At 43.2% G+C, this 524,606-nt stretch overlaps 6 protein-coding genes and 1 non-coding gene across 13 annotated transcripts; 3 read left to right on the top strand and 4 right to left on the bottom strand.

Annotated features, from left to right (window-relative positions):
• Nucleotides 1-3,319: 3,319 nt before the first annotated feature.
• On the top strand, nt 3,320-31,954 carry LOC137375433 (E3 ubiquitin-protein ligase Siah2-like). The gene is made up of 2 exons (XM_068042641.1): nt 3,320-3,915; nt 31,223-31,954. The coding sequence occupies exons 1-2, from the start codon at nt 3,463-3,465 to the stop codon at nt 31,778-31,780; spliced, it is 1,011 nt and encodes a 336-aa protein (XP_067898742.1). The 5' UTR covers nt 3,320-3,462; the 3' UTR covers nt 31,781-31,954.
• Nucleotides 31,955-37,416: 5,462 nt separating this feature from the next.
• On the top strand, nt 37,417-100,791 carry LOC137375432 (glutamate-rich protein 6-like). Of its 4 annotated transcripts, none has more exons than XM_068042638.1 (18): nt 37,417-37,500; nt 37,587-37,761; nt 39,372-39,447; nt 48,651-48,778; nt 51,140-51,217; nt 53,765-53,850; nt 58,349-58,486; nt 61,686-61,763; nt 68,842-68,904; nt 70,187-70,252; nt 82,132-82,224; nt 83,912-84,072; nt 85,410-85,483; nt 87,125-87,270; nt 89,409-89,494; nt 91,761-91,916; nt 93,532-93,760; nt 96,447-100,791. In XM_068042638.1, the coding sequence occupies exons 2-18, from the start codon at nt 37,677-37,679 to the stop codon at nt 96,624-96,626; spliced, it is 1,923 nt and encodes a 640-aa protein (XP_067898739.1). In that variant the 5' UTR covers nt 37,417-37,500; nt 37,587-37,676; the 3' UTR covers nt 96,627-100,791. The 4 variants fall into 4 exon arrangements, with proteins under 4 accessions (XP_067898739.1, XP_067898737.1, XP_067898740.1 ...); XM_068042636.1 differs by having other exon boundaries at nt 96,381-100,791; XM_068042639.1 differs by lacking the exon at nt 51,140-51,217 and having other exon boundaries at nt 96,381-100,791.
• On the bottom strand, nt 52,289-52,359 carry trnag-gcc (transfer RNA glycine (anticodon GCC)). The gene has a single exon. It is a non-coding gene; the product is annotated as a tRNA-Gly (tRNA).
• A 6,051-nt stretch (nt 100,792-106,842) lies between the features above and the next one.
• Nucleotides 106,843-137,220, bottom strand: LOC137375431 (thioredoxin reductase-like selenoprotein T). The gene is made up of 6 exons (XM_068042635.1): nt 137,021-137,220; nt 121,690-121,800; nt 119,909-120,035; nt 114,921-115,008; nt 110,155-110,310; nt 106,843-109,024 (listed from the first exon to the last, which is right to left on the bottom strand). The coding sequence occupies exons 1-5, from the start codon at nt 137,152-137,154 to the stop codon at nt 110,186-110,188; spliced, it is 585 nt and encodes a 194-aa protein (XP_067898736.1). The 5' UTR covers nt 137,155-137,220; the 3' UTR covers nt 106,843-109,024; nt 110,155-110,185.
• A 17,993-nt stretch (nt 137,221-155,213) lies between these two features.
• Nucleotides 155,214-224,495, bottom strand: eif2a (eukaryotic translation initiation factor 2A). The gene is made up of 14 exons (XM_068042631.1): nt 224,399-224,495; nt 203,068-203,137; nt 201,936-202,010; nt 201,393-201,511; nt 190,604-190,703; nt 189,097-189,179; nt 187,792-187,865; nt 184,480-184,624; nt 182,007-182,123; nt 177,461-178,032; nt 167,773-167,883; nt 167,436-167,552; nt 166,413-166,478; nt 155,214-160,190 (listed from the first exon to the last, which is right to left on the bottom strand). Exons 1-14 carry the CDS (start codon nt 224,424-224,426, stop codon nt 160,125-160,127), a joined length of 1,743 nt encoding a protein of 580 aa, XP_067898732.1. The 5' UTR covers nt 224,427-224,495; the 3' UTR covers nt 155,214-160,124.
• On the top strand, nt 224,473-255,184 carry LOC137375429 (stress-associated endoplasmic reticulum protein 1). Of its 3 annotated transcripts, none has more exons than XM_068042633.1 (4): nt 224,473-224,576; nt 236,453-236,577; nt 237,436-237,511; nt 243,282-251,270. In XM_068042633.1, exons 2-4 carry the CDS (start codon nt 236,494-236,496, stop codon nt 243,398-243,400), a joined length of 279 nt encoding a protein of 92 aa, XP_067898734.1. In that variant the 5' UTR covers nt 224,473-224,576; nt 236,453-236,493; the 3' UTR covers nt 243,401-251,270. The 3 variants fall into 3 exon arrangements, with proteins under 3 accessions (XP_067898734.1, XP_067898733.1, XP_067898735.1); XM_068042632.1 differs by lacking the exon at nt 224,473-224,576 and adding an exon at nt 224,651-224,802; XM_068042634.1 differs by lacking the exons at nt 224,473-224,576; nt 243,282-251,270 and adding exons at nt 224,700-224,802; nt 254,147-255,184.
• A 14,213-nt stretch (nt 255,185-269,397) lies between these two features.
• tsc22d2 (TSC22 domain family 2) lies at nt 269,398-355,748 on the bottom strand. Of its 2 annotated transcripts, XM_068042629.1 has the most exons (4): nt 352,390-355,748; nt 319,284-319,355; nt 275,067-275,118; nt 269,398-271,129 (listed from the first exon to the last, which is right to left on the bottom strand). In XM_068042629.1, exons 1-4 carry the CDS (start codon nt 354,285-354,287, stop codon nt 270,854-270,856), a joined length of 2,298 nt encoding a protein of 765 aa, XP_067898730.1. In that variant the 5' UTR covers nt 354,288-355,748; the 3' UTR covers nt 269,398-270,853. The 2 variants fall into 2 exon arrangements, with proteins under 2 accessions (XP_067898730.1, XP_067898731.1); XM_068042630.1 differs by lacking the exon at nt 319,284-319,355.
• Between the last annotated feature and the right edge of the window lie 168,858 nt (nt 355,749-524,606).

Below are 524,606 nucleotides of genomic sequence, written 5' to 3'. Positions count from 1 at the left end.
CTTAAAAAGAAGCAGTCACTTTCTTTCAAATGATATAATAGCCCTATGTATCACTTTGGTTCTGTAAGCTTAAGAATTAAGTTTTGTATTTATGTGGTCTTTTTCCTTTTGCTTTTGTTACTTATGAGCCTGTATTAATTGAGTGTATCCTACTGTATTTTTAAGTACATCTTGCTACCTCATCTTTACAAACTGATTGTCTTTATAAGCTGGTTTCATGCATGTTATGTGCAGATTTTATGTATGATTTTATGTTTTGTAATTTCTGTATTTATCTTAAGGCTGTGTAATGCTTTTGTTATCTTATTCACTTCTAATTAACTCGTACCAAGCATTGGCAGGTCACTTCAAAATTCCACACTAGTGATACAGTCCTTTCAACCATAACAATGATAAAGCCTCTGTTTTAATGAGAATTCTATAGGAGCTGCAATATTGATGCCTATACATCAATTAAACACTGAAGTCGATGAGCCTCAAAGTAATGAATGGCATCCTACACCACACTGCTTTCTTATCTCAGACAAATGGACAAAGAGACTTCATAATGATGGGGTACTGCATATCACGAGGTGCCATATTATCTTAGTAGAAAACCATTAAATTTAATGAAAGGACGAAAGAAAATGCTGCAATGAGGGGTACTGTTCCGTAGGTGACTGCCACCCTAATAAAAAAAATCAGAGACTGATCACACACTACCTGAACCAATCAGAGGCTGGGAACGTCACTGATCATGAACATGGGCAGTGTACCAGAAAGGGTTAAAAAGACTAGCTGCCAGCAACATGGCACACAGAATATGAAGTTGAAAACTTATAGAGATAAGAGATTGCATACCCGAAGTGACAGAGAGAGGAGACCACGTGTCGGCTGATTGGGAGGCAAGACCCACATTGAGCCAGTAAAGTCACTGCCTAATTTTTGATAAGTATTACCTTTGTTACTTAATAAATGTTCCCTGATATTACGACACCAGATTATCTCTTATTGCTTGCATGGTTATAGTCTCAAAAGGACAAATTAATATTAAGTGGGTAAAGACTCAGAGTTAGAGTTATAAGACCAGCTTAATCTCTCCACTACTACCCTCAGTTCCACCACTGTCGCTGCACTATCCAACTATTTATCCAGCAACAAGTTGTAGCTAGCCAGATCTTTCTTCAGTTCACACTGGGAAAGCTAAAGCTTGTTCAGGGTGAGTATTCCTCACTGCATGGCACCTTAATTCTGATCATCATCCATCCCAGCTGCTCAAGCAGCTGAACTCGACAATGTGTAACCTCAGTATCCAGGTAGAGCTTCAAATTCCACATCTGGTCCATTATTAAAATGGCTTTCTTGTATTTTCCCAATATCACCTGCCTTCGTCCCTATTTTACCTTTCTTAAAAAAACCTCATCAACACCTTTGTTACCTCCAGGCACTCACCCCAGCAGCCACCCAAGCTACATCCTATACAAAATCCACCTTAGCCTATCACCCCTGTTCTTATCGACTTCAACTAACTCCCCATCCTCCAGTATATTGATTTGAAAATCAACATTCTTATTTATAAACCCCTCTGCTACTGCACCTCACTCTACCGCTCTCACCTCCTCCAGCACTATGACTCAACTAGCAGCAGCTCTAGACAGATTTTTGATTGACAAGGGAAACAAGGGTTATGGGGGAGGGGGAGGGAGGGCGGTACAGGCAGCAAAGTGGAGTTGAGGCCTCAATCAGATTAGCCATGATCTTATTGAATGGTGGAGCAGGCTCAAGGGGCCGAATGGCCTACTGCTACTCCTATTTCTTATGATACATATAAGATTCTGAGGGGGCTGGACAGGGTAGATGCTGAGAGGATGTTTCCCCTCATGGGGGAATCTAGAACTAGAGGTCACAGTTTCAAAATAAGGGGTCTCCTTTTCAAATCAGAAAATGAGAAGGAATTTCTTCTCTCAAAGGGTTGTTAATCTTTGGAATTCTCTTCCCCAAAGAGCAGTGGAGGCAGAGTCATTGAATTTATGCAGGGCTGAGTTAGACAGATTTTTGATCTATAGGAAGTCAAGGGTTATGGGGAGGGAAGGGGAGGGGTGGGCAGGCAGGAAAGTAGAGTTAAGGCCACAATCAGATCAGCCATGATTATTAAATGACAGAGCAGCCTCGAAAGGCCGAATGTCCTGCTCCTATTTCTTATGTTCTTATGGCTTACTGTACAATTGTTCCAATTTTGGCACACTGTGCGCCCTCCTCTCTACCATTTGTGGGATCCATCACATCCCTGGAGCTATTTCTCTTAACTTCCACCCCCTCAAATCTCCTCACCTACATGGGTATGATAACACTGGAAAAGAGAAAATTGAGAGGTGATACGATGTGTATTTTTAGAATTCTAAAGGGATGATATAATGTTTACCATGCCAAGATACTTCCCCTTATCCAGAACAGTCAAACCAGAGGATGCAGCCTCCACCTAAATCCAAAACTAATCTGCAGGATAATGTTTCAGTGAGTGGTTAATTTATGAAACAGACTCCCGAGGGAGAGAATAGCAGCAGTTGGTTTTGATCCATTCAGATGTAAATTAGATTTGTTTCTTTCAGAAAATAACACTTCGGGATGCAGTATGTCAGTAATTTGAGACGTGAAATTGAGGTAAGTATGGCATGCTTGGGAGTTAAAAAGTTTACTTTGGACTTATGGTTCCCAAAGCTCTTCACCACTTGGGTTTTCCTCACCTCATGTTTGGGTCTAAATTTTTAGAGATTGATTGCCATGATTAGTCAACAACTCCTTTATTGTTGTGTCACACGCCAACCAGCATGGCGGAAGGAGAATTGTATGGACCTTGGGTCTTTTTTCCCCTAGCAATTTAACAGCCTCCTCGGTTAAAGGGTGATTTGATTGACGTTTTCAAGACAATAATGGGAACATAGGGTCGATAGGGAGAAACTATTTCCGCTGATTGGGGAGTCTGGGACTAGCGGGAAGAGTCTAAAAATTAGAGCCAGTCCTTTCAGGAGTGAAATTAGGAAAAACTTCCACACGCAAAGGGTGCGACAAGTTTGGAACTGGTCGCAAGCAGCAGTCTTCAGATTTTTATTAACCAAAAGAGAGGGCAAAAGCAGGTATACGGAGTTAGGTGGCAGTTCCTAGCTCTCGAATGGGTTTCCCGTGAAAAGCCTAGAAATAAGATGTGAAAAGTGTTAAATGAGCACTTGCAGCGGCTTGGTGGCTCTGTGCGGTGTTCTCTGGATGAATGAATGAATGAATGGGGAGGGACTCACATGACGCAGGGGTTTTCCCTGGGTGACGTCACGGCGCCGATGTTGCAAGGTTCTAGAACGTGGTGTTGCGATTTTTTTGTTTCTAAACATTCGGCGGCGGCTGGAAGCGGAGCCCGAGCGGCTGGAACTGGAGGGGGGACGGGGGAGGGAAACCCATGCCCTCGCCCGGCTTTCCTCCTGCCTGCCAGCCATGAGCCACCCGGCATCGGCCGGAGCGGGCAGCGGCGGTGGCAAAACCGGCAAGCACACGGCTACTTCCCCGGCCCCGAGTGGCCTGGCGGCGGCGGCAGCGGCTTCTTCTTCCGCTGCCGCCGCCGGGGCCGTGGGTGGCTGCGGAACGGCGGCGATTATCGGCGCCGCTGTTGGTTCCCCTCCTCCGCCGCTCCACCATCACCAGGCGGCGGTGGCTGCAGCCGCCGCCGCCGCAGCTGCCGCCGCTCAGGAGCTGACCTCGCTTTTCGAGTGCCCCGTCTGCTTCGACTATGTCTTGCCGCCGATCCTGCAATGTCAGGCCGGGCACCTGGTGTGCAACACCTGCCGCCAGAAGCTGACCTGTTGTCCGACCTGCCGGGGATCCCTCACCCCCAGCATTAGAAACCTGGCCATGGAGAAAGTGGCTTCGGCCGTACTCTTCCCTTGCAAGGTAAGTTCCACATGTACATCTGATGGCGTTCCGGGTCTGCAGTGACATTTTTCATTGTGTCTTTCTCCCTGGGATAACCCTTTGCATCACTGTTGTCTTGTATGGGGTTTCAAATTCCACAGCCCAACCCTTATTATCTTGTCACCTCTCAATAATTCTAGGCATGAAAGAATAGGAAGTTGCGAATGGTCTTAAGTGCCTCTTGGATGCAGGAGGTGAAAGCAACTCTGCTTCATAGTGAAAAGCTGTTTGCAGTGACTCTTCAGTGTTGCTGGCTGACATGTTTCAAGGAAAAGCCTTTGTGTATTTTCCAGGGTCAAGTGTGGAGACCGCCTTGACATGGTTGCCTCAGATTGCTTTCTGCACTTTCCCTAGATTCAGGTTGCATGGATGGTAAGCATACCCTGCAATGACCCATCTGTCTCTGCCCTCGGGGCTACTTACAGCAGAATGGTTTTGGTCACCGAGGCACAAGTGCCCCATTTATACTTCTGACTGACTCCTGGCCTCTGGATCTTGTACTGTAATCAGAAGCACCAAAATATAATGTAGCCCGATTTGCTAATACAGGCAGGTGGGAAGACTGGGTAATGTTGCCAAATCTTGCAATGTTATACTTTGGTGTTGGCACTGGCTGTGTGAAGGTTGTGATCTGGCATTCGAGTGGTATGAATCTGGCAAAGGAAACATTTGAGCCCTGGAGATGGTGCCAAGAAGAGACTGCTCCCTCGTATTGGAGGAGGGAGTAGGTAGCAAGGAAAGACCTTGCTTGGGCTTTTCACCTTTGGAAGATAGTGGCTGAGAGGGAAACCTCATTGTGTATATGATAATCAATGTTGAAAAGGCAAACCTGCAAAAACAACTTCAGACTAAACTATGATTGGGTAAAACTGACTCAAGTTGAAACTATCAGAGGAAAAGTGAAGTAGCAGACACAATGAGAAACAGTAGACTTCTGCTTAGGGTAGCAGCTGGAAATTATCATTTAAGGAATCAATGAGTGTTGTGTTTGGGTAAATGTGGATCTGTAGTTTAGTTTAGATACATGAGGTAGTATCAGCTGAATGGCTTTCCTCACAGTTTTATAATTTAGCAGTCTGGTTCTTTATAAATTCTTGATTCAGTGGCACTCAGTGACTCTCAGCTGTGGGGTTAATGCATTTCAGCAGGTCCTTGAGTTCCGTCCCACAGCTGAGTGCAGCATCAGACACTGTTTAAAAGTGTATTTGTAGCAGCTTATTACAAGTTATTCCTATTAATGAAACATCACTTTAATGTGTGAAGCACTGATGCAGTTTATTTTCATTAGTGAGTGTTTGTGCTTTTGGAGAGCGACTGCTGGGGAACTGAACAGATCCTACATTGGCCATGTGTTGTGGTCATTCAGAATTAATGCCAGAACTTGCATTTCTGTTCAGATGTACTGTGCTGCCCTTTTCTGTAAATTTATCTTTTCCGTGATTGTTGCTTGGTCTACTGACTTTCCAGTTAGAAGACTGAGAATCCCAGGGCCATTGTGTCTCTGGCTGTTTCTATATCATTGAATATCTCCACCCAAAAGTTACGCCAACAATAAATATAAATGCCTCACATTCAGCGTAGCCCAGAGAGCTGTGGATGCTCATTCTTTGAGTATATTCGAGACTTGGAGCAATAGATTTTTGGACATTGAGAATCAAGGGATAAGGAGATAGGGTGGGAAAGTGGAATGTAGAAGATCAGCATGGTTGTGTTACGACCAGGTGAGGAGGTGGTCTCGGGCTCCCCTCTTTCCCTTCCTCTTATTTGACCACAACAGGGTTTATTCCTTTTAAACAGTGGTTGTGCTGACCACCTCCCATGAGTGTTTACCTTTTTACCTTTTATTGTGATTGTGAAAGAATCAATCGGACAGGTTTTCTAGAGTTTAAACGAGAAAGAGATAAGTTTATTATACTTAACACTCTAACCCCGATTTAAAAACACTTTTTAAAAAAAAAAGCAACACATTCAGGCACACGTTCACACGAAAATCTCACACACACAAATAGAATACAGAAGGAAAAATAGATTTGGTGTTTGGATTGAAGTCCAGAATAAATGGAACTTCAATACACAATCTGTGAAGTGGATGATCTGGTCGCACACAATCTGTGAAGTGGATGATCTGGTCGTCCTTGGCTGAAGCTGTATTCTTGAAGTCATCACTGGTCAAAGTGCTCTTTGTGGTTGGTCTGCCTTGCTCAGGGTTTTCTTGAAGGCAGAATTGTTGACTCTCTTCCCCTGGTTGCTGGCTGTAGCAGTTTGTAAGCTTGGACGGTCCACAGTCGCAGACAGTTTTCAAACTTGATGTATATAGGGGCGAGAGAGAGAGAAAGGGAAGCACCCAGCCTTCTCTGCTGCTAGAGTCTGTTACTCCATGTCTTCTGTGAGTGTAACGCAACTTCTGTTTTTTAGAGATGGACAGATGGCCACTTGGTTCTCGCAATCCCCTTTGTTTTTAAAGAGATACAAGGTTCAGAATTGGCTCCACAGGTTCCAGGATGCCAGTATTTATCTCTGAGGGGTTTGGTCTTTCAAAGTCCATGTGACAGGATGGCCTTGACTGTTGTGCTAATGACATAGGCAGGAAGAGTGACGAGGTTCTGCAGGGGGGAGTTCAGGGAGTTAGGTAGTAAGTTTAAAAAAACAGGATCTTGAGGGTAGTAATCTCAGGATTACTCCTTGTGCCATGTGCCAGTGAGGCTGGAAATAGGAAAATAGTGCAGCTAAAAAGCTGGTGTAGGAGGGAGAGTTTCAGATATCTGGATCATTGGGATCTCTTCAGGGACAGGTGGGACCTGTACAAAAAGGAGGGGTTGCATCTAAACTGGAGGGGCACAAATATCTTGGCTGCGAGGTTTGCTAGCGTCACTTGGGAGGGTTTAAACTAGTGTGGCAGGGGGGTGGGAACCAGAGCAGTAGGTCAGCAGGTGAAATAATTGAGGGGGGACTAGTGAATAAGGCCAGTAAGACTGGGAGGAAGAGCAGGCAGGGAGATGTTGCTGAGCACAGCGGGACTGGTGGTCTGAAGTGCATTTCTTTCAATGTGAGAAGTATAACGGGTAAGGCAGATGAACTTAGAGCTTGGATTAGTACTTGGAACTATGAAGTTGTTGCTATTACAGAGACTTGGTTGAGGGAAAGACAGGATTGGCAGCTAAACGTTCCGGGATTTAGATGCTTCAGGTGGGATAGAGAGGGATGTAAAAGGGGTGGGGGAGTTGCATTACTGGTTAAGGAGAATATCACAGCTGTACTGCGGGAGGACACCTCAGAGGGATCATGCAGCGAGGCAATATGGGTAGAGCTCAGGAATAGGAAGGGTGCAGTCACAATGTTGGGGGTTTACTACAGGCCTCCCAACAGCCAGCGGGAGATAGAGGAGCAGATATGTCGATAAATTTTGGAAAGATGTAAAAGCAACAGGGTTGTTGTGGTGGGTGATTTTAACTTGCCCTATATTGACTGGGACTCACTTAGTGCTAGGGGCTTGGATGGGGCAGAATTTGTAAGGAGCATCCAGGAGGGCTTCTTGAAACAATATGTAGATAGTCCAACTAGGGAAGGGGCCGTACTGGACCTGGTCTTGGGGAATGAGCCCGGCCAAGTGGTCGAAGTTTCAGTAGGGGGAGCATTTTGGGAACAGTGACCATAATTCCATAAGTTTTAAGGTACTTGTGGATAAGGATAAGAGTAGTCCTCGGGTGAAGGTGCTAAATTGGGGGAAGGCTAATTATAACAATATTAGGCAGGAACTGAAGAATTTAGATTGGGAGCAGCTGTTTGAGGGTAAATCAACATCTGACATGTGGGAGTCGTTCAAACGTCAGTTGATTAGAATCCAGGACCAGCATGTTCCTCTGAGGAAGAAGGATAAGTTTGACAAGTTTCGGGAACCTTGGATAACGAGGGATATTGTGAGCCTAGTCAAAAAGAAAAAGGAAGCATTTGTAAGGGCTGGAAGGCTGGGAACAGACTAAGCCCTTGAGGAATATAAAGAAAGTAGGCAGGAACTTGAGCCAGGAGGACTAAAAGTGGTCATGAAAAGTCATTGGCAAACAGGATTAAGGAAAATCCCAAGGCTTTTTATACGTACATAAAGAGCAAGAGGGTAGCCAGGGAACGGGTTGGCCCACTCAAGGACAGAGGAGGGAATCTATGCGTGGAGCCAGAGGAAATGGGCGAGGTACTAAATGAGTACTTTGCATCAGTATTTGCCAAAGAGAAGGACTTAGTGGATGATGAGTCTAGGTAAGGGAGTGTAGATAGTCTGGGTCATGTCGCTATCAAAAAGGAGGAGGTGTTGGGCGTCTTGAAAAACATTAAGGTAGATAAGTCCCCAGGGCCTGATGGGATCTACCCCAGAATACTGAAAGAGGCAAGGGAGGAAATTGCTGGGGCTTTGACAGAAACCTTTGTATCCTCATTGGCTACAGGTGAGGTCTCAGAAGATTGGAGAATAGCCAATGTTGTTCCTTTGTTTAAGAAGGGTAGCAAAGATAATCCAGGAAATTATAGGCCGGTGAGCCTTACGTCAGTGGTAGGGAAATTATTGGAGAAGATTCTTCGGGACAGGATTTACTCCCATTTGGAAACAAATGAACTTATTAGCAAGAGGCAGCATGGTTTTGTGAAGGTCGTGTCTCACTACCTTGATCGAGTTTTTTGAGGAAGTAACGAAGATGATTGATGAATGAAGGGCAGTGGATGTTGTCTATATGGACTTCAGTAAAGCCTTTGACAAGGTCCCTCATGGCAGACAGGTACAAAAGGTGAAGTCACATGGGATCAGAGGTGAGCTGGCAAGATGGATACAGAACTGGCTCTGTCATAGAAGACAGAGGGTAGAAGTGGAAGGGTGCTTTTCTGAATGGAGGGCTGTGACTAGTGTTCCGCAGGGATCAGTGCTGGGACCTTTTCTGTTTGTAGTATATATAAATGATTTGGAGGAAAGTGTAGCTGGTCTGATTAGTCCATTAAAAGTCTAATGTACATTTCCAACTGATTAAATTAATATTTTTCATTTGGCATCTGGGGTTTTGTTGACCGTTGTATTGGATGGCGGCGCAGGATTGAGGGGCTGTATGGTCTACTTCCACTCCTAATTGTTACTTTCTTATGTAGTCCACTTTTGTGTCTTGACTGAGGACAGGCTAATTTCTTGGCCCTCTGCATCGGCCATCGTTGTTGGTTTGTACATGCCGCCTTCCAATGTCAACAAGGTCCTGCCCAGACCGGACACACGTGAATTCTGCCCTTGTGCAGTTAACCCATTAATAAAGCATCTGCAAGGTAGAGATGGGGCGGATTTAGTGCAGAGAATGATTTCAAGCTCTTAAAGCAAGATAACAAGGGACAACATTGGGGAATTCTCTTACAAAAATACTACGGATGCTGGAAATCTGAAATAAAAACAGAAAATGCCGGACATACTGAGCAGGTCAGGCAGCATCTGTAGAGAGAGAAGCAAAGTTAACGTTTCAGGTCTGTGATCTTTCATTGTCCTGGAGCGTTAGCTCTTTCTCTTGCCACAGATGCTGCCTGACCTGCTGAGTGTTCCAGCATTTTCTGTTTTCGTTGTGGAATTGTTTTCTATTCTGGGGGTGCTGCCACGGCTGTGTTTGATGCCCGTCAGTCCTTGCCCTGAAGTGGTGCCAGTGGACCACCTTGAATCACTGCAGTCCATGTGGTTCCCATGGCACTGCTGCTCTTGCTCTTTTACACATCAAAGTGCCCTGGAAACATTGAAGTCAGTGGGAATTGGGGGGAAAACTGTGCACTGGTTATCGTCATACCTAGCACAAAGGAAGATGGTTGTGGTTGTTGGAGGCCCATCCTCTCCAACACATATTTTTAAAAAATTCTTTCATGGAACATGGACGTTACTGACAAGCCAGCATTTGTTGCCCATCCCTTTAAATTGAGTGGCTTGCTAGGCCATTTCAGAGGGCAGTTAAGAATCAACCACATTGCAAGTTCTCCTCCAAGCCCCTGACTTGGAACTGTATCACCATTTCTTCATCGTTGCTGAGTCAGAATCCTGGAAATTCCTCCCTAACTGTGGATCTACCAACAGCACTGTGGGTCTACCTCCACCACACAGACTACAATGGTTCATAAAGGTGGCTCACCACCACCTTCTCGAGGGAGATAAATGGTGGTATTGCCCACATCCCATGAATGAATTTAAAAATACGCGAAGGGTTGTTTGGACCTGGATTTTCCTACCAGAAACAGCGGTAATCTATGTTAGTTTTAAAAGGGAAGTGGATAAATATTGGGAATCAGAGTAAGAGGATAGGTTGGAGGAGCAGCACAGGGTTGAATGGCCTCTTTTTGTATTGTGAATTTCTGAGAGCCGCGTTCACTTCTTACAGAATCAATCATATAAAAAGGAGCAACTGAGGGCTGCAGCCCAGTCGACCCCATTCCCAAGATGCTGACATCTTGCAGAGCGACTGTGGAAATGTGATGGAGGCACTGTAGGTGAAGCTAGCGATGCTGTTGCTTACTTTCCCACATCTCCGGGTGGCTGTTCATAGCACCACTGACCAGGGCTGTGGTGGCACGTTGCCTCTCTGCCATCTTGGCTGGTATATGATGCAGGATGACATTTCAGCTCCCCATTCTGAATTCATCTTTTTTGTTACTGCAGCTACTGAGAATTAGTGAAGAAAGTGCACCTTTCCACCTTTCCTGCATTATGAAACAGCGCCAGAAGAAAGCCAGGCAGATTTTAAAAAATAATTAATCCAGAACACTCTCCCTCCAAGTGGGCAAAAGTGGATTTGGCTCTCCATTATAATGGCGAATTTGAAAATTGGGAACCAAATATCCAATTGAAAAGGAAAAATCTTTCAAGCTATGGGGAAAGTGCAGGGGAGTGGAACTGGTTGGTTCGCTCTTTCAAAAGAGCCAGCACTGTCACAATGGGCCGAACAGACTCTTTTGTGATTGGTTCTGTGGTTCTAGGAAGAGTGAGGGAGACGGAGTGAGAGAATCCCAATGAACTTCTGTTGATCTACTCCTACATTTAACATATTTGGCCCCACAGACTTCGCACTGACATTGGTTCCAGTGCACTGGCCTCTCTCGTCTTATTAATACTTCAGATGTGTTCTTCGTTGTCTCTTACGTGGCCCCTAAATGCAGCTTTCCCTGGTGGAAATGCAGAGACCCGGTTGCAAATAGATGCATTTTTGCTTTGTTTACTCAGAATTTAAAGTTCATAGTGCAGTCAGTCGACGGGATTATTCTGCAAACACCCAATGGAAGCGCTCAATGAGGCATTCAGAGTATCCGGTGTTCCTGTGCCATATGAAGAATGCTTTTGCACAAAAATGCACACTGTGTTACTTTTTAAACCTGCTTTGGCAAGCAAGGATTATCACAGGATTCTGATGAGGTCAGTGGGTTTTGTTTAAAATTGTAACATGTTGCAGGCCGATATCCTGCTATGTTCCTAAGAAACTAACCCAATCCGGTGCCCTGGTATCTCAGCAAATGAGGTACTGAACCAGACAAGCTGCGAGAGAAAGGCGTGTATTTATATCATACCTCTCACAATGGCAGGATGTCCCAAAGCGCTTTGCAACCAGTCAAGTACTTTAGACGTGCAGTCACTTTTTTTAACTTGGTAAATGTGGCAGCCAATTAGCAAGGTCCCATGCATAGCAGAAATAATGACCAGAAATAAAAACAGAAAATGCTGGAAATACTCATTAGATCTGGAGAGAGAAAAACAGAATATTTCCAGCATTTTCTGTCTTTATTTCAGATTATTTCCAGTATCTGCAGTATTTACCTCTTGTATTAGAGATAATGTCCAGATAGTCTGATTTAGGTGTTGCTCCCTTGCTGTTTGGAGTAGTGCCGTTAGATCTGTTATGTCCACCCAAGAGGCCAGCTGAGGACTCAGTTCCTCTCATCCAAAAGAGGCACCTGCAACAAAGCAGCGTTCTCCCAATACTGCACTGGAGTATTCAGTGCTCAAGTCTCTGGAGTGGGTCTTGAACCTTCAACCTTCTGACTCTGCAGTGAGTGTACGACCCACTGAGCCGCAGTCAACATTCCAGGTCTGGTCCTAGAGTCATAGTTATTATGGCACAGGAGGAGGCCATTCAGCCCTTTAAGTCTTTGCTGGCTCTCTGTAGAGCAGTTCAGCTAGTCCCATTCCCCCGCTTTATCCCCGCAGCCCTGCAGAGTTTTGCCCCCTCAAATGCCCATCTAATTTCCTTTTGAAATTATTAATTGTCTCCGCTTCCACCATCCTCGTAGGCAGTGAGTTCCAGATCGCAAAATTCCTCTGACCTGCTGTTGTAGCCACATCGTTTATGTGGCTCGTCCATTTCTGTTTCTGGTCAATGGTAATCCCCAGGATGTTGATAGTGGGGGATTCAGCAATGGTAATGCCATTGAACATCAAGGGGAGATGGTTGGTTTCTCTCTTGGAGATGGTCATTGCCTGGCATGTATGGTGCAAATCTTATTTGCCACTTATCAGCCCAAGCCTGGATTTTGTCCAGGTTATGCTGCATATGGATATGACTGCTTCAGTATCTGAGGAGTCGCGAATGGTGCTGAACATTGTGCAATCATCAGCGAACATCCCCACTTATGATAGAGGAAAGGTCATTGATGAAGCAGCTGAAGATGGTTGGGCTTTGGACACTACCCTGAGGAACTCCTGCAGTGATGTCCTGGAGCTGAGATGATTGACCTCCAACAACCACAACCATCTTCCTTTGTGCTAGATATGACTCCAGCCAGTGGAGGGTTTTCCCCGATTCCCATTGACTTCAGTTTTGCGAGAGCTCCTTGATGCCATACTTGGTAAAATGCTGCCTTGATGTCAAAGGCAGTCACTTTCGCCTCACCTCTGGAATTCAGCTCTTTTGTCCATGTTTGAACCAAGGCTGTAATGAGGTCAGGAGCTGAGTGGCCCTGGCGGAACCCAAACTGAGCGTCGCTTAGCAATAATCTGCTCAGTAAGTGCTGCTTGATAGCACTGTCGACGACCCCTTCCATCACATTGCTGATGATCGAGAGTAGACTGATCGGGCGGTAATTAGCCGGGTTGGGTTTGTTCTTTTTGTGTGCAGGACATACCTGGGTAATTTTTCATGTTGCCGGGTAGATGCTAGCGTTGTAGCTGTACTGGAACAGCTTGGCTAGGGGCGTGGCTAGTTCTGGTTACTTGTGTTCAGATATCATTGCTTCCCAGAAGGGAGTAAAAATAATTTGACCATAGCCAGATCATTGCTGTGAATTGATGCACTGTTTCACTGGGTGAAAATATTGATGTCAATGTTTTGAGGCAAATTGGGGCCAAGTTGAAGTCTTTACAGAAAACCATAAAGCAGCTGTTTTTTCTTGAAGTGCAGTTTCACAATGCATACAAGTAGGAGAGTTGGTTTGTGGTAATCTCCTGTAATGAGCTCAGTTTTTATTGTTGAAGATTCTTTCTGTCAAGAGCATTGCTCTCTTTACTATGGGAGTGACACGAGAAGAATTCCTCTTCCAGTTGCTTCACGAGGATGGGTCACACTGTGCAGGTCCATTTAAGGCCTAGGCTTAAAACCAGCTCAGGTTAATGGACTGAAGCTCACATCTGCCCATGTAGGTTTGATGTGAAATAAATTTTGCCATAATCAACCCAGTTTCTAATAGCAGACGTGAACGCACAACATTAAACTGCCTATAGTTTGACAGTCTCGTAGGCTGGCGTGAAATGTAGAAAAAAATCGTACTGGTACCATCAAGGGGTACCATCAATGCCACTGGGGTTTGAAACTGAGACTTGGGGGAAGAATGGAGGGGACTGTGTTGTACTGACCTGGGAATGTTTCATGCTGACATTGGGTACCTGAAGTGGGAAAGTGTCCCATTTTCCATCCCTTGACATTACTTGCCTTGAGCACAAGTTCACAAGAAGAGAGCATTTTGCAATAACCCTTGAAGCTCATGGCAGTCTGTCTTTTGGATTTTCTGTCTTCCTGCGTGTGTATCAATGCCTATAAATAGAAGAGGGCTTTAGAATCATTGGCCGCCTTCTGTACTGTATCGGTCTTTTGGCCCATCATGCTTGTGACAGTCAGTTTTGGGATGGAAGGAGGTTATTCAGCCCATCGAGTCCATGTTGGATGGGCAATAAATGCTGGCCTGGCCAGCGACGCCCACATCCCATGAATGAATTTTTAAAAAATGGTGGCTCTTTGAAAGATCTGTCCAATTGCTCCCCCTCCTCTGCTCTTTCTCCATAGCCCTGTAAATGTTTCTCTGTTCTAAGGAGCACAACTTGCTTTCAACGTGGCAAAATGTCCCAGGGCACGTCACAAAAGTGTTAGCAAGCAACGTTTAACTCTGAGCCACGGAAGGAATTATTTGGATAGGTGGCCAAAAGCTTGGTCAAAGAACTAGGTTTTAAGAAGCATCTTCAAGGTAGAGAGGTGGCAAAGTTTATGGGTTCAGCAGTCGAAGGCATGGCCCCTAATGGTGGGGGTGAAAGAATCTGGGGATGCAGCAGAGGCGAGCACTGGGGGAAAGGAGTTCTTGAAGTTTTGTAGGTGTTTGGGAGGCCATGGAGGGAGTTGAAAACAGGGATGAGAATGCTAAATTTGGGATGTTTCTAGACTGGGAGTCAATTAGGTCAGCAAGCACAGGCATAATCGGTGAAGAGCCTGACTGGGCAGCAGATAGTTCTGGTGCCCAGAGCTTCAGTACTACAGCTAGAATATAGTCAGGGTCCACAGCCTTCACTGTGCTCCCACTTAATGGTTTCATATGCGGTGAATCAAATTGGCTGGACAATGACTCCTGTGATGGTAAAACTCTTGGGATGAGGCCAAATAGGATCATCTACACAGCGCTTTTGATGGAGCGATGATAAATTTCAGGAAGCATCAGTCTTTTCATTCCTAGTTCACTCTGGAGCAAAGACAGCTACCACTTTTGAGTGCCCCATGGAGATTGAGATCATCGACCAATAGCCCACTTGGCGTTGTTTATCAAAAGCAAGGTTGTAACAGGGTCTCCCGTGTGCACTACCTCCAATTTATATTGTCTCACCTTCATAGTGGCAGGAGCCAAAATAACAATTTAAAACAAATAAACTGAATCTGAGACTGAGACCTAAGAAGTGGTGTCCATAAACTGAGTAAATAATTAGATTGCCATTTAGCTTAGGTATACCTTTTTTAAAAGTCTCTTGAGTTTTAGCGATGTTGAAAGTAGAAATGTTTTTTTTTGGGTTGAGTGTTTTTCTGAACAATTCTTATCCCTTATTTTCTATGCTAAAAGTAAAATGCAGTTTGAGTCTACAGGTCCTTAATTATCAAGAGCTGAAGTATCACATGCACAGTACTGAGGACAAACTATCAATATAACTCATTCAGTGGAACAGTCTGAATAGAGCCTGATATAATTGGAAGTAACAGAAGTTGTGTAGGAAGGTGGGGAGAGCGTATATTTTAGCACCTCAGAACAGTTACTCTATCAAAGATTTTTATTGGTTTGAAATTTCAGACTCAAAAACTTGAGCACAAAATCTAGGTTGACACGCCCAGTGCAGTTCTGAAGGAGTGCTGCACTGTTGGGGGTGCTGTCTGCTCTCTCGGGTACACATAAAAGATCCCATGGCACTATTTCAAAATAGAGCAAGCCCCTTACACCACCCCTTTGGTGTCTTGGCCAATATTTATCCTTCAACCGACATCACTGAAAAAGATAATCTGGTCATTATCACATTGCTGTTTGTGGGATCTTGCTGAGCACAAATCAGCTGCCGTAGTTTTTGCATTGTAACAGTTATTGTGTTTCAAAAGTACTTCATTGGCTGTAAATTACCTTGGGATGTCCTCCATGCAAGTTATTTTCCAGTTCTTCGGGCTTCCAGTTGTTTTGCATTTGAAACCACTTAAACTGCACTGACACCAAACCTTGGGCACCTGTTTGTCTTCTCCAGTGTCAGCTGAGCATAGTGTAGTTCTGAGAAACCTTATTAATCTGTTAAACTCTCTAGTAGTACGTCACCTGGTTAATGACTGAGCGTCTTCCCAAGTCATTATTTGCAGCACGCATTAATCAATGTTGGTCCGCAGGAAGACGAAGATATTTTTGAGTGTGACTGGTCTGATAGATGGGATTCAGTCCAACGCCAACATGTGCATTCATTACCGTACTTCCACATTCTGTACTGTACTTCAACATTCTGTACCAGGAGCAATAAGTTAATTTTTAATGATTTTGGCAGATCAGCCATGTCAACTATGGCCCATTGACCTTTAACCCCTGTTCCTGTCAGTCATTTACGGCACAGAAGAAGGCAATTCGGCCCATCGTGTCCATGCCAGCTTTCCCCGTCTTGATCTCTGTAGCCCTGCACATCTGTTTCTCTCAGGTGGCTATCCATTTCCTTTTGAAGTCATTGATAGACTCCACTTCCACCACCTTTGTGGGCAGTGAGTTCCAGGTCATTACCGCCTGCTGTGTTTTTAAAAAAAAAAGTGATTCCTCGCATTCCCCCTGCATCCTTTGCCCAAAACTTTCAATCTGTATCCCTTAGTCCTTGTACCATTTGTTAATGGGAGCAGTTTTTCCTTGTCTAACTTATATAAGCCTGTCATAATCTTGTACACTTCTACCAAATCTCCCCTCAATCTCCTTTTGTTGTAAGGAGAACAAACCCAATTTTTCCAACCTAACTTTGTAACTAAAATCGCCCCATCACAGGAACCATTCTGGTAAATCTCCTCTGCACCCTCTCATCCTTCCTAAAGTTTGGTGACCTGAACTGGACACAGTACTCTGGTTAGGCCTAACCAGAGCTTTATAAAGGTTTGGCATAACTTCCTTGCCTTTGTACACTATTCCTCTTATTTCTAAAGCCCAAGATCCCGTACACTTTACTAACCACTCTCAATATGTGCTGTCACCTTCAAAGATTGATGCACATGCACCCCCAAATCCCTCTGTTTCTGCACACTCTTTAGAACTGTGCCATTAAGTGTATATTGCCTCTCCCTATTCCTTCTGCCCAAAATGCATCGCCTCACACTTGTCAGTATTAAATTCCATCTGCCACCTCTCTGCCCATTCTGCGAACCTATCTATGTGCTTTTGCAGGTGGTTCACATCATCCTCACTGCTTGCCTCACCTCCAAGTTTGATGTCGTCAGCAAATTTTGGGAATCTACTCTGTATTCCAAGATCCAAGTTATTTATATATAGTAAAAAAGCAGTGGTCCCAGCACTGACCCTTGGGGAACACCACTGTCTACCACCCTCCAGGCTGCAAAGTAACCATTTACCACGACCCGCTGTTTTCTGTCCTTAAGCCAATTTTTTTTAGTCCAATTCGACACTGGCCCTCCCAATCCATGAGCCTCAATTTTGTTAACCAGCCTTTTATGTTGTACCTTATCAAATGCTTTCTTAAAATCCAAATAGACAACATCCACTGCATTCCCTTCAACCTTCTCTGTTACTTCAAAGAATTCAGTTAGATTATTCGGGCATGATCTGCCTTTTACAAATTCATGCTGCCCATCATTAATTAACTCTAACCTCTCTCAATGTTTGATATTTTCCCTGATTATTATTTCTAAAACCTTACCCACCACTGACAAACTAACTGGCCTGTAGTTGCTAGGACAGTCTTTAAATCCTTTCTTGAATAAGGGTGTCACATTTGCCACTCTCCAATGCCCTGGCACCTCCCCCATATCCAAGGAAAATTGGAAGATTGTGGCAAGCCCTTACGCTATTTCCATCCCCACTTTAACAACCTGAGATGCAAGCCATCCGGACCAGGTGACTTATCAACCCTAAGTATAGCCAACCTTTTTGGTGCTTCCTCTCTCAATTTTTACCCTATCCATTGCCTCTACTCACTCTGCTTCTACCGATATTTTGTCAGCCTTCATTTCCTTAGAGAGCACTGATACAAAGTACTCAATAAGTATATTAGCCTTGCCCTGTGCCTCTACGCATATATTACCCTCTCCATCCCTAATAGGCCCCACTCCACCTCTTACTGCTCGCTTACTATTTACATGCCTGTTGTCTTGTTGCTGCAGTATTTCAGAGGCCAGTTGTCCTGGCCAACTACTTTCCTCTCCTCACGTGTCTTCCTTCAAAGCTGCCATCACCACCCCTCTTTCTCAAAGCCCTCAACTCTTCCATCTTCTCCAGCTACTGCCTTATGTCCAACTTGTCTTTCCCCTCTGGTCCTCGAGCAGGTTAACACCACCCAACTCTCTACTCAGCTCCCCGATCGCTCCTCTTCAAGTCCTTCACTCGCTAAGCCAACCCTGGTCAAAGTCATCACTGACGTCCCCTGTTACTGCAGCAGCCATTGTGCGTTATCTTTCCTTGATCTGTAACTACAACTTGCATTTATATAGCACCTTTTAACATATGAAAACATCCCAAACTGCTCCACAGGAGTGTTATCCAAAAAAAAAGTGACACCAAGCCACAGAAGGAGATAGTAGGACAGCTGGTCAAAGAGGTAGGTTTTAAGGTGCGTCTTAAAGGAGGGGAAAGACATGGAGAGACAGACAGGTTTCAGAGCCTGGTGCCCACGCCTCTGAAGGCATGGCCGTCCATGGTGGAGTGAAGAAAACCGGGAATGAACAAGAGATCGGAATTGCAGGAACGTGGAGTTCTTGGAGGGTTGTAGGGCTGGAGGATGTGACAGAGGTAGGGATGGGAGAAGCCATGAATGAACTTGAACACTAGGACACAAATTTGAAGTTTTGAGGTGTGGAGTTGAAGCCAAACCAAGTCAGCGAGTACAGGGATAACGGGTGAGCAACCTAATTAGGGGAGCAGCTAGTTCTGGTGCACAGATCTTCAGTGCTACAGCTGGGATATAGTCAGAGTCCATAGCCTTCACTGTGTCCAATGCTGTTGGCCACTTACTGGCGCAGTATGCGGTGAACCGAAATGGATGAACAAAGCCTGGTGGAAATCTGGAAATGAGGTTGAGTAGGAGCATCCACATGGCATTTTTCACTGAAAAAAAAACAAGGGGCAATGAGAATTTTTTCACAGGGTTGTAGGGCTGTCCGAGTGTTGGAAGCAAATTCAGCTGTAACTTTCAAAAGGGAATTACATATATATATTTGAAATGGAAAATTTTGCAAGGTAATGAGGGAAAGAAGAGGGAGTGGAACTAATTGGATAGATCTTTCAAAGAGCCAGCACAGCACAATGGGCCAAATGGCTGCCTCCTTTACTGTATGATTCTATTGCTTTATTTTTTTACTGGATGAAGTAGGGCTGCAGAGCATTGCTCTGATCCTGAGTCACGTGACCAGTTGCTGCTTTTGATTTTAACGTGCAGGTTGGCCCACTGTAGTTTCGCTAATTTGGAGCGTCATTCCAAAGTCGACATGGTGCAGCCCCTGCCGCACTGTCCCTCCACTGAACCCCTGGTTGGTCGTGCAGCCTGAAGTTGATGGAGCAATGAGGAATGTCCTGGGTACTGATTGTGGAGGATATACAATTCTACTAAGAGCTCACAGTGCCACGTGGATGCCCAGTTTTGGGTTACAAAATCTTACCTTGATTTGTTCCATTTAAGAACATAAGGAAAAGGGACGGGAGTAGACCATATGGCCCCTGGAGCTTGCTCCGTCATTCAATAAGATCATGGCTGATCTTCTCCCTCGACCTCGCTTCCCCCGATCCCCATATCCTTTGATTCCTTTAGTGCCTAAAAATGGAGTCTTGAATCTACTCAATGACTGAACATCGACAGCTCTCTATGCTATCCTGAATGTGAGCCATTTATACTTGCTGTAATATTTAGTTGGAGATATTCAATTATATAAAAACAGCCATAGACACAATAGCCCTGGGATTGTTAATCTTCTAATTAGAAAGTCTGTAGACCAAACAACCAAATTGCAAAGTAAATCTGAGACAATGACTTTACAGAGAAGGACAGCACAACATGTTTCAACTGTTAAAATCAAATCTATATCTGCACAGAAATGTTACAAACGTACAAATTAGGAGCAGGAGTGGGCCATTCGGCCCCTTCGTGCCTGCTCCGCCATTTAATAAGATCATGGTTGATCTGATTGTGGCCTCAACTCCACTTTCCCGCCTACACCGATGCCCTTTGACTCTCTTGTTAGTCAAAAATGTATCTACCTCTGCCTTAAAAATATTTCATGACCCTGCCTCCATCGGTCTCTGGGAAGAGAGTTCCAAAGACTCAACCCTCAGAGAAAAGATTTCTCATCTCTGTCTTGTTCTGACAGTAATTCTGAACAACCCTGATACATGGCCAGTATAGAATCTACTGAGTTCCCCAGCAGTCACTTTCCAGAAGCACTAAAGCTCACACTACATAATGGAAGGTGTTCTCACTGTGGCGATGAGATGTTGTCTCCGCAAGGGGATTGTACAATGGTCCCTTCAAGCAGTGCTATCATTTGTAGATTAGTTAGGTTGTGATCAAAGACTTGGCCGGCTCACTGGCACAGGCCAAGTTTGGAGGCGCTGTCCCTTAGCACTTGGTCACTGCTGGCACCCAACCTCAATTGCATTCTGTTATCTTGCTTCCACCTATTGGTGCTTGACATGAGCTCTGACTTGTCTGTTGTCGGGGGTTGGGAGGGGAGTTGGAAGTTGGTCATAATTCACAAGAGGAGTCTTTGGCCATGTTTAACCTGAAGCTTGGACTGAGAGGGGTCTGGAACGGTGGTGGAGGAGTCTGGACTGTTGACTTATAATATGCTGCACAAAATAACTGCCCAGGTACTTGACCAGTCTTGTGGGATAGCTCTCCTCATTTGGGCTTCAGTTCCCATTTGTAGGGTGACTGAGCTGAGATTGGCTGGTTCTTGTTCTTTTATGATACCTAGGTCATTGATAACATGCTATATAATTTTATTAGTGTGCTTTGTGGTGTGTGTTAGGAATCGCAAAAGGTTAGTATGCAGGTGTAGCACGTAATTAGGAAAGCTAATAGAATGTTATCGTTTGTCGCGAGGGGAATTTAATATGAAAGTAGGGAGGTTATGCTTCAGTTATACAGGGCATTGGTGAGACCACATCTGGAGTACTGTATACAGTATTGGTCTCCTTATTTAAGGAAGGATGTAAATGCGTTGGAAGCAGTTCAAAGAAGGTTTACTAGACTGATACCTGGAATGGGCAGGCTATATTATGAGGAAAGATCAGACGGGCTAGGCTTGTATCCGCTGGAATTTAGAAGAGTAAGAGGCGACTTTATTGAAACATATAAGATCCTGAGGGGTCTTGACAGGTTGGAGGTGGAAAGGATGTTTCCCCTTGTGGGAGAATCTAGAACTAGGGGTCACTCTTTAAAAATAAGGGGTCGCCCATTTAAGACAGAGATGAGAATTTTTTTCTCTGAGGGTCGTGAGTCTTTGGAATTCTCTTCCTCAAAAGGCAACGGAAGCAGAGTCTTTGAATATTTTTAAGGCAGAGGTAAGTAGATTCTTGGTAAGCAAGGGGGGGGGGTGAAAGGTTATCGGGGGTCAGTGGAAATGTGGAGTAATCAGTTCAGCCATGAACTTATTGAATGGCGGAGCAGGCTCGAAGGGATGAGAGACCTACTTCTGCTCCTAATTCGTATGTTTGTATGTTTGTTTCAATAGTGATTTGCTAAAAGGCACACACAGGCCAGACCAGGAAGGAGTGTCATGTCCTTTTCTCTGAAGGACTTAGTGAACCAGTTGGTTCCAGCAGTTTTCATGGATAGTCCACAAATAAGCAAGTTTTTTGAATCGAATATTGCAATTTCCTGTCCTAATATGTCCTTGTGTGGCTAGTTGTCAAACATTGCCTGATAAGGCTCCTGTGAAGCACGCTGTGATATTTTTAAAAGTTGTAGGTGCTATTTAAATGCACGTTGTTAATTGACCCTAGCAATCCTGTTCCGTTCCAGTCTACCACTCAGCACACTAGCCCCCATTCCAGTTGGCAGTACAGTTTGCATCTCCAACCCTGGGCCTGGTGATAGGAGGGGATGTGTGTAAATCTAGCATGAGAGCAAATTTGACCTGAGCTGTGTTGTCTCTGCTCTCCCCACCCCCTGGTAACTCCACCCATTGGTACTATCATATGGTTAGCCTTTATAAAACACTGGTTTTGCCTCAACTAGAGTATTGCGTCCAGTTCCGGGCACCACACTTTAGGAAGGGTGTGAAGGTTTTAGAGAGGTTGCAGAAAAGATTTACGAGAATGGTTCCAGGGATGAGTGGCTTCAGTTATGTGGATAGATTGGAAAAGCTGGGGTTGTTCTCCGAAGAGAAATGAAGGTTGAGGGAAGATTTGATACAGGTGCTTAAAATCATGAGGGGTCAGGACAGAGTAGATAGAGAGAAAATGTTCCCGTTGGTGGAAGGGTGGAGAACCAGAGGACACTGTTTTAAGGTGAATGGCAAAGGAACCAGAGGTGGCATGAGGAAGAACATTTCTATACAGCGAGTGGTTAGGATGTGGAATGCACTGCCTGAGAGTGTGTTGGAGGCAGATTCAATCATGGCTTTGCAAGATGTTTGGATAATTATCTGAAGATAGTAAATTTGCAGGACCACAGGGAAAAGGCAGGGGAGTGAGACTAGCTGAGTTGTTCTGCAGGGAGCTGGCACAGACAGGACAGGCCGAATGGCCTCCTGTGCTGTAACCATTCTATGATTCTATTTTCCAGTCTTCACACATGAAGGACGAAGACTTTGAAGATCTTTTCAACTTATTGAATTGAACCTTCAGTCACCACCTTCGAAAGATGAATGGTGGAAGAATATGCTTGTTAAAACAAAACAGACAAACATAATGACAAAATTGAAGTATTTTTGTCGAGTCTTAATTTGGTTGATCCTTTAACTCGACCTCGAGAAGTAAGGAGTTTTAAAAGCAGCTGCAATCGGAATTATGCCTGTAGCCCAACTCGATGCAAAGGTCAGCAAGAATATTTAAAGCTTAAAAGAGGAGGTCAGCCACATTCAAACAAATAAAAACTGGCGTGGCCTCCAAACTGGGCCTTTGTCAGCTGGTGAGTCAGACAACTATTTAATCTTAGCCTCGCTGTCAGGTACAATAGCATAGTGGTTGTGTTACTGAGCTAGTAATCCAGAAGCCTGGACTGATGATCCGAGAGTCGTGAGTTCAAATCCCGTCACTGCAGCTAGGGAATTTAAATTCAATTAATTAAATAACTATTTTATTTTAATTCTAGATTTATCAGTATTAGTGACTGTGAATCCACCAGATTGTTGTGAACAGCCGACTACTTTGGTAGTTTCCTTTAGGAAGGAAAATATGCCAATCTTATCTGGTCTGGCCTTATGTAACTCCAGACCCACAGCAAGGTGACTGTTAACTGCCCTCTGAAAGCTGCTAGGACGTACTGCAGTGGTTCAAGCAGGTGGCTCATTGCCTCCTTCTCGAGGGCAATTAGGGATGGGCAACAAACACTGGCCTTGTCAGTGACACCCACACCCTGTGAATGAATTTTTAAAAGTTATCTACCGATTTGTGCAGTTATGTATATGATTAGCAGTTGCTTTTGGATCTTGGGTGACAATTCTTCAAATATAGAAAGTACAGCAACTGTTTCCAATCTATCAAGTCTCCTGTTACATTGCTAAAGGTGAGTTGGAGGTTGCTGGGACATAACAAGGATATGACACTAAGGCAGGAGAAGGTCCCAACGCCAACCTGGCATCTGCTGTAGGTGGTGTAGACAGGCCTGAGTGCTAGGCTCAGAGATGGACTACGTAGGATGGGTGGGGAGTGCATAAGCCACTGTTTGAAGCCCAGAATTGGACTTCTGCCTATAGCTAGCAGGATTCCAAGTGCCTTGAAAGTCAAGTTGAACGACCCCCAAAAATGGCAAAGCAACACCTCCAAAACATGGCGCCAGCTAGTGGGGGTGGAAGAGCTGCATCTCCAGCATGACAAATATGGACTTTCAGTTTTTCTGATCAAGTAACATTGGATTTTGCTGTTGTGTTGTCAGGTTGATAATAGGGTTTTTCTTTCTAAATGTTAACTAAAGGCATAACTGAAAAGTTGTGATCCAGCTTAATGTGGACAAGAAGCGCACAGCATACACAAGACTAATTAATATAGAATAATAAATCTCCCATGATTTTGTCCTCGAGAATCAGGACAACGTGAATTTTCTTAAATGTGTATACTCTAACTTGGAGTGTGTCAAACAGGATGGTACCAATCGACTGCAGCAGGACATAGATAGGCTAGCAGCATGGGCAGAGAAGTGGCAGATGGAATTTAATACAGAGAAGTGTGAGGTGATGCATTTGAAGGAGTGCAGTCCAGACTATGGCAATATAGACTTAATGGTGCAGTTCTAAAGAGTGTGCAAGGTCAGAGGGACCTGGGGATTCATGTGCACAGATCTTTGAAGGTGACAGGACATATTGAAGAGTGTTTAGCAAAGCATGTGGGCTCTTGGGCTTCATAAATGGAGGTATTGAGTACAAAAGCAGGGAAGTTCTGCTGAACCTTTATAAAGCTCTGATTAAGCCTCACTAGCGTATTGCTTCCAGTTCTGGTCACCACATTTTAGGAAGAATGTGAGGCACCTTGAGAGGGTGCAGAGAGATTTACCAGAATGGTTCCAGGGATGAGGGATTTTAGTTTTGAGGTTAGGTTGCAGAAGCTGGGGTGGTTGTTCTTGGAGCAAAGGAGATTGAGAGGAGATTAGATAGAGGTGTACAAGATTATGATAAAGTAGGTTTGGATAAAGTAGACAAAGAAAAGCTGTTCCCATTAGCTGATGGTACAAGGACTAGGGAACACAGATTTACAGTTTTGGGCAAGAGATACAGGGGGGATGTGAGGAACAACCTTTTTACACAGTGAGTGGTGATAACCTGGAACTCGCTGCCAACGAGGGTGGCGGAAGTGGAGACGATGAATGATTTCAAAAGGAAATTGGATGGGCACTTGAGCAAAATAAACTTGCAGGTCTATGGGGATAGAGCTGGGGAATGGGACTGACTGGTTTGCTGCACAGAGAGCTGGCATGGACTGAGTGGCCTCCTTCTATGCTGTCATGACTAAAGAATCCATATGGAGATTTGAAGCTCTGTCTAAGTGGTAGAAGTCTGTAGCTGAACGTGTGTCACAAAATGGTAATGTCAAATGTAGCAAATTTAATATCTTATGATTAGAAAGACCAACAAACGCTAAATAGAACTTGAACAGACTATTCATCCCAACTGGTCTATGCCAGTGTTTTTGCTCCATACAAGCCTGCTCCCACCCCTCTTCATCTAACTCCATCCTCCTATTCCCCCTCACCCTCTCACATTTACGGTGGCGTCGTGGTAATGTCACTGAACTAGTAATACAGAGGCCCAGGCTAATCACCTGGGGGACATGGGTTCAAATACCACCATGACAACTGGTGGGATTTAAATTCAATTAATTAATATAAATCTGGAATTGAAAGCTAGTCTCAGTAATGGTGCCATGAAACTTCATTGATTGTTGTAAAAACCCATCTGGTTCACGAATGTCCTTTAGGGAAGGAAATCTGCTGTCCTTAACTGGTTTGGCCTACATGTGATTCCAGACCCACAGAAATATAGTTGACTCTTGACTACCCTCTGAAATGGCCTAGCAAGCCACTCAGTTGTCAAGGGCAGTTAGGGATGGGTGACAAATGCTGGCTTTGCCAGCGACGCTCGCATCCCATGAAAGAATTTTAAAAAATTTTTTAACCTAGCATGCCATTAATTACATTTGTGCTATTCGCCTCAGCTACTCCGTAGCAAGATCCACATTCTAACCACACTTTAGGTAATGAGGCTTCTCCTATATTCTTTTATTAGAATTAGAATTAGAATATTACAGCGCAGTACAGGCCCTTCGGCCCTCGATGTTGCGCCGATTATCTGACCTACACTATTCCATTTACATCCATATGTCTATCCAATGACCACTTAAATGCCCTTAAAGTTGGCGAGTCTACTACTGTTGCAGGCAGGGCGTTCCACGCCCCTACTACTCTCTGCGTAAAGAAACTACCTCTGACATCTGTCCTATATCTTTCACCCCTCAACTTAAAGCTATGTCCCCTCGTGTTTGCCATCCTCATCCGAGGAAAAAGACTCTCACTATCCACCCTATCTAACCCTCTGATTATCTTGTATGTCTCTATTAAGTCACCTCTCCTCCTCCTTCTCTCTAACGAAAACAACCCCAAGTCCCTCAGCCTTTCCTCGTAAGACCTTCCTTCCATACCAGGCAACATCCTAGTAAATCTCCTCTGCACCCTTTCCAAAGCTTCGACATCCTTCCTATAATGCGGTGACCAGAACTGCACGCAATACTCCAGGTGCGGCCTCACCAGAGTTTTGTACAGCTGCATCATGACCCCGTGGCTCTGAAACTCGATCCCCCTACTAATAAAGGCTAACACACCATATGCCTTCTTAACAGCCCTATTAACCTGGGTAGCAACTTTCAGGGATTTATGTACCTGGATACCAAGATCTCTCTGCTCATCTACACTACCAAGAATCTTCCCATTAGCCCAGTACTCTGCATTGCTGTTACTCCTTCCAAAGTGAATCACCTCACACTTCTCCGCATTAAACTCCATTTGCCATCTCTCAGCCCAGCTCTGCAGCCTATCTATGTCCCTCTGTACCCTACAACACCCTTCGACACTATCCACAACTCCACCGACCTTCGTGTCATCCGCAAATTTACTAACCCACCCTTCTACACCCTCATCCAGGTCGTTTATAAAAATGACAAACAGCAGTGGCCCCAAAACAGAACCTTGCGGTACACCACTAGTAACTAAACTCCAGGATGAACATTTGCCATCAACCACCACCCTCTGTCTTCTTTCAGCTAGCCAATTTCTGATCCAAAGCTCTAAATCACCTTCAACCCCATACTTGCGTATTTTCTGCAATAGCCTACCGTGGAGAACCTTATCAAACGCCTTACTGAAATCCATATACACCACATCCACGGCTTTACCCTCATCCACCTGTTTGGTCACCTTCTCGAAAAACTCAATAAGGTTTGTGAGGCACGACCTACCTTTCACAAAACCGTGCTGACTATCGCAAATGAACTTATTCTTTTCAAGATGATTATAAATCCTGTCTCTTATAACCTTTTCCAACATTTTACCCACAACCGAAGTAAGGCTCACAGGTCTATAATTACCAGGGCTGTCTCTACTCCCCTTCTTGAACAAGGGGACAACATTTGCTATCCTCCAGTCCTCCGGCACTACTCCTGTCGACAATGACGACTTAATTTGGAATTAGTAGTGATTATCTTGTTTTTATGGCCACTGTCAGCCATGACTCGGCGGGTGACACTCTTGCCTCTGAGTCAACCATTTATTGGTTCAAGCCCCAGTTCAGAGACTTGAGCACTGAAAATCTCAGCCGGCTGAGGGAGTGCTGCACTGCTAGAGGTGCTGTTCACATGCGATGTTAAACCAAGGCCTCATCTGGCCTTTTGGTGAATGTAAAAGATCCCATGGCACTATTTTGAAAAAGAACAGGGGGGTGGGGGTGGTTAGCCCCAGTCTCTTAGCCAATATTTATCCCTCAATCAACATCAAAACAGATTATCTGGTCATTATCACTTTGTGGGCTCTTGCTGTGTGCAAATTTGCTGCCACGTTTCTTACATTACAACAGTGACAACACTTCAGAAGTGGTTTGGGACATCCTGAGGTTGTGAAAGGTGCTATATAAATGCAAGTTTGTTCAATCTCTAGGTTTTGACTCCCCTAAATGTGGAAATGTCTTTTCTACATCACCCCTTTCATATTGTATGATCTAAAATGGAGTCTGATAAAGCTATGTTTAGAAGTCAAATTAAATTCCTGTGAAGGCACAGCATGTATCTAGCAGTTGAAATAATTTACCAAAAGACTTTTTCTGTTTGGTATCTTGGCTTGAGGTCAGGGAAGGTGGCTCTACTCTCGTCTATGAATAATAAACAATACAGAAGCTAACATATCTAGTTAACGGGGAGGCTACTAGTAACGTGACTAAGGGTGGGGATGGGAAGGGAGGGGTCATTAGTTACACGTGGTTGGGTCGCTGGTTAACAATCTGCTTTGAAGAAAATTGGAAATTTCTGAATCCACTTCTGTAGCGTTGTGGTTTTACTGTACCTAGTGGAAATGGTTGTGACAAGATATTTGCAGACGTCCCTCCCAGTTTGACTGGTTTATCGTGTTTAGCCAAGCTTCATACTGCGGCTAACACCCACACAGCAGCAGCTTTACACAGTTGTTTGCTGCCACGTGGGCAGTGTCAGACACACCGGATTGATTGTGTCATGGCATTTCCAGTTCTCTGCTGCTGTTTCGGTGCATGACTCATTCAGAAGGGGGCAGACCCTCCAGCTCCCACCTGTCCCCCAAGGACTCTGCCCTCATTTCTCAGCAAAGTGGCTGTTTTATTTTCTTGCTAATGCAGGCCCACTCATCTCCGTTACATCAGTTTTCTAGTACACTTAATCGAGCAGAATGAGTGATTGATTTGGGACAATGTCTTTGGGTATATCTTCTGAATTCCAGCACTTTTTGATAATGCTTCTACCTTTGGCACTTTGAAGCCCTCATCCCGCATCAAAACTGGCTTTGGAACAGGAGTAGCCACTTCTGGTTTGCAGTGGAGTTAGAGTAGTTGGAAATCGCCTCTCCCGGTGAATTTGACTTGCTGCAGTCGATCTCGTCCAATGCCTTTAATTACAGTGTGTACTAATTAAATTTAATTTAGATTATTAACATCAGCTGCCAACAGATGGTATGAGCCTTGCTGAGTGTTGAGCTGAGCTGTACACTCTCCAAACTTGATTGAAGTTTTCTGGTGTTGGTTGATCTCTGCTGGAGTGACACTCTCTACAGTGCTGGGTCGTTGAGTAGAATGGTTCTGTACTCTGGAGTTTAGACGAATATGAGGTGATCTCATAGAAAGGTAAGATTCTGAGTGGCTGTTTTCTGGAGAGTCTAGAACTAGGGGGCATCATCTCAGGATAAGGGTTTGACCATTTAGGATGGAGATGAAAAATTTCTTCGCTCCGAGGTTTGTGAATCTTTGGCATTCTCTACCGCAGAGGGTTGTGAATGCTCAGCGGTTGAGTACGTTTAAGGTTGAGTACATTTGGTACATTTAAGGTTGAGATTGATAGATTTTTTTTTGGACTCGAAGTGAATCAAAGGATGTGGCAATCTGGCAGGAAAGTGGAGTTGAGGCTGAAGATCGGCCAAAGTGGTGGTGCAGGCTCGAGGGGCCGAATGGCCTGCACCTGCTCATAATTCTTATGTTTTTATGGGTTCGTCAGCAGAGTAGTTTTAAGGGGAGATGTTCTCATCTCGAAAGCTTGTTGAAGGATGATGCTGGAGCCAATCTTTACTCAGTCTTACATTTACAAACATGTAGCTCTTTACTCAAAAACTTCCCCCAGTCTCGGTAAGTGTTTCCTTATGAGCTCAAATAAGACCCCAGTTAACACCCTCCACCTACATACAATTAAACAATTTAAAGTATTGGCATAAGAGCCAGAGGGGAGATCAGTGTGTTTTTCATGCAGCGAGTTATGATGATCCAGAAGGTCTGTCCAAAAGGGTGCTCGAAGTGGCTTCAATTGTAACTTTCAAATTGGATATGCACTTTGAAAGGAAATATTGCAGGGCTAAGGTGAAAGAGCAGGGGAGTGGAACTAATTCAAGAGCCAGGACAAGCACACAATTTCTAGCAGGTCCAAACATTTCTCCTTCCTAAACACCAGTTGTTGTACCCTCAGCTGTATCCCAATGATTAGCTAACTCCCAAAGACCGAGGCATCAAACTTGTGACTTCCCTGGTCTGTTTGGCGCAGTGCACTTTTCTAGTTGATCCATCAGGGGAGCTTGTCCTGCCTGGTTCTAACTGGTCAGGAATGAATAATAAATTGAGTATATGGGAGAGGGTTAGGGTGTGTTGCTCTATCTCCTCCGAGTAGGATGGCCTGACAAATCCCTGCTATACACATAGTCTGAAACTCATTATTGCCATGGGATCCATTAGCAATAGTTGCTCTGTGGAAGCCAGTATTGTGTATGTTCAAAATAGCCATTAAGAAAGCGGTTTACCAAAAGGCTTTTCTGATCTGTGTCCTAGGCTCGAGGTCAGAAAGGTAACTGCATATCTGAATCAGGGCAGGAGCCTCAAGACTGTGGAGAGCCAATACTGATCTATGAATAATGTAAAATACAGAAGCCAACATATCCAGTTAATACGTGGGTAGAGGGTTGAACATCCCAATTAGCTTCACTGGATAGCAGGCAAGGGCAATAAGCTTGGCTGAGGATGTGGCATCAGACTGAGCTTCTGACTGCTGCTTTGCTCATGTTAAAGCATTGCCCCCAAAGCTGCAGCTTGAGGTATAAATACCAACAGAGCAATTGGACATTGGCTTCATCCTTATGGGATATGCCATGACACGCAACAGTTTTAGCATTCATTGCAACACTGATGGTTGATGGTCTAATTTTTTTTGCAGTAACACACATTAATGAATGCCATCAAAATAGCAACATTAAAAGTGAGAAAAAAGTAGTTTGGATTATCCAACAGGCTTTGAGTTAAGAGTATAATCTATATCTTTGGCCTCCTTATCTCGAGAGACAATGGGTAAGCGCCTAGAGGTGGCCAGTGGTGTGTGGAGCAGTGCCTGGAGTGGCTATAAAGGCCAATTCTAGAGTGACAGACTCTTCCGCAGGCGCTGCAGGTAAAATTGGTTGTCGGGGCTGTTACACAGTTGACTCTCTCCTTGCACTTCTGTCTCTTTTCCTGCCAACTGCTAAGTCTCTTCGACTCGCCACACTTTAGCCCCGCCTTTATGGCTGTCTGCCAGCTCTGGCGATCGCTGGCAACTGACTCCCACGACTTGTGGTCAATCTCGCAGGACTTCATGCCGCGTTTGCAGACGTCTTTAAAGCGGAGACATGGACGGCCGGTGGGTCTGATACCCGTGACGAGCTCGCTGTACAATGTGTCCTTGGGGATCCTGCCATCTTCCATGCGGCTCACGTGGCCAAGCCATCTCAAGCGCTGCTGGCTCAGTGGGGTGTATATCTAATGTAGAGAGCAGGTAATATTTACTAAGTGGCATTTTAAAGCCCCATTCGAGCAATATATAATAAAACTGAGACAGTCCAATGTTGGAATCTGTGACTAGTTCCTGTACTTGGAGCAGTGTGTGAGGGTGCCCTTATTAAACATTTTGTTTTTCTGTCCTCCTCCAGTATTCGTCGACCGGATGTTTGCTGACTCTCCATCACACTGAGAAGCCGGACCACGAGGATGCCTGCGAGTACCGCCCATACTCTTGCCCCTGCCCTGGGGCTTCGTGCAAGTGGCAGGGCTCCCTGGAGCAGGTGATGTCTCACTTGGTGCACGTCCACAAGAGCATCACCACCTTGCAAGGGGAGGACATTGTCTTCCTGGCTACAGACATCAACTTGCCTGGGGCGGTGGACTGGGTAATGATGCAGTCCTGCTTCGGGCGACACTTCATGCTGGTGCTGGAGAAGCAGGAGAAGTACGAGGGTCACCAGCAGTTCTTCGCCATCGTGCTGCTGATTGGCGCCCGCAAGCAGGCCGAGAACTTTGCGTACCGGCTGGAGCTGAATGGCAATCGCCGCCGCCTAACGTGGGAGGCTACCCCTCGGTCCATTCACGATGGGGTGGCCACGGCCATCATGAACAGCGACTGCCTGGTCTTCGACGCGGCTATTGCGCACCTCTTTGCTGACAATGGCAACCTGGGAATTAACGTGACCATATCGACTTGCTGTTCGTGATATTTATGTGGCGGTGGCGTTTGGGGATGCCAATGTTGTGATGACTTGCTAATTTTTTTTTTGTCTGTCGTCTTTAAATTAGACATGAGATCATTGTGAAGCTTTACTGATTGTGCCAATTTATTTAAATTATGTTGCCATAATAGCTTTTTTAAATAAATATATATTTCAGAACGGTTGCAATTCTTAGATTTATCTTTCCTGCATGTTTCTAGTGCTCACCAGTCGTAAGATGGTTGCGCATTGTCCATAACCTGCTTTTATTACCTATTGCACTCGTATGTACTTTTTTCATTTGTTTCCTTCATTTTCTACCTTCCAGCTATGAGCCTGTTGCTGGTAATGTAAGGAACATAGGAACAGGAGTGAGCACTTCAGCCTCTCAAACCTGCTCCGCTATTTATTCTATTAGATTGTGGCTGATCTGTACCTCAGTGCCATTTCCCTGCCTTAGCTCCATGTCCCTCAACACCCTTAACTAACGATCAATAACATTTATTCTTGATTCTTGCATTTGTGTAGCATCTTTAACAAAGTAAAAATGTTCCAAGGTGTTTCACAGGAACTTGACAACGAGCCTCTTAGGGATACCAGATCAGGTGGCCAAAAGCTTATTCCAGATGGTCGGTTTTATGAAGCGACTGGGAGAGAGTTGAAGAGGTTTAGAAAGTGAATTCCAGAGCCAAGAGCCTAGGCAGCTGAAAGTATAGCCACCGACGGTGGAGTGAAGGAAATTGGAGATTCACAGGAAGCCTGAATTTGAGGAGCGCATGTAACTTGTTGGGTTGTAGGGCTGGAGGAAGTTACAGAGATGGGGAGGTAAGAAGTCATGGGAAGGATATTGAAACGAGGATTAGAATTTTAAAGTCTGTGGCGTTGCCTGATCAATCTCAGTCTTGAAAGCTTCACTTGTCCCGGCATCCACAGCTTTTTGGAGGGTTAAACCTTCCTGGATCGTCATTCTTGAAACCACTCTGAGGACTTTTTTTTGTTTTCAATGGGTTTGGTTCTGTGGGCTACCCTCTGGCACTGCACCCAAATATTTATTCGTATTTGAGGCTAGATGGTGAGTGTTGCCAAGTCTGCATGAGGTCACTTATAGAAAGCAGTAAGGAATACGGAGTCTGGCTGGCATCAAACCTCCTAAGCCTAGAGGAGCTGAGTGAGACCAGTTGTGGCACCACAGAGTCCTGTTGTCTGAGGCCAGTCAACTTTGGCTAGACTGATCAAACCTGCAATATTGTACGGCTCAGATCCTCAGTGTCTTGTAGCTGCACTTGCATAGCTTTAATGAAATGCAATTCATGCAATACCTTCAACCCAGCATGGTGGCAGGCCATTACCATATAATAAATGCATCCCCCCCCCCACCCCACCCCACCCCACAGAGTTAATGGGTAAAGGCACTGTCCACTGTAGCACTAACTGCCATTGCAGAAGTGCCAGGTTTGATCCTAAACTTGTCTCACTCTAATTGAGATGAGCACATTTGGGCTAATGGAAGGGGAATTCTGCTGTGGTTCCTATTAGCTACTGCTAGTCACTCCTGCTGGAAAGTGCGCTTATGTGGGCATTAGGTGAGGACAAGGTCCGGCTCATTTGGGATATCCCCTGTGCCATTTACTTCTGAGTTTGTATGATCCAGAAAGCTGTGGAACTACAGTATCTGCAAGGAGTAGACTGAAGGTGACCATAAACACAGTGTCTTAACCAAGCAGAAGCTAAGGAAGCAATTTAACAATCCTGTAGGGTTTGCCTACAATGTGTTGCTCTTCTGACTGTGAAGCTGCAGCTTTTATTCTTGACACATGCGCTTCTGGGCTTTATTCAGATCTGTACCTTTTATTTAAAAAAAACTAAAAGCCCTCGGTGACTGTAGAATGGTGATTCGATAAAAGCTTACGCCCTTACACTGCCAGCAGGTTCAGGAAAATTCGTCCACCCGATTAACCAGAATTTCACTTGTTTTAATCTCAAAATATAATGCTGAAATAAAGCAGTTGAAACATCAGTAGCTTTATTCTTCCAATTAACCCTAAATTGCTACATCTAAAAAAATTTTAATAAAGTATTGTATCTGCTTGTCATGTCATCTGTTTTCATTGTTATCTCCTCCCTCTCTAGACTTCCTTTCCTTCCTCTAACCCTCACTCCCCATCTCATTTCTCTTGTGTCCCCAAGATATATCCCTATGGTGAATACAAGGATAGAATGCTTGGACAGAATTGCTCTGAATTAGATATATTTATCCCCAGTACATTCTTGAATCTGAATATCTTTGGATTAAGGTGTGCCTCCGTCTGATTGCCCATCCACCATGAGTTCGAAATTTGTGGAAATTGCAGATTATGAATCTGGCATAAAATGCTGGCATTTCAGTCAGTTATTATTTCTCAGGTTCGAAACGAGAACGATAAAAGAAAATTGGGTAGAGAAATAAAAACAGGAGAGAAATAGTTCTTCCCTATATAGCAAAATTAGTGTTCATTTTAAAATTTAAATTCTTTTAAATATTTTAGCCAAGAATTAATATAACCTATAACAAAAACACCTCATTGTCTGAAATGAACACAGAACACTCCTTGTGGCCCAGTTGGTAAATGCAGTGAGTAGTGGTTCAATCCTGGTCTGTGTATGTGTCTTGGTTAGAACAGCACTCTGGTGCTACAATTAACAACTTGCATTAATATGGCATCTAAAGTGTTGTAAAACCTCCCCAAGCCACTTCAGATGGGAGTAATCTGACAAAATTTGACACTGAGCCAGAGATATTAGGACAGGTGAATAAGAAGTGTTCAGAGGTATATCTTAAAGGAGGTTGAGAGTGAGAGTTCCACAGCATAGCAGAAGGCACAGTCGCCAAAGGTGGTGGAGAGGATATGGGGTCAGAAGCTCCGCTTGATCAAATAGGACAGCAGGTTGCAGTCTGCCTTAGACAGTATTGAGTGGAATCAGTGGTTAAGGTACAGTTTGTGGCAGGTGCTGAAGATTAGGGCTTTAGTCTTCCCAATATTGGATAGAAGAAAATTTTCTGCGCATGTAATACTGGATGTCAGACGAGTGGCGTGACGTTAGATGTAGTGGAGGGGTCAGGAGAGGTGGTGGTGAGGTAGAGCTTGGTGTCAGCGTACATGTGGAATCCAGTGTGTTTATAGATGATGTTGCCAAGGAGCATCATGTAGCTGAGAAATAGAAGGGCTAAGGATAGAGAAAGATGGTGTTATCAACTATGTCAAAGGTTGTGGACAGGTTGAGAAGGATGATTGTAACTGGACAAGGGAGAGAAGAAAATAAAAGCTCGGGGTTTCTCTCCACAGCATTATCTAGTGACCCTTTGCTCAGCTAGGTGCAGAATATGTTTGGTTCCACTGCGATGCCTCCTGCAGTTGGCAACCCAACACTCAGCTGTCATGAGCATAGGAAATAGTAGCAGGTGTTGGCCATACAGCCCCTCGTGGCTGCTCTGCCATTCAATAAGATCGTGGCTGATCATCTACCTCAACTCCACTTTCTCACCCAATCCTCATAACCCTTGATTCCCAGAAGAGTCCAAACATCTGTCAATCTCAATCTTGAATATACTCAATGATTGAGCATCTATAGCTCTCTGGGGTAAAGAATACCAAAGATTCACAACCCTCTGAATGAAAAAATGTCTCATTTCAGTGCTAAATGGCTGACCCCTTATACTGAGACTCTGCTGAAATATAAAGAATGCTAACGTGAACGAACATTGAAAGGCACCTAACTGCGTTTTATGCTTGCGGATGCAAGTTGACATTGCTCCCCACTTTTCGCACCTTGAGGATGTTGCTTTAGGAGATTGGAACTCTGCCACACAGTGGGCGTGAGTTCCTCGCCTTCAGATAGTTGATCGATAAATGACAGTGAAACTGCTTGGAGTGGAGGATAGTGGGAACAGATTGCCCCTGAACAGGGGAGAGGGAAGCAGAGAAATGTGATGATGTGAATAAGGAGTAGAGAGACAGTGAACTGGGCAAGTAGAGGGGGGAAGAGTATAAGCCTGAAATGGGAGGAGGGTAAGATGGTGAATAGCAGAATGAACTGGAGCAGTAATGGAGAAAACGTGATGGCATCAAACTGGGGAGGAGTGGTAGATTCACACTGTAGATGGAAAAAGAGGAGTACCAGAATGGAATGGGGATGAAGAAAAGACACCATCATGGATTCTCTTCCAGCTCCCGCCTTGTTACCTCTAATGTCCCCCACAGATCTAGTCCCCTCCTATTTCTTATCTATATGCTGCCATCAGCGACATCATCCAAAAGTCCAGTGTCAGTTTCCACATGTACATTGACGACATCCAGCTCTACCCCACCACTACCTTTCTTGACTCCTCTATTGTCTCTAAATTGGGGGTAGCAGCTCTCCCTGCAGGATGTGGTGGCTAATGCGAATAATACTATCTTTTAAGTCATAAGTTTCCTGTGTTTTAGCTGAAGTTCTTTATTAATTACATAGAAAAATTTACAGCACGGATGGAGGCCATTTGGTCTATCCTGTCCGTGCCAGCCAAAAAAAAAAGATCTATCCAGTTTAATTCCACCTTCTAGCTCTTGATCCGTGGCCCTGTAGGTTATGGCATTTCAAGTGCATACCCAAATGTTTTTTCAAGGCATTGAGGGTATCTGCCTCGACCAACCTGTCAAGCAGTCAGTTCCAGATCTCCCACCACCCTCTGGGTGAAAAAATTACTCTTCAACTCCTCTCTAATCCTTCTACCATTTACTTTAAGTCTATACCTCCTGGCTATTGACGTCCAGCGAACAGAAATATGTCCTTCCTAACCACTCTACCCAGGCCCTTTATAATTTTATACACCCCAATTAAATCTGCCCTCAGCCTCCACTGTTCCAAAGAAAACAACTCCAGCCTGTTAAAATTTTCCATTCCTGGCAACATCCTCACAAATCTGTTCTGTACCCTCGCTAGTGCAGTCACATCCATTTCAGGATTTAGGAAAAAGGTCTTTACCTAAAGAGTGGTGAGAATGTGGAACTCACTACCACAGGGAGTGGTTGAGGTATAGCATAGATGCATTTAAGGTGGAGCTAGATAAACACATGAGGGAGAAAGGAATAGGGTAAGATTAAATGGGAGGAGGCTCATGTGGAGCATACACACCAGCACGGACCTGTTGGGCCGAGTGGCCTGTTTCTGCGCTGTTGACTCATTGATGTAACATCCTTCCCGTAATACGGTAAGCCGAACTGTACGCCGTACTCTAGCTGTGGCCCAACCAGTGATTTGTACAGTTCGAGCATCACCTTCCTGCTCTTATACTCCAGGCCTCGGCCAATAAAGCGAAGTGTCTCATATACTTTCTTGACCAGCTGTCCAGCCCCCTCTTTTTTTATGTTGTTTAATGATATTGGAGCAACCTCCCCACCCCAGCTAGATGGAATAGGAGGGAGTGATGGTGTGGAGCAAAAACAGCAGCAACAGAGCCAGTGGGGCCGAATGGCCTGCTTTGTGAGCTGTGGGTGGAGCTGTCACTGAGAAAGGCCCGGCTGCAGAAGCCCCGCCCCCTGCCTCGGCAACATTGGGAGATTGTAGCAACTTGGGAACCAATTGGGCGAATGCCCGGTCACCGTGGCAACGCGCCACAACAATGAGGGGGCCGCCCGCGGCGCTGCTCGAGCTCAGCTTCTGCAGAACAAGAAGCCCCCCCACACACTGGACTCGTCTGCAAAGGAAAGGTCAGGAAAAGTCAGCGCATAAGCGGTGCAGAAGATTTATTGTTTTATGTTTACGAATGATTATTCCCATGTGTTTATTTATGCAGCCAATGCGCCTGTGAAGGCGGCTCTGCCACCATCACCATTGAAGGAACGCTCACCGATTCCCTGTGGACAGCACAGCAGCCAAGCACACAATGAGCGAGCAGAATGTGGGCGAGCTGGAGGGTAATGGCACCGAGGAGCAGCAGAGCTCCACCCAAGTGGACCTGGACAGCTCAGGTAATACTGGGGAGGAGGACGAAGGGAAGAAGAATATAGCATCACTTAATGAAATGCTAAGTGCTCTTCCCAAATGGGAGCTCCCTGCCCTCCAGAAAGGAAGAGGAGGAGAGCATTTAGTCCTTCTGAACCTGTTGCACCATTCAATGGCTGATCTGACATAAAAGGGAATCAAATATAATGGCATCAAACAGACCATACAGTCCATTAACTGCTCCACACCAGCCTCTTCCCACGCTACTTCACCTAACACTTAAATAATCAAGAGGGGAAGCCCGTAGGTTGGCTCAATTCATAGCACTGTTGCCTCTGAAAGTTGTGGGTTTAGGTTCCATGCTAGCACTTGAGGATGTAATTCAAGAGTGCATTCACATTACAAACTGCAAAGCAGTATCAATTCATACTCGTGCTGTTGTTAGAGTGTAAATGTCGCCCAAGTCAGGGTTCAGCCTGATGCTGAAGTAGAGAGGCCAACCTTCCAAGATTGGCCTGGAGTATCCAGGAATGAATGGATGTTGTTGAGAGTAATCTGGGAGACAAATCTTCAAAATTAAAATTGTGTGTTCGTTTTTATGTGTCTTTCTTGTGTGTGAGCCTTGGATCAGTTGGTCACGCTCTTGCTTCTGAGTCATAAGGTTCTGGGTTCAAGTCCCACTGCAGGCCTTGAGCACATAAGTCACAGCTGACACTCCAGTGCAGTTCTGAGGGAGTGCTGCACTGTTGGAGGTGCTGTCTTTTGAATGAGACGTTAAACTGGAGCCCCATCTGCCTGCTCATGTGAATGTAAAAGATCCTGTAGCACTATTTTTGAAGAGCAGCGGTGTTATCCCTGGTGTCCTGGCCAATATTTATCCCTCAATCAACATCACAAAAACAGATTATCTGATCATTATCACATTGCTGTTTGTGGAAGCTTGCTGTGCACAACTTGGCTGCCCCGATTCCTACATTACAACAGTGACTGCGTTTCAAAAGTGCTTTGAGACATCTGGTGGTCATGAAAAGCTCTATATAAATGCAAGTCTTTCTTTTCTTTTTTGAACAATTTGCTTATGAAGTTATAAAAATGTCAGATAGGGAAAGTGCTGTTTGGAAGTGAGAGGTCATGTGATTAAGCCTACGGGGATATGCCCAACTAGAGTTGGTAACCTCATGCTGGTGTGAGACCCACTTGATGATTGGAGTCTTGCTTACTTCCCTCTGGAGTCTTTTGGTGCCTTAACATGTCCAGTGGTCACTGCTGATGCTAAACCTGTGTGGCTGAAGGATAGAAGACAATGGGGGTCATTTTAACTACGGGCGACAGTGTTGGAGGATGATATTGGAACAGCCACTCAGTCGATTTCCATTGTCCTCCAAGCCAGCCATTTATTTTTCACCCAAAACTAATCATAACATCAAAGGTTCCATGAAGATTACCATCTTAATTTCCAGTCTAAGCTTTGGGCAAGTCGTTGTCAAACTTGTCTCTGTCATTAACATGAGGCTTAAATTGGTGATTATAGGAGGAACGTATGTCCCAATGACCATTTGTCTGGTTTTTTTTAATTGAGATTAGCTTTCAGTAGCCATATCTGACCACTTTACTACAGCTTTTCCTTCTTGTTCAGTTTCTTCAGATACGCCAAGTATGTTAAAAAGCTTCTCCTGGGAAGAATCTACATCTATCAGTCGACCTGATGATCGGTAAGAATACATAAGCAGGTGGCATTACTTTGATATTCCAATTTTAAATACCAGACAGAACATTCTGGAAATTCACGGAAGGCCAGTCAGGAGCTGAAAGGGAGAAGCCAGATTATTTCTTAATCAGTGTCCCTAGAGCATTATCTTCTTTATCCCATTAAAATGCTGACTAAACAGCCTTATCTTTCTGCTATTCACTGTTTTTAGTTTGAGACTTTCAGCAATAACATTTTTTTCTGTCTTATCTGTACCATTGAGGAATGTGGGATTGGATTGGTAATTAATACAACTCGGCAAAAAAGCAAGTAGAAAACTGAAAATGCTTGAAATACACAGCAGGTCAGTCAATATCCTTGAAGAGAAAAGACAGGTTAAGATGTATCGGGTGTGTACCCACTGCAAACGATTTCGATCATGAGTAAATGACAACAGTGATGACAACAAAAGCAACTTCCATTTATATGGCGCCTTTGATGTAGAAAAATGTCCCAAGGGGTTTCACAGAAACATAATCAGATAAAAATTGACAGCAAGCCAAAGAAGATTTTAGGAGTGGTGATTAAAAGCTTCATCAAAGAGGTAGATTTTACGAAGGATCTTAAAGGAGATGGAGAGGGTTAGCAAGAAAATTCCAGTGCTTAGGGCCTAGATGACTGAAGGCACAGCCACCCAAAACTTTTTTTAAATAGATGCTGACTGACTTGCTGTGCCTTTCCTGCATGTTTCAGTTTTACATAAGAACATAAGAAGTAGGAGCTGGCATAGGCCATACAGCCTGTCGAGCCCACTTTGCCATCCAATTAAAACTCGTCTGATCTTCTACTTCAAGACCATTTTCCTGCACTATCCCTGTAACCCTTGATGTTTTTAATATGTAGAAATCTATCAATCTCAGTCTTGAACATACTCAATGACAGAGCCTCCACAGCCCTCTGGGGCAGAGAATTCCAAAGATTCATCACCCTCTGAGTGAAGAAATCCATTCTCATCTCACTCCTACATGGCCTGCCCCTTATTCGGAGACTGTGTCCCCTGGTTCTAGACTCCCCAGCCGGGGGAAACATCCTTCCTGCATCAACCCTGTCGAGCCCTGTAAGAATTTTGTATGTTTGAATGAGCTCACCTCTCATTCTTCTGAACTTCAGAGAATTAATCTTTCCTCATAGGACAAACCCTCCATCCCAGGAATTAGTTTGGTGAACCTTCATTGCACTCCTTTTATGGCGAGTATATCTTTCCTTTGGTAAGGAGACCAAAACTGCACACAGTGCTTCAGGTGCAGTCTCATCAAGGCTCTATATAATTGCAGCAAGACATCTTTACTCCTATACTCAAATTCTCTTGTAATAAAGGCCAACATTTTTTCAGATTTTATGCATTTGCAGCATTTTTGTCGCTACTTCGATTTTTCTGCTACGTTGCTTGTGCTCCTTTCTTTGCCCCTGCATCATATTATTTCCATAACAGTAATTCTATTGTCATGAAGACCCCCACCTGCCAAGAATGAGGCATATTAATTTTGTCATATGAACATCAATTTTAAACTGTTGCTGGAGTGAAGAGATGACTTGTTTAAAGAGACCAGCAGCGGCTGGAAGAACATTTGCATACTAAGAGACAGTGCTTGGAGAGACAAAAGAATTGCTCACTGATTCAGTTAACAGAGATTGGCCTAGGCAATGGTGATCCACACCTTGTCAGTGTAAGAGACAGCACTACACCACCCCCCACCCCCCAAACGAGAGCTTTGGAATCCACAAACACAAGAATTTCTTGAAAAAACTTAGTCACATGACTAACCTGCTGGCCAGCTTGGAGTTTTGAATTGTGCTTACAGGACAATTTGGTCAGACTGCAGATTGCCACTGAACCTGGAACAAGAAAGCCTCTCTCTTGGCTGGCTCCCTCTCGCTTTCTCACAAGCGTCCGGACCCACTGAAGACACGTGAACCTCAAGCGAGAAAAGATTCCTACATCGAAACAAGTTAAAGCGTGCACTGGGCCCCAACGTGCAGCAAGACTTACCAGCAACCAAAGATTCAACATCAAACTCAAAGGACTGTAATTACAATCCATCTATTGCCTCAAACTTTTCCCCTTTATATTATACTTTCTCTGTCTCTATCTGCATGTGTGTTTATCGCGTATGCATGTTAGCATGGTTGCGTTGCTTATTTGTAGCCGTTACCCGAACTAGAGTTAAGATTAATAAACTTCCATCTTTCTTGTTTAAATCTCAGAAAGCCTGTCTAATTGATTTATTTACAATTGGAAAGCGTGAACAAGGATTCACTGAGGGGGAGGTAAAAATATGGTGTTTCTAAAATTAAACCCCGTTATGGTTAGACCAGGCAAAGGCTGAGAGGGAACCCCTAGACCCCTGTCTCACCTGGTCGTAACACAATGAACTAGAGTAAGCGATCTGAACCAGAATTCTTGAATAAAGATTGGACCTTACAGCCCCTTACACTTGTCCTGTTATTTAACTGTTTGCTCAGGAACCATATTAATTAATTTTTCCTTCATTTGTTCCCCCCATTTGACTGGAGTTACTAAGCCTTGCTGGGGTACGAAAGTGTTTTGCCCTTTTACCTCCTCCCTTCATACTGTCCAAGGTTCCAAACATTCTTTCTAGATTAAACAGCGATTTACTTGTACTTCTTTTAATTCAGTATACTGTTTTCATAAGAGCATAACATAAGAACATAAGAAATAGGAGCAGGAGTAGGCCACTCGGCCCCTCAAGCCTGCCACACCATTCAATAAGATCATGGCTGATCTGCCCCAGACCTCAACTCCTCTTTTGTGCCAGCTCCTCATAGCCCTCAACTCCCCGAGATTTCAAAAATCTATCTACCTTCTCTTTAAATACTATCGGTGATCTAGCCTCCACAACTCTCTGGGGTAGAGAATTCCAGACATTCACTACCCTCTGAGAGAAGAAATTCCTTCGCATCTCAGTTTTAAATGAGTGTCCCTTTATTCTGTAACTATGTCCGTTAGTTCGAGATTCCCCCACCAGCGGAAACATCTTCTCAACATCTACCCTGTGATGCCCCCTCAGAATCTTGTACGCTTCAATAAGATCACCCCTCATTCTTCTAAACTCTAATGAATAAAGGCCTAACCTGTTTAGCCATCCTTGATAAGTGAACTCCTTCATCCCAGGAATCAGCCCAGTGAATCTCTTTTGAACTGTTTCCAATGCCAGTATATCCTTTCTTAAATACGGGGACCGAACCTGTACCCAGTACTCCAGGTAGATTTCACCAACACCCTGTACAGTTGTAACAAGACTTCCCTATTTTTAAACTCCAATCCCTAGCAATAAAGGCCAAAATTCCATTTGCCTTCTTAATTACTTGCTGCACCTGCATGCTAACTTTTTGTGTTTCATGCACAAGAACACCCAGATCCCTCTGTCCTCCACTTTTTTGAAGTCTCTCTCCATTTAAATAATAGTCTGCCTTTTGATTCTTCCTACCCAAAGTGCATGACCTCTCACTTTCCTACATTAAACTCCATCTGCCAAGTTTTTACCCACTTACTCAACCTATCTATATCCCCTTGCAGATTCCTTATGTCCTCATCACAACATGCCCTCCCACCTATTTTTGTATCGTCAACAAATTTGGATATATTACACTCTGCCCCCTCCCCTAAGTCATTAATATAGATAGTAAATAATTGAGGCCCGAGGACTGATCCTTGTGGCACTCCACTAGTTACGTCTTTCCAACTTGAAAAAGACCCATTGATCCCGACTCTCTGTCTTCTGTGAGTTAACCAATCCTCAATCCATGCTAATACATTATCCCCAATACCGTGAGCTCTTATCTTGTGCAATAATATTTTATGTGGCACCTTATCAAATGCCTTCTGGAAATCTAAATACACTACATCTACCAGTTCCCCTTCATCAACTCTGCTTGTTATATCCTCAAAGAACTCTAGCAAATTTGTCAAACATGATTTCCCTTTCACAAAACCATGTTGACTCTGTTTGATTGCATTAAGCTTTTCTAAATGTCCTGCTATTTCTTCATTAATAATGGACTCTAGCATTTTCCCAACGACCGATGTTAGGCTGACAGGCCTATAGTTTCCTGCTTTTTGTCTCCCTCTCTTCTTGAACAGGGGTGTCACATTAGTGGTTTTCCAATCTGCTGGGACCCTCCCAGAATCTAGTGAGTTCTGGAATATTTCGACCAATGCCTCCACTATCTGCAGCCACTTCCTTTAAAACCCTTGGATGCAGGCCATCAGGTCCTGGCGACTTGTCTGCCTTTAGTCCCATTAGTTTGTCAAATACTTTGTCCCTCGTGCTAGAGACTGTTACAAGATCTTTCTCCCATTAGCTCCTTGCTTATCTGATAGGGATGTTTATAGTGTCCTCCACCGTGAAGACCGATGCAAACTATTGGTTTAAATTATCTGCCATTTCCCTGTTCCCCATTATCCATTCTCCAGTCGCATCCTCCAAGGGTCCCACGCTCACTTTAGCTACTCTCTCTCTTTTTATATACCCGTAGAAGCTCTTACTGTTTGTTTTTATATTTCTTGCCAATTTACTTTCATAATCAATTTTCTCCCCCTTTATTAGCTTTTTAGTCATCCGCTGCTGGTTCCTAAAAAATTCCCAATCCTCTGGCCTACCACTAATTTTTGCCACTTTGTATGCCTCAGTTTTTGATTGGATACTCTCCTTGACCGCCTTTGTTAACCACGGGTGGTTCATCCTTCTCATCGAGTCCTTCTTTTTGACCGGGATAAATGTTTGCTGTGCATTATGAAATATCTGCTTAAATGTCTGCCATTGCTCATCCACTAACCTTCCCCTCAGTCTATTTTCCCAGCCCGCTTTAGACAACTCTTTCTTCATGCCATGCTCCCATGCGGTCTCCTCTACATTGGGGAGACTAAACACAGATTCGGTGATGACTTTGCGGAACATCTTTGTTCAGGCCACAATCTTGACCCTGAGTTTCCAGTCGCCTAATTCTCTGCTTCACTTCCACTCTGACCTTTCTGTCATTGGCCTCCTACTCCGTTCCAATGAGGCTCAGCGTAAGCTTGAGGAAGAGCACCTCATCTTTCGATTAGGCACTTTACAGCCTTCCGAACTCAATATTGAGTTCAAAAATTTCAGATCATAATGAACCTCTGCCCCTTTTTTTGGACGATGGCTGTTGATGATGATTTTGTTTTCCCATTTACACTTCCTCTCGGTGCATCTTTTGTTTCTTTACTTGTCCCTTTTTATTTTTGCCTATCACAGACCTTCCCTTTTGTTCTTACCCCAACCTTTCCCTCTCTGCCTTAAAAACTGTTACATCTCTAAGTACTCCCAGTTCTGACTAGGGACACCCACCTGAATCGTTGACTGTTTCTCACTCCAAAGATGTTACCAGATTTGCTGAGTATTTCCAGCATTTTCTGTTTTTATGATGAGTTAAAGTAGGCCCAACCTTAAACTGATGACATCAGGCAGATTTGACCTTCACCTTTGCCCCCTTCCGCACACACGTCTGAAACCCACTCCCAGTTAAAATTTCTCACGGCCGCTCCCACCATTGTTTTTGGAAGTTATCATGGTAATCTCTGAGAATGGATCATTATTCGCTGGGCATTCCTAGGATTGTGTAATATTTTTGACATGTCCCAAAGATTTTTTTTTCATTTGTTCATAGGACGTGGGCATCGCAGGCTAGGACATAATTTATTGCCCATCCCTAATTGCACTTGAGAAGGTGGTGGTGAGCTGCCTTCTTGACCACTTCGGTCCATGTGGGGAAGGTACACCCACAGTGCTGTTAGAAAAGGATTTCCAGGATTTTGACCCAGCGACAGTGAAGGAACGGCGGCGATATAGTTCCAAGTCAGGATGGTGTGTGGCTTGGAGGGGAACTTGCAGGTGGTGGTGTTCCCATGCATCTGCTGCCCTTGTCCTTCTAGGTGGTAGGGCTCGCGGGTTTGGAAGGTGCTATCTAAGGAGACTTGGTGTGTTGCTGCAGTGCATCTTGTTGATGGTACATACTGCTGCCACTGTGCATCTGTGATGGAGGGAGTGAATGTTGAAGGTGGTGGATGGGGTGCCAATCAAGTGGGCTGCTTTGTCCTGGATGGTATTGCGCTTCTTGAGTGTTGTTGGAGCTACACCCATCCAGGCAAGTTGAGAGTATTCCATCGCACTCCTGACTTGTGCCTTGTAGGTGGAGGACAGGGTTTGGGGAGTCAGTAGATGAGTTACGCACCACAGGATTCCTAGCCACGGTTCTTGTAGCCACGGTATTTATATGGCTACTCCAGTTCAGTTTCTGGTCAATGGTAGCCCCTAGGATGTTGATAGTGGGGGATTCAGCGATCGTAATGCCATTGCATGTCAAGGGGGGATGGTAAGATTCTCTCTTGTTGGAGATGGTCATTGCCTGGCACTTGTGTGGCACGAATGTTACTTGCCACTTATCAGCTCAAGCCTGGCCATTGTCCAGGTCTTGCTACATTTCTACGCTGACTGCTTCAGTATCTGAGGAGTCGCAAATGGTGCTGAACATTGTGCAATCATCAACGAACATCCCCACTTCTGACCTTATGATTGAAGGAAGGTCATTGATGAAGCAGCTGAAAATGGTTGGACTTAGGACATTATCCTGTGGAACTCCTGCAGTTATGTCCTGTAGCTGAGATGACTGACATCCAACAACCACAACTATCTTCCTTTGCGCTAGGTATGACTCCAGCAGAGAGTTTTCCCCCTGATTCCCATTGACTCCAGTTTTACTAGGGCTCCTTGACGCTATACTCGGTCAAATGCTGCCTCAATGTCAAGGGTAGTCACTGTCTCCTCACCTCTTGAGTTCAGCTCTTTTGTCCATGTTTGAACCAAGGCTCTAATGAGGTCAGAAGCTGAGTGGCCCTGGTGGAACCCAAACACCATTGAGCAGGTTATTGCTAAGCAAGTGCCACTTGATAGCACTGTCGACGACCTTCCATCACTTTACTGATGATTGAGAGCAGACTGGTGGGGCGGTTATTGGCCGGGTTGGATTTGTCCTGCTTTTTGTGTACAGGACATACCTGGACAATTTATCACATTGCCAGGTAGATGCCAGTGTTGTAGCTGTACTGGAACAGCTTGGCTAGGGACGCGGCAAGTTCTGGAGCACAGGTCCAGTACTATTGCCGGAATATTGTCAGGGCCCATAGCCTTTGCAGTATCCAGTGAAGTCGTTTCCTGATATCATGTGGAGTGAATTGAATTAGCTGAAGACTGGCATCTGTGATGCTGGGGACCTCAGGAGAAGGCCAAGTTGAATCTTCCACCTGACATTTCTGTCTGAAGATTGCTGCAAATGCTTCGGCCTTATCTTTTGCACTGATGTGCTGGGCTTCCCCCATCATTGAGGATGGGGATATTTGTGGAACCATCTGCTCCAGTTTATTTAATTGTTCATCACCATTCCTGACTGGATGTGGCAGGACTGCAGAGCTGAGATCTGATCCGTTGGTTGTGGGATCACTTAGCTCTGTCTATCACATGCTGTTTGGCACACAAGTAGTCCTGTGTTGTAGCTGCACCAGGTTGACGCCTCATTTTGAGGTATGCCTGGTGTTGCTCCTGGCATGCTCCCCTACACTCTTCATTGAACCAGGATTGGACTCCCAGCTTGATGGTAATGGTAGAGTGGGGGATATGCTGGGCCATGAGGTTATAGATTGTGGTTGAATACAATTCTGCTGCTGATGATGACCCACAACGCCTCATGGATGCCTAGTTTGCATTGCTAGATCTGCTTGAAATCTATCCCATTTAGCACAGTGATAGTGCCACACAACACGATGGAGGGTATCCTCAAGGTGAAGACAGGACCTTGTCTCCACAAAGACTGTGCGGTGGTCACTCCTACCAATATTGTCATGGACAGATGCATCTGCTACAGGCAGATTGGCAAGGACAAGATCAAGTAGGTTTTTCCCTCTTGTTGGTTCCCTCACCACCTGCATCACTTCCAGTCTAGCAGCTATGTCCTTTAGGATTTAGCCAGCTCCGGCAGTAATGGTGCTACCGAGCCACTCTTGGTGATGGACTTTGAAATCCCCCACCCAGAGTACACTCTGTGCCCTTGCCATCCTCAGTGCTTCTTCCAAGTGGTGTTCAACATAGAGGAGTAAGGATTCATCAGCCAAGCAGGTGGGGGCGGGAGTTATGTGGTAATCAGCAGGAAGTTTCCTTGCCCATGTTTGCCATGAGACTTCATGGTGTCCAAAGTCAATGTTGAAGACTCCCAGAGCAACTCCCTCCCAACTGTATACCGCTGTGCCACCACCTCTGCTGGGTCTGTCCTGCCAGTGGGAGAGGACATTCCTGGGGATGGTGATGGCAGTGTCTGGGACATTGTCAGTAATGTATGATTCCACGAGTATGGGCTGTTGCTTGACTAGTCTGTGAGACAGCTCTCCCAACTTTGGCACAAGCCCCCAGATATTAGTACGGAGGACTTTGCAGGGTCAACAGAACTGGGATTGCCATTGTTGTTTCCGGTGCCAAGGTCAATGCCGAGTGGTCTGTCTGGTTTCATTCCTTTTTGACTTCGTAGCGGTTTGATACAACTGAGTGGCTTGGCTAGGCCATTTCAGAGGGCATGTAAGAGTTAACCACACTGCTGTGGGTCTGGAGTCACATGTAGGCCAGACCAGGTAAGGACAGCAGATTTCCTTCCCTAAAGGACATTAGTGAACCAGATGAGTTTTTATGACAATGATTTCATCAGACTAGCTTTTAATTTCAGATTTATTAATTGAATTTAAATTCTACCTATTCTACCTTCTGCTGTGGTGGAATTTGAACCCATGTCCCCAGAGCAATACCCTGGGCCTCTGGGTTACTAGTTCAGTGACAATACCACTATGCCACTGCCTCCCTACGTGGTGTCAATTTTTGTTGTGGGTCCCTCGAAGTGTTTGCAATTTTTTGAGTTATTAGAGGCTATCAATATTTGCAGGGGTTTGGCAGGAGTATCCTGATATTTGCTCTCATCCCCCGGAGTTTAACAATATTTCAAGGACTCCCCCACACAGATACATTTTACAAACACCACATCACAAGGTAATAGTCTGTGAATTCCATACAACAGAAGATTTGCTCTTTAAGTTCCAAGTCTGTTTGCGATATGTATTTGTTAACTTGCATCTTCATCAATCAGGGCCGATGAAACCACTCCTTATCTTTTGGACTCTCCTGCTGAAAGCCTTGGTACTTGTGAGCCCCTACTAATGTCGGTTCTAACACAGACCGATTCCAGCTGGCTTCTTAGTCACAGCCTCAAGAAAGGTACTATGCTTTCTCTAAAAGTAAAAGCTGGAAAATAACAGAGAAAAGTGAAACAAACTGTTCACAGGCGTTGCCACATTGTCCTAAACGGAGGAGTGAATCTCCCCAAAATAGAGACAAATGACAATTGAGAAACATTGTGAAGTGAATAGATTTGCCTTCTCTGTAACATTTAGGACAATGTGGCAATTTGGGTGAGCAGAATTTTTGTTCTTTTCTGTTACTTTCCACCACATTCCCTTGTATGTACTTGTAATTCGTACTGTAGTCTGCACTATTATGGCACACTTTTCATGTAGGTGTTTCGATAAGATATGGGATGGACCTGACCTGTGAAAAAATTGTCTCATTATATCCCAATTGCTTCTTTGTGTATCTGTTTACAAACCTGACAGAATGTCCCAGCTTCACCAACAACAATTGGCATTTATATAGTGCCTTTAATGTAGTAAAATGTCCTAAGGTGTTTCTTAAACACATTGTCAGACAAAATTTGATACCGAGCCACACAAAGAGATATTAGACAGGTGACCAAAAGATTGATTGAAGAGGTAGGTTTTAAGAAACAACTTGAAGGAGGTGGAGAGGGTTAAGGAGGGAATTCCAGAGATTAGGGTCCAGGTAGCTGAAGGCACGGCTGCCAATGGTGGAATAAATAAAATTGGGGGTGTGCAAGAGGCCAGAATTGGAGGAACGTAGTACTAGAGGAGGATACAGAGATAGGAAGGGGCAAGGACATTTAAACAAAAGGATGAAAAGGTTAAAATCCCATGTTACAGCAACGACTACAGATCAAAAGTACCTTATTGGCTGCAAAGCACTTTGGGATGTTCTGAGATGGTGAAAGGTGCTATAGAAATGCAAGTCTTCCTTCACTGGAGTATAATTGCAGGCAGCATTAAGTTGCTGCTGGGTTTTTTTTTATAAACATGCCCTTAGCATGTATCTGCTTCCACCTTCACTTGGTCTGCGCATTCACAATTTACTGTCTGGTAATGCATAGAGCTTTCTCATGGCAGCAAGACTGTCATAAAACTTCAGTGCTGCCGGATGCAAACTATTGTATGCTACTACCTCCCCACACCCCAAACAAGGACACTAGCATAAGTAGCAAGGGTGAGGCTATTCCTGTATTGAGCACATAAGAACATAAGAAATAGGAGCAGGAGTAGGCTATACTGCCCTTTGAATCTGCTCTGCCATTCAGTAAGATTATGACTGATCTTCTACCTCAACTCCACCTTCCCGCACTATTCCTATATCCCTTGATTCCCTCAGTACCCAAAAACCTATCGATCTCCCTGTCTTGAATTTACTCGACAAGCTCGACACAGCTTCCTGGAGTAGAGAATTCCAAAGATTCACCACCCTTTGAATAAAGAAATTTTTCTTCGTCTTGGTCCTAAATGGCCAATCCCTTATTCTGAGACTGTGATCCCTAGTTCTAGACTGCCCATCCGTGGGAAACATCCTCCCAGCATCTATCCTATCAAGCCCCTTAAGAATTTTGTTTGTTTCAATGAGATCATCTCTCATTCTTATAAATTCTAGGGAATATAGGGCTAGTCTACTCAGTCTCTCCTGGGAGAACAATCCCCTCGTCGCAGTTATCAGTCTAGTAAAGTCTACGTTGCACTCCTTCTAAGGCAAGTATTTACCTTGTCTCTGGCATGGCAACGTAGTGGCTAGCCCATACACTGTTTGAGAGAAGGTGTAATGGCCTGCTAATCCACATTATATGGGTTCTCCTGAGGTTTCAGCCTTGCCGTGGAGGGCCTGAACCCTTGAAGATCTGGCAAAAGCAAACAGGTTTATTTATTTGCCCCCTTACAACGTGAGAGTCTTTCCAAGACTGGGCACCCTATTCCCCATGTGGATCACAAATGGCACTCGGTCCCTGCCAGGCATTCTTAATTTATGTGATCTCCTGCCTGACTCCATTTATTTCAGCAGGGTCAGCACTGGTGCTCAGTGGTGAATCCATCCTGGTGCTTACACTGGATTCGATAATCCACGGATTTTCAGTCCCATATTAGCAAATAGAGCAAATTTCTGGCATGTTTCTTCAAAGGAGTGACATTTTTCATGCTCTATAATAGTCTGCGTAAAATCTAAAGTGCGTATATTTGTAAATTATATGTAAGTCCCAGATCCTTTAACTAATAGCTGGTAGTGTCCTGGTATTATATCCTTAACATGTATTCTGTTTCCAGAAAGGGGCACAGCAGCTTAATGGAAACAGAGCTTGAGCTATGCAGGGAATTTGACCTGAATATAATACAGCAACTACTTTCTGCAGAATCTGCTTTCTAACGTATTGTTCACTTCAATCTCAATCATGTTTTGCGATCACGCCTCAAGAAAAACTCGAAATTGCAGAAGAGAGAGAGTCAGAATTCTTTAGCAAGCTATCGGCATACTTTAGCTCCGAGAGCTCAGGTACTTCTATTGGTATAAATTAATAATATGCCTGTTCTTGACCAATTTAAAGGGGCTGTTATTTAACCCTCCACATCCCCCCCCCCCAACCCCCCGCCGCGAAGTGGCAATATCCCAACAACTTCCACAACCAAGTCGGTCTCAGCATATGTGGGACACCTGCCAGTCGGAGTGAGTGGAAGGTGTACGTGGAGCGGAAGAACTCCCCCACCTACCCTAAGCACCCACAATCAAACCAACTGTAGCACAAATGAGTGAGGAGACAGGCCCAGCAATGCACAATATGGTGCTGCTGTAACACGTCATCCCATCCACCCTCCTCCTCCCTCATCAGGGTTGACCGCAATCCTACTATTGAGCTCTCCTCACTCTTATATATGGAACTGTATAACTCCCCAAGGCCTCTACCTGTAACTGTGGTGAAATATCACATACTCTCTATGAAATCAGATAATCTGTTTCAGTGATGCTGATTGAGGGATAAATGTCGGCGAGGATACTGGGGATGACTCCCTGCTCTTCTTCAAATAATGACATCTGAGAGGGTTGATGAGGTCTTGGTTTAACATTTCCTTCAAAAGACTGCACTGAAGTGCCCATCTAGATTATATAGTCTTTAGAGTGGGTCTTGAACCCACAACCATGGGGCAGAGGAGAGAGCACTAGGCACTGAACCAAGGCTAACATCTTAATTGCATCTCAATCTCAAATCATTTCTGTGAAGAAAAGATTGACCACATTTATTTAGAGATATAGCACTGAAACAGGCCCTTCGGCCCGCCGAGTCTGTGCCGACCAACAACCACCCATTTATACTAATCTTACATTAATCCCATATTCCCTACCACATCCCCACCACCTACCTACACTAGGGGCAATTTACAATGGCCAATTTACCTATCAACCTGCAAGTCTTTGGCTGTGGGAGGAAACCGGAGCACCCGGCGAAAACCCATACAGTCATAGGGAGAACTTGCAAACTCCACACAGGCAGTACCCAGAACTGAACCCGGGCCACTGGAGCTGTGAGGCTGCAGTGCTAACCACTGCGCCGCCCAATAGGAGTATCACTGCATTGGCCGGGAATCAAACCCGGGCCTCCTGCATGGCAAGCAAGAATTCTACCACTGAACCACAAATGCAATCACATCCTGAAATAGAAGAGGCCTCTTGAGATCACATTTATATAAAACATCAGGAATCTCAGCTATTTTGCCCTCTCTAGCTCAAGGCACTGGGGTCAACTGCAGAACCTTTAACATTGCTGCCCAGTAGAGATCAGCTATCACCCAGCATCAAATCTGGGACATTCCTATCTCTACCTGGCTGTTCATTTCCCTTCTAAAGCTATCTGCAACGGGATGATTATTAACAATTTTCTCACAAACTATATTATGTTACATACAATTGACAGCACAAAAAAAGCCCATTTGACCCAACTGGCCTGTGCAGTGTTTATGCTCTGCACGAGCCTCCTCCCACCCTGCTTCATCTCACCCTATCAGAATAATCTCCTGTTCCTTTCTTTCTCATGTACTTATCTATCTTTGCCTTAAAAAGCATCTATGCTATTTGTCTCAACTATTCCATGTACTACCAAGTTCCACATTCTAATCACTCTCCTGAATAGTTATAACCCCTAGTTTTGATCTCCCCACAAGTGGAAAAATCATCTCTACATCTGCTCTACCAAAGTCCTTCATAATTTTAACAACCTCTATTTGATCGCCCCCCCCCCCTTAGTCTTCTCTTTTCTAGAGAAAAGAGCCCCATCTTGTTTAGCCTTTCCTGATGGGCATAGCTTCCCAGTTCCTGTCTCATCCTTGTAAATCATTTTTGCACCTTCTCCAGTGCCTCTATATCCTTTTTTGTGATACGGAGACCAGAACTGATATTAAATTTGCAATGTATGCTGCACACTCCTTAGTTGGGCATCACCATTCTGTGAGACAAAATCATACCTGCAGCTGGACACTTCTACCACTGTTTGGAGTTTGTCTAGCCCCCAGAAGCTGTAGACCTCCATACCTTGCCTGCAGCATTGCTAATGCACTCCGAGGAAAATTTCTGTACTGAATTTTCATGGGCAAAACCTATCTGTTCGTTGCACCCAATTTGCCCAAGTGGTTAGTGCCACTGGCACTGTACCAGGTACATTTTTGATGATGAGCATTTAACAAAAGTGCAGACACATTTTCCAATTAACAAAATAGTGTTAAAGTGATTTGTTGTTCAGATGAGCATGTTACAATGACACTTGCATACCTAAGTCTCATTTCCAGACCCTTCATTAATCTTCACTGGGTGCATAATGAGGGGGGAAACATTGCTCCTGTTTGCTTGTATGGTGGTTACTGCAGTCACAAACAGATTTTAAAACACTTCCGTTAATAGGTCGACATATAAATTAACAAGTGTAGCTGGACAGCCTCATTGAGTTACACGACTCAATATGTTGAATGCGAGTAAAATATCATGCAGTTTGGTGACAAAAATGTTCCCTGGAAATCTGAGGTTGGACCATTTATTATTCTGTATTGCTTTCAGATAAAGAGTCTTGCTCAATCCTGGAAGATGACGTCAGTGACTCAACCTCAAAAGGGAGCCTTGACGACCTCATTGTTCATACTGAGGTATGTGACCTGACTGACTGCCGCTCAGTGTTTCAGAGTGTTTACATTAAACTCATGTAGAATAAAAGGATTGTGGATCCTTCTATCCTCAATGTAGTCCAGATTGCACATACTATGCACAGCTTCAGATAAACACATCTGACTTTGATAGATTCGTGCTGCACATAGCCTCCGGTGCACGCCTTCAGATGAATGCACCAATCCTCAATATAGTGCAGGTTTCACATGCTGTGCACTCTTCAGATCATTACCTCAATTCTCTGACAAAATACAGGTTGCAGAAACCATGAACCCTCAGATCAACCAGTCTTTCAATACAGTATGGGCTTTATGTACTGTGAACTGATTGAGATGCGCCCAATCCCCTGATACACTACAGGCTGCACATTTTACATATAATATTAAATAAAAACAAGAAATGCTGGAACCACTCAGCAGGTCTGGCAGCATCTGTGGAAGGAGAAGCAGAGTTAACGTTTCGGGTCAGTGACCCTTCTTCGGAACTCTTTTACACATTTTACAACCTTTCTTCAGAATGACATATCAAGCATCAGTAGAGAATATTCTACACTGTACACTCCTTCAAATCTACCCACATATCCCAGCTCCATGGCGCAAGAGAGGCCCTTCATCATTTTGTATTTAAGAATGCTTCTGAACTATGTCAAAAAAAGGAAAAACAGCAGAACAGGACACTTTCATTGCAGTGAGATTTTTGCATCACCTTCACTTTACATCATTGGTTAATAAACCTTGTTAATTATTCTCTGTGATCTGATTTTCTATCCAGAGCTCTAGCCATGATCAACTGGTTAAATTTGAACTCCCCCCCCACCCCCTCACCAGAGGCTGAGCCATACTGACCAAGAGAAGGTCTGCATTAATAGTATCTCTCAGCTGGAGCAGTTGAAGTGGTGCCACGGCCAGCCTCAGTGCCCTCTGAATAGGGAAAAGAAACATCAACAACTTATATTTATATAATGCCATTAACGTAATAAAATATCTCAAGGTGCTTCACAGGGGTGTTACAAAGCAAAATTAGACACCGAACCACATAAGGCGATATTAGGACAGATGGCCAAAAGCTTGGTCAAAGAGGTAGGTTTAAAGGAGTGTCTTAAAGGAAGAAAGAGAGGTAGAGAGTTGGAGAGGTTTAGGGAGGGAATTCGAGAGCTTAGATCCGTGGCAACTGAAGACACAGTCACCAATGGTGGAGCAATTAAAATCGGGGATGCTCGAGGTCGGAATTAGATGAGTGCAGATATCTCAGAGGGTTGTGGGACTGGAGGAGATTACAGAGATGGGGAGCGACAACGCCCTTGATGGATTTGTAAACAAGGATGATAATTTTAAAATCAATGTGTTGCTTGACCAGGAGCCAATGTAGGTCAGTGAGCACAGGGGTGGTAGGGGAATGGGACTTGGTGAGAGTAAGGACACAGGCAGCAGAGTTTTGGAGGACCTCAAGTTTATGGTGGGAGACCAGAAGTGCGTTGGAATTTCAAGTCTTGTCTTCCAGAGTCTTCCAAGTGTTTACACTCCTAATCGCTAAGCGGCCTTTCCTGCTGAAAGTGAGCAGTCTCTCCGGGCATCAGGTGAGGACCAGGTTGAATGTAGCTACAATGTTCCTGTGATCAAATTGTCTCTCAATATTTGCTGTTAAATCACACATAGAGAGTGACTGATAGATTTGTAGGTGTGTGAGTGACAAACATTTGTTTCTGCCTGTATTAGATTGTTGATATGAATTCCTTATCACTGGTAACAGTACACACAGTAGTAATTACAGGTGCTACGGGCTGTTTCTGCAAGACACGGAAAATATGTCTTTTGCTGTGGTTGGCAAAGGTCAGTTAATGTGTGGTTGACTCTTAAGGGGCAATTTTAATCTAACCTGCATGTTGGGCATCCAAAGAGATCAGGTCCATCCCTGGTTTTACATGAAATTAATGGACTGTAATATTGGGCAGGGTGTAAAACCTATGTTCAAACCGATCTCATTGGTTTCCCACCTGGTGAGTTAGGTTAAAATTGCTCCCTTAGTTTCTATGAGGCAAAAGGAGGATAATGTGTTAGAATGGTTACAGCACAGAATGGTTCAGGCTATTGAGCCTATGCCAGCTCTCCGCAAGAGAAATTTAGCTAGTTCTGCTCCCCCACCCTTTCCCTGAAGCACTGCAAGGTTTTTTCACTTCCGAGCTAGTATCCTGTGCATATCTTTTTATAGCGTTGACTAAATGATTACAAGTGGTAGAATACATTAATCCTTGGTCTGACATCTTCATAGGATCTTGAAACATGTTGGGAAGGGTAGGTAACTGGTTCAAATCAGTGAATCCATTCAACCTGAGATGGTGGTTTTGACTGACAGCTTTATCTGAGACTTATAAAAACAGGTCAGGGTCAGTGATTGGTTGTATTCCTTCTTGATGGATAACTCAAGTCATTTCAATTATGGATTTATATTGGACTGCTTGTACCTAAACAAGTCTGTCTACAGTCTAGTTAGTAGAGAAACTGGGCTAGTTTGAGTGTGGCAGTGGGTCAACATGTAGAATGGAGCATTCATTTTGATGGTCCAATATGTGTTGAAAGGCAGATTGGGGCATGAGTCTATTATTTAGATACATTGCGGAGGATTGCAAAATCCACTGGAACATATACTGTTTCACATTGATACCATGTACATTTGTCTGTTCTATGTTGAATAACGTGTTTATTAGTTTTTAGCTCAAGTTTTATTCTGGTAAATTGTATATTCAGTCTGCTATTTAAAGATGAGGAGAATCATATTTTGGTATGTGGTATAATCTGGTGAGGTGGTGTAAAATGGTTATGAATCTTTGTTTGATCAGTGGGTCTCTCTTGCTATCATTAGCTAGATATTGGGAAGATAAAGATATACTCCTAATGCTAAGGGATTTAAGATACATTTATTTGGGACGTCAGTGGTGGTCAACCCAAGTGTGTGTTACAGAAGAAGGGCGATGAGATCCACAATAATGTTGTAGAGTCATTACAGCACAGAAGGAGGCCATTCAGCATATGAAGTCCAGTCCTATGCGGCCAGCTCTCTGTAGAGCAATCCAATCAATCCCATTCCCCTGCTCTATCACCATAGTCCAGCAAGTTTATTTCCCTCAAATGCCCATCCAATTTCCTTTTGACATCATTCATCATCTCCGCTTCCACCGTCCTCGTAGGTAGCAAGTTCCGGGTTATTTCCACTCACTGCATTAAAAAAGTTTTTTCTCACATCCCTCCCCCACATCTCTTACCCAAAACCCTAAATCTGTGTCCTCTAGTCCTTGTAACATCGGCTAATGGGAACAACTTTTCTTTGTCTACCTTATCTAAACCTATCATAATCTTGTACACCTCTAACAAATCTCCCCTCAATCTCCTTTGGTCTGAGGAAAACAACCCCAGCTTCTCTAACCTAACCTCATAGTTAAAATCCCTCATCTGTGAAACCGTTCTGGTAAATCTCCTCTGCACCTTCTCAAGCACCCTCACATCCTTCATAAAGTGTGGAGACCAGAACTGGAAGCAATGCTCTAGTTGGAGCCTAACCAGAGCTTTATAAAGCTTCAGCATAACGTCCCTGCTTTTGTACTCAATATCTCTATTTATGAAGCCCAAGATCCCATATTCTTTGCTAACTACTCTCTCAATATGTCCTGCCGCCTTCAAAAATCTATGCAAGTGAACTCCAAGGTCACTCTGTCCCTACACACTCTTTAGAACTGTGACATATAGTCTATATTGCTTCTCCCTATCACTTACACCAAAATGCATCACCTCACACTTCTCTGTATTAAATTCTCTCTGCCATTGTCTGCCCATTCTGCTAGCCTGTCTATGTCCTGTTGCAGTCAATTAGTATCACCCGCACTGTCTGCCACACCTCTGAGTTTGGTATCATCGACCAAATTTTGAAATTTTACTCTGTATTCCATTATCCAAGTTATTTATATATATTTAAAAAAAGCAGTGGTCCTAGCACTGACCCTTGGTGAACACCATTGTCTACCATCCTCCAGTCTGAAAAACAACCATTTACAATGACTTGCGGTTTTCTGTCCTTAAACCATTTCATCCCTCCTATCCCATCAGCCTCAATTTTGTTAACCAGCTTTTTATGTGGTACTTTGTTAAGCGCTTTCTTAAAATTCATATCGACAACGTACATTGCCTTCCCTTCATCAACACTCTGTGTTACTTCATCAAAAAATTCAGTTGGATTAATCAACACAATCTGCCTTTTACAAATTCATACTGGCTTTCCTTAATTAACTCAAACCTCTCGAAGTGCTTGTTGGTTTTTTCCCCTGGTTATTGTTTCTAAACCTTGAATGGGATGTCAGTCAAGTTTTAGAGTGATGTAAAGTCGTGCCTATTTATCATTACATATTGGCCAAATACTCTAGCTGTTAATTTTCTCCATAGTCTCCTTGTATGTTTGTTCCTGATAGTAACTGTTGTCTCTTTTTTTAAGTTTATTGATGATATGAGATCTGGGAAATTGTTTGGATCTACCCTTTACACACTGCCCAGTGTTGGACCACCTACTATTCTGGCTTACAAACATGAGTCCAGAGAGAAACCGATTGACTACAAAGCTATAAGTCCAAAGGTACTTTCTTTTTCATGTTCATCGCAGCAATACATTTTGCATTGAATTATACTTTGGGATTGTAATGTTCCCTGGCACTCGAGGCTATATCAGATGAACGGAATGTGAGAAATTAATTCCTCATATGTAAAAGAAAGGTAAAACTGCATTTTCTAGTTTGCCTTTCATAACTTCAGGACGTCCCAAGGCACTTTACATCCAGTTTTTGTGATGTGTAGTCACTGTTGCAGGAAACACAGCAACCATTCTGCACACAGCAAGCTCCCATGAATGGCAACCAGATAATTACAAGATCATCTGGGGTTTTTTTGTAGTGCTGGTTGAGAGATAAATATTGACCCAGGACACTGGGCCTCATCAGCCGTGCCGCCTCTCTGAGTCAAAAGGTTGTGCTTTCAAGTCTCTCTCTAGGGGCTGGAGCTCAAAACCTATGCTAATGCACCAATGCATTACTGAGGGAGTGCTACACTGTTGAATGTCTTTCGGATGAGACATTAAAATGGAGTTCCTGTCTGTTCTCTGGATGTAAAAAGTCCCATGGCACTATTTCAAAGAAGAACAGGGGAGTTAACCTTGGTGACCTGGTCAATATTTATCTCTCAATCAACATCACTGAAAAAAAAGATTATCTGATCATTATCACATTCTTGTTTGCGGGAGCTTGCTGTGCGCAAATTGGCTGCCACACTTCCTACATTACAACAGTTGCTACACTTCAAAAGTAATTCATTGGCTATAAAGCATTTTGGGATGGCCTGAGGTTGTCATAAATGCAAGGATTTCTTTTGAAGTAATGGCATATATGATTTGTTTTTACATCTACCTGGGAGCATTCTTCAGTACCACACTACAGCATCAGCCTAGAATTCTGCTTTCGGCTCAATCAGGAAATTGAGCCCAGACCTGCTAGATTTGAAACTGTTTTCTTTTGCACATTTCCACCCAAACGCATTTGCATAGTGCCCAAAGGTAAAATCTGCCATGAACCACCGCAATCAAGCAGTGTTTTAGAATGTAGTTTAGAAAAAAAAAGTTGAAAAAAAAATTATTTGATATATTTAAGAGTGGTTACCTGGTGCAGTTTAATTCATACAGCTGATTATCACTAAAACAGCACTTTTAATCAGATAGTTTCGTCCACCACCTGTGAGTAACCTGATTGTAAATAACTGAAACTACTTTAAAAAAAATTAGATAGAACCATTTGCTAGTTATATTGATATTAATTTCTTAGGAAATTTTTTAAACAATTATATTCAACAGCTTTTAAAATGTGCCCATTTAGGGCCTTGAACCCTAAAAAAAACTTTAATTTTAAGCATCTCCTTGAAGGCTTACAAATGGGCACAATTAGCAGAAACTCCCAATGTTGATTCATGCGATCTGGAGCATGGTCAGCTTTGTCAATGGGGCTTGCTCCTCGTGTTATTCAAACTGGTGAAAAAGATTGCAGAAACTCGATTTACACTGAACATAATTTGCGTGTGAAATTCCGCAATCTTTTGCACTAGTTTGGCTGATTTCAGGCAAATTGCGTGGAAAAAAAGCACAACCTAGCGGAAACTGCAGGCTGCACATACCCAGTCAATAAAAATCAATGCGACTCCTGAAAGTCCCAAGGGAAGACTTGCTTCCTTCAATATGCACCGGCAGTTTTAAAGTTACTGTGGGAATTTCAAAGCCATTTATAATGAGTATTACTGCTCACACCACTTCAAGAAATATGGTCAGAAATGGTAGAGGAAACAGTGCTCAGAGTCCACCACCTATGTGTAGAATATGATGCAGGGCAAACTACTATAGAACCAGAGTTACCGAACATTTGGGGACAGGGCGTTTTCAGTAGCACTCAACCAGCTGCAACTTTGTCAGTTTATTAAACACAGAAATAATGTTTAAAAAAGAATTAAAATAATTTCCAAACTTATCAAAGAAACAAAATAGTACTTTTAAAAGTTATGAGAGTTCGAATAATAGCTTCACTGGTGTATGCTAGTCAGCTTGCCCGAACCAATGTAATAGGCAGAATCTTGCAAATTCAACCTCGGGACGGGGCCAGTTTTGTATATTCGGGCACTTTGAATCATGAATCCTTATAAAAGATCATGGTAAACATGAGCCTAAGTGGATTTGGGCATAACTCATTTATGTCTGGAATTGCCCAATTGTTCGTGCTGGTTCGGCCACTTCTGCCTGGATTACACTTATATAACTAATGAAAACTCTATCCTGAAATGTATTTTCCAATCTGCACTGCTTAGGTATAAACTCACTCGTGCTAAGGTTACTGGCTATATTATGTTACAAACTTGTTAAGTGTTTCTCAATGAAACAGTGCCCATCAATAAATATACCTTTCATTTGCTGAAATGAAAACAGAAAATGCTGGAAATACTCAGCAGGTCAGGCAGCATCTGTGGAGAGAGAAGCGGAGTTACCATTTCTGGTCTGTGACCTTTCATCATTTGCTGCCTTATTTTGTGTAGGATTTGTTGGTAAAGGCAGTGAAACACATGTGCTTCTTGTGAGATCTGTAAACTCATTTAAAGTTTCATGTCGTAGGGTTTAGTCTGGAAGTTTCGACCCATGTAAAAACATTAAGATCGCAAGCATTGGGAATTTCCTGGGATAGGGGATTCTCCTGATTCACTACTGTACCTTTGACGGAAGATCGGCAGAAACCCTCTTCCATCAGTGATCCTGCCAGTCTCCCTCTGGAACTGCAGCAATCAATTGGCACAACCCCCTCCCCCTGCAGGAAATTCCCAGTGAAAATGTTTTATACATGAGGGACAATTCCTTGACCCCACACTCCCAGCGGATTTTCCAAGTTGTGATCCATGCAAAGAAGGCTCCCCTCCAGGATCATTAACCAACCCCTGTGCAGTTATTGCACACAGGCTCATTTACCCACTTTTCTCCCATGGCTGGTGGTTTGGCTGTCAAACGAGGCACCAGTCAAGGTTAAACACCGAGCCAGGGAGGGAAAGTTGACAATTAAGTTACTAGCCCAATTTTGAGTTCTGCAGCTCCTAGCAACTAAGGATAGAGGACTAGGAAGGAATAAGTCACTCAATCCAGGAATACAGCCCCAACCTAAGCAGGAGGAGCAAATAACATGGAGGAAAGTGGCAATTTAAAAAGAGACACAATGTTTATTGAAATTTGTAATAATATCGTGTTCCTGTCTTAAATTTAGGTAAAGAGTGGCTGGTTACGAAATCTTAGGGAATGTCATGATTTTAAGGAGTATTGGCAGTGGACCAGGAACAAATTAGTAAGTATGGTGGCCTCTGATGCTAACAATAAGTGTAATTGTTTCACTATCGGCTCAGCTCAGCACTGGCTCAGTTCAGTGCCTGAGTGACAGTGCATCTAACTACCAGTTCATTTCAGTAATAATTCATGTCACTAGCAGCACATCTCAGTGCCAGCGTATTCCACTACCAGCATAACTAGCATTGTTCCCTGTCAGAAGTAGATATTAAATGCTATTACCTACTAACTAGGGATGGGATTCCTACTTTGACATTTTAAATCTGTGCATTTGCCAAATTATTTGAAAATGACAGCAGCCCTCATTCCGTGACAGAATGTTTAATCCTGCTCAGAGAAAGGGCACGGGGGAGCTGTGGGTGATGGAAATATCACATTGCCTCGGAAGGGCTCGTCTTCTGTTGTTTGGGTCGAGGAGGTGTATTGTTAAGAATGGATAAAAAATGTGCCATTCTGCAGCAGTGACAATCCTTGAGGGGAGATTAAATCCCCTGCTGTCCCCCACCTCTGAGAATAAGGTTTTTTCCCCAAAAAAATACCTTATTCATAAAAATCTGTAAAACAAAAATACATTACAAAACAGTTCAAAACAGCATTAAGTTGACATTCCAGAAAGTGCAAAGGAAATCAGTTTTCTTCATGACAGCAGTGAGTTGCCTCCATTCCATTTTACATGTCATGTACATTTTACAGCAAACCCATATTTGGTCGTGGGAGAACCTTCCCCCCCCCCACCCCCCAAATATACTTTATTCATAATAATATGTAAAAAAATACATTACAAAACAGTTCAAAACAGCACCAAGTTGAGATTAAAATGCTGCTGAGTTGACATATGTATCATTTTGTATATTGGGTTCATGCTTGTCATTTCATTATGGGGCGAGATCCTCATCATCGTCAAAGGGAGGTGTAAGCAGAGGCAATTGGGGGCAATTTTATCCTCACCCGCTCCTCAGGAAGCTGGCAGGAGTGGTTAACTACCTGGCAGGGGAAAAAAACACGATCAGTGGCTTTTGTTCCTGTTCCAGGTAGGTTTTGAGTAAAATGGCTCAGTGACGCAGTGGTTAGCACCGCAGCCTCACAGCTCCAGGGACCCGGGTTCAATTCTGGGTACTGTCTGTGTGGAGTTTGCAAGTTCTCCCTGTGTCTGCGTGGGTTTCCTCCGGGTGCTCCGGTTTCCTCCCACCGCCAAAGACTTGCAGGTGATAGGTAAGTTGGCTGTTATAAATTGTCCCTAGTGTAGGTAGGTGGTAGGGCATATGGGATTACTGTCGGGTTAGTATAAATGGGAGGTTGTTGGTCAGCACAGACTCGGTGGGCCAAAGGGCCTGTTTCAGTGCTGTATCTCTAAATAAAAATAAATTAAAAAAATAATAAATTCAGTTCTAGAGCTTCAGGCCAGGGAGCGCGTAACACTGTTTGGGTGGTGATGAAGGATAATGAAGGAGGTGCACCGGTTGACGGTACCTTCATTAAGAAAATCCTTATTGATTGCTGTGGATTCCAAGCTGCGGACATCTTCTGTCTGCAGGACTTCCCCAGCAGTGGATATTTCGACGTGACGTTCAAGAATGTGGTGGGATGCATCAAGTTCATGGAGAAGGGAAACCAGGCATCTCTGTCGATCCTCACAGTGGAGCCACTCTTCATGCTGCCGTAACAACGTGAACGGGTGGTGTCAATTCACCTCTATAAACCCCATGTTCCTGTTGTGGATGTACTCACCTTCCTCACCAGGTACGTCGAGGTGGCCGGCAGCAGCACTGGTGTCAAGGACCCATTTGAGATGTGGACCAGCAAGCGGCAGCTCAAGGCGACCTTGAAGGTCGATGCCAACGGAGCCATCATCCATCCTCCCTCCAGCTTCGCTATCAGGGCAAGTCAAAGCTTGTTGGTCTATGCGGGGCAGCCCAGAGTTTGTCGCACCTGTGGCAAATCTGGTCACGTGGCAGCTAACTGCAACACAGTCGTCTGCAAGAACTGCAAGAAGGAAGGCAAGCAGAGTAAGTGCTGCAACCTGTGCAGTGGGGCAGGCCACCTCTACAAAACCTGCCCCAAACGCTGCCTCAGTTACGCTCAGGTGGCAAGGTCCAGGGAAAGGCCGGGAGAAGGAGCAGCGAATGAGTCTGGTGCTGGGAAGGAGACAAGCGCCCCTCTCCGCAGTGAGGAAAGTCTACCTGAGAAGGAAAAGAAAGGGGAGGCAGCTGAAACCAGCGACCCAACACCTACCCTGTGCCCGGAAACCCCTCCTCTACAGACAGAATCAATGGAGGAGGAGGCAGCAGATGGACAAACTGGTCAGTGGCAAGTGGTACAAAGGAAAACAACAAAGAAAAAAACCTCCAAAAAAGGAACAGGTCACCACCCAAACCAGTGGCAAGAGGAGGCTCCTGTCTGAGACAGACTATGGCAGCTCCTCCTCACTGGACAAGGAAGGGCCGGAATGACGGCACCTGCAAAAGAAGCGGCAGAACTCAAAGGAGCTGGAAGATAAAGCCGCTCTGCTCCGGGACACTGGAAGCTGTGATGGGCCCAGCGTGCTCCAAACCCAAAGCGCCAAACCTGGGATGACCAGCGCATCCCAGCTCTGGGACACCAAGAGCAAAGAAACACCTGGTGCACTCCAGCTCCGGGAAGCCGGGAGCAGTGATGTCTTCGAGGAGGAACAGAGGGGAAAGACACCAACAGCAGAGGACAGCCCAAGCCTTGCTGCCTACAAGACCCCATCGATGTCACCCGAGCGAAACAAACCCCCAATGAGAAACCAGAAGGGGTTTCTGAGCGCAACAAATGTGAAACAACTTGTGCACACTATGGGCATGCAGGAACATACCCAAGGACTGGGACTATCAAGGACAACTGGGTGTGGGAAGCAACAACTAACTTTAAAATGGGTATAAATATTGCTTCGATTAATGTGCGTAGTATTAAATCCACTATGCGATGTGTTTCAATCTGCTGTTTCTGCAGGAGTGTTTCTGCAGGTATTCTGCAGGAATACCACACCTCAGCATCTACAGGCAATGGTTAAGGAGGTGGTGGGCGCTCACTTCCTCGTAGTAGATGTAATGTACAACAATGCTCCGCTCCGGTTGATCAACGTGTACGCCCCGGTTCAATGCAGCGAGCGGCTGACTGTCTTCCAGCAGCTCCCACTGCTGCTGGCGACGTCCAGGCCGGTCATCCTAGGCGGTGACTTCAACTGCATCATCGATGCAGCTGAACGATCTGGCAGTGACAACAGAAAACTGGACGCTACGTCCAGATTCCTAATAGATGTAAAAGATGCCAAGCTGCACGACGTCGTCAGCAAACCTGCAGACGGAGCGCAGCGTAGATACACCTGGTCAAGATCGAATGGGTCTGCCCATTCCGGGATTGACTTCCTGTTTGTGTCCCGTGCTATCACGCTCAGATCCACCGATGTCAAGCCGGTGTTCTTCTCTGACCACTGCCTCTTACTGGCTGACTGTCACTTACAGGATGACCAGCGGGTTGGCAGGGGGACGTGGAAGCTCAATGCTACACTGCTAACCCCAGAGAAAATTGAGGAACTCAAAAGAGATTACAAAGGTTGGAGAACCGTGAAACCCCTCTTTGAGTCTCCAGTTCACTGGTGGGAGGCGATTAAGGAGAACATCAAGAGGTTCTTTATCCTCAAAAGTGTTCAGAGGGCGAGAGTGAGACAGAGGGAAATGTCCTGACTCCAGAAAAGAATGCAAAATCTGCAGTCGATGGGGGTTGAGGTCAAGGAGGATCTTCATGAGGTGAAGAGCCAACAGGCCTCGCTCTTTGCCATGGAGGCCTCCAAGATCATCTTCCGGTCCAGAGTCCGCTCCGTTGAGCAGGATGAGACGTGCTCGCGTAATTTCTTCCAAAAGGTACACACAGAGAGCTCTGTTATCAGCAGCCTGAAGGAAGAGGATGGCTCGGTAACGTCTTTGCAGTCTGACATACTAAGGATCAGCAAATCCTTTTATGCTGGGCTGTATGACGCGAAGCCCACAGACAGCTGAGCCTCTCAGTCCTTCCTGTCATCTATCACAGAGGTCTTAGATGACAGCATGAGGGAGAGACTGGACAAACCACTAACTCTGGATGAGCTGACAAATGCCATCCAGTCCTTCGAGACGAGTAAAACTCCCGGAAGCGACGGCTTACCGGTTGAGTTGTATTCAGCTCTGTGGGACTGGGTCGGCCCAGACCTGCTGGAAGTGTAGGAGAGTATGCTTCTGTCTGGCAGCATGTCAGAATTCGTGAGGAAAGGCATCATCACCCTCATCTACAAGCAGAAGTGGGAGAGGGCGGAAATCAGAAATTGGCGGCCCATTTCACTGCTTAATGTAAACTACAAGATTCTGTCCAAAGTCATCAAGTCTGCTCTGGAGTTGGTGATTCACCCTGACCAGACCTGCACTGTATCCGGCAGGAAGATCTCTGATAGTCTCGCGCTACTCAGGGATACGATCGCCTATGTACGGGACAGGAGGGTGGACACCTGCCTCATCAGCATGGACCAGGAGAAGGCTTTTGACAGGATATCGCACACCTACATGATGGACGTGCTCTCCAAAATGGGGTTTGGGGAGGGAATCTGCAATTGGATCAAACTGCTTTACACAAACATCAGTAGCGCAGTCTCAATCAATGGGTGGGAATCGGAAAGTTTCCCAATCCAATCTGGAGTCAGACAGGGCTGTCCTCTCTCCCCGGTCTTGTTTGTTTGCTGTATCGAACCTTTTGCTGAGTCTATTAGGAAGGATTCGAGCATAAGGGAGGTGACAATCCCAGGCAGCGGAGGCACTCAGGTAAAAACCTCCATTTACATGGACGACGTCGCCGTCTTCTGCTTGGATTCACTGTCCGTTTTCAGACTGATGAGCATCTGTGACCAGTTCGAACTGGCCTTGGGAGTCAGAGTTAACCATGGCAAAAGTGAGGCCATGTTCTTTGGAAACTGGGCTGACCGATCTTTTGTCCCCTTCACCGTCAGGTCAGACAACCTGAAGGTGCTGGGGATATGGTTCGGAAGGGTTGGGGCGTGTGCCAAAATCTGGAAGGGGCGAGTAGCCAGGGTACACCATAAACTTAGCATGTGTGAGCAGCAATCTCTCTCCATTGTGGGTAAGAACCTGGTCATCAGGTGTGAGATGCTCACATTGTTGCTGTATGTGGTGCAGGTCTGGCCCATACCCCACTCCTGCATCGTGGCGGTCACCCGAGCCATTTTACGCTTTATCTGGAGATCCATAATGGACCGGGTCCGGAGGGACATGATGTTCAAATCTCTGGATAAGGGCGGGAAAAATGTACCCAACGTCGCCCTCATCCTGATGACCACCTTCATGTGCGGCTGCATCAAGCTGTGCGTAGAGCCGCAGTGTGCAAAGACCAAGTGTCACTATGTGCTGAGGTTTTATCTGTCCCCAGTGTTGCGAAGGATGGGTCTGGTCACATTGCCGCGGAACACTCCATCCAGTTGGACCGTGCCATACCACCTATCCATCGTGGGAAAGTTTTTGCGGGAAAGCACCTTTGACCACCTGTCGGATGGCTCCCTGAGCAGACCGCCAAAGTCATTTGGCGGAATGCCTCATCACCAAAACTTTCAAACAAGCACCAAGACGTAGCTTGGCTGGTGGTGAGAAGAGCTCTCCCCATCAGATCCTTCCTGCACACCCGGAGTCTCGCGCCCTCCACACGCTGCCCTCGAGGTGGCTGAGGTGGGGAAGAGACAGTTGCCCACCTCCTTCTGGAATGTGCCTTTGCAAAGCAGGTGTGGAAAGAGATGCAGTGGCTTTTGTCAAGGTTCATCCCAAGCAGCTCTGTAACACAGGAGATAAACATCAATTGCTGCAGGAGGACCATCAATTCGGTGAAAGACGCTCTTTGATCTGCACGAAACTTGCTGGTCTTCCAGCGCAAAGAGTTGTCCACGACTGAGTGTTGCAGGCTGGCACATTCCAAGGTCCAGGACTACGTGCTGAGGGACGGACTAAAGCTTGGGGCAGCCGCTGCAAAGGCTCAATGGGGAAAGACCACTGTTAAGGTCCTCCCACCAAAGTGAACTGAGGGGCTGGACCCTTGGGAAACCTCTTGGACTGTCTACACTAAATATCGTTTTGCTGTAAAATGTACTTGGCAGATAAAATGGAATGGAAGGGCTGTGAGGCAACTCACTCTTGTATTGAAGGAAACTGATTTCCTTTGCGCTTTTTGGAATGTTAACTTGCTACTGTTTTGAACTGTTTTGTAATGCTTTTTTTTTACAGATTTTTATGAATAAAGTGTATTTTGTGAAAAAAAAAGGAAACTGGCAGGAGTAGTTGTGACAGGGTGTAAAACTGACTTTCCAACTAATTCCATAGGCTTCCTGAGGGGCAGCTTGGGTTAAAATTGCACCCAAATTGTTTTCCTACAGTATGCTCTCATGCACCCCCTGTTGGCTTTTTACAGACTTGGCAGGGGCCAAGCCGCAGACAACTCCAACAGCAATATCAGGTTGAGGATGAGAGAATATTAAGGAAAATGGGGGAAGTGTCGGCATTAAGAAAAATAGAGAACGGGAAATTTTCATAGTTTTTTGTTCAGAATTAAAGGCAGGCAGACCTTTTTGTTCTGGCTTATCAAGTCCTTTATTATTCTGCATCTTTGGTGTTGGAGCTGAGCGTGTGGCCAGGGCAACAACAACAACTTATATTTATATAGCACCTTTCATGTAATAAAACATCCCAAGGCACTTCACAGGAGCATTGTAAAACAAAATATGACACTGAGCCAATAAGGAGATATTAAGTCAGACGACCAACAGCTTGGTCGAAGAGAAGGGGTTTAAGCAGTGTCTTAAAGGAGGAAAGTGAGGTGGAGATACTGCTTCACAGAGTAAGAGGCAAACTAAGTGAGGCCCAAGCTATTCTAGCACACCTCCGAGTGGCTGCATGCAGAGTGCGACCCAGGTCAGCCTGCCTGTTCATTCTCTGTCAATCAAAGAGAGAGGACTCCTCTATTTACTGCTTACAAATGCAAAAAATCAGTCCTATTGTACTAATAAAAGTTGCTTCATGTCTTACAACCAGATGCAAAAAGAACATCCACATCTCAGCACTGCGAAACAGCTCAGCTGGAATCAAGAGTTGGTGGTGAGTACAGGGCCCAATGAAGATGTCACAGAGCACATTGTAAAACTGGCTCACATTCAGTTATCACCAGGGCTTCTTATTAAAACCCTAATTGTATCAAATAGGGACAGGAGCCAATGAGAGCGATTAAAACTAAACTGAAACTAAAATAATTAAACTATATCCAACAATACTAAAAGAAATCATGAGGAATATCGATTGTGTACTGAGAACTCTCCCTTTTTGAAAAATGGTTGTTACATTGGTCACTCCCCAGTCCTCCCAAGTAGACTCATGAAATACAATTCCCATAGCCTCCATTATTTCTTTCCTCAATTCCCAGAGAATCCTTAGATAAAATCCCATCAGGTACCAGCACCTTGTTCTCTTTCAGCTTAACTAAATCATTTCATTTTACTTCTCATAATATTTTTCATCGTGCTTTTAACAAATTCTGGATCATATTCTCCCCAAATATTCTTCTATTTTGTAAACACTGAATAAAGTACTTACTAAGTATCCCTGCTGATTTCTGTGTGGTCTCTGCCAATACTCCTCACATGGGTCCCACATTTAGCAATTCCCTTTTTTATATTCATTCATGGGATGTGGGCATCGCTGGCTAGGCCAGCATTTATTGCCCATCCCTAATTGGCCTTGATACCTGAGTGGCTTGTTAGGCGATTTCAGAGGGCAGTTACGAGTCCACCACATTGCTGTGGGTCTGGAGTCACATGTAGGCCAGACCAGGTAAGGATGGCAGATTTCCTTCCCGAAAGGCCATTAGTGAACCAGATCGGTTTTACAACGATAGACAATGTAGAGTACCTTATTGTTCTTGTTAATTTTTTTGACATTCTCTCCTCATACTTCTTCTTTGCTTCCCTTATCCGTTAACTTCCTTTTGTATTTTCTCTGGTTCTCTCTTTTTTTTTCTGACCTGTAGACCCCAAATGTTCTCCTCTTCAATTTTAGTTTGAAACAGAAAATTGGCCATTCAGCCCTCAAGCCTGCTGTTAGATCATGGTTGATCTTTACCTCAACTGCATTTACCCCTTCTTTGCCCACTATCCCTTGACACCCTTCCCTAACAAAAATCTATCAGTCTCAGTCTTGTAAATTTCAGTTAACCCCCAACAACCACAACCTTCTGGAGGAGAGGGTTCCAGATTTCCACTGCCCTTTGTGTGAAGAGGTGCTCCCAGATTTCTCCTCAGCAGATTAGATAACAGGAAAACTGGGTGGGGGATTTTGTTAGTAGTACACTTCCATCATTACTAACAAAAACATCCTCCTTCCCTAGGTTAAGGAACAACATCTTTCAAAATTTACTAGCCAGCACAAGTGGAAGCAGTTTAGGCAATCTGTGGTAAGTACAGGTTTCTTAGGTGGGAACACATTGCAAGTTCTCACATCCAGTAATAATGGGACTGGTTAATAAAATACCTCATTATGTAAACGAAATGATTTCAAAACAGGAGAGCTGACTTCAAATATATCTCTCCATGCAAGCTTTGGAAACTTCAGACAAAAGACAAACCTTTCATTTCATGTGTTAATCCTGAGACATCAACTACCTTCCCATCTAGGTTTCCCCTAATTAGTCATCCATTCAGATCAGTGACTCTTATCACCTCTTGCAAACTTACAAATATTATCTGAAGTATTCACCAAACAATCTTGACCTGGTGGTATGCCGTCTACAGGCAATGCCACAGAGACTGGTGGCTCTCTTCTGAAACAGGTACCTAACTCCAGACAGCACTTTGTGTTGCTCACAAACAAGTTGTTAAGATAAAGCATAAGGAATTCCTTTAAGAAACAGCTGACAGAATTGCATTTAAAATCCACAATGCTTGGCCTAATTAGAAGTTTCATATGAGAAGATAGAAATTTATAGTTTGTGTCTTGCTTCTGCCATAAAGTTTATTCAAAATGATAAGTGAGTTCCAAACCTAACTATTGGAAAGATGAAAACTAAAGATGTGTCCAATTTAGTTTGTAAGGTATCTAATCGCTGAAGGAAAAGTTCAGCAAAAAAGTTGCTTCAAAGTAATACACTGAAACCCCAAACTAACCTTACAACCTATATAATTCATTAAAAAAATTTTTATTCATTCGTGGGATGTGAGCATCGTTGGCTGTGCCAGCATTTATTACCCATTCCTAATTGCCCTTGAGAAGGTGGTGGTGAGCTGCCTTCTTGAACCACTGCAGTCTGTGTAGTGAAGGGACACCCACGGAAGATGAAGGTGTAGTGATAATGTCAATGACCTAGCAATCCAGAGGGTCAGGCTAATGCCCTGAGGATATGGGTTCCAGTTACAGCTGGTGAAATTTAAATTCAATTAATAAATAAAAATCTGGAATTGAAAGCTAGTCTCAGTAATGGTGCCATGAAACTATTGATTGTCATTAAAATCCCATCTGGGTCACTTGGGAAGGAGATCTGCTATCCTTACCCAGTCTGGCCTACATGTGACACTAGACCCACAGCAATGTGATTGACTCTTAACTGCCCTCTGAAATGGGCGAGCAAGCCATTCATTCAAGGGCAATTAGGGATGGGCAACAAATGCTGGCCTTGCCAGCAACCCCCACATCTCATGAAAGAAAATAAACAGTGCTGTTAGGGAAGGAGTTCCAGGATTTTCAGCCAGTAATAATGAAGGAACAGCAATGTATTTCCAGGTCAGGATGGTGTGTGACTTGGACGGGAACTGTGAGGTGATGCGCCTGTTGCCCCTGACTTAATAGGATGTAGAGATTGGGGATTTGGAAGGTGCTGTCAAAGGAGGCTTGGTGAATTGCTGCAGTGCATCTCGTAGATGGTACATACTGCAGCCATGGTGCACTATTGGTGGAGGGAATGAATACTTAGGGTGATGGATGGGGTTATAATCAAGCTACTGCTTGACCAACTTTCCCAGGTATGACATTTCAATGTTCCGATAGCTCAAAAACCATCAGACTGGGCACGGTGTAGAGAAGGTAACCATGACAATCAGACAAGGGGCACAGGTTTGAGCCAGCTAAAGGCAAATTGTTTGTGTAGTCAACATCTAGATTGGGCTTCCGGGTAATTTTGGGTATAATTTGCAATTGGATTTAGCTGTAACTTCAGTATCATTTTGAAGTGGAGTTGAGGGCCCTGGAGGAGGTAGACACATTGGACTCGGGCAAAAACACAAAATGGGCAGTATCGAATCGTGGCCTGTCGTGCACTCGACCCAATTTCTCTTCCATTGAACTCAATACTTGGTCTTTGATATTTTAAAGGAAGACTTGCAATATATAGCCCATTTCACAATTTCAGAATGACCCTAAATGCTTTACAACCAATGAAGTACTTCTGAAGTGTACTCACTGAAACAGACAGTAAATTTGTGCACATAAAGATCCCACAAGCAGCAATGGGATAATGACCAGACCATCTATTTTTAGGTGGTGGTTGAGGGCTGAATAAGGGCTCCAGTCCGCAGGGGGATCTCCTCTGTTCTTCAAAATCGTGTCAGGGGATCTTTTGCCTGAGAGGGCAGACAGGGCCGTGATTTAATGTCACATCTAAAAGATGTCATCTCCAATAGTGCAACACTCCCTTTCACTGCAATACTGAGTGTTAGCCGAGAATGGGCGGCATAGTGGCGCAGTGGTTAGTACCGCAGCCTCACAGCTCTAGTGTCCCGGGTTCAATTCTGGGTACTGCCTGTGTGGAGTTTGCAAGTTCTCCCTGTGTTTGCGTGGGTTTCCTCCGGGTGCTCCGGTTTCCTCCCACATGCCAAAGACTTGCAGGTTGATAGGTTAATTGGCCATTTGCAATTGCCCCTAGTATAGGTACGTGGTAGGGAAATATAGGGACAGGTGGGGATGTGGTAGGAATATGGAATTAGTGTAGGATTAGTATAAATGGGTGGTTGATGGTCGGCACAGACTCAGGCCAAAGACCCTGTTTCAGTGCTGTATCTCTAAAATAAACTAAACTAAATTTGTGCTCAAGTCTCTGGAGTAGGACTTGAACTCACTACCTTTTGACTCAGAAACATGAGTCCCTGCTTATATGTTCTCTCCATTCCCATTCTCAAACCAGTTAACATTTTAACGACTGGGATGTGAACTCAGTGCATACCTGCAAGCATGCAGACACACAACTGCCACTTACTGAGGAGAATTGCTTTTCAAGCTAGGCTGTAGAAAGAAGCTGCTGTCTGGAACTGATACTGTCTATTCTGCTGCCAGACTAAATGCACCATAAGAAATAGATCGAATGCTGTAATATGTGGTTATGTAAGTTCTGGGGTTTGCTTTAATTTAATTGGAAGACTTAGGTCAATTACAATTACAGGCTAAGTTGGGAGAGCAGATCTAAAAGGGACTTCCAGCTCAGACGAGCTACAAAACCACACGGGTACGAGGGAGCCTTCACAGACTTTATTAAGTTTTCCACAGTAAGCACAAAATCGTGATATTTTGCAAAGGGCAGTGGTCAGCAGCTGTGCTCACGATGGAACACCAGTCCTCAACCTCCGGTTTACTGCGGCGCCTTGTGTCTTGATTGAAGATACTTCTGCCTTCTTCTTGATGATGCACGCTTTTTCGGGTCTTGCAAACTCTTACTTTATACACCTTTTCCAGCTTGGTACTGTGCATATTAGGCAAAAACCCACTTCTGTTCATCTGATTGGTCAGTTATTACCTAACTGCCCTTCCTTGTTGGTACTTTGAGCCTGGTTTAAGTCATTATCATTGTCATTCAGTGGGGTGGGGATCCTACAGATTCGAACTCCCTTGATGCTATGAATTCCTTCACAAAGGTCATATCTTGATCCGGTGCCACCCTGCTGTGGCTATTCAACCACAGTTGCCACTTAATGGGATTGATATGCGCTTATCTTGTTTCACAGCTTCACGACCAGTCAGGGGTTGTTTACATATTTTTACCAGTTAAAAAGCTAACATTTTCTCTGGGGTAATCCACAGTCTAATGACTTTTATATAAAGGGTCTCAACAAGTCATGACTTGTTCAGAGCTTTAGCTAACATCATGCTTTGTGGTTATGTTACATAGAGAATACAACTTTAACCGTTGTACTTAAGGATATGACAACCATGTTCCAACAGTCGTATAATAAACTAAACTCAATTCAGCAATATCCCCATTTTGAAACATAGAAAATAGGAGCAGGAGTAGGCCATTCGGCCCTTCGAGCCTCCTCCGCCATTCATTATGATCATGGCTGATCATCCAACTCAGTAGCCTGTTTCTGCTTTCGCCCCATACCCTTTGATCATAGAACCATAGAAAATAGGAGCAGGAGTAGGCCATTCGGCCCTTCACTTCAAAGTGTTGGCTCTGCTTCTCTCTCCACAGATGCTGTCAGACCTGCTGAGTATTTCCAGCATTTGTTTTTATTTCAGAATTCCAGCATCCGCAGTATTTTGCTTTTATTATAGTATGTGTCAATGCTTTGTTGCTCTAAAAATGTTTTATTATTATACTGGCCATCATAACCACATCGTGCTATTATCCAGTAGTGAACGTGTTTGGGACCCATTCTTCAGTGCATTCTATCATGCCTTTTTGCACGTTAGTCACTTCACATGTGATAGAAGATCATTCGTCCAACCACAACTGCACAGTCTCATTGGAATCCCAATATCATGCTGCCCTTTCTGGACTTCTGGTGATCTTATTGAAAGATCAAGGTGTGGGGAGGGTGTGGTGTATATCTGTTGCAGAGTCTTTGCTTACCTCACCCTGCATGGTCCCAATGTCTTAGGTGATGACCAGACTATCAAGTTCAGTTCTCTTTAAGAAAAAAGACGTAGACAAGTACACAAACTTACCAAGAGAAAATTGTCAAATTACTAATCTCATCTACACTTTGCTGACTTTCACTAAAACGCACGTGGATATGAAGTTTTATCCCAATTTGTTATTGACTATTTTCCCTTATCTCTTATATCCTATCCTCAATCATTTTTCTCATACAATTTACACATCCTATTAGTTATTATCCTCATGTTTTGTGGCTCAACTAATCTTTACCCCACCTTTGCACATTCATATTGTAGCAGGGTGCTTAATTTTTATGAGGATTAAGTCGCATTTCCTACTTAAGTCATTAAAAAAACTCTTAGAACCTCCAGTTTCCCAGACAAGATCTTACTCCTCTATTATCTGATCATTGTTGTTGACCACTCTTTCTTTTCTCTCGTCCGTGAGTGACGTGACCTACACAAACTTTACATTTTTAAAAATCTCGTTCCATTCCTTAACTTCAGATCGTGAAAAATTCTATTATCCGTTAGAACTTAATTGACACTTCCCAGATTTAACACTATCGCCCCACCTGCAGATCGTCTCACTCAGTAACATTCCTTATTCTTTTACATAAGTATTGTTAATTCTTAAGATATTAGCATGTAAGTACGTACAGTTAAAACAACAGATTATGCATGTTTGCTTATTCTTTACCTTAGATGACATTTTACTATTAAGAGGTGTTACTCATTACAGCATTACCCCTGAAATAATCAAGAGTGCCAAGCCTGCTATACTCTCAGCACTACATGAACTGCTATGCCTGTGCTGGGACGAGGGAGCAGTACCCCAGGACATGCGCGATGCCAACATCATCACCCTCTATAAAAACAAAGGTGACCGCGGTGACTGCAACAACTACCGTGGAATCTCCCTGCTCAGCATAGTGGGGAAAGTCTTTGCTCGAGTCGCTCTGAACAGGCTCCAGAAGCTGGCCGAGCGCGTCTACCCTGAGGCACAGTGTGGCTTTCGTGCAGAGAGATCGACTATTGACATGCTGTTCTCCCTTCGTCAGATACAGGAGAAATGCCGTGAACAACAGATGCCCCTCTACATTGCTTTCATTGATCTCACCAAAGCCTTTGACCTCGTCAGCAGACGTGGTCTCTTCAGACTACTAGAAAAGATCGGATGTCCACCAAAGCTACTAAGTATCATCACCTCATTCCATGACAATATGAAAGGCACAATTCAACATGGTGGCTCCTCATCAGAGCCCTTTCCTATCCTGAGTGGTGTGAAACAGGGCTGTGTTCTCGCACCCACACTTTTTGGGATTTTCTTCTCCCTGCTGCTTTCACATGCGTTCAAATCCTCTGAAGAAGGAATTTTCCTCCACACAAGATCAGGGGGCAGGTTGTTCAACCTTGCCCGTCTAAGAGCGAAGTCCAAAGTACGGAAAGTCCTCATCAGAGAACTCCTCTTTGCTGACGATGCTGCTTTAACATCTCACACTGAAGAATGCCTGCAGAGTCTCATCGACAGGTTTGCGTCTGCCTGCAATGAATTTGGCCTAACCATCAGCCTCAAGAAAACGAACATCATGGGGCAGGATGTCAGAAATGCTCCATCCATCAATATTGGCGACCACGCTCTGGAAGTGGTTCAAGAGTTCACCTACCTAGGCTCAACTATCACCAGTAACCTGTCTCTAGATGCAGAAATCAACAAGCGCATGGGTAAGGCTTCCACTGCTATGTCCAGACTGGCCAAGAGAGTGTGGGAAAATGGCGCACTGACACGGAACACAAAAGTCCGAGTGTATCAGGCCTGTGTCCTCAGTACCTTGCTCTACGGCAGCGAGGCCTGGACAACGTATGCCAGCCAAGAGCGACGTCTCAATTCATTCCATCTTCGCTGCCTTCGGAGAATACTTGGCATCAGGTGGCAGGACTATATCTCCAACACAGAAGTCCTTGAAGCGGCCAACACCCCCAGCTTATACACACTACTGAGTCAGCGGCGCTTGAGATGGCTTGGCCATGTGAGCCGCATGGAAGATGGCAGGATCCCCAAAGACACATTGTACAGCGAGCTCGCCACTGGTATCAGACCCACCGGCCGTCCATGTCTCCGTTATAAAGACGTCTGCAAACGCGACATGAAATCGTGTGACATTGATCACAAGTCGTGGGAGTCAGTTGCCAGCATTCGCCAGAGCTGGCGGGCAGCCATAAAGACAGGGCTAAATTGTGGCGAGTCGAAGAGACTTAGTAGTTGGCAGGAAAAAAGACAGAGGCGCAAGGGGAGAGCCAACTGTGCAACAGCCCCAACAAACAAATTTCTCTGCAGCACCTGTGGAAGAGCCTGTCACTCCAGAATTGGCCTTTATAGCCACTCCAGGCGCTGCTTCACAAACCACTGACCACCTCCAGGCGCGTATCCATTGTCTCTCGAGATAAGGAGGCCCAAAAGATGACATTTTACTATTAAGAGGTGTTACTCATAAATTATACTGATACTTTTTTTTATATGTATATATTATCCCAAATTCAAATAGTGGTGTCATTGACTGACAATATGTTTAATTTATTTACATTCAAATAAAATATTCTTCCTCGATACTCAGAAACCACCTAGACTGTCTTTCCATTAACCTTTCTTCTGAAAATTAAGGTTTGTTTATCCCACAATTATGGCCAGGCTTGGTGGTTTTAAGATCAATATATCACAGACAAGTGTTTACAGTTGTTATGGAAGTTGGCTGTAAATTAATTGCAAGCATCTTGTCTCGAAAGATAACCAATGACAACAAACAGTCTAAATCAGTTTGGCCAACTCCCTTTTTAATAAAAACAAAGCTTTCAATCCAAATTATCACCATGCTGTGATAAATGTTGGTTTTTAATTCTTGAAGCTGCTGGAGATCTTGTCACACTTGCTGTTACCTGTAAAAAAAAAACAAAAGATCCCTCTGCTCTGGGCTTAATGGGTTAATTCATCTGGTCATTTCTGATAGTTCAGAACCTTAAAATCTTATAATGCCCAATATATATAAATTTTCATTCCGCAACTTTAAAGTTGTTTGGTGAGCTTAAGCTTCTGGCAGAAAGGGGTAACTCTCTGCTTGCAAGCAAGTATGACCCCAAGCTTCCGGTTGCTTGCCATTTCAACACACACCTCCTGCTCTCATGTCCACATTTCGGTCCTTGACCTGCTGCAGTGTTCCAGTGAACATCAACGTAAGCTCGAGGAACAGCACCTCATTTTCTGATTAGGCACTCTACAGCTTTCCGGACTGAACATTGAGTTCAATAATTTCAGAGCATGACTGGCCCCTTTTTATTATTATTTTATTTTGTTTTATCCTTCTTTTACCATGCACCTGCCTTAAACTGGGTTTTTCATGTTTCTGCTTTTGGCTAGGGCTGTTCATTATTCTGTCATTAACACTCTCTCTGCACTAATGCTTTGACTTTCACCACACCACTAACACACTTTCTTTGCCTTTGCCCCATGACCTCCTTGTCAGTTAATCACGCCGGCCCTCTGTCCTATCACGCACCTTCCCCTTTGTTCTCTCCCCCCCCCACCCCCCCCCCCACCACCCCCATCCCTGCTTTACTTGCTTAAAACCTATTACATTTCTAACCTTTGCCAGTTCTGATGGAAGGTCACAGACCTGAAACATTAATTCTGCTTCTCTCTCCATAGATGCTACCAGACCTGCTGAGTATTCCCGGCACTTTCTGTTTTTATTTCAAATTCCCAGCATCCGCAGTATTTTGCTTTTAATTAACTCTCTGCTTGTTTGAAAGAGAACGGGGCAAAGGTTCTCGATGGAGTAGTATTGATATCACCACCCTTTGTTTTCCAATTCTCTTCTTTTTGACAGTTTGAGCGTAAAACATCCAGGCTGTTTCAGACCCAAACTGTTTGTTTTCAAGTTCCAATTAGCAGTATCCAATCTCAAAAATTCCCTTTTTCTTTGCGAGAATCAGGGCAAAGTCCCCAAATGTCTACTGTAATACCTTAGAATCATGATCCTGGCCTATAATCACGACTCGAGGATAAATAATTCAAAATATTTAGTTTATTTAAATTGCACTCCCCTTTTACTCCAGCTCACAATCATCATTGAGTTTTACCCCCCCTCAAAGTGCTAAGAAAAACAAAGTCACAATTTTAGGGAAGAAAACACATCAAACTTACACACATACATTATCCATACTTTCTTTATTACATACATTGGCTGGAATCTTCCTGTACTGTACTTTGCATTCTTCATTCACAACATTTATCTTAACAATTTAGAACTTAAGTTAAAGGGTTGAATAGCATGTGCTTTTAAAAGAAAGAAAACAAAGGAAATAAATTACGTCAGTGGTTTTGATTTGTCCTTTCTTCAAATGTCTTTCAAACAACTGGAATTAAAACCAAAAAAAAAAGTGAATTCTCGCAAGAAATCATTCTAATTCCAAACAAAATGTTTAAACCTGCAGTACACTACAATCAGAATCATCCACAACGTTAATAAAAACAGAAAGTGCTAGAAATACTCAGCAGGTCAGGCAGCATCTGTGGAGAGAGAAGCAGAGTTAACGTTTCAGGTCTGTGACCTTTCATCACCCACAGCTATGGTAGGGGGGGTTGGGGATGGAGGTTTTCAAGGTTTTCACATACAGGAACAATCAAAGTGACAGAGCTTACATTTCCTCTGCCCCTGAGTTTCATTACTCATTATCCCGCGGAGGAACTCCTCTCTCTCTCCCTCTCTTTCCCAGCACAAAGCAATTGCTTTTTAACACTCCAACATCCATGTTATCATAACTTATTTTCTCCTCACTCACACCAATTAAAAAAATTAAAATGTTAAATAGTCAACCACTTTAAGATAACATGTCGGACCAGACCATAGAGGGTTAACAAACCCTTACTAGACACACAAAGAAATCAAACTGGAAACTTAAAATACACAAACTGAAACTTACTCACACACAAGTGTTTCCTCTTTTTTTTCCTCACACAGCATTTTAGTCTCACTGCAGATCCTAAACATTTCCTTTCCTTTTCTTGTGGTTTGGTGGGATTGAGAGCAACAGAATGTTCTTCTTTGTGTTGTTGTTACCTTAAAAGAACAGACTGGAAAGGATTCTCCCTCCCCATCATTGTCCTCCTCCGAGGCTTCCTGTCCCATTTCAGTATCACCTGTGTGATACTCCGCCTTTTATGACATCTGGGTTCGCAGCCACTTAATGGTAGACCTGCACTGTGCATGGTCTGCCTTCCAGGGGGGTCACTCCTATAACTCCCTCAGGGCACCTCTAGAATCCTCTAACTTCTGGGTCAACTGGACATTATCCTGTGTGACAGTGACAATATACTTCTCTGCTAACTTCTAACTGCTGCTGAACTGTACCAGCCTGTACTGCATTAAGTGCCTCTCGTATAGTGGCAGTAAAGGACACTAGCTTATTGTGTAACTCATGTAGCTGTGTCTGCTGCTGCTGCGGGTTCTGTTCACTTTTAGCTACCGTTTCTCTCACCTGTAACTGTATAACTTCCTCATTGCACTGCGCATGGTGTGATGCTGCAAATGCAGTAAGATTTAAAGCCTTGTCACCCTTCCAATGTTTCGCCAAGACCTGCGCCTGAATAAACTTCACGATCTTTTTAAACCGAACACGTTCGTGCTTCCGTCTGCACTCTCATAACAGGGACTGGATACTGTCCTTATTACATTTAGTGCTTAACTTTTCCTCATGTGTTTCCCAGAGACCCTTCTTCCCATTGTCTTTTCACGACATAACATGTACTTTAAAGAGACACCACTGGGTCAGTATAATCTGCTGTCCCTCCTAAGAGGTTATCCCTGCAAGAATTATCGCTGGCCAAAACGAATGTGCCTACATTTGTGAAACTTGCTTCGCCACCCTTTGTTTACGTACTAGTCAAAGTCCCAGGTTTCGGCACCGCTTGTAAGATCTGGGGTTTGCTTTAATTTAATTGTAAGACTTAAGTCAATTACAATTAAAGACTAAGTTGGGAGAGCAGATCTAAAAGGGACTTCCAGCTCAGACTAGCTACAAAACCACACAAGTGCGAGGGTGCTTTCACAAGCTTCACAGACTTTATTAAGTTTTCCATAATAAGCACAAAATCGTGATACTTGGCAAAAGGTCAGCAGTTGTGTTCACAATGGAACTCCAGTCCTCAGCCTCTGATTAACTGTGGCACCTCATCTCTTGATTGAGGACTATCTCCTGTCAGTTACAACTGACCGCTCCAGTCAAAGCCCCAAATCAAAATATACGATTCTGTTTCTATTGGGAGAAATGCACTGCATTCAATCCCGTCCCTCCACAGATCACCTAACATATCATTTTAAACTTTCCAAAGTAAAGAAAGACCCAGCTAAATTATACTATCTATAAACCCCCTGAATGAGGCTAACCAAACCAGGTGTCTTTAAATCAACAAATTAACTGTTTAATTTAAAAAACTAAATTCTTAAACACTATGAAGATATAAATAACATTTAAAATAGAAAATATTAGCGTCCTTGCAAATTTACAGTCCAATGTTGCTTGAAGTCCTCACAGCTGTCTGATGGGAAAAAAAGGTTCTTCAATAGTAGAACAGTCCGTAGTCTAATTCCAGCAGTAAGTGATGCTTTCCTTCTCCAGCGATGGATTTCAACAAATTAACAACTTGCAAACACGTTCAATAGAATCAATCTGACTTAAGAGTTTTTGAGGGATAAAAGATTTTCACAGTCTAACTTCTTCCCTTCCTTCAGTTTAAATTATCAGAGATCTCTGTTTTGGCTTGACTTTTTAGAATTTTGAGAGATAATAATAATTTAACGGGCTAAGTTCTCTTCCTTCAGTTGAAATGGCTGAGAGTTCTTCTTTCAGGTGCTAACACCAGCTGTGCCAGCTGTGTTCTGTTAGAACAGACTGTCTTCAATTAAAAAGCCAGTTCAAAATTGAATTGTAACAAATGTATTACTTGATGCTAAGTCCAAGTGGCTGTAAACCAGGTAAGGAGAATGCACCCTTTGAATCGCAGTCTCTGAATGGCTGTATCCAACAGCACCCAAAATGAACTTTCTCCAACGCCTGAGGCTGGTTCTTAAAGCAGTACTGATCCTTTGCTGTCTGAAAGACACATCACATATTTCCCGGAGAGAAAAAAAAAGACAGGATTGTGACAATAAATACTTGAAAAGTGCGGGGCTATGGGGAAAGAACAGAGGATTGGGGCTAGTCGAATAGCCCGTTGAAAGAGCTGGCACAGGCATGAAGGACTGAATTATTTCCACTCCGCTGTATCGTTCTATAAACCAGGTTCAAACGCTCTGCAGTACAGAGTGGCAGAGTTCCAATGCACTGCATTATCCTTACACTGATGTACGTGCTTCAGTCTGTTAAGAATTCAACATGCTGTGTAATAATTGGAATTGACGAGTGTGATTTCTTCTGTAGGTATCAGTCGGATTTGATTTGTGTCAATTTTGTGGTAAAAGCTTAAAGCCTTTACCTACACACAAACAACTAAGTATAGAAGCACCCGAAACTGTGAGTACATTCAATCTTATAGTTCCCCCTTTACCCATCTTTCACTTATTTCCCCAGGACCTTCAATTTGTGATCTACTGAGTGTGATCATTCAGGTTTAATGTACCCTGGTACCTGGCAACCCTCCACCACTGAACCCATGTAGCCATATTTTGTATGCGAGCCTATACACTGAGTGTCGACAGACTATCTGGCCCTCGTACTTGGCTTGTCACCTCCAAAAGACTTCTTAAAAAATTTATTCATGGAATGTGGACATTGCTGGCAAGGCTATCTTTTATTGCCCGTTCCTAATTGCCCTTGAGAAGGTGGTGGTGAGCTACCTTCTTGAACCACTGCAATCTATGTGCACCCAAAGTGCTGTTAGGGAAGGAGTTCAGGATTTTACTCAGCAACGATGAAGGAATGGCAACTTATTTCCAAGTCAGGATGGTGTGTGATTTGGAGCGGAACTTGCAGGTGGTGGTGTTCCCTTGTGCCTGCTGCCCTTGTCCTTCTAGGTGGTAGAGATCGCGGTTTGGGAGCTGCTGTGGAAGAGGCCTTGACGAGTTGCTGCAGTGCATCTTTTAGAAGGTACACACTGCTGCCACTGTGTGCCAGTGTTCAAGGGACTACTTCAGTGCTATCCCTGCCACCTACTCCTTGCTACCTCCATAAATTCTAGATTATATGAAACTCTGACTAGGCCTATATTTCCTAGAATTGAGAAGAATGAGAGCTGATCTCATTGAAGTATATAAAATTCTTAAGCGGCTTGACAGGGTAGATGTTGGGAGGATGCTTCCTCTGTGTGGGGAGTCTAGAACATGGGATCACAGTCCAGATAAGGGATCGGCCATTTAGGACTGAGATGAGAAATTCCTTCACTCAAAACTTTGTAAATATTTTTGGAATTCTCTATCCCAGCTGTGGATGCTTAGGCATTGAGTATATTCAAGACAGAGATAGGTAGATTTTTGGGTTCTAAGGGAATTAAGGGAAATGGGAACAGTATGGGAAGGTGGCGCTGAGGTAGAAGATCAGCCATGATCTTATTGAATGGATGAGCAGGCTCAAAGGGCAGTAAGGCCTACATCTGCTCTTCTTATGTTCTTATATCCTATCCTTCACCCATCAGCACCATCCTTGCTGCCCTACATTGGCTCCTGGTCTCTCAATGCCTCACATTTATAAATTCTCACCTTTGCATTTAAATCCCTTCAAGGACTTGCCTTTCCCACTTTCCTCCCCGTCCTTAAGGCCCTCCTTAAATTCCAGCTCTTTGACCAAGCTTTTGGCTGTCATCCACTCTCAACCCCATACGTCACCTAATCCTTTCTGCCTCTCTGGGATGCTTAATCCATTCAGTTGAGCGTCAGAACAGGCATCTCCCAGTATCCATCTCAAGCTACCCTACAGGAGAAATATGAAAGTTTTCTTGGTTGACTCTGTGATTTGTTTTCCCTGTTGATGAAACCCTGCCTGTCGCTTCGTGCTTCCCCTTTGATAATGTGGCTCAGATTTAGAAATTACCATACGGAACCCATGCATATGAATCCACAGTCCTCTCACTTGGAACTCACAATGTGTTACAGAATAGTGTGATGCCTTGATTTGAGGGAAGTCTTTTTATTGTAATGCAATGCTACATCAAATGTATGGTGAAGCTTTTAAACCTGTAAGGGTGTGTGATTTTTTTTCTTTGCAGCTGTTTTGCTGTAAGCAGTATCAGGACTTGTTTGAGTTCCTCATGACAGAAGAAGAACTCATGAGATCGAAAGCTGGTTTGGAAACAATCGACATCTCACCTCACCTTGCATACAGCAGTGTACTCGAGAGGGAACAAGCCAAGGCGAGAGTAGCAATGAGGTAATTTATTGCTTCTTGTATTTGTTTTAGTTTAGTTTTCAAGCTCAGGCTGTGCTCCTTCTTGTCAATAAAACATAGAACAATCAGGCTGATCACATGATTCACTGTAGCCAATTCGATTGCTAGAAAGTGACGTGACTAGAACGCCTACTTGATCATCATTGGTAAGGCCCTACCAAATTTAATCAAATTTTACAAATTTCACGGTATTTATTGCATACTCAAAAACTTTTGTAGAAAGCTGACTATAAGCAGGTCACATTCTTTACTCGCTGAAGTCAGTGGTTGAACTGTGAGCATGGAGCAACCTGCAACTGTTTCTTCCTTGCCTGAGACTGCTTCTCGCAAAACTGCACCTGAAGCCCTCTCTCATCTATAAATCAGCAAGTTGAGTCTTGTGTCAGTCAGTAAAATGTGCAATGTTTGCAACATGCCCAGCAAGTTGAGAATTGTGTCAATCAGTAAAATGCATGAAGTTCGCAAAATGGCCGATTTCACGAGGACCCGAGATTTCACAGAGGATCTGAGGCTTTATGGTCCAGAACGCATTTTTCACGGCTGTGAATTTGGTAGGGCCTAACTATTGGCTAATGAATTTGCTCACAAAAGTCTTTTCTAAGCACCATTTTATTTCAGTTTGTGTATGTAGATTAGTCGATCCCCTATGGTTTTTCTCATACTGATTCAGGAACTAATATAGACTTCAAGGTAAAGGGCAGGGGAATAACTGGACCAGTATGCAGATGTACTTCAGTTCCCATTTTAACGTCATACATTCTGTCCTTATTTTTGTAGAATACTTTGATTTTACATAACTTATATAATTAAATAGCGAAGTCTACAGCCATTTCAGAAGCAAAGTTATTTGGAGCAGAGAAGTTTTTCTGGAGTAAAGACTGGGAAATGCTACAGCGCCACTCCTGGTGAGAGGTATAATTACAGTGTGACAAATGTGGAATGGAGAAATGTTGACACAAAAGTGTGACCAATAAAATGATAAATAATAATAATAAAATGTAAGGTTTAGACCAGAAGTACATGCAGACAAAATGTTTAATATTAAGTTGGTATTAATACCGACAGAAGTAGGAAATATTTTGCTTCCAAATAACTTTCATCAATTTTACTGCTACCCAGGTTAGCTAATGTGGCTTTGTATATTTTTGTTATGTTACTTGGTCGGACTGAGAGGAATTCAAGCTTCTAAAAAATATTGTGTGCAAAAAAAACCTAATCCTGTGTTTAGTTCACCTATACAGTAAGGATAAGTTTCAAAGCCAGTGTTTCCCTTGCTAGGTGCAGCTTAGCTATTTAATGCTTTTCTTTTGCTTTGCCAGGTTACGTGACAGAGAAATGGAAAAATATCTGAAATGGAAAAAGTCAAAAGAAACTCAGCACAAATTTTTTGCCAGTAAGTTTCCTCGTGTGGTTCAGATTTTATTTTACCTTTCTCCTGTGATTTAAATAAGGGCTCATGGAGTTTGGGGGTAATATATTAGCATGTATTGAGGATTAGTTGACAGACAGGAAGCAGAAAGTAGGGATAAACAGGGCATTTTCAAGGTGACAGGCTTTAACTAGTGGGGTGCCAAGAGTCAGTCCTGGGGCCTCAGCTATTTACAATCTATATTAATGACTTAGATGAAGAGACTGAGAGTAATGTATCCACATTTGCTGATGATACAAAGCAATGTGGGACAGTAAGCTGTGAGGAAGCCACAAAGAGGCTGAAAAGTGGGCAGTAAGGTGGCAAATGGTGCATAATGTGGGGAAATGTGAGCTTATTCGTTTTGATAGGAAGAACAGAAAAGCAGAATGTTTTTTAAAATGGTGAGAAACTTTTAAATGTTGATGTTCAGAGAGATTTGGCTGTCTTCATACAAGAAACACAGCAAATTAGCATGCAGGTACAGCGAGAAATTAGGAAGGCAATGGCATGTTGGCCTTTATAGCAAGGAGTACAAGAATAAGGAAATCTTGCTTCAGTTGTAGAGGGTTTTGATGAGATCCACCTGGAGTACTATGTGCAGTTTTGGTCTCCTTATCTAATTATGGATATACTTGGCTAGGAGACAGTACAGTGAAGGGTCACTAGATTGATTCCTGGGATGAGAGGATTGTCCTATGGTGAGAGGCTTAGTAGATTGGGCCTATACTCCCTGGTGTTTAAATGAATGAGAGGTAAATTCATTGAAACTTGTAAAATTCTGAGGGGGCTTGACAAGATAGATACCAAGAGGTTGTTTCCCTGGTTGGAGAGTCTAGAACTAGGATTCATAGTCTCAGGATTACAGGTTGGCTATTTAAGACTGAGATGAGGAATTTCTTCACTTAGAGAATTCTCCACCCCTGAAGGCAATTGTTGAGTTTATTCAAGACTGAGATAGATAGGTTTTTGGACTCTAAAGGAATCAAGGGATAAGGGTAAAATGCAGAAAAGTATCAACTATGATTTTATTGAATGACAGAGCAGGCTTGAGAGGCCAGATGGCCTACTCCTGCTCCTATTTCTTATGTTCTTGTGAGTCATACAGCTTGGTCATTTATTGGTTGCTGCTGAATCCAGTATAAATGGGATGGTTTCCAGAGATCTGGGAGTTCCAGGACACTGAGGACCAGTTTCAGTAGGACCAGCAATGTCGAGAGATTGTGCTAGCAGAACAGCACCTCGCTACATGGAAATGTGGGCTGAAGTTAGGGATATACCCTCCAGAAACACGGCCTTGCTGGATTTACCTTATAAGGCAGTGATTTCACAATTTGGTGCTTCCACTGGGAACGGAAACTTGCAGGGAGAGAATCTCAGGCAATCAAGAGTACACAACCCACAGTTTTCCCTCTAAAGAGATCATGAGCCGTATACCACATTGCCCTTCCTATGAGGGCTGCTACCTGCTGGCAGCACACTTTATAGAGTAATAATCTTTGACTAGAAATGGGGGTAAAGATAAGTTCCATGTTATATGCTTGAAATGTTGGCAATTTTGAATGGTCTCTAAAAGTCGAATTTCTTTTGTCTTTCTGTTTCTCACCACCCCCTCCACCATCTTAGATCAAAGTTCAAAAAAACTCAGTACAATTGCTTTTCAGTTATCAACTTCATTGGATTTTGTAACCTTAAAAGAATCAAAAGAGATCGATGAAGAATGGGATAATATTTTTACAGAATCAGGGGATGATACTTTCAGTTGGCACAAGGTGTGTGCAAAGATATTTTTTTGCATAGTTTTAGCATATTCATATGTTTGTTGTGACTATGGGGAGACTTTTACCTAGAATGTACAACAGGCCAATCGACCTAAATGGTCCAGGCCAATGTTCATGCGCCTCTTCTCACTACACTTCATTTATCTCTATCAGCATAACCTTATAAACTGTTTTTTATAACTGCTAGGAGGAACATAGACCGACAATAATCCCTTCAGTGTGATGTAACATGTTCGTGTTTCACTGAACAGAAGTTTTTAAGCTGATGAAGCAGTTCTATAAATTTATCACCCATGCATTTCCAAAGCCAGGAAGCATAGATCAAAGACAAGGAAAACTGAAGTAACTAGGCAGGTCACAGAATTTGTTCAGCAAAAGATTGAGTACAATGTGCAGCAAACTGCCAGGGAAGGGTACAAAGTTTCACCGTTTGAAACAGACAACCACCTGCAACTGAAGGGATTGGCAATTGTGAAATGTTGTAAATTATATAGAAATATCTCACAGTAATGGTGGGGAATAACTAGACTGGCAGGATGGTCTTCTGCTTGACATTGTTACGACCGGGCAAGGACGGGGTGTCAGGCTCCCCTCCGGCCCCTTTCCTGGTTTGGCTGTAACAGGGTTTAATTTTTTTAAACACAGTGTTTTAGCTTTGCCTCAGTGAGTCCTTGCTCACTGCTCTCTAATTGTAATTTTAAATGAACCAAACAGACAGGCTTTCTTAGGTTTAAACAAGAAAGATGTAAGTTTATTAACCTTATCACTCTAACTCAGTTAAAATTACTAAAAATAAGCGACGCAACCACGCTAGCATACACACGAGATAAATGCACACACACACATAGATATCGAGGGGGAGAAAGAATAAAGGGGGGGGGGGGTTGGAGTAGTAAATGGAATTCAGTTACTGTCTTTGGTTTGGATGTAAAGTACTTGATTGGAGTTAAGTCTTGCAGTTTTCGCTGGGGCCCAGTGCACACTTTCAAACTTGTTTCACTCGTACCAGAAAGCTGAAGAGGTCCTCTGTCTTGAGGCTTAAGCTTCTTCCGTGGGTTCCTGAGACTATGCTGGAGAGAGAGACCAAGAAAGAGGGGCCTTCCTTCTCTTTGCTCTTCGAATTGCAATCTGCCCTTTCTGTGTGGCACAATTCAAAAAGTCCCCAGGTTGGCCAGCGGGTTAGTCATGTGACCAGCTCTTTGATTGAAACAGCATCGTCTGAGAGGATTGTTGATTTCAGAAGTTCTCCAATCACACTCAGTGGGGGGGAGGGGGGGGGGGGTGCTGAAATGCTGGCTGTTACACAGACAGTGTCTCTCAATGTCTTTTGATTATCACCATTGACAAAACCCATCTCGCTAATTGAAGCAGGGAGCACTTCCATTGTCTCTCTATTCAGCTGTCTTTCAGAGTGCAAATGTGCAGCCATGTTTTCAACCTTTCAGCTCTGTGGTCTTTTAAAACAAGTTGTGTTCAATGTCCAGTAAAAGTTCAAGTAGTGTTCTATATGACGACATTAATATGTTTCCATTTGGCTGGTGTGGTTTCCGTCACAGCATTCATTACTGCGTTACTCTGGACCTGAAATTATGCAGTGAAATGCTAACATACAAACACTTAACCATTTGTCTGAAATTCCTCCCAATTTAGTGGGGCATTAAATGCTAAAATAAAAGGATTAATGCTTTTGGCAAAATAGTGGGAGATAAGTTTCAAACGGCATAGTGGCGCAGTAGTTAGCACCGCAGCCTCACAGCTCCAGTGACCTGGGTTCAGTTCTGGCTATTGCCTGTGTGGAGTTTGCAAGTTCTCCCTGTGACCGCGTGGGTTTTCGCCGGGTGCTCTGGTTTCCTCCCACTGCCAAAGACTTGCAGGTTGATAGGTAAATTGGCCATTATAAATTGCCCCTAGTATGGGTGGGTGGGGATGTGGTAGGAATGTAGGATTAGTATAAATGGGTGGTTGATGGTTGACACAGACTCGGTGGGCTGAAGGGCCTGTTTCAGTGCTGTATCTCTAAAAAAAAACGATTTGAGCATTCATTTGTTGATAACACTCTGTTAGCTTTGAGGCAAATGCATAGATGGATGGCAACTTTCACCTTTGTTTCATGTTTCCCTTTTGTAAAGGATATTCCGTCTTCTTTCCTGGTGAAGTACTATGGGAACGGGAATAAGTTTCTTACGACTTTTCTGGACGGAACAGCTCAGATATTGTATCCTTTGTGGATAGCACTGAAATTAAATTGTATTGGATGCAGGCTGCACTTCATAGGGAACAACAGGCCATACAATGGTCCCCTCCATGTGATGCAAGACATTTGTGCTTCATTAGTAGAGCTCTGATAAACACATAGATAAAATTCTTTGTGCGCTACATCAATGCAGTTGTTAATAAAAACAGAAAATGCTGGAAATACTCAGCAGGTCAGACAGCATTCATGGAAAAAGAAATAGATTTAATGTTTCAGGTCGATGGAATTCTGATGAAGGGTACCGGGGGGTTGGGGGGGTGGAGGGGGGTGAAACTGGTCTGCAGCAGTAGCACAAAACAGGCTGAACAAATCTGTATCCTGGTTTTACACTGCGTCCCATTTTCTTTTCCTCTGATTTCAGTAGCAAAGAAATTTGGGCATGGTGTAAACGGGCTGCCAATCCTCTACCAGCCTGATTCCCATTATAGACAAAGACCAGTTTCACCCCTACTGACTGCTACTGGGGTGGGGGGCAAGAGTTTCCACAAGTTTCTGCTCAAGTGATACCACCCACCAGAGTGTGTGGAAGTGCACAGTAGGCTATCAGGTATTCAAGGAGCGCAGCATGAACCCAAGTCTGCTCTCGACCACCATCCACAAACGCGCAATTTCCAGCAAGGCTCGCCAGACAGCAGCCAGAAATGTGAAGAGCAAAGCCCTGCGGATGCTGCAAATATGAAATAAAAACAGGAAATGCTGGAAATACTCAGCATCTGTGGAGAGAGAAACAGGGTTAACGTTTTAGGTTGACAGAACTGACAAAGGGTTGTTGGTCAGAAATGGGAACCTTATCCTGACACTGATTACAACTACTGCTGTAATAAAAACAAGAAATGCTGGAACCACTCAGCAGGTCTGGCAGCATCTGTGAAAAGAGAAGCAGAGTTAACGTTTCGGGTCAGTGACCCTTCATCGGAACTGACAAATATTAGAAAAGTCACAGGTTATAAGCAAGTGAGGTGAGGGTGGGGCAAGAGATAACAAAGGAGGTGTAGATTGGACCAGGCCACATAGCTGACCAAAAGGTCACGGAGCAAAGGCAAACAATATGTTAATGGTGTGTTGAAAGACAAAGCATTAGTACAGATTAGGTGTTAATACACTGAATATTGAACAGCAGCAAGTGCAAACCTGAAAAAAAACAGTGGGTAAGCAAACTGAACAAACTAAGATGAAATGAAATAAATGCAAAAAAAAGATTGTAAAAAATGTAAAAAAGAATGTAAAAAAAAAAGGAAGAAAAAATAACTAAAAATGAAAGTAAAATGGGGGGCCTGTCATGCTCTGAAATGATTGAACTCAATGTTCAGTCCGGCAGGCTGTAGTGTGCCTAATCAGTAGATGAGATGCTGTTCCTCGAGCTTGCGTTGATGTTCACTGGAACACTGCAGCAATCCCAGGACAGAGATGTGAGCATGAGAGCAGGGGGGAGTGCTGAAATGGCAAGCAACCAGAAGCTCAGGGTCCTGCTTGCGGACTGAGCAGAGATGTTCCGCAAAGCGGTCACCCAGTCTGCGCTTGGTCTCCCCAATGTAGAGGAGACCACACTGTGAGCAGCGAATACAGTATACTACATTGAAAGAAGTACAAGTAAATCGCTGCTTCACCTGAAAGGAGTGTTTGGGGCCTGGGATAGTGAGGAGAGAGGAGGTAAATGGGCAGGTATTACACCTTCTGCGATTGCAGGGGAAGGTGCCATGGGACGGGGACGAGGTGGTGGGGGTAATGGAGGAGTGGACCAGGGTGTCGCGGAGGGAACGATCCCTTCGGAATGCTGACGGGGGAAGGGAGGGGAAGATGCAACTGGTAGTGGCATCACGCTGGAGGTGGCGGAAATGGCGGAGGATGATCCTTTGGATATGGAGGCTGATGGGGTGAAAAGTGAGGACAAGGGGAACCCTGTTACGGTTCTGGGAGGGAGGGGAAGGGGTGAGGGTAGAAGGAAGGGAAGTGTCAGAGATGGACCATGTAAAGGTGAGAGAAGGGTGGAAATTGGAAGCAAAGTTGATAAAGTTTTCCAGTTCGGGGCGGGAGCAGGAAACGGCACCAATACAGATGCACTGCTACTGCTGTGCTGGCTGAGAGTGGCTGACTTACCCCAGGTTGAGGATCAAACCCGGTCTGTGTTGCTCTATACCATACCGGGCAATGTATTTACCTGCTAATCCATTTCTTTGTTTCAGAATGCCTTAAAGTTTGATTGCCTTGTTTCCTTAACAATAATAAGTTACCCCTCTGGAAATTTGGCAATTCTAATTTTTACTGACCAGCAGAAGAAATTTACCTGCATCGTGCAGGAGGACAGAGCTGATGATCCAGCAATTCAAGCTGTATTTGGCTCCTATGGAAGGTGCACCTGCTATCATCCAAATGGTGTGGTCTGGTGGGTCACTTTGTCCTTATGATTAAACCGCACTCCGAATCTTATCCTTTCCAAAGATGGGCACAATCTTTGATTAGTTATCCAGCCCAGATGAGCTGACATGCTGCTGGACATAGTTTTCAACACCACAGTTAGTTTAATCGATTGTTGCAAATGAGGTTTCAAACTATTCATGATTTATAATTCAGATTGCGTCTCTTTTCCGAATAAAAATATACATTATGTTTCCAAAGCAATTGATGGTCATGTGGACCTGTGTGCTTTTTGCCATAGTAAATGGATGGTCATCCTAACTCATCTTTCTATCATTCCACACAGCTCTTTCATGTTCAGCAAAAGCTTTCTTCAACCTCCAACTTACCTTGTCTTTTGCCCTCTAATGTTTCACCATTTCCCCTTCAGACTCCTACTTTACCACTCACTCATCATCACAAATCGCTTTCCCACTCACTTCCGCCAACCTCTCTGCAGTTGCATTCTTTCCTACTGCTCCCTCCCTCGATGTACTATACTGCCCCATCATTGGGAACACAGGAACAGGAGGAGGCCATTCAGCCCTGGTCCGCCATTAGAGACCATGGCTGATCTGTATCTTAACTGCATTTAACTGCCTTGGCTTTGTAACCCTTAGTACCATTCCCTAACAAAAATGTATCAATCTCAGTTTTGGCATTTGCAATTGACCCCCTGCCTCATTAACGTCTTGAGGGAGAGTGTTCCAGATTTCCACTACCCTCTGTGTGAGGGAAATCAGACAATCCAACTCCCCAATGTTCCTTCACCACCTTATTGGTGCCAGAGGGCTGGCAGGTTTTTAATATTATAACACTATTCAAGAAAGGGAAGAGAGATAAACCAGGAAACTAGGCCAGTCAGCCTAGAAACAGTGGTAAGGAAGTTATTGGAAACCATTACCAGGGACAAAATAAACCTTCATTTGGAAAGGGTTGGGTTCCTATATTCCCAATGATGGGGCAGTATAATATATCAAAGGACGGAGGAGTAGGAAAGAACGAGGCTGCAGAGGTTGGTAGTGGTCAGTGAAAAAGAGGCTACTGACCCTCCCCTTTCCCCCAATGGCAGGCGGGAACAGATCTTCATGCTGCATGGGACAGGCAGGGGCAGATGATATGTCTGTAGTACCAGAGGCCCCATGCGAGTTAGGTGCCCTCCCACCAACCCTGCAAAGCAACAAGGTCATCCCAGCAGAACTACCAGAATTGTGACCTATGGATTTCCAGGGCCCTCAAATTCTGGTGCTCTCTCAGACGGGCATAAAAGACCCCACTTCAAAGAAGAGCGGGGGAGTTCTCCCTGGTGTCTGGCCCAAGATTTATCCCTCAACCAACATCACTGAGAGAAACAGATTATCAAGTCATTATCAGGTTACTGTTTGTAGAACCTTGCTGTGCGCAAATTGTTTGTGGCCTAATGGGCTTTAGGACGTCATGAGGTTGTGAAAGGCACTATATAAATTCAAGTTCTATCTATTTTTGCTATGAGAAGTGGTGATCTGCTAGTATAATGAATATATCTATGAATTTCTAATATGTATATATGACTAATGAATGTATCTATTGATGACGAGCTCCTATGCCTTTTGTTTTACACGCAGGATAAATATTAATGCTTTGGGCGGCCATTATTCAGATAAGCAAGGCACCCGAATGAAGCGATGGTACTGGAGAGACCGTTTGTCCCCTCTGATCTTAATACCTTTTAAGCCAATTTTCATATCATTAAATGAAAATATTGGTGTCAGGATTATAGAACAGGAACGGATTTTTATTAGTTTTCTGGCTATGGGGAAACAAGCAAAATTCAAAGTTGGAACGAAACTGAAGGTAAAATAGTCAGCACATTTAATCCTCTTGTATAATTTTTGCCCCCATGTTTATTTCTATTATTTCAAACCCTCACTCACTCCAATAAATTTGATAATTACAGCAACAGTCCTTATGACTTGGTGATAAAGGTTGCAAAGATATTTACAAAGTTATTTGTTACGATCCATAGGGACCGTTAACATTTAAAAAGAGAAATTCGAATTCCCAATTATTACTGAAAGTATTATGCCACAAGATTTCACATTTTAATCAAAAGACTTGACTGTACAAGACTTAAACAAAGCAAGACACTACTAAATTAACACTACAATTTAGAAACACATATTTTAAATTTAAAATCTTGAAGACGTATACTTCAAACTCTAAATCTCAGCAGAACACTTTTACTTGACTGTTACTTCCACGCCAAGATTCCCCATATGTTACAGGATCTTGGTGGTTTGTTCACTTCTCCTGGACCAATCCAAAGTGTACCACAGCTCTTAGGTTTGATTTTCTTTGATTTTGATTTTCCTTAATTTTTCAGCTATGTTCTGAGGTGTGATATCGCTCAAATCTGGACTTCCCAGCTTGAGCACGGGCCTGCCTCAAAACAGAAACACTTCTGGTTCCTAATGGCCTCTTTGCTCCTGAATCCAACTGACTTCCAAAAGCTAACAGCTTTCTAAAAGTCATCTAATAGGCACCCCCTGCATCATCTATCTCCATAGCAACGCAGTGCTTGTGGGATGTCCAAGATAGCAATTTAAATGAATTAGTTCCAACTCCAAATCTTCTCTTTGATTTGGGAAATGATATGAATAATTTAAACCCCTGACTGAGGTAGCTGCAGACACACCATCTCCGCCAACAAGTTGAGGGGTTCCCATTGTGTAGGGTCTTTACACTTCCCAATATGACCTTACTGAATAAACATGGGGCACCCTCTGATTTGTAACTACCCTAGGTTTGTTTGCCAGCTTCTCGACCAGGTGTTTTCATTTGTCCTGCACTATAAAAAATTCAATTCTCAAATTAAAAGTTACCTCTAGAAAATTAATACAAACCATGAACCAGGTGATCATAACAATTTAATTAACTTAAAGATGCAATTCCACAATCCATTGGTTCTGACTGGGAGCGCCACCCATTGGGAGCACATCTTAAGAAATCCCAAGTGTGCACCAGACAATTTTCGTTGATTTTGACAGATGAAAAATCACAAGCTAACACCCATAATTTCCCGAGATATGCTTCTTATAAGCAGTGTGGCCTATCGGGAGTGCCAGATCATGGAATTGCCCATGTAATTCCATCGCATACAGTAAACATTGAAGGATTATTTTCTGCAGGAGTCAATCGTCCAATGTCAGGATGGAGTTGCCGAGGAGACACTAGGCTATTCCCCACTGTACCAGTTGGAAAGCAGGTCACGCAGAGCTGTTACTTTGCAGCTTCCAAGCAAGTATGGCACAGTGGCGCAGTGGTTAGCACGGCAGCCTCACAGCTCCAGCAACCTGGGTTCAATTCTGGGTACTGCAAGTGGGTGGTTGATGGTCGGCACAGACTTGAAGGGCCTGTTTCAGTGCTGTATCTCTAAATAAAATTAAAATAAAGTGCTTTGGTTCAATTTAAGATAATTGACAAAAGACCGAGAGGGGAGATGAGGACACAGTTTTTCACGCAGTGAGCTTTTATGACCTGGAGTGCATCATCTGACAGGGTATTGGAAGCAGATTCAATAGTATCTTTCAAAAGGGAATTGGATTTATGTAATACTATCAGTACTTGAAAAGAAAACATTTGCAGGGCTATAGGAGAAAAAGTAGACAATAGGGACTAATTCCATAGCTCTTCCAAAGAACCTACACTAATATGATGGGCTGAATGTATGATTCTATGAATTCCATGGCAGCAGTAAGAGGAGCTACGTTTGGCCACCACACTTGTGGATAAGGAGTTCCTATTCCTAATCAATGTCCAGCATCCCAGGCTGCTGGAATGTGAGCTGTAATGGTGATGGCTGAAGGACGACAGGATCAGTTTTGGTTGTGAACGATGCCGCTTGTGCTTTCACCACCACCTGTGCTTAAGAACAGAATAGGAGCAGGAGTAGGCCATTTGGCCCTTCTAGCCTGCTCCACCATTCAGTACCATCATGGCTCAACATCTACCTCAAATCCACCTTCCCAAAATTTCCCATTAATTCCCTTCGCATGAATGATCTCTCGACACTGTCCAGTTGCACACGTACAAGTTGGCCACTTGGGAAAGGAGCCCCTTATCCCAGAAGACCCTTAAGGAGAGGAAAGAAAAAAAATGTTGCATATGTTTTTCCTAAAAAGAGGTTGAAGGTAGATCTCCTTTATGAGCTGCAGGTTTCAGCCTGCATCTACGCGAAGATGTGGGGAGAAAATTGCAACAGGACGACAAAAACATAAGCAAAAGGAAAAGGTGAAAAACTAGTGTTTTTTTAAAAAACAGGCAGTTTTTATAACAGGTGACTAATACATATCATCAGCTTTACACATGGCAACAAATTGAAAATCCACCCCCTCCTACTTTAAGCAAAATGCAACATCCTCAATGTGTACAATCATCCATTAATTGAGTCTTACTACTTTATTTTCTCCTTCAGTTTAAAAAAGCATCAAAGGAATTCCTTACACCCACTTCAGTAACGGAGGATGATCTTTTCCTTCAGGCCAGCCGGCTAAAAGTTCAAACAGCAATCAACAAATTGTGTATTGCCCTGAACTTTCCAAACAACGACCCGGAGAAAATTCCACTTCCACTTTACCTTGTCTCCCAACAACAAAGGCTCGCCCAACTCTATGCAAATATTAAAATGGATGAAAGCACTGAGGTGGAAAAAGTCCCGTGAAAGACTACAGATGAAAAGAAGCTGCAATTAGCTGAGTACTATTTGTTTGTGTGGGGATGGGTGGGTGGAGGGGAGATATTGTGGTTTATATATACATGAAATAATCTCTTGAATTTTGATTGGAACTAAAGGATTATCAAAATGAAAATATGTCCAAACACCTCTCCCAGTCTTGGACCTATGTAGATAACAGTAACTCAAGTAAGAAGGTTGGCTTTAGATTGAAGATCCTAGCCTCCGTTTACAAGTTAGATCCACAACAGTTTATGATTTTACCAGAGTAGATCTGTAACAGTGTGAATGAAAAGTGTAGCAGAAGGCAAATCCAATTGTCATCTCTTCCCACTTTAAGGTGTATCTTAGATCAGTGTCCCATCTTGTGTGCTGTTATTCCAAAGTCGATTAGATGAAAGTCTTTATTATCAATAGAGTGACAATTTATCATTCAAACTATTTTTGGATCTGTGTTAATCTAATGCTAATGTTTGTTCGTCAGTTTAAAACAAAACTTAATAAAACTCAGCGTCTTTCTAAAGTTGATTATAAAAATGTTGTTTGTAGTATTCCACCTTCTGAGTCTTAAAGAGTATCATCAGAGGAAGGCACTGAGAGAAGGGAAGGGTTTCCTAAAGTGCAGGAAGAAAATTTGCCAGTGGTATCACACATTGGCCATTGACTAATGGCTGGATTAATAGTAACACCAGCAGAGACATGGGAGTAGATCAGTTGAACTGGGGAAGTAAATATTTGCAATAAAATTCAGATAAACAAGACATCTGAGGGTTGAATTAAAGGTGTATAAAAGTGTCATGCTCATACTAACCATCAATTATTTCAATTTCAATGTTAGGTGTTTTAAGTTTTATACATTTTCCACTGTAAATGCCATCAGATCTTTTCGTCAGTCTGTCTTGAACTTACACTTACCATTAAGTACTAGTTACTCCAGCCTCCACCTCTTGCTTCCTTCTAAAGGCACTTACACAAGCTAGGGTCCATAAGGTGCTGGGTGCTCTCTTTTATCTCACCCAAATGGTTACATTTCATAGGTTTAGTCTAGGCAGTGAATGTCACTGACTACTTAACTGGGATTCATCATGGCTGACCCACTGAAGTGCCCAAACATCAGCTAACTTGGCGTGCTGGACAGTGTAATTACCAACTAAGCCTTTACTGTAGCCTTTTAAAGTACTAGTTGTCATATCTGTACATAATTAATGTTCATTCACAGAGCAAGAGTTAACTTTTATCGTTGAACAGTTAATATGCAACAGCTGGTATAAAGACTCCTATATCTGTGTAATATTATGAATGAGGTTCAGAATTTTAGCTGTTTTGAAGTTGTTAGATTAGGATGGATCAGCGGTTCCTGGTGGAGGAATTATTTTACCAATCCCTTCGATGGAATTCATTTTTGTTTGTAGATACAACCTAATGCTGGCATTGTTGGAGCAAAGGTTCATGTTTCTTCCAAGAAGCCAGAAAATGTTCTGAAAGTTTACTCTAATGTTCCTGGTGTAAAAGGCATAGATGAGAGGTTTGAGGAGCGAGTTGGTTTCCCCAACGAGAAATAACGGATGGTTCCGAAGGTCTCAAAAGGTCACAACTCGTGCAGAGCCACTGAACTATCCCTGTGATACAGTAGGGTCCCAGGACAAGGACAAAGATGAGGTGAAAAGGGTAATCACAATGCTAATAGTCAGCACAGCTTTAAAGCAAAGGCAACAATATTAGGTTTGTATATAACACACAGAAATTCAGCTTTACTTCTATTTTTTAGTGAAATGTTGTATCCCTGAATGGCGGTCTCTTGTGTGTGTCCAGGTGAATATACAAGATCTCATGGCACGATTCAAAATGCAGAATTTTCTCCCAGTCCCTTTGGCCAGCATTCCTTCCACGACCAATACACCAAGAAATTTAGCTGATCATTTGTCTCATTTGCTGTTTGTGGATCTTTTCTGAGCACAACTGCACTACACCATTGGAGGTGCCGTCATTCCGATGAGATGTTAAACCAAGGCCCCATCTTCTCCCTCAGGTGTAGGTAAAAGAGCTCACAGTGCGATCTGAAGACGACTGGGGAGTTATCCCTGGTGTCCTGGCCAATATTTATCCAGCAACCTGGTTGTTATTCTCAGTACTCTTTGTGGAATCTTGCTGTGCACAAATTCACTGTTTAATTTTCACACATTTCAATGGTGATTACACTTGAAGAAGTATTCCATTGACTGTAAAGCATTTTGAGAAGTCCTGAGGGCATGAAAGGCACGATATAAATGCAAGTCGTTATTTACAGCTAGGTGGTGTTTATTTTAGGGTTGTGTTTATTTTAAGCATGACCTGTGATCATGTTATTGTCGATAATCGACTGTCCTAGCGAGCAGTGACTTGCCAATTTTCAAAGTGCTCTGAAATTAGAATTAGAACATTACAGCGCAGTACAGGCCCTTCGGCCTTCGATGTTGCGCCGACCTGTGAAACCATCTGACCTACACTATTCCATTTTCATCCATATGTCTATCCAATGACCACTTAAATGCCCTTAAAGTTGGTGAGTCTACTACTGCTGCAGGCAGGGCGTTCCACGCCCCTACTACTCTCTGAGTAAAGAAACTACCTCTGACATCTGTCCTATATCTATCACCCCTCAAATTAAAGCTATGTCCCCTCGTGTTTGCCATCACCATCCGAGAAAAAAGACTCTCACTATCCATCCTATCTAACCCTCTGATTATCTTATATGTCTCTATTAAGTCACCTCTCCTCCTCCTTCTCTCCAACGAAAACAACCTCAAGTCCCTCAGCCTTTCCTCGTAAGACCTTCCCTCCATACCAGGCAACATCCTAGTAAATCTCCTCTGTACCCTTTCCATAGCTTCCACATCCTTCCTATAATGCGGTGACCAGAACTGCACGCAATACTCCAGGTGCGGTCTCACCAGAGTTTTGTACAGCTGCAGCATGACCTCGTGGCTCCGAAACTCGATCCCCCTACTAATAAAAGCTAACACACCATATGCCTTCTTAATCAGGATCCTTTCTCTAATGCAGCTTGTCTCTACACCTTGCCTCCTTTATCATGTATTACACAACGACACAATCTTGGTTTTGGAATTTTATTTCATCCAAATTTTTTTATAATACACAGGGGGAAACTGGCAATAAATTCCAACCATTGTTTTATTCCCCTTTTAAAATAAGCCTCATTGATCCAGTCAGATCATAATCTATGTGCCATTAAAAGTTATAGTTTATGAGCAAGTCAGCTGATCCATGATACACCATTTACTGACAACATTGCGAGGAGTGTATGCCTGCTCTGTAGTTGATGAGCTGGAATCAGTTTTTAAAAAATATGTTTGTAAAAATTGTCCATTTATTTGTGTAGATTTTTAGATTCTTTTAGATTTAGAGATACAGCACTGAAACAGGCCCTTCGGCCCACCAAGTCTGTGCCAACCATTAACCACCCATTTATACTAATCCTACACTAATCCCATATTCCTACCACATCCCCACCTTCCCTATATTCCCCTACCACCTACCTATACTAGGGGCAATTTATAATGGCCAATTTACCTATCAACCTGCAAGTCTTTTGGCTGTGGGAGGAAACCGGAACACCCGGAGGAAACCCACGCAGACACAGGGAGAACTTGCAAACTCCACACAGGCAGTACCCAGAATTGAACCCGGGTCACTGGAGCTGTGAGGCTGCGGTGCTAACCACTGCGTCTCCACACATAATAATTCTTGAGTTGCTATGCGTAATGACACAGTAAGTGCATTTCCTGGGTTTTCCTCTTCCATATTTTCGCCAGATTATTAAATCTTTGCTAATGTTTAGGTCCTAAACAAGTTTATATGATTTTGATAGAAGTACCCAATAGAGGAAATCTTAACAAACACATGACTACTTATCAATGATGGTACAGGTAGAAAATCTATCAGAACAGAGGGTAACAAAACTCTGAGCAGGTATCCATCGGTACACTGAGGAACAATGTCACACATGTACAAACACCAGTTGATAAGTCCATTCCTTCAAGTGTCTTGCAGGCTGTATAAGAAATAAGTTCTGAAGAAATTCTTTTAAACCATTTCTACCATCGATAATTTATGTATTTCATGCTTCTGTATAATCATATTATCTGTAAATAAATCTATGACTTTTAGCTTGAGCATGATATTTGGGCAGTGTATTATTTACCATCTTTCAGGAGTAGATAGAATTTGAATCAAATAGCCTGTTGACGATCACTGCCAACTCATGAATAATGTAAAATAAAAACAAGAAATGCTGGAAATACTCAGCAAGTCTGGTAGCATCTGTGGAGAGAAAAGCAGAGTTAATGTTTCAGGTCAGTGACCCTTCTTCAGAATAATGAATAATGTATATTTGTACAAGGCACTATATCCAAATTAGCTTTATTCTGACTGATCAAGATCAATCCAGGTCATGTGCCTTTTATTATCTTTTATAATTTTTGATAATTTTATACAAACCAAATTGTACATTTTGTACTTATTTGAAAGACAGAAAATAGCTTGATATATTCCATAAAAAAGGAACCCTTTTACTGCAGAACTTCTTCATAAACAGCAAGTAGATTATTTACTACCTCTGTGTAGGTTTTGCAGCACATTTCACTCACTAATCGAAGCCACATGAGGCCATCAGGTTTTGACTTATTTTTCTAGTAAATGTTGATTGTGCTGTTTTAAAATAGGCATTGTTTGAGAACTTATGTAAGCATGGGTCTATTAAGCCTCAAAAAGACACGTGTGAATACAATTGTTAAATGACTTGAGATTGAGTTATGCATTTTGAAATTGATCCATTAGCTATGGCAGAGATAGAGTTTTACTAGTTTAGTGATCAGGCAATCCTACCAAAGTAATTCACTTGACTAACATTGTTGCCTACACATATTTTAATCAGAAATTATCTCATGTCTTATAAAATGTTTGTGGAAGCTTAGAGATCTCTCAAATATTTAGGATGACACACCTTATCTATTTGAGTGTAGAAATATATTTATGATTTACTAAAATGGTTTCAGGGAAAAAGGAACTTCAGGTACATGGATAGATTGGAGAAGCTGGAGATGTTCTCCTTCGAGAAGGTTGAGTGTTTTGATGGTTTGGCATCCTTCCATCTATGGAAGATGATGGACATGCAGTAAACACTCTATTTAGGTAGGGTGTCTTCTCTTGGTGATGATGACCTTTGTTGATGGCTTGAGAGGCAGGTTCTGCCACAAGTGCTGCACGTGAAGGTCCCAAGTGACGCTGAGTTATTGTTTTTGACCCTGGCACTTGTTGCCAAGCTGCTGTAGCAAATGGTCATCATGGCAATGCACACCAGTCCAAAGGATGTGTCACCATTTCCCTCTTGCGCCAGCTAGTGACTCCCAAGTGCAATAGTCGACATTTAGGGCCTTCACATCACGCTTGATAGAGGTGTTCAAAATCATTCGGGATCTGGAAAGAGGTGGACAGCAACTGTTCCCATTGGCAGAAGGGTTGAGAATCAGAAGACACAAATTTAAGGTGAATGACAAAAGAACCAAAGATGACATGAGGAAAAACATTTTTAATGCAGCGAGTGGTTATGATGTGGAATGCACTGTCTGAAAAGGTGGTTGAGGCAGATTCAATCATGGTTTTCAAAGAGAACTAGATTTATACTCGAAGGGAAAGAAAGTTGCAGAATTACAGGGAAGTGTGGGACTAGCTGGATTGCTCTTGCAGAGAATCAGCATGGACTGGGCAGGCCTAATGGCCTCCTTACATGATTATATTCGATCATATGACAATTATGAGATATCTATTTGATCTTAAAATGGAACCTGCCTTTTAAATCCCAGAAATATATTCAAGAGCTGTTGGGTTTTTCCTAGGATCTTCATTTCCTTGCTTTTTACTTAGGATACAGACAAGCTCCATAGGAGTGCTTTGCCAAGTAACAAATTGATCAGATCTGCAGTTCAAGTGATGGAGAAAAAATCTAAACATTTTAGTTTGAAAAAGTTTACATATTCAGGAAGAAAATTATTGGCTTTTTGGACTCTTGGCATGTTTCTGTTTTCATGTAACCTTCACGTGGAAGCTGTGGCTCTATGACCCCCCAAGAAAAGATTGCTCCCAAAGTTGTGGATCTCATTCCAGGGACTTGAGCACAAGATATAGGCAGAGAGTTCGGTGCAGTACTGAGTACTGGTGGAAGTGACATCTTTTGGATGAGATGTTAAACCAAGCCCCCAGGTGCTCTCTCAGCTGGAAATAAAAGACCCCATGGCACTGTTCGAAGATGACCAGTGCTTTGGCCAATATTTTTTCCTCAACTGACATCACTAACACAGATCTGGTCATCATCACATTTGAAGTGTACCCACTTAAGAACATAAGAAATAGGAGCAGGTGTAGGCCATTCAGCCCCTCAAGCCTGTTGTGCCATTCAATAAGATCGTGGCTGATCTGATTGTTGCCTTAACTCCACTTTCCTGCCTGCCAGCCATAACCCCTGACTCTCTTGTCAATTAAAAATCTGTCTAACTCAGCCTTGAATTTATTCAATAACCTAGCCTCCACTGCTCACTAGGGTACAGAATTCCTAAGATTAACAACCCTCAGAGAAGAAATTCCTCATCGTCTAATTTGAAACTGTGCCCTTAGTTCGAGATTTCCCCACAAGAGAAAACATCCTCTCAGCATCTACCCAGTCAAGCCCCCTCAGAATCTTATACATTTCAATAAGATCACCTCTTAATCTTCTAAACTCCAGTAAGTACATAAGATAAACCCCTCATCCCAGGAATCAGCCTAATGAACCTCTCTGAACGGCTTACAATTCAAGTATGTCCCTCCTTAAATAAAAAGTGACCAAAAGTGCACAGTACTAGAGGTGTGACCTCACCAATGTCCTGTACAGGTGCAGCAAGACTTCGCTACATTTATACTCCATCCCCTTTGCAATAAAGGCCAACAATCCATTTGCCGCCTTAATTATTTACTATACCTGCATGCTGACTTTGCTGTATGCAAATCACATGAATCACAAAGTACTTCAGAGATGTATTGAAAGGCATTATATAAATGCAAGTTTTTTCCCATTTTATTTGTAAATCTATTAACTTTTTAGTGAATGTGATGGCAAAGGCATATTGTCTACCTTTTGAAGTGGACAGATGAACATGTGTGGTAGCTTGTGACATCTTCCGTACAAAATACAATATTAGATATTTACTTATCCCATTGGAGCCACATGAGCTGCCAAGATTATATTTATAGATAAGCCTCCTTACTGTGAACACAAGAGGAAAACCCTGAATTGCACAAAACCATTAACTACCTTATTTGCCCCAACCTAGATAGTTATATTTCAGGCAGAAAAGCACATGTTACATTAGAACAAAGAAGAACAAAGAACAGTACAACACAGGAATAGGCCATTCGGCCCTCCAAGCCTGCACCGATCTTGATGCCAGCCTAAACTAAAACCTTCTGCACTTCCGGGGACCGTATCCCTCTATTCCCATCCTATTTATGTATTTGTCAAGATGCCTCTTAAACGTAGCTATCGTACCTGCTTCCACCACCTCCCCCGGCGGCATGTTCCAGGCACTCACCACCCTCTGTGTAAAGAACTTGCCTCGCACATCGCCTCTAAACTTTGCCCCTCTCACCTTAAACCTATGTTCCCTAGTAACTGGCTCTTCCACCCTGGGAAAAAGCTTCTGACTATCCACTCTGTCCATGCCGCTTATAACTTTGTAAACCTCTATCATGTCGCCCCTCCACCTCCATCGTTCCAGTGAAAACAATCCGAGTTTATCCAACCTCTCCTCATAGCTAATGCCCTCCAGACCAGGAAACATCTTGGTAAACCTCTTCTGTACCTTCTCCAAAGTCTCCACATCCTTCTGGTAGTGTGGCGACCAGAATTGCACGCAATATTCTAAGTTTGGTCTAACGTTCTGGACAGCTACAGCATGACTTGCCTATTTTAATAATCTATGCCCCGACCGATGAAGGCAAGCATGCCGTATGCCTTCTTGACTACCTTATCCACCTGCGTTGCCACTTTCAGTGACCTGTGGACCTGTACACCCAGATCTCTCTGCCTGACAATACTCCTAAGGGTTCTGCCATTTACTGTATACTTCCCACCTGCATTCGACCTTCCAAAATGCATTACCTCACATTTGTCTGGATTAAACTCCATCTGCCATTTCTCCGCCCAAGTCTCCAACCGATCTATAACCTGCTGTATCCTCTGACAATCCTCATCACTATCCGCAACTCCACCAACCTTTGTGTCGTCCGCAAACTTACTAATCAGACCAGCTACATTTTCCTCCAAATCGTTTATATATACTACAAACAGCAAAGGTCCCAGCACTGATCCCTGCGGAACACCACTAGTCACATCCTTCCATTCAGAAAAGCACCCTTCCACAGCTACCCTCTGTCTTCTATGACTGAGCCAGTTCTGTATCCATCTTGCCAGCTCTGATCCCATGCGACTTCACCTTTTGTACCAGTCTGCCATGAGGGACCTTGTCAAAGGCTTTACTGAAGTCCATATAGACAACATCCACTGCCCTTCCTTCATCAATCATCTTCGTCACTACCCTTCTTAAACAAAGGAACAACATTGGCTATTCTCCAGTCCTCTGGGACCTCACCTGTAGCCAATGAGGATGCAGAGATTTCTGTTAATCAAGATTTAAGTAGAGCAAAGGCTTGAAAGCCAACCCACAAAGTAGCAGATTGTGAAAACATAGCAGAACAGAGTTGAATTATATTTTGGCTTTGTTAAATTTAAATTTTTAACAATTTAACAGACGGCTCTATTTCAGCATCATATCAAGGATGGACACAGACCTTTCCTGCAAATTCTTATGGGCCCTGGAACCACTGGGAAGGTGCATGCATGCAAACATACAGCAACACATGGGTGGCACAGTGGTTAGCACCGCAGCCTCACAGCTCCAGGGACCCGGGTTCAATTCTGGGTACTGCCTGTGTGGAGTTTGCAAGTTCTCCCTGTGACCGCGTGGGTTTTCGCCGGGTGCTCCGGTTTCCTCCCACCGCCAAAGACTTGCAGGTGATAAGTAAATTGGCCATTGTAAATTGCCCCTAGTGTAGGTAAGTGGCAGGGAATATGGGATTACTGTAGGGTTAGTATAAATGGGTTGTTCTTGGTCGGTACAGACTCGGTGGGCTGAAGGGCCTGTTTCAGTGCTGTATCTCTAAATAAAATTAAAATAAAACACAGTAAATGATCCCTTTAAGCACAATATGCTGATGTGGATGTTGCAAAGTAGTCTCCAATTACACATGACATCATGAAATAAATTTAGGCTGATCATTTTATGGGGAAAAGCAGGCTTTACAGTGCAAAGACATTTCTCCTTCAACCTTTAAAAACTATGCTTGAATAGCCTCTGGCTAATAAGAAACATCTCAATCATTAAATACAAATAGAATTGGCTCATTAAAATTTGAAACCCTTATTTCAGTAGACTGCAGATACAGGACTTTTTCAAGGTCGACAAAGGTGCAATAAAGTCATTTTCCAAAGACTTTCTATATCACCCAAAGTAGCAATTGTGAAGAGAAAAGTGGGCTCAGGTTTTAGATCAGATACAGAGGGGCGACACACAGTTTAAACTTCAATGCCATTAAAATTATGGTAGATGGGACTAATCTACTTGATTCATCCAATACAAATGGGCATTGCCTAGCTTATTACAGCTTGAATACTTCCATCAGTACCCTGACTGACTGGTCCGGCCAAAAGCAGAGCGGCTGAGATGCAGCTGAGACTTTGGATGCAACACTTAAATACTATATCACTGAGGAAAAATGAACACTCCACCCGCATGGCTAAATATAAAACACACTAATTTACCCAAAGCTGTTTTTTTTTTCCATTCATGGAATGTGGGCTTCGCTGGCTAGGCCAGCATTTACTGCCCATCCCTAATTGCCCTGGAGAAGGTGGTGGTGAGCTGCCTTCATGGTTATTGCACCATGATATCTAGGCCATCATGCTCATGGTTTAATCAAGTCTTATGAAAAAGCTATAAAGTATTAAATTTTTTGACCGGGGTTGTGGGGAGAAGGAACAAAGACGAGACAAAGATAAATGCAGTCTCTTTTCTATTTACATTTTGTTTTAGAATAAGTACCATAATCAAGCATCTTTGTGAAAGCAATGCCCTTGTGTCTCAAAAGCCGACTTTATTGAAAGGTTTATGAAGAAATTTACTAAGGATGACATTTTGTAACTTGTTCTGCGAAAGATGAGAACTCAGAACAACAAGATAATTAAGATGGTCTAGGCTAGACACAAACGTTATTTCAGATAAAGCAGAGGAAAAATATTGTAATTAAATTGCAAGGAGAGCAACACAACACATGACTGTGCAAAATACACTCAATTAACAAGACATTCTTACATCATGTAAATTCAAAGATTTAAAGTAATTCAAATCTGTCAGCAGTATTAGGAATAATGATACTTTTTTCTGATTTATATGTGGAACTATGACCAAAGGGATTTGTTTTTTTTTAAAAAGGAAAGGTATCAAATACTCTTTAAAAATAAAGTGCATTTTCTAATGGATTTAAGATAGTACAGAATGCAAAGATACATACAGTTTGAAATAATCTATATTAAAGAAAATATTGTAGAGCAAGAAAACTCAAGCTGCAAAAGTCACATGTTGACAATCTCCTCTTAAGTCTTTCAGCATGGTGACTAAGTATAAAATAATATGTTTGAAAATCTGATACATTAGGATGCAACTGATTTTTCTACAAGAGGAATATCTTTGATTTGTGATATCTTTTATGATGTTTATCCTTGTTCCTTACCATCACTCACCAATCCCAACACCCCTCCCAAAGAAAACTTACTGTGGGGAGAAGAAATCTGTTGAGAATTAATGACATTACCGGGCATGGTGCCCTGGGTCTACTTGTGTTTCCTTCCATCTATCCCTCAAAGTGTAGTGAGTGGTAACCAATAATTCACTGAATTGAAATATTTTATGTTCCATTAGATATTGCAAATAGATACTAACTTCTGTCAGAGGTGGTCAAAGGTATTAGAAGTATTTAAAATATTTAGTTGGGACTGTGCGCATCATCTCAAATTTTAGCACAATGCACCTGTCAAGGTTTTCAGGGAATGTTGTGGATGTCTCCATTTCCACATAAACATAGGATGTGACTCAGGAGATTGACAAAAGGAAGAAATATCTGAGGCATTAGCAAAAATTCATACTGAATTCTGCCTTATTGTACACATTCAGAAGCAAAGATAAAATTCCAAAGCACTGCAGTGGCATTATCAAATTTAATTTTGACCAACAAAAATTTCTCCATTTTATTTCAAATTAAAATTTCAAAAATGCTGCGCCTTGTGAAATTTTTCCTGTTACCCTTAGAAATGAGTTCAATGGCCAGTTTAGAGCCAATCCAAAGTTGCCATCAAGGACTAATTACACATTCCAATTAGCTTTGTGGGGTTTTTCTTTCCTCCTTTTAAATTCTAATCACAACTTCCAACACCATAGTGTGTTAAAACTTGGTATTTTGATTCTTATATCGGTTAGCTTTCCAATTCTCTAGGCTCTGAGTTCACTCCTCTGGTTACAAAGACATATTTAAACTAATTTTTAGGCAGCACTCCACCGGTGTAATTTTTCCTACCTGGCTAGTTACGCCTCCTGAATCAAGACACTGTACTCTCCAAGCTTAGTTTAAAAAAATTGTATAAACTGAAATGATTTGCTCCATCATATGAATAACAGTATTCAGGCTACTTGGAAGCGCTAGGATAGGGCAAAACAAAACAAAAATTCTTGTTGGCAAATATATCAGTGTATGGTTTCAAATTAACAACACTAGTATTAGGTACAGAAGATAAACTTTAGCCGACCACATACAGTGTACTTGAATAGATTTTCATCAGGGCTACAGGTTAAAATGCACCTGCAGTTAAATTATAATTACATTATAAATTACAATATCAAACATAAAATTTATAGTATACCACTCATTTAAAACACAAAATAACAGAACTGTTATTTGCCATCTGTATTGTTTCATTAAATGTCGCCACAAAGTCATATTAAATTACATATAAAAAAGAAACTATGTTCATATTACAATTTGATATATGTGCAGTACACTACAAGGTGAACATGATCAGTGTATCCAAGCACTGAAGTCGTTTCCATTTTTAAGAGGAGGTTTTCGAAGGTTCGGTACGACTGATGTGGGGAACATCCAGTCTGCACAAACAGTCAATGCTGCTTTAAGTGCAGTCCTTCATAGTCATCAGCCTTACCATTCTCAGAAAACATCCACTAAAATATCTGCAAGATAAAGAAAGGTAAATTAAGACAAGAGAACTCTGCATGACGCCTTTCAATAATTAAAGGTTGTACAAACAGTTACATAACCATCCAGTATAAAATACAAGAATGTTTTTAATGCATTACTATACATATAGTGATGAGGTGTCAATAGCCAGTTAAGTGATTAAATTATATAAAATATCACCTCATTAACATAGATCATGTCACGTGCAATCACCCAGGGGTTGCAAGTCAACGGTCAGCTCAACTGGTAGCACGCTCACCTCTTGGTCAGAGGTGGTGTGTTTCGACACTCAATTAGGCTACGAATCTAGGTTCATAATCTATTGCAATACTCAGTGCTAAATGATTAGAAGTTCTGTCCTTTGGATAAAAGGTTAAACTTGAACATCAGGGAGCTGTTCCTGGGTCAGAGCCAAATTCTTCTCAAATAAGACTAGTAAAAATAGATTAACTGGTCATTCATCTCCTGAGTATTACCTGACACTCCTAGTTGGGATCTTCAATTGGTCACAAATTATAATTCATTCAAATGCTGCAGCGTGTGTTCTCACGAGCACAAAGTCACACTATCTCATCACCCTGTCCTCGCCAACCTTACTTGGCTCCCACAGTCCCAGCAAACTGATTTCAAGATTCTCGTTCTTGCTTCCATACCCCTCCAAGGCCATGCCTGCTCAATCGGTTCCGTTCAGCGATTTATTCATTGCCCCACAACTCTACAATTAATAACCACTCATTTAGTCTGATCACCTGGTCTATGCTCCATAGATTTCTCCATCTCACCACCATACTCCCCGCATTCAACATGCCTGTGTTCGACCGTGCCTTCAAACCTTGGACCTAATTCTCTTAATTACCACTCCTGCTCAAAAGCCATATTTTTCCTCCCTCCTTGTAAACAGAAGCATGTTCCTGTATCTGAGGAACGCTACAGAAATAAGTATGTAACTTTTTCAAGCAGTTGCGTTCGAGTTATACTGAAGAAAATTGATGTTAAAAAGTAGTGCCAGTAAAAATATCAAGAAATCAGTAGTAATTAGGCTGAAATGAATGCTGCAATTAAGGTTTACCCAAATATAATGCACAAGTTTTGAAAAAAATTTACACCTGAAAGGATTACTCACAGAAAAGTCTTTCCAATGCCTTAAGATCTAGCTAAGATCGATGAAGTGGGATTGAATCCATGTGTACATTGAGCTTCATTTCATTGTCCAGAATCTGCACAAGTTGTTGCATGGATGGAAGATGGCCTGACTCGAGTTTGGACCATACTGGAACATCTAAAGAATACAATAAAAAGCTCAATAAACATGAATTATTAGCACTTTGGGTGCGACGGTAGGAGGGAGAACTTTTGGTAATACAACTAGTTCTAATCCAAGCAAAACAGAATCTGTGAGCTCTGTGCTAAAAGCCAAAACAGGCTTTTAATACAGACAATACAGCAATGCACAAAAAATATTTCATGAAGTTTTTATTCTTGGTTGAGTCTGAGATCCAGCTTAGCCGTATGAATCAAACATTATACTACATCAAGGAAAAAATTTGAACAAAAAAGTCTAATTCCCAAGGGAAGCTGCTGCTGAGAGATATGATTCTATCTGATCTTGTGATTACTTCTTGTTCATTCTTGTCCAGAAAACTTGACTTGCCAGTTTGTGTTCATGCAAAGGAACATGTTTATACAAATCTAAATATGGTGGAATACACATTTATCACACAACTGAACTGAACAGGCATGACATGAAGATATGTTGCTATCATCATATGTGCTATAGATGCAGGTAACCAATTTGTATTTTTTTAAAAATTCTTTCAGAGAATGCGGGCATCGCCGGCAAGAACAGCATTTGTTGCCCATCCCTAATTGCCCTTGACAACTGAGTGGCTTACTAGGCCATTTCAGAGGGAAGTTAAGAGTCAACCACATTGCTGTAGGTCTGAAGTCACATGTAGGCCAGACCAGGTAAGGACAAACTTCCTTCCCTAAAGGATATTAACGAACCAGATGGGTTTTTGTGACAATCGATGATAGCAACGGTGCAATGAAACTGTGACTAACTTCTAGATCTGTATTAATTAAATTAACTCATTGCATTTAAATTCCACCAGCTGCCATGGTGGGATTTGGATCAGTGCCCCTGGGGTATTAGCCTGGGCTTCTGGATTATTAGTTCAATAACATACCACTATGTCACTGTCTGGTCAGTCAGAAAATCTGTTTGCATATTGTCATCCTGGGTGGCACAAGTGCACTGATAGTGCGTTATTCTACAGAATATTACAACAGATCACTCATGCAATTATACACAGGGCAATTTTCCAATTTAAGTGTAGAACAGGGTAAAGAAAAATGATGTTTCCCAAATACACAGAATACCTGGGAGTGGGCGAGATGTGGGGGAGGGGGGAGGGGGGTGGTGGCGGGGAGAAAGAGAGTGGGTGAGGTGAGGTGGGGAGAAGAAGGGTTGTAGGGGAAGTGAACAGTGTCTCCCCTTGGTGCTTTCAGACTACTCCAAGCAGCTGGATGAAGAATGTCATTTCCAAAAAAGCCAGCAGCTCCTTAATCTATCATGCCCTCACAGTAAGACTCAATGGCATAAAAATTACAATAGTCGACCAGATAATAGAGCTACAAGATTCCTGTAATAGGATTTATCATGAACCTGAGAAAGAAACAAATGCCACCGCTATTTGTGAAAGTGATGCTTGCTCCTGCTACCTACCAACTAAACAAAAAACAATCCTCACTTTCACTGCTGGTAACAGGCCACTCCTTCTACATTAAAAACTGCAGCAGTACAGGAGTAATGTATTTTTGTGTCATAAGTAATCATGACTCAAGGATTACTTTTTTTGCACTATTTAGAATAAAATATTGCAGATTAGCAGCGCAACAGAGCTAACTTAATTGTACAAAATTAAATTTTTAACCGAACTGGATCTACTTTCACTGCAGAAATGTGTCATCTTAGAGGCCAAGAATATCAAAGAATTTTGCTTTAATTAATTGGTAGCACAACTTACTACAAATTTGGCCTAGTCTTTTACCAATATTATGATTAAATTCACAGGGTGGATAAGTCAACGTGTCCTGATGACATGCACTCTAAGCTATTGAAGGAAATCAAAGACGAAATGGAAAAGCTCTGCTTCTCATCTGTCAATCATCCTTAGATATGTAAATTGTTCAGGGGACTGAAGAGTAGCAATAAAAGCAATATACTGCAGATGCTGGAAATCTGAAACAAACAAAAAGTGCTGGAAATATTCAGCAGGTCTGGCAGCACCAACGGAGAGAGAAGCAAAGTTAACTTTTCAGGTCTGTGACCCTTCATCAGAATTGGCAAAGGTTACAAAAGAATTAGGTTTTAAGCAAGTGAAGTGGAGGGGTTGAAAACCTAATTCTTCAATGCCACTTCTCTTCAGGAATGCCTACCTTGAAGAAGTTCTGCTCTTCTCTCCGACGGGATTTTCGTTTGTCTCTTTTACCTTGGTAACCTTCATTGCATTCTATTTCCCTCCTGGTGTTTGATAAAGTGTCTACCAAAACTCATTTACACAGCCACATCTCCTTCCTCGGTGACAGTAACAGTCTCTCTGGACTAATGCTTTGCTTTCACCACAAGCATTAACACTCACTTTGCCTTTGTCCCAGGACAGCTTTGTTATTTAATCTCTCCTGCCCTACAGCATGGCTACCTGACCCGAACCCAACCAGACCAGACATTTATTTTTTATTTATTGATACAGCACTGAAACAGGCCCTTCGGCCCACCGAGTCTGTGCCGACCATCAACCACCCATTTATACTAATCCTACATTAATCTCATTACTCTCTCACATCCCCACCTTCCCTCAATTCCCCTACCACCTACCTATACTAGGGGCAATTTATAATGGCCAATTTACCTATCAACCTGCAAGTCTTTGGCTGTGGGAGGAAACCGGAGCACCCGGCGGTCACGGAGAACTTGCAAACTCAGCACAGGCAGTACCCAGAATCGAACCCGGGTCGCTGGAGCTGTGAGGCTGCGGTGCTAACCACTGCGCCCCCTCAATGTGTTGGGTTCGGGTTGGGGTTGGGTCAGGTCTCTCTTCCTGGTCCGGCATTCTGGCTCAGGTCAGACACAGTGCTGCCTTTTGGTCAAGGAGAGAAAAGCTTTCAGAATTGGCCAGGACGTCAAGGCGGGAAACATGCATCCGGACTCTGCACTAGTCTGCAGTGAGCGATTCCATCCAAGGTAGAGCACAACCTCTTTAACATAATCAACCTCATTCCGGTGGTCGGGTCGGGTGCGGGAAAAAAAAAATCAAAGGACTTGGGCTGGGTCGGATGTGGTTCTGTCGGGCTCGAGTCGGGTTTCTATTGCAGACCCAAGCAGGCCTTTATCCTGCTCTATCAAACACGTCACCCTTTGTTCCCTCCCCTTCTCTTGCTTAAAACCAATTCTTTTCTAACCTTTGCCAGTTCTGATGAAAGGTCACAGACCTGAAATGTTAACTTTGCTTCTCTCTCCAAACCTGCCAGACCTGCTGAGTATTTCCAGCAATATTAACACCTCTGTTCAAAAACAGAGACTAGGATAAATTGGATAACTATAGATCAGTTTTATCAATTGTGGGAAACTTTTAGAATTCACAAGTCAAGCTAAGGTTGCGAGCATTTAGAGATTGATCAATGAGATAATGCAGGACGGTTAAAGCCATGCCATGTTTGACACCTCCACCTCACACCTCTAATGGCTAGACAAGTACAATTCAGATGTAATGTATATGGATTTTCAGAAGGAAGAGAGATATAATCTCAGAATAGTACTAGAAAAATTCAGCCCTATGGTCGAACAGGAAATGTAAATGCGTGGAAAGAAAGTTGGTTTAACTTGAGGCCATTTAGCCTCTCAAGCTGGTCCTGCCATTCAATGGGATCATAACTAATCTGTTACCTAACTCCATATACCTGCCTTTTCCCCACATTCCTTCATACCTTTGGTTAACAAACAGCTACTAATCTCAGATTTAAAATTAACAGTTGACCTAGCATCAATTACCATTTGGCAAAGAGAGGTCCAAACTTCCACCACCCTTTGTGCAAAGAAGTGTTTCCTAATTTCATTCCTGAGAAGCCTTGACAGACAAGAGAGAAAGGATTATAGCTAATGAGAGCTGTTCAGATTGTAAAAGGGTTGGAAGTGGTGCATTCCATGGGCCACTACTTTATGGATAATACAGACTTTAGCACAGGGAACAGGATATTGAAATTTGCTAACAGGCAAGCAGGGAGCCAGCAGGAGTGCAAAATAATTTAACAGGATATAAACAGATTAATGGAATAGGTAGACGGATGGAAGATGCAATCTAATAGGAGTGTCAGAAAATGCATTTTATGATGGGAAAAACAAGGAATGGAGTAAGGAACAGTAAGTAGTATACACTCAACAGATAAATACTGAAGGATTAATGGTAAATCTTTATGATTCTACAGCTAATCTGTAATTGAGTGTTATCCTTATTCTGTTACTAAGTCATGGAAAGAAACAAAAAGCCAATTAAATATAATGAAAATGTTAAAACACCATCAGAAAAGGACGAAATTCTGATTAAAAATGCAAATCAGTTTTTGTTCTTTTTTGCACTCCTGGGATTTTTTTTTTTTTTAAAGTGGCCTCAAACAACTTGACATTATTAACAGGCATCCTATTTAATTTTCACATTATTTGTTATAGAAAGATCTTGTAGCCCAATTTATGTTCACCAAGTGTTATGCGCTGATGTACAAAATGAGTTGTTTTCGGAACCATTTCTTTACATTTGCTCAACTGCCATCTTTAAGTGAGAACACAAATGCAGTTCCTTAAAAAGGTACAATAGTGTCAATCTTAAGACTTACCATTTAATGTAATCTCAAATGCACCAGTAGACATACACTGATTTTCAATCATGTTACTAAGGAAGAACACCATCATACATGCATAGATCTAAATAAAAAAGTAAAACATTAAATTCAGTCAATTTTAATGCAATGGTCTAACTGAAAAACGTTTCTTCAGTAGTTAATGTTATCTGAAGTCAGGTTTAAAATGGATGACAAGAGATGCATCTAAACAGAGGCTCCAGTACAAGAGATGCATCTAAACAGAGGCCCCAGTGATTTCTTGGGACTGTAGATATTGCACAAGGTAAATTAATGACACCAATAATAGTTCAAAGGGCGGGAATGGGGAAATCCAGAACAGCAAGTTACAGCAGATCACAGGTTTGAATCTAAGTCTGTGCTGTACTGTCTCAGCCGAGGTAGTTGTAGTGATGCTGCAATTGGTGTCCATATCGCAGGGGTGAAGAAGAAAATCAGTTCAGGTTCCTGCTGCTGGCTACTATCCAGTGACTCCTGTGAGAAAGGATTCACTTGTAGGCATCATACTCAGCCATGATGCCATTCCTCTGTGATCAGGCAACCTGCTAGCGCTCACTGTTCCGCCTCACACATGAAGGGTGGCCAGCTGGGCATTAATGGAATAATTGTTCCCACTGTAACTGTATCCTGACATTAGCAAGAATCTTCAGGAATGGCGAGAAGAGGAGTAGAGGCAGAAAAAGAAAAAAGTTGTAAAGAAAATCAAAACTAATATATACAAGGGTCATTTTTGGATCATGCAAATACATTGAAACCACCCAAGTAAAATCTTGAACCACCCCACAAAAGGAACTGTCCAGGAATACAAGATTACTTCTTACAGAATGGCTTCTATTGTCCTATCATGAGGTCCCAACCAAAATGTCTAATATGCCTTAAAAAATTATCTAAGTTCCATCAGAAATACATCGCATAAATAACTGTATGCACCCTCTTCTGAAGTGGTCCATTTTGCTGAGGCATGGAATGCAAGCACCATCTAGTGGTAGGTAACAATAGTAAACATATAGAAACAGTTTTCTTCCTCAAACAAAAACCACACAGTCTGCTCTAGTTTTTAGGAAGAATGACAATGCAGATGGCCCTACCATTATCTGCTGATTGTGACTGCAGAAATCTTGACATTGCAGCTAACGAAGTTGCCAAGTAGTTCTAGGTACAACACAGGGGGCTCGTCTGTCTAACAGCCAGTTAAAACATAGAACATACAGCAGTACAGCACAGTACAGGCCCTTTGGCCCACGATGTTGTGCTGAACCTTTAACCTACTCCGAGATCAAACTAACTACCTACCCTTCATTCTACTATCATCCATGTACCTATCCAAGAGTCGCTTAAATGCCCCTAATGTATCTGCTTCTACTACCACTGCTGGCAGCGCATTCCACACACCCACCACTCTCTGTGTGAAGAACCTACCTCTGACATCTCCCCGAAACCTTCCTCCAATCACCTTAAAATTATGCCCCCTTTCCACCCTGGGAAAAAGTCTCTGACTATCCACTCCATCTATGCCTCTCATCATCTTGTACCCCTCTATCAAGTCACCTCTCATCCTTCTTCGCTCCAATGAGAAAAGCCCTAGCTCCCTCAACCTTTCTTCATAAGACATGCCTTCCAGTCCAGGCAGCATCCTGGTAAATCTCCTCTGCACCCTCTCTAAAGCTTCCACATCCTTCCTATAATGAGGCGACCAGAACTGAACACAATATTCCAAGTGTGGTCGAACCAGGGCCTTATAGAGCTGCAGCATAACCTCGCGGCTCTTAAACTCAATCCCCGTTAATGAAAGCCAACACACCATACACCTTAACAACCCTATCAACATGGGTGGCAACTTTGAGTGATCTATGGACATGGACCCCAAGATCCCTCTGTTCCTCCACACTACCAAGAATCCTGTCTTTAAGCCTGTATTCCGCATTCAAATTCGACCTTCCAAAATGAATCACTTCACACTTTTCCAGGTTGAACTCCATCTGCCACGTCTCAGCCCAGCTCTGCATCCTGTCAATGTCCCGTCGCAACCTACAACAGCCTTCCACACTATCCACAACTCCAGCAACCTTCGTGTCATCGGCAAACTTGCTAACCCAGCCTTCCGCTTCCTCATCCAAGTCATTTATAAAAATCACAAAGAGCAGAGGTCCCAGAACAGATCCTTGTGGAACACCACTGGTCACCGAGCTCCATGCTGAATACTTTCCATCTACTACCACCCTCTGACTTCTATGGGCTAGCCAATTTTGTATCCAGACAGCCAACTTTCCCTGAATCCCATGTCTCCTTACTTTCTGAATGAGCCTACCATGGGGAACCTTATCAAACGCCTTGCTAAAATCCATATACACCACATCCACTGCTCTTCCTTCATCAATGTGTTTTGTCACATCTTCAAAGAATTCAATAAAGGCTTGTGAGGCATGACCTGCCCCTCACAAAGCCATGCTGACTGTCTCTAATCAAACCATGCTTTTCCAAATAATCATAAATCCTGTCTCTCAGAATCTTCTCCAATAATTTGCCCGCTACCGACATAAGACTGTCTGGTCTATAATTCCCAGGGTTATCCCTATTCCCTTTCTTGAACAAGGGAACAACATTTGCCACCCTCCAATCATCCGGTACTACTCCAGTGGACAGTGAAGATACAAAGATCATCGCCAAAGGCGCAGCAATCTCTTCCCTCGCTTCCCGTAATATCCTTGGGTATATCCCGTCTGGCCCCGGGGACTTATCTGTCCTCATATCATTCAAAATTTCCAGCACATCCTCCCTCTTAACCTCAACCTGTTCGAGCATATCAGCCTGTTCCACGTTGTCCTCAGGTGCCTCTCACTATTGAATACTGAAGCAAAGTATTCATTTAGGACCATCCCTACCTCCTCCGACTCCAGGCACAAGTTCCCTCCACTATCCCTGATCGGCCCCTACCCTCACTCTGGCCATCCTCTTGTTCCTCACATAAGTGTAGAACGCCTTGGGATTTTCCTTAATCCTACCGCCAAGGCTTTTTCATGTCCCCTTCTAGCTCACCTAAGTCCATTCTTCAGTTCCTTCCTGGCTACCTTCTAGAGCCCTGTCTGATCCTTGCTTCCTCAACCTTAAGTAAGCTTCCTTCTTCCTCTTGACTAGCTGTTCCACATCTCTCGTCATCCAAGGTTCCTTCACCCTACCATCCCTTCCTTGCCTCATCGGGACAAACCTATCCAGCAGTCGCAGCAAGTGCTCCCTAAACAACCTCCACATTTCTGTCGTGCATTTCCCTGAGAACATCTGTTCCCAATTTATGCTCCCCAGTTCCTGCCTAATAGCATTGTAATTCCCCCTCCCCCAATTAAATATTTTCCCATCCCATCTGCTCCTGTCCCTCTCCATGACTATAGTAAAGGTCAGGGAGTTGTGATCACCATCACCGAAATGCTCTCCCACCGAGAGATCTGCCACCTGGCCTGGTTCGTTGCCAAGCACCAAGTCCAACATAGTCTCCCCTCTAGTTGGCCTATCTACATATTGAGTCAGGAAACCTTCCTGGACACTCCTGACAAAAACTGCTCCATCCAAACTATTTGCACTAAGGAGGTTCCAATCAATATTAGGGAAGTTGAAGTCACCCATGACAACAACCCTGTTACTTCTGCACTTTTCCAAAATCTGCCTCCCAATCTGTTCCTCCATGTCTCTGTTGCTATTGGGGGGTCTATAGAAAACTCCCAACAAAGTGACTGCTCCTTTCCTGTTTCTGACTTCCACCCATAATGACTCAGTAGACAAACCCTCCTCGACGACCTCCCTTTCTGCAGCTGTGATACTATCCCTGATTAGCAATGCCACTCCCCCACCTCTTTTACCTCCCTCCCTATTCCTTTTGAAACATCTAAACCCCGGAACATCCAACATCCATTCCTGCCCCTGTGATATCCACGTCTCCATAATGGCCACAACATCGTAGGTCCAAGTACTGATCCATGCTCTAAGTTCATCACCCTTATTCCTGACACTTCTTGCGTTAAAATAGACACACTTCAACCCATCATACTGGCTGCAACTGTCAACTGTCTAACCTTCCTCACAGACTCTCTGCATTCGGTATCTGCCTGTTCAACAGCTACCCCATCCACTGATCCGTGGCTCCGGTTCCCATCCCCCTGCCAAACTAGTTTAAACCCTCCCGAAGAGCTCTAGCAAACCTCCCGCCCAGGATATTGGTGCCCCTCCAGTTCAGATGCAACCCGTCCTTCTTGTACAGGTCCCGCCTTCCCCAGAAGGTATCCCAATGATCCACATATCTGAATCACTGGCAAACATGTCAAGTAGTGTATTATGCAGATTATAAAGTGATAAAAAAGCACTTCATAACATATACAAACTTGCTAAATAATACCAATTGCAACTACAGTAAAAGACAAACGCTGGCAGCAGTTACATATCAGTGAATCCTGTTTAGCTATTAAGCAACTTTGGGTAGAAATTTAACAAAGTTCCAGCCAATAACATAGCAGGAAGTTTGACACTTTCAGCAACTTATAATAATGTAAATGATTTGTTAATAGTTGAGACACAGGTGCTGTTGTAAGGCAATTGGCAAAATGGAGCAACCAAAAGTTACTTCTCAAATTCTATAAATGACAACATGTTGAATCCATGATCCTGTAAACTGCTGAGTTGCCAATCGGAGTTTGCTTCTGTGGAAAGATCTCATGCACCTCCAAGAAACTGGCTCAAGAGGGACATTTGTGCCTCTTCAGTCACTGTTGGTGTCCATAGCATGACAATACAAGAGAAAAGAATACTTAGGAGTTTTTTTAAAAAAACACCCGAGCAAGTATCCTCAAGCAATTAAGGCTAATTCATATTGCACAAGTATAAGCATAACTCATTCTGTTGCCTGAATCATTTTTAAGCATTACATTTAGCAAGAAATTTATGACTACTACAGCAGCTTTTTCTGCAACTATAGTTACCTTGTTCTGCTGACTCCAGTTCCAGATGCTAGGTGCTTCCATGCCCAAACTGGGAAAGGGGTCTCTACCAACTATAATTAGTCCTATTAAGACCAGCTTGAAGACTGATAGAAAGGATGCTACGTGTCTGTAAAATGAGAACACACAAAATAGCACTCAAAGTTAAATGCTTTGCTGTATTAATATATATTAGCCCTGCTCTCTGCACTGTGCTCCTCCACATCAATACTAAACCACTTGGTCAGAACAGAAAAGCATAGGCTGCAAGTGACTGCTGGAACATAATCGATGCTCTCATTGGTCAATTCATTAAACTACTGGATTAGAAAGAAAACCCAAGAGAGGTTGAGAAGAAACAATGGCCATTTGGCTGATCACTCCTTGACAACATCACCTTGGAGTCAAAGTTGTGCATGCAAGCCCTACTTTAGGGCTTGAGCACATCATCCAAGCCGACAGTACAGTGCAGTACTGAAACTGCACTGGATTATCAAAGTGCTGTGTTCTGGGCAAGAGGCTGAGTGGAGGTCCCATCTGTTTCATTAGGTAGACATAAAAGATCCCTTGGCACTATTCAAAGAAGCACATGGAGTTCTGAGTGTCTTGGCCAACATTATCCCATAGCAAGAACACCAAACAAGAAATCGATTAATTGATTATTTATTTAATTTACTATCTGTAGGACTTTACTGTGTGCAATCTGGCTACCACAGTTGCTCATGTGACAAGTGATTACACTTCCAAAGTAATCCATCAGCTGTGAAATGCTTTGCAACATCCCAAGGTGGTGATAAGGCCTTTTTTTGTTTAGCACAACTTTACAATTAGAGCACCCAGCTATATCTTGGACATCTCTAATGTTACTGCCTCTGCTACACCGCATGCCATATTCCAAGCATTTAGCCATCTTCGAGTAAAGATGCTCTTAATACCAATTTATGTCTCCTCTCCACTAATTTACACTTATATGTGCCCTGGTTTTATGCTCCTAGCTTACTTTAAAGTAATTTGACATTTATATCATTTAATATTTAATACTTCAATGAACCATTTAACACTGTAGCTCAGTCCCTTCACACTTGGGATCTCTCTGGTTACATTTTCCTGCATAATTTTCATGATAGTGAACAGGAATAAACACATTGTTCTGGGTCTGACCAGTGGATTTTAAAACCTGAGCAAAATTTCAGGAAACTCCACTGCTTTGGCACTATATCCTAGCATTCTATTAACTTATTTTTAAAAAATGTTTCACCATATTGTTCCAAGAACTGAAAGACTGCAGGTCTCATCTATCAGTCCCATCTCACTTTCAAAAGTTCCTCTTGCTAATCTGATTTGACAGACTTTCAAAACTTTACATTTATCAGTGTTAGTCAGGTCCTCACCTAGTGGCATAACCAGTCAAAATCCTTCTGCAAATCTTTTAGTATATCTTCTGCCACCCCTGGTTTTGTTACACAACCTACTTTCTTGACACATCACCAATTGGCAAAACTTACTTTGAGGAAAAGACCTTCTGAATCTGAAGGTTAGTAAAATCATAATCCAACCTCTAACAGAAATCTAAATTAAGGTCCCAAAGACAAATACATTTGTGTCTGTGTCAAAAAACACTAAATCCACGTTTGTTGCTGACAGTGTTTACTAGAGCAACACTTGCCCATCACCATCCAGGGAGAAGCTTGCAGCAGTCAGATATTGGAGAAAGAGAAGTTGCTTTTCGAGACAAAAAAAAAAACTTAACCCACATTTTAAAACAACCGTAAAACAGAAATTACCTGTAGATGGGTTGTGGAAGGTAATTTTCTCCTTCAATACGGATGTCGGGATACCGCTGGCTAATAACCCGCGTATACTCCTCAAACACCCTCCTGTATCCTCAGGAGATGCTAGTGAGAAAAGAAGAAATATAATTAGTTCTATGGACTCAGCAAGATGTCTTCTTTAAAGGCTGTTTTTGTTGGACATCAAAGCGAAAGTTAGGATTTTAAGCTGTCAGAACAGTTTTGTAACATTAGCTTTATAATTGGCAGCTCCCCTGATGGGCTTGTGGATAAAGACACTGCCCATCCAATGCAACATATGGCCAGAGCAGAAGGCACCAGATTTGATTTGTATGCTGACCTCAGTACCCTTGAACTAAACATTAGCCGGGGTTTCCTACACTGGTTATCCAATTACTGATACTGAAAAGTGGAAATGTGTGGATATACTCAGTTGGACAGGCTCAATTATGCTGTCTTCCACAGCTGCATATCCTACATGCTCAAGAGGACTGACAATTCATTGAAGTACCAGAAAGCTGCCAGCACAGCCCAGCAAGGGTCGAGCATCTTCAGAAAAGGCAGATGGGGAGGAAATTGGAAATATGTTGTAGGTAATTTCCTCCCCATCTGCCTTTTCTGAAGATGCTCAATATGACCTGTAACATATTTCCCATATGCTTCGGCATCTGTCTTAATGAAGTGCAACCTAAAGAAGGGAGCTACAGATTTTACCTATAAATTTGACGTAATCAATACCCAACATGACAAAATGGACAATAACAGCAAGGCTGAAGAGGTGTTTTTGATTCCATTAGTTAGGTAATGACAAAAATGTTTAACATAACAGATCAAGTAAAAAGGGAAGATAAAATATTGTTGAAACTAATTAGCTCTGCCAATACCTTACACCTGCAAAACAAAACTTTTTTAGGTTCTTACTGCCACTGTGGCTGAAATAGCAGACAGCCATCACACATGGAAGACATTCAATACTCAGCGTGGCAGCATAGCAGATGTTGGAAGTGGAAAAAAACCTAGGCTCCAAATGACTATTTAATGTGCAGAACATTGACCCTGTGCCCAGTTCCGAACACTTATATTTGATCTATACAAGAGAGACAAGTATCCAAGTGATATTTTCCATTTTCTGAGAAAGCACATTATGGTGGAGAGAATGTTAATTGCCCTAGACAGTTGGATTAAATTTTCTGAAATCAGATTACCACAGTGATGCACTGAAAGTCTCAGTGTTCAGATGATGAAGGAAGAGAACTCAAATGGAGAACTCTGCTCACCACCTTCCAATTTCCCAAAGTTGTTTCTGTAGGCCCTTTTTCATTAAATTAAAACAAGAAAACAAATGTACAGGTCACTAAAGATGAAGAGAATGAAAACTAATCAGCTGCTTCCATGTACGTCATCACAAGATGTTCCAAATCAAACAGCAGCGCAAGGGTTCCATAAGCTGCTGGTAACAGTGATGGCAGACGTGATGATAGCACACAACCAATGCAAGAGTGCAATACCGGAGGGGGGGGAAGGGGGGAAAAGAGAGATGGGGTGGGGGGGGGGGGGGAAAGAGAGATGGGGTGGGGGGGGGGGGGGAAAGAGAGATGGGGTGGGGGGGGGGGAAAGAGAGATGGGGTGGGGGGGGGGGGAAAGAGAGATGGGGTGGGGGGGGGAAAGAGAGATGGGGTGGGGGGGGGAAAGAGAGATGGGGTGGGGGGGGGGGGGAAAGAGAGATGGGGTGGGGGGGGGGGGGGAAGAGAGATGGGGTGGGGGGGGGGGGGGAAGAGAGATGGGGTGGGGGGGGGGGGAAGAGAGATGGGGTGGGGGGGGGGGGAAGAGAGATGGGGTGGGGGGGGGGGAAGAGAGATGGGGTGGGGGGGGGGGAAGAGAGATGGGGTGGGGGGGGGGGGAAGAGAGATGGGGTGGGGGGGGGGGGAAGAGAGATGGGGTGGGGGGGGGGAAGAGAGATGGGGTGGGGGGGGGGAAGAGAGATGGGGTGGGGGGGGGGAAGAGAGATGGGGTGGGGGGGGGGGAAGAGAGATGGGGTGGGGGGGGGGGAAGAGAGATGGGGTGGGGGGGGGGGAAGAGAGATGGGGTGGGGGGGGGGGAAGAGAGATGGGGTGGGGGGGGGGGAAGAGAGATGGGGTGGGGGGAGAGATAGGGGGAGAGGAATCTGGTCAATAAAATATCAAAATATCTCCAGTAACATTTGAGTAGTCATAATCATCGCACGTAGCTCCAACAATTCCCAGCATGCAGGGCCATCAGCACCACAAAGACAGATACTCTTCAGCTAAACCAGGCTACATTTCAACTTCCCTCCCTGCTTTTAGAAATCACCTTTAACAACCTTCTCGTTAACTATGATTTTTCCCCCTCCTGGATTCTGTTGTTCCTATTTATTTTCTTTCTTGCTTGACATCCGCCTTTTCTTTCCTCTGGCTCATACAGCGTTTACATTTTCTGAGTGAGCAGAAACGTCATTTTTTAAAAATTGTCTTGTGGAATGTGGGCGTCGCTGGCTGGGCCAGCATTTGTTGCCCATCCCTACTTGCCCTTGAACGGAGTGGCAGTTCAGAGTCAACCACACTGCTGTGGGCCTGGAGTCACATGTAGGGCAGACCAGGTAAGGATGGCAGATTTCCTTCCCTAAAGGAAGTTGTTGCTGTAAAGATCAAATTTGACAAAGTTTTCCTGATTTAAAAGTGCTATCCTACATCAGCATTTGTACCCAATGTTTTCAATTTTAGGCTATGACCAATAAAGTCTCGTCAACCACCACATCATTTTTGCAGATAGTGTTTATTGCAAAATACTGGAAATCCCAATGGGGTAAGCAAAGTGCAGAGATAAGCAGATCTTCTCATTCTTGGGCTGATTTCCTCAGTGTCTTTGAGCCTTCATTGGTCCAATAGACTGATCTGAAATTCAAACCAACTTCCACTTGCACAATGATACTACTTAACCTTACATTTCATTTTCTGATTTGACTTTTGGTTTTCACCTTAACTCCGTTAAGTTATTGTAAATGATCTCATAGCACTTATTTTTAAGAGAAACAAGAATTTGTCCTGCTAACCTGGCTAATATTTATCAAGCAACATCGTTACAAACTGATTATCTAGTCATTTATTTAATTGCCGTATGCAAATTGACCGCTGCATTTCCTATGTTACAACAGTGACTACACTTCAAAACAGGCAGTCCATTAGCTATGAAGCACTATGGGGCAATGAAGTCATGAAAGGTGGTTTATAAATGCAAGTTCATTTTCTATAAGCGAATCTTGGCTGTTGATACTGGCGAACTATTTAACTACAGGAGGGAAGGAGGGCATATAATCACAGCTGCACTTCAACTTGTCCTCATGAGACATTTCCAGAGGGGTTGCGAGACAAGAAATCAGGAATACATCTGCTCTAACTCTGGCGACTGAAATTGACTAATTTTGTAGTGTAAAACACCTTAACGGTGTTCTTAAAATTGAGAATTCGGTAGCCCAACTGAATGATGGGAAATATAAAGAGCTATTGTGAAGAAACATGGATGCTCAAACAAGACAAGACAAGATCGCAACTTAAGAGATGTCAATATCAGATCATCAAAAAAAGTTACTTACTTAAACTTGTTCAGTTCCACAGTTATTGAAGATTGCAGTTATGGAGCAAGCTCACCATCTGATACGTCTGCATTTGGTATTCCATAGTTAACTGGGAGACATTACAATCCCCTGACATGTCTTTTAATAGTGACTGACACCTAAAGCTTTGAACTCTTGCAATGTGTGCCACTCAAGATTGATTAACAGTAAAATTCAGGTTTATTTGACAATTAAAAAGGTATAAATCCACACTATTTTCTTTTTGTATAAAAGTTTTTTTTTTTAAACATAAATGCATGGTGAAAAAGCTGGGGCGGTTGGTGGGGGGGTGGGGGTGATGGAGATGATCCCAGGACTTTCAGAAAAGGAGGGCAGGGAAAGAGATTAATTACAGAAGTTTAGAGATTTACTGACCATACAAGATGTTTGAGTATCATTTGAATGTACGAAAAGTTGAGAATAAGGGAAGCGAGGTTTGAACTAGCTCTACTTAGGGATGTAAGGGTGCAGACGGCGGAGGGCGGAGACACTGGCCATGATCTTCCAATCCTCCTGGTAATGCCAGAAGACTGGAGAATTGAAAATGTTACATATTTGTTCAAAAAAGGGTGCAAGGATAAGCTCAGCAACTACAGGCCAGTCAGTTTAACCTCGGTGGTGGGAAAGCTTTTAGAAACGATAATTCGGGACGAAAGTAACAGTCACTTGAACAATTGTGCATTAATTAAGGAAAGCCTTAAGTTAAGGGCAAATCATGATTAATTAACTTGCTTGATTTTTTTAATGAGGTACCAGAGATGGAGGTGAAGATAATGTGGTTGATGTTGTGTACAAGGCCTTCCAAAAGGCATCTGATAAAAAGCCACATAGCAGGTTTGTCAGCAAAGTTGAAGCCCTGGAATAAAAGGGGCAGTGGCAGCATGGATATGAAATTGGCTGAGTGACAGGAAACAGAGTCGTGGTGAACGGTTGTTTTTTGGCCAAGAGGAAGATAAATAGTGGGATTCCCCAAGGGTCAGTGTTAGAACCAATGCTTTTCTTGATCTACATTAACGACTTAGACTTTGGTATACAGGGCACAATTTCAAAATTTGCAGATGACAAAACTTGGAAGTCTTATGAACTGCGAGGTGGATAGTGATAAACGTCAAGTGGACTTAGGCAGGATGGTGGAATAGGCGAACAAGTGGCAGATGAAGTGTAATGCAGAGAAGTGTGAAGTGATTAATTTTGCTAGGAAAGGCAATATTAAAATAAAGAGTACAATTCTAAAGGGGTGCAGGAGCAGAGGCATTTGGGGGTATATGTGCACAAATCATTGAAGGTGACAGGACAGGTTGAGAAAGCGGTTAATAAAGCATACGGGATCCTAAGCTTTAATAAATAAGCTCACAGAGTACAAAAGAAAGGAAGTTATGAAGAAACTGTATAAAACCCTGGTTCGGCCTCAACTCGAGTACTGTGCCCAATTCTCGGCACCACACTTTAAGGATGTGAAGGCATTAGAGGTGCAGAAAAGATTCATGAAAATGGTTCCAGATATGAGGAACTTCAGTTGCGTGGATTGAATGGAGAAGCTAGGGCTGTTCGCCTTAGAGAGAAGATTAAGAGGAGATCTGATAGAGGTGTTCAAAATGATGAGGGGTCTGGACTGATTAGATAGAGAAAAACTGTTCCCGTTAGCAAAAGGGTTGAGAACCAGAGGATGCTGATTTAAGGTGACTAGCAAAAGAAGCAATGGTGGCATGAGGAAAACTTTTTTTACGCAGCACGTGGTTAGTATCTGGAATGCACTCCCTGGGAATGTGGTGGAGGTAGATTCAGTTGTGACTTTCAAAAAAGATTTGGATAATTATCCGAAGCAAAAAAAATTGCAGGGCTAAGGGGTAAAGGCAGGGGAGTGGAACTAGGGAAGTTGTTTTTGCAAAGAGTTGGCACAGACAAGATGAGCTGAATGGCCTCCTTCTATTCTGTGACCATTCTATAGTATAGTTCATATATAGCTGTCAACGTGCAAGTTGGCTGCATCCAGGAAACAGACAATTCAAGAGCCAATGGTACCACATTCACAGATGGAGATTCATTGACATTCCAGAGTCTGGCTCAAGCATTTCAGGAGGTAGGTGAGGTAGCCAACTCTACTACACTTAACTTAGGAGGATGAAGTCACACAAGATGCTGGAATAATTACTGTCGGTACGAGTCGATCTGTGATAAGCTAAACTAATTAGACTTTTAAAGCCATCCAATTAAAGCGGGTAACATTTCAACAACATAAGGAGTCTAACCATAAACTAATATTTCTGGATGTTACATCAATCTCACTGACCCAGAATTTTCTGCACATTTTGCATAACTGCGGAATTGCACTGTTTTATGCCCGAATTTTCCCTGGGGATAACTGACTTATGCCGGTTTTAAGGTGGAGGCATTGTTATACATGAAATCTCGAACACAAGCAGCGCTTCCAAGAAACGTCCATTAAAATCCTCTGCTCCTCATTTACACGGTTCTGCTACCATGCAAACAAACAGCTTTTGCAAGTTTTGTGCATTTATGCCAGTAATGCAGGGCAATAGATTTACAGCCAAAAAATCGTAGCTGCATAAGATTGGTATAACTATTTCCAAGATCTAAATGTGACAAGCTTTTAAAAAAAATTGAAATCTAACTTTTTGACTTTTACATACATTCAGAAGGAAGCTGTTGGAGGAAGTGTAATAGAAACAATTTGCAGGGCTATGGGGAAAAGGCAGGGGAGTGGAACTAGCTGAATTGTTCTTGCAGAGAGCCAGCACAGACATGACGGGCCAAATGGCATGGTCCTGTGCTGTAACCATTCTAAGATTCTATAAAATAGATCTTTTGTTTCTGCGTCCTGAGATTATAAACAGTTGTACATCGCTTTCTAAAACAGGGTTGCCGGCTTATAAATAACAAACAGCTCTTTGATTGCTCATAAAATAAGAGTTGATGAAAAAAACACAAGAGAAATAAAAAAAATTTAAAAATGGATATTTCAGGTCTAATGAATATAACGATATAATGAGATTAAAAACATAGGGTTCTGGTGTGAAATTAAAGCATGTTTGAGAATAAAAACATTACTAGTCAAGTTAGAAAGACCACTATCTCTTGGAGGGGGGTGGGGCGGCAAAAAAGGACCAGTTGTTACAAGTTTAGGGTCTTCCTTTGATACATTTAATATAAAATAATGTATTTCATCATCAGCGAGTCATCCTGCTTGACCTGACTTCCTATGGGATGCAAGAATGGACTAAGCACAGAATCAATTAAAACGTTGATGTTTTAGACCCTGTGTATGCCCAAGGCAACATTACGGAAAGTCACGGCACATTTAGAAATGTTTCTTTCCTGATTGCATTCAGCTAGAACACTCATTTCTCTGGTGCCATTTAAAAAGATAAATCTTTCCATTCCTTCTTTTGCTGAGCTTTTATTTTCTCTGCTTACCTAAATATACCCTGTGACTTACCCTGCTAGGATATTCCAGGCTGATGTTACAGTGTCAAGGATCAGCAAAATTTTCTTTGAAACTGGACTGAGCACATATCAACACAACCTAATCTCGATCAGCATTTTGCCATTTTCCTTCCCAGACTTCTTCGCAGGATGAGATTTCTTTTCAGTAATGGAGTCTTGAATCTTTATTGCCATTTCCCATATTACAACAGTAACTACACTTTAGAAGTACTTCACTAGTTGTAAAGAACATAAGAAATAGGAAGAGTAAGCCATTCAGCCCTTCAAGTCTGCTCTGCCATTTAATACAATCATGGCCTATCTACCTCAACTTCACCTTCCCACATGATTCCCATATTGCTTAATATCTAAAAATCTATCAACTTCTGTCTTGAATATATTCAAGAACTGCACTTCAACAGCCTTCCACGGTAGAGAATTCCAAAGATTCACAACCCTGTGCATGAAGAAATTTCTTTTCATTTCAGTCCTAAATGGCTGGCCCCTTTTTCTGAGATGGTGATCCCGGGTTCTGGACTACCCGGCCAGGAAAAACATCCACCCAGCATCTTATCAAGTTCTTAAGGGGCTGGATATGTTTCAATGAGATCACTTCTCATTCTTCTAAACTCTAGGGAATATTTTTTTTATTTTTATTTATTCAGAGATACATCACTGAAACAGGCCCTTCGGCCCACCGAGTTTGTGCCGACCAAGAACCACCCATTTATACTAACCCTACAGTAATCCCATATTCCCTACCACCTACCTACACTAGGGGCAATTTATAATGGCCAATTTACCTATCACCTGCAAGTCTTTGGTGGTGGGAGGAAACTGGAGCACCCGGTGAAAACCCACGCGATCACAGGGAGAACTTGCAAACTCCAGACAGGCAGTACCCAGAATTGAACCCGGGTCACTGGAGCTGTGAGGCTGCGGTGCTAACCACTGCACCACTGGGCCTAGTCTATTCAATTTCTCTTCATAGGACAGTCCCTTCATCCCAGGAATCAGTTTAGTAAACCTTCACTGCAGCCTCTCCAAGGCAAATATATCTTTCCTTGGGTAAGGAGACGAAAACTGTACACAGCACTCCAGGTGTGGCCTCACCAAGGTCCTACACAAAGTGCAGTATGACTTCTTCACTCATGTACTCCAATCTCTTTGCAATAAACATACCACTTGTTTTTCTAATTGCTTCTGTAGCTGCACTTTGAGATTCTTTCAAAAGGACACACAGGTCTCTCTCAATACCAACATTTTCCAGTCACCATTCAAAGAATATTCTGCTTTTCCATTTTTCCTTCTAAAGTGGATAACTTCACACTTCTCCACAATATATTTCATCTACCATGTCCTTGCCCATTTACATGACCTGTCTATATCCCTTTGCAGCCTAATGGGTCGGATGGCCTTCTCCTGTGTCATAATGACTCTGCGATCTCCTCAAAGCTTACTTTTGCAATCTAACTTTGTATCGTCAGCACACTTGGATACACTACACTCGGTCCCCTCATCTAAGTCATTGATACAAAATTGTAAATAGCTGAGACCCAAGCACAGATTCTTGCAGTACCAACCAGTTGCAGCCTGACAACCTGAAAATGACCCAATTATTCCTACTGTTTTGTCCTTTAACCAATCCTGAATCCATGCAAAAGTTGCACAAAAATACATCTCATGGGATTTGGGGGGGGGGGGGGGGGGGTGGAAAGAGGGGGAGAGGAGGGGGTAATAACCTCTTCTGCGGCACTTCATTTAATACTTTTTGAAAATCCAAGTACGCTACATCCACTGCCTCCCACTTATCTACCTTGCTAGTCACAACCTCAAAAGATTTGTCAAATATGATTTGGAATGTCCGGAGGTTGTGAAAGGCATTACAGAAATGCAAGCTCTTTTGAGTCTTTCTTTTGTTAATGTTTAAATACACCATCTTGTATAGTACGAACATATGAAAAGGATGGGTAATATAGACCTGGTCAGTTAAGGTGCAACAACATGCACCATTTATCTAATCCTTAGTCTATCAATCTCTTGGAAGAGGCCAAAAAAAACCACATCCACAGATAAATATCCCAGCCCAAGCTCAAGCAGAATCAATTTGACAGATGATGCATCAGAATCTACATCAAACAACACTGAGCCAAAGAGCGACACAACCAAATTAATCAAGTCCACTCGTTGGACAGCTCAGAGATGTCTTCAAAATATTCTGGGAAGATAGCTATGCAGAAGATGGACCCAACGCAATTGTCTTCCTACTGGATAAGTAGTGTGTGCAGCTGATGCACTGCTTGAGAAATGCTTCAAAGTTAGTCAGAAATACGTTTAAAGCTCAAAAGTTGCAAAGTTAACAAAAGGCCGATTCAGGCGATATGGCAAGTAGAGACAGCGTGAACACAAAAAACATGCTGCCATTTCAATAAGCAAAATATATTATTGGCCCTGAGGTTACAACTGACTGCAAACCCTACTATATTTTATTAGGCTGAAAAGTTGAGGCTCCTGTTCAGATTGTAATGCAGCTGCAAAGAGAACATTTACTGTACTGTAGATCACAGAAAGAGGGTAAAGAGATACCAGAGTCTAACCATTCAGCACATTTTGCTCTGCTTATACAAAGTATGGAAATAATTTGTAAATATCCTTCATGATGGTGACGCCTCATGGGCTGATCAAAGTAGACATGGCATAAAATTTAATTGGAACAATCTGGTTACTAGTGTTGAACAGCATGCAAAGCCTGAGCTTTGGTTGTTATTTGAACTGAGTTCCACATCATTAGTCATGTTTTGCTGGCTCAGCCAGCAGGTATTTTTTTCCCAGGTTTTTTTTTGAGGGTGGGGGCTGGAGGCAGAGAAGCTTTCTATAAGAGCTATTGGGCCAACCACTATCCTTTAGAAGCACATGTCTTGAAATTAGGAACTATGGCAAGAAAGAGAGACAGCATGATTGAAAGTTTTTGGCAGCACATTATATTTAATCCAGTTTGGAAACTCAGCAAACACTTAAAAAGTAAAAATTTCACTAGCTGAATAAAGGACTGGAAGCAAGGCTTGAAGCATAAATCTTCACAATGACGCTCATTAGTAATCAGTTCAGTTAAACTCTGGACATTGTTTCTGCTTCCTCATTTTACTGAGGGAGATAAATGTAATGAGTAAACAAGAAAGCAATTTCATAATATTGCTGCATCACACCTGAGCAAAACAGCTCAAAGGCCCAGAACACCACCTGCAACCGAAAAACTCAAAGCAGCTACATAACCATCATCATAATTGCACCTGGCACGACTAAATTGTGTCACTGGTATCAAGGAAAACAGCAAAATGTCCACATCACTATGTCTCCATTGCAGGCCAAAATCCATTTTATAATTCAGCAGGAAAAATGCTTTGAGCAAAAAGGGGAACAAAAAAAAGTTAGCTGGCATTGTAAATGGTTCCCTCTTCTCCGGTACTGTCCCACTCCCTTTTAGATCTACTGTCTTTACCCCCTCTCCTCACAAAATACCACTCCATTTCCAACCTCCCTTCCCACTCCAAAGTCCTTCAATACGTTTGTACATCTCAAATCTGTGCCCATCTTTCCTGGAACTGCATGTTTCCAACTCTCTAATCAGCCCTCCTATTTCTTACCATTTCCCCCCACCAACGACATTATCCAAAGACATAACATCTGGTTCCATACGTATGCTGATGGCACCCAGTTCCAACTCACCACCTCTTTTGATTCCTTGTCTGTGTTGTTAGCCTGCTTGACTGAGAGGAGTCCTGAAGGAGCCTCAATTTTCTCCAATTAAACGTTGGTGAAATGAAAGCCATAGTCCTTGACTTCCAGCACAAACTCAGTTTCTTGCTATGATCCCACTACCCGCCCCCCCTTCCTGGCCATCATCTCAGGCTGAAAGACTGCTCACATCCTCAAGTTCCAAACTGACCCTTTCCTGGCCAGCCACCTACTTTCCACCTTCCATAAACTTGAGCTTACCCAAAATTCTGTTGCCCATATCCTAACCTGCTCACCCATCACCACTCTGCTCACTGACCTACAGTAGCTCCATATCCAATAAACAATTTAAAATTAGGATCAAATCCCTGCAAGGCCTCTCCCCACCCTATTTCTAACCTCTTCAAGCTCAACAATCCTCCAAGAACTCATCATTCCTCCAACTCTAGTCTCTTACACATTTTTCTCCCTACCACTGGCAGCCATTCCTTCACCCATTTGGATCCCCAAGCTCTGGAATTCCCTCCCTGAATCCCTTTGTCTCTCTCGCTCTGCTCCTATGGTCCTCTTTAATACCAACCTTTTTTGTCATCACTGCCTATATTACCTTCTTTGGTTCAATGTCAATTTCTGCCTGTTTACACTCCTGTGAAGCACCTTAGGATGTTTTCCTATGTTAAAGGTGTTATATAAATGCAAGTTGTTTTTATTACATAACAAACCCAATCTCAGTAGGCTTGTATGAAGTCCAGGCATTTTAAAATTCAGAAGTACATCCATCACTAAACTTAAAGCTACTGGCCACAGTGTTAGATACCGTAGTATTGCAACAATTGAATCTCAGGGCTCAGACAAAACTGCAAAGCTCCATCCAGACTATAAACCTCCCTTTCAGTGTCAGCTGGAGCTCAGTTGGTAGCACTCTTGCCTCTGAGTCACAAGGTTCCAGGCACAGAAAAACCAAAGCTGACACTTCAGTGCAGCACTGACAGTATTGTCAGAGGTGCCTTCTTTCGGGTGAGACATTAAAACTGAGGCCCCATCTGCCTGCTCAGATGGATGTAAAAGATCTCATGCCACTATTTTGAAGAAGAGCAGGGGAGTTATCCCCAATGTCCTGGACAATATCCCGCAATCAACATCACAAAAACAGATTATCTGGCCATTATCACATTGCTGTTTGTGGGAGGTTGCTGTGCTGAATTACCTGCAGCATTTCCTACATTACAACGGTGACTACACTTCAAAACTACTTCATTGGCTGTAAAGTGCTTTGTCCGGTGACAGTTTAAAGTGCGATATAAATGCAAGTCTTTCTTTCTTCACTACACGAGATAATACCCTGAAATGTGTTTCAAGTCAGTACCAAGACGTTAGGAACCCCCTCATCCCTGAACAAGTAATGACTCATACTAGTATACAGTTCCATAGGTCCCAGAACGTCTGGATGAGTGCAGCTCTGACATCATCCAGGAAGAAACAGTCCGCTTGGTCGGCTCCCCATTCACCCCCACCATGACTATGGCAATACAGCTGCAGTATGCACCATCTACAAGATGCACTGCAGCAACTTGCCAAGGCTTCTGAAACAGCACTTCCCAAACCCACGACATCTACCACCTAGAAGATCAAAGGCAGCAGGTGCAGGGGAATGTCACCACTCAAAGACCCCTCCAAATCCCATAACATCCTAACTTGGAAATACAACCATTACTCCTTCATTGGCACTGGGTTAAAATCAACACCTAACAGCACTGTGGGAGCACTTTCACCACATGCACTGCAGCAGTTCAAGAAAGCAGCTCACCACTTTAAGGGCAATTAATATTGCCCTTGAAAGAGACATACTTTGAATTTAATAAAAAAGCCATTGGTACCACGCCTAGTTAGCCATTCTTCATAAGACTGCACACTCAAAGTCAACGGCCTGTTAAAATGTACAGCAAAACTGAGCTCAACTCTGTTCTCACATACAAAGTCCACAAATCAATAGTTTCCAACAGAGCTCACTGACCATCATGAATAGAAACCCTGGATGACCTTACCCATGCTGGTCAAAGAATCCCCTTGCCATATTGCTGCCACTATTGGGATCAGCTAATTGAGCACAAATCAGGGACTGAATCTGAGCAATCTACCACACTATGTGCCAAAATAATGAGTGTTTCATCTTGTTTGCTCTCATGCTAGTGAAAAAATTATGGGTTCAAGTCCATAATCTAGGCTGACATTCCAGTTTAATAACGGCAGATTGGCTGCAATGTTGAAGGTACCACATTAGAGATGAGATATTCAACCAAGATCCTGTAACATCTGGTGAACGTTAAAGATCACATAGCACTATTCAAAAAAGGACCAAAGGCCTCTCCCAGCGTCCTGACCAACATTCCTCCCTCAACTAATATCACCCCCAAAAAAGCACTACATCTGACGAAAGACATTTGCTGCGTTTGCCCAAATAACATCGCCGCACTTCAGTTTACAGTGAGCCACAGATTTTAATCAATGACTGATTCATAAACTCAATAAAAGCTGGTCAAATTTGCAGATGATACCCATTCGTAGATTCTCAACACAATTCAGGAATACAAATTTGTAAATGGACAGAATAGGTGAAATTTAATATATAGAGTACTACACGTAAAGAAAAACTGGCCAAAATATGTACTCAAATGCTTTCAAAATAGCTAAGGATAAAATTAAGAGATTCAGGGCTTTAGCTGCTACATCTAAGCACTGTAGAGCAGTCAGGAAAGCAGCTAGAATGGTGAACTATATGAAGTATAAATCACAGGAAGTCACACTCAAACCATGTATTGTTTTGGCCAGCCCACACCTTCCAGACTATGGACATTTCTAAGCACTGAGGCACAAAAGTGATATTCAAGATTCGAAGAGTTCAATAAAGATCCACAAAATTGATTCCTGGCACGAGAGTATGAAGAAAGACTGGGGGAACTTGGGCTTAAAAGGAAGTGGTTAAGAACCAACCTAAAAGATGCAGATAAAAGTTGGTAAAATGGCATGGAAATTATTTCAAGCTAAATTTCAAGAAAAGAATAGGACACGGGCTTCAAACTAATAAAAAGCTTGTCTAGATCTGCTGTCAGGAAGTTTAGATTAGAGATACAGCACTGAAACAGGCCCTTCGGCCCACCGAGTCTGTGCCGAACATCAACCACCCATTTATTCTAATCCTACACTAATCCCATATTCCTACCAAACATCCCCACCTGTCCCTATATTTCCTTACCACCTACCTATACTAGTGACAATTTATAATGGCCAATTTACCTATCAACCTGCAAGTCTTTTGGCTTGTGGGAGGAAACCGGAGCACCCGGAGAAAACCCACGGAGACACAGGGAGAACTTGCAAACTCCACACAGGCAGTACCCGGAATCGAACCCGAGTCCCTGGAGCTGTGAGGCTGCGGTGCTAACCACTGCGCCACTGTGTATGGACTTACATAGAAATTGCTAAACAAATAATGACCAATGTTCATCTAGTCCACCTTTCTACCATTCTAGTAACTGTACGATACAACAGTCAGAGCTGTTATATAGTGGAGGTGAAAACCCTGGAATTATTAAAACTAGATGCTGCAATGGGGAGGGGAAGGAGACAAATGCAAGCCTTCCTGGATGGATGGATAACCTTATTTATTCACATTTAGTTTAGGATATTAGAAGCTGTGTAAACACAAGTAGTATTGACACTGAGCAACCAGAAAGTGGAAAAGGAAACAATTTTATGTTTATCTTTATTTTTTAAGTGTCTTATGACAACAGGCTTCCATAATAAGTCATAGAATATTTCATTCATTGGCTTTTACAGGGAATTATAGCCTGTGATAGAACCCATGTACACCATTCAACCCAATGGATTTGCTCCACAATACATACACACACTGTATACGTACACATACCATTTTACCAACTTTTAGCTGCTTGTTTACAGGCCCATGTTTCTCCAGTCTTTCCTCATACTGTTCCGAAGAAGGGTCACTGACCCGAAACGTTAACTCTGCTTCTCTTTCCACAGATGCTGCCAGACCTGCTGAGTGAATCCAGCATTTCTTGTTTTTCTTTCCTCATACTTGATGTTAGGAATCAGCCTAGTCAACCTTCCCTGGTGCTTGCCACCATACCATGAATGCTCATGTATACAACTCAACATTTGATTGAAAACCAAAACATTAATCATTTTAGCCTGCAATATTTATAACACAATATTAAATTAGACATGTCAAAAGTGGTATTTTAAAAAACTATAGTCAACATGTCAAAATATGAAATCCATACGTTATTCTGGAGAATAGTATATTTTTTAACTCCAATGCTGTCAGCATCTTATGTAACCTTCTCTTCCTCCCTTCCAACGATCAGTGTCATGCACACCAGGCAGCCACTTCCTCCTGGGCTCGGGCCTAGCGCCTCTTGAAGCTGAGGCCTCGGCCTCTCAGTGTGCCCGGCGCATCAAACAGCCTCCCCGCCAGCCCGGCCTTTCACTCACCAGATCTGGAAGCGCAGCACCGGCCCGGTGACATACTGCATTTTGAGCCGCTTGTCGGCCAGCCCTTGTCCGAGGTTGCCCAGGCAGGTGAAGGCGACGAACAAAAAAGAGAGCGCAACGATGCCCGGCGCCATTCTCACTGCGGATCCGCTGCTGTCACCGCGGAGACAGAGCCTGACCGGGGGAGAGGGCACTGCGCCTGCGCGGCGGGCTCGACCTCACGTGACCATCACCACGTGGGTTAGTGCAAAAGCTGCAACTTTGAGCTATGTATATATTTAAATATATAGGAATTGGACGAATACATGAAGGCAAAAAAAAACAGAACTGTGGATAAAGGGACTAACTGGATATCTCTTTCAAAGAATCAGTAAAGGCATAATAAAGAAAAACTTACATTTACATAGCACCTTTTACAACCACCAGACATCTCAAAGTGCTTTACAGCCAATGAAGTACTTTTTGAAGTGCAGTGACTGTTGTAATGTAGGAAATGCGGCACAAGTATGCAAATAGCAAGCTCCCACAAACAGCAATGTGATAATGACCAGATTTTATTTTGTGCTATGTTGATTGAGGGATAAATATTGGTCAGGACACCAGGGATAACTCACCTGCTCTTCTTCAAAATAGTGCTCAAGGGATCTTTCACATCCACCCGAACAGACAGATGGGGTCTTGGTTTAAGGTCTCATCCGAAAGACATCACCTCCAACAGTGTAGAATTCCCACAGTACCACACTGGAGTGTCAGCCTTGATTTTTGTGCTCAAGGCCTTTTTTTTGTTCATTGTGGGCATCACTGGCCAGGCCAGCATTTATTGCCCATCCTTAATTGTCCTTGAGAAGGAGGTGGTGAGCTGCCTTCTTGAACTGCTGCAGTCCATGTGGGGTAGGTACACCCACAGTGCTGTTAGAGAGGGAGTTCCAGGATTTTAACCCAGCGACAGTGAAGGAATGGCGATTATAGGTCCAAGTCAGGATGGTGTGTGACTTGGAGGAGAACTTGCAGGTAGCAGTGTTCCCATGCATTTGCTACTATTGTCCTGGAGTGGGACTTGAGCCCGGAACCATATTCCAATGGGTAGAATGGCCTCCAGTGCTGTTTCGTTTCATGCTTCTATATCTATGCATACTACATATCTACTGAGCCCAATAGAGATAACAAGAAAAAAATGAAAATCTTATAAACCTGTTGGGTTCAAGAACCAGTCCAGGACTCGAATTTAAAAATCAAGCCTGATGCTCCAGTGCAGTATTGAAGGAGGTTCTGCACTGTTGCAGGTAACATATTTCGGATGAGACATTAAATCGAGGCCTTGTCAGCTCTCTCAAGTCGATGTAAAAGATCCAGATAGTGGATAGGAAGGACCAATATCCCTCAGCAGAGAGGCCAATAACTAAGGGGCATGGATTTAAAATACTTGGTAGAAGGATTAGAGGGGAGTTAAGGAGACACTTTTCACCTAGAGGATGGTGGGGGTCTGGAATTCACCGCCTGAAAGGGTGGTAGAGGCAAAAACCCTTATCGCACTTAAAAAATACTTGGATATACATGGGAAGAGCCATAACCAACAAGGCTACGGACTAAGAGCTAGAAACTGGGATAACTTTTTCGAAGCAGCCCTTGACTGCACAACAAGTCTGGTATTACTTCATGCCGATGGTATGTTTTTACACATTTGTGTTCATCATTGTACTACAAATAGCACATGGAGGAGACTTTCTCTAACATTGTTCTCCTGAGAGAAAGTTAAGAAGAGATTTGATCCAAGTGTTCAAAATCATGAGAGGCTGGACAGAATAGATATGGAGAAACTGTTCCCATTGGCAAAGGAGACGAGAACCTGAGAACACAGATTTAAGGTGATTGACAAAAGAACCAAAGGCAACATGAGAACATATTTATTATGCAATGAGTGGTTAGGATGTGGAATGCACTACATGAGAGGGTGGTGAAGGCAGATTCACACTGTGGCTTTCAAAAGTGAATTGGATAAGCACCTGAAGAAAAGCAATGTTCAAGATTACAGGGAAAAGGCAGGGGAGCGGGATGATCTGAATTGCTTATGCAAAGATGAGAACAAGAAATGCTGGAAATACACAGCAGGTCTGGCAGCATCTGTGGAGAGAGAAGCAGAGTTAACGTTTCATGTCAGTGACCCTTCATCAGAACCGGCAGAGGCTAGAAATGTAAAAGGTTTTAAGCAAGTAAAGCGGGTGTGGGGCAAGAGATAACAAAAGAGAAGGTGTTGATCGGACAAGGTCACAGAGAATAACTGACCAGAAGGTCATGGAGCAAAGGCAAACGATATGTTAATGGTGTGCTGAAAGACAAAGCGTTAGTGCAGAGAGGGTGTTAATTGACAGAAAACTGAACAGTCCATTTCCCGCATCTCTACCCTCACCCCTTCCACTCCCACCCAGAACCGCAACAGGGTTCCCCTTGTCCTCACTTTACACTCCACCAGCCTCCATATCCAAAGGATCATCCTCCGCCATTTCCACCACCTCCAGCATGATGCCACTACCAAATGCATCTTCCCCTCCCCTGTCAGCAGTCCAAAGGGATTGCTCCCTCCGCGACACCCTGGTCCACTCCTCCATTACCCCCACCATCTTGTCCCCTTCCTATGGCACCTTCCCCTGCAATCGCAGGAGGTGTAATACCTGCCCATTTACCTCCTCTTCCTCACTATCCAAGGCCCCAAACGCTCCTTTCAGGTGAAGCAGCGATTTACTTGTACTTCTTTCAATTTAGTATACTGTATTCGCTGCTCACAATGTGGTCTCCTCTACATTGGGGAGACCAAACGCAGACTGGGTGACCGCTTTGCGGAACACCTCCGCTCAGTCCGAAAGCATAATCCCGAGATTCCGGTTGCTGGCCATTTCTACACTCCCCCCTGCTCTCATGCCCACATCTCTGTCCTGGGATTGCTGCAGTGTTCCAGTGAACATCAACGCAAGCTCGAGGAACAGCATCTCATCTACCGATTAGGCATGCTACAGCCTGCCAGACTGAACATTGAGTTCAATAATTTCAGAGCATGACGGGCTCACGTTTTTATTATTATTTTTAGTTATTTTTTCTTTTCTATTTTTTATGTGTTTATTTTATTTTAGTTTGTTTAGTTTGTTTCTACTGTGCCTACCCACTGTTTTGTTTCATGTTTGTGCTTGGGGCCAGGCTGTTCAGTTTTCTGTCAATTAACAACCTCTCTGCACTAACGCTTTGTCTTTCAGCACACCATTAACATATCGTTTGACTTTGCTCCATGACCTTCTGGTCAGTTATTCTCTGTGACATTGTCCTATCAACACGTTCTATTTTGTTATCTCTTGCCCCACCCCCCACTTTACTTGCTTAAAACCCTTTTCTAGCCTCTGCCAGTTCTGATGAAGGGTCACTGACCTGAAATGTTAACTCTGCTTCTCTCTCCACAGATGCTGCCAGGCCTGCTGAGTATTTCCAGTATTTCTTGTTTTTATTTCAGATTTCCAGCATCTGCAGTATTTTGCTTTTATTTTAGTATTTAATTCACTGCCACTTCTCTTCCAGGAATGCCTTGAAGAAGTTCCTTGAAGAAGTTCTGCTCTTATCTCCGACAGGATTTTCGTTTGTCTCTTTTACCTTGTTCAACTTCATTGCTTTCTATTTCCCTCCTGGTGTTTGATAAAGTATCTACCAAAACTCGTTTTCACAACCACATCTCCTTCCTCAGTGACTGTCTCCGGCTCCGACTTATTCCACGTGGATTCCAACTGAAATTTCACTCTTCATGTTTTGAATCCACCCAGGATTACAGGCATCTCCGAGAAATACAACGTTCCTCGGACTGCTGTTCTCGCCGCATCCTGAGATCCACACTCAGTGCCATGCACCATCACATATACACACTGGACCCCTCTCTCCAGAGGCACTGCCTCACCTTATCTCAAAGCTGTTCTACTCCGCAGTTTCATTTCATCCTTCGTCTTATCCGACGCATTAACAAAAAACTTTTTTCTTCCTTTCAGATGTCAAGGAACGCAAACTACAGCAGCTGATGGGGACGAATGCTCCTCTTCCCCTTCACTTCCCTCTGACCCCACCCCTTCTGATCTGACCCCTTGCCGTGTATTCACTATACCCTCTGATCTCCCCCTCTCTGATGCTGAAAGTTCTGTACTCAGCAAAGGACTCAGTTTTATCCCCTTATGCCCCCACCTCAAAGAATTTCGCATTCAACATGACGTTGAGCTCTTCATCCGTCGCCTTTGCCTCCGGGCTCACTTCTTTGACCAGGAGTCCTCCCCCCGACCAGCAGACCCATTCACCCGCCTCCAGCATTCTCCCTCTACCTGGACCCCTCCCTCTGGCCTCTTACCCACTCTTGACCTTTTCATTGAAAACTGTTGGTGAGACATCGGCCATCTCAATTTCTCTGACCCCCTCACTCACTCTAATCTGTCCCCCTCTGAACTTGCCGCACTCCATTCTATCAGGTCTAACCCCGACATTGTCATCAAACCTGCAGACAAGGGTGGTGCTGTTGTTGTCTGTCATACCGACCTCTACCTTGCAGAGGCTCAGCGCCAACTCTCAGACACTTCTTCCTACTTCCCCCTGGACCATCACCCCACCACCGAACATCAAGCTACTGTCCACAGGACTGTCACAGACCTCATCTCCACTGGAGATCTTCCCTCTACAGCTTCCAACCTCATAGTCCCACAACCCCGGACTGCCTGCTTCTACCCCCTTCCCAAAATCCACAAACAGGACTGTCCCGGCAAACCCATTGTTTCAGCCTGTTCCTGCCCCACTGAACTTATTTCTTTCTATCTTGACTCTATCTTTTCTCCCCTGGTCCAGTCTCTTCCCACCTACATCCGTGACTCTTCTGACACCCTACATCATTTTGACAATTTCCAGTTTCCTGGCCCCAACCGCCTCCTCTTCACTATGGACGTTCAATCTCTCTACACCTCCATCCCCCACCAAAATGGTTTGAGGGCTCTCTGCTTCTTCCTTGAACAGAGGCCCAGCCAGTTCCCATCCACCACTACCCTCCTCCACCTGGCTGAACTTGTTCTCACATTGAACAACTTCTCCTTCAACTCCACTCACTTCTTTCAAGTAAAAGGTGTTGCTATGGGTACCTGCATGGGTCCTAGTTATGCCTGTCTTTTTGTGGGATATGTCGAACATTTTTTGTTCCAGTCCTACTCAGGCCCCCTCCCCCAACTCTTTTTCTGGTACATTGATGACTGTATCGGTGCCGTTTCCTGCTCTCGCCCTGAACTGGAAAACTTTATCAACTTTGCTTCTAATTTCCTCCTTTCTCTCACCTTTACATGGTCCATCTCCGACACTTTCCTTCCCTTCCTCGACTTCTCTGTCTCCATCTCTGGGGATAGGTTGTCTACTAATATTCATTATAAGCCCACCGAATCCCACAGCTACCTCGACTACACTTCTTCACACCCTGCCTCCTGTAAGAACTCCATTCCATTCTCCCAGTTTCTCCATCTCCGACGCATCTGCTCTGATGATGCTACCTTCCACAACAGCACTTCTGATATGTCTTCCTTTTTCCTCAACCGAGGATTTCCCCCCACTGTGGTTGAAAGGGCCCTCAACCGTGTCCGGCCCATTTCCCGCACCTCTACCCTCACCCCTTCCCCTCCCTCTCAGAACTGCAACAGGGTTTCCCTTGTCCTCACTTTCCACCCCATCAGCCTCCATATCCAAAGGATCATCCTTCGCCATTTCCGCCATCTCCAGCGTGATGCCACCACCAAACACATCTTCCTCTCCCTTCCCCTGTCAGCATTCCGAAAAGATTGTAACCTCCGCGACACCCTGGTCCACTCCTCCATTACCCCCACCATCTTGTCCCCTTCCTACGGCACCTTACCCTGCAATCACAGGAGGTGTAATACCTGCCCATTTACCTCCTGGCTCCTCACTATTCAAGGCCCAAAACACTCCTTTCAGGTGAAGCAGCAATTTACTTATACTTCTTTCAATGTAGTATACTGTATTCGCTGCTCACAATGTGGTCTCCTCTACACTGGGGAGACCAAACTCAGACTGGGTGACCGCTTTGCGGAACACCTCTGCTCAGTCCGAAAGCATGACCCCGAGCTTCCGGTTGCTTGCCATTTCAACACATCCCCCTGCTCTCATGCCCATATCTCTGTCCTGGGATTGCTGCAGTGTTCCAGTGAACATCAACACAAGCTCAAGGAACAGCACCTCATTTACCGATTCAAAGTGATTCCTGACAACGCAGCCGGCCACTGATGTCATCAGGCTGCGCCAAGGTGTGCACTTGCGCAGGCAGGCTCCAGCTCTCTGCGCATGCGCTGTGTTCCAACTTGCCAGGACTTGTTAGCGCATGCGCCGATGATGTCATCACGTGACGTCTGCATCTTCGGGCAACGCGCCTGGTCAGCCTCTGCGCATGTGCTTTACGTGTACAGCAATGCAACGCCAACGTATTCACCCATGCGTCAAGCTCCGCTCCCCCCATCACTGCTCTCACTGGCCACTCCGCTCCCCCCTCACTGCTCTCGCTCGCAGCACCGCTCCCCCCACGCTGTGCTCACCTGCCGCTCCGCTCTTTCTGCCACTTCGCTCCCCCCTTCACTGCTCTCGCCGGCCACTCTGCTCCTCCCCTCACTTCTCTCGCCGGCCGATCCGCTACCCCCCTTGCTGCTCTCTCCGGCCGCTCCGCTCTTTCTGCCACTCCACTCCTCATCCCCACCCCCAACCCCAACCCCACCCCCACCGTCCCCGGCTCGCTCGCTTTCTCCCTCCCGCCATTGTGTGCTGCCATGTGTTTAGGTCAGGTTGCCTTCGTGTGATTATTTGAGCAGCGCCATCTTTAGTCCTGGCAGCTACCTGAAGTCGCAGACTGCGACGTTACAGTGGCACATGCTGCATTTGCGCCTATGCCACTGCACCGCCACCTAGTGGTAGTGTTGTCAGCAAACGTAGCCTTACCGATTAGGCACACTACAAGCTGCCGGACTGAACATTGAGTTCAATAATTTCAGAGCATGACGGGCTCCCCTTTTTATTTGTAGTTATTTTTTCTTTTCTATTTCTTCTGTGTTGATTTTATTTTAGTTTGTTTCTACTGTGCCTACCCACTGTTTTTTGCATGTTTGTGCTTGGGCCAGGGCTGTTCAATTCTCTGTCAATTAACACCCTCTCTGTACTAACACTTTGTCTTTCAGCACACCATTAACATACCGTTTGCCTTTGCTCCATGATCTTCTGGTCAGTTATTCTCTGTGACCTTGTCCTTTTGTTATCTCTTGCCCCACCCCCGCTTTACTTGCTGAAAACCTATTACATTTCTAGCCTCTGGCAGTTCTTTTTTTTTATTCATTCAGGGATGTGGGCATCGCTGGCTAGGCCAGCATTTATTGCCCATCCCTAATTGCCCTTGAGAAGGTGGTGGTGAGCTGCCTTCTTGAACCGCTGCAGTCCATTTGGGGTTGGGACACCCACAGTGCTGTTAGGAAGGGAGTTCCAGGATTTTGACCCAGCAACAGTGAAGGAACGGCGATATAATTCCAAGTCAGGATGGTGTGTGGCTTGGAGGGGAACTTGTAGGTGGTGGTGTTCCCATGCATTTTCTGCCTTTGTCCTTCTAGTTGGTAGAGGTCGCGGGTTTGGAAGGTGCTGTCTAAGGAGCCTTGGTGCATTGCTGCAGTGCATCTTGTAGATGGTACACACTGCTGCCACTGTGCATCGGTGGTGGAGGGAGTGAATGTTTGTAGATGGGGTGCCAGTCAAGCGGGCTGCTTTGTCCTGGATGGTGTCGAGCTTCTTGAGTGTTGTTGGAGCTGCACCCATCCAGGCAAGTGGAGAGTATTCCATCACACTCCTGACTTGTGCCTTGTAGATGGTGGACAGGCATTGGGGAGTCAGGAGGTGAGTTACTCGCCTCAGGATTCCTAGCCTCTGACCTGCTCTTGTAGCCATAGTTCAGTTTCTGGTCAATGGTAGCCCCTAGGATATTGATAGTGGGGGATTCAGCGATGGTAATGCCGTTGAATGTCAAGGGGAGATGGTTAGATTCTCTCTTGTGGAGATGGTCATTGCCTGGCACTTGTGTGGCGCGAATGTTACTTGCCACTTACCAGCCCAAGCCTGGATATTGTCCAGGTCTTTTAGATTAGATTAGATTAGATTAGAGATACAGCACTGAAACAGGCCCTTCGGCCCACCGAGTCTGTGCCGACCATCAACCACCCATTTATACTAATCCTACATTCCTACCACATCCCCACCCACCCATACTAGGGACAATTTATAATGGCCAATTTACCTACCAACCTGCAAGTCTTTTGGCTTGTGGGAAGAAACCGGAGCACCCGGAGAAAACCCACGCAGACACAGGGAGAACTTGCAAACTCCACACAGGCAGTACCCAGAATCGAACCCGGGTCCCTGGAGCTGTGAGGCTGCAGTGCTAACCACTGTGCCACTGTGCCGCCCTGCTTGCTGCATTCCTACATGGACTGCTTCAGTATCTGAGGAGTCACGAATGGTGCTGAACATTGTGCAATCATCAGCGAACATCCCCACTTCTGACCTTATGATTGAAGGAAGGTCATTGATGAAGCAGCTAAAGATGGTTGGGCCTCGGACACTACCCTGAGGAACTCCTGCAGTGATGTCCTGGAGCTCAGATGATTGACCTCCAACAACCACAACCATCTTCCATTGCACTAGGTATGACTCCAGCCAGCGGAGGGTTTTCCACCTGATTCCCATTGACTCCAGTTTTGCTAGGGCTCCTTGATGCCATACTTGGTCGACTGCTGCCTTTATGTCAAGGGCAGTCACTCTCACCTCACCTCTTGAGTTCAGCTCTTTTGTCCATGTTTGAATCAAGGCTGTAATGAGGTTAGGAGCTGAGTGGCCCTGGCGGAACCCAAACTGAGCGTCACTGAGCAGGTTATTGCTAAGCAAGTGCCGCTTGATGGCACTGTTGATGACACCTTCCATCACTTTTCTGATGATTGAGAGTAGGCTCATGGGGCGCTAATTGGACCATGACTGGTTGGACTTGTCCTGCTCTTTGTGTACAGGACATACCTGGGCAATTTTCCACATTGCAGGGTAGATGCCAGTGTTGTAGCTGTACTGGAACAGCTTGGCTAGGGGCGCAGCAAGTTCTGGAGCACAGGTCTTCAGTACAATTGCCGGAATATTGTCAGGGCCCATAGCTTTTGCAGTATCCAATGCCTTCAGTCGTTTCTTGATATCAAGCGGAGTGAATCGAATTGGCTGAAGTCTGGCATCTGTGATGCTGGGGACTTCATGAAGAGGCCGAGATGGATCATCAACTCGGCACTTCTGGCTGAAGATTGTTGCAAATGCTTCAGCCTTATCTTTCGCACTGATGTGCTGGGCTCCCCCATCATTGAGGATGGGGATATTTGTGGGGCCACCTCCTCCAGTTAGTTGTTTAATTGTCCACCACCATTTATGGCTGGATGTGGCAGGACTGCAGAGCTTAGATCTGATCCGTTGGTTATGGGATCACTTAGCTCTGTCTATCGCATGCTGCTTACGCAGTTTGGCATGCAGATAGTCCTGTGTTGTAGCTTCGCCAGGTTGACACCTCATTTTGAGGTATGCCAGGTGCTGCTCCTGGCATGCCCTCCTGCACTCTTTATTGAACCAGGGTTGGTCTCCTGCCTTGATGGTAATGGTAGAGTGGGGGATATGCTGGGCCCTGAGGTTACAGATTGTGGTTGAGTACAATTCTGCTGCTGCTAATGGCCCACAGCGCCTCATGGATGCCCATTTGCATTGCTAGATCTGTTCGAAATCTATCCCATTTAGCACGGTGGTAGTGCCACACAACACGATGGACGGTAATCTCAATGTGAAGGTGGGACTTCGTCTCCACAAGGACTGTGCAGTGGTCACTCCAACCAATACAGTCATGGACAGAAGCATCTGCGGCAGGCAGATTGGTGAGGATGAGGTCAAGTATGTTTTTCCCTCGTGTTGGTTCCCTCACCACCTGCCGCAGACCCAGTCTAGCAGCTATGTCCTTTAGGACCCGGCCAGTTCGGTCAGTAGTGGCGCTACCGAGCCACTCTTGGTGATGGACATTGAAGTCCCCCACCCAAAGTACATTTTGTGCCCTTGCCACCCTCAGTGCTTCCTCCAAGTGGTGTTCAACATGGAGGAGTACTGAGTCATCAGCTGAGGGAGGGCGGTAGGTGGTAATCAGTAGGAGGTTAATTTGCCCATGTTTGACCTGATGCCATGAGACTTCATGGGGTCCAGAGTCGATGTTGAGGACTCCCAGGGCAACTCCCTCCCTACTGTATATCACTGTGCCACCACCTCTGGTGGGTCTGTCCTGCCGGTGGGACAGGACATACCCGGGGATAGTGATGGCAGTGTCTGGGACATTGTCTGTAAGGTATGATTCCGTGAGTATGACGATGTCAGGCTGTTGCTTGACTAGTCTGTGGGACAGCTCTCCCAACTTTGGCACAAGCCCCCAGATATTAGTAAGGAGGACTTTGCAGGGTCGACAGGGCTGTGTTTGCCGTTGTTGTTCCCAGTCCCTAGGTCGATGCCGGGTGGTCCGTCTGGTTTCATTCCTTTTTATTGACTTCGTAGCGGTTAGGCCATTTCAGAGGGCATGTAAGAGTTAACCACATTGCTATGGGTCTGGAGTCACAAGTAGGCCGGACCAGGTAAGGACAGCAGATTTCTTTCCCTAAAGGACATTCGTGAACCAGATGGGTTTTTACAACAATTGACAATGGTTTCATGGCCATCATTAGACTAGCTTTTAATTCCAGGTTTATTAATTGAATTCAAATTCCACCTTCTGCTGTGGGATTCGAACCCATGTCCCCAGAGAAATACCCTGGGTTACTAGTCCAGTGATAATACCACTACGCCACTGCCTACCCTCTGATGAAGGATCACTGACCTGAAATGTTAACTCTGCTTCTCTGTCCACAGATGTTGCTGGACCTACAAAGAATTTCCAGCATTTCTTGTTTTTATTTCAGATTTCCAGCATCTGCAGTATTTTGCTTTTATGCTTATGCAAAGAGTTGGGCCACCTTCTGTGTGCATTCAATATTAAATTCCATTTGCCAGTTGCCTGCCCATTCTGCTAGCCAATCTATGTCCCGTTGCAGGCGGTTCCTATAAGCCTCCTCCAAAGTGACTCCTGACAGCGGCCTGCCGATGTCATCAGAGCACTCCAAGCTGCGCACATGTGCAAACGATCTCCTGCGCTCAGTGAGATGCTGTGCATGCGCAGCCTACTTCTTGCCAGGACTCATTGGCGCATGCGCAGGAAAACGTCATCTGGTACTTGCTCCCCTCGCCCGCTTCCCCCCACTCAGCTACTCTCTCCCCCCCCCCCCGCACTGGCTGCTCTCCTGCCTTGGCCACTCGCTCCAGGCCTCGACTGTTTCTCCCCTTCTCGCCTGGCAAATTGCTCTGTGGTACCACCTCCCGCCCAGCCACCCCGCCCTCCGGCCACTCGCTCCTCGCTCCTCGCTGCCCACCCCCACTCTCCGGCCACTCGGGTCCTCGTTTCCCCCCCACCCACCACTCTGCTCTCCAGCTGCTAGCTCTAGGCCGTGCCACTTCCCTCCTCTCGGCCACTCGCTCCTGCATCGCTCCGTCACCCCTCACGGCCTGCTTTACTTCTTTGGGCGGTGCAGTGGGGAATGGGGAACGATCGAACTTGGGAGCGAGTGACCGAGAAGAGGGAAGTGGCACGGCCTGGAGCGAGGGTGGGGGGGGTGCAGTGGGGAGTGAGCGGCGGGAGAGTGGGAAGAGGTGATGTGGGAAGCGAGGAGCAGTATCATACCAGAGTTCTTTCTTTGGCAAAAAAAAATCAAAACATTTGAGCAGGAGACCCCCAAGAAATGATACAAATGAAGCAATGGCAGGAGGGAGTAGGGGACTGTTGGGGGTGGGATGGATGCGGCGATGGCAGCCTTTCAGGGGATTTTCGGGTTGAAGTTTATCTGTGATAAATTGAGCAACGCCATCTTTAATCCTGGCAGCTGCCTGAACGTCGCAGATACTGACGTTTCAGTGGAACAGGTTGCATTTGCGCATGTGCTGGTACTGCGCCAACTAGTGGTTGCATGCCAGCAAATGCAGACATCATCCTCACTGTTTGCCACACCTCCAATTTGGTCTCATCGGCAAATTTTACAATTCCACTCTGTATTCCAAGATCAAAGTTATTTGTATATAGCCAAAAAACTAGCGGTTCTAGTACTGTTTGGGGAACACCACTCTTTCTACCATCCTCCAGTCTGAAAAGCAACCATTACCACGACTCTAATATAAAAGCAAAATACTGCAGATGCTGGAAATCTGAAATAAAATCAAAAATGCTGGAAATACTTAGCAGGTCTGGCAGCATCTGTGGAGAGAGAAACAAAGTTAACGTTGCAGGTCAGTGACCTTTCATCAGAACTGACATTACTAAGATTCGTTGTTTTCCGTCCTTAAGCCTATTTTTTATCCAGTTGGACACTGACCCTCCTATGCCACGAGCCTCAATTCTGTTAACCAACCTTTTATGTGGCACATCCACTGCGTTCCCCTCATCAACCTTCTCTGATACTTCATCAAAAAATTCAATTAGATTAGTCAAGCACGATCTTCCTTTTACAAAATCGCGCTGGCTATCATTAATTAACTCAAACCTCTCCAAGTGCCTGTTGAGTCTTTTCCCTGATTATTGTTTCCAAAACCTTAACCACCACAATGTTAAACTAACTGGCCTGCAGTTGGTAGGACTGTCCTTACACCCTTTCTTGAATAAGGGAGTCACATGTGCCACTCTCCAATCCTTTGGCAACTGCCCCATATCTACGGAAGATTGGAAAATTATGGCCAGGCCTTATGCTATCTCCACCCCACCTCCTTTAGCAACCCAGGATACAAGCCATCTGGACCAGGTAACTTATCTACCCTAAGCACAGCCAGCCTTTCCAGTCGCTCCTCCCTCTCCATTACCTCTACTCTCTCTGCTTCTACTGATATTTTGTCAGCTTCCTCTTCCTTAGTAAACACTGATATTAAGTCTTAAGTATTCTAGCCTTGTCCTACACCTCTAACCATGTATTACCTTCTTTGTCCCTAATAGGCCCACTCCACCTCATACTACCCACATACTGTTTACATGCTGGTAGGTCTTTGGGTTCCCTTTTTTGTTAACTGCCATTCTATTCTCATATTCTCTCTTTGCCAGTCTTATTTTCCTCTTCACCTCTCTGCTCAACTTATTGTATTTGGCCTGCTTCTCACTTGAAGAATTCACCCGACATGCATCATACACCCTCTTTTTAAAAAAATTTCATCATAATCTCTATCTCCTCAACATCCAAGGGGCCCTGTTTCTGGTTCCCCTACCTTTCACCCTTGTGTAAATGTATCTAGCCTGTACCTGAAGCATCTCTTTCTTAAAGATAACCCATTGTTCCACTACAGTTTTTCCTGTCAGTCTTTGGTTCCATTTTATCCTGGCTAGATCCCTTCTCATCGCATTGAAATTAGCCCTCTCCCAATCTAGCTGTTCTACCTTATATCCTTCCTTGCTTTTCTGCATTACAAGCCTAAACCTTATGATACGATGATCACTCTCCCACAGGCACTTGGTCCATTTGGCCCACCTCATTTCCCAGCACCAGATCTAGCAATACCTCCTTTCCAGTTGGGCTAAGGACATACTAGTCAAGGAAGTTCTCCTGAACGCAATCCAGAAATTCCTCCTCCGCCTTTTCCATTGCTCTAAAATTATCCCAATCAATATTTGGGTAATTAAAGTCCCCCAATATCACCACTCTACAGTTCTTGCACATCTCTGTGATTTCCCTGCACATTTGCTCCTCTACCTCCCTCTCTCATTATTTGGAGGCCTACAGAATACCCCCTATAGCATGATCATAACCATTTTGCTTCTCAACTCTAATCAAATGAATTCTGCCCTTTCCCCCTCAAGGATATCCTCTCTTTCCAATACAATGTCTTCCCTAATCAGTACCACCACCCCACCTCCCTTTTTTCCTTTTCTATCTTTTCTGGACACTTAATATTCTTGTATATTATGCCCCCAGTCCTCACCATTTTTAAGCCACATTTCCGTTGTTGCTACTACATCATCATCCTGCTATTTGTGCTTGTAGCTCACCAAACTTATTCACTGCACTTTGTGTGTTTACATATCCTGTCTTAGCATTCCTCGTAGCCCTTCTCAGTCTGCTCCTATCTGATATGGAACTACTGCCCTCTCTAGTATTGTCCAAGACTCTCACATTATGCATCTTATCCCTCTTCACTACTTCTATATGATGGTGTCTATCCCCCTGTCAATTTAGTTTCAACCCTCCCCATCTACACGAGTGAACCTCCCCATGAGGAAATTGGTCCCAGTCCTGTTGACGTGCAACCTGTCCCTTTTGAATAGGTGCCTCTGCCCAGAACTGGTCCCATTGTCCCAAGAATATGAAGTCCTCCTTCCTGCACCATGCTTCAAGCTACACATTGATCCTCCGTATCTTCCTATTTCTAATCTCAGCGCATGGCACTGGGAGTAATCCAGAGCTTACTACCTTCAAGGTCCTACCTTTTAACTTACTCCCTAGCTCCTGAAAATCTGACCAGAGGACCTCAATACCTGCCCTGTCTACGTCGTTGGTACCAATGTGTACCACAACTTCTGGCTCACTCCCTTCCCCCTGCAGAATGTTCTGCACCCTCTCCATTATGTCCTTTACCCTGGCACCAGGGAGGCAACACACCACCAGGACTCACAATGCCTGTCTGTTCTCCTGACTATGGAATCTCCTATACCAATTGCATTTCTATACTTTGCTGCGCCCTCCTTTGCAGTCCCTTGCCTATTGGTGCCATGGTCAGGACTGCACTCCTTTAGGGTATCGTCACTCCCAGCAGTCTCCAGTGCTGAGTAGCTGTTTGAGGGCAGCACACATCCTGAAGACTCCTGCACCTCTTGATCCTCCTAGTCCTCTGGATGGCTGCCCACCTAGTATCCTGGACTCTTACTGCCTGTGGGGTGACCACCTGTTGGAAATTACGATCCAGGAAACACTCCTGCTCCCTGATGCTCAGCAGTGACTCCAGATGCCCCTCAAGCTCGGAAATCCTGAGCTTGAGCTGAAGCAGCTGGAGACACGTCCTACACACATGGTCAGCCAACACATGTGAAGCGTCCTGGACTTTGACTAGGTGGCTCATGTGGAAAGAAGCATTGGCATAGACTTGTTGAATCAAATGGCCTGTTTCTGTTATATAATATCCTACAACTATATAATTATGACAGGTCAATTCCAAGGCAATTCCATGTAACATAGCTACTGGTTCAACAACTGAGATAATGCTCAAAGTGGTAATCGCAATGTCAGGAAGTACTCCGTGGCCATAGAGATCACAACGGTAAAGCAGCAATGCACAGTGTAAATTCAGGACTTCCCCTGAACACAGCCATAGAACAAGAGTAGGCCATACAGCACCTCGAATCTGCTCTGCCATTCAATGAGATCATGGCTGTTCTGCATCTGAACTCCATCCACCTGCTTGGCTCCATATGCTTTTAGATCCTTGTCAAGCAAAAGTCCATAGACCTCAGATTTAAAATTAATTGAAATAGCATCCACTTTTTGTGGGAAGGAATTCCAAACTTCTACCACACTATGTGTGACACAGTGTTTCCTAACTTCTCTCCTGAATGGCCTGACTCCGATGTTAAGGTTATGTCCACTTGTCCTAGGTTCCACCACTACCAGAAATTTTTTTTATTTGTCCTATCACTTCCTTTCAAAATCATAAAAACATCATACAAATCACCACCCAACGTTCTATATTTCAAGGAATACAAAGTTAGTCTAAGTAATTTTTCCTTCATAATCTAACTCTTGAAAACCTGATTAATATCCAGGTAAATCTGCACTGCACTCCTTCCTTGGCCAATATACCCTTTCTGAGGTGCTGTGCTCCGAACTGCAGGCAATGCTCGATATGGTCTAACCAGGTATTTGGATAGCTGTAGCTGTATATTCTAGTCCTCCAGTTACAACAGCTAACATTCCATGAGTCATTCTGATTATCGAACTGTGGTTGAGTAATAGTAAACCTACAATCATACCATGACTCAACAACTGTGATGGCCTAGCATACCACTCAGCTGTATAAAAAAAAACAGCTAACACTGTGGAGTACCTTCACAACATGGACTGCAGTGATTCAAGATGACTGGTAAGGCCAGCATATATTGCCCATCCCTAATTGCCTTTGAGAAGGTGAGGCCTTTGAGGGTGCTGCCTTCTTGAACCGCCTCAGTCCATGTGGCATCGGTACATCCACAGTGCTGTTAGGAAGGGAGTTCCAGGTTTTTGACCCAGTGACAGAGAAGTAACAGTGTTATATTTCCAAGTCAGAATGGTGTGTGACCTGGAGGGGAACTTGCAGGCTCACCTCCACCTTTTCAAGGATGATTAGTGATGGGAAATAAATGCTAGCCTTGTTAAGGTCGCCCACATCCTGTGAATGAGTAAATAAAAAAAAAATTACTGGCCTGGTAACATTCATTCTTTGCAAGATTCTAGTAATTTTGCAACCCTTAACCAATCAACAGTTGTAGTCGGAGTTCATCGATGGTTTTCAGTAGAGAAGTTTATGGAAGTTGGCCAAGACTGTGGGAGTAAAACTCCACTGCAAACATACAAACCTGCCTGCTAAGTATCAACAACAGTCAAAGATTTGCCTGATCAGTATCACTCTCCTGACTCAATGAAGCAGTATGGATGGGAACAGCTCCTTCACATTTGTTGCACAATTAAAATGGCACTGTTCCACTTTTCTTCAGATATTCTGGATGTGCAATTATGCATCTAGAGTTTCTCATGTTTCGATTTTATGATTTTCAAAGCTTCAGTTCGCCTTTTTTTTTGGCTGCACCAAATCCATACTTTATGGATCTGGGCTTTCATTTTTGTTTAGTTTAAAGAAAGGAAGGAAAATTGGGTGCGATAAAGCACAGAGCACAAAATCAGCAGTTTTGAATCTTATTTCACAGACAGAATGAGCACAGCACAGGCGTGTAGAAAAGCTGCACACCAAATTTGTTCAGAACATGGGTTCAAATCCCACCACAGCAGCTGGTGGGATTTAAATTCAAATAAATTCAATTAATTAATTAAAAAATGGGAATTGAAAGCTAGTTTCAGTAATGGTGCCATGAAACTGTCATCGATTATTGTAAAAACTCATGTCCTTTAGGGAAGGAAATCTGCCATCCTTATTTGGTCTGGCCCACATGTGCCTCCAGATAGACAGCAATCTGGTTGACTCTTGACTGCCCTCTGAAATGGCCTAGCAAGCCACTCAATTGTCAAGGGCATTTAGGGATGGACAACAAATGCTAGCCTTGCCAGTGACACCCACATCCCATTAAAGAATAAAAAAGATCTGCACTTATCTGTTGATGTCCAGAGCATGAATTGTTCTGACAGGAAGTGTATGTAATCACTAAGCTATTAAATTTTTTGAACTGAAAGCTATTTCTTCCTAGCATAAACAGAACTTTTGTCTGGAAGTGATGTAATGAAATTCTGCTGGTAGTATTTGGATTTCTGAAACTATGATTCTTGATCTGTATAAACCGTGCAATGGTGGGACATGGATTGCGACCTTTAACATGCTGAATTACCAAATTAAGCTGCAATGACATAGAATTTACAACACAGAAACAGGCTATTTGACCGGACTGGTTGATGTCAATGTTAATGCACCAGACGAGCCTCCTCCTACCTTACTTCATCTCACCCTACTAACATATCCTTCCTCTTTTATTTAGCTTTCCCTAGAGACGTGCAGAATACACTAAGGTGTGGGGAGAGACATCCAGTTCAAGCAAGGCTCCTGCTCATGCAGCTGGTTTGACTGTGATAACAACAGAAGCCTGGAATCAGAGGGCATTCATGGCTAGGAATCATGCATGGTGCAGGAAAGCCCAAGAAGGAGGTATAATGTATAAGGAGTGGCACAATACAGGTACTGTCCACTCTTAGGATTAAACACCATCCCCACAAACAGTAATGAGATGAATGACCAATGATTCTGTTTTTTTAATTGTAGTTACTGAAAAAAGAACATACACTTATACATTAACACTAAGGAGGAATGTTAGTCAGAAGAGAACTCAGTGTTCTTTGTAGTTCCATGGGATCGTCAACATTTACTTTAACAACCAGAATATAAGGGGCATCCAATAACACAACACACCCACAGTACTGCATGAGTGCCAGCCTCAAGTAGAGTTTGAACCCACAACTTTCTCCTCCGAGGCAAGCCTGCTACCAACTAAACTAAGCTGATACTGCACTTTAGGCATTTAATATGATTTGTATTCCATTGATAAACTAGACCAACGTAACTCACATAAAACTGCAAGTCTTCAGTTATGGTGTCAGTATCACCTAGTGGGTGGGACAGTCAATTAGCTTAGATGGTTAGCGTGTGATGCAAGAAGGCAGTAACAGTGTGGGTTTAATCCCTGTACTGGCGGTAGTAGTTCAGGAAAGCCTGCCTCCTTGCCTTGCCCTATGCTTGTGGAGTGGTGAACCTCAAGCTATAAATTACCAATTGTCTCCCTGCAATGGCCCTTTCAGACTACAGCCAGAACAACCAACTAGTGGGTTTAAAAATTGTATCAAAAATACTTGGGTATATAACGGCCTTCTTATTTGGCACAGTTGGTAGTATTCTTGTCTGTCAGAAGGTTGTGGGTTCAATCCCCACTCCAGGACTTGAACACAATGAGAAGAACATTCCCTGGGTATGTACTCAGGATCGTCTGAGTCATAGTCATAGAGAGATACAGCACTGAAACAGGCCCTTCGGCCCATGTATCTGTGCTGACCATCAACCACCCATTTATACTAATCCCATATTCCCTATCACATCCCCACCTTCCCTCAATTCTCCTACCACCTACCTACACTAGGGGCAATTTACAATGGCCAATTTACCTATCAACCTGCAAGTCTTTGGCTGTGGGAGGAAACCAGAGCACCCGGCGGAAACCCACGTGGTCACAGGAAGAACTTGCAAACTCCACACAGGCAGTACCCAGAACCGAACCCAGGTTGCTGGAGCTGTGAGGCTGTGGTGCTAACAACTGCACCACTGTGCCGCCCTCTCCCTTAGCAATCATCAGAAAAATGGGCAGGTCTGTAAAAGAACTTGACCCATTTTCCTTTTTTAGGATGGAATTATAATCCATATACATGATACACAGAAGCTGTGTTTTTTTAATTTTTTCACGGGATGTGGGTGGCGCTGGCTAGGCCAGCATTTATTACCCATCCCTAATTGCCCTTGAGAAAGTGGTGGTGAGCCACCTTCTTGAACTGCTGCCATCCACATGGTGTAGGTACGGCCACAATGCTGTTAAGGAGTTCCAGGATTTTGACCCAGGGACAGTAAAGGAATTGCGATATAGTTCCAAGTCAAGATGGTGTGTGGTTTGGAGGAGAACTTGCAGCTAGTGGTATTTCCATGCACCTGCTGCCCTTGTCCTTCTAGGTGACCGAGGTCGTGGGTTTGGAAGGTGCCGTCGAAGGCGCCTTGGTGTGTTGCTGCAGTGCATTTTGTAGATGGTACATACTGCTGCCACTGTGCGTTGTTGGTGGAGGGAGAGAATGTTGATGTCGTGGATGGGGTGCCAATCAAGGGGATTGCATTGTCCTGGATGGTGTTGAGTTTCCCAAGTGTTGTTGGAGCTGCACTCATCCAGGCAAGTGGAGAGTGTTCCATCACACTCCTGACTTGTGCCTTGTAGATGGTGGACAGATACTGGGGAGACAGGAGCTGAGTTACTCGCTGCAGAATTCCCAGCCTCTGACCTGCTCTTGTAGCCACAGCATTGATGTGGCTGGTACAGTTCAGTTTCTAGTCAATGGTAACCCCCAGGATGTTGATAATGGGGGATTCAATGATGGTAATGCCATTGAATGTCAATGGGAGATGATTAGATTCTCTGTTATTGGAGATGGTCATTGTCTGGCACTTGTGTGGCACGAATGTAACTTGCCACTTATCAGCCCAAGCCTGAATGTTGTCCAGGTCTTGCTGCATATGGACACGGACTGCTTCAGTATTTGAGGAGTTGCGAATGGTGAACACCTTTCAACCCAGTGGACTTGCTCCATTATACACACACGTGCATTTTTATATATATTATATATATAAACTATATAGTAAGTGCTTTGTAGCCTCTGGCTGGGTTCAATTTCTACCAATCCCAGTGTAACCAGTACATCTACTGGAATGATTTCTCTTCCCATCTCTATATGGTCACAATGAATGTGCCCCGAGGCTCCAATCTTGTCTCCCTTTTTCCCTCGTGTACATGCTGCAGCTTAGTAACATCGCTTATAGGATAGGGTCACTTTTCATATATATGCTAACATTATCTTCATGAATCTCTTCTATACCCTCGCCATGGCTTTGATAATCTTCCTAAACTAGGGTGCCCAAAACTGGATACAATAGTCAAAGTCGTAGAGCATAGAAACAGGCCCTTCGGCCCACCGCGTCCATGCCGACCATAATGCCTACCTACACTAATTCCACCTGCCTGCATTAATTCCATATCCCTCTATGCCTTGCTCATTCAAGTACCTGTCCAGATGCCTCTTAAATGTCGCTACTGTTTCTGCCTCCACCACCTCCTCAGGCAGCTCATTCCAGATACTCACTATTCTGTGTGAAAAATTTACCCCTTTGATCCCCTTTAAACCTCCTCCCTCTCACCTTAAATCTATGCCCTCTAGTTTTAGTCACCCCTATCACGTGAAACAGCCTCTCATAGTTTTATATACCTCTATCATGTCCCCGCTCAGCCTCCTTCGCCCCAGGGAAAACAGACCCAGCCTATCCAATCTCTCTTTACATCTCAAGCCCTCCAAACCAGGCAACATCCTTGTGAATCTTTTCTGCACCCTCTCTAGCTTAATCACATCTTTCCTGTAGTGCGGTGACCAGAACTGCACACAGTTACTCCAAATGCGGCCTAACCAACGTTATGTACAACTGTAACGGTAATAGTGTAACTGTTCCATTTGTATAGGTTTAGTTTTATACTCTATACTATCTATATCAATACGATCAATGACATCAAGAGGGAGTTGGATGGCCACCTGACAGAATTGGACTTGCAGGGCTACGGACATAGAGCTGAGGAGTGGGACTGACTGCATAGTTTTGTGGAGAGCTGGTATGGGCATGATGGGCCGAATGGCTTTCTTCTGTGCCGTAAATGACTCTATACCTAAATTTTTTTTTAAAATCCATTAAAAAAATATATTTTCCTCTCACTTTTAAAGATTTGCATATCCGAACTCCCAAATCCCTCTGTTCCTTCTAAAACTTTCTCATTGAATGTAATTCTCTCGTTACACTTTTCTCAAATGTATTACTTTTCATTTCTCTGCTTTAAATTCCATATCCCTCAGGGCAGAAAAGGTTCCAGTAACCACTAGTGCTTTCTGTCCTTTAAATGATTTCCTATCTATGCTGACATATTCACTTTATTTTTCATTTTATTTATAAGCCTCCTATCTGGCATCTCATCAAATAACCTTTTGAAAATTCATGTATGCAACATCTGTTATTTCCTCAAAGGACTATTATATTTGTCAGATATAACTAATCCAGGTAACTATAGGTCAGTTAGTTTAACATCGCTGGTAAGGAACATTTTAGAATCATTCATTAAAGATTCAATCACCAAATATCTAGATAATGAAAAAGTAATTGGAAACAGCCAATACAGCTTTCAGAAAGGAAAACTTGACAAGCTTGATAGAGTTTTTTGAGATTGTGAAGATATGGTAGATGGGAAAAAATACAGTGGATGTGGTTTACATGGACTTTCAGAAAGACTCTGGCAAAGTACAACACATGAGACTACCGGAGAAGATCACTGGGGTGTGGCATTCAGGAAAGGTGGGGGGAATTGGATTATAAACTAGTTAAAAGGAGGAAATCGGAGAGTAGAAGAGTGGGTGGAAGTGAGTAACGGTATTTCAGAGTGTTCAGTTCTAGGACTGCTTCCATTCATTGTGTACACCAAATATTTGTACATAGGGCTTGAGAGTGTGGCGCCAAAATATGTGAAAGATACTAAAATAGAGGTATAATAATTAATTTTGAGGACCAAAGGAAGCTGCAAGATGAAATTGATAAGATGGCAGAATGGAAAAACAAAGTGGCAGATGCCAGTAAGTGTGGTGGTATATTCTGATTGAAAAAAATCTGTAAATCAAATTTTACTTTGTAGTACTAAGAATTGTACATAATATTTCTCAACCATTTATCACCAAGTTGAGATCTGAAATTTTTTACCTTGGGCCAAGGAGTCAGTCTTGTCTCAGTGGTAGCAATCTCGCCTCAGATGGTTGAGGGTTCAATAACTACTCCAGAGACCTGAGTACATAGTCTAGGCTGACACTACAATGCAGTAGAGAAGGAGTGCCACCTTTCACGTGAGATGTTAAACTGAGGTGATGGTTTCCCTCCAAAGTGGGGTGAAAAGAGCCCATGTTGCTATTTGAAGAGGAGCAGGTGTCCTTGGTGTCTGGCCAACATTCAACACTCAACCAAAACAGATTATCTAGCCATTATTTCATAGCTGTTTGTGGGACCTTCCTGTGTACAAATTAGCTGCCTCATTCTCCTACATTACAACAAAGCCTACAGTTCAAAAGTACTTTATTACCTGTAAAATCACTGGGACATGCTGAGTTTGCAAAAGGCACTATATAAATGCAAGTTCTTTGTTTTATATTGAATAGCTAAATGTTAATCTTTAACTGTGGGACCAAAGAAGTACAATTTACTGGCAGGACAGTTTCTTTTATTCTCTTATCCTAATACAGAATTTATTTTAACACTGTCTGAATCTTTTACATTGCATAGTATTTGGATTTTTATCACTTAAATTTCACAATGAAAATCATATTCCCATGGTCTGTGAAACCAGGTATTACGCTCCTCTTGGGTAAATTTACAGACCCAGTTCCAGGTCTTCTAGCTCCTTCAATAGAGCATCTTCTTTCTGCATTTTCTCCATCTGTAAATGGAGAGAGATGGGAGTCAAAGAAACCACAGCTTATAGTAAAGATACAGTTTATAACCAGGTAGGCAGAAAAGCTCAAAGAAATTTGGCTTCCCCGGAAGCTGAGTTAGTAAATTACCTGGCACAGAATTGAAACCAAAGACCAGAAAGGTCCAAGATTTGATCTTTAATTGCCCCAGAGCAAGCTCGTCTCAGCCAAGATAGCAACATGCTCACTGTTTCTTGGTGTCCCAGGGCCAGAGATGGAAAAAATAAGCCAGAGTTCATGTTTGTGGTTACTATCCAGTGACACCTATTGAAAAGTGTTTATTTGTGGATGCTGGATGAGAACAAGATTGTACTCAGCTGCAATGTCGCCTCCAAATCAAAACCTCACTGTTTTAAGATCACACAAAAAATGCCTCACACTCATGGAACTGTACCCCAGCACAAATAAATATCTATCACTGGGAGGAACTTGGAGGTGCAATTGTTACATTTTAACCATGTACTTGTAGAATGAACAATTATGTCCTATTGCCCTGCTCGATTGCACTGGTTCACGGAAGATTTTAGTGATTGTGCAAATGATTTTTTGTGGAAACTCGAACTGTAACCTAACCAGTACAATTTCAAGTGGATTTTGGGTGTGATTTCCCCATTGTGCCTAAAACTGAATCTCTATCCCTAGGCTCACACATGATAAATTGCGGCATTGGTGAGGTAACAGAGCTGAACCATACCCATACCCAGGACATGAACTGTCAGCTCCAGAATAGGAGGGGAAAAGGAAATCAGAAGGGAGAAAAAGTGATAAAATCGTTCCGATGAAGGGTCACTGACCCGAAACGTTAACTCTGCTTCTCTTTCCACAGATGCTGCCAGACCTGCTGAGTGGTTCCAGTATTTCTTGTTTTTATTTCAGATTTCCAGCATCCGCAGTATTTTGTTTTTATTATGATAAAATCGTTCAGTAGCCCCATTACTGAACACAGTAAAAATTTTTTATGAGCTATGCAATCCCATTAAACAGATCACAGAATCACTGAGTCTTATAGCACAGAAGGAGGTAATTCGACACATCATGTCTGTGTCAGTTCTTTGAAAGAGCAATCCAATTATTCCCACTCTCCTGCTCTTTGCCCATTGAAACAGGACACTTAGCCCCTCGAGCCTGTTCTGCCATTCAATGAGGTCATGGCTGATCTGTAACTTAACTCCATATATCCACCTTTTCCCCATATCCCTTAATAACTTTGAATGATAAAAATCTATCCATCTCAGGTTTAAAATTTACAATTGGCGCTGTTTGCAGAACAGTGTTCCAAAATTCTGCCTCCCCCTGTATGTAGAAGGGTTTCCTAATTTCACTCCTAAAAGGTCTGGCTCTAATTTTTAGACTATGCCCCCTAGTCTTTGACTTTCCAACCAGTAGATATAGTTTCTCTCTATCCTATCCTATCTGTTCCCTTAATGTCTTGGAAATTTGGATCAAACCACTCCTTAATCATCTAAATTCCAGGGACTACAACCCCTAGTTAGTGTAATCTCGGACTGTAATTTAATTCTTGGAGTCCAGGTATCATTCTGGTAAATCTATGCTGCACTCCCTCCAAGGTCAATATATTCTTCCGAAGGTGTGGTGCCAGAAATGTTCACAGTACTTCAGGTCTGATGCAACCAGGGCTTTGTAACAGCTGAAGCATGACTCCTATCCACTTGTATTCTAGCCCTCTAAACATGAAAGCCAGCATTCCATTAGCCTTTTTGAATATTTTCTGTACCTGTTCATGACATTTTAATGACCATGTGCCTGGACCCCCACCACTCTCCCACTGCCCACAAGTCTCTTTGGATCTCCATTGTTTCTAGCTTTTCACCATTTAGAAAGTACTCTGTTTAATCCTTTTTAGGCCCAAAATGGATAACTTCACATTTGTCGACACTGAAATCCATTTGCCACAGATTTTTTCCATTCACTTAATCTCTCAATATCCCTTTGAATTTAATGCTTCCATCTACAATACTTACAGTGTTGTCTATCTTTGTGTCAAGAGCAAATTTAGATATGTGGTTTTCCATCTCAGAATCCTGCAAATTTCTTCTCTTTATCTAATTCCCTGCATTCTGCATGGAAATGTGCAGAATATTGGTTGTAAACAGCATTTCAACACAAGAGATTTTAAAAAAGGAAAGAAACATTTGCAAGGAAAAGCTGGAAAGTCGGCAAGAAACAGAAAAACATAGCAGGCCTGGCGGCATCTGAAAACCACATTTTGGGTTAGACTCTTTGTTATAACTCCAACTTGTGTTTTCTCTTGTTAGACCCTGACAGACCTGCTGTTTGATTTCAGGGTTTTCTATGACGGCAACCACAGCTGCCAAAATGAGACACATGCATTTTATCATAGGGAACATTATTTTTTAACTGTTACTGGACTTGAAATAACTTGTTTAAAAATACAACAGTGGCTGAAAACATGGCTGCACATTTGCATTCTAAAAGACAGTTAGTCATAGAATCAAAGAGTTATACAGCACAGAAAGAGGCCCTTTGGTCCATCGTGTCTGTGCCGGCCATCAAGCACCTATCTATTCTAATCTCATTTTCCAACACTTGGCCTGTAGCCTTGCATGCCATGGCATTTCAAGTGCTCATCGAAATACTTCTTAAATGTTGTGAGGGTTTCTGCCTCTACCACCCCTTCAGGCAGTGTGTTCCAGATTCCAACCATTCTCTGGGTGAAAACATTTTTCCTCAAATCCCCTCTAAACCTCCTGGCCCTTACCTTAAAACTATGCCCCCTGGTTATTGACCCCTCCGCTAAGGGAAAAAGTTTCTTCCTATCTATGCCCCTTATAATTTTGTATACCTCAATGAGGTGCCCCCTCAGCCTTCTCTGCTCGAAGGAAAACAACCCTAGCCTATCCAGCCTCCCTTGATACCTGAAATGCTCCAGCCAAGGCAACATCCTGGTGAATTTCCTCTGTACCGTCTCCAATGCAATCACATCCTTCCTGTAGTGTGGCAACCAGAACTGTACACAGTACTCCAACTGTGGCCTAACTAGCGGTTTATACAGTTCCATCATAACCTCACTGCTCTTATATTCTATGCCTTGGCTATTAAAGGCAAATATCCCATATGCCTTTCTAACCACCTTATCTACCTGTGCTGCTGCCTTCAGTGATCTATGGGCAAGTACATTAAGGTCCCTCTGGCCCTCCTAGGGTCCTACCATCCATTGTATATTCCCTTGTTTTGTTCTTCTTCTTTGGCCTCCTTGTCTCGTGAGACAATGGGTAAGTGCCTAGAGGTGGTCAGTGGTTTGTGGAGCAGCGCCTGGAGTGGCTATAAAGGCCAATTCTAGAGTGACAGACTCTTCCACAGGCACTGCAGATAAAATTGGTTGTCGGGGCTGTTACACAGTTGGCTCTCCCCTTATACTTCTGTCTTTTTTCCTGCCAACTGCTAGTCTCTTCGACTCGCCACTCTTTAGCCCCACCTTTATGACTGTCCGCCAGCTCTGGTGATCACTGGCAACTGATTCCCATGACTTGTGGTCGATGTCACAAGACTTCATGTCGCGTTTGCACACACCTTTAAAGCGGAGACATGGATGGCCGGTGGGTCTGATACCAGTGAGGAGCTCACTGTACAATGCGTCCTTGGGGATCCTGCCATCTTCCATGTGGCTCACATGGCCAAGCCATCTCAAGCGCTGCTGGCTCAGTAGGGTGTATATGCTGGGGATGTTGGCCGCCTCGAGGACTTCTGTGTTGGAGATACGATCCTGCCACCTGATGCCAAGTATTCTCTGGAGGCAGCGAAGATGGAATGCGTTGAGACGTCGCACTTGGCTGACATACGTTGTCCAGGCCTCGCTGCCGTAGAGCAAGGTACTGAGGACACACGCTTGAAACACTCGGACTTTTGTGTTCCGTGTCAGTGCGCCATTTTCCCACACCCTCTTGGCCAGTTTGGACAGAGCAATGGACACCTTTCCCATGCACTTGTTGATTTCTGCATTGAGAGACAGGTTACTGGTGATAGTTGAGCCTAGGTAGTTGAATTCATGAACCACTTCCAGAGCGTGCTCGCCAATATTGATGGATGGAGCACTTCCGATGTCCTGACTCATGATGCTTGTTTTTTTGAGGCTGATGGTTAGGCCAAATTCGTTACAGGCAGCCGCAATCCTGTCGATGAGTCTCTGCAGACACTCTTCTGTGTGGGATGCTAATGCAGCATCATCAGCAAAGAGGAGTTCCCTGATGAGGACCTTCAGTACTTTGGTCTTCGCTCTAAGATGGGCAAGGTTGCATGAAGACAATGGGAGTTCCCTGATTCAATTAGCCAGATGGATTTTATCCATAGTGTTATGACTGACTGCTCCAGTCAAAGCCCCCAATCAAAATATACGGTTCTGATTGTGGTGGGAGAAACGCACTGTTAATTCAATCCCGTCCCTCCACTGATCGCCTAACGTATCATTTTAAACTTTCCAAATTAAAGAACGACCCGGCCAAATTGTACCATCTATTAAACCCCCACCCCCACCCCCCCCGAATGAGGCTAACCAAACCAGGTGTCTTTAAATCAATAAATTAACTGTTTAATTAGAAAAAATAAATTCTTAAACACTAAGATATAAACAACCTTTAAAATAGAAAAAATTAGAGTCCTTGCAGGTTTACGCTCCTGTCAGATGTGGAACAGTCTAAGGTTGCTTGAAGTCCTCACAGCCATCCAATGGGGGAAAAAATAGTAGAACAGTCCGTAGCCTAATTTTAGAAGTCGAAATTGTTGCTCCTTCTCCAGTGATGAATTTCAACAATTAACAACTTGCAAACACTATTTTTAAGGAATCAACTTGGCTTTAGAACTTTTGAGGTATAAAAGATTGCCACAGTCTGCCTTTACATCCTTCAGTTTAAATTATCAGAGATCTCTGTTTTGCCTTGACTTTTTAGAATTTTGAGAGAGAATAATAAATAAACAGACTAAATTATCTTCCTTCAGTTTAAATGGTCTGAGAGTTCTCCTTTTGGGTGCCAACACACAGCTGTCTGTCTGTTTCTCTTGTTAGAACAGTCTGACTCAACTTAAAAGCCAGTTCAATAGATAACTGCAACATTGTATATCCGGTCCTTGGGCTCTGAATGGCTGTTGCCGGGTAACCAGGATGCATTCTTTGAAGCTGGTTGGTTCCCTCTCCGTATGGTTGCATCCAACAGCAACCAAAATGCACTTTCTCTAACTTCTGAAGCTTGCTGGTTCTTACAGCAGTACAGCTCCTTTTCCAGCCTTAAAGGCACACTGCATTCTTCCCGAAAAACTACAGGATCATAACAATAGTGATGATCAAGAGACATTGAGAGTCATTGAGGCAGCATCCCACCCCCTCCCCCGAGAGTGTCTGGTGAGCTTGAAGGAATCCACAAATCTCACAGGCAGGCTGCTCTAACAAGGAGCTAGTCACATGACTAACCTGCTGGCCAGCCTGGAGTTTTTTGAATTGTGCCTGACACAGAACAGTTTTGGAAGTGAGTACAAGTGAATTTCAAGAAGAGAGCACCTCTCTCTCTGTCTCTCTCATGCAAAGTTCCAGGGACCCATGGAAGTAACTCAAGCCTCAAGACCAGCGAAACAAGTTTGCAAGTGTGCACTGGGCCCCAACGAAATTTGCAAGACTTAACTTCAATCAAAGATTTTACATCAAATCCAATCAGCAGTAACTGAACTCCAGCTATTACTTCAAACCTTTCCCCTTCTTTCTCCTCCTCTGTCTCTATTTGCTTATCGCATATGCAAGCTGGCATGGTCGCGTCACGCATTTTTAGTAGTTTTAACTGAATTAGCGTTTTAAGGTTAATAAACTTACACCTTTCTCATTTAAATCTGAGAAAACCCGTCTGGCTGATTTCTTTGCAATCACAATCACACTTAGAGAGTAGTGAGCAAGGACTCACTGAGGGAAAGCTAAAAAACATGGTGTTTTAAAAATTAAACCCCGTTACAGCCAAAACAGGAAAAGGCTGAGAGGAGAGCCCTAGACTGCTGCCTCAGCTGGTCGTATCAGCCCCAAATTGTTAAGACACTTTATTGGGGCAGAAAACAGGGGCCTTTAAGCAGCATCCTAATGAGTGCAGAAACCAAACTGAAAAAAATTTGGTACTTGGACATCAGCCAACGACGTGCAAGCCCCTAGATGGAAAATATTAACTTTTTTGTACCTGGTTTTTTTCTAGCTGTTTGCCAGACGCTTCTTGCTCTTTTAGTTGTTCAATTGCTTTCAGTTTCTGCAACAAAAAAGTCCTTCTGTTAATCAGTGAACTGTTACAGGTTCTGCAGCATACCCAACCAACTTCAAAAACCCATTTCTATGATAAATGGAGTTCAAAATATGCTTTTTCTGCAAAAAAGGGAAGAATTTAATTAAAATACAAATATGTCAACAAATCATAATCTTCTTCTTTGGCCTCCTTGTCTCGAGAGACAATGGGTAAGCGCCTGGAGGTGGTCAGTGGTTTGTGAAGCAGCGCCTGGAGTGGCTATAAAGGCCAATTCTAGAGTGACAGACTCTTCCACAGGTGCTGCAGATAAAATTGGGTTGTCGGGGCTGTTACACAGTTGGCTCTCCCCTTGCGCTTCTGTCTTTTTTCCTGCCAACTGCTAAGTCTCTTCAACTCGCCACACTTTAGCCCCACCTTTATGGCTGCCCGCCAGCTCTGGCGATCACTGGCAACTGACTCCCACGACTTGTGATCAATGTCACACGATTTCATGTCGCGTTTGCAGACGTCTTTATAGCGGAGACATGGACGGCCGGTGGGTCTGATACCAGTGAGGAGCTCACTGTACAATGTGTCCTTGGGGATCCTGCCATCTTCCATGCGGCTCACATGGCCAAGCCATCTCAAGCGCCGCTGGCTCAGTAGGGTGTATATGCTGGGGATGTTGGCCGCCTCGAGGACTTCTGTGTTGGAGTTACAGTCCTGCCACCTGATGCCAAGGATTCTCCGGAGGCAGCGAAGATGGAATGAATTGAGACGTTGCTCTTGGCTGGTATACGTTGTCCAGGCCTCGCTGCGGGAGAGCAAGGTACTGAGGACACAGGCTTGATACACTCGGACTTTTGTGTTCCGTGTCGGTGCGCCATTTTCCCACACAACAAATGTCAACAAATATACATCAGCTTATGCTGCTATTTCCCTGCCACACCACCCGCCCCACACCACTTCTTCCCAAGAGCTTACTTTTTTGATGTTCTTAATTTTCTTATCCACTTCTGGGTCGCCGTGGCCCTCGGAACACTGAACAGCTCTAGGTTCTTGGTCAGATGGTGCTTCCTGTATGACCTCAGACTTGCTTTCCTGCAGGTGAGGGCAGGGAAAGAGGGTTATTAACATCAGGATTCTCTGCTTGCAGATCATCAGAGTTATCCTGTATGATTTTCTCCCCTGTAAATCAATGCTGTTACCCGTTTGCTTAATGACTTATACCCACAGGGAGCAATGGTATGAAGAAAAGTTGGGGAAGTAATAGAAATTGCCATGGATTTTCATAGCTACTGAGCTAGCCAGTAATAAATACCTGTTTTGCTGCCTTTCGGGCCTCCCGTTTCTTTTGATTTTTTAGAGCGGCTTTTGACAGTTGCTTATCTGCAGATTGCGGTTTCATGTTCTGAGGTGGCTCTTCTTCATGCTAGTGGGAAAGAAAATAAGTTTTGCACCAGATCAAATCTCAGCCTTTCGGCCGTATGAAGCACTACATTAGATGCAAGTGTGCCAGGTATTATAAAAGGAAACTACATAAATGTGTTTGTTCTTTATTATCTCTGCCATCACCAGCCTTTGGTTTAACACTTACATAAATTTATTTTGCTATTAAAAAACTAAGAATTCCCAGTACAGATCCATTTCTCAACCTCAAGCAGTCTATGCAACATTACATTTCTTGCCAAATTAATTTCAGATCCACCCATTTTTAATCTTCCAACTTTCTCCCCTCCTTTCCTGATGATTCTTGCGAGGTACAGTTCCTCAAATAGCAGGTAGTCCTCTAGTACCTCACTTAAGTGGACAAGTACGAGTCTTGACATCGAATGTCAGCAGGTTGTTTGACCGTGGATTGCATTATTGCTATGTTGGAACCAGTCCTCACCTGACATACTACCAAAGAGGAGTCTCTGTATAGTGATCAGGGTCAACAACCCTGAGTGATTTTCCAATTCCTGGCTCAGGGGCATTCAGGTCAATTGTAATACCTCTGCCTGTTGTCCCAGTTGAAATCAGCAAACTTAACATATACCAGCCAGGATCTTCCTTATCTGTGCACTAAGTAACATACTGGACAATACTGTTATTTGTTCTGTCAACAGGGGAGCTAATTCGTACTAAGCTTAAATGTATATATATTTCTACATTTTGAAAACCAAGCATTTTGAAGAAATAGGAGCACCTCTTAATATCATTTTTCTTGCTCATTATTACTGGGATGACAGGGTTGTCCTATGAGGAGAGATTGAGTAGAATGGGCCTGTACTCTCTGGAGTTTAAAAGAATGAGAGGTGATCTCATTGAAACATGCAAGATTCTGCGAGGGCTTGACAGGCTGTTACCCTGGCTGTGAAGTCGAGAACTAGGGGTCACAGACCCAGAATATGGGCTCGGCCATTTAGGACTGTTATGAGGAGAAATTTTTTCACTTAGAGGTTTGTGAATCTTTGGAATTCTCTACCCTAGAAGGCTATGGATGCATAGTCGTTGAGGATACTCAAGACCAAGATTGATAGATATTTGGAATTTTAAGGAAATCAAGGAACATGGGGATTGGGAAGGAAGTGGAGTTGAGGTCAAATAATAGCCATGTGATCTACTCCTGCTCCTATTTCTTATGCTCTTATTAATCTCTTGAATATATTCAACAGGGTGAGCATAAGCCAGACATTTCCCTCACAGATGGAGGACTAAAATTAGATGGAGTGTCACAGGTCATTTTAATTACGCAAAATATTACCATTATAACCTGAGAGCCAGCAAGATAGGGCCGAGTTAGCTCATGTTCCATGTACCACCAGTTCCATTCGACAGCCTCCGAGTGAAATTAACAGTTTAGTACTTCATTTAGAAAACTCATTTTTTATGGGAATGATGTGGGCCTTAAAGATATGTTTCATTGAGCTTTGTGGCTCACATATGAACTTGAATTCAAATTATTTTTTATAAATCTCAAATTAGGGAAACTAACAAACTTTTGGTGTTGTGATTTAGGATTTATCCACCCAAGAGGTAAAAAGGCTAAAAGACAACCATATTCAAACCTCTAGAACCACCAAATTTAAATAGGTGAAGCCAGTGAGTAAGAAATACAAGTGGGAATAGGATTGAGTTGCCTTGGCTAAATTGGTTGGATGGCCAAGGCTCACTGGTTGCATGTGCTCCAGGCACTGCCGGTTGGATACCTCTGCTTATATAACCTTTAATACTGGCATACACAAGTGACTATCACTCTCACCAATCTCAACTGGGACATGAATCCTGGAACCAGGAGCTAAAAGGACTGCATTACCTAGCTCCGCAGGCAGTTTCCAGTCAGTAGGTTTTACTTCCACATCATTGACTGTGATTCCATGACTGCTTAACAGCTGTCTGCTACAGTAACCCTCACATTATAAAGAAAATGCAGTACACAGTAATTGCAGACTATTCCAATTCAAAAGTGAAGGGAAAGTAGTGTATTACTAAGCACAAAATACTCTAACAATACAAGAGGTGTTTCAGATGTGTATTTCAAACACCTGAATATTAAAAGTCAGAAAGAAGCAGCAGCTTTAACTATAGTGTAAATATCATCAGGAAAATAAGTAGCTGGCATAATGCTCACATATAGCGTTAAAAATTCAGGTCTGCCGTAGAGACCTCCTTGAATTCAGTGGCATCACTTGCTCCTATAAGCGGTCTGATTGTCCTACTTTATTGAGGCTGACTTATCTACTTGTCTCATCTACAGCCACATATCTACTTGTAAAATAATGTAACCCAGTGGCATAACAATAATGCCTCCTATGATTGGGACTGTACCCTCATGACTTCAGTGTATGTGTGGTTCTTCATTCACTTCAGAGCAAACACTTGGTGAGACAAAGCAGGATATAAATCATTCAGCTGCTTTATTTTGAATGTACAGAGACAGAGCTTTGTTGGATTCACGTATTTCATGCAATACAACTTTGTCCACATTAATAAATGTGCTATGCGACCCAACATCAGTGGGTAATCTTACTTGACTTAATCAGAATAACTCCTCTGCATTCAATCTTCCAGGATAGGGTAGAACCTCATCTCCCTGCAGATTCGTCTTTTCTTCCCTTCACCATAATTAGAGTGTCAACTGCAAATTAGTGGTAGCTCTCTCACCTGGGTCAGACGATTGTGAGTTTAAGTCCCACTCTAGGCACTTGAGCACAGAATTTAGGCAGCACTCCAATGTAATACTGAGGGAGTGCTGCACTGTCAAAGGTGGCGACTTATGGACGAGATGTTAAACTGAGGCCTCGTCTGCTCTCTCAGGTGGACATAAAAGATTCCACGGCACTAATTTGAAGAAGGAATGAAGCAGAAATCTGTAAACGGTAGAAAGATATCAATGGGCTAGTCAGGTGGGCGAAACAGTGGCAAATGAAGTTTAATCCAGAGAAGTGTGAGGTTATGCATTTGGAGAAGGCTAACAAGGCAAAGGGGATCCACAATAAATGGTAGGATCCTGAGAAGTGTAGAGGAACAGAGGGACCTTGCAGATCATGTCCACAGATACCTGAAGGTGGTTGGAAATAAGGTGGTCAATAAGACCTTTATATTATCCAAGGCATTGAATATGACAGCTGGGAGGTTATGCTGGAATTCTACAAAACATTAGTTAGGTCACAGCTGGAGTACTGCGCGCAGTTCTGGTCACCACACTATAGGAAAGATGTGATTGCACTAGAGAGGGCACAGACGAGATTTACGAGGATGTTGCCTGGACTGGAGAATTTTAGCTATGAGGAAGATTGGATAGGCTAGTGTTCAGTGCTGTAAATTTCCATGATTCAATGAAAAGTTGGGGGAGTTCTCACAAGATCCTGTCCAATATTTATCCTCCAACCAACATCTTTAAATTCGTTCATCGGATGTCAGTGTCGCTGGCTAGGCCAGCATTTATTGCCCATCCCTAATGTTTACTTTGGAACAGAGAAGGCTGATGGGAGACCTAATTGAAATGTATAAAATTCTGAGGGGTCTAGATAGAGTGGATGGAATGGCCATTTTTCTCTTGGTTGAGAGAGCCATAACCAGGGGACAATAATTTAGGGTAAGAGGAGGATGTTTAGAGGGGATTTGAGGAGAACTTTTTCACCCAGAGGGTGGTGGGGATCTGGAACTCACTGCCTGAAAGGGTGACAAAGGCAGAAACCCTCATAACATTTAAAAAGTACTTGGATATACACTTGAAGTGCCATAACCTACAAGGCTACGGACCAAAAGGTGGAGAGTAGGATTAGCCTGCTTGGCTACTTGTCGGCTGGAAAGGATATGATGGGCCAAAATGCCTCCTTCCTTGCTGTAAATTTCTATGAAGCTGTGAAGAGCAGGGAGATTCTCGCAGGAGTCCTGCCCAATATTTATCCTCCAACCAACAACACTAAAACAGATTATCTCTTTTTTTTGTCTGTTCTTCAGTTTGAGCATCGCTGGCTAGGCCAGCATTTATTGCCCATCCCTAATTGCCCTGGAGAAGGTGATGGTGAGCTGCTTTCTTGAGACACTGCAGTCTGTGTGGTGTTAGACAGGGAGTTCCAGGATTTTGACCCAGCCGCTATGAAGGAACGACGATATATTTCTTAGTCAGAATGGTGTGTGACTTGGAAGGGAACTTGCAAGTGGTGGTGGTCCCATGTGCCTGCTACCTTTGTTCTCTTCTAGGTGATGGAAATCATGGGTTTGGAAGGTGCAGTCAAAGAAGCCTTGGCAAGTTGTAGATGGTACACATTGTAGCCATGCTGCATCGGTGGTGGAGGAAGTGAGCATTTAAGGTGGTGGATGGGTGCCAGTCATGGATGTTATCAAGCTTCTTGAGTGTTGTTGGAGCTGCAACCATCCAGGCGGGTGGAGAGTATTTCATCACGCTCCCGATTTATGCCTTGTAGATAGTGGAAAAGCTTCGGGAGTCAGCAGGTGAGTTACTCACTGCAGATTACTGGGCCTCTGACCTCCTCTCGCAGTCACAATATTTAAGTGGCTGCTCCAGTTCAGTTTCTGGTCAGTGGTGACCCCCAGGATGTTGCTGGTGGGGGATTCAGCAATGGTAATGCCATTGAATGTTACAGGAGATGGTTAGATTCTCTCTTGTTGGAGATGGTCATTGCCTGGCACTTGTGTGACATGAAAGTTACTTGCCACTTTCCAGCCCAAGCCTGAATGTTGTTCAGGTCTTGCTGCATATGGACATGGACTGTTTCAGTATCTGAGGAGCTGCAAATGGTGAACATTGTGCAATCATCAGCGAATATCCCCACTTCTGACCTTATGATTGAAGGAAGGTCATTGATGAAGCAGCTGAAGGTGATTGGACCCAAGACACTACCCTGAGGAACTCCTGCTGCAATGTTCTGGGGCTGAGATGATTGGCCTCCAACAACCACAACCAATCTATGGCTCCTGCCAGCGGAGTGTTTTCCCCCGATTCCCATTGACTCCAGTTTTACTAGGGCTCCTTAATGCCATACTCGGTCAAATGCTGCCTTGATGTCAAGGGCAGTCACTTTTACCTCACTTTTGGAATTCAGCTCTTTTGTCCATATTTGGACCAACAGGTCCTGGCGGAACTGAGCATCGGTGAGCAGGTGTCACTTGATAGCAGTCTCAACAACACTTTCCATCACTTTGCAGATAATTGAGAGTAGAATGATGGGATGGTAATTGGCCAGATTGGATTTGTCCTGCTTTTTGTGGACAGGAAATACCTGGGCAATTTTCTACATTGTCGGGTAGATGCCAGTGTTGTAGCTGAACTGGAACAGCTTGGCTAGAGGCACGGCTCATTCTGGAGCACAAGTCATCAGCACTACAGCTGGGATGTTGTCAGAACCCATAGCCTTTGCTGTATTCAGTGCCTTCAGCTGTTTCTTGATATCAGGTTGAGTGAATCAAATTGGCTGAAGACTGGCATCTGTGATGATGGGGATATCAGGAGGAGGCAGAGATGGGTCATCTACTCGGTACTTCTGGATGAAGATGGTTGCAAAAGCTTGGCCTTGTCTTTTGCAGCCAGGTGCTGGGCTTGGCCATCATTGAAGATGGGGGATGTTCATAGAGTCTCCTTCTCCATTTATTGTTTAATTGTCCACCACCATTTATGACTGAATGTGACAGGATTGCCGAGCTTTGATCTGATCCACTGGTTGGGGATCATTTAGCTCTGTATTGCTAAAAAAAAAGAGATGTGCTGTCGAAGCTTTTTGTCTTGCATTCATCAGGAAAGACACAAGAATGCCAAATTTCAAAGGGAGCAACAATTTATACTACATGAGAAAAGGATGTGTTGACAAGTCGACTTTGGTCAAGACAATGCCATGAAGAATACACCAGGGAACTATTGTCCCACACACTTTAATTAATTTAGAAAAGGCACAAAGCTTGGACATGTTCCTTTTGCCTGCAGAGGACAAGTCCCTATGTGTGAACATATGTAGCTTCTAGCAAGCATAAGTGAGCCACTTATGTAGTAAATGCTACATATATTCATAGGCAGGGACCTAATGATGGTAATGGTACACTGAGGAATTTGCTAGGCCATGAATTTACAGATTGTGGTGAAATACAATTCTACTGCTGCTGATGGCCCACAGTGCCTCATAGATGCCCAGTTTTCAGATGCCAGATCTGTTTTGAATCTATCCCATTTAGTATGGTGGTAGCACCACACAACATGAAGGAGAGTGTCCTCAGTATTAAGATAAGACTTGGTCTCCACAAGGACTATGCAGTGGCCACTTCTGCCAATACTGTAATGGAAAGATGCATCTGCGACAAATAGATTGGTGAGGACATGGTCAAGTAGGTTTTTCTTCTCTTTTGTTGGTTCTTTCACTACCTACTGCAGGCCCAGTCTGGCAGATATGTCCTTCAGGATTCAGCCAGCTTGGTCAGTAGTGGTACGACCAAGTGTTTCTTGGTGATGAGCATTGAAGTCCCCCACCCAGAGTACATTCTGTGCACTTGCTACCCTCAGTGCTTCTTCCAAGTGGCGTTCAACATAGAGGAACACTGATTCAATAGCTCAGGGAGGGCGGTAGGTGGCAATCAGCAGGATGTGACCTTGCCTATTGTTTAATCTTATGCCATGAGACTTCATGGGGTCCGGACTCAATGTTGAGGTCTCCCAGGGACACTGCCTCCAGATTATATACCACTGTGCCGCCATCTCTGGTGGCTCTTTCTTGCAGGACGTAACCCAGGGATAATGATGGAGGAGCTTGGGACATGAGCTGTAAGGTATGAATCTGTGTGTATGACTATGACAGGATGTTGTTTGACTAGTTGGTGAGACTGTTCTCCCAATTTTGGCACAAGTCCCCAGATGTAAGTGAGGAGCACTTTGCAGAGTCAACTGAGCTGGATATGCTTTTGCTATGCCTGATGCCTAGGTCAATGCCAGATGGCTTATTCTTGTTCGACTTTTTCTTGGCAGTTTGATATAACTGAGTGTCTTGCTGAGCCATTTCAGAGAGCAACTAAGAGTCAATGTCATCGCTGAGGGTCTGGAGTCACATATAGGTTAAACTCAGGTACAGATGGTAGATTTCCTTCCCTAAACGACATTTAAAAAATCATTCATGGGATGTGGCTAGGCCAGCATTTATTGCCCATCCCTAATTGCCCTTAAGGTGGTGGAGGGGAACTTGCAAGTGGTGGTGTTCCTGTGCATCTGCTGCCCTTGTCCTTATTGGTGCTAGAAGTCGTGGGTTCAGAAGGTGCTGTCTAAGGAACCTTGGTGCGTTAATGACCCAGGTGAGTTTTTAATGACAATCTGTGGTAGTTTCACAGTCACCATTGCTGACACTGGCTTTTTACTGCAGATTTATTTACTTAACTCAATTTAAATACCCCAGCTGCCGAGGTGGGATCTGAAGTCATGTATTTAGATCATTCATCCAGGTCTCTGGAATACTAGTCCAGGAAGATGACCACTATGCTACAGCACCCTATTATACCATTACTGCTTGTGGGACCTCAATGTGTGCAAATTGGCTGCCACGGTTCCTACAGTACAGCAGTGAATTCAATTGGCAGCGAAACACTTTGGGACAAGTGAACAAAACTGTCACCGCTGCAAAAAGTGTGAACAAACACGAGAATACTAAACTAGCTTGATTGTCTCCAACATGGTGGTTCAGATGCCCTGAATGAATCCTAAGATACATCTCCCCCCCCCCGCCGGCTGTCCGGTGAATTTAACCTCTTTAGAGCTACATTTAGCTCATTATTAGCATCTTTAACATACATTGCACATAGGGTTCCCGATAGTAGATGTGACAAGATAGGTTTTGAAGAAGGTTGCTCCTTGGCCCACTTGAACATGCCCTATTTTAATATGCTCACCTGAACCACAAATAGGTCACAGTGTAATGTCCCATGCAAAGGACCAAACCTATGACAATGTAGCGCACTCTCAAGTTTTTTTTTTATTTGTTTCATGGGATGTGGATATCACTAGCAAGGTCAGCACTTGTTGCCCATCCCAAATTGCCCTTGAGAAGGTGGTGATGAGCTGCCTTCTTGAACCGCTGCAATCCATCTGGTGTGGGTAAATCCACAGTGCTGTTAGGGAGGGGGTTCCAGGATTTTGATCCAGTGACAGTGAAGGAACAGCAAAATATTTCCAAGTCAGGATGGTGTGTGGCTTGCAGGGAATGTATGTTTAAGGTGGTGGATGGGGTGCCGATCAAGCGAGCTGCTTTGTTCTGGATGGTGTTGAGCTTTCTGAGTGTTGTTGGAGCCGCACTGATCTCGGAAAATGGAGAGTATTTCATCACACTCCTGACTTGTACTTTGTAGATGGTGAACAGGCTTTGGGAAGTCAGGACATGGGTTATTTGCTGCAGAATTCCCACCCTCTGACTTGCGCTTATAGTCACAGTTTTTATGTGGCTGCTCCAGTTCAGTTTCTGGTCAATGGTAACCCCCAGGATGTTGATAGTGGGAGATTAGGCAATGGTAATGTCGTTAAATGTGAAGGGGAGATGATTGGATTCTCTATTGTTGGAGATCGCCATTGCCTGGCACTTGCTTGGCGTGAATGTTACTTGCCACTTATTAGCCCAAGCCTGAATGTTGTCCAGGTCTTGCTGCATATGGACACGGAGTGCCTGAGGAGTTGCAAATGATACTGAACATTGTACAATCATCAGGAAACATCCCCACTTCTGACCTTATGATGGAGAGAAGGTCATTAATGAAGCAGTTGAAGATGGTTGGGCCTAGGACACTACCCTGAAGAACTTTTGCAGCAATGTCCTGGGGCTGAGATGATTGGCCACCAATGTCCACAACCACCTTTCTTAGTGCTAGCTATGACACCCCCATGATTCCCATTGACTTCAATTTGTCTAGGGCTTTTTGATGCCACACTGCGTCAAATGCTGCCTTGATATCAAAGGCAATCACATTCACTTCACCTCTGGAGTTCAGCTCTTTGCCCATGTTTGGAACAAGGCTGTATGGAGGTTTGGAGCAGGGTGGCTCTCGCAGAACCTAAACTGAGCATCAGTGAGCAGGTTGTTGCTGTTCAAGTGGCGCTTGATAGCACTGTCGACGACACCTTCCATTACTTTGTTGATGATTGAGAGTATACTGATGGGGTGGTAATTGGCCGGATTGGATTTGTCCTGCTTTTTGTGGACAGACATACCTGGACAATTTTCCACATTGTCGGGTAGATGCTGGTGTTATAGCGGTACTGGAACAGGATACTGATGCATTAAAATTTAAGCTTCCAATTTTTCATTTCCCTGTTACATTCATAACTTGCTCTTGAACACACAGGTGGGTAGGCAAAATAAGACAATTTTTAGGCATCTCTCATACTAAGTTCTGAAATGCTAGTTTTACTTCAATGGACATTCCAAACAGGCTCCTGATGGTGGGAAATTTATAGCAATAACAAAAGACTATTTAAAGTTGTACAATTTTTAAAAAGGGCATCCAAACTCAAATAAGGAAATGTACTGGATCACACTCACCAGTTTTGAGCTGGTTACTGGCTTGTTTCTCAATGCTGGGGGTCTGTAAGCCTGTGCTGGTTTGACATCAATACTCAGGACATCATTGGGAACAGTCTGATATTTGATGGCTTTTTCCGGGAAAGCCCCGTCTACAAATGGCTGCCACTGCACTTCCCAAAGTTCAGAGTTTGATGGCACTTCAATTTTGTGACGGACTGCGCCACTGTAATGCCAGATCTTGTAGCCGTTGCTAACCCGTAGTCTTGGTGAGCAGGTTGCTGTTACAATGTGCTCTCCATCTGGGCACCACGAGAAATAGGTTGTATCAGCGGCTTGGGGCTTAGAAATCTGCTTGTATTTTTTTATGTCCCAGACTTCCATCTGCCCTCGGAGATTTCCAAAGCCCGCTAACACGAGGATGTGTCCCTGAGGGCTGTAGAATGCTGCATTCCGAGGGCCAGTGCCAAAGTCAAAGACTGGGTCACACTTCTGGTTGAAGACTGTAACTTTGGCAGGCATGAAACCATACACAGCACAAAATTCAACTGAGTTTGGATTCCACACCACGTCATAAATTGGGCCATTTTTTGCTGAAAGAAAAGAATCGTTTTAAAAATGAGATGCTGTCGCTGTACTTCAGTGCACAACTACAATAACAACAGCTTCCATTTATGTGGCACCTTTGAGAAAAAATGTTCCTCGGCGCTTCACAGAGGGATAATCTGACAAAAATGGACGCCAAGCCAAAGAAGATGATATTAGGAGCTTGGATGAGTTGGTAGCATTCTTGTTTGAATCAGTGGATTGAGAGTTCAAATTTCCTCATACAATTCATCACGTAATTTAGACTGATATTTCTGTGGTACTGAGGGAATGCCAGCTTTGGATGAAGCATTAAACAAAGTCCCTGCCTGCCTGCTCAGATGTGAGTAAAAGATCCAATGGCACTAGTTGAAGAGCAGGGAGCTCTCCCAATCCTCTGACCGACATTCATCTCCCTCAACCAACACAAGTGGTCATTGATTCATTTTGCTGTTTGAGAATCCTTGTCTTGCACTAATTGGTAACCAACCATGTTTGTAAATAATAACAGTGACTGCACTTTAAAAGTAATCCATTAGTTGTGAAGCACTTTGGGACATTACAAGGGCTTGATAAGGCACAATTTAGAAATTTGGGAAGCCACTTAGGACACAGATGAGGAGAAATTTCTTTACTCAGAGGGTTGTGAATCTTTGGAATTTGCTACCCCAGACGGCTGTGGGAGCTCAGTCATTGAGTATGTTTAAAGCAGAGATTGACAGTATTCTAAATACAAATGACATAAGAAGATATAAGGATAGTGTGGGAAAAAGGCACTGAAGTGGATGATCAGCCACGATTGTATTGAATGGCGGAGCAGGCTCGATGGGCTGAATGGCCTACTCCTGCTCCTATGTTCCTAATATAAATGCGCGCTCATGTTCCCTGCTGGGTATAACTATTCTAATGCTTTCCTGGCTGGCCTCCCAAATTGCACCCTTCAAAAACTTGAGCTCACCCAAAACTGCTACTCAGATCCTAATTTGCACCTTGTCCCGCTCACTTATCACCCCTGTGCTCCCTGACCTACACTGGCTCTCAGTCTGGCAAAGCCTTGATTTTAAAATTCTCATTCTCAATTCCCTCTATGGCCTCACCTCTCCCCATCTCTGCAACTCACTTCGCCCTTACAACCCTCTGGGATTTCTGTGCTCCTCAAATTCTGGATTCTTGTGCATCCCCTACTTTAATTGCTCCACTACTGGAGGCTGTGCCCTCAGCTGCCTGGACCCTAAGCTCTGGAATCCCCTCTCTAAAGCTCTCCATCACACTCTCCTCCTTTAAGACATTCCTTAAAACCTCCGTCTTTGACCAAGCTTTTGGACACCAATTCTAATACCTCCTTATGTGTCTCAGTGCCAAATTTGTTTGATAACACTCCTGTGATACACCTTGGTATCTTTCACTATGTTAAAGGCGCTATATAAATGCAAGCTGTTGTCGACTTGAGAAACAGTTTAATGTATTATATACTATACATAGAAGTATTACTGGAAGGCACATCGAGCTACATAGATTTGCAGCACCAAAACAGGCCAATTTGGTCCCTCGCATCTGTGCGGTTTCTTTGCCAGAGCAATCCAAATCTAATAACACATTACAGAATGCGGCCACACTACAACTGGAGAGTAGTGAGGCAGAGGAAAGAAAGTAGCTCATCATCTGTTAGAAGGGCAGGGTCGGCAGGACGACTCAGGCAGCAGTAGTGCAGTAAATTCCTGGAGGTCTTAAATTGACAGGCAGGCAGAGGGAAAGAAAATCACAAGCGACAACATAGCAATTTTTCCCTCTCCCTTCCTAGCTAATAGAACATATTACAATAAAAGAACCCTGGCAGTCTGTCAAAACTGTTGTAAAGTCATTTATATTTCACAAGGTAGATACAGATGAGGAAGGTCATTCAGCCTATCTTTGCTCCTCCATCTGTCGACTAACTGTGCACCTCCATTACAACATCTAGCTGTTTCTTAAGTGAGTCAAGGTTTTTAATCGAAATTACCCTACAGGAATTCCATTCCACAAATTGATTATTTTGTGTGAAGCCTAACTCTGGCTTTTGCTCATTGGAGCATGTGCCTCTGGCCTTCTGTCACAACTTTACATAGAAGTAATGTTCTATATTTATGTTTTCTATACAGTTCCATCTTAGATTGCTCCATAACCAAGGTCAGAGGAGTGGGTGAGCTCTTTGCAGGACACCATAGCAAGTGCTTGAAACTGCTCAATATTTACCTCAATCTCTGAAATAGCCTGGTCCCTGCAGACTTGCGTACAGGTGTAGAACCAGGAACTTTTTTTGCAGTATGAGGAACATCCACTGATGACCCATACCAAAGTACTTAGCTACAGCACAATGCAAGAGCAATCTTAGTATTCCACTTTATTTTTGGTTGATTGACACTCTAATGCATGACTGCTCTCCTCAGTACAGGTTATATGAATTAATTAACTAACACAATAGTGAAAAATCCCCTTCTTTCCCCCCAACATGCATTAAAGTCCAAATGAACTGGCCAGATGATTCTTAAAATGCTAATCGAGTCAACTTCTAGGTGTGGATAAAAGCAAATAAAGGTGACTCGCCCTCCATTTTACTTTCCTTATTGTGAGGGAGCGCATTGATTTTGTTTGACACTTCCCCTTGAAAGCACAAGCAGGATAAGGAGCTCACCATGTGGGAAATAATGGGCACAAATCCACATCCAACCAATGCATGACACCAGCAACCAAGAGGCTTTCCAACACTGATTGGACACATTCCTGGAGGGTTGATCATGTGACATCTGATCGTGTGATTTTACTGTAGTTTGTAAACGTTGCTGCGTTCACTGCATAAAGGGGTACCCTGACATCAACAACGCATTTAACCCCCTCCAACTTCCCTGCCAAAACCTTACTCTCCAATCTTTCGAATCCATAATGTTGATACGAAGCCCAGGCATTTCCATTAAATTATGATTGCACTGTTATGAAATTATTGTAATAATTTCAGGTCGTCAGTAACAAACTCATGCTATTTCAATTTGCAATTAAAAACAAACTGAATTTGACAAATCATAAATCAGAGATGTCAGAAATCATGTGACCATGACAGCAGCTTTAAATTACTAAGTGCACCACTATATTGACAATACCTGTAGACTATATTCTGAGTTATAAAAGGTCACAGCATTTGCAATTGTGCAGTCGTAACAAAGGGAACACATAACCAGGAGGATTCCTTTGACCTTTTGTCATCTCAAAGTGTGAAAGTTACTGTTAACAGTAGACAGAGTTGAAATTTTCAGAAAACAGGCAGGGAATGCCTGAGAAACAAGACAGCCAGGAATGATGGTGAGAACGGGAAGTGCAAGTACTAACCACCGAAGCGGCTAAGGTGCACCACAAATGCGAAGTGCTTTTCTTCCAGCCTGTGACCAATAGTGCCCAGGAGATCAATCTTCAATTCTGAGACAATTCGGGAGGGCTGGCTACTCTACCACCCAGATTTAAAATATTAAACAGGCAAGGTACGGGGTATTTACCTTGATACTAATGCAATCAGGCAAAAAGCTGTACTTTTATGCTGGGTGCTAATTTAACTTGAATATACACAATAATCAATTACATTATCCTTTTAAATTATTGGATTGTAATCCAGTGCAACCCAACTATCTCAACTCACATCACTGAGAAGTTACACCTGACCAATTGTGTGCATCATAGGTGGCACAGATATCTTAGTACTCACACTCTGTTATTTTTACGATCCTATTTTTCTAGTAAGTTAACATTTATCGATCAGTAGCATGCAAGTTTTACTTGTTAAGGAGAATACTAGAAATCTACAACCAATCACTGTGAGTATCTTTGACACAATGGTGTGGCAAATAGACATACTTAAGCAAAAACAGCTTGATTTTACTTATTAATCAAGCTACTTGCAAACATCGGCAGCTTTCGGAACGTATTTAAAAAGCAAAGGTGTGAAAAGAATACATACGCAGCTGCACTAATGCACTTTCTCCATTGGATGCTATATAGTGCAGGGTTTGTTCACCGTAATACGATGCTCCGGATTTATCTACATCTGTGCTGGCAATTACCAACACAGCAGTTCCTGCAGGAAGACAACACCAATTAGAAATCTCAAGACTGCAACAATTTGCATTAATATAGCACCTTTAACATAGTAAAACGTCACAAGGAACTTCACAGGATGCCTATGAAACACTGAACCACATAAGTTGATAGTAGAACTGATGACCAAAAACGAAGTAGGTTTTAAGGACCGTCTTAAAGGAGGAGAGAGGTAGAGAGGCTTAGGGAAGGAATTCCAGAGCTTAAGGCCTCAGCAGCAGAAGGAACAACCGCCAATGTTGGAACGGGTAAAATTGGGGATCTGCAAGAGGCTAGAATTGCAGGAGCACAGAAATCTCGGATGTTGTAGGGTTGGAGGAGGTAACAGAGGTAGGGAGCGGCAAACATTGGAGGGATTTGAAACAAGATGAGAATTTTAAAATTGAGGTGTTGACAGACCGGGAGTCAAAGTAGATCAGCGAGCACAGGGGTGATGGGTGAACAGGACCTGGTGTGAGTAAAGACACGGGCAGCACAGTTTTGGATGACATCAAGTTTATGGATAGTAGGAGGCCAACCAGAAGATCATTGGAATAGTCAAATCTAGAGGTCACAAAGGCATGGATGAAGATTTCAGCTGAGGCAGCGGCAGAGATGTTACAGAGATGGAAGTAGCAGTCTTGGTGATGGAGCGGATATGTGGTTAGAATCACCCCTCAGAACCAAATAGGACAGCAAGTTTGCCAACTGTCTGGTTTAGCCTCAGCCTGTTAACCGGGAGAGGGGTAGAGTCAATGGCTAGGTAGTGGAGTTTGTGGCAGGAATCGAAGGCAATAGCTTCAGTCTTCCCAATATTTCCCCATAACTTAGGGAATAAGGGGACACTTACAATTTGATAAAACCTTCATTAAATAAACTTTTCTTTTGCTCCCTCTTGCTCTTTCCCCTCTGCCCAATTCTGGCTGTTCCTGCACTCAGGATGCTGACTCATACTTGGGTATGGGCCACAGATACTGGCCTATGATACTTGACCAAAGTAGTCATTCTGGTTCCAATCAGTAATCAGGCTATTCAACAATTGGAGGGGAACGGGGGTGCCCAGTCACAACTACTAACACAGATCCTACCCTCATCCAGCATTCACACACATACACTGTCTAGCATGTTTGTTGGATAGCAATCAGAAGCAAGAACTCTAACTCATTTTTCTCTCCCTAATCTCCAGTCATTGATGGGCAATTGTTAGGCCCTGCAGCCTGGCACTCTGTGTGGCTCAGTACTATTTTGGGTGATTCTTTCATCCAAAAAGCCAATATTACACCATTAAGTTTTAGTGGTCACTTGATGGTTTCTTTTTGTCAACCAAAAACCCCAATTTCTGAAGCTGACAGTCCATATTAGTAATTGCACATAAAACTGGGAAGTGGAGCTGCCTTTCTCTGCAAACTTGTATTAGTCTGAGAAACTCAATTATCAATATTATTAAAATACTGATACATGTAATATAATGTACATAAGCTGTTGCTGGCTAGATTATGTACATAGACCTGAAGGATCATCACAAGACGTGATGTCATGAGTCTGTACCTTGTGCTGCTCAGTGTTCATGTAGATACCCTAGTAAGAAGACCCCTGTAAATAAACTCCTGTTACTTTGATCCAGAGTCTACCTTGCTCATTCAATACTAACAGCACACTGACAAGATAGTACAATACAGGGCAAAAACTATATAAAAGCTGCGATTTTAAGAATCTTTAGGTTCCACGGCCACAAGAGGGCACTATGCTGGACAACAGAGCAATGGAAAGTGAGTTCATAACCAGAGGGAGAATTCCTAATCTCAACATAACTATCTGAGAGGGGTGATAAGAGGAATGAAGGGGAACGTATCACAGGGCAAGACAAACTTGCACAGATCTGTACATCTGGGGCTGGCTGGCTCAACTTACACACAATTTGCTTGCCTACCCTCTCTTTCATGGTATGACATATGTCACAAAGAAGCCTAAAGAAATGGGATGAAAGGAAAAACTTGGAATATTCGGAATGAAACTTGGAGCATGCTAAAGCAAAGCATACTCTATCAATACTTTACAAAATCTGCAATTACTCCCTTCTATGAATTATGCCATAGATCATCCCAGTTACTCTAACAAGCCCTAGCATATTGTTAATTTCAATAGGAGGTTTCTGCATGTGTACTCCCTCAAAGGGCGAGATGACAGGGTGGAGGAGTTTTTCTGCCACTTTCATGCTGTGACATTGAGCACTCAAACTGGCTTCATAACAGTGTAATTTAATGTAATGTGCCTTAACTCCAACCTGCTGGTTATATGGCCTATTTATGCAAGAATGATGAATTGAAACGAACGTTTTTAAGTTAAGTACACCATACCTTTCTTGTTCCAAAGCATTGTCACTTTGTCAGCCTTAAAAAAACTTTTATTTGCCAAGGCAGAGGCGGGACCATCAAAGTTTGGGTACTGATACAATCGGACAAATGACGGTGCACCCTTAGATCCAGGCACATAAACTGCAACCTTTTACAATAAAGAAAAAGATTAGTTCTGGTCAACTTTTAATTTGTATTTCAAAACATTGTTTACACAGACATCTACTACCTTATGTACAGACTTCCCCACTCTATGTAAAGATATCGGAACCCAATTTATAGACACCACCATGCCTTAATTAAGACATCCTTAATCCATATACAGACATTAGACATCACCACCTCACTTACAGGCATCGTCACTGTTCTTCTTGGCTTCCTTCAGCAGGATGCTAAGCTCAATGGAATTTTGCCTGCCATTTAAACTTTAATGACTTCTACTTAAGTTTCACGTCTGCCTTAAATATAACTAACCTCTATGGACAAGTTCCTCCAGTTCCTTGGCAAACCGCTATGTCAAACGTGCTATGTTGGGTGATTGTATTGGGTTGGAGTATGGCAAACACTAAAGGACAAAAAGTGCAGTGGAAAAACACACCTCCAAATAGTCAATATGAAAGGTCACTGACAGAGGCTGTGGAAAATTCTACCACACTATGGGCTGAATTTTATCAGCGTGCCGCGCTGTGAGAGCAGCAGTCTTCCAACACGGAAGTGCCGCCGCACAGCCCCCGTGATATTACGTGCGGGGGCTGATTTAAATGAAGGAGGCGGAGTGGCCATCCCTGATGACGCAGAGTGGGCGGCTGCCGCGTCCCCAGCAACGGCGTCTGGTGCCACCGCGCAAGCGCCGCTGCCATTTTTAAAGGGCTCCAAGCCCTTCAGGTAAATTTAAACGTTTAAAGCGTTGTATGAAACATTGTTATTTCAAATAAAAATTCAAAACATGCAGGCCCTTTCCCAACCCCCACAATGGTGTGTTTACTGTTTGTTGTGTTTGTAATGTTTTTACTCCCAGCACGAACTTCCCCCCCAACCTCTCCACTTTTGCCCTTCAACCCCTTTCCACCATCCCCACAACCAATAGGTATATGTTTCCCTGCTTCCCCACCCCTCCCGCCATGAAAATTTTATTCCTCCCCCCCAGTTTCCCCACATGGATTTCCGAAGGCGCCGAGTTGCGATCAGCGGCCGTAAAAGCAGCGTTGGACAGCCGCCACCAGCAAGTAAGTTCATTTCCATCTTATTTATGTACATTTAAATATTTTAATGAAGGCCCTGCTGCCAAGCGGCCGGGGGGCCCGCTCCGAGATCCCCCCACTGTTGGTAATATGCAACGGGCCCTTCTCAACATCGGAGGTTGATGTGGCCCTCTCCCCGCAGAATTTTACAGGCCCCTCGCCGCAACCCACGGCATCGAGGGGCTGATAAAATTCAGCCCTATGCCTCTTACCCAGACAAAGGAGAGGCAGGCAGTTTGTGAAAGAGAGCAGAATGAGGGATATTTCTATTATTAACATTTTTTAAAAAAAAGCACTGTTTTATAATCTTTAATTTTAAAATAATTTTAGATTATTTTTTCTAAATTAAGTTCTTTAATAGATGATCAAAGCCCTAGCCCTGTTCTAATTGAGCACTAATAAGATTTAATTATTGAAACACTGGGAAACATTGAAGTTCTGCAGGTTGTGCAAAGAAGAGCCATTAGTCTGGTCCCTAGTGTTAGAAGACTAAATTATAAGAAAAGTTGGCAAAATTGTGGGTTTTCAGTGCTGAATGGAGGCAACAAAGAGGAGACCTGAACAGCATGGATCTGTTGGGCCTGTTTCTGTGCTGTAAATACTATGCATGTAAATGTCAACAGTATGGGAAAGGTAAATCGAAAAGACTACTTCACATTAAATTGCGTCAGTAGCATTAGGGGACACAGGTTCAAACTGTCAAAAGACAAATATTAGACTGTTGTTAGGAAGCACATCACACAAAAAGGGACTAACAATTGGGATGAATCCTAAAATAATGTAAGGAACAGTTAGATGCTGTGATGGAACTGGTTGGGTTAGTCAGACAGTAGTAAGGGATATTTTGAGCTGGTGTCATGGTCCTGTAGTTTTTTTTTCCGGGAATATGCGGTTTGCCTTTAAGGGTTGCAAAGGATCGGTACTGCTTTAAGAAGCAGCAAGCCTCAGGAGTTAGAGAAAACGCATTTTCGGTTGCCATTGGATACAACCATTCGGAGACTGCAATTCAAAGGGTGCATTCTCGTTACCATGGATATAGCCACTTGGAGTGAGTATCAAGCAATATATTTGTTACAATTCACTTTTGAACTGGCTTTTTAGTTGAAGACAATCTGTTCTAACGGAGAACACAGACAGCTGGTGTTAGCACCTAGAAAAAGAGCACTCAGCCATTTAAACTGAAGGAAGAGGATTTTAGTCTGTTTAATTATTAGGCGCTGCTTCACAAACCACTGACCACCTCCAGGCGCGTATCCATTGTCTCTCGAGATAAGGAGGCCCAAAAGAAATTATTATCTCTCAAAATTCTAAAAAAGATCAAGCCAACACAGAGATCTCTGATGATTTAAACTGAAGGAAGGGAAGTTAGACTGTGACAATCTTTTATCCCTCAAAAACTCTCAATAGAATCAATCTGACTTTAAAGTGTTTGCAAGTTGTTAATTGTTGAAAAGGAGAAGAAAAGCATCACTTACTGCTGGAATTAGACTACAGACTGTTCTACTGTGGAAGACCCTTTTTTCCCCCATCGGATGGCTGTGAGGACTTCAAGCAACATTGGACTGTAAATTTGCAAGGACTCTAATTTTTTCTATTTTAAATGTTGTTTATATCTTCATAGTGTTTAAGAATTTAGTTCTTCTAATTAAAGAGTTAATTTGTTGATTTAAAGACACCTGGTTTGGTTAGCCTCATTCGGGGGTTAATAGAAGGTACAATTTGGCTGGGTCTTTCTTTAATTTGGAAAGTTTAAAATGATGTGTTTCGCGATCTATGGAGCGACGGGATTGAATTAACAGTGCATTTCTCCCACCACAATCAGAATCGTATATTTTGATTGTGAGCTTTGACTGGAGTGGTCGGTCGTAACACTGGCGTGAGCCAAATCTCCTTCCACAGAAGCAAGGTATGTAATACAAATGTGGTATTTAAACTGATCCAAATAATCAGCCAAACTTAAAGGCAACCAGAATTTTAACTGCTATTATATTTGGAAACAGCTTTACCCAACAATTATCTTTATAACATGCCAGTAGAAAACACGCAGCACAACTGGATGTGAATGATAAAGTACCTTGCAGGGCTGAGCTCCTGGTGACAGTGCAAAATCTGTCACCTTTTGCAAATGGAGTTTGTTTGCTATTTTACCTGGGGTGGGGACAAATCAACATCAACAAAATTCACCACAGAATATTATTTCACTAAATTCCTCTATTTAAATAAGATTATACATTATTACAAGCAAATTTTGTCTTAACAACCTTATAATAAATATTGTTTCAAATTCTCTGCAGGGATTTTGCACAGAAGAAACAGAATAGAGTGGATGACAGGAATTGGTGAGCTATGGATTACTTCATACAAAGGGGAATTCCGCAGATCTTTTTTTACGAATATAATTTAACATGCAGATTCCATCAAATGCAATATCTACACAAATTTATGCTTAATTTTAGAATTTAAAAAATGATTTCAGAGTGACCATTTAAAAATATCCTAATTTTCTTCCAGCCTCTCCTTAAACAATGCCAGTTCTTGTGGAGTTACTCCGTTCTCTAGGACCCCTCCCAAATGGCCATTCTTAATGAGTGACAGAAAATGTGAGCAGGCACTCAGTCTGCCCTCCACATGTGCACTTTCCAGATGGGATCAGGGATAGCAACCAGGAGTGGGAACCCTAGCTAATGTTTTGCTTTCCTCCTTTTAATCCAAGTATGCCGAGGGTAGTCTGACAAATGAGATCAGCCAACTCGGCACAGACCATGGACTGAACCAAGGAGCTTCTGGTGTGTATGGTTTAGTACCACACTACATGATACATTTCTCTATAGTGAGGGAACAATGCTCATTTACGTTTTCAGTTGCTTAGACCATTTTTTGCAGAGGATTGGATGGTGAGTATTTACAAAACATACAACATATATTTTGGGAAACAGAATAATTTTTTAAATGATGTGTGATACCCATTGAACTACCAAATTTATCATATTTGTTGTGAAACACCATCATGGAAAAAGGGTTTTACGAAAAACACAAATACTATATATTCAAAAAAATGACAAGACATTGGTCGAACTTGCATTGTATCTAATAGTCCCCTTTCCCTATAAACGCAAAATAAACAACAGGTACAAATGATCACAACAACCTAGCAGTATCAGAATATTCAAAACATGGGAATGTCCTTGGGATCTGCTTATCAACATCATTATGCAATTTTTCCTTGTGCCTCCTAATAGATCTAAAAGCCAAAAGTATTTAAGGGAGTGGATCTTCAACAATCAACATTTCTAAAAAGAAGTTCAAAATGTATAAATAATATTCATTGGCTGATTTTCCGCACAATTGGCTTCTTAGTGATTCGGACGGGATCACATACCAAATGTATTGCCCTCAAAAAACTGCACTTCGTTGTTTACATTTCGAGCGCAAATACTTTCATCGTCTGACCAACAAGGGCACCTAAACCCAGAAAAAAAGGCTGTTATTAACACTGGCAACACATTACTAAAACAGCAGAGTTTTTGTTTTTAAAATCGCACTGATAGGACTCAGAATTGTTAAACAGTTTCTACACTTTTCTATAATTAATCTCTACTACCTAATCACCATTTCTTGAAAACTCTTTTTAATTTGCTTCCTGTTGCAGTACATGGCATAATTAGGTGATCTTATAGCAAACCCGAATGGATGCTCAAATTTGTCAGCAGGGGCAACTATTTTGAACGGGTAAAGTAAATCCTATTCTGTGCATTAAAAACATTGCTAAGGTCAGCTAGTCTCTAAAGATATGTACAGGCATCAATTTAAAATATTTACTTTATTAGGTCGACTTGCAATCCCTATGTATTCTGTATTTGAATTTTGCTGGTGATAATTTATTATCCTCTCATGGATAGTAATTCAATCTTTTGATGTGCTATGTAATGTACATTCTGACATGTCTTCACTACTTTGAAGTTCCCACTTCAGGCAGCCAACTCCATCGCAGCTTGTGGGAAGGCAACTACTGTTGCTGCTGTTCCAAGAGTCCAGCATGTAAGTGAAGACCTACAATTACCAAATCCTGTTCTCCTGCACTTGTTCTCTTTTCTGCTTGCCCAGGGGAAAGGAGACCATCAAAAGTTGGGACTCAGGCCCTGCCAAAGGTGTGAATTTTGCTTGCTTTGTCATGTCATGCACAGCATTCTATCAATATAAGAGTACATATACATGTAAGTATTCTGGGATACAGCACATGAATAATTTAAGCCATGACAAGTCATAAGTCTAGTACACTTGGAGGACAAGGTGATTTTGGACCTATGGATCCCAAAGTTCTCCACTACTGAGGGTTTCTCAAGCATCATTTGGGTCTGCTGTAAAGTTATTTGACAGAGATTAATTGCTATGAATAGGCAACAGCTCCTCTATCATTCGAGCATGCAATTACCAGGCCGGTAGAAAGTGAACTAGAAGGACCGTGGTCTATTTTCATCCAGCAATTGCTATGTTTCTCAACATGCAGGCCTTAAACCCATCTCAGGTGAATCTGACGGCTACTGAACGGGGTGTTGTCTTCACTGGAGCTCTCGACCCGAGTTCAGCTGCCATAGGGAGGCAGATTTGCAACCTTGGTAAGGTTTATTTTGTCGATATTTTGCTTAGAATATTTATTACGTAACTTATGTCGATATTGGGGATTACATTTTCTTCATTATATAAACATCCTTTCCAATTGTACGTTATAATTGAAGAAAGCAATCAAGTTCAAAGTCCTGTGCTATCATTTAAGTACCTTGCACATTGAAAATGATTTCTGCTGTGATAAAATAAAATGCACACTGTAAATTACTATTTGTTAAATTAAATCTAACTAATTAACTCATTAAATCTCTCATATTTACCAGCCTTGCATTTTCTTTTGGAAGAATGACTTGAGACATTGTCCAGTTTTGAGATCCCAAATCTGCAAGTTTGGCTCCCCTTGTGCATTATTTTTGGTTGCTAAAGACAAGAAAAGCATTATGGAATATTGAACTTTAAAAACTCTAGCTGTGCAAAGGCAGGTTGTTATTGTTGACGGCTTCTGTTAACTAAATTTCTATCATATGTATACCATATTTCTCTCCATAGCCAACACTCATGGAAAACCTGCAAGAAGTCATCAAAATATAAGCACCATCACCTTTTCAAAAATTGCTTTTTTTTTTGCCAATTTTCACCTCTTCTGTTCTATCTTGACCACATCGATTCCTTGCAAAATTAAAATGGTCACACAGCAACAAGTTACCAATAGCAATATGCCACATTATTATTTATCTCCGCAACTCCACTTTAATTCATCATTTCCTAGGAACTCTAGTGTTACGACCAGGTGAGAAAGGTGTTCAGGGTTCCCTCTCAGCCTTCACCTGGCCTTACCGTAACAGGGTTTTATTTTTAAACACACCGTGTTTTTATCTCCCCCTTGGTAAATCCTTGTTCACCGCTTTTCAATTATAAGGCAAAGAAACCAGCACAAACAGGTTTTCTTATGTTTAAAGAAGAAAAGTTGAAATTTATTAAACTTGAACTTAAACTCTAATTCGGTTGACAGCTACAGACACACAATGCGCCCATGCTAGCATGCATATGTGATACACACATGCAAATAGAGACAGAAAAGAGCAGAAGAAATAAATAAAGTGGAAAAGTTCGAGGCAATATCTGAAGAGTTTTTGTTATGGTTCTTCGAGCTCACTGTAGAGTCCTTGATTGTAGGTAGATCTTGCTTTTCCTTGGAGCCCAATATTCTTCTTAAACCTTGTTCACTGTAGGAGACTTTTCTCCCTTGGGGTTCATGTGGCTTCAGAGGCTTGTGAGAACGAGATGGGAGCAGACAGGAGAGATTTTCTCAGTTCAGGAGCAAACAGTCTTTCTGAGTTCAACCTGTCTGTGGCTTGTTCAAAATACCCTGGAACAGCCAGTTAATCATGTGACCAGCTGGTCCAACCAGTCCTGACCCCTGAGGATTGCATCACCCCAGCAGGCCCTGAAATGCATTTCCCCACCCCTCACTATCCAGTGATCAACATCCATTGTGGGTTGAATATATCAGGGAACGGTCCTTTGTCCACAAAAGCACTGCTTAAAGTGGTGGTAGAGGCAGGTACCTTCACAACATTTAAGAAGCATTTAGATGAGCACTTGAAACGCCATAGCATACAAGGCTACGGGCCAAGTGCTGGAAAATGGGATTAGAATAGATAGGTGCTTGATGGCCAGCACGGACACTATGGGCCGAAGGGCCTGTTTCTGTGCTGTATAACTCTGACTCTGAAGCACCGTCTGTTAGTCTGCAAATACTTTTTCCCAGCCACAGCTGATCTGCTCAACAAGTCATTTCCTCGCTCCAGCAACAGTTAAAAATCAATGTTCATATGACAAAACCAATGTGCCTCATTCTTGCCTTCATGACACGAGAAAGCAAACAGTCTTACCATTTCCCCCAGGTTTTGTGTTACCCGACTGTTACTTCCTAATTCACTTAGTCTTACAGCACAGGAGGCAATTCAGCCCATCGTGCCTGTGCTAGCTCGTTGAAAGAGCTACCCAATTAGTCCCACTCTGTTTTTTCCTCATTGCCCTGCAAATTTTCTCCTCTTCAAGAATTGAAGTAAGGTTACTGCTGAATCTGCTTCCACCATCTTCCGCCCAACGTCCTTTTCAGGAAGTTTATTATAGGAACATAGGAACTAGGAGTAGGAGTAGGCCATTTGGCTGCTTGAGCCTGCTCCGCCATTCAACAGGATCATGGTTGATCTTCTACCTCAGCACCATTTTCCTGCATTATCCCCGTATATTATAGATCATCATAACTCACTGTTAAAAAAAACTCATCTCACCTCTGGTTCTTTTGCTAATGACTTTAAATCTGTGTTCTCTGGTCACACTCATTTTGCCACTGGAAACAGTTTCTCCTTACTTACTGTATCAAAACGCCTCATGATTTTGAATACCTCTATCAAATCTCGTCTTAACCACCTCTTCTCTAAGGAGTCTCTCCACATAAATGAAGTCCTTCATCCCCGATACCATTCTAGTAAATTGGATGTATTTCTGCAGACAGAAAGGATTGGAGTGTGTGGAGTGAAGGTGGGGTTAACGCCCTGAAAAAATGGGACAGGCCTATCTGAGTCCCAACAGCCTTTTGCTCTGCCTCAAATTTATTAGGTTCAGAAATAAATGAAACACAGTCAATGGGCTGCTTTTCAATCATGGTTATCTCATGCACAAACAGCCCTTGGCCCTTCACCCAGATTTCTCTATCTCAAAAAGAGGGAAAAGGCCTTTTCAAGGTTTCAGGGTTAACATAATCAAAACAGCCACTAGCGCTGCTTTGATCAACCCATGATCTGTCTGTTACAATATACTGCACGTGAAAGGATGAATAAAATGCTTGTATTCAAATTAATTGCAAGGCCAATATAGAACAGCAATTTGCATTTATATGATGAGGGAAAACTCAATGTTATTGATGAGAAAATTTGGTGCAGGGTATTGCATGGTTATCAACGTCACCAAATTCTCTGCAGATCTCCATTACTTTACAAAAATTATACGAATGTCAACAAAATGATGTAGTTTCATAGAACATCTTAAAGAATGGGTGGAGACAAAGACATTAGACTTTCAAGAGGCTGACTAGAATTTAAATCCCTCAACCTCTATACTCAGGATTCCTGGTAAGGACAGAGAGGTAAAAGCATATTTGGCGGCAGGTAAATTTGTGTAACAAAAAAGGACACCTTCTAGAAGCACTGACCCCATCTGTGGATGGTCCTCCTGCCAATGTGGACACCAGTAATAAGGCCTAGTGCAGGTCCAACTTGGGCAGGGCAAAACAGTAAATGATACATGAATACACAGATGGGGCTGAATTTTTGGGGCCCCCTGGGAACAGGAATGGAGACGATGGGGGTGGGGGCATAAAGTTGCGTGGGAAGGCAGGGGGTGGAGTGCCCGACACCTTCCAATTTAGTCAGGGTGGGGAAGGCCGAGGACTGCCTTCCAGCCTCAGGCCAATTGAGGCCCTTAAGTGGCCAATTAATAGCTTCCACCTCAATTTAATGGAAGGCGGAGGGGCCCGCCGCAGCCAGGAGATGCTGTCAGATAAAGCTGGGCAGACTTCTAGCGAGGTCGGGGGAAGGTTCCCTCCTTGGGAGCAATCCAGGGCCCCCGGATGCCACCCTGTGGGAAGAATCCCCCCCTCCGCCCTCCCAACCCTCACTGGGGCCTGTCGGAATGGCCCCAGTGACCTCGAACCCAATCATCTATCCCGGGGTCTTCATCACGGTTCTCCTCTACAGGGCCTCCTGCAGTACTGGCAGTGGCCACCGCTCCCAGTGGTGCTGCCGGAACTGCAGAGCAGCCGAACCTCCGATTGGTTGGCAGCTCTTGGAGGCAGGATCTCAACCCTTGAATGGACTGCATCTTCAATAAGGGGCAGTTAATTGCCTGCCCGCCATTAAATAGCACTGGGCATCCGGAGGACTGAGGCAGGGTCTTCCCCCACCATCTGGCCCATCACGGGAAATAAATACGCCCATTGTAACAGTAGTAATTACCCGTCACGATTATATAGCCACACAACAACAACTTGGATTTATATAGTGTCTTTAACATGGCAAAATGTCCCAAGGTGCTTCACAGGAGTGTTATCAAACTAAATTTGACATCGGGCCATATAAGGAAATATTAGGACAGATTTTTTATTTTATTTATTTAGAGATACAGCACTGAAACAGGCCCTTCGGCCCACCAAGTCTGTGCCGACCATCAACCACCCATTTATACTAATCCTACACTAATCCCATATTCCTACCACATCCCCACTTTCGCTATATTCCCCTACCACCTACCTATACTAGGGGCAATTTACAATGGCCAATTTATATATGCAAGTCTTTGGCGGTGGGAGGAAACCGGAGCACCTGGCGAAAACCCATGCAGTCACAGGGAGAACTTGCAAACTCCGCACAGGCAGTACCCAGAATTGAAACTGGGTCGCTGGAGCTGTGAGGCTGCAGTGCTAACCACTGCGCCGAGCAAAAGTTTGGTCAAAGATGTAGTTTTAAGGAGCATCGTAAAGGAGGCAAGAGAGGTATAGAGGTTTAGGGAGGAAATTTCAGAGCTAAGGCTCAGACAGCTGATGGCACATCCACCAATGGTGAGGAGTTAAAATTGGCAATGTTCAAGAGGCCAGAATTAGAGGAACACAAATATCTTGGAGGGTTGTGGGGCTGGAAGAGATTGGAGACAGGGAGAGAGGAGGCCATGGAGGAATTTTAAACGTTGCTTATCCAGGAATGTACGTCAGCGAGTACAAGGGGGAATAGGTGAATGGGACTTGGTGTGAGTAAGGACATGCGCAGCAGAGTTTTGGATAAGCTCAAGTTTATGGAGGGTGGAATGTGGGAGGCCAGAACAGTCTAGCAACAGACCAATTTCATAGCACTAGACAGCCTACGATAGGCTTACTGTTAATCACATTCTTTAATTCTCTCACTGAACAACTCACCAGAAGCAAAAGCCTAACCAAGCAGGCTAGTGGAAAGGTAATAATGGAGGCAGAAATCTTCTTCTTTGGCCTCCTTGTCTCGGGAGACAATAGGTAAGCGCCTGGAGGTGGTCAGTGGTTTGTGAAGCAGCGCCTGGAGTGGCTATAAAGGCCAATACTAGAGTGACAGACTCTTCCACAGGTGCTGCAGAAAAAATTGGATCTCAGGGCTGTTTCGCAGTTGGCTCTCCCCTTGCGCTTCTGTCTTTTTTCCTGCCAACTGCTAAGTCTCTTCGACTGGCCACACTTTAGCCCCGCCTTTATGGCTGCCCGCCAGCTCTGGCAATCGCTGGCAACTGAATCCCACGACTTGTGATCAATGTTACAGGACTTCTTTTGGCGCTTGCAGATGTCTTTAAAGCGGAGACATGGACGGCCGGTAGGTCTGATACCAGTGGCGAGCTGGCTGTACAATGTGTCCTTGGGGGACCCTGCCATCTTCCATGTGGCTCACATGGCCATGTGAGGCAGAAATGGGGTAAGGGATACGTCAATAAGCAGGAGAGAGGATTACCAAAGATATTCAGCAATTACAAATAAAATACATTAGGTCAAAGAATTCATGCAGGAGGGAGGGGATTGCATATAAAATGCTGGTGTCCATATTGTTATACAAATTACCATTGCCTTTTGGGGAATATTGCATTTTAATATTCTTTGTCTGTACATGATGTTGCTAGAGTCTTCCCATGTTCAAATGGGTGCACTATGACAAGATGGGCTTGGATGAGAAAGGCAATGTCATCCCTCCAAGCTCATCCAACCAGCAAGAACGTACAAATACCCCCCATCACAGTATCTGTTTCTTAAATCAGTGGTTCTCAAACTTTTTAGTCCATGGACCACTTAGGTGGGGTGAAAGACCCCACGGACCACCTACTAGTCCTGTCCCACCCGCTTTCGCTTACCGCCAGAAAAAAGCTCATCAGAATTAGCGGGAACTTATGGAAACCATCACTACTTTGCTGCTTTTTCACCACTAAATGCAATAAATTTATGTGCATTAGCTTTATCTTTTATTAAATATCATGAGTAAATGAATTCATGATAGAAACAAAAGTATAGACTTTTTCAGATTATAAATATTAACACTACAAGAGAACACGTTTGTTTAAAACATTCTAATATATGTTATAAAATCATCACAATAATCTTGTGAGAAACAAATACTTATCTTACATCGATATAAATCAAACTTCAGCTGTGTCAGCTCGAGTTCAGGATTTCCGAGCTTGAGGGGCAGCTGGAGTCACTGTGGAGCATCAGGGAGCAGGAGAGTTTCCTGCATCGTACTTTCCAGGAGTTGGTCACCCCACAGGCAGTAACAGTTCAGGATACTAGGTGGGTGGCCATCCAGAAAATTAGGAAGAGACAGGAAGTGCAGGAGTCATCAGGGTGTGTGCCACCCTCAAATAGGTACTCAGCATTGGAGACTGCTGGGAGTGATGATGTCCTGAAGGAGTCCAGTCCAGACCAGGGCACCAATGGGCAAGGGACTGTACAGGAGGCAGCAATGTAGAAATGCAGTTGGTATAGAAGATTCCATTGTCAGGAGGGTAGACAGGCATTTCTGTAACCGTCATCATTAGCGACATTAGGGGACTTTAATTACCCGAATATCCAATTGGGATAATTTTAGAGTATAGGGAAAGGAGGGGGAGGAATTTCTGGATTGTATTCAGGAGAACTTCCTTGATCAGTATGTTTTCAGCCCAATGAGAAAGGAGGCATTGCTAGATCTGATGCTAGGAAATGAGGTGGGCCAAGTGGACCAAGCGTCTGGAGGAGCACTTGCGTAAGAGTGATCATCGTATCTTAAGGTTTAGGCTTGTAATGCAGAAAAGTAAAGAAAGATATTGAGTAGAATAGCTAGATTGGAAGAGGGCTAATTTTGATGCGATGAAAAGGGATCTAGCCAGGATAAAATGGAAGCAAAGGCTGACAGAAAAAACTATAACGGAGCAATGGGTTATCTTTAAGGAACAGATGCTTCAGGTGCAGGTTAGGTACATTCCAACAAGGGTGAAAGGTAGGGAAACCAAAAACAGGGTTGGATGACGGGGGAGATAGAGATTATGATGAAACAAAAAAAGAGGATGTATGATGCATGTCAGATAAATTCTTCAAGTGAGAAACAGGCCAAATACAGTATGTTGAGTGGGGAGGTGAAGAGGAAAATAAGACTGGCAGAGAGAGAAATGGAAATAGAACGGCAGTCAACATGAAAGGGAACTCAAAAATCTTCTATTGGCATGTAAATAGTAAGTGGGTAGTAAGAGGTAAAGTGGGGCCAATAGGGACAAAGAAGGTAATATATGTTTAGAGGCACAGGGCAAGCTAGAATACTTAATGAGTACTTTGTATCGGTGTTTACTAAGGAAGAGGAATCTGACAAAATATCTGCGGAAGCAGAGAGAGTAGAGGCAATGGATAGGGGAAAAATTGAGAGGAAGAAGCTACTGAAAAGGCTGACTCTGCGTTGGGTAGATGTCACCTGGACCAGATGGCTTGCATCCAGGCTGCTAAAAGAAGTGGGGGTGGAGATAGTGGAAGGGCTTGCCACAATTTTTCAATCTTCCCTAGATATGGGGGAGGTGCCAGAAGATTGCAGAGTGGCAAATGTGACACCCTTATTCAAGAAAGGGTCTAAGGACAGTCCGAGCAACTACAGGCTAGTTAGTTTATCATCAGTGGCGGGTAAAGTTTTAGAAACAATAATCAGGGGGAAAAAAAACAGGCATTTGGAGAGGTTTGAGTTAATGAAGTATAGCCAGCATGAACTTGTAAAAGGCAGATCATGCTTGACTAATTTAATTTAATTTTTTGATGAAATAACTGAAGGTTGATGAAGGGAATGCAGTGGATTTTGTCTATATGGATTTTATGAAAGCGTTTGATAAAGTACCACATAAAAGGCTGGTTAACAAAAGTGAGGCTCATGGAATAGGCGGGTCAGTGTCCAATTGGATAAAAAAATTGGCTTAAGGACAGAAAACAATGAGCCGTAGTAAAAGGCTGATTTTCAGACTGGAGGATGGTAGACAGTGGTGTTACCCAAGGGTCAGTGCTAGGACCATTGCTTTTTCTGCGATATATAAATGACTTGGATCTTGGAAAACAGTACAGAATTTCAAAATTTGCCGATGATACCAAACTTGGAGAAGTGGCAAACAGTGAGGAAGATATGAACTGCCTGCAATAGGACACAGATAGGATAGCAGAATGGGCAGACAAGTGGGAGATGGAATTTAATACAGACTAATGTGAGGTTATGCATTTTGGCAGAAGGGATAGGGTGAGGCAATATAGACTTAATGCCGCAGTTCTAAAGAGCATGCAGGAACAAAGGGGCCTGGGGGTTCATGCACATTGATCTCTGAAGGTGGAAGGACATATTGGGAGAGTGGTTCGCAAAGCATGTGGGTTATTGGGCTTCATAAATAGAGGCACATAGCAGAAAGGCTGGGAAGTTATGTTGATCCTTTATAAAGCTCTGGTTAGGCTCCAACTAGAGTATTGCTTCCAGTTCTGGTCACCACACTTTAGGAAGAATGTGAGGGTCCTTGAGAGGGTGCAGAGGAGATTTACCAGAATGGCTCCTGGGATAGGGGATTTTCGTTACAAGCTTAGGTTGGAGAAGCTGGGGTTGCTCTCCCTGAAGCGAAGGAGATCGAGGGGAGATTTTATAGGTGTACAGGCCTAGATAAGTCAGACAAGGAAAAGCTGTTCCCATTAGCTGATGGTACAAAGACTACAAGACACAGACTGAAGGTTTTGGGCAAGAGATGTAGGGGGAAATGTGAGAAAGAACTTTTTTAAGCAGCGAGTGGTAAAGACATGGAACTTACTGCCTACGAGGGTGGTGGAAGCGGAGACAATCAATGATTTCAAAAGGAAATAAATTTGCAGGGCTAAGGGGATTGGGTAGGGCAGTGGAACTGACTAGATTGCTCTGCCAAGAGCTGGCGTGGACTCGATGGGTCAAATGGCCTCCTTTTATGCCATAAATGACTCTGACTCTAAATAAAATGAACAGTAATAAAAATCTTGCTAATAAAACTACCTTGTTGTTGATTGCGCTTAAGACGACTCGTGCCGCCCTCGCAGAAGCCAGTCTGGTTGAGAGACATCATGCAAGTGGTGCTGATGAGGATTCTGGCCTATTCTCGCGTATGGCCTTAACCGTGGCTTTGTGCATCAGTGACTTGATTTTGGGCCAGCCTGTGGACCAGCTGGAGGACCCTTGCGGACCACACTTTGAGAACCATTGCCTTATATGATTCCAGATTATTGCCTCCACTATCCTATTCAGAATTCATTCAGCATTTAACAATGATTGATGATTTAGGAACGCCCCATCAAATACCATTCACCTTTCCATTACATTTGAAATCATATACGGCACAAAAGGAGGCCATTCGGCCCATCGAGTCCATGCTGGCTCTCCACAGAACTACTCTCAGTCCCACGCCCCCGCTCAATCCCCGTAACCCTGCAAGTCTATTTCCTTCAAATGACCATCCAATTTCCCCTTCAAGTCATTGATTGTCTCCGCTTCTACCAACCTTGTGGGCAGTGAATTCCAAGTCATTACCACCCACTGTGTAAAAAAAGTTCTTCCTCACATTCCCCCCTACACCTCTTGCCCAAACCTTTCAAACTGTGTCCCCTAGTCCTGTACCATTAGTTAATGAGAACAGTTTTTCCTTGTCTAACTTAACTAAGCCTGTCATAATCTTGTACACCTCTACCAAATCTCCCCTCTCTCTCCTTTGCTCCAGGAAGAACAACCCCAGTTTTTCAAACCTAACCTTGTAACTAAAATTCCCTATCCCAGGAATCATTCTGGTAAATCTCCTCTGCACCCCCTCAAGCACACTCATAGCCCCTACAAAGCGTGGCGACCAGAACTGGACGCAACACTTGAGCTGGAGCCCAACAGTTCCATCAAAAGCTACAAGCGGTAAATAACAGGAATAAAATTGCACCATCTATCTGATCACCTTAAAAGTAAATCTGAAATAACAGCCTTGCTGCAAACAAAGCTATTCCCATAAAATATCAACGCTGAGAGCTTCACCAGCACTAAAGTGAATAATTGTACTTAATGTTTGTATTTCCATCAAATGACCTTGGAAAATGCTCAGGGACACTGGATTGCACGATAAGAGACAGCCCGCACTGTACACATAATGAACAGGCTGCCACATTGCCATATATGTTTAATTTTGACAAGATTTTATAAATGTTACGAATTAATTTTTAAGGGTTTGCTCTGAAAAATATTTGTTACATGGTGACTTGGAAGTGGAGATATTTTCATACTTCATGTTAGGTAAAGACAAAACAGTTTTTTTAAACTTATTTTCTTGTTAATAATCTCTTCACGGTACTGCTTCCTTGGGGTCGAGTATAGTTCATCAAGTATCACTTTATCCTACAGTACCTTACTCAACTGGCTATTAATCATTTGTGAACCTTGACAGTGAGTGCTGGCAGATTCTTCAACTGCAGGCAGCATCGCAAATAAGCCCAATTCTCTCCTGCACTTTGTGCGCTTGAAGGGTTGGAATGGGTTGTTTTTAAGTACTGTTGCCTCACTGCTGGATAAATTTTAAGTCTGAACACCAAGATCTGTTCACATCAGTCAACTTGAGACTTGTGCAAATTAAATGGAACATGGGTTTAAACTTTATTCGTGCTGCCCAAGTCTCCATTGTTTGCACTCATGTGACCCAAGGCGACAAGAAGCTTGGACACCCGTGGCCTAAGGTGCTTGTTCTCTGGCTGTCCACCCTCACTTGGAGGAAGCACTTGGCTTGTTACTTCCTCCACAATAGGTCAGGCATTCACCTCATGGGGCAGTCACATTCTACCACTTTGGCGGAGCATGACAGCATCTAAGCAAAATAAAAACTGCTGTGTTGACATTTTCCCCGAAACAAAAGACAAACTGTTAAGCAAACAGCAATCCCACCCACCCCACCCCCACCCCCCCCCCATCTCCCTCCAAGCAGTCACGTAATTGTACCAGCTAGACATTTCACAAGAAACAAAGTGTTGAACACAGGCTTACAGTAAACTGAATTACTCACTAATATAAGGTTGCCATGTCGCCAAGATGTTGCTTTGAGGAGAGAATGCCAGCAAAGCCACCCTAGGTAGGTCAAAAGAGTGCAATAACCGACCATCTAGGGTACCCACAATATTTACACTGGAGAAAAAGAGGAGAAAATATTCAAACAAAAGCTTATCACAGGAGTGAGCAATATAACATGATACTGAAAAAAAGGGCTTGGATAACTGATTGAGGGTAGGTGTTTACATGTTGGAATATGTAAATGTAACAAGTGATACGTGCATATGGAGCAGTGTGCTTATTTATCTGGTGTTATCTTGTATCCCAGGACTCCACCTTCTCACGTTCTTCTGATCATTCACATGGTAACGCACCACCTTAAAACATGGTGAGATGACAAAGCGCACTACCCCCAAACTGAAACTTTTAAGCAGCATAAGGTTCAACAGTAGACTGAATTTTTGATTGTGACACAAACGTGGTTAAAGGAAGCTTAAAGTATGTGACTGATTTTACAGGTAGATGGCTTTGTGACTAGAAAATGAAGGTTGCTACTGACTTTTCCCCATTGCACCAAGCGAACAAGGAACCATCTTTGCTGAAAGTGAAGCCTTTGCAATTTTTCCTGTCATCTCTGCAAAATATGAAAAAGGATAGAACACAATTACTAGGAGAATTCAAAACAAGACGAATTGAAAATATTCCTCTAGGCTCCTCCTCCAGAGAAACAACTTTGCCCAAGTAAATTCATTCAAATGTAGATACATTTAAAAAATAGAAAATCAATGAACTCAATATAACTGGTTCTTCTAACTTAGACAATTTAATTCTGGCTTCCTCAAGATTGTGGGGCGGCTTCCCACAGTGTCCATCATTTTCTGGTTGAGGGGGCAGAGAGACAAGTGGTCTATTCCTGGACCTCTGTCATTGCCATACTATAACTGGGCAACGACCAACGCCAAAGAGTGGTGCAGAGCAACTCACCCTCTGAGTCTTCCTTACCTAGAGAGAAACACCTGGCTTCTGCTCTTGGCACTAACCCCTGGCTCCATTGTTATTGGGAATTTGTGGCTTAGGACTGCAGCCATACTACCCCAGATCCTATGGTAAAGCAAGATGGTGCACCAACAAACTGTACCACTGAGCGAAGTTTCAACTTCAAAAGAAAAAAAGACAGACTTGCATTTGTATAGCGCCTTTCACGTCCATAGGATGTCCCAAAGCGTTTTACAGCCAATGAAGTATTTTTGAAGTGTCTCACTGTTATAATGTAGCAAACAGGGCAGCCAATTTGAGCACAGCAAGCTGCCACAAACAGCAATGTGTTAATAACCTGGTAATCTGTTTTTGTGATGTTGATTGAGGGATAAATATTGGTCAGTACACCAGGGATAACTCCCCTGCTCTTCTTCAAAATAATGCTGTAGGACCCGAAAGGGCAGATGAGGCCTTGGTTTAAAGTCTTAGCTGAAAGAAGGCACATTCGACAGTGCAGCACTCCCTCAGCTTTGATTTTTGTCCTCAAGTCCCTGGAGTGGGGCTTGAACCCACAACACCCTGACTCAGAGACGAGTGCTCCCAATGAGCCACAGCTGACACTAAAGTGATTTTCCTGCTACAATTTTCATCTAAACGCTGTGCCACATTCAATAAAACATGCACAAATGTAATAAAAAAGTTATATAAAATACCTTGTGAAAGTGGTGTTTTCTGTATAAGTTGGAGGGCCATTGAGCATATAGATTCCTTCGGAGCCTCGAACTGTAACACACAATCATAAAGATCCACTGTAAAAATATTTCATACCCTTTTCGTAATATTACAGTTCAACTAATAGCAAAAGATGAAACTGGCATTCAATACGACTTCAAATCTCGTGATAACATATATTTGGTCAGAAGAATTAGAACATTACAGCGCAGTACAGGCCCTTCGGCCCTCGATGTTGCGCCGACCTGTGAGACCATCTGACCTACACTATTCCATTTTCATCCATATGTCTATCCAATGATCACTTAAATGCCCTTAAAGTTGGCGAGTCTACTACTGTTGCAGGCAGGGCGTTCCACGCCCCTACTACTCTCTGAGTAAAGAAACTACCTCTAACATCTGTCCTATATCCATCACCCCTCAACTTAAAGCTATGTCCCCTCGAGTTTGCCATCACCATCCGAGGAAAAAGACTCTCACTATCCACCCTATCTAACCCTCTGATTATCTTATATGTCTCTATTAAGTCACCTCTCCTCCTCCTTCTCTCCAACGAAAACAACCTCAAGTCCCTCAGCCTTTCCTCGTAAGACCTTCCCTCCATACCAGGCAACATCCTAGTAAATCTCCTCTGCACCCTTTCCAAAGCTTCCACATCCTTCCTATAATGCGGTGACCAGAACTGCACGCAATACTCCAGGTGCGGTCTCACCAGAGTTTTGTACAGCTGCAGCATGACCCCGTGGCTCCGAAACTCGATCCCCCTACTAATAAAAGCTAACACACCAGATGCCTTCTTAACAGCCCTATTAACCTGGGTAGCAACTTTCAGGGATTTATGCACCTGGACACCAAGATCTCTCTGTTCATCTACACTACCAAGAATCTTCCCATTAGCCCAGTACTCTGCATTCCTGTTACTCCTTCCAAAGTGAATCACCTCACACTTTTCCACATTAAACTCCATTTGCCATCTCTCAGCCCAGCTCTGCAGCCTATCTATGTCCCTCTGTACCCTACAACATCCTTCGGCACTATCCACAACTCCACCGACCTTAGTGTCATCCGCAAATTTACTAACCCACCCTTCTACACCCTCTTCCAGGTCATTTATAAAAATGACAAACAGCAGTGGCCCCAAAACAGATCCTTGCGGTACACCACTAGAAACTAAACTCCAGGATGAACATTTGCCATCAACCACCACCCTCTGTCTTCTTTCAGCTAGCCAATTTCTGATCCAAAGCTCTAAATCACCTTCAACCCCATACTTCCGTATTTTCTGCAATAGCCTACCGTGGGGAAACTTATCAAACGCCTTATTGAAATCCATATACACCACATCCACTGCTTTACCCTCATCCACCTGTTTGGTCACCTTCTCGAAAAACTCAATAAGGTTTGTGAGGCACGACCTACCCTTCACAAAACAGTGCTGACTATCGCTAATGAACTTATTCTTTTCAAGATGATTATAAATCCTGTCTCTTATAACCTTTTCCAACATTTTACCCACAACCGAAGTAAGGCTCACAGGTCTATAATTACCAGGGCTGTCTCTACTCCCCTTCTTGAACAAGGGGACAACATTTGCTATCCTCCAGTCTTCCGGCACTATTCCTGTCGACAATGACGACATAAAGATCAAGGACAAAGGCTCTGCAATCTCCTCCCTAGCTTCCCAGAGAATCCTAGGATAAATCCCATCTAGCCCAGGGGACTTATCTATTTTCACACTTTCCAAATTGCTAACACCTCCTCCTTGTGAACCTCAATCCCATCTAGCCTCGTAGTCTGAATCTCAGTATTCTCCTCGACAACATTTTCTTTCTCTACTGTAAATACTGACGAAAAATATTCATTTAACGCTTCCCCTATCTCCTCTGATTCCACACACAACTTCCCACTACTATCCTTGATTGGCCCTAATCTAACTCTAGTCATTCTTTTATTCCTGATATACCTATAGAAAGCCTTAGGGTTTTCCCTGATCCTATCCGCCAATGACTTCTCGTGTCCTCTCCTTGCTCTTCTTAGCTCACCCTTTAGATCCTTCCTGGCTAGCTTGTAACTCTCAAGCGCCCTAACTGAGCCTTCACGTCTCATCCTAACATAAGCCTTCTTCTTCCTCTTGACAAGCACTTCAACTTCTTTAGTAAACCACGGCTCCCTCGCTCGACAACTTCCTCCCTGCCTGACAGGTACATACTTATCAAGGACACGCAGTAGCTGCTCCTTGAATAAGCTCCACATTTCGATTGTTCCCATCCCCTGCAGTTTCCTTCCCCATCCTACGCATCCTAAATCTTGCTTAATCGCAACATAATTTCCTTTCCCCCAGCTATAATTCTTGCCCTCATCGACAAGCTGGGATTCTGTAACATTGATCAATATTATGTTCATTTATTGGGAGATTCAGGACAGCACTATGTCAATCCAGCTCTGAAATGTCTTTCTTTCAACTTTTTTCTCTTCGGAATATTGCAACTCCTTGTCAATTTTTTTAAACAATGTCTTGCACTTTATCAGCTGGTTTCAAAACAAAAGTAAAGGCGGGTTGATATGTTTTACAGATGGCACTCTCTACCACTCAAAAACTAAACAGAATCATATTCAAGGGAGTTAAGCAACCCTCGTCCTCATCAACCTCTTGCCCTTCACCCCCACCTTTCACCATTTATGCTTTGCCAAGTTAATTCTGAGAAATATTTGCCCAGAGACATGTGTATAATCTAGTGACCTGGAAATGAGCCAGATACTAAAAGATAACATTCATTTTAAAAGGAGTTTTATTCTTAAACCCAAGATTAAATTTGCCCTCAACCCTTATGGGAATATGGTTAAAAGGAAAAGAATTTGTAAATTGTAATATTCTGTTTTAAGGAATGTTAAAAAGGAAAAGTAAAAGATATATTTTCACTGCTACTGCATCTTGAAACATCTCAAAGCACTACGCACTTTTTGGACTGCAGTGATTATGTTACTAAAAGTGTTGCCAATGCAAAGTTTGACATACAAATTAGGTGCAGGGGTAGGCCATGGCCCTTCGAGCCTGCTCTGCCATTCAAGAAGTTCATGGCTGAACTGATTACTCCACATTTCCACCTACCCCCGATAACCTTCCTCCCCCTTGCTTATCAAGAACCTATCTACCTCTGTCTTAAAAATATTCAAAGACTGCTTTCACCACCTTTTGAGGAAGAGAATTCCAAAGACTCACAACCTTCTGAGAGAAAAAAATTTCTCCTCATCTCTGTCTCAAATGGGTGACCCCTTATTTTTAAAAAGTGACCCTTTGTTCTAGATTCTCCCACAAGGAGGAAACATCCTTTCCACATCCACCCTGTCAAGACCCCACAGGTTCTTATATGTTTGAATCAAGTCGCCTCTTATTCTTCTAAATTCCAGTGGATACAAGCCTAGCCCGTCTTACCTTTCCTCAGAAGACAGCTCGCCCATTCCAGGTATTAGTCTAGTAAACCTTCTCTGAACTGCCTCCAATGCATTTACATCCTTCCTTAAATAAGGAGACCAAGTGGCACAGTGGTTAGCACAGCAGCCTCACAGCTCCAGCGACCCGGGTTCAGTTCTGGTTACTGCCTGTGAGGAGTTTGCAAATTCTCCCTGTGACCGCGTGGGTTTCCGCCGGGTGCTCCGGTTTCCTCCCACAGCCAAAGACTTGCAGGTTGATAGGTAAATTGGTCATTGTAAATTGCCCCTAGTGTAGGTAGATGGTAGGCGAATGGTGGGGATGTGGTAGGGAATTTGGGATTAATGTAGGATTAGTATAAATGGGTGGTTGTTGGTCGGCACAGACTTGGTGGGCCGAAGGGCCTATTTCAGTGCTGTATCTCTAAATAAGATAAATACTGTACACAGTACTCCAGATGTGGTTTCACCAATGCCCCGTACTGCTGAAGCATAACCTCTCTACTTTTGTATTCAATTCCCCTCGCAATAAACAATAACATTCTATTAGCTTTCCTAATTGCGTGCTTTACCTGCATACTAACCTTTTGCGATTCATGCACTAGGACACCCAGATCCCTCTGCATCTCAGAGCTCTGCAATCTCTCACCATTTAGATAATATGCTTCTTTTTTATTCTTCCTGCCAAAATGGACAATTTCACATTTTTCCACATTATACTCCATTTGCCAGGTCTTTGCCCTCTCATTTAACCTATCTATATCCTTTTGTAGCCTTCTTATGTCCGCTTCACAACTTACTTTCCTACCTATCTTTGTGTCATAAGCAAATTTAGCAACCATACCTTCGGTGCCTTCATCTAAGTCATTTATATAAAATTGTAATAAGTTGAGGCCCCAGCACAGATCTCTGGGACACACCACTCTTTCCATCTCGCCAACAAGAAAATGACCCATTTATGCCTATTCCGTGTTCCTTGTTAGCTAGCCAATCTTCTATCCATGCCAAAATGTTACCCCCTGCACCATGAGCTTTCATTTTTTGCAATAATCTTTGATGTGGCACTTTATCAAATGCCTTCTGGAAATCTACGTACAATACATCCACCAGTTCCCCTTTATCCATAGCACATATAACTCCCTCAAGGATCTCCAATAAATTGGTTAAACATGATTTCCCTTTCACAAAACCATGTTGACTCTGCCTGATTACCCTGAATTTTTCGAAATGCCCTGCTATAGCATCTATAATAATAGCTTCTAACATTTTCCCTAAGACAGATGTTAAGCTACTTGGCTTATAGTTTCTTGCTTTCTGTCTCCCTCCCTTTTTGAATAAAGGAGTTACATTTGCTATTTTCCAATCTAATGGAACCTTCCCCGAATCTAGGAAATTTTGGAAAATTAAAACTAACGCATCAACTATCTCACTAGCCACTTCTTTAAACACCCTAGGATGAAGTCCAGCAGGATCCAGAGACTTGTCAGCCTGCAGCGCCAACAATTTGTTTAGTACCACTTCCCTGGTGATTGTAATTTTCTTGAGTTCCTCCCTCCCTTCCATTTCCTGACTTGCAGCTAATTGTGGGATGTTACTTATAACCTTTATAGAGAAGACTGATGCAAAATATCTGTTTAATTCAACTGCCAAGTCCTTATTATCCATCATTAATTCTCCAGACTCACTTTCTATAGGACCAATGCTCACTTTAACTCTTTTCTTTTTAAAATATCTGTAGAAACTCTTACTATGTCTTTATAATTCTAGATAGCTTTCTCATGTACTCTAATTTTACCTTCCTTATCAATCTTTTAGTCATTCTTTGCTGTTTTTTATACTCTGTCCAATCTTCTGGCCTGCCACCCACCTTGCGCAATTATATGCTTTTTCTGTAAGTTTGATACTATCTTTAACTGTTTTAGTTAACCACAGATGGCGGGTCCCACCCTTGGAGTTTTTCTTTCTCGTTGAAATTTATCTATTCTGTGTATTCTGAAATATCCCCTTAAATGTCTGCCACTGCATCTCTATTGACCTATCCCTTAACCTAATTTGCCTGTTCACTTTAGCTAGCTCTGCGTTCATGCCCTCATAATTGCCCTTATTTAAGTTTAAAATACTAGTCTTGGGCCCACTCTTCTCTCCCTCAAACTGAATATAAAATTCAATCATATTATGATCGCTGCTACCTAGGGGTGCCTTAACTATGACGTCATTAATTAATCCTATTTCGTTTGTCTAGTCTAGCCTGCTCTCTGGTTGGCTCCAGAACATACTGTTCCAAGAAATTATCCCGAAAGCATTCTATGTACTCCTCATCTAGGCTACCTCTGCCCATCTGATTTTTCCAGTCCATATGTAGGTTAAAATCCCCCGTACCTTTCTGACAAGCTGCCATTATTTTTTCCTTTATACCCCGTCCTACAGTGTGGTTAATGCTAGGTGGCCTGTACGTCACTCCCACAAGTGACGTCTTGCCTTTATGATTTCTCATCTCTACCCAAACTGCTTCTACATCCTGGTTTCCTGAACTTAGGTCATCCCTCTCTATTGCGCTAATACTACTTTTAATTAACAGAGCCACCCCTCCACCTTTTCCTAGCTTCCTGTCCTTCCTAAATGCCATGTACCCTTCAATATTCAGGTCCCAATCTATGTCATCTTGCAGCCATGTCTCTGTAATGGCTATTGGATCATACATATCTACTTCTATTTGCGCTCTCAGTTCATCTGTTTTGTTTCGAATGCTACATGCATTCAGATACAGAGCCTTTAGTTTTGTCCTTTTATTATTTTTGTAACCTCTAGCCTCATCTGTTGATTTACTCTTAGATGTGTACGTTCTGTCCCTTCCTGTTTATTATTTCCCATATTTCTCTTGCCTTGTCTCTACTCCTCGATTTACCATATCTTCACAAATTTGATCCCTTGCCCGCACTATTCAGTTTAAAGCCTTCTCTGCTTCCCTAGTTATGCGGCTCGCTAGAACACCGGCCCCAGCATGGTTCAGGTGTAGACTGTTCCACTTTCCCCAGTACTGTAGAAAGTCACCACTTTCCCTAGTACTGGTGCCAGTGCCTCACAAACCAGAACCCACTTCTACCACACCAGTCTTTGAGCCACACATTAATTTCTCTAATCTTATTTGCCCTATGCCAATTTGCACGTGGCTCAGGAAATAATCCAGAGATTATTACCTTTGAGGTTCTGCTTCTTAATTTGGTACCTAGTTCCTCATACTGACTATGCAGAATCTCTTTTCTTGTCCTGCCTATGTCATTGGTACCTACATGGACCATGACGACTGGATCCTCCCCCTCACACTGTAAGCTCCTCTCCAGTCCTGAGCAGATGTCCCGAACCGTGGCACCGGGCAAGCATTGCAGCGTCTGAACTCTCGCTCTTTGCTGCAGAGAAGTGTCAATCACCGTAACTATACTGTCCCCTACTACCACTACATTCCTTTTCTCTCCCTCCACTTGAATGGCTTCCTGTACCATGGTGCCATGGTCAGGTTGCTCATCCACCCTGCAGCCCCCACTCTCATCCAAACAAGCTGAAAGAACCTCAAACCTGTTGGACAATCGCAAAGGCAGAGGCTCCTGAACTCCTGCCCTCTGGGTCCCCTTACCTGCCTCAGCTGCAGCCACACTCTCCTGTTCCTGACCACCGACCAAATCAGAAGACCCTATCCTAAGGGGTGTGACCGTCCCCGGTACAAAATGTCCAGGTAACTTTATGCCTCCCTGATGTGTCTCAGTGTCTGCAGCTCGGTCTCCAGTTCAATGACTCTGAGCCAAAGCTCTTCCAGCTACAAACACTTGCTGCAGACGTGTTTGCCCTGGATCACACTGGCATTCTGGAGCTCCCACATGCTGCAGCCATGACACATCACCTGTCCTGACAGCCTTAATGTGTTTCAATTAACTACTTCATTATTTTATTCAACTATTTATTTTATTTTCCTTTTTTAATATATTTTATTAAGCTTACCACTAGTTCCATAACTATTTTAAACGTTCGGATTAGAATAGACCTTAACCACTTCCAGATACTCACCAAACAGGTAGCTTCTTCCCAAACCAATCATCTACCTGCTTGCCTGTGATGTAACACTTGATTTTCTTGAACGGGCTCGTTCCACTGAAATGAATAGAGGATCGGATAGGGTACAGGATAGCCTCTCCCCGCTCTCTCTTTCAAGGGAAGCCTCTCCCCGCTCTCTCTTTCAAGGGAAGCCTCTCCCCGCTCTCTCTTTCAAGGGAAGCCTCTCCCCGCTCTCTCTTTCAAGGGAAGCCTCTCCCCGCTCTCTCTTTCAACGGAAGCCTCTCCCCGCTCTCTCTTTCAACGGAAGCCTCTCCCCGCTCTCTCTTTCAACGGAAGCCTCTCCCCGCTCTCTCTTTCAACGGAAGCCTCTCCCCGCTCTCTCTTTCAACGGAAGCCTCTCCCCGCTCTCTCTTTCAACGGAAGCCTCTCCCCGCTCTCTCTCTCAAGTTAAATATGCTGCCTTTCTATTTTTATGACCAAAGTGAACAACTTCACACTTCCCTACACTATACTCCATTTGCCGTCTTGTTGCCCACTCACTTAACTTGTCTATTTCTCTTTGCAGCCCCTCCCTGCAGCTTACCTTTCCACCTACCTTTGTATCATCGGCAAATTTAGATACATTACTCTCTGTCTCTTCATCCAAGTCATTAATAGAGTGTAAATAGCTGAGGCCCCAGCACTGCCGACTTGAAAATGCCTCAACTATTCACTGCCTGCCAACTTGAAAATGACCATTTATGCCTACTCTCGGCTTCTTGCCTGTTAACCAATCCCCTATCCATGCCAATATATTACCCTTAACATCATGAGCCCTTATCTTGCCTATTAATCTTTTATGTGGCACCTACTGGTTTTCCTACTAGTTATATTCTCAAAAATGTCTAATAAATTTGTCAAACAGGATTTCCCTTTAGTAAAACTATGCTGACTTGTTCCAATTATACTATGCTTTTCCAAGTGCTTTGTTAAGACTTGTTTAATAATAGTTTCCAGCATCTTCTCAACGACTGATGTTAGGCTAACAGGCCTGTAGTTCCCCATTTTCTCTCTCCCTCCTTCCCTGAAAAGCGGTGTACATTTGCCAACTTCCAATCTGACAGGACCATTCCTGAATCTGAGGAATTCTGGAAAACCATAGCAAGCACATCCATTATGTCCACAGCTATCTCTTTTAGAACCCCAGGCCATCTGGTCCCGGGGACTTGTCAGATTTTAGTCCCTCAACTTTCTCCAATACTTTTTTTCGGCTGATATCAATTTCCTTAATTTCTTCACTCTTTTTACCCTCTAGGTTACTGCCTATGTCTGGTATGGAACTCGTGTCTTCTACTGTGAAGACAGACACAAAATATTTGTTCCATGCCTCTGCCATTTCCTCATTCCCCATGATGACTTTTCCTTTTTACGTACTTATAAAAGCTCTTACAATCTGTTTTTATATTACTGGCTAGTTCACTCTCATCCTATTTTTCCCCTTTATATCAACTTTTTGGTGTCTCTTTGATGGTTTCTAAAACACTTCCAATCCTCAGACTTGCTATTATTTATTGCAACATTGTAAGCCTCTTCTTTTAGTCTAATACTCTCCTTACCTTCCTGAGTGAGCCACGGATAGGTCTTTCTTGATGAGTTTTTGAACGGAATATACTTTTGTTGAACCCTTTGAATTGTTTCTTTAAATATTGTCATTTACTGCCATACCTTCCAGTCTATTTACCCAATTAATCTTAGCCAGTTCTCCCCTCATACCATCGTAATTGGCTTTGTTTAAGTTTAAGATTCTTGTTTGTGATTGAAATGTATCACTTTCAAACTTAACATGACAGTCAATGGTATTATGATCACTATTTCCCAGTGGATCTTTTACTACAACAATGTTAATTAATCCTGTTTCATTACACAATACAAGATTTAAGATAGATTTATCCCTAGTCGGTTCTACAACGTATTGCTCCAAGAAACTGTCACAAAAACATTCTACAAATTCATCTTCTAGACCACTGTTGCCAATTTGATTGTCCCAGTCTATATGCAGATTAACGTTCTCCACAATTAAACATTACCTTTGTTACAAGCTCCAATAATTTCCTGTTTAATGTTCTGTCCAATAATATAACTACTATTAGGGGACCTGTAAACAGCTCCCACCAGTGTTTTCTGACTCCTGCTATTCCTAATTTCCACCCAAACTGATTCTACTTCATGATCTTCTGAGGCCAGATTCCTTCTTATTCATGTCCTTATATCATCCTTTACTATCAGGGCTAACGCCTTCTCCTTTGCCATTCTGTTTGTCTTTCTGAAATATTGTGTACCCTGGAATATTCATTTTCCAACCTTGATTGCCTTGTAACCATGTCTCAGTGATAGCAGTTAGATCTAGATCATTTACCTCTATTCATGCCACTAGTTCATCTATCTTATTATAGATGCTTCGTGCATTCAGATGAAGGAACTTTAATTTCATTTTTTTACCTCTATTCCCTGCAATGACCTTATTTGCCGATGTACAATTTTTGTTAAACTCTCAACCTTCAAACTCTGATCTATGCTGAGTTGGTGATTGGATTTGATGGCTTTGGAAGGGTAAAATTAGCTGAGACTCACACTCCTAACTGATATCTAAAGATTATTCCTGCTGGAAAGTGTGTGTGTCTGTGTCGATGTTAAAGGAGAGCCATAGTTAGGCTTACATAAGAACATAAGACAAGAGAAAAATACTGCTGATGCCTAAAATCTGAAACAAACACAGAAAATACCCAGCAGGTCAGGCAGGATGAGTGGAGAGAGAAACAAGAGTTAGCGTTTCGGGTCTGACAGAAGGTCGTCGATGTGAAATGTAAACTTTGTTTCTCTCTCCATAGATACTGCTGGACTTGCTATTTCCAGCATTTTTGGTATTTATTATAAAAACATAAGAAAGAAGAGCAAGAGTAAACCATACGTCCCCTTGAGCCAGCTCAACCATTCAATACGATCAAAAATGATTGTCTACCTCAACTCTACTTTCCCACCATATCCCCACGTCTCTTGATTCCCTTCATGTCCAAAAACCTATCGATCTCAGCCTTGAATATACTCAATGACTGAGTATCCACAATCCTCTGGGTTAGAGAACTCCAAAGAGAAGACCCCTCTGAATGAAGAAATTTCTCCTCAACTCAGTCCTAAAAAGCCAGGGAAAACAGCCTCTCATTGTCCATCCCTCTGAGACTATTATACATTTCAATGAGATCACCTCTCATTCTTCTCAAGTCCAGAGAATATAGGCCCGTTCTCCTCAATCCCTCCTTATAGGAAAATCCTCTCCTTCCAGGAGTAAATTAGTGACTTAAAATGCCCCCAAGAGACTCACTCTCCAGGCTATTGCATAAAGAATGGCAACTTGGGTGAAATATTGGCAGGCTGCCAACACCCATGGAAAGATACTCAACAATGGATCAGTGCCTTCTGGAAAGGAGAAAGCAAAGAATATTGGAAACAAAAAGCTTGCATAGATTAGGAAGAAAAATCCGACAGAATAAGATGGATGTAGGGTAAGTAAGCTTCTCGTCTTTTGGGAATAAATGGCTGAATGGCTGCTAACACGCTACAGTGCAATCCCAATCAAAGGACACAGCTACTCATTTCCAACTACTGAGAAACTGCCCTTAACTCCAATGCTGGTGTTTCTTTCCTTCTAAATAGTTTTTGATCCAGTTTGCTGTCCTAGATCTAATATTTTTTCATAGTCCCGTGCGGTAACTTCTCAAAGACACTCTGAAACTCTATGTGCATCATATCCACTGCATTTCCACCATCTACCAAATTGTTTTTTTACCTAACAAAGCTGTTGTTCAAAACAATCACAAAGAATTGTGGTCAAACTTGGGCATCTTTGCGCCAGCAACTTGTATTTATATAGCGCCCGTAATGTAGCAAAATGTCCCAAAATGCTTTACTGGTGCGATTATTAAACAATATTTGACACTGAGCCATAAAGGGAGATGTTAAGTCAGGTGACCAAACGCTTGGTCAAAGTAGGTTTTGAGCAATGTCTTAAAAGAGGAGATAGAGGCAGAGAGATTTCACGAGGGAATTTCATGCTTGGGGCCTAGGCAGCTAAAGGTATGAGCATCAATAGTGGAGGTATTAAAATTAGGGATGCAAAAGAGGTCATAATTAGAGGAGCACAAAGATCTTCGGTTGCGGGGCTGGAGGAGATTATAGAGATAGGGAGGGGCAAGGCCATGGACGGATGTGAAAACAAGTTTGAGAATTGTAAAATTGAGGTGTTCCCAGAACAGAAGCCAATACAGATCAGCGAGCACAGGGATGATCTGTAAACAGAGCTTGGTGCGAGTTAGAATGTGGGCAGCAGAGGTTTGGATGAACTCAAACTCACGGAGGGTGAAAAGTGGGAGGTTTGCCAGGAGAGATTTGGAATAGTCAAATCTACTTTTGCTGTTTCTTTTTTTGTTATTTTCTATGTCATTGTGACTTCTTCGGGTCAGTTCTTCAAAAGAGCAATGGTTTAAATAACCTGGATTAATATGAGTAGCAATGCAGTTGCCCACCCAACTTAACTTAATTAACTCATTTAACTGCCTAACAGTGTCTATTCCAACTACTTACTCAGTTTCTATCAATGAGCATCAATCATCAGCAAACAGCAAATGAAAAAAAAATCCAAAATCAATAGAAACATACAAAAACGTTTTTAAATTTAACAATTTTATGTTTTAAAGGAGCAGCATTATGAGCCCCCTATCTCGCGAGTACAAAGAATTCTACTCGAATGTTGCTTCTAGTACAGGTAGATCTTCGCAGAGGACACTATTTTTGTCGACTACACAGCATGAGGACATGTGCTTCTTTCCTCTATAAAAGAATAATAGCGGGGCAAAGAAACTGGACTTGCCAAATGTTTGAAAACATCTGTCCCGCTTGAGCATAGTTGTGGTCTAATTACAGATTTAAGAGCTCTACAGAAACAGTTTACATTTATGTAGCCCCCTAAGATGTTATGGAGTTGTTCATAGAACTGGTCTTTAGCTTCAGGTGCGGAACAGAGTGTTGGAGCATAGATGCTGAGTAGGTGTACTGGACCAGAGGTGGTGAGCAGTCGGATGGACAGTATGCGTTCCGAGCCATTTGAGGGAGGCTCTATCATGCTGAGCAAGGAGTTTCTGATGGCGAAGCCCACTCCATGCTGTCTTGGTTCTTCAGGATCCCTGCCCTGCCAGAAGAAGGTGTAGTCTTGCTCTGCTAGAGAGCCACTCGCGGGGAGGCGAGTCTCCTGAAGTGCTGCAATGTCCACATTGAGTCTACTGAGCTCGTTGTTAATGATGGCGGTCTTCCGAGAATCGTTGATTTGTGTAAGGTCTTCCGACAGGCCAGGACACATAGTTCTGACGTTCCAGCTTGCAAAGCGAAGGGCTGGTACCTTCTTTCCTTTTTTCATGTTGTTTGGTGCGGTGTATCAGTCCACCTTTCGGGCAATGACCCTGAGCTCCAAGCACCCATTGAAGCAGGCAGACTGTGGCGGGACAGAACCTTATTGACCGGGGGCTGCCCGGTTTGAGGCGGGCGGTAGCTGTCCAGTGAGGTGCAATGACCTCTCCCACCGACAAAGGCAACCCGTGGCCTTTTGCTGACGATGCTGCTTTAACATCTCACACTGAAGAATGCCTGCAGAGTCTCATCGACAGGTTTGCGTCTGCCTGCAATGAATTTGGCCTAACCATCAGCCTCAAGAAAACGAACATCATGGGGCAGGATGTCAGAAATGCTCCATCCATCAATATTGGCGACCACGCTCTGGAAGTGGTTCAAGAGTTCACCTACCTAGGCTCAACTATCACCAGTAACCTGTCTCTAGATGCAGAAATCAACAAGCGCATGGGTAAGGCTTCCACTGCTATGTCCAGACTGGCCAAGAGAGTGTGGGAAAATGGCGCACTGACACGGAACACAAAAGTCCGAGTGTATCAGGCCTGTGTCCTCAGTACCTTGCTCTACGGCAGCGAGGCCTGGACAACGTATGCCAGCCAAGAGCGACGTCTCAATTCATTCCATCTTCGCTGCCTTCGGAGAATACTTGGCATCAGGTGGCAGGACTATATCTCCAACACAGAAGTCCTTGAAGCGGCCAACACCCCCAGCTTATACACACTACTGAGTCAGCGGCGCTTGAGATGGCTTGGCCATGTGAGCCGCATGGAAGATGGCAGGATCCCCAAAGACACATTGTACAGCGAGCTCGCCACTGGTATCAGACCCACCGGCCGTCCATGTCTCCGTTATAAAGACGTCTGCAAACGCGACATGAAATCGTGTGACATTGATCACAAGTCGTGGGAGTCAGTTGCCAGCATTCGCCAGAGCTGGCGGGCAGCCATAAAGACAGGGCTAAATTGTGGCGAGTCGAAGAGACTTAGTAGTTGGCAGGAAAAAAGACAGAGGCGCAAGGGGAGAGCCAACTGTGCAACAGCCCCAACAAACAAATTTCTCTGCAGCACCTGTGGAAGAGCCTGTCACTCCAGAATTGGCCTTTATAGCCACTCCAGGCGCTGCTTCACAAACCACTGACCACCTCCAGGCGCGTATCCATTGTCTCTCGAGATAAGGAGGCCCAAAAGAGCCCCCTAACCAGAATTGATAGTATGTGACTAAACTACTTCTGGACAGTTTGCCCTCCTCAAAAAAAGACGTTATTTGGATAGTATAATTTTTTTTCACTAACTTACTAAATAATTATCAGATTACTTGAAAATAATTAATGGCGTGCAAAGTGTTCTGTCACAAAATGGTACCTCAAAAAAGATTATGATTGTCACTTCCTCCAAATATGCTCTTTAATACATTTGAAACACTCATGGCTTAACTACTTTGGAAGTAAATCACACTTTCTTTCTCTTTGGCCTCCTTGTCTCGAGAGACAGTGGGTAAGTGCCTGGAGGTGGTCAGTGGTTTGTGAAGCAACGCCTGGAGTGGCTATAAAGGGCAATTCTAGAGTGACAGACTCTTCCACAGGTGCTGCAGATAAAATTGGTTGTCGGGGCTGTTACACAGTTGGCTCTCTCCTTGCGCTTGTGTCTTTTTTCCTGCCAACAGCTAAGTCTCTTCAACTCGCCACTCTTCAGCCCCGCCTTTATGGTTGCCCGCCAGCTCTGGCGATCACTGGCAACTGATTCCCACGACTTGTGGTTAATGTCACAGGATTTCATGTCAAATTTGCAGACATCTTTAAAGTGGAGACATGGAAGGCCGGTGGGTCTGATACCAGTGACGAGCTCGTTGTACAATGTGTCCTTGGGGATGCTGCCACCTTCCATTCGGCTCACATGGCCAAGCCATCTCAAGCACCGCTGGCTCAGTAGGATGTATATGCTGGGGATGTTAGCCGCCTCAAGGACTTCTGCATTGGAGATACGGTCCTGCCACCTGATGCCAAGGATTCTCCGGAGGCAGCGAAGATGGAATGAATTGCGACGTCGCTCTTGGCTGACATATGTTGTCCAGGCCTCGCTGCCGTAGAGCAAGGTACTGAGGACACAGGCTTGAAACACTCGGACTTTTGTGTTTCGTCTCAGTATGCCATTTTCCCCACACTCTCTTAACCAGTCTGGACATAGCAGCGGACGCCTTTCCCATGCGCTTGTTGATTTCTGCATCGAGAGACAGGTTACTGGTGATAGTTGAGCCTAGGTAGGTGAACTCTTGAACCACTTCCAGAGTGTGGTCGCCGATATTGATGGATGGAGTATTTCTGACGTCCTGTCCCATGATGTTCGTTTTCTTGAGGCTGATGGTTAGGCCAAATTCATTGCAGTCAGCCGCAATCCTGTCGATGGGTCCCTGCAAACACTCTTCCGTGTGGGATGTTTTTTTTTATTCAGGGATGTGGGCATCGCTGGCTAGGCCAGCATTTATTGCCCATCCCTAATTTCCCTTGAGAAGGTAGTGGTGAGCTGCCTTCTTGAACCGTTGCAGTCCATTTGGGGTAGGTATACCCACAGTGCTGTTAGGAAGGGAGTTCCAGGATTTTGACCCAGCGACAGTGAAGGAACGGCGATATAGTTCCAAGTCAGGATGGTGTGTGACTTGGAGGGGAACTTGCAGGTGGTGGTGTTCCCATGCATTTGCTGCCCTTGTCCTTCTAGTTGGTAAAGGTCGCGGGTTTCAAAGGTGCTGGCTAAGGAGCCTTGGTGCATTGCTGCAGTGCATCTTGTCGATGGTACACACTGCTGCTACTGTGCGTCAGTGGTGGAGGGAGTGAATGTTTGTGGATGGTATGCCAATCAAGCGGACTACTTTGTCCTGGATGGTGTCGAGCTTCTTGAGTGTTGTTGGAGCTGCACCCATCCAGGCAAGTGGAGAGTATTCCATCACACTCCTGACTTGTGCCTTGTAGATGGTGGACAGGCTTTGGGGAGTCAGGAGGTGAGTTACTCGCCTCAGGATTCCAAGCCTCTGACCTGCTCTTGTAGCCACGGTATTTATATGGCTACTCCAGTTCAGTTTCTGGTCAATGGTAGCCCCTTGGATGTTGATAGTGGGGGATTCAGCAATGGTAATGCCGTTGAATGTCAAGGGGAGATGGTTAGATTCTCTCTTGTTGGAGATGGTCTTGCCTGGCACTTGTGTGGCGCGAATGTTACTTGCCACTTATCAGCCCACGCCTGGATATTGTCTTGCTGCATTTCTACACGGACTGCTTCAGTATCTGAGGAGTCGTGAATGTTAATACAGCATCGTCAGCAAAGGGGAGTTCCCTGATGAGGACCTTCCGTACTTTGGTCTTTGCTCTTCGATGGGCAAGGTTGAACAATCTGCCATCTGATCTTGTGTGGAGGAAAATTCCTTCTTCTGAAGACTTGAATGCATGTGAGAGCAGCAGGGAGAAGATGATCCCAAACAGTGTAGGTCCAAGAACACAGCCCTGTTTCATGCCACTCAGGATAGGAAAGGGGTCTGAGGAGGCACCGCTATGCTGAATTGTGCCTTTCATATTGTCATGGAATGAGGTGATGATACTTAGTACCTTTGGTGGACATCCGATCTTTGCTAGTAGTCTGAAAAGACCACGTCTGCTGATGAGGTCAAAGGCTTTGCTGAGATCTATGAATGCAACACAGAGGGGCATCTGTTGTTTGCGGCATTTCTCCTGTAGCTGGCGAAGGGAGAACAGCATGTCAACGGTGGATCTCTCTGCTTGAAAGCCGCACTTTGCCTCAGGGGAGACATGCTCAGCCAGCTTCTGGAGTCTGTTTAAAACGACTCGAGCGAAGACTTTCCCCACTATGCTGAGCAGGGAGATTCCACGGTAGTTGTTGCAGTCACTGTGGTCACCCTTGTTCTTATAGAGGGTGATGATATTGGCATCGCGCATGTCCTGTGGTAGTGCTCCCTCATCCCAGCACAGGCAAAGCAGTTCATGTAGTGCTGAGAGTATAGCAGGCTTGGCACTCTTGATTATTTCAGGGGTAATGCCATCCTTCCCAGGGGCTTTTCCACTGGCTAGAGAATCAATGACAATGAGGGTGGTCTCTGACATTTTCTCTGGAGTACAGTTCTAGGTAATGCTCCACGCAGTGGTCCATTTGCTTGCGTTGGTCAGTGATTGTGTCCCCTGATTTAGATTTGAGGGGGGCGATCTTCCTGATGGTTGGCCCAAAAGCTCTCTTGATGCCATCATACATTCCTCTAATGTTTCCGGTGTCTGAGGCCAGCTGAATATGACTGCATAGGTGTTGCCAGTAGTCATTTGCACAGTGCCTGGCTGTTCTTTGTGCAGTGCTTCTGGCTACTTTAAGTGCTACAGATGTTAACTCGCTGGGGGCTTTCTTGTAGTTCAACAGTGCAATGCGCTTAGTGGCTATGACAGGTTCCAGCTCTTCAAAGTGAGATTGAAACCAGTCTGTATTCTGCTTCTCATGTTTGGACAGCTTCTGAACAGTTTGCCCTCATCAAAAAAAGACATTATTTGGATAGTGTAATTTTTTTCACTACGTAATTATCAGATTACTTGAAAATAATTAATGGCGTGCAAAGTGTTCTGTCAAAGAAAGTAACACACAAAATGGTACCTCAAAAAAGATTATGATCGTCACTTTCCTCCAGATATGCTCCTTAGTACATTTGAAACACTCATAGCATAACTACTTTGGAAGTAAATCACACTACTCTACATATTTTACACCCACTTTTGAAAAGATAATTAACATTGTGATTTATTAACTTGATCAATGGAATTAGGAAGCCTTTGCTTCAAAAAGCCTAAAGTGAAAAGAACTTAGTCACCTACATCAAACCATTTTAACAACAGTAACAACTCATATTTACATCGCATAAACATCCCAAGCAACTTAACATGGAGAAAGCAGACAAGTGTTAGAGGAATCACAAGAGATGAACAAAAGCAAAAAGATGGCTTTGAAGGAGTATTTAAAAGTGCAAGAGAAGTAGCAGAGTGAAGAGAGATTTAGAAAGAAAGTTCCATAGCCAGACCAAGATGTCCCAAATGCCTTTTGATGCCATCGGTATTGGCGTATATTAGACCAATATGTCGAGGAACCAACTAGAGAACAGGCTATCCTAGACTCGGTATTGTGCAATGAGAAAGGATTAATTAACAATCTTGTTGTGCGGGGTCCCTTGGGGACGAGCGAGCATAACATGATAGAATTCTTCATTAAGATGGAGAGTGAAGTAGTTGAATCCGAAACTCGGGTCCTGAATCTAAATAAAGGAAACTATGAAGGCATGAGGCATGAGTTGGCTATGGTAGATTGGGGAATTTACTAAAAGGGTTGACGGTGGATAGGCAATGGATAATATTTATAGAATGCGTGCATGAATTACAACAATTATTCATTCCTATCTAGCGCAAAAATAAAACCGGAAAGGTAGCCCAACCGTGGCTTACAAAAGAAATTAGGGATAGTATTAGATCCAAAGAGGAGGCATATAAAATTGCCAGAAAAAGCAGCAAGTCTGAGGATTGGGAGCAGTTTAGAATTCAGCAAAGGAGGACAAAGAAGTTGATTAAGCAGGGGAAAATAGAGTATGAGAGTAAATTTGTGGGGAACATAAGCTTCTATAAATATGTGAAGAGAAAAAGAATAGTAAAGACAAATGTAGGTCCCTTACAGTCAGAAACAGGGGGAATTATATTGGGGAACAAAGAAATGGCAGAACAATTAAACACATACTTTGGCTCTGTCTTCACAAAGGAGGACACAAACAGTCTCCCAGAAATGTTAGGGAACCAAAGATCTAATGAGAGGGAGGAACTGAAGGAAATCAGTATTAGTAAAAAAAAATAGTGCTAGGGAAATTAATGGGGTTGAAGGCTGCCAAATCCCCTCAGCCTAACAATTTACATGCCAGAGTACTAAAGGAAGTGGCCCTGGAAATAGTAGATGCAGTGGTGGTCATCTTCCAAAATTCTATAGTCTCTGGAGCAGTTCCTACAGATTGGAGAGCGGCAAATGTAACCCCACTATTTAAAAAAGGAGGGAGAGAAAAAAACAGGGAACTACAGACCAGTTACCCTTACATCAGTAGTGGGGAAAATGCTAGAGTCTATTATAAAGGATGTGATAGCAGAACACCTAGAAAGCATAAATGGTATTGGGCAAAGTCACCATGGGTTTATGAATGGGAAGTCATGCTTAACAAATCTACTGGAGTTTTTTGAGGATGTAACTAGTAGAATAGATAAGGGAGAACCAATGGATGCGGTGTATTTGGATTTTCAAAAGGCTTTTGATAAGGTCCCACAAAAAAGGTTATTGTGCAAAATCAAAGCACATGGGATTGGGGGTAACATACTGGCACGGATTGATAATTGGTTGACAGACAGGAAACAGAGAGTAGGAATAAACAAGTCTTTTTCCAGGTGGCAGGCAGTGACTAGTGGAATACCGCAGGGATCAGTGCTTGGGCCCCAGCTATTCACAATATATATTAATGACTTGGGCGACGGAACTAAATGTAACATTTCCAAGTTTGCAGACGACACAAAGCTGGGGGGGAATGTGAGCTGTGAGGAGGATGCAAAGAGGCTCCAATGTGATTTGGACAAGTTGAGTGAGTGGGCAAATGCATGGCAGATGCAGTATAACATGGATAAATGTGAGGTTATCCACTTTGGTTGTAAAAACAGAAAGGCAGATTATCTGAATGGTGATAGATTGGGAAAGGGGGAGGTGCAACGAGACCTGGTTGTCCTTGTACACCAGTCGCTGAAAGCAAGCATTCAGGTGCAGCAAGCAATTAGGAAGGCTAATGGTATGTTGGCCTTCATTGCAAGAGGATTTGAGTACAGGAGCAAGGATGTCTTACTGCAGTTATACAGGGCCTTAGTGAGCCCACATCTAGAGTAATGTGTGCAGCTTTGGTCTCCTTATCTGAGGAAGAATGTTCTTGCCTTGCAGGGAGTGCAAAGAATATTTATGACGCTGATTCCTGGGAGGACAGGATTGACGTATGAGGAGAGATTGGGTCAACTGGGCCTATATTCACTCGAGTTTAGAAGAATGAGAGGGGATCTCATAGGAACCCATAAAATTCTAACAGGACGAGACAGGCTAGATGCAGGGAGTATGTTCCCGATGGCTGGGGAGTCCAGATCCAGGGGTCACAGTCTCAGGATACGAGGTATGCCATTCAGAGCTCAGATAAGGAGAAATCTCTTCACTCAGATGGTGGCGAACCTGTGGAATTCTCTACCGCAGAAGGCAGTGGAGGCCAAGTCATTAAATGTATTCAAGAAGGAGATAGATATATTTCTTAACGCCAAAGGGATCAAGGGATATGGGGTGAAAGCGGGAATAGGGTACTGAATTAGACAATCAGCCATGATCTTTTTTGAATGGTGGAGCAGGCCCGAAGGGCCGAATGACCTACTCCTGCTCCTATTTTCTATCTTTCTATGTATCACTGTCATCTGTGTGCTAAATATTTTATTTCTGGGATACACTGCATCTTGCCTCAGTACATGTGCTCTGTACTTCCTCTGTAATTTACACCTGTTTTCAAAGTTCAATGTGTTCTGCACAAACAGCTCTGCTAGACTCACCTATCAATTGAGATTGACACATAGGATTGGCCTGTTCAAGAATCATTCAAATGTAAACAAGAACTCAAAGCTTTGTTTATTATATATAAAAAAGCAGCTGGCCAAGTTTCTCTACTATTCTGTCGGGTGGTCTGGAAGTATTAATAACTTTCAGTGCACTCCCATAGGTGCAAAACAAAAAAGAAATCCGAAACCAAGACCTAATTCTTCTTTCTGATGAAATATTATCGACCTGAAACGTTAACTCTCCACTGATGCTGCCAGACCTGCTGAGTATTTCTGCACTTGCCTGCTTCTATTTCACAATCCCTCGACTGTCCCTGTTTTATTTTAAGTTTGGCGAACCTCAGGCGACTTACTTCTCTGGCTCACACTCCCACACATCCCACTCTGGAATGAAGGCAGACATCCAGTCCTCAGGCCTGTACGTGGTAATACCCATCGCCCTCTCCCAAGTCAACGTTCGATGTGCTTTCACCTGCCAACAGTGACATCCCCTCAATCATGATAAGAGCCGGTCCCTGGGCTCTCTATTAGCATTCAATCCCACTGCTTGCTGTAGGGTTGCAGCCTTTCACCCCACCCTCCCATACACATGTAAGTAAAAACGCGTGTATGCACATTTGCTAAAATAGTTAGAGATTACATTTCCCCCAATCCCTCCGGCATCAACAATGTAAAACCAATATATATATATATATATATATCTGCAAACAGGAGGACAGGTTGCTTCATTTAAAAACTCTACAACGATTGAAATCACCAACCTGCCAAAAGCGGCGTGGACAGTGCCATTTTCAGCCGGAAATACCGTCATTTTCCCCGGCCCCCTCCTCGGGGTCAGAGGTCGCGCCGCGCCGCGCCCCGCCCCGCCCCTCGGCTAAGCAACACGTCGCTCGAGCGGCCTCTCTGTGGTTTCCATCCGCGTCTTCCAATTACAGTTGGGTAAGGAACGGGATCTGGATCAACTGAAGGTCGATTGATTTCGAACAGAATTGTTCAAAGATATTTCTTAAGATGGGCTGGGGTGTGTGTGGTGTTGAGTGGCAGGTGTAAAATGGGGGTGGAGGGACGGATTATGTTGTGCAGGCGGAGGGTGAGGTGTATATTTCCGGTTCCGGCGGGTCGCCGCTTTCAGTCTCCTCAGGCTCCGGGCGGCGGCTGGTATCAGGTAAGGGACGCTCACTATTTCTGTCTAAATTCACAATAACGCAAAAATCTTCTCTGTGGAACTGGAATGTTTATTTTGTTTTAAGTAGTTGTTCGCTTTCTTCCCTCACCCTTCCTGTGCTGTTACATCCCTGGTCAGACAGCTACTGTTGCAGATGGGAGTTAGTGAGACTCACCAGCTTGTCTCAGGAGTCAGATACAGCCACAGGAATCAACCTCTATTTTTTTTAAAAACCCTTACAATAAATAATTCTTGGCCGATTTATAGTTTTAAAAATGCCTTTGAGATTCCCCCCGTTAAGAGGATGAGTTTCTGTAGTAGAATTATTTTTAAAATATTCTATGTTAATAGGATTCAATGACCAGGCTTGTCTTCAATCCTAAATATCAATGTTATTGTTGATTAACAGCGTGCTTGTGTTACCGATCAATGTGCTTTTTTAATTTTTGATTTTATTTTTTAATTCCTGGGTTCTGAAATTGCCTTTTGCCCAATGTTTTTTTTGGATAAATCTGTTTTTCAAGGGATACTGAGGGCAGGGACATGAGGGTTAGTGTATTCTTGTGTGTATGGCATGTATGAGAAAAGGGAATAATTTCCATTTATGTGGTGCCTTCTCCTGTCTTTTAGAAATGTTCCAGAATGTTTAAGGTAGAATGTAATTATGTTGCCCAGTTACACTGGGCAAATGAGATCTGATCACAGCAAGGTGCCACAAATGTTGATGATAAAATCAGTGAATGCTATTTGGTATTGGTTGAGTGAAGATTGTTGTCCAGGACACTTGAGGTAAACCTTTGAATAGTGCCATGGGATGTTTAAACATCAATGAGTGCCACAGATGGTTCTTTGGTTTATTGTGTTAGCTGAAGGATTGAAACTTTGATACAACAGATTCAATAATGTATTTCATACTCAAGTCCTGGAGTCTAAACCTTCTGCCTCTGAGACAAAAATGTTACCAACTGAGCCAAATCTGTTTATCTCTTATTTGTTTGGTTAAGGCTGTGACAGTATTTCAGCTTTTTCTGGGTGTGAATTTGATGAGCTTTCTTCCCATATGGAGTTGCACATAACTGTTGAATATTGGTACCTGTCAGATGGAATCAGTATATGTAATCGTTTAGAGATGGGGCCAAGATTGTATAATGGTTTAGAGATTAGGCCAAGAGGGTCAAGTGTTGTATACACACAGTCTGTGGTTGCTACTCTTGTGAACATTTTAGCACAATAGGATCATGCTTCTACAGAAGAGGAAACACATTTCTGGTTACTTTGTTCTGTTTGGTTTTTATTTTAAGTGTAAGAGATATCACCAAATGAAAGCCAGTTGATTTTATTTGCATTTTAAATTAACCACTTTCCCACTTCAAATTTCCGCAAACCATTACATAGAAAATAGGAGCCAGGAGTAGGCCATTTGGCCCTTCAAGCCTGATCTGCCATTCATTATGATCAATGCTGATCCAACTCAGTAACCCGTTTCCACTTTCCCCCCATATCCTTTGATCCCTTTCACCCCAAGAGTTATATATATTTAACTCATTCTTGAAAACATACAATGTTTTGGCCTCAACTGCTTTCTGTGGTAGCCAATTCCACAGGCTCACCGCTCTCCGGGTGAAGAAATTTCTCATCAGTCCTGAAAGGTTTATGCCATATCCTTAGACTATGATCCCTGGTTCTGGACTCCCCCACCATCAGGAACATCCTTCCAGCATCTACTCTGTCAAGTCCTGTTAGAATTTTATAAGTTTCTATGAGATTCCCCCCCTCACACTTCTGAACTCCAGCGAATATAATCCTAACCGACTCAATCTCTCCTCATACGTCAATCCTGCCATCCCAGGAATCAGTCTGCTAATCCTTCGCTGCACTCCCTCTCTAGCAAGGGCATCCTTCCTCAGATGAGGGGATCAAAACCGCACACAATATTCCAGGTGTGGTCTCACCAAGGCCCTGTATAATTGCAGCAAGACATCCCTGTTCCTGTACTCGAATCCTCTCGCTATGAAGGCCAACATACCATTTGCCCTTTTTACTACCTGTTGCACCTGCATGCTTGCCTTCAGCGACTGGTGTACAAGAACACCCAGGTCTCGTTGCATATTTCCCTCTCTGTTTATAGCCATTCAGATAATCTGACTTCCTGTTTTTGCTACCAAACTGGAATACCTCACATTTATCCACATTATACTGCATCTGCCATGTATTAGCCCACTCACTCAACTTGTCCAAATCACCCTGAAGCCTCTCTGCATCCTCCTCACAACTCACCCAGTTTTGTGTCAAATTTGGAGATATTACATTTAGTTCCCTCATCTAAATCATTAATATATATTGTGAATAGCTGGGGTCCTAGCACCAATCCCTGCGGTACCCCACTAGTCACTGCCTGCCATTTGAAAAAAGACCTGTTTATTCCTAGTCTTTGTTTCCTGTCTGTCAACCAATTTTCTATCCATCGCAAAACACTACCCCCAACCCATGCGCTTTAATTTTACACGCTAACCTCTTATGTCGGACTTTGTCGAAAGTCCAAATAAACCACATCCACTGGCACCCCCTCATCAACTCTACTAGTTATATCCTCGAAGAATTCTAGTAGGTTTGTCAAGCATGATTTCCCTTTCGTAAATCCATGCTGACTCTGTCCGACTCTACCACTGTTCTCCAAGTGCTCTGCTGTAAAATCTTTGATAATGGATTCTAGAATTTTCCCCACTACTGACGTCAGGCTGACTGGTCTATAATTCCCTGTTTTCTCTCCACCTCCCTTTTTAAATAGTGGGTTTACATTAGCTACCCTCCAATCTGTAGGAACTGTTCCAGAGTCTATAGAATCGTGAAAGATGACCACCAATACATCCACTATTTCTAGGGCCACTTCCTTAGGTACTCTGGGATGTAGATTATCAGGCCCTGGGGATTTATCGACCTTTAATCCCATCAATTTCCCCAACACCATTTCTCTACTCACCAAGAGAATGTGGAGATGGACTGCTCCAGAGTGCTGGTGGTGCTGTATGATCAGTTGTTTGGAAGAGGGAGGGAGAAAATGAGGAAAATCTAATATTTCAAATATACTGTCTTTCCTCTCCTTCCCCTGCCCAAAAATACATTGGCTGAAGTTGGTAATTTGTCACTTAGAATTGCAGACTTGTAAATCCCTATTTTATTCTCGGAAATGTTACTATGTTTACATTAGGTAAATCAACTTAACCTGTGTCACTTGCGTTTATTGAAATGCGCTACCTTCAGCTGTAAAGACCATAGTTTAATTCCTGTTTTTTCTAAAGCTTTTGTGTGTACGAGTTTTCAAATTGGTGTTTTTCTACGAATGAATGACTTTAAAATAAGCATTAAACAAATGATCTGACATGCTTCAAAATAAAAATTGATATTAGTAGAAGTGCAGATGGGAGAGGTAATGAATGGCATGAAGATTGATAGGCAGGATGTACTTGAAAGACTGGCTATGCTGAGTAGATAAATCACCTATTCCAGTTGGCTTGCATCCAGTTTGCTAAAAGATGTGGTGGTGCAGATAGTGGAAGGGCTTACCATAACCTTCCGATCTCCCCTTTGATATAGGGGAGATGTCAGTAGATTGGAGTGTGGCAAATGTGACGCATTCAAGAAAGGGTGTAAGGACATTCCTAGTAACTACAGGTCGGTCGGTGTAACATGTATGGTGGATAAGGTTTTAGAAACAGTAATCAGGGAAAAAAAATCAACAGGCACTTGGAGAGGTTTCAGTTAATTAAGTAGAGCCTGCACAGAATTGTAAAAGGCAGGGCATGCTTGACTAATCGAATTGAATTTTTTTGATGACGCAGCAGAGAAGGTGATTGAATGGAAAGCAATGGTTGTTGTCTATATGTATTTGAAGAAAGCGTTTGATAAAGTACCACATAAAAGGCTGGTTAACAAACTTCGGGCTCATGGAATAGGAGGGTTGGTGTCCTGTTGGCTAAAAAGGCTTAGGGACAGAAAACAGTGAATCGTGGCAAATGGTTGTTTTTCAGAATGGTAGACAGTGGTGTTCCCCAAGGTTCAGTACTAGGGCCACTGCTGTTTTTTGATGTATTATATATGACTTGGATATTGGAATACAGAGTAAAATTTCAAAATTTGCTGATACCAAACTTGAGGTGTGGCAGGCAGTGAGGGTGATACCAGTTGACTACTGCAGGACATAGATGAGCAGAATGGGCAGGCAAGTGGCAGATAGAATTTAATAGAGAAATATGAGGTGATGCATTTTGGCTGAAGGGATAGGGAGAGGCAATATAGACTAAATGGCACAGTTTGAGTGTGCAGGAACAGAGGGACCTGGGGGTGCATGTGCATTGATCTTTGAAGGTGGCATTACATATTGAGCAAACAGTTAGCACTTGTATGGGATCTTGGGTTTCATAATTAGAGGTATTGAGTACAAAAGCAAGGAAGTTATGCTGAACCTTGAAAAGCTCCAACTTTAGGAACTTTAAGGCAACAACTAGAGTATTGCGTCCAGTTCTGGTCACCACACTTTGGGGAGGATGTGAGGGCCCTTGAGAGGGTGCAGAGGAGATTTATTAGAATGGTTCCAGGGATGAGGGATTTTAGCTGCAAGGTTATGTTGGAGAAGCTGGGGTGGTTCTCCTTGGAGTGAAGGAGATTTGATAGAGGTATACAAGATTATGACAGGTTTAGGAACATAGGAGCAGGAGTAGGCCCTCAGCCCATCAAGCCTGCTCCACCATTAAATACGATCGTAGCTGATCATCCACTTCAATGCCTTTTTCCCACATTATCCTCATATCTCCTTATGTCATTTGTATTCAGAAATCTGTCAGTCTCTGCTTTAAATGTACTCAATGACTGAGCCTCCACAGTCCTCTGGGTTAGGGAATTCCAAAGATTAGGTGAGATCGACAAAAGCTGTTCCCATTAGCTGATGGTACAAGGATTTTTCTTTCTTTCTTTTGGGCCTCCTTATCTCGAGAGACAATGGATATGCGCCTGGAGGTGGTCAGTGGTTTGTGAAGCAGCGCCTGGAGTGGCTATAAAGGCCAATTCTGGAGTGACAGGCTCTTCCACAGGTGCTGCAGAGAAATTTGTTTGTCGGGGCTGTTGCACAGTTGGCTCTCCCCTTGCGCCTCTGTCTTTTTTCCTGCCAACTACTAAGTCTCTTCGACTCGCCACAATTTAGCCCTGTCTTTATGGCAGCCCGCCAGCTCTGGCGAATGCTGGCAACTGACTCCCACGACTTGTGATCAATGTCACATGATTTCATGTCGCGTTTGCAGACGTCTTTATAGCGGAGACATGGCCGGCCGATGGGTCTGATACCAGTGGCGAGCTCGCTGTACAATGTGTCTTTGGGGATCCTGCCATCTTCCATGCGGCTCACATGGCCAAGCCATCTTAAGCGCCGCTGACTCAGTAGTGTGTATAAGCTGGGGGTGTTGGCCGCTTCAAGGACTTCTGTGTTGGAGATATAGTCCTGCCACCTGATGCCATGTATTCTCCGAAGGCAGCGAAGATGGAATGAATTGAGACGTCGCTCTTGGCTGGCATATGTTGTCCAGGCCTCGCTGCTGTAGAGCAAGGTACTGAGGACACAGGCCTGATACACTCGGACTTTTGTGTTCCGTGTCAGTGCGCCATTTTCCCACACTCTCTTGGCCAGTCTGGACATAGCAGTGGAAGCCTTACCCATGCGCTTGTTGATTTCTGCATCTAGAGACAGGTTACTGGTGATAGTTGAGCCTAGGTCGGTGAACTCTTGAACCACTTCCAGAGCTTGGTCGCCGATATTGATGGATGGAGCATTTCTGACGTCCTGCCCCATGATGTTCGTTTTCTTGAGGCTGATGGTTAGGCCAAATTCATTGCAGGCAGACGCAAACCTGTCGATGAGACTCTGCAGGCACTCTTCAGTGTGAGATGTTAAAGCAGCATCGTCAGCAAAGAGGAGTTCTCTGATGAGGACTTTCCGTACTTTGGACTTCGCTCTTAGACGGGCAAGGTTGAACAACCTGCCCCCTGATCTTGTGTGGAGGAAAATTCCTTCTTCAGAGGATTTGAACGCATGTGAAAGCAGCAGGGAGAAGAAAATCCCAAAAAGTGTGGGTGCGAGAACACAGCCCTGTTTCACACCACTCAGGATAGGAAAGGGCTCTGATGAGGAGCCACCATGTTGAATTGTGCCTTTCATATTGTCATGGAATGAGGTGATGATACTTAGTAGCTTTGGTGGACATCCGATCTTTTCTAGTAGTCTGAAGAGACCACGTCTGCTGACGAGGTCAAAGGCTTTGGTGAGATCAATGAAAGCAATGTAGAGGGGCATCTGTTGTTCACGGCATTTCTCCTGTATCTGACGAAGGGAGAACAGCATGTCAATGGTCGATCTCTCTGCACGAAAGCCACACTGTGCCTCAGGGTAGACGCGCTCGGCCAGCTTCTGGAGCCTGTTCAGAGTGACTCGAGCAAAGACTTTCCCCACTATGCTGAGCAGGGAGATTCCACGGTAGTTGTTGCAGTCACCGCGGTCACCTTTGTTTTTATAGAGGGTGATGATGTTGGCATCGCGCATGTTGGTTGGCTGTATGTCCAGCTCATCCATGACTGGTAGAGGCTGGGCTGCATTGAGGGCAGTCTCAGTGACAGCATTCTCCCTGGAGTACAGTTCTAGGTAGTGCTCAACCCAGTGGTCCATCTGTTTGCGTTGGTCAGTGATTATGTCCCCCGATTTAGATTTGAGGGGGGCGATCTTCTTGATGGGTGGCCCAAGAGCTCTCTTCATGCCATCATACATTCCTCTGATGTTTCCGGTGTCTGAGGCCAGCTGAATATGACTGCATAGGTGTTGCCAGTAGTCATTTGCGCAATGCCTAGCTGTTCTTTGTGCAGTACTTCTGGCTGCTTTAAGTGCTGCGGATGTTAAATCGCTGGGGGCTTTCTTGTAGTTCAACAGTGCAATGCGCTTAGCGGCTATGACAGGTTCCAGCTCTTCATTATGAGATTGAAACCAGTCTGCATTTCTCTTCGCACTTTTGCCGTAGGTGGTCTTTGCTGAGTCATAGATGGCGTCTCTGATGTGGGCCCACTTGGTCTCAGCATCCCCTGTGGGAGTGTTTTGAAGGGCTGTTACAAGTAAATTTAGAAACTTTTGTAACAGCTGTGGGTGAGAAATTCTGCTCGTGTTGATGCGCGGGTGGCCCTTCTGCTTGGAATGATGCAACTTCTTTGGTCTGAGTCTAACCTTGCTGCACACCAGGGAGTGGTCGGTGTCGCAGTCCGCACTGTGGAAGCTGCGTGTGATTTGAACACTGTTTAAGGCGGCTCGCCTTGTGACGACAATGAGGTCTAGCTGGTGCCAACGACGTGATCTTGGGTGCCTCCATGAAACCTGGTGACAGGGTTTAGTGTGAAAGAACGAGTTGGTGATGCAGAGGTTATGATAGGTACACAACTCAAGCAGTCTCTGCCCGTTCTCATTCATCCTTCCAACGCCATAGCGCCCAAGGCAGGAGGGCCATGAGTCATGGTCGGCCCCAACCCTGGCATTAAAGTCCCCCAGCAGGAATAGGTGTTCGGTGTTGGGGATGCTGCTAATGATATGGAGTTGTTCATAGAACTGGTCTTTAGCTTCAGGTGGGGAGCAGAGTGTTGGAGCATAGATGCTGAGTAGGTGTACTGGACCAGAGGTGGTGAGCAGTCGATGGACAGTATGCGTTCCGAGCCATTTGAGGGAGGCTCTATCATGCTGAGCAAGGGGTTTCTGATGGCGAAGCCCACTCCATGCTGTCTTGGTTCTTCAGGATCCCTGCCCTGCCAGAAGAAGGTGTAGTCTTGCTCTGCTAGAGAGCCACTCGCGGGGAGGCGAGTCTCCTGAAGTTCTGCAATGTCCACATTGAATCTACTGAGCTCGTTGTTAATGATGGCGGTCTTCTGAGAATCGGTGATTTGTGTAAGGTCTTCCGACAGGCCAGGACACACAGTTCTGACGTTCCAGCTTGCAAAGCGAAGGGCTGGTACCTTCTTTCCTTTTTTCATGTTTGGTGCGGTGTATCAGTCCACCTTTCGGGCAATGACCCTGAGCTCCAAGCACCCATTGAAGCAGGCAGACTGTGGCGGGACAGAACCTTATTGACCGGGGGCTGCCCGGTTTGAGGCGGGCGGTAGCTGTCCAGTGAGGTGCAATGACCTCCCACCGACAAAGGCAACCCGTGGCGCCCAGTTTCTACGCCAATTTATCTGGACTTATAACCCGTAACTGCTGCCTTCCGTGTTTTAGTCGCTGTGAGGCAACTATGAAGTGACCTCTCCATGGCGCATGCCTGGGCAAATTTATGGAGGTTGAGAGTTGCCCAGTCATCAAAACCCCCCTCTCGGCCTTTCTGGTGGGGTCCAAAGGAGTGCAGGACACGACGTTTGGCACCAGTATGGCTGCAGGAACTGTCGGAAACATGCCAAAGGTGACACATGACCGCCTACGGGGTTCCACTCCGGATTTTCTGTTAGGGTTTACTCCCTTAGCCTTGGTCTCTCCCGAGACGCCCACAAGGCAGTGGGGTTGTTGGGGCCCCTACACAGGTGTAGGATGGTGCTGGTGGGAGGGGTAGAAGGAGGGGGTGGGGGGGGGTGCAGGGGAAGATGGTGCGGGGGGGGGGCGGGCTGGGACGGGGTGAGCTGAGAGGGTGGAGCAGGGAAGGGGACGGGGGTGGGGGGGGGGAAGCTGGTGCAGGTAATAAGCCATTTCCTCAGTGCCCACCATCGACGTCCGGAAAGCTCATCCACGTCCTTCGGGAGGTGAAGCATCATTTGGCAGACTTAGAGGTGATTACATTTGCTAAGGGTTTTTTTGCAGTGGTTTAAATAAAGGCATGCAGCATTGCCGACAGTGCGCTGCAGATGCTCTCTGAGCCATCTCCCGCGGGCGCTTTGAAGTTGCGGCCGGGGGGGCCGTTCGTGGATTTTTTGGGTGTTCGGGGCACCTTTACTCAGGACTTCTCTCTGGTCCCGCTGCTCCTTCTTCACCTCAATGGACTTACCGCATGCCGTGGCTGCAGACACTCTGGACTGTGAAGACAGCAGGATCGGAGATTGAAGTATCGGCAACTGTGCTCGTCAGTTTCATCCGGATCAATTTCATTGAGAAAACAAAGAGCAGGTGTGGCTGGGGGAGGGCAGTGGGCCCAGGTAACATACACTAAACTAACTGTTAGCCTTTAGATAGGGCTAAAATGAACTGATTTAAAGAGCCAGGGGAATTAGTACAAGGATTAGTTGTCACGAATTTAAGGTTTTGGGCAAGAGATGCATGGGAGATGTGAGGAAGAACTTTTTTACTCAGCGAGTGGTAATAACCTGGAGCTTGCTGCCTACGAGGGTGGTGGAAGTGGAGATGTTTGATTTCAAAAGGAAATTGGAAGGATGCTTGAAGGAAATAAACTTGCAGGACTATGGGGATAGATTGGGGATTGGGACTGACTGGATTGCTCTACAGAGCTGGCATGGACTTGGGCCTAATGGCGGCCTCGTGTACGATATTGACTGATTCTATTGGTATCTAACATACGATTTATGCAACAGTGTATGAGTGCGCAGATCAGCTCTTTTATCCAGGCAGGTTTCCACAGCACTAAAACAACCCTAACCAAAGATGCAAATTACACCCTCTGTGGTCACTGCATTATCCCTCTTCAACCTGTCTGCAGCCTTTGACATGACCACACCATCCTCCTTCAACTCCCTTCCTCCATTATCCAGTTCAGTGGAATTGTCGTCACCTAGTTTCACTCTTGACTGTCCAATTGTAAATGAATCTCTAGCAATGGGTTCTCTTTCCACCCTGCATCATTGCCCCTCGAGTTTGCCCAAGGATCTGCTAGTTGCATGCTGCCCCTTGGTGACATAATCTGCAGACATGGGATCAGTTTCCACAAGCATGCTGGTGACACCTATTACTATTTCTGTACCTCCTCTTGTACTATACATTGCCATTTTGTTATTACATTGCTTGTCCAATATCCAGTCCTGGATGAGCTGCAGTTTCCTCCAATTATAAAGTCTGAAACACCCGCGCCGACCCTCCCCAAATAAACTCTCCATCCTCACCACCCATTCCATCCCTGTCCTTGGTCATAGTCTGAGGCTGAACCAGACTGTTTGTTTGCAGTCTGAATCCTATTTGACCTTGAGCTGAACTTTTGCCCACATACCCTCCAACATGAGAACCATCTACTTTCCAACTCCGCTACTGTCTTAGCGGATCTGAAACTCTCATCCAGGTCTTTGTCACCTCCAGACTCGACTGCTTTGAAGCTATCCTGGCCAGGTCTCTGTTGTGTCTGCACCCTCCACAAATTTCAATTCATCCAAAACCCTGCTGCCTTGCCCACCCACATCCCTGTTCCTGGTGATCTACATTGGATCCTGGTTTTCCCCCTCCTGTCCATGCATTCAATTTTAAATTTTTCATTCTTGTTTAAATCCCTTCATGGTTTTGCCCCACCCTATCTCTGTAGCCTTCTATAACCCTACTCTCCTTACTTCTGACTTTGGCCTTTTATGTACCTCCTCCATTCTGTGTATCCTTTCACCTTTATTTCTTACTTTAAGACCCACCATTTTGACCAAACTTTGGTCACGATTCTAGTATTTCCATTTTTGGCTAATGTATACCTCCTGTGAAGCACCTGAAGATGTTGCTCAGGTTACTATATAAATGCAAGGTGCCTTTGAGTTGTGGTAGGTAGAAGTGAAAGCACACAAGGCCAGTCATATAGAATAAGGCCAGTCATATAGAATAAGGCCAGTCATATAGAATAAGGCCAGTCATATAGAATAAGGCCAGTCATAGAATAAGGCCAATGGAAGAGGAAATGCAGTATGTTTATTAACTCCTGGGTTATTTGAGTAACTTGTTCACTGGTTCTGGATTATCGCCTCAACTTTGCCTCCCTCCTCACAGCTTCCCAAATCTTATCAACAGCCTTGTCGTTTCCAGACTCAGTTTTGACTGCCGCCTTTGATCTCCATAAACGCTAACTGATCTGCAAAATGAAAAACAGCTTATTTGACTACCCATGTGCAGTGAATTTGAGTAATATATGCATACTTTTGTAGTCACTGGGCTAATTCAGTAAGGGGAATATAAACTCAGAGGCAGTAAGGACATGAACTGTTCGAGGTTTCATTCAAGGAAGGGATATTAATGCAATCTATTGGAGTGCGTCACCCGCCACTCAGTTTTTCATAACGTCAGTGGGACATGGATTAGACTCTGTTGTCATCATGCGTAGCTTCCAGTTTCGACTGCCATCATGTGGGGAGACGTTAAGTAAAGGTCAGCCACTTTCCTGAGAGGAGGGAAAAAGAATCACCAGACCATCCCATCCTTTCATTATTTGTGGATTTTGGAGGAGCTTTGGTAAAGGCTTGGGAACTGCTTAGGGTGAAGAGCAGGAAATCCAAGAAAGGGACAGAATGAAAGTAAACTTTAAATAGATTAGAGCGGGTCTTTTGAGGTTGTCATTTCCTCTTAAATCATTGATTTATTTTTAGTGGAAGTCCAAATGACCCCTTCAGATGTTAATTAAAACTAATTTTCTTTGATTTGAATTTGATTTGATGTCTTTTTGCTGAATTTCAGTCAGTTTGTGTGGTAAATAACCTGATCGGCCCAGCAGAATAATGGTGGCCAAACAGAGGATCCGAATGGCAAACGAGAAGCACAGTAAAAACATCACACAGCGAGGGAATGTTCCCAAAAGTTCGGTAAGTTTTGGTTTATGTCTCTCAAAATGTTCTAAATTGCGAGTGTCCTTTCTTCCTGTGTAATTACATGAACTGTAGCTAATTTATAAAATAAGCCTCAATTAAATTTACCCCTCTAATGTGGTTCAATAATAGACTGTACAGTTAATAATTGGGGCTTTGTCTTTTTTCCCTTGAAAACCCTATCCCTAAAAGGGGCGTCTGCATAGGAATCTTGCAGCAACACTGAAGTACTATTGTAAATTTTTAGTGCCATTCAGAAAGTTGAAATCAAAAGCATCTTAAAAATTATTCTTATGAAAAGATATTTGGTAATTGCTCACCGCTCATGAGGAAGACCTTCAATGCCCATTTGTGACTTTATCACTGTTCAGTCAGCATTCCCTTTCTCAATGATGTGATTTTCGGTTCCTTCCCTTGAGGTTCTTGCCAAAATCTTTACAATACCCATTGATTGTTAGTCTTTATTATGTTTATTATGTACCACTGAGGTTCCCTAGGCTGGGGATACATGCGTGTCATGACGGAAATGTCAGTATTTCCGTCTCATCTGATTGTAAGTTGGAAAACCTGATGACGCCTTCACCAAGCTAGTACAGCGCTGAACTGATTTTGTTATCTTGTGCTTCAGTCTATCACCATCTTAATCAGTTGGGCTACTCTGTGTTGAGTTGTCCTATTTTATTAGCTATTCTGTGTATTTCAGTCTCAAGAGTACTGCGTTTTGTAACTTAACCTAACTAGTTATTCAGGAGAATCTGCCATTGTAAGGTTATCCAACTTCAATTTTATTTCAGTTGCTACTTATTCCTTTTGTGAGAGGCTGTAAAATAATAAGTGGGGTGTTTGTCATTACAGAAAACAGCACCAGACGAAAAATCATCAGTTGGTCCCTGGCTATTGGCTCTTTTCATTTTTGTTGTTTGTGGATCAGGTAATTGTCTTTGCTTGTTTTACTTTTTAAAACTCCGATATGGTGCCAGGAATATCCCTTATTTGTGAAGCAATCTGGTTAAAACTGTCAAAAAGCTTCAAATAGTGAGGATGAGCTACATTAAAATAGCTTATGTGAAATTACAACTGTTAAAAAGATGAAGAACTTGTTGGTCTTGGATATTGCACATCACAAAGTCTCTAGTGCTTTATCAGCAGTGGGTTTTTTCAGGCAGCTTGCATTTAATCAAATGTTTACAAAGTTCAGTGGAAAATAGTATTTCTATTGATTTAACGACATTCAGACTTTTTCTGCAAGTCTTGTGTGTTCTTTCAATTTGATTTAGTTTTATTGTGTTTCTTTCTACCCTTTTTTTGCTTATGGCTTTTGGAGTATCTGTCATTGTTTTGGTTGACTGCTGTTTCCTGGTCCCTCTGGTGAACTTTCTTAAACCATCCATACCCCCAGCTCCATTGACCTCCGTTTTGCTCGGGCTCCTTAGTCGAAAGCTGGCTTGATGTTGAGGGCTGGCATTCTCCCCTCTCCTCTGCCACTGAGCTCTCGCATCTACATCTGGGTCAAAGCTGTAAATTAAAAGCAAAATACTGCGGATGCTGGAAATCTGAAATAAAAACAAGAACTGCTGGAAACACTCAGCAGGTCTGGCAGCATCTGTGGAGAGAGAAGCAGAGTTAAAGTTTCAGGTCAGTGACCAGAAGGGTCTCATTTCTCCACACAAGCTTCCTCCCACTCTACTTCATCTCACTCTCTCAGCATAACCTTCTATTCCTTTCTCTCACGTATTTATCTAGCTTCCCCTTAAATGCATCTATGCTATTTGCCTCAATTACTTTGTGGTAGAAAGTTCCACATTCTCACCACTCTGTGGTTAAAAAAGTTTCTCCTGAATTCCTTTCATCTTTTAGTGACAGTCTTGTATTTATGACCCTTTAATTTTGGACTTTCCTTTTTTCTTAATGCTTATCTGCATAAGTGCCCTGGATTCAAATATTATTGCAAGTTCGTCAAATCCTTGGAGTATATTAAACTGGGGAGAGGGGAGGGCAGGAGAGTCTGAAGCACTTGAGAAATTACAAAAGAAACTAGACAATGTGTTAAGTGTACAGAACCAGGTGAGAAGAAATCAAAGGAGAAAATAGGTAATATAATTAATGGATGGTGTTGAGTAATTGAGAGATTAAGAGATCTGAGATTGATCATGTCTATACTCCAGTTGTTGTGAAGCAGCAATTGCCAAAGCAAACAGAATGCTGATGTCCAGGCGTTATGTCTGTTTTGAATTAAACAAAAGCATGGGGACAGTAGTTCCCTGGTGCATTCTCCCGAGCAACACCTTGACCAGTCAACTTGCCACCAATCAGCACCCTTTTCTCATGCAGTATAAATTGTTGCTTCCTTTGAAATTTGGTATTCTTGCGTCTGTCCTGATGAATGCAAGACAAAAAGCTTCAACAGCATCTCTCTCTCCTCAGCAAGACTCAAGTTCTGTACTACCAAGTGACTATTAAAATGCTAATTATATGACCAGATTCACAACACCTACTTGCATTTATATAACTCCTTTAATGTAGCGAAACATTCCAAGACACTTGATAGGAGCATTATTAAACAAAATTTGACCAAGACGCATATGACATTAGGACAGGTGACTCAACATTTTGTTGAAGAGGTAGGTTTTAAGGAGTGTCTTAAAGGAGGAAAGGTAGAGAAACGGAATGGTTTAAGGGGAAAATTCCAGAGCTTAGTACTGAAACTGAAGGCGCGGCCACTAATGGCGGAGCAACAAAAGTCAGGGATGTTCAGGAGGCCAGAATTGGAGGAGCACAGAAATCGCAGAGGGTTGTAGGGCTAAAGAAGATTACAGCGATAGGGAGGGTTGAGACCATGGAGGGATTTATAAATGAGGACGGGGAGCCAGTGTAAGTCAGTGAACACAGTAGCGATGGGTGAACTGGACTTGGTATAAGTTAGGATATGGCCAGCAGAGGTTTGGGTGAGCTCAAGTTTACAGAGGGTGGGAGGTGTGGCAGGAGGAATAGTCGGATCTGGAGGTACTAAAGGCATGGATGAGGATTTCAGCACCAGATGAGCTGAGGTGGATGGTAGAATTTAAGTCTGAGGCTCTCATGAAAGGTATATAGCAAATACTGCATTCAGTTCTGGTCACTCAGCAAAAAGAGGAACATCCAAGCTGTGGAAGTGGTTCAAAAAGGATGATGGGGCTTCTCCCTAATATCAGGTGAATAAGTTATGAAGGTTAATTAGAAAATTTGTGCTCTTCAGGGTTGAAAGCTATATGAGACAAGATTGTTTACAATTATATCAAACTAAATGCAATAAAATATTAATCCTCACCACAATTTCAAGTTGAACCATAACTGCAGTGCAAGGAGACATGGGTGCAAACTGTGAAAAAATAAGTTTAGGACTGATGCCAGAAAGCACTACTTTACCTGCAGTGCCTATGACCTATAAAAATGCACTGGGTAATGGAGAGTGTCATTCAAGAGGCAGTTGGATGCTGTGATGGAATTGCAGGTTTTGTTGGAAAGATCAGCTAAATGAACCGACTGGCCTGCCTCATCCAAACTTATCATTGGGAACCTAAAACTCTTTGTAACCGACTTTTTTCAAAAACAAAATCTCAGTAGTTTTCCAAGTTAGGTTTTACTTGTTGCCATTTTGGCTCCTGAATTCTGCCACGTTGCATTGTCATATGACCCGGGAAGACTTTCAGTAGAAAATAAACATTTTGCAAGACGGTTAGAGTACATTTGTATTTTTTAACCAGGATACTTGGGTCATGCTCATGATATACATCTACTTCTTGCTTGGCAGTACTACAGGTTGCTTTAATGCACTTGTGATGTTCTGCCCAGAAGAGTCTGATAAACATCAATTATAATTGGAGCCAGTGAAGATTTCATTTTTTTTTAAGCAAACACTTTGAATTTTCTTTGTGTAAACATTTTACTGGTAATGGAACAAATTGTTTTACTCCAGGATTAATTAAAATTAAATCAGTTTCCTTTCTTTAATCATTGTGGATTGCTAGATCTTCTATGTGTCTGCTTGCTTTTGAAAAGTTGCTATTCTATAACTTTGATGTTTGGCCATTTTGCTATCAAGATGCCTGTAGTGTTCTCTGTAACTACTTCCATCTGAATTATGAAAAGAATCTACCAGCAATATCTAGCTGATTCAGTTCCCTCCATTCTCCACATTCCTACAGCCTTTGCTACTGTTCCCCTTGACTCTTGCACGTGTGCCCTCTTGCTCTTTTTCCAGCCAGGAAATGCACTGTTCCTTGGATAAAAGACTGGACTGGTTAGCCAGACTTCTGAAAATCCTGTTCCTTAGACAAACCTTTGTAAGGTATGCAAGAGTGGTCTGCGCCAATCATTTAAAGTAATGGTGGGGGGGGGAACTCAGAGGGGAGCTGTGTTTTGTTTATGCAGCTATTTATGATCTGGAATGGACTGGACTAGGTGTAAGTGTGGTGGAAGCAGATTCACCAGTAAATTTCAAAAGGGAATTGGATAAATACTTGAAAAGGAACAAAAAGAACAATTTGCAGAACTATGGGGAAAGAGCAGGGGAGTGGGCTAATTGGATAGCTTTTTCAAAGAGCTGGCATGGACACAATGGGCCAAATGGCCATTTTCTGTGCTGTGTGATTTTATCGCTTCCTTTCTTTTCCACTTTCCATCTCAGTGTATTTAATTTCTGATTTGACTGCCTTTCTGATAGCACAGCTAATGTCAGATGCTCCTTAAACTGATCTAATTCCATGACTAATTAACATAGATATTAAATGTGGCACTGTTTGTATTTGGAGTACGTGTGAGGCGCTTGACTCTCCGCCCCCCAACCTCCACCAATTCCACCAGCTTTATCTAAAAGTGACCTTGAGGGAAAAAAGCTGCAGTCAGTTTTAGAAGGGTGAATAAAAGCAAAATACTGCGGATGCTGGAAATCTGAAACAAAAACAAGAAATGCTGGAATCACTCAGCAGGTCTGGCAGCATCTGTGGAAAGAGAAGCAGAGTTAACGTTTCGGGTCAGTGACCCTTCTTCGGAACCGAAGGGTGAATGTTCCACAGCTTTTTTGCTGTGGACCTGCCCTCACATTGTGTTCCTGGGAAAAATATTTTCTGTATAACATCTGCTTTTCTTCTCACAGGTAGTGGCTCCTCCTTCCTGCAGTGCCTGTTGAATCAGTGAACCCATCTTAAAAGCCGTTTAGGGCACTGGTATGCAAAATATTGCCCCAACCAATCTCAAAATGCCAGAAATGGACCCCAAACTGATTGGAAAGAAGTAGGTCATTTGACCTCGTGAGCCTGTGCTGCCATTCAATGAGATCATGGCTGATCTGCGACCAAACTCCATATACCCACCTTTGTCCACAACAAAAATCGATCCATCTCAGCTTTAAAATATGGTGTTTCCTAATTTCACCCCTAAAAGGCCATTTTTAGACTACGCCCTAGTGTAAACTCCCCAACTAGTAGAATCTACCTATCTGTTCCCCTTACTATCTTGAAAACTTCGATCAAATCACTCCTGAACCTTGTAAATTCCAGGGAATATAATCCTAGTTTGTGTAATCTCTCCTCATAATTTAACCCTTGGTGGTATTCTGGTAAATTTATGCTGCAATCCCTCCTAGGTCAATATATCCTTCCTGAGGTGTGGCATTGAGAACAGCTCATAGTACTCCAGGTGTGGTCTAACTACAGCTGTAGCATAACTTCCACCTGCTTGTATTCTAGTCCTCTAGGTATAAAGCCCAGCATTCTATTAACCTTTTTGATTACTTTCTGTACCTGTGCATGATATTCTAATCTATTTACATGACCGCCAATTCTCTTTGGACTTCCACTGTTTTTAGCTTTACACTGCTTGGAAAGTACTCGACCCTTTTTAGGTCCAAAGTGGATGACCTCATATTTCTCAACATATTTCTCCATTTGCCATAGTTTTGCCTATTTTCATAATTTATTTATATTTATTTGTAATTTTATGCTACACTGCTTTCAAAGCCATCTCCCTTTGTGTCAGCAAACTTAGATTTGTAGAATTCTATCCCATCAGTGAAATCGTTAATAAATGAGGACTTATGGAACACCACTAGTCACATCCTGCCAATTAGAGTACCTACCTGTTATCGTAACACACTGTCTCAGCCAATTTCGTAACTAGGATAATAATTTGCCTTCAATTCCATGAGTTTCAACTTTAGTGAGCAGTCTCAAGACATTTTGCTGATCTGTGTACATGGACTCTCAAACATCTTTGAACCTCTGCTTAGGATCTGAAAGAGAAAGATAGGTTAATGACCCGGATTTTGCGGGGAGGTGGGGGTGGCGTTAATAGTGAACTGTCAGCGCTCGCTGTCATTGCCCCTCTGAAGCTGATTGCAACTTCAGTTTGTTGGGCATGTGCCGATTAGCACAGAAATCCTGCAGTTGTAGTCTATCATGCAGGGCTCCACCCTGGGCTGATCTGTGGCTCTCCCCCCAGAGCCAACAATCGCTGAAATCAGTGAGAATTTCAACTTTCCTGCCGTTTGAAACCCCTTTTTAAAAAAAAGTTGTACCTTGTTCAGTCAGGTGTAACTGGGTTTTCAAGGACCATGTAACCTTCGCTCCGTCATTAGGTTAGAAGTGGGGATGTTCGCTGATTGTGCAATGTTCAGTACCATTCTTGACTCCTCAGATACTGAAACAGTCCATGTCTATTTGCAGCAAGACCTGGACAACATGCAGACTTGGGCCGATATGTGGCAAGCTACATGTGTGCCACACAAGTGCCAGGCAATGACCATCTCCATCCAACAAGAAAGAATCTAACCATCCCCCCTTGATGTTCAATGACATTACCATCGCTGAATCCCCCACTATCAGCATCCTGGGGTTACCATTGACCAGAATCTGAACTGTTCCAGCCATATAAGTACTGTGGCTACAAGAGCAGGTCAGCGGCTGGGAAATCTGCGGTGAGTAACTCCTCACATGACTCCTCAAAGCCTGTCTACCATCTACAAGGCACGAGTCAGGAGATAGACCGCAACTTCAGGATTTCTGTGCTAATTTGCCTGGATGGGTGCTGCTCCAACAACACTCAAGAAGCTTGACACCATCCAGGACAAAGCCACCCACTCGATTAGCACCCCATCCACCACCTTCAACATTTGCTCCCTCCACCACTGACACCCAGAGGCAAGATGCACTGCAGCAACACTTCAAGACTCCTTTGACAGCACCTTCCAAACCTGCAACCTCTACTACCTAGAAGGACAAGGGCAGCAGACGCGTGGGAACACCACCTGCTGCAAGTTCCCCTCCAAGCCACACGCTATCCTGACTTGGAAATATATTGCCATTCGTTCACCGTCGCAAAATCTTGGAGCTCCTTTCCTAACAGTACTGTGGGTGTACCGACACCACAAGGACTGCAGCAGTTCAAGAAGGTGGCTCGCCACCACCTTCTCGAGGGCAGTTAGGGTGGGCAACAAATGCTGACCTAGCCAGCAAAGCCCAGGTCCCAGGAGAGAATTAAAAAAAAAATTTGAACAACACAACTGGCCCTGAAAATATTTTTATAATCATGGCATGCTATTTTAGCTGAATTTTATAATTTTTTTTGGACTATGTTAACTTCTGCATTCACCCCATGCATATATCCCTGTCTTTAATTTGCTTCCTGTAAAAAAAAAAAAATTGTAAGTGATTTTATTTTGGTGCTATTTTTCCTGGTAGGATGTCTGTGAAAATTTTTTAATGTGATTGGTTGCTTGGACTGCCTGATGACATCATTCCAGTTTCACGTTGGGAATGCCCGTAAAGAGTGCTGCAGTCACTTGCAGTGCGATTGCAGAGTGATAGAGGTATAATTCTCATCAGAGAAATCGCTAGATCTTCCAGCGAGACTTGCTTTGAGGTCAGAAGCCAGTGGCCTTATTTTGCCACTGACTGCAGACTTTGGGCCAATGTTTCACATAGAACACATTTAATAGAATTGTACAACACAGAAGGAGGTCATTGTGCTGCAAAAGAGCTGTTTAATTAATCCCACTTCCCTGTTCTTTTCCAATAGCTATTGTTACGACTAAGGCAGGAGGAGTGCACTGTTAATTCAGTCCCGCTTCTCCAAAGTCTCAACATATATTTAAATTTTCCCACTTAATGAAACAGAGTTATACAGCACAGAAACAGGCCCTTTGGCCCATCATTTGCGTGCTGGCCATCAAGCACCTATCTGTTCTAATCCCATTTTCCAGCACTTGGCCCGTAGCCTTGTATGCTATAGCGTTTCAAGTGCTCATCTAAATACTACTTAAACGTTGTGAGGGTTCCTCTCTCTACCACCTCTTCAGGCAGTGTGTTCCAGATTCCAAACACCCTCTGGGTGAAGAAGATTTTCCTCAAATCCCCCCTAAACCTACTGCCCCTTACCTTAAATCTATGCACCCTGGTTATTGACACCTCCGCTAAGGAAAATAGTTTCTGTCTGTCCTATCTTTGCCCCTCATAATTTTGTATGCCTCAATCAGGTTCCCTGACAGCTGCCTTTGCTCTAAGGAAAACAACCTAGCGTTTCCAGTCTCTGGTCATAGCTGAAATGCTCAAGCCCAGGCAACATCCTGATGAATCTCCTCTGCAACCTCTCCATTGCAATCACATCCATCCTATAGTGTGGCGACCAGAACTGTACACAGTACTCCAGCTGTGGCCGAACTAGTGTTTTATACAGCTCCGTCATAACTTCCCTGGTCTTATGTACTATGCCTTGGCTAATTCAGGCAAATATACCATATGCCTTTCTAACCACCTTATCTACCTGTGCTGCTGTTTTCAGTGATCTATGGACAAGTACACCGAGGTCCTTCTGTACTTCCTAGGGTCCTACCATCCATTGTATATTCCCTTGCCTTGTTAGTCCTCCCAAAATGCATCACCTCAGGATTAAATTCCATTTGTCATTGCTCCGCCCATTTTACCAGCCCATCTATATCGTCCTGTAATCTACGGCTGTCCTCCTCACTATTTATGACACTGCCAACTTTCATGTTATCTGCGAACTTACTGATCATACCTCCTATATTCACATCTAAATCATAAATGTACACTACAAACAGCAAGGGTCCCAGCACCGATCCCTGAGCTACACCATTGGTCACAGGCTTCCAATCGCAAAAACAACCCTTGACCGTCACCCTTTGCCACTAAGCCAATTTTGGATCCAATTTGCCAAATTGCCCTGGATCCCATGCGGGACCTTTATTAAAAGCTTTACTGAAGGCCATGTGGACTACATCAACTGCTTTACCTTCATCTACACATCTGGTCACCTCCTTGAAAAATGTAATCAAATTAGTTAGGCGTGATCTCCCCCGACAAAGCCATGTTGACCATCCTTGATTAATTCCTGCCTCTCCAAGTGGACTATTCTGTCCCTCAGAATTTCTTCCAGTAGTTTCCCTACCACTGATGTTAGACTCACTGGCCTGTAATTACCTTGAATAATGATATCACATTCGCTATGCTCCAGTCCTATGGCACCTATCCTGTGGCCAGAGAGGATTTGAAAATTTGTGTCCGAGCCCCTGCAATCTCCTCACTTGCCTCACATAGCCTGGGATACATCTCAACTGAGCCTGGGGTTTTATCCACTTTTATGTCCGCTAAAACCACCTTTTCAATGCTAATATGTTCAAGTATATCACAATCCCCCTCCCTGATCTCTACACCTATATCGTCCTTCTCCATAGTGAACACAGATGAAAAGTAATCATTTAAAACTTCACCTACGTCTTCCGGCTTCACACAGGTTGCCACTTTGGTCCCTAATGGGCCCTACTCTTTCCCTGGTTATCCTCTTGCCCTTAATACACTTATAAAACGCCTTAGGATTTTCCTTTATCTTGCCCGTCAGTGCTTTTTCATGCCCTCTCTTCGCTTTCCTAATTACTTTTTTTTTTAAGTACCCCCCCCGACACTTTCTATACTCCTTTAGGGCCTCCGCTGTTTTCAGCGCTCTGAATCTGCCATTAGCCTCTTTTTTTTTCCTTATCCAATCCTCTATATCCCTTGACATACAGGTTCCCCTGGATTTCTTGGTCCTGCCCTTCACCTTTCTGGTAACATGTTGGCCCTGGACTCTCACTATTTCCTTTTTGAATGACTCCCACTGATCTGATGTAGACTTTCCTACAAGTAACTGCTCCCAGTCCACTTTGGCCAGATCCTGTTTTATCATTTTGAAATTGGCCTTCCCCCAATTCAGTACTTTTATTTCCAGTCCATCTTTGTCCTTTTCCAAAACTACCTTAAATCTTAGAGTTATGGTCAATATCCCGAAAATGCTCCCCCACTGACACTTGTACCACTTGTCCAGCTTTATTCCCTAGGGTTAGGTCCAGTACTGCCCCTTCTCTTAGGACCTTCGATGTGCTGGCTCAAAAAGCTCTCCTGGATGCATTTTAAGAATTCAGCCCCCTTTAAGCCTTTTGCACTAAGACTATCCCAGTTAATATTGGGGAAGTTGAAATCCCCTACTATTATTACCCTATTATTTTTACACCTGAGATTTGCCTACATATCTGCTACTCTATCTCTCCCTGACTTTGTTTGGAGGCCTGTAGTACACTCCCGGCAAAGTGATTGTCTCCTTTTTGTTTTTAAGTTCTACCCATATGGCCTCATTTGAGGAACCTTATAAGATATCATTCCTGCTTACTGCAGTAATTGACTCCTTGATCAATAGTGCAATACCACCACCTCTTTTACACCACCCCCACCCCCGTCATGCCTGAAGATTCTATACCTTGGAATATTGAGCTGTCAGTCCTGCCCTTCCCTCAACCATGTCACTGTGATAGCAATAATATCATATTCCCATGTGTTAATCAATGCCCTCAATTCATCTGCCTTATTAGTAAGACTCCTTACGTTAAAATAGATGTAATCCAGCCTTGCATTATTCACTTGTGCCTTAACAGTTCTATATTTGCTCTGCCTTCCAGACTGACTTAGTTTCTCTTCTATATTTGGCCGTGCATTACCCCCTACTGTACCTCCATTCTATCCCATCTCCCTGTCAAATTAGTTTAAACTTCCCTTTTTCCCCCCCCTCCCCCACCCCCTGAGCCCCCAACAGCACTAGCAAACCTCCCTGCAAGGATGTTGGTCCCGTTCCGGTTCAGGTGCAACCTATCCGACTTGTACAGATCCCACCTTTGCCAGAAACAGACCCAGTGATCCAGGAAACTCAGCCCTCCCTCCTGCACCGTCTCTTCAGCCATGCATTCATCTGCTCTACCCTCCAATTCCTTTACGCACATGGCACCGGGCGTAATCCACAGATTACAACCTTTGAGGTTCTGCTTTTTAATCTATCTAGCTCCCTAAATTCTTGTTGCAGGACCTCATCCCTTTTTCTACCTATGTCGTTGGTGCCTATGTGAACCACGGCCTCTGACTGTTCACCGTCCCCCTTCAGAATGTCCTGCGTCCGCTCCATGACATCCTTGACCCTAGCACCAGGGAGGCAACATACCATCCAGGGGTCACTTTTGCGGCCACAGAAACGCCCATCTGTACCCCTTACGATAGAATCCCTTATCACTATAGCTCTCCCGCTCTTTTTCACTCCCTCCTGTGCAGCTGAGCCACCTGTGGTGCCACAGACTTGGCTCTTGCTGCATTCCACTGAAAGCTATCTTCCCCCAATCGTATCCAAAGCGGAAAATCTGTTAGGGAGGAAGATGGACTCCTGCACTACCTGCCTAGTTCTTCTGCTCTGCCTGGCGGTCACCCATTCCCTTTCTGCCTGAGCAGTCTTTACCTGAGGTGTGACCACCTCCCTGTACGCCACAATGATCTCAGCCTCACGGATGCTCCAGTGTCCCCAGTCGAAATGTGGATTTCGAGTAGCTGTAACTAGAGACACTTCCGGCACATGTGTTCACCCTGGACACTGGAAGTGTCCCTGACTTCCAACATTGCACAGGAGAAGCACTGCACGCTGCTGAGCTGCCCTTCCATGACTTGCCCTTAATTTACTCAAATTACTCAAAAATTGAGATTATTTACACTAGGGACCTTGATTCCCTAAAAAAAAAACTAATTACTGCATAAAAAAACTATAGACCTTGCCTTTCTCTTTACTTTTGTTACTAACCCAGCTATTTACTGATGCTCCCTAACAGCAGTTACTCACCTTATCACTATTAAGGTAGGTTTTGAAGTTTTTTAAAAAAAAAACTTTCTCTCCCTGACTTTTTAAAGCTATTTACAGGCACTAACTGCTGTTACCCAACCAATCAGCTTACAGATGTCCCATGATGTCACTTTTTTTTTTCCTCTTTTGAAACTCCACGCGCGCATACACAGCTAGAGAGCCTGCTGACTGCTGCCGCTCCGGTCCAAGCTGTAGGCCTCGAGCCCCGTTCTTTATTTCGCAGGTCCCGCTCTGGATGCTGCGCTTCCCAGTTCCGCCGCCGCTTCCGTCCAAGGTAGGTATAGGCCTCGAGCCCCGCTCTTTATTTCACAGGTCCTGCTCTGGCTCTGCCTCCTCCCAGGTCTGCCGCAGACTGCCAATTGAATCAATCAGATACTCTTTTCCCAGAATAAAACATACCAACCAGGTTTCTTTAATAAAAAACAAAAATTATCTGTTTATTATAAACCAAGTCTTAACCAATAATGAAGTAAGCATAGCGTGAATTGAAATATTAAAACCCCTTATTTTTATCCTAGCCCCCTCACTCTCATACACAAGCGGTTAACCAAGGGGGGGGGGAAAAAAGGGATTTTTGTTTACAGCTGTTACAAAGAAATAGAAGGAATAAAAAAAAAACACTTGGGCTTAAAAGAAGTTATGGAAGGAAGTCCTTTGTTTTGGCGAGGTGTCCCAAAGGTGACTAGACAGCTGCCCCTAGGAATTTTCTCAAACAGTTCTTTCCAGGTGATGTTGATGAACAGTCTGGGTAGGTTTTCAAGAGATGCAGCTACAGAAGGCTTCATATAGGTATTGCATCAGGTGTGCAGCAACAAAGGTTTCAGTTCTCACACATTCGATGCAAAAGTGTTTCAAAGATTCAAGGTTTCTGCAAACATTTAGGATTTCTTCAAATACAAGAGGCAACAGTACTACTTGATGCAGGAATTCTTCAAAGAGAGAGAGATATCAGCTGTCGACTTCTGTTGTCCTGCAGGTCAGGAAACAAAATTTCTGTTTTTGGCCAAACACCCACTGGCTTTTTAACTGTTCAAAATGAAACAAAAACCTTTCCGGAGGCAAGTCATATGACAGCCTAAATCCTGACTTGTCTATAAACAAGTAGCTCTTCAGGTCAAAACACAACCCCCTGCTGGTTTTTTGCAAACTGGTGCTTTCCAGTAAAACTTGTTAACATTCAGTCCAAACCTTCTGGGAACTTCATTTAAGAAGAACGCCCGAAGTTCAGCTTAAAATATAGATTGTCAAGTTTTAACGAACAATGGAAACCCTTGTAACACTATTTTATCCTCTTCAAGTACTTATCCAATTCCCTTTTTGGAAAGGTATTATTGAATCTGCTTCCATCACCATTTTAGACAGTGCCTTCCAGATCATTATAACTCGCTGCGTAAAAAAAAAAATTCTCAGCTTCCCTGCCGGTTCTTTTGCCACTTAACATAAATCTGTGTCCTTTTGTTAATAATCCTCCTGCAAGTTTCTTCCTATTTAATCTTGTCAAAACTCATCATAATTTTGAATCTCCCTTAACTGTGTCTGTTCCACGGCGAACAACTCCGGCATTTTTAGTTTCTCTGTACAACATTTGTTTTGTAACTTTTTTGTTTTAAAACCGAGACATGTAATACTATTCCAAGGGGAATCCTGTCTGTAACTGGTTCCTCCAGCAATGCTTCTGGTCTTTGGTCACCCAGAGGGAGCAGGTTGTAGGACTTTCTTGTGGACCTGCTCCTGGGCTGGCAAAGACAGCCAGTCACAGGTCCAGGATGAGCACAGCCTTCAGGGGATTGTCGCTGTGACTGCCTGTTTGCGGTTCATTGTCTGATCCATGTCTGGACAGCCTTGGAGAGGGAACATGCAGTGTCCTTGGGGCCTTCCAGAACCAGTGGGCATTGTAGGAAATAGTCTCGACATCAATGATATTTTAAATTGAGATCATTTTCGTTTAATATAATTAAATGTAAAATCTAATTAGTTATGTCTTTCATTTTTAGAAAGCACCTCTGGAACTGCCTCTGCCAGTGTCACTGGGGCAGCCCAGTGTCACCACTATTTATTTTAAAATAGGCAATATTCCTCCAGTTGATCCTGAAGGAAGGCTGAATGCTATTGTTTGGGGAGGGGTTTAATAGACTGATTTTCTGCAAACCAGCAAAGATGGTGAAAACAAGTAACTGTTAAAATTTACCTGCTAAACTAGAAGATGGGGGAAGTGATGATCAGTGTAGGAGTTCTTTAACAGTAATATTTATGCCCATTGGCAGAGGTTTCTCTGTACTATTCAAACATCAGTGCTGTGTGTACAAGGTCACAATGTCCCTATTAAAATATGCTGTTTTATTGATTTTTATTTTTGCATGTTGCCCAGGGTGCAGTATAATGTTTGTGCCACGTATCCACTTTTTACAAAGCTAAATACATATGACATATAATACGATTTGCAAATAAAGTTGCAGCTTTCTGCCATCCTTTTCACAGACCTGCAACTAAAGGTACGTAATAAAAACAAGAAATGCTGGAACCACTCAGCAGGTCTGGCAGCATCTGTGCACAGAGAAGCAGAGTTAACGTTTCGGGTCAGTGACCCTTCTTCGGAACTTCGGAACTCACTGACCCGAAACGTTAACTCTGTTTCTCTTTCCACAGATGCTGCCAGACGTGCTGAGTGGTTCCAGCATTTCTTGTTTTTATTTCAGATTTCCAGCATCCGCAGTATTTTGCTTTTAACTAAAGGTATGTATTGGCCTTAGAAGAATTTAGTAGAGTTTCATCAGAATGTTATCAGTGCTCCAAGATTATAAAGAGAGTCTACATAAAACAGTTCATTTTCCCTGCCGTACAGAAGGTTAAAGGGTGATTTGATTGAGGTTTTAGTATTTTGAAAGGAATTGAAGTGGTAGCTAGAGAGAAACTATATCTGCTGATGGGGCAGTTTGGAACAAAGAGACATAACCTCAAAATCGGAGCCTGGCCATTCAGGAGAGAAGTTCGGAAACACTTCCACCAAAGGGTGGTAGAAGTGTGGAACTCTTTCAAAAAGCAGTAGATGCTAGCTCAATTAATCATTTTGAATCTGAGATTTAGACTTTTGCAAGACAATGGTAATTAAAAAGATATCAAACCAAGGTGGGAGGATGGAGTTAAGATACAGATCCGCCATTATCTCCTTGGAACGGTCTCGAGGGACTGAATAGCTTACTCCTGTTCCTATGTAGTAAGGAGTTTGGAGGTTGAGTGTGTAGTGGGACAAAGTGAGATGTCATCCATAAACCTTTTTTAGCTTTGAGTTTGACAAAGTAACTATTAGATACTTATATTTGAAAACCTTTTAATTAATTTACCCTGTCATTTAAGATGTCCAAAGGACATTTTTGTACAATTTGTTTCCTTATTTTGTCCCCTTCCCAAAATAGTCTTTCACTAACTAGGTGAAGGATAGTCTAGAGACTTGCTCCCATGCAATGCCAGTACCGCTCTGAGCTAATTTCTAGTGTACTGAAAAATGATATGATTACCTGCCATGCCTCTTCTCTTCAAATCCTCAGGGTATTGAAGAACCTGGCTCTGAATACTCTGAGTACTCTGAACCTCTGAATACCTTCATAGAGGCAAGAGTCAGGAACGTGCTGTGTTGAAATGTAGTTGAGTGCCCATGCCCCCCTCTTTTTTTCTGTCTTCCAATCCTATATCCATAAATTCCCCTTGCTGAGGCTACACACCAATACCAGGCCTCTGAAACAGACTTCCAGAAGATGTGCGTGATGGTGACGGCTGCAGGGCTCTGTTCCTGTGATGATTCTGTTAACAAGTAGATCAACCTGGAGCTCTCTTCCTCCTATATTTATCACTCCATGGCCTATATCTTTGACCAGAATGTTGTTGCCCTGCATCAATTTGCTAAGTGACTTACCACATGGAGATTGAGTGCAAATCCATGTCTTGAGAATAGATCCCACAATGCCAAATTCTGCAGTTCTGTGATTTTGGTCTAAGCCCTGGGCTAGGAATAAGATTGGGAGGGAGCTCAGCCCAGGATCCCTGCTCCTGTATACTTAACTCTAAAGAAGGGAAGGGAAGGGAAACTAGATGACATGGAACGGGACAATTTTAAGAGTTTTATTTTTGAAAGAGATTATTTAACCAATGCTAGGAGAACACTGTATCACTGTACTGCTTGCTGTTCAACAACATACTGAAGGCTTTGAGCAAACTTCAGCTGATTGATACCATTGCTGTACTGGATATATGCGTCCATAAGTAATGTAATCTTGCTTGGCCTTGGTTCTCATGAGTCTCTTATGAGCCATGTCAGATCTGATGATCCTATACTGGAATCCACGCCCAAGATCTGACTATCACCATTGACATATCTAGTAAGGAGAGCTTCATGTGCAACTTTCTTCCTCCAGTATTTTGTTGCAGGATCCCATCTTCCATCACTATGATGGTGCACCAACAGGGATGGAGTTTCATATTTTGGGATCTTTTGACCACTTTCCACAAAGAGCATTTGGAGACGGTTTTAAATGTTGCGTGTTTGTGGATTTTTCTTTTAAAAGTCTTGAGACTGTATATAATTTCATTAGCTTGTTTTAATAAACACTACACACCCATTATGTTGGGGCATCACTGATCTTAAAGGCATGTTTGACACGGAAGATGAATTCATTCAGTTTTTTTCAGATGTGAAAAATAGTGATAACATCTTTCAGATTCATTCTTCCAGCTGTTGATTTATGCACTTGGTTCTTCCAATACTTTCTGCAGATCAATATGTTTGGCATTTGCAGCCTGCTCGAAGTGCACCTTGTAATAGCCCACTAGAAAATCCTGTGATTAGTAACTCTATTTGATTTGCCAACCTACATTTAAGAAACCTATTTTAAATCATTTGGTAAAGCAAATCAGCAGATGGGCATTAACTTCCACTGTATGCACTTCCTTTCCCTGAACAGTCGCGTACCATTATCTGGCACAGTAACAGCTTTCTAAATGTTAATTGAAGCTGCAGTCATGCGCAGTGTCTTCAGTCGAACCTCTTTTTGCTGTTGAGATTGAATTTGGAGGCTGCAATTTTTAAAAAATGTTTGTGTGGTGACTGCAGTTCCTTCCAGCAGTGTGAAAATATTTGATTAATCTGTAAACCAAAGCTACACCAGCCTTCTCATTTCAAAAAGTGCTAATTAATTCATTTCCCATGAAAGATTCCTTCAAGCCAGTTCTCTGCTGCTGATGTCTGCATTTTTTAAAATAATTTTGTTTTTTAAAAAAAAACACAGTCCTGGCAGTGACTGTAGTTCTTCCAAGATTTGTATTAACTTTTCATTTGATTTTTAAAATAACTGACTCCCTTTTTATTCCCCTACAGCTATCTTCCAGATTATTCAGAGTATCCGGATGGGCATGTGAAATGGACAAAATTCAGCCTTCTGTACCTTTTTAAGTGTCTTGCTGTTAATTCCAGCTGAGAGTCTGACCATTCCAACACTTATGTTGTCTTACAAACGATGGATTTTACAGAATTAATCTTTCTGTAACTGCTTTTGAAGAAACTTTTAATTCCATGGTGTTGCTAAAAGTCTAGTTCATTCCTTCGTGTGTCCCAAGAAGGCAAGGATACAGTAAAAGCCATCCAGCAATTTAATTTTGTATTTTAATCAGGGAAATTGTTTGTAAGTTCATATTTAATGTGAATATTTTATCGTTATATATAGTTGGTATGTAGGTAAGAGCCCTTTTGATGTATTCAGATCCTTCCACATTGTTTCACAAATCCTTAAATTGTAGAGAAGATGGTTCTGCTCCCAGTCCAATTTGAGATACAAAATGTGCATCTTTCTAAATTAAATTTATAATTCCGGAAAAGTGCCTTCTTTTGTATAATAAAACGTACAATCATTTTAGGACTTAGATGGGAATGCTTCTCTGATTTTAGAATGTGAATTGATTTTGATTTCTTTTCTGTTGAAACAAGGGTGATCTATCTCTAATGTCTTAAAATGTTTGTTTCTGATTGATCGAATAACAAGCTCTAATTTTTTGGGAGGGAGAAGAGAATGGGTGGGGTGAGTTGGGTTGGGTTTTAAGAGACCTGAGGCAGTCCGGATGCTGAATGCATGCTTCGAATCTAAATCTTTTCCCATGCAGCTGAGGGGCAGGTGCAGCCCGTTCAAAGTTGTGTCCACAGGCAGTTTCCCCTCTCAGTGGTAATTGAACGAGCAAAATACAAGAAGCTTCTCCATTGTCAACACTGTACTGTCTGATAATATTGTAAATCACGGCATGCTGATATCTCCACATTTCTTGACTGCTTGGTTGCTGCTTTGTCTTAGCAGGTCCAATCGATTGTGTGTGACTGTAAGCAACTGCAGCGTTTGTCGGCCAAATAAATATATTTTTGCTTGATTTGGCTGATGTACTCATTGAAATCTCTGGTCTTCAAATATAAATGACTTTTTAGATCAGTTAATGAGTCGTTGCAATAAATGTTTATCTTCAAGGACCATGCATGTAGTTGATTTTGCATTGGGAGTTAAGAGCAGGTGTGGTCTTCTGGTGAAGTGGGATTAGAGGGTCAGGGGGCATCATCGGATGTAATTTAGTCCTCATTTTGTATCATATATTCAGTACTTGTATATTTTTTTCATTAAAATGCAGATATAAGAATTCATCATAAATTCAATGACCCCCGCCTCCACTGCTTTCTGGGGAAGAGAATTTCACAGACTATAAAGAGTGCAGGAGGGCATGCCTCAAAATGAGGTGTCAACCTGGCAAAGCTACAACTCGGGACTACGTGAGTGCCAAACAGCGTAAGCAGCATGCAATACACAGAGTTAAGCGATCCGACAACCAATGAATCAGATCCAAGCTTTGCAGTCCTGCCACATCCAGACGTGAATGGTAGTGGACAATTAAGCAACTACCTGGAGAGGTGGCTCCACAAATATTTGACCGAGTATGGCATCAAGGAGCCCAAGCAAAACTGAAGTCAATGGGAATTGGGGAAAACCCTCCGCTGGTTGGAGTCATACCTAGCACAAAGGAAGATGGTTGTGGTTGTTGGAGGTCAATCATTTCAGCTCCAGGACATCACTGCAGGAGTACCTCAGGGTACTCTCCTAGGCCCAACCATCTTCAGCTGCTTCTTCAATGACCTTCCTTCAATCATAAGGTCAGAAGTGGGGATGTTCACGCATGATTGCACAATGTTCAGCACGATTTGTGACTCCTCAGATACTGAAGCAGTCAGTGTAGAAATGCAGCAAGACCTGGATAATATACAGGCTTGGGCTAATAAGTACTTGGGCTGGCAAGTAACATTTGTGCCACGCAGTGGTTAGCACCGCAGCCTCACAGCTCCAGCGACCTGGGTTCAATTCTGGGTACTGCTTGTGTGGAGTTTGCAAGTTCTCCCTGTGTCTGCGTGGGTTTTCTCCCACATGCCAAAGACTTGCAGGTTGATAGGTAAATTGGCCATTAGCAATTGCCCCAAGGATAGGTAGGTGGTATTGAAATATAGGGACAGGTGGGGATGTGGTAGGAATATGGAATTAGTGTAGGATTAGTATAAATGGGTGGTTGATGGTCGGCACAGACTCGGTGGGCCGAAGGTCCTGTTGCAGTGCTGTATCTCGAAACTAAACAAGTACCAGGCAATAACCATCTCCAACAAGAGAGAATCTAACTATCTCCCCTTGCCGTTCAATGGCAATACGATCGCTGAATCCCCCACTATCAACATCCTGGGGGTTACCATTGACCAGAAACTGAACTGGAATAGTCATATAAATATAAACAAGAGCAGGGCAGAGGCTAAGAATCCTGCAACGAGTAACTCACCTCCTGACTCCTCGAAGCCTGTCCACCATCTACAAGGCACAAGTCAGGAGTATGATGGAATACTCTCCACTTGCGCGGATGGGTGCAGCTCCAACAATACTCAAAGCTTGACACCATCCAAGGTAAAGCAGCCTGCTTGGTTGGCACCCTATCCACAAACGTTCATTCCCTCCATCACCAATGCACAGTGACAGCAGTATGTACCATCTACAAGATGCACTGCAGCAACTCACCAAGGCTCTTTAGACAACACCTTCCAAACCCATAACCTCCATCACCTAGAAGGATGAGGGCAGCAGATGCGTGGGAACACCACCACCTGCAAGTTCCCCTCCAAGCCACACACCATCCTGACTTGGAACTATATTGCTGTTCCTTCACTGTCGCTGGGTTAAAATCCTGAAACTCCCTTCCTGACACTGTGGGTGTACCTACTCCACATGGACTGTAGTGGTTCAAGAAGGCAGCTTGCCACCAACTTCTCAAGGGCAATTGGGGATGGGCAATAAATGCTGGCCTAGCCAGCGATGCCCACATCCCATAAGTGAATTTTTAAAAAACTAAAGACCCTTTGAGCAAAAAAAATTTTCTCCGGCACAAACACGATGAGCCAAATGGTCTCTGTGCCGTAAACCTCTCATTCTAATGCAACCTGCCTATGTAAACACGTCATGCTCCAATTGCATTCTCCCACCAATGGGGTAGCAGCTGTACGGCCTGCATTTTATTGGCATTTCTCCCTTATACCAGCTTGGCTCAAGTGAAGCCAATCAACTGAACAGACAGGAAGTCAATCAAGAAGTACCAAGGAGGCAAGAAGCCAACCGATGTGTAAAATACCAGTGAGAAAGAGGATCAAAGGAATCAACAAAATCTTTTTTGAAAATGCTGTCAGCTGCCATCTTGCTGTCTGTTACTCGATTCACAGAAAAAGTTATACTTGCCAATAAAAATGCCTTTTGTGTATTTAAAATCTCTCCAGCAATATTTCCTTCTTAGTTCCAGTTCATGGAGCTTTAACTACATCAGATGTCAGTGGTCCTGAATGAAGAGATTCTATCAGGAAGCAAACTACAATTCCCAGAACACAACAGATTAATTGCAAGTATTCTGGGCTGCAGATTACCTCCAATATCAATGGTAACCACCAGGTTTCAGAAAGGATACTGCTGAACCAAGTCTTACTCAACCCTACTGGATGTTCACAGCATTCTCCACTTAACAGCTTCATTCCCCAGATCTGTCCTAGACTGAGTGATGCCATAATTACTGCATCATTTTTAAAATGTGATTTACTGCCCTTCCCAATGTAATAAAGTGGCCTCTCATCTGTTTATTGGACACTCAGTACATTTTACTGAATTAAAAAGACTGATTTTTTTGGTTAGGCAATTGTCCAGTACCTGGAAATCCTGTTGTTTATCAAATCTTCTGAACCAAATTGATGTGAAGTTTAAATAATTCTGGGCATCTGGAAAGGTGGTGGGGGCAGAGTTGTGGCTTTCAAAAGGGAATTGATTAAGCACCTGAAGAGAGAAGATTTGTAGCGATACAGGGAACAGACGGCAGAGTGGGATTAAGTGAGTTGCTCTTGTAGAGAGCTGGTACGGACATGATGGGCTGAATGGCCTCCTGTACTGTAACTGCTCTATGATTTCTATGAAGTAGAGATTTTTGGAGTGGGCGCAGAGAAGATTTACTAGAATAATACCAGTGATGAGGGACAGGTATGTAGAGCAACCAGAGAAGCTAGGTTTGTTCTTGTGGCAGAGGTTAGAAACATAGAAAATAGGAGCAGGAGTCGGCTATTCGGCCCTTCATTCTGCTCCGCCATTCAAAAAAGATCATGGTTGATCGTCTAATTCAGGGAGATATTTAATAGAGGTGCTCAAATTGAGAAGTTTTGATAGAGTAAGTAAAGAGAAACTATTTCCACTGGTAGGCAGGTTGGTAGCCAGAAGACACCAATTTAAAATAATTGGCTAAAGAATCAGGAGAGAGCTGAAAGTGTTTTTCAATGTATTATAATCTGCAATGCATTGCCTGAAAGGGTGGTGGCAGCAGATTCAATAGTAACTTTCAAAAGGGAATTGAATATATTGGAGCAGGAGTAGGCCATTCAGCCCCGGAGCTAAAGGCCTGCTACCCGACCCAAACCCAACGGGACCCGACGACATGTGTCAGGTTGCGTTGGGTCGGGCTGGGTCCGGGTCGGGGGGCGACACAGTATTAATTGGACTTGAAAGGTTGTTAGATGAAGATTAGAGTCACAAAGTCTGTGATTGTTTGGTCATGAGTTAAAATAGGAACCCATGGAGTTGTGCCCAGACAGTTTGTGCTACACTGTACCAGTATCTGTATTGCCTAAAATAAACACAGCAATTGCCCGAAGGCTCAGAAAACATTATACATTACCTAGACTCCTGCTTTACAGGTTGAAGTACTTGCTGCAAGTTTATCCAGTGAGCAGCTGAGATGCAGAGACCAGGAAGGTCCTGAGTGATTAATTATTATAAAATATACAGTATTCATATAAACAATAAATGATCACTGTCAGGACTTTAGTCTAGTACTGTACTGTATGTGTAGACACACAAAGCTATGAATCCATATTGCCTTTAATCTGAAGTAGCTGATATTGATGTTCTGAATTTATCCACGAATGAGGAAAAAGTGCTTAATTTAAAAAAGTCAATTCCACACTTCCAAGCTCACTTAATTCAAGCAAGACAAACCAGCAAAAAAGAAATATAAGCCCCTGACTGAGTTCATTGAATGCTGACTTGCCATGGTTTTTAGCGGGCTGCAGTTTGCATACCCCCAGCCATCCTGCTCTCCATGCACTTCATATAAGTTTGTTGCCCTGGTAGATACTAATTACGGACAGATGTAAAAACATTAATTTTTGTTTATAAAAAGTATCTGCTGTTTTTTTTTTAATTACTTATATTTGAGCTTATTTCTCAATTCCACAATACATAATGAGACTGTGCATCTTTTTCCCCATCTGCTGGACATTGTAGGTACTACAGCAAGTACTGTGTTAGCATTTCTCACTGATTTTAAATATTCCCTTTGGTTGGGACAGTAGATGGTTGACATCTACTTTTGTTTGTAGTTTGTATGAATTTTCCCCCATATTCTCAAGACTGTGATTCGAAATATTTCCGCATTTTTATAAAGAGCATTTAATATAAAACATGGGGCGAATATAAAACATTTTCCAGCATCCGCAGTATTTTGCTTTTACTCTTTATAATTACTTGTGTGTGCTTGGAACTGCAACTCAACTACAAAAATCTTACATGTACACAATTTTTTCTGTGTATATCTGCCAAACTTTAATGAACTTTTATGACTAAGAGTAGATAAAGGAAAATCTTTTCCCTCTGGGTCAATAACCTGAGGTCATTAGATTTAAAATAATTAGCAAAAGATCTATAGGGGAGTTGAGAAATTTTTTCACTTAGTGTTGTTGAGATCAGGAACACTACCTGAAAAGTTGGTGGAAGCCGATTCCATAAATAATTTTAAAAGGGAGTTGGGTAGGTACTTGACCAGGAACTTTCAGGGTGACAAAACATGGGGCGTGGGACTAAGGATGACTGCTGTCTTAGAAAACCAGTACGGCTGAATGGCCTCTTTCTGTGCTCTGATTCCATGACTTAGCCAACCTAGCAAGTGCTACTATTGAGCTTTTGGTGGCACATAGTGGACTCCCCCAGCTAGAGGTACAGTAGAGAAAGAACAAGCTTGCATTTATATAGCACCTTTTACAGTCTCAAGACAGCCCAAACCTGATCAGGTCCAATGAAGTATTTTTGAAGTGTAGTCACTGTTGCAGTGTTGAAAACGTGGCAGCCAATTTGCACAGCAAAGTTTCATAAACAGCAAGGAAATAACCCACATCATCTCTTTTTGAGATTTTAATGTTGGCCAGGAGAACTCCCTACTAATCTTTGAATAATGCCTTGGGATCTTTTATATCCACCTGAGATAGGGCCTTGGTTTTAATGTCTCAACTGAAGAACGAATTCTCGAACAGCAACATGTATTTATATAGTCCGCTTAATGTAATAAACTGTCCTATGGTGTAAAGTGACTGAGCAGAGCACTTCCTCAGTAGCACACTGAAGTGTCTTTCTCAAGGCTTCAACCCACAACTTTTTGACTCAGGAAAATCTGCTAGCAACTGAACCATAGGCAAGTTAGTCTGTGCTTTTGTTTCCCTCATTGCTTGCACCAAGTGGTGATCAACATCAAAGTTATGACTCATTAGTTGTGGAAGGCTCTGGTAGGCGGTAACCAGAAGGATATTTCCTAATGATTTCAGTCTTGACTTTACGTTGTGGACTCGGGGGGTAGTGCCACCTGTCAGCCCTGTTTTTGGAAAGTTGATGTTTTTGATACTGCTAATGGGTCTCATAAGGGTACAAAGGCTGGGAGTATTTTGGGGAGGGGTGGCTGCACTGTGGAGTAGGGAAGAATTGGGGTTGGGGTAGAAAAAGAAGCCTGAGACAAGGCAAGTGGGCCACAGAATTGTATTTCCTAAAATTTAGAATTTGATCAAAGTTTTCAAGATATTAAGGGGAACAGATAGAGAGAAACTATTGCTGCTGGTTGGGGTGTCTAGGACGAGAAGACATAGGTCTGGCGCTCATTTTTATCCTATCAGGAGTGAAATTAGGAAACACTTTTTACATGCAAAGGGTGGTAGCAGTTGGAACTCTCTTCCGCAGAAGGGAGAGGTGCAAAGCTGAAAATGGAAGGCAGAACATTAGTATGAAGACCAAGGAAACAAAGGCTAGAAAATGTGCCACAAAAGAGTTGTTCAGTGATTAATGGTATCTACTCCAATGCAGGGGCCATAGATTTAAAGTAATTGACAAAAGGATTAGAGGAGAGTTGAGAATTTTTTTTCACCCAGATTGTAGTGGGGTCTGGAACTCACTGCCTGTAAGTGCAGTAGGGACAAAATCCTCATCACATTTCAAAACCACTTAGATGTGCACTTGAAGTGCTGTAACCTACAGGGTTACTGACCAAGAACTGGAAAGTGAGATTAGGTTGGGCAGCTTTAACAGCCAGCACAGACACAATGGCCTCCTTCTGTGTCGTAAATTTTGTTTCTTAAAAAAAAAAGCACCATCCAGTGGCCAGAGCTTGTAATTCTAATTACATACTGGCAGGAGTGATTCAGTAACATTGAATGGGGAATTTGGACATTGGAATTTACAATGAGTAAACATGACACAAAAGTGCAAGCAAAAACATGACACAGGAAATAAAGAGATTATAGACTGGTAATATACACAGATATAAGATTCTTAAGATATAGATTGATGAGGCACAATGTGGATATAAACAGGTATTCTTTTATCATTTCAGATGGGGCCCTTCACTTCAACACAATTGTCTTTACTGCTCTTATTTCAGATTTCCAGCATCGTTTTTTTTCTGCCCCTCAACTTCCTCCTTTTGCTTGTTTTCCATGTGAGAGGAAAATCAGAGTTTTGGTACGCTCTAAATCAAAGCTCTTAGCATTTCTCAAACCACGTCATGTCCAAGCATAACTGACTCATCCACTTAGGAAACAAGCAGAGGCAGGAAAACGGATGTGGGCAGAATGGCTGAGAAGATTGAGCAAGATAGGCAGCAACAGATAAGTAGTTATAATTTAACTGACAGGCACAGACCTACATTAAATGATGAAAATGAAAACAGAGTTCTAGAGCGAGTGGCCAATCCTGAACTTCACGCACCGAGTTGAAAATCTACCCCTATGTGTTTGGGATCTCTGGTCACCGATACATTGCGACACTGGTGATTTCCAGGGCTCGGCAGTTCCAGTAAAACTGTCAACACAGCAAAATAACACATTATCACCTTGTAATACGTACCAAACCAGAAAAAATCTGACGCCAGCATTGGGATCAGCCATTAACCCCTCTATAGTTGGATTGCCTGCTGACATTCACACAGGAATAGGAGTAGGCCATTTAACCCCTTCAGCCTGTTCTGCCATTCAATGAGTTGATGGCTGATCTGTAACCTAACTCAATCTATGCTTTTTAAAATTCGTTCATAAGATGTGGACGTCACTGACTAGCCAGCATTTACTGCCCATCCCTAATTGCACTTGAACTGAGTGGCTTGCGAGGCCATTTCAGAGAGCATTTAAGAGTCAAATTTGGGTCTGGAGTCACACGTAGGCCAGACCAGGTAAGGACGGCAATTTTCTTCCCTAAAGGGCATTAGCGAACCTGATGGGTTTTTACAACAATCGACAATGGTTTTGTGGTCACCGTTAGACTAGCTTTTTAATTCCAGATTTATTAATTGAATTCAGATTTCATCATCTGCCATGGTGGGTTTTGAACCCATGTCCCCAGAGCATTAGCCTGGGTTTCTGGATTACTAATCCAGTGACATTACCACTACGCCACTGCTGCCCCTGCTCACCCCTTGAGAAATGACCTTCAAGTACCAGAGGCCAGTTGATGCCCATGGAACCAGAAGGAAAACTTTCTGGGTGAGGGGCAGAAATGGAAAGAACAACAAAAGTTGCAAGCTTCTAAACAAGAAATACTTTTTAAAAAAACACATCCCTAATTTTGTGTAGTGAGTGATTTGTCTGGGTCATCGGATGTGGAACAGAACATTTTTCACATCAATCGTTCTCAGGCTAGATAACACAACTTTAACCCCTGACCTCTCAACAGCATCAGCTACTATCCAAATTAGAATGCATCTGTTTCTCACATCAGTCATTCCTTGTAGTATTTCTGAACTAATTTGGTCAGTAAGACACAGGAGAAACATTCAAGTGTTTGGGATGTATGGAGCTTTTTAAGCTTTGAAATGAGGCAATTGATAGATGACCATACAGAAGTATACAAGATGATAAGCAGTATAGAAAATCTAAATCCAAATCACAGTAATTGCTCTTTCAGTGAGCCAGGGCAGACACAATGGGCCGAATGGCCTCCTTCTGCACTGTAACGATTCTGTAATTCTGTAAACAATGACAGGGCAAACTGACTGTTCATTTTAGGTTATCACTTTTAAATCACCTTTCTTGCCTGAACTGTAACCAATCCCATTAGGTAGTCGGCTGAAATTCCTCTCCAATCTCATCCTTCCCTCTTGTACATCCCAGAGACCACAAAAGAGACATAGTACCTCATATCATGCACCCGGCCTATATAGTACCTTTCTGCCCCTATACTAGCAAATAACGATCTTTCTGGAAGCTCCACAATATCATTTTTATTTACACAGAGTTATGATCTGGAAAGGATATTGGAAACAGATTCAATTGTGACTTTCAACAGAGAATTGGATGTATACTCAAAGGAAAATGTGCAGGGCTATGGGAAAGAGCAGGGAAATGGAGGAAATACTAATGGATAGCTCTTTCAAAGAGCCAGCACAGGCAAGATAGCCTGAATGTCCTCCAGTACTCTATTTCCATAATCCTTTCCAGATCATAACTGGAAAGAACACCTCTATTAAATCTCCCCTTAACCTTATCTGGTCTAAGAACAATTCCAGCTTCTTTAGTCTCTCCACATAATGAAAGTCCGCCATCCCCAGTTCTGATAGACTTACAGCCTCTCCAAGGCCTTCCTTAAGTGTGGTGCCCAAAATTGGACACAATACTCCAGTAGAAGCCTAACCAGTGATTTATAAAGGTTGAGGAAAAGAAAAAAAAAAAAAAACTTACTTTTACACTCAATGCCTCTATTATAAAGCAAGGATCCCCTATGCTTTTTCGACAGCCTTACATCAACTTACCAGGCCACCTTTAAAGATTTGTGTATATGAACAACCACCCCACCCCCTGCAGTCTCTCTGCTCCTGTACCCTCATTAAAATGTACCATTTAGTTTATACTACTTATCCTCATTATTCCTTCCAAAATGCATCTTGTCTGCATTAAATTTTATCTGCCAGTTTCACCGGGCGATATCCACCTGATGTCTGCAACTACCCTCCTGGCTGTTTTATCAATGGCATGGAGAAATGAAAGACTGGATTCCACTTGTATCGAGTTCAAGAATATTGTATAAAATGTAAGCATCCAGTTGGCCTTTTCCTCCTCCACCTACACCCTGATTTTCAAATTGCAGCTGTTCATCTCTGGGGATCAAACTGATCGGGAGTGTCCAAGCTGTTTGCCCTTGAGTCACATAGTTGCATCTGCATTGTCATGGACTGCACGTGAAATTAATGTTCACATTAATTTCCAGATACCCCAAACCGTACATGGTAACATACTTTGAAGCCCCAATTTAGAATTTAGTCTACCAATGGGGCTACAGCACTAAAAAAGCAGAAGCCTTTTCCACACCTTCAACCCTACAAAATTCGAACAGGATAGCTGGCAAGTAAGAGACACAAACAAACAAAATGGGTTTCGTGGGCCAGTTTAGAAGTTTGGGCATTTCAGAACAGATCTCTCTCTTTCACTAAGATGATTAGCACCTCCCTGAACCATACCAGGCATCTCATCAGTAAAAAATTAATATCAACTGCATTAAAGACCACATTTCAGAATAAGTGAGTGCAGAACATCTTTATCTAAAGAGTAATTAGAATATGGAATTCCCCACATGGAGTAGTTGAGGCAAATAACATAAGATGCCTTTAAGGGGAAGCTAGATTAGTACATGAGGAAGAAAGGGATTAGACAGATTTGCTGATAGGGTTAGATGAAGTAAGGTCGGAAAAGGTTTCTGTGGAGCATCAACACCCGTGTAGACCAGTTGGGCCAAATGGCATGTTTCTGTGCTGTAGCTTCTATGTAATATGTAACTCTACCCAGAACAGTTCACTGAAATTGTACGTCTGAACATTTAAGATTTGGAATTCAACTGTGCTTTGCAAATACATGTAACTTCCATTAAATAAAAAGTAGTAAAACCTTTACAATCTATTGCTCCCCAGGTTTAATACCACTTAGATACTTTTAATATGTGCCATTTACAGCTCTTATTCAGGCCCTAATTGAGGCAAACTCATGAGGCACATCTTCAGCTGACGACAAATAGGTCAGCAGGATGTCAATCTGCACATTTTCTGGCTTGATATTGAGCTCTGGTTGGGAGTGTTTTTGTTTGAATTGAGAATACAAACTGAAGGACTAAGAGCCTTGGTTAAAGACACAGAGAAAGTTGAAAAGAGGAGGAAAAGACTAGGTAAATCAGGAAGTAGTGATTAGGCGACTCTAAGGTTAGGGTTCAAAGCCTGAGAGTATATATGGAAAGAATGACTGAGGAGAGGTAAAGATTGCCAAGATTTTGAGGCCTTGGGGAAGAACAGGTAACACAAAGAGAACGTAGGGAGCAGAAAGTATGGGATAGAATGTTTGGAGCTGAGAAAGAGGGAAGTTCAGAAGAGCGTAAATTCCCTCTAGATTTTTTTTGCCTTTCATCTCCATGATAGAGAGATAACAGTAGCTGTGAGGAAGATGCAAAGAGGTATAGGCTAGTTAAGTGATTGGGCAAGACAGTGACAGATGGAGTATGATGTGGGGAAGTGTGAAATTATCCATTTTGGTAGGAAAAGCAGAATTTTTTTTTAAAAAAAGGTGAGAAATGTTAGTATTCAGAGGGATTTGGTTGTCCTTGTACACAAATCACAAAGTTAGCATGCAGGTAAGCAATTAGAAAGGCAAATGATAGGTTAGCTTTTATTGCAAGGGGGTTGGACTACGAGTAAAGAAGTCTTGCTGCAATTATATAGGATTTTGATGAGACCATATCTGGGGTACTGTGTACAGTTTTGGTTTCCTTACTGAAGGAAGGAAATACTTGCCTAAGAGATGGGTGCACTAGATTAATTCCTGGGATGAGAGGGCTGTCCTGTGAGGTGAGATTGAGTAGATTATGCCTATATTCTCTGGCGTTTAGGAATGAGAGGTGATCTCATTGGAACATATAACGTTCTTAGAGGGTTTGACAGGGTAGATGCTAAGAGGCCATTTCCCTGGCTAGAGTGTCTAAAAAAAACTAGGGGTCATAGTCAGACGATAAGGGGTCTGCCATTTAGGACTGAGACAAGGAGAAATTTCTTCACTCAGACGGTTGTGTATTTTTGGAATTCTCTACCCCAGAGGGCTGTGGCTGCTCAGTCGATGAGCCTTTTTTCAGGCAGTAAGGAAATCAAGGGGTATGAGGATGGGGCAAGAAAGTGGAGTTAATGTAGATCAACCATGAACCTATTGAATATCAGAGCAGGCTCAAGGGACCTATATTAATGACTTAGATGAAGAGACAGAAAGTAACGTACCTAATTTTGCTGATAATACAAAGCTAGTTGGAAAGGTAAGCTGTGAGGAGGACACAGAGAGGCTGCAGAGATATAGACAGGTTAAGTGAGTGGCAATAAGATGACAGATGGAGTATAATGTGAGGAATTGTTAAGAATAGAAAAGCAAAATATTTTTGAAAGATGTGGAACTTTTAAGTGTTGATGTTCAGAGAGACTGGGTGTGCTCATACAAGAAACGCAGACAGTTAGCATGTGGTTACAGCAAACAATTAGGAAGGCAAATAGCATGTTGGCCTTTATTGCAAAGGGATTGGAGTACAAAAATAAAAAAGCCTTGCTAAAATTGTACAGGTCTTCGGTGAGATCACATCTGAAATAGTGTGTGCAGTTTTGGTGTCCATGGAGGTGATACAGCAAAGGTTTGACAGATTGATTCCTGGTATGAGAGGATTGTCCTCTGATGAGAGGCTGAGTAAACTGGGCCTATAGTCTCTGCATTTTAGAATGAGAGGTAATCTCATTGAAACATACAAGATTCTGAAGGGGCTTGACAGAGTAGATACAGAGGTCGTTTTCCCTGGCTGGGGACTCTTGAACACAGGGGCACAGTCCCAGGATAAAGGGGTTGATCACTGAGGACTGAGACAAGGAGAAACTTCTTCACTCAAAGGGTTGTGAATCTTTGGGATTCTCTACTGCAGAGAGTTGTGGATGCTCCATGGTTGATTATATTTAAGGCTGGGACAGACAGATTTTTGGTGTCTCAGGGAACCAAGGGATATGGGGAGCAGGTGGGAAAGTGGAGTTGAAGCCCAAGATCAACCATTGAATGGCGGAGGAGGCTCAATGGGTCATATGGTCTACTCCTGTTCCTACTTCTTGTGACCGCATGGGCTACTCCTGTTTCTATTTCTTCTGTTCTTATGTTAACAGAAGAACCTCCCAGGAAAAAGGAGCAGCATTAAAAGTCTTGAATATACTTGGGCTTTATAGAAAGTTGAGTGCTGAGACAATGACCATTAAGTGTTTGGCACAAGAGGAAGTCAAGCTTCCTGTTTGAAGTTTTAACAATAAAGGAGATACAAGTTACATGAGACAATAGTTTAGTTTAGTTTAGAGATACAGCACTGAAACAGGCCCTTTGGCCCACCAAGTCTGTGCCGACCATCAACCACCCATTTATACTAATCCTACATTAATCCCATATTCCTACCACATCCCCACCTATCCCTATATTTCCCTACCACCTACCTATACTAGTGACAATTTATAATGGCCAATTTACCTACCAACCTGCAAGTCTTTTGGCTTGTGGGAGGAAACCGGAGCACCCGGAGAAAACCCACGCAGACACAGGGAGAACTTGCAAACTCCACACAGGCAGTACCCAGAATCGAACCCGGGTCCCTGGAGCTGTGAGGCTGCGGTGCTAACCACTGCGCCGCCCAATAGAGGAGATAGGCCAAGAATGTCAACAGATGGAAGGTGGAGCAAAGGGTATGCAACCACTAGTTCACCTTACAAGAAGAGACTAGTCTTTGAAGAATGATTAAACATTCCTGTTTGCTTTCTGTTGAAAAACAGAGATATCGAGGTCTGAATCAGCCATTGTAGGACTGGAGGTTTTGAACACTAAGGATGTGCAAGCGAAAGGAAGCTTATGCATGTAGCACTGAATCAGCAAGAGGGAATCAGGGTTGGATTGATGAGTTAAAGGAGATCTGAAGGAACAGCAAGTGGATTAATTTACTAAAGCAGCAATGGTTAAACTCAGCAGCTTCTCACTTAAAGTGTTAATTCACAGGTCTTAACCTTCTTGACAACAACACACCTAAAAATACTTTCAATGAAAAGGTCAAGTACTTTCAGTGGTGTGCCTGATTAAAAGGCTTCTTGCATTAAAAAAAAATCTTTAAAGGCTGTTGAGAAAAACAAACAAACAGAAGCAGGAGCAAATGAGGGAAAACAAACAAAATGTCTGAATTGATGACCAGGAAGCATGTGATAGCAACAACTCAATCAGCTGCAACAGTCTTGTGCTCCAGATGTCATACAAATCGACAGCAGACCTTTATGTACAGAAGAGTTTGGTAACACAAAAGTTTGTACTAAACAGAATCTGGATTAAATTAAACAGTATTAGATTTAGATGGGATGTAAGGGCTTACTTTAAGTTGGTACTGCAAGCTTCCCATTTCTCCCTTTTCCCATCCAGAATAATCATAAATCATTCATCCTGCCAGCCTGTGATAGTCTGGTAAGAGATACTGTGCAAGTTTATTGCCTTTTTCCATGGTATTCCACCAAAGGCATAGCTGAGCACGATCACGACTCTTGTACTCTTCCTATTCCACACTCTTGCCCTCCAAACAAAAGCCAGCCTATGGGAATCTGTGATCTTGTGGCCAGGAGTCAGGCACTACTGTTCCACTAGCAGGAAGTCCATTCCTATAACCATCAATTTTAGCTCCTGCTACATAAGTTAGACATAACGAGTGAGAGTTTTTCTTTTAAACTACTGTTGCAGTATTGCACACTTTAATCCAAACACTTGGGACAAATAGCACATCTGAATCGGCACGTTGCATTTATTAAATACAATAAAATCTGCAATGTAACAAAACTTTATGCATATGAAATTCAAAACACCATTTAAATGAACAAAAGATGGCTCACTCCATTTTTTTCTGACTAGCACTTAACACTAGCTTGAATCCAACAGCTGTTTTTATAGTTTTCATTGGACATTGTTCACAGACTAAACTTCTTACAGTATGAGTGCTCAGTAAAAACATGAGGTAAGAAACTGGTTTGATAAAGGGGTCATGCAGAACATGCGAAGAGGGTAAAGGAAAAAATTGCTCATTAAAGCTCGAGAGAGAAAAAAGTATACTAAAATAATACATACAGAACAGCCGTATAAAATAAATGAATTCAGAAACACAGCTTAGCTTCTTTGGTTACAAGGTAGGTTGAACAATTTCACAGCTTTTTATTATTTCTCCCCCCACCCACCATCACACTTCTGAGGGGGAAAAAAGTAAAATAAATGTTGAGAAAAATCATGGCAATTCTTTTTCCAGATAAAGAAAATTAGAAACAGAAATGAGCACAGTTTATTTTTCTTCATCAAAAAAAAAGCCCAAATATCCTTTCAAGGTGTTAGGTCACAATGTCCGGTGCCTACTTGTACATGTCTGCTATGTTCTTCCTTATAATACTTACACTCTATACAAAATTTACATTCAAACCGGGATTCGACTATCGCAGAAGAAAATCCCCATAGTAAAACTGCCATTAGTGTTAGAACTCTTAAGCCAGGATTTTTTTTTTGAATTTTATTATTGCCTATTTTTTTTTTAAACTAATATATGCAATCCCAACTATCACTTGCTTTTACCAGTAATCTTATAATCTTTAATTTCAAACTTACAAAAAAAAAGATTCTGTGACATTGTTCATTTACATATGAAAATAGCAGCCCTGTAATAAATAAAAACAAACAGTAAATGAAAATTCATGTATGCAAAAAGTTACTATAATGGTGGCTCTTTTCAGACAGAGCTGCTAACTAGGTCTTTATGGTAGACAGGAAGGTGCAACGACCCACAGTTTCCTATTTTTTTTTTAATATATATATATATGTGTGTGTGTGTTGGTAAGCCAGAAAGATGTAGGTACCCACTTGTCCATAAACCTGATGAAAATCAGCTTTCCTCCTACGAGACACAATTCCTCAACCACCTCTCGTCGTGCAGTCACACACTTGTGGATGCCAACTGAGACATCACACGTAGAAAGCTCTTGCGGATGATTGTCTAATACTGAGAAGGCCAAAGAGCAAAAAACACATTTAAGCATGGCTATTTGCTGTTCAATGTAGAGTGGTAAGAACACCAGTGGCACACAGAGACAGATTTTTTTTGAAGATTTCTTTTCCTATGCAGGCGAGCAATTTTCATGCAGAAGGGACATTAGGCTGCGGTGGAGGCTGCGTCTGTTGTGCGCTCTGTTGAGATTGTGCTACTGCTGTCGACTGCTGTGGTTGTGAAGTGCTACTGGGATTGGTCACCTGGGTCTGAAGCTGAGACAGCTGGTCATTGTTCGCTAGTGACTTTAATAGTGAATTCTCTCGCTCTAGTATACAGTTCTTTTCAATCAGCTCCTTGATCTGCTCCTTCAAGACTTCCACTTCTTCTCTTACTGCATACATCAGATGACTTTTCACCAAATCCTGCATTTAAAAAAAACATAATCAATGACTTGTACAGTCAAACAGATTTCACACTGGTCTGCAATCCTTCAACATAATAGAACTGCCCTATCACTCAGTCTGTTAACAAGAGAAAGTGATGTCAAGCCTGGAATGCTTTTTGTTCAATGTACCTTGTATAGAACAAAGTAATGGGCTCAAAATAAAATGTCTTTTTTTTTAAAAATAGAAAAGCCTATTTTCTTGCCAGCATGGAGACCCCCATTAGACATTGATGGTTGCAGGGCCCCTCTGGTAACAGGAGCAGCTACAGTGTAGAAAAATAGGGGGCATGCTTTCAAATTGGCTGCTAGTCCACAAGGAAATTCTTACGGACAGGGATAGATTTCGCAGTTTGAAGTCTTGTGAAACGTGTGAGTCAGAGTGTGGGTTGCGTGTGACTAGCATCAGATCAGCATAAGCAGAGAGGCTGCTCTATTCAAGTGTCTTCATGTCAGCTAGAAGAGTGACTCATGCGGAGACAATATTCTGCTACTGAAGATCTTTCAAATGTGCAGCTTAATTCCCAAAATTTGCATACAGTAATAAACTGGACATTCCCAGGTGCTTTTAATTACAAATCTGCAGCCAAATGCATGATTGTAATGCCATAGGAACATAGGACTTAGGAGCAGGAGCAGGTAATTTGGCCCTTTGAGCCGGATCCGCCATTTGATAAGATCACGGCTCATCTGGTTGTGGTCTAATTCCACGCTCCTCTCTGTGCCCCCTCCCCCATAACCCTCGACTCCCTTGCCAATGACTACACTTCGAAACTGTTTTACTAGGTACTTAGAGACAGTATCTGATAGAGAGTAGTGATAGTTGGAGATGCAACCATGTTTGGTTGGGGGGGGGGGGGGGGCGGTGGGTGGAGGTGTGGAATTGAACTACTTCAATTCCCAAAACCAGCACTTCAGTGTAAAGCACGAGTACCTATAAATCACTACAGTAAACAATGTGCAATACATGTTTACAGCCCAGGAGGGCCATTCAGCCCATCATGCCTTGCTGCTCTATTCGAGCAATCCTAAACTAATCCCACTTCCATGCTCTCTCCCTATGGCCCCATCCCTTCCTCTGCTTCAACTATTTGTCCCCTTTTCCCTTACAAGATGCAATAGCCACTGCTTCAACTGCTCCATGTGGCAAAGCATTCCATCTATCTGTATGGATGTTTAAAAGAAAAGATGGACTGTTCTTACTCTTTGAATGAAGATCTGCTACATACCTTGGGCTTAGCATCAAACACAGCAGTCCAAAAACGGAAAAAACTGCAATGTCTGAACGTAGAAGCTTTTGCAAAAATGCTCAGATTGCCCTATCCAATCTTGCTCCAGTCAGAAAATAATGTGACAGATAATTCAACAATGTGGGTGGCACAGTGGCGAGCACCGCAGCCTCACAGCTCCAGTGACCTGGGTTCAGTTCTGGGTACTGCCTGTGCGGAGTTTGCAAGTTCTCCCTGGATGTAGATGCTTTGGAGGGGGTGCAGAGGAGGTTCACCAGGATGTTGCCTGGTATGGAGGGCGCTAGCTATGAAGAGAGGTTGAGTAGATTAGGATTATTTTCATTAGAAAGACGGAGGTTGAGGGGGGACCTGATTGAGGTGTACAAAATCATGAGAGGTATAGACAGGGTGGATAGCAAGAAGCTTTTTCCCCAGAGTGGGGGTTTCAATTACTAGGGGTCACGAGTTCAAAGTGAGAGGGGAAAAGTTTAGGGGGGATATGCATGGAAAGTTCTTTACGCAGAGGGTGGTGGGTGCCTGGAACGCGTTGCCAGCGGAGGTGGTAGACGCGGGCACAATAGCGTCTTTTAAGATGCATCTAGACAGATACATGAATCGGCAGGAAGGAAAGAGATACAGACCCTTGGAAAATAGGCGACATGTTTAGATAGAGGATCTGGATTGGCGCAGGCTTGGAGGGCCAAAGGGCCTGTTCCTGTGCTGTAATTTTCTTTGTTCTTTGTGACCACGTGGGTTTTCGCCGGGTGCTCTGGTTTCCTCCCACAGCCAAAGACTTGCAGGTTGATTGGTAAATTGGCCATTATAAATTGCCCCTAGTATAGGTAGGTGGTAGGGGAATTGTGGGGATGTGGTAGGAATATGGGATTAATGTAGGATTAGTATAAATGGGTGGTTGATGGTCGGCACAGACTCAGTGGGCCGAAGGGCCTGTTTCAGTGCTGTATCTCTAAATAATAAAAAAATAAAATAAAAATAATAAATAATGCATTAACTAAGTGCATTGGGCTAGTTTACATTCAGATTTGTAGGTATCCTCAAATTTTAAAGACAGTCTATGATGACCTGTTGGACCAACTCAGAGGGCTGCTCCTGTACCTCATCCAGCAGCATACAGGTATACAATGGAGCTCCTTCGTATAGGTTAGGGGCTGTACGTAGTAAAATTCCAGAGCAGAATAAAACCCCCTTGGGTAGAAACTACCCAATTAAAATCAGGAATTAAGGATCATTCATCACAACAGTTTGTAATTAATTGATCTATCTGGCCAGCAGAACGCAATGCCATTGAGTTATGTGCTTCACTGCACAAGTAATTACTTTTATTAGATTTAGGTGATCAAATTGGTAAATTTAGGATATTGCTAATACTGTACAGGTGAGGAAGACCCCCAGCTCTATCCCTGGTCTGCAGCAAGTTGGTTGTTGATTTTAGCTGGATTGGCAATAAGGGTATAACAAACGACCATGGCCACAGGTGGGGAGAAAATGGACGGTTAAAAAAATGGCATTTGGCTATTATACCAGAGTGGAGAACCAAACTGGAGCATGACTCTATTTCAAGGTAAGCCTGAGATTTGGAAGAGAATTTTTTTTTTAATGTGACTATTTGTACTATGGAGCAGAGAGTTTATGAAAGAGGGAGAGGATTCAGGGCAACATGCATTTTGGAGATTATTAAATTGTTTACTGATTTCCACTAATAAATTCCCAGTTCTCTTTTTTGGTAAGAAAAACATTCTCATTGGTTTCTTACCGAGATCAGATGCACATACATATCAATGACTTGCACACTGTTATATACACAATGTCATCAGCACAGACGCAAAGCATCTCTGGAACCCATTTTCAACAGGAAAAGAGAAAGGCTGTACAATTTAGAATTTTAGATTTGGTGATGGCTTCCCGAAAGGTTACAACCAGTAACACAGCTACCACTTTTATTGCAGTTCAGCTAAATGCTGTAAAATGCCTTCCATCAAATCTTACACATTGTTTTTGGGCGGCACAGTGGCGCAGTGGTTAGCACCGCAGCCTCACAGCTCCAGCGACCCGGGTTCAGTTCTGGGTACTGCCTGTGCGGAGTTTGCAAGTTCTCCATGTATGCGTGGGTTTCCGCCGGGTGCTCCGGTTTCCTCCCACCTCCAAAGACTTGCAGGTTGATAGGTAAATTGGCCATTGTAAATTGCCCCTAGTGTAGGTAGGTGGTAGGAGAATGGTGGGGATGTGGTAGAGAATATGGGGTTAAAGTAGGATTAGTATAAATGGGTGGTTGTTGGTCGGCACAGACTCGGTGGGCCGAAGGGCCTGTTTCAGTGCTGTATCTCTAAATAAAAATGTAAAAAATGTAACTAGCATTGAAACAGCTTTGGATTTATTTACAAAAGTGTCCAGATTTTGGACTTCACAAAATCTAGAGCATGTGCTACCAAACGTTTGACAAGTTATCCAGTTACTAGAAGCAGACACTAATTACTGATTATTATATCATCTTTAACTTGTCAAAAGGTGGAGCAAGTCATTTTTCCTTAGATGTGTAAGAGATTGAACATGCAAGTCACATTTGCATATCTGTATTGCAAATAAATATCAGAGAATAACTGTGGAAAGCTTTGCATTGTTTATCTGAAGAAACAAACAAACCGAATGTTAAGGGATCATTTCACTTACCATTGCTTGTTCTATTTTGTTGTCGATTGCTACCACACTGGCTCCTGAAGCACTGTAACATAAGCGAGGAACACCGTGAATTACAAAGCACAGCATTTTCAGAAGCTTCTGAATGAAGACGCACAAAATCGTTACTGGGAGTAATGCATAAAATCTAGAGGCTGGTAAAACATGACACTACATCTCCTCAGACCTCAGTCGCAGCACATACTAGAATGTAAAGTACAAGACTGACAATTCATTTAAATTGAAGTAAACAGCATGTGGACTAAAATAAGCACAAAAATTTAGCTCACGCCTTCCAATAGGTTTGGAAGGTGAGTTTTAATGCCAGTTTCCCGCAAAATGACTTCTGCAGCTTTATTAGAAGTCCTCCATATCAATGTAATCATAGATTGGTTACAGCACAGGATGCAACCCTTCATCCCATAGTCTCCATGCTAGCTCTCTGTAAAAGCAACTCGGCTGGTCCCACTCCCCTGTAGCCTCTTAAGATAAATATCCAATTCTCTTTTGAAAGCCATGATTGAATCTGCCTCCACTGCACTCTCCAGATCTTAAGCACACACTACGTATATGTTTTTCCTCAAGTTGCCTTTGGTTCTTTTGTCACTCACCTTCCACCAATGAGAACATTTTCTCCTTATCAACTCTGTCCAGACCCCTCATGATTTTGAGCACCTCTATCAAAACTCTCAACCTTTTCCCAACAACCCCAGCTTGTCCAATCTATCCATGTAACCGAAGTCCCTCATCCATGGAACCATTTTCGTAAATCTTTTCTGCAACCTCTCTAATGCCTTCAACATCCTTACTAAATTGTGGTGCCCAAAATTGGATACAATGGGCTGAATTTCACCGACCCCTCAATGCCTTGGGTCACGGCACAGGGGCCGGTAAAATGTTGTGGGGAGAGGCCCGCCTTGACCCACGACGTCGAGAAGGGCCCACCGCATATTGCTGGCGGTGGAGGGACATCAGTGCAGTCCCCCGCCGCCTGGCAGCAGGCCCTTCATCTAAATATTCAAATGAACCTAAATTAGACGCTAATAAACTTACCTGCAGGCGGCGGACGCCCCACACATATTCTACCAACTCCAAACGCAGCTCGCAAGCCTTCGGAACTCTGTACGCAGTTCCGAGGCAAGATGGTGGGGCTGGGGCGGGAACACAATTTTCGGGGCGGGAGGAGTGGAGAAACAAATTTTCATCAGCTGTGGGGATGGTGGAAGGGGTTGAAGGGTAAAGAGTGCAAAGTTTGGGGTTTAAACTTCGGGACTTTCAAGAATGGCTTTTGGGGGTGGGTGGGGTGAAGAGGGAAATAAAGCTATTATGTGATCACTGCGGGGTGGAAGTGGCATTTTTATGTGAAATTTACTGTTGTTATTAAAAGTTTAATTCCTGGTCCCTTTAAAAATTAAAATATCTGCTCAGGGCTTAAAGCATTTTAAATATGGCACCGGCTCCTGCGAAGTGGCACCCCATGCCATTGCCGGGGACCCGGCGGCCTCTCTCTCTCTCTACATCATCGGGGGCGGCCGCTCCGTCCCCACTATTTAAATGAGCCCCCGCGCGAAATATCACGGGAGCTCTTCAGTGACCCTTCCATGTCAGAAGGCCGCCATGTCATGAAAGCGCGTCAGTGAGAAACACGGCGCGCGATTAAAATTAAGCCCAATATTCTTGTTGAGGCTGAACCAGCGTTTTATAAAGGGTTCACTGTAAATTCCTTATTTTTGACTCTTTCTTTGGCCTCCTTATCTCGAGAGACAATGAATAAGCGCCTGGAGGTGGTCAGTGGTTTGTGAAGCAGCGCCTGGAGTGGCTATAAAGGCCAATTCTAGAGTGACAGGCTCTTCCACAGGTGCTGCAGAGAAATTTGTTTGTCGGGGCTGTTACACAGTTGGCTCTCCCCTTGCGCCTCTGTCTTTTTTCCTGCCAACTACTAAGTCTCTTCGACTCGCCACACTTTAGCCCCGCCTTTATGGCTGCCCGCCAGCTCTGGCGAACGCTGGCAACTGACTCCCACGACTTGTGATCAATGTCACAGGATTTCATGTCGCGTTTGCAGACCTCTTTAAAGCGGAGACATGGACGGCCGGTGGGTCTGATACCAGTGGCGAGCTCGCTGTACAATGTGTCTTTGGGGATCCTGCCATCTTCCATGCGGCTCACATGGCCAAGCCATCTCAAGTGCCGCTGACTCAGTAGTGTGTATAAGCTGGGATGTTGGCCGCCTCGAGGACTTCTGTGTTGGAGATACGGTCCTGCCACCTGATGCCAAGTATTCTCCGGAGGCAGCGAAGATGGAATGAATTGAGACGTCGCTCTTGGCTGACATACGTTGTCCAGGCCTCGCTGCCGTAGAGCAAGGTACTGAGGACACACACTTGAAACACTCGGACTTTTGTGTTCCGTGTCAGTGCGCCATTTTCCCACACTCTCTTGGCCTGTCTGGACATAGCAGTGGAAGCCTTACCCATGCGCTTGTTGATTTCTGCATCGAGAGACAGGTTACTGGTGATAGTTGAGCGTAGGTGGGTGAACTCTTGAACCACTTCCAGAGCGTGGTCGCCAATATTGATGGTTGGAGCATTTCTGACGTCCTGCCCCATGATGTTCGTTTTCTTGAGGCTGATGGTTAGGCCAAATTCATTGCAGGCTGCCGCAAACCTGTCGATTAGACTCTGCAGGCACTCTTCAGTGTGAGATGTTAAAGCAGCATCGTCAGCAAAGAGGAGTTCCCTGATGAGGACTTTCCGTACTTTGGACTTCGCTCCTAGACGGGCAAGGTTGAACAACCTGCCCCCTGATCTTGTGTGGAGGAAAATTCCTTACTCTATACCTCTATTTATAAAGCCCAGCAGCCCCTATGCCTTCTAAACCACTTTCTCAACCTGCCCTGTCACCTTCAATGATTTGTACATTTACACCTCCTGGTCCTTCTGCTCCTGCATCCCCTTTAGAATTGTATGCTTTATTTTATTTTGCCTCTCCTCGCTCTTCCTACCAAAAAGTATCACTTTTCACTTCTCTGCATTAAATTTCAACTGCCACATGTCCACCCATTCCACCAGCCTGTTTAATGTCCTCAAAGTCTATCACTGTCCTCTTTTCCAGTCTTATTCTCCTCTTCACTTTCCCTCTCAACTTATTGTATTTGGCCTGGTTCTCACTTGAAGAATTCACTGGACATGCATCATACACCCTCTTTTTTTTGTTTCATCATATTCTCTACCTTCAGTGTAATGCAAGGAGCCCTGGCTTTGGTTCCTTTACCTTTCACCCTTGTTGGAATGTACCTGAAACATCTCCTCCTTAAAGATCACCCATTGTCCCATTACCACTTTTCCTGTCAGTCTCTGGTTCCATTTTAAGCTGGCTAGATCCCCTCCCATTCCATTGATGATAGCCCTCTTCCAATCAAGCTGTTCTACTTTAAATTGTTCCTTGCTCTTCTCCATTACTAATCTAAACCTTATGATCCAATGATAACTCTTACCCAAGTGTTCCCTCACAGACACTTGATCCACTTGGCCCACTCATTCCCTACCTTACTCCTCCTTTCTACTATAAGCTGGTGTCCACCCCCGACAATGTAGTTTAAAACCTCCGCAACCACACTAGTGAACCTCCTCGCGAGGATATTGGTCTCAGTCCTGTTGAGGTGCAATCAGTCCCTTTTGAATAGGTGCCTCCTGCCCCAGAACTCCTGAACAGAACCAATGTCCCAAGAATCTGAAGTCCTCCCTCCTGCACCATACTTAAAGCCATGCATTGATCCTCCCTATCTTCCTATTTCTGCTCTTCACTAGCATGTGGCACTGGCAGTAATCCAGAGATTACTCCCTTTGGAGGTCCTATTTTTTAACTTCCTCCCTCGCTCCTGAAGATCTGACCATAGGACCTCACTAACTGCCCTCTCTAAGTTGTTGATACCAAAATGTACCACAATTTCTAGCTCACTCCCTTCCCCCTGCAGAATATTCTGCACACTCTTCATGATGTCTGTTACCCAAGTTATCAAATTCCTAGAAATAGACTTTCTCTGTTTTACATTTTCAGATACAAATTTCAACACAATGTTGACTTGACATGGAGGAGCAATACTGTCCAAAACCTGTATTGTTGGTATTTAAAATGAACAGACAATTTTTTCCTGTGGGATAGCATTTAACGAACAATAAACCCATTGTATTTGGCAACACAAACTTTGGTTGATTTGTTTTGAATTCATCAGAATCCAACGTTCTCAGCAAAATGCTAGACACATCTTTCCACACTTGGGTTGGTTGAGAAATGCACGGAAGACAGTTGCCAGTAATTTAATGGGAGCAGCCCATATTACACCTACAGCAAAGTTAAAGCAGTATGTCACAACAGAAAAACTGAACTGCATCCATAAACTTCCTGATTCTCATTTACATTAAAAAAATTGGACAATGTATTCAACAGGTTTAAACTGAAGACAAAAATAATCGTTTCTGGTCAGAACTTAGCACCCCCAGCTCCTGACACACAGTGCTCTCATAACCAATGACACCCTGAGCAAACTGACCACATTCCGTAAGCTGATAGCTGGAAACACTTTATCTTTGTTTTAAAGGCTTATTGAGTCGTCACCAGCTGTGCATTTGCACCAGCATCCTACTAAACCCAGTATGAAAACTGACGGGAGTCACATGGTTAAGACATCAGTACGATGCCAGTTTCTGTCCCCCTTCCCCACTGAGACCAAGACGTACAGAAGTACGATACACAGTGACAATGCCTAAAGAACCAACATTTCAGCACGGCCTGCATATGAAATTCTTGGATCTTATACATGAGTGCCCCAAACATGTATTCTGGACAAGAAGCACAATTAGATTTAGACCAGAGATCTTTAATCAAATTGTATAATTCTTAACATAATTTAAATCTTTTAGAGGAAATTTAGAGGAAGCACCAGCTCACATTGGTTTCCTTACTTCGCTAGATCATGACGCACTACATGCTGTAGAGGGGAAAACTCTGGAAGGCATTAGAAACCTATTAACCACTCTGCAATATGTTTATATTGCAGTCTAGTTTTCCCAATATAAGCTCAAACTTTAAGAATTTAAACTCTTGAATACAGTCCACCTCAATACATCATGGTGCCAGAGTGTGGCTGGGTAATATTTGCACCGACGGCTTTGTTTCCCATCCTCTCCCCAGGTCATCCAAAATCTAGGATCAACGAGGACAGATACAAAGAAAAGGGCAGTTACTAAGGAATAGTCAGGCATATCCCTAAAGGCTGGAAAGTTTTCAAAAAACATCAAGGTTATTAGTCACACTGCACCGGATATCCTAACATAAATATGTGCATTTCATGCAGAGTCTCATCACATTATATGAAGTGCTTTTGAGATGATTCAATTATTTTTAATTGTAATGAGCTTTATACAGGAAAATGCACCAAGCATTCTGTGCAGCATGAACAACTGACCAGGTGATTGGCAAAAGAACTAGAGGTGACATGGGAGGAAAAAGCATTACACAGTGAGTTGTCGTGATTTGAATGCACTGTCTAAAAGGGTGATGGAAGCAGATTCAGTAGTAACATTCAAAAGGGAATTGGATAAATACTTGCAGGGGAAAATTTGCAGGATAATGGGAACAAAATTGGAGCGTGGGACTAATCAGATAGCTCTTTCAAAGAGCCAACAGAGACATGATGGACCGAATGGCTGTATCATTCTACAACTTTATGACCGCATCTTCCTGGTTGAGAGGGGATTGTAGGCCAGGGCATCCCCCACCCCCAGATCATGCCATAGTATTAACATATGTCCAGGTTACCCAGTGGTAGGGACCTGGAAGCAGGTGACTGGCCTGTCATCTTGGCCAAGGAGTGAGGAATGGCATAAAGCAGAAAAGGGAAGCAAAAAAAGCCACTTCATAAATCACAGGACACCAAAACTATGGCAGAAATGTAAAACATCTTGGTGGCGATTTCCATTAATTTAGATTCAAATATCACATACACATAAGGATGTCGAAAGTTGTATATTTTTAGAATCTATAAGTTCTAATCTTTAAAATAATTTGCAGTTAATTCACGCTGCAAAACTCAATTCTCTTTGCAGTGAAAGTGAAATCGCAACTGTGAGGGTTTTCCTTTCAACCTCCACACTAAAAATAAAATGCATCTGTCAAACAGCAGTTGCAATGTATTGAGTTTGTCTGGTTCCTCTGGGCCATCAGTAGTCAGAGTTCACCAGAAACCCAATTCAATACACTGAACTAATCAGTTGCAAGTTTAACTAGTAAAAGAATAATCAGAAGGCATTGTCTCGTACAGGTCTCTTTCTCCATCAGCTGCACTCTTCTGCCGTACAGAATCACAGGCCCATAAAAGCCAGCATCTCAGATCTTGGCCTACGCTTCTGCTGTGGCGAGTAGTTTGCTTCAAGTAAATGCGGAGAGTCAGTCCCACGCATTTGATCTTTAGCACTTTCTATAAAAGTGAAGCCCAGCTCCACAGTCCAAATGTAGACCGAAGTTTGTGGTGCACAATGGCCCTCTTCTGAAACAGAATTCAGTGATAGTGCAAGAATAAAAACATCCAAAAGCACCTCAAAGATGTTTGATTACTTAGCATGTGATGACCTTTAATTCACACCATCAGCAAGAAGCCATTTTATAAAATTGCACAAAGTTACTTTCTATAAATACTTGTGAATTTTTATAAATATACTCAGGTATTTATATAAATATCCATAATTCTCCAGTCATTCAGCCACTTTGCCCAAGTACCCTGGAAATCTATCGACTATTGGCTGTCACCATCTCCAAATACAAAAACATCAAGACTTTTTTCCCTTCAGCTGTGCTTATGCCAGTTCCTATCCTTCCTTTTTGCCTCGGCTTTGTGTCCACTTGCTATTCACCACTTTGTAAAGTGCTCAGACACCTCTGTATGCAATGAGGGCTATGGAAATGCAAGCTGTTGCCTTCATTGTCATCTATTAAATCATGTCCCCTGCCCTCCTCCTGAGGTCAGTTATGATTATTTAAAATTGAAACACCTGAATGTGCATAGCTCCTGTTAATTTATGCTACTGACACCCAGTCGCAACACTAGCTGCCTCTGGTTTGAATCTGCAGTGGGGGCCTTGGCTGGAGTTAGAAGGGAAAGTTGTTATTTAAGTACCATTTGGAAGATGCTGCTGCTGGGCCCTGACACTGTTAGCAAAATTGCTTTGCTAGGAGGCGACCCAGCCAGAAAGGAATGCCAAGCATGGCTTTGACCCCGTGTTTAAAACAACTGCCCCATACTTTTTGCTGCACATTAAAAAAAAAAATCACATTTTCTAATCTTGTACACAAGTATATATAGCAAGCTAAATTTTTCTACACTGGCTTGTGATATTGAAAGCAGCTCAAAAGGTAGGAGTGATAGTGAAGTAAGTTCTAAGTTTAAAGGTACCAACTAATGGAACTTGTCACTCAATGCTGAACACTAATAGAGCAAACCACTTCAGAACATCTATGGGAAACGCATTTAAATTTTTTTGCTCACATTCCATTTCTCTACAAAACCGACAGAATTAGTACAATAAATTACAACTCCTTAACCGTTTTGTACAAATGTTCCTTTACCTAGTAAAGCTTTTACCTGCTCGGCTATTATAAAGCTCCTGTTATACTATTTCTCCTTTTGAGTCCTTCCTCTGTGGTCCGAGTTCAAATGGCACCAAAAGTACAAATATTGAAACCTCAATAAACTATTTCGTTAATCCTCAACTTTTTAAATGAAACGCTCCAATGATCGTAAACTGGAATCTTAAAACATTTATCTCGAGTGCTTTAAGACATAAGTGCTAGGGATCTTTACGTACAAGTCACAACAACTACCATTCTGACAGCACACATCCCATTAACAAAAACTTACCGTACAGTCCACTTCTTTATTCTGTGTGAATTACAACTTCTGTATGGCATTTTTATTGGCATGTGTAACTCTGATGCTCAAACTCTAAACTAATGCAAGAGAACAGCAAATGCTGCCTGTTAACATATACTACGTGCTTCCTGCTTAACAGGATGCATCACAAAGTCAAAATGGTACCGTCATAACCAGTAAGGGGCAAGTAGAGGCAAAGTCAGGCATTATATTTGCATTAGCACTGATCACGAGGAGACACAAACCACTGCACAAGCTAAACTACCACGTTTCAGCTGACAACATCCAGAAAGACATGCGGAAAGTGATACTTATCTACATGCAAAATTAATTTCCATCACCTTCACAAAAAACCGACCCAACTGGTTGCTATTTGAAATGTTAAAAGCTGTTATGGTTATTTTAAGAGCATCTTCCATTACATTCTTTAAAAAAACAATGATTTCATATCCTCCAAAGTTTAATGCCTAAACTTACACCCAACACCTCCAGATGACTCTAGTGCCACAACTGGCACTCATTGTTATACAATTATTTATCAAGTGGTTGTACATAGATAGCTAAAGTTTCTGGTAATTAACTTCATGGAAAGTATTCTGTTCTGTATTACTCCCCTTTTGGTAAATATTCACAGCAACTTTACAGCACTGCTTGCAGTGTACTGCATTGACTAGTTGGATGTTCACAATTATTGTTCCCCACCCACTGCGCCCACCCCACCAGCTATTCATATATGTAGCTAGCAAAACAACAAGTAAAATAGTTTTGCTGACCAAGATTTAGGTCATAACTGGCCATGGGTATTATGTATAGGTCATTAACAGGTGCATTACTAACCTGTAGAGCATGAGAAGATTAAAGTCAAAAGTTTTCAAATTAAAAAAATAAATAGTACTTGCATTTATATAGCAGCTTTTACATTCTCAGGATACCCCACCACCTCACAGACAATGACATAACTTTTGAAGTGTACAGGCAGCCAGTTTTGCACACAGCAAGCTCCCACAACAGCAATGAGAAAAATGACTAATAATCTGTAAATGGTATTGGATGAGGGATAAATGTTGACAGGACACCGCAAGAACTCCTGTCTTCAAATAGTACCACAGCATCTTTTATGCCCGAGAAGCCAAATGAGACATTGGTTTAACGTCTGAAATTAAAAGATGGCTCCTCCAACACTTCCTCAGTCCTGCATGGGAGTGTCAGCCTAGATTATGTACTCCTGTCTCTAGAGGTGTCTTAAACCCACGATCTTCTGACCCATAGGCGAGAGTGCTATCACTGAGCCAAGGCAGACACTAAGGTGGAATTTCCCCAGCTGTACCCTCACAGTTCAGTATCGTCCATTAACTCTATCATTTGAGCAAGTAGCTTTCTGTAGTATGATACAATCATCAACAAACCTGGGAATTTTTGTGGAAAAAATAGGTGCTTCATGTGGTAAGAAAGAGCCTAACTGGAAAATAAAACCATGTATACAGACTACTCAGAAAAAAAAAGTTCAAAGTTGAGCTTTTGGAAGTCCAATTAAACTAGTACTTGCAAAAGTGGTTTCTGAAGAGACTGACCAGTCACATTGTAACGTACAATTGTTCCATTTAGCCAGTACAGGGCACTGCCAATGGGATAACTTGTTTCGGTGTGTCCATTCCCACTGACTCTCATTACCTCCCCTAATCCCATGGAATTATCTTGTGCATTGCAGCACAGCCATCTGTCAGTTGTGGCTCAGTTGGTAGCACTGTCGCCCCTCAGTCAGAAGGTTGTGGGTTCAAGTTCCACTCCAGAATTTGAGCACAAAAATCAAGGTACAGTACTGAGGGAGTGCTCAACTGTTGGAGGTGCTGTCTTTCAGATGTTACACTAAACGGAGGTCCCATCTGCCCTCTCAGGTGGACATACGTGACACTATTTTGAAGAGGAGCAGGGGTTATGCTGGGGTCCTGGCCAATATTTCTCTCTCAATCAACATCACAAAAACAGATTATCTGGTCATCATCACATTGCTGTTTGAGAGAACTTGCCATGCACAAAATGACTGCCACATTTCCTACATCACAACAGTGACAAAGGTACTTTGTTGGCCGTAAAGCGCATTGGGACATCCAGTAGTCATAAAAGGCACTATATAAATGAAAGTTTTTCCTTTTCTTTTATAATTGCTACGGGAGACCTGAAACATGCTAATTAGGCCAGAGCAAACTATAACACTCACCCCAAACGGAATACAAAATAGAAATAATTTACAGCCAATCAGGAGCTAAATTTTAAATATAGATCTGTACTAAAAAAAAACTGAGGCTATATCAGTGGAGATAAAACAGATGGTATAAAGTCAAAATATTTAATATGATAAATAGATCAAAACAGATGGATTATCTTTTAAAGCAGTTATGGTACAAATACAACTAGCATTTACATTATCTTTAACGTTGAAAAACTTCAAAGGCAGTTCACAGACATGTAAGGAAAAGGTGGATGTCAAGCTGAAGGAGGAAATAATGGTCCAGATTTTGCAGCTGTAATGACAAGGACACTGTCCGCGATGGCCATTACTCTGTGAAACTGACAGCAACTTCTGGCGTCTGCATATGTGGCTAAATGCAGAAATCTAGAAGGTGCTGTCAGTGGTTCCAAGCTCCTCCAAGGGTGTGCTGTTGGAAGTCCTCACAGGTGGAAAGCAATTAGAAATCACTGATTTGATGTGAACTTCCACTTTTTATGCTATTATTCTCACCCTCAAAAAAGTTATGCCTTGTTGAATGAGGTGCAACTATGTTTTTAAGCACCGTACCCAAGTCATAATTATTGCTGAACAACCTCTTTGGCCCCGTAAATCTAATTTTATATTTGTGGAATCTCATATTTATCCGTTCCATGATAAAAATTCCATATATTTTCAAAATAATTTTTTTTTAAAAAAGGTCATTTATGACATTTCAGCTTCTACTTTAAATCACATGTGTATGTCCTAATTTTATATTGCTTCCTGTAAAATTGTAAAAAAAAAAATGAATGATGAAACCTGCTCGTTACTTCCTGGCTTGCTGTCTGTGAGAATTCTTCAATGCTGCTGTCTGCTTAGCCCGCTTGATTGCATTATTGTTACTGGATGCTAGAAACCCCCTATAGGCGGCGCCAGCAGAATGAAATTAACACTGGGAAAGTTGAAATTCACATGAGAGATTGCTAGATCTTTGCAGGCAGCTTTCTTCGAGGTCGGTGGTGAGCACCATCACCTCGCCGCTGACCAGTGACCACAAAATTCAGGTCATTAAGAGTGACAATGAAATGCTGGGTCAAAGAGGCGAGTTTTAAGAAGGGTCTTAAAGGAGGAGAGGAAGGTGGAGAAATGAATGGGTTTAAAGAGTGAATTCCAGAGTGTGGTTCTCAGGGTTGATGGATATGGCAAGTTTTATGTATTGTAGCGAATGAAGGGCCAAAGCTAGCTTGGAGTTTGAAAGCGCGACCACAAGTAATAATAATAATTCCATTCTCACCATGGCTAGGGTTCCCATTCCTGATCGCTATCTATTGACCTCTGCTGGAAAGTGTGCATATGTGGGCATTAGGATTGGGCTCAACTGCAATGTTCTTCATTGCTAAATAATTTGGCAACATTCACTGTCTGGACTCATAAGAATACCAACTTGGGGTGAAATACTGGAATGCCACTCGCACCCATGGAGCTGTACTAAAGCATGAGTTGGCACTTTCAGGGGAGAAGAAACCAGGGGGATAGAAACAATAGCAAAAAAAGTTGGTTAAAACTAGCAGTTAATAGGGAAGGAAATAAAATGTTTAAAGGGAAAAACAAATGTTTAAACTGAACACTGCTCACTTGTCTATTTTAGGTTATTACAGAAGTAAAGCTGCTCCTGCACTTGAGTTTCATTATAACTTAAATGTTGCAGCATTATATGCAAACGGAAATGCAAAATGTCTTGCTTACTATTAAAATTGGTTACTGACCTAAATATTCTAATATTACTGAAGCCTGTAAGTGGTACTTGGAGGGTAACGTTATATGACTCATTAAGTACAATGGAGGGCAGCCATGATTGTATTGAATGGCGGAACAAGCTTGAGGGGCCATATGATCTACTCCTGCTCCTATTTATGTTCTTAATCTCTATCTGCCATTAAGTCTTCAAACTGGACTGCCCACAACATGCCAGCTGAGTGCTTTAAAGCACCTTATATTTTGACTGCACCAACCGTACCAGCCAGTTTCCATTACCATTATCCAAGTATTTAGCATTAATTAGTATCACCTAGTGGCAGCATGAAGTAGTGCTGGTAGAACAACAAGAAGCCTATACATTTTTACAAGACAGGCCACAAAACAAAGTTCATGATGTAATTAACTTTTCCACTGGATTGCTCAACTAGATTGATTCCTGGGATGAGAGGGTGTCCAATGAGAAGAGTTTGAGCCAATATTCTCTGAAGTTTAGGTGATCTTATTGAAACATATAAAATTCTTCGAGGGCTTGACAGGGTAGATTCTGAGAGGCTGTTTCTCCTGGCTGGAGAGTCTAGAACTAGGCATCATTATCTTAGGATAATCTCAACACTGAGATGAGAAGAAATTTCTTCACTCAGAAGGTTGTGAATCGTGGAATTTGTTACCCCAAAGAGCTGTGAATGCTCAGTCAACGAGAATATTCAAGACTGAGATTGACAGATTTTTGGACAAGGGAATCAATATCAACCACCGGGATAGAGTGGGAAAGTGGAGTTGATGCAGAAGATCAGCCATGATCTCCTTGAATGGTGGAGCAGCATCGAGGAGTCGTATGGCCCACTTCTGCTTCTATTTCTTATGTTCTAACATTCTACTGAAAACAGACTGCACTGAATAAGTTATAAGGAGTAGCATACACACATCCACACTAGTATGCTAGCTAGAACCTAAGAAACAGCACTCTCAAATTATCTATTTCTTCAATGCGAAAAGCTGTTCATTTTAAACTACTTGTTCTTCCATACAACCCTGATGTATCAGACTCAATTTTACTCTAAACAGCTCAACCTTACTCAACACTTGCATTTTCCATGTTGTACACAAGCTTTTCATAAAATTTACTTTTTCTAAATTGAGATTTACCCACACCAAGGATTAGTATTTCTTTTGCACTATAAATGCCTGAGCTGAATAAGAAGCAACAGTGAATACCGTTTGCCTTAGGGAGTAAAAACAAAAGAATAGACTGTTTACAATGAACTATAATTAAAAAATAAACTCAGTCAGCAACACACTTTCCTATGCACTTGCAAACCATGGACTGGAATTAGCAACATTTACCGGAATCAGAACTGGTAAGAGAGATGAACATCTGGCTGAAGAGTTAGCAAGGATATGTTGAACCAATTCACCAACTTTAGTCAACTTAAATCAATATGATAATCGCCACAAAATCAAATAGGGAATTCAGAAGAAACTTCTTTGCTCAGAATATTGAGAATGTGGAACTCACGACCATCGGGTGTGATTGAGGGAGATAGTATAGATGCATTTAAGAGGAGGCTAGACAAAAAGGGAAAAAGGAATAGAGGGTTATCCTGATAAGAGACAGACTAGGAAACAGGAGGCTCAAGTGGAGCATAAACGCTGGCATGGACTGGTTGGGCCAAATGGCCTATTTCTGTGCTGTATATCCCATGTAAACTTGCTAGCTTAACAGTATCTGAAAAAGTAAAATTTGGGGTTTTGCAGCATATTGGTGCTCTTAACATGATGTCACAGCTGGTGGGATTAGGATCTTGCCAATCCCCAACTCGTGATTGCAGCTATGGCACCAGGGCAGCTGCCATGCAGAGGCAATGCACTTTCGCAAAAGGACAGAAATGCTCAGTCACACAAACAACTACAACAGATCTCCAGGGGCTTGGTTATGGTCCACCTCAAATTTAACACTCATCTTTATCAAATCCCTCCATGGCCTTGCCTCTCCACATCTCTGTAACCTCCTTCAGCTCAACAACCCTCTAAGAATTCTGCCTCCTTCCAAATCTGACATCACGTGCATTTCCACTTCCTTCGTCTCACCATTGCCGGCCGTAACTTCAGCTGTCTAGGCCCCAAGTTCTGGAATTCCCTCCCAAACCTTTAAGACAATTCTTAAAAACTGTTGGACCAGCTATTTGGTCACCAGTCCTGAAGACTCCTTCCTTTGGCTTGTTGTCAATTTTTGTCTGATTACATCCTATGAAATATGTTGGGATATTTTACATGAAAGGTTCTATATAAATACATGTTTTAGTTGTATAGAGAATTAGATCACCATCTATATTTAAACATAAAAAAACCTCCCAATGCACTTCGCAGGAGCATTATGAAACGAAGTATGACACGGAGCCACATAAAGAGATATTAGGTCTGATGACCAAAGCTTTGGTCAGAGGTAGGTTTTAAGGAGTGTATTAAAGAAGGAAAGTGAGGACGAGAAGTGTCATAAGGGAACTCCAGAGTTTAGGTGCTAGGCAACTGAAGGCACAGCTACCAATGGTGGAGTGATTAAAATCAGTGATGCTCAAGAGGAGAGAATTAGAGGAGCACAGATATCTTGGAGGGTTGTGGAGCTGATGGGGATTAAAGAGATAGAGTGAGGTGAGGCCATGGAGGGATTTGAAAAGAAGGATGAGAATTTTTAAATCAAAACGTTGCTTGACCAGAAGCCAATGTAGGTCAGCGAGCTAAGGGTGATAGGTGAATGGGATATGTGCAAGTTAAGACACGGGCAGAGTTTTGGATGAACTCAAGTTTACAGAGGATAGAATGTGGGAGACCAGCCAGGCTTGCGTTGGAATAATCAAGTCTAGAGATAACAAAGGCCTGAATGAGGTTTCAGCAGCAGATGAGCTGAGAATGGGGCAAAGTTGGGCAATGTTACAGATGTGGAAATAGGCAGTCTTAATTATGGTGTGCATATGTGGTCAGAAGCTTATTTCGGGGTCAAATATGACAACGAGGTTGCGAACAGAGTGGTTTAGTCTCAGCCTGTTGCCAGGGAGAGGGATGGAGTCAGTAGCCAGGGATCGGAGTGCGGAGCGGGGACCGAAAACAATAGCTTCAGCCTTCCCAATACTTAATTGGAGGAAATTACTGCTCATCCAGTACTGGATGTTACATAAGCAGTCTGATCATTTGCAACAGTAAGGAGACGAGCGAAGGGGTGGTGAGGAAGAACGGAGTGTCGTCAGCATACATGTGAAAACTGATACTGTGCTTTCAGATGAGGTCACCGAGGACAGCATAGAGTCATAGAGTTTTACAGCATAGAAATACTCCCTAGGGTCCTACCATCCATTGTATAATCCTCCCAAAGTGCATCACCTCACACTTCTCAGGATTAAACTCCATCTGTAGATGTGAAACAGGAGGAGGCGAAGGACAGATCCTTGGGGGACACCAGAGGAAGCAGTATGGGAGCAGGAAGAGAAAGTGATACTCTGGCTTCGATTGGATAGATAAAAATGGAAGCCGATGAGCGGTGTTGAAGGATGGCGCACCTTACCAGTGTCAAAGGCTACAAACAGGTCGATAAGGACGGGGAGGGAAAGTTTACCGTTGTCATAGTCACATAGGATTTTATTTGAGACTTTTTGATAAGACTTGTTGTGGTACTGTGGCAAAGGCAAAAATTTGATTGGAGGGATTCAAACATGGGGTTCCGGAAAAGATGGGCATGGATTTGGGTGGTGAATACGCTTTTAAGGACATTGGATTGGAAAGGATTTGCAAGGACCGTGAGATCAAGAGTTGTTTTTTTCAGAATGGTGATGACAGGCAAATTTAAAAGGAGCCTGTGATAATACATGGCCCAAGGAGGGACAGAAATGGGACAGGAGCACTTTTTTTTTTTAAGGAGTAAGACTGCATACTCAAGCACTACAAGCATAGGTTTATAGATGTTAGTAGGGTTCAGTATAGGCTGACAACTAGATGCATATTTCCATTTGGCAACACCTTGCCTTTCAACAATAGCAACAACCTTCAGAAAATGAGCCATCAATTGAGAATCTTGGGAACACCATGACAGGACTGCAGCGATTCAAGGAGAAGTCCATTACCATCTTCTCAGGGCAACTATGGTTGGCAATAAATGAGGCCTTGCCAATTTCATCCATATTTCAAGCCAATAGTGATTTTTTTCCCAGCTTGGTTGGCTGCAGGCCAGCTAGCCACCAATCATCAATAAAACCAAAAGCAGGTTAATGCACGACGCATACAGAAAACCTCCAGAATATTCTTTTTCAACTTCAAGATTTGGGCGATGCTGGCAAGGCCACACTTATTGCCCATCGCTAGCTGTCCTGAGATGGTAGGCCTTTTATTTGTATAGCTGCAGTCCTGTGATAGTGCTGCAATGATGCAGGTAGATAGGGAATTCCAGGATATTGACTTCGTGACAATGAATGAATGGTGACATATGATCAAATCAGAACGGTGGCTGGATCATGCCTCACCATTACTAACACCCAAAAATATGAGACAAAAGCAAAATGGTGTGGATGCTGGTAATCTGAAATAAAAACGGAAAATGCTGAAGTACTCAGCAGGCCTGGTAGCATGTTTGGAGAGAGAAACAGAGTTAACATTTCAGGTCAGTGACCTTTCATCAGAACTGCTGCTACAGGAGAGTGGGCCGAAATGTCCTATTTGTGGCTAAAGGCTACCCTGCAGTAAAAAGTACCCAAAATTTTGACGCTATTTCATGGAGCTTGAAAATAATTTTCCATGATAACTTAAAAATTACACTGGTGATTTTTACTCTTTAATCGCTATTTTTGCTATATTTTCTCAATTGTACAACACAGTATACCCGACTCCATTGAAATAAAAATTTAAACAGCATGTTTAATTTATCAGATTTTAAAATAACGAGTATGTGCCGAATTATTGGCTTGTTGCCTCAGGATCTCGGAATCTTCAGAGCCTCTAGGTTTTAAGCAGTGTTTTTGGTTTTCAGTATGAACCCCAAATAAATCTAAGGGGTAAACACACGCTAACAGTTCTTACTAAAACCACATTATGAACTTCAAGTGTTCTAGGAAATTGCAGTGTAGATCTATTTCAGGCTATATAGTGAATTTGATGGGTGGATTGTAGTATTAGTTCAGAGTAATAATAGTCATATTAGGTTAACACTTTAAATCTGTTTCATTTATTTTCTCCAATGCTTGTCGCCCTCCAGTACAGGCTGCTGGAGAATGTGAGTATACTTGCAGGGCTACGGGGATCGAGTGGGGATGTGAGACTGACCGAATAGATCCCTGGTGAGCCTGCATAGGCTCGATGGGCCGAATGGCCGCCTTCTGCACCATAAATGACTCTATGGGCTAGATTTTGTGGAAAAGGCGGAGCTCCCGGCGCCGGGTCAAAAGGGGGTGGGTGGGGGGGTGGAGAGAAGAGAACACCCCACCTCGGCTTTTTCCTGCACAACCTCCCACACCTCCCCCCAGAGTAATCCTCTGGTCATAGAGTTAAAGAGTTATACAGCACAGAAACAGACTCTTCGGCCCATCGTGTCCATGCCGGCCTTCAAGCACTTAATCCTTTTACATCAAAGTGTCACGAGCTGGATTCCTCATCCCTTTAAAGATGTAGAACCCACCTCCATGGGCTGCTGGTCAACCAGAGGGCTGGCAACTCAGTAGCATCTGCAATGCCACCAGAAGTGGTAGAACTCTGGACCAGAGGTAACTGAGGCAGGGTCGCCGGGGCCAGTCCGGAAGGCCCCAACGGTTGTGGTGGTGTCGCGACGAGATGCGGTAAGGGTGTGGTTGTGCAGTCCAGCGCGAGGGGCATCCTGGGGGTGAAGTGGATCCCAGCGTGGGTCCTCCGTGGCCCACACAAAGCCCATAGAGGAGGCACCCCATCTGCAGGGAGTGTGCCTCATGTTGCAAGGCGACCTCCCCGTGTGGCGGAGCAGTCCCCCGCACCACTGTCAAGACCCCAGTGGGAAGAGGCCCTCAATTGTTCATTAATAGGCCACTTATGGACCTCAATTGGCCTTTGGGCAGGAAGGCTGATGTCGGCCTTTCCACCCCCGGGAAGATCACTTGGCGACAGTCCATCCGTGCCCCCGTCACCCAATGCGATACTCCATCCACCCCGCCCCCTACCAGGGGCCACGTAAAAAATCCAAGTGTATGTGTGGGTATCCTAAAGCCCTTTAAGGGAATTGACAAATCCCTGAGGGATTTGTGTGTGGGTTAGTTAGGTTATTCGAGAGTTTTTCTTGAAAGCAGCTCAGCAGTTCGTATTACTAGAAGTTGGCACGAGGTTCCACCATTTCATAGACAGAAGGGGAAGAATCAATAGATCAGATAGGCTTTTCCCACCCTTGCTCCTATGTTTGCAGTTAATGAATGAATTCTCTTAAAAGTTTCACCCATTAAAAGAAAATAGTTTGCATCCATTGTATTCAACAACAAAAAGTACACTACCATGTTTTTGTCACAAGCATCAGTAAAACCCTGCCATAAAAGACATAATGTTCATTAATACTGATTATCAAGGCCTACTGCCCAACATGTGGGTCTGAGGACAGCAGGGTGTAGAGGACTAAAATGTTGAGAGCAGAGTTTTTTTCCCCATTGCAGTTAATGCAGAAAAGGTAGCTAGAATCCATAAAATGAGGGGAGTAAAGACCAAGGCAAAATAAACAGCTTGCCTGCGTGGCTGATCAGCATAATTTGTCCCACAGCTGCTTAAGAATGGACAGTGCAGGGTGGACAACATGACCATTGTTGAACAATGAAAGACAGCTCAATAATCTGGAGCTAGGAACTATAGTTAGGCATGTTGCTTCATAATCAGCAAAGCTTCATAATCAGTAAAGCATCGCTATCAAATTGTAGTCAGCTGTGCACTTGGATACAGTGTTGTCTAGAATGCCACAGAAGACAGAGGATCCGAGGAATCTGCCAAATCTCCATTCTAACCATTTTTGTGTAGCAGTGGCACCACTTATATGGAATAAATGGCATGCATCCACGCTAAACAAATACAGCACGATAGAAACTAATCTTTAGACCGCCACTTTGCTTCAGTAGCAGCTCTGTGCAGCTCCTAATACACGCAGTTTCAAAGAATCAATATGCATGAGCAGCCAGCATCACTTATACAGGAAAGATTTTCTCATCACACACACTGCAGCAACTCTTCTGCACTGCAGAATGTGGCTTGCTCAGCAGTGTCTGAGCTATTTGCACAGACTCATCACACCGGGTTAGGTAATAATAACTATGATCCAGAGAGTTCGTCTTTCACTTTCCACCCCATCCCCCTCACTCCCACTTTCCCCAATCAGGGGGATGGTAGTATAGTGATTATGTTACTGGGCTAGTAATCCAGAGGCCTGGACTAAATCTGTAGACGAGTTCAAATCCCACCACGGCAGCTGGGCAATTTAAATTCAATTAATTAAATAAAATCTGGAATAGCATCAGTAATGATGACCACGAAACTACTGCACTGTCGTAAAAAAACCATCTGGTTCACTAATGTCCTTTAGGGAAGAAAATCTACCAACCTTACCCCATCTGGCCTATGTGACTCCAGACCCACAGTGATGTGGTTGAGTCTTAAGTGACCTCTGAAATGGCCTAACAAGTCACTCAGTTGTATTCAGGCAGGTGGCTTACCACCACCCGGGGATGGGCAATAAATGCTGTCATTGCCAGCAACATCCACATCCAGTGAATGGGAAAAAAAGTCAACTTGTTTTTAATTCTTTCATCGGATGTCATTGGCAAGGCCAACAATTAGGCTCATCCCTAATTGCCCTTGACAACGGAGTGGCTTGCTAGGCCATTTCAGACAGCAGTTAAGAGTTAATCACATTGCTGTGGGTCTGGAGTCGCATGTAGGCCAGACCAGATAAGGATGCGGATTTCATTCCCTAAAGGACATTCGTGAACTCGATGGGTTTTTACAACAATTGATAGTTTCATGGCACCATTACCGAGACTAGCTTTCACTTCCAGATTTTTATTAAATGAATTTATTAATTAATTGAATTTAAATTCCACCAGCTGCCACAGTGGGATTTGAACCCATGTCCCCAGGGTATTAGTCTCGGACTCTAGATTACTAGCCCAGTGACATAATCACTGTCACCGTCTCCCCAACTCAGTACGTGGTCTTCAGATGCATTCTTGGCTGGATAATGCAGTCAAACTCTCCATTTTAAGGGGGTAGAGAGAAGTGAGGAGAGAAAAAGAGACGGGAGCAAAAAGAGGAAAGGAAGAACTGACAGACTCGCACTGCCCCTTACGAGCACACACACTAGTGATCAATTTGGGAGCTTGATTGATTGATTGAAAAAAGACCTAAAAATTTAGGATGAGGTATTCAAAAACTTTTTGGGGTAACAATTTACATTTGGAGTAAAAAAATGTTCAATGCTCTTAGCTTATCCGTTTAAATTTAACTGGGCATTTTTACAACTTATATTCATGTGGTGAGGTACTGCTGCAGTGCAAAAAGTGAATTACAAAGCCACTTGTTTACACCCCATACTATCAATCTACCATACTCTCACTAGCCTCAAAAAATAATCACACAAACACTGATTTTAGCTGTAGATCAAAAGGATGCATATGACACAATGCTGCAGTTCCAGACACTGATTTCAATAAATGCTCTTGGTACAATATTAACCTTTTTCTCTTCTGCAATAGACAAACATAGGTTGTGCAAGGAAAGGTGATATTTGTGGTATGCTAATTCAAACTGTAGCCTCCAAGCACTTTATCACCTTGAATCGCAAGAGTCAAGCATTCCGGAATACTGCAAACTCCAACTATTGTTAACCAGCCAAACACTGCATAGGACAATGCACAGATGCCGGCTGATGTGCTGAGTATTTCCAGCATTTTCTGTTTTTACTGCATAGGACAAGATTGGCAAAACATCAGCTGACTCAAGAACAGCAGCATCCTCTAGTGGATCTAGCTTGTAAACCTGGGTCTACACGAACAGATGCGACAATTCTGGAGGGTAGGACTACAAGTGATAAAGGGGACTGTTTATCCTCAAACAAGAGCAGGTATTAGTTCTCCTTCGTCACTTGGGCACAATATAGTTTATTCTACATTTAACAAAGATGCAGAGACATCACTGTTGCATGACTTCTAGAAATAGATTCCCTTCCACAAAGAAGTCTTCATTTCAATTTCTAATTTGTAACTTTTGGACTGTTCTTACTCTTCATTTCAAAAAAGGAGTGCAGGTTATGTACACAAATTAGGTCTTCAGCAAATAAATTACATGCAAACTATTAATTTAAATGTTCAGTTCATTAAGAGATTTAATCTGGTAATCACAGCAACAAGGCAGCCATCACAGGCAAAACACACTTAGGTCGGTGTCGAAGTCTATCTGAAACAGAGGAGATTTTTAGAAGTACTCGCTTGTTAACGAAATCAAGTCATAAAACACTTATGGCCACAAAAAAGACACAACACAAGTGGAGATGAGCAACACTGCACCTTGCCTTCCCTAAACATTAACTGAGATAATAAATCTTGAACCACTTCAGTTTTGTTTAAAATAGCACATTGGAACACTGCTAAACAAAGCACATCGTAGCCGTTCAATCACATTCTGTCAACATTCTCCAAATATGCACAATCATGAACAACATTAAACAAGAAGTGCACAACATACAAGTTAATACATAAAGTATTTGAAGGTTTCAGCATGCCGATAAAATGGTGCAGTGATGGGAAAAGAGTTGTGAGTGTTTTTAATATTGCAATTACTTCAGCTGTTTGTTGTCAAAAGAAGCCCCCAACTGGCATCAATTGCAAAAGCAAGGAAAGACATTTGTGTCATGCAAAGGAGTGGACCACCAAAAGTTGTGGTTTAGGCCTGGCCCTTCAGCAATCTGCTTCATATTTGTTGCAAAGGCAGTGTCACCAGAGCTTTTGGCAAAAGCCTTCTCTTATGGTAATGTGAATTTTTTTTTTGCCCATGGGGAGGCTCATGCAGTCAGCAAAGCAATTTTCCACTTGCTGTTCTGAATGGACTCCTCCCCAGCCACTTGAGATGGTTAATACCCCTTGAGATGATTGCAAACAGCAAAGTTGTTCTGATGTTGTTCCACTCTGGATTGTGATATGAAATGACAGTTCCTACAAGAAGAAATAATGCAGAAGGCAGTTCAGCAATGCACGTGGAGTTTCATACTCAATTTTAACTACATTTTTAAAAAGGAACACAATAACAGGAGTAGGCCACTTGGCCCATCAAGCCTGCTCTGCCATTTTTGTTCGCCATTACAACTCCCAACTGTTTGAATAACAGATGCCATATATTACAGTGCAGCCATATATAGATGCCATATATATTGCAGTGCAGCCGAAAGGCTTAGGATCATCTACAAATGACAACCTCACAGTAAGAAAAGCTTCAAAGACCAGATTCCATTAAAAACAAAGAAGAGGAAAATAATCCTCGTCTTCCAATTTCATTTCCCAATGAAGTGACAATTTTCAGCAGCTGCACTGTAACTAAATAGAACAGCTAGAAAGAGCTTTGGAGGATTTTCACGGATTCATTTTTCTAACATCAACACTGAATGTTTCCCAAAGCTGACTTACACGCCAAATAATATGACAAATGTACTTTTATGAAAGCAAATTCTTTTACTATCATTTGGTGTCAGCCTTGGCTCAGTGGTAGCTCTCCTGCCTCAGAGTTTGGAGGTTGTGGCTTCAAACCCCACTCCAGAGACTTCAAGTCTAAGATCTCGGCTGACACTCCAGTGCAGTGCTCTCTCTGAGGGGGCCATCCTTCCTACAAGATATTAAACCAAGGCCCTATCTCGCCTCTCAGATGGACAGAATAGATCCCTTGTCAATATTTTGAAGAACAGCAAAAGAGTTCTCCCCAGCGTCTCTCAACCAACATCACAAAAACAAATTATCTGGTGATCACATTGCTGTTTGTGGGACATTGCCGTGTGTAAACTGACAGTAGCACTGACAGTTCAAAAAGTACATAATTGAATGTAAAGCATTTTGAGATGTTCTGAGATTGTGAAAGGTCCTATATAAATGCAAGTCTTTCCATATAGCACAAAAGCACCAAATGGTTCAGCTTTCTACGAATTGGTTGCTGGTTATGCTGAAAGCTTTACCCATGTCAGCACTGCAACATTTCCAGAATATTACTAACAATACTAGCTTTTTTTTTTTTAATTTAGTAACATTTATGGATTAAAAACACCAAAATACTTTCTAGTTCTTCTAATGAACGGGGTGGTTTATCACTCCTGGCCAGACTTATCTTTGCAGCCCAAGTTCATATTTTGTTGATGACACTTCGTTAGTTTCAGAGCAAACTGCATTTTTCTTTCAAGAAAGTAAAACAAGCTTTCTGACCCTAAAAGCATGCCAGAACAATTTATCAGTTAATTTCCAGAAAGAGGACAAAAGAATATAGGAATGCTGCATAAGCGTGCACACAATTCTGAAAGCAAAATGCCATCACAAGTTAGACTTTAGCCAACATTAGCTTCCTTCAGCCTGTGCAGTAATATGTGCAAATGTCATTTAGATATGTATATCAGAGGGAATAAAGATAGAAACGAGGGAACCACGTACAATAAGGACACACCCTTATTTGGAATGATTCTAGAAGATTGAGGCAATGAAGGAAAATTTCTTAGAATTCATACATACTGACTAGTTTAAGCTATAGGTGTCAGCCTTGCCTCAGCGGTAGCATTCATGCCTCTAAGTCAGAAGGTGTGAGTTTAAACTCCACTCCAAAGACTTGAGCACGTAATCCAGAGCGACATTCCCAATGCAGTACCAAGAGCATGCTGTACTGATGGAGGTGCATAGAACGAGGCAACGTTTGTCCTCTCAGTTGGACATAAAAGATCCAATGGCAATATTCAAAGCAGAGTAAGCAGGGGAGTCCTCCACTGTGCCCTGGTCAATATTCAACCCTCATCCAACATCACTAAAATCAATTTATTTGGTCGCATTGCTGTTTGCAGGACTTGGCCATGGGCAAATTAACTGATCTGTTTCTTACAATACAACAACAACCACAGTTTTAAAGTATTTCATTCGTTGTGAAACAGTGAAATCCTGAAAGGCTCTCTGTAAATAAATGTGATAATTCAAGTCTGCATTACGCAACTAACCTTTATAGGGTTTCTTTAGTCTCGATGAAATTCACACATTATCATCTGGAAAATATACTTTCCCAGCTACATCCACACTGATAGTGAGTCAATGAATGATTAAAAAAAAAACCATGACACCTCACTCACAAGAGTACAGGAAAAGGAGGGGTTGGAATGAGCCTATGTGCAGTGAGTCAGTTCATAAACACTTGTGAGACCTCCCTCCCTTCAAATCCTTTAGGAGGCACAGTCATACATACAAGAGAGATTAGTTTAACCCCTTTGTAGTAAGAGCTGGCCACAAGAATGTCCATTCAATTTCCCTTTTTTAAAAGGATATAATCCAGTTTGCTGAATAGTACCCATGAGTAACAATTCCCAGAGGTGCCTGGACTGATTTAAAATGGCTGCAAAGGGGCTCAAAATTTGTCCCTGCCTGGCACTGGACACAAGTTTTGGCAGAGGCTTAGGAGCAACCTGTTGGCATCTTTGACAGCAAGAGTTTCATGTCAAACAGAATACAGGGTAACATGCTGTACACTAACTGGCTTCCATTTCCTACATTACACCAGTGACATTCCCTAGCTATTGACTCCATCCCACTCTGGCAATTGTCTGAGATTAAGCCAGTCTGTTCACTGTCACATTTGACCCCAAGATGAGCTTTTGACCACATACGCGCGCCATCACTAAGATCACCTATTTCCACCTCCAAAACATCAACTGACTTTGCGCTTTCTCAGTTCATCGGCTGCTGAAACCCTTATTCATACCTTCATTACCTCTAGACTTTATTTCAACGCACTCCTGGCTGCTCACCCACATTGTACCCTCCATAAAGTTGAAGTCATCCAAAACTCTGCTGCCCGTGTCTTAACTTGCACCAAGACTCATTCACCTATCACCCCTATGCTTGTTGACCTACACTGGCTCCAATCAAGCAATGTCTTGACTTTAAAGTTCACATCCTTGTTTTCAAATCCCTCCATGACCTCGCCCTTCCCGATCTCTATAATTTCCTCCAGCCCCTCAAACCTCCAAGCATTCATCTAATTCTGGCCTCTTGAGCATACCCGATTTTAATCCTGCCACCATTGTTGGCCAAGCCTTAGGTTGCCTCGGGTCCTAAACTCTGGGATAGCATCCCTACGCCTCTCCACTTCGCTTTCCTCCTTTAAGAGGCTTCTTAAAACCTACCTCTTTGACAAAGCTTTTGGTCAACTGACCCAATATCTCCTTATGTGGCTTGGTGTCATATTCTTTTTTATAGTGCTCCTGTGAAGTGCCCTGGGGCGTTTTATTATGTTAAAAGGTGCTATATAAATATGTTGTTGTTAACTGGATATAAATCAGGCCCAGCAATGCATTGAAGCAGGAGTGAGTGATACTTGGAGATAAGTTAATGCACTAGAATCACTATAAAAGGAGACTGCTACAAGGTGTGGCCAGATAGTGTCCAGACAGGTGCCCATGACACAAGATCTCAATTACTTTAATACAACTACAGATCAGATCAATAAACGTTTGGTTTTATGAGCAGCTGCTTTATAGAAAGACTTCAATGCAACAAATTGAAGGAGGGTTAGCAACTGAACTAACAATTACCTTCCAATTTCAAGAAAAATGATTCCAGATGTTGCATTTACCTTTAGGCATTGGACAGGAGAGTGGTGAGAATAACTAAATATGCAAAACGCTGTCCTTGTGCTCATTTCGTTAGTCTGAGGGAAACAGCCAGCCAGCAAAATATCTTCCAATTCCCCTATTTCTCATCCTTGACTTTGTGCCTTCAGCCAGTTGGGTCCCATGCTATGGAATTTTATCCCTAAACCCATTCCATCTCTCCAATCCTTTAAGACCCCTCTTTTAAAGCCCACCGCTTTAACCAAGCATTTTGATTGTACGTGAATTGTCTGCCTTAAGGACACTATATAAATGCAAGTTGTTGTAGCAAACATAATCTGCAACACGGCACACTCCTGGACATGGTATTGAGGGGAATTATATTGGAAGGTCCAACTACAGAGTTCTACTTTTCCTTCAAACTGAAGATGTACAGCAGTTTAATCTCCAGTCTGCTGAGGTAGCTACACTTGGAGTAATATAATTGGCCTCAGTGGCCCAGGATGGTGGGGGAGGGGAGTTTTGGAGGAAGGTAGGAAAAAGGGGCCAGGAGAAGGACAATTAGCTGGAATTTCCATTGCTAATTATTATACAGCAAGCTCTGTTGGAAATGCATATGCTTCAACATCAAGGTCAGGTTCAGCTGAATTAACCCTGCAGCCAAATAGTGTCTCGACACTTCACCGTTTAAGTTTCACACACAAACTATGGCTACTTAGGCAACTTAATAGGTGAGTGAGTCATAGAGAGATACAGCACCGAAACAGGGCCTTTGGCCCAACAAGTTCGTGCCGACCATCAACCACCCATTTATACTAATCCTACATTAATTCCATTTTCCTCTCGCATCCCCACCTTCCCTCAATTCTCATACCACCTAACTACACTAGGGGCAATTTACAATGTGGCTCCAGTAAAATTATGTCTCAGCAGAGTCGATGACTTCAGGTGAGTGGCATGGCAGGAAGGTGAACACCATAGCATGGAGAAAAAGTAACAAAAGAAAATTTAGTAGGGATGCACAGGTGGCACAGATGTGGGTTTGGGGAGGAAGGAGGAAAGAAAAATAGGTCTATGCAGGCACAGAACAGAATTGAAATGCAGCAAGTGCAGCTATTCTTTCTTGCACCAAATAGCTGCTTACATGTCCATTAAAGTTGGTAACAGTGTATCTGAGCATAATATAGTCTGGGGACATGGGTTCGAATCCCACCTCGGCAGATGGTGATATTTGAATTCAATTAATAAAATTTGGAATTAAAAGCTAGTCTAATGGTGACCCATGAAACCATTGTCCATTGTTGTAGAAACCCACCTGGTTCACTGATGTCCCTTAGGGAAGGAAATCTAGCGTCCTTACCTGGTTTGGCCTACATGTGACTCAAGACCCGCATCAACGTGATTGTCTCTTAACTGCCCTCTGAAATGGCCTGGCAAGCCAGTCAGTTGTATCAAACCGTTACGAAGTCTAAGAAAAGGACTGAAACCGGATGGACCATCCAGCATTGACCTAGGCACTGGAACTGACAATGACAAACCCAGATAAAATTAAAGCAAAATACTGTGGATGCTGGAAATCTGAAATAAAAACAAGAAATGCTGGAACCACTCAGCAGGTCTGGCAGCATCTGTGGAAAAAGCAGAGTTAACGTTTCGGGTCAGTGACCCTTCTTTGGAACAAATCCAGCCCTGTCAACCCTGCAAAGTCCTCCTTACGAACATCTGGGGGCTTGTGCCAAAATTGGGAGAGCCGTCCCACAGATTAGTCAAGCAACACCCTGACATAGTCATACTCACGGAATCATACCTTACTGACTATGTCCCAAACAACACCATTGCCATCCCTGGGTTTGCCCTGTCACACCGACAGGACAGACCCACCAGAGGTGGCAGTACAGTGGTATACAGTCAGGAGGGAGTTGCCCTGGGAGCCCTCAACATTTTTTCCGGACCCCATGAACTCACATGGAATCAGGTCAAACGTGAGCAAGGAAACCTCCTGCTAATTACCACCTACTGCCCTCCCTCAGCTGATGAATCAGTGCTCCTCCAGTTGAACACCAACTGGAAGAAACACTGAGGGTAAGCAAGGGCACAGAATGTGCTCTGTGTGGGGTACTTCAATGTACATCACCAAGAGTGGCTTGGTAGCACCACTACTGACCGAGCTGGCTGAATCCTAAAGGACATAGCTGCTAGACTGGGTCTGTGGCAGGTGGTGAGGGAACCAAGAGGGAAAAAGATACTTGACCTTGTCCTCACCAATCTACCTGTCGCAGATGCATCTGTCCATGACTGGTAGGAATGACCAATGCACAGTCCTTGTGGAAATGAAGTCCCGTCTTCACATTGAGGATACCCACCATCATGTTGTGTGGCACTACCACCATACTAAATGGGATAGATTTCGACCAGATCTAGCAACTCAAAACTGGGCATCCATGAGGCACTGTGGGCCATCAGCAGTAGCAGAATTGTATTCAATCACAATCTGTAACCTCATGGCATGGCATATACCCCACTCTACCATTACCATCAAGCCAGAAGACCAACCCTGGTTCAATGAAGAATGCAGCAGGGCGTGCCAGGAGCAGCACCAGGCATACTTAAAAATGAGGTGTCAGCCGGGTGAAGCTACAAAAAAGGACTACTTGCACGCCAAACAGTGGAAGCAGCATGCAATAGACAGGGCAATCAACAGATCAGATCTGAGCTCTGCAGTCCTGCCACATCCAGTCGTGAACAGTGCTGAACAATTAAATAACTAACTGGAGGAGGCGGCTCCACAAATATCCCCATCCTCAACGATAGGGGAGCCCAGCACATCAGTGCAAAAGACAAGGCTGTAACATTTGCATCCAGCTTCAGCCAGAAGTGCCAAGTGGATAATCCATCTCAGCCTCCTCCTGAGGTCCCCAGCATCACAGATGCCAGTCTTTAGCCAATTCAATTCACTCCACGTGATATCAAGAAACGGCTGAAGACACTGGATACTGCAAAGGGTACAGGCCCTGACAACATTCCAGCAATAGTATTGAAGATTTATGCTCCAGAACTAGCCACGCCCCTAGCCAAGCTGTTCCAGTACAGATACAACACTGGCATCTACGTGGCGATGTGGAAAATTGCCCAGCTATATCCTGTGCACAAAAAAAGCAAGACAAATCCAACCCGGTCAATTGCCGCCCCATCAGTCTACTCTCGATCATCAGCAAAGTGATGGAAGGGGTAGTCAACCGTGCTATCAAGCGGTACCTGCTCAGTTTGGGTTCCACCAGGGGCACTCGGCTCCAAACCTCATTACAGCCTTGGTGCAAACATGGAAAAAAGAGCTGAACTCCAGTGAGGGGAGAGTGACTGCCCTTGACATCAAGGCAGCATTTGACAGAGTATGGCATCAAGCAGCCCTAACAAAACTGGAGTCAATGGGAATCAGGGAAAACTCTCTGTTGGTTGGAGCCATACCTAGCACAAATGAAGATGGTTATGCTTGTTGGAGCTCAATCATCTTAGTCCCAGGGCATCACTGCAGGAGTTCCTCAGGGTAGTGTCCTAGGCACAACCATCTTCAGCTGCTTCATCAATGACCTTCCCTCCATCACAAGGTCAGAAGTATGTATGTTCGATGATTGTACAATGTTCAGCACCATTTGTGATATTGAAGCAGCCCATGTCCAGATGCAGCAAGACCTGGACAACATCCAGGCTGGGCTGATAAGTGGCAAATAACATTTGCCCCACACAAAGTACCAGGCAATGACCATCTCAAACAAGAGAGAAGCTAACCATCACCCCTTGATGTTCAATGGCATTACCATCGCTGAATCTCCGACTATCAACATCCTGGGGGGGTTACCATTGACCAGAAACTGAACTGGACCAGCCACACAAATACTGTGGCTACAAGAGCTGGTCAGAGGCTGGGAATTCTGCAGTGAGTAACTCATCTCCTATCTCCCCAATGCCCTGTCTGTCATCTACAAGGCACAAGTCAGGAGTATGATGGAATACTCTGCACTTACCTGGATGGCTGCAGCTCCAACACTCAAGAAGCTCAATACCATCCAGGACAAAGCAGCCACTTGATTGGCACCCCATTCACCACCTTCAACATTCACTCCCTTCACCACAGTGGCAGCGGCGTGTACCATTTACAAGATGCACTTCAGCAACTCATGAAGGCTCCTTTGACAGCACCTTCCTAACCAACGACCTCTACCACCCAGAAGGACAAGGGCAGCAGATGCAGGGGAACACCACCACCTTCAATTTCCCCTCCAAACAACACACCATCCTGACTTGGAACTATATCGCCATTCCTTCACTGTCTCTGGGTCAAAATCCTGGAACTCCCTTCCTAACAGTACTGTGGCTGTACGTACACCCCAAGGACTGCAGCAGTTCAAGAAGGCAGCTCACCACCACCTTCTCAAGAACAATTAGGAATGGGCAATAAATGCTGCCCTAGCCAGCAACGCCCACATCCCCTGCATGAAAAAAAATTAGAGGGAAATAACCCAGAGTGTTCATATAAATGACTGCAAAGTTAAAATAGATGGTCATGTAGGAAATTACAGGTCATTTAGAGCTGTCAAAACGTTTTTTCATGGGGAATTAGGTATAACTAGCTGCATGCTATTTCAATTCAAGTTTTGAAATACGTCAGACATGCAAATTTCTGGCACTTCAAAAAAAGAAACTAATTTTCTACTTCCCAGTAACAAAGTGACCTCTGGATATGCCCCAAATTAGCAGCCCTCCAGCAGACCTCAGATTGTAAATAAGTACACCAAGACCTTGCACCCTTAAAGGTATAGGTGGCCAGATATATCTCAGTTCACTTGAGCAGTTGGATACACCATATGTTCCATGGTATAAAGCTTGCAATGTTATAAAGCCACTAGATCTACTAGTTTTAATATAAATAGTTAACACAACTAAGTATTTTTTTAAATTTGTACAAAGCTGAACCACCTCTTCACTCCCACTCCAATCTTTTCAGCTCAGCTGGACATATCCACTTTGAAGATGACTATACTTGAAATCAGTTTCACCCAGTCCTGCCTGCAGCATTAAAAATGTTCCTCCCACCACCACCAATCCGCCTCTTGAGAAACAGAGCTACATTAGACTGCTGTGCTATTTATTAAAATGAATTCTGCCTTCATTACTCTCTTCCTCACATTCTGCAACTTCTTCCATGAAGCCAGTCATATATCTTAAGAAAATAAACTTACCATTTTGGAAGCAGACAGTTTCAATTAAAAACAGAAAGTCCTTTTATTTCATTAACCTCAATTCAGATAATAGAATAGCAATAATTGTGAATTAGCTAAATAAAAAGGCTGAGTAATAGGGTTAGACATATCGAAACAGGTGGTTCAGAAACAATGGCTGCATTACTCATTGCTTGAAACATGCAAGTATGTGGCAAAGAATGGTCCTATACATTTCTATTCTGTAACAGATGACTCACTGATTTCAATTTGTCTGTTCCCATAATATTATATTTAATAAAAAGACATACATATTGAATAAAAACGAAGGCCAGTGATTTCTCCCTACTCGGGGCTATTTGAAAGAAAGGGTCACAAATACACAGACAACACAAGAGAACTGTAATTATCTCAAATTAAATATTAGGATGCGCAAAGACAATCAGCACAGAAATGCAAAAAACGAGACCAACTGCAGATTTCAATGCAGACTTGTGAAACAGGATTCAGCAAAATTCATCTTCCTATATTAAAGCAATTTAGTAACTGTTTGACTGCTTTCTAAATTTAATAGAACATCTTAGCAACAGGACAAGAGATGTCTGCATATTTTACTGGAATGTCAGAAAGTTGTCATTTTCCCTTCTTAAAGCAGCAGCAGCTTGGGTTAGCAATTGCCATCTAAACAAATTAATAAAATCCCCTAAAAAGGTGCCTCTCTCATCACTTTCCAAGGCAGCCAGTTTTGCTGACCTGGCAGTGCTGCTTTCAAGTATCTACCTTTATTAGTAAAGAATATGCAAATACTTCCTGAACAATTGCCTCAACAGTGAAGAAAATTTGCAGACAATTGTTAAAATATAACTTGGAATCACACCAACAGTGAATGTCATACCAATAAAATTCTCTTTGCCGAATACATCAAGTCAGAACTTCGCAGACACTTTTTTAATCAATTAATTTACAATTAAAGACTACAAACATCCCCCACTTCAATTCTCATCTTCCTCCCTCCTCAGTAAGTTTCTCCCACGTGAGTTATTTAGCTATTTCCGATTTTTCCAGAATGGGAGAGTTAGGACTCACAATCAGCATCGCTCCATCAAGGTGAAGCCTCATCAGTGAAGCACTTATTCAAACATGAGGCAAAAACTGGCCAAACTCCAACTCAAGCAGTAAAGGGTACCATTTAAGATATCAAACTACTATTCTGAGGATTAGTGTTTGTCCTTTTTATATATAAAAGTCTTATTTGATAATAAGTATGCAATTCGTAGAGCTCACTGCCCATTAACAAACAGAATTATTCAAACTATTGCAGTTCCCAACACATTTTTTTTAAATTTCAATCTGCTGCTTCTATTAAGTGATGCAACATCTCCAAAAATTGGAACTCACTGTAGAATAGAAATTTTAAAAACCAAGTTTAAAAACACTCAGACACAAATGAAACAATTTAGAGCTGAACGTCTCTGTTTTTATTATGTAATATTTCCAAATTTGCTGATGGCACAAAATTAGGCGGGAACGTAAGTTGTGAGGAGGATGCAAGGAGGTTTCAATGGGACTTGGACAGGCTACGTGAATGGGCAAGAACATGGCAGATGGAATATAATGTGAATAAGTGTGAAGTTATCCACTTTGGTAGAAAAAACAGAAAGACAGAGTATTTCTTACACGGTGAGAGGTTGGGAAGTGTTGATGTCCAAAGGGACCTGGGTGTCCTTGTTCATAAGTCACTAAAAGCTAGCATGCAGGTGCAACAAGCAATTAGGAAGGCAAATAATATGTTAGCCTTCATTGCAAGGGGTTTTGAGTACAGGAATAAAGATGTCTTGCTGCAATTGTATAGAGCCTTGGTGAGACTGCACCTGGAGTACTGTGTACAGTTTTGGTCTCATCTAAAAAGATACTTGCCACAGAGGGAGTGAAATGGAGGTTCACCGGACTAATGCCTGGGATGGCGGGACTGCTTTATGAGCAGTGTTTGAGGAAACTGCTCCTGTATTCTCTAGAGATTCGAAGAATGAGAGGTGATCTCATTGAAACTTAAAAAATTCTTACAGGCGTGACAGGGTGGATGTAGATAGGATGTTTCCCCTGGCTGGTGAGTCTAGAACTAGAGGACACAGTCTCAGAATAAGGGGTAGGCCATTTAAAACTGAGCTGAGGAGGAATTTCTTCATTCAGAGGGTGGTGAATCTTGGAATTCTCTATCCCAGAGGGCTGTGTAAGCTCAATCATTGAGCATGTTCATGACAGAAATTGATAGATATCTGGATACTAACGACATCAAGGGATATGGGGATAGCGTGGGAAAGTGGCATTGAGGTGGATCAGCCATGACCTAACTGAATGGTGGAGCAGGCTTGACGGGCTGACTGGCCTACCCCTGCTCCTAAGTTCCCATACACAAATCAGGCTTGCTGCACAGCTCTGCCTCTCTACACACATGCAACGAAGGCAAGGTGGAAGTGAAATTTTAAAATGCTCAAGTGCACACAATGAAACTGCTATTGCATATGAGCAGGAGCTGAAATACCCACTTCTGAAAGCTTCTCGCACCATTTGTCTTTGCAGCAGAGACATCAATGTTGCATAGCTATGCAGCTGCAAAGTTGGACTTTGTGTTCCTCCAACTCTAGCCATTTGTGCACACCCCAATTCCTTCACCCTATCACTGGCGGTCGTGCATTTAACCACGTAGACGCCAAGCTCTGGAATTTCCTCCATAAACCTCGCCATCTAATTCTATTCCATCAGATTTTCCTGAATGCCCAGCTTCATTGGCCGAATGAATATTGTGAATCTAATAATTAGTAGATAGGGCTGTAGATTAATATGGAGAGGGAGAGTTCCGGTAAGGGTAAATTTATAAGTCTGAAGACAAAAGTGAAGGCTGTAAAGCAGAGTAGCAAATGTGTCAGGAAAGGAGTGTGTTCAACAATGGTAATAGGGCATTAACGGCTAAGGCCACATCAGAGAAAAATACTAAAAAGTTAAAATTAAAGGCACTATATCTGAGTGCACAAAGCATTTATAACAAGATAGATGAATTTATGGCACAAAGAGAGATAAATGGGTTTGATCTAGTAACCATTACTAAGATATGGTTGCCGGGTAACCAAGGTTGAGAACCAAATATTCCAGGGTATGTGACTTCTAAAAAAGATTGGCAAAATGAAAATGGAGGTGGGGTAGTCCTGATAATAAAGGATAAGATAAAGGCAGTAGGGAGAAAGGACCTTAACGAAAATCAGGACATAGAATTAGTATAGATGGAGCTAAGAAATAGCAAAGGACAGAAAACATTGGCAAGAGTAGTTTATAGGCCCCATAACAGTTGGACATTGTATAAATCAGGAAATCTGAGGAGCATACAAGAAGAATGCAATAATCTTGGGGGACTTTAATCTTCATATAGACTGGGCAAACCAAAATGACAAAAGTAGCTTGGTGGACAAGTTCATGGAATGCATTCAAAACAGTTTTCTAGAACAAATTGTGTCGAGGAACCAAATAAAGAATGGGCTATTTTAGATCGAGTATTGTGCAATGAGATAGTCATATCACTTAATTACCAATTAATCGCAATTAATAATCTTATAGTGAAGGATCCTCTGGGGAAGAGTGATCATAATAAAATGAATTTCATATTAAGTGTGAAAGTGATGTAGTTAAAATCTTAAAATAGAATCTTAAACTTAAACAAAGCCAATTTTGGAAGCATGAGGGTGATTAGGAAATTAGATTAAAAAATACAATGCTGGATAAGCAATGGCAGACATTTAAAGAATTCATAATTCTCAACAAATACACATTCTCTTGAGCAGTAAAAACTCCAATAGAAAAATGGTACAACCACGGGTAACTGGAGAAGTTAAGGATAGTACTAAATTGAAAGAAAGGGTTTACAGTATTGCCAAAAATAGTAAGCCTGAGGATTAGGTGGGTTTTGAAAATTAGCAAAGGATGACCAGGAAATTGATTTAAAAAAAAGAGAACAGAATGAGAGCAAACTAGTGATATAAAAATGCTTTTACAAGTATGTAAAAATGAAGAGATTAGCTAAAGTAGGTCCCATAGAGGCAGAGACAGGAGGAAATTGCAGAGACATTAAACAAGTATTTTGCTTTTATCTTCACAGTGGAAGCTGATGCCAGAAACCATGGGTCTAACGAGAGCAAAAAACTTAAAAGACAAAGTACCGGAGAAATTAATGGGACTAAAACAGTCAAATCCCCTGGACCTGATGGCCTACACCCTAGGGTTCTAAAAGAGGTGGTTGGATAAATAGTGAATGCATTGGTTTTGATCTTTCAAAATTCCCCAGATTCTAGAATGGTTCCCATGGATTGGAAGGTAGCAGATGTAACCAGTGTCCTAGAACGGAAGCAGAGACAAAACCAGGAACTAAAAGCCAATTAGCCTGGCATCAGTAGTTGAAAAAATGTTAGAATTATTTAAGGATATTGTAAAATGGCACTTGGAAAATCATAATCTGATTAGACAGAGTCAAAACAGTTTTATGAAAGGAAAAATGTGTTGGACAAATCTATTGGAGCTTTTTTCATAGAAACATAGAAAACAGGAGTAGGAGTAGGCTATTTGGCCCTTCGGGCCTGCTCCACCATTCACTATGATCATGGCTGATCATCCAACTCAGTCGCCTGTTCCCGCTTTTGCCCCATACCCTTTGATCCCTTTAGACCCAAGAGCTATACCTAACTCCTTCTTGAAAACATACAATGTTTTGGCTTCAACTGCTTTCTGTGGTAGCAAATTCCACAGGCTCACCACTCTCTGGGTGAAGAAATTTCTCCTCATCTCAATCCTGAAAGGTTTACCCTGTATCCTTAGACTATGCCCCTGGTTCTGGACTCCCCCACCATCGGGAACATCCTTCCTGCATCTACCCTGTCAAGTCCTGTTAGAATTTTATAGGTTTCTATGAGATCCCCCTCTCACTCTTCTGAACTCCAGCGAAGATAATCCTAACCGACTCAATCTCTCCTCATATGTCAGTCCTGCCATCCCAGAAATCAGTCTGGTAAACCTTCACTGCACTCCCTCTCGAGCAAGAACATCCTTCCTCAGATAAGGAGATCAAAACTGCACACAATATTCCAGGTGTGGCCTCACCAAGGCCCTGTATAATTGCAGCAAGACATCCCTGCTCCTGTACTCGAATCCTCTCGCTATGAAGGCCAACATACCATTTGCCTTTTTTAACCGCCTGTTGCACCTGCATGCTTACCTTCAGTGACTGGTGTACGAGAACACCCAGGTCTCACTGCATATTCCCCTCTCTCAGTTTATAGCCGTTCAGATAATAATCTGCCTTCCTGTTTTTGCTACCAAAGTGGATAACCTCACATTTATCTACATTATACTGCATCTGCCATGCATTAGCCCACTCACTCAACTTGTCCAAATCATCCTGAAGCCTCTCTGCATCCTCCTCACAACTCACCCTCCCACCCAGTTTTGTGTCATCTGCAAATTTGGAGATATTACATTTAGTTCCCTCATCTAAATCATTGATGTATATTGTGAATAGCTGGGGTCCTAGCACCGATTGCTGCGGTACCCCACTAGTCACTGCCTGCCATTCAGGAAAAGACACATTTATCCCTACTCTTTGTTTCCTGTCCGCCAACCAATTTTCTATCCATCGCAATACACTACCCAAAATCCCATGCGCTTTAATTTTACATGCTAATCTCTTATGTGGGACTTTGTCGAAAGCCTTCTGAAAGTCCAAATAAACCACATCCACTGGCTCCCCCTCATCAACTCTACCAGTTACATCCTCGAAGAATTCTAGTAGATTTGTCAAGCATGATTTCCCTTTCGTAAATCCATGCTGACTCTGCCCGATTCTACCACTGTTCTCCAAGTGCTCTGCTATAAAATCTTTGATAATGGACTCAAGAATTTCCCCCACTACCGACATCAGGCTGACAGGTCTATAATTCCCTGCTTTCTCTCTACTTGTTTTCTACGTGTTACTAGCAGGGTAGATAAATGGGAAATCAGTAGATGTAGTATATTTGGAATTTCAGAAGGCTTTCAAGAAGGTGTCACACAAGAGGTTGTTGCAGAAGATTAGGGCTCATGGGGTTGAGGATAACATATTCACAGATTGATTAACAGACATAAAACAGTGAGCAAGAATATGGGTCATTTTCAGGATGGCGAAGTGTAACCAGTGGAGTGCTGCAATGATCAGCCTCAGCTTCTACATCAATGACGTAGGTGAGGGAGCCAAGTGTAATGCATCCTAGTTTGCTGCTGATACAAAGCAAGGTGAGAAAGTGAGCCGTGAGGAGAATATAAAGAGACTGCAAAGAGATATAGACCGATTAAGTGAGTGGGCAAGAAGTTGGCAGATGGAGTATAATCTGGGGCAAGTGTGAAGTTATCCACTTTGGTAGGAATAATGGAAAAACAACACAAAGGAGGAGACATTAGGACAGGTGTCTAATAGCTTGGAAATAACACAAGAACTAGGAAAGGTGCGAGACTCGTAAATGTTAGTATGCAGAGAGATTTGGGTGTCGTTGAACGTAAATTACAGGTACAACAAGCAATTAAGGCAAATGGTCTGTTAGCCTTTACTGCAAGAGGGTTGGATCTTCAGAATAAGGAAGTCATGTTGCAATTATATAGGGCTCTGTATATAGTTACAGTTTTGGTCTCTCTTACCCAAGGAAGAATATGCTTGACTTGGAGGAGGTGCAATGAAGGTACACTAAACTGATTCTTGGGATGGGAGGGCTGTCCTATGGAGAGAGATTCTCTACTTCAGAGGGCTGTGGATGGCCAATTGATGAGTGTATTCTAGATGGAGATCGATAGATTTTTGGGCACTATGAGAATAGGGGATAGGGCAGGAAAGTGATGTAGAAGTTCATGCATTGGCCTTATTGAATGGTGAAACAGGCTCAAGGGACCATATGGCTTACTCATACTCCTAGTTCTTGTGTTACTTCCAAGCTTTTGGTCACCTGTCCTAATGTCTCCTTCTTTGGGTTGGTGTCAATGTTTGCCTAATTATGCTCCTGTGAAACACCTTGTGGTGTTTTATATATTAAAGATGCTATATAAATGCTTCAGTCCATCAAAATGGATAGTTTCGCCTTCTGTTCACAGTAGACATCTCTGCTCATACTATGAGGGACTTCAGAGTAACCGTTTTGAAATAACTTGGGAAAACCTTCACATATCCTGCAATGACTCTAACCTTTTGGAACACTGAACCAGCCCACAGTTGTAAGTGGTTACCTATTCTTAACTGACACTCCTATCTCCCACTACTCTAAACTGAAAAGGATATCTGGTAGGCAATGATGTCGCTTCTTTACCTCAATACAAAAGGAATTGCAGTTCTGAAATCTGTACAAAATATTCTTAAGAATGAAAACTAAACGTAGGTTTCTGTAGGAATGCCTGTTTCAAACTGGGAGTTCATTACTTAGGGCAAATGGCTTAGCCAAATTAGTGAGTTCCATAATATTGCAAAAAATTTTCAAGGCAACTCTTCTCTTTACCCCCCCCCCCGCCCCCCACCCCCCGCAAAAACCAATGTGGTCAGTGAGTAACAGAGAATGCAACAGTAAGCAATGAAATATGGAATTAACCGCCTTACTCTACCTCTGCATGACAAGTAGCAGGAATGTTGCGCATCATTGCAAACATTTTACAGAGTTCTTCTGCTTGTGTTATTTACCCCTTTGGGAACGACTGACAGCTTTTTATATCATTTCCATTTTTACTTTAACCATACAAAATTGCGTGGGAGGAAAATCGAGGAGAAAAACTACTTTCAGTACAGTAAATGTCATAAGAAATGCCAAGGGTCATATTGCTGGACGTAAGTAAATTAATAGCATTTTTTTTATTCAGCATCTGCAGGTCCCACCTTTACATATCGAGGTGAAAGGCAGAGTAAGTTCCCACTAGCCTTAACTAACAGCATAGTTCAATGTTTACTCTTATCTTCACTGATACTCATTAAGTGATTGATGGGAGTGGAGGGGAAAGAGAATTTTAAATTCCAGCAATATTGCAAAATTTGCTCAGGGTACTTTACACTGTTTGCTCAAGTATTTAACAACTGCCATAGAGTTTTAATTATGCAAGTCAGCAGAGATCTACTTTAACAGTCAAATTTACAGTGTGGTTCATTCATGAGATACGAGGAAAGAGTTGAGAAACTAATGCTCTGCAGGTTGCAGAGAACAGGATTACATGAGGTATATAAATGATCTAAAGGCACAGGTATGGTTAACAATATTACTTTAAGGAAAGTCAGCCCAGGAAAACAAGAGAACTTGTATTAATGAAAAATAAATCTTCGGAAAAAATTTGGGCTCAAAGGCTGATAAATGTTTGGAATGATCTACTAGGTAATGTAGGGGAAATCAAAGCTAATATTGGAGTTCAAGATGTAAGGCTGGGTGAACCAAATTACTATTCAGTAGCCTGAATAGCTATTTCTAATGTCCCTATCACTAAGTATTTATATTGGCAGCAAATCTTCTACAATGAAAGCAACCAAGTACTGATTGGATGTAATCTGAATAACTGCACGTTACCAGACCGCAAAAGCTGACAGGTTAAGATACATGATTAGGAACATCGAACATCGCACCATTCTGCTCAACAGCAAAAAGAGAAGCCAAATTTCAATAAACAGAGGCAAAGTGTTATGGAGGCACTAACTTAAAATTTCACCAATCCAATTTATAGCTTGCAATTTTTAGTTCTTAGTGAAGTCATTGTTTTGGCTATAGTATGCTGAAGCTTGGAAATTTGCGTGCCTACGCATTCAGACGCTGCCACTTTAAACCACAGCAAAAGAGTCCACTCAAGTTTAAAAAAATATTCTTAATGATATACAATTAATGACCAGTGCTAGCTTAGCCACACCCCCTCCTCTCTAAAGAGAAAATAAAGTTCTGCAAAAGTTCTACAATCTGAAGATTGGTTACTAGTATCGAACCTTGGTTAACCCATACTTGGACTACTAGGTATAGTTCTGGTTGCCATCTAATAAAAAGAGGCATTGGAGAGGGTGCAAAAGAGATTTAAAAGGATGATATCAGAACTGCAAGGTTACTCCTATCAGGAAAGGACAAACAGGCTGGGTCGCCTTTCTCCAGAAAAGGGAAGGCTGATCTGTGACCTAATGGAGGTCTTTAAAATTATGAAAGGTTTTGATACAGTAGACAGAGAGAGAGTGTTTCTACTTGTGGAGAACAAAACTAGAGGCCATCAATATAAGCTAGTCACCAAGAAATCTAATATGGAATTCAGATGAAACTTCTTTACCCAAAGTAGTGAGAATGTGGAATTCCCTACCATAGCGTGCGGTTGAAACAAATAGTATAGATGCATTTAAGGGGAAGCTAGCAAGTATATGAGGGAGAAGGGAATAGAGGGTTATGCTGATGGATTCAGAAAAGGATGGGAGGAAGGTCGAATGGAGCATGAATGCCAGCATGGACCGAATGGCCTGTTTCTGTACTGTATATTTTATCCTTCTGAAGCACAGAAAATCATCTGAATTATTTCAAAAAGTGATACAAACATCAATACATTACTGAAAATTACTGATTTAGGTCTGATTTGAAAGCTTTAAGAACATTATCAAATGTAACAGGGTAAAGATTGGCTCGGGAATAAAATTAAAACCAACCCGACAACAGCCAACCCAAACCGGACCTGGGCCAGAGTCCTTTAATTTTTTCTCATGCCCGACCCGACCTGAAAATATCAACACATTATTGAAACATACAAAAATCATAGATTAAAAAGAAAACAATACGCAACAAAACAGTACAGCCCAGGCTGACCCCACCCGTGCCCAAATGCTGGACGGAGAATAAAGACCCGACCCGAACCCGACTCAAGTAGTCAGGTTTGGTCGGGTTCGGGTCGGGTAGCCAGTCTTTAATAACAGGGTACTGTAACCACTGACTAATTGCAAATATTGCACTGTTGAGGAAACAGGTCATACAAGTAAAAGTTGTAGTGAAATGGTGTAGTGTTAGTTTCACTGCACTAGTAATACAGAGGCCCAGACTAATGCCCTGGGGACATAGGTTCAAATCCCATCATGGCAGTTGGTGGAATTTAAATTCAATTAACAAATAAATCTGGAATTGAAAGCTAGTTTCAGTAAAGGTGGCATGAAACTATCATCGATTATGTTAAAAATCCATATGATTCATTCATGTCCTTTAGGGAAGGAAATCTGCCGTCCTCATCTGGTCTGGCCTACATATGACTCCTGGTCCACAGCAATGTGGTTGACTCTTAACTGCCCTCTGAAATGGCCTAGCAAGCCACTCAGTTGTCAAGAGCAATTAGGAATGGGCAACAAATGCTGGTCTTGCCAGTGACGCCCACATCCACATCCCATGAAAGGATAAAAAAGGCCCCATGTGACTCATTGCGCTTAGCACAGGGAAATGAAAAAGAAAAATATTCACATTTCTTTCCCACAATATCGTTACACCAGTTACTTCCTTCTCAAAACATAAAAGGCAAGCTACCAGAATAGACTACACCTATGTTTTGTGTTAGCATTTTAGTTACAACGCATTTTTCATTTTTTTTACTTTAATGTTGTTATATGCACCAACAGAGATCCTGGCTTGCCCTTTTTCAAAGTCAGCCCAGTTTTTAAGAGGAGGAACTCATCAAATGTACTGAAAACCAGACACCCATGAATCATCGTATGCTGCTCCATTCACATTTTTTCTATTCAGTCCTTTGTCAGTAATTTATCATTTGAGGGATTTAAGATTCTTCTAAGTTCTTGATGCCCCCTTTCTCTGCAACAATGCAGTGAGACCAGCAAAATTGATGAATAAAGAAAGAGTGAAAGTAACTAAATTCAGGTTCAATGATTGGACCCCACTTGAGTTTGGACTCCCAGGCCTTCTAAAATAGGACACCAGGATTGTTTGTTCACAGCAAAATATGTGTTGAAACTTTTAATCTAGTGGGTTATATTACACTGGCATCTTATCACATACAGTGCTAATAGGATTGCTGAAATTGCAATGAAACAATTACAGTAAATGGAGATCTTAGATTAGCTGGGAAGACACTGCATCCCCATTTAACCAAGTAGTAACATGGCTGTTATGGTTAAATTCAAATCATCAATTAATCAACTGAACATTCAATGACCTGGAAAGGTCAACTTCCAAAGACATGTCTACCGTATAATGGAAGACAGATATAAATAGGCAAAGTATAAACCTTGTGATTTGAAAATTATTGATGAAGCAATATTGGTGTTCAAAAACAGCACTGACATACCATGCATGCACACAATGGAGCAAAGGAATTTTTAAGCTGATTGCAACCATCCAAACTTTTAAGTTTAATGAATCGTTTAATGTATATGATAAACATTTTCCCGTATTCAATAGGAGTATTCTTTCCTATATTAAAGATGCTATATAAATGGAAATTGCTGTTTTGTCAGAATAAATGATAACTGAACATACACTTATGAGCTAAGAGTTATGGTCTACAACTTCTATCTGAATTCCGGTGGTTATGTTTCTCTCGGCCTCAAGTGGTTACCCCAATTGTAAAACTCAGACTTGCTGAGTTCTTGTTTCTGACCACCACTATGGACTTAGTAATACTCTTCGATCACACACTTAACGGTAGTACCCACTCTTGCGATCTGACTGCTCACTTTTGTTGGCTTCCATGTTTGTATACAAAAAAAAGGCAACGGTTGATGAAAAGTCCTCATTCCTGGAGTAGATCTTGAAAAATAATGAATCAGGACAGGTTCATTTACAGAACAGGACTGAGCTACCCACTTACAAATCACAAAAGTTACACCTAGGAGGGGGAAAAATGACAGGACTGTAAATATACAAGTGCAATGTACACAATCCACTGGCAAAGTCAAATAGCTCAATCCGAACAATTGCTTTTCAAAAAAGTGACCTTTAAGAAAAGATTTTAACAGATGGTGCTGACTTTAGAAACCAAGAGAGAACATTGCAGTGTTGTAGCAGCCTTCCAGTGGCATTTCAAGTGTATGCACTACTGTGTCCCACACAGGCATTACCAGGCAGTGAAGAAAGCGACATTTGCAGAGGCACAAAGTTACTTCGTATGGTGTAGCTTAGAGGCTGTACTGAACAAAGCAAGAGAAGCTACAATGTAAGAATTAGTAATGCAACTTTTCAACAGCCATCTCAAACATCTGATTAGCTCATGCGAAAATAACACTCAATAAGAATGTTTCTCGCCAATCTTATTTAAAAAAAATACAAGACAACAAAGTCACAACTTTTGGGATTGAGCACAGTAAAAAGGCCCAAAATGTTGGCATTTCTTCTGCTACACGTGCCAATGCTAACAAAAGCTGCAACGCAGATCAGCAGCAACACCAGGTATCCTAGCATTGCTCCATCATGTTGCGAGCAAGAAAACTACATCTACTACAATCAGCAGATATCTTCTGTCTCTCTTGTCTGGGCAATAAAACGTCAACTATCTGGATTATATTTTTGCTCAAGGTATTCCCTTCGAAGTTCAACAGTATTAAAATTCTTAATTGTACACGGGTGACACGTGTACACATATGGGACAATGTAACAGTCTGCCAGTATACCAATGCACTGAACCATAGAATAATGGTATGAGTTTCTGTTCAATTTTCAACATGGAAGTTATCAATCTTTAATGGGCCCTTAAGAAGGAAAACCTTCTCTACAGGGTGGAGAGAAAAAAAATCTTGCATACTATACTCACACACTTTCAACTACTCAACTTCATCATGTGGAAACAGAACCTAACACAAGTGGCCAAATGGAAACGAAAGCTGTGCCTCTTGTCCTTAGAGTGATTCACAACTAATTTTGATCTTAATATTGATTTTATGTAGTGTCGCAATGCCAAAAACTCATTTTATTTGTAACCGCTAAGGTCAGCGAACTTAGAGGACAAAACAAAGGTTTCCTTCTTTCCTTCTGCAAATCTATCTTTCATTTGATAAGAATTCCATTCCAGTGAAAAGTAACCTTGCCTGAACAGCTTACTATACAAGGCAAAGGTTAGGAGATCCTTCTGATAGTATTTTGAGGGGCCCTTGCTGTATACCAGTGCCCTGTAAATATTTGAAATGACTGCATGTGTGAAACTGCACTTATTCTTGCAGCTAAGTGGTTGACGAGAAACCAGAACAGTGCAAAGCAAATACATACATACTACTGCCTGTATGCATTTTCACATACGGTCATACCTATCGTAGAGGTTCTTTGCATCCCGAGACTTGTTTACAGGAAAAGCTCGGTAGAAAGCAGCAGATGGATTCCTGTATGTTTCAAGAATCAAAGATGGAGACAAAAGAATAGTAAATAAAACATAAAAATAAGCAGAATATAGATCAGATAAATCTTATCCAGAATTAAATTGAATAGCATATTTGACAGAGCAGAAAGTGTTACTAGGAGCTGACAGTACAAATGGTCCGGGTGGGGGCGGTGAGAAGTCACCATTAAATTCTAGATCCAGATTGTTACTCGAATGTTAGCTATTTTATTAATAGGACATCAGAACATTATACAATACGCGTGTTTCAATAGTTATTCATGTGTCACGAATGTCAGTAGCAATCTCTTTTACATCTTTCATAACTGCACTTCAGAAGTTTGATGCAAAGAAAATCAGTGTCTAAACAACCAATTGCTACTATGCTGCCTATCCTAGAGAATAAAAGATGCAATCTTTCAGAGAGTGTTGGAGCCAAGCTCTGTCTGAAGATTTTGAGTTGTCATCTTTTAGCATAACATAACATGGCTTATCCAGACATTTCTTGCCTGCATCCCACCACACAAGCAGGGTACTTCTTACTATCAAAATGTCCCATGAGTTTTCTAAGTTTCAAGCGGTGATCTCTAAACAAAAATTAGATGCAAACTTGTGTGACCTAGCATAAATAAAATCACATACAATTGTAACCTCCTCTGCACACAAAACAGCCAGAATTATGGACGCCAACAACCATCCTCATTTCAAGACAATTTTGGCTCTGGACTTCACCAAAGCTTCAGTAATTGCTGATGCGACTGCCAAGAAGAAAATAAACTGGCTCTGCAGTGAAGTACTGACCTGTACAGTTGCATGCCTTTCTCTCCATCCTGCATGGCTAGCCAAAATATGGTAAAAATTAAATATGCCACACAAGAGTTTTCAAAGTATGAGTACTTCAGTTTCGAAGTACTTTGGGATGGTTCTTGTTCTGTAAAATCATGCCAGATAACTGGGACAGGGCACTTGGCCACCAAGGAAATGATGGCCAAGATGCATCCGAAAAGTGTGCTTTTCCAGTGTTTGAAAATAGGAAGTCACTGTTGACATTAGGTCACTTTGGCTCTGCACGAAACTGTAGCACTTCTACTTTTTGGAAATAGTTCATACTCCAAATTATCTTCAGCCCAGCCTGCTGAATGTGCAATAGTCCAGTATCGTTCTTAAACTGTTAGGACTGCATGAATCACACACGAAGCAATAGTTCCCGCTCATAAAGCTGTGCCAAAGTCTCATTTATACAGTTTAGAATAATGTAGTATTGTTGTTAAGTTATTCTGTACACTTATTGTGGCAAGCCTGCGAAGTTCTACAAGCTCGGTGTACTCAAAGCACACTTTTCTGATGCATCTTGGCCATCATTTCCTTGGTGGCCAAGTGCCCTGTCCCAGTTATCTGGCATGATTTTACAGTTGATGTTATCTTAGCCTTAGAATAGGTTTAAACCACTATAGTAAATGGCATCCAAGAATGACTAAGTTATGTTGCAAGATGAGGACTGGTATGAGGACTGGTAAAGGAAACCAGTTTATCTACTTGTAGCTACCATTACTTTTCTACATTTGGTGCTTTCTATAATTTGCAAAAAGTTTTTTTTTTAAGTTTGAATATCAAATTAAAACTTAAACCCACAACATTGTTTTGCCCAGAAAACAATTTGAAGAAAGAAAAACATTAAATGATTGCTCACATGAACCAAATAGGGTCCTAATGTGATCGTACTGATGAGTCACTCACCTAAATTATGAGATCACCTATCAGGAAGGAAAGGCTGTCAGTTCAAGCACTGTTTCAACTTGATAAGTCAAACCAGTGGATTGGTCATTTGGACAACTTCAGTATCTTGTAGATTTGGTCAATCAAACCCTGTTCTACAAAAAAGTTTTAAAAGCTTGGAATCTTCAGTTTTAATCGGTATAGCAACATCATTACCGTGCAATGGTGCTGAATATCATAGGGTGGTTAACATACAGAGATGGTTTTGAATTGAAGTCTTCTTTTCACAATAAAAACACTGGATTTAGCAATCAATTCTACGTGTATGTAATATATAAAGACACAACTCCTGATTTCATCTCTTCAATTTACGGTCTGAAAGTCACCGATACTGATCGATTAGGTTGAGAAACTTCGCAAACATATTGAAGCATTGAGGAGACTTACGAAAAGTAAACAAAATACAAGCACGGTATAAAATCCCTTAACTGAAGAAACTGAAAAGAAAAACTGCATTGATAATGGACAATTTGATCTTCTGAAATCCAGATCAGACCAGTAACTCAATAAACAAATTATTTTTCAGCCACATTTAATTTTTGGTTACCAAGGTGTTCTGCCTTTTTTAAAAAAACACATTGATTGCTTACTCAAACAAGATACTGCACATCATTCAAATCACATACATCAGTTCCCTTCCAGAAAGAACTCTTCAGAAGCAAAAACTGGAAAACGCAGATCGCATATTCAGGAACTGAGGTTTGGCTGAGACAGCAGACAAAGTATGGAATAACTTACTCATTATTGATTCAGTTATCTTTGGGAAGAGAAAGTAGACACATCATTCTGCATTTTTCTTCCAATAACTTCAAACTTAAGTATGGTTTGGGCAGGATACACTGCCAAACAGCTCTTACCACTCCTCCTTCCTTCCCAAGGCCACAGCTGCATGGTGTCAAGTCAAACTACATTCTGATTATACTGAAGGTTTAGGTACTGTACACTGTGTTTCTATTTCATAGCCTTGCTCATAGTCTACTCCCAATTCAAAGTCACTTAATTTCAATGATCTGATAAATCAATTTTCTTAAGCACTTTCACTTTGTGCTATTTATATTGCTCAGTTCAAATTATTGGATAATTCAAATTCTTTTAGTACAAAAAAGCACTGCTATAAGGGGTAGATTATTCAAAAGGAGTTGCCATTCACTCTAATTAGGGCCACTGTTTCATAAAGCCCAAGTCAAATTGCGTTATTATTATAGAGACAGCAGGTTTTCAGCATTCTACCAGCCTTTTCTTGAAATGTGCAGAAGTGTCTTTGATTATCCTTACTGTGCCCAGAGTATTCTAACTGCCCTTTCAAACATGAACAGCAATTAAAGCTGTTCTTATACTGCTTAAGACTGGATTCCGAAGGAACATCATCTTGGAGCCTGGTCCCAATGTTTGCACTGTAGTAGCAGGATTGTACAACCTTCAAAGAGTGGACTGACAATTCTGCGACCTCAATATGGGTGGCGGATTTTGTCATGCGAATACCAGGTGGTGACTCACAAGAGGGTCACCCAGAAGCTGACCTAAACAACGGGCAGCTAAAAGTACCTGAAAATCACCAAATGCGCTGAACTTCAAAGTACTGTGTATTTCAATGCACTGGGAACTGGTAAAGACTCTTAAATTCATCAAAAGGCAGAGAATGGAAAATTTTACTGAGTTCTCAGAGTTTGCTTTCAGCTAAGAATAATTCACTTCTGTATACCAACAGTTAGCTCCTATCATCAGAGGAACAAGATAGATTCAGATTTGTTCTTTTGATAAGCAGGCTGCCGAGTTATGCAACTGGTCACCAGGACATTCCTGGGTACTCACCGTCAACCAACACATTTCTGCACAATTACATCAGCAATTACCACACAGGACATTTATCTTTTATAGATGCATTCATTAAAGAGAGAAAAACCAGCTCATACAAAACTCCCCACAGGCAACAAATACAGATTCTTCTCTCTGTCCTCTCTCCCTCACATACCCCCACCAACAAAATGAAAAATTTACAAGAGATGGAAACTTGTGAAAACTACCAACTAGTGCAAAACCTGTTGCACACCTCTGCTTCCAATTGTGCAAGGTCTTAGCCAGTGAAAGGAAACAACTGTACGGTCATAATAAAACCTGATCTATTCATTGTATGGTAGCTTCTAAAATTGCCAAGTTTACTGCCTGTGTGGCATCCTGATCAACTACAAAAGGAAAAGCAGAGAGTTGGGGAGAAACTAAAGACAGATTTTTATTTAGAGCACCATTTTATTACAGTTATTAACTGAAACAAATTAACAGAAAGCTTTACATCCTTCTTTCGACCAACACACAATTCTACTATTGAGGTAAAATGTGGAATCAAAGCAGTTACTTCCAGTGATTACTCATTGTGTTGTAAACAGAACTCGGGTCACATATCAGCTTATACAATAATGTAATATGGGGTGGGAGAAATGGGGAATAATAGCAACCCTTTGTGATGTGGATTGGATATTGGTGTCATTCGTACATCTATTTTTTCAATCTGAGAGCATACTGAGTGAATACTTGGTGAGACAAGTATTTGAGGTGGGCATACAGTAGTTATGATCTAACTAATGCATTTTCCAGCCATATACTTCTGCTTCATGTAATAAGACAAAAATAATGAACACACCACATGTTACAATCATAGCCCTTTGTGTCTGTGCCTAGCAACTCAGCTAGTCCCACTTCCCACCCTTTCCCTGGAGTCGTGCAAATCTTTTCTCTTTAGATAATTATCCAATTCCCTTTTGAAAGCCTCCACCATACTCTCAGGCAGTGCATCCCAAATTCTAACCATCTGCTGCAGAGAAAGGTTTTTACTCATGCCACTTTTGGTTCTTTTGATATTCACCTTATACCAGTGTCCTCTGGTTCTCGACCCTCCCGTCAATGGGAACAGTTTCTCCCTATCTACTCTAACAAGACTCCTCATGATTTTGAGCACCTCTATTAAATCTCCTCTCAACCTTCTTTTCACTAAGGAGAACAGGCCCCGCTTCCCCAATCTATCCACGTAAATGAAGTCTCTCATCCCTGGAACCATTCTCGTAAATCTTTTCTGTACCTCCTCCAATGCTTTCACATCCTACCTAAAGTGTGGCGCCCAGAATTGGACACAATACTCCAGTTGAAAATATACCAGCATTTAATAAAGCTTTACAATAACTTCCTAGCTTTTGTACCTTATGCCTCTATTTATAAAGCTTAGGATCCATTGTGCCTTATTCACCACTTTCTCAACCTGCTTGCCTCCTTCAACTTCTGCACTTAGGAACTCCTTGTCCAGGGTGATTTCATGCTCCTTAGAAACTCACCTTGTTCACTGCTTTGATTTCACTACCCTCGTCTTCCCTAAACCTCTCCTTCCATATAAAACTCCTACCCATTTTCAAGGCCACACCCTTGACCTTGCCACCTCTCTACTCCATGGTACAATCACATACAATGTCATTTACATCCACCTCCTTGCATCACTTACCACTCACATCTTCTGCAAATGAAACACCTGACTTTTATTCACATTCTTAATTTCACATTGCAGCATGACAGGATAAAGAACCCAACATATGAAAGAACTTGGGTGAAAGTTACATCCACTGCAATACAATGGGAGACTGACTACTTTTATTTCAACTTTGCCGAATAACAACCTTTAATCTACCATTTTCAAACAGAAATTTAAGTCTATATCTATTTCAACATATGCACACATTTCAGGATTTTTGATGTCTCTTTTCTTCACAAAGGATTTTGGAATTCGATTATACTTTTGTGTTTCCAGTCAAAGTAAATTTGCAAAGGTTTTTTAAAAAAAACTGAAGGAATTGAATATATGCGTTAAAACCAGATATGCTAGTTTGCGGAATGTCGCAGCTCACAGTCTGTGCCAAACTAATAAGAGGTCAACAAGAAGGGTCCACCCAATTCATTTTGAGAACAGGAGATTTTCTTTTGCCCTCCCACTTTGGGGGTAGGACTGGATAGCCAGTTCAATTTGACAAGTCGTTTGGTGACTGACTGGTCAGGGAGGAAGTCAGCATCAGTCCTCCCCCATGCTGGAAACCCAGGAAGAGGACGACAAAGAGACACAGGTGTCATCAGGTTTTAAAGATGGGACTGCAAGGTGCAGTCCTGAGGCCCAGAGATGGAAGCTAAAATGCATGTGGTCAGATTTTGCAACAAAGAAATCTGTTCTCATTAGCTGATGGTACAATGACTGGGAGACACAGATTTTAAGGTCTCGGACAAGAGATGCAGGGGTGGGGGGGGGAGGGGGGAGGGAATGTGGGAAAGAAATTTTTTTACACAGCAAATGGCAATGACTTGGAATTCGCTGCGTGCAAAAGTGGTGGAAGCAGGGACGATCAATGATTTCAAAAGGAAATTGGATGGGCACTTGAGGGAAATAAACTTGCAAGGCTACGGGGATAGAGCAGGGGAATGGGGCTAACTGGAATGCTCTACAGAGAGCCAGCAAGGACTTGATGGGCTGAATGGCCTCCTTCTATGCCATAATGACTATGACTCTAAATAGAATTTACTTTGAGCATTGTTCTATGTTTACTTGCTGCCCATGAAATAAAACAACTTAAATGATTCATACCTGGACTCATCTCACCAAGCATTTCAGTCCACATTCAGAAAGATTGGAAAAGCATATGCATAAGGCATATAGGAAAGATACAATATCCAGTTCGAATCACAGTTCTGCGTTACACTGTAATTTAGATACTGGGTCGTACAGGCACGCACCTGAAAACAATATCCTCAGACCACTTCTGCGAGTGACCAGCACCACTGTATCAGACAGAACATTGAAAGCTGACCTAAATTTTCTTTTTAAAACACTCACCAGACAAAACGTTACCCCATTACAACCATCCCATTTCAACTTTCATTAAGGTCAATAACATTTTCCTCACATGACTTGGTCAGAAATGTTCTACACAGTGTGTACAAATCAGAAAGTTTTAGTAAGCAGGGGTCAAAGATGAACTGGGAAAAATTCTGCTCAATGTCAGTATATGATCATTTTGGTTGATATAATGCACAGAAAAAATAGAGCAGCATGGATTGAAAAGCAGGCGGGAAACTACAGACACCTTATTATCTATCAAAAAATGTGGCCGCCAGTTCTCGACATCAAGGTTAAAAAAAAATTAACCCTCTTCCTCAGGAAACCATTCAAAATGAGCATATACTGTCATTTCCTCTCAACACAAAAGTACATTAATTAACCTGTTCAAAAATCAAAAAATAAAAACTGCAGATGCTGGAAATCTGAAACAAAAACAAAATGTTGAAAACACTCAGGAGGTCGGGCAGCGCCTGTGGAGACAATAGATCAGTTAATATTTCAGGTCCAGAGTTGTCTTTGAAACATTTTGACTCCATTTTCCTAAGCACTGAACTTAACTTTGAAATGTTCATCTCATTCTGTGCATAATTTTTTGCTTTTAAAAATAGAAATGATTGCACAATAAGTCAGTGACCTCAGTTTGTCAGTGAAGAATACAAGGGCACAGATTTTGTAGCTGTAATGACGGTGAAACTGTCAGTGTTCACTGTCATTACTCTGTGAAACTACTCCTGGTGTCCAAACGAATAGTTAATATGGAAATCCAGATATTAATCCCATGTGTATATCCCGATCATTATTTCACTTGCTGTAAAATTTTAAAAATGAATAATAAAATCTGCTCGTTACTTTCTGGTTTGCTGTCAGTGAGAATTTGACAACATGAGTGACTGCTTAGCTTGCTTGATGACATCATTGTTGCTGGACCTCAGAGATCCCCTATAGCTGCTGCCAGAATGAAAGGTGAAATCCATGCCACAGAGCTTGCTAGATCTTTGTGGGTAGCTTTCTTTGAGTTCAGCGGCATATTTCTACTTAATCACTGATCGTGAAATCTAAGATGTACACCAGGCCTACACATCAGGCTTAAGTTATTTCACGTAGTCTTGCCACAGGTAACGCTTGCAGTGAGTACGCTCAAATGTCAACACTAATCATCCAGTTACTCAATGTAAAATACTTGAAAAGCATCGGATATACCTGGTTTAAATAGAATCTAATGGGGCAGATGTATAATAAATGCAAGTAATTTACCTACTGTCTAAGCATACAAGTGATCCAACTGCAGCATGTAATGCTGCCATTATTAGGAATACTTTGTGGGTAGTTAGCTTGAGATTTTGATACAGATGACAATTATGCCAGTTTCACCAGTCATTGAAAAAAAACAAGTGCTAAAATTAATAATCCAGAAAGAACAATTTATACACACTCTATTCCTTAATATGCTGACCTGTACAACTGATTTGTCCTGCTTTTTGTGTACAGGACATACCTGGGCAATTTTCCACATCGTCAGGTCGATGCCAGTGTTATAGCTGTACTGGAACAGATTGACTAGGGGCACGGTTAGTTCTGCAGCACGTCTTGAGTACCATAACTGGGTTGTTATCAGGACCCATAGCTTTTCCTGTGTCCAGCACCTTCAGCCGTTTCTTGATATCATGTGGAATGAATCGAATTGGCTGAAGACTGGTATCTGTGATGCTGGGGATCCCAGGAGCAGGCAGAGATGGATCATCTACTCAGCACTTCTAGCTGAAGATAGTTGCGAATGTTTCAGCCTTTTCTTTTGCCCTGATGTGCTGGACTCCCCCATCATTGAGAATGGGGATATCTGTGGATATTTGTTCTTTTTTTATGGGCTGCAAATGTCTTTTCATAGACCTCAATCAATTCATCTTTCATGACAACATAAATTCTAAAGTTTCACATAGCCACAAGGCGAATTGGGTATGAACAAAACTGTTGTCTCTTAAATGAGTAAGTCACACAATTCTTCATTCTGAAATGGTGCCCCTTTTGGAATATAATCACAGTAAGATTTTAAATAAAAACTGCACTTCTTAATGATTTGCACATTTTTCCAACAGAATTATATCTGGGCTTAAAGGGCTAAAATATGAGGGCAGGCCGCATTAAACCTGATTTGTATCGCCTGGAGTTTGGAAGGTTGGGGATGATCGAATAAAGATATTGAAAATGATGAAGGGATTTGCTAGGGGAGATACAGATAAACTATTTCCTCTGGTGGGGAATCCAGAACAAGGCACAATCTTAGCTTTTAGGAACAAAATCACCAATTATTTTTTCACACAAAGTATAGCAGAAATCAGGAACTCTTCCTTCAAATGGCTGTGGATGCTGGGTCAATAGAAATGTTCGACTGAGATCCGTAGATTTTTTGTTGGGTAAGGGCATCAAGAAATATGGAGCAATAGTAGGTAAACGGTGTAGAGAGACTAATCATCCATCCATAACCTGACCGAATGGAGAACAGGCTTGAGGGGCTGAACAGCCTAATCCTGTTCCTGTGTAATAAGAACCACTTGTTTCTTTCTTCAATGTTCACAGCTTGCCAACTAGAAAGTTTTAAGTATTTCTTTGCCTGGAACCAGATCTTTCAACAGGACATGAATCATGCTTTCTGCATACCAAGAATTCATTGAGGAAGAATTCGGCAAAACATTCAATAAATCTAAATCTGACTTCAAATGTAAGGACTAGAACTGCTGTTCAGTTATTTTTAAGAATTTAATGTTTTAAAATTGGATTGATTCCACATACAGACACTTAACTGTACCAACACTGTACAGAAAATATTTCACCCATGACAGCATGAAAGACATAACTTAAGCCCGGCAGTCTTTTGTACGAATAAAAGAAACGTATAAGTGGATAAGTATTTAGGGGGGCTACAGGTCATTAACACAATTAAGGGATCAAAATAAGGTTAGAAACCACGAGACTGCACAAGTAGTTTCTAAAAACATAATTTGAACTCAAAAGTTAGCTTCTTTTAAAAAAGAAAGTTCAATGCTGAACTTAATTACATTCTGCTTCTCTCTGCTCCGGAAGTACCAAATAGACTAGCATACATTTCTGCTGATATGTGGAGGGGGAAGGGCAAGACAGAACTGGCCTTCCATGTAGTACTTACTAGGAAGAACAAGTATTCTGCAAGTAGACAACTTCCAGCAGAAGAGACCATTATGTTCAGATTACGCACTACTGATGAGGGAAATGTTTGATATTCGTGGATTTGACATGATCACATATTAAACTTCAACCCTATGGCCAGCAACCCTCTCAAATGAATGCACTTATGAACATCCATAAATATCAAACTTGTCTGGAGTCATCATTTCACAACTTTGGCAATAAATACTCCCTGTAGATCTGCATGCAGTGCACAATTGTACAGGATACCCAGCATTTTTATGTTGTGACCTAATGCTTTAATGTGGACACAGCAACTGATGTGTACAGCCAGATTAGAGGACTTAAAACCCCAACTCTGAGGTGGGTCCGGTTTATGCTAGTGTTGAATCAAAACTCATGGGTTAGACAGTTTTACAACAGCAAAAAGCCCTCAAATTTCATGACAAATTCAACAGCTTCTCATCATAAATCAGGACATTACATAAGATCAGGGCTCACCCACTCTTCAGGTACATTATTCTCTCTGTGCAGCAAGTCAAATGAGAGACTTTAGGAACATGGTTTCAAGAGAACAGGGTAAGCTCAAAATAAATTTTGCAAAATAGTGACGCTGTAAGATTAATGGTGCACTTCAACTGTACGTACACGCTTCACATCACCAACACTTTCAGTAGTATAAGCAACCAGTACAGTTATCCTGGCCCATTTACACCTCTATCAATGAAAAGTGGTGACCTGTGCGCTTAAATCAAATGTAGAAATCAGGTTCAGTGCCCTCCCAACTGCCACTGATTTATTTTGCTAGAGGAAGCCAAAAAGCAGTCTTTTTTTTCCCCCTTTGCCAAATTTGACGCTCGCCACCTGAAGGCATTAACTCCTCGCTATAGTATGGTTGCAATGGTACCCTCTGGTACTTCACTCAAGTAGCTACTAGCCATATGAGAGGCTGAACACTAAGTGCCAGCTGCATAACTGGTGACACCACAGGCAAACAACCAGTCCTCAGCTGTCGTATGTACACAAATTCAGCAGGGGAGTGGCAGGGCAATGGATAACAATCAGGAGTGGAAACTAGCTATTTTCTATCCTTAGTCTAGGGGAGCTAAAGCCAATTGAAACATCTCTGCCATCGTATCATACAGCACAGGAGGCCATTCGGCCCATCGTGCCTTTGCCAACTCATTGGTAGAGCTATCCAATTAGTCTCACTCCACTTCATTATACTGCAAATAGCACAAAGTTAAAGCAATGCACAATTCATCTCCTCCAGGTGGCTCACACTCAGCTAAGTTTTATTTCTATGCTAATTTTGGTACAGCCACACTGTTCTGAAAATAGCAAGGGAATCATTTCAAAATGTTGTCATTTACATTGTGTTACAGACTTGTAATTATTTTTCTCCTCGCATTAAAAACAGTGTGTGTGCCTTTAAGACTCTATTAAAACAGTGCACCTTTAAGGGAGAAAAAGTTCTGGAATTCCTAAGACACAGTATGCAGCAGCTGCATTTTTGTTACCCTGGGCAACAGCAGGAGAGAGAGAGAGAGAGAAAGAGAGATCACATGGTAATGTTTCCACTTGGCTGTGTGGGGAACTGGCTGAAACCAGTTTAGTTCTGAGAGACTTTCCAGCTAGGCAAACTGAAGAAAAAGGAGCTGTTATATTCTCTCAGAAAAGAATTCTACAAGGAGCTACAAGCCAGGTGAATTCCCTGAGTAACGAGAAGCCTTCTTTTTCAAGAAACGGTTTGTACTGCTGTGCTCATCGTTCAAAGAACTGTTTAATGCTTTCTGCAGCCGAAGAGTTGAATGCCTATCTTCTGAAGGACTATTTTCAGCAAATCCACATAAGACTTCATCCATCAGGAATGTAACCTACAAAAACTTACTTATTTTATTTGTTCTCAAGAGACAGCTAATTTTTAAAAACTCCACTTTTTAAAAACCGATTAACTACAGTTACTTTTGAGTGCATGTGTGAGAATGCGGGAGTTAGGTTAAAATAAGTTATAAGGTCTTTAGACATAGGTTTATCTTAATAGTGTTTAAGATTTAGTTTTTTTAAATAAATAGTAAATTTGTTGTCATCTAAAGATACATAGTTTGATCGGTTTCATTCTGGGGTTACGAGAGTGTTCAATTTGGCTGTTTTCCGATTGGGTGTAAAAGCTTAATAATATGCTGCGACCTGCAGAGTAACAGGACTGAATTGACAGTGTGTTGCTCCTGCCGCATTCATAACACTTGTTGTGCATTCAGAGAATCTGACTGAGTTTTATCTTAACTTTCCTTGCTTTCTGAGCCAATTGTCTGGTTCTCTCACCAGAAAGTGGTGGCGCCTGCAAGTAGTTCTATGGTCAGCACCCACTGCCTGATATCTTGGTTCAAATGACTAACTTCCATGTTTGTGAGTCTCAATAGCAATTGCCAGTAGGCTGTTTGAATGTGTGTGGGGTGTGGGTCACAGCTGAGATCAACTGTGATTTTTCCTTCACTAGATACTCAGATACATCCACTTACAACAGGACTCACTGAATAGCAAGCAAGAACAGGCAACCTGATCAACTTGTCAACTTCATACTGGGCGGGCAGAAGACGACTGAGGCACCTTATCACTGCTCTGATTGAGATCAGCCAATGCAGGACAGACAAAGTAGCCTTGCTTAGTTTGTAGGGTTCAGTTACTTACTACCATTACTATCAAAACAACCATGGGAAGCTTGAGCATTATTCAAGCCATGCCAAACTCAGTTTGACTTTTGATATCAGGATTAAGAATGGAAAGCTCGCTAAGTGGCAGTAATCTATCCAAGGCCCTTCAGCTATGCCATCATAGGAAATCTACACAGCAGTTTCGAAAGCTAAGCCATGTTCCAAAAGCACAAAAGTACAAAATCCAATTTATTAAAAGAACAACTTGCAAGGAAACTGAGTCAAAACCCTTTTGTTTTCTCACTCGCTCTTGCTTCCACCCTCTGACCTCACTCTCAATTCCACAGATATTTCAAAAATGCTCATTGAGAAGGTTCTTAGCCAAAGGGCTCAGAGGGGGAAGTACCGTAGGAAATTTCTACTGTGGTGGTTGAACCCAAATGAGTAATTCACATCCTGCCTATGTGCTTAAAAAATAAACTCAGCGCTGAGGCTGCTGGGAGGTCCAGGGAAATGAAAGTCTTCCTGGGTCAGACAGTACTGTGGGTTTTCAGGTCATGCAGTATGAAACAAACCAATATATTCACATCAAAATGACTTATTACTGTAATTAATCCTAAACTGTAATATATTTAAAAGCTACATTAATTCTGCTCTTCCATTAACTATTTTCCTCATACTTACTTTCTTCATGTCTTTTAATTTTCAATTTTATTTCTTGTACTCTTAACTTCTCTTTTCTATCCTATATATTTCTCAGTTAGCACTTTTACTTCTCCCAAGCTAATGATCTTTAAACCAGAAGACTTGTTCGCCTTGATCCACATCAATAAAAAGAGACTTCAAAAGTTTTAGATTTGTCCAAAAAGTTTTATAATATACTCTACTGCTGTGCACTTACTTTCCAGAGCCATAAAGCTTTAGTGCTGGAATTACCATGTAGTACAAGAGAAAATAAAAAAGAACTTTCTATCCATCCCGTCTAGCAATGGAGCTTAATCCTAGTATTGACCCCATGACACTCACACAGGAATGGCTCTCCTCTGCACCCCATCCCCAAAATCACACTGGAGTGCAAGTCAAGGTTATTTATCGATACCCTAAGTAATAAAGAAATCCTCATCATAACCGAAATAAACATCACAGTCCAAAAACCTCACTGGATTTTAGCTTGGCTTTTGCAGAACATATTATTGTACTTCTGCTGCATTCATGTTCATGTTTATTTGGCAGCAAAAGACAACAGCATTACTCCTCCCATTATTTCCCATAAGAACACAAAACATCTGCCTGCTAAAATCTGATTTATAAAAAGAATTGGTCAAAATGAGTTACTTTGCAAGGAAATGAAAAGGCTTGCACCTTTCACAACGACTGGACGTCCCAAAGCACTTTAGAGCCAATGACGTACATTTTTGAAATGTGCCCATGGTTGCAGTGTAGGAAACACGGCAGCCCATTTTGCACACAGCAAGCTTCCACAAACAGCAATGTGATAATGATCAGATAATGTTTTTGTGATGTTGATTGAGGGATTAACTTTGGCCAGGACGCCAGAGATAACTCCCCTCCCTCCTCTTTGAAACAGTGCCATGGGACATTTTACGTCCACCTGAGGGCAGACGGGGCCTTGGTTTAACATCTCATCCAAAAGACGGCACCTCAGGCAGTGCAACACTTCCTCAGTACTACACTGGTGTGGCAGCCTTGATTTTTGATCCTTGAGTGGGACAAGAACCCACAACCTTCTGACTCAGAGGAGAAATGGCCCATAAAAATTAATTTACATTGACAGCAATACAAATTTCAAAATCAACTGTACAAAGGGTATCCTTACAGTTCAGTCAGAAGAACTTTTAGCTCATCCATGACTTAATGTCAGACAGGCAGAGTGGCAGCATGTAGGTGTTTGCAGGTGGTGATGGAGTACCAGAGCTGGTTGTCATCAACATGCACTAGAAAGCTGAACCTATGTCACTGGGTAACATCACCAAATATCAACAGCATGTAGGCAAGGGAGAGTAGTGGGGTGGGGGAGGACAAGAACAAATCCCTGGGGAACTCAAGTGGGTGGTATGGGATTGAGGTGAGAAGTCTCTGTTTATGCATTGGCTACTTTTGGATAGGTATGAGCAGTTCCACAGAGCTGGACAATGGAAGAAGATTGGACAATCAACTGGATCAAATGCTACAATGAGGAGAACAAGAGATAACGCAGTGGAGCTGCAGTTACAATGATATTTTGGGGAGTTTAGATGCCATTTATGACTTTGGTCAGGACAGTCTTGGTGCTATGAGAAAGGTTCAAACAGACAATTAAAACATTAAACAGAGGTCCTGTTTACCCTTTCAAGTGGATGTAAAGGTCCTGTGCCATTTATTCAAAATGAGCAGGAATTTTGTCTCACAGCCAATATTACTCTCTCAATCAGGACCACAAAAACAGATTGGTTATTCATCTCAATATAGTTTGTTGGACCTCAAAGCAATTCACTGCACATGAAGTGGTTTGAGATATTTGAGCAATGTGATAAGCCACTATATAAATGCAATGGTTTCTTTTAAAATCCCTACAGCATTCTACCTGCAGAAGTTGGAGCACTGGTTGCTTTAACTGAAGGATATACTTGCCAAAGAGGGAGTAGAGTGGAGGTTCAGCAGACTGATTCCTGGGATGGTGAAATTGTCCTATGAGGAGAGATTGAGCCTGTATTCTCTAGAGTTTAGAAAAAAAAGAGAGGCAATCACATACAAAACTTACAAAATTCTTAAAAGGATAGACAGGGTAGATGCAGAAAGGATGTTTCCCTTGGCTGTGGGGTCTAGAACAAGGGGACACATTCTCAGAATAAAGGCAAGCCATTTAGGACTGAGATGAGGAGGAATCTCTGCCCAGAGAGTGGTGGAAGCTCAGTCATTGAGTAAATTCAAGACAGAGATCGACAGATTTCTAACTGCTAATGACACCAAGGGATATGGGGATAGTGTGGGAATATGGCATTGAGGTAGATGATCAGCCATGATCTAGAATGGTGGAGCAGGCTCAAAGGGCTGAATGGCCTACTCCTGCTCCTCTATTCCTAGTTCCACTTTAAACTGACAAAGCACAGTAAGACAAGAGGATGGAAAACATATCCATTTCAAATCACCATTACTAAGCAAGTAACAGCAAAATACTGCAGATGCTGGAAATCTGAAATAAAAACAAGAAATACTGGATATACTCAGCAGGTCTGGCAGCATCAGGGGAGAGAGAAGCAGAGTTAACGTTTTAGTTCAGCGACCCTTCTTCAGAACTCTGAAATGTAATATGTTTTAAGCAAATAAAGCGGGGGTGGGGCAAGAGATAACAAAAGTGAAGGTGTTGATGGGACAGGGTCACAGAGAATAACTGAGCAGAAGGTCATGGAGCAAAGGCAAACAGTATGTTAATGGTGCGTTGAAAGACAAAGCGTTAGTGCAGAGAGGGTGTTAATGGACAGAAAAATGAACAGCCCTGGTCCAAAGCACAAACATGAAAAAAACAGAAGGCAGGCACATGGTAAGAAAAGTGAATGATGAAACAAACTAAAATAAAAAGAAAAAGAAAAAAAAACTGAAAATAAAAAGGGGGCCCGTCACACTCTGAAATTATTGAACTCAATGTTCAGTCCGGCAGGGTGTAGCGTGCCTAATCAGTAAATGAGATGCTGTTCACTGGAACACTGCAGCAAGCCCAGGACAGATTTGTGGGCATGAGAGCAAGGGGGTGTGTTGAAATGCTAAGCAACCAGAAGCTTGGGGTCATGCTTTCGAACTGAGCGGAGGTGTTCCGCAAAGCGGTCACCCTATCTGCGTTTGGTCTCCCCAATGTAGAGGAGACCACATTGTGAGCAGCGAATACAGTATACTAAATTGAAAGAAGTACAAGTAACTCGCTGCTTCACCTGAAAGGAGTGTTTGGGGCCTTGGGTAGTGAGGAGAGAGGAGGTAAAAGTGCAGGTATTACACCTCCAGCGATTGGATGGGAAGCTGCCGTGGGAAGGGGAGGTGTTTGGGGTAATAGAGGTTTGCACCAGGGTGTCATGGAGGGAACGATTCCTTCGGAATGCTGACAGGGGAAGGGAGGGGGAAGATGCGTTTGGTCGTGGCATCACGCTGGGGATGGTGGAAATGGCGGAGGATGATCCTTTGGATGTGGAGGCTGGTGGGGTGGAACGTGAGGACAAGGGGAACCCTGTTGCAGTTCTGGGAGGGAGGGGAAGGGGTGAGCGTAGAGGTGCGGGAAATGGGCCGGACATGGTTGAGGCCCGTCAACCACAGTGGGGGGGAATTCTCGGTTGAGGAAAAAGGAAGACATATCAGAAGCGCTGTCGTGGAAGGTTGCATCATCAGAGCAGATGCGTCAGAGACCGAGAAACTGGGAGAATGGAATGGAGTCCTTACAAGAGGCAGGGTGTGAAGAAGTGTAGTCGAGGTAGCTGTGGGAGTCCGTGGGCTTATAATGAATATTAGCAGACAGCCTATTACTAAGTATCTAACTTAACTTGTGAAACAAATTGCTCTTGGATCTAGCTACACTGCAGAATAGCTGTTCTAAAAATAAAAATTCAGAGAAAAAGAATGAACAGATTGAGCAGGAAATATCTGGAGTAAAAATAAAATATACCAAATCTGTTAGATACTATCCATAACGGGTTCTTCCCATTTACAGAAATAAACTGAGTGCTTTAACACAATAGGATTCAAACAAGGTGAAGGTTTGTGCCCAGCATTCCCATGTGCTGGAATTCTTGATCTTAGCTATGGCATCTGAATAAGCACATCCAAAATTTAGGAAAAGTGATCAGCAATCATGTTATCTCGGTCAATTTCCTGCATCTCCAACGGACCTCCAATCTTTTTACAGGTCATTTTATTTCTCACTGTGGGAGTAAAACAAGGTGGGGCAGGAGAAAGAGAAAAAGAAATATACCAGGGTATGGATTTCCAATATATTGGTATAGTTAAATCAAGTTTTTGCTGATTTTAATTTTCAATTAAAATGGAATATATCATTTTGTGTCAAATATTGATGACTTAATTTGGGAATAGGGAAGGGATTTGACAAAGGTTTTCTGTGACTAAGTGTGAAATAAGGGTGAATCAATATCAAGAGGTAGTCATCAATGCAGATGCTTCAGTTTCAACTAGGTACATCAATTCAGATTTTTCACACTGCTGGACTCAAATTCCAGTTCATTTCATATAGCCAAAACATTTTAATGGGTGATGGAAACAAAGTGAATATTAAAATGTGTCTTCTTTTGGGAATCTTTTGATATTTTATTGATGGCAGGAATCCTTAAGAACCACCTTGTACTGGATTATACATGCGCAAGATTGGAAGAAAGCTATCAGCACCTTTAGTAAAACACTGTACAACTAATAATAAAAATCAGTCGAGCCCTCTTTAAAACACAGTCTACCAGCTTTAAACAGCAGCAAAAATACAGCCAAGAAATCATCATACAGAGTTCGAGCTGCATTGCAGATGAAACAGGGAGGCAGAGGACAGCAAGTACTGCAGAGCTTGAGAAAACCTTGAATCAACTGATTAATCTCCCACTCAGACATTATCACAAAATTTTACGAGATAACGATGGATAAGGAAGGCTTTAGAAAATCCTAGTCCCTCAAACCATCCAAATTGACTTCACTACCTAAAAATGCAAGTCCTTTCCAAGCATTAATTACTCTTTCCAAGAACAATCGACATCAGCCCTAAATTTGCTTTTCACCAGTTTGAACCAGTGAACACCACCACGAAAGATTAGTATGCAGGTACAGCAAGTGATTAAGAAGTCAAAATGGAATGTTGGCGTTTATTGCAAGGGGAATAGAGGATAAAGTAGTGCAGCTATATAGGAGCTTGGAGAGACCACATCTGGAATACCGTGTAGAGTGTCGGTCTCCTTATCTGAAAAAAGATATAATTGCATTAGCAGTTCAGAGAAGGTTCACTTGACTAGTTCTGGGGTGAAGGGCTTATCTTATGAAGAAGGATTGAACAGATTGGCCCTATACTCGTTGGAGTTTAGAAGAATGAGAGTTGATCTTATTGAAACATATAAGATCCTGTGAGTTGACAGAGTGGATTCTGGAGGATGTTTCCTCTTGTGGAGGGGGGCACCTAGAACTAGAGGACAGAGTTTAAGAATAAGAGGTCTCCCTTTTAAGATGGAGATGAGCAGATTGTTTTTCCTCAAAGGCTCATTAGTCTGTGGAATTCTCTTCTCCAGAGAGCAGTGGAGGCTGGGTCATTGAAAATAGTCACGGCTGAGTGCGATAGATTTTGATCTACAAGGGAGTCAAGGGTTATGGGGGGCAGACGGGAAAGTGGAGTTGCGATCACAACCAGATCAGCCATGAAGGGTTGAAGGGCCGAATGTCCTACTCCTGCTCCTAAGTCCTAATTTCCAGACCACCCCACAACCCTTGCAGTACTCTAGATTTAATTTTCCTGAACAAATTAATCTCAGGTGTACCTTTAAAAAAGGTTCCCTTCTGGCCAACTGCTTTCCTGTATTAAACATCAAGTTTTTCCTGGTCTTTTTATAAAATCGAACCTCCAGCTAGGAATTAATATAGGGTTTTTCTCTGTACTACCTCTAGGCCATGTTTTGCTTGGATCTTGTTGACCAATCCTGGGCACCATACTCAAGGTGCAATATGATCAGATAACGGTACAATTTCACACAGGTTAAAAAAAATAATTTTTGAAAAATTGTATCACAATTATACATCTTGCCAACTATTCACCCCTAGCGTGACTCTGGTGCCAGGTGGGCTATACAATCATCATCTCCTCTCACTCTCTTTCCCAATCAAGTTGGTACCTTTACCCTATTCAATACAACTCAAGTGGGGAAATAAAGCACATCGTTACAACCGAGGCTGGAGGAGTGCACTGTCTTTCTTTAGTTCCACTTCTCCACCGGTCACAACATATGTTTAAATGTTTTAGCTAGTTACCGATACGGCCAATGATATACTTTATTTTAGTTTCAGAATAAAATCCACCAACTAGGTTTCTTTAATAAACAATGAAATTATTAAATTAAAAAATAAGACTTATTCAATAAAGATGCAAAGCTTATTAAACGCACAGGTTGAAATATGAAAGATCCCCTCTAAATTAACGAAACACACACACCAGTTAAAGAAAAAATAAAGAAGTTTTCTCAGCAGAGATCTCTTTACAAAAAAGACAAAAAAAAGCTCTGGCCAAATAATTGTTAATTCTTGAAGGAAAAGAATAAGATATGGTATGTTCCCCACTGGTCCTTTATTCTGGCGTCCAAATACACACAGACCGCTGTCATTGGGATCTTTTTGGAGCAGTTCTTTTCAGGCGATGTTGAGGATTAGTCTGGCAGGCTTTCCAGGAGCATCAGCGCATCAGGGGTTTCAGCTATCACAATGGATTCTCAGGGTTTCTCAAAGAGGTGGAAAAGGATGAGCTGGTAGCTTCTCTCTTAGCCAATTTTGACTCAAAACAATATCCAAAAAGGAAACCAACTCTTGACCACCATAAACCTTGACATGTCACTTCTCTATAAACAATTCCTAGTCATCAAGGCTCCTGCTGTTTTCTAAGCTTAAGACATATGAATTCCAATAAGGGGTTGTTTTTAAACAAAGTCCCAAGTTCTTCCAGTGACCATTTTTTAAAAAACAACAAAATCCAGTATCTATGGAATCTCTTCAGTCTTTCAAATGAATCAATTTCCACAATTTTTAAACATGAGTCCTCAAAAAATATTTTTTTAAATGGAAGCACTTTCATAACATTTAAACATTTATTTTTACCATTTGGAAATTCTACTTGACCAAGGGCATTTGCAGTTTCCAAGATGTCCAACATCAGCATACAACATAATCCCAGCAAAGCAACTTTGTCTCAGCAAACAGCTATTTTACTCTTTCCAATGCAACCATCAAAATGTCCTATCAAATAATATTTGTCATAAATAAGAAATGAAAACAAGAGCCTGTTAAAATCTATAGTTGACTAACAACCTATTTGCATTCAACTGAGGGTGAAGAAAACTCATACACTTCGAGAACAAACCAAACCTTGTGGCAAATGCTGCAGCTCATTTAGGATTGTAACCAACTAAGTTCTGCCCTTTTGATTCCTATAAATTATACATCGATGGATGACCCAATAAGCCGCTGTATTTCACTCAGAAAAGCCTTTAATATGAGAGATAAAATTTCTAAAGGTCAGAGTTGCCAGATTGATTGTTCTATACATGGATGGTTAGGATACCACAATGAAGAATCACCAACATATTTATAGCTCTTGAAAAAGGAACCCACAGAACAAAAGCCAGCCAGTCTGTAAATATGTCAATGATTTAAAAAGTTTAATAAAACAAACTACATAGTTGCTCAACCAGATAATTATATTTCACTTTCAACTCCGAGAAATCCAAACTCTCAAGTTCATTTAAACTGCTCTCATACAGTGAAACCTTGCTATGATCCTTGGATCTGGGCAATTCTGAAAATAAATACTTCCAAGAAATCAAATTCAACTTCATTTTTCCTACACAATCGGCACTGAAGTTGCCCTGCGGATATTCTTGTACTATACTTTCCACTTGGCTGTACCATGCAATATTTGATACAGAAACAGAAAGGCTCAGAAAGGGGCATGATGTACAGCACTGCTGCAGCCCTGAACTCTACAGAACTATAAATACATCTTTTTGAACTGCAGACTGAATGTTTTACAGGGGTACCAGGAGTGATTTAATGCACTCATTTTACAGAGTTCAAAACCTACAGTGGTCACCCAGACCCAAGCTGATTCTTTGTGCAATTGGCCAACTAGACAAGTGAATGTTTAGATGTTGGCCCATCGGCTTGTACATATGCAAAATGTTTTATGTAGCCATTTTTTAAAACTGGCTGTATAGACATCTTTTATTTTGAATAGGCATATAAATAGTAAAAGGGTGGTAAAAAGGAGGAATGGGGCCGATTAGACCAGAAAGGGGATTTACACATGGAGGCAGAGGGCATAGCTGAGGTATTAAATTAATACTCTGCATCTGTCTTTACCAAGGAAGAAAATGCAACCCAGGCAACGTTGAAAGATGAGGTAAGTCAGACACTGAGGAGTTTAAAATTGATAAAGAGGAAGTATTAGATAGGCTGTCTGTACTTAAAGCGGATAAAGCACCAAGGCCGGATGAGATGCATCCAAGGATACGGAGGGGTGAGGGTGGAAATCGTAGAGGCATTGGCCATAACTTTTCAGTCTTCTTTAGACTCAGGCATGATGTCAAAGGACTGGAGAATTGCAAACGTTACACCCTTGTTCAAAAAAGAACGTAAAGGTAAGCCCAGCAACTACAGGCTAGTCAGTTTAACTTCGGTGGTGGGAAAACTTGTAGAAAAAATAATTCAGGACAAAATCAAAAGTCACATGGCCAAATGCAAGTTAATTAAGGAAAGCCAGCATGGATTTCTTAAGGGAAAATCATGTTTAACTAACTTGCTGGAGTTTTTTTGAGGAGGTAACAGAGAGGGGTGTTGAGGGCAATGCTGTTGGTGTGGCGTACATGGACTTTCAAAAGGCATTTGAAACAGTGCCACACAACAGACTTGTCAAAAAACTTGTAGCTCATGGAATAAAAGGGATGGTAGCAACATGGATATGAAATTGGCTGAATGACCGGAAACAAAGAGTAGTGGTTAATGGATGTTTTTCGGGCTGGAGGAAGGTTTGTAGTGGAGTTTCCCAGGGATTAGTGTTGGGACCCTTGCTTTTCCTGATATATATTAATGACCGAGACCTTGGTGTACAGGGTACAATTTCAAAGTTTGCAGATGATACGAAACTTGGAAGCATTGTGAACTGTGAGGAGGATAGTGTAGAACTTCAAAAGGACATAGACAGGTTGGTGGAATTGGCAGACGAAGTTCAATGCAGAGAAATGTGAGGTGATTCATTTTTGTAGGAAGAATATGGACAGCCAATATAGAATAAAGGGCACAATTCTAAAGGGGGTAAAGGAGCAAAGGGACCTAGGTGCATATGTGCATAAGTCGTTAAAGGTGGCAGAACAGGTTGAGAGAGCAGTTAATAAAGCATGCAGTATCCTGGGCTTTATTAATAGGGGTATAGCGGTACAAGAGCAAGGAAGTTATGTTGAACTTGTATAAGACACTAGTTCGGCCTCAGCTGGAGTATCGCATCCAATTCTGGGCGCCTCACTTGAGGAAAGACGTGAGGGCATTGCAGAGAGTCCAGAAGAGATTCATGACAATGGTTCCAGGGATGAGGAATTTCAGTTATGAAGATAGACTGAAGAAGTTAGGACTGTTTTCCTTGGACAGAGAAGGCAGAGAGGTGACTTGATAGAGGTATTCAAAATCATGAGGGGTCTGGACAGAGTAGATAGAGAGAAGCTGTTCCCACTCGTGAAAGGATCGAGAACGAGAGGGCACAGATTTAGAGTATTTGATAAGAGAAGCAAAAGTGACATGAGGTCAAAACTTTTTCACGCAGCGAGTGGTTAAGGTCTGGAATGCACTGCCTAAGAAAGTGGTGAAGGCAGGTTCAATTGAAGCATTCAAAAGGGAATTAGACAGTTATATGTAAAAGGAAAATGTGCAGGGTTATGGGGAGAAGGCAGGGGAATGGGACTGAGGGAATTTCTCTTTCAGGGAGGCAGTGCGGACACGATGGGCCAAATGGCCTACTTCTGCGCTGTAACAATTCTGTGAATGTCTAATACATTGGCAGCCCAATCACGATACCCAGTATGCTAAATTCTACGGTTGCGATTCTGCTGAAATGTTCCTTCAAATTTAGCTTAGTTAAATATCCTGACAGCTGAATGGGTAAGTAAACAATACAATACGGTACCAGGTTACAAAGATCAGGGCGGTGTGAGGTTCAATCATTGTTCTACATGGAGTGAGCAGAGTACAACTGATCTCAGAATCTCTGGGTGAAGCAACCCTTGGGCTTGGGCACTACATTACAATATATTTTTGCATTATGCAGGTTTGACTTAAGGACTTAGAGAAATGTTTCAAAGAAAAACCAAAGCAAAATGGAGGCAATCCAGTCTGCTAGGTCAGTTTTGAGTTTGTCTGACACAGAAGACTTCTTTAGCAGCAAATATTAAAACTTGCGGCTAGATACTATATTGGAGGCTGTTTACAGCAACTACACCCAAGAACTGATCTGATGGAAGGTCTGAAACGTTAACTGTTTCTCTCTCCATCGATGCCGCCTGACCTATTTCCAGCACTTTTTGTTGTTATTTCAGACTTCCAGCATCTGCAGTATTTTGCTTTTGTATCAGTGTTTAATTCACTGCCACTTCTCTACCAGGAATGCCCATCTTCAAGAAGTTCTGCTCTTCTCTCCAATGGGATTTTGTTTGTCGTCTACCTTCTACTCTACCGCTTTCTATTTCCCTTCTAACATTTGATCAGGTGTCTATCAAACCTCGCTTTCACGGCCACATCGCCTTCCTTAGCAACTGTCTCCGGCTCCATTCTGATGAAAGGTCACTGACCTGAAACATTAACTCTGTTTCTCTCCCCACAGATACTGTCAGACCTGTTGGAGCATTTCCAGCCTTTTTGTGTTTTTATACCCAGGAACTGCTGTTTTCAATGAACAAAGCAAAATTGACCAATTTGCAATCAAAACAGCTTTCATCAACTGTCTTTACTAAAAGATTATTGGTTTCAGTACAGTTAGTTTAAACACTCAATTCATTTACTGAAGACAGGGACAAAATTATTCATGAAGATTGCTTGAGTGTCATATTTCACTGTAGAAGTTAATGCACAAATGGTAATATAACTTCTTCCACATATAACAACATAACTGGTGCAAACTGTCTGGAAGCTGATCTTGTTGGCCATATTCAGGTGGCGAGGCATTATACGAACATGAGCTTTGTACAAATTTATCCTTTTTTAAAATAGTGAAGTGCTTCCAAATTTCATAGCAGATTTGGATACCTCAATAGGGTGCAACGTGGGAATGTTTTTTAAAGCATTGTTTCAAGTTTACACCATCTCAATCCCAAAATATGCAATAAGATTGCAAATAATTTGCACTATTCCACCGAACTTAGAACAGAAAAGCTGACAATAGTGTTTCAGATTGTTTTACTGTCCCCAATTCCTCTGTACAATGCAGCCACAATAATTTGTTCAAGCCAGTTTCTGCTACCATTCAATTCTGGAAAGGAGCAGTTTTCAATGGTTCAATATCAGCAAAATCCCTGCACTGCCACGGAGGCATGGAAGCAATCCATTGACATCCTGTCTGGCGTTAGTACATCCTAATTCATGTTTTGATGCAGCATATTCAGCCAGTTAAAATAGTACATTTTCAGATGTTACCATATACAGATTACTTCAGTGATTCTCAAATATTTACAAAGTCCTCTGCTGCAATTATTCTCACTTGTCCACCAGCCCTGCCCTCACTGATCTACAATGACACAAGATCTCTCTAATGCACTGGATTTAAACTCCTTGCCTTCAAATCTCTCAACGATTTTGAACCACCGTGCAGCCTTATACCCATGCCCTTCTGCTCCCTGACTGGCTTTTTGTACATTCCATCTTCACTTCATCCCAAAAACCCTCCATCTCTCTCCAAATCTTAAAAACTTACTCAAAACCAAACTTTTGATTACCTCTCCGAACAATCCTTTCACAGCTTGACATCTGCTTGTTTGTCTATTTGTTGTATTTTGTCCCTGCAATCTTGTGTGCCAGGTGCCTCCAAGACACAGAAATGAATTATTAGAGAGGATTCTTCGGGACAGGATTTACTCCCATTTGGAAACAAATGGACTTATTAGCAAGAGGCAGCATGGTTTTGTGAAGGGGAGGTAATGTCTCACTAACTTGATTGAGTTTTTTGAGAAAGTGACGAAGATTATTGATGAAGGAAAGGCAGTGGATGTTACCTATATGGACATCAGTAAAGTCTTTGACAAGGTCCCTCATGGCAGACTGGCACAAAAGGTGAAGTCACACGGGATCAGAGGGGAGCTGGCAAGATGGATACAGAACTGGCTCAGTCATAGAAGACAGAGGGTAGCAGTGGAAGGGTGCTTTTCTGAATGGAGGGATGGGACTAGTGGTGTTCCGCAGGGATCAGTGCTGGGACCTTTGCTGTTTGTAGTATATATAAACGATTTGGAGGAAAATGTAGCTGGTCTGATTAGTAAGTTTGCGGACGACACAAAGGTTGGTGGAGTTGCGGACAGTGATGACGATTGTCAGAGGATACAGCAGGATATAGATCGGTTGGAGACTTGGGCGGAGAAATGGCAGATGGAGTTTAATCCGGACAGCGGCAGTGGCGCAGTGGTTAGCACCCTTAGGAGTATTGACAGGCAGAGAGATCTGGGCGTACAGGTCCACAGGTCACTGAAAGTGGCAACGCAGGTGGATAAGGTAGTCAAGAAGGCATACGGCATGCTTGCCTTCATCGGTCGGGGCATAGAGTATAAAAATTGGCAAGTCATGCTGCAGTTGTACAGAACTTTAGTTAGGCCACACTTAGAATGCTGCGTGCAATTCTGGTCGCCACACTATCAGAAGGACGTGGAGGCTTTGGAGAGGGTACAGAAGAGGTTTACCAGGATGTTGCCTGGTCTGGAGGGCATTAGCTATGAGGAGAGGTTGGATAAACTCGGATTGTTTTCACTGGAACGACGGAGGTGGAGGGGCGACATGATAGAGGTTTACAAAGTTATAAGCGGCATGGACAGAGTGAATAGTCAGAAGCTTTTTCCCAGGGTGGAAGAGTCAGTTGCTAGGGGACATAGGTTTAAGGTGAGAGGGGCAAAGTTTAGAGGGGATGTGCGAGGCAAGTTCTTTACACAGAGGGTGGTGTGTGCCTGGAACTTGTTGCCGGGGGAGGTGGTGGAAGCAGGTACCATAGAGACGCTTAAGAGGCATCTTGACAAATACACGAATAGGATGGGAATAGAGGGATACGGACCCCAGAAGTGCAGAAGGTTTTAGTTTCGGCAGGCATCAAGATCGGCGCAGGCTTGGAGGGCCGAATGGCCTGTTCCTGTGCTGTACTGTTCTTTGTTCTTTGAATTACACCTGGGTGAAATCTCCCGAACTCCAAAAAGTGCTTTACAAGCAGGCCATCAAAACTAATTTTACCTCCACCTTCATAGGCTCTGAATTCACCAACAGCTCCAATACGCATTTAGTCTGTTCTGATGGATAAACAAAGCCCTTGAAACAGCAGCAAGACTTGAGAAACAAAACCAAGGTTAGCATTATAGGAGTAACACCCAAACAATGAGCAATGCCACAGGAGATCTACTAGTATATACTGAAGCTGAACAAAATTGGACTCCTTTAAATGGAAAAAATAATCCTATCAGAATAACTTTACTACCTACCATGGTCTCTAAAAGCAGCTTCATACTCCTTTTAAAATTAGGTTTTTTGGTACTTGAAGCATCGTGTTGCCTTTCGAAAAAAGGTATAATTTTCTAAACTGAGAACTACTGATATGAGGCGGTGGCGTACTGGTATTGTCACTGGACTAGTAACCCAGAGTCCCAGGTATTGCTCTGGGGACATGGGTTCGCATCCCACCACAGCAGAAGGTGGAATCTGAATTCAATTAATAAATCTGGAATTAAAAGCTAGTCTTAATTAGAATTCCAAAGATTAATGACCGTCAGAGAAGAAATTCCTCCTCGTCTCCATCTTAAAAAGCAGACACCTTATTTTGAAACTGTGCCCCCTAGTTTTTGATTCCCCCACAAGGGAAAACATCCTCCCAGCATCCAACTTGTCAAACCCCCTCAGAATCTTATATGTTTCAACAAGATCCAATGAGTATAGGCCCAATCTGCTCAACCTTTCCTCATAAGACAACCCCTTCATCCCAGGAATCAGCATGGTGAACCTTCTCTGAACTGCTTCCAATGCAAGTATATTCCTCCTTCAGTATGGAGACCAAGACTGTATGCAGTACTCCAGGTGCAGTCTCGCCAATGCCTTGTGTAGTTGTAGCAAGGTTTCCCTATTTTTATACTCCATGCCCTTGCAATAAATGCCAACATTTCATTTGCCTTCCCAATACTTGCAGTGTCTGCATACTAACTTTTTGCGATTATGTACAAGGAGACCAAGATCCCTCGGTACCTGAAATATTCTGCAGTTTCTCTCTATGTAAATAATATTCTGCTCTTCTATTCTTCCTGCCAAAGTGGATAACAGCACATTTTCCCACATTATAGTCCATCTGCCAATTATTTGCCCACCCAGTTAACCTACCTATATTTTTTTGCACTCACTTAGCGTCCTCTTCACAACTACACGGGCATCAATTTTAAAGATTTCTATGCGCTTTCCAGCATATTGCATGTGATCTTAAGAAATTTAACTAGATATGATCCACATTTTTCGTGATATTACTATCCAAGATTTCATCAAGCACTGAAGGCAGCTCAACCTGCAGATCCAGAAATATTTATTCACTGGAATCAAGTTGCCAAAGTATCAAGTTAAACTGAGCCAAATCAATTCTGCAACTGCTGTCTGGAAATTTTCAGCACTGAAATTAAAAAAAAGTGGCTGCTTGACAAGGAAGGATTAGGCTCAAGTGTGATGATGCTTGTAAAACAGGCAGCCAGCATTCATCATCTAGGTGACAAAGAATGGTTAGTGAGATATCAGAGGGCTGCAGTACCATTGAAACACCTTTAGGGGAGGGAGAAAACTGGCCAATTTTCAGAGGGAGATGGAGGAGAATGACGGAGAGAGAACCCATTCTAAGATTTCTATATGAAATTGTCAGCACAATACTGCCTTGTAAGCTGTGTTCGCACATGACACAACCAAAGGCAGCACCCACATCTATGGGACTGCCTATGCAGCAATAGGTGCAGAAAAAGGATGCCACATCAAAAATGAAATGGACAAAACTTCCTGGGGCACCCAAACTTAGGTGCAGATTCTTTGCAGAGGAATTACACACTAATGTTTACATTCCTTCCTTCATATAACATCTAGAAGACTCCTAACCAACCCAACAGAGTTATCAGGTTACAACACTAGTGACTCATCTACTCATAAAAAGGAATTATAAACATCCTCTTTGCCAATATTGTTGCTGACCATCTCAAATGGCAATGTATTCTGGACTTCATTAGTAGCAATACTCCCCTCAATTACATTTAACTGAAGGATACACATAGGGCACAGGGCTCCATTTACTGCAATGCAGGGTTCACAATTCCAACCATTCACTGTGGTCCTGAAGCGCAGCCCATAGAGTTCACAGCGGGTTAGCTATCTCTGGAAAATTATCTGTACGATTCCCATATGGCTAGCTGCTGCTATCAGCTGGCTCTTAAAATGAGAAGTCCACACATTCACAATTGAAATATTCAGTTCACATGTAGTTAAATAGAGTGTGCATACTGGACATGCATATGGAAACATGGCCTTTTAATGCGCGAATTAGATTTATGAATGTTACAAGTTTTGATGGCCTTCCTTTAAATTGGACAAGAGCAACAAAAAGTAGCATTTTATATCAAATCTTCTACACCCCCTCAAAAAAAAAACTGACATTCTAGAAGAACCTCAATTAATGCTTTGCTTCCCCCTGCCCTCCATCCACTTAAAGCATAGCCAATATTACTTAACTTCCCCTTACCTTCGACTCTACTATACACAAATTACTTAGTTGCCCTATTTCAGAAACAGGAGCTGAGAGAGAAATATTAGCAAAGACATGGTGTCACTTCCTGCCTCAGAGACTGGGACCACATAATCTTTGTTATTTGCAAGACAGAAACCTGATATTTTATCCAAAAATGCTGCCCCACAACAATGTAGTATTCCCCCAATCAGTAAATTAGAGAAGAGCTCATGTTCTTCCCTCTCCTCCCCCACCCACATAAAGATTATCTATGGTAATGCACCACTAACAGATCTAAAAATACCCCTTAGCCACCATCATTCGTTCAACCCAGTTTCAGCTGTGTTATGCAAGTCTGTTACTAATCAATCCCAAAGATCTGTAGCTTGTTTCAATAAACTGGACATTTATGGATTTGATGTAATTTGAGCTTTAGACTACTTCTTACATGATTGTCTAGTTATATGTATTTAAGTTATTTAAAATATTTTGTAAAGTCTATACATTCAAAATCTGCACTGTAACTAGAGATATTAGATGAAAGGGTCAAAAATTCCACTGGTCAAAGTTCTGGAACTTGTTTGGTATTTAATTTCAACAAAATGTCACACTGATCTGTGAAAGTACTTCCAATATTGGCCTGGTCTACTATTGAGCAGACTAGGCCTATGTTTCCTAGAGTTAAGAAGAATGAGAGGTTATCTCAATGAAACATATAAAATTCTTGTGGCTTACAGGGTAGATGCTGGGACGATCTCTTCCTTGACTGGGGAATCTAGAACTGGGGGTCACAGTCTCAGAATAAGGGGTCAGCCACTTAGGTCTGAGATAAGGAGAATTTTTTTCATACAAAGAGTTATGAACCTTTGGAATTCTCTACTGCAGAGAGCTCTGGATGCTCAGTTGTTGAGTATATTCAAGTCAGAGATCAAGAGATTTTTAGATACCATGGGGATCAAGGGATATGGGAATAGTGTAGAAAGGTATAGCTGAGGTAGATCATCAATGGTGGAGCAGGCTTGAGGGGTTGAATGACCTACACCTGCTCCTATTTCTTATGTACTGCTGTTCTGTCACTCAAAAAACTCCTAGTATTGGCACAATTTCTATGGGAATAACTGGTAAAAACTCTACTGCAGCAACAAACACCAAACTGGCAGGACTTGAATTAGGAGTCCTGGGACAGTACTGCGATGAACCCACACACTTCACACCCACGTGAACACAGAACACAATGCTCGTCTTGAAGATATATTTTTTAAGGAGTTTGAATGATCGACAAATTAATTAGAGAGTTCTTTTACAGTCAGCTAAGTTTCTGAACTTTAAGATTGCAGTTGCAGCGCTAAATTGGTTTGAAGACTTAATATGAAATGGTTACTGAATAGAATTAGAAAAAAGCATGAGATACACCCTAATAATACAATGCTTCAATGATTTTCTTCCAATATATGTGTAAGCAAATAGGTTAAGTTGACAGCAAAACTGACTGCCTTTTCAAAGACAAAAGTCAAGATGTAGCTTAACTAGGTCATGTGATCATAGACCAATTATTACTTTTTTTTTCCCATTTACCACTATTCAATACCCGGTACTTATTTTGGCACATTCAGAGCCTGCTCCAACTAAAGTCAGCTGTTCTCGGTTCATCGTGCTTTGAATCAGCTTTCGTGCTTGGGATACAATTTTATTCAGTGGAAATAATACTGTTCCTAGCCCACACAGTCTGTTGGTTATACTTTGGGGAGATCTGTCAAAATCATGGCACATTTCTGCACATGCACACTACCAGTAGTGCAAAAAGCCAATATCTCATTAGCATGCACTAAAAGTGAATAACCACAGATGTTAACCTGACAAACTGGCAGTCCACTAATGATTAGAAAATGAGAAATATTATACTCATTATATACTGTGGTCAAGGAAAACCCCACACCAAGAATAATTTCCTATATATACACACAACACCCTAGTTTTGATGAAGTTAACAGTTGCTAATGTGCAAAATTCCATACAATTCTCATTTTCCACTCATGTTTGGCAACCAAAATGTCTTCTTTTTAAAAGTCTACCTTTTTAATTTAATTTTTAAAAGCCACAAATTGTGTCTCTGCACCATTACTAAATTAGAAACCATTTTACCTACCAAGTGGCAACTATTTGAAATACCACCATTTACATACCTTGTTAAAATGTACTTTAGAGCACAAATATGATCTACAGAATATGATCTACAGGTATATATGAAGTGTATAGGTATATCCACTTGAGGCTATAGCTAGGCCTAAAGTTCAAGGTATTTTAAGCAGCTAGTCAAGGAGGAAAAAATAGCTTTACTTGAAAACATCAACATGTGGTGTTATAAAAATCATCTGATATTCGACATATTATGAACTTTTATGCAGTAGACACAGAATCAAGTATAAACAAAAAAGTAAGGAATACCGTTCTAACTCCAGATTTTTTGGTGTTCAATTATTCCAAAAAGTTTCTAGAATAATCGACAGTTACATCCTGTGAATAACCATCCAATTGTCTGCAATTTTGCCATAACGAAGGAACCTTTTTTAAAAAGTGTGTTGTCCCCTCTATAAAAAGGCAAATGCTCAAGACTAATTTTATAAGTTATACTTTATACCAACAAAAAGCATACATTAAGTTTAAAATCACAACATATGGATAATTAGTGTGGATTTCGTGCTTTTCTGCCACAAATCTGAACAGTGAGAAAATTAACAGACACTGACATCCAATGAGAGGCCTAGAGGAAAAATTCCAAATATACCAAAATCAATACAATGTGACTCAAGTTCAGCTGAGTATAAAGGAATTCAAATATCAGGCTGTGGATTAAATTACTGCATTGTTAAATTAGTTGGGTACAGCACCTCAGAGATGCAGTTAGGCTGATTTAAGAAATACTTTTAAACTGTAACTGTTGAGAGATTCAGTAAATGAATAGCTAAATACTGGGATGTTCAATTAGCTGGATATATTATTTCACATATGCAACAATTAGGGCTGGACAAATTTCAATTTAGATTAATTATAAAATATGACAGCAATAATTTAAAGAAAGCAATAAAATTGAATTTCTGTTGCTCAGCCTTAGCTATATTTAAAATGTAGGTAATAAAAATCAACCACAATTTTTCTCAATTTAACCTTAATATTTAAATCCACAAAGTAAACATGTGTAGAAATTATGTCATTTATTACAGTAGATGCCTTTTCCAGTAAAACAAGTTTTTGAAAAGGGAGGTAATGTATCTACTGATGGCTCAATGCAATTTCAAACCATAAATAGAACACTTCAACTAGGCTCTGAAAAAGACTACCGCCTGCTCATACAGGCCATAGGATGTCAGTCCTAATAGGTGGGTTATTAGGCAAGGTTCATTGTCATCATCAATTTCCTGGATGTCTCTTCAATAAACCACACACAAAAGCTGTTAGTTAATTACAGAATAGTTATCTTGGATTTTTTGTCTTTGTTGTGTCAGTAGGACGGCAGCACAAAAGTTACTAAATGTGCTTCAGCATCCCCAAGGGGAAAACAAAGCTTCATTCCCACTTCTGCACCCTATTTAGTGTTCTATGCTGGAAAGTACACACATGGACATGAATGGACTCAGCTGTGATGTCTTCAACAGTCCAATAAACTACCTACACTTACTGTTCAAGGTCACGTGAACTCCTGCTTAATAAGTTACCAGAGTGCTCGTACCTGTGAAATCACACCCCAGCACGAATTGCCACTTTTGGGAAAGGAGTAGAGAATAAAAAGTTATAAATGGTGTACCATTTTCAATACCAAATGGCCAGTATATCCACAGAATGCAAAAAAGACAAATGTCTATTTAAAGGACAAAAAAAATCATACCTGTCTTCATCTCCATCGATCTGTATGGGTATAGAGAACACAGAATTTGAGAGGCTGTTCATTGGGCTAGCCACTTGCAAATGCAGAGGATTACCAAGAATTTCCGGAATAAGAGGCTTCATAGAGGGCTTGCTTTCACTAGACTGAGATGTCTGAGGTATAAGCTGCTCCGAATTCCGTCTCTCCTCTAGCTGGCCTGTACCTTGTGTCTGGAAGATGTTGGTCTGCGACATGTTTGAAAACAAGTTGACTGAACCTTGCATCAGGCCGGTACTCCCAGTCATTGGTGTCTGGGTACTTTGCTGTGATTGAACCATTGTTGCGGGAACACTTGGCTTCGTAACAGAAGTGGCAGATGCACTAGGCACCACAGCAGGCACACCAGTTGGTACACTTGAAACACCAGTACTAGGCACATTTTGGATGCCAGCAGTCACACTGAGAGATCCACTGGGCAACTGGCTAACCATTCCAGATTGCAGACCAGAAGCTTGGTGCTGTTGGGTTAAATGTTGAACACCTGATGACCCCAAACTTTGTTGCTGCAACATCAGACCCTGTGTGGGAGCTGGCTGAGCATTCTGTATCCCTTGTCCACCCTGACTGACCAAATCACAGCTCTGGGCTGGTACTTGTGCTCCACTGGCAGATGACTGCATCACTGATGAAGGACCATGACTTGTTGCTTGACCTGCAGGTAGGCTAGTAGATGCAGTATTCTGAACTCCTGTACCTGGTGAAGGTTGCTGTATAGCTCCTGGACCCTGCATGACCGGCAGATGTTGCATATATTCCGTGTGGTTGTTTGCAACAGTGGATTGAGATGGCAGTAAATGTGGAATCTGAGTCTGAGAAAACTGAAATTGCTGAGTCTGGGAAGCAGGGATATTAGCGGTCTGTTGAGAATTAGTCTGGGAAATAGATGCACTGGGTGTATGAATGGCCTTGCCATTAATGCTGGTCTGCAGAACGCAGAGCTGCCCCAAGCTATTCTGCAAGTTTACCTGTGACTGATGTTGCTGAGCACCCACCGCAGACGTGTAAATTTGAGTTGAGGATGCAGCTTGAGGCATTGGCAGCCCACCTGTTGGCTGTTGCCCCTTGGCGAAACTTTGGTGATGGTTGATCACATCGGTCTGGGCCAACTGCGTTACTGTCGCACTGAGTGAAGTGTCAGCCAGGGACTCGGTGGCGTGCACTGAATGCACCGTGGGCAGGATGGCCGAGCTGTTGGTGGCCCCTAGACCGCTGTCCCTGTCGGCGCACTGCTGCTCCAAGGTGGTGCAGCTGCTGCTGTTGTTGTGCCTGATGGTGTCGGCGGACCTGGCGAGGATGGTGCCGTCCGAATCGCGATCGTAAAACTCGGTGCAGGTCCACCGGCCTCTGCGGAAAGGCTCGCCGGAGCCGTGGTCCAGCTTGATGACCCTGAAGCGGGAGGTGCAAGCCACCGCCGGCTGCATGGTGGCCGGGGCTCCGGTAGAAGTGCCGCTGCCAGAGGTGGACGGAGGCGGGGTGGCTCCCTGTCCAGTCCCGGTGGCGGGGAGCGGGGTCACCGTCCCCCCGCCTCCTCCTCCGGCGGCGGCGGCGGCGGAGACCAGCCGGGATCCGAAAGCCACCCCTGCCTCCCGGTCGTGAGGTATGTTGGGCGAGGTGGCCCCGGGGGTGTCCGCCTCGCCCACGTTGTTGAGGGTCTCGTCGGAGGAGCTCCGATCACAGACCTCGGCGTGCTCGTAGTCGGTGGCCCGGGAGGAGACATCGAAGATCTCGGAGGAGATATCCTCGGTACGGGACTCGTCCGGATCCTCCAGGCTCTCGGTATCCTCGGTGATGCTGCTGGCCGCCACCTGTGCCGTGGTCACGCTGGTGATCTGGAAACCGCTCTTCTTCTTAACCGGCATTTTGAACACTTCACCAAAAAAATATATATAGTGTCGCGCCTTTTACCTTCTTGTTTCTCTCTTCCCTCCAGCACCACCGCAGGGGGGGAAAAGGAGTAAAGTCTGTAGTTTGCCTTTCAGTTTACAAGTGTTGTAAAACACCAGATTACAATCCTCCTCTCCCGATTTATAATAATTCACAGCAGTTCTGAGACACCAACACGCACCATCTTCTCCTCCTCGTTGCGGTGGAAATATCCAAGCAAACAGAGAGAGAAAAAATAAAAGTTTTTCTTTTGAATGGGGAAATAAAAGTAATTCTTCAGAGTTGGTAGATTGTCCTGTAAAGGTTTTTTTTTAACCTCCCCCCCCCCCTCTCTCTCTCGCACACACTCCCAAAAAAGATGAATTAGCACAGTTGGGAACAATGTCTGCAGCAAACCATCTTTGCTGCTGCTCTTGGGTTACAACTGAACCATCCTTGTAAAAGGGGAAATATGAAGATTGTTCTTGATCTTTTAAAGATCCTCGCTTTACTTTTCCTCCTTCAGCAGGGAACAGTCGCACTTTAGCAACGTGTGGATGACTCCAGCTCTCTCATTAGTCACCACGACACCATCTTCCCTCTTCCAGTTACAAGCACTGCAGGCAGGTCAGGTCCTCTCTTTTTTTTAAAAAAAAAATCCCCCCTCAACAACTCAACTCCCAATTATATCCTTCGGATTCTTTTCTTCTGACTCTGTGCTCCTGTCGATTGAATGCAGGAGAGAGAGAGAAAGAGAGGGAGGGTGGGGGGAGGAGGGACAAGCTGCTGTGGTCGAATTGAGAAAGCAGCAGAAGCAAAGCCCCGGGGTTTTGAAAGCGAGTCCTGCCCCGGATTAATCAGCAGCCGCTCTTGCCTTGTCTCTTCCTTCCTCCTGTCGGAGCGTTTCCCCAAATTAGTGAGCAGCAGAGGCGGCCGGCTCCGGTGTTCGAGTGCGTAGCTCCCCGCGATGAGCCACAGGCAAGGCCGGTGTCGCAGATCCAATGCCGACTCTCTGGTCCCGGACTAACCACCTCCACCTCCCTCCCCCCAGCCACCCTCCCTCCCTCCCTCCCTACTGCACCTCCTCCTTCCCCGCGACGGGGCAGGGGAGGGGAGCTCGGGGCCTCCCCACTGCCCGGGGGAGGGAGGCTACAAGGGAGGTGTCTTGACTAGCCGGAGCCGCTGAGTGCTGCCATCCGCCTTCTTCCCGTTTGAGCGGCGGGGAGGGGGGGCTCCCTTTTGGACCCGGGGCCTTCAGCACAGCCTCTTCCCCCCCTACCTCTACACACACAACACACAGCCTGAGGGGGGGAGGGTTAGTTATTGCTCTTTTATTTGTCTATTTATTATTGGGTCGGGTTACGGTTCCCTGTCCCTCTCTCTCTCTCTCTCTCTCTCACACACACACACACAGGGCCCCGGCCTCGCCTCTCTCCCTCACGGCACTCAAACCAAGATGGCCGATATGCCGCCGCACGGCACCCTGGGAACGTGCCCACGCACCTCCCGGTGACGTCACCGCGCTCACCCCCGCCCCGCCCCCCGCCTGCCGTCACTGTCGAGTTGGGGAAATCACAGATTGATACTTTCCTGGATCCGCATTCACGCCCAGATTGAGATCTGCTCATTTATAGCTACGCAGGCATCCATGCCCATTCATGCTTTTGACACAGCAGCACACACTCACACATTGTGAAATTTTGTACCTATTCAGAAAATACTTTTTTTTATTCCTCCATGTGATGTGGGCGGCGCTGTGCATTTGTTACCCACCCTAATTGCCCTTGAACAACTTCAAAAGGACAGACAAGTTGGTGGAATGAACAGACAAGTGGTCGGTGAAGTTCAGTGTGGAGAAATAGGAAGTAATTCATTTGGGTAAGAAGAACATGGAGAGACAATATAACATAAAGGGTACAACTCTAAAGGGGGTGCAGGAGCAGGAGCCGAGGGGCCTGGGGGTATACGTGCATTCGTCATTAAAGGTGGCAGGACAGGTTGAAAGCATACAGTATCTTAGACTTTGTTAATAGGGGCGTAAAGTACAAGTACAAGAACTTTTGTATAAGACACAAGTTCGGCCTCAACTGGAGTATTGAGTCCAGTTCTGGGCGCCAACTTTAGGAAAGATGTACAGAAAAGATTCACAAGAATATCCAGGGATGAGGAACTTCAGGTATGAAGATAGATTAGAGAGGTTGGGACTGTTTTCCTTGGAGAAGAGAAGGCTGAGAGGAGATTTGTTAGGTATTCAAAATCATTGGTGTCTGGACAGAGCGGATAGCGTAAAACTGTTCCCACTTGTGAAAGGATCGAGAACGAGAGGCACGGATTTAAAGTGATTGGAAAAAGAAGCAAGTGCAACATGAGGAAAAACTTCTTCACGCAGCGAGTGGTTAGGATCTGAAATGGACTGCCTCAGAACGTGGTGGACACAGGTTCAATCGAGGCATTCAAAAGGGAATTAGACTGTTATATGAAAAGGAACAATGTGCAGAGTAACAGGGAGAAGGCGGGAGAATGGCATTAGGTGAATTGCTCAATTGGAGAGCTGGTGCAAACATGATGGGCCAAATGGCTGCCTCTTGCGCAGTAACGATTCTGTGAACAGAGTGGCTTGCTAGGCCATTTCAGAAGGTAGTTAAGAGTCACCCACATTGATGTGGGTCTGGATTCACATGTAGGCCAGACCAGGTAAGGATGGCAGATTTCCTTCCCGAAAGGGCATTTGTGAGCCAGATGTTTTTTTTGCAACAATTGATGATAGTTTAATGACACACGACTGAGACTAGCTTTCAATTACAGATTTTTTAATTAATTGTTTGAATTTATTAATTAATTGAATTTAAATTTCACCAGCTGCTCTGATGGCATTTGGACCTGTGTCCCCAGGACATTAGTCTTTCACTACTACAGGGTGTCGCAAAGCTCTTTACAGCCAATGAAGTACTTTTGCAGTGTAGTCATTGTTGTAATGAATGAAACTCGGCAACCAATTTGCACACAGGTATTAATATACAGGTAACGTGCATGTAGGCACATACTGATTCATTCATAAATGTAATGACTGTACATAAGACCATCTTTATACATAGGTTTTCACACAAATATGTACACATAGACAAAAAGAGTGACCTATACCTACACATATACAGGAATTCATATTCATATGAACATTAATATGCATTCATTTACACACACGAACATAATTATCCATCTACACATGCACTGTCATACAGATACATTACAAGTACACTTAAATATTAGCTGTACATATGAACATACGAATACAGCACTAGAATTATATAGCATCTTTTACATCGAAACATCTTTCTGAAGTCCAGTGACAAATTGTTATTTGCCACCGTCCAAAGGACTGTCACTGACCTCATCTCCTCTGGAGATCTTCCCTCTACAGCTTCCAACCTCATAGTCCCACAACCCCTGACAGCCCGCTTCTATCTCCTTCCCAAAATCCACAAACGGGACTGTCCCAGCAGACCCATTGTGTCAGCCTGCTCCTGCCCCACTGAACTTATTTCTTCCTATCTAGACTCATCCTTTTCTCCGCTGGTCCAGTCTCTTCCCACCTACATCCGTGACTCTTCTGACGCCCTACGTCATTTTGACAATTTCCAGTTTCCTGGTCCCAACCGCCTCCTCTTCACTATGGACGTCCAATCGCTCTACACCTCCATCCCCCACCAGGATGGTTTGAGGGCTCTCCGCTTCTTCCTGGAACAGAGGCCCAACCAGTCCCCATCCACCACCACCCTCCTCCGCCTGGCTGAACTTGTTCTCACATTGAACAACTTCTCCTTCAACTCCATGCATTTCCTTCAAGTAAAAGGTGTCGCTATGGGTACCCGCATGGGTCCTAGTTATGCCTGACTTTTTGTGGGATATGTCGAGCATTCTTTGTTCCAGTCCTACTCAGGCCCCCTCCCCCAACTCTTTTTCCGGTACATTGATGACTGTATCGGTGCTGTTTCCTGCTCCCGCCCCGAACTAGAAAACTTTATCAACTTTGCTTCCAATTTCCACCCTTCTCTCACCTTTACAGGGTCCATCTCTGACACTTCCCTTCCCTTCCTCGACTTCTCTGTCTCCATCTCTGGGGATAGGTTGTCTACCAACATCCATTATAAGCCCACTGACTCCCACAGCTACCTCGACTACACTTCTTCACACCCTACCTCCTGTAAGGACTCCATTCCATTCTCCCAGATTCTCTGTCTCCGATGCATCTGCTCTGATGATGCTACCTTCCATGACGGTGCTTCTGATATGACCTCCTTTTTCCTCAACCGAGGATTTCCCCCCACTGTGGTTGACAGGGCCCTCAACCGTGTCCGACCCATTCCCCGCACCTCTACCCTCACCCCTTCCCCTCCCTCCCAGAACCGTGACAGGGTTCCCCTTGTCCTCACTTTTCATCCCACCAGCCTCCATATCCAAAGGATCACCCTCCGCCATTTCCACCACCTCCAGCGTGATGCCACTACCAGTCGCATCTTCCCCTCCCTTCCCCTGTCAGCATTCCGAAGGGATCGTTCCCTCCGCGACACCCTGGTCCACTCCTCCATTACCCCCACCATCTCGTCCCCGTCCCAGGGCACCTTCCCCTGCAATCGCAGGAGGTGTAATACCTGCCCATTTACCTCCTCTCTCCTCACTATCCCAGGCCCCAAACACTCCTTTCAGGTGAAGCAGCGATTTACTTGTACTTCTTTCAATGTAGTATACTGTATTCGCTGCTCACAGTGTGGTCTCCTCTACATTGGGGAGACCAAGCGCAGACTGGGGGACCGCTTTGCGGAACATTTCTGCTCAGTCCGCAAGCAGGACCCTGAGCTTCCGGTTGCTTGCCATTTCAACACTCCCCCCTGCTCTCATGCTCACATCTCTGTCCTGGGATTGCTGCAGTGTTCCAGTGAACATCAACGCAAGCTCGAGGAACAGCATCTCATCTACCGATTAGGCACACTACAGCCTGCCGGACTGAACATTGAGTTCAATAATTTCAGAGCATGACAGCCCCCCATTTTACTTTCATTTTTAGTTATTTTTTCTTCCTTGTTTTTACATTCTTTTTTACATTTTTTACAATCTTTTTTTTGCATTTATTTCATTTCATCTTAGTTTGTTCAGTTTGCTTACCCACTTTTTTTTCAGGTTTGCACTTGCTGCTGTTCAATATTCAGTGTATTAACACCTAATCTGTACTAATGCTTTGCCTTTCAACACATCATTAACATATTGTTTGCCTTTGCTCCGTGACCTTTTGGTCAGCTATGTGGCCTGGTCCAATCTACACCTTCTCCTTTGTTATCTCTTGCCCCACCCCCACCTCACTTGTTTATAATCTGTGACTTTTCTAATATTTGTCAGTTCCGAAGAAGGGTCACTGACCCGAAACGTTAACTCTGCTTCTCTTTCCACAGATGCTGCCAGACCTGCTGAGTGATTCCAGCAATTCTTGTTTTTATGACAAATTGTTATTGTTGCTTAAAGGGCGGAACGCCATCAATAGCCCAAATTAGGTGCCCAGATGCAGTAGTGAGCGTTACTGTCAACTCAATCAAGCTAACAGTCATGTTCACACACATAAACTTTCATAATCACGTACATTGTTCTGTGTAGATTCATATGCAAATAAAGGCTCCACACAGGAGTGTAAAACAGGGCAGAAGCCTTTTATTGCAAGGTTTGGAACACATTTTAATGGATGGAAAATTGTGGGCAGCTTGTACCCAATTCTGCAATAAGGATATCCACTCCACCAGCTGTTATGCCCCAATACTGAAGAGGAAAATCTATCCCTTAAATTCTCATTTATACACATATTGATTAGTCAGACATGACCTATCCTTCACAAATCCATACTGACTCTTTGTAATCAGACCATATTTGTCCAAGTGCTCAGCCACTATTTCCTTGATAGATTCTAATAACTTCCCTATAACTGATGTTAAACTGACAGGCCTGTAGTTTTCTGGGTACTCCTTTCTTCCCTTCTTAAATGATGGAGTGATTTTTCAATCCAAAGGCACCATTTCCAAATTTAGAAAGCTTTGGAAAATTATGACGAACATATCTGCTACTTCTTTTAATGCCCTGGGGTGGAAACCATTGGGTCCTGGGAATTTATCTATCTTATGTCCCATTATTTTCTCCATCATCTTTTTTTCACATATTAAATCCAATAAATTCCTCCTCTTGACTTATTTTTAAGCTTCCTTGTACCTTTTTGAGCAAATTTTGCATTCATCTAAGAACATCAACATGGGGAAATTGGAAGAATTTTTCCCATTTTTCTTAACCAGTGTCAGCCTCAAGCACTTGAAGGCTACTGTCAGCATAGTACGGTCAAAATAAAGCTCTCTGTACTTTCCAGCAACAATTTCCGGTAAATTCAAGTTCAGAAACTCAACCCTTTATCCTAGTGGTCTGAATTTATGTACTTCCCACATCAGTCATCATTATGGCTTCTGTGATTGAGACTGTCAATTTGTGTTACATTGTGGGTAGCTTTGTGTTGCAGATCCACACCCATTGAGAATTGGGTTGGGAGTGCCAAAGCTTATTTTAAACTCTTATCCCACAGAGAGGAGACTTTTATCCAGGCAGTTTTCCCTGGAATTTTGACAGAGAAAGACAGTAAAACAGTTCTAAAACACAAACTTTAAAACAAACAAAATATATTTAGGACACAAGATAATGCAGTGAGAAAGAAATGAAACATTATTGAGTAAGAGTGAAAAACGAGAATGAGAGTATGGATTATTGATGAGGGAGACTCAGATCCAAGAAGAACTGCAGCTGCCACTGCAAAATGGAACATTTTCCACAAGATTCAGTTTGTGCATCAGGTTCCAAATGCTCCTTCAGTTGTTTGAACTTTTCACATCGTACAGTCCTTTAACTAATTCCGCTCTAGAACCTTCTTTTCTTCTTTTGGGCCTCCTTATCTCGAGAGACAATGGATACGCGCCTGGAGGTGGTCAGTGGTTTGTGAAGCAGCGCCTGGAGTGGCTATAAAGGCCAATTCTGGAGTGACAGGCTCTTCCACAGGTGCTGCAGAGAAATTTGTTTGTTGGGGCTGTTGCACAGTTGGCTCTCCCCTTGCGCCTCTGTCTTTTTTCCTGCCAACTACTAAGTCTCTTCGACTCGCCACAATTTAGCCCTGTCTTTATGGCTGCCCGCCAGCTCTGGCGAATGCTGGCAACTGACTCCCACGACTTGTGATCAATGTCACACGATTTCATGTCGCGTTTGCAGACGTCTTTATAACGGAGACATGGACGGCCGGTGGGTCTGATACCAGTGGCGAGCTCGCTGTACAATGTGTCTTTGGGGATCCTGCCATCTTTCATGCGGCTCACATGGCCAAGCCATCTCAAGCGCCGCTGACTCAGTAGTGTGTATAAGCTGGGGATGTTGGCCGCTTCAAGGACTTCTGTGTTGGAGATATAGTCCTGCCACCTGATGCCAAGTATTCTCCGAAGGCAGCGAAGATGGAATGAATTGAGACGTCGCTCTTGGCTGGCATACGTTGTCCAGGCCTCGCTGCCGTAGAGCAAGGTACTGAGGACACAGGCCTGATACACTCGGACTTTTGTGTTCCGTGTCAGTGCGCCATTTTCCCACACTCTCTTGGCCAGTCTGAACATAGCAGTGGAAGCCTTACCCATGCGCTTGTTGATTTCTGCATCTAGAGACAGGTTACTGGTGATAGTTGAGCCTAGGTAGGTGAACTCTTGAACCACTTCCAGAGCGTGGTCGCCAATATTGATGGATGGAGCATTTCTGACATCCTGCCCCATGATGTTCGTTTTCTTGAGGCTGATGGTTAGGCCAAATTCATTGCAGGCAGACGCAAACCTGTCGATGAGACTCTGCAGGCATTCTTCAGTGTGAGATGTTAAAGCAGCATCGTCAGCAAAGAGGAGTTCTCTGATGAGGACTTTCCGTACTTTGGACTTCGCTCTTAGACGGGCAAGGTTGAACAACCTGCCCCCTGATCTTGTGTGGAGGAAAATTCCTTCTTCAGAGGATTTGAACGCATGTGAAAGCAGCAGGGAGAAGAAAATCCCAAAAAGTGTGGGTGCGAGAACACAGCCCTGTTTCACACCACTCAGGATAGGAAAGGGCTCTGATGAGGAGCCACCATGTTGAATTGTGCCTTTCATATTGTCATGGAATGAGGTGATGATACTTAGTAGCTTTGGTGGACATCCGATTTTTTCTAGTAGTCTGAAGAGACCACGTCTGCTGACGAGGTCAAAGGCTTAGATCAATGAAAGCAATGTAGAGGGGCATCTGTTGTTCACGGCATTTCTCCTGTATCTGACGAAGGGAGAACAGCATGTCAATAGTCGATCTCTCTGCACGAAAGCCACACTGTGCCTCAGGGTAGACGCGCTCGGCCAGCTTCTGGAGCCTGTTCAGAGCGACTCGAGCAAAGACTTTCCCCACTATGCTGAGCAGGGAGATTCCACGGTAGTTGTTGCAGTCACCGCGGTCACCTTTGTTTTTATAGAGAGTGATGATGTTGGCATCGCGCATGTCCTGTGGTACTGCTCCCTCGTCCCAGCACAGGCATAGCAGTTCATGTAGTGCTGAGAGTATAGCAGGCTTGGCACTCTTGATTATTTCAGGGGTAATGCTGTCCTTCCCAGGGGCTTTTCCGCTCTAGAACCTTAGGACTGGGGAAATATGTACATCCATCATCAAATCATGGAATCACAAGCTTAGAAATCCCCCCCCCCCCCCCCCTCCCTGTTTTTTAGTGCAGAATTAGTGTAATCTTGGAGGAGGTTGGAGTGGAGCCATTCTGCCCATTCTTGCCCCAATTGATAAATTCTGATGAAGGCGGTCATGCATCTTCAAATTATCCACCTCCCACTGCCACGACACCTCACTTGGCTGGACTGGTGGCATACTTGGATCTCACAGAAATCCTACTAGTTCCACGCAGTAGGTAAAACTGTATAAAGCCATACTTACCATGCAGGTGCTGTAAGTGGACCCCACAAAGTTGTGTCGAATTGGTAAATGATAATGAAGGTGGTTTGCCATTTGAACCAAGGCACAATAATGGGGGACCCAGGATGAGACAAAAAAACTTCAGCACACCAATTAGCCAGGATTGCAGCATCACCACTGTGTAACTGCAATGTGACAACTTTACATAGACAATTTCTATTGTAGAAATAGACATAGGAATTTCCAATGGAAATATAAAGATAGGGATTGAATTACATCTGCACCAGATATAGGTTTGATTATTCACTGGTCTCTGATTCTTCTTCACCCGAAGGCTAAGCTTGGTTGGGATTCTCCTCCATGATTCGACCTGAAATGAGAGTGGCGCAAGGGCGGCACAGTGGTGCAGTGGTTAGCACCGCAGCCTCACAGCTCCAGCAACCTGGGTTCAATTCTGGGTACTGCCTGTGTGGAGTTTGCAAGTTCTCCCTGTGTCTGCGTGGGTTTTCTCCGGGTGCTCCGGTTTCCTCCCACATGCCAAAGACTTGCAGGTTGATAGGTAAATTGGCCATAATAAATTGCCCTAGTATAGGTAGGTGATAGGGACAGGTGGGGATGGGGTAAGAATATGGAATTAGAGTAGGATTAGTATAAATGGGTGATTGATGGTCGGCACAGACTCGGTGGGCCAAAGGGCCTGTTTCAGTGCTGTATCTCTAAATAAAAAAAATAAATAAATAAAATTTCAGTGGTGAGGCTAGTGACAGAATTAGGATCAAAAGATGGAATTTCAGTTGGAATCTATGTGAAATAAGTTGGAGCTGGAGACAGTTGCTGAGGGACGGAGATGTGGCTGTGAAAGCGAGTTTTGGTAGTTACCTAATCAAACACAAGAAGGGAGATAGAAAGTAACTGAGGGCGGACAAGGCAGAAGAGACAAACCGACAGAAATCCCATCGGAGAGAAGAGCAGAACTTCTTCAATGTCGGCAATCCTAGAAGAGAAGTGGCAATATACAGACCTGAAACGTTAACTCTGTTTTTCTCTCCACAGATGCTGCCTGACCTGTTTTCTGTTTCTGTTTCAGATTTCCAGCACCCGCAGTATTTTGCTTTTACAGGATCAAAAGATATTGGGGGATGCCCCAACACCAAATTTGGATGATTTGTACCACAGATTTGGCTGAGTTGGCCTATCAGAAGTGCCTCCTGTGAGCAGCTGCACTATAACTCTTCCCAACATAGCTCTGTCTTTGCTTCTAAAAAGGTTGGTTTCAGAGGGGCCAAGGGCACAATTGGAGAACTGAAGGAAAGGGACTGATCTGGTAACTGGGGGTATGCCGACTTACCTGGTCCAAAGACTGATCTGGAAACTAGACAGAATTTCAAGCCAAACTTGGAGACCAAAGACAGAGGTTCCTTAGGAGCAAAATGGAGGTAGTTGTCAAATGTTGGCTTGGTCAACCTCAAAATGACTGGGGGAAGTAGTGACTTCCCTGAAGCTCCATCACACTACCCCTGAGTGAAGCCTACCATTGCAGCACCACCTCGACCAAGATTTCCCTTCCTCCACTCTTTCCCTGCTACATGCAAATGGTGGTGGGGCAAAGATCCTCAGGGGATGTCCCTCAAGGCGGTTTCACTTACCAACATGTCCCAGGGATGCCATGTAGAAGGTTGTGGTAGGTCCTGGGAAACAGCAATAAAGGCACCGAGTTTGTACAATGGAGGGTGAGGGCCTGATTGCAGCCTTCTCTCTCTCCAAGTGGGGAAGAGCATTTACCTGCTGAGGTCCTGGCCTCAGCTTTAGTGCAAACTTGATGCTATCTGCAGGGTGCTTCTGCCCCTTGAAGGTCCCTTCTTGGCTCTCTGGTGCTGCAACACAGACTCCTCTTTGCTGGCAGGAATCCTGCCGGGAACTAACCACACATCACAAATGACCCTAATCAAGGAAAATGCATTGGTGGGGGAGGGGGGGGGGGGGTGTTGAAGCAGATTCAAACTGGTAGGTGGAAGTCCCAACACTCCAGAACTCCACTTCCAAGAGGAAAATCTTGACTTTGGCCTTAACTCCCTACGGACAACACCAAGGGAGATCATCTGATATGTATATGTATGATAGTTGTTTTACTGTCAGTTCTCATTACAACACTGCTGTACCTGTCCAACAAGCCATTTTATTTCAATCAGCTGTGGTAAATTGGCAATAAAATTGTTAAATAACAATGGTTTATTGATTTTTCTGCCAACCTCTTGGTGAGAACATGCCAGAATCAGTATGATAAATTTTCAACAACACAATTGTCCCTCATCCAAGGCTTTATTAATTTTGGGGAGTTGAGGTTGTGTTTTTATTCTGCTGACCTGGCAGTGTCTTAGTAATAAATCATACGTTTAATGCTGTTCCTCAGCACAGAACCCAGGCTGACACTTAAGTGCAGTACTGATGGAGTGCTGCCTTTTGGAAGTGCAGTCTTTCAGATGAGATATTGACATTAGGGCCCCTTGTACAGATAAAAGATCCATAGGAACACTGGAGCACATGTAGGCCATTCAGCCCTTCGAGCCTACTCCGCCATTCTAGATCATGGCTGATCATCTACCTCAACGCCATGTTCCCGCACTGTCCCCATATCCCTTGATGTCATTAGCAACTAGAATTCTGTCAATCTCTGTCTTGAACTTACTCAGTGACTGAGCTTCCACCACCCTCTGGGCAGAGAATTCCAAAGATTCACCACGCTCTGGGTGAAGAAGTTCCTCCTCATCTCAGTCCTAAATAGCTTGCCCTTTATTCGGAGATTGTGTCCCCTTGTTCTAGACCCCACAGCCAGGGGAAACATCCTTTCTGCATCTACCCTGTCTATCCCTTTAAGAATTTTGTAAGTTTTGTATACGATCGCCTCGCTTTTTTTCTAAACTCTAGAGAATACAGGCCCAGTCTCCTCAATCTCTCCTCATAGGACAATTCTATCATCCCAGGAATTTTCTGGTGAACCTCGACTCTACTCCCTCTTTGGCAAGTATATCCTTCAGTTAAAGCAACCAGTGCTCCAACTTCTGCAGGTAGAATGCTGTAGGGATTTTAAAAGAAACCCTTGCATTTATATAGTGGCTTATCACATTGCTCAAATATCTCAAACCACTTCATGTGCAGTGAATTGCTTTGAGGTCCAACAAACTATATTGAGATGAATAACCAATCTGTTTTTGTGGTCCTGATTGAGAGAGTAATATTGACTGTGACAAAATTCCTGCTCATTTTGAATAAATGGCACAGGACCTTTACATCCACTTGAAAGGGTAGACAGGACCTCTGTTTAATATGTTAATTGTCTGTTTGAACCTTTCTCATAGCACCAAGACTGTCCTGACCAAAGTCATAAATGGCATCTAAACTCCCCAAAATATCATTGTAACTGCAGCTCCACTGCGTTATCTCTTGTTCTCCTCATTGTAGCATTTGATCCAGTTGATTGTCCAATCTTCTTCCATTGTCCAGCTCTGTGGAACTGCTCATACCTATCCAAAAGTAGCCAATGCATAAACAGAGACTTCTCACCTCAATCCCATACCACCCACTTGAGTTCCCCAGGGATTTGTTCTTGTCCTCCCCCACCCCACTACTCTCCCTTGCCTACATGCTGTTGATATTTGGTGATGTTACCCAGTGACATAGGTTCAGCTTTCTAGTGCATGTTGATGACAACCAGCTCTGGTACTCCATCACCACCTGCAAACACCTACATGCTGCCACTCTGCCTGTCTGACATTAAGTCATGGATGAGCTAAAAGTTCTTCTGACTGAACTGTAAGGATACCCTTTGTACAGTTGATTTTGAAATTTGTACTGCTGTCAATGTAAATTAATTTTTATGGGCCATTTCTCCTCTGAGTCAGAAGGTTGTGGGTTCATGTCCAGCAACTAGAAATCCATCGATCTCTGTCTTGAACTTAGTGACTGAGCGTCCACCATCCACTGGGGCAGAGAATTCCAAAGATTCACCACCCTCTGAGTGAAGAAGTTCCTCCTCAATTTAGTCCTAAATGGCTTGCCCTTTATTCTGAAATTGTGTCCCTTGGTTCTAGACCTCACAGCCAGGGGAAACATCCTTTCTGCATCTCTACCCTGTCTATCTCTTTAAGAATTTTGTAAGTTTCTATGAGATCCTATGGCATTTTGTTGAAGAAATACAGATAGTTTTCCCAGTGGCCTGCCTAACATTTTTCCAATAACAACATCTTGGAGACAAAGGTCATTTATCTCACTGCTGTTTGTGGGACCTCACTGTATGCCAATTGGTTGCTTTTTCACGTCTATGAAAACAACAGTGACTGGAATTCAAAAAGTACTTCATCAGCTGTGAACTTGAAAGGTGCTATATAAATGCAAGTTCTTTCTTAATGCTAACTTTAAGAAAATATCTTTCAACATTTCTCCCTTTCCCTCCTGAAGATAACTGCTCATGAACATATGAAATTAATGGGTAAGGAAAGACCAGTCAGTCCATCAAGCATGCCCCACACCACGATGATGATGTACTTCCTCCCTCCCACCCTCTCCCGTCACCCATCCAACAGCCCCACACATCTCTCTCCCGTCCCACCACCCCGGGCAGCCACGTAATCTGGGAGAGGCAAGGAACTGAGAAAAACACCAGGGCCAATAAGGGAAAAATACTCTAAAAATTCCTCTCTGACTCTCTCAGGTGATCGAAACTAGTCCAGGAGATAACATGGGCCAAGTATTACCTTCTATATGATGCAATCTCTGCCCCAGTGAGGAACCGGTCCAGTTCCTTCTTGAAGTCATACAGACAGTCAGCACCCACTATGCCAGCCGGCAATGCATTCCAGAGGCTCATTACTCTCTGGGAAAAGAAGAACTGCTGAACATCCACTCTGTTCCCACTCTTACATAGTTTAAATGCATGTCCTTCCTAATCTGTTAAACTGGAATAATCTTATCAATTGGCACGTTATCCAAACCTTCAATTATTATTTATTTATAAAGTTTGTTGGAGTATGATTCCAGACATACCAGTACCCCTCCAGTGCCTCACCCAGCTGTCAGTTATTTATGCATGAACCTTGCACAGCTAGTGTGGGCAGGCTATTCAACTGTACAAGGCATCACAGCCAAGCCCTATTCTGTCCCAATCATCAAGTATATATGCACAACCGGATAATGATCAAGAATGAGAACACTGGATGATTGTTCCGCTTCCTAATGTAGAAGCACGGAGGCTAATCGTGGCTTGCCTACTGCAGCGCTGGCTGAGATCAGCTATCTCAGCAATGGCCAGCAGTCAAATCTATGACCATCCTGGTCGGTATGGCTCTGCCATTCATTATATAAACTCAATGGCCTATCAAGCAAGCTCCTACTTAGGCCCCAACACTGTGGCCTTGAAATTACTCCCATGGTATTTATTTTAAAAGGGTTAAAGTCTCTATTCAAATAACAAAGAATTTCAGATGAATGCATTAAGTACTCATATGTTCGCATGCCAGGGTGTAATTTTGTAGCCCGGGCTTTTACACACACCAGATGTGAATATCTGAGGTTTAGCCAGCTAAGACAGAAGCTCAGCTTTCATTAGCTGATCAACTAGGTTTATTGTTACTAATATTCTTTCTTTTCTTTTGGGCCTCCTTATCTCGAGAGACAATGGATACGCGCCTGGAGGTGGTCAGTGGTTTGTGAAGCAGCGCCTGGAGTGGCTATAAAGGCCAATTCTAGAGTGACAGACTCTTCCACAGGTGCTGCAGAGAAATTTGTTTGGCGGGGCTGTTGCACAGTTGGCTCTCCCCTTGCGCCTCTGTCCTTTTTCCTGCCAACTACTAAGTCTCTTCGACTCACCACATTTTAGCCCTGTCCTAATATTAATGCAATTATTATTAGGTAACGATTACAGTTTCTTTGTGTATCAAATTTTATAATAAAGACCAAGGGGCTGGATTTTCACTGCGGGGATGGGAAACAGCAGTCGGGACCATTTCCTGGTTCTGAACCCACCCCTAGGGCGGAACTTATCAGCCCCGAGTTTCACGGTACCACACCCTTAATTTCCATGGAGACAGGTTTGGCGACCAATTAGCAGACGTGGGGGTGGGTGGGGGTGGGAACAGAGGCAGGACTACACAAGTGCGGGCCCATTTTAAACACATCATGTTGTTTGTGAGCTTTTACAGCGGATTGAAAGAGCACAGAAGAGTTGAATTCCACAATGGCGCAGGAGAGCCAGAGGCCTGAAACCCATGACAGGGCAGCACCTCGATTCTCAGATGCGGACCTAGATGTCCTGCTGGAGGCCATGTGTTGGGGGGGGTACCGAGCGAGGTCCTCTTCCCTGAGGATGGCAGGAGGAGGCCACCCCCTCCCAGAGAAAGCAGGCATGGATGGACATTGCTGACACAGTAGATCCTGCAGTGAGGGTATGGCCTCCGGGTCCTTTCTGGCCCTCGTTCCTATTCTCTGCCCTCCTGATACCCTTCCTGCAGAGAGTGTTGCTCTCCACTGGTCCCAAAATCTGAGAATCATCTGAGACTGCCAGCTGCAGCCTTCCTTGTTCTCAGGTGGTGCCCCCCAACAACCACCCCCCCCCACCCCCACAACAATTGTGCTTGGCAGCCTTGCCCCTTGCTCTTCTGCCCCCGCGATGGCAGAAGTATGACAATCCCAGCAATGCCCAAGCACTTACTGCTCACTCTCCCCGCCACCTGTGCTGCGCCGATGTTACCTGTCTCCCAATTGGCAAGGCCCCCTTTGTGCCATTCAGCCTGTTATGGGGCCTAGCTAATTCCTTGAGGTGGTCATGACTGACTTCTGATTGTTCCGACCTCCATTCAGCTGTTCTGCCCCAGACAGCGCATGCAGTTCATGTGCTCCCGTGAAAAGCTCAACATCCCTCCTAACGCGCTCGCAACAAGCTCTTTAACCATCTTAATTGGTCTTTGCCATGGATCGTGTGGGATCTCGGGTTTGCCCTCCCCCTGCCCTGGTGAAATTGGTTGGGGCTGGGATCACCATTGGGAAACTGACGTGCCAGCCAACACCAGTGTTTTCGATCCCCACCCGCCTCCATTCCTGCCCCTGGTGGGAATCAAAATGTCAGCCCCAAGTTTCAAACTTTTGAGACCTTTATTGAACAGGCGGATGCTCTTTTCCCTAGAAAAGAGAAGGCTGAGGGGAGACCTGATAGAGGTCTTTAAGACTATGAAAGGGTTTGATAGGGTAGATGTAGAGAAGATGTCTTCATTTCCAGCTGAAACCAAATCTAGGGAATTTACGATAAATTCAATGAGCAATTCAAGAAAAACTTCTCTACCCAGAGAGTGTGAAGAATTTGGAACTTGCTACCACATGGGGAGGTTGAGGCAAATAGCACAGATCCATTTAAGGGGAAGTTAGATAAACTCATGAATGGTACGAGAAAGGAATAGCAGGATATGTTGATGGGGTTAGAGGAAGAAGAGTGGGAGGAGGCTTGTGTGGAGTATAAACCGGCATGGACCTGTTGGGCCAAGTGGCCTGTTCCTATGCTGTAAATACTTTGTAATATTTACAGGTTGAAATCAGTGTGTGTGGTAACAGGAACAAACGTGGCACTGTGTTTGTGTCGAATTAATTTTTTCATTATGCCTTTTTTTATTCATTCGTGGGATGTGGGCGTCGCTGACTAGGCCAGCATTTGTTGCCTATCCCTAATTGCCCTTGGGAAGGTGGTGGTGAGCTGCCTTCTTGAACCGCTGCAGTCCTTGGGGCGTAGGTACACCCACAGTGCTGTTAGGAAGGGAGTTCCAGGATTTTGACCCAGCGACACTGAAGGAACAGCAACATAGTTCCAAGTCAGGATGGTGTGTGGCTTGGAGGGGAACTTGCAGGTGGTGATGTTCCCATGCATCTGTTGCTCTTGTCCTTTTAGATGGCAAAGGTCATGGGTTTGGAAGGTGCCGCTGAAGGAGCCTTGCTGAGTTGCTGCAATGCATCTTGTATATAGTACATACTGCAATCACTGTGCGTTGGTGGTGGAGGGAGTGAATGTTGAAGGCGATGGATTGGGTGCCATTCAAGTGGGCTGCTTTGTCCTGGATGGTGTTGAGCTTCTTGAGTGTTGTTGGAGCTGCACCCATCCAGGCAAGTGGAGAGTATTCCATCACACTCCTGACCTGTGCCTTGTAGATGGTGGACAGGCATTGGGGACACTGGAGGTGAGTTACTCACTGCAGAATTCCCAACCTCTGACCTGCTCTTGTAGCCACATCATTTATGTGGCTGGTCCAGTTCAGTTTCTGCTAAATGGTAACCCCCAGGATGTTGATAGCGGGGGATTCAGTGATGGTAATGCCACTGAACGTCAAGGGGAGATGGTTAGATTCTCTCTTGTCTGAGATGGTCATTGCCTGGCACTTTTGTGGCGCGAATGTTACTTGCTACTTATCAGCCCAAGGCTGGATGTTGTCCAGGTCGTGTTGCATATGGACATGGGCTGCTTCAGTTTGAGGAGTTGCGAATGGTGCTGAACATTGTGCAGTCATCAGCAAACATCCCGACTTCTGACCTTATGATGGAGGGAAGATCATTGATGAAGCAGCTGAAGATGGTTGGGCCTAGGATACAACCACTAGCAACTCCTTCAGTGATGTCCTGGGACTGAGATGATTGACCTCCAACAACCACACCAACTTCCTTTGTGCTAGGTATGACTCCAACCAGCAGAGAGTTTTCCTCCGATTCCCATTGATTCCAGTTTTGCTTGGGCTCCTTGATGCCATACTCGGTCAAATACTGCCTTGATATCAAGGGCAGTCACTCTCACCTCACCTCTGGAGTTCAACTCTTTTGTCCATGTTTGGACCAAGACTGTAATGAAGTCAGGAGCTGAGTGGCCCTGGCGGAACCCAAACTGAGCGTCAGTGAGTGGGTTATTGCTGAGCAAGTGCTGCTTGATAGCATTGTCAACGACACCTTCCATCACTTTACTGATGATTGGGAATAGACTGATAAGGCGGTAATTGGCCAGGTTGGATTTGTCCAGCTTTTTTGTGCACAGGACATACCTGGGCAATTTTCCACATTGCCAGGTAGATGCCAGTGTTGTATCTATACTGGAACAGCTTGGCTAGGGGCATGGCTAGTTTAGATTATGTTTAGAGATACAGCACTGAAACAGGCCCTTCGGCCCACCGAGTCTATGCCGACCTTCAGCCACCCATTTATACTAATCTTACAGTAATCCCATATTCCTACCACATCCCCACCTGTCCCTATATTCCCCTACCACCTACCTATACTAGGGGCAATTTATAATGGCCAATTTACCTACCAACCTGCAAGTCTTTTGGCTTGTGGGAGGAAACCGGAGCACCCAGAGAAAACCCACACAGACACAGGGAGAACTTGCAAACTCCACACAGGCAGTACCCAGAATTGAACCCAGGTCCCTGGAGCTGTGAGGCTGCAGTGCTAACCACTGCGCCATTGTGCCGCCCACTGGAGCATAAGTCTTCAATACTATTGCCGGAATGTTGTCAGGGCCTGTAGCCTTTGCAGTATCCAGTGTCTTCAGCTGTTTCTTGACATCACGTGGAGTGAATTGAATTGGCTAAAGACTGACATCTCTGATGTTGGGGACTTCAGGAGAAGGCTCAGATGGATCATCCACTCGGCACTTCTGGCTGAAGATGGATGCATATGCTTCAGTCTTTCGTTTTGCACTGATGTGTTGGATTCCCCCATCATTGAGGATGGGGATATTTGTGGAGCCTGCTCCTCTTGTCAGTTGTTTAATTGTCCACCGCCATTCACGACTGGATGTGCTGGACTGCAGAACTTAGATCTGATCTAAGTTGTGGGATTCTAAGGAAGGTGTTATTACAAAAACAATAGTTATAATTAGTGCAATTTCAGTCCATGAGATGGTGAAGACACACACGGTATAGGGTTGTAATGGAGGGCCTTACCTGAAGCATGAGCCTGTCTTTCTCTTTGAAGTGCCAATGACTTGCCAGAATTTTCTGTCTTGATTTCAGATTTTCTTCTTTTGCGGTTGTTTTCTCATCCTTGTGACATTATTACCTCATATTTGCCTGCGGGTTTTATGTGTACCTTAAATTGATGCAAGAATATCAATGTGAATCCATTGTTTATTTTATTTCTCTTTTGCATTTATAAAGGGGAGAGATAAATTCTAACTTATTCTAACAGATGATTACGATCCCAACTTTAACAGAGCTGTGAGAGATAGATCAACTGAAAAGAAAGAATTAATCTCTTGTCAACTTGCAACAGAGCCAAGAGAGAAAAAAATGTGCTAGTTGTTCTTCTGAGAGTAGCCAAAGGCTTTAATTGGATGAGTTAAGACAGTTACTGAAGTCTTTCAACATGTAGGCACAGCAAGTAATGAGAGCTTTCCTTATGCATATAAAAATGCGGACCTCATCTTCAATAAATACTGTTTTCTAAATTAAAGTCATGCAGATCTTCTTTGCAAAAGAAGACAGTTGGTTTCTTGATTAAAAGAAAAATCTTTTCAAAAAAAGATATGAGGCAAAATAAATTTAAAATTAGCTTGTTTATCTCTATTAGTAATGCAACCGCAGCTAAGTCCATGTCTAATGTTACATGATGTCCACACTAGTGTACTTTTCAACCAAAGTTGCTGGGTTGTTGTTGGGAGGGAGCTCTTTCCCTCCCTAATTCAATGGAAACACCTGTATTGCACATACCAGGGACCAAATCTAGGACTCTCTGTTTCTATGGAAACTGATGCATCAGAGGAGCTAAAATGGGCTGTTCTTGACAATTAATGAATCACAGCTCTAGGATTCCCAATAAACATTCTAATATTGGCAAATAATGTGCTTCTTTCATGGACCATCATGTATACTATCTGCTTGTTAAGATGCCAGATGTCTCACTTATGCTTTGGTTCATCAAGCTTGACAAAAAGGGATATCATGGAAGTGATTAGATTGGTTCAATGTTCCCTTGTGTTCATTGATTGCTCACCTTGCATGCCCAATTCCTCAGTGAAAGATCTGAATGGCCAACAGCCAGAAGGTTGACCCCATGGTGACTAGGTGATTATGCTGGTTGTTACGTTGCTGGCCAACAAACAGCACTGAGAACACCTGGCAGTATTTACGAAATAGAGTGAACAGTTGGTGAATATTGACTACAAAAAAAATTGACTTTCCATCTTGAATTTGGGCCCGATTTTAACCCATTCACTTAAGTCGGGTTAAAATTGGGACCTAAGTATTTTCTTATAGCTGAAAAGAGTAGCAATATTGTCAGACCTCCCGGCAGTGTGGTGACAGACAGGTTTGAGTGAAAATCACCAATCACCCGATTAATTAGGGATTAAAAGAAAAAAAGCTATAAATGTTAGAAAACTGAAATGGAAAGGTGAAAATGCTGGAAATACATATATACAATCAAGACCTGAAAAATAAAGGTAGTTTAATGTTCGTCAGAACTCAAGGCCAACAAACTATAAGAACATACGAATCATTAGAAATAGGAAAAGGAGCAGGCCTTCGAGCCTGTTTCGCCATTCAATAAGATCATGGCTGATCTGCTACCTCTACTACATCTGTTGTTGGATGACCTTAAGAGCATACCACCTTAAGGAGCTGTACGTGAAGATCACCAGAGGAAGTGATGTTGTGTCACACATGACAAGTCAGTTGTGGGTGGAGCCCAACATAGCAAGGCGTGTTTAGATGTAGCACGTACTATAACTTTATATATATGTTCCAGTTAAAATATAATAAAACCCACATTTACTTTGAATATTACTTGTAGTCCTGTGAGTTTTACAATAGATCACACACCAAAGGATCAAGTAATATTATACCATTGTCCCGAACTTTCCCCTACATTAACAAATCCACCTACATTGCAACAGTGACTACACTTCAAAAGTACTTCATTGGCTGTAAAGTACTTTGGAAGGTTCTGAGGTTGTGAAAAGTTCTATATAAATGCAAGTCTTTCATTCTGAAACCTCACTCTACTTCTGCAGTGACATTTGGGTGCTGTAAAAAGCTGTAGCTCTTGGACAGGGAAAGAATGGCCTTATCATGGACTTTATATTGTATTTACAGTGAATGGCCTCCTTTTGTGTTGTAAATGACTCTGTGACGGTATGACTCTATGTGCCAGTAGGGACACAACAGGTGAGAAAGGCTTCAGAAGAGAAATTGCATAGGGAGGGAGGATGAGGGTTGGGGTTGCAGAGGGTGGAAATCACTCAGAGAGGGAAGTGAGATTTGCCAATCGAGAAATCTACATGTTGCCAATCCATGCTGTTACATAGAATTACATAGATAATATAGTACAAAAAGTGGCATTCAGCACAACTGGTTCATGTGGGTGTTTATGCTCCACACAAGCCTCCTCTCACCTAACTTCATCTAAACTTATCAACATATCCTTCTATTCTTTCTCACTTACGTTTATCTAGCTTCTCCTTAAACGTATCTATGCTAATCACCTCAGCCATTCCCTATGGGAGCGGTTTCCACAACTTGTAACCACTCTCTGGGTAAAGAATTTTCTCTGAATTCCCAATTGGATTTATTAGTGACGATCTTATATTTATGGCCTCTAGTTTTGGTCTCACAAGTGGAAACATCTTCTTTACATCTACCCTATCAAACCCTTACATAATCTTAAAGGCCTCTATTAGGTCACCTCTCAGTCTTCTGTCTAATACAGAAGGAAGCCCCAGCCTGTTCAGTCTTTCCTAATAAGTATAACCTCTCAGTTCTAGTATCATACTTTTAATTTTTTTTTTTGCAGCTATACGTACCACTGCCTCTATATCCTTTTTACAACATGGAGATCAGAACTGTGCACAGTGCTCCAAGTGTGGCCTAACCAAGGTTTTATACACGGAACACAAAAGTCCGAGTGTATCAGGCCTGTGTCCTCAGTACCTTGCTCTATGGCAGCGAGGCCTGGACAACGTATGCCAGCCAAGAGAGACGTCTCAATTCATTCCATCTTCGCTGCCTCCGGAGAATACTTGGCATCAGGTGGCAGGACCGTATCTCCAACACAGAAGTCCTCGAAGCGGCCAACATCCCCAGCTTGTACACACTACTGAGTCAGCGGCGCTTGAGATGGCTTGGCCATGTGAGCCGCATGGAAGATGACAGGATCCCCAAAGACACATTGTACAGCGAGCTCGCCACTGGTATCAGACCCACCGGCCGTCCATGTCTCCGCTATAAAGACGTCTGCAAACGCGACATGAAATCCTGTGACATTGATCACAAGTCGTGGGAGTCAGTTGCCAGCATTCGCCAGAGCTGGCGGGCAGCCATATAGACAGGGCTAAAATGTGGCGAGTTGAAGAGACTTAGTAGTTGGCAGGAAAAAAGACAGAGGCGCAAGGGGAGAGCCAACTGTGCAACAGCCCCGACAAACAAATTTCTCTGCAGCACCTGTGGAAGAGTCTGTCACTCTAGAATGGGCCTTTATAGCCACTCCAGGCACTGCTTCACAAACCACTGACCACCTCCAGGCGCGTATCCATTGTCTCTCGAGATAAGGAGGCCCAAAAGAAGAACATAATTTTGCTGCTTTTCAATTATATCCCTCCAGAAATGAACCTCTGTGCTTTGCTTGTTTTTATTATGACCTTTTTAGCCTGTGTTGCTGCTTTTAGTGATTTATGTATCCATACCCCTAGAACCCTTTGCTCCTCTACCTCTTTTAGACTCTGGGTTCCAATAGACTATGTGGCCTCCTTATGTTGTCATTTGGCTTGGTACTGGCTACTGGCAGACAAGCTAGCAACGGTGCCCAAGCTGTAACCTTCATTACCATGTACCTGGTAGATGACCCATGATTTCATGCCTCAAATTGTTTCCAGTTGACCTTTTTCACATTTACTTACTGCTTGACAATGCCAAGCCCTCGTATAAACTTGAGTTCTTTCATTGCACCTTTGTACAACAGAGGGGAACGAAGAGGAAAAGTACTATTGAAAATGTTGCCACAGTCACATCTTCCAAGTGACTGATACATCAAAGCATTAGAACACAACATTGTTACTTACTGACACTCAGTATGACCTGGTTGGGCACATGGGAGCCATCACTCCCTCCCTCTTCCCACTACTGCCCGCCAACCCCACTCATACATTGGGAAATGTGCCTGCACTGTGCCACTTTCAGAAGTAAACACTTAAAATTCATCTGCAGACATCATTACAACAACCTTCTGGGAGGTTTGTTGATTCATAAATACTATATCTCTGAAGCCTACGTATAAACTAATAATGGGTTATTTTTAGGTGGCTGACAAAAAAAACCTTTTTGGTAGATTTTGAAGGAAAAAGTCTATCTCAGCATTTTCTACCAACTGGTAATTGGTTTCCAGGTAGGAGATCAAGAATGGGGTTAAAGCTAATGTAATTTCATTGGTGGGATCTGACAAGTGGTGTTCACCAGGGATCTGTACTGAGGCCTCAGCTTTTCACCTTGTATATCAGTTACTTGGATGAAGGAATAGAGAATTGTATATTCCAAGTTTACAAGTGAAACTAAGTTAGGAAACTTAGTTACACTAAGTTAGTGTAAGTTGTGCAGATGGGAGTGGGAAGTTATAAAGTGACAAAGACAGATTAAGCAAGTGGGCAAAACTCTGGCAGATAGAGTTTAATATGGGGAAGTGCAAAGGATATCCACTTTGAATCCAAGGAAGACAAATCGGAATATTTTCTTAAATGCAAATGGTTAGGAACAGTGGAGGAGCAAATTTGTGCTAAGGAGGCCCAGTCGTTAAGATCAGCCTGATCGCCATGTTCCCAGACTCCCTGGGATTGCCACCTGCTTTGGAGCTTGTGCACACAACACACCCTCCCCCACCCACTTTTAAATGAGGGCTGTAGTGATTGCCTCTCACATTTATCTACATACTATCCATCAACCACACTTATGATATTTGCTGCTGATTTTAAAAAAGGATTAAAATTGCTCCCATGAGCCCCAACATCCAAAAACATACATAAAAAGTAACAATTGCATGGGAGTGATTTAAAGCTATTATTACTGTAATCCCAGTTTCTGATGCAATTTGACCACTGCAAAGATCACAACACTGTAATCAGAGCTAAGTATTCATTATTCTATATTTATTCTTTGGAGCCTCATCAGTAATTGCACTAGTCAAATGATCAATATTTCATATCTGTCAAGCTGCCACATAGTTCAAACATGAAATAGCACTTAACAGACATGGTGTTCAGATTGTTAGTCAATACTTTACAATGTCTCCCAGCAAAGTTTTAGCTTTTTCATTGGTGGACATTTCACTGTTTCCAATTAGATAATCAGGTAATTAATATTTCTTAGCCCGTTTAACTAAATTTCTGTTGCATATTTGGGTCAGCAAGGCAGGTCCTTGTAGACTTGATGCGGAGAAAATGTTTCCAGTATGCACGGTGCAATTACAAACCTCAAGAAAGGGGTAAAGGACGCTATCCTAACAGACCACGAGCAGCCTTGTAGAAATAGTGAGCATTGGCATAACTAGGATATATATATCTGATTGAAACTAAATGCATTCAGTTCACTTCATTATTTCCATATACTAACAGCTCAAAATTCAATGCTATCCTCAAGTTTTTGGGCTGCATTTTAAGACTGTGCTGCCAAAATAGGCGGCAGGCATAAAAAAATGCGGCCCGCACACACAGGGCCCACATTGCGGAGCCGCCACGATTTCAAACGCAGCGGCTCAATAGCATGGCCGCATGGCCTGCCCCTCCCCCTCCCCCCCTTCCCCCCCTCTCCCCCTCCCCCTCTCCCCCTCCCCTCTTCCCCACCCCTCTTCCCCCCCTCTCCCCCCCCTCTCCCCCTCCCCCTCCCCCACCCCTCTTCCCCACCCCTCTTCCCCCCTCTCCCCCCCTCTCCCCCCCACCCCGATGATGTGGAGGGGGCAAGCGAGCTGTTGCTGTCAACAGCGTCTGGCGCCAATGCGCAAGCGCTGGTGCCATTTTTAAAGGGCTTACAGCCCTCAATGAGCATTTAAAATTTAAAAGTACAGTGGATGTTAAGTTTTTTAAAAAGGAATAACTTTTCCATGTCCTCTCCTATTCCTGCCCCCCCCCCCCACAATGGCATTACACATCATTCCTGCCCTTCCCCCCCCCCCACCGAATACCTAACGTGAAAATTTGACCATTGCCCCCCCCCCCACCACAGAGTTCAAAACCTTTGTCCTTTACCCTTTCCCATCACCCCCCCGACCAGTCCGAGGTGTTGTAACCCCGCTCTCCCTCTCCCGCACAGAGAAAATCACCTTCTCCCCCCTCCTCACAGGTGTCGCGCCATGTTTCCCCGAACGGGGATTCGAAGGCACGGCATTGCCAGCTGCCACAATGAAGATACCAACCCGCTGGCAGAATCGCTGCGGCCCACATGGTAAGTAGTCATTAACATATTTTAATGCGGGTCCCGTCGCCGAGTGGCGGGGTGGACGCCACGAGGCCTCGCCGCCGCTGCTGCGATCGGTATGGGGCCTGCCGGTATTGGGATCGGTGGCGGGCCTCCTCCATTCCGATCTATATTGCCTCCCCTCCACCGTTCCCGGCGTCGGAAGACGTTAAAATCCAGCCCTTCGTTTCTCGTGGAATCCATATATTTGCCCAGCTTTGGAATTGTTCAAAATTATGCAAGTCACCTTTTTAAATCGAGTTATAAAGATTGAACATTATTCTGGTTTAGTTCTGTATTTCCATTGAACTTTAAAAAAAATAGTTTAAACGATGAGAGTGAAATTGGTTTATGCCAGGAGTGCGAAACAGGCTCGTAACCGGGCAGACTGTTTCCCATCGTGTCTGATTTTCTAGAGTACAATTTAAAACAGGAGCTACGATTGCTGCAGACCAATTTCAGTCCCGGTGAGGCATAACTGGGGGAAGTGCAATTTGGAGGAGATACTGAGCCCAACGGTTTGGAGAAGCCGAAGTAACATATACACAGCTGAGGATGAAAGACCATGAGTTGATGATGGTGCACAGCCTAACTCAGTGTTAAATAATAATATTGAGAAAAACAGAATTCAATAAAAGAATTGAACAGGTGTTCAAGTTCATCATAACTCTTTGTAACAGCTTTATTTTTGAAACAGGTTTTGATGGCGAGACTTTCACTTAAAACAACAGCAGAAAAAAAATAAAGGGATAAAATGTTGATGACCAATGGTTCAGATGTGCAAGTGCTTCCAAGGATTTCACATCTACTGTGGAATCCATGGAAGCAGCTTGAACCATTTTACTGGCAATTAGTGCACTCAGTGTAGTTTGTGTGTGATTGGTTGATATTGGAGCCTTCAGAGCAGAATTTCAGTCAAAGTATAATTTTGATGACATGGGTCGAATCACCTAAATAGACATTTGGACCTGGTAGGGCGGGAAAAGGCCAGTATTTTAAATTGTAGAAATATTAAAATAGAGTGATTAGTTAGAAATAAAGCAAAAGCCCAAGTTAAAATTTTCAAAATAGAAAGACAGTAAAACTTCCCTTTTATGGCTCCTTTCACAACCTCAGGATATCCCAAAGTGCTTCAAAGCCAATGAAGTACTTTTGAAGTGCAGTCACTATTGTAATGTAGGAAATGCGGCAGCCAATTTGCATACAGCAAGCTCCCACAAACAGCAGTGATATAAATGACCAGAAAATCTGCTTTAGTGAATCTTGACTGAAGGATAAATATTGACCAGGACATTGGGACAGCTAACCTACTCTTCAAAATAGTGTCATGGGACCTTTTACACCCACCTGACCGGGGAGATGGGGACTCAGTTTAATATCTCATTCGAAAGACGGCACCTTTGACAGTGCAGCACTCCCCTGAGTACTGCACTGGGAGTGTCAGCCTGGATTACACATTCAAGTCTCTGGAGTGGAACTTGAATCCACAACCTTCTGACTTAGAGCTAAGACTGCTGCCCACTGTGCCAGGGCAGGCACCCACACCATTACCACTCACTTTGGCAAATTCAGAGTGGGGGTGGGGGGGGCGGTGGTCAAGGGGGGTGCGTGGTACCTCAGGAATCAATAAGCCAGCCTGCAGACATGGATTAAAAAATGGCACTTTCTGCACGAAAGCAATTTAATAGCCACTGATGCCCTTAGCAAAGGCTGTATAGATGTCCCTTGTCCCCAGTATTGCTAAACACGCAAATATAAGAATGATGTTTAACCAAGTCATTTGTACGCACTCACCCATTTCTAGGTGTATAACTTCCAAATGGGCCAGGATTTTTGACAGGCAGGGATAAGGAATAGGACCCAGTATAAACCAACATGCCCTCGATATAGTGTTAATATGTTGGAAAGATCAAGGGGATTTGGCTGTAATGTATTCACTATTGTCCTCCTTGGTTGATCAGCTGGTAAGTGCAGTACCATGAGTGTTCTTCTGCTTAGGCAGTCCCCCGGGACCGAGGATGACTTGCTTGCACTCCGGTTCAGTGAGTTCTAACATGCCTAACGAGTCTGATGCTCAAATCTGATGCTCAAAGTGCAGACTCTGCCACATGTGGGGCAGGTGGTGTTTGAAGAGTTAGATGGGGGAGTTACTTGGGGGGCTTCCACGTGCTCCGATCAAAATCTCACAAGGTGCTTGGTACCTTCCCAAATGCAGCTTCTCCAATTTGAGCGGTCGAGGGATAGGGACTTCCATGAGTCGGTGGATATGTTGGATTTCTTCAGGGATGTCTTGAGAACGTCCTTAAAGCATTTCCTCTGTCCTCTTGGGAGTCTTTTGCCGCAGCGAAGCTCAGAGTAGAGCAGTTGCTTCGGGAGCCTGGTGTCAGGCATTCAAGTGACGTGATCCACCCAGTGAAGCTGGTTTTGGGTGATTACCACTTTGATGCTGGGAATGTTGGCTTGGGAGAGGATACTGACATTAGACCACCTATCCTGCCAAGGAATGTGAAGGATTTTACGGACACAGCATTGGTTATATTTCTTCAGTTCTTTGAGGTGCCTGTTGTAGATTGTCCAAGTCTCCAAAGCATATAGGAGCACAGGGATCACTGCTGCCCGGGTTTGAGGTCCTGGTCCTGGAATACTCTCTTCCTCAGTGTTACGGAGCTTTTAAATCATGTACGCCTCTGATTCTACGATTAATAGCTGATTGGTGGTGGTAGAAGCACTACAATTGGCTTCAATATTCTCAGGCTAGGGAGGGTAGAAATCAGCCAGAGATCCTACTCCTGTTAGCTCGCCAGTGATCCTGTTGGAAAATGCCCATTTGTCAGTAAAGGAAAAGCATTGGGTTTGTTTATAATACCCTTCCCCCTCTCCAGGGTTGACAAGCTCGTCAGTGTTTATTCTCACTCACAAATAGTAGCCTCAGAGAGGAGGTACTGAAATTACTAAGGAACAGGCTGGACTTTTAATTTAACATATATGTGTGCCTTCAGAAGAGGAGGGGAGAAAGTAAGTGGAAAAATAAAAAGTGGGAAAAACCCCTGGCCTTTGAGTGAAATCATTGAGAATAATTTTTTATAATTCTGGATGGAAACATGTAGGTGTAATCCTTGTAACTACTCCCATATTGTATGTAGGTAAGTACTTTTAACTAATGTTGTATGATATCTTGCCTGTGTCCTCAGCACCTTGCTGTATGGCAGCGAGGCCTGACAACGTATGTCAGCCAAGAGCGACGTCTCAACTCATTCCATCTTTGCTGCCTCCAGAGAATCCTTGGCATAAGGTGGCAGGACCATATCTCCAACACAGAAGTCCTTGAGGTGGCTAACATCCCCAGCATATACACTCTACTGAGCCAGCGGCACTTGAAATGGCTTGGCTATGTGAGCTGCATGGAAGATGGCAGGATCCCCAAGGACGCATTGTACAGCGAGCTCGTCACTGGTATCAGACCCACCAGCCGTCCATGTCTCCGCTATAAAGACGTCTGCAAACGCGACATGAAGTCCTGTGACATTGATCACAAGTCGTGGGAGTCAGTTGCCAGTGATCACCAGAGCTGGCGGACATCCAAAAAGGCGGGGCTAAAGAGTGGCGAGTCGAAGAGACTTAGCAGATGGCAGGAAAAAAGACAGACGTGCAAGGAGAGAGCCAACTGTGTAACAGCCCCGACAACCAATTTTATCTGCAGCACCTGTGGAAGAGTCTGTCACTCTAGAATTGGCCTTTATAGCCACTCCAGCAGCTGCTCCACAAACCACTGACCACCCCCAGGCGCTTATCCATTGTCTCTCGAGACAAGGAGGCCGAAGAAGTATGACATCTAATTAAATAGCAGATAGAAGAACTATTTACTTCAGTCATTTCTTAACTTTTTGTTCACGCCTTTGAACAACAACAATGTTTATTTATAAAATGTAGATTATACAACGTAATATAACATTCCAAGGCACTAAGCATTCAGAGTGACAGCTGTGACTCAGTTGGTAGTACTCTTACCTCTGAGTCACAAGGTCCTAGGTTCAAGTCCCACTCCAGGGTTTAAGTACAGAAATCTATGCTGACACTCCAGAGGTGCTGACTTTTAGATAAGATGTTAAACTGAGGCCTCATCTGCCCTCTGAAGTGGATGTAAAAGATCCTTTGGAACTATTTCATAGAAAAACAGGGGAGTTATCCCTGGTGTCCTTGCCAATATTTATCCCTCGATCAACATCTGGTTATTATCACATTGCTGTTTACGGGAGCTTGCTGTGTGCAAATTGGCTACTGCTTTTCCTATGTTACAACACTGACTACACTTCAAAAGTACTTCATTGGCTTTGAAGTGTTTTGAGATAGCTGGTAGTTGTGAAAAGTGCTATATAAATGCAAGTCTTCATTATAAAACAAAATATGACACAGAGCCACATAGGGAGATACTAGGGTAGATGACTGAAAGCTTGGTCAAAGAGTAGGATATAATGAGTGTCGTAAAGGAGTAAAGTGAGAAACAGAGGCGGAGAGGTGTAGGGAGGGAATTCCAGAGCTTAGTGCCTAAAACTAAAAAGGGCAAAAACTAAAGAGGTTAAATACTCTTTTGTGCAGAAGAATGTCCCTGAGAGTAAAGTGCCTAAGTATGAAAGGCATATTTATGCTAATAAGGTACCAATTATTCATGGAGTTGTATTTTTTAATGATTTTTTTCCCCAAAAACATACTTTATTCATAAAATTTGTAAAAGTCATTACGTAACAGTTCAAATTTGACATAACGTGAAGAGCAATACAGATCAGTTTCTTTCAATACAGTACACGCTCTTTGGTCTGCCTGTAACATGCTGGTCTTCCAGTGCAAAGAGCTGTCGATTGCCGAGTGTTGCAGAGTGCCACATTCCAAGGTTTAGGACTGCATGCTGAGGGAGGCACTAAAACTTGGGGCAGCTGCTGCAAGGGGGCCTGAGGGATAAAGGCCCCCTCGATGTGAAAAATATAAAAGGGGCCTGGGGTATAAAGGTCACCTTGTGGAAAAAAAAAAGGCTCAATGGGGAAAAGTCACTTTCAAAGGCCCTCCCACCATAGTGGACCGAGGGGCTGGAAACCATATAAAACCCTTTGGGCTGTATGCACCAGAGAATGTTTTGACATGGAATGTAAATGTACGTTGTAAATATAACCTGTAAAGAGCAGTGAGGCACCTCTTGGTACTGTATTGAAAGAAAGTGATTTCTTAATGAGCAATTAAGAATGTCATTTATGTCGTCTAGGCCCTAAACTTTAAAATTCCCTCCCTAACTCTCTCTGCCTCCGTATCTCTCTCTCCTTCAAGGTGCTCCTTCAAACTTTCATCTTTAACCAAGCTTTTGGTCACCTATCCTAATATCTGCTTATGTGTTTGGGTGCCAAATTTTGTTTGATAATGCTCCTGTGAAGCGTCTGGGATGATTTACTCTGTTAAAGGTGCTATATAAACGCAAGTTGTTGTTGCTGTAAGGAAACACTAAACGAATACCATGATTAATGGTATTAATGATGGTATTATTATCATAATATTATCATAATAGCATCATTATGATATCATAGCTATTACAGAAACATGACTTATGGAGGGACAGGAAAGGCAGCTCAACGTTCCAGGTTACAGGGTTTTCAGACGCGATAAGAATGGGGGTGGCAATTTTGGTCAAAGGAACAATTACAGCTGTGAGGAGGGATGATATGTTAGAAGGATCATCAAATGATGCCATGTGGATTGAACTAAGGAACAAAATAGGGGTAGTCACACAGCTAGGAGTGTATTATAGACCCCCAAAACAGTCAAATATGTAGGCAAATCTCTAAGAAGTGCAAAAAAAAATACGGCAGTAATAGTAGGGGATCTTAACTACCCCAATATTGAGGGAGCAGAATTTTTGAGGTGCATTCAGGAGAACGTATGTAGCAAGTCCAACAAGAGAGGGCGCAGTTTTGGACTTAGTTTTAGGAAATGAAGATGGGCAGGTGGAAGGAGTGGCAGTGGAAGAGCACTTTGGTGGTAGTGATCATAATTCAGTCATTTTAACATAATTATGGAAAAGGACAGAGACAGAACAGGAGTTAGAGTTCTCAATGGCGGCAATTCCAATTTTACTAAGCTGAAGAGTGTTTTAGTGAAAATGGACTGGAAACAGCTATTGGAAGGTAAATCAGTGTCAGAGCAGTGGGAGGCATTCAAAGGGGAGATTCAAGGGGTTCAGAGTAAACATGTTCCCACAAAGAGAAAGGGTGGGATGGCCAAATCTAGAGCCCCCTGGATGTGAAGGAGCTTACAGGGTAAGACAGGCAGAAAAGGAAAGCTTATGTCCTACACCGAGAACTCAATACTACAGAAAGCCAAGAGGAGTATAGAAAGTGGAGGGGTGAAATCAAAAAAGAAATTAGGAAAGCAAAGAGAGGGCATGAAAGAATATTGGCAAGCAAAATCAAGGTGAACCCAAAGATGTTTTATCAATACATTAAGAGTAAAAGGATAATTAAGGAAAGAGTAAGGCCTATAAAAGACCAAAGAGGTAACCTATGTGTAGGGGCGGAAGATGTTAGTATGGTTCTTAATGAATACTTAGAGCGACTGTCTTCACAAAAGAGGGGGACGATGCAGATATTGTAGTTAGGAGCAGGAGTGTTTAATATTGGATGTGATAAACATAGGGAGAGAGGAAGTATTAATGGGATTAGCATCCTTGAAAGTGTACAAATCACCAGGGACGGATGAAATGTATCCCAGGTTGTTTAAAGAAGCTAGGGAGGAAATAACGGATGCTCTGACCATCATTTTTCAGTCCTCACTGGATATACATATGTGGTGCCGGAGGATTGGAGGACTGCTAATATTGTACCTTTTTTAAAAAGGGAGCGAAGGATTGACAAAATAATTACAACACAGTCAATCTAACCTGAGTAATGGCAAATTATTGGAATCAATTCTGAGAGACCAGATAAACTGTCACTTAGAAGGGCACAAATTAATCAAGGATAGTCAGCATGGATTTGTTAAGGGAAGGTCGTGTCTGACTAACTTGATTGAATTTCTTGAGGAAGTAACAAGGACGATTGATGAGGGTAGTGCAATTGATGTGGTCTACATGCATTTTAGCAAGGCTTTTGATAAGGTCCCATATGGCAGACCGGAGAGAAAAGATGCAAGCTGGATACAGAATTGGCTTAGAGGCAGAAACAAAGGGTAATTGTTGACTGGTGTTTTTGTGACAGGAAGGCTGTTTCCAGTGGCATTCGCATACTGGGTCCCCTGCTTTTTGTGGAATAAACAATTTGGGCGTAAATGTAGGGGGCATGTTCAAGAAGTTTGCAGATGACACAAAAATTGGCTGTGTGGTTGATAGCGAGGAGGATAGCTGTAGACTGCAGGAAGATATCAATGGACTGGTCAGCTGGGCAGAAAAGCGGCAAAGGTAATTCAACTTGGAGAACTGTGAGGTGATGCATTTGGGGAGGTCAAACAAGGCAAAGGAATACACAATTAATGGAAGAATACTAAGAGCTATAGAGGAAGTGAGGCACCTTGGAGTGAATGTCCACAGATCCCTGAAGGTAGCAGGACAGGTCAATAAGGTGGTTAAGAAGGCATATGGAATCCTTTCCTTTATTAGCCGAGGTATAGAATATAAGAGCAGGGAGGTAATGCTGGAACTGTATAAATTATTAGTTAGGCCACAAATTGAGTACTGTATGCAGTTCTGTTCACCTCATTACAGAAAGGATGTAATTGCAGTAGAGAGGGTTCAGAGGAGATTTACAAGGATGTTGCCAGAACTGGAAAAATGCAGCTATGAGGAAAGATTGGATAGGCTGGGGTTGTTCTCCTTGGAACAGAGAAGGCTGAGGGGAGATCTGATCGAAATGTACAAACCTTTGAGGGGCCTAGATAGAGTGGATGTGAAGGGCCTATTTATTTTAGCAGAGAGGTCAGTGACTGGGAGGCATAGATTTAAGGTGATTGGTAGAAAGATTGGAGGGGAGATGAGGAAATGTTTTTTCATCCAGAGGGTGGTAGGGGTCTGGAACTCATTGCCTGTAAGGGTAGTAGAGGCAGAAACCCTCAACTCATATAAAAGGTGTCTGGATATGCACCTCATGTGCCGTAACCTGCAGGGCTACGGACCAAATGCTGGAAAGTGGGATTAGGCTGGGTGGCTCATTTTTCGGCTGGCGCAGACATGATGGGCCAAGTGGCCTCTTTCTGTGCCATAAACTTTCTATGATTCTATGAAAAAAAATTTCAGAAGTGGGCAGAGACCCATGTGATGTACTGAATGTAATGCAGCCAGACCATTGAAAAATTGGAGCCACTTCAACAGAAACACTTGATAGAAGCCAAAGCATGAATTGTACCTGAATGGAAGCAAGGGAAGATCAGCCAGCTGTTTATATTGAGATTGCACGAATAAACCAAGCAAAAAAAGGGCACTTATGTTAAACACACAGGAGAAAGGGAAACAGAAAGCCATGTGCTGTTGCAGAGTCCAGGATATGTATACAGAAAAAAAAAGTGAAGCTATGACACAGTGGCTGGGTGGGAGAGGTAATGAGATCACCATCATGAGGAGAGATTAAAGGAGTTGTATGCCTTATTTTAATTCCTGTTTTGAAGTGATGGGATTGTTACAACCCAGTGAGAAAAGGGTCTAGGGTTCCCTCTCAACCTTCACCTGGTCTTACCGTAACAGGGTTTAATTTTAAACATACCGTTTTTTTATCTCCCCACTAGTGAATCCTTGTTCAATAACTTCCAATTATAAGACAAAGAAACTAGCCAAACCGGTTTTCTTACATTTAAAGAAAAAAGGTTGAACTTTATTAATCTTAAGCTCTAGATCGGTTAACGTCTACGGATACGCAACGTGCCCACCCTAACATGCATACGCAATACACACATGCAGATAGAGACAGAAAAGAGCAGAAGAAATAACGTGGAAAAGTTTGAGGCAATATCTGAAGATGATTTTGGTTACTGTTCTTCGAGTTCACTGTAAAGTCCTTGATTGTAGGTAGGTCTTGCTTTTCACTGGGGCCCAGTATTCTTCTTAAACCTTGTTCGATGTAGGAGACTTTTCTCTCTTGAAGTTCATGTGTCCTCAGTGGATCCAGAGGCTTGTGAGAAAGAGATGGGAGCAGACAGGAGAGGTCTTCTCACTCCAGGAGCAAACCGTCTTTCCCAGTTCAAACTGTTTGTACAATTCAGAAAAACCCCGGTTGCCAAGCAGGTTAGTCATGGGACGAGCTGGTCTGACCACATCTGTTTGTGGATTCTCTTGTCTTAGCTGACCCTAGAATGTCTCTTCTTAGGCACAATACTTGCTGCTCAAAATGCATTGTGCGTTAAATTGGAGCAGGGAATAGCCCCTTTGTCCCTCCAAGCACTGTCTGTTAGTATGCAAAAATGTTTTTCCAGCAAAGTGTCTGGTGATTTTTTCTAACAAGTCCTTTCTTCACTCCAGTAACAGTTTAAAATCAATGTTCATATGACAAAATGAATATGCTTCATTCGTGGCAGGTGGGAGCCCGCATGACAGTATAATAAGCCTTTACATACCCTGGGAACCTGATGTCGGGTGAATTTCTGGGTCCCGACCCACATCGCATTGGTATCAGAGGTCCGACGTGATTTTTGTGGGGATGGCCAATTAATGGCCAGGGAGTGTGCTCACCATTCAAGTAAGGACAGTGGGCACGCTCGTGCGGCTGGAGAGCCAATAGAAGGCCCTCCAGCAATGACATCGGCAGCCCCACCATCTGAGTTGGGAGATGCCGGTACATGTAAGAGAGAAGGGGCTCACAACATAGGTGCCCACTGAAGAGAAGGTAAAAGATTTTCCATTTAAAAAGGTCACAGCTGGCAGGCCATCACTATGGAAGTGCAACCTCTCCACTGGATGGCCAGTGGCCGCAACTGTTGCTCAATGGCCATGGCGAGTGCAGGAGGGTCCCCTTGGCGCCTTGGCCTAATAAGCTACCCGCTGCTCTTTGCAGAACGGAAATACCCCGCAGGTGTGAACATGCCAGCAAACTGGCACACCACTCTCCAATGCCAATTTTCGGGCTTTCCTGTCCAGCCTGCCTCTGACGGGAATCAAAAATTCTGCCCCTTGCGTCTTAATTTTTTTGTATTTGTCCCATGAGCTTGTGTTACCTGCACTTCTACCATACCTTGTCACATTGAAATGTCCAGAAGCGCTTCACACAACAAATTAGTTTTGAAGTGTAGTTATGTGATGAAGGCAAATGCAGCAGCCATTCTCAACTAGAAACTATCAGCAGACAGCAGTGAACTGAACAACCATTTAGTATGTACCTTTTAGATGGTACTGGTTGAGCTAAGCTCCCTGATTGTTTTCATTTAGAGCCTTGGAATCTTTAAAATCATCTTGAACCGGCAGGCAGAATTTCTTCCACATCAGTGCTTCCAGTATGGCTTTCTTTGTCCTCAACCAAGGATTCCCCTCCACCGTGGTTGACAGGGCGCTCGATTGTGTCTGTTCCATTCCCTGCACTCCTGTCTTCACCTCTTCCCCACCCCCACAACTACGATAGAGCTTGTCTTATCCTCACCTTCTACTCCACCGTCCTCAACATTCAACAGATCATTCACAGCTATTTCTGCCACCTCCAGCATGACAGTGCCACCAAACACATCTTCCTCTCCACTTCTCTTTCAGCATTCCAAAGGAACCTTTCCCTGGTTCACTCTTCAATCACTCCCAACACCTGCTCCCCTTCCAATGGCACCTTCCCGTGCAAGTGCAGAAGATGCAACATCTGCCCTTTCATCTCCCTTCTCACCATCCTGGTCCCAAAAGTACCTTTCAGATGAAATGGCGATATACTTGGACTTCTTTCAATTTAGTATACTGTATTCGCAGCTCACGTTGTGGTCTCCTCTACATTGGGCTTATCTGCTTTGCTGAATGCCTCCATTCAGTCTGCAACAGGGCCTCAATCTTCTAGTCGTTTGCCCTTTTAATTCTCCACTCTGACCTTGCTGTCCTCAGTCCCCTATATTGTTCTAATGAAGCTCAATGGAAGCTCACGGAACATAACCTCATCTTTTGATTAGCCACTTTCCAGCCTTCCAGACTCAACACTGAGTTCAACAATTTCAGATCATAACCACTGCTTCCATTTATTTCCAGACAGCAGCCACTGGTAATGATTCTGCTCTTGCCATTTACAGCTTTTCTAGATCCATCTTTTGTTTCTTTACTTGTCCCATTACCATTCCCTTTTGTCTTGCACCAACATCCCATTGTCATTTAATCACTCCTTTCACAGGCCTTTTGGTTTGCTCTTTCTGCCCCCTCCCCTTTTCCTGCCTCTCTACTTGCTTAAACCCTGTTACATCTCTAACCTTTGCCAATTATGATGAAAGGTCAATGATCTCTCATTGATGGACCATAACTATTCCGAGCTCCATAGATGCTGCCTGACCTACTGAGAGTTTCCAGCATGTTCTGTTGTTATTTAAGGCAGAATCTATGTTTAATGCTTCAGCCAATGGGCGTGATTGTCTATCCATGTTTTAAAAATAATTTTGTTTTAATCTTTTTATTTTATTCAGATTTTATCATCTGAACTGCATGAAGCACTCAATATAAGTATGAAGAAGCATTCTGGCTAAGGAAGGGTGTTAGCTGTGGAGGAGGTGATAGTTGTGTTGTTTTGTTCCCCTATCTGCCAGTTCTGAAAACTGCTCATGAGCTACGCCAACTGAGTTTCACAGCCAGTGAGAAAACAGATGTCATGTTTGAATGTAAAATTGACTATCCTTTTCTAATTCCATCCATTGTGATCCATGTCAGGTTGTAAAGGAAAGATTGGCAGGACAATTGGGGAGAGAGCAGGGGAGTGGGACTAATTGGTTGGCTCTTTTAAAGAGCCATCATAGACATGAAGAGATGAATGGCCTCCTTCTGTACTGTATGATTCTATGATTCTATGATACAGTTCACACTTACCGCAGCACCTTCCCCCACTCCCAGCCCACCATGGTCCGTATACCTCTTTTCTCTTTTCACAGATGCTGCCAGACCTGCTGAGTGGTTCCAGCATTTCTTGTTTTTATTTCATGGTCCGTATACCCCCACTTTGCTTATGTAAATGATTAGACAAAAATTTCCGAAAGCAGACTAAGTCTACAACAACTTGCCTTTATAGAGCACGTGTAACATAGTGAAATGTCCCAAGGCACTCTGCAGCAGCATTATCAAATGAAATTTGACACCGAGTCACATAAGGAGATATTAGGACAAGTGATCAAAAGCTTGGTCAAAGAGGTAGGTTTTAAGGAGCATCTTAAAGGAGGAGAGAGAGGTAGAGAGGCAGAGAGGTTTAGGGAGAGAATTGCAGAACCTAAGGCCTATAGGCTGCTGAAAGCATGATCGGCAATGGGGAGTGATTAAAATCGGGATGCACAAGAAGCCAGAATCTAGGAACTGAAACCTTTTTCTTTACTGTCTGCTGTTATTGGGATTAGGATAGCTCATGCCAATTAACCCTGATGACAGTGAATTGCTTCTGGGTTAGCCAATATGCTTTCTATCACCATGAATGATGAAAAACACCACACACCTCTGGGCCACTGAATATGGGCTAAGCAACTGTGCCAGATTTATTTGCAAAAAGAAATGACAAAATAGCCATTTGGTAGTACAGAATTTGAGTATTGCTGAAAACAGAGACATTTTGTCAAATCTTTTCAGGACAAATCGCAAGAATACCAATGTAAAGGGAAGCAACAAATTTATATGGTACGATAAGAAAGTGCTGATTCGTTGTCAAGTGGACTGTTAGCACACTGTGGATTATTTAGCAAAGGTTGTCCAATCTTAGAATCACATCTAATGTGTGCTAAGAACTATGCTGACAACCAATTTAAGATTGTCAGTCGGGCTCGCAGTGTGGCACATTTGCACATACTGGAAGCTACATATGTTAATACATAGGGCCCTGTTCTTGCAGACAGAAAGAACATGTACACACATTGCGCTTGCTTCAGCTAAACAAAATGAGTGACAGCCATTCGCTGGTTTATTCCTCAGGGCAATGCCTAGACCAATCAGAGTCAAGCTGCCTGGTTTAAATTTCAAACAAAGCTTGGCAGTTAACAGTCACCATAACCTGGTACATTCTCCATAGCAACACTTCTACCAATCAGAGTGCACCTGCCAACCAATCAGCATTCTCTTCTCATACAGTGTAAATTTGTTGCTTCCCTTACATTGGTGTTCTTGCAAATTGTCCTGATGCATGCAAGACGAAAAGCTTCGACAAAATGTCTCTGTTTTCAGCAATATTCAAATCACAAAATATTATACTTCACCAATGTGCACTACAGAAAGTGTGTTGTTCTTCAAGCTTCGCTTGTCAAGCTCTTAGTAAGACACGAGCCCTGAAATACCTGAACCCTGGTAATACCAAGCTTCTATTATCTGGGGAAGAAATATATGGTGGGACCCAGTTATGTTGGGAGTCAAGTGTTTTTTTATTGGCCGATTCAAAATTTCACCTGAAATCGGGGTGGGGGCTTCTTGTGTCTGTTTCCTTCTCTGCGGGCGTCACAGATTGGCATTAGAAAAGTAGCAAATTTAAAATTAGATTACAAAAAAAACTTGTAAAGATCTTTGCTCAGGAAAGTGGCTCAACGGAAACAGAAGAAAAGTATTGCAACAGTAGCTCGCCATGCCTACCACTGAGGCTGGAACCCTAATTGCATTGAAAATTATATGGATGCCCACCCATAATATTCAAATGACCCTGACCGCCAGAGATTTTGGACAGGGTCAGGAACACATTCATGGGGCGGGCAGAAGTTCTGCTTTGATAATCCTAATCCACTCCCAGCAGGATGACACACAATACGCTATTGTTTCTGGTGGAACACAAATCAGGCCCAATTTAACTCTGTGCAAGTGGGTAAGTTTTGACTGAGTTAAAACCTTGCCCACATATTCTGCTTATGGAGCTCCATGCACCTCTTCCCCATGTAGCAACACGAGGAATCGATAGTGAAGAGCATGCAAAGGGACAAAGGGTAACAAAGATGTCTTTCCTTTGCAGCTGGAACAAATTCCTCTAATTGCCAATCAGCTTGATTACATTAACCTTCAAAGCAACAACAGTTTCTTGCCTTGTGACAATGACGTCAATTCTAAACCACAATTTACAATGGATTGCCAATTGCTTAGCAATTATGCATGCAAAGGGTCATGTGTACCTATTAGTTAATTTAGAGATAGTGAGGAAGCCAGTAACATTATTGACACACCAGTTGCAAACAAAATTGTCATCTGGAATGTTGATCATGAAATTCGCAGTTAAAATGCTCCTCCCTTCCAAGATAACCTTTAGCTTAGCTAATTCTTGATCAAAGCTTCCTTGGGCTTTGATATAGAAAACTATCACAACCTCAAAATACTTCATGTATAAAGTATGTATATCTTACAGGCGAAAAGAATTCTACTTTCAACACATAGGGGAATTCAGAATGTTCCACTTTTATACATTTATGGATCAGGTCTTCCTTTGGACAATGTTTAATGGCTATTTAGGTAAATAGGAGCTTCTGAAAATGTAGAATCTCTATAGAAAGTGGGTGAAAGAATCTAATTCCATAAGTTATTTTCTGGACAGATATTACTGTATATTCAATGGACTCGAGTACAATGGGAACAATACGTTATCCTGGTGCAGTTAGCTGGCATTGCTAGATATTGTAGTAACTCTTTTTCAGTCTTTATTTTAAAATTCATCAATTTTAAAATTTTCATCCTTGTTTTCAAATCACTCCATGGTCTCACCCCAACCTATCTCTGTAACCTCCACCAGCAGTAATAGTTAGAGATTTCAACTGCTCGAATATTAACTGCGGTAAAAATCAGCTTAAAAGATATAGAGGGTGCAAAATTTTAAAAATTCATTCAGGAGAACTCTTTTTGCCAGTAAGTAGCAAGCCCTACAAGAGAAGGGCAATTTTGGATTTAGTTTTAGGAAATTAAGCTGGGCAGCCAAAAGGGGTATCAGTGGGAGAGCATTTTAGTGATAGTGATCATAATCATAGGGAGACAGAAAGCCAGTTAGCTTAACATCTGTCTTAGGGGAAATGTTAGAAGCTATTATTAAAGACGTTATAGCAGGGCATTTAGAAAAATTAAAGGTAATCAGGCAGAGTCAACATGGTTTTGTGAAAGGGAAATCATGTTTAACCAATTTGTTGGAGTGAGTCCCACTATAAAGGGGAACCGGTGGATGTACTGCACTTAGATTTCCAGAAGGCATTTGATAAGGTGCCACATCAAAGGTTATTGCAGAAAATAAAAGCTCATGGTGAAGGGGGTAACATATTGGCATGGATAGAAGATTGGTTAGGTAACAGGAAAAAGAGAGTAGGCATAAATGGGTCATTTTCTGGTTGGCAAGATGGAACGAGTGGTATGCCACAGGGATCTGTGCTGGGACCTCAACTTTTTAGAATTCATATAAATGACTTAGATGAAGGGACCGAAGGTCTGGTTGCTAAATTTGCTGATGACACAAAGATAGGTAGGAAAGTAACTTGTGAAGCGGACATAAGGAGGCTACAAAGTGATATAGATAGGTTAAGTTAGTGAGCAAAGACCTGTTAAATGGAGTATAATGTGGGAAATTGTCCACTTTGGCAGGAACAATAAAAAAGAAGCATATTATCTAAATGGTGAGAGATTGCAGAGCTCTGAGATGCAGAGGGATCTGGGTGCATGAATCACAAAAGGTTAGTATGTAGGTACAGCACATAATTAGGAAAGCTAATAGAATGTTATCGCTTATCGCGAGGGGAATTGAATACAAAAGTAGGGAGGTTATGCTTCAGTTATACAGGGCATTGGCGAGACCACATCTGGAGTACGTGTACAGTACTGGTCTCCTTATTTAAGGAAGGATGTAAATGTGTTGGAGGCAGTACAGAGAAGGTTTACTAATGCATGGAATGGGCGGGCTGTCTTACGAGGAAAGATTGGACAGGCTAGGCTTGTATCCACTGGAATTTAGAAGAGTAAGAGGTGACTTGATTGAAACATATAAGATCCTGAGGGGTCTTGACAGGGTGGCTGTAGAAAGGATGTTTCCCCTTGTGGGAGAATCTAGAACTAGGGGTAACTGTTTAAAAATAAGGGGTCACCCATTTAAGACAGAGATGAGGAGAATTTTTTTCTCTCAGATGGTTGTGAGTCTTTGGAATTCTCTTCTTCAAAAGGGGAATATATAGGGACAGGTGGGGATGTGGTAGGAATATGGGATTAGTGTAGGATTAGTATAAATGGGTGGTTGATGGTCGGCACAGACTCGGTGGGCCGAAGGGCCTGTTTCAGTGCTGTATCTCTAAACTAAACTAAACTAAAACTAAAAGGTGGTGGAAGTAAAGCCTGGCTCAGATATAAAATTAAAACCCAACCCGGGCCCGACCCGCCAACAGCCAACCCGAACCCAACCCAGGCCCGAGTCCTTTAATTTTTTAAAATGCTCGACCTGACCCAAACCCAACACATGTAGTTGAGTTTGGTTGAGTAGCCAGACTTTACTGCAGAGTGCGGAGTCCGGACTGCACATTTCCCACCTTGAAGTCCTGAATGTTCATTTGAAGATTACCTCCCGGAGCAACACTATCCACGCCCAGCCCGAGCTGAGCCCGAATGCTGGACCCGGAAGCGAGACCCGACCCGAACCCGACACATGTTGTCGGGTCTGGTCGGGTTCGGGTCAGATAGCCACGCTTTAAGTGGAAGCAGAGTCTTTGAATATTTTTAAGGCAGAGGTAGATAGATTCTTGATAAGCAAGGGGGTGGAAGGTTATTGGGGGTAGGTGGAAATGTGGAGTAATCAGTTCAGCATTGAACTTATTGAATGGCGGTGCAGGCTCGAAGGGCCGAGTGGCCTACTCCTGCTCCTAATTTGTATGTTCATATGTCTGTATGTATTTTCGTATTCAATTAAATTTAGCATAGTTATGGAAAAGGGCAATGGTAGACCAAAAGTAAAAGTTTTAAATTGGGGAAAGGTCAATTTTACTAAGTTGAGATGTGTTTTGGCAAAAGTGGACTGGAAAAGGTGAATCAGTGTCAGATCTGTGCGAGGTATTCAAGGAGGAGAGAGAGGTTTCAGACAAATAAGTTCCCTGAAAGAAAAAGAGTTGGATTCCCAAATCTAGAGCCTCCTGAATGTCAAAGAGCATACAGAGTTAGATAAGGCAAAAAAGGAAAGCTTAAGTCAGATACTGAGAGCTCAATACTGCAGAAAGCTGAGAGGAATATCGAAAATGCAGGGTTGAAATTATAAAGGAAATTAGGAAAGCAAAGAGAGGGCATGAAAAAGTGCTGGCAAGTAAAGTCAAGGGAAACCCAAAGATGTTATATAATTACATAAAGAGCAAAAGGATAACTAAGGAAAGAGTTAGGTCGATAAGAGATCAAAAAGGTAACTTGTATGTGGAGGGGGAAGATGTGGGCATGGCTTTAAATTAACACCTTGCGTCTGGCTTCACAGAAGAAGGAGACGATGTAGACACTGTAGTTAAGGTGGAGGAGTGTGAAATATTGGATGGTATAAATATGGTGAGAGAAGTAACATTCAGGGGTTTTGCATCTTTGAAAGTGGATAAATTACCATATCCAGATGAAATATATTCCAGGCTGCTAAGAGAAGCAAGGGAGGAAATAGCAAAGGCTCTGGCCTTCATTTTCCAATCCTCTCCGGCTACAGGCATGGTGCCAGAGGACTGGAGGACTGTTAACGTTGTATCATCGTTTACAAAGGGAGGCAGGGATAGACTGAGTAATTACAGGCTCTTCAGCCTAACCTCAGTGGTGGGCAAATTATTGGAAAAAGTTCTGAGGGACAGAATAAATTGTCATTTAGAAAGGCACTGATTAATCAAGGATGGCCAGCATGGATTTGTTAAGAGAACGTCGTGTCTGACTAACTTGATTGAATTTTTTGAGGAGGTAACAAGGAGGATCGATGAGGGCAGCCCATTTGATGTAGTCTACATGGATTTTAACAAGGCTTTGGACAGGGTCCCACATGGTAGACTGGCCAATAAGTGAAGATCCAAGGAAAAATGGCAAGTTGGATCCAAAATTTGCTCAGTGACAGGAAGTAAAGGGCAATGGTTGATAAGTGTTTTTGTGGCTGGACGGCTCTTTCCAGTGGCATTCCATAGGGCTCAGCAGTCATTCCCTCGCTTTTTATGGTATATATCAATGATTTAGACTTAAATGCACACAACACGATTAAGAAGTTTGCAGATGAGACAAAAGTTGGTCATGTGGTTGATCGTGAGGAAGAAAGGGGTAGATTGCAGGGTGATAGGCAGAAAAGTGGCAAATGGAAGTCAATCCGGAGAAGTGTTGTGATGGAATATAGGTATAATAGGCTTGATTAAGTAGAATTTGGAAATTGTTAGTGTATTATTAAGGATTGAATAAATGGTTAGTTTTCAGAGCTCACTGAAGTTCCCCTTTAAGATGGTAGAGTTATGTATTTCAAGGTCTCTGTTAGAAAAGAATTGCTGTTGTCAGGGTCTTGGAAGATTAATACACACATTGAAATATCCTGTGTGACCTCAGTAAGAGGTAGTAATAAGCTTAATTGGTTTATGGGGTTGTCGTTCAGACAGGTTGGCTCCAGAGGTTGCTGTGGGTACCATGGAAAGGGCAATTAACAATAAATGGAATGTACTCACAGGAACAAGAGAGGTCAAGTAAACACAATTATAAACATTTTGACCAGATAAATGCTCACAACTTCAAATTCCAGTAAAACATTACATTAAAGATATGGATTTTAAAAGGAACACGAGAAGCTCACATCTAATGCAAAAGTCATATGACACCTTAGAAATAGTATAAAAATACAAGATTCTGAAGCAAACACTTAGGGGTGTTGGATCCTCAACAACACTTTTCATCCCATGTCTTATTCGGGGATTTAAGGTACAAGTTTACTTTAAATTTTGATGGATATTCTAAGATAATTTTGCTGTTACATTCACAAGGTTAAACTTTTGGATTCTATGTTAGAAATAAGAATATGCGTTACATCTCTCAGTAATATTTGATATTGTGATATACTTATTCACTTAAGAAGTTTATTGCATGTTAAATTCTTTAATAAATATATAAAAGTTAATAAATCGTCTCCTGTAGTATTCTGTATACAACTACAAGAACTCCCTCTCTGTGTCTCTTTAAGTAGAGAGATACGTATTGAAGAGAGTTTCCCAGACCCTTATAATATCTGGGATATTTATGACTTAGCCATAAAAATATTAGAAATAGGCTATCTGAAAGATGGTAAAATTCTCTTGTTGGTTTTCTTTCTTTGAGGGAAAGCTAGTGCAATTCTTTGGACCCAAATAAGTGTCTGAGAATTTGTCTGGTTTGAACTTGATTAAAGGAAGTTCATGGGGAGGTACTCCTGATTTGGTTTGGTCCCTACAAGGGGTTAAAGTCATAAATCACTTCAGCGTAAGGCAATGCATTTGGGGAAGGCAAACAAGGCAAGGGAATATACAATAAATGGTAGGATATGGAGAAGTGTAGGGAAACAGAAGGTTTGGAGTGCCGAACCACAGATCGCTGAAGCTAGATAGGGTTAAGAAGGCATAAGGAATACGTTCCTTTATTAGCCAAGGCATAGACTATAAGAGCAGGGAGGTCATGCTAGAACTGTGTAAAACACTAGCTAGGTCACAGTTCTGCATATAGTCTGGTCACCGCATTATGGTAAGGATGTGATCACACTAGAGGGGGTACAGAAGAGATTTATGACAATGTTGCCAGAGGTGGAGAATTTTAGCTATAAAGAAAGAATGATAGGCTGAACAGAGGAGACTGAGGGGAGTTTTAATTGAAGCGTACAAAATTATAAGGGGTCTAGATAAAGTGGATAGGAAGTACCTATTTTCCTTAGCAGAGTGGTCAACAACCAGGAGGCATAGAGTAATTGACAAAAGGATTAAAGGGGAATTGAGAAGAACTTTTTTCATCCAGAGGGTAGTGGGGGTCTAGAACTCACTGCCTAAAAGTGGTAGAGGCAGAAACCCTCAATGTATTTGAAAGTAAAGAGGTATGCATTTGAAGCGCTGTAACCCACAGGGGTACAGGCCAAGAGTTGAAAAGTGGAATTAGGCTGGTATAGATCTTTTTCTGCTGCCACAGACAAGGTGGCCCACTTGGCTTCCATCTGCACCATAAATTTTCTATGTTTCTGTGTTGCAGCCCTACAGCCCTCCAAGAACTCTGCACTCCTCCAAATCTGGCCTCTTGCCCGTTCCCAATTTTCATCGCTCCATCATTGGTGGCCGTGCCTTCAGCTGTCTAGGCCCTAAGCACTGAAATTCACTCCCTAAACCTCTCTGCCTCTCTCTCCTTTAAGATGCTCTGTGAAACCTACCTTTTTTGACCAAGCTTTTGGCACCTATTCTGATATTTCCTTTTCTAGGTCAGTGTCAAATTATGTTTCCAAATGACCATCTGAAACCAATCCAAAAGGTGCTATAACATCGTTAAGAGAAGTCAGCTGGTTTGGGGAATTGGGCAGAAAAAGGCCCTTTACTAATCAAAGCCACTCTTTCCAATGTACCATTTATATATTTATTATCAGGGACTCTTCTTGCTTCACCATTCTTTCAGTTCAAGTCCCTGATGTCTGAACTGCCCCCCTTGCCTTGACATCTCCCTTCCTATTTGCAATGGTCTCCTTAAAAATACTGGTCTGTTCAGCCGTGCTTTCACCTTCACCCTCTATCTTTCTCCCTCCTTTTCAACATTCAAATTTCTTCTCTCAGTCCTGTGAATTCCCCAACAAGTGCTTTAGAAACATAAACTGCTGTTGTTGAATTTTTAAAAATTCATTCATGGGATGTGGGCGTCGCTGACGAGGACAGAATTTATTGCCCATCCCTCTGTGTCCGCATATTCTTGTGATGGAAATGCAAAGGCACAGATAAAATTTCTAAAAAGATAAACATCTGTGAAATTTCTCCCAAACCACCAAAGGTAATTGAATGTAAACAGCAGGATATCTAACCTCTGAGTCAGAAGGTCAGAGGTTCAAGGCTCACATTGTGGATTTGAGTATATAATCTAGGTTGCTGCTTCAGTCAGGAATGAATGTTTGCTGCACTGTCAGGGATACCATGTTTTGGATGAGATGGTAAATCTAGGTCCCATTTGCCTGCTCAGGAGGATGTGAAAGAACCTACAGCTCTATGGGAAAAAGAGCAGGGGAGCTCCGGTATCCTGCTCATATTTCACCCCTCCACTAACATCACCAAAAACAGGTTAAGTGATCATTTATCCCATTGCGGTTTGTGGAACCTTGCAGTGTGCACATTTCCTACCATGTTTGCCTGCAAACCAACAGTGACTACACTTCAAAATAATCCATTTGTTATGACAATGGGATGGTAGCATAGTGGTAATGTTACTGGATATGTAATCCAGAGGCCCAGATTAATGCTCTAGAGATATGTGTTCAAATCCTTCCAGCTGGGGGAATTTAAATTCAATTAATTAATAAATCTGGAATAAAATGCCATTCTCAGTAATGGTGATCTTGAAGCTACCAATCGATATATAAGACCAATGACTCCCACAGCTACCTTGACTAGACTTCCTCACACCCTGTTCCTGTAAGGACTCTATTCCATTATTCCAGTGTCTCCATCTCCGTCGCATCTGTTCAGACAATGCAACCTTCCATACTTGCGCTTCCAATATGTCTTCAACTGAAGATTCCCCCCACCATGGTTGACAGTGGCCTCGACTGTGTCTGTTCTATTTCATGCACTTTTGCTCTCACTCCTTCCCCTCTATCCCAGAACCATGATAGGATTCCCCTTGTCCTCACCTTCCACCATCCTCCGTGTTCAATGGATCATCATTCACCATTTCCATCACCTCCAGTGTTATGCCACCACTAAACACATCTTCCCCTTTCCTCTCCTTTCAGCATTCTGAAAGGACGATTCCCTCTGCAACACCCTGGTCAACCCCTCCATCACCCCAACACTCTCTCCCCTTCCTGAAGCACCTTTCCAGGTAAGCGGAGGAGATGCAACACCTGCCCTCTTACCTCCTCCCTTCTCAATGTACAAGGTCCCAAACACTCCTTCTAGGTGAAACAGTGATTTACTTGAGCTTCTTTAAATTTAGTATATTGTATTCAGCTCCTCACAGTGTGGTGTCCTCTAACTTGTGGAGACCAAACACAGACTGGGTGACCGCTTCGCGGAACACCTCTGTTCAGTCCACAAGCACAACCCTAGGCTTCCTGTTGCTTGTCATTTTAATTCTCCACCTTGGTCCCACTCTGACCTTTCTGTTCTTGGCCTCCTGCACTGTTCCAATGAAGCTCAGCACAAGCTCAAGGAACAGCACCTTATTTTCGACTGGGCTTTTTACAGCCTTCGGAACTTGACGTTGATTTCAACAATTTTAGATCTTAACCTCTGGCCCCATTTTGTTTCATTTTTTGTTTGTTGATTTGTTTTTTTTCTTTTATTTCTTTCTTACTTTCTTTACTTTGCATTCAAACGGCTGCCATCCTGCCATTCACACCTCCTCCAGTCACATCTTTTGTTTTTTCATTTGTCCCATTACCACTCCCTTTGGCTTTTCCCCATGAAACTTTTTGTCACTTAATCTGTCCTGTCTTCCACGTTATTACAGACCATCCCTTTTGTTCTTCTTCCCACCTTCCTACATTTCACTTGCTCAAAATCTATTACATTTCTAATTTCTCTCAGTTCTGATGAAAGGTCACAGATCTTAAACGTTAACTCTATTTCTTTCTTCACAGATGCTGCCTGACCGTCTGAGTTTTTCCTGCATTTTCTGTTTTTATTTCAGATTTCCAGCATCCACAGTATTTTTTTGTATTCCAGCTCTTGACATCAAGGCAGCATTTCATGAAGTATGGCATCAAGAAACCCTAGCAAAATTGAAGTCAATGGGAATCAGGGGTAAAATTCTCCACTGGTTGGAGTCATACCTAGCACAAAGAAAGATGGTTGTGGTTGTTGGAGGCCAACCATCTCAGCCCCAGAACATTGCTAGGGGTTCCTCAGGGTAGTGTCCTCGGCCCAACCATCTTAAGCTGCTTCATCAATGACCTTCCCTTTAACATAATCCAAATGGGGATGTTCGCTGATGATTGAACAGTGTTCAGCACCATTTGCAACGCCTCACATACTGAAGCAGTCTGTGTCCGCATGCAGCAAGATCACATTCATGCTTGGGCTGGTAAGTGGCAAGTAACATTCGTGCCACACAAATGCCAGACAATCACTATCTCCAACAAGAGAACACTTGCATAGGAACACCACCACCTTCAAGATCCCTTTCAAGTTACCAACATCCCAACTTGGAACAATATCGCCGTTCCTTCATTGTTGCTTGGTCAAATTCCTGAACTCCCTCCCTAACAGTAAGAGCTTCTACGGGTATATTAAAAGGAATAGAGTAGCTAAAGCAAGTGTGGGACCTTTAGAGGATGAGACTGGGGAATTAATAATAGGGAACAGGGAAATGGCGGATAATTTAAACCAATACTTTGCATCGGTCTTCACGGTGGAGGACACTATAAACATCCCAACAATAATAGACGAGCAAGGTGTAAATGGGAGGGAGGAACTTGTAACAATCTCTATCACGAGGGAAAAGGTACTGGACAAACTGATGGGACTAAAGGCAGACAAGTCACCAGGACCTGATGTCCTGCATCCAAGGGTTTTAAAAGTAGTGGCTGCAGAGATAGTGGAGGCATTGGTCATAATATACCAAAACTCACTGGATTCCGGTAGCGTACCAGCGGATTGGAAAACCGCTAATGTGACACCCCTATTCCAGAAAGGAGGGAGACAGAAAGAAGGAAACTATAGACCAGTTAGCTTAACATCTGTCATTGGGAAAATGCTTGAGTCCATTATTAAGGAAGAAATAGCAGGACATTTAGAGAAACATAGTGCAATCAAACAGGGTCAACATGGTTTTATGAAAGGGAAATTATGTTTGCCAAATTTGTTAGAGTTCTTTGAGAATATAACAAGCAGAGTGGATAAAGGGGATCCAGTAGATGTAGTGTATTTGGATTTTCAGAAGGCATTTGATAAAGTGCCACATAAAAGGTTATTGCACAATATAAGAGCTTAGGGTATTGGTGTAATGTGTTGGCTGGGATTGAGGACTGGCTAACACACAGAAAGCAGAGAGTCGGGATCAATGGGTCGTTTTCAGGTTGGAAAGCTGTAACTACTAGGGTGCCACAAGGATCGGCCTTAGGGCCTCAACCATTTACTGTCTATATTAATGACTTAGAGGAAGGGACAGAGTGTAGTGTATCCAAATTTGCTGACAATACAAAAATAGGTGGGAAGGCATGTTGTGATGAGGACACAAAGAATCTGCAAAGGGATACAGATAGGTTAAGTGAGTGGGCAAAAACCTGGCAGATGGTGTTCAATGTGGGAAAGTGTGAGGTAATTCACTTTGGTAGGAAGAATAAATAGTCAGATTATTAGTTAGATGGAGAAAGACTACAAAATACTGCAGTACAGAGGGATCTGGGTGTTCTTGTGCATGAAACACAAAAGGTTAGCATGCAGGTGCAGCAAGTAATTCGGAAGGCAAATGGAATTTTGGCCTTTATTGCTAGGGGGTTAGAGTTTAAAAATAGGGAAGTCTTGTTACAACTGTACAGGGTGTTGGTGAAATCCACCTGGAGTACTGCGTACAGTTTTGGTCCATGTATTTAAAGAAGGATATACTACCATTGGAGGCAGTTCAGAAAAGGTTCACTAGGCTGATTCCTGAGATGAAGGGGTTGTCTTATCAAGAACGGCTAAACAGGTTAGGCCCTTATTCATTGGAGTTTAGAAGAATGAGAGGTGATCTTATAGAAACATATAAGATTTTAAGAGGGCTCGACAGGTAGATGTTGCGAAGATGTTTCCACTAGTGGGGGAATCCCGAACTAGGGGACATAATTACAAAATAAGGGGGCACACATTTAAAACTGAGATGCGAAGGAATTTCTTCTCTCAGAGGGTGGTGAATCTCTGGAAATCTCTGCCTGAGAGAGTTGTGGAGGCTAGGTCACTAAATGTATTTAAGGAGGATGTAGATAGATTTTTGAAATCTCAGGGAGTCGAGGGTTAGGCGGAGCAGGCCCGAAAGAGGACAGATTGGCCATGATCTTATTGAATGGGGGGGAGGCTTGAGGGGCTGAATGGCCTACTCCTGCTCCTATTTCTTATGTTCTTATGTAATAGCACTGAGTGTACCTACACCACATGGAATGCAGTGGTTCAATAGGCAGCTCACCACCATCTTCTCAAGGATAATTAGGGATGGGCAATAAATGCTGGCCGAGCCAACGACACCCACATCCCACTAAAGAATAAAAACAAAGTACTTTGGGACATTCTGAGGATGTGAAAGATGTAATACAAATGCAAGTTGTTTTTTTCTTAACATTAGATTCCACATTATACCACTCTCACCTGATGTATTGCATTGATGACATTTTTAGGGTTATAAAAGGGGGCTTGCATGATAGTGTTCCAATGTTATGTGTTTGTTCTGCTTATTGATTATCAGTGCCTATATTTATCCTAATTTCTTTCAGTCTGTCCCAAGCCCTGTTTTCATTCATTGCTTTGCTAAGGGAGTTGATTAGTATAGCATTAACTGCTTTAAACAGCTTAAATATTTCTGATGCTCTGTGAGACCTGTACATGTGCAATGTGCGAAAAAAGCTGTTTTTAAGCTGGCATTTCTTTGCTAACGTACAATTTTATTTTACAGTAAAAATGCTTGGAGAGGACAGCTTGAGAGATGTAACATCTGTTGCATAACTCCAAGCAACAGGTCACTGGGCCTGTGCTTGCCTAAAGCATTTTCAAATGAGGATGATTCCACCTGGTTCTGCAAGTTTCAATTGCGTACAGCTGCTGCCCATTGTTAGTACATGTATCTTATTTCAATTGTTATGCTATTGAGTGAGAGCGTCTGAGCAGTCTCTGAAAGAGTGCATGAAAAAGATGGAAAGGACTGGTCATAAAGAAGGCAATTGAGCAAGCGTTTTCTCACAGGGGGCCTCATCAAGTATGGGTGCTTTCGTATCAACAAAAGCAGTCCAAACCCATTTGAAGCATTAATATGCATGCTTGTTACTCAATGCACCCTTTGCATACTAAAAGTGGCATTCATAGCAGGGATACAGTGTGACAACATCGCTTTATTCAGGGTGTGCAACCTTGGTCCCTGAAGGTCAAGTTGAATTGTGTCAAGTCCCTCACCAGGGTTTACTGAATTCGCAAGCACTGCATAGCTCACTGAAAGGTTAAGTCATGTAGAACATGACATGCAAGCTGCAGGAGTTTTTCTGTTACCCTGAGATACAGGTAATAATTTTGCACCACCCCCACTTCTTCGGGACAGTTGTGGCAGTTTACTAGCCACAAATTCTTACCATTCTGAATACCAAGAGCAACACATTCTTAATTGTTGAAGAGAGAAAACAAACTATTTTTATGGTAAACTGGGCCTTTCCACACAGCAAATGCTACAGTGGGTCCTATATCTAACCCCAGCAGGGGAGCATGTAGTAGCTGTGTTGGTGGCATTTGACACTGAAGCTATCTGCATTAACAGATATTCACCAACTGCTATCTTTCTGAAAGCCTAGGTCAATAAATTTAAACAACCTTTGTTTAGTACGGTTATTTCTCTGGTTGCTGGGGACTATATCAGTGATATTAAGAAACCGTCAGGTCCTTTCTGGGAGCAGGAGATTGGAAGGCAGAAGAACACAATTAAAGGGATTGTGGATTTATTATGCAGATTGACTCTTGGAAAGAAATAGACATCCTTCTGTGATCCCAGAAATATTCTCAAATTAGATTTTATTGTAACTGACATAGGTGAAGGTAATAGGAAGCTCAACTGTGGTGAGAAGACTAGAGGACCAGTATGAGTTTATTCATGTCTGTCCCATCTGTCATGACAGACACTAATAAACTCATACTGGTGCTCTAGTGTTCTTACCACAGTCCAGCTTTCTATTACCACCATCTAAGTCTGTTAGATGTACATGCTGGAGATGACCTGATCGGAGACACCAGCAGTGGCGGCAGAGGATAAAAAAGAGAGGGGCGTGGGAACAGCGAGGACCTATCGGTATATTTCCAAAAAAGCAAGGAGCAACATCAGTGGACAGCAGGTACGTGTTTGGTTGGTGAGGTTTAGTTTTCCAAAAAAAAACTAGGGCAGTGGTTTAAACTAGGACTGGGAATCTATAAAGCACTGTAACAAATTTATAGCTTAATATTTTAAACTAATTAATAAAATTTCAATCGGATAAGTATAACAGTAAGGCGATTGGTATTAAGAGTTTTAGCACAGAGCAGGTCTAAAGGCATGAATTAAAATTTAGTTTAAACAAGGCATCAACTAGATTCTAAAAGAGGGAATAGAGATTTTTTTCTTAGATCATGGAAATTGAGACCTGTTACTTGCAGGTCCTGCTCCATGTGGGAACTTCAGGACACTCCAGCTGGGATTTTATTGCCCGCACCATCCCCCGAGGCGGGGAAGGAGGCATAGGACCCGTCACCAAGCGATCTTCCCGGGGGGGATATGCTGACGATGGCCTTCCCACCCAAAGGGCAATTGAGGCCCTTAAGTGGCTGATTAATGGCCAATTAAGGGCCTGGCCCCACCGCTGCTGGGATCTTACCAGCGGCAGGTGGGGCCTCCACCGTGTGGGGTGGACACCTTGCGACACGAGGCACCCTTCCTGTGGGCTTGGTTGTGGGCGGTCCCTCCTCTGTGGGCAATTTGTGGCCCACGGATGACCCCCACCGGTAACAACTTTACCTGCCGGGACCCCCCTCTCCCTCTGGACTTCACAATCACACCACTCCACACTCCTCGCCTTCCAGACTGGCCCCAGCGACCCCGCCTCACCTACGTATTGAACGGGGTTCCAGTGCTGGGCCTGGGTCTGAGGCCTCTGCAGTACCAACAGTGGCCACTGCTCCTGGTGGCACTGCTGATACTGCTGAGCTGCTGGCCCTCTTATTGGCCGGCAGCTCTTGAAGGCGGGATCCCTGTCTTTAAAGGGACAGGGATACCGGCTCGTGAATCTTTAATTGAAAAACACTGGAAGTTGACTCCAGAGGGGCTGTGAAAATGCAGAGGCGGGGCTCTCCCCCCACCCCCACCCCCCCACCACCTTTTTGGCCTGGTGCTGGGAGCCCCGCCTCCTACACAAAATCCAACCCTTCATGTGTCTTGGGCGACCATGTGTGTAGAAAGTATCTCCAGCTGCTTGAGCTTGAGTTCAGGATTTCTGAGCTTGAGGGGCAGCTGGAGTCATTGCAGAGCATCGGGGAGGATGAGAGTTTCCTGGATCGTATGCTCCAGGAGGTGGTCATCCCACAGTTGATGAGAGTTCAGGATAGTTGATAGGTGGCCATCCGGAAGAATAGGAAGAGGGAGGAAGTGCAGGAGTCTTCTGGGTATGTGCCTCTCTTAAACTAGTATTCAGCTTTGGAGACTGCTGGGAGTAATGAAACCCTGAAGGAGTGCAATCCAGACCATGGCCCCAATGGACAAGTGTCACGGACTTGTAATTACTTTTCTCCTCGGTTAAAAACAGTGTCTTCCTTTAAGACTCTGTTAAAAACAGTGCACCTTTAAGGGGGAGAAAGTTCTGGAGACACAGTGTGCCACAGCTGCATTTTTGTTACCCAGGGCAACAGCAGGAGAGAGAGAGGTCACATGGTAATGTTTCCACTTGGCTGTATGTAAAACTGGCAGAAACTGGCTGAAACCAGTTAATTCTGAGAGGCTTTCCACGAAGCTTACTGAAGAGAAGAAAGCTGTCTATTTCCTCTCAGCACAAATTCTACAACAAGCTACAGGCTGAGTTAATTCCCTGAGTAAAGAAGAAAAGCCTTCTTTTTCAAGAAATCGTTTGTATTGCTGTGCTCATTGTTCAAAGAACTGTTTAATGCTTGCTGCAGCTGAAGAGTTGAATGCCTATCTTCTGAAGGACTATTTTCATCAAATCCACGTGAAGACTTCAAGTGACCTTTGATTATTTTCACATTAGAAGACCTCATTCATCAAGAACGTAACTTACAGAAACTTATTTATTTTATTTATTCTTAAGAGACAGCTAATTTTTTAAAACTCCACTTTTAAAACCGGTTAACTGTTAGTTTTTGAGTGGAAGTGTGTGTGAATGTGGGAGTTAGGTTAAAACAAAAAGTTATAAGGTGTTTAGACATAGGCTTATCTTAATAGTGTTTAAGATTTAGTTATTTTAATAAATAGTTAATTTGTTGTTGTCTAAAGATATCAGGTTTGGTCTTCATTCTGGGGATACTAGAGTGTTTAATTTGGCTATTTTCCGTTTGGGTGTGAAAGCTTAATAATATGCTGTGACCTGTGGAGTGACGGGTCTGAATTGACAGTGTGTTGCTCCTGCCGTGGTCGTAACACAAGGAACTGTACAGGAGGGAACAACAAAGAGTTAGCAATGCAGTCGTTATAGGAGATTCCATACATAGGAGGACAGACAGGCATTTCAGTAACTGTCATCATGTGTTCCGCATGATGTGTTGCCTCCCTGGTGCCAGGGTACAGGACATTACAGAGAGGATGCAGAATATTCTGCAGTGGGGAAGGGGGTAAGCCAGAAGTTGTAATACACGTTGTGTCATGCTAGACCCCCACCTGCCAAGAATGAGGCACATTAATTTTGTCATGAACATTGATTTTAAACTGTTACTGGAGTGAAGAAAGGACTTGTTAAACAGATCAGCTGTGGCTTGAAAAGACATTTGCATGTTAACAGATCATGCTTGGAAGGACAAAGGACCATTCCCTGACACATTCAACCCACAATGGACCTTGATTACCAGGCATTGTGTGTAAGAGGAGCATTCCAGAGACTGCTAAGGTGATACAATCCAAGATGTGGTCAGACCAGTTAGTCATTGCCTAACCTGCTTGGCAACCTGGGAGTTTTTCTGAATTGTGCAGTTTGAACGGAGAGTGTCTGTTTGCTCCTGGACTGAGAAGATCTCTCCTGTCTGCTCCCATCTCTTTCTCATAAGCCTCTGAATCCACGGAAGACACATGATACCCAAGACAGAAAAGTCGCCTACAGTGAACAAGGTTTAAGAAGAATACTGGGACCCAACAAAAAGCAAGATCTACATACAATCAAGGACTCTACAGTGAGCTCGAAGAACTGTAACAAAAACTCTTCAGATATTGCCTCAAACTTTTCCACTTTATTTCTTCTCTCCTTTCTGTCTCTATTTGCATGTGTGTATCATGTATGCATGCTAGTTTGGGCACGTTGTGTATCCATAGGTGTTAACCGAATTAGAGTTTGTTTAATAAATTTCAACTTTTCTTCTTTAAACCTAAGAAAGCCTGTTTGTGCTGGTTTCTTTGCCTTATAATTGGAAAGCGGTGAACAAGGATTCACTAAGGGGGAGTAAAAACATGGTGTGTTAAAATTAAACCCTGTTATGGTCAGACCAGGTGAAGGCTAAGAGGGACCCCTAGACCCCTTTCTTACCTGGTCGTAACAGGTGGTACCAAAAACATATCTCTTTATATGGCTTGTTGTTAAATTTTGTTTGCTAATGCTCTAATGAAGTGCCTTGGTACATCAAAGGCACTATCTAAACGCAAGTTGTTGTTGTGAGGCTGAATTTGGTCGCCTGGCAGCGCTCCCAGCACTGGACCGAAAAAGCGTTGGGCACCCCGCCTCGGCCTTTCGGAGCCCTCCCGGTGCAATTAACAGCCCAGTGCCGGGATCCCTGTCCCTTTCAAGATGGGGATCCCACCTCCAAGAGATGCCAGCCAACCAGAGGGCCGGCAGTGCAGTAGTATAGGCAGTGCCACCAGGAGGCCTGGGATCCAGGCCCATGCTGGAGACACAGAATTGAGGTAAGTGAGGCAGCGTCCCCGAGGCCAGTCTGGGCATGCCCTGGCGAAGGGAGTGGGGGAGAGGGTGGGCGATGAGTTTGGGGGGGGGGGGGGGGGGGTGTTATTGGAGGTGGGTTGTTTTCCACCGGGGGCCCTCCGTGGGCCACAGATTGCCCATGAAGGAGGTTCCCCCCCCCCACCCCCGCCTCCCAAGCCGGCAGAGAAGTTACCTCATTTCACTGGGCGAACTCCCCGAGTGGCAGAGGCCCTCCAACCCCACCACTGGTTTAATTCCAGAGGCAGTGGGAAGAGGGCCTTAAGTAGCTAATAATAGGCCACTTAAGGGCCTCAATTAGCCTCTGGGTGAGAAGTCCATCTTCGGCCTTTCCCACCCCTGACCTGATTGCGTTGCGACAGAAAGGTGACAGGCCATCCGATCCCTGGCTCCCATCGCAATTCTCTGGGCCCCCACCTACCCAGCCTCACCTCCTAACCCGTCTCCGGGGGGCCCACTAAATCCAGCACATTGAGTGTAATGAAAGTGTTACTTTCCATGACTCACATGAAATATGAGATCAACTCTTTTCATCAGTCTTGACACTGAGAATGCATAACCAGTTGAACAAATTTGTAAATACCTGAAGTCACCGACTGAGACACCAGTTCAGCTTCTATTAAATAAAGGTATAATTTGACTATCCCAGAGCCCCTGGCTACAGTCAAGATTGCTAAGAGGGATGGTACATGCTAGATTTGTGCAGACTTGAGATTTAGTTATATCAGAAAGAATGATGCACAACAGGTCTCAAGGATTAGAGTGAAATATAATGGGGGAAGCTATGTCAATCATTTTATAGCTTGACCTGATCGGTGTTTGCAAACATTATGAGCAAAGCATTCTCCCTCTCTTGAAAGGTCACCACAGTTACAAATCTTGGAGGAACCAATTAACTTGACACTTTTACAAACCAAAGACATGCACATTTTGTTACCTGAACTTCTACCCAGTTTATATAGAATAGAATCTTTGACCGTTAGAATCAAATGAAGTATAAAAGCAAGGAGGTTATGCTAAAGAAAGAAAGACTTATTTATATAGCGCCTTTCATGACCTCAAGATGCCCCAAAATGCTTTATAGCCAATGAAGTACTTTTAAAATGTTGTCACCGTATATACGAAGTGTAGCAACCAATTTACACACAGAAAACTCCCAAAAACAGCAATGAGATAATGACCAGATAATTTTTTTTTTGTGATGTTGGTTGGGGGATAAATATTGTCCAGGAGATATATATTGTCCAGGAGATATTTACACAATATTTTTCTTTCTTTTGGACCTCCTTATCTCGAGAGACAATGGATACGCACCTGGAGGTGGTCAGTGGTTTGTGAAGCAGCGCCTGGAGTGGTTATAAAGGCCAATAAAGGCTCTTCCACAGGTGCTGCAGAGAAATTTGTTTGTCGGGGCTGTTACACAGTTGGCTCTCCCCTTGCGCCTCTGTCTTTTTTCCTGCCAACTACTAAGTCTCTTTGACTCGCCACATTTTAGCCCTGTCTTTATGGCTACCCGCCAGCTCTGGCGAACGCTGGCAACTGACTCCCACAACTTGTGATCAATGTCACAGGATTTCATGTCGCGTTTGCAGACGTCTTTAAAGCGGAGACATGGACGGCCGGTGGGTCTGATACCAGTGGCGAGTTCGCTTTACAATGTCTCTTTGGGGATCCTGCCATCTTCCATGCGGCTCACATGGCCAAGCCATCTCAAGTGCCGCTGACTCAGTAGTGTGTACAAGCTGGGGATGTTGGCCGCCTCGAGGACTTCTGTGTTGGAGATACGGTCCTGCCACCTGATGCCAAGTATTCTCCGGAGGCAGCAAAGATGGAATGAATTGAGACGTCGCTCTTGGCTGACATATGTTGTCCAGGCCTCGCTACCACAGAGCAAGGTACTGAGGACACAGGCCTGATACACTCGGACTTTTGTGTTCCGTGTCAGTGCGCTATTTTCTCACACTCTCTTGGCCAGTCTGGACATAGCAGTGGAAGCCTTACCCATGCGCTTGTCGATTTCTGCATCTAGAGACAGGTTACTGGTGATAGTTGAGCCTAGGTAGGTGAACTCTTGAACCACTTCCAGAGCGTGGTCGCCAATATTGATGGATGGAGCATTTCTGACGTCCTGCCCCATGATGTTCGTTTTCTTGAGGCTGATGGTTCGGCCAAATTCATTGCAGGCAGCCGCAAACCTGTCGATGAGACTCTGCAGGCACTCTTCAGTGTGAGATGTTAAAGCAGCATCGTCAGCAAAGAGGAGTTCCCTGATGAGGACTTTCCGTACTTTGGACTTCGCTCTTCGACGGGCAAGGTTGAACAACCTGCCCCCTGATCTTGTGTGGAGGAAAATTCCTTCTTCAGAGGATTTGAACGCATGTGAAAGCAGCAGGGAGAAGAAAATCCCAAAAAGTGTGGGTGCGAGAACACAGCCCTGTTTCACGCCACTCAGGATAGGAAAGGGCTCTGATGAGGAGCCACCATGTTGAATTGTGCCTTTCATATTGTCATGGAATGAGGAGATGATACTTAGTAGCTTTGGTGGGCATCCAATCTTTTCTAGTAGTCTGAAGAGACCACGTCTGCTGATGAGGTCAAAGGCTTTGGTGAGATCAATGAAAGCAATGTAGAGGGGCATCTGTTATTTACACAATATTTAAACCTATATAAGTCACTGGTTCAGCGTCAGTAAGAGTATTGTGCCCAATTCTGGATGACACACTTTAGGAAGAATGCTCAGCCCTTCAATAGGTTGCAGGGAAGATTTGTTATAATGATAGCAGGGATCAGGGACTTCAGATATGTAGAGAGACTAGAGAAGCTGGGATTGTTCTCCTTAAAGCAAAGATGGTTCAGAGGAGATTGAATAGAAGTGTTTAAAATTATGACAGGTTTTGATAGATTAGATAAGGAGAAACTGTCTCCTCTGGCAGGACAGCCAAAGACAGATGGCACAGATTTTTAAGATAATTGGCAAAAGTACAAGAAAGGATATGAGGAGAATTATTTTTACGCAACAAGTTGTTAGGATTTGGAATGCACGCTCTGAAAGAGAATCAATACTGACTTTCAAAAGGGAATTTGGATAAAAGGAAAATTTGCCGGGCTATGGGGAAGAGCAGAGGAGTGGGACTAATTGGAAAGCTCTACCAAAGAGCCAGCAGGGACACAATGAACTGAAAGGCCCCCTTCTGTACCGTATGATTCTTCTAAGAATACATTTCTAATGATCTTCTGTCCCTTCCAGAATGACTGTTCCTTTGTGTATCATGAACGTGAGTTATGCAAAACAACATATTGCTGTTTTTTAAATGAAATTTGGAGGCATATCTCATCCAACCAGGATGTTTCATCTGACCGTTAGGTTTAACTGGCAGTTTGATTACCCAATCCTCAGTTAGGGATTGTTCTAGAAGTGTCAAAGGTCAAGCTTTGGCTTCCTGTCCTGCTAAGAAGGAGCACACATGGACAGTCTACAGATTTGCATTAAGGAAGTCAGATGTAGAGAATGAGAGATCCTGATTACATTCAGTGCCAACTACAGGCACTTGCCCAGATACCCTTCCCAAGGCAACTAGGGGTGTGCAATAAATACCAGCCTTGTCAGTGACACACACATTACGACAATGAACTCTAAAAGAAAATCTCATTGGCTGGTCCAATATCACCAGATGGAAAATTGCCAATGTGACACAACCAAGGGCTTGTACAGGCAAATGCATTTCCAATGTCCCATTTCTCATTGCGAGAGTTCAGTACTTCTTTTGAAAGTCTGGGTTTTGCACTCATGAGCTGACAAGAATAAAAATCAAAATAAAATGGTTCCGTCATTTGTAGCCGTTAAAGAGAAATTGACCCTGATATTAACTTGGAGGCAGGGGGGGAAGTGGGGAGGGGGAGGATCTGTTTTACAGTTGGTGTCAGGCCCTGCTGAATTTAACCACAGTGCCTGTTTACCATTATTTGTCTCCATTTCCCAGCCAGCAACTAGCTGGCTGTCTGTCAGGTGGGAAGGTCTGTAGCACCAGCCTGCAGTCAGGGAGCACAGATAGGGAGGGAGAGATCATTGATCAGGAGTTGTGGATCAATCTGAGGATTGGAGATAGGTAGGGGGCTGGAGACAGTTGGGGGGTGGCTCGAGACATCAGGGTGCTGGAGATATCGGGGTGGGCTTGCAGAGCCAGAGGAATGAAAGGATTAGAAAGGTCGGAGAGAAGATTGGAGGCTTTGGTGGGGTGGGAGCGAGAGATCAGAGGTGTCAGTGGAGGGGTGGGGAGATCTGAAAGGTTGGGTTGGTGGAGATCATGGCTGGGGATGGTGTTCGATTGCACTGTGGGAACAGATAAGTTGGATCTAGTAGTTAAGTGGATTAGTGTTGGAAAGGCACTTACCAGCTGGTTCTGGCAGTTCTCACTTCTCTTCAGCTGCCTGGTTTCCTGAGGGCTGGGAAACCTAGACAGCCAGGGTGAAATTTAAAATGATTAAACCTGAGGCTCGCTGTCTCATTATAATATTTAAATGACCAATCCGATTCATGCACGGATTCATTGCCTGTTCCCATGCCACTACTGTTAAAACTGGAAATGGGTGGATTGGGTCAGGTTTGAGATTTTAAAATATTTTTACATCTTACCCGACCCAAACCCTCCCGTTTTAGGGGGGGTTAAAAATTCCCACCATTGCATTCCAAACCTTTCATGTTTCAATTGTTAAGATTCTGTGAATATATTTTTCTTTTGTTTTTACACTTTTTGTGAACTGTTATACTTATTGAGACAAAAGATGTCAGTGCTGGGCAAAATGATGCTGTGATTCTCTGGAATGGAACATTTTCCCACCTTTAGTACCCAATATCAGCAGCAAGCACTCCCAAGACAGTTACAGTGTGTGTGACAAATATTGCAAATGTGTTGTAACATTGACTTTTAAAATTTCAGATGAAATGTGGTGCCAGGTTCCAGAAAAGGCCATTGTTTTGAAGTGCTAATGTTTCCAATTGATGTAAGTGTATATATTTCTGAATATTAAAAGAGTTATTTGTTCATCATTGTATATCTTTTTTTTTTACACGCAACTGCTAAATCATTTGTCTAGAAGCATATAAACAACTATGCAAAGCAAAACGTGCACTTGATTTCAATAGAGATTCAGATTTGTATGCATTCTGTTAGATGTGTGGGTTGTATGGTCAGTAATATGTTGGAAGAGCTGTGGAATATTCAAGACAGGGCGGCACAGTGGCGCAGTGGTTAGCACCGCAGCCTCACAGCTCCAGCGACCCGGGTTCAATTCCGGGTACTGCCTGTGTGGAGCTTGCAAGTTCTCCCTGTGTCTGCATGGGTTTCCTCTGGGTGCTCCGGTTTCCTCCCACATGCCAAAGACTTGAAGGTTGATAGGTTAATTGGCCATTATAAATTGCCCCTAGTATAGGTAGGTGGTAGGGAAAATATAGGGACAGGTGGGGATGTGGTAGGAATATGGGATTAGTGTAGGATTAGTATAAATGGGTGTTTGATGGTCGGCACAGACTCGGTGGGCCGAAGGGCCTGTTTCAGTGCTGTATCTCTAAACTAAACTAAACAACCTCACCTTATTTCAACTTAACTTCAGTCTTCCCTCAAAATAAAGAAAATAATAAACAACATCGGCCTGTCCCAGTTAATGGGTTAAATAACATTTGCTTTTGGTCAGCCTGATTGCTGAATCAGGGCAAGGCTTGCACTGGGCCTAGTCCAATCTATTTTAAGGTAAAAGCAAAATACTGCGGATGCTGGAAATCTGAAACAAAAACAAGAAATGCTGGAATCACTCAGCAGGTCTGGCAGCATCTGTGGAAAGAGAAGCAGAGTTAACGTTTCGGGTCAGTGACCCTTCAAGACTGGGCTAAATCTTACCCACATCTCTCAGCAGAACTTACCAACTGGCCTCGAACATCTGTTTTCTTTGCCATGTCCCTGGTATGGAATTTTAGCAGTTTGACCTTGACTCCTTCGCTGAAGAGTCATTGGCCAATAGAACTGCCCGTTATTCTTGCTACTGCCCACCCTTGATGTAGGCTTCTTGAAGCTTATTCCTGATGTTTTCAGGCTGAATAGTGTTATCCCAACATAAACAGACAGGATAGTTAAAGAGGAAAGGCGTATTAACCCTCCGTTGTTAAATTAGGAGATAGGTGACAGCCCAACAGCTGTCTTGACTTGATCTGACTTGACTACACATCTCTCCCCTTCCAACTCTGGCTGCAAACTAGATTCTAAAGCTTTTAGCCTCACTTTCACTTAAATGTAACATTTCTACTTGGATCATAACTGAATGTTTCCACGGTGAAATGGTTAAAAATCCCAAACTGTGACATCTGGTATGCCAAATTTAGCTGGGCCTGGACAGGTGCTGTACAATTTAGTTATGTTGAACCTGAGTAGAGGAGAGCCAGGAAAATTAGTCTCAGATTTTCAGATCGTAAGGGGCAAGGTGCACTTACATAAAGCACAGAAAGTCCACGGGGAAAGAAAAATGCTGTAAAATGTCTGAAGTTGTATGGTTCACAGATTTAGGATCAGGCTTCCTCTACTCTGCCCCAATAATGAGTGAATAGCCTGTAGCAGCCAATAATGGATGGAAAGCATGATAGATCCATGGTCCAGAAAGAAGATATAAAGAAAAATGGGCCATCTGCAAAATGAGAGTGTAACTCCGCCAAAGAAGACTGCATGCAACTGAGCTTTACAAACTAGAAGGCCCCAATTCCAACCTAGTACCCAGTTATCTAATTTTAGAAAGGAGGTGGACCGGTGATGTTTTAATTCATTTGAAAAATTGCACTGAGATTCACAGATGAATTTTATTTTGTACTGCGACATGTGATGCAGACCATTCACATTGGGTGAATGTAATGACTTTGAATGTTGTTTTTAGTTGTGGTGAAGGTCGCTTCAGGGGGAAAGCCTACACTATCCATCTCAGAGCTATCAATAATCCTGGGGAATGTAAGGAATGACATTTAGGATTAGTAAGAATGGAATAGATTGCCAATGCCAACTGAACACCATCACCTGCAAGTTCTCCTCCAAGTCTCATGCCACTTTATTTTGACACATCTTACAATTGCCTCACTGTTACTGGATCATAGTCTTGGCGTTCCTTAACTAACAATATTGTGAGAACAGCATCATCACTAGGTTCAAGGAAAAAGCCCGGCATCTCCTCAGGGCAGCTGAGAATAGGGAATAAATGTAACCTTGTCAATATTGCCCACAATGTGAGAGTTTATATAGAAAGACCTCAGATTGTTGCAGCCACAGTAGTTGGCCTAAATTTAGCTCTTTGTACCTGTACTTACAAACTGCATTTTCATGTACATATGTTTTAAGTTATTACAATATGCAATAATTTATTTTATTCCCAGTTGACAAAAATAAACTTTTTTAGATTCAAAATAGCCACTTCTGGGTTAAGGTTTTTAAAACGGAAAATAATTATGCAACTAAACAAGGAAAAGGCTAACGTTTCAACTGAACTTGGCTGCAGGGTGTGTGTGAGATTCTTTTTTGGCTCACCCTTATCTATTCTGAAATTATTTAAAAGTAAGATTATCTAAGATAGTTAAATCAGCATAACTTCAGTCCAAGTGATTCCTCACCTGCCTCTGGGTTGCCATGGAATCCAGTAGATGCCAGATGCAAAGGTAAGTCAGCTTTGCCTGACAAATGTAGAATACATCGCCAGTTGGATTTATTGTGTTGTAAAAGATATCAGTTCAAAACACAACATAGTATATCTAGAATTAAATTCCCAGTGCAAAGAACTAGATCCTGTAAGGCTATAGTGAACTCTATTTTTCATATTTAAAACATGTGCAACCCTTGCATGATAAATTATTTTAGGTTTCAAAGGCAAAGTTACGGTAGCTTCCAAAATGCCAGAACATTTCCCCAAACGAAATGGTAAAAATCCATGGGGTAGATTTTCAACTTGCTACCCGAGCGTATAATTGGATTAAAACCTGTTACATTTCCAATATTTGCCAGTTCTGATGAAGGGTCACTGACCTGAAACATTAACTCTGCTTCTCTCTCCACAGATGCTGCCAGTCCTGCTGAGTATTTCCAGCATTTCTTGTTTTTATTATTGTATAATTGGATTGGTTGTCCAAAGTGCTGCTTGTTAGCTTTTGCTAATTATTTTTAGATGAATTAATATATTAGAGAGATATGGTTATTCTTTTTGCTAATGCTTTTAGGTTAACTTATATATCAGTGAATGATGCTAATCAGGTTGCACTAATGTTCTAAGGTTAACTTATATATCAGTTATCTACTAGTTAACTTTTGAGAGTTTATATTGAGCAAATGCTACTTTTGATAGTTTAGAGGTTAATGTATACAGCACTAACTGCTGCTAGTCAGCTTTCACTTGTTAGTTTAGGTAGATGTGTACATGTCAGCAAGTTCTATGGATTTCTCCACTTGGACAACTACAAGTTGTTTTAATTTTCTTCCTCCAGTGCTAGGTCCACAATGCTAGCACACAGGGCACCAGCAAAGGTGCATAGTTACAGGGTGCAAAGTAATGCATAGGTTGCAGGGAATACCATGAAATATGCAGGACACGACGAGGGCTGTGAGGAATATATATAGCACCCATATGCATTAGAAAGGAATTATATTAATGACAGACTGCAGAATGTTACCATGGCTAATATGTCAGAGTTTTGGAGTCAGCTGGTCTAGCAGATGTCAGCAATGCAAAAGCTTAACATGAGTCTAAATCTTTGACCTGCTTGTAATAATAGAAATTGTGGTGAATATTCATTGGCTAGGATGAGATTCTTTGAGGTGACAAGACATTCCAAAATCCTTATTTGACGGTAATGGAGCCATTAAGTAAATGATCTTAAAGGTAGCCAAGTAACCACGATAGTCTTCTATTACAATAAACTAAAAGAGAAGGTGACATGATAGAGATCTTTAAGACTACAAAAGGGTTTGATAGAGAAGTTATTTCCATTTGTGGATGAGAGCAAAACTAGGGGTCATAGGTATAAGATAGTCACTAATAAATCCAATAGAGAATTCAGGAGAAACCTCTTTACCCAGAGAGTGGTTAGAATGTGGAACTTTCTATAACAAGGAATAGTTGAGTTGTCTAGTATAGATCCATTTATTAGGAAGCTAGAAAAACACATGAGTGAGAAAGAAATAGGATATGTTGATAGTTATATGATGTAGCGTGAGTGGAGGCTTGTGTGGAGCATAAACATTGGCAAATATGAGCTGGGCCAAATAGCCTGTTTTTGCACTGTACATTCTATGTAATTCTATATCACTTAAAGTAGAACTTGTTATTCGAAGGAGGAACATTTTGCTGATAAGTAAAATAGCCTGCTGGGTGGTTACAGAGCTTAATTCTGGTTGCAGAGTAGAGAAATATGTTGGAAAAAGGGATATTGGTTCCAATTAATTTGAAGATAAATATTTTACCATTGCATTCAATGGGGAGTTCAAACATTTGCTGACAATGGTGTAGTAAGAAAAATGTAATAATATCAGTGATGATTCTTCACCTAGGTATCTGAGGATTGGAGGGCAAACCAATATTGAGCATTTATTTTACTGACTAAGTTTAATTCCACATTAATCATTGGGTGAATTTTCTGATCCCAGTGCAGACCAGTCGGTAGTTAAATGCAATGGGTTTTGTAGTTGGCGAAATGAGCTGATCATAGTGAAAGTTTTAAGGTCCACTTGATTTTCAGAAGCACAGCAAGCTTCCAGAATGAACAACACCTCCCCATCCTCCAGCTCCACTGGGAGCTTGCTGTTTCTGGAGTGCAATACCTAATGCTGTATCTTTCGGTGGGGTAACTTTTGCATGTGGAATTGTTCCAGTCTGTGGAGTCAACACCTTCAGAAGGGGCAGGGAAAGGGGAAACGATTGTGGAGAAACGTAAAGTGAAAAAAATAAGATCTTCAGAATTCCTCTCTTTGAATCTCCAATTTTTATATCATTTCCCTCTTCTTGTTTTTGGAGAGGTAGAGAGCACAGCACAAAGATAATGGATGATTGATCAGTCTGAGGCATTCCAAACCAACTTTATCTCCCCTCACAATCTCTGTAAATACACTGTTAAATACAACTTTACTGAAAAGAAGCATTAACTATTATCTTCCTGCTCTTGCAGCTCCTTCTAGCCCCTGGCCAAGGCAATCTATGTGACTTCTCTGTCCCTCCCTACCATCTTTCCTCCATTCTGACAGTGCAGTCCCTAACTCCCCTAAACAGAAACAAAACTTTCCAGCTCACCCTTTTTTAACCAATTCTAATCTCAATGAGATTGATACCGAACCTTTGTCCATTGCTCTATTTTGTTTGACCATTATAATTAATGCTAACATAATTCCAATCAGGTGAGTGAGATCTTCCATTCTCTGGATTCAAAAAGGGTTAAATTCAGAGGCGAATGATAAGAAAATCTCACTTTGTGAGTTCTAAGGACATCCCCCCATTATTATGAGTTTGTATTTTTCTGAACTAAGCTCTATTCTACATAGTCTGTTCAATGGCTGGGCTCAGAGGTGGGAGGTATCGGAATATTGCGACGTTAAATGTTGCAACAGAAGTCCAATGTCTTTATGTCAGATCCATATTTTCCAAGGGACAGGAGGCATGGTGGGAGGGTGGCGAGGCTTGATGCTTCAAATAGGCAATTGAGGCAAATAAACCCTTAAAAATTTTTTTTGCTGCAAGTGCACATGATCCTCAGGCTGTCAGAGCCCTGGCAGGTATATGAAGGCAGCAAGCAAGCAGGTGAGGGTTGTTATCACTCAGCGGCTATTGAGGAGCTAGCGTGCTTTGGTAGGGAGAGTACAGAAGTGTGGGTTTGGGATATCGCTGCCAGGAGTGGGGCTTGAGGTGTCTGCATGGTATGTAGGAGCTGCCAGAGTGCCATCTGGGAACTGGCACGAGTGTTTCAAATGGGGAGGAAGAGGGGGTGGCATGGGGTGGGTGGAGGAGGGTAATAAGCCTGTGCTCTCAGGAGCTGAAACCTCTGATGAGAAGGAGCAGCAAAGATGGAGGGAGCTGCAGCCATGGGGAGCAAGACAGCAGCAACCTGGGGGCCAACAGGAGTGGCAGCTTCAGGGTGGGAAGGAAGGAGAAGGGCTCAGAGGTGATCACAAGCAGCTGCCTGTGTGCAGAAGAAGGTACCCTGAAGGAATAATCTACCATCAGAGGATGAGATACCTTCAGATGTCTGAGCGGCAGTGTCACCGAAGACTACGCCTCTCCAGGGAGTCTGTCACGGATCTGTGTGGTATGATGGTGGGCAAGCTAAGTCCCAATGGTGGTGGTGGCCACCCAATGCCAGTGGCGCTGAAGGTCACCGTGGTGATAAAGTTCTACACCTCTGGGTTATTCCAGGGACCTAATGGAGACCTCTGTGGGATCTCCCAGCCTGTGGTGCATCTGTGCATCAAGGTGGACACAAGAACATAAGAAATAGGAGCAGGAGTAGACCATAGACCATGGGGATCCTGTAGATGTAGTATATCTGGGCTTCCAGAAGGCATTTGATAAGGTGCCGCACAAAAGGTTAATACACAAGGTAGGATCACATGGGGTTAGGGACAATTTATTAGCTTGGATAGAGGATTGGCTAACCAACAGAAAACAGTCAGGATAAATGGGTCTTTTTCTGGTTGGCAAGATGTAACTAGTGGCGTGCCACAGCGTTCGGTCCTTGGGCCCCAACTATTTACAATCTTTGTTAATGACTTGGATGGAGGGATAGAAGGTACTATCGCCAAATTTGCAGATGACACTAAAATAGGTGGGACAGTAAGTTGCAATAAAGAAATAAAAAAACTTACAAATGGATATGGATAGGTTAGGTGAATGGGTCAAAATTTGGCAGATGGAGTTTAACGTGGATAAGTGTGAGGTTATCCATTTTGGTTGGAAGAATAGAAAGGCAAATTATGATCTAAATGGAGAAACTTCAGAGTGCTTTGGTGCAGAGGGATCTGGGTGTCCTCGTGCATGAATCGAAGAAAACTAGTTTGCAGGTACAGCAGGTAATAAGGAAGATAAATGGAATTTTGGCATTTATTGCTAAAGGAATAGAGTATAAAAGTAGGGAAGTGTCGCTGCAACTGTACAAAGCATTAGTGAGACCGCACCTGGAGTATTACATACAGTTTTGGTCCCCTTACTTGAGGAGGGATGTAGTTGCATTGGAGGCAGTTCAGAGGAGGTTTACTCTAGATTGATTCCAGAGATGAGGGGTTTGTCTTATGAAGAGAGATTGCACAGTTTAGGGCTTTACTCTCTAGAATTTAGAAGAATGAGAGGAAATCTAATTGAGGTATAGAAGATAATTAAGGGGATTGACAAAGTAGACATAGAGAGGATGTTTCCTCTTGTGGGGCAATCGAGAATGAGAGGTCATAGTTTTAGGATAAGGGGCAGCAGATTTAAAACAGAGATGAGGAGAAATTACTTCTCTCAAAGGTTCGTGAGTCTGTGGAATTCATTACCCCAGAGTGCGGTGAATGCCGGGACATTGAGTAAATTTAAGGAGGAGATAGACAGATTTTTAATTAGTAATGGGTTGAAGGGTTATGGAGAATGGGCAGGAAAGTGGAGTTGAGACTGAGATGAGATCAGCCATGATCGTATTGAATGACGGAGCAGGCTCGAAGGGCTGAATTGCCTACTCCTGCTCCTAGTTTTTATGTTCTTATATGATCCGTCAAGCCTGCTCCGCCATTCAATAAGATCATGGCTGATCTTGGGCTTCAACTCCATTTTCCCGCCTGCTCCCAATATCCCTTGGATTCCCTGAGAGACCAAAATTCTGTCTATGCCAACTTTAAATATATTCAGTGATGGAGCATCCACTAGGTTCTGGGGTGGAGAATTCCAAAGATTCACAATCCTTTGAGTGAAGAAATTGCATCCCATCTCAGTCCTAAATGATTGTCCCCTTATCCTGAGACTGTGCTCCTGTGTTTTAGATTCTCCAGCCAGGTGAAACAACCTCTCAATGTCTACCCTGTCAAATCCCTTCAGAATCTTGTAAATTTCAATGAGATCACCTCTCATTCTTCTAAACTCCATAGAATATAGGCCCAATTTACTCAGTAACATTCGCGCCACACAAATGCCAGGCAATGACCATCTCCAACAAGACAGAATTTAACCATCTCCCTTGACGTTCAATGGCATTACAATCGCTGAATCCCCCACTATCAACATCCTGGGCATTACCAGTGACCAGAAACTGAATGGAGTAGCCACATAAATACCGTGGCTACAACAGCAGGTCAGACGCTGGGAATCTTGCGGCGAGTAACTCACCTCCTGACTCCCCAAAGCCTGTCCACCATTTACAAGGCACAAGTCAGGAGTGTGATGGAATACTCTCCACTTGCCTGGTGCAGCTCCAACAACACTCAAGAAGCTCGACACCATCCAGGACAAGAGCAACCCACTTGATTGGCACCCCATCTACAAACATTCACTCCCTCCAACACTGCCACACAGTGGCAGCAGTGTGTACAATCTACAAGATGCACTGCAGCAATGCACCAAGGCTCCTTAGACAGCATCTTCCAAACCCGCGACCTCTACCACCTAGAAGGACAAGAGCAGCAAATGCATGGGAACACCACCACCTGCAACTTTTCCTCCAAGCCACACACCATCCTGACTTGGAACTATAATGCCGTTCCTTCACTGTTGCTGGGTCAAAATCCTGGAACTCCCTTCCTAACAGCACTGTGGGTGTACCTACCCCACATGGACCACAGCGGTTCAAGAAGGCAGCTCACCACCACCTTCTCAAGGGCAATTAGGGATAGGCAATAAATGCTGGCCTCGCCAGCAACGCCCACATCCCATGAATGAATCTTAATTAAAGCCTCTCATCATAGGATGACCCTCTGATCCCAGGGACCAATCTAGTGAACCTTCGCTGTACCGCATCCAATGCAAGAATGTCCTTCCTTAAGTGTGATAACCGATGCTCTGTTTAAGAGGGCCAGTCAATACATCCATTATTGCACCAATCCAGACAGTGAGAGAGCCATTGCACGATTTCCCCAGGTGCGGGCGTGTTCAACTGCACGCATGCGGCCATTAAGGCTCCTGCAGGTCAGCCACTGGCCTTCATTAAAGGGAAGAGATTTCATTCAGTAAATGTGCAGCTGGTCTGTGACCACCGCAAATAGATCCTGCAGGTATGTGCATGGTTGCCAGAAAGCAGCCACGACACCGACATACTAAGGCATTCCCAGGTGCCGGACCTTTTCACGCGCCCAGCACACCTTCAAGGATGGATTCTGGGAGAAAAGGGCTACCCACTCAAGAGATGTCTACTTACTCCTGTGAGGATCCTAAGCACAGATGCACAATATGACCCAGCAAGGCTCTTGTCATAGAGTCATAGGGAGATACGGCACTGAAACAGGCCCTTCGGCCCACCGAGTCTGTGCTGACCATCAACCACCCATTTATACAAATCCTACATTAATCCCATATTCCCTACCACATCCCCACCTACCCTCAATTCTCCTACCACCTACCTACTCTAGGGGCAATTTACAATGGCCAATTTACCTATCAACATGCAAGTCTTTGGCTGTGGGATGAAACCGGAGCACCCAGCAGAAATCCATGCAGTCACAGGGAGAACTTGCAAACTCCACATAGGCAGTACCCAGAACCAAACCTGCGTCGCTGGAGCTGTGAGGCTGCAGTGCTAACCACTGCGCCACTGTACCGCAGTATCACCACAACCTGGTGCTAGAGTGGGGAGCAATTGAACAATGAGGATATCGTGGCGTGCGATGCCTCCTCAGATGATGAGGATGTGGAGGAAGCTGCTGATCAAGCGATGCATCATTAAGGACCCCAGGAGCCACAGGAAAGGAGCAACGAGATAAGCAAAAGGGAGGCTCGGGATGCGCTAATTCAGAAATGTTTCAGATGATGCTTGTTACCTGATCCTTCCCTTCCAATAAAACATTACCTTTCTGCTGCACTGTTGCCGTCTTCCTTCATTTGCCACCCCATCGCCCTGCGCCCAGTGACACCTTGAGCCCCAGTGTGGGGAAAGTGAGGAGCACACGCATTATGTCCCCTCCTAAACAGAACTTGGGGCAAACCAGGGTAATTCTGAAGTCCTAGAGGGCTACAAGTAATGGAAGGAGATATCGGCAGAATGCAATACACCTTTATTGCACATAAAACAGACTGAAATAGTAAAACAATGATTTCACCCACAAACCCCAAGTGCAGCTCTTGGCTTTTCTTAATTCTCTTGAGTGTGCTTCCCCTGTGCTGTCAGCTGCGGTGGAAGCAGACTACTGACTTTGCTGCCTTGTGGCTTGGGATGACCTTGGTGGCTGTCCTCTGGCTGCCTGAGACCTGGAGAGTCCCAACACAGGTGCAGGAGCCTCCTCTGTTGGCTCGACTGCTCCTCATAAGGAACACTTGCACCTCCCTGCTGACCTGAGTAGTTCGAGGAGCTGGCTGCAAAGCCAGGTGCCTTGTGCCCCTTTCACCCAGCCATTGATGCACAAGACTCATGGACTCACTGACGGTATGCAGGCCTGCGTGCATCTCCAGCATCCACTGAGTGGTTGGCTGAATCTGGCACTCCATGAAGCTCGCCAATCTCTTGATAGAGGAAGACAAGCGCCCAGACAAGAGGGAAATGGCAGCAGTTATAGCCTGGATGGGCTCCTCCACTGTCCGAGCCAGGGTGCGCATACCCTATGGATTCTCGGCCAGATCTTTATGCACGTCATGCTGTACATGCAGCATCAGCTGCCTTACTGACGTCTCCAGAAGCAAGTCATCAGCCTGGGGCTCAGCATTGCTGGGCCCTCCCATAATCCTCCAAGTGTCAGTGGCCTCTGTTGTCACAGACTTCGTCAGCTGCTTGGGCACGACTGTGCTGTCCTTACCAGATTGTTACCCGGAATATAAATGCGAACGGATACCCAGCGACATGAGAGTATATGCGCTGGTCAAAGGTGCAGGGGAATGAAGTGACATTGCATCCTTTGAGGATCTCTCCTCCTCCTCAGAGGTGGGTAGCTGTCCTCCGGTCATGGCAGCACTCTGCTCTTGTTGATGCCCTGCATAAGAGAGAAGATAGATTAAAGGGTTCTGTGCTTCGCACCACACCCTTCCAATTGCTACTAGTGTGCAGATCCATGTGTCCAGTGGAGGACACTGTAGCACGATGCCTTGTGGTAGCCAATGGCTACCTTGCTCTTACCTTCCGGGAGCGGAGCGGAGAGGAGCTCTTCCAGCGCGCCGGAGTTTGAAAAAAAGCTAACAGTGACATCACAGGTGAGCTGCAAGGTGATTGGTTGGTGAGTCACTGCTGTTAGGGAATAGCTCTAAATAGCTGGGTAAGTATCTCAGGTAAGAAAAGTTTATTTCAAATAAAGTAAGTAGTGTTTTCTTTTAGGGAGTTCTGTAGTAACGAGGACCAGGGAAGAAGGGCCCTAGAGTAACTGATATTATTGGACATTAAGATCTTCCGGAAGGTTTAGTTTAATTTAAAGGGTTAAGTCATGGCAGGAGAGCTCAAAGCTGTGGTGTGCTCCTCGTGCTCCATGTCAGAAAGCGGGAGCAATTCCAGTGCCTGGGACCAGCATGTGTGCAGGAAGTGTGTCCAGCTGCAGCTCCTGGAAGCCCGGGTTTCGGAGCTGGAGCGGTGGCTGGGGACACTGTGGAGCATCCACGAGGTGGAGAGTATCGTGGATAGCACGTATAAAGAGGTGGTCACACCGCAGGCTCAGACCCCACAGACAGGAGGGGAATGGGTGGCCACCAGGCAGAGCAAGAGGTCCAGGCAGGCAGTGCAGGAATCTCCTGTGGCTATTCCCCTGCAAAACAGATATACTGCTTTGGATACTGTTGAGGGGAATGGCCTCTCAGGGGAAAGCAGCAACAGCCCAATTTGTTGCACCACAGTTGGCTCTGCTGCACAGGGGAGGAGTAAAAAATGTGGGAATGCAATAGTTATAGGGGATTCAATTGTAAGGGAAATAGATAGGTATTTCTGTGGCCGCAAAAGAGACTCCAGGATGGTATGTTGCCTCCCTGGTGCTAGGGTCAAGGATGTCTCAGAGCGGTTACAGGACATTCTGAAGGGGGAGGGTGAACAGCCAGTGGTCGTGGTACACATTAGTACAAACGACATAAGTAAAAAAAAGGATGAGGTCCTAAAAGCAGAATATAGGGAGTTAGGAAGTAAGTTGAAAAGTAGGACCTCAAAGGTAGTGATCTCATGATTACTACCAGTGCCACGTGCTAGTAAGAATAGAAAATAGCAAGATATATCGGATGAATACGTGGCTGAAGAGATGGTTTGAGGGGGAGGGTTTTAGATTCCTGGGGCATTGGGACCAGTTCTGGGGGAGGTGGGACCGGTACAAACTGGATGGATTACACCTGGGAAGGACCGGGACTGATGTTCTAGGGGGAGTATTTGCGAGAGTGGTTGGGGAGGGTTTAAACTAAAATGGTAGGTGGATGGGAACCTTTGCAAGGAGTCAGAGGAGGGGGGATCAAAGCCAAGAACAAAAGACAGTTAGGGGAATAAGAAAAGTGATAGGCTGAGAAATCAAGGGCCAGAATCAAACAAGGACAGAGTGAAAAATATTGGGAAGAGGACAAGTAATGTTAAAAAGACAAGCCTTAAGGCTTTGTGCCTTAATGCGTGGAGCATTCGCAATAAATTGGATGAATTAATCGTGCAAATAGATGTAAATGGGTTTGATATAGTCGGGATTACGGAGACATGGCTGTAAGGTGACCAGGGATGGCAAATGAACATCCAGGGATATTCAGTATTTAGAAAGGACAGACAAAAAGCAAAAGGCAGTGGAATTGCATTGCTAGTTAAAGAGGAAATTAATGCAATAGTGAGGAAAGATATTAGCTCTGATGATGTGGAATCTGTATGGGTAGAGCTGAGAAACACTAAGGGGCAAAAAACGTTAGAGGGGGTTGTATATAGACCCCCAAACTGTAGTGGTGATGTTGGGAATGGCATTAAATGGGAAATTAGAGATGCATGCGATAAAGGAACATCTGTAATTATGGGTGAATTTAATCTGCATATAGATTGGGCAAATCAAATTAGGACACAAATATCATACCAGAAATGTTGGGGAACACAGGGCTTAGTAAGAGAGAGAAACTGAAGGAAATCAGTATTAGTAGAGAAATGTTGTTGGGCAAATTGATGGGATTGAAGGCCAATAAATCCCCAGCGCCTGTTGGTATGCATCCCAGAGTACTTAAGGAAGTGGCCCTAGAAATAGCGGATGCATTGGTGGTCATCTTTCAAGATTCTATAGACTCTGAAACAGTTCCTACAGATTGGAGGGTAGCTAATGTAACCCCACTATTTAAAAAGGGAGGTAGAGAGAAAGCAGGGAATTATAGACCAGTCAGCCTGATGTCGGTAGTGGGGAAAATTCTACAGTCCATTATCAAAGATTTTATAGCAGAGCACTTGGAGAACAGTGGTAGAATCGGACAGAGTCAGCATGGATTTACGAAAGGGAAATCATGCTTGACATATCTACTAGAATTCTTCGAGGATGTAACCAGTAGGGTTGATGAAGGGGAGCCAGTGGATGTGGTTTATTTGGACTTTCAGAAGGCTTTCGACAAAGTCCCACATAAGAGATTAGCATGTAAAATTAAAGTGCATGGAATTGGGGGTAGTGTATTGTGATGGATAGAAAATTAGTTGGCAGACTGGAAACAAAGAGTAGGGATAAATGAGTCTTTTTCCAAATGGCAGGCAGTGACTAGTGGGGTACCGCAGGGATCGGTGCTAGGACCCCAGCTATTCACAGTACATATTAATGATTTAGATGAGGGAACTAAATGTAATATCTTCAAATTTGCAGAGGACACAAAACTGGGTGGGAGGGTAAGTTGCGAGGAGGATGCAGAGAGGCTTCAGGGTGATTTGGACAAGTTCAGCGAGTGGGCTAATGCACGCAGATGCAGTATAATGTGGATAAATGTGAGATTATCCACTTTGGTAGCAAAAACAGGAAGACAGATTATTATCTGAATGGCTATAAACTGAGAGAGGGGAATATGCAGCGAGACCTCGGTGTTCTCGTACACCAGTCGCTGAAGGTAAACATGCAGGTGCAACAGGCGGTAAAAAAGGCAAATGGTATGTTGGCCTTCATAGTGAGAGGATTCGAGTACAGGAGCAGGGATGTCTTGCTGCAATTATACAGGACCTTGGTGAGGCCACACCTGGAATATTGTGTGCAGTTTTGGTCTCCTTATCTGAGGAAGAATGTTCTTGCTATAGAGGGAGTGCAGCGAAGGTTTACCAGACTTATTCCTGGGATGGCGGGACTGACATATGAGGAGAGATTGAGTCGGTTAGGATTATATTTGCTGGAGTTCAGAAGAGTGATGGGGGGATCTCATAGAAACCTATAAAATTCTAACAGGACTTGACAGGGTAGATGCAGGAAGGATGTTCCCGATGGTGGGAGAGTCCAGAACCAGGGGTCATAGTCTAAGGATAAGGGGTAAACCCTTCAGGACTGAGTTGAGGAGAAATTTCTTCACCCAGAGAGTGGTGAGCCTGTGGAATTCGCTACCACAGAAAGCAGTTGAGGCCAAAACATTGAATGTTTTCAAAAAGGAGTTAGATATAGCTCTTGGGTCTAAAGGGATCAAAGGGTATGGGGCAAAAGCCAGAACAGGCTACTGAATTGGATGATCAGCCATGATCATAATGAATGGTGGAGCAGTCTCGAAGGGCCAAATGGCCTTCTCCTGCTCCTATTTTCTATGTTTCTAAGTTTTGTGTCCATCCATGAGGCTACTCACATTGACCCCATTGCTACTGAATGGATGGGCATTGCCTTTCCACCCATCTCACCCTTAGACATTGTCGCTTGTAAGACCCTAAGGGACGTGAAATGTGGAGTACTCACCATGGCTGAACATACAAGGTCATTAACACACTTGCGGCACAGCAGCAAGGTTCTATGGATGACCCCATGGCTGCTGACCTCCTCTGCGACTTCCCTCCAGGCTTGCTTGGTCAGGCGGCCCAGTCCCCTCCTCCCTCCTCTGAGAAAGAGGACCTCCCGCCTTTCCCAACCAGCCTGGAGGAGAGTCTGCAGTGGGCCACCAGAAATTTTCCTTCTGCCATGCCTTCAGGCCCGCTTCCTTCCTCAGGCCTTCAGTGGGGTTGCTATGGCAGCAAGGCCTTCCAAGGAAGAAGGCTTGTTTGAAGGCAGCAGGCTTACTCCAGGCACTCGCAGCTAGGAGGGCTGCAGGGTCTTCAAAGGCATCAGCGACTGGGAGGGCTGCAGCGGCATTGAAAGAGAGCTAGCAGCCCTTTAAATATGGCACCAGCACTTCTAGCAGCATCACCTGACACCGTGGTTGCTGCCTCAGCGCCCACCTCCTTTCCCTGACTGGTCGCTCCCCCCCCCACCTGCCTGCAGTTAATTGGTCGGCTGGCTCAATATTGCTTCCTCCCAATCGCTGACATCGGAAGCGGGAGTTTTAGTTGCTTCCGGTCCCGGTGGCTGGACCTTGGGCCTACTGACAAAATCCTGGCCAATGTCTTTTATTCCCAGTCCAATTTTCCTTCTTCTTGGAGATGTATCCTGTAGATGTGTGATCCCCCTATGCTCTGTGACCCCTCTGTGGCATCTATATTGGTACAATCAAAAAAGTATGAATGCTACTGTTAACTCTCAAATTATCCATCAATTTGAAAGTTCTCACTGAGTCTATAATTATCAGTATGGTTTTCCATTGGTGATCTCAGGTGGCTGTAAAGGATCCCATGGCACCTTAGGAACACTACTCATGAACAACTCATGGGCGGCACAGTGGCGCAGTGGTTAGCACCGCAGCCTCACAGCTCCAGCGACCTGGGTTCAATTCTGGGTACTGCCTGTGTGGAGTTTGCAAGTTCTCCCTGTGTCTGCGTGGGTTTCCTCCGGGTGCTCCGGTTTCCTCCCACATGCTAAAGACTTGCAGGTTGATAGGTAAATTGGCCATTAGAAATTGCCCCTAGCATAGGCAGGTGGTAGGGAAAATATAGGGACAGGTGGGGATGTGGTAGGAATATGGGATTAGTGTAGGATTAGTATAAATGGGTGTTTGATGGTCGGCACAGACTCGGTGGGCCGAAGGGCCTGTTTCAGTGCTGTATCTCTAAACTAAACTAAACTAAAACTTGGTCATTTTCCTGGACAAATCCAAAGACTTTCACAATCTCTGACAGTGCTGACTTCTAAATAAGGCCTCCTTCCAAAATTGCATTGATCCACCTAGTTTTACTTGTGCTGTAGTTAATGATTCATTCTCAAACTCTTTAAGCCATGAATTTTGATGTTCAAAAAGACTCTTCCTTTCTTTTCTCCTCCTTCATATCAATTACATCAGACAATTCATTAAATCTTATCCATTGCTTTGTTGATTATTCAACTATAATTCATCATTTCCTTCAGATTGCACATTTTCAGTGCTTAGAACCTTTGGTCTTCTCAAACCTCAAAGGCTACATCACTGCATCTTGATCTTCTTCATACCTTTCAATAAGGCAATGAAAATTATGCTTCCTTCAGCTCTTCAAGCAGTTTTTTCTAAATGTTTCTCACAAGTCTACCCAACAACTAGCGTTCTTACCTTTGATTGGTCCTCTTTTGAAATTTTTAACCCCTAAGTGGAACTTCCACATCATCCTCCATTGCCAAAGTTGCCTCCAATTAAAGTTAACTCTTTCATTTCAAACATTTGTTTTCCTACAGCAACCCTTAATTTTATAATGTCGAAATCTTGAATATTGCACCCATATCCGTGGAGGCCCTACCAGCGTCTCTCTTGCACTGCTGGACAGGATATAAGGAAATGTTGTTGTCTCCAAATTGTGTTCCCTAGCTACCGACTCCATCCCTCTCCCTGGCAACTGTTAGAGTAAATCAGATTGTTTGCAACCTTGTTGTCATATTTAAGCTCTGACTACATATCTGCGCCATCACTAAGACCGCCTATTTCTGCCTCCATAACATTGCCTGACTTCGCTTCTGCCTCAGCTCATCTGCTGCTGAAGTCCTCACTCATGCTTTTGTTATCTCTAGACTTGACTATTCCAACACACTCCTAGGTGGTTTCCCACATTCCACTCTCGGTAAATTTAGGGTCACTCATAACTCTGCTGCCCGTGTCTTTACTCACACCAAGTCCTGTTCACCCATCACCCCTGTGCTCGCTGGCCTACATTGGCTCCCGGTCAAGCAACACTTAGATATTAAAATTATCATCCTTGTTTTCAAATCATGGCCTCACCTCCTCCTTATGTCTGTAATCAGTGTCAGCCATGGGCCAGTTAGTAGCTCTCTTGCCTCTGCAGCACAAGGTTCCGGCTAGATGTTCTACTCCAGGGCTTGAATGCAAAAATCTAGCTGACACTCCAGTGCAGTGGTGAGGGAGTGCTGCATTGTCCGCCTCCCCAGCCCTTTCCCCTCGGTCCTGCATTATTCGACCCTTTCTACAAAACAAAAAAATGAAGGCTAGAAATAAATGCAAACACAGTGATGCTAGTAGTGTTACAGGTATATTCCTGGTATTATTGTTGGCATTCTTCCATCTACAAAAGATGATGGAAACGCAGCAAACAATCCATTGAGTTAGGGTGGCTTCTCTTGGTTCACCTTTGTTGATGGCTGTGAAGGCCAATCCTTGAGAGACAGGTTCTGCCACAAGTGCTGCACGTGAAGCTGCCAAGTGACACTGAATTGTTGTTTTTGCCAAGCTACTGTAGCAACTGATCATCATGGTAGTGCACACCAGTCCACAGGATGTGTCGCCATTTTCCTCTTTCGTCAGCTAGTGACTCCCAGGTGCGATAGTCAACATTTAGGGCCTTCATATCACGCTTGCAAGCATTCTTGAAGTGTAGCTTTGGACGCCCCACTAGTCATCTGGCCCTGGCTACCTCACCATGCAAAACGTCCTTGGGTCTTCCATCCTGCGGACGTGCCCGATCCACCGAAAGCCTCTGGTTATAAAGCCTAGGTTGCTGTGCACATTTTTTGACAGCCTTTTCAACTTTTCTTGTCACCTTCAAAGATTTGTGTATCTAAACCTCTCAGGTCTCTCTGTTCCTGCACCTTATTAAGATTGTGCAATTTAAATCATATTGCCTCCGCTCATTCTTCCTTCCAAAATATATCATTTCACACATTTCTGCATTAAATATCTTCTGCCACGTGCCTGCCCATTTGCTAGTCTATGTCTTCCTGATGTTTGCTCCTATCCTCCTCACTGTTAACTACATTTCCAAGTGTTGTGTCATCTGCAAACTCTGTAATTTTGCCTCCTAAAACATAAAAAAGAAATTTCTTAACAAAAAAAAACAAAACAAATTCCACTCCATATTGTCAAAATGTTGTCTCTCTAGATTTTCTGTTACTAAGGAGCAGTGCTGTTGCTGCTGGATAAAACCACCCCTTTGTCCTGTTTAATCCAGCCAAAAACATTGCCCTACCTGCTAAAGTGGCGTATTGAAACAAACTTGTCCTTTGTTTACTTTTCCGAAAGGTTAATGCTTAACTTTAATAAAGGGAGCTGGAAGAGATGATGTCAGAATTATACAAGGGCGGCAGGAAGTGGGTGAAAGGTCACTTGGTCAAAGTTCAACAACTTATGGCAGTTACGACTGGAGATTTCTTCTTGACACTCAGTTTCTCTCGTCTGATTGAACAGTTTTGCCACAAAATAAGTTTGGTTGAATCTGACAGCTGAGATGGAAATGTTACAACATGTGAACTAATCAGTCTGGCACCGGCTGTAACAGAGAAGTTGTCTTTTCTTATCAAATTACAAAACCAAAACTGGAGCATAGTAGTCTATGGGCCAGGTCGATTGATCTGAAAATGAGACAGATCAGTGGGCTTTGTTCCAGTTGTTCACAATCAACACAAAATTGTTAAACCTCTCCGCACCCTACCCCTCCTTCTTTAAGACTCTTTAATGCCTATCTTTGTGGCCACCTGCCCTAACATCATTTTAACTGCCTCAGTGTCAAATTTTGTTTGATAAGACTTTTATGAAGTGCTGTGGGACATTTTATTACATTAAAGGTGCTATATAAAAGCAAGTTGTTGTTGGTTTTTCATACTACCAAGGAATTATCAGGTACTCAAATCTCAGTCAATATGTGTACACCTGCTCCTCAGCATTCTCTGCAATAGCTTCCAATACTAATCATAGAGGACTTACAGCTAAGACTTCAGCAGACTTCGGACTGGATATGAATGGTAGAATATTCCCATAGTCTTTAGTGCAGACAGGAAATTCGAACTCCATGGGGTAAATTGGAAGTTTGCTTCTCCCACGTACAACCTCGAATCTTCAACGTGTACTGAGAGGTAACCCTAATCATTTCATCCATCTTATTTAACCAACAGGAGTGGATAGCAATCCACGCAGGGTGGTTAGATGCCGCTGGTCAGCTTCTCGACTGTTTGTGGCAGGACGCTGCAGCTGGCCAGAAGGGAAGGCCAGAAGGCTGCCGACGACAAGTTAAGTCTGGGATGTGGGGGCCTTCTGCGGGTCTTGTGTCTGGCAAGTAGGGTGATAGCCTAAGGCAGAGAGGCCCAAACTTTTCTTGCAAGGCCTTGAGGAGCACTCCTGCTTCTCCAAAACCCACTAAGTTTCTTAAAACTTAACTCAGTTAACCTCTCACTGATTTACAGACAGTAAGGAGAAAACAGATAAGGATTTCGTATATGTTTACAATCCTCTCGACAAATTAATCCAATGACATAGTAGAGACTGTAAAAAAATTCTACATGCCACATGGCATAATTTTGTAATTGGTGACCTACTTAGAAGGGAGTTAAGATTACGAGGAGTGATTACGTAAACTAGACTTGGAATGTAGAGGTTGAAGGATAATTTGTTTGAAGTTTGTGGAATTTTGAAAGGAATTGATAGGTTAAATGGAGAGAATTTTTTCCACTGATGGGGGGAGTCTAGGACAAGGGGATACAACCTTAAAATCAGAGCCAGGCCATTCAGGAGAGAAGTTAAGAAACACTTCTTCACGGGGAGGCAGTGGTGTAGTGGTAATATCGCTGGACTAGTAATTCAGAGGCTAATGCTCTATGAACATGGGTTCGAATTCCACCATGGCAGGTGGTGAAATTTGAATTCAATTAATAAAATCTGGAATGAAAACCTAGTCTAGTGGTGAACATGAAACCATTGTCGATTGTTGCAAAAACCCGTCTGATTCACTAATGTCCTTTGGGGAAGGAAATCTACGTGTGACCCCAGACCTACAGCAATGTGGTTGACTCTTAAAACACCCTCTGAAATGGCCTAGCAAGCCACTCAGTTCAATTAGGGATGGGCAACAAATGATGGTCTAGCCAGCGAAGCCCACATCCCACAAATGAATAAAAAAAAACAAGGTGGTAGAATTGTGGAACACCCTCCCCCAAAAAGAAGTAGATGCTAGCTCAATTAACAGTCATAGATTCGTAGAGTCATTACAGCCCAGAAGGAGGTCATTCAGTCCATCGAGTTCATGCCAGCTCTCCGTAGAGCATTCTAGTCAGTCAGTCTCATTCCTCCCCCCCTCTGTATCCATAGCCCTGCAAGTTAATTTCCCTCAAGTGCCTTATCCCTTTTGGAATAATTGATCATCTTCACTTCCACCACCCTCGTAGGCAGCAGGATCCGGGTCATTACCACTTGCTGTGTAAAAAAGTTCTTCCTCACATGCCCCCTGTATTTCTTGCCCAAAACCCTAAATCTGTGTCCCCCCATTCTTGTACTATTAGCTAATGGGAACAGCTTTTCTTTGTCTACCTTATCTTTTTTTATATTCATTTATGGAATGTGGGCATCGCTGACTTAGACAGCATTTATTGCCCATCCCTAATCACCCTTGAGAAGGTGGTGGTGAGCTGCCTTCTTGAACTGCTGCAGTCCATGTGGGGTAGGTACACCCACAGTGCTGTTAGGAAGGGAGTTCCAGGATTCTGACCCAGCGACAGTGAAGGAACGGCGATATAGTTCCAAGTCAGGATGGTGTGTGACTTGGAGGGGAACTTGCAGGTGATGGTGCTCCCATGCATTTGCTGGCCTTGTCCTTCCAGTTGGTAGAGGTTGCGGGTTTGGAAAGTGCTGTCTAAGGAGCCTTGGTGCATTGCTGCAGTGCATCTTGTAGATGGTACACACTGCTGCCACTGTGCGTCGGTGGTGGAGGGAGTGAATGTTTGTAGATGGGGAGCCAATCAAGCGGGTTGCTTTGTCGTCAAGCTTCTAAATCTGTCTTAATCCTGTACATCTCTCACAGATCTCTTCTCAAACTGCTTTGCTCCAAGGAGAACAAACCCACCTTCTCCAACATAACCTTGTAGCTAAAATCTCTAAACCCTCGAACCATTCTGGTAAATCTCCTCTGTACCCTCTCAAGGACCTTCCTAAATAATTTTAAATCTGAGATTGATAGATTTTTGCTAGACAAGGGTATAAAAAGATGTGGAGGCAGCCAAGGTGGATAGAGTTAAGACACAAATCAGCCATGACCTCACTGAATGACGGAACAGGCTCGAGGGGCTGAATGGCCTACTCTTGCACCCATGTTAAAATGCCATTGGTGTTTCATGTACACTATGAGACCCTGTTTCACCTTCATTATTGTGGCTACTGCTGGAAGTATAGAAACTGAAATACTGAGAGGAAAATTGTACAGGGTGAAAAATAAGCTGTTGACCAATATTGCCCATTGTGTTCTCAGCAGGAACAGTTAAATTCAAAGCCCCCAAATACTGCCAGGGAGGGCAGAAGAAAAACATTGGAAGGAAAGGCACCCCAGTGGATGTTCTGTATCATTTAAAGGTTATTACAGACCAACATTAGCAGAAACCTGGGCCTAAATCTGTGCTCTCAGTAAGGGGTCATTTGCTGCATGAAAGACTAAGGGGATGACATTCTTCTCAATGCTTTTTCTCTGTAATTGATGATCCACTAATCAAACTGGCATTTCTGAGAATGCAATTTCAGTACAGGGTTTATTACAGAGGAAAGTAGGCATTCTCCAGTTTTCCATTAAAAGTGAAATTGCACTCTAAAAGAATGTAAAAAAATAATACTTTGCAAAATGAATTGCAACTGCTGCCATGCAGTCACAATGTAAATAGAATAGACACAGGAGTGTTAAACACCATGTGCAGGGAGCTGTAAATGTTGCCAAGAGCTACATCCAATGCCCATCTAAAAGAGGCCCTGTGCCCGCTTTCTTTGCTTTTGCCAATTTACCCTTCTTCTGAAAGTGTTGACTCCTGCTGGCATACGTTCCACAAACCAGATGCCCACCCTAGTACCTTGCCAAATGACAATTCCTTATATATGAACCTGAAACTGAGTGTTTTCAGTCAAGCTCATGACTGTCCTCACACAACAGTCACACCCATACACTTTCCAGCTGATGTGTGTATGTGAAAAAAAGAAATATATTTTATTTACATTGCACCTTTCACCACCTCAGGGTGTCCCAAAGTGTTTTACAACCAATGAAGTATAGTCACTGTTGTAATGTAGGAAACACAGCAGGCGATTTGTGCACGGCAAGGTGATACAAACAGTAATGTAATAACAACCAGATAATCTGATTTCAGTGATGTTGCTTGAGGGACCAGTGCTGGCCAGGATGCCAGGGTTAACTCCCCTGCTCTTCCTACAATTGCACCACAAAATCTTTTTTAAAAATCTGGTTTAACGTCTTACTCAAAAGATAGCACCTCTAACAGTGCAGCTCCCCTCAGTGCTGCACTGAAATGTCAGGCTAAATTATGTGCTCAAGTCTCTAGTGTGCAACTTGAATCCATGACCTTCTGACTCAGAGGTAAGCATGCTACAACTCAGCCATAGCTGACACCTGGGTGTGGGCTGGAGGGGACTTGGGGGAGATGGTGGATGGGGAAGTGTTACTGAATTACAATCAGGAACGAAAACCCTGACTGATTTTTATCCTTCCTGCCCCTACTGCCACCGAAGCCAAGATAAACTAAGTCAGCACAAGCTAGAAATTGAACCTGAGACCTTCTAGGTCAATATGGCTCAGTTATATGCTGCCCTCAGCAATGGTGTCATTAAGGGAGCTTGTCCACATTTTCAGGCTTCCTTTCATCATTCACCAAACACAATGGTGGAGAAGGGTAATTCCAATGTTAGAGGAATAGCGTCTAGTCAACAGGAGCAATTTGGAAGGACAAGTCCTACATTTTATTCCCTCTTCTGGATTTGACTGTGTAACTCCTTACAAGAGCAGGTTTGGTTTGGGAACCAAGTAACTTTGTGTGACCTACTCTATGATACAGCATATTGGGAATTTGAAATGTAAGATTATGAAAGCTTGTCTTGTTTAAATGTTCATATATTTCAAAAAATGGATAGAAACAATTAAGAAAACAACAGTATTTGGCAGAGAATCATAATTTAAACATAGATAATATTCATTTTGATAGGATCCACCCTCTCTGGGGGGGAGAAAGAAAATGTGGATGACAATGGACACAGAATAATTATCAATTAGTTCCAAAAGTTAAAGGTAATTATCACATCTTTTACAGCGCAGTGTAATTTAATGGAAAGAAATGGAAATCAGAAAATGGTATAAAGCCCATGTTGAGGAATTTATCATCTGTTAGCTGGAAAGGTATGTTGGTGTATTTTGGACAATTTTCAGATACAACCATTCCTGAAACCAGCCAGAGGAAGGTTAGGAGATCCAATTACAATTATATTATAATAAGCAAGTGTATTACTGTATCACAACTGGCCACTTGACCGACAGAATGGACATAGAGAATCAATGGAAAATAGCAGTCAAGTGACAAAATTACACAGCTTTAACTTTTCAAGTGCAATTTGATTCCATAGCAAAGTGGAACCGTTGGATCAAACAAAAAATGAAAAAAATCCTTGGAGGTTGAATGGCTTAGAATATCTCAGATATCATTACTAGAGCATCATGCATCTCTGAACAGTATTAGAAATATGTAAATGATTTTCAACATATCTAAAACATTGCAAACAATAAAAGCAATTAAATTAAAGGGACTAATACAAAAGCAAAATACTGTAGATGCTGGAAATCTGAAGGAAAAACAGAAAATGCTGGAAGTTCTCAGCAGGTCAGGCAGCATCTGTGCAGAGAGAAACAGAGTTAACATTACAGGTCAATGACCCTTCATCGGAAGTAAAAGACACAACTTACCGACGATGCTAAATAAAGCACTTTGACTCATTTGATCTCATCCTGCCAGATCATCAATCCTAGTATCTTCCTCAAGGCTTTTCCTTAAATGAGTCAACAAACCTTCCTGCCAGCCCATTCGAGCTGTTGGTCATCCTTTGCATAAAGGTAGACTTCCTTGTGCCTGTTCAAAATTTGCTCTTCCGCAACCTAAACTTGTGCTTTTATGTCCTGCTTGCTTGCATATCCAAATGTCTTTGATCTAGATTTATTTTCTTTCTACACATAAGTATACTGAGAACCTGGCAGATTCCCTGGGGAGGGAGGGGATGGAGGAATTTAATTGAGGGTGTTTCCTCCTATAAAAGACTTGCAATTGTCATGACTTATCGCACATAAGATAAGATCTGTGAGTTACGTGGTTAGGTTCTTCAAACAGTATAGTACAAGATGCAGGTGCAGTAAAGAGAAAGTGAAGGGAAAACAGGTGAAAGAAAAATAGGTGGGAAAATATTACAAAATGAATGTATTGCTTGTCATTTAGCAAAAACATAACAAGTAACTATGTATGAGTACCCAGTAAGGAGAACCTAATGTTTTACAACTTAGCATATTCATAGTACATTTTAGCTTCGGCTTTCTGGAGCTTAAAGGCCCAAAAAATATTGGAAGGAGTGACTAAAAGAGAGGAAGCAAGGTCTATAAAAGGAGCAAAACTCAAGGTAGGGTGTTCTCCTGGAGCTAAAACGTATTGGATATATTTCTAACAGAACATTTATTGAATAATTTTACACATGGTGGTAGAGTGGGACTGACTGAATGGTCAGTCTGGAGAGCCAGCATGGAGTCAATGAGCTGAATGTCCTCCTTCTGTGCTGCAAATGACTCTATGGCTCTATTTTCGATTTGCTGCCAAGTTCTAAAACTGATTTTGCAGACCAGCTGCCGTTTAAAAGAAGTAACTTGGATTTATACAGCACTTCTCATGAACTTAGGATGCCCCAAAGTATTTCACAAGCAATGAAGTACCTTTGAAGTGCAGTCACTGTTGAAATGTAAGGAACACGATAGCCAATTTGCACACAGCAGGGTCCCTCAAACAATAGTGAGATAGGTGACCAGGTAATCTATTTTAGCACTGTAATGAGTGATAAATGTTGGTCAGGAAACTGGGAGAGCTCCCCTCCTCTTTTTCAGATAGTGCCATGGGATCTTTTACACCAACATGAGAGGCAGATGGGACCTCAGTTTAACATTTTATCTGAAAGATAACACCTCCTATTTGAAGCAACTATGCATCCTAGTTGACCCCAAGCTGAACTACTGATCCCATATCCTCTCCATCACAAAGATTACCAATTTCTGCCTCCATAACATTGCCCATCTTCACCACTGTCTCAGTCCATCTGGTGCTGGAACCCTCAACCTTGTTTTTGCCACTCTCGCCTAGCCACCCACCCATCCACTATGTTAAACTCCAGAAAGCTGGTTATGGAAGGATAATGCTGGAGCCTATCATTACTCAGTTTCACGTTTATTGTACATAGTAAAAGGATTACAGACATGTAGCTCCTCACTCAAAAACCTCCACCAGTCTCACTGAGTATCTGCTTATAAATGCTCAAGTAAGACCCCAGTTAATACCCTCCACCTGCATATAATCAAACAATTCTTCTTTCTTTTTTTTTTCTTCTTTTGGGCCTCCTTATCTCGAGAGACAATGGATACGCGCCTGGAGGTGGTCAGTGGTTTGTGAAGCAGCGCCTGGAGTGGCTATAAAGGCCAATTCTGGAGTGACAGGCTCTTCCACAGGTGCTGCAGAGAAATTTGTTTGTTGGGGCTGTTGCACAGTTGGCTCTCCCCTTGCGCCTCTGTCTTTTTTCCTGCCAACTACTAAGTCTCTTCGACTCGCCACAATTTAGCCCTGTCTTTATGGCTGCCCGCCAGCTCTGGCGAATGCTGGCAACTGACTCCCACGACTTGTGATCAATGTCACACGATTTCATGTCGCGTTTGCAGACGTCTTTATAACGGAGACATGGACGGCCGGTGGGTCTGATACCAGTGGCGAGCTCGCTGTACAATGTGTCTTTGGGGATCCTGCCATCTTCCATGCGGCTCACATGGCCAAGCCATCTCAAGCGCCGCTGACTCAGTAGTGTGTATAAGCTGGGGATGTTGGCCGCTTCAAGGACTTCTGTGTTGGAGATATAGTCCTGCCACCTGATGCCAAGTATTCTCCGAAGGCAGCGAAGATGGAATGAATTGAGACGTCGCTCTTGGCTGGCATACGTTGTCCAGGCCTCGCTGCCGTAGAGCAAGGTACTGAGGACACAGGCCTGATACACTCGGACTTTTGTGTTCCGTGTCAGTGCGCCATTTTCCCACACTCTCTTGGCCAGTCTGAACATAGCAGTGGAAGCCTTACCCATGCGCTTGTTGATTTCTGCATCTAGAGACAGGTTACTGGTGATAGTTGAGCCTAGGTAGGTGAACTCTTGAACCACTTCCAGAGCGTGGTCGCCAATATTGATGGATGGAGCATTTCTGACATCCTGCCCCATGATGTTCGTTTTCTTGAGGCTGATGGTTAGGCCAAATTCATTGCAGGCAGACGCAAACCTGTCGATGAGACTCTGCAGGCATTCTTCAGTGTGAGATGTTAAAGCAGCATCGTCAGCAAAGAGGAGTTCTCTGATGAGGACTTTCCGTACTTTGGACTTCGCTCTTAGACGGGCAAGGTTGAACAATCTGCCCCCTGATCTTGTGTGGAGGAAAATTCCTTCTTCAGAGGATTTGAACGCATGTGAAAGCAGCAGGGAGAAGAAAATCCCAAAAAGTGTGGGTGCGAGAACACAGCCCTGTTTCACACCACTCAGGATAGGAAAGGGCTCTGATGAGGAGCCACCATGTTGAATTGTGCCTTTCATATTGTCATGGAATGAGGTGATGATACTTAGTAGCTTTGGTGGACATCCGATCTTTTCTAGTAGTCTGAAGAGACCACGTCTGCTGACGAGGTCAAAGGCTTTGGTGAGATCAATGAAAGCAATGTAGAGGGGCATCTGTTGTTCACGGCATTTCTCCTGTATCTGACGAAGGGAGAACAGCATGTCAATAGTCGATCTCTCTGCACGAAAGCCACACTGTGCCTCAGGGTAGACGCGCTCGGCCAGCTTCTGGAGCCTGTTCAGAGCGACTCGAGCAAAGACTTTCCCCACTATGCTGAGCAGGGAGATTCCACGGTAGTTGTTGCAGTCACCGCGGTCACCTTTGTTTTTATAGAGGGTGATGATGTTGGCATCGCGCATGTCCTGGGGTACTGCTCCCTCGTCCCAGCACAGGCATAGCAGTTCATGTAGTGCTGAGAGTATAGCAGGCTTGGCACTCTTGATTATTTCAGGGGTAATGCTGTCCTTCCCAGGGGCTTTTCCGCTGGCTAGGGAATCAATGGCATCACTGAGTTCCGATTTGGTTGGCTGTATGTCCAGCTCATCCATGACTGGTAGAGGCTGGGCTGCATTGAGGGCAGTCTCAGTGACAGCATTCTCCCTGGAGTACAGTTCTAGGTAGTGCTCAACCCAGCGGTCCATCTGTTTGCGTTGGTCAGTGATTATGTCCCCCGATTTAGAATCAAACAATTGATACACAATTAACAGATGAACACACTACTCTCCCTAAATGAGTTCATCCAAAACTCAGTTGGTCATATTCTGTGCCGCAAAAGTTCTGTTCATCCATCACCCCTGTGTTCTCTGACCTATATGGCTCCTGGTCTGCCAATATCTCAAATTTAAAATTCTCACCCTTGTGTTTAAATCCAATCATGACCTTGCCCCTCCCCATCTCTGTAACCTCACCCAAATTCAAAAGTAAAATCTTTCCTTCACACCTCGATTAACTTGATCCCTATTCTGCTAATTATACATTCATACTATGTATTGAGATGAGTTTTCATAGTTAATCTTTGGGAAAAGAAATCTTGGAGAAATAGGACAAAAAGACAGCACTTAACATATAGATATGCTGATTGATTCTCATGGCATCTGAGAACAGATGGTGTGAAAAGTGACACATTTCCCCTTCAAAACGTCTGATGGAGACAAAAGTGGACCAATGCTACTCATGCCAAAAACGCTTGGCTATTTCTGGCAATGTCTCTGCTATCAATGGTTTTTTGATCGAATCTTAGCACTAATCCCATTACAAGGCATTGGTGCATTGACAAAAATGGAGATTTGTACCCACTTACATCCCTACCACATTGGGAAGCATTGAGCTGATTCTGAGCAGTTCACCATAGGCAGGAAGGATAGGATATGTTGGAGGCAGGGCCACCCCAGGCTATTCACATGCCTCCTATTAGACTGTCCCATAGATACATTGGATAAGGCAAGGTTGAAGGTTGCTGCCTACCCTCGCAGCCTGGAAATTGCACAAGGCTATCGACTGGGGAAAGGCTGTGAGAGGGAGGAGAAAATAAATAAAACATGTGGGGTGGAGGCAAATTATAAACATTCCTACTTATAAACTGTTCTACAAGGAACTTTGAAGAGCTGAAACCTGTCATAGCCGCTAAGCGCATTGCACTGCTGAACTACAAGTAAGCCCCCAGCGAGTTAACATCTGTAGCACTTCAAGCAGCCAGGCGCTGCGCAACTGACTACTGGCAACACCTATGCAGTCGTATTCGGCTGGCCTCTGACACCAGAAACATCAGAGGAATGTATGATGGCATTAAGAGAGCTTTTGGGCCAACCATCAGGAAGATCGCCCCCCTCAAGTCTAAATCAAGGGACACAATCACTGACCAACATAAGCAAATGGACCGCTGGGTGGAGCATTACCTAGAACTTCACTCCAGGGAAAATGTTGTCAATGAGACCGCCCTCAATGCAGCCCAGTCTCTGCCAGTCATGGATGAACTGGACGAACAGCCAACAAATTCGGAACTCAGTGATGCCATTGATTCTCTAGCCAGTGGAAAAGCCCCTGGGAAGGACGGCATTACCCCTGAAATAATCAAGAGTGCCAAGCCTGCTACACTTTCAGCACTCTACGAACTGCTTTGCCTGTGCTGGGATGAGGGAGCAGTACCACAGGACATGTGCGATGCCAATATCATCACCCTCTATAAGAACAAGGGTGACTGCGGTGACTGCAACAACTACCGTGGAATCTCCCTGCTCAGCATAGTGGGGAAAGTCTTTGCTCGAGTCGCTTTAAACAGACTCCAGAAGCTGGCTGAACGTGTCTACCCTGAGGCACAGTGTGGCTTTCAAGCAGAGAGATCCACCATTGACATGCTGTTCTCCTTTCGCCAACTACAGGAGAAATGCCGAGAACAACAGATGCCCCTCTACATTATTTTCATAGATCTCACCAAAGCCTCTGACCTCGTCAGTAGACGTGGTCTCTTCAGACAACTAGCAAAGATTGGATGTCCACCAAAGCTACTAAGTATCATCACCTCATTCCATGACAATATGAAAGGCACAATTCAACACAGCATCGCCTCATGAGACCCCTTTCCTATCCTGAGTGGCGTGAAACAGGGCTGTGTTCTCGCACCTACACTGTTTGGGATCTTCTTCTCCCTGCTGCTCTCACATGCGTTCAGAAGAAGGAATTTTCTTCCACACAAGATCAGATGGCAGGTTGTTCAACCTTGCCCGTCTAAGAGTGAAGACCAAAGCACAGAAAGTCCTCATCAGGGAACTCCTCTTTGTTGACGATGCTGCATTAACATCCCACACTGAAGAGTGTCTGCAGAGACTCATCGACAGGCTGCTTGCAACGAACTTAGCCGAATCATCGGCCTCAAGAAAATGAACATCATTGGACAGGATGTCAGAAATGCTCCATCCATCAATATCGGCGACCACGCCCTGGAAGTAGTTCATGAGTTGACCTACCTAGGCTCAACTATCACCAGTAACCTGTCTCTCGATGCAGAAATCAACAAGCGCATGGGAAAGGCTTCCACTGCTATGTCCAGACTGGCCAAGAGAGTGTGGGAAAATGGCGCACTGACATGGAACACAAAAGTCCGAGTGCATCAAGCCTGTGTCGTCAGTACCTTGCTCTATGGCAATGAGGCCTGGACAACGTATGTCAGCCAAGAGCGACGTCTCAATTCATTCCATCTTCGCTGCCTCCAGAGAATCCTTGGCATCAGGTGGCAGGACTGTATCGCCAACACAGAAGTCCTTGAGGCGGCCAACATCCCCAGCTTATACACACTACTGAGTCAATGGCGCTTGAGATGTCTTGGCCATGTGAGCCGCATGGAAGATGGCAGGATCCCCAAGGACACATTGTACAGCGAGCTCGTCACTGGTATCAGGCCCACCGGCCGTCCATGTCTCCGCTTTAAAGACGTCTGCAAACGTGACATGAAGTCCTGTGATATTGATCACAAGTCATGGAAGTCAGTTGCCAGTGATCGCCAGAGCTGGCGGACAGCCATAAAGGCGGGGCTAAAGAGTGGCGAGTCGAAGAGACAGAAAAAAAGACAGAAGTGCAAGGGGAGAGCCAACTGTGTAACAGTGCCGACACCAATTTTATCTGCATCACCCGTGGAAGAGTATGTCACTCTAGAATTGGACTTTATAGCTACTCCAGGCGCTGCTTCACAAACCACTGACCACCTCCAGGCACTTACCCATTGTCTCTCAAGATAAGGAAGCCAAAGAAGAAGAAGACAAGGAATTAGAAATAAAATCAGAAAATATTAGAAATTCACAGCAGGTTGTTTCAGATCTGAAAGAGAAAAATAATTCAATGCTTTGGGTTAAACAACCAAATCTCAAATATTACCATTTCTGGAACTCTCTTCCTTCTAACCCACCCCCTCCAATCTCATCAGCCCCAAGCTACATTCGGTCCTTTTCTACCTTCTCAAGTTTGACAAGCAAGGTGGATCTAAGTTCAACATGCTCCAGTTCCACTTTCTCCTTTGCCCCTTTTACCTCTATCAGGAACTAGAGCCCCTCCACCTTACTGTGAACTAGTTTCTGGGAGGAATATGAATTAATTTGTAAGGGTGACTTTAAGTTGCAGCAATGTTTATCTTCGCAACATGCTTTGGCAAACCATGACACTTCAAACACGTCAGAGTTATGTTCAAAGCAATCGAGACACTTTGTATAAACATAAGGGTAGATCTTAACTTTGTGCAGTCATGTAAAATGAGTGATACCAAGTGGCCAGCCCCTCTTGCATCTCTCCTGAGTTTGGCTTTAGTTCAAATAAAAATTGAGGTGAATGTAAATGGGCTGATTTGCTATCACCTATTTAAGACAAACAAAGTCAATATCTTGCCCATTGTATGATCAGTTTCCGGAACAATTCAATGATAATTAGCTTGTGATCGCAAGCCACTTTAGGTCAATCCATTTCAAAGGCAATCACAACACAGACAAACCAAAAGCCAAATGCCTTCCAGCGTACAATAACAGCAGAGTGGAGCATGTGTATTCACAAGCTGCTGCAGAACTGCAAGCGTGAGTGTATTATGGATCACAGCAATATAATTGAAATGATAGGGCTGAAATTATAACAGAAAGTTAAAAGGAAGGAGTGGACAATACGCTTGTATTGTTACCAAAAGTAAATGCAATCATTTAACACTTCCTGGGCCTTATTTTGCGAGTGTTAGACAGAAAAGCTCTTTGCACAGTTTCTGCTGAGCCAATCACAGGCCTTTTTCAGCTCAACTGAGTACTATTGATCCCTCATCATTGCTCCCACACTGCTAAACTGCATATTCTTACTTTACTAAGTAGTTGCCTGTTATTCCACATACTTGAAAATAATGAATAAACACACTGGTGCTCCAGGACAATGCAACAATCAACTGTGGAAAGTTGGGGCTCCGGCCAATTTCTGATTACCTGATGCCTGTAAGGAAGTGGTTGCTTGAAAGCTGATGGTGAGATTGTGGGTATTTCCTGTGATGTGATGACTGACTGCCTTTACCATTAGCTACACAAGCACCCAGGAGAAGGTGTAATTGCTCATTAAGGCCATGCTTCTTTCCAGCCACCCAGAGCAATGCAATTTCAACCAAAGGTTGCAACCAATGAAAGACCAGATATTGTGCTTGTAACATTGATGCTCAAAGCTGCCAATTACCTTGCCTGTCAACGGCTTCTTTCACATAAGTATTAGTATCAGTGCTGGCAGAATGGATGATGGGCACTACAGAGGTCTTGCAGCGCCATCGGGGACACTGTCCCTTTAAGGGATGAATGACTGCCTCCAGAGCTGCAGGTCAATCGGAGGGCTGGCAGCTCTACAGTACCAGCAGAGCCACTGGGAGCAGTGGTGACTGCCAGCCCTGCAGTACAAAGATGTCCAGACACCCGAGGGAAAGGTGAGGGGGTTCGTGGTCACTGGGGCCCCCGATGATGGAGTTGAGGGGGGTTGCTGGTGAGGGTGGGGGGTTGTCTTCCCGGGGGAGTGGGGGGGATCTCGATAGCTCCATAAGGAAGGACACCCCCGATCCCACCAGGCTTTACTTGGCAGCGTCTCCCCCGCAGCGGCGGGCACCTCTGCCTTCCACAGAATTGAGGTGGAGATAGGAAGAGGCCCTCAAGTGTCTATTAATTGTCCACTTAATGGCCTAATTTGGCCTGGGGCTGACAGGCCATCCTCGGCCTTCGCCATTCCGGACAAAATGGCGGGGGGCCCAGGCAACATCAGGAACAGGGCCCCCTGCCATTTCATTTGCCGCCCTGCCTCCGAGCCCACCTCCAGGGGCAGAACAAAATTTTCATCACTCCACCATTGGCACAGTGCCTTCAGTTGCCTAGGCCCTAAGCTCAGGAGTTCCCTCCCTACACGCATCTGCCTCTCGCTCCTCCTTTAAGATGCAGTGTAAAACTGACCTCTTTGACCAAGCTTTTGGTCATCCGTCCTAATATCTCCTTTTTTGTGGCTCGGTGCCACATTTTGTCTGATAACACTCTTGCGATGCACCTTGAGACATCTTACAACAATAAAGGAGTTAAATGAATGCAAGTTGTTATATGGTTCATGTACTCTATCGGGAGTATTGATGGAACCTGTACCAGCACCTGGGTCATACCTATTCTCTGGGAAAGCAATATTGACACGGAATCTTTGCAGTATAGTCAAGCATTGCTCTACAGTCATGCAGAAATGAACAAGCCTGACAATTTTCTGGAATAGTCAGCTGCTGAGGGCATCTCGACCAATGTTTCCTGAAGCCTAGAAAGTCAACAGTGTCAACAAAAAGAAAACTTAAGGAACAGCATCTCATCTGTCAATTAGGCACTTTACCGCCTTCTGGACTCAATATTGAGTTCAACAATTTCAGATTGTAACCTCTATCCCCATTATGTTTCCTTTTTTCTTTGCAGCTTTTAGTTTTACTCCCGTTTTTCTCCTTTTTTTGCTTTCGGACGGCAGCTATTCATCATTCTGCCACTCACACGTTCTCTCGACACATCTTTTGTTCCTTTACTTATCCCATTACCAATCCCTTTGGCCCTGCACCACCATTCATTTTGTCATTTAATCTTTCCTGTCTTCTGCCCTATCACAGACCTTCCCTTTTGTTCTTTTTCCAACCCTTCCCCACCCCCTTTCATTTGCTCAAAACCTTTTCCTAGTTCTAATGAAGGGTCACCGACCCGAAACATTAACTGTTCCTCTCTCCACAGATGCTGCCAGACCTGCTGAGTGTTTCCAGCACTTTTTGTTTTTATTTTAGGTTTCCAGCATCCACTTTTGAAAAAAAAAATGAATGATTGCTGTGACATTAACAGAGTACTCAGAGTAACTGATGATCTCTTAAACATGAAGACAGCACCACACATATGCCTGTAATTACCTCCCGGGTGAACGTATATCTTCTTCTGTGCTGTTGCTCCTTTAGAATCAAGGACTGCAGTTCGTGACGATTGCAACAGCCTTTCCCATGGGTGAGGCTTTCTCCTTGCAGCCTTCCTCCATTGTGGATAATCTCTTGGTTTTTCTGCTCCTCCTAAGGTAGCATTCTCAGTGCAAATGACGTCTGCACTTTCACTATACTGTTCTATTTTATTATGCTGCTCAGTGATATCCTGAGGAGCACCTGTTGAGGCATTAGCATTACACAGGATATACAGCTCACAAACAGGCCATTTGGCCCAACTAGTCCATGCCAGCGTTTATGCTCCCCTTGAGCCTCCTCCTATCTTTCCTCATCTAAATCGATCTTCGTTACCCTCTATTCCCTTCTCCCTCAAATGCTTAAATAAAAGCAAAATACTGCAGATGCTGAAAATCTGAAATAAAAGCAGAAATGCTGGAAATACTCAGCAGGTCTGGCAGCATCTGTGGAGAAAGAAGCAGAGTTAAATGTTTTATGTCCGTGACCTTTCATCATCTTCTTGTGCGTGACACATACGCAAAAAGGGAAAAAAATGAAATTCCTTGGATTTCAATTTTTGTGTGTGGTTTTTGGGCTTAGGAAGAAAGAAAGGGAAAATACAAGAAGGTTAAGGCATCACAACATTACTTTTTTCCCCCCAAAAATATACTTGATTCATAAAAATCTGTCAAAAATACATTACAAAACAGTTGAAAACAGCAACAAGTTGACATTCCAAAAAGTGCAAAGGAAATCATTTTTCTTCAATACAGGAGTGAGTTGCCTCACAACGCTTCCATTCCACTTTGTATGCTGTGTACATTTTACAGCAAACCCATATTTTGTGTATACAGCCTGAGGGGTTTTCCATGGGTCCAGCCCCTCAGTTCACTCTGGTGGGAGGACCTTACACAGTGGTCTTTCCCCATTGAGCCTTTGCTGCGGCTGCCCCAAGCTTTAATGCGTCCATCAGCACGTAGTCCTGGACCTTGGAATGTGCCAGTCTGCAACACTTGGTCGTGGACAACTCTTTGCGTTGGAAGACCAGCAAGTTTCGGGCAGACCAAAGGGCGTCTTTCACCGAATTGATGGTCCTCCAGCAGCAGTTGATGTTTATCTCGGTGTGCGTCCCTGAGAACAGCCCGGAGAGCACAGACTCCTGAGTTACAGAACTGCTTGGGACGAACTGCGACAAAAACCACTGCAACTCTTTCCACACCTGCTTTGCAAAGGCACATTCCAGAAGGAGGTGGGCCACTGTATCTTCCCCACCACAGCCACCTCGAGGGCAGCATGCAGAGGGGGTGAGACCCCGGGCATGCAGAAAGGATCTGACGGGGAGGGCCCTTCACCACCACCAGCCAAGCTATGTCATGGTGCTTGTTTGAAAGTTCTGGTGATGAGGTGTTCTGCCAATGACTTTGACAGTCTGCTTGGGGACCCATCCGACCGGATCCACCATCTCCTTATCCCATAGGGCCTTTAGAACATTCTGTACTGACCACTGTCTGACGGATTGGTGGTCAAAGGTGTTTTAACGCAGAAACTTTTCCACAAAGGATTGGTGGTATGGCACGGTCCAACTGGATGGAACGTTCCATGGCAATGTGACCAGACCCATCCTTTGCAACACCAAGGACAGATAGAACCTCAGCACGTAGTGACACTTGGTCTTTGCACACTGGGGATCTACGCACAGCTTGATGCAGCCTCACACGAAGGTGGTCATCAGGATGACGGCGACATTGGGTACATTTTCCCGCCCTTATCCAGAGGTTTGAACATCGTGTCCCTCCGGACCTGGTCCATTTTGCAACTCCAGATAAAGCGGAAAATGGCTCGGGTGACCGCCATGGCACAGGAGTGGGGTATGGGCCAGACCTGCGTCAAATACAGCAACAATGTGAGCATCTCGCACCTAATGACCGGGTTCTTACCCACAATGGAGAGAGATCGCTGCTCCCACATGCTCAGTTTATGGTGTACCCTGTCTACTCGCGCCTTCCAGGTTTTGCCGCATGCCCTGGCCCTTCCGAACCATATCCCTAGCACCTTCAGGTTGTCTGACTTGACGGTGAAGGGGACAAAGGATCGGTCGCCCAGTTCCCAAAGAACATGGCCTCACTCTTGCCGTGGTTAACTCTGGCTCTTGAGGCCAGTTCAAACTGGTCGCAGATGCTCATCAGTCTGCGAATGGATAGTGGTTCCGAGCAGAAGACGGCGACGTTGCCCATGTACAGGGAGGCTTTGACCTGAGTGCCTCCGCTGCCTGGGATTGTCACCCCTCTTATGCCCGCATCCTTCCTAATGGACTCAGAAAAAGGTTCAATGCAGCAAACAAACAAGACCGGGGAGAGAGGACAGCCTTGTCTGACTCCAGATTGGATCAGGAAACATTCTGATTCCCACCCATTGATTGAGACTGCACTACTGATGTTCATGTCGAGCAGTTTGATCCAATTGTGTATTCCCTCCCCAAACCCCATCTTGGAGAGCACGTCCATCATGTAGGTGTGCGATATCCTGTCAAAAGCCTTCTCCTGATCCAGGCTGATGAGGCAGGTGTCCACCCTCCTGTCCCGTACATAGGCGATCGTATCCCTGAGTAACGCGAGACTATCAGAGATCTTCCTGCCGGGTACAGTACAGGTCTGATCAGGTTGAATCATCAACTCAAGAGCAGACTTGACCTGACTGGCGATGGCTTTGGACAGAATCTTGTAGTCAACATTAAGCAGTGAGATGGGCCGCCAATTTCTGATTTCTGCCCTCTCCCCCTTCTGCTTGTAGATGAGGGTGATGATGCCTTTCCTCATGGATTCTGACATGCTGCTGGCCAGGAGCATACTCTCGTATACTTCCAGCAGGTCCGGGCTGACCCAGTCCCACAGGGCTGAATACAATTCAACCAGTAAGCCATCGCATCTGGGAGTTTTACTTGGCTCGAAAGACCTGACGGCATTTGTCAGCTCATCCAGAGTTAGCGGTTTTTCCAGTCTCTCCCTCATCTAAGACCTCCATGGCAAAGAGTGAGGCCTGCTGGCTCTTCACCTCATGGGAAGTCCTCCTTGACCTCGACCCCCATCAACTGCAGCTGGAGCAGGTTTTGCATTCTTTTCTGGATTGGGACATTTCCCTCTGTCTCTCTCTCACCCTCTGAACACCTTTGAAGATAAAGAACCTCCTGATGTTCTCCTTGATAGCCTTCCACCAGTGCACCGGAAACTCAAAGAGGGATTTCACGGTTCTCCAACCTTTGTAATCCCTTTTGAGTTCCTCAACGTTCTCTGGGGTTAGCAGTGTTGCATTCAGCTTCCATGTCCCTCTGCCAACCTGCTGGTCATCCTGTAAGTGACAGTCGGCCAGTAAGAGGCAGTGGTCAGAGAAGAACACCGGCTTGACATCAGTGGATCTGACCGTGACAGCACGGGACACAAACAGGAAGTCAATCCTGGAACGGGCAGGCCCGTCCGATCTTGACCATGTGTATCTACGCTGCACTCCGTCTGCAGGGTTGCTGAAGATGTTGTGCAGCTTGGCATCTTTTACTGTTTCCATTAGGAATCTGGACGTAGCGTCCAGTTTACTGTCATCACTGCTGGATTGTTCAGCTGCATCGATGATGCAGTTGATGTCACCGCCTAGAATGACCGGCCTGGACATCGCCAGCAGCAGTGGGAGCTGCTGGAAGACGGTCAGCCGCTCGCTGCATTGAACCGGGGCGTACACGTTGATCAACCAGAGTGGAGCGTTGTTATACATTACATCTGTTACGAGGAGACGACCGCTCACCACCTCCTTAACTGCGGAAATGGTGAAGTTGCCTCCCCGCAGCAGAATACCCAGGCCGGAGGAACGGGAATCATTACCAACTGACCAGATTGATGGCCCGTGGGACCACCATCGTGAACATTGCCTGTAGGTGCTGAAGTGTGGAATTCCACACTCCTGCAGAAACAGTAGGTCGGCTTTGACCTTGGCGAGGTAGCCCAAGGTCGAAACACATCGCTTAGTGGATTTAACGCTACGTACATTAATCGAAGCAATCTTTATACTTAATATCTTTAAAGTTGGGTGTTGCTTCCCACACCAGGAGACCTTGCTAATCCCAGTCCTTGGGTATATTCCTGCATACCCATAGTGTGCACAAGCTGTTTCACATTCGTTGGGCTCAGAAACCCCTCCTGGTTTCTCATGGGGGGTTTGTTCCATTGGGGTGACATCGGGGCGGGGATCTTGTAGGCAGCAAGGCTTGTGCTGTCCTCTGCTGGTGGTGTCTTTCCCCTCTATTCCTCCTCGAAGACACCACTTCTCCCAGCATCTCGGAACTGGAGTGCACCAGACGTTTCGATGCTCTCGGTGTCCCGGAGCTGGGGTGAGCTGGGCATCTTGCTTGGTTCGGTACTTTGGTTTTGGAGCGCACTGGGCCCATCACAGCTTCCAGTGCCTGGGGGCTGGGGGGCTTTATCTTCCAGATCCTTTGAGTTCTGCCACTTCTTTTGCAGGTGCCGTCGTTCTGGCCCTTCCTCGCTCAATGAGGAGGAGCTGCCGTAGCCTGTCTAAGACTGTAGCCTCCTCTTGCCACTGGTTTGGATGACCTGTTCCTTTTTTGGAGGTTTTTTCTTTGTGGTTTTCCTTTGTACCACTTGCTACTCACCAGTTTATCCATCTGCTGCCTCCTCCTCCATTGAGTCTGTCTGTAGAGGAGGGGTTTCCGGGCACAGGGTAGGTGTTGGGTCATTGGTTGCAGCTGCCTCCCCTTTCTTCTCCTTTCCAGGTAGACTTTCCTTGCTGCGGAGAGGGTTGCTTGTCTCCTTTCCAGCACAAGACGTGTTTCTTCTCCCGGCCTTTCCTTGGACCTTGCCGCCTAAGCATAACTGCGGCATCGTTTGGGGCAGGTTTTGTAGCGGTGGCCTGCCCCACTGCTTACAGTTCTTAGTCTGACGGCCTTCCTTCTTGCAGTTCGTGCAGACGACTATGCTGCAGTTGTCCGCTACGTGACCAGATTTGCCACAGGTGCGACAAACTCTGGGCTGCCCCGCATAGACCAAGAAGCCTCAACCTCCCCCGATGGCGAAGCTGGAGGGACAATGGACGATGGCTCCATTGGCATCGATCTTCAAGGTGACCTTGACCTGCCGCTTGCTGGTCCAAATCCCAAAGGGGTCCTTGACATCAGTGCTGCTGCCGGCCACCTCGACGTACCTAGCGAGGAAGGTGAGTACAAACACCACAGGAACATGGGGGTTACACAGGTGGAGTGTCACCACCCAGTCACAGTGCGATGGCAGTGTGAAGAGTGGCTCCACTGTGAGGATGGACAGCGACGCCTGGTTTCCCTTCTCCTTGAACACCTTCAGGAACTTGATGCATTCCACCACATTCTTGAACGTCACATCGAAATATCCACTGCTGGGGAAGTCCTGCAGGCTGAAGATGTCTGCAGCTTGGAATCCACAGCAATCAATAAGGATTTGCTTAATGAAGGAGATTCGGTCCACAGGTGCACATCCTTCATTATCCTTCACCACCATCCAAATGGTGTTACGTACTCCCTGGCCTGAAGCTGTAGAATTGGTTACAGCCATTTTACTCAAAACCTTCCTCGAACATGATCAAAAGCCATTGATCATGGTCCTCCCCTGCCAGGTAACACGTCACACCATTGCAGACCTGGCACCCATACCTCAATCTCACAACTTCTGCAGCTGGCATTGTCTGCAACAGCCATGTCTTGTTCATGTTTATGTTAATTCATCATCCTTCCTTTGGATGAGGTACCATTAAAAATTGCATTTCTTTTGATTACATGTTATCAAATAAGGTTATAGTTTCTCTTTATAGCATCAATTTGTAGTACTTTTACAGCATTAATCTCAATAGGCTTGTGATTGTTGGTGAAGCTTGTAGTATGGAAATTTCTGTTACTGCATTGTTCTGGGTTACATGCAACCTTCCCTGTCTGTAAAAGCTTCAACCTTTTAACTATTGCTTCCACAATACATGGCTTTAACAATTCAGGTTCTGGCACATTGACAACTCTTATTTCTAGGGGGAAAGTGGGTGATAAATTGTTTTTTTTTTAACCCCTGTGATTTCCTCTGGGATTTCCTCCTGCTTCTTGTTCTTGCTGGGTTCTGAATCTAAATTGTTGGGTTTGATGAGCTTTGGATTTGGAACCTGATCATTTGGTTCTTCAGTGGGTAGATCCACACTGACTTCATTTTTAATTTTCTTGTGATTCTCACAAGTGTTGTTTACTTTAGGGTATTTTACCTTCCCTTTTCCTTTTTCTTCAGGGATGAGTTTTTCTCTAATCTGCCCCATGTCCTCTGAGACGTGACTGCTCACAGGTGGTTGTCCAGCTTCCGCTGCACTCCCCTGTGGCACTTCAACTAGGTGAGGCATCTCTCTCACATTCAGCTTGCCTGTTTGAGAACTTTCCTTGTCCCTATTTAAATCTTTAGATAAGGTTTCAGCCAGCCATTTTCCTTCAACCTTTGCTGCTTTTGTCTTAGCTTCTTTAAATTCTTCTGGCTGTATCTTGGCCTCTTTAAATTCACTACCTTTCCATTAGCCCCTTTAATCTTTACTGGTTTTATTGCCCCCTGTGGGATTTTTGGGACTTCCTCAGCACTTTGCAGCTGTACAGAGTTTTGTTTGTTCCCCTCAGTTTCTCCAGTCTGCATGGACTGCTCTGGACCCTCTGGGGTCATTCTGGTGGGTGCTTTGTTCTTGAGTTATGTTAGAACACAGGCTTACCAATTTCTTAGCTATGGACACGGGCTTGACTGCAGCACCTCCTGTCGTTTTTTTGGAAAATCAACAGTTTGCTTGGACAAGCCCAGATTTTCCATACTGGAAACATGTCAGGTGGTCCTCTATTGGTTTATCACCTGGGTTCCTTCTTTTAAAAGTTGGAGACTGGTCTTCCTACTCTCCTTTTCTCTCAAGCCCATTTCTACTTCCTCTGCATCCTTGCTATCTCTCCCTAGCTTGTAAGAGTTACAAGACCCAAATTTATTTCAAGTTAGGGATTTGTGAATTAACTCATAATCATTGGCCATTTTTGTTGCTTCTTTTACTCTTGTAACTCTTTGCTCTTCCATCTGGGTCTTTATACTACTTGGGATGCTATTTTTAAATTCTTCCAGCAACATCACTTCTCTCAAGTTTTCATATTAGGGTTCTAGCTTCAGGGATTGTATCCAGTGATCAAAAGCTTATATTTAATTCTTTTGAACTCAATGTAAGTCTGTGTGGGCCATTTCCTGTCTATATGCTTCAGGTACTGGCTCATATGCATTTAGAATTGCAGTTTTAGTTTGTTCATAATCAGAGAAACTCTCTCCTGATAACGGAAAAAAAACTCACCTTGTAACAGGAGAGTCCAAAATTCTTTCATCTATTTTAGCCTGTAGCTATTTCCTCAAATGAGATAAAATATGACTCAACCTCCTCATCATTATATTTTGGCACTATTCTTGAGTATATCAGTACATCAAAGTTTTGGTCTGAATTGGGGATAAGGTTTGAGTTGCTGGTGCCATTCTCAATTTCGGTTTGCAGCCTTGCTAACTCAAACTGTTTCGCCTCTCTTTCCTCTTTCTCCTTGTAAAACTCCCTTTCTTCTCTTTCCTTTTGAAACTGTGTCTCCTCTCTTTTCAACTGCAACTGTATTTCTTTCCTTTTCAACGGAATTTTAGCTAGGGCTATCCTTTCAGTTTCAGATTCCATGCTTTCCTCTTCTGGTTCAGAGGTAAGTTTAAAATGGTTGGCTAGAATTTCACCAGTTCAATTTTCTTTTGCTTTTTGTTTGAAAGTGATTCCCACCTCTGCAGCTAAGCTTTTGAACGCTTCAATACTTAATTTATTTAACTTATCATGGGATATCTCTCCCTGCTCCTCAAACTCCTTAGCATTAAACGTGGCTGACTCTTTTTTTTCTAGCACTGTACAGGAAACAGAAGAATACAAGAAAACCTGTTAGTTTATTTTTCCACAATTTTAGTGGTCAATTTGCCTCCCAAATCTGTCATTTGTCTGGCCGTTCAGATCCTGGCTTCAAGCCCCCAATTTGTTATGGCCACGTGGTAAGGGGTGTGGGCGGTTCCCACTGTTCAACTCCCACCTGACCACAGCAAGTTTTTTTTGTCATTAGGGTTTAACCCCTATGTATTTTATTTGTCAAATAAACAGAAGGTGACAGGTTTTCTTGTAGGTTTAAAATGGAAAATCAATTATTTAATGATCAATAGGCCTTAACCTGAAATTGTCAGAAATGCATCCACTCACACATTCGCTCGCGCGCACTCACTCACTCACACACACATACGAACACTAAAGAAGGGACAGATAGTGAGGAAAAGGGGTGAGTGATTGTAAGTGGGTGGTAGGTTTTGGGGGAGTCACGATAAGCCTGTTGAATTCTCTCAGAAGTCAAATCCTTGTTGGTTGCAGATCTGAGGTGTTTGTAGAGTTCTCTCTTGGTTGAAAGTTCAGTTGAAGTCAGTGGATCCACTTCTAATTCACTGCTGTATATAAGTGAAGATTTAGAATTCTAAAGCAAGGCTTCTGGCTTGTTGGAATTCTCCCAGCCCCTTAGCTGGAAATCTTCTTGGATGTCTTAGAAAATAGGCGACATGTTTCGATAGAGGATCTGGATCGGCGCAGGCTTGGAGGGCCGAAGGGCCTGTTCCTGTGCTGTAATTTTCTTTGTTCTTTGTTCTTTTTGTCACGAGGCTGGATTTCCGGGCGAATGCTTCTGATGCGGTTCTTCATTCCCCACACTACCATTCCTGCTTTAAACGGCCACTTTAAGCACTGTGCACAATTCTGGTCTCCATATTATAAACAGAATATAGAGGCATTGGAGAAGGTGAAAAAAGGATTTATTAGGAAGACACTACAACTGAGAGGTTATACGATTGAACAGGTTTGGGATCTTTCCTCTAGAGGACAGAAGACCTGATAAACATCTTTACAGTGATGAAAGGATGTGAAGGAATAGATGTACAGATGATGCTTCCACTAGAACTAAGGTACTCACTAACAAGAGCAAATGGGAATTCAGGAGAAATTTCTTTAACGAGAAAGTGGTAGAATGTGGAACAAGAAGTTTTGTTGAGGCAACTCACATAGATGCACTTAAGGGGAAGTTAGGTTAGCACATGAGTGAGAAAGGAATAGACAGACATGTTGATGGGGTTAGATAAAGCAGGGTGGGAGGAGTTTCATATGGAGCAGAAACACCAGTTGGGCTGAATGACCTGTTTCTCTGCTGTAAATATTGTGTAATAATGCAGGAAACAACTAAAGTCTATTTATCACAGGAAGGAACCTTTAAAAATAGTTCTGTCAGTCATTGACAGTGAAATTTAGGATGGAAAGTAGTAAATTTACTCCTTAATTATTAATAGTTATTTGGTGGCACAGAACTCGAGTGTGCTGAAAACAAAGACATTTTGTCAAAGCTTTTCATCTTGCACTCATCAGGACAAATCACAAGAATACCAATGTAAGGGAAAGCAACAAATTTATACTGTATGAGAAGAGACTGCTGATCGGTTGGCAAGTGGACTCTGATTGGTAGAGGCATTGTCATGGAGAATGCACCAGTTTATGGTGACTGACAGTTAATTGGGCACTTTTCAGGGCAAACATATGACCGGGCCTAAGGCTGTCATTTTTGGCCCTGAAAAATGCCCAGTTAACTGTCAGTCACCATAAACAGGTGAAGCTAGCTGTTTCATGCTGCTACTATGCAGTAGCAACACGTGTGGTGTTCACCACTAACAGGATGCTGCCATCAAGCCAAAAAGACATTCTGTCGATCACACAAATGAGTAATGTGGTATATGAATTTCAATACCAGTGTGATGCTAGGTATATAGGCCGTACGTCCCAAAGACTGGCCGATCATATCAAATAGCATGTCACTTCTGCTGTTCGCAACAGGCAAAGTACAGACTGTATCCAACCAGCCCGTGCTTGCAAAACTCAAAACAGTGTCCAACATTAGATGTGATTCCACAATTGGACAACATTTGCTAAATAATCCTCAGTGTGCTAAGAATTACGCTGACAATCAATTTAAGATTGTCAGTCGGGCTTGCAGTATGGCGCATTTGCGCATACTGGAAGCTACATAGCCTGGTTTAAATTTCAAACAAAGCTTGGCAGTTAACTGTCAGTCATCGTAAACAGGTGCATTCTCCATGGCAACGCCTCTACCAATCAGAGTTCACTTGTCAACCAAACAACACTCTTTACCTATACTCATAAATTTGTTGCTTTCCCTTACATTGGTATTCTTGCGATTTGTCCTGATGAGTGCAAGGCGAAAAGCTTTGACAAAATGTCTCTGTTTTCAGCAATACTCTTCAATTATTATTGACTTAATAGATAGCCCACACCTAAATGGATTATTTGTGTTGTATGTTTGTTTGGTACGCTGCCACCTTAATATACTTAGTTAGTCTAGCTTAGAGAGATTCCTTAGTCTGGAGTAATTAGAACATTAACCTTTATTACATTATAACTATGTACAGCTTCACACCTCTAAAGCCACTCTGCATTTATCTTCAAGTCTGGGCCATATAGTCTACTTCTGCTCCTATTTCTTGTGTTCTTATGTTCTTTCACATGTGATTGCTTAAATCATCATGGAAGGAGGTATTCTTTACACTCTCTCAACATTACCCTTTCAGACCCTTATACTACATCTCCCCTCCAAGTCTTTATCCAAATATATATTTACATACTGTCATGCAGGCCCCCACCCGCCAAGAATGAGGCACATTCATTTTGCCACATGGGACATTAAATTTCAAATTGTTGCTGGGAAGAAGAGAAGCCCTGTAACAAGGGGTTGCCAGCCTCCTGGCTAGAATGATATTTTTGCATATTAATAGACAGTGCATGGAACAAAGGAGCTATCCCCTGCTCCAATACAATCCACAAACAGACGTGGTCAAACCAGTTAGTCACGTGATTAACCTGCTTGGCAGTCTGTATTTTCTTTTCTGAATTGTGCAGTTTTGAATTGAGAGTTTGGGCAGAAAGCTGTTTGCACCTGGATTGAAAAGACTTCTCCTGGCTGGCTCGCCACAGCCTCTCGTGTCTGCTCCCATCTCTTTCTCACAGAACTCCAAAACCCACTGAAGACACATGAACCCCAAGAGAGATAAGTCTCCTCTAGTGAACAAGGTTTAAGAAGAATACTGGACCAAAACGAACCACCAATCAAGGACTCTACAATGAGCTTGAATCACAGTAACAGAAAATCCTCTTCAGAGATTGCCTCAAACTTTTCCACTTTATTTTTTTTCTTCTGCTCTTTTCTGTCCCTATCTGCATGTGTGTATCGCGTATGCATGATAGCGTGGGGCGTGTCATGTATCCATAGGTGTTAAGCGAATTAGAGTTTAAGTTCAATAAATTTCAACTTTTCTTCTTTAAACCTAAGAAAGCCTGTTTGTGCTGGTTTCTTTGTCTTATAATTGGAAAGTGGTGAACAAGGATTCACCAAGGGGGAACTAAAAACACGGCGTTTTTAAAATTAAACCCTGTTAAAGTAAGTCCAGGTGAAGGCTGAAAGGGACCCCTAGACCTCCTTCTCACCTGGTCGTAACACATACATTCACTTTTTATTTACATACTACCCCATCTCCCCCCAAGTCTCTGACTTCATAGATTCAATCTGTCAGGAGACTTCACAACTCTCCCTGATCTTGTCGCCAGATGCAGAAGATTGGTAGTCGTTCTCTGAACTCTTGTTTCTTGACTTGGACGGCCGTCATTGAGGTTTGTAGTATCCGCTGCTTTCTGAATTTCAGGTTCAACATTTGATTCGTCCAAATGTATGACCGATTGGCGCCATTGATGAATGGGAATAAGATTCCTTCTGTTTCTTCGTATAGTACCTTCTGAAGTTCTTACTAAATAAGATTCTCCTCTCTCTGGATAGTTACTCCTTCTCTGCTTTGGTCTCATACCCATACCTTTTGCCCTTCTGACACCTTTGGTAGGTTCCTGGTATGGTATTTCCTGTTATAGTTATTGGCTTGTTGCTTCCAGTAAGACATTTGTCTGTCTTGAACTCTCTGATAATCATGGACTTGTAGCCCTGGAAGTAAATTCTTGGCTAGGGTTGGAAGTTTCATTCTAAGTTTTTTTCCAATTAACAATTCGGATGGTGCTAATCCACATAATAATGGAATAGTTCTGTAGTTCAGAAGTGCTGTTTGAAAATATTGAGTTTTCTTCAACAGTGCTTTAATAGTTCTGACTGCTCGCTCAGCTTCTCCGTTAGATTGTGGATATCTAGGGAAACTTTTTAGATGTACAAATTCACTGTTTTCCGCAAAGCGCTTGAAGTTATTGTTTGCAAATTGTGGTATACAATGTGTTGCAAAGATTTCTTGTAACACTCGAATGACTGCTTCAGTTAATGTTGTGTACATATATTTAACTTTGCTCCACCTAAGAAAATAATCGACTACAATCAGATAGAATTTTCCATTAAAGATGAATAGATCCATTGCTAGATGTTCCCACAGTCTGGTTGGGAATAGGGTCAAGATATGAGGTTCTCTCTGATCCCATCTGTGCACTGCACATATGTGGCAGTTTGAAATCATTTCTATATCTTTCGAAATTCTTGGCCACCACACAGACACCTCTTCATTTAGTTATGCCCATATGACCCTGGTGTATTTTCTCCAAGATCTCTACCCAGAGTGACTCTGGAATCACCAGTCTCTTGTCATATACCACACATCATCCACTAGTGTAAAGTGTATTTTGTGTTCGAAGAAGATTTTCATCCTCTTACCCTTGAGAGTCTGTTGCGGCTATCCTTGCCTGCAATATTGGAAGATGTAGATGCATTCTTCATCTTGCATCAGTACATGATGAATTAGTTGGACAGAAATATGAAGTAGAAATTCGCTAATGGCTCTCAACTCTTGTGGGTCTGTCATTATGTCTCTACTGCTGACAATGTGGCCTAAAAAATGAATGGAATGGATGCTTTTGATAACTCGCACTTCTCATTATGTGTTAGGCCTTCATCCAGCAGACAATTCAAAACTACTCTAACCTTCAGGTCATGTTCTTTATTGGACTCACCGTGAACTAAAATGTTGTCCATATGCATATTACACCTTCAAGATTCTGTAGAATATTCAACACAGTTCTATGGAATATTTCCAGTGCTGATGTGATACCGAATGGTAGATGATTAGAACATAATCTTCCAAATGGAGTAATGAAGGTTGTCAGTAACCTTGACTTTTTACCCAATGGAACTTACCAAGAGCCACTATTCGGATCAAAAGATGGTACTTTTGAATAACTTTGCCAGACTTTTGTTCACTGAGAACATTGGATGAACTTCCCGTGCCACAGCCTTAATAAGTTGAGTTAAGTCGACAAAACTGCCAAGATCACTGTTAAGTTTAAGAACTGGAACCATTCCCGAACACCCCTCTGCAGGTTCAGTAACAAGAGAAATGACTCCCATTCTGGTCATGACTTCTAATTGATGTTGGACTTGCTTCATTAGAGGGTGTGGAATCTTCCTAGTGTGAAAAGACAGACTGGTTTAGCATCTTTTTGCAGAGTAAAACTATATTCGGTTTTCAGTCTCCCTAGACCAGTAAACAATTTCGGGAATTCCTCTTGGAAGTGACTCCTGGATTCTTGTTGCTTAACTTCTTCCACTTTCTTTTTAAGATGAAGAGCAAATCAAGCTCTTCTGCTTAAGAGACACAATTCCTGATTCCCTAGAACAGACAGTGTTTCTAATATTTGTTTTCCCTTGCATTGGAGTGTTGCCTGCGGCTTCCCTTTTACTTTGAGTTCAACCCCTCCTGGCCATGTAACTGAGTTTCTGTCGGTTGCAGAAAATGTGTTGATAACCATGGCTCTTTGTCAAATAAGACCGTTGCACTTGCTCTGGTGTCCAGTTTAAAATTAGTGAATTGTCCATTGACATATATATCTGCAGACCAAAATGCAAAATGCCTGATTTGGATCATTGATCTCACCAAGAAAGTGTTTTGGTTGATCTTCTAAAGGATGTTGTTTAACTTTGTTGACCACTCTATACTTGCATTCTTTTTCTTTTGAACTTGTGGGAGTAGAGATTTTACTTTGGCGCATTTTACCAAAATGCCCTATTTTCTTACAGTGGAAGCATTCTGCTTTGTTTGCAGGACACTGTTTGCGCCTATGGGTACTTTTGCTGCCACATCACTGACAGGGTTTAATAGCTTCTTTCGCTTCCAGCCTCACAACCCCACCCCCCACAACCCCCCCACCCAGTGTACCTTTCTTTCTGGTGCTTCATTTACAGTCCTCTGGTTAAGGAGTTGTACAATTGCTGGAGGTTTCCTAAACCAAGGTCTTTCTTCACTTCTCAGGATTGCTCTGTTTTTTTCCAGACCTCAGCTTGTCTCACCAGCTGAACGGCTTTGTCCAGGGTGAGGTCTCCTTTAGACTGCAATAAATCCGATCAGGATTCATCAGCAATGACTATTACAATGAGGCCACTTAATTCTGCTTTAAGATTTCCATATTCACATCCTTCAGCTAGCCTGTAAAGGTCATTGATAAAAGCATCGACTGTTTCACCTGGTTTCTGAAACCTTCTGTTGAATCTTGCTCTTTCTAAAATCTTATTGTTCCGCAAGTTGAAATAAGAGTTAAGAGCATTTAAAACTTCATTGAATTTGGCAGATGTCTCATTAATGCCTTGTCTTGCAATAACATCATCTGCTATAGCCCCAGGAGAATGCAACAATGTATTAATTTGCTCTGCTTCAGACTGGCTGTCTAATTTGGAAGCAAGTCTGTATCTCAGAAATCTTTTTCACTAGAGTGGCCAATTTCAAGTTTGATTTGGTCCTTTCGTGTGTCCAAACCTCTCTGGTATTGTGAATTTAAGCTCCATTGCTTCAAGTTGTTTTACTTTCACTTTTGGGTTTTTCTCTACAGTATTGGAAGTTTCCCGTGCTTTTTCAGCCCCACTCTGACTCCCGCTATGGCCAACATTTCTGCCTTTGAAATCTCGCCACTAGACTTAGGATTAATTTGTTCCTTGTATTAAACTCAGTTTTATAACATTACTGCTATACTCCTTTAACTCCCTTCTCATAGAGAATTGGGTATTTGCAACCATGTGGTTTGTTTTTTCTCTTTGCTCCTGACGTGTAATAGCGTGACCTCAGATCAGCCCTCGCTAAGGACTTTCCTGGTGCCGCTTGCCTAATGCCATAAGGGACAAAAACATTTTGCCCTCTTTCAGGGTTGCTCACCAGATCCTCGATCGTAGCTTGGTTCTCCGACTCGAAGCCTTTGATTGCTGGACCGAATTTCTACCGCTGATTCCCCGACTCTCCATGTCTGGAGCTCTGGAGCTTTTCTGCAGCCTCTTCTCGAGTTCTGCAGGTTTGGAAATTTTTTCCGGGTCAGCCCTCTTCTAAATTTCTTCAAAATCTTCTCCTGGGTGTAGCATGTTAAGAACCACCTTTGTTTTTGATCTCACTGCTGATCACCATATTATATGTTTGTTTGGTACGCTACCACCTTAGTTAGTCTAGCTTAGAGAGATTCCTTAGTCTGGAGTAATTAGAACATTAACCTTTATTACATTATAACTATGTACAGCTTCATACCAGTCTGTGTGACTCCTCTAAAGCCACGCTGCATCTATCTTTAAGTCTCTCTCACATATGATCTCTTAAATCATCATGGTAGGAGGTATTCTTTACACATTATCAACATTAACCCTTTCAGACCCTTATATTACAGTTTGCTGTGTGTCCATCATGTTTCATAGATGGAAGGATGTCAATACGAATTATAGTTAACAACTGACAAACACAAACACTAGGCCTGGAATTCCCTTGTGTGTCGAGTGAAGTTATGAGAATTGCAATTAACGTGTAATCCATTAACCTAGACAGAAAAAATGCAAACTGCCAGTAAATACACCTTTACCCAAAGTAATAACCCCAAAAGTTCTGCTGCTCACAATTCTACCCAATACACCAGGGAATTCCAGGACAAGTTTGTTTGTCATACTCATTTTCCTATTTCTCCTAAGCTATATACAATAGAAACAAAACTCTGCCACCATCAGGGGACTTTTCCCCGGTGTCCTTGCCAATAATTATCCTTCAATCAACAACTAAGAACAGATTATCTTGTCATTATCACATTGCAGTTTGTGAGCTTGCTGTCCTCAAATTAGCTGCAGCATTACAACAGTGACTAGGCATCAAAAAGGACTTCACTGGCTGTAAAATGCTTTGGGAAGCACCACAGTTGTGAAAGCTGTTATATAAATGCATGTTTTTTCTTTCATTATCAGAAACTTAAGCAGAAGGGGAAACACGGTGTCAGAGTATGCTGGGGCTTGAGCCCAGTATGCCATAGTGGTCGGGTACTGGCCTGTACTTGTATTTTCCGACATGATGAATTATAACCTCAGCTGCCATCGGAGTGACAAGTGGAGACTGAGGCCTTCTCCACAGAGACGGAGGTAAATTTAGAAGGAAAGTTATCCTCAGGGAACTCTTCATATCTCCTAACTGGTAGTTTCAAAGGTGTCTTTGGTTGAGGCTTGGGACCAGGTCAGCTGGCATCTCTCTCTCTATTGGGGAATGGTGTATGCTACTGGGAATAACCACAAACTAAGTAGGAGTGAAAATAATAAATAGCTTAACAAAAAAAAACAACAGCTATGAAAGAGTAGGCAGGATTTTCCTGCGGGCTTTGGAACCCTGATGTCGGGACCAAAGAGAAGTCCCGAGCCTGCACTTGCTGAGAGTGAGACAGGCTCAGCAATCTTCCCGGAGGTGGCCTCCTAATTGGCTACCTCCGAGCTTGCTGTCCTATTAAGGATGGCGGGGGGAGGGTGGGGGGGGGGGGGGGGGGAGTCTCCCAATGATGGCAGCCCATTCAGAGCGCCGGCAGCTCTAGAGCCTCAGCAGCCCTACTGGGAGAGGTGGGTGCTTTTGGGGCAGGTAGGAGACTGAGAGGGCACCTCAAAAGGGAGGCGCCCTTGGAGTTGTAAAAATAAATAATTAGTTCATAGGAGGGAAGGCGGTAGACACCTCTAAGTGAAAGGGAGGCCCCTGCTTGGATCATTGGGGCAGCAAGGGTAGCCTTTGATACCCATGGTCCCCGCTTTGGACGATGGCTCCAATGGACCCCCTGTACAGTAGCAGGAAGGCCTCCTCCATTAAGGTGGTAGACCCCACATGTGGCTGAGGGAGGGGTGGGGGCATTCCACCACTGGCAAGGCCGGAAAATTGCCCCTATTTGGGGCCTTAATCATCTTAATTATCTGCCTGCCCCTGTGCTGCAAGCACCCTTTCTTGCCAGGCGCACGAAACTCCCCCAGCAGTGGAATGTGTGAGGGAGTCATCCCGACTTGGCTCTCCCACCATTTTCCCAGCCACACCCCCACCCCCACCACCACCGCACCCCCCAGCCTCTGAGCCCACCACCAAACCAGCAAACTTCTGCCCAATGTATCGCATTTTGCTGCAGCATTTCTGTTTTTTTTTCTGAAGGTCCAATTTTAACTCAGCCCACCCAGTGTAAGCAGCTCATCCATGGTTGCAGGAGTGGGGGATTTAAACCAGCTTTGGTAACTTCCCACATCACCTCCCAAGCTGTTCCCGCTGCACACCATTTTAACTGGTAATTTATTTTGGCTTCTGGACAGTCGCCTACCCCAGACAAATGGAAGCCTAATTATAAAGGCAATGTCATGATCTAATGATGTCATTCTGATGCAAACATGATTTTAACCACAGTTCGACTGAGGTCCGAAGCAGCCAACAGGAGTGAAGGCCGGTGGTGAGCAGGAGAGGGCGGGGCATCTTTTCATTATTTTTGTAATGAGGTTTCCTTGTGCTTGGAACACTCCTCCAGACCCAACAAGGAAAGCTTGGGTCTCCTCTCCCCTAGGCACAACCCCCCCATCCCCACTCTCAACCCTTCCCTGAGCCGTGATCAAATCCCCGTCCTCACTTACCTTGTTGGAAATCCATTTTATTGGGTCCCCAGTAGTGGTCTGTGGCCTGATACTCCCTGGTCACGAATGCCATCCCTGTTGGCTTTAGGAGGATGCCAGAGAGGGATGTCAAACTTAGGCCTTCGAATTAAAATAACCTGGGCCTCTCTTGCTCCTGTTGCGGGGTGGTGGAGGTCAAATGGATCAGCATTCACTTTGGACCCTGCACCTGCAATTCCTGCCCATGTTAAAACTGGGCCTTCAGATATGTGTGCATCGAACCAAATGTGAATGTTAATGCCAATTCACAGCCATTTGCAGAGGCCTGTATAGTTTGGTCTGCATGTGAGTAAAGTCACCTGGCCAGACAGTCTGTTCTTTGTTTTCCATATCTTAATGGTTTAAGTTAGCTATTGCTAGAAAATTAATCATTATTCAATTGTGCTAAATCATTTTAAAGCAAGAGTCTTTGTCAGATAAACAGGCATTAACATGTTGGAGTCATGTAATTGAGTTGTAGGTGCTCTTTAATGGGAAATCATACACTGTAGTTTGAAAATTAAATGTCATCTCCCATCTCAACTCAACAAGGAGCCATGCAAAACATTTTCCTTCCCCATTCTTGAAAAAACACACCAGAGAGTTTGTTCTGCTTTTAGTAACTGTAATGCTTCAACAAAATTTAGAGAACAAAAATATCACAAGGCATAGACTCTATGTTTGCTGGTAAGCGACTACTGCTTAGCCAGCAGATGACCCATGGTGTTGCTCGCCATAAGTTGGAGAATATGCCATTTTGTAACGACAGGAATGTTTTGCCACGTAAAGCATTGGTACTAAAGAAGACAGTAGATTTCTCTTGGCATTGGTTGTGGGCAGGGCTGGAGCATGCAAGAAAGCCTGAGAAAACATGTTGATTGCTCATTGCACAGAAGCTAGGAACAGGAGTGGGCCATTCAGCCCCTCAAGTCTGTTCTGCCATTCAACTTGATCACAGCTGATCAGTCCATCAACTCTATTCAACTACCTGAGTTCCATATCACTTAATACCTATGCCTAACAAAAATCTACAAGCTTGGTTTTTAAATTTTCAGTTGATCCAGCATCCACACCTTTTGGAGTTATGCCCCCTCATTCTTGAATCACCCACCAGAAAAAATAGTTCCTGTCAACCCGATCAAATCCTTTAATTATCTTAAACACTTCAATTTGGGTCTGATCACATGTTCTACAGATAAGACAGACAGCTGGCAAACATCTTGGATTATATAGAGCGGCAGGCAAAAGACTTACAAAAAAATTTAGAGCTACAGTATTTCACAAATAAAATCAGTAGAGGTTTTGACCGTCTATTTAAAACAATACATACAATTTCACCTGGACTGCCATTTTGCAATCTGGGCTCTAGCCTATTTCTAGAACGCATGGAAAATAACACGAGAATAAACTTTTTAAAAAAAATTCACGATCAAAAAGTTGTTGTTAAAATGGGTCCTAAAGATAACTCAAACAACCACACCTTGTATTTAATGCAGTTAAACAGACAAATTGCTTCACAGGAGCAATTAGCAAACAAAATTTGACACTGAGCCACTTAAGGAGATAATAGGTCAGATGACCAAAAGCTTGGTAAAAGAGGTAGGTTTCAAGGAGTATCTTAAAGGGGGAAAGAGCGGTAGCGGGGCGGAGAGGTTTAGGGAGGGATTTCCAGAGCTTAGGGCCCAGGTCACCAATGTTGGAGTGATTGAAATCATGGATGTTCAAGACAGCAGAATTGGAAGAGTGCAGATATCTCAGAGGGCTGAGTCTGGAGGAGATTAATGGTTTAAGAAAAAAAGGGCTGAGATAAGTTGTGTCCTGGCTACAGCTCGTTTAAATCTGTCTGTTTGCTTTAGACGAGTTATTATTGCCATCTCTAGCACCTGGACTCATTCCTGGGCTAACTGAATTACTGCAGGTCATTGACTAAAGCAGATCAAAACAAGTTTTAGGGAAACATAATGATGGTTTAATTATTGGGTAGTATCATTAACGGGAGCTTCAACCAGCTGGTGCAAAGGTAGAGACAGTAAACAGAAAATAGGAACAAATAATCTTTGTACAAAACAAATCGCTACTTTATATATTTTAATTACCCAATCTTAAAATTATTTTCCCCTTTTTCTCTTTTAGCTCTGCCCACAGCAGATGTCATTTCCCAGGTGAGAGGGTGGGTCTGAGTATTTCCCTTACATCTCTGTGTTGGCATTATTTTATAATCTGTTATGCGGAGATTCCAAGAGCAGCCAGAGGACTGGAAAGTCGGAATTAATCTGTCTTCTGGTTCACCCTCCCTTGAATGGGACAGGGATCCCAGCTTTTAGCCACCATCTCTCGTAGTTGACTGTTGAGATCACAAATACTCTAGTGTACTTAAGCAAAATTCATATATGATACAAAAAATAAAATGAATTGGAGGATCTGGGTGGCAAAGTGGTGTAGCATGTGGTCTTTTATTAAGAAATTGGTTAAATGCTTGAATGGGAAGAATTTGCAGGGCTATGGGGAAAGGAGCAGAGGAATGAGAATAATTAGATAGCTTTTCTAAAGAACTGGCACAGGTATGATGGGCCGAATGGCCTCCTTCCCTGCTGTATCATTCAATGATTGCCCATTCAATTTTGGATGTTCTCAGTTCAAAACCAACACAGCACATTGGGATGCAAGCTGACTGGGTGCAAGAGTCCAAGTGAAGTGAGTCTGGATAATTTCCAGCCAGTTCTAATTGCCTGTAGCCCACAGCCCCAGAATGTATATGATTTAGCACAATTTGCCACTGGGTAGAGAAGCTCACTCAATGGAGAGGATGACACGTGAGAAAATGAAATAAAACGCAATGTGCCGTAAGCATTGCTTTTCTGAGCTTGGGTCTCTCATGCCACCATGGGCTGGATTTTGTTGTGGGATTCGGGACCCCGGAATTGGGACCAAACTGGGATCCCGAGTCTGCACTTGCCAGCAGCGTACCGACTAATGCAATCTTCCTGGATGCAGCCTCCTAATTGGCTGCCTTCACGCTCGCCATCCTATCAAGGATGACAGGCGAGTTCTTGATGCTGCCAGCCAAATCGCTGGGCTGGCAGCTGTGGAGACTTGGCAATGCCACCAGGAGAGGTGGGTACGGCTGAGGCAGGTCGGGAGCCATGAGGAAGCCTCAACATGGAGGCGCCCTCGGAGGCGTTCATGAAAATTAAAAATGGTGAGGGCCGGAGCTTGTAAGCCTGGAGGAGTCACTTGGGCTGTGGGTGCAGCCTTTCCTGCCGCGGCCCTGTCATTGGGACATTGAGCCTCTGGCTCTGATATCCCTCCCACCCTGACTTGCCGCGGTGAGGCCGCCTCCTTGAGCTGCTGCCCTCCGCACACGATTGGGAAGCCACTCGTCAGCAAATTGCCAGTGAGGTTGGAAAACCACCCCCAATTGGGGCCTTAACCATCTTAATTGTCTGCCCGCCCCCATGGTGCGGGCAGCAGTTCCAGTTCCCCGTCAGCCCCTGAGAAACTTCCTCGACGGCGGAAATGCATCGGGGAACTGTCCTGATGATGCTCCCCGCTATTTTCCCAACCCCACCACCTTCAACTCCATCTTCACGGGGCCAGGAAAATCCAGCCCTACTTGTTTGTGCCACTGCAAGCAGAAGAGCAAATTCTGAAACATTCTGCAACATGTCCCCAGCACAGAGCCTCACTAGTGAGAGCAGGTGGTGAGGATAGCCACCCAAAGAAACTGGGGTCCTTTTCAAAGATGCATGTCAACTGCAGAAACCTGGGAGAAGTGCGAATCCCAAACCAGAGGAGGCTCAAACAGGTCTGGGTTCTAACTTTTGTTTTACTCCCTTAGTGGGATATGAGGAGCAGGAATGATCATCCAGGCTTCACCAGGAATTTTAGGCCTTCCCTGCTTTGGACTCGGCCACTCCTCCTCCCCCTACTCAGTCATGACACCCAAACAGGCAGCTGATCCTGCCATCGACTTGCTGGCGGCAGGGCAGACTCCGGGTCGCACAATCTTCTGCCAATTGCGCAAAGATTTAAACGAAGCCCAGATGTGAAAGTAAGTTTTTTTTTGCAGTCAGTTTGAGGCGGGAGGATACTCTGCATGCCATCCCAAAATGGGCGGAAATTATAAGGGAGAGAGAGATTTCTGACACAAAATAATTCCTTTAGCGTAAAAAGCACTGCATTAACTGTTCAATTTTGGACAAGTTTGCTCGTGTAGCTGAAATCCATGAGGTTGATTAAGGAATAACATTGCATTTGGAAGCCAATGCAAGATTATTTCATTCAAAAGTCTGCAAGGTTATCGGATTTGTGGCAAATAACCTTTTGTGGATGATTCTATCTTTATTGTCTTAAGTCTTCTTGTGTGTCATTACCTACAAGTAAGTTTCACTATTATATTTTCGCCTGTACGGTGTAGTATTTATTATCTTTTGGAGGAGGTAGAAAAATGTAATGAACACCCAATATAGTTTCCATGTGTTATATCATAATTAAGAGTTTTTTTGTTAGTTGTGTGACATGAATAGTTTTCAGTTTAGAAGAGTACAAATTAAAGCAAGAGGAAAACCCAAATGGTAATAATTGATGAAGGCTAAAAGAGGGATAAGTATTATTCACAGACCAAACAGCCTGTTTGAAGCTTAAATTATGGTAAACTACCAGAAGCTAACAACAATTACTATGAGTAAAAGAGAGCCGAGAAAAGAATTGATACAGAATTAAAAAAGCAAATTTCTGCAGATGCTGGAAATCTGAAATGAAAACAGAAAATGTTGGCGAATACAGTATATTTGGAGAGAGAAACAGAGTTAATGTGCCAGGTCGATGGATTATGGAGCTTGAATTGGCTTTTCCCACAATGAAATGAAAGGAAAACCAAGGATGTAATGTGAAAAAATTTCCACAGAGGAGGAAAGTAAATGCATGAGGAAAAAAAAAATGAGCATCAGGTCAAACATGAGGTAGAAGCAAAGGAGAAAAAGAACTGGTGTCCACTTGAATTAACTGAAAGGAGGCTTAACGATTCAGAAACCCACAGGTGAGAAGCCCCGTTGATTCTGCCCATAACTTCGTACAGAATAATCTCATCAAAGTTCACCTTATTCTAAGTTTTAAGGAAATGGGTGACACAGACGGTTTCTTAAGGGCCTTTGAACTGTTAGCAAAACATCAGAGATGGGGAGCGAATTTTGGGTGGACAGGCCGATACCAGTCATGTAGTGGTAAGGTGTAGAATCGGATATACAAAGAACCATAGAACCATAGAATGTTACGGCACAGAAAGAGGCCATTCAGCCCATCGTGTCTGCGCCAGCTGAAAAAACTAGCTGCTCAATCTAATCCCACCTTCCAGCACCTGGTCCATAGCCGTGTAGGTTACAGTACTTCAGGTGCAGGTCCAGGTACCTTTTAAATGAGTTGAGGGTCTCTACTTTCACCACCAATCCAGGAAAGTAAATGCATGAGGAAAAAAAAGTGAGCATCAAGTCAAACATGAGGTAGAAGCAAAGGAGAAAATGAGTTCCAGACAAATTCCAGACACACACCACCCTCTGGCAGAAATAGTTTTTCCTCATGTCCACTCTTATCCTTCTACCAATCACCTTAAATCTGTGCCCCTTCGTAATTGACCTCTCCTCTAGGGGAAACAGATTCTTCCTGTCTACTCTATCTTGGCCCCTCATAATTTGTACACCTCAATTAAGTCACTCCTCAGCCTCCTCTGTTCGAAGGAAAACAACTCTAGCCTATTCAATCTTTCCTCATAGCTGCAATTTTCAAGCCCTGGCAACATTCTTGTAAATCTCCTCTGTACTCTCTCCAAAGCAATTATATCCTTCCTGTAATGTGATGACCAGAACTGTGTGCAATACTCCAGCTGTGGCCTAACCAGTGTTTTATACAGTTCCAGCATTACATCCCTGCTTTTGTATTCTATACTTCGGCCAACAAAGTAAAGCATTCCATATGCCTTCTTCACCACTCTACCCATCCTGCCACCTTCAGGAACCCATGGACATGCACTCCAAGGTCTCTCACTTCCTCTACCCCTCTCAATATCTGTCATTTATTGTGTATTCCCTTGCTTTGTTTGCCCTTTCCAAATGCAATACCTCAAATTTCTCCGGATTGAATTCTATTTACCACTTTTCCGCTCACTCAACCAAACCAATGATATCATTCTGGAGTCTACAGCTATCCTCTTCATTATCAACTACATGGCCAATATTTGTGTCATCTGCAAATTTCCCAATCATGCCTCCCACATTTAAATCCAAATCATTAATATATAACACAAACAGCAAGGGACACAACACTGACCCCTGTGGAATGCCACTGGAAACCACCTTCCATTCGCAAAAACATCAGTCAACCATTACCCTTTGTTTTCTGTCACTGAGCCAATTTTGGATCCAACTCGGCGCATTTCCTTGTATCCCATGGGCTTTTACTTTTCTAACCAGTCTACCATGTGGGAACTTGTCAAATGCCTTACTAAATAATCAACATCCACTGCACTACCCTCATCAATTTTCCTTGTTATTTCCTCAAAAAATTCAATTAAGTTAGTAAGACACAACCTTCTTGTAACAAATCCATGCTGAGTTTCCTTGATTAATCCGTGCCTTTCTAAATGACAGTTTATCCGATCTGTCAAAATTGATTCTATTAATTTGTCCATCACCGAGGTCAGACTGACTGGCCTATAATTATGTGGTCTATCCCTCGCACCCTTTTTAAACAATGGGACAACTTTTGCAGACCTCCAATCCTCCGGTACCTCGCCTGTATCTAGTGAGGATTTAAAGATGATCCTCAGAGCATCTGCTATTTCCTCCTGTCTTCCTTTAACAGCCTGGGATACAATTCATCCGGCCCTGGTGATGTATCCACTTTCAAGTATGTTATACCCTCTAGTACTTCCTCTCTCATTATGCTTATTGTATCTAATAGTTCATACTCTTCCTCTTTAACTACAATGTCTACACCATCCATCTCCTTTGTGAAGACAGAGACAAAGTATTCTCTTTGCTTTCCTAATTTCCTTCTTTACTTCACCCCTGCAGTTTCTATACTCCTCTAGGCTTTCTAAAGTATTACATTTTTTGTGACTATCATAGGCTTTCTTTTTCTGCTTTATCTTACACTGCATGCTTCTAGATAACCAGGGGGGGCTCTAGATTCAGCCATACCACCCTTTTTCTTTGTGGGGACATGTCTACACTGTGCCCGTAGAATCTCGCCTTTGAATGCGTCCCACTGGTTTGCCACTCATTTTCCTTGAAGTAGCTGTATCCAGCCCACTTTCGCCAGGTTACCTCTCAGCTTCATAAAATTTGCCTTCCCCCAATTTAGAACTTTTACTCCTGTTCTATCCTTGTCCTTTTCCATAACAATGCTAACTCTAACTGTATTATGGTCACTATCACCAAAATGGTCACCCACTGCTACATCATCCATTTGCCCAGCTTCAATTCCTAAGACTAGATAAGGTGTCAGCCTGGTGAAGCTACAACACAGGACTACTTGCGTGCCAAACAGCTTAAGCAGCATGCAATAGACAGGGCTAAGCGATCCCACAACCAACAGATCAGATCTAAGCTCTCCAGTCCTGCCACATCCAGCCGTGAATGGTGGTGGACAATTCAACAAATAACAGGAGGAGGAAGCTCCACAATGATCCTCATCCTCAATGATGGGGGAGCCCAGCACATCAGTGCGAAAGACAAGGTTGAAGCACTTGCATCCATCTTCAGCCAGAAGTGCCGAGTGGATGATCCATCTCGGCCTCTTCCTGAGCTTCCCAGCATCACAGATGCCAGTCTTCAGCCAATCTGATTCACTCCACGTGATATTAAGAAACAGCTGAAGGCACTGGACACTGCAAAGTCTATGGGCCCTGACAATATTCTGGCAATAGTACTGAAGACCTGTGCTCCAGAACTAGCTGCACCCCTAGCCAAGCTGTTCCATACAGCTACAACACTGGCATCTACCCGGCAATGCGGAAACTTGCTCAGGTATGTCCTGCACACAAAAAGCAGGACAAATCCAACCCGGCCAATTTCTCAATCATCAGAAAAGTGATGGAAGGTGTCATTAACAGTGCTATCAAGCAGCACTTGCTCAGCAATAAGCTGCTCACTGACGCTCAGTTTGGGTTCCACCAGGGCCACTCAGCTCCTGACCTCATTACAGCCTTTGTCCAAACATGGACAAACAAGCTGAATTTCAGAGGTGAGGGGAGAGTGACTGCCCTTGACCTTAACGCATCATTTGACTGAGTATGGTATCAAAATCCCTAGCAAAACTGGAGTCAATGGGAATCAGTGGGAAAGCTCTCCGCTGGTTAGAGTCATACCTCGCACAAAGGAAGATGGTTGTGGTTGTTGGAGGTCAATCATCTTAGTCCCAGGACATCACTACAAGAGTTCCTCAGGGTAGTGTCCTAGGCCCAACCATTTTCTGCTGCTTCATCAATGACCTTCCCTCCGTCATAAGGTCAGAAGTGGGGATGTTCGCTGATGATTGCACAATGTTCAGCACCATTCACAACTGCTCAGATACTGAAGCAGCCCGTGTCCAGATGCAGGAAGACCTAGACAACATTCAGGCTTGGGTTTATAAGTGGCAAGTAACATTCGTGCCACATAAGTGCCAGGCAATGACCATCTCAAACAAGAGAGAATCTACCCATCTCCCGTTGATGTTCAATGGCATTACTATCGCTGAAACCCCCACCAACATCCTGGGGGTTACCATTGACCAGAAACTGAACTGGATTAGCCACATAAATACCGTGGCTACGAGCAGGTCAGAGGCTGGATATTATGTGGCGAGTAACTCACCTCCAGACTCCCCACTGCATGTTCACCACCTACAAGGCACAAGTCAGGAGTGTGATGGAATATACTCCACTTGCCTGGACCGGTGCAGCTCCAACAACACTCAAGAAGCTGGACACTATCCGGGACAAAGCAGCCCACTTGATTGGCACCCCATCCACCACCTTCAACATTTACTCCCTTCACCACCGATGCACAATGGCAGCAGTGGGTACGATCTACAAGATGCACTGCTGCAACGCACCAAGGTCCTTTGACAGCACCTTCCAAACCCGTGATCTCTACCACCTAGAAGGACAAGGGCAGCAGAAGATTGGGAATCACCATCTGCAAGTTCCCCTCCAAGTCACACACCATCTGACTTGGAACTATATCCTCGTTCCTTCACTGTCGCTGGGTCAAAATCCTGGACTCCCTTCCTAACAGCACTGCGGGTGCACCTACACCCCAAGGACTGCAAAGGTTCAAGAAGGCAGCTCACCACCACCTTCTCAAGGGCCATTAAGGATGGGCAATACATGCTCTCCAAGCCAGCAACGCCCACATCCCATGAACAAATTTTTAAAAAATTAAATCTAGAATTGCGTCCCCACTTGTTGGGCTTGTTAGGTGCTGGCTTAAAAATGTTCTCTTGAATGCAGTTCAAGAATTTTGTGCCCTCTGTTCCCTTCACACTTTTTGTATCCCAGTTGATATTGGGGTAGTTGAAATCCCCAACTATTATTGCCCTATTGTTTTTGCACTCAAAAATATGCCTACATATTTGTTCTTCTATCTCCCTCTCACTATTGGGGGTCTGTAGTACACTCCTAGTAGTGTGGCTGCCCCTTTTTTTATTTCTGCGCTTAACCCATGTGACCTCATTTGATGATTCATTTAGCATATCATTCCTCCTCACAGCAGTAATTGATTCTTTAAGCAATAGTGCTACACTAATTTTCTGCCTCCCATTCCCTGCCCTGAATTTGTCCTATCTGAAACTGCCCCCAGGTTCCCATCCCCCTGTCAATTTAGTTTAAACCATTCCCAAGAGCGTTAGCAAACCTTCCTGCAAGGATATTTGTCCCAGTCCTGTTCAGGTGTAGACCGTCTGGCTTGTACAGGTCCCACCTTCCCCAGAACTAGTCCCAATGCCTCAGAAATCTGAAGCCCTCCCTCCTGCACCTCTACAGCCACTCATTCATCTGGTGTATTCTCCTATTTCTATACTCGTTAGCATGTGGCCTTGAGAGTAATCCGGAGATTAATACCTTTGATGTCCTGCTTGCTAATCTCTTCCCTAACTCCCTAAACTCAGCCTGCAGGACCACGTCCCTTTTTCTACCTATATCGTTGGTACCAATGTGGACCATGACCTCTGGCTGTGTACCCTCGCCCTCCAGAATGCTCTGTAGCCACTTGGCGAGATCCATGAACCTTGCACCAAAGAGGCAACATACCATCCTGGAATCATGTCTGCAACCACAGAAACACCTGTCTGTTCCCCTAACTATAGAATCCCCTACCACTACCGCTCTCCTGTCTTTTCTGCTCCCTCCCTGCCATGGTGCTCTGGTCATGGCTCTCGCTGCACTCTCCAGAGGATCCCCCTCTCTCATTAGTACTCAGAAAAGAATACTGGTTAGAAAGTGGGATGCACCCCGGGATCTCCTGCACTACCTGCTTTGTCCTTCTTGTCTGTCTGGCAGCCACCCAATCCCTCTCTGCCTGCGCTCTCTTAAGCTACGTGGTGACCACCTCCTGAATTGTGCTATCCACGTATCTCTCATCCTTGTGAATGCACTTCAGTGACTCCAATGCTCCTCGTGTTCCAAGATTTGACACTCGAGTTTTTGTATTTGGTGGCACTTTCTGCACATGTTGTTGTCCAGGACATGGGCAGGGTCCTGGAGTCCCCACATTGGCATAGGATGTGCATTCGATGGATGTGAGCAGCCCTGCCATGCCTTGAATTATTTATTTACTGCACTAAAATTGGAAGTTAAATAAACACAATAAAATGGTTATAAATAAAATGAGCAAACAGGTAACCAACTACCGACTACTGGTATTGCAGATTCAACTTCATAGATAGACTTAACTTATTAAATTAGAGAAAAATAAAAAATCAGCAGAAAAAGAAAGAAAATAACCATCAGATACTCACCGACTAGCTCCCTGTCTCTCGTCGCTCTCTCTACCCTCTTGAGTTCTTTGTAGCTCCGAAGTCTCAACCAGCCAATCACCTACCTGCTTCCTCATGATGTCCACTTACCAAAACTAATCTACCTTACCGCTATTAATATACCCTACCGATACTAAAATGTTACCAATAGTAGTAATAACCTCAGTACTAAACCTTACTGTTTTAAAATAATATAGAACAGTAGACTCACCAGCTTTTCCCTTCTGCTTATTTGCCTTAATTAATTATAAGGTAGTTACATAAATTTTATTTTAAGTTTTTTCTAATAGGTAGCCATTCACATACGCACCCTGACAGTAGTGTACCAACCCAGCTATTTACAGATACGCCCTAACAGCAGTTACTCACCAACCAATCGCCTTACAGCTTTCCTGTGATGTCGCTGTTCACTTTTTTTCAAACTCAGGCGCTATTGTTATGAAAGTGCTTCCATTTTTACATTTCTTTTGAGGATTTCTGTTTAAAACTGAAAATACTCCATGGATTTTTATTACAAGGGTCACTGAGAGGTCTTGTTTGAAAACAAACCTTTACTGGATATCACATGCGTTAAGCTCAATAAACAACAGAAACCTTGGTGATTGGGGGAGATGTTTACAGAGAAGTGACATGTCATGATTTAAGAGGGTCAGGAGTTGGTTTTGCTTCTGAGATGTTGTTCTAGTCCAGTTGGGGTGTGGACTGTTGTTGAAAGCAGTTGGAGATCAACCTGCCAAAAGAGAAATACCCAGTTCATCTCTTTCCTCCTGCCTCTGGGAAACCCTGCAAAGTTCCAGTGTGTGGGAGCAAAAACCTCTGATGTTGCATTTCTCCAGAGAAGCTGGAAAAACCTGCCAGTTTAATTCTTGACACCGCCTGAAAAGAACTGCTCTAGAAAAGTTCCCAGTGACCTGTCTACGTGTTCTCGGATGCCAGACTATATGCCATTTTGGGACACAACATATCTTATCCATTTTCTTCAAGAATTAACAAATATTTGGCCAAAGTACTCTATTTTTGGATGTTTTTCTAAAACAGCTCTGCATAGAATTTTTTTTTCTCTTTAACCAGAGTGTGTGTTAGAGTGTGTGTGGGGAGTGAGGGGGGGGGGGGCAGTATTTAAAAAGAGAATTTTCATATTTCAATCTGTGTTTTGATGCTTTGCTTCATTACTGGACGTCTTGTTTTATAATAAACTGACAGTTTTGTTTATTAAAGAAACCTGGTTGGTATTTTTTATTCTGGGATGAAGAGTAGGGTCTATGATTGATCGTATCGGTAACTGGGTAAACATTTGTTGTGACCTATGGAGAAGTGGAACTCGAAAAGACAGTGCACTTCTCCCACTTTGGTCCTAACACTATTCTCCCTGGTTTTGGTGTGACACCAGAAATGTATAGGTGGAAACCGAAAAAAAACTACAGTTTGTTAAGAGAATTGGTGATAGAAATGGAAGAGATTATGGAAATTGTTTTGAAGGGTGTCAAATGTAACATCTTATAGTTAGCTACATATGCTAGTTTTGTATGAAATATCAGAAGGTAATAGTCATACAGGCATTGTAGCTAAATGATACAATAGGAATGGGTGTAGACTTCCTTTAAACATCATAAAATTATTGAAAAAAGCATCTAAGCAACATACCAAGATGAGTGTAAATAATATACCGATGTAAAGAACATAGTAATTAAGAAGATTAAGGTGACTCTTAAACATTTTTTATACAGTGGGAATGTACCATTAGTAATAGAATGCATTAAAACGTTTGGAAAAGGAAGATTTATTTGTAAAGCATGGTAGAATTGAGTTTTCCTTGTTATGATCCTACTTTTTTGGGGGCGGGGGGTGGATATTAGCAAAGGATCAGTACTGCTTTAAAAACAAGCAAGCCTCAGGAGTTATAGAAGGTGCATTCTGGTTGCCGTTGGACATAACCATACAGAGTAGGAACCAACCATCTTAAAATGTGCATCCTGGTTGCCTTGGATACAGCCACTCAGAGACTGAGGTTAAATATACAATGTTGTGATTAATTTTTGAAACTAGCTGTAAAACTGGCTTTTGACAGACAGACATACAGAATGTCTGCCAGCATATACTGAAGGAAATAGGAGAGCTCTCCCTCTGTCTGTTTAAACCCTATTTATTATACTCTCAGAATTCTGAAAAGTCAAGCCAGATTAATTTCTTAAAAGAAAATAACTAATTACTTAAAGTACTGAACTGTAATTGCTGAATTCATCGCTGGAAAAGAATAAAAGCATCACTTCAACTGCTGAACTAGGCTACTGACTCTTCTACTGCTGAAGAACCTTTTTTTCCCCATCGGACGGCTTTCAGGATGTTAAGCAACCTTGGACTGTTCCACATTGAAAGATTCCACTTCGGCAGGAGTGTAAATCTGCAGGACTTTGTCACTTTAAAAAAAAATATTGTTTATACCTTAGTAGTGTTTAAGAATTTAATTTTCTCTAATAAACTGTTAATTTGTTGATCTAAAGATACCTGGTTTGGTTCGCCTCATTTGGGGGTTAATAGGTGGTTCAGTTCGACTGTGGTTTTTAATTTGGAAAGGTTAAAGTGATATGTGAGGAGCTCTGTGGATGGATGGGACTGAATTGGCAGTGCGTTTCTCCCACTGCAATCAGAATCATATATTTTGATTGGGGGCTTTGTCTTGAGCAGTCGGTCGTAACATCCTCAACTTTGCCTTTGTAAAATGCCCATCCGCCAGGCACAAAGGTCAAGGAAAAAGGAATGGGGACATGTTTTGCTGGGTCAGTGCTCCTTTTATGCTGCTCTAAGGTTCAAAGGCTTTCCCTCTTGGTTGGAGCAGGGGCTTGTGCCTACAATAGGTCCAACACTAATGTATTTATGTAAATGGGCAGGAGGTAGCGTTCCTGGTCTTGCTGCCTCAATTCCCTGCTTGTGTGTCCCAGTGACTCCCTAAAGGATATTGGTGACCGAGTTGGATTTTTTTAAACAAGATTTCATGATCATTTCCCTACCCCAGCCCCCAGCCCCCAGTACCATCCCACAAAGCCACCAGATTTATCAAATTCATTTTCACAACTTGCCATTGTTGGCTTATGAATTCTTAACCTTTGGGAGATTAGTCCAGTACTGTTGCGTGATTGCCTTTAAGAGTGTTGTCCCTTTAAGATCTTAGTATGCTAATGAGCTAAGGGAGTTCCTAACAGCACTGAGGGTGTACCTACCCCTCATGGACTGCAGCGGTTCAAGAAGGCGGCTCACCACCACCTTCTCAAGGGCAATTAGGGATGGGTATAAAATGCTGTCCTAGCCAGCGACGTCCACATCCCATGAAACAATAAAAAAGTACCAGGATGCAGTCATGTGACTACAAGCCTGAGTCACTCTGTAACTGTAACACCTAGAGTAAGGTTCTGAAAAGAGTTAGCTCTGTACTGTATATCATAGTTAGCTGTTAATAAACCTGTTTGAGAACTTCAACCAACTGGACTCCACGCTTCTCGTTTATGTTGCATCAGATAACATAAAAAGAACCCATTACAAGCACCATAGCCACTACATGCCTGTACAGCTTTATCCCATAATTGGAAACAGGAATAAAAGCCTAGAGGTTGTTCTTCCCTACCTGTCCAACATTATACATGCTTCTGAAACCCAGACACATAATATTGTACCACAAAAGTACACCTGTAGGAATAAACACGTCATTTGTATTTATGCTTCTACTCTTTAGATTAATGCATGGTATCATTTTTTTCTTCTTGATAGGAGTGTGGGGATTTGTCTCCTGCAAATTTCAACAAATTTTCAGCAACAAAAACCAGCAATCGTTGCCAACATTTTACATGAAGCTTTACTGAACAAGTCATAAGGTGGCAAAGTATTACAAAGTATTTGCAGCACAGGAGCAGGCCATTCTGCTAAATAGGTCCATGCTGGTGTTTATGCTGCACATGAGCCTCCTCCCACTCTTCTTCCTCTAACCCCTTTAAAATAACCCTCTGTTTCCCCCTCCCTCATGTGCTTATTTAGCTTCCCCTTAAATACAGCTATGCGATTCGTCACAATATGGGTATATCCTGGCAGGACAAAATAACAAATGTGGCAGTCCTCTCAAAGGCAGAGCTCACAAGTGCGTTGGCAGTAACCAAACAGAGGTGGCTTCGGTGGATCAGACATATCCGCAGGATGGAAGATGGTCACATACCCAAGGACCTTCTATATGGTGAGGTAGCCAGGGCCAGATGACCAATGGGGCGCCCAAATCTCCACTTCAAGGATGCTTGCAAGCATAACATGAAGGTCCTAAATGTCGACTATCGCACCTGGGAGTCACTAACTGGTGAAACAGGGAAATGGCAACACATCCTGTGGACAGAGGGCACTACCACGATGACTAGTTGCTACAGCAGCTTGGCAACACGCGCCAATGTCAAAAAGTAACAACTCACAGTGTCACTTGGTAGCTTCACGTGCGGCACTTGTGGCAGAACCTGCCTCTCAAGGATTGGCCTTCACAGCCATCAACAAAGGTGCATCAAGAGAAGACAGCTCACCGAAATGGACTGTTTGCTGCGTGTTCATCATCTTTCATAGATGGAAGGGTGCCAACCATATTCGCCTCAACTATTCCTTGTGTCAGCGCATTACACATTCTAACCACTCTTTGGGTAAAGAAATTTCTCCTGAATTCCTTATTGGATTTACATAGAATTATATAGAATGTACAGCACAGTAACAGGCCATTTGGCCCAATCAGCCCATGCTGGTATTCATGCTCCACTCAAGCCTTCTCCCATCTTTCCTCATCTAACTCTATCAGCATAACACTCTATTCTCTTCCCCCTCATACACTTATATAGTTTCCCCTTAAATACACCTATACTATTTGCCTAAACTACTCCTTGTGGTGGTCAGTTCTACGTCTTCATCACTTTCTGGGTAAAGAGGTTTCTTCGGAATTTCCTATTTGATTTCTTGGTACCTATTTTATATTGCTGGCCTCGAGTTTCACTCTTTCCCACAGGTGGGAACACTCTTCCTGTGTCGACCTTTCATAATTTTAAAGACCTCTATGAAGCCAGCCCTCAGCCTTCTCTTTTCAAGAGAAAAGAGTTGCAGTCTGTTACTCCTTTCCTGATATGTATACCCACACATTTCTGATATCATCCTTGAAAATATTTTTTACACCCTCTCCAGTGTCTCTATATCCTTTTTATAATATGGCAACCAGAACTACACATAGTGCTCCAAGTGTGGTCTAATAGAGGTGCAGCATAACTTTTCTACTTTTTAATTCTATCACACTAGAAATAAACCCTAGTGCTTAGTTTGCTATTTTTATGGCCTCATTAACCAACATCGTTACTTTGAATGATTTGTGTATTTGTACTCCCGGATTCCTTTGTTCTTCTACCCCATTTAGATTCTTATTTTCCAAGTAATATGTGACCTCTTTATTTTTCTTATCAAAATGTAATACCTCACTCTTATCTATGCTGAAATTCATTTGCCAATTATATGCTGATTGTGCATGTTGATGAATGTCTTCTTGTAATCTGATGCAGTCTCCCTCTATATTGACTATCCCCCCCAATTTTGGATTTAGTAGCAACTATCTTATATTTATGGCCCCTAGTTCTGGTTTTACCTGCAAATGGCAACAGCTTCTCTAGGTCTACTCTATCAAAACTTTCCGTAATCTTAAAGATCTCTATTACTTCACCCCCTCAGTATTCTATTTTCTAGAGAAAAGTGCCCCAGACTGTTCAGCCTTTTCTACTATCAAAATTTGCAGATAGTACTAACTTCTTTTTAGATGCCTCAATGTTAGTAACTCTGAAAAGTATAGATGATTTGTCCATTATTATTTATCTATATTAACATCTCTCTCGGCATCTCTTCACGGATGAAGATTTTGGGAAGGTTGTAGTCATCGGTTGCAGACCCACTGGTGACTAGTCAGGCCTATCCGTGACTGGCAGATTCTCCCACAGCTGGTGCAAGTGAAGGTGTAATCGCTGCTGGGGGTAATTGGATCTATCCTTCTCCTACTTTTCTTTATCACGCTGGTTCTTCGCTCAGTCTCAAAGGTGTCTGCAGCCCTCCTGATGTAGCATCTCCAGGCATCACAATCTATGGCCTGTGCTTCCCACTGGAAATGGTCGTTGTACCACACAGAGAAGGACTTCTTCAGAGAGACCTTGAAACGTTTGCATGGGGCCCCTCTGTTCCTTTTACCAGTGGTCAGCTCTCCATACAACATGATCTTGGGCAGGTGACTGTCACCCATCCAGGCGACATGACCCGTCCAATGCTTTGCAGGAGGATGGCCTCGATGCTGGTGATGTTGGCTGTTTCCAGGACTTCAATGTTTGTGATGCGGTCCTGCCAGCGGATCTTGAGGATGCTGCAGAGGCAGCACTGATAGAAGCGATCTAGAAAGCATATATGATGGCTGTATAGGACCCATGACTCAGCACCATAGAGAAGGGTGTTGAGGACCACATCTTTGTACATTTTGAGTTTGGTCTGTGCTCTGAGGCTGTGGTTGCTCCACAGTCATTTGTAGAGTCTGCCAAATGTGCTGTTTGCTTTTGAAAACCTATTGTCCACTTTCTTGTCTATGGTGGCACCAAACGAGATGGCACTCCCCAAATAAGTTAATTGCTTGACGATATTCAGCTCGGTTCCCTCGATATTAGCATATGAATATAAAAATGATGAGCGGGTAAAGACCAGTTGGTCAATCAAGCTGCCCCATAACCATCATGCTGGAACATCATAACTAGACACTTCCTACCTCCCCACTCCCAGCAGGTCAACAGTCTCCTGGGAGACACAAAAAAAAGGAAAAAGTAGTGTCAAATTTGGAAAATTCCTCTCCAACGCCATCAGCCGATTGGAACCCGTCCAGAAGATTACATTGCAGTGTGCACATTCATCTACTTACCTTTTGAAACATACCTATGTATGTAAACATAAACAAAGTTTTAACAGGGCAACAAATTTCATGACTACACATGTTGTCAATGTTGTCCCGTGTTCATCTGATAGAATCTTTCACACCATGCAACCAAAGAGTGGGGTAGCATTTTTCTTTCCCAGAAATTTTGTGGTTACCACCTGCAGGACCCCAGGACTCTTTCCAGAACCATGGATAAGTGGAATTATTCAGTACGTCTTGTATATTCAAGAGCCAGAAAGGAATTTGATGCAACCCTGTTGACTTAGTCAACACTGGGTTGCGAAAAGGCCGATTTTATAATCTTGCTGAGTTCCTTGAAAAGGAAAGAAACGAGATTTCTCAAATATTGATAGGTAAAATGCACCAAATAATGTCATACCGTATCATGTGGCTTCTACAAGTTCCAGATTTGAAATAAATAAAGAACTTTCACAACCTTAGTACATCCCAAAATACTTCACAACCAATGAATCACTTTTGAAGTGTAATTATTGTTCTAATGTAGGGAAAGGGGCAGCCAATTAGTGCATAGAAAGATCCCACAAACACCAATGTAATAATGACCAGTTAAGCTGTTGTAGGTATAGTTAGTTGAGTCATTAATGTTGGCTGGGACATCAGAAGGACTCCCGTGTTCTTCTTTGAATTGTGCAGTGAGGCCTCAATTTAATGTGTCAACTGAAAGATAGTGCCTTTGAAAGTGTAGCACCCCCACAGTCCGCTTAGATTATGTGCACAATGCTGGCTGCTGAATTAGGTAATTTTAATTTCTTGGACTAAGGAAAGCAAAACTAGCCAGGGTTCATATTCCTAATAGGAACAGGAGGAGGTCATTCAGCTCCTCAAGCCATTTAATTAGAGCATGGCTGATCTAACTGCCTTGGTTCCATACCCTTACCGAACAAAAAGCTATCAACCTCAGTTTTGGAATTTTCAATTCATCCCCAGCCTCAACAGTATTTTGGGGGAAGGTTTTTCCGATTTTCACTATTCTCTGCATGAAGAAGTGCTTTCTGACATCACCCTTATTTGAAGATTATCCCCCCTTGTTCTGGACACCCCCACCAGAGGAAATAGTTTCTCTCTATCTACTCTACCAAATCTTTAATCATCTGAAACACCTCATTTAGATTACCTCTCAATGTTCTATTAATTTTTATCCAGTGACTTCTGCAGGTAAATAAGCAAGTGCTCCCTTATCCACCACTCCTTCCCCTCACTCCACCTACCCCAACCACCCGCAGTTCAGTCAAGTACCCTGAGCAGAACAGCTATTGGATGAGATACTGGATGAGAAGGTTGCTGGCCCCTGGTGGATCCACACACCAGCATGAGTTATTGCCTCCAGGAGAAAGTGGGAAAGAATTAAACAAAAGAAAATTAAGCTTGTTACGTCCAGAGACAGTCCTTGTGTCAATTCTAGTCACAGGTCAAGTATTGCAATGATTATATGCAAACGTAAATTAGCCAACTACGTGTGGGTAATAAGGTGCACTGCCCATGACACCAGTAGGCAAGATTCTTTGGAACAGGGTCATCCTGAGAAAATTATCTCTATAGAATAAAGATCCATTTGTACTATTCATTTGGAACAAAACTCTTCAGGAGTTCCTCCCTTGCAGGGCCTATGTGTCATTTCCATTTTCAAACAAAAAACAGCCTTCTTTCTGGGCTCTTTCACTTGGGATTACCAACTCGCTACCAAACTAGTGTTGCATTATGAACAGTCTTGTGCTGTGGTCTCATGCTCATTAGAAATTAAGCTGCGACTGCCCGAACATATTACAATCACCGGGGGGCGGGAGGGTGGGGGTGGGGGGGTGGGGGGGGGGGAAGAATCTTTCCATGCTGTCGGTCTAGCCTGGATTCACACCAAGGTCCTTGCAGTTAAAGGACAATTTGTTAACTCAAGTGTTTTTACCCTGGCTTCGCTCCAAATGACCATCTTGCCTATTCCTTTTTTTTGATGTCGAAGGGGGATTATTTTTCACCTGATGTCGTCAAACGTGGAGCCATCTGCAAATGATAACCAATGCAGGACTCGGAGTTTACATAATTGATTCAAGTCTTCATGTTTTTCTGCATTAAATCCCATTAATTTTGGTTGCCTTCTTGCTCATTCGTTAACCTGCTCTATAAACAGCAAGGCTGACACAACGAAAGCAGCCTTCTCAGGTCTCTGTTATTGCGTCATCAGTCATACCAGCAAAAGTTCAGAAACTGTTGGCTTATTTTCAAAATTCAGGTTTTTTTAAGGTGAAGTTGACTGTCAGCCTGAGTAACTAGAATGAGACTGCCAGACAGTGAAATAAAAAATAATTATAAATTAAGGCAATTCCAGTAGAATCATTCTGCTTACTCCACCACCAGTAATCCCCTAAGGGTTTGGGGTTTAAATGTTTCTGTAGCTTTCATTTAAAATTAATGCTTGCCATACTTGCACTATCTGAAAAGAGTTTTGATTTAATTTGCAAGGATAATATTTTTGGGGGGGAATAAAAAAATCATTGTGACTTAATAAAGTTAAACCAGTTAATATTATTTATAGCTTGAAGTAAATGGTTGGTGTTCACTCAAATTTCTTTCCTCATAACGTTTATGCTTATGCACTTTAAATGACCCCCTCTCCAAAATCCCTTAGCTTCACAATGCAGTGTAGTGACACAGAGTGTTAGAGCACCATCTCATTGCTACAGAGTGTGGTAGGATGTGGTTTTGTGCTTTCAGATTTACACATACAGTCCCCGACACTTATACCAATCACACCTTTAATGGGCGGTCACTAATAACCAGCTAACCATTTGCCCTCACCATAGGAGTCAATTGCAAAGATGATGCTTATGAACGTATTTCAGATATACTTTGTCATAGAATCCTCCTTTTAACAGATTTTCCTGCTTCACTAACCAGAGGTTTTTGTTCCTGCTCCATTTCTTATCTTCCAGTAGCTGTGTGAGTGTTTGTTTTTCTTCTTTTCCTTTCTTCTTCTGCCGCTCTCTGGTTGAAAGGAAAGAAAGAACTTTCACAACCTCAGGGTGTCCCAAAGTTCTTGACAGCAAATGAAGTCCTTTGAAGTGTAATTACTGTTGTAATGTAAGAAATGTAATGCAAGTGTTTAGTACATTATAATATTATTATAAATGTAGGTTACATAAAAGGCCGGTGCTACATTCCCATGAAATGCCTTCCTCTTACTTGTTTGACTGTCCACTGCCTACAACAGGAAAATTGTGTTAACGCCAAAGCTCCCATTATAGGCGGTGGGGACTGCATGGAGTTACCAATCCACATGTACCAGAGCAAGAAGTTGTTGATCAAAGATCACTGAATCATAGAGTCATTAAAATTAACATCATCAAAGGAAGCCATTCGGCCCAACATTTCTTTTAGTCGTTCATGGGATGTGGGCGTAGCTGGCCAGGCCAGCATTTATTGCCCATCCCTAATTTCCCTTGAGAAGGTGGTGGTGAGCTGCCTTCTTAAACTGCTGCAGTCCTTGGGGTGTAGGTACATCAACAGTGCTGTCAGGGAGGCAGTTCCAGGATTTTGACCCAGGGACAGTGAAGGAACGGCGATATAGTTCCAAGTCAGGATGGTGTGTGACTTGGAGGGGAACTTGCAGGTGGTGGTGTTCCCATGCATCTGCTACCCTTGTCCTTCTGTGTGGTAGAGGTCGTGTGTTTGGAAGGTGCTGTCAAAGGAGGCATGGTGAGTTGCTGCAGTGCATCTTATATATCGTACACACTGCTACCACTGTGCATCAGTGGTGAAAGGAGTGAATGCTGAAGGTGCTGTTTGGGGTGCCAATCAAGTGGGCTGCTTTGTCCTGGATGGTGTCAAACTTCTTGAATACTGTTGGAGCTGCACCCATCCAGGCAAGTGGAGAGTATTCCATCCCACTCTTGACTCGTGCCTTGTAGGTGGTGAGCAGGCATTGGGGAGTCAGGAGGTGAGGTACTTGCCACAGAATTCCCAGCCTGTGAAATAAAAGCAAAATACTGCTGCTGCTGGAAATCTGAAATAAAAACAGAAAGTGCTGGAACCCACTGGTTCTGATGAAAGGTCACAGACCTGAAACGTTAACTCTGCTTTTCTCTCTACAGATGCTGCCTGACCTGCTGAGTATTTCCAGCACTTTCTGTTTTTATTCCAGTCTCTGACCTGCTCTTGTAGCCACAGTATTTATGTGGCTGGTCCATTTCAGTTTCTGGTCAATGGTAACCACAAGGATGTTGATAGTGGGGGATTTCATGATGATAATGCCATCGAACATCAAGGGGAAATGATTAGATACTCTTCTGTTAGAGATGTTCATTGTCTGACACTTGTGTGGCATGAATGTTACTTGCCATTTATCAGCCCAAGACTGGATGTTCTCCAGGCCTTGCTGCATTTGAACATGGGCTGCTTCAGTATCTGAAGAGTCGTGAATGATGCTGAGCATTGTGCAATCATCAGTGAGCATCCCCACTTCTGACCTTACGATGGAGGTAAGATCATTGATGAAGCAGCTGAAGATGGTTGGGCCTAGGACACTACCCTAAGGAACTCCTGCAGTGATGTCCTGGCACTGAGATGATTGGCCTCCAACAACCACAACCATCTTCCTTTGTGCTAGATATGACTCCAACCAGTGGAGAGCTTTCCCCCTGATTCCCATTAACTCCAGTTTTGCAAGGGCTCCATGATGGAGGAGTACTTCTTGGGGGTAGTGTATTGCGATGGATAGAAAATTAGTTGGCAGAGAGGAAACAAAGAGTAGAGTTAAATGGGTCTTTTTCCGAATTGTAGGCAGTGACTAGTAGGGTACCGGAGAGATCGGTGCTAGGACCCCAGCTATTCACAATATATATTAATGATTTAGATGAGGGAACTAAATGTAATATCTCCAAATTTGCAAATGACTCAAAACTGGGTGGGAGGGTGAGTTGTGAGGAGGATGCCGAGAGGCTTCAGGGTGATTTGGATAAGTTGAGCGAGTGGGCAAATGCATGGCAGATGCAGTATAATGTGGATAAATGTGAGGTTATCCACTTTGATAGCAAAAACAGGAAGGCAGATTATTATCTGAACGGCAATAAACTGAGAGAGGGGAATATGCAACGTGACCTAGGTGTTCTTGTACATCAGTCGCTGAAGGTAATTATGCAGGTGCAACAGGTGGTAAAAAAGGCAAATGGTATGTTGGCCTTCATAGCGAGAGGATTCGAGTACAGGAGCAGGGATGTCGTGTTGCACTTATACAGGGCCTTGGTGAGGCCACACCTGGAATATTATGTGCAGTTTTGGTCTCCTTATCTGAGGAAGGATGTTCTTGCTATAGAGGGAGTGCAGTGAAGGTTTACCAGACTGATTCCTGGGATGGTGGGACTGACATATGAGGAAAGATTGGGTCGGTTAGGATTATATTTGCTGGAGTTCAGAAGAGTGAGGGGGGATCTCATAGAAATCTATAAAATTCTAACAGGACTTGACAGGGTAGATGCAGGAAGGATGTTCCCAATGGTGGGGAGTCCAGAACCAGGGGTCAAAGTCTAAGGATACAGGGTAAACCTTTCAGGACTGAGATGAGCAGAAATTTCATCACCCAGAGAGTGGTGAACCTGTGGAATTCGCTACCACAGAAAGCAGTTGAGGCCAAAAAATTGTATGATTTCAAGAAGGAGTTAGATATAGCTCTCGGGTTTAAAGGGATCAAAGGATATGGGACGAAAGCGGGAACAGGTTACTGAGTTGGATGATCAGCCATGATCATAATGAATGGCAGAGCAGGCTCGAAGGGCCGAGTGGCCTACTCCTGCTCCTATTTTCTATGTTTCTATGATGCCATACTTGGTCAAATTGTGCCTTGATCACAAGAACACAAGAAATAGGAGCAGAAGTAGACCATATGGCCTGCTCTGCCATACAATACGATCCTGATCTTGGGCTTCAATTCCACTTTCCTGCCCGCTCCCAATATCCTTCAATTCCCTGCAAGACCAAAAATCTATCTATCCCAGCCTTAAATGTATTCAACCATGGAGCATCCATAACCCTCTGGGGTAGAGAATTCCAAATATTCACAACTATTTGAGTGTAGTAATTTCTCCTCATCTCAGTCCTGAATGATCGGCCCCTTATCCTGAGACTCTACCCCCGCGTTCTAGATTCCACAACCTGCGGAAACAGTCTCTCAGCTTCTACCCTATCAAGCCCTTTCAGAATCTTGTATGCCCCAATTAGATCGCCTCTCATTCTTCTAAACTCCAGAGAATATGGGCCCAATTTACTCAGCCTCTCATCATAGGACAACCCCTACCCTATCAACCCCCAAAGACCAATTTAATAAATCTTCTCTGCACCGCCTCCAGTGCAAGTATATCCTTTCTTAAATGTGGCGACCAAAACTGCTCACAGTATTCCAGGTGCGATCTCACCAAAGCCCTATACAATTTTAGTAAGACTTCTTTATGCCTGAATCCAATCCCCTTGCAATAAAGGCCAACATGCCATTTGCCTTCCTAATAGCCTGCTGCACCTGCATGTTAACTTTGTGCGTTCCTTGTACAAGTACCCCCAAGTCTCTCCGAATAATAATCAACACTTAGCAGTTTCACACCTTTTAAAAATAGTGAACAGTTTCACACTTCCCTACATTATACTTCATTTGCCATCCTGTTGCCCACTCATTTAACCTGTCTATATCTCTTTGCAGCCTCTTTATGTTTTTCCCGCAGCTTACCTTGCCACCTACCTTTATGTCAGCAGCAAACTTAGATACATTACTTTCTGTCTCTTCATCCAAGTCATTAATATAGAGTGTACATAGCTGAGGATCCTTCTCGCACTCCACTATTCAGTGCCTGCCACCTTGAAAATGCCCCATTATTGCCCACTCTCTTCTCCTGTTTGTTAACCAATCCTCTATCCACACTAATATATTACCTCCAACATCATGGGCTCTTATCTTACCTATTAATCTTTTATGTGGCACCTTACTGAATACCTGTTGGAAATCCAGGTATACAAAGAACAAAGCAAAGAAAATTACAGCACAGGAACAGGCCCTTCGGCCCTCCAAGCCTGCGCCAATCCAGATCCTCTATCTAAACCTGTCGCCTATTTTCTAAGGGTCTGTATCTCTTTGCTTCCTGCCCATTCATGTATCTGTCTAGATACATCTTAAAAGACGCTATCATGCCCGCATCTACCACCTCCGCTGGCAACGCGTTCCAGGCACCCACCACCCTCTGCGTAAAGAACTTTCCACGCATATCCCCCCTAAACTTTTCCCCTCTCACTTTGAACTCGTGACCCCTAGTAATCGAATCCCCCACTCAATACCCCGTCCGATGAAGGAAAGCATGCCGTATGCCTTCTTGACCACTCTATTGACCTGCGTTGCCACCTTCAGGGAACAATGGACCTGAACACCCAAATCTCTCTGTACATCAGTTTTCCCCAGGACTTTTCCATTTACTGTATAGTTCACTCTTGAATTGGATCCTCCAAAATGCATCACCTCGCATTTGCCCGGATTGAACTCCATCTGCCATTTCTCTGCCCAACTCTCCAATCTATCTATATTCTGCTGTATTCTCTGACAGTCCCCTTCACTATCTGCTACTCCACCAATCTTAGTGTCGTCTGCAAACCTGCTAATCAGACCACCTATACTTTCTTCCAAATCATTTATGTATATCACAAACAACAGTGGTCCCAGCACGGATCCCTGTGGAACACCACTGGTCACACGTCTCCATTTTGAGAAACTCCCTTCCACTGCTACTCTCTGTCTCCTGTTGCCCAGCCAGTTCTTTATCCATCTAGCTAGTACACCCTGGACCCCATGCGACTTCACTTTCTCCATCAACCTACCATGGGGAACCTTATCAAACGCCTTACTGAAGTCCATGTATATGACATCTACAGCCCTTCCCTCATCAATCAACTTTGTCACTTCCTCAAAGAATTCTATTAAGTTGGTAAGACATGACCTTCCCTGCACAAAACCATGTTGCCTATCACTGATAAGCCCATTTTCTTCCAAATGGGAATAGATCCTATCCCTCAGTATCTTCTCCAGCAGCTTCCCTACCACTGACGTCAGGCTCACCGGTCTATAATTACCTGGATTATCCCTGCTACCCTTCATCTACTGGTTCCCCTTTATCTACCCTACTAGTTACATCCTCAAAAAACTCTAATAAATTTGTCAAACAGGATCTCCCTTTAGTAAAAACCATGCTGTCTTGTTCTAATCATATTATGCTTTTCCAAGTGTATTGTTGAGACTACTTTGATAATAGTTTCCAGCATCTTCCCAATGACTGATGTTAGGCTAACTGGCCTGTAGTTCCCTGTTTTCTCTCTCCCTCCTTTCTTGAAAAATGGTGTAACATTTACCAACTTCCAATCTGACAGGACCATTTAGAATGTAAAAAATTCTGGAAAATCATAGCCAGCACATCCACTATCTCTTGCAGCTATCTGATTTAGAACCCTTGGGTGTAGGCCATCTGGTCCTGGGGACTTGTCAGATTTTAGTCCCTCAAGTTTCTCCAATACTTTTTCTTGGCTGATGTTAATTTCCTTAATTTCCTCAGTCTTTTTAGCTCCTCGGTTACTGCCTACTTCTGGTATGGAAATTGTGTCTTCTACAATGAAGACAGACACAAGGTATTTGTTTAATGTCTCTGCCATTTCCTCATTCCCCATGATGATTTCTCCTGTCTCTGTCTCTAAGGGACCAACATCTACTTTAGCTACTCTCTTCCTTTTTATGTACTTATAAAAGCTCTTACAATCTATTTTTTATATTGCTGGCTAGTTCACTCTCATATTCTATTTTTTCCCTTTTCATCAACTTTTTGGTGGCCTTTTGCTGGTTTCTAAAACACTCCCAATCCTCAGACTTGCCACTACTTTTTGCAACATTGTAAGCCTCTTCTTTTAGTCTAATACTCTCCTTAACTTCCTGAGTGAGCCATGGATGGGTCTTTCTTGATGAGTTTCTGTTTGTGATTGGAATGTACTTTTGTTGGACGCTTTGAATTGTTTCTTTAAATGTTTCTCACTGTTCATTTACCCCCATACCGTCCAGTCTATTTACTTAATTAACCTTAGACAGTTCTCCCTTCATACCTTCATCATTGGCTTTGTTTAAGTTTAAGATTCTTGTTTGTGATTGAAATGTGTCACTTTCAAACTTAGTATGAAATTCAATGGTATTATGATCATTATTGCCCAGTGGATCTTTTATTACAACATTACTAATTAATCCTGTTTCATTACACAATACGAGATCGAAGATAGCTTTATCCCTAATCAGTTCGACAATGTATTGCTCCAAGAAACTGACACAAAAACATTCTATAAATTCATTTCCAGACCACTGTTGCCAGTTTGATTATCCCAGTCTATATGCAGATTAAAGTTCCCCACAATTAATACATTACCTTTTTTACACGCTTCAACAATTTCCCATTTAATGTTCTGTCCAGTAATATTAGTACTGTTAGGGGCCCTGAAAACTACTCCCACCAGTGTGTTCTCGTTCCTGCTGTTCCTAATTTCTACCCAAACTGATTCTACTTCATGATCTTCTGAGGCCAGATTCTTTCTTCTTAATGTCCTTTACTATCAGGGCTACCCCTGCTCCTTTGCCATTCTGTCTGTCTCTCCGAAATACTGCGTACCCTGGAATATTCATTTCCCAATCTTGATATCCTTGTAACCATGTCTCAGTAATGGCAATTAGATCTAGATCTATTCATGCCACTAGTTCATCTATCTTATTACAGATGCTTCGCGCATTCAGATAAAGGAACTTTAATTTCATTTTTTTACCTCTATTCCCTGCAATGATCTTATTTACCGATGTCCAATTTTTGTTAAACTCTCTTGATATCAAGGGCAGTCACTCTCAGCTCACCTCTGGAGTTCAGCTCTTTTGTCCATGTTTGGACAAATGCTGTAATGAGGTCAGGAGCTGAATGGCCCTGACGGAATCCAAACTGAGCGTCAGTGAGCAGGTTAGTGCTGAGCAAGTGCCATTTGCTAGCGCTGTTGACGACCTCTTCCATTACTTTGCTGATGATCAAGAGTAGTCTGAGAGGGCGCTAATTAGCCGGGTTGGATTTGTCCTGCATTTTGTGTACAGGACATATTTGGGCAATTTCCCACATTGCTGGGTAGATGCCAGTATTGTATCTGTACTGGAACAGCTTGGCTAGAGGGCACAGCAAGTTCTGGAGCACAAGTCTTCAGGACAATTGCCGGAATGTTTTCAGGGCCTGTAGTCTTTGCAATATCCAGTGCCTTCAGCAGTTTCTTGATATCACGTGGTGCGAATCGGATTCGCTGAAGACGAGCATCTATGATGCTGGGGACCTCAGGAGGAGGCTAAGATGGATCATCCACTCGGCACTTCTGGCTGAAGATTGTTGCAGATGCTTCAGCCTTGTCTTTTGCTATGATGTTCTGGGCTCCCCCATCATTGAGGGTGGGGATATTTGTGTAGCCACCTCCTCCTGTTAGTTGTTTAATTGTCCACCGCCATTCATGACTGGATGGGGCAGGGCTGCAGAGCTTAGATCTGATTCATTGGTTATGGGATCACTTAGCACTATCGTATTTTGCTTCCGCTGTTTGGCATGCAAGTAGTCCTGTGTTGTAGCTTCATCAGGCTGATATTTCATTTTTAGGTATACCTGGTGCTGCTCCTGCACTCTTCATTGAACCTGTCTGTGCTGGCTCTTTGTTACAGCAATTGGAAATCAAAACCACTTCTCCACTCTCTCCCCATACCCCTGGAGCTTTCTCTCCTTCACATGTTAATTTATTCCTCCCATAACGAGCCCAATGATCCCTCCCTCAACCATTCCCTGTGGCAAAGTATTGTGAGCTTTAAAGGTATTTCTCCAAACCTCTCTCCTCCCTCTCTTCGTGGCAATTTTCAATTGATCACTGATTAGATTAGATTAGAGATACAGCACTGAAACAGGCCCTTCGGCCCACCGAGTCTGTGCCGAACATCAACCACCCATTTATACTAATCCTACACTAATCCCATATTCCTACCAAACATCCCCACCTGTCCCTACCTACCTATACTAGTGACAATTTATAATGGCCAATTTACCTATCAACCTGCAAGTCTTTTGGCTTGTGGGAGGAAACCGGAGCACCCGGAGAAAACCCACGCAGACACAGGGAGAACTTGCAAACTCCACACAGGCAGTACCCGGAATCGAACCCAGGTCCCTGGAGCTGTGAGGCTGCGGTGCTAACCACTGCGCCACTGTGCCGCCCCTGTCTCAATCAGAGAAAATAGTCTTTCCCTATTCACTCTATCACATTCATAATTTTAAACACTTCTACTAAATCCCTTCTTAGCTTTTTCTGACTTGTCGCCTCCTGCACAGGGCAACACAGTAAGAGTCACCCTGGGCAATATTCCCGCTAAACTGCACCAGTGCATGACCATGCAGCAGCCTGGAAGGTGTCGTGCCGGCCTTGTTCCTTGTTAAATACCGTGTGTGCATGGCTATGTAAAAAAGTTTGAAGTAAAAAGCAGTTTGAAGGCTGATAAATCCCCAGGGCCTGATGGTATGCATCCCAGAGTACTTAAGGAAGTGGCCCAAAAATAGTGGTCATCTTCCAAGATTCTATAGACTCTGGAACAGTTCCTACAGATTGGAGAGTAGCTAATGTAACCCCACTATTTAAAAAGGGAGGTAGAGAGAAAGCAGGGAATTATAGACAAGTCAGCCTGACGTCGGTAGTGGGGAAAATTCGAGAGTCCATTATCAAAGATTTTATAGCAGAGCACTCAGAGAACAATGGTAGAATCGGACAGAGTCAGCATGGATTTATGAAAGGGAAAACATGGTTGATAAATCGACTAGAGTTCTTCAAGGATGTAACCAGTAGAGTTGATGAGGGAGAGCCAGTGGATGTGGTTTATTTGGACTTTCAGAAGGCTTTCGACAAAGTCCCACATAAGAGATTAGCGTGTAAAGCGCATGGGATTGGGGGCAGTGTATTGCGATGGATAGAAAATTGGTTGGCAGACAGGAAACAAAGAGTTGGGATAAATGGATCTTTTTCCAACTGGCAGGCAGTGGCTAGTGGGGTACCGGAGGAATCGGTGCTAGGACCCCAGCTATTCACAATATACATTAATGATTTAGATGAGGGAACTAAATGTAATATCTCCAAATTTGCAAATGACACAAAACTGGGTGGGAGGGTGAGTTGTGAGGAGGATGCAGAGAGGCTTCAGGGTGATTTGGACAAGTTGAGTGAGTGGGCAAATGCATGGCAGATGCAGTATAATGTGGATAAATGTGAGGTTATCCACTTTGATAGCAAAAACAGGAAGGCAGATTATTATCTGAACGGCTATAAACTGAGAGAGGGGAATATGCAACGAGACCTGGGTGTTCTCGTACACCAGTCACTGAAGGTAAGCATGCAGGTGCAACAGGCGGTAAAAAAGGCAAATGGTATGTTGGCCTTCATAGCGAGAGGATTCAAGTACAGGAGCAGGGATGTCTTGCTGCAATTATACAGGACCTTGGTGAGGCCACACCTGGAATATTGTGTGCAGTTTTGGTCTCCTTATGTGAGGAAGGATGTTCTTGCTATAGAGGGAGTGCAGTGAAGGTTTACCAGACTGATTCCTGGGATGATGGGACTGATGTATGAGGAGAGACTGAGTCGGTTAGGATTATATTCACTGGAGTTCAGAAGAGTGAGGGGGGATCTCATAGAAACATATAAAATTCTAACAGGACTTGACAGGGTAGATGCAGGAAGGATGTTCTCGATGGTGGGGGAGTCTAGAACCAGGGGTCATTTTCTAAGGATACAGGGTAAACCCTTCAGGACTGAGATGAGGAGAAATTTCTTCACCCAGAGAGTGGTGAGCCTGTGGAATTCATTACCACAGAAAGCAGTTGAGGCCAAAACATTGTATGTTTTCAAGAAGGAGTTAGATATAGCTCTTGGGTCTAAAGGAATCAAAAGGTATGGGGAGAAAGCAGGAACAGGCTACTGAGTTGGATTATCAGCCATGATCGTAATGAATGGCGGAGCAGGTTCGAAGGGTCGAATGGCCTACTCTTGCTCCTATTTTCTATGTTTCTATGTTTACTGTGATTGAAAAAGCTGCCCACACACAACATTGAAATGTTAAAGGAATCATTGGCTCATCCATTTCTCATCCAGTTTACAGTGGGCAGCTTTTAATGAGCATTGGGAGACGTACAAGTGTGGTGCAGGACGTCACAAGAGAAAAGAAAAAAGGAAAGATATTTTACAAATGCGGACGTTTCTTCCTCTAAAAATAACAAGGGCATTAGATTGAGAAGAAAGTTTTTTTTTTTGCATACTATATTAACTTTCTCCCTGTTCCTCTTCCTGAGATCTGCAGGCTGTGCGTAATAGGTGAGTCAGTGAAATGGTCTGTGAAACTGAATCTAAGCCAGCTGCCAGGGGTTCCACATGACCAGTCACCAATGGGAAGTGTGTGGCAGGATTCTGGTTCACTCTCTGCCTCATTGTTCTCCGCCTTGTGGACAAGCACCTGATCTTTGCTCGGGGCTTCCTCATACCTGCACAACAGAAACTGTGTAAGCAATCACATGTGCAAATCCCCATCACACCACAGAAGCATTATTTAAAATTACGATTTGTATTTCCTCAGTCTCGAGAATATTCTTCTAATGTCCTTCCCTTGTGTGTCCTCCAAATTCTGATTTAAATATTTTTTACTGCACATTTAATAAAATGCTCACAAATTTCAGCGTCGTTACCTGCCACAGCTTCAGTGAATACACTAGCTTGAGGTAAGATGACGGTGTCATGACTTACACAAGGTCACTGTATTATTCAAAATCCATTGTGCCAGCCCCTTGGTATTCCAGTGCTCATGGGCCCAGACAAATCCGACTGTCCAATACTCGCTCGCTGTAAACAATAGGGGAACCAGTCATTTTGTTTAGAGTTGGATTCAGGTGGATGTCAAAGGGGTATTCTGTCATATAGAATTGATTTAAAGAAAGTACCTGGACTTACATAGTGCCTCAAGAAGTTCCAAAGTGCTTTATAGCCAAAGAAGTATCTTTTGAAATGTTTCCACTGTTGTAATGTTGGAAATGCAGCAGCCAATTTGCACACAAGTTCCCCAAACTACAATGTGATAATAACCAAGTAATCTGTTTTAGTAATGTTGGCTGAGGGATAATTTTTTTTTATTCGTTCATGGGATGTGGGCATCACTGGCTAGGCCAGCATTTATTGCTGATCCCTAATTGCTCTTGAGAAGGTGGTGGTGAGCTGCCTTCTTGAACCGCTGCAGTCCATGTGGGGTAGGTACACAGTGCTGTTAGGATGGGAGTTCCAAGATTTTGACCCAGCAACAGTGAAGGAACAGTGATATAGTTCCAAATCAGGATGGGGTGTGACTTGGAGGGGAACTTGCAGGTGGTGGTCTTCCCATGCATCTGCTGTCCTTGTCCTTCTGTGTGGTAGAGGTTGCAGGTTTGGAAGGTGCTGTCTAAGGACACTTGGTGAGTTGCTGCAATGCATCTTGTAGCTGGTACACGCTGCTGCCACTGTACACCAGTGGTGGAGGGAGTGAATGTTTGTAGATGGGGTGCCAATCAAGTGGGCTGCTTTGTCCTGGATGGTGTCAAGCTTCTTGAGTGTTGTTGGAGCTGCACCCATCCAGGCAAGTGGAGAATATTCCATCACACTCCTGACCTTGTAGATGGTAGACAGGCTTTGGGGAGTCAGGAGGTGAGTTATTCGCCTCAGGATTCCTAGCCTCTGACCTGCTCCTGTAGCCACTGTATTTATATGGCTACTCCAGTTCAGTTTCTGGTCAATGGTTATGCCCAGGATGTTGATAGTGGGGGGTTCAGCAGTCGTAATGCCATTGAATGTCAAGGAGAGATGGTGAGATTCTCTCTTGTTTGAGATAGTCTTTGCCTGGCAATTGTATGGTGTGAATGCTACTTGCCACTCATCAGCCCAAGCTTGGATATTGTCCAGGTCTTGCTGCATTTCTGCACAGACTGCATCAGTATCTGAGGAATCACGAATAGTGCTGAACATTGTGCAATCATCAGTGAACATCCCCACTTCTGACCTTATGATTGATGGAAGGTCATTGATGAAGCAGCTGAATATGGTTGGGCCAAGGACACTACCCTGAGTAACTCCTGCAGTGATGTCCTGGAGCTGAGATGATTGACCTCCAACAACCATAACCATCTTCCTTCGCTCTAGGTATGACTCCAACCAGCAGGGAGTTTTCCCCTTGATTCCCATTTACTCCAGTTTTGCTCAGCTCCTTGAAGCCATACTCAGTCAAATGCTGCCTTGATGTCAAGGGCAGTCACTCTCACCTCACCTCTGGAGTGCGGCTCCTTTGTCCGTGTTTGGACAAAGGCTGTCATGAGGTCAGGAGCTGAGTGGCCCTGGCAGAACCTAAACTGAGCATCACTGAGCAGATTATTGCAAGTGTCACTTGATAGCACTGTCGATGATACCGGCTATCACTTTGTTGATGATCAAGAGTAGACTGATGGGGCGGTAATTGGCCAGGTTGGATTTGTCCTGCTTTGTGTAGAGGATATACCTGGGCAATTTTCCACATTGCTGGGTAGATGCCAGTGTTGTAGCTGTACTGGAACAGCTTGACTAGATGCACAGCTAGTTCTGGAGCTCAGGTCTTCAATACTATTGCTGGAATGTTTTCAGGGCCTGTAGCCTTTGCAGTATCTAATACCTTCAGTTATTTCTTGATTTCACGCGGAGTGAATAGAATTGGCTTAAGTCTGGCATCTGTGATGCTGGGGACTTCAGGAGGAGGCTGAGATGGATCATCCACTCGCCACTTCTGACTGAAGATTTTTGCAAATTCTTCAGCCTTATCTTTTGCATTAATATGCTGAGCTCCCCCACCATTGAGGATGGGGATATTTATGGAGCCACCTCCTCCAGTTAGTTGTTTAATTGTCCACCAGCATTCACGACTGGACGTGACAGGACTGCAGAGTTTAGAACTGATCCATTTGTTGTGGGATTGCTTAGCTCTGTCTATCACATGCTGCTCACATTGTTGGGACGCAAGTAGTCCTGGGTTGTAGTTTCACCAGGTAGACAGCTCATTTTGAGGTATGCCTGGTTCTGCTCCTGGCAAGCCCTCCTGCACTGTTCATTGAATCAGGGTTGGTCCCCCGGCCTGATGGTAATGGTAGAGTGGGGGATATGCCAGGCCATGAGGTTACAGATTGTGATTGAGTACAGTTTTGCTGCTGCTGATGGTCCAGAGTGCCTCATGGATGCCCAGTTTTGCATTTCTAGATCTGTTCGAAATCTATCCCATTTAGCATGGTGATAGTGCCACACAACACGATGGAGGGTATCATCAATGTGAAGGTGGGACTTCATCTCCACAAGGACTGCGCGGTGGTCACTCCTACCAATACTGTCATGGACAGATGCATTTGCAAAGGCAGATTGGTGAGGATAATGTCAAGTATGTTTTTCCCTCTTGTTGGTTCCCTCACCACCTGCCGCAGACCCAGTCTAGCAGCTATGTCCTTTAAGACTCGGCCAGCTCGGTCAGTAATGGTGCTACCGAGCCACTCTTGGTGATGGACATTGAAGTCCCCCACCCAGAGTACATTCTGCACCCTGCCAGCCTCAGTGCTTCCTCCAAGTGGTGTTCAATATGGAGGAGTACTGATTCATCTGCTGGGGTGCGGTGGGGAGCAGTAGGTGGTAATCAGCAGGAGGTTTCCTTGCCCATTTTGGCCTGATGCCTGGAAACTTCATGGGTTCCGGAGTCGATGTTGAGGACTCCCAAGGCAACTCCCTCCCAACTGTATAGCACTGTGCCACCACCTCTGGTGGGTCTGTCTGCTGGTGGGACAGGACATACCCGGGGATGGTGATGGCAGTGTCTGGGACATTGTCTGTAGGGTATGATTCCGTGAGTATGACTATGTCAGGCTATTGCTTGACTAGTCTGTGGGACAGCTCTCCCAACTTTCTGCTGGTGGGACAGGATATACCTGGGTTGGTGGTGGCAGTGTCTGAGACATTGTCTGTAAGGTATGCTGTTGCCTGACTAGTCCGTGGGACAACTCTTCCAATTTTGGCACAAGCCCCAAGATGTTAGTCAGGAGGACTTTGCAAGGTCAACAGAGCATGGTTTACCATTGTCATTTCCAGTGCCTAGGTCGATGCCGGGTGGTCCGTCTGGTTTCATTCCTTATTGACTTCGTAGCAGTTTGATACAACTGAGTGACTTGCTAGACCATTTCAGAGGGCATTTAAGAGTCAACCATATTTCTGGCCAGGACATCAAGGATAACTCCCCTTCTCTTCTTCCAATACTGCCTTGGGATCTGTTATATCCACCTGAGCGGGTTTGGCATCTCATCTGAAGGACGGTACCTATGACAGTGCAGAACTTCATCAGAATGGTCATCAATCTGAAAGGTTAGCTCCGTTTTTCCCTCTCCACAAGATGCTGCCTGACTTACTGATTATTTTCAACATTCAGATTTACACCATCCGTACTACTTTGCTGTTTGTTTTGGAAGTAAGTTTGCAGCGAGTGGTTAGGATCTGGAATGCACTGCCTGAGAGTGTGGTGGAGGCAGATCCAATCGTGGCTTTCAAAAGGGAATTGGATAAACACCTGAAGAGAAAAGGTTTTCAGGGTTACAGGGAAAGGGCAGGGTAAGTGGGACTCATCAAGGACTCATGTGTGGCTCCTGACCTTGATCGATAAAACTCTTTTTGATGGTAAGTAAATGGCTTGTTTCATTTTTTAAATTTATTGTAACCATTATACTTGCGAGAAAATATCATTCAATTAACAACTTTTCTGCAAAAACCTTTAAAATGTTGTTAAAATGTGTCTCTGTCTTGTTTTTCATTATTATTGGCATTTGAGTAACAGCATGGCGGCTCTTAAGATATTGCATTTTTAACTAAATTTAAACAAATGGCTGTTCTTGTTATAAAGGTTGTTGAATCCTGGACTAGCTAGTTTCACTTGCAGAGAACTGGCAGGGACAAGATGGGCTGAATGGCCTCTTTCTGTGCTGTAACCATTCTATGATTCTATAAATTAAGCCACCAGGTTTGTGACCATTTCAATTACTTCCAGAACTAAAGATCAAAAAATGTGAAGCTGCAATCAGAACCAAAAAGGAAGAAAAATTTCACTTTAATATTAGTAATATGCATTAATGAAAGCATCATCACTGTCGTCAGTGCTCTCCACATAGCAATATTCCTAATTCTGGCACTTAGACTGTCAAAAGGATAATGCTTTCCGAAACACTTGATACATCTCAGGAGCTACATTATATGAAAACACAACTGTCTGATTGAATGAACCAGTTGCTGTCGATTTGGTTAACCCAATCCTTTCCCCTCAACAAAACATTTTCTGGGTGCTGGCAAGGTTAACACTGCTGTTACCTCCATCCTCAGAGCAAATTGTACTGATGAACACTGTCACAGATTGTACAAATTTCATTAACTTTGTGTCTCTAAGTTGTGACTCAGCTCAGCTATTTTCAGAGCCATTGCGGTTCATGTAGTGTATGACGTGACATATAGCAGTTTACATTGGAATACTGTTGAAAGTTGTCGTCTTTGTGACAAGTTGTTGAGTTGAAGGTCCATGCTGCATTCTGAATGCTGACTTGCTACAAGGTGATCAGCACATAATGAACATGAAAAATAAAATTCCCAATGGTGCAGTGGGTGAAAGAATCATGGATTAATACAATCATGCAGCACAGAAAGAGGCCATTTGGAGCATTGTGCCTGTGACAACTCAAAGACTCAAATTAATCTTCACAGAATCACAGAATTGTTACAGCGCAGAAGGGGGCCATTCGGCCCATCATCTTACTCCACCACTTTTTCCCCATAGCCCTGCAAATGTTTTCTTTCCAAGTATTTATCAAATCCCCTTTGGAAGTTACTATTGAACCTGCTTTCACCACCCTTTCAGACAGTGCATTCCAGTTCTGGTTCTTTTACCAATTAACTTACACCGACATCCTCTGGTTACTGTAGGGGAGACTGGCATAGGGAACCATGGGATACTTGGCACCACTTAGGTCCCTGTAACTTGAGAAAGCTTGCCTACTAAACACACGAATTATATGAATACCTAATCAGAAGGTAACAAGCTCAGGAGGGAGACACCCGAATCCTATGAATAGCCTAATCAGAAGGAAATGAGCTCAGGGGGGGAGACACCTGCATCCTATAAATAGCCTAAGAATCCTATGAATAGGGTAATCAAGAGGTTGAAGAGGTGAATAATATTACTCGCGAGCTGAGAGAACCAGGCAGAGAGTCACGCTGAGAAAGTCACAACGCAGAGCCACATGCTAGGTGAAGCCATGCAGGGGATTTAGAGGTATCCCAAAGGCCACTACCGCGCAGGAGACCGCGCTGAGAGAGACAGCAAAGCAGACCTTCACAAGAGGTCGAGTTGCGCAGGGGATTTAAAGGGTATCCCTTAGGTTCATATACCACGTAGGGGATTTAAAGGGATCCCGCAGGTCAATATGCTCGGGCAGACCACATCCTGACAGAATGACCAATATTGTAGAAGGTGTAGATTGGGGATCAGAGGGGTGGGTCCCTTACTAGGTTTATAGCAGATGACAACTTGACCAGTAAAATGAAAAAGGATGGGTGAAAATCTAATGACACCCCCAGAAGTACAAAGAGCATGGTGGAAGGGCCAAAAGAAAGGTCTGAAGGATAAGGCAATTAGAATCAGAATCAATTCTTATATGGGACACTGCCAGTGAGTCCACAAACATTTCCAAAAGCAGAAACAAATTAACAGCCAGTCCAGAAACAAGTCCAGAGATAGAAACAAGTTTCAGGAAACGATTGGTAGAAATTACATTGCAAGTACCACAGTAGTCTAAAATGCCGTTGAAAGGACAATAGAAGAAAAACTTATGTGTGTGTGTAATTCTATGTTGGTGTTTGGTCTCTTTGTGGTGTCATGCTAGGCCCCCACCTGCCAAGAATGAGGCACATTAATTTTGTCATGAACATTGATTTTAAACTGTTACTGGAGTGAAGAAAGGACTTGTTAACCAGATCAGCTGTGACTGGAAAAGACATTTGCATATTAACAGACAGTGCTTTGAAAGACAAAGGACCATTCCCTGACACATTCAACCCACAATGGACCTTGATTGCGAGGTACTGAGTGTAAGGGGAGCATTCCAGGCCCTGCCAAGATGATACAATCCACAAAGCCAACCTTTCCCTTTTGATTGTCTGCTTTCAGCCACACAAGAGCTGCTGCCTGCCCAACCAGAGCAACTCAAGGAGGAAGCGAGAGGGCAGTAGCACAGCACTAGTGAAGAAGCACCATCACTTGATCTAACACTCACAACTACCAGCTCAGATATCATCACTGGACATACCCTGAAGGCAAGCAGAGAGTTGGGAGCAGCACATGGTTAATCATCTGGGCACAACTGAACTGCAGCCAGACCAGGGAGGAAGGATGGTTCTGTGCCAGCTAACCGAATGGTGAGGTTGCAGATGAGTTCTGCTGCAGAGGACTCAGATGAGGACCTCGATGAGGCATATAGGAGTGCGCTGATGGGTACGCACACTGAGCTGCTGGGTGCATTGGCTGGCCTGTCAGGTAGTCTCATTGTCATGGAGAACGGAGGAGTCTGGCTCCAAGTTGGCAGAGGGCATCGCACAGTGTTTGCCCACTCTGCAGCCTCGATTCCATTTCCTTGTCATTCTGCATGCGTGGAGGCACTGCCCCCCCATACCTGTTACAGCCTTTGTGTGGTCAGGTCAGCAAATCCTCTGCCCTCCTGTAGGGAAACTGCTAGAATCTATAATAAAGAATGTGATAACAGGACACTTAGAAAATATTGGTAGGATTGGGCAGAATCAACATGGATTTATGAAAGGGAAATCATGTTTAACAAACCTGTTGGAGTTTTTCAGGATGTAACCAGCAGAATAAATAAGGGATCTAGTGTGTGGCAGCTCATGTGCATAAACAGGGTGGTCTGCGCCCCCCACCCCCCACTCCCCCACTCCCCTCCCCCCCCAATCATGCGGCAGCGGAGGGCTCTGCGACTCTGACAACAGCGTCAGCGGCCTCTGTGCAGGTGCTGCCGCCATTTTTAAAGGGCTGCCAGATCTGCACAGTTGAAGCCTGTAAACCCCAAGCACCGCCCCCCACCCCCCCCCCCACCAAGTACACTATAAATGATTTCTGGCCTGTACACCTCCCCCAGCACAAAGGAAATAAATGGCCGCCTGTTCCCTCCTCCCCCAAACACTTCCATTTAATATCTGACCTTTCACCACCCACCCAACTGCACAAAGTGCAGAGTCACCCCTTTCCCCCACCTACATTAGAAATGCAGAGTGACCCCATCCCCACCCCACTTCACTAAAAATACTAAGATCCCCCCTTCCCCACCTCGGTGGCACCAGCTTTCCCTGGACGGGAAAGTGAAGGCACGTGAGTGCCAGCTGTTGCACGGAAAATCACGGACAGTCGGCAAGATCACAGTGAAAGGTATGTAAATATATGCCTATCCTTCATTTAAATATTTAAAGTTGGGTCCCATTGCCAAGGGGCGGGGGGCCGCCATGGAGCCTCACCGCCACCGGGAAGATTGGGCCTGGCATTCCTGGTGCCAGGCTCCGTGGCGGGCCGCTGCTGGTGTGATCTTCCGACACCCTCCCACCCTGGCCACAGAGCCCGACATTTGGGAGCTCAACAAAATCCAGCCCAACAGGTTAGTTCACAAAGTTAGAGCACATGGGATTGGGGCAATATACTGGCATGGATTGAGAACTGGTTAACGAACAGAAAACTAAGAGTGGGTCATTTTCGGATTGGCAGGCTGTGACTAGTGGGGTACTGCAAGGATTAGTGCTCGGGCCCCAGCTATTCACAATCTATCTCAGCGATTTGGATGTGGGGATTAAATGTAATATTTCCAAGTTTGCAGATGACACAAAACTAGATGGAAGTGTGAGTTGTGAGGAGGACGCAAAGACGCTTCAAGGGGATTTGGAGAGGTTAAGTGAGTGGTCAAAAATTTGGCAGATGGAATACAATGTGGAGAAATGTGAGGTGATCCACTTTGGTAGGAAAAACAGAAATACAGAGTATTTCTTAAATGGTGAGAGGCTGGAAGTGTTGAATTTCAAAGGGACTTGAGTGTCATTGTTCATGAGTCACTGAATGTTAACATGCAGGTACAGCAAGCAATTAAGAAGGCAAATGGTATGTTGGCCTTCATTATAAGAGGATTTGAGAATAGGAGTAAAGATGCCTTATTGCAATTATATAGAGCCTTGGTGAGACTGTCCTTGGAGTATTGTGTGCAGTTTTGGTCTCTTTACCTAAGGGAAGATATACTTGCCATAGAAGAAATGCAACAAAGGTTCACCAATTAATTCCTGAGATGGAGGGATTGTCCTATGAGGAAAGATTAAATAGACTGAGCCTTTATTCTCTGGAGTTTAGCAGAATGAGAGGTGATCTCATTCAAATATACAAAATTCTTACAGGGCTCGACAAGGTTGATGCAGGAAGGATGATTCCTCTGGCTGAGGAGTCCAGAACCAAGGGTCACAGTCACAAAATAAGGGGCAGGCCATTTAGGAGTGAGATGAGAATGGATTTCTTCACTCAGAGGGTGCTGAATCTTTGGAATTCTCTGCCCCATAGGCTGTGGAGGCTCTGTCATTGGGTATGTTCAAGACTGAGATTGATAGATTTCTACATATTAAAAACATCAAGGGTTACAGGGATAGTGCAGGAAAATGGTCTTGAAGTAGAAGATCAGCCATGATCTCATTGAATAGCGGAGCAGGCTTGAAGGGCTGAATGACCGATCCTGCTACTATTTCTTATGTTCTGCCTATGAGGATGCAGCAACACTCCCTGTCAAATCCAGGAACTCACCACAACACCTGCAAAAACACTCCACAGTACTTTCAGACACTTTGGAATAGCAGAAATTCTTACTAATGACCTCACCTGCAATTTGGGTGTCTGGCCCTTTACATAACACTATCGCTGGGTCGCTCTTGCAGCTTCTTGTTTGCAGAATGACACGCCAAATTTGTTGTCTCGACCTGCGTGATCCAAATGAAGTATCCTGCTGTCACATCAGCCGGTTGAACTGTGTGACGTCAGGTTAGTGCTCCTTCCCAGGATTCCGCTGCACAATGGGGACATCCACGCTGGTGCTCTTCCCTAGAAGGCGGATAGTGCCGGAAGCGGCTGGTAGCAAAATGGTGCTAGGCCTTATAGTGCCGTCTCCAGTGGCACTACGGAAATAAAACTCACGCTGTTGGTTTATGCTTCGCACAAATTTGACAGCTAATGGTCATTAAACCGAGTCCTCATATATTAAACACAAGAATTATGTGATTTTTCTTTTGAAGCATATCATTTCTACTCCCTTGAATGAGCTTTTTGGATCAAATTTTCGAATTATAGAATCTTACAGCACAGAGGATGGTTGTTTGGCCCTTGGGCCTATGCTAGCTCTTTGAAAAGCCATCCAATTAGTCCCTGCTTTTACCCCATAGCCCTGCAATTTTTTTCCTTGAAAGTTTTATCCAATTCCCTTTTGAAAGTGACGATTGAATCTGCTTTCACGACCCTTTCAGGCAGTGCATTCCAGGTCACAACAACTCACTGGAGTAAAAAAAATTCTCCTCATCCGCCTTCTGGCTCTGTTGCCAATTCCCTTAAATCTGTGCGCTCTGGTTACTCCTTATGTGGGAGGATAATTCATACCTTTACAAGAATAACTGTAAACTTTTGTACGGTTGCCCTGGGAAATTCAAGCAGACATCACGATACAAATTTGTTGTTCATACAAGTTTGCAAAAAAAAAAATCAGTCTATAATTAACCGATCATTACAGGGCTTAAATTCCTGTGACAGCACACTACTTATTTTAAACATAATAATGCCAGCGTTAAAATGGAGCACAAAAGGGATTTTATGTGAACACCGGGGGAAAACAAGGTTTCTGTTGCGTCTCACGACCGCATTCTGAGTGGCAATTTCTTCCAAAGGAGTTGGGACAATACTTGAAGATGAGGTGAGTTCAGAATTTTCAGAGTAGCAAGAGTAACTTAACTCGGAGGTCAATAATGAGGTGTAAAAGAAACATAAACTGCAGATTAAAAAGTTCTTTATTGACATTTTTTGAACAAAATCAGAAGTCCATGCTCCATTTTTAACTTCTGCTAGATTATGGGCATGATATTATATTGATGACAGAAGTCCCAGCAACGAGCCAGAAGGCGGAGAGGGGTTGACCCCGCCTCAGCTCTCTTTCGGACCCCTGGTCGAATTCAATGGAGGGCAGGCAATTAACTGCCTACTGTCAGGGATGCTGTGCCTTTAAGGTACAAAATCCCACCTCCAAGAGCTTCTGGACAATCAGAGGGCCAGCAGCTCAGCCGTACCAGCAACGCCACCAGGAGCGGCAGCCGCTGCCAGTACAGCAGGAGGCCTGGAGCAGCATCGATGAGAGGGGAGCTCCGGACCCCAGTAAGTGGGGTCGGGAGTCACTGGGGCCATTCAGACAAGCCCTGAGGGGTGGGAGGGTGGTTGGGGAGGGAGGGGGAGTCTTGCCGCCACCACTTTCTCGGGGTAACTAGGGATGGGCAGAATAACAACAAGGCTAATGGTTTGTGTCGTTATTTAAGGGTAAATAGTACATTGACTTCAGGTGACAGGAGATGTGCATTTAAATGTGAATATCTAAAAGTTGCCATCCACATTGTTATCTTTGCAAAAAAGACATCTCAGCCTTAGTTTCCCTTTTTTTTTAATGAACTTTCTGTATTTGCTCACTAATTGCCCATTAAACTCACCATAGAAAGTTAAGCCTTGTCATAACACATGTAAGTACCTATAAAATGACATAATATGTGTTAATGACCACCAACCAACATTTCTGGTACTGAAAATTATCTATTACAAATGTGGAGTCTCATTCCTTCAGGTTTTGAATTTTGTGGGGAGATGTTAAAAATGTCAAGTTTGTAATTTTTAAACTTTGTTTCTTACTTTACCTCTGTGTCTTTTTTCATTCTCGTTTAAAACAATTTTTCTTTCCCTCTCTTTATTTCTCTTTCTGTACCTGGTTTCATATTGAACTGCACCCCCTCCCTTTAATTCATTCTCTTTCTTAGTCCTTCCTGTGTTTATCCCAATCCTTCAATCTGATTTAAGGAGATACACAGTTGGTTGCCCAGTTCACTCAGGTCCCAGATGCCTTGTTTTACTTGCTGCGCCATTATCAACTCGCACTTTCAGCAACTTTGTAGGCAAAATGATTTTGAGATGAAGGCTGCAGGAATGAGCCTAACGAACAAGCAGATACAGTTAGATGTCCTGTTACGGCAAAAAATGGCCCATAATGAAAATACATAGCTGCCCTGTAAAGGCTTGTGAAAGTGGTATCCATAACCCTAGAACATGGAATGTCATTTAGATTTACTTTATCTCCTTTCTAATTCTTTCATGACTTCTAGCCATTTCAAATAAAAACTATTTTTGATGGTTTTCTGCATATTTACCCAAATTTTTGGGGGGTCCAATATTTAGCCCTGGTTATTGATGCTAAAATTAAAAACTAAAAATTCATGAAAAATCCCAAGTATTCAAATGGGTAATAGTGATTTTTACCCACAGTATTAAAACATTTGCATTTTCATGATAATCCAATTGTTCAACAATAAATGGAACTGATCTTACAGTGTGTCATTTCTTGGCTACTATGAATGAAGTGTTTGGATGTCCTGGAAACTGAAGTCAAAACTGCAAATGCCGGAGATATACATTCCTGCTTAAGGTTTACACCCAAACATTAGCCTGTCTTTTCCTTTCAGATGTTGACAGACCTACTGCGCATTGAATCATAGAATCGTTGAATCATAATATGGTTACAGCACAGAAGGAGGCCATTTGGCCCATCGTGTCTGTGCCAGCTCTTTGCAAGAGCAACTCAGCTAGTCCCATTCCCCCATCCTTTCCCCACAGCCCTGTAGGGTTTTCTGCTTTGATTTCAGATTTGTACCATTTGCAGCTTTCTCTGTGCGTGAGAAAAATGAAGCACTGCCTTGGAAATGTCATTGCAATGGTTTCTTTTATGTTGTGTGATGCAACATAAATGTGTGGAGTCCAATTAGTTGAAGATCTCAATCAGGTTTATTGCAGCTAAACTATTATGTACAGTACAGAACCTTCCTCTAGGTGTTATAGTTGCAGAGTGACTCTGGCTTCGAGACACATGACTGCATCCTGGTACTGAGCTCATTAGCATGCTAAGATCTTAAAGGGACATCACTCTTTAAAGGCAATCATACAACAGTCGCAGTGTTGGTTCGTTTTCTAATGTGCCCTGGCTAATCGGGATGGTTGAATCTTGCTCATTCAAAGATACCATGGAGTTTCTGGGAAAGAACACAGAAGCAAGTGCAGCAGAGGAAGGGGTAACTTACAGACAGGCTATCCTGGAAGGATTGCACTATTATTCAAGGAATAATATTATTTAAGGAGAAGGGGTCTATATAAAAATTTCTACAAAGGACAGGCACAAGCATGATGGGCCAAATAGCCTCTTTCTGTGCTGTATCATTCTATGATTGTATGAATTAGACATAGTACAGGAATAGGCGTTCTTCAGTACCAATGAAACCTGTTTCAAGAAACATCAAAGAAGGAAAGCTGCCAGCTTATTTTTTTAATATTTGGTTTTAATTTTTAGTATAAAACCCCACTCTTTAACCTGATGATTCATTCAACTTTTTTGCTTTTGATAGATAAGGTCTAGCTTGTTATTTCTGTCTGGAGTCTATTATAATTTGAATTACTGTTAATCAAAAATTCTATTTTGTAATTCTAATTTTTAAGACTGATTATTTAACATCTGCGACTTAGGATTTGCTGAGAAAGTGCATATTTTCTATTAGTTTTTTGAATTTTTATGAAAAATTTCAGTGACAAGTAATGATTGCTTTTCAGCACACTTTGGTTAACGCCTGTGTCTAACTGAAACCAAGGACCCTAGAAGTTTACAGCTCAAAAGAAGGCCACTGGGCCCATTGGCTGTTTTCTAGTGCAATCCAAAACCAATCTCACTGCCTTGCTGTCTCCTTATAGCCCTCAGCCTTCCACTGTTTCAAATATTTATCCAACTTCCCCATAAAATGTCTAACAGCCTGAAGTACGTTCTGTTGCAAAGCATTTTGCAAGCTCTCAACAATTCTTGGCAAAGAAATTTCTCCTAACCTCATTCCCTGCTTTCTTGGAGATAGTTTTTGTTGATGGCCTGTTATCATTGACTTCCCAACCAATGTAAATAATCTTTCCTTATTCACCCTCTCAAAACACTTCACAATTCTAAAAACCTGCATTAAATCTGCTCGTAGCACAAATAGTCCAAGTATCTCAAGTTTTTCCTCATACTTTTCTATCCCTGTCATCATCCTGATCAATCTATGTTGAAAGAGAGACACCACAGAATAGGCAGGGTACAAATACTGAAACACAGTGCAGAATATCCATTAGAACTGGCCAGATTTTTACTGGGAAATCAAAATGCCTAAATTCCCCTCTCATGACGCATCTTTGAAACCCCCTGAAAGTACAATTACGTCCTTTTGTTTTTCAGAGTACATACTTTCTTACAAGGGCACACACTTGCCTTGCCATTTTCTCTTCTTGTTCTGCTCTTCTCAGGTCACATGCTTTCCGTGGCCACAGGACATGGCCTCGTTTCAGGCCTTCTTCATTGCTGGACATCTAACAGCAGCATTCTGGGAGATTCTGCCTGCAATGTTAAAGTTTCATAGAGCTATATAGTGCTAATCTATTAATTGTGTATCAATTGTTTGATTAGATGCAGGTGGAGGGTGTTAATTGGAGTCTTACTTGAGCACTTATAAGCGGACACTTACTGAGACTGGTGGAGGTTTTTTGAGTGAGGAGCTCCATGTCTGTAATCCTTTTACTCTGTACAATAAATGTGAAACTGAGTAAAGATAGACTCCAGCATTATCCTTCCATAACAAGCTTTCTGGAATTTATCATCTAATGGTTCTAGATGGGATTGATGTGGAAACCATGGGGCTAAAAATCTAACAAACACCAACTGTGACTCCAGTAGGAATGTAGCTGAAAGGCGTCAAATTAGGCCAGGTCCTGGACATGACTGGATCATTCGACTGCCCCAAATCTGGCAGGATGGGTTAGGTCAAATGGCAGGGACTCCCCTGATGAGCTCCTGCATCCCTGATCTTCAAAACACCAGAGATCATTGTGGTCGGTGCACTAGGTGAGATTAGATGTACTGCCCACCAAATGATGTAACTGGAAACCCCCTAGGAGTCCAGACCTGGAATATGCGAGGTGAGGGGATCAGAGTGATGACAAATTAAATGGAAAATATCCGTTATGCAGAAATGAATCTTATTGAGGGGTTACAATGACATAATTAAACCATATAAATGTAATGCTCTTCTGTATAACCTATCAACATCTTTCCTCACCACTCCCACATCATGACAGCAGTTTCACTTCTCAAAAGACACTTGTGTGAGGGAAATTACAAGGTCTCACAAAGGGAAACTCTGCATCATAGTGGTTTACCAGAGAATTGAAAGCATGGTGTTATGTTGTCATTGTTTCTGTGGCCATTACCTTTGAGACCTGTAACATTTGATGTCCATGGAGTGTTTTAAGAATATGTGTTTATATTTATTCAAACTTTTGGAGTTTCCACCATCTCTTACCCCTAGAAATATTTATAGCCCCTAAAAAAATTAAAATGCAATGCCTGTGCACAAGTCTGAGACTATTGTGGAATTGAAGAGGCTGGAGAGATTGGTTTACAATGCTTAGCATCCTGGACAGCATCAGCTTCGATAGACCAGAAACTCAGATATATATCTCTCCAACACCATCAGCAAAAGGGGTAACTCAGACAGATACATCACAGTCACCATCAGGAAAGGGGATAGCAAGAGTTTAGACTCAATCATACCATTCAGGGACAACTTCGCTTCGACAGACAGCCTCTGTCCCAACACATCACCGATAGAAGCCCCTCCCCCTTCTCGGATTACCAATTACAAATACAATTGATATATTGGGCAGATTGTCTCCCGGCACTAGACAAGCCAACAATTTAGGCAGCTAACCACTACACAAGTATGTGAATTGGAAACTAAAGGGAAAAAGCTTAATAAAGTCCCACTGGCACAATGTTGCTTTGTTTAAGAGACCTATCCATCTGAATCAAATCCATACAGCATGTGACATTATTGGGTTCAGAACTCATCAAGTACATGTGCCTTACGGTGGTTGAGTGTTAGAGATGGAGAGCATCATGTTCATCTTTTGTATGTGTTTCAAGACCAGTAATTGGGTATCTGGTACCACTGGGATACTAGCCAACTGCTTAATCAGTCTCAATGTATACTCCTACCTCATGCTTAATAAGGTTTCTTTGTTGTCATTTTGCTCAACCAGGAGTTGAAAAGTATAAGACAGACCTCAGAGAAAGTCACGCCTAATAAAGTCTCAACTTGCTATTTTCTTCGATGTGACATCGCAACCCCATTATTGATGAGTATTTTTAAAGAAATCCTTTAATTTTTTTCACTTGGTGACTTAGGGAGCTCAAACGACTTCTCCTTCAGCTTCCTGACTTTCCTGAGCTGTCTGTAGAAAGATCCGGGGATAATAGCAGCAGCCTGCCTAATTTATCTAGTCCTTTTGTACCTCCTAAAGCACCTTTGATGTTAACAACTAGCAATTGTCAAGTGACAAACTCACTCTGATCATGAAATATGATGTGGGGACCCTCACACATGAGCACACTTAGCACAAATGTGCAAAAGAGCCCAAGGTTGATTCCAAGATGGTGCACTGTGGCTGCACACACACATTTCATGACTGTGCCTTGTTGAATTGAGCACAACAGTCCAAGAACTTGACATGCAAAGTATTGAATTCAGTGACCATAATTTATTTGGATGCATTGCAGGCATTCTCAGAGAGCACAGGCGACTCTTATTTTCATGATGAAATCCACGATCCGATCCTGCTGCGCTTTTAGTGCTGTTTAAAATTGGCACTGCTGAGATTTCTTGCACTAGTTTTCAGAAGTTTGATCCTTATTGATGTGACTGACAGTTATTTTAGCATTGCTTATTTATTTAATTTTCATATGGTGGTTTCTGGTTGTTCCTTTACTCGTTGCTGTTGTTTCCATTTAGTCGCAATCCAAGACTCCCTTTACAAAGACCTGTTCCCACAGCACTGTTGCCAACAGAGGCTGCTTCATTCGCAGCAAGCTGAATGCTCAGCACGGGATTTCATTGGGGCTCCCAGTAGCAGTGATGGATTTGGAGGAAGTAGAGGAAGTCACAATCCTGTGGCACCTTTTGTTTTTATTCATTCTTGGGATTTGGGCTTCACTGGCAAGCCTAGCATTTCTTGCCCGTCCCTAGTTGTCCTTGAGAAAATGTTGGTGGGCCATCTTCTGGAACCGCTGCAGTCCGTGTGGTGAAGCTGCTCCCACGGGGTAATAAGTTCAAGGATTTTGTGTGACTTGGAGAGAAACTTGGGAGTTGATGGTATTCCCATGTTCCTGCTGCTCTTGGCCTTCCATAACAACAACAACAATAATTTGCAATTATATAGTGCCTCTAAATGTAGTAAAATATCCCAAGGTATTTCACATCTCACACTGAAGAGTGTCTGCAGAGACTCATCGACAGGTTTGCGGCTACCTGCAATGAATTTGGCCTAACCATCAGCCTCAAGAAAACGAACATCATGGGACAGGACGTCAGAAATGCCTCATCCATAAATATCGGTGACCACACTCTGGAAGTGGTTCAAGAGTTCACCTACCTAGGCTCAACTATCACCAGTAACCTGTCTCTCGATGAAGAATTAAACAAGCGCATGGGAAAGGCTTCCTCTGCTATGTCCAGACTGGCCAAGAGAGTGTGGGAAAATGGTGCACTGACACAGAACACAAAAGTCCAAGTGTATCAATCCTGTGTCCTCAGTACCTTGCTCTATGGCAGCGAGGCCTGGACAACGTATGCCAGCCAAGAGCGACGTCTCAATTCATTCCATCTTCACTGCCTCCGGAGAATCCTTGGCATCAGGTGGCAGGACCGTATCTCCAACACAGAAGTCCTCGAGGCGGCCAACATCCCCAGCTTATGCACCCTACTAAGCCAGCGGCGCCTGAGATGGCTTGGCCATGTGAGCCACATGGAAGATGGCAGGATCCCCAAGGACACATTGTACAGCGAGCTTGTCACTGGTATCAGACCCACCGGCCGTCCCTGTCTCTGCTTTAAAGACGTCTGCAAATGCGACATGAAGTCCTGTGACATTGATCACAAGTCGTGGGAGTCAGTTGCCAGCGATCGCCAGAGCTGGCAGGCAGCCATAAAGGCGGGGCTAAAGTGTGGCGAGTCAAAGAGACTTAGCTGTTGGCAGGAAAAAGGAGAGAAGCGCAAGGAGAGAGCCAACTGTGTAACAACCCCGACAACCAATTTTATCTGCAGCACCTGTGGAAGAGTCTGTCAATCTAGAATTGGCCTTTCTAGCCACTCCAGGCGCTGCTTCACAAACCACTGACCACCTGCAGGCGCTTGCCCATTGTCTCTCGAGATAAGGAAGATTTCACAAGAACGTTATCAAACAAAATTTGACATTGAGCCACATAATGAGATATTAGGACAGATGAGCAAAAAGATTGATCAAGGAGTTAGGTTTTAAGGAGCATCTCGAAAGGGAAGAGAGAGGGAGAGAGGTGGAGAGGTTTAGGGAGGAGAATCCAGAGAAGCATTGATATCTCGAAGGGTTGTAGGGCTGGAGGAGGTTACAGAGATAGGGAGGAGTGAGGCCATGGAGGGATTTGAAAGCAAGGATGAAAATTTTAAAATTGAGGTGTTGCCAGACCAGGAGCCAATGCAGATCAATGAGCACAGGGATGGTGGGTGAATGGGTCTCAGTGCAATTTAGGAAACGGGCAGCAGAGTTTTGGATGAATTCAAATTTATAGAGGGTAGAAGATGGGAGATGGTGGAGGTCACAGGTTTGGGAAATGCTGTTGAAGCAGCCTTGTTGAGTTGCTCCAGTGCTTCCTGTAGATAGTACATACTGCAGTCAAGGTTTACCAGTGTTGGAGGGAGTGGGAGTTTATGGTGTTTTAAGCCTAAACGCCTTCTAATTAGAAGCCACATTTGTAGCACAGTGCAAATTATGAGCATAGACTCAACTTGATTGTCAAATTATGGTCAACCTTACCTTGACTGTCTTCCTCAGATTGACAAATTTCTTCTTCATCTATAAAGATAGGAGACAGTGACCCTATTAGCCATCTCCTGCTCTGGATGCAGCACATTTGCTCATTTGAGGCTCCTTCGCTGTCTACATATTTCTATCCTCTTCTGTCTCACCTATTCTAGTGGAATGTCCAATATTTTTTCATCAAAAGGGGACAAATCCGCCCACTGATACCTTGATTACATTCCACTGTTGCCCTCCAATCAGTTTAAATGGCGCAGGAACTCTTTGGGAAATGCGGCTCTACTCATTTTGTGTCCATCACCATTCTCAACACTCCATGTGCCTGTGAGAAATGTCATGAGCTAACCACACTGAATCCACCTTCCCATTTCCCTAAGCACTAGGCATCAGGCTCATGCAGTGATCCCATGTCCCAGTTGCTGATCACACAGAACTGCTGTTCCCAACAAGGCACGCACATATTTGAGTCACGTTTGTGCAGCCTGCACGAAGGATTTACCAGCAAGGGTTGCCCTGAGTTAAAGATAAAACTTTGCTTTCACACTTGGATGGATGTTGGTTTGAAGCAGGGAAAACCAAATTGGTTTGGAATGCAGTACAATTCCAGGAATTCAATGGAAGTGGTTGGAATTCTATGACAGTTTAGACCTTTGTAATCTTGAAACTGGATGAATTCCAAGATCTGTCATAAGTGATACCCTCAAAATAAATTCTAAGTACTCATATAGTGGTGGCTGAGGATGGTCTTTCTGGACTGAAATCTCAAAAGACATTGATCCCAACTTATTCATATCATAACTTCTTAAATGATAAGTTCTTTTCTTTTGGGCCTCCTTATCTCGAGAGACAATGGATACGCACCTGGAGGTGGTCAGTGGTTTGTGAAGCAGAGCCTGGAGTGCCTATAAAGGCCAATTCTAGAGTGATAGGCTCTTCCACAGGTGCTGCAGAGAAATTTGTTTGTCGGGGCTGTTGCACAGTTGGCTCTCCCCTTGCGCCTCTGTCTTTTTTCCTGCCAACTACTAAGTCTCTTCGACTCGCCACACTTTAGCCCCGCCTTTATGGCTACCCGCCAGCTCTGGCGAACGCTGGCAACTGACTCCCACGACTTGTGATCAATGTCACAGGATTTCATGTCGCGTTTGCAGACGTCTTTATAGCGGAGACATGGATGGCCGGTGGGTCTGATACCAGTGGCGAGCTCGCTGTACAATGTATCTTTGGGGATCCTGCCATCTTCCATGCGGCTCACATGGCCAAGCCATCTCAAGCGCCGCTGACTCAGTAGTGTGTACAAGCTGGGGATGTTAGCCGCTTCGAGGACTTCTGTGTTGGAGATACGGTCCTGCCACCTGATGCCAAGTATTCTCCGGAGGCAGCGAAGATGGAATGAATTGAGACGTCGCTCTTGGCTGGCATACGTTGTCCAGGCCTCGCTGCCATAGAGCAAGGTACTGAGGACACAGGCCTGATACACTCGGACTTTTGTGTTCCGTGTCAGTGCGCCATTTTCCCACACTCTCTTGGCCAGTCTGGACATAGCAATGGAAGCCTTTCCCATGCGCTTGTTGATTTCTGCATCTATAGACAGGTTACTGGTGATAGTTGAGCCTAGGTAGGTGAACTCTTGAACCACTTCCAGAGCATGGTCGCCAATATTGATGGATGGAGCATTTCTGACATCCTGCCCCATGATGTTGGTTTTCTTGAGGCTGATGGTTAGGTCAAATTCATTGCAGGCAGCCGCAAACCTGTCGATGAGTCTCTGCAGGCACTCTTCAGTGTGAGATGTTAAAGCAGCATCGTCAGCAAAGAGGAGTTCCCTGATGAGGACTTTCCGTACTTTGGACTTCGCTCCTAGACGGGCAAGGTTGAACAACCTGCCCCCTGATCTTGTGTGGAGGAAAATTCCTTCTTCAGAGGACTTGAACGCATGTGAAAGCAACAGGGAGAAGAAAATCCCAAAAAGTGTGGGTGCGAGAACACAGCGCTGTTTCATACCACTCAGGATAGGAAAGGGCTCTGATGAGGAGCCACCATGTTGAATTGAAGGGATTTCATATGCTGTTTCTATTTAAACCACAACTTGGTCATTTCAATTTATGGTAAGTGTGAAGATCAGTCTTGGAGGAAATTGCAAGCTTTCAAACCATCAACACTTTGCACCTCCCTCCACTCCAACCCCCACTCACCCCTGCCACCCCTACAAAGTGCAAAAACTTTTAAGCTCTCAGCTGATGTTCTTATCTTAAACAAACTAGTTCTAACAAAAAGAAACAAATGGCATACAATTAATACTCTGGCTGTTAGTTTTCAAGCTTCTGCAAGAGCATGTGTTGGCCTTGATTCAGATGTAGCTCTCTTACCAGAGTCAGAAAGAAATATTTCATCCTTTGCTTTCACTTGTTGGACGTATAAAGTCTCTTTGAACATTGTAGTCATGGTTTAGTGGCAACACTTTTGTGCTCTGACTCAAAAGGTTGTGGGTTCAAGTTCCACTTCAGAGACTTGTGTAGATAATCTAGGCTAAACCTTCAGTGTACTAAAGTGCATGCTGCTCTATTTAAGGTGCTATCTTTCAGATGAGATGTTATATTGAGACCTCTTTTGCTGTCTTAGGGGAATGTTCTCCCTGGTGTCATGTCCAGTATTCTCTCATCATTAAAACAGATTATCACATAGCTGTGTGTGGGAACTTTTATAAAGGTTTTGCGTGGTTCTGAACCTTATTTGGGTTCTTGGACAAGACAAAACAATTGCAGACAGTAGTTACGATGCAACAATTTAAGAGGGTTTATTAAGTAACAAATTATACTTAACAACCAGGCGTTAGTTTGCAAGTCACACGCAGCCTTTACTCTCCGGGCACTTGGACACAGGTCGACACTAGTTCTGGTCTCTTCTTACTCCTTTCTTCTTACTTTTTCTTTTTTCAGTAAAGCTGTGTGCCAATGGCTACTGGGCATAGTTTTTTTAAACCTTTCTTAGAGGTTTACAGCCCAAACCGAACGGCCCTCCCCAGTTCTTTTGATTGTTCTCAGGCACATGTGATCACTTTCCTATTGGTTTCTTGAAGTGACAGACACCTGGGGCAGCACCATCCATTAAATGGCCCCTTTGTTCTCTTGAGATAAGGGGTCACATGTTTTACAGGAATTAGGGTCATGTGATTTCCAGGAATCCTGCTTATCACTGCAACTTGAGGACACCAAATGATTTTCAGGAACCCAAACTTTGAGGGGATCATGTGGTTTCCAGGAAAAGGTCTGCACATCTCATTTTTATTTATAAATGAAATTATTAAGGGCGAATAATGTTTTCAACCATGACAAAAGTTACATAATCTCAAAACTGATACAAAACTAGAAGCTAGTTTGTACAACAACTAGGAGGTATAACAATGGATATAAAAATATAGTGTATAACAATGTATAAAAAAATAGTGTATAACAATGTATATAAAAATATAGTGTATAAAAACATGGCAGCAAAATTTCAAAATACACTTTATTGATACATGTGTGTGGATAAATTAGTTCATATTCTTACATCATGCTGTGTGCAAATTGACTGCCATGTTTCAAACAGCCACTTCAATTCAAAACTACTTCATACGTTATCCAGCACTTTGGGATGTCTTTAGGTCGTGAAAGGCACTACCTAAATGCAAGTTTGTTCTTTCTAACAAACTCCATATGAAACCTGGAACTTTGGTCATCCAGCTGAAAGGCCTCATTTTAAAGATCAACGATGATACTGACTTGACTTTTCCATCCAATTCCAATTGTCAGAGACTGTAAGAAATATTTTGTCATTTGATTCAATTTCTGTTGTTTTTAAGCACTGCACTGTTTTAATCCCTTTCTAACTCTTTTTGCTTCTGTATATTAGCTGTAAATAAATCCCACCCTGTCACTTAGCCTTTATCAATGGTTTAGTGCTGCGTTATGTTTCACCTTTAAGTATGATGAGAAAATGTGGTGGGCTTCCCATATATATTCCAATTAGATGTTTACAGCATTGAGTAAAAACATAGGAGTGGATTTTGAACTTGCTGCCCTGGCATAAAACTGGCAATGTGAATATCTGCTGCTAGTGACATTATCGTTTCTATTTTAGCAGCACAAGTACGCTCTAGACCCCAGGCTACTTGTGAGCAGCACCACAGGATACATGCTCGCAGCTTAGAAAGACTGTAAAGAAAACGCAAGCATTGTGATCTGCAGCTTTACTGAAGCCCTCGATCAGATAAGCATACTGCTATTCAATGAGAAGTGTCTATCATCTCCTGCATCTTTATATTGTCTAGTGCAATTTATTGCAGAGCAACCTTAAGCAAATCTGGTTACTCTGTAATCTTCAGTAATGAAGCGGTTGCAATTACCTCTATGAGTCATAGGATACCACTAAAAATGCTTTGCAAATTTGCTATAGTACATTATTTCTTACAATTTTTAGTATTCATTGTGAACTGCCTGTTCCCTTGGCAAAGTACTGAACCTTTCTCTGTGATGCTTTCTCTCCATTATGTTTTTAGGCCCATGAGCCAAACATCCATTGTTCCTCTATCAGCTTTCTGAGCTGCTGAGTCATTTCATTGCAGTGATGCATTGATACAACAATAAATATACTGTGGAGCATAAATGATGAGTGCACTACATGTCAGGTGGCAGCTATGGCTTAGTAAGTAGTCCTCTCACCTCTTGAGTCAGGAGGTTGTGGGTTCAAGTCCCACTCCAGTGACTTAAGTACAAAACCCAGGCTGACACATCAGTGTAGCACTGAGGGACTGTAGGAGGTATTATCTCTTGGATGAGATGTTAATTAAGGTCCTCTCTACCCTTTCAGATGGACATAAAGGATCTTACTATGAACAGCAGAGCCAAACCTGGCCAAATATCCAACATTCCTAAATGAAACAGATTATCTTGTTGTTATCACAGTGCTGTTCGTGGGACCTTAATCTGCACAAAAACCCTGTCGTGTTTCTTAGATTACAACAGTGACTACACTTCAAAGCGTACTTCATTGGTCTCTAAAGCCCTTTGGGACATCCTGAGGCTGTGAAAGGTGCTATATAAGCGCAAACATTCTTTCTTTCAACAGAAGGGTTTTGTGTGCATGTGTGAGCGTGTGGGGAGTATTCACTATTATCAGTTTCTTCCTGCCAATATGAACCTGCCATCAACAAAGGTCATCTAGCACTGTGTGCATTGTTGGGACATTTGATAAAGTTGAAACAGGCTATTTTAATCTTGTGCACTTCATTGCAAATACTGTGTGCAATTTTGGGTACCTTATCCTCAATAGGATTCTGATACATTGGAAAGAATTCAGAGAATAATAACAAGATGTATTCCAGGATTTAGGGCTTTTGCTGAACTGAATGTGCTTTCGTTGTGGAAAAGGAAGTTGAGAGAGGACATGATCAGGTCCTACAAATGCTGGGAGCCATTGATTATATTTACAGAAGCAGTTATTCAGAGTGTAATCCTAGCCCAATAGCACGTGAGTAGAAGATTAACTCGAAGCAAGAGATTATGTTGAACAAACTCCCAGCAAAAGCAATTAATTTTTAAAATTAAATTCCTGTGTAAAAGAGCTAGGTGAATACATCAGAAGAGATATTTTAATGTTACTGAGCACTGGAAACTGGGGACAGGATTTTATGCTCTCTCCCATGCAAGTTTGGAGACGGGGAGGACATTTAATTGGGCAGGATGGTGGCGGGTGCGGACTTCTACCAGCCTCTACCCCAATTAATTCTGTGGCAGGAAGGCCCATGGACAGTGTTTCAGCCCTGCCACCAATTGAAGCTGTTAAGCGGCAATTAATGCCCAGTTAAGGGCCTCTTCCCACTGCTGTTGGTATTAACCCATCAGTGGGCGGGCCTGTTGCCACGTGGGGAGCACGACATGCAAACCTGTGCCAGTTGCTTGCCGGTACCTGCTGGGATATTCAGCAGATCTGGCAGCATCTGTGGAGAGACAAGCAGAATTAAAACGTTTCCGGTCGATAGCCTTTTGTCAGAACACCAGGGTTTCAACATTTTCTGCTTTTATTTCAACAGACACAGTGTTTTGCTTTTGGATTCTGCGGTGTCTAGTTTTAACCCTCTCTTCTGAGCAGGATTTAAATGCATATCTGCCTGACAG

This window comes from Heterodontus francisci, chromosome 11 (assembly GCF_036365525.1).
Source record: "Heterodontus francisci isolate sHetFra1 chromosome 11, sHetFra1.hap1, whole genome shotgun sequence".
Classification (NCBI taxonomy): Eukaryota; Metazoa; Chordata; class Chondrichthyes; order Heterodontiformes; family Heterodontidae; genus Heterodontus; species Heterodontus francisci.
This window is presented reverse-complemented; position numbering and strand designations above follow the sequence as displayed.

What these genes read in the sequence shown, in the direction of transcription:
- LOC137375433 (XM_068042641.1), top strand. Translation starts at nt 3,463, where the DNA reads ATGAGCCACCCGGCATCGGCCGGAGCGGGCAGCGGCGGTGGCAAAACC. An exon ending in CCGTACTCTTCCCTTGCAAG is followed by an intron (nt 3,916 to 31,222) that starts GTAAGTTCCACA and finishes GTCCTCCTCCAG; the next exon opens with TATTCGTCGACCGGATGTTT.
- LOC137375432 (XM_068042636.1), top strand. Translation starts at nt 37,677, where the DNA reads ATGAGCGAGCAGAATGTGGGCGAGCTGGAGGGTAATGGCACCGAGGAG. An exon ending in ACAAAGCTATAAGTCCAAAG is followed by an intron (nt 58,487 to 61,685) that starts GTACTTTCTTTT and finishes TCTTAAATTTAG; the next exon opens with GTAAAGAGTGGCTGGTTACG. An exon ending in AAGGCGAGAGTAGCAATGAG is followed by an intron (nt 84,073 to 85,409) that starts GTAATTTATTGC and finishes TTGCTTTGCCAG; the next exon opens with GTTACGTGACAGAGAAATGG.
- eif2a (XM_068042631.1), bottom strand. Translation starts at nt 224,426, where the DNA reads ATGGCACTGTCCACGCCGCTTTTGGCAG. An exon ending in TTTTGAGGGCAATACATTTG is followed by an intron (nt 187,866 to 189,096) that starts GTATGTGATCCC and finishes TCCCCACCCCAG; the next exon opens with GTAAAATAGCAAACAAACTC. An exon ending in AAGTGCATTAGTGCAGCTGC is followed by an intron (nt 178,033 to 182,006) that starts GTATGTATTCTT and finishes CTTTTCTTTCAG; the next exon opens with CAAAAAATGGCCCAATTTAT.
- LOC137375429 (XM_068042633.1), top strand. Translation starts at nt 236,494, where the DNA reads ATGGTGGCCAAACAGAGGATCCGAATGGCAAACGAGAAGCACAGTAAA. An exon ending in GGAATGTTCCCAAAAGTTCG is followed by an intron (nt 236,578 to 237,435) that starts GTAAGTTTTGGT and finishes TTGTCATTACAG; the next exon opens with AAAACAGCACCAGACGAAAA. An exon ending in TTTTGTTGTTTGTGGATCAG is followed by an intron (nt 237,512 to 243,281) that starts GTAATTGTCTTT and finishes GTCTATTTGCAG; the next exon opens with CAAGACCTGGACAACATGCA.
- tsc22d2 (XM_068042629.1), bottom strand. Translation starts at nt 354,287, where the DNA reads ATGCCGGTTAAGAAGAAGAGCGGTTTCCAGATCACCAGCGTGACCACG. An exon ending in GCAAAGAACCTCTACGATAG is followed by an intron (nt 275,119 to 319,283) that starts GTATGACCGTAT and finishes CTTATGTTACAG; the next exon opens with TGCTTCAGGAGCCAGTGTGG. An exon ending in ACAAAATAGAACAAGCAATG is followed by an intron (nt 271,130 to 275,066) that starts GTAAGTGAAATG and finishes TTTTAAATGCAG; the next exon opens with GATTTGGTGAAAAGTCATCT.